A 461,904-nucleotide genomic window follows, 5' to 3' on the forward strand; every position below is an offset into this window, starting at 1 on the left:
TAAACAAAAGCTTAATGTAAAATATTCCTTAAAATACTTTGATTATAAAATGAATGCACATAACTATACTGTATATTTCTAAAGTTGCCAAAAAAGTAAATCTCAAAAGTTCTTATCATAAGAAAAAAAAAGTTTGTACCTATGTGTGGTGATGGATGTTATCTAAACTTACTGTGTCAATCATTTCACAATATACACATATATCAAATTATTATGTTGTACACTTAAAATTAATACAATGTTATATATCTATTATACCTGAACTAAAAGTAAATACATGTATATATATATATATGCACTTAGCATATATATATATATATATATATATATATATGCACTTAGCATATAGCATGCACTTAACATATATTGCTACATGTAGCGCATATATCTGGCATGTGAGAAGACCCAGGAAAATTCTAGAAAAAAGAAAACTCCAGGCTCTGTGAGGGCACCAAGGTATCTAATTTCTTTACCAATGAATCCTGGGCACCTAAGAGTACTTCAAAGCTATTTGTTCAAAGACTGAATGAAACAGAATGTGCTTCTGGCGAAAACATCCCTCCTTTGTATGTTAAATTCTCTAGATTTTCTATGTTCCAAATCTGGGGAAAGAAAAGCCAAGAAAGGTTATCAAAGTTAACATTTCTATTACTCACCTTGTATCAGGGACTCTTCTAAACTGTTAAACTCATTATCCCATTTATTGCTCACAATGACCCTGTAATGCAGGTATGGGGATAGTATGATCATTTCGCTGATGAGGAAACCTAGATACGGACAAGTCAAAGTGATTAACCCAAGGTCACTAACTTAGTAAGTGACAGAGCTGGGGAAAGGTTTGCAAAAGCCTCACTCTTTCTACCCATTTGTTTCCCAGCCATAGAAGAGACAACACTTTGGCTGGTTGCAGATTAAGTGCCTTCACCACATCCTGCACTGCAGTCCCCACCACCAGCCCTCTGAGGTGGTGCCTCCAGAGAATGCATCACTGAGTTTTCCAGAAGCTGTGGGTGATAAAGCACATGATATGGTCAACAGAAATGAGTTTTTGGCACATGATGTAATGAGCACTGGATATTGCATAAGACTGATGAATCACTGACCTCTACCTCTGAAACTAATAATACATTATACGTTAATTAGTTGAATTTAAATTTTAAAAAGAACACAGTAAAATTTGTGTAGATGGGGAAATTTTAATCATATATCTCCCACTCTCCCCAAAGGGTTGAGAAACTAAATGGACTTTAAGACAATAAATTTAAGAAGACACTATTTGCCATGCTGAAAGTTTAGATGTGAAAGGTTTTTATATTCATCATTAGAGAAGAACTGGCAAACCAAAATAAATAAATAAATAAACGAGTTTATCCTGGGGGAAAGGGACTACAACTGCTGCCTCCAACTCTTCCCCCTCCACCCCTACACTTACTCTTTTGCAATCCACCCTCCTCCCTCTGACATTCTGAAGTCAGTTTCATCCACTCACTGTTCTCACATTTGTTAACCTGGGCTAGAAAGCAGAGTCATCTCTGACTACTCCCCTCCAACCACTCCCCCAGGACCCACTGCCACCCCACTTCCCTGCCACATTTGGTTATCACAAGACCAAGCAAATATTCCTCTCTGACTTCAGCAACTACTGTTTCTTTTATCATGTGGGTCCTTATTTCCTCATTATAAGAGTATAAGAGCATGGCTATCGATGAAATCGATCCAATCATCAAAAGGAACAAGCAGGTAAATGTGAAGAAAAAAAGGTCACCTCACATTCCTTTTCCCAAGCCACAGAGAGGCAACTATGATCTCCAGGTTCTTATGTATCTTTCCATAGACACACTATGCCTCTGTGTGTGTGTGTGTGTGTGTACATATACATACATAAAAATAGTGAACATACATATATACCTATACATAGATAAACGTGTGTGTGCATGTGCATATGTACACATTTTCTTCCTTATTCAGGTAGATTTGGTTTTATTCTACACCTAACTAAACAGCCTAAACATAAGACTTCTGCTAAGACAAGAGAGAAACCAGCCTTCAATATAATCCTTCATATTAAAAACATTATTGTATCAGTTTTTAGTCTCACCCATATACCAGCATTATTGTGCATCTTATAATAAAAATAAAATTCGTTGGCTTTCACCATGTCTGCCTGTTCACTCCATAAGAAAAAATACTTACAGATGTGGAGTCTTGCACTATTCTTAGGCACATTTTTTTAAAGAGAGAACATGTGCAAGCAGTGGGGGGAGGGCCCAGGAGAAGGGGCAGAGGGAGAGAGCAAATCTCAAGCTGGCTCCAAACTCAGCACAGGAGCCCAACACGGGGCTCAATTTCACAACCCTGAGATCATGACCCAATCGGAAACTGAGAGTCGGATGCTTAACCAGCTAAGCCACCTGGCCATCCCTTTAGACACAAATTTTTAAGCCTCTCCAATTTGAACAAATTATACCCTAGTTCTCGTCAACAACAGTCACCCTGAACTGGATCTCTCATTTCCTGTGTATCATTTTTTTGGTCTTTCTTTATTTCCTCCCTCACTTTGCTGGCACAATATGCCAGTAACTTTGTGAAGAAGAACATATGGGAAATTAATTTAATGAGAAATCTGAAAATGTCTTTATCCTACTTTCCCACTTAATTAATCATTTGTCTTAACATGGAATTTTTGATTGGAAATTATTTCCAGTTTCTAGTTTCTAGAGTTGTTCTTGAGAAAGCTATAGAAATTCTGACTCCTTATCTTCTTATGTGGGAGCTTTTAAGATCTTCTCTCTATGTTCAGTGTTCTTAAATTTTGTAATGATATGCCTATTCATCTACTGTGATTTACACTGAGGTGGCCTTTGTATCTGAAAATGTATGTCCTTCACTCTAGAGAATTTTTCCTGAATTATTTTGCTGATTAATTTTTCTCCTGTATTTCACTGGTCTCTCATTCTAAGACATGGGTTCCAATATCAGATCTCCTAGACTGATCCTCCTGTTTTCTTATCTTTCTCCCCTCTTTTCCATCTTTCTGTCTTTTGTTCTATTTCTTAAAGATTTCCTCAAGCTTATCTTCCAAACCTTCTGTTGTATTCTGCTATCATATTTTAATTTTCAAGAGCTCGTTTTTGTTCTCTGAATATTTCTGCAAAGAGTCTGTTAATTGTTGCATATCATCTTTTGACTCTCTGAAGATGTTAATGATAGGTGGTTTAAGTCTATTTCTCCTACCTTATCTCTGTGTCCTCCAAGTTGTTTCTTGTGGTTTGTTTCCTTTGGTCTCTATCATCCATGTTGGAAGATTCCTCTGATGCCTGACGATGCTTGGGTGTCTGTTCATGATTAAGAGTAAGGAATTAAAAATTTGTTTGGAGGATCTAAGTCTGTGGATCAACTTGTTAACTTTAGCATTAGAGTAAAGGGACCTAGGTGAGCCTTGGCTGGAAAACCATATTTAAATCTTTCCTCTTCTGCTGGTAGTTTTCCAATATTTTGCCTGGAAGGTAGGAGTTTGGCTGTCAGCACTTTGGGAGCTGAATGAAAGAAAAGAGATGTGTGTGTGTGTGTGTGTGTGTGTGTGTGTGTGCTGGTGGTGGGGTTTCTGCAGGCTTTATTCAGTATGAATAAATGTACTTAATCTATATGCTTTCAGTATTGCAACTTCATCCTCAAATGAGTGAGATATTTCCCAGTTGAAACACTTTCTGCTTTACCCTTTCCAGAGAATGAGACTCTAGTCTTCCTCCAGGGTGGGAGAGGGCAGTTACCCAGTGGTGTGGAGTGAGAAAGGAGAGCTTAGCTCTAACTTACTATCAAACAAATTTTACCCAGTCTTCCTTATTTTGGCCCTTATCTTTCCACCCAAACTTCACCCTCAATTTGTTCTCAATCCTGCCAGTTCCTGAGGCTTTTGATGATACTGGAGTGTAAACTGGATTGTTTTTTGGGTTTCTGTACTGAGAGATAAGACTTGGCTGTCTGGCCTTATTAAGTTAGTTATAACTCATCCATCTATTTTTCAGATTCCAAACTGTCATCTCCTTTCCTCTTCTTGTACTGCTAAATTTTTCCACTTAAATTAAAAAAATAATTTTTCTTTAATTTTAGTGGAATTTCAGAAGTAATGGAATTAGATGTGTGTATTTAATCTCCATTGTACCTGGAACTCCACTATTCTAGGACTCTACCATTGAGTGCTTTCAGTCTAATATCCAAGTCATCAACAATGTGTCTTGAAACTAACTCAACTCTTTACCAATTTTATTTTTCCCCTCTTCTCATCATATTGGAAAACCATGATACTGCCAGATTTAGCTACTAATAATTTCTGAAATACACCCTGTATTATCCAGGCTGCTTCCATTTATGCTATTCTATCTCTCTGGAATATTTCTCCCCATCTTCCTCTGTTTATTGGACTCTTATTCATCATTAAAGCCTGGCTCAAATATCACTGCCTCTGCTGGGCCGTATACCTAACGACTACACATATCCTTGGATCACAGAATACCCCTTCCAGGCAATAATTCATTCCTATACTAAAACGTTCCTTCCTTACCAAGCTCCATGATTCTGGTCATTGGCCAATACATGGAGAAACTGCAAGTTTCCCAGGAGGAATTCAGGCCACCAAATAAGCAAGTGTTATTTTGTTACACACACCTTTAGTCTTAAACCACTCAGTCCGAGTAGTTTCATGCTCTACATGCCAACTTCTCCCACTCATCCTAGATTTGGCTTTTGACCACCCGATTGCCTCCTGTCCTTGTCATACCACTTAGACCTGACAATCATTTCCTTCTCCCACGTTAAAATCTTCGTTTCCTCACTTTAAGTATGGCTTGGATTCACTCCCCAAAAAAGCTGCCGCTGGCCACCCAGGATAATCATCCCTTGACCCATCTCAGCCTTCTGAGCCCATTATTTCAAAGCAGTCACACCAGACCAGATCTTCCCAGCCAACCGGAAGCAGGATTATAGTCACATGGCCCTACACAGGAGGTAAAGGTGTGCCCTGTATCTACTCCTTAATTTTAGTAGACATCCTCATTAACTTAAGTAAAACCTCTCATTTCATGGAATCATATAATTTTAGAGCTTAGAAGAACTCAAATAGTTCTTGGTCCTCGTGGGAGGTGGAAACTGCATACCACAGGAATTGAGAAGCAGGGTCTAGAGAGATGTGGAAACAGAAAGCAAGACTCACTCAGAGATGGGTAGGGTGGTGGCAAGGCTAAAATGAATAGAAAAGGAAAACTTTCTGTTTACAGCAACATTTCTGAGCCTTGCTACACTTTAAGTTTGCTAGCATGTAATAAGACACTTCTAATTATGTGAGCAGTTGTTGTCTGTTCCTTATACATTTCCTAAGAAAATATTTATCTGCAAACAGTGCGTTAACAAGCATTAAGGATAAAAGGCACAGATAATGAATGAAATGGCAAAGAGATCAGACTCAGTAGTTTACACATCTTATAAAGCACATGAGATTTCCCACTTCTCAAAGTATTTCCTGTTAACCTACACTTTTGTTATAGCAATCAGTAAATTGTCTTAAGTGAATGAGGAGAATACATTTCAGTTTTTGTAGGATCCTTCACCTATAAAGTCTAAGTCAGAATCACAGGTGGGAGGAACAATAGATGCTGTGGCTTGGGTCAAGTCTGTTTTACTAATGATGTCTTCAGAGAAAACTAAGTACCTGTGCCTTCTTCATCCTGGCACCATTTACATTGTTCCCTATTCACATATACACAAGAACAATGTAGTATTTTTATAAACAAGTGTAACGTGACAAAGATTAGAGTACTTACTGCTTTTTAAATGTTTTATTGTGAAAAGAAGCCCTTTAAAAATACATGTGAAGTTATTTCAGAAAGGTGCTCTCCACCATGGCGGTAGTGCCAGTTTACTCCTACCCACTGCATGAGGCAAAGTGGCGTCTTTTCCCATGATCTGATTGTATAATACTGCTCCTGAGATTATACACTGTGTTTCCGAAGTATAGAGAGTACAAAGTAAAAAGTCACTTACTTGTCCTAACAGTCTATTAGACATGGAAAAAATATAAAAAACAATTAAACTATTAGGACTGCATCAAAATATAAACTTATGCACAGTGAAGGAAACAATCAACAAAACTAAAAGACAACCAATGGAATCAGAAGATATTTACGAAAGATGTATGTGATAAAGCATTAGTATCAAAATATAGAACTTCTAAAACTCAACACCAAAAAAAAAAAAAAAATCCAATTTAAAAATGAGCAGCAGAGGGACACCTGGGTGGCTCATTGCATTAAGTATCTGACTCTTGATTTCAGCTCAGGTCACAATCTCAGGGTCGTGAGTTCAAGCCCCATGTTGTACTCTGTACACAGGGTGGTGTCTTCTTTAGATTTTCACTCTCCCTCTCCCTCTGTCCCTCTCTCCATCTCTCTTTCTCAAGTAAATAAATAAATAAAATCTTTTTTCAAAAATAAGCAGAAGATATGAACAGACATTTCTCCAAAGAAGACATAAGGTGACCAAGAGACACATGAAAAGATGTTCAACATCACTCATCATCAGGGAAATACAAATCAAAACTACAATGAGTGGGGCACCTGGGTGGCTCAATGGGTTAAAGCCTCTGCCTTCGGCTCAGGTCATGATCCCAGGGTTCTGGGATCGAGCCCTGCATCGGGCTCTCTGCTCAGTAGGGAGCCTTCTTCCCCCTCTCTCTCTCTGCCTGCCTCTCTGTCTACTTGTGATCTCTGTCAAATAAATAAAATCTTAAAAAAAAAAAAAACCCTACAATGATATATCACCCCACACCTGTCAGAATGGCTAAAATCCAAAATACAAGAAGCAAGTTGGTGAGGATGTAGAGAGAAAAGAACTCTCATGCACTGTTGGTAATAATGCAAACTGTTAACTTGTATAGTCATTGTGGAAAACGGTATGGAAGTTCCACAAAAAATTAAAAGTAGATCTACCATATGATCCAGTAATTCCACTACTGGGTATTTACATAAAAGAAATGAAAACACTAATTCAAAAAGATGAATGCTTATTTATTGCAGCATTATTTACAGTTGCCAAATAATGGAAGCAGCCCATGTCCATTGATAGATGAATAAAGAAGATGTGATATATATATATGTATATATATATATCTGATATGTGTGTATATATATATATATATATACACAATTATATAATATTCTATTATATGTAATGGAATAGTATTGAGCCATAAATAATAAATGAATGAAATCTTGTCATTTGAAATGACATGGATGGAACCAGAGAAGGTAATGTTAAATGAAATTGGCCAATCAGAGAAAGACAAATACATGAGTGCACTCATATGTGGAATTTAAAAAACAAATGAACAAAGGGAAAAAAAAGAGACAAACCAAAAAACAAACCCTTAACTAAAGAGAATGGATGGTTACCAGAGGAAAGGTAGGGAAGGGATGAAGTAGGTGAAGGAGATTAAGAGTACACTTACCTATTGCATGGGGCACTGGGTGTGGTGCATGAACAATGAATTTTAGAACACTGAAAAGAAATAAAAGAAAATAAAATGGGACAAAAAAAGAATATACTTACCTTGATAAGCATTGAATAACATATGGAAATGTTGTTACTCTATTGTACAGGTGTAACTGATTTAATACTGCATGTTAACTACACTAGAATTAAAATTTAAGGAAGGAAAAAGACCTAGATTCTTTAATAAAATGGAAATAATATAATAATATATTATTATAATTATAACTATAATATATTATAATTATATTATAATAATATATTATTTAATTATTATAATTATTATATACTATAATTATTATAATATATCATTTAATATATTGATTTATTAATAATTTAATATATTAATGATAAATATATAAATATAATTAATAGTATTTAATATATAATAATAGATAATAAAATGGAAACTTTAAATATTCAGTAATACTGTTATCTTTCAAAAAAATTAATAAATACATAAATCACAGTCTTTGATATAATTACTGAGATGAAAAGATTCTCTTCTATTTCACAGATCCAGTATGGGGGTCGAGCAAAAGTAATTTCAGGGGCGCCTGGGTGGCTCAGTGGGTTAAGCCGCTGCCTTCGGCTCAGGTCATGATCTCAGAGTCCTGGGATCGAGTCCCGCATCGGGCTCTCTGCTCAGCAGAGAGCCTGCTTCCCTCTCTCTCTCTGTCTGCCTCTCCATCTACTTGTGATTTCTCTCTGTCAAATAAATAAATAAAATCTTTAAAAAAAAAAAAAAAAAGTAATTTCAGAAATGAGACACAAAAGACATGGAGCAGGAAGCAGAGGCTCTTTGCTTCCGGAGCACTGGCTACCAAATAATCGGTATGAACTCTTTAGGTTCATATTTGCAACTCACAGCATATACCTGAAGTTTCTTATTAGAACATGCCAGGGTAGGTTTGCCATGCTGACTGGCAACACAAACTAGTTACATGCTGTTTTCACCAGTCCACCTGCCACTTTTTAACTGCACACATCAAGTATGTGCCCTTAGGCTTCAAGCCTTACAACCTTTGTAGAACAATTGAGCTGTATCCATTTGATGGGAAAACATCAAGTCTATTCCATTAAAAAAAAAAACTAAACTAAAAAAAAACAAAAACAAACAAAAAAACCAAACCCGAACAATCCAAAACATGGTGCGTTTCTTTACTGATTTACTTTTTCCTCTACTTTTCAATTAATTTGTTGAATCCTCTTAGAGTCATAATCTCAGAGTTTGAGACTCTCATTGTCAATTTAGAAAGAAAAAAAAAAAGGGAATGCTTTTTTTAATGCTAAAAATAAATTCTATTCCTGTGCTGAAACCAGGCATGCATATTAACATCTGTCAGTGTCCTTAGGCTTCAAAGAGTCTTGACCAGAAAAAAAATATTGTATCAAGACTTATAGGAACAAGGTGACATGTCAATGAAAATTTTAAGAATTTCATTCTTCTCGAATAATTGCTTATATTCAGAACTTACTAGATGTAGTTTATTTGTAGCAGAAGTACAGGTAAGTTATAAAGAAAACATTGCTTCAGGGTCTTAAACATTGGTTTGGTCAAATCATCCCAAAACAATGTAAGGAAGGGATGTTGCATCATTGCTATCATTGTCATCACCGTCATCATCATTATCATAGCTATTTACTGAGCATACCATATGTCTGGCACTATGTTAACCACCTTGGGAAGAAGAAAGAAAGGCTGCATCATCTTGCAGAAGTTTAAGAACTTGTTTGAGAAGGGAACACCAAAAGGAAAGCATGGTGAGGTAAGGTAGTATCTGAATTTAGAGAAGGGAGGAAAAGTATGAGCGCAGCAATGAACAAGTATTTTACTGTTTTGGGACAGGATGGGGAGGTGTAGTCCTACATTAAGAGACAGGTATAAGTGATCACGAGGACAGAATTGGCAAAGAAAACTGAGAATACTATGAAATAATTTCTAAAGAAAGAATTCAGAGAAGAGTATCTAGGTATCATGGAACTACTGCCAAAAGTGTACCCTCAAAAGGGATTTTGAGGAAACGAGAGTATTTCTCCTCCAGCTTATTGTTTGATCCATGCTTAACCTGAAAATGGAGCCAGTCCCAAGAAAGCAGATCCAAGAGATGGCTAGATCATGGCAATGTCATGCAGATCCTCTTTCTAGCCACACCTTTGGTTAAGTGAGCCAATAGTTTTTCTCTCTCCCTCCCTCTTCTTTTCTCCTCCCATCCTTTCTTATCCCTTAGGTTGCTTTTATTTCTTTCTCTCTTTTTTCTGCTTTTAATTTATTTATAATATAATTTATTTTCAGCGTAACATAATTCATTGTTTTTGCACCACACCCAGTGCTCCATGCAATAGGTGCCCTCCCTAATACCCACCACCTGGTTCCCCAAACTCCCAGTCCCCGCCCCTTCAAACCCCTCAGGTTGTTTTTCAGAGTCCATATTCTCTCATGGTTCACCTCCCCTTCCAATTTCCCTCAACTCCCTTCTTCTTTCCATCTCCCCATGGCCTCCATGTTATTTGTTATGCTCCAAACCATATGATCATTGACACTCTCTATTTTATTTATTTCACTCAGCATAATCTCTTCCAGTCCCATCCATGTTGCTACAAAAGTTGGGTATTCATCCTTTCTGATGGAGGCATAATACTCCATAGTGTATATGGACCACATCTTCCTTATCCATTCATCCATTGAAGGGCATCTTGGTTCTTTCCACTTATTTCTTAAGTCAGACTTTCAGTTCTTAATTGATGTATCATAGAATGGAAAGTCTTGGTTCAGCTGAGTCCAAAGGTACAATCAATATCTTCAAGCTACTCCCATCCTTGCTTCTGCTTCCTTTTGGCTTGGATTGTCTTTGCATTTTGACCTCCTCTCCTATCATAGGAAGATTTTTTCAATACAGCTGGGAAAGATGGTCACAAGAAGTTCCAGCTTCTGTTGTCTGGAGAATCTTTTTTGTCAGCCACAACAGAAATATTCTTGAGAGAATGTCAGTTGGGTTTGTTTGGGTCACAAGTTCATCCCTGAACCAATCACCATGGCCGGGGATTTCTGACTTTATTAAATAGGTCCAAATATTGCTCTCTTCTCCCTCCCAAAAATCCCAGGGGAGTGGAGTCAACTCAAACTGGAATACAGTATAATGTTATATTGGGGAGAAATGGTGTAATGGGTGTTGGTGCCCCATCCAGTTTCCCTTATCTGGACAATGCACCCATCCCCCTGGAGCTGTGAATGTTGACATTGTAAACAACCCATAAACTGCCTTCTCTCTCTCCGAGACTTGCCCTTGGCCAAATAAGAACTTCCTTTCCTAATTCTATATTTGAAATTTGATTTTATTCATTATGATTTTTAATTAATTTTGATTAACTTAAAATGTTGCGTTAAAATGGTGTTCATCTTCATTAATGACTCTTTGCCAACCTTCAAATTTTACCCTGCTCCCCTCACCCTAGTCCTGGCCCCAGCTAAGAAGCTATTGCTAGCCCTCCACCATCCCCTCTGGGGACAGACCTCAGTCAATGATTAACTGATGTAAGGGTACAAAAGGTCGGGCCCCATTGCCTCAAGACAGCTCTAACTCTGCAGGAGGAGCTTCCCATAGGATTAGATCCTATAGTTAGTTTCCAGCTAGGACCACATTCTTGCTGGTTTTTATTCCTGCCTCATTTCTGCCTTTCCTTTTCTGAGAGCATTCCCTGCAAGTTATATGGATAAGAATGCTTGACTCTGAAAAACAATCTGAGGGGTTTGAAGCAGCAAGGGGGTGGGAGGTTGGGGGAAACAGGTGGTGGGTATTAGAGAGGGCACGATTGCATGGAGCACTGGGTGTGGTACAAAAACAACGAATACTGCTATGCTGAAAATAAATAAATTTAAAAAAAAAAAAAAAAAAAAAAGAATGCCTGTCTTCAGGGAACCCTACTTAAAACAGTTGCTACCCGGAACAGTTCTAGAAAGTAGAAACTGAAGGTGAGTTTCTGTAGTTCAGTTATTCACCAGTTGGATAACAATGAGAACTAGGTTTTGATACTGCCTGGATGCTGTGGCAGTAGATTATTGAAACTTACCTGCAGTGAGCTATTATGGGATCCAGACACAAGAAGATGCATTAACTGGTACAATGTCCTAGCATTAAAGTCACCTAGAATCTCTAAAAAATTCCCAAGTCCAGACCACATGAAAAATTACATCACAATTTCCTGGGAGGAAGGACACAGGCACCAATCTTTTTAGAAGCTTCCAGGTGATGTCAATGTGCTGACAAGTTTAGGATCTACTGTCTCAGGCAGTTGAGGGGTATGGGAGCAATAGTGACTGCAAGAAAGTACTGTGGAATCAGCTCTTGGAACTCACTAATTTTTTGCAGAGAGAAAAATCATAATTTTATTAATGAACAATTTTAAACAGAAGAAACGTCAGAGTATCTCTTTGACATGTAAAGAGACACTCTGTTTCCTGCAGCTGGAGGGGAGACATGGCTGGAGACTAGGCTGAGGCTATATCAAGAACTTCAAATTGTCTGACACTCTAGGCTTATAGAACTGACCAGCTGTCTCCCCTATTGAAAGATACTGCTCTCCTGCTGCTTAAAGGCTATAAGGAGATCTCCAGGAGGTAGTGCTTTACAAGTAGAGTTGCCAGATAAGATGCAAAATGCTCAGCTAAATTTGAATTTCAGATAAACAGTGAATAATCTTTTAGTATCCCAGTCTCCTGTATCCTGTATTGTTACTTGCTTAAGCTGGCAACACCAATTTTTTCAAGATTAATTTATTCATTTGGGGCGGGAGGGACAGAGGAAGAAAATCATCAAGCAGCCTCCACATCCAGCCCAAGAGCCTGAAGCAGTGCTCAATGTCATGACCAATGAGATCATGACCTGAGCCAAAACCAAGAGCAGGATGTTTAACCGACTGAACCACCCAGGCACTACTGGCAATCCTATTTTTAAGGCAATTCTTGCCCTCTACATGGTCTGCCCCCACTTCCATCTGGCTACAGGACGCATCATTAATACCAGGGCTATCTAAAAACCTGACTGGGAAGTCTGATGCTTGCTAAAGGAATAGGAGAGAAACTATACCAAAAGAGCTAAGGACCTGGCTGGCATGTACTGGCAGGAATTGGGAAAGTATTCCTGGGAGTGAATCCTGAGGTGCTGGATAAAGGGAGGAGGAATGAAAATCTAGACAAAGGATTTAACACATGGCCCTAAGAGGATCCTGTGTGACAACTCCTAATATATTACTGAAATGGCACTTGATGATTGGAGAAAAACATGGCTCATTGTAAATGAAGTAGAGGTGTCAGAACTGTGATGGCAAAGTGTGGAGAAAGCCTCAGAAGGTTGGAATACTAGAGAGCAGGGGCAGCTCTTAAACCTCAGAGGTAATAGGTGTAATTAATGTGATGGGCAGCAAGACTGGAACAGTAGGTAGGGGACCTCACTGATCCCTAGAGATGACTCCTAAAAATGGTACCCCTCGGGGCAAGGAAATGGGCCACCCTCAGAGGTCCTGTTTTACATATGTAACCAAAAAGGATCAGAACAGATAAGAAAACTGAGGTCACAAGCCCACCATCACCCTACATCTGGAGGTAATCTCTATCTTTGTGATAAATTTTTCTTGTTTGATTTATTATTTTGTAGCCTATGTATGTACCCTAAACAACATAATTTAGTTTCCCTCAGTTTCCAACTTTTATATAAATAAAATTATACTCTACAGTTTTTAGTATTTTAGGTGTGATTAATTTCCTTCATTCTATATTATGTTTGTGAGATTCATATGTATCACGAGTGTCCTCCATGTTATTCCATTGTATGAATATCCTATACAAGGTCTGCTTTGTGGGACATGCAACCAGGATAGTCATACAGGCTCTCACACTCAGAAGGACCTGTTTTTGGTCTAATAGTTTTATCTTTGAATTTTAGTTTGGTAAGGGAAGTTTGATGGAACAATGCAGCATGCGGTGCAGGCTTGAAGTCTCGGCTCAAAAATGATCTTACCTCCTGCCATCTTCCTGGAGTAGGTTTCAGCCAATCACTCCCAACCCCAGTCTTCCCAGGATTCCTGGCCCAGCCCCATTCAGCAATGGTTAACACCCTATCAGAGATCTGGGCAAGGGCCCAGAAAGGGTTAGGAGAGTCTCCTACAGTATCTGGGTGTGGGCAGGGGGTGGAATATGGTTGCAATCATCCCTCTAGGCTGGGAATGCCATGGTGAATTTAGAGGTAACTTGATGGAGACGAACCTCTCATCCACCTATGTCCAGGAACCTAGCACTTTCAGACATTTGATTCAGGAGGTATCAATACTTTGTGGATTAGAAGGGGAGAGGACTGCCTCAATTTTGGGGGCCAGTTCTAGAAGCTGGTGGGAAGAGTAACCCAGCAGTTGGTGGGTTTTGTGCCTGCACCAGAGAATCTGTACTTGCTCCATGAATGTCCCTGAATCCAGTAAAGCATACATTAGACAGCAAATCAAAACCACCTTGACAAGTCGAGAGAAACCACAGAAGAAAGGAAAACCCTTTCTTCTTGCTTTTGGAAGGTGAACACGTTTTCATTTGGCACTGGGCCTGGCAAATGATGTGGCCAGCCCTGATGCTATAGTTTGTTTGTCCATTATTATTTAAATCAATTTGCAAACCTTAAAAATTGTACCCATATAAAAATGCATATTTAAGGGCTAGTACAGTCAGTTGAGCATTTGGCTCTTGGTTTTGGCTCAGGTTGTGATCACTCAGGATCATCAGATGGAGTCCTGTGTGGGGCTCTACACTCAGTGCAGGGTCTGCTTAAGTTTCTCTCTCCCTCTGCCTCTCCCTGCCCTCTTCTCTAAAATAAATAAATAAAGCTTAAAATATGTATAATTAGATGTGTTTGACATATTTATACACCCATGATGCTGCTGCCAAAACCAAGATTCAGAACATTTCCCAAAAGATTCCTAATATCCTTTGCAGTCCACTCTTCCCTCCATCCTGGCCCCCAGACAACCACTGATCTGCTTTTTGTCATTATAGATTGTTCTACAGATGACAGGTTGATTTTCAAGAATTTTACATGAATGAAACTATACAATATGTATTTTTTAATTAAAACATTTTATGGAAGTATAGTTGACATACAATGGTAAATTAGTTTCAGGTGTACAACAGTGATTCTATAACTAGTATGTATTATTCCTATGTGATTGGCTTTTTTGACTCAGCAGTGTTTTGAAAATCTACTTAATCTTGATGGACAGTTGAATTTTTCCCAAGTACAGCTGTTATGGAAAATACCATTGTTGACTTTCTCACACACATGACCTCGTGCACCTTGAACAAATGTCTCCAGGGTTCATACATAGGTCCTGGGCCATGGTTAGTTTCTATTTTATTAGATAAAGCCAACCTCTTCCAAAGTTGTCATTCCAGTTTAAATTCCCACCAACATATATGACAGTTTTCCCTACTCTATATCCTTGTCAAATCTTGGTGGTGTCAGTCCATTTAACTTTTGCCAATCTAGTGGGTGTGTGGTGACATTTTATTTGTGGTTGGTTGGTTTTAATTTGCATTTCCCTTATTACATCATTTCATATTCTTATTGGCTAATTAAATTTTGCTGTATTATGAGGTACCCATTTATACAGTTTTTATATTAGATCTAACTTTTTCTTTTTGATTCATAGGAGTTCTTTATATATCTTGATTACGAGTGAGTTTTTCTATCAGTTTATATGTTAAAATATCCTCTCCTCTTCCATAACTTGTCTTTTCATTCTTTTTATTGTACCTTCTGAGTAACAGAAGTTCCTCATTTTAAGGGACAAAAGCATCAATCTTTTCCTTCATGATCAATACTTTTTATATCTTAAGAAACCAGTCCCTACATGCAAATCATGAAGATATTCTCCTCCTGTGTTATCCTCTAAAATATTTTTGTCTTTTCCTTTCACATATAAGTACTATCTACAATTTATTTTTTTGTATCATACAGAGTATATATCCCAAATAATTTTTTCTTCAATTTGGATACCCAATATTCCCAGCATTGTGTACTAAAAAAAATCCACCCTTTTTCCACTGCTCTGATATACTACCTCTGTCATAAGTCACTTGTCCAGATATGCATGGATTCGTTGGGGGAATATCTGTTTTAGCTATTTATCTATTTTTCCATCCTTACACCTACCACCACACTGCCTGGTTAGTGATTACCAAGAAGTCTTAAGCTAAAGTCTAGTAAACAAGTTATTCCACTTTCTATCTTGACTAGTCTTAGCCATCAGCACTTTCATATATGTTTTAAAATTTGCTTACCAAATTCCACAAATAGATCTTTTTGAATTTTGACCGTTACTACATTAAATCTATGAATCAATTTGTAAAGAATGGACATCTTCACAAAATCATGTTTTCTATCCTATGAGTATGGTAGAACTCTCCAATCACTTATGTCTTCTTAGATGTCTTTCAATAAAATGCTTAAATTTTCTTCATGGTAGCCATGCTCATTTGCCCATCTTTTGATAGAAATGATCCTTGGCACTTAATGTGACATTTTTAGTTTTCTTTCATGTCTAATGAACTGTTGCCATTATCGAGAACTACAATTTATTTTTGCACATTGATTTTTGTATCCAGAAAACTCCCTAAATGCTCTTGTTAGTTCTACTAATTTATTTGTAGATTCTTTGAGGTTTTCTACTTACACAGTCATTTCATCTGAGACTAGTGATATTTTTATTTCCTTTCCAATCTTTATACCATCTTTTTATTTCCTTGCCTTACTGTATTTCCTAGGATTTTCAGTACAATACTGATTAGAAGGCATTTTAATTAGCAGGCATTGTTTTATTTTTTATCTCAAAGGAGATGCTCTCTAGTGGTTTACCATTAAGAATGTTTGCCGTAGGTTTTTGTACAGATTCATTATCAGTTTAAATATATTTTTATTCTTAGTTTAAGAGATTTTTCATCCTATAATTATAAATGGATATTTAATGTTATCAAATGGTTTTCTGTATCCTTTGTGACAATAATACAATTTTTCTGTATCATTCCATTAATGTGGTTAATTATGTTCATAGTATTTCCAAAGTTATTTGATTTTATATTTCTGGGATAAATGCTATTTAGTCTTGATCTTTTTTATATATGACTAGATTTGGCTTGCTAAATATTTGGCTTCAGATTTTTGTATCCATTTTCATGAGTCAGATGTCTGGTAATTTTCCTTTCCTCTCCAGTGTTCTAGTGCTAGTCCAGTTTTGGTATCAAAAGTATATTAGTTTCCAAAAATGAGTTAGAGAAATGTTACTCCTTTTCTATTTTCTAAGAGTTTGTCTCATACTAGAATTATTTCTTTTTGTTTTTTATTGTTTTTGTTTTTAGATTTTATTTATTTATTTGTCAGAGAGCGAGCGAGCACAAGCAGGGGGAGTGGCAAGCAGAGGGAGAAGCATACTCCCTCTTGAGCAAGGAGCCTCATATGGAGCTCAATCCCAGGACTCTGGGATCATGACCTGAGCCAAAGGCAGCAGCTTACCCAAGTGAGCCACCCAGGAGACCCTAGAATTATTTCTATTTAGAATGTTTGACAGACCTTGCTGGTAAAACCATCTGTGCCCAGAGTTTCCTGTAAGGAGATTTTGACTACTGATTCCATTTCTTTAGTAGTATAGCACTATTCAAGTTTACTTTTTCTCTTTGAATCAGTTTTGTTTGCTATATTTTTCTGGGAAATGGTCCAATCTATGTAACTTTTCAAATTTATTGGCATAAAATTATTTATAAAATCTCCTTGGTGTGATTATTGATGTGTGCAAGATCTGTAGTGATGGCTCCTTTGTTATTCCTAATATTAGTTATTTGTACCTTTATTTTCCCTTTCTCTCTTTCCATGCCAACCTCTCTCCCATACATGAACTCAATGTCACCAGAGATTTGTCAATTTTATTAGTCTTTCCAACAAACTACCTTTTGGCCTTGTTGATCCTTCCTATTTTATACTTTTCCTACTTCATTCATTTTTGCTCTTATATTTGTTATTTCTTTCCTTCTACTTTCTTTTGGCTTAGTTTGTCATGCTTTTTCTAATTTCTTTAAATAGAGAATCCATCCATTGATCTTCAGGTGATTTCCTTTCTGATCTACTTACATAAGGCTATGAATTCCATCTAAAAACTGCTTAATTATATCCCAATACTATGCCATGCAGCATTTATATTATTGTTCAGTTCAAGATATTTTTAAAATTCTATTGTGATTTCTTATATAGCTCATGGGTTACTTTTATTTTATTTTATTTTTTAAGATTTTATTTATTTATTTGAGAGAGAGACAGTGAGAGAGAACATGAGCGAGGAGAAGGTCAGAGAGAGAAGTAGACTCCCTGTGGAGCTGGGAGCCCGATGTGGGACTCGATCCCAGGACTCTGGGATCATGACCTGAGCCGAAGGCAGTCGTCCAACCAACTGAGCCACCCAGGCGTCCCCATGGTTTACTTTTAAATGTACTTCTCACTATCTAAATATTTAGGGATTTTCTAGGGGGGTTTTGGTTTTGTTGCTTTGTTTTTACCAATTTTTAGATTAATTTTACATCATAATCAGAGAACATGATCTGCATGATTCCTAGTCTGTGGTTTGTTGTTGTTGTTGTTGTTCTTTATAGCTCAGTATGTTGTCAAATTTTTTAGTTTGTTCCTTGAGTTTGAAATGGAAGTACTTTTGTAGTTGTTGGGTACAGTGTCCTATATAAATTCATTGTGTCAAATCCATTAATGTAGTAAAATCATTTAAATTCTTATTGATCTTTTTTTGTATTGTTATCCTATCAACTACTGAGAGAAACTTTTTAACTCTCCCATGATATCTATGAATTTTTCCATTTCTTATAATTCTGTCAATTTTTGCTTTGTATATTTTGAGGCTATATAATCAGATGCATTGTAAATTTTAAATTGTAATGTTTTCCTGGTGAATTAAGCCTTTTATTGTTATAGAGTGATTCTCACTACATATGGTACTTCTGCCTTTAAGTATACTTTGTGTTATGTAATTAGCCATACCACATTTGTTGGTTAGTATTTGCAAACTGTAGTTTTTTTCATCCTTTTAAGATACCTCTTAGTGTCTTTATGTTATAGATGTGTCTAAACATTTATTCTTAGTTTTTATAAATCCAGCTTATCAATTATTATTTTATTTATTGTAATTGTTGATATATTTTGCTTAAATATATCACCTTTTTGGTGCTTTTTATTTGTTCCTTCTGTTTATGTAAATTTTTCTCTCCTTTCTTGCCTTCTCTTAGATTAAGTATTTTCCAGTATTCTACTTTTATTCTCTACTGTGAAATTAAATATTTTGTTTCCATTATTTTAAAGACTTCTATAAAAATAACAAAATTAAAAATTAATCAAATTTGAAAAATTAAAAATAAACAAAATAAAAAAATACAAATTCTCAAAGTGTACAATTAATTACCATTTCCTCTTGGAAAATACAAGGCCCAACTACACTTTTAATACCATTTAAACCCCTTGCAACTTACAAATTATTTTTTATGTATTTAACCATATCTTTTCTTTTTTTTTTAATACCATAGACATCATTACTGTTTTATATAGTCAATTTTCCCACATGTTTACTACTTTTACTGTTCTTTATTTCTCCTTAAACTCTAGGCATTTCTTCTAAGTATCCCTCTAGGATCATTTTCGGTCTATCTAAGGCATATGCATTAGGCCTTCTGCCAGTGAGAGTTTGCTGCTGAAAAACTCTGTTTTGATTACTAACCCTTATTCTTGACAGATATAAAATTCTATGTTGGCAATTTTTTTAAAGTCCAATGAAGATATTACCCCACTGTTTTGTAGCTCTCCTTGTTACATGGAGAAGTCAACTGACAATCTGTCACTCCTTTGAAAGCAATCTATTTTTTTTTTTCCCTTTCTGGCTTCTTTTAAAATCTCTTTATCTTTGGAACTCTGATATTTCATTATGATGTGTCTAGGTATAGGATTTCTTTTTATTTATGTTGCTTGGGTTTCATTAAGCTTCTTAAATTGCTGTATTGATATTTCTTTTTTCATTTCCAATAAATTTTGATCCATTATTTCTTCATATATTGCTTTTCCAAATTTCTCTTTCTTCTCCTACTAGAGTTCTGATTAATTTATTCAGGTCTCCCCATACTACCCTCCTTGCCTCTTAACTTTTTGTCTGTGTTCTCCAGGGTTTTTTCCTCTAGACATTTTTTTCTTACCCTATCTTGTAATTCACTAACTATATCTTTACCTATATCTAATTTGTTGTTAAACATTTCTACATTTCATCTACTGTGAGATGAAATTCTTGGTCCTTCTCAAAATAAAATGGTTGTCATTCATTCATCCATTCATTTATGCAATTAACACTGAGTACTTACTATGTTTCAGGCACAGTGGATGAATAAACTTGGATAAATAGTAGTGAGTAAAGCAGACAAGACCCCTGCCCTCATGGAGCTCACAATCTAGTAGAAAGAACATACATTTAGGAGGTACTTAAACATGCACATTCATTCATATTGTAATAAATATGATGAAAAAGAAGAACAAAATATTGGGAGAGGAAATGGGCGTTGGAGTTTCCATTGTGCCTCTTTTACTTTCACGAAAGCTCGCATCCTGATTTATTCTAATTGTCTGATACTTGTGGCTATTTCTTAGCTACCAACTTGTCTTTTGTCTGACACTATTCCTCTCTGAGCCATCATCCCTAATAGGGATACACCCAAGTCTGACTCTGCTTCTCTTTACCCTGGCTTCCCTGCTGACCTAGCATGGCATGAGTCAGTCTTGCTCTGAGAAACAAAGTTCTGAGAAAACTGAGCCAATGAAGAGGTGACAAAAAAATAAAACTCCTAGCGTAAGGGATTTGGAGCATGTAGGGGTGGAAAAATCACCCTGGAGTTGTTAGATGAAACTGATCCAGATAAAATACTCTGTGCTTAGATGAGCAAACAGATAGAGAAGTAAATAAAAGTACATTTTGAGTACTGTTTGGAACAGTGGCACATAAATACCTCCTGTGCCTTGAGAAAAACCCTCACACTAATAGAGATCTCATGACAAAATAAAACCTAAATATTTAGACTGTGAAAAAACAGAAAACCAAGCATGCAGTCAATGAATCCACATTTCCCTAACACCAGAGTCTGGAAAATAAACCATTAAATTCTCAGGGTTTCAGGATTTTTAAAAAAGTCCTAAAATGACAGGAAATTTCCTACCAGTGTCTTCCTTGAGCTGAGTGCATTTACCGTCAAATCTCTGCTCCACCAGCTACATGGTCTTAGGGAGACTGTTAAGTCTTATTCACTTTGAGCTCAATTCCTCATCATAAAATGTGAGTAATAATGGGCCTTCTAGGGGGGGTTGATACTTAACATGTGATAGGTATTATAATTTTATAATATATAATTTTTTCGGCATCCAGCTCCATGCCGAGCACATATTAAATGCTCAATAAATGTTCTATGAGATGTACTTTTATTATTGAAGCCCCCCTCAAATAGTGAGGCTACATCTCTAAGATAAATGGGTAGGTGGTATCTGCAGCCTCACAGAGGCTTTCAGAGGTCTGGTGACCAGATCTACAAAGAGTGACACAAAGGTACTCCAAGACACATTCACCAAGCTAAGCTTCCCAGGCACAGAAAGGAAAATACTTTTTCCATTTACCTAGGCCAGGTGCTTTGCTTGACCTATCTATCTTCCACCTCCTTAGGTAGACATGGTCACAGAAACAGAACAATTTGCATATTCTTTAAATAAATAAATAAATAAATAAATAACACTGGGTAATGATTATAAACATTCTTAATCTAGCTGAGCTAAAATGAAAACTCAAACTGACTAGAGGAGCTTTGCCAACCACCGGCTCAACATATAAGGTTGTGGTAGAGTAGACAGTTAGTTAGACATGAGCTGCAGGGAAGAACACTGATAAATAGGTTGCACATTAGAAGACTGGGGGCACAGCATTCTGACTTTGTGGCTTTTAAGACCCCTCAACATCCTGGCCTTTCGGCTTCTAAGGTCCCAGGACTAACAGACCAAGAGCCACCTATGCAGTACAAGCACCCCATCCTTCTATTTCTGCCTCAGTATAACCCATAGACTCATTATAATGCACATGCACTGTGATTTTAGTCCCACCATGGGGAATGCTGCCATGACTGTTCTGGTACAAACCTTGTAGGGTCAAAAACTTCCCCTCCCAACTTGTGAGAAAACTGTGCCAAATGTTTGGAATCCCTTTATTAGAGACCACTCTCCATGACCCAAGACCCAGCTCACATAAAAGGAAAAGACCCCTGTAGCCTCAGGGCACACCTGAGGGGCCTGCCCACTCTCCCTTCTCGAGGGTGTACAGTCCTTAATAAACTGCTTTGTGCTTACTACTTTCCTTCTGGCTGTCTTTATTCAAGCATGGATCCTCATGTAAATCTTTCACATAATGTAGCCTCTCCAAACCACTAACAGTTGCATGGACTTAGCTTTACAAGAAGACCACCGACACAGTCCCAGGCCCTACACCTCTTTCCTGACCAGAGTTCTAGCCCACACCCTGGTGGTCTTCGGTCAGCTCATATGTTTTAACTTTCCCCATGAAGCAGCAGCAATTACCTTCTTTATTCTGTCACCCGCTTCAGCTCCGTAGCTACGAAATGGCAAATCATGAACTGTCAGAAGATGGGGCAGGGGCTGTCTGCAAGGTCACCACCTCTGGCTGCCTCCCTGAGTATTTAATGGAAACTTAAGCTCTACAGGAAACTTTGTTGTTAAGGCCCTGCTACCTGGGGTATAAGGAGACTCTCTTGGAACAACACTTGGTCCCAAACCAGTCTGTGGCACAGAAAAAGAAGGTATTCTTAGGAAAGGAGAGACAGTCTGCAGGGCTCCCCACCTGAAAGGGTAAAGTTCGCCTTAGAAAATTTGATGGACCTAACCAATAAATCATCTAAAATTCAAAGAGATTTGCTCCTACCACAAAGAAAAATAAGGTCAGAATTTTTCTTCTCAAAAGAACCAAAGCTACTCTTTGGAAAGGAAGTTTGATATTTATAACTATGGGTTTCTTAGTAATCAGCTGGCAACAATTTTATAAATCAAGAATGGAGACAAAATTAAACACTCAGATATGAGTTTTATACATCATAGTTAAGGTCAATCCTATGACAGTAAAATGGTTAATCGTGGGCTTTAGCTGTTCAGTAAAACAGGAAAAAAAAAGATAATTTATTTCCTGAAAACTAAAGACTAGGCTTTCTCTTTAATCCCAGACCACATTATCCTGATAAATAAGGAAGTTGGGCTTATTAACAGGAGCTTAATAAGATTGCATCCCCCTTTAAATATCCTGAAGACATTGGTGGCTTTCCTCTCTAGCATCAAACTGTGGTAAGCAACTCAGAGTCATTTCCTGCCCTGCTCTTGACTCCCGGCAGCAGCCTGTGGACATGGCTGACCAGGGCACAGGGCCATGATTCATCTATCTTCCAAGCATACGGATATGAGGGCAGCACCATCTCACAGGAAAGCACAATTTTGTTTTACATTGTTTAATGTGCTTCTGGGACAGCACAAGCTGTCCCTATTCTAAGGCTAGAGAATTTTATTTCCTCTCTTGTTTGTGGAAATGGGCTCCATATCTGACCCTATTTAATCACAAATTGATAATACTAAGCACATTAAGATGCCAACTGGAGGACTTCCCTGGACCATGGCAGACAGCAGCACTAATCCTTCTCACTGAACTTAAGCCCGACCTCAGAATACAGAAGTCTTGGCAGCCCCACTAACAACAAGAGTAGGTATGTGTGATTAAAACCATCATATATTTCCTCAGTTCAACAGTTCATACTATTTTTTCACCAGGAAAGGAAAACAAGTTACTATTTCAACAGTTAGCATGGAATTCTACTAAGGGAAGAGAACAACTAGTTCTCTTGTACATTCTTCTGATGCCTTTTTTTTTTTTTTTTTTCTCAGTGTTACTTTCAAATTCCCCTCGGAACTCCCTAACTCCTCAGTCAGAATCCAATATAGATAATCACCTTAATATTCCTGTAGACTTTGGGGAATGGAGGAAGAAGGATGGTGCCTATGTGAAATGAAGCACAAGGAAGAGAGGACCACAGACACTGAAAGAAATGGTAGAAGCCAGGAAAGAGTAGAGAGGCAGGCTGCAGAGTGGATAAACTCAGAAAGAGGCAGACACAAGAGAATCCTGCAGATAAGTGGGCAGGGAATGGGGAAACAGGTGCGTGAGTGTAGACGGGCTTGGGGCTGTTATATGGTGAGTCAATCTCCATTTATTTATTTACTGGACTATTTTTCTGGTCTATTTTTATTGATATCTTCAAATTTTTCACTTTGTCTTATCTTTTTATAGCAAGTTTATTGAGATACAATTCACATGCCATAAAGTCCATCTTTCTAAAGTGTCTAATTCAGTGATATTTAGTATATTAACAGAGTTTTGCACTGATCATCACTATTTAATTCCAGAAGATTTTTATCACCCTTAATGGAAGCTCCATATCCATTAACAGTCACTCATCATTTCTTTCTTCCACATAGCCCCTGGCAAGTACTAATCTACCTTATGACTTATGGATTTGACTATCCTGGACATTTCATATAAGTTGAATTACACAATACATGGCCATTTGTGTCTGGCTTCTTTCACTTACTATAATGATTTCAGTGCTCATCTATGTGTCAGAATGTTATCAGAACTTAACTCCATTTTATGTCAAGCTCCATTAATTGGAGATACCATATGTCATTTATCGGTGCATCAGCTGATGGATATTTGGGGTGTTTCCACTTTTGATTATTATGATAATGCTGCTATGAATATTTATATGTAAGTTTTTGGTGGACATTTGTTTTCAATTCTCTTGGGCATATACATAGGCTATAGGTATATACAATTAAACATACTTGGAAGTACTAGATCATATGATAACTCTCCAACATTTTTGAGAAATTGCCAAACTGTGTTTCAAAGTGAGACACCCCTCAGCAGCATTTGTTAAAGAAGACTATTCTTGGGCACCTGGGTGGCTCAGTGGGTTAAGCCTCTGCCTTCGACTCAGCTCATAATCTCAGGGTCCTGGGATGGAGTCCCGCATTAGGCTCTCTGCTCGGCAGGGAGCCTGCTTCCTCCTCTCTCTCTGCCTGCCTCTCTGCCTACTTGCAATCTCTGTCAAATAAATAAATAAAATCTTTAAAAAAAAAAAAAAGACTCTGCTTAAACCTAGCCAAAGAGGTAAAGGATCAGTACTCAAGGAACTACAGAACATTCATGAAAGAAATTGAAGAAGACACAAAAAGATGGAAAAGCTTTCCATGCTCATGGATTAGAAAAATAACCATTGTTAAAATGTCTATACTGCCCAGAGCAATCTATACTTTCAATGTTATCCCAATCAAAATTCCACTGGCATTTTTCAAAGTGCTGGAACAAATAATCCTAAAATTTGCATGGAACCAGAAGAGACCCCGAGTTGCTAAGGAAATGTTGAAAAAGAAAAACAAAATAGGAGGCATCACCACTGCCTGATTTCAAGCTTTACTACAAAGTTATGATCTCCAAGACAGCATGGTACTTGCACAAAAACAGACACATAGACCAGTGGAACAGAATAGAGAGCCCAGATATGGACCTGCAACTCTATGGTCAAATAATCTTTTAAAAATCAGGAAAAAATATACAGTGGAAAAAAAACAGTCTCTTCAACAAATAGTGCTGGGAAAACTGGACAGCTATATTCAGAATAATGAAACTCTACCATTCTTTTACACCATAAAAGACCTCAACGTGAGACAGGAATTTATCAAAATCCTAGAGGAGAACATAGACAGTAACCTCTTTGACATAGGCCACAACAACTTCTTTCAAGACACGTCTCCAAAGGCAAAGGAAACAAAAGCAAAAATGAATTTTGGGACTTCATCAAGATCAAAAGCTTCTGCACAGCAAAGGAAACAGTCAACAAAACAAAGAGGCAATCCACAGAATGGGAGAAGATATTCGCAAAAGACAATACAGACAAAGAGCTGATATCCAAGATCTATAAAGAACCCCTCAAACTCAATCCTCAAAAAACAGATAAACACAACAAAAAAAATGGGCTGAAGGCACAAACAGACACTTCTCCAAAGAAGACATACAAATGGCTAACAGACACACGAAAAAAATGTTCACCATCATTAGCCATCAGGGAAGTTCAAATCAAAACCACATTGAGATACCACCTTACACCAGTTAGAATGGCCAAAATTGACAAGACAGTAAACAACAAGTATAGGAGAGGATGTGGAGAAAGGGGAACCCTCTTACGCTGTTGTGGGAGAATGCAAGTTGGTGCAGCCACTTTGGAAAACAGTGTGGAGATTCCTTAAGAAATTAAAACTAGAGCTGCCCTATGACCCTGCAATTGCACTACTGAGTATTTACCCCCAAAGATACTGATGTAGTGAAAAGAAGGGCCATCTGTATCCCAGTGTTCATAGCAGCAATGGCCACCATTGCCAAACTTTGGAAAGAACCAAGATGCTCTTCAACAGACAAATGGATAAAGAAGATATGGTCCATATATACAATGGACCTCCATCAGAAAGGATGAATACCTAATTTTTGTATCAATATGGACAGGACTGGAGGAGATTATGCTGAGTGAAATAAGTCAATCATATGGTTTCTCTTACTTGTGGAGCATAAGGAATAACACAGAGGACATTGGAAGAAGGAGAGGAGAAGTGAGTTGGGGGAAATTGGAGGGGGAGATGAACCACGAGAGACTGTGGACTCTGAGAAACAAACTGAGGGTTTGGGAGGGGAAAAGGGTAGGGGGTTCCATGAGCCTGGTGGTGGCTATTAAGGAGGGCACGTATTGCATGGAGCACTCGGTGTGGTGCATAAACAATGAATCTTGGAACAGTGAAAAATTAAATTAAATCAAATTTTAAAAAGAAGACTATTATTTCACCCATGGTATGGTCTTGGCACCCTTGTCAAAAATCAGTTGACTACTAGGTATTTACTCAGAAGGATAATATTTACCCAAATTATACAAAAATACTGATTTAAAGGGATATGTGTACCCCCAATGTCTATGGCATTATCTACAACAGGCAAATTATGGAAAGAACCAAAATGTCCATCAACTGATGAATGGATAAAGAAAATATGTTACACACACACACACACACACACACACACACACACAATGGAGTATTATTCAACCATAAAAAGGAATGAAATATTGCCATTTGCAATAACATGGATGGAGCTAGAGAGTATTATACTAAGCAAAATAAATCACCCAGAGAAAGACAAATACCATGATTCCACTCACATGTAGAATTTAACAAACAAAACAGATGAACATAAGGGGGAAAAGAGAGGCAAACCAGAAAACAGACTCTATTGGAAGGATAGGTGGGCGGGGAGATGGGTTAATGGGTGATGGATATTAAGGAGAGCATGTGTGATGAGCACTGGATGTTGTACGTAAGCAACGAATCACTAAATTCTATAGATGCAAACTAACACTACACTGTATGTTAACTAACCAGCATTTAAATAAAAAACTGAAAAAGAAAAAAATCTGTTGGTCACAGATTCGTGGGTTTTTTTCTGAACTCTCCATTCTATTCCATTGATTTGTATGTCTATTCTTATGCCAGTAGTTAGTTCATGATCTTGATGACCACAGTTTTGTAGTAGGTTTTGAAATTTTAAAAAATGTGAGTCCTCAACTTTGTTCTTCTTTTTCAAAATTGTTTTGGCTATCTTAGTGACTTGCAATTCCATATGAATTTCAGAATTAACTCATCAATTTCTATAAAAAGTCAGCTAGGATTCTGATAAGGATTACATTGACTCTGTAGACCAATTTGGGGAGTATTACCATCTTTTTTTTTTAACTTAATTTTATTTTTTCAGTGTTCCAAGATTCATTGTTTATGCACCACACCCAGTGCTTCATACAATATGTGTCCACCTTAATACCCATCATCAGGCTCAACTAATAATATTAGCTCTTCTGAATTATGAACATGCGGTGTCTTTCCGTGTATTGAGGTTTTCTTTAATTTTTTCAACTGCTTTGCTGAACTCATTTATTCATTCTTATAATTTTTATAGATTTCTTAATTTTGTTTTTATATAAAGTCATAAGATAGTTTTACTTTTTTTTCCCCAACATGGACTTTTTAAATTTATTTTTTTTGCTTAAACACCCTTGTTAAACTCTTCAGTACAATATTGAATAGAAGTGGTAGAGCAGAAATACTCACCTTGTTCTTTACCCAAAGAACTAGTCTTTCACTTTTATGTATGATTCTCTAACTTGTTGACATATAACTTTCTATTATATTCTCTTATAATGCTCTTTATTTTTGTAAAGTAAGTAGTTATGCACCTCTTTCATTCCTTTATTTTAGTAATCTGTGGTTTCTTTTTTCTAGTTAACCTAGCTAAAGTTTTGTTAATTTTGTTGGTCTTTTCAAAGAACTAAATTTTTGATTTATTGATTTTATTAGTTTTCTATTCTCTATTTCACTTATTTCCACTCTAGTCCTTTTTTCCTTCCTTCTGCTATCTATATGTTTAGATTTTCCATCTTTTTCTGTTTGTTTCTTTTGATGGAAGACTAGATTATTGACTTAAAGATCTTTCATTCTTTTCCATATAGATGTTTGCAGCTATAAATTTCTAAGCACTAGTTTACTTGTATTCCATGTTTGGTGTGTTTTTCATCTCAAAAAATTTCTAATCTAGCTTATAACTTTTCCTTTGGCATAGTTGTTATTTAAGAGTGTGTTTTAACAATCTGAGGGGTTTGAAGTGGTGGGGGGTTGGGAGGTTGGGGTACCAGGTGGTGGGTATTATAGAGGGCACGGATTGCATGGAGCACTGGGTATGGTGAAAAAATAATGAATCCTGTTTTTCTGAAAATAAATTAATTTAATTAAAAAATAATATGTTTTAATTTCTACATATCTATGAATTCCCAAATTTCTTCATTAATTAATTTCTAATTTCATTCCATTGTGGCCAGAAAGCATGGTTTGTATTATTTTAATCCTTTTAAATTAATTGAGACTTATTTTTTTTTTAAGATTTTATTTATTTATTTGACAGAGAGAGAGATCACAAGAAGGCAGGGGGTGGGGAAGCAGGCTCCCTGCTGGGCAGAGAGCTGGATGCAGGGCTTGATCCCAGGACCCTGAGATTATGTCCTGAGCCAAAAGCAGAAGCTTAACCCACTGAGCCACCCAGATGCCCCAATTGAGGCTTATTTTAAGGTCACAAACAAAAAGTACATGTATATCCTCTTTTTTATCTATCTTTGTAATTACCTTTACTGTGCTTTTTATTTCTTCATGTGGGTTTGAGTTACTGCCTGGTTCTTTTCATTTGAACCTAAAGGACTACACTTAGTATTTCTTTTCCAGTTAGTTGACATATAGTGTAATATTAGTTTCAGAGAATAGTTGGAGATATTGTTTGACCACAATCTTATTGTGTATCAATACTGTGAGAGAGAAAATTTTAGAAAGAGCCAACTCAGGCAAGTAATATTCTAAATTTACCATATGCATCAGTCAAATCAGTCTGGGAGCCCAGAATGAAAGAGAACTTTAGCAAACTAGAGCTCATACTAAGGAAAGAAGAACAATATGAGAGAGTCTTAAAACCTGTCTTTGAGGAACTGCTAAAGGAATTGAAGCACATGGCTCAGAGAAGGGAGTGCTGCTGGGGAATAACTGAAGAGCCAGCACATACTAGAAGACTTGTTAGGGATGCTTGGATGGTTCAGATGGTTAAGTGTATGTATGTCTTTTGCTCTGGTCATGATCTCCAGGTCCTGGGATCTAGCCCCAGCTCAGCAGAGAGTCTGTTTCTCCTTCTCCCTTTGTTTCTCCCCCTGCTTGTACGGTCTCTCTCTCTTTCTAAGAGAGTAAATAAAATCTTTTTTTTTTAAAAAAAAAGACTTATTCTGTATTGTCCAGAGGAAGGAAGTATGAATTGCTAGAAGATGTCAGTTCGATATAAGTCAATTCAACTCAACAAATATTTATGGCACCTATTATATGCCAGGAATTGTTTGAGGCACTGGGAATAAAGTAGTGATCAAAATCTCTATTATCAAAGAGTTTACATTTTATAAGAGAGATAGACAATAACACAAATACGTCAGGTGATGAGGTGATAATGTATCCTAAGAAGATAAAGCAACGTATCAGTGACAACCAATTAAGAATGACATTTTAAAATGATGCCAGATACAATTGTATCAAAAACCATCAAGAAGTGCTTGGGTGTCTCAGCAGGTTAAGTAGCCAACTCTTGATTTCAGGTCAGGTCATGATCTCAGGGTTCTGGGATCCAGCCCCACTGGGAGCTCTGCACTTAGCGGGGAGCCTGCTGGAAGATTTTCTTCCTCTTCTTCTGTCCCTCCCCGACTTGTTCACCTACTCCCTCTCTAAAAATTAAATAAATAAATAAATCTTTAAAAATAAAGGATTCCCTCAAATGCCTAGGAATAAATCTAGGAAAATTTGTGCAAAAGTTATACACAGAAAACTCCAAGTTATTAATGAGAGTAATTAAAGTAGACTTAAATAAGTAGGAGAATATTCATGTTTATGGATTGCAAATCTATGAGACGTTAATTTTCTCCCAAATTGACCTATAAATTCAATGTAATTCCAGTAAAAATTCTAGAGCTGTGTGTATGTGTGTGTGTTGACAATTTGATTCTGAAATGTATATGGAAATACAAAGGACCAATAGCCGCCCACATGATCTTAGAGAGGAATAAACTTAGAGAACTTTACCAAATTTCAAAACTTACTATAAAGCCACAATAAAAAAGACAGTTTGGTATCTCAGCAAAACAATAAGCCAATACATAATGGGACACAATAGAGAGTCCAGAAACAGACCCACACATAATTGGGTATTTTACAAAGATGACACACAGAACAGAAGGGAAATGTTGATCTTTTCAGTAATAGTGCCAAGTCAATTGGATATTCATTGGGGAAAAAAAGAAAGTTGACCATAAAAAAATCAATTCCAGGAGGATCATCGATCTTAAAGTAAAAGGAAAACAACAAGGCTTCCAGAGATAACATTGGAGAATATATTCATGACTTGGTGTAGGCAAAGCTTTCTTAAGCCGGACCAAACACACTAATCATAAAGGAAAAGACTACATTTTTTTTTGAAGATTTTGTTTATTTATCTGTCAGAAAGAGAGAGAGAACACACAAGCAGGAGCAGCAGGGAGAGGGAGAAGCAGATTCAGATTCCCCACTGAGCAAGGAGCCAGATGTACAATTTGATCCCAGGACTCTGCGTCATGACCTGAACTGAAGGCAGACGTTTAACCAACTGAGCCACCCAGGAGCCCCAGGAAAAGACCACATTAAAAATAAAACTTCTGTTCATTAAAAGGCAAACCACAAAATTGGAAAAGACATTTTTCATATCAATAATTGCAAAGAACTAGACTATAAAAGGTATGCAAATATTTAGTGTCAGAAGAGATTGTCAAAGAATGTTCTAAAGTCAGAGTAATTTCTATTTCTACCAGTAGTAAATGAGAGTTCTTAGTTATCTTAACCCAGTAATTCTACTCTGATATATTGCTCAACAGAAATGCAAGCACATGTACACCACAAAATATCCATGACAGCATCATTTGTAATAGTTAAAAACTCAAAACAACTCAATGCCCATCAAGTAAAATGGATCAATAAATTGTGATACAGTCATATGAGAATACTCCACAGCAATGAAAAGGAACAAAGTGCTGCACAATATGGTTGAATGTCACAAGCTGTTGAGTGAGAAAAGTTAAATATAAAAGAGTATTTATTCAACGATTCCATTGATATAAATATAAATACGGTGTTCTAAATCAGGACAATGGTTACTTTCTGGGGTTTTTACCAAATGGAAAAAAGGTACAAGTGCTGGTCAAGTTGTACATATTTCTAAACATGTGTTCCACTTCAATAAAAACAAAAACAAAATGATTAGGCCCCATCTGAGTTTCTTAGCCCATCTTAAGAGGGATCAGGGTGAAAGAGGACATGGGCTAGAAATGAGAGTGTGAGAACATCCTCTAGCAATAACATAGGAAATTAGGAATCCAGGAGGAAAGACAGCCAAGGAGAAATTCATGGCAGCTAGATTCCTACGTGTTTGTAAAGAACAGAGTATTACGTATTCATTTTTAAGTTGTGTTCTGGGCTGCAATTTGCTCCAACTTCTCTGACCCCATCACCTCTCCCCCTTCAACTTTATTTCCCTCAAGCCATATATAAAGTTCACAACACCCTAAAATATGGTAAAGCAGAATAAAGAAACGGATGATGTGTGGAGAAAAAAGGACTATGCTATTAAGGGATAGGAATCCCAGAGGAAGGCATCTCTGAAAAGGTAACACTCGAATAGAGATCAAAAAGAATGTTCCAGACTGGGAAAAGTAAATGAAAGTCTCTGAGGCAGGATCTGGTGAGCATATTCAAAACCCAACAAGGAAACCAGTGTATGGGAGCCAAGGAGGATTATAGGAGATGAGATCAGAGAAATAGCCAGAGGACGCTGGCTTTTCTGGGCTATGAATTTTACTGGATTTTAGTCTGAGTGAGATAGGAAGTCATTCCAGACAGGGTTTTGAACAAAGAAATGACATAATCCAAGTTGTGTCAAACGTATCCTTCCAGGTGCCAAGGGAAGAACAGATTGCAGAGAGGCAAGGTAGGATGCAAGAAAAATTAGGAGGTTTTCTAAGGGACACTGGCTTAGATAAAGCTGGTAGTGCTGGAGGTGGAGAAAAGAGGTTGATTCTGGCTATATTTTGAAATTAGAGCCAGCATGACTTGCAGATGGACTGGGTATGGAATGAGAGGGAAAGAGAGGTCTTTCAGGGAAGCCTTAAGAAAGAACTTTCTAACCTAAAGAGCTGTCTATTGAATGAGCTTCTCTGAAAGCAGTTATTCTAATGGGGGCAGTTACTCATTCAATCTGTTTGCTCTTTTCCTTCTAGCTTGCCTGTCGTGTAAGATCCTAAGAGGATTCCTGCCTTTAGAGGCAAAAGGCCCCAGTGACATCTTAAAATATTCCAAGTGCCAAATACTCTGAAGCTTTAAGACAGTCTGATAGTGATCCTGTACTTGATGAATTTTTAGCCCATACAGTTGTAAAATAAATTTCCTACACCAGAGTCACTTTTTAATGGCTGTGTACCTTTTTCACACATACGCATTTTTATACTTGTCAAAATGAACAGCAGAGACGGATGCTTTGGGGCAAGCAGACACCACACAAACATGAGACTGGCAGATACGGATATTTGAAAGAAGGAAGAGATGCCCTGTCCTCCTGGTCTTTGGAAATCGTTATGAATACAGACGATACCAGAAGAAAGTGAAGTTAAAGAGTAGATGATTGAATTGTAAACAAACACCCTAACATTTTCAAACCCCCTTCCCCAAATGCTATCTCTTTCAAAGCAATTACCTTCAGAGTAATTTACCAGTGTTTCATACATAATACAATTGTCACATTGATGCTGCTGTTGCTCAAAGTTCACCTGGAACCCTTCTTTGGGAATTTGTCCTCAACGGGAGTTAATGTGACTTTTTTCAAAATGCAGTTTTTCCAGAGGTCAAGTCTCCGGCAAGCTCTGCTGTCAAGAATCTCAGATTCTCCTGGTTGGCAGGAACGTCAGAGCTTATAAACTATCTAGTGTGTTTGCCTTCCCATGCCATCACTAGTGACAAGCAGTCATCTAAATTCCGCTTCAGTTCCCGAAGGAAGCGCAATGTGGTAAATATTGCCATGGCAGCCCTTTCAAATCTTCTCACCCAGCTCTGATTGTCAGAAAGTTTCCTTTCGGGGCGCCTGGGTGGCTCAGTAGGTTAAAGCCTCTGCCTTCGGCTCAGGTCATGATCCCAGGGTCCTGGGATCGAGCCCCACGTCGGGCTCTCTGCTCAGCGGGGAGCTTGCTTCCTCCTCTCTCTCTGTCTGCCTCTCTGCCTACTTGTGATCTCTGTCTGTCAAATAAATAACTAAAATATTTTTAAAAAATTTAAAAAAAAGTTCCCGTTCATTTTGAACTGAAACCTGTCCCACCACACCTTTCATCCACTGGTCATAACGGAGTGTGAGGCAGGATTTCCCAAAGGTTAGGCATCTGTTACCACCTTCATCATTTGGCCATTTCTATCATATCCAAATAGCACTGGTCTTATTCATTCTTTAATATCTTTCTTTGAGGTTACCCAATTTTCTTAGGTAAGTAAATTTACCTTAAATGAAAGCTACAACATCTTGTAAGTGGAAAACCTGTATCAGTCAGAAATTAACAGTGTAAGGAATAATATCAGAAGGAAGCAAAAGCAATGATATTACATTCTACTTAGGAACTGTTGCCTAGCAAAGGTGTTGAGCCTGAGGCAGGCTTTCTCTTTGTTAAAAACAGATTAGCAAGTGTTCGAGAAATGTAAAGACAAAGAATCACAAAAACGATTGTTCTTCTTTAGGCATAATCTATAGAGTGGAGAGAACTGAAAAGGACAGAACTTCTTTCACCATGTGATCCACTGTTATTTAATTTCCTCACCTGTATACCACTCAAAGCCATCTACTACATCCCGGGTGGGAGATGTACACACTGGAACTCACTGGCAAAGGGTTTGACTGTGGTCAAACTACTCAGATTTCAGGTCATGCTTCTGCCACCTCCTAACTGCTATAAGTTTCAGTTTCTTCTTCTTTAAAATGTAATAAAAGCTCTTCAGAGTGAAGAGCTTAAATGTCTTAAAGACATTTAAACGTTATGCCCAGGTGTGAGTTGATCACAGAAAAGTATTAATTCAGCCCAAGGCTGCAGTGTTATTCAGTTTTGGGGTGGAATTATTTCAGCTTTTGGGCACTGACTACATTGTGCTTGTAGCCAACTACAATCTTCCAGACATCTTGATATGGACACCTGCTGAGCCAAATCCCCCACTATGAACTTGCATTGCTGGGCATTTGGGCCTGAAGGAGGGCTTGGCATTTATTCTTATTAACTAGATTCTCCTCTTCACTTTATCCTGGTGCTTGAACATTTATGCAACTCCCCTTATGCTGCCTTCGAGGGGAAGTAAGTTAATGGGCAGAAGTTGGCTGTGATGAGGATGTATTTGAGAGATTACATTGAGTCTATGCTCCTTTGAACCAAGAAAACGGAAACTTTTTGTGGAGTAACCACTATGTATCCGGCATTTCCCCCAAATACTTAACTACATTTAATACTCCAAGAATCCCTCAAGGTGTTAGCCCCATTTTACAGAGAAGAAATTTGATTTTTTTACTTGAAGTTGTTAAGCTTAGTAACTATGCAACTTTTTACTCTTTTGGCTTAATGTTATTTTGTAAACACCACCACGTTACTTCATCTTTTCCTTTAAAAATAACTATTCCCCTCTTGTTCTAAAAACATTTTGAGGCACACATGCCTTGATGTTTTTCATTTTAAGGATTGTGCAATATCTCATTAAGTTATCCTCCCATAATTTATTTAACCGATTTCCTATTGTTGACAGTTTGGCTTTGTTTGTTTGCTTTTTGTGTTTTTTATTACCATTAATTTATGTAAAAAGATAATAATCTTGCTACAAATATCTACACATAAACATTATTTTGTTTTGGAAATTTCCCCAAGAATGAAATTACTGCATCAAAGGGATAATAATTTTTGTCATTCTTTATAGATGCTAGCAAACTGCCCACCCAAAGGGGTATGTGTTGTTGGAGGATAAAAAGAAAAACACGGGTTTTCTACAAAAGAAATTAATTTTCCCTACTGAAAAAATATTCGAGCGTCTGATAGGTGGCGGGCGCTATGCCAGGCGCCCCGGACTGTAATGAGCAAGGCATCGGTCCCCGTCTACCAGGAGCGCAGGGTCGGGTCGGTGCAGGAAACCACAAGCTACAGGTGCCTGCATCTGGCGGAGCAGGATCTCGAGTCCTTCGGAGCAGGAGCTTGTACAGAAGCAAGGAGGGAGCTGTTTTCGAGCACGGAGGAAGTCTCGCAGCGTAAACAGCGCTTGACCCGAGTCTTACAGAATGAGTAAGAGTTTGGGCATGGGATTTGTATTTATTTTACTGTGGCTCTCTGGTCTTTTACAAAAAAAAAAAAAAAAGTTTCCCACTGTTGGCACAGAGAACGTTAGTGGAGTCGCAAGCCCCCAACGTCTTAAAGCCTCTTTCCATTTTCGAGGAGGAGGGAAGGGGTTCTCTCCGACTGCGGGAGCAGGATCTGGGGTCCGGGAAATTCCTGGTGCGGAGAGGACAGGGGAGGACCTGAGCGTGGGACCCGCTGTTCTCGGGAACCAGACCCAGTGGGTGGCCCCCGGGGGAGAGAAGAGGCGCCCTGGGCGCCGGGCTCCAGAGGAGTTAGCGCAGCTGGATCTGGGCTGGGAAGACCGTGAGGGTGCTGGGGTTACCAGGGGTGCGAGGTTACGGAGCAGCGGGCGAGTGGGCTCCGAAGGGAGCTGGGCTCCGCAGTCTGGGATCCCCAAGGGACAGGCGGGCGGGGAGCGGGAGAGGGGCGGAGCTCCGAGGCCTGAGCCTCGGCTGCCGCCCAGAGGGTCTGCGGGGGCTGCGGTGGCCGCCCTGACAGCCGGCGCCTCTCCGAGACCTTGACCGAGACCGTGGTTGCTGGGCCCACCTGGCGTCCTGAGCTCAAGTTCCTGCCCATCTTCGTGTAGATCCACAGCCAACGGGCCGGCGCTGCCCCTGGTGAGAGAGCTGGGGCAAGGGCTGCAGGTAGGACCAAGGTACGCGAGGGGGGCGGGCGGAAAGTGCCACAATGCAGGTATGCGCAGTGGCGGGGTCCAGGGACCGCATGGGCTCAGGAGCAAACGAAGGGCGCCCGTCGGAGCAGCTCAACCCCGGGAACACCGGGTGCGTGGCTTGAGGGAAGTCAAGACCAAAGACTCCAGGAGCAGGACCGACTGTTCAGTTACCCGCAGAAGCTGCTGGGGGTCGCCCTTTGGGTTGAACGGGAGTGCGTACCAACACACGGGCTGTGGGTAGTGTGCTATGCCTGCGCCTTGTTTCTGCCTGTGGCGTTGTCAGAAAGAACTCCCTTTCCCTGTGTCTTAACAAGGAACCGGGCAGCTTTCTAGTATGTTCGCAATGGAAAGGGAGGGCCACCGTGTCAGCATCCAGCCTCTTTAGCCAAAGCCTCCAGGTGCCTTGAGGACACTGCCTCTGTGGCACCAAATTAAGGTGTCAAACCTGATCACCAGCTGCCACATTCCCTGTGGAGAAAAATAAAAGGTACCAGACAGTAGGTGGTCATTTATTATTTTTTAGGTTATTTTAAAACTGTAATTTTAACAGATAACACATGCACTTGGTTTTTAAAATCAAATATTGCAAAAATCTTGTCTTCCACTTTGTAGCTTTTTTTTTTTTTTTTAACTTATGTCCTTTCTTATTCTTGCTCTGTCCCCTCCTTTTGATTCTTTATCCTACCTCCTGCCTAAAGAAAGTACCAGAAGAAAATGACATCACTGCCAGTGCCTGCATCTCATAATCGCCAGTGTTCCCCATTGGCACAGCCCCTGCTGTCTTCAAAGTCTTTCACTGGGGTAGCCCTTTGGGGTAGGGAGCCCACTACTGAGAGGACACTTCATTTACTTTACTTAACTCTCCCAGCCTTAGGGAAGAGTCCATGATGAGTGCTAAAGTATGTTCTTTTCCTTAAACTAGAATTTCCAAGTGTGACTTAAGTAGAGTCTGGTACTGAGGGGAATTGATGAAGGGTATTTCCTAAAATGCGCTTGATTTCCAGGAATTAACACCTCAGGAGTTCCTATTCCTGAAAACACAGTTTTGCCAATTATGGCTCTTAGTAGCTTCTCCCTTCTCCACCCAGGCCCAACAGAGTGGCAGGCAGAGGATTCTTCCTCCAAAAGAACCTCAAAAGATGGATGTTTTATACTTGTGAGGGGGCTCAGGGACATAGCTTTGTGGCAGACAACGGAGGTGGGGAGGTGGTGGGGAGAGATGTAGAAGAAGGGTTAGAGAGGAACACAGAAGTAGGAAGGGAGGAGCAGGCCAAGATTCTTGAGAAGAGAAGAATCCTGAAGCATAGGGCCCTGGCATTTAGGAATAATCTCCAGATAATTTTGCTATGAGACCGCACATGTGGCGTAACTTCTTGCTAACAATCAGCACAATCAACTCTGTTCCAACGCTTTTACTAGGCAAGGCCAAAATGTATTGAGAAATGAAAAAAAATCAGCAAATAAACCCATTTTTATCTATTTGACAAAATAGAAGTAGTTTGAATTATTTTTAAGAACTAATAGGCTTTTTTAGAAGTTATGTAGTGTTTAAAATAACCTAATAGGGGGCACCTGGGTGGCACAGTCAGTTAAGTGGTCGGGTCTTGGTTTCAGGTTAGGTCATAACCTCAGTGTTGTGGGATGGAACCCCTAGTCAGGCTCTGTGCTCAGGGCAGTATCTTTTTTTTTTTTTTTTTAAGGTTTTATTTATTTATTTGACAGACAGAGATCACAAGCAGGCAGAGAGGCAGGCAGAGAGAGAGAGAGGAGGAAGCAGGCTCCCTGCTGAGCAGAGAACCCTATTCGGGTTTCGAACCCAGGACTCTGGGATCATGACCTGAGCCAAAGGCAGAGGCTTTAACCCATTGAGCCACCCTGGTGCCCTGGATGGACAGTGTCTTCTTAAGACCCTCTCCCCCTCTCCTTCTCCCCCTCCATCCTGCTTTCTCTCTCTCTCTGAAATAAATATATAAATCTTTTAAAAAATAATAAAGTAAATAAAATACCCTAATAAGTACTCTAAGTCACTACATTTCCTTTATTTTGTTCATTTTATTCATGTTGCATTACCTAGACCTGGATCCCACACGTGTCAGAAAGTTCAGGTTGGGGAGAAGCTGCACTTGTAAGGAGACTTTTTTTTAAAAAGATTTTATTTCTTTATTTGACAGAGAGAGAGATCACAAGTAGGCAGAGAGGCAGGCAGAGAGAGTGGGGGAAGCAAGCTCCCCGCTGAGCAGAGAGCCCAATATGGGGCTCGATCCCAAGACCCTGAGATCATAACCTGAGCTGAGGGCAGAGGCTTAATACACTGAGCCACCCAGGTGCCCCATAAGAAGCCTTTTTGAATGGAGGTGAGTAAGGGAGATTTGAAAATAAGGACTGATCCTTGTGGTAGAGAAGGGAAATAATGAGGAGGAATAAATTGACTACCAGCTTGAGTCTCATAAGGAATGAGGTATAATTCTTAAGAGAACATGGCAATGATTGATTGATTGATTGATTCATTCATTCATTCATAATGTTTATAGAGTATCTGGCTATGTGTCAGTCACTGGAGGAAAAAATGGTGAAAAAATAAAGAAAGATCTCTGATCTCCTGGAGCTTATAGATGCATCAGGGAAGCAACTGTTAATAAAATAACAAAGTATTGAATATGTAATTACAAATTAAAACAAGTTCCCTAAAATAAAGAAGTAAAGTTCTTTGAGGGTGTATACAGATTGTATTGCAAGACCAAGGAAGGGTTTCTCAAGGAGGTTTCCCTTCAGCTGAGATTCCAGAGTAGGTGGAAATATTGAAGATATATACGGTTTTGAGATAGGAGCAGAGTGTATCAGCTAGAAATTGCATTTGGCTGCTAGTAATCAAGAAGTCTGGCTGCCACGTAGTGTTTGCCATACAGCATGTGTATACATGTAGAACTAGCATTTCTGAAATTCTGGAAAAGGATTCCTTGCTGTCACAGTATCATCTGTGCTGTCTTAAGTTGGTCATGGTTTTCCATTGCTGTTACTCATGCTTTTAAATGAAGTGTTTAATTTCATTCTTATCTGTTTATTTTACTATGCATAATAAAATATGTGCATTATGGTTCAAAAATAAATGATCTATATTCCCATTGCTAACATAGATATGCATGTATCTGCCATACCAAATTTGACTTGTACATGACAACTCATTGTTATCACTTTCCCAGTGAAAAGAAGTGTGGCAGATAGACTACAGTATCTTCTCTCCACTCTTACCCACTGCTGTAATTGGTAGGATGTCAAAATGTTCAGTTACTCTAAAGCTGCAAGTACCTCTTCAGAGTTTCATATTCAGTCCTTTAGTAAAGAAAAACAATTACTAATTGCATTGATGCTCTAAGTAAAAGCAATATAAATTTCACAATGTATTAACGTGGGATGCTCTGACCAAGCGACATACTTCACATGTGAACAAATATTTTCATTCATCCAACAATATTTGCTGTAAATCTTCTATGTGCCCAGCACTGTGCTAGATACTATGGATAAAATGGATTAGTAAGATATAGTCCCAGCAGGTGAGGAATTCATAGAAGTTTAAGACGGGGGACTCATACTTACTCATGTAAGGATGGGAAAGCGCTGTGGTTGCCATAATGAAAGCATAATTAAGGAACGTGATACACAGGGAGCCAAGGGGTCTATTTCACCAAGGAGAGGAGAAGTTGAGGAAAGGTTCAGGGATGAGTTAACACTTGAGATGAATCTTGAAAGATGAGACATTCCTCAAGGTAAACAAAGGAAAGAGGGCATTATAAAAGAAGGGATTTGTGTGGAAAACCAAACAAAAACAGAAGTGTGGAACAGCATGCCAAGGTCTAGGACATGCAAGTGGCTCAAAGAGCTGAAGCATAAAGAGCAAAAAGGAGCTCACGAAGGGATGAGGCTGGAGTGGTGAGCAGACCAGGTCATGGAGAACCAGCGTGCCATCACATGGATAGATGCCGGTTTTAAAATGTGCACGGTGAAAGCACACATACCCAAGTTTGAGTCACAGCTCTGTCACTTTCTAGCTGTGAGGCTTTGGTTAAGTATCTTGACCTCAATAAGTAATGGTAATAACGGTTGCATCTCCCATATTGGGTTCTTGCAAGAACTGAGGATAAATCGTGTAGTACCCAGCACAGATTATGTATCTAGTTATTATTGGCGTGCTTTTTTTTTTCATTATTTATCCTAATACAAAGGAAGCCACTATAGGGTTTTATTTTTTTTTTTATTTTATTTTTTTTTTAAAGATTTTATTTATTTATTTGACAGAGAGAAATTACAAGTACACTGAGAGGCAGGCAGAGAGAGAGAGAAGGAAGCAGGCTCCCTGCTGAGCAGAGAGCCCGATGCGGGACTCGATCCCAGGACCCTGAGATCATGACCTGAGCCGAAGGCAGCGGCTTAACCCACTGAGCCACCCAGGCGCCCCACTATAGGGTTTTAAGTGGAGGAGTGACTTCATGAACATTTTTATTTAGACCATAATCATTCTGGCTGCATAAGGATGCTGAGTTAAAGGGGGGACAAGTTTGGAACAGAGAAACCACTTACAGAAATTATACCCATTCAGATGATGATGATGATAGCCTGAACCATGGTGGCTGTGGCAGTGGCCATGGAGAAAAGGAACCAAAGCTTGAGATGTCTGCAAGTTTTGTAAAGTCCACAAAACTCAATTACTCATTACTTGTGGGGAGTAGGATTCTAGTCTGTCATTTTTTGGTTTTGTCATCTAAATGACTTTAGGATAACAAAAGGAAACCAGGTATCCACAAGGACTAGGGATCAGGTATCTAGGATGTGCTTCTGTGCAGAGGACTTAATGATTAGAACAACAACAACAACAACAACAAAAAACCCTGTCTTTGTAATTGAGAAGACTCCTTGACAACTTCTATGTTACAACATAAAATAATGTCAGGAAGGCTTAGTTGATCCAGAACAAATAAAAGCCATTATCTCCCTCTCTCTCTCTCTGTCTCTCTCATCTCTGGGAGGCTTTTAGTTCAAGGTGAATGAACATTAGATCTCATCCATTTGCCACTGTCATAAAGTGGCACATACAACACTCACTCATGCCTGGTAGTTTTGTTTTTCACTCTTGCCTGACACTAACCTGATTGAATTTTTTCTCTTTTTTTCTCAAATGCCCTCTCACAGTTCAATATGCACAAGCTAAGGTGCCTCTATTAAAGCCAGTGAGAATCAGGGGATTTAGATCATCCCTATTTTATAATGCAATGTAGTCTTGCTAACCACATCATCCATTTCATAAGATGGAAAATTATCCAGATGTGTGTGGTAGTGCTCGGTGGACCGTTGCTGGGAATTTTGTGCCTGTTTCCCCCAAACGTGGATCCTAGGAAATGCTGACTGAGTGTTGGATTCACTTGCTTGAACAACTGTATCATTACTTGAAGCCACAGAAATGTACAGACATTATAATTAGACAGGGCCAATGAGTAAGTGGTAAAGTGTAAAATGAGGAAAAATAAGGTCTGCCTCTACACTAGACGGTCTAGAATTTGGATAAAAGTGGACTGTCCATCTCTGTGACTTTGGGCAGCATACCTCACCTCTCTGAGCCCCAGTTTTTACTGGGGGATATTCCTTTAGTTATCTGTAAAATGGAGGATGTCTCCTTGAAAGGGTGGTTGTGAGGTTTACATGAACTATATAGGGAAAGTGCTTACCACAATGCCTGGCATATGGTAGCCGCTTAACTGGTCCACATGCTTTGGCTCAGCTCCTGTCTGAGACCTTTCCTTACACTGATAAAGCAGGAAGAATGATGATTTCTTAGGTTAAGTAACCTGAATTAATTGGCTTTTAGGTGTTTCTCATCTATAATTGATTTTTTTCCCTAGGAACTGGGGTGGAAACCTGTTTTCCTCCACCCTCGGGAAATGCTTATCGGTATGATGGGGGCAAAGGTAATGTGATACCCGCAGGGAGAAAACTAATTTTAGCTACTCTTTCAACAAGTCTTTCACATGCATACAAGCAAAATTACTAACAGTAAGAAAATGAAGTGATTTGACTTCTTCCTCCCATGTCTTTTGTTGGTGGAGTTCCTAACAAGCATGTTTCTTGTTTACTTGCTGTTTTTCATGTAGAAAGAAAGAAGCAGGCTCAAAGACACTGTTATTGTTTCCCCCACCCCCCAACAATAATTGTGAGCTGTCGTCCTTAGGAGAAAAGTTGTTTTTCTCCTCTTAATGGAAGTTGATGGTTGAAAAAATTATCATGTCCTCCATTTGGTCCTTCTAAATTTTCTGTAATTCGACATAAGCCTTTAGTTTAGTTCCACAGCATTGGTTGAGCTCCAGCTGCACGTCAGGCATTCAGTTAGCTCTACTCACTCAGATAGGCCAGTCTTGATACCCACCCAGATCTCCAGTCTGGTAGCCCTTGTGGGAGATGATGGGTAGGGAGAGGAGGGGACGTGCCAGCTGATCAGAGAGAGCCAGTGAGAGTGGAACCATCAGACCAAGGTTCTTTACCACAGCTTCAGACCCCCAGTCCATCAGAGCTCCTTCAGGTCAGGATCCTAGTCGGCCCCTCCCTATACTGCAAACTGCTATCCAAGGGAGCCCTTTAGCACTGTTTGTCAATGGAGAGTTCAAGAGATAAAGGTAGTGAGGAGGCCATATGGCCTTCCCTTTCTTTATTCTTAAAAATGAAAATATTCCAAATAAAGTTTCACTCTGCAGTTATCTAATTATCACCTTCATCTTTTGGGAAGCAGCACAGCCTCATGGCTTAAAGTTCAGACTTTGGAGTTACACTGCCTGGGCCTGTGTCCCAGCTCTACAGCTTTCTAGCTGTGTGACCTTGGGTGAGTTATTTAACCTCTCTGTGCTCCAGTTTCCTTATCTATAAACTGGGATTATTTATTTTATTATTATTATTAATATCACCTACTTTGTTGGGGTTTTTTATTTAGTTATAATTGAGATACATTATATTAGTTTCAAGTATACAACATAATGATTTGATATTTGCATATATTGCAAAATGATCACCACAATAAGTCTAGTTAATATCCATCACCATGAACAATTTTTTTCTTGTGATGAGAACTAAGATCTACTCTCTTAGCAACTTTCAAATATGCACTACAGTCACCATGCTGTTCATGACATCCCTGTGATTTATTTTTATAACTGGAAGTTTGTACCCTTTGAAGCCCTTCACCCATTTCAACCACCTCATTTCGCCCACTCATTGGTTGTTAAAAGACCTAAAAGAGCTAACACACATTGTTCAACCTTATCCAGCACAAATAACAGGTCTTATTCGATGTTGAAACCCCAGAGTCCATTGGAGGAGCTGAATGAAGGAACGAATCTCAAGATGTAGACTGCTATCGCACTCCGTGGTGGTAAAGCACTTTCCTAGTATTAACTCATATGATCCTCAGAACATCTCAGGAGGTCAATAAGGGAGATGCACAAGATAGGCATCATCATCTTACAAATGAGAAAAACAGGGCACTGAAAGGTGGAATGACTTGCCAGAGAAAACACGACTATAGATGACAAAGAGGATTAACGTTCCTGAGTACATTTATTTCTAGCCCTCGACTTTTCCCACTAGCTGACTGTCTCTTGATTGTATGCAGGTTTCACGGAACTCAACTCCATGGATATCTATTAGCAAAAGTGAACACACATAGCTCTTATAGTTTTCTCAAGAAGTGAACTTCTTACTGTAAATATACTCCCTCAAATTGTAACTTCAAGCTAAACTTGAAGTTTGGAAAGTTTCTTTTTGGACATGTGAGGAGGAAAAAAGGATTTTTTATGGGGATGAGGAAATTCTTTTTAAGTGTGAAAGTAGCAGAGAATCATGAAGGAAAATATTGATAGACTTTATTACTTAAACATTTAAAATACTATGTATAAAAGTCATAATTAAAAGGAAAACAAACTAAAACAAATCAGGCCAAATATGCCAAAAGGTTTAAAGTTTCAGTATCTAAAGAGCACATAGAATTTAATAGAAAGAACATTAAAACTGTGGTTCCAAAAAAGTGGGCAAAGGATTTAACAGTTTTCAAATAAAGAAAAGCATGTGGTTGGTGGGTATATACAAATATTTTAACTTTACATGAATAAAAGAAATAAGAATTTTTAAAAATGGTATGCTAGTTTATTTATTAAAGATACTAAGACTTTAAAGATAATATAGGTGGAGTGGGATGAAATGGCTACCCTCGTAACACATTATCTGGAAAACAATTGTCTTAAAATTGTCTTAAAAGTGGACCTTGACCAAGGATTTCAGTTTCTGGGACTCCGTCCTAAATAAAATATCAGGAATATGGTTAGAGTCTTATATCTGAAGAGGTCCTCTACAGAGTTTATTTATGAAAGTGAAATGCTAGAGACAACCTATATGTCAAATAGAAAAGGAATGGTTATATCAGTTATAGTCGGGGGCGGGGGGAAAGCAACATAGTCTAGCAGCTAAAAACATGGATTCTAGAGTCTCACCACCTGGGTTCAAATTCTGCTCTGCCACATATTAGCCTGTAACCTTGGAAACCTCTCCATGCCCTACTTTTCTCTTCTACACAAAGAGGATGACAAGGGTACCTACGACATAGGCTTGTTTTGTGGCTTAAATGAATCAATATCATTTACAACTCCAAAATCCTCAAGGCCCTGAAAACCTTTGGGGCTAATGGTTTTTTATAACTTTATTACCAACAAAGCATAAATGAACTGACATAAACTAATCCCACTTACTGTACCCATATTCTGTAACCATCATCTATCTTAATCACTTCCCATAGTTTTACGTTTCATGCAGAATCTCTAAAGTTCTTTATAAATTAATAACCTTCATGTGCTTGTGGAAAGATTAACTTTAAGGTCAAAGCTAACTGGAATCAGGTGTATCTACTTTGAGCCAATCTCTTGGCCAAGAAATTTTTCCAATTCCTCCAGCCCAGGACTTTTAAACTTTAAGGATGGGAATATTCTTCACATGTAGATTGCTGAGTTCCACCCCCCCCAGAAATTCTGATTAAGTAGCTCTGGAGTAGAGCCAAATGTCTGTAATTCTCACCAGTTCCCAAGGTGATACTGGGGATGCTGATCCAAGGACCACACTTTAGGTAGCCTTGCTTGGATCCATTCTGTCGTTAATTTTTAATCACCCTTTACATTGTACCTTTCTTATTTGAACACTTAGGTTTCTAGAAATCTTCAACTTGTTTTTTATGTTACTGTTCTCCTATCCTCTCCTTCCTATGCTGCGCTTTTATCTCCAGAAGTAGTCATATACTAAAATTTTATATCACTTTCCAAGCACTTACGATGCTCCAGTAACTGTGTAGTGCTTAATTCATAGTATTTTTTTCATCCTTTCAACCATCCTCATTTTAGAGGTGAGAAAACTGAGGTACTCGGACTCCTAGTAAGTGAGAAGAATAAGTCCTCTTGGCCCCAAAGCCCAGACCCTTTCCATTTCACTGTCCTGTCCGTGGTGGTACATGTCACCAGGTCTCCAGTCAACATGGCTTCTCGGTCCTTCCTCAGCTGCCTAGCTCCTGCCAAGTCCCCAGTCGAGAGCCTCCTCTCTCATCATCGTCTATCCAGATCCCATGCAGGTCTTCTATACCAGGAAGCTTTCTCACCTACACCTGCCCACAGCCAAAAACCCACCACATCTAATGTTCCTACTTGACATTTATCATATGTGTTTACATTTTCATATTAAGGGATTTTTGTCTAACTGAATTTGAAACTCTTCGAAAGCAGGGCCCATCTCCTGCATCTTTGGATCCCCTGTGGAGTAGCTATCGTGGGGACTGATTGCTTCCCTTACCCACACCCCCCTTCCTATTCTTCTCCTTTCCTATCCTCCGTTTCTACCATATCCCTTCCTAATTTGGTGAAATCAAGACACATTAACAAGAAGTCAAAAAATAAGCCAACCTTAACCCTCTTTCCCCTCCCTTGTGTGTCAGCTATGGATGACTTGCTAGTGTACCCTGTTGTTCCATAGTATCATGAGAAGGAACTTTTCTATGAGACCCTGTGTTTGGCAGAGAAGCACTAGCAATGCCCTGTAACACCTGGTTCTTTTTGAGGGTTTCCAGACACCCTCCTCTCCTTCCATATTTCCTCAAATTCCATTTCCATTATTTTACTTCCTAATTCCATTCATCCTTCATTGAATGTCTTTACCCAAGTGTGTCAGGAGTTCTCAACTGCCTGCTCCCAGTTTGTACATCTGTGGAGCTACTCCCCCCCCCCCCCCAATGAAATCTATTAGGCCAGTATGGTGGGACCCATTCATTTGGTCTGCACACTTTGGTTATTTTCTCCCCTCCCTTCTCCTTTCCTTCCCTTCCTCTTTCCATGCCTGCCTTCCTCCTTCTTTTTGAGGTCACTATTCCTGTTATTGCTTGAGTGGTGCTATCAACCCGCTAGGTCAGCTTACACATGTCAGGGCTTAAAATCTTCCTTTTATAATTTTCCCAGAACTTGTCATTATCTCCTTGGAAGGAGGAGTCTGCCGAGCAGCTGGGGCCTCCTAACAAAGGGGTGAGCTTTCCCATAGCGCTTTCGTTCCTCCCTGCCCATCAGTAGGAGAGTGCTCATTTGTTTGTGTTGTAGCCTGGTGTAGCTATGATGCTAAAATGACACCACTAGGACATAATTGTAGAGTCAGTTCATTTTCTAATTGAAGAAGGCTCTTTTTCTGACCCACATTAATGAGGTGGTTTTGTGGTAGCCCTGATGCTTTCCTTTAGTATTCCATGTAATCTGAATTCCTTCTCTGTGGCGCCTCATTCCATATGCTATTGTTGGTAGCTTTCAATATGAAACCATAAGAAAAAAAATTCTAAGGAATACCATTTTCTGTTTCTTTAGTGTTCATAATGTATTAGACATTGCGCTAAGCATTTTTATACCTTGCTTTAATACCATCAAAAACTTTAGTTAGGTATTATCCCAATACAATGAAAAAACTGAGGTTTAGTGAGGTTAAATGGCTTGCCTGAGGGCTCATGGCCAGTTAGTTGAACCAGCCTAGATTCAAACCTATGTCACATAATTCCAAAGCCCATAGTCAAAATTTAGTTTCTGGGAGCTTTGTTCCATTCTTCGGACTCTGAAAAACAATCTGAGGGTTTTGAAGGGGCGGGGGGTGGGAGGTTGGGGGAACCAGGTGGTGGGTATTGGCGAGGACACGGATTGCATAGAGCACTGGGTATGGTGCAAAAACAATGAATACTGTTACACTGAAAATAAATTTTAAAAAATATGATGATTTTGCCAAAAGCTCACTTGTGTATTACCTTGACAGTATAAATGGAAACACCCTTATTTGAAGGCAATTTGGCAACAATATTATAAGCTTTTAAAATGTTCCTTTCTTTTAATCTAGCAATTCCCATGCCTGAATTTATACTAAGGAAAGAATAATTAATAAGTGTGAAGATTTAACCCTAAGGAAGGTTAGGGAGGCAATATTCATAATATGAAAAATTTTAAATACGTTCCATGTCCAACAGAAGGGAATTAACTATGATACACAGAGGTAATGAAATACCAAGTAGTCATTATAAATTATTTGGAAAAAGAATATTCAGTGGCATATAAATGTGTTCATGATATAGTAACTAGTACAGGATTTCAGATTACATCCATTTTTATAAAAACAGGTATGATACAGTAGAGTCAAAGAGAAATGACACAGAGCTAGAGACACAGATATGTAATATATATTAAAAAATGTGAAGAGTTGTGAGATTAATGAAATAGAATTCAGACTAATTTTTATTTTCTTCTTTTATCTGTGTACTTTTTAAATTGACACTGACATTTTTAAAAACTTATTTTCCTTCTTTAATTGGAAAAAATGCCTGTGTGTTGTCTGAAGACATGGAGTCTTTGGAACTGCATCTTGCTCATTCCCTCTGTTTTGTGCTTTTATGCTAAAGACTTCTTGGATTGTTCTTTTGGCCCATCCCCGTGCAGGGCTGAGCTGGGAAGCTGATCGTATGTGCTGGAAATGTTTGCATGAAGCTAAGCTCTTGTCTGGTATTTTGTACCTTGTGGTTCAGGTAGCAAATTTATAGCTTGTTTGAACCAAATCCTTTTCCTGGTCTAAATGAACTAAATGCTGTTTCCTCTTCCTTCTGCTGCCTGGTTCTGTGCCCGGCAACCCTTATGTCTCCTGTAGAGCAGGAGCCAGCCACCACCTTTCCTCACCTTCACTTACACTGTGAAGAAAATTTCACTCTTTTTCTTTCATTACAAGATCTTTGACTGTGGTTCATATTTGCCAGTGCTCTTTTTATATTTATAATTTCCTCCACAAACAGACCGTTTTCTACAGACCGTTGAGTTCCATCTTCTCAGCTTCCTTAATAACTTTTTTTTTTTTTTCTTAATGCAGGTTTTCATTCGTTTTTTTTTTTTTTTTTTTCTCTTAGACTCAGGGCACCTTGGTTTCCTAGCCAAGAGACACCTCCCAACTGCCTCTTGCTGCTGACTCATATACATCTCCCAGCCTTATCACATTGTCTCCCCTGCTTTCAGGTCTCAGGGTGTCTTTGGAAAGCACCTCCCATTCTTGCTTTCTTTCTGCTCTCATCGCTTTGATCATCTCTCTGCTGACTTCCTTCATTGACCGTTTAGCAGTCCCCATTTCTGCTTCTAGAGAATGTATCTGTCTCTCATCTATTTATATCCTCCATTTAGCTGGTAATCCTTAGTCTAATCATTTCAGCCTTTCATTTGGACCTTCTCTGAAGTGTTTTTTCAGATATTTTTAAAACAAGTTCACCACTCAGGCTCCTGAAGGGGATGTGGAGCTTTCTGAATCGTGCCTTTTTCTTTAGAGCATAATCAATTGTAGAAGGACTAGTTTAACCTTAGAAAATAAAATACTAAAACAAAACATCAGCTAGCACTCTCTGTATTTTAAAAAATGTATATATTGGTTGGTTTGTTTGTTTTAAAGCAAGTAATCTTTGAAAAGAGCAAATCATCCTTGGCCAAAAAAGCTCATGACATAGTATTTGCACCTCTAGGAATTAATCCTAAAGAGATAATCAGAGAAGTGTTAAAGAAGTATTTAAAGATTAGTTAACTGAAATATTGTTTGTAATAGGAGAAAAAGAAGAAATATCTTAAATGCCCTGCAATAGATGACTGGTTACACCATTAATCACTATGAAGCTGTTAAATATGATTGTTACTTATTTATGGAAACAAACACATTTGTTGAATGGAAGAAAAAAAACTGGGTTGCAGTCCAGAATGTATAATATGATCCCTTTCTGTAAAATTATACATGTATGTGTATATGTAGTCACCAGAAGGAGGGCTCCTGGTGATGGACTCTTTGGGTGATTTTTAATTTTGTTTATTTTGATGTCTTCTTTATACCTTTGTACATTGCTTATATATATTTCAGTTAGTAAATATTGCTTTTAAACAAAAAAAAACCCTAGTTTCTTTTCTTAGTACATTACATAACTAACTTTAATTTTTAATTCTTCCTTTTATATTTTCTTAACATTTTACAGTGAAAATATCAAACACTGCTTGATTAATTATGAAGTATGTTATTCATACTATACTATAGGTATGTAATATACATGTATGGTTTAAAGGGTAATAATAAAATAATCAGTTTAAGAAAATTAATCCTTTGGAACCCTTCTGTGCCTCTAATCAAGCCCATCCTGTTCCTTCCTCCAAAAAGGAAGGAATTTGTATTTCACATTCTCTTACCTAATAGTTTTATGAAATACAGGTGTATGTTCAGTTGATTATGCTACAACTTGTGTTACTTTAATGCACACTAGTTCATATGCAATGAGTAAAAAAGGGAATTATGTCGATATACACAAAAGTCACATTATTTATATAATATTTTTCTCCCCGCATATATGTTCTGTACTACTAAGGAGCAGTAGCTAACTGCAAAGTATACTCACAAGGCTGAATGGAGCAAGCTGAGAATTTCTGTACACAAAACTTACCCACCCCAAGTTCCTCTCTTGGCTCATTTTAGCCTCACTCTGTCTGGGAAGTGCTTGTACCTGTCTAGGAAATGTTTATTACACAGTTCTTCCTGAACTTCAGGCTTAAAATCTTTGTCCCAAATCAGCTTCCTCAACCTTCCTTTCAGCCTTCTAAGAAGCTATTTTCCTCTTTTCTGTAAGATTAATTATAATATTTGCAGACATCTTTATTTACTAAGAATGTAATATGACTTCTAACTATACTAATTTTTTACTAGGATTTTTATTGGCTTTATTAGTATTCTGTTTACAAGGTTATCTGGAAATTTTTTTTATATTTTCCAGAGGAAAATAGTCCATAATCTCTGTTATTGTTAATGCATGGTTTTACAAAATAAGTGGCTTTTTAGTATATATATCAGAGACACATTGTATCCCTTAACACTATTGTTTAATTTGCATTGTTTTGAATTTTGTACAAATAGAATCATGCTATTTGCATACTTTAATGTGTACTTCTAAAAATATTATATTTGCGAGAGTAATCCATGTTAATGACTATAGCTGTGGTTCATCCGTTTTCACTGCTGTATAGATTTCACTCTAATGGAGTAACAAAGTTTATCTATTCTCCTGTTGATCAGCAGTTGGTATTTGCAGTTCTCTGGTGTTATTTTTAAAATGTTATAAACAGTTTTGTACATGACTCCTTGGCACATATGCAAGAGTCTCTAGTTCATTCTACCTAGGAATAAAAATGCTGGGTTTAGGGTATGCACATCTTCATGTTTCCTAGACAATGTGAAATAGATTTCCAAAGTGATTTTACCAACTTAAACTTCCAGAATTATTGTATGAGAGTTATCATTTATCTACATCCTTGCCAACAGTTGAGTGGTTGCCAAATTGTTATGGTTTTAATTTTTTTTAAGATTTTATTTATTTATTTGACAGAGATCACAAGTAGGCAGAGAGGTAAGCAGAGAGAGAGGTGGGGGGTCGGGGAAGCAGACTCCCTGCTGAGTAGAGAGCCTAATGCGGGGCTCAATCCCAGGACCCCGGGATCATGACCTGAGCTGAAGGCAGAGGCTTTAACCCACTAAGCCACCCAGGCACCCCTATTGTTTTGATTTGATTACAGATGTGTATGTATTTCTTTCCTTGTCTATTCAGAAGTTTTTCCCTCAAAAATGCCTGTTCATGTCCTTTGGGCATTTCTTTTCCATTAGGAGGCTTCTATTTTCCTTTCAATAGGAATGTTGTACATTCAGACTACTCCTCCTTTTTCAGTTAGATTGCTGCAACTATTCCCTTCCTGTTTGCAGCCTATCTTTTCACTTTACAGGATCTTTTTATGAGCAGTTCTTAGTTTAATGTAGCTAAGCTACATTAACTGAAACTACATTAACTAAAGTTAATTTGTCATCTTTCTTGTATTATTTGTATTTTTTTAAACTTCCTTAAGAAATCTCCATACTTGGGTTATACGACATTCGACATTTTCTTCGAAAATTTTTTTGTGCAAACCGTAAACTTTATTAACGGAAAATGGAGTGGCTTATTAATGGAAATCTTGTCTTAAAAATGGCAGAGAAGGTCACATTTTTTTTTTAAAGTGGATTTACATGGTATTGAGCTGCATCATGGTGGCAGGATTTGCTTGTATTTCTTAAAAGATTCTACAAGTTCAAGGTTACTCTGGCTTGAGATTCAACTGTGCATCTGATTGCTTGGAAACTCAGAATGAGTGGGGTTTAATAGTGGCAGGTGAAGTAGGAGTACAGGTGGGCATGGGAGGAGGGATGCGTGTGTGGGACTCAGCTGCCTTGCATCCTTTGCCTATCACACTTAAATCTTCAAGCCATTTGCAGTTGATTTTTGTGTATGGTCTGAGTACTGGTCCAAATTCACTCTTTCCACACAGGTAATTAGTTGTCTCAACACTTTTTAGGTACAGTCCACTCCATCTCCCACCAATACAATATCATCTTAATTATCAAGGTTCTGTGTATTCATGAGTCTCTTTCTGTGTTCTCTGTTCTATACTATTTGTCTTCCCTGCCATTATCAACTATCTCAATTATTCTAGCATAATATTGTTTTGGCCAGCTGGTAAGATGAGTCTCCCTTCCCCTTTCTTCTTCTTTGGGACTATTGACTATTTTAGGCCTTTGTTCATCCATATAAATTATAGAAGCAGTTTGTCAAGGTGTGTACATGCAACACACACACATATCTGTTAAGATTTTAATTAGAATGTAGTGAATCTATAGATCAATCTGGGAAGAACTGACATGATAGCAATATTGAGTTTTCCATGAATACAGGAGAGAGCTCAATTTATTTAGATTTTCTTCAGCGTCTTTCAATAATGTGAAATTTTCTCCAAAAAGTTCTTGCGCATCTTTAGTTCATTCTCTTCTGAAGAAACTAACTTTTTTCTATTATAAATAGTACCTATTTATAAAGTATATATTTATTATTGATAATTAATAGAAATGCAATTGGCTTTTATCTACTATATAACTGGCAACTTTGCCAAATTCTCTTATGAATTCTAGTTATATGTTGTAGATTCTAAGATTGTCATATTGTCTATAATTGATATTTTTATCTTTCTTTTCTAAATCTTACATTTCCAATACATTCCTATTATATTACTAAATTGTCTAAACCTCTGAGAAAATGTTAAAGAGAAATGATGATGGGACATCCTTATCTTGTTTCTAATTTTAAAAGGATGGCTTTTAACATTTCATCATTATATACAGTGTTTGACATCTGTAGCACAGAGATACCTTCTAATTTGGAGCACACTTTTTTCATACTTGATTAGTAAGACCTCAACTCAAGTTTAGACTTGGAACAAGAGGCAAAATCATATGCCTTAGATCTAGATTACTTAGGCTAATGTAGTATAGAAAAAGGATTTTCTATGTGGCCCACTAGAATTTGACATTAGGGTTTGGAGCCAAAGTCCTATATTCTCTGTACAAACGTTTTCCTCTGAGACCTTGAGGCAGGATTTGAGTAGTTCTGAGTCCCAGCCAAAACCATTTCCTAATGCAGTGGATGAGTATCAGAATCAAATGTTGGTGGGCTCCCACCCCAAAGTCTATGACTCAGCTGGCCTGGAGTGGGGCCTGAGAATTTGCATTTCTAAGAAGTTCCCAGGTGATGCTGATGTTGAAGGTCCATGAACACCTCTAGAAAACATTTCCTGGGACACCTGGTTGACTCAGTTGAGTCACTGAGTTGGTTAAGCATCCTACTGTCAGTCTCAGCTCATATCTTGGTGTTGGTCTGAGTGCATGTCTGGATCTCAGCGTTGTAAGTTCAAACCTAACTTGGGCATGGAGCCTACTTAAAAACAAAAGCAAAACACTGTCCTAATACCATCTCTTTAAAACATCTCAAGAGTGACCATCAAGAGACAAGGAAACAAAATTATTAAAGTGCTTGGGAAAGAACAAGGCAGACTGTAACCATGAATACCAGTCCTGGACTCCATGACTGGGGGATGAGAGATGGTCAGTCCAAACATGGGAGAAATGAAAGAAGGGGAAAACACAGGAGGAAATGGGAGATTTGGGACAGAACAATGAAAGAACTCATGGGAAAGTATGAAGGAGACCACAAATAAGCAAATAAATCAGGAGGTGCTGATTATTCAGTCTGCATCCAACAAAGGACACGGAGGGGAAGGAAGACAGTGAGACCTGCATAGCTTTTGGGAAGGGCAGTGATGGGATGGCCATTTAAGTGAAAATTCTCTGCTAAGATCTGTTCCACAAAGAGGTGGGCCCCTGCCAATTAAGATAGTAAGTGCTGGATAAATCAGAAACCTAAGCCCTAGGAAGTAACAGATTTAAGCAGATAAACTGGATTTATTCTTAAAGTAACTAAAAATGTAAGGTACCTCAAGCAGAAAAGCCTTAAAGTCATGTTCATTACTTCAGGAGCTGCAGTCCCTACCAGAGATGCTTTTACTTGGACTTGGGGCCAGTGAAGTGGCAGGGGTAGGACAGGGAAAAGGAAGAAGTTGGATTCATTGCCCTATTGGAGGGAAAACAATACCAGAGGTGCCAGAGAGAGACAAAGACTAACTGAACATAGGACTACAATCAAATGATGCTTTTTGATACTGGGTTTTTACTCACCTACAGTGTAAATTAGCGACTGATAAAACATAGGAAGGGTGTAAGTTCTCCACTCCCCTTCCATACCTGCTGCCAGCCAACTTCCTGTCAAGGGCTAGCTGGCTCTCTGGGACATCATGTTTGAAAGCTTCTTGGATTTGATAGTGTACAACATCTCATAGCCAGAAGGAATCACATAGGTGGTCCTCATACTGCCCATACTGCAGGAGTGACTAACCAAAAGTCAATGTGAGTAAATGCATTCGTTTACTTTATTTTACATATTTGGCATTAGGACTCTTTGATTCAACTTATATACATATTAAAACATATAAATCAGTATCTCCATATTTACCCTATAAAATCTGAAAAGCTTGCCTTGGAAATATGTAGCATGTTGCCGCTAGGTAAACTCAAATAGTTTCATGTGTTTAAGTTTATAAAAACCATTGAGAATTATATCCCTATGAAGGATTTTTATCCCAAATTAGTTCAAACCATTTTTAAGCAAGTTGTTTCATTACTCTGTGATTCATTGCTCTTATGAGGCTAGAAGTAAAAGCACTTTAATTTCAAAGAAAGGTGCAGTATAAATTCAAGGTAGTTCTTAGCATTGTAGATTCTAGTGGGACATGGAGATCATCTGTCCACACTCACCCACGGCCCGATGTTCCCTCTGCTTCCCTCACACCAGCTCCTCCAGCCTCTTCCTGAACACTTTTGCACGCTCACTTTGGGAGGCATATATTTCCATTGTTGCATTGTCCTAACAGTTGTAATAGGAAACTTTTCCCATGCCTAGTAGGTATAAACCTACTAGGTTTATAGCTTGTACAGTTTTGATAGTTAGAATATTCTTTCTTACTTCACACCAAAATCTATCTCCCTGGAATATCTGCCTCTCTGTCCAATCCTATTCTTTGTACCCACTGAGAAAAAACCCAAGACCTCTTTCAGCATCCTGAGGACTCCAATCATGTCCCAACTAAGAGTTCTTTTCTCCCAACAAACTATCAGTATTAGTTCCCACAACTGTTTCCTCCTCATTGTTTCATTTTATTTCCTTTTTTTTAAAAAGGAATTTATTCATTTATTAGAGAGAAAGAAAGAGCAGATTTCAGGGGGCATAGAGGGAGAAGGACAAGCAGACTCCCCACCAAGCTCAGGGCCTGACAACACAGGGCTCCATCGCATGACCCTGAGATCAGGATATGAGCAGAAACCAGGGATTGGAAGCTTATCCGACTGAGTCACCCAAATGCCCCACCACTTCATTTTCAAGCTTTTATTGTCCTATTTGCTTCTCTGGACAGAAGCCAGCTTGTCTGGATACCCTTCTCTAAGACTGAAATATACATACCTGAACACCGTGTGGCATAGCAAGTGTAGGCAAAGGGTAGGTATGATAGGGTTCTTTGTCCTCCTGGTCCTTGTTAACAACCCACTGCTTTAGTAGTCACCTGACCCTGTGACTCATATTGGCTATAAACACTATAGACTCCTTCTATCTTTTTTCTTACTATATGAGTATAGTTGCTAAGCCAGTATCAAAACACCTATCTAAATTACTCAAATCAACACTCATTTTTTTATCCATCAGTTGGACAACCATAGAAAAAAGAGGTCAAAAATAATTTAAGATGACTTGCACAAGCTGGTTCCTGACTATTTCAGCTGTGGTTTCTAAGAGATGCAAGCCCTCCACTTGAAGATACCTTTCTCATTTCTTCCATGTGCTTCCTTCTCTTGGCCAAATTCTGCCAACTGCCGTGGACCTTTATCAGTGTATTTTCTGCCCACATTTAGCTCCTCAACACCTGACCCTGTGTTATCCCCTCTTCTTGAAAACTCCAAGGTGACTCTTGGAAGTACTTGCATATTTGTTGTTGCAGTATACTATTTCCTTATCCTTTTGTCCCTCTGAACTTTCATCTACCAGATTCTTTCATTTGCAATTTTAGGTTTGTCGATTCTACTTTATGACCCTGCTCTCTTTTTTTCTGCCTACAGTATTCACTTAAAGATCCTTTTAAGAGTCTTTAATGGGGACTGTCTACTTTGCTTATTAAAGTCTTTGATTTGCGCTGGCTTCTAAAAAAAAATGTTTTCTTCAGAACTTCTCTAAAAATATGCTACAGTAATTTTATGGTATCTTAAAAGGGGGTACAGACAAGCAGTTTCAGAGCTGGAAAAGAATCAAGTTCTCCAATCTCTCACTTGGATGACTAAGAAAAGAGAATGCAGACACAACCTTACTGTTCTATCTTAGTTCAGTATGTTCAAAAACCCCAGGGAGATAGTGGACTAGAAAAAAGGGGTGAGAGTGTACTGGGAACATTAAGATCATCAAATGACACATGCTGAACACATCTAAGTCCCAACTCTGGCCCAAAAGAGAAAGTTGTACTACTATTCAGGTAAATTCACTCTGTACTTAGATTGTACAGGAATGCTTTATAGTCTGGACTCTAATGATGAGAATTTAGCCAAATAAAATCTCTTTTGGCTGCTAAGGGGTCCTTGGAGTGAAAATAACAAAGAAAACACCATGTGCCCTAACTGGACATATGGCAACAGAGCAGTAAGTTCCGTTCTTTGTTTGAAAGCACCCATAGCACAGTATTTTTTCAATGACTGGACTAAGGGTCACACCAAAGTCCATGATAAATGACTTGCTTTTCTTCTAAGTCATTTATTAACCTCAGGATTGTGGAATGCATCACCGAGAGACTAATATTTGCCACTGGAAGGACATAAACCAGAGTTTTCTGGATCACTAAGGGGGAGGGTCGAAAGGAAGTAGGTTTATCCTTGTTTTTGCTAGTCTCCCAAATATGGCCACCTCACTACCCTGAATAACAGATGGATAGAGAGTCTTTGACCAAACATATGAGAAAGCTGAGCCATGCTATGATTAAAGCCTCCTGACTCCAAGAGTAGCCAAAGTCACAACTGACAGTTGGGCTATGAATGAGGCATAAAATGACCTACAAATTTATTTTAAATCAACATACTGGTGTGTGCACAGACAAATTAGTGTGGTCTCCATTTAAGTAAAGCCCCTTGAAAGGCTTTCCACTTATTGCATGATGGTTCTATTGCTCAAAAGATCTAGGGGGATTTGGGTGCAGGAAAACACACTTGCACACAATGACAATCATTTATATTTACAGGTTAGAAATAGCTGCTAATATTTTGCTATATTTGCTTTCAACATTTTTCTTTAAGAAATCTGTTTCTATTGTTTCTCATTAAAGCAAAACATGGCTTATTATAGAGATTTCAAGTAATGCAGACCAGAACAAAAATTGAAAGGTTTTTTTAAACACCTCAAGGTCCATCATTAATATTTGGTGTAAATTCCAAGAATTTCTCTATATATGCCATTCTTTTGAATTTCATCAGTTTTTCAATTGACAAAGGTTCCACCTTTGAGAAAGTTTTTTAATTTGATTTTTGGAAATAGGTCAGAGTTGCCAGGAGCCAGCTAAGTCTGGTGAATAAGGTAATGATTTACCTGAGTGACAAGATTTTGGTGCCAAGTCAGGTGTAATTGGTTTTCTTGGACAGAGAGGCACCCGTGTCAGGAGTGCTTTGAACTCCAGGAGCTATCCTCTGAAGGGCTGTCTCTACAGGATGTGTACATGGGGTGGCAGAAGCCTTGGGAACCATAAGCTCTGGAACCAAGCCAGGACTGAGTCCCATGTAAGCTATGAGCCTCGATCCTTACCTATGAGGAGCCTCTGTTTGCTCATCTTTAATGGGATGTTCATAATATCCAATTTTCATGAGCAGTTATGAGAATCTAATTCAATCATGGACATGAAAGCACTTTTGCAAACTGTCCAGCCCTGTACAAATGTAAGGCACTATTATTTAAGTATGTGTGTCAGATTAATCTTGTTTCTTGATGGGCACACCTCCTACACACACAGTCTCCATGGACGGCCACATCATCAAAACATAAGTGGGTAGGACTATTCTCTTGCCTTCTAGTTTCCTTCAGCTGGAGATTTATCCCTTCAAGGCTGCCTTGCCCTTGACCTCATGATCATTTTACCTGATTTTTCCAGTACCTGAGCATAGGCAAGGGAAATCAGAGAAGAAGTGGTGAGACATTGTTTAAATCACCACCACTGGCATTTCTAGCTTTCAGAAGCCTGGGGGAAAAGCCTGGTAAATGATCTCAGTCTGGGATGCCTGTTTTGGAATTTTAAAAGGATCTGGTCAATTTATCATTTACCTGAAATATTTTTTTGACATTATCTCTCACAGAACAAGGGAATCTGAGAACAGTTAGGAGTTCCCATGATGTATTAAAAAGGGCAAGAAACTAAAAACTTATCACATCCTCAAAAATGGGCATAATAACTGTACCATCTTAATAGTTGGCTGGGAGGACTAAATTTTTTAAAGATTTTATTTATTTATTTGAGAGAGAGAGAGAGAGAGATCACAAGTAGGCAGAGCAGCAGGCAGTGAAAAGGGAGGGAAGCAAGCTCCCCGCTGAGCAGAGAGCCTGATGCAGAGCTCTATCCCAGGACCCTAGATCATGACCTGAGCAGAAGGCAGGGGATTAACCCACTGAGCCACCCACTGAGTCCTGGAGGACTAAATTTTAGGCACTATTTATGTAGCCAGTACAGTCTGGCACATAAAAAGTGCTCAATGTTAGCTAGTATTTTTGGTGTTTTTATTAATACAAAGATTTGAATTTATAGACTTTTAAGTTATAAAAACATCAGGACATGCTATCAGAAAATTTTGGCATGTAAAAGAATACCTCAGCAATAATGAGCTAATATTACTTATATATACAGATTTAATTTCACCATTTGGATTGTCTTACAATTTATATTTTAATCATTCAACATGTATTTATTATTTACTATACATAAGGCATTGTGCCATCCATTGGAGATACAACAGTGAACCAAACAGACATCACTCTCATCCCCATGGAGCTTACAATGAAGGCAGCAAGCAGTAAAGAAATACTTATGTGTACAAGTGGTGCCTTCCTGGAGCCGGAGTGGGAACTGGTTCAAAACCTTGGTCAGGGCTAGGCCAGCAATGAAGGTTAGAGTGGCAAACCCACCAGTTCAAGGTTAGAGGGATGAAGAGGTACCATCTATGATACCAGATTGATGAGACATTTAGTGGATGATGCAGACATGTGAGCTCTATCGTAGAATACCAAATACTATGAACTCAATGTTGTTTAGCTTCTTGTGATTTAGACAAGAGGAGCTCCTACCTTAAAGACTTGGTTTGCTCTAGAGTGTGAGGCCTTTGGGCAGCCTCCCTAGGAATCTACTAGCCTTTCTGATCCCATTCTGTTTCTCTCCTTCTCAACGTTGTGCACATAACGTAAACTATTCAGAATTCTGTGAGAAGTTTCAGTTCAGTATTGCCAGTACTGCTCTGTCTGCATGTACATATGTATATACACACATTGGGTCAACCATGATGAGCATGTGTGGAAGTTGGGGCGTGAGGAATAGCTACATCCAGGTGCATTAGCCTGCAGAGCAACAAGCATCTCCATGCTTGCTACGAAGTTAAAGAATAAGCAAAACTAATCTAGAGTGATAGAAATCAGAATAGAATTTGAGGGTGTAATTGGGAGAAGGCATGAGGGAGTCTTCTGGTATGCTGGGAATATTCTATGTCTTGATCTAGATGGTGTTTATATGGCTGTTGTACCTTTGTAAAAATTCACCAAGTTGTAGTTTTATAATTTGTGAACTTCATTAAGTTATGCTCAATAAAAATGTTTTTATTAGAGAGAGAAATAGAAGAGATACCTGAACCCAAAGCACATAAGACAAAATGATGGTCCATCCTAGTAACAATCCAAAGGAGTAGCAGTGTGTCTCCCCTCAGAGCTTGCTGGCATCTGACCTCTCCTTCCTATCTTGCTTCCAGTCTCAATCCCCAGGCAATGTTAATGTTACCCAGCCACATATAGAAAGGTTGACAATTTATGCCAATAAGTCAGGTTCAGTGAAGTGTCGGACAGTACTGATTATTTCCAACTATCGGGAATTCAGCGACACAGACTGAAAATTTCTAGACAAATCCAAAGCAGCATCCGTGTTAGTCATCATCAGTATCCCTGATGATCACAGTTAAATACAAATAAACAGAACGATCATAGAATACCAAGGATTTACAGCACTATTAACTTGAAATCCTGGAGAAGAAAAACAATAAGAACAAGAAAATTAACAGAATGAAATTATATTTGTCTTGCCTTTCAACTTTATTTACTGTGTCCTTTTCTTGAAGATTCTACAATTCACATTAGGCTATTGAAGGCACTGATAAGCCCTATAGTCAACAGACATGTTTACTCTTATTTTAGACAGTGTTTCCTTATATATTTGATCAAGAACATTTTGGGAATCTATGGTTATCATTTATTTTTTCCCCCTCATTTTCTCCCTTGGAAAATCATCAAAGCTCACCATTCCAGCTGCCATCTTGGTGCTATAAAGTCTCTCTTGTCTTATAAAGCAAGGAGGATGTCTGTTGAGCACATCCCCAGCCTCTCCCTACAGCTTTAGGACATCTCAGCCCATAGCAAATTTTTACCTAAATGGTCTACATGGTACAGAATGGGGATCTAAAAGGAGTTCAGAGGGAACTCTGAATTCATTATCCTTTCATTCAGTGAATATGAAGAATGAAGCTGGTGATATGAAAAGGCTCTATTTCTGCAGTTTTTATTAAGCCACCTTGAGAACTGAACCCTGAACTCAATGAATCTTAATGACCAACTATGGCAAATATAAAATACCTTTTACTCACATCTGTCTTATCTGTCATTTAACTCCCATCTTCTCCCACTTCCTTTTAGATCCATGAAGCTAGAACATTTTCCACACAAACACCTGAATCTACAGCGATTCAGACCCCTCCTTCCTGCCACAGACATATTAGCTGAGAATTCTACCAGAAAGGGAGAACGTGGCTGACTACCTTCTTCTAGGACTGAAGTGGGGTTGGGCTTTCTCTGAGAAAGCCTCTAAAAGACAACGTCATTATTTCAGAACAGATTCTACAGAGAGGTAATGGAGGCCCTTGGGAGGATCCACGCCCAGCTGGAGGTAAAGACAATTCACTTTGTCTAGACCCTTGGTTTTCTCATTTGCTAAGTGATTCCCAAAGTTCCCACCAGCGCTGATGGTCCACATACCCAGGGTGTGTGCCTAAGGTGCCTGGCAGCTTGCCCGCACCACTTGCCCATGAGAGGCTCAGGAAGCAAGTAGGATGTCTGTTGAGCACATTACTGTATCATTTCTTAAAGCAAACAAAAACAAAATGGCATCTAAATGACTCTCTGGCCAGGTTAATGTGACCACTTCAAAGTAACAAGTCCTTCCTGAAATGTACATACCTATGAGGGACACCAGCAGTCTGAGGAAGGAGTGGATTAGAGTGGTCCAGTGGAAGAACACTGAATCAGGAATCTGCAGTCTGGTTCCAGCTGAAGCTTTGCCAGTTACCAGCTGTGTGATATTGGGCAAATCACTTAAACCCCCTCAGTCTCAGGTAATCTTGGTGTAGCTCTGGTTGTTTGTTTGTTTTCAGCATTATGGGCCTAACACTAGGAATCACTTCCCTGTCTAGCTCACAGAGATGTTAATAACGCTCCATTTTTTCTTTCTATGTCTATGCATATTTTTAAAACCAGTTAGTTTCACCATACATGCTGTTCTGTAAATTTGTTTTTCAATTTTTTAACAGCATATTATGAGAATTGTAATATGCCTTTTGGTGGTTTTATTACCTGTTTTTAAGGACTGCACAGTCTTCTGAAATTGTACCATCTTGGCATGCCAGTCCTCACTTGTGGGACATGGAGTTCCATTTTTGCTATTAGAAATAAATAGTATTGGGACACCTGTGTGGCTCAATCAGTTGAGCATCTGCCTTTGGCTCAAGTCATGATCCCAGTATCCTGGGATTGAGTCCCACATTGGGCTCCTCACTCAGTGGGGAGGGGGGGAAGGATGAATTGAGGAGAGGAAGGGAGGAAGAAGGAAAGAAAAAAAGGAATAGTATTGCCAAGTGCAGAGTACAGGAAAGAATCTGGTCTTCTCGAATAGAGATCGGATCTCTCATGGGCTACTTAGACAGACTCATCTATCTCTGGCGAGAGTTGAGATCCCAAGGACAGAAAGGACTGAAGGACTGGTCACTCAGAGGAGAGGAAGAGGCTCAGGAGAACAGGGCAGGAGCTGTATGCCATCTGTTTATTGGGAATTGAGGTACCAGACACTTGTATGGCTGTTAGAACAACCCTATGAGATAACGGTTGTCCCCCATTATCTCGGGGCATTAGCTAGGCCGCCCTAGCAAGGGTGAACTGAATGTGTGCTCCTGGCTACCAGCTTAGAGGGGAAGCTAAGAAGGGACCACAACTACCTGCTCCTGTGCCTTCACCCTCTCTACTCCCCAGCAGGTATCCTCCCTTCCCTCCCCCATCTACATATTCCATCCCCCAATACTCCTCTCTGGTACACCCCCCAGATACCCATTGACTTACCCTATCTGGAATTCCCAATCACATATTTAGCATTTTATTATAAATGATCTAACTCTCAGATCCTTTGGGTTACCACAGTTGATTAACACAGCCTTGCCTGTGTGCAATAAAGGGCCTACAAGATAGAAAAATCCCTGTTTTTCTGAAATATTGTTAAAATTTAATAATCCCACAGTACAGTGAAGATAATCTATGCCAAATGCTTGTTTTATTGTGAACAGTCTTATATTTAAAATTAAATTTAAATTTTATTTAAATTTATTTAAAATATATTTAATTATATTTAGTATATTTAAATTTAAATATACACTTTAAATCTGCTAAACATTTTTTGCCAGCCTCTCTATTACTCTCTCCCAGTTCCATCCCACCCTCAAAATCAGGATGCACACTAGAACCAAAATTTCCTACTTCCCTACTGGAGTGCGTTTATAAGGTTTGTTTGCATCTCGGCTTCCATTCCTTACCTAAGCAATGAAGTGACAGAATGAACATTCACATTCTATTCCTGGCACTGCCAAAGGTCATGTGCCTTGGCAAGTTGTGTCCCCTCCCTGAGCCTCAGTTAACCCGTTTGTAAATGACAGATTCAGACTAATCATAGACATGCCGCCTGGATTTTACTGGATTCCGATTATGTATTCATTTTGCTCAGAGTGTGTCTCTGGTCTTAAATTATCAATGACTCCTAAAGGAGCCTAAGGCCTTGGGAGGCGATCCCCCAAACTGGCCCGAGGCGTGTTGGGAGACCTTTTGCGTCAGTCCCCTGCCAGGAGCAGGAAAGTGCAAAGGCAGTGTCCCCTCTCGCCGCGGGGCCGGCGCGCAAGGCCATAGAGGACCTCTCCCCCAGCTCCACGCATTACAAGTCAAAACAATCTCACTTCCTTGCTGACGCCACCGCCAGGCTGAGGCTGGAAATCGATCTGCGATCTTTCTGCTCCAGCACAGCCGGGCCCCTGGCCCATGCGGGCGCGTGGACGCGCGGGCGAAACGGCGGGGAGCTGCGCCGGAGCGACGGGCAGGGGCTGCTGACTGCGGAGAAAGGAGCGGGTTTCCGCGAGGAGCATCCTCTCCAGCCCACTATCCCCCCAACCCAGGACGGTTGCTGAGCCCAGGGGGCTGGGCGAAGGGAGGAGGGAGACCCTCTCACCCTTGGAAGGCGAGGGGTGGGGACAGGCAGAGTGGCCAGCCCTCTGCTGAGGCTCCGCCCGCAGGACTCACCAAATCGGTGCTGTCCAACTCAATCAGGGGGAGTGGCAGAGCCGAGACTAGAACCGGGGTCCCCTGGCCCCTTCTAGTTCTCTGTCACCAACAGGTTTTCCCAGCCAAAAGGCTTTTTCTTGGTTTCTCCACAAACATACTTCCAAGTTATTGCACTGACCTGTCGGACTGATACATAAAGCATCAGAGATTTGCGCAGTTGAAACCTGAAACCCATCTCTCCCTTTGGGATCTACAGCGGAACTTCCTTGCTTGTTTTACTTGCCGTTAGCTCAGAACTTCTGCAGCTTTCACACTGTCATCCTCTGGCCTATGGTCACCCTGGGAGACATGAGAAAACGTCCTGATCACGATCCCACTGTAAGAGTGTGTCACACAGCTAATATCCACCCTGTGGACAGGATGCTAACTGCATCTCTAACCCAGCTGCTAGGTGGCATGTCTGACTTTATGCTCCAGTCCTGTGTCATCATCATACACTTGCTATCTGAAGGTAGCTGCACCGTGGGTGAGCTCAACCCGGTGTATTCTGGGACCAGAGAGAAACAGCAAAGTAACCTCTCTGCTCAGTTAAAGTAAAGCGACGGGCGGGGTGGGGAGGGGAGCTGGCATTGCTATCATCATGTTAAGAAGTAACATTTATCAAGTATCGACTGCGTGCTAGGCTCTGTGATAAATTCTCACAAGATTATTTTAATGTAATCCTTACAGCAACCCCATCATTCCTGTGTTCTAAAAGAGGAAACAAAAGCACAAAAATGATACAGCTTGCCCCAAGTCACCACCTAGTCATTGTCAAAGCGGAGATGAGAACCCTGGGTTCATTCAGAGCTTGTGCCTTAAACTGTTATGCCCTGTTGTCTCTCATGACGGAATGAACATTTTGATTTTAAAGGAAAAGATAGCAGATGGGGAATAAGGAAATTTAGCTTCCATTTTTGCCCTGCCTCTTCACAGAGGTAAGAGAGTGGTACCTCTCCACAGGAAGAAAAACCTCCAATCATATAACCTTGCTTTTAGGCTATATGAAACACCTGAAACATACAGAATTATGTGAAGATGTGCATTTTTTCTGGGAAGCGCAGACATAGTTGCATTGGCATTTCAGAGAGAGGCATATAAATAAGTGCTCTGGACTATCTCATCTTTATAGCCTTTTTCTTGCCAAACAGCCTACTCTACACTGTCTTCTAACATTTTAAATAATGATGCAATAGCAGCTTCAGACTCCAGGACACCTCTCTGTCCAGGGCTCCTGGCTTCATGCTGGCCTTTCCAGCACACCCGCATGTCCAGATAGTGATCACAGGAAGGACCACATCGGGATGGGATCATCAAATTCATCCTCTACCTATTTGCAACACCTCAGCATTTTTGCTTTAGCCTGTTGTATTCGTTACTTGCAACCAGACTCTAAGTTTGTATAGAGAGACATCAAGAAAAGATTTCAGAACCCTTTTTAATTATACTATAAAAAGAATTCTAGTGGTGGAAACTCCACCAGGCTTGGGGTAAATTGTCCATTCATTATTGACGATCTGCAATGTCCAGAGCATAGGGCAGTGAAAGACCAGATCCCTGACTGCCTGGAGATTCAGAGGGACTAGCAGGGAAATGCTAGGAAGATGGAGAGCACTAGGAGGAGTGAGGCCTGGAGAGGCAGGAGGGGCTTCCTTGTGAGGTGATGGAATGTGAGCCAACCTTGAAGAATGAGTAGGAATGAATTAAGCCAGATATACAGGTCAGAGTGCGGGAAGAGCACCCGAAGCAGAGGAAACAGTTTGTGGGAAGGACCTGAGACAATAAAGAACCTGGCCCGTTGGAGGAAGTGAAGGGCTGGGCCGACTAGAGCACAGGAAAGAGAGTGGTATAGGCTGTCCCCACACCTACAATGAGGCTGGTGAAGGAGGCAGGACCAGCGTATGCAGGGTTCCTGGAGTCAAGAAACATGGGTCCCAGAACCAGCTGTATGATGCTGTGTGTGTGTGTGTGTGTGTGTGTGTGTGAGAGAGAGAGAGAGAGAGAGAGAGAGAGAGAAAGAGAGAGAGAGAGACAGTCCTAACTGGCTGTGTCATGTTAGCAAGGAAGGCAACATCTCTGATCTTCCATTTCCTTAGCTTAAACATGCAAGGTTCGAACTAGATAGCTTCTAAAGTCCTTTCTGGCTCCACTATCTTGTGACTTTTGTGACTTTAAGGAAGTGAAAAAGAGTGAGTCAGTGAGACTAACTGGTCAGTGAGAAAGAGAAAACTGGCCCCTGATACTGGGGAGATGGGTGGCACTATCAGTAAGTCCCTGATGTTTTCCTGCCGAACATAAGCAACTTCATAGAACTTCACCATCAAACAAGACCAGTCTGTGACTGTGAAGGACAGAGACAGAAAAAAAAAAAAAGCACTTCACAATCATGTCTGAGCACAGATTAAAAAAAAAAATGTTAACATTATCCAAACCACAAAAACAACCAAATATCCCCCTACCCTGGCTCAGATGACTACTGCATCTTTACAATTGCAGCTTCAGCCTCTCTCTAGTCTTCCTTCACTTTAGACAAGAGTCACTAAAATGCCCTCTCCAAATTCCCCTCACACAAACCTCAGCCCTGTAGTTCTTCCTACTACCTTCTCTGAGATGACCCACAGTTCTGCTTCTCCGCAGTGAGTAACAAACCACACTTGTCCAACCATAGGGCTGTGCCTCCCAAAGGGCCAGGACAAGGGCCAGCCCTCACAACCAGTGCCTCTCCCATTCTGCACCCTAGGTGCCTCCCTTCCCTCTTGTCCTGCTGGTGCCTGGCTGCAGGGCATTGACATAAGTCCCCTCCCCTTCCAGCGTTCTCTAATCTCCCATCAAGAGCCCTACTCTGAGCCTCAGGGTCTTGGGAAGTGGAGCTGTGATGAGGAGGAGAAGAAAATGAGAGAAATGCAAGAGGACAGCTTCACAAAGGCATTTGCATTCATCAATGATAAAAGCAGAATGAAAGTGATCTCCAAAGCAAACATTTTTTCTCTCACTTGAAGTTCTGGGCCGCCTCCTTTCAGGCCTCCACCCTGCCAAGACCAGGCATGGGCTACATGGGAGGTAGTGGTATTTCTGTTTCCCAACCAAACCACACCAATCATACCCTCCCTTAAGGTCATCTTCATAGGAAGGTAGCTGGTTCCCAGGGAACTGACTCATTTGGCAGCATCAAAGGGGGTAAAAACTGTTGCTGCTGGTGATTCAGTGTCTCAGCTTGGACTTCCCATCTTTAGCTATACTTTTTTCACTGGGGGGGAGTCCCCACTACACAACCCACTCCATTCTCTTCATGTGAAAAAATGGCAAACAAACAAGACCCCTGATGTCTCCTGAGTGAGTCAGATGGCAACCAGGGAGAAGAAGTGGCCTGTTTCTCTGGTCACAAAACAGACTGTTGGACTCATTGCCCTAATTGAAAAGGCTAATGGAATCGGCTCCTTTGAACTTTCAGAAACCATCGTGCATACCAGGCACGTAACGATTTCCAACACTGTCAGCCTACAGTCCTGGCAAAGATGGAGTCTTCTCTGTGTTCAGTTTACTTCAGGGGGCAGCAAACTCTGTAAAGGACCAAATAGTAAATATTTTAGGCTTTGTGGGCCAATGTCTGTTGTAACCACTCAAATCTGCCCTTGTAGCACCAAACCAACCATAGATAATATGCAAGTGAATAGGCCTGCATATATTTAAATAAAATGTTTACAAAAAGAGGTGGGCCAAATCTGGTCACAGTTGGCCCCTTGGTCTAATATAGTCAGCACATGGGCATAGCTGAATAGGAACAGAAATAATAACCTTTACCATTACTTTTAAAAGAGCTCATTTCTCATCAGAGAGATTGGGAGAAGTGTTATAACCCAGTTTGGAAACTTCAGAAAGACCAAAGAAAGCAAAAGAGGCAAAGAAGAGAGAAGAAAATCAAAATAAAATAGGATTTCACTTCAAAAGAGGAGTGGAGGCATCAAAGTGGAAGGAGATCTTTGTAAGGCCTCTGTGGCCTCCTCTTACCCTAACAGGTCTTCAGGAGCCTCTCACAGGAGGCTCCTGTCTCTCAGGAGCAAGTGGAGAGACACTGATAGTGCACTGGATAGACACAGACTGTTCAATGTTCAGGACCGTTCCAGCTTCTGAAGGAGAGGTCTTTCTAAGCCCCCAGAAGGGCTGACAGAGTGAGCAGAAGACAACAGGGGGTACAGGACAGAGGGGATTTGTGAATCTTAAATCTTAAGATTCTTAAATCTTCCAGAATCTTAAATCTTCTTTTAAGATTTTGTTTATTTATTTGAGAGAGAGAGCATGCAAGCATGAGGAGGAGGAGAACCAGAGGCAGAGGGAGAAGCAGACTCTCTGCTGAGGAGGGAGCCCTATGTAGGGCTCAGTCCCAGAAGGCTGAGATCGTGACCTGAGCCGGAGGCAGACACTTAACAGACTGAGCCACCCTGGTGTCCCTGTGAAAGTGACTTCTAATGGCCACATGTACACAGGATCCTGAACCTTCCTATCTGGAGCTAATCCACTGGTTGTGAGGAATATATATCCATTTGGCAAATCTGAAAGAGGAATTTAATAATGAAAGAATTAAGTTTAAAATTAGAGCTCCCGGGGTGCCTGGGTGGCTCAGTGGGTTAAAGCCTCTGCTTTCAGCTCAGGTCGTGATCCCAGGGTTCTGGGATCGAGCCCCACATCAGGCTCTCTGCTCAGCAGGGAGCCTGCTTCCCTTCCTCTCTCTCTGCCAGCCTCTCTGCCTACGTGTGATCTCTGTCTGTCAAATAAATAAATAAAATCTGTAAAAAAAAAAAAAAAAAAGTTTAAAATTAGAGCTCCCAAGATTCTGCCAGAGAAAGGTAGAAGAGAAGGATCACTAGATAGGTAAATCCCCTGGCTGGGAGGGAAGGCCAGAAGTGGCCAATCTGTGGTTAATGGACATTTTCTATAGTTCACAAATCATGCATACTTTTTATAGATACAGAAATTCACCCTAGCTACTGAGCAGTGATTTATGAAGTATGTTTCCTGGAATACTGGTTTTGTAAGATGTTAACAATTATTACGTGAGAAGAATTTCAGAGAAACTGAAGAATGAATTGACATTGACAGGAAACTACTGTGTGTGTGCGCCAATGCATTTCTGCCTTATTAGGTTATGCTTAGAAAAAAAAAGTTATAACATTGGGGAAAAAAGGTTCATTTTGAAATTATTCTTAGGAACCAGATTTTCCAGAGCCAAGAACAGACTACTAACCCATGCCAATGCAGATAAAAAAGAATTGTTTAAAATAGTCTAGCAGCAGTTCTCAAACTTGAGTATACACTGGATATAGAGCTTATTAAAACCAGATTGCTGGACCCCCTCCCAGAGTATCTAACTCACTAGGTTGGGGTGGGATGCAGGAATTTCTAACAACTTCCCAGGTGATGCTGTGACTGATGTGGTAGTCCAAGGACTTTACTTTGAGACCCACTGCCATGCCCCCAGCCCAGTGCCTGACAGATATGAGAATCTATTCAATATTACCTTTCTGCCTGAGATTTACCACATTGCAGGAAATCAGTTGGATGGGTTTCCACCACAAGTGAGGGTATGCTGGATAATCCAGCTTCAAAGTCAGGCTTATGGAAACATATGTGGCTTTATTTGGGGAAAGTGTTACTATGCTTCCAGATTGTCTTGTCCAAAACAGCTTCAGGTGTCTAGTGGAGAATCTTCTCCTGGGGGCAAATGAATGTAGCATGTTCCATGTTTTTAATGTACCATGTTTTTAAATGACAACTCATGATCCTCCAACAAGTACACATTTGGAGATGCCAGTTATTTCCTGGCATTTCTTGCCAGGGGGACGTTTCTTCAAAAATAGAAACAAACTCAAAATGAATTTAACAGGGGGTGATAGTTCTTCAGAAATAAAATTCAGTTTGAACAACTGCATTGTGATATATCTGGAGATTTTTTTTAAAAAATGCCAGTATAGATTCTGACAGGACTGTGAAACAAATATATATTAGAAAAACAAGAAGAACCCAGATGACCAGAATGTTGATGCGAGTCACCCAAATTATATTGTGTAAACAAAAGGCAGCAAACATGTCCTGAGATCTGTCACAAAAGGGCAAGGACACAATGCCTGTCAACCTCAAGTCAGTTTCAAGCATGGTTCCATTTTTGTTAGCATACTCTAAAGACTGACGTGAAGAGGTTAGAAAAAGTTCACAGGATATTAACATATATCTCTAGAAAAATATTAAATAGTCCTAAGCAGAAAGATTTGAAAGAAATTTGAATTGTTAAGCCTGGAAAAAGAAAAAGGAAGGCAACTCTATTGCACCATTAAATGAATTAGAATTTTTTGCCTCTGGACTTTTGCTGCAGTGATAATGTAGCTAAAGGAAATAGCCCTAATTTTTAAAATATATGTGATTTTGGTTAACTTTAAGGCAAAATGTTCTTTAAAATAGGATGATGGGAGTATGTCATTTTGGGCCTTAGATTTTGCAAGAAACTAATAGTAGCTGGGATTTTCACAGAACTCTTCCATGATTCCTGCACAGACAAGAGCAAATCTGAAGGAAGCAATTGCCATTATCACTGAAACAGCCCAAATGCCCACCAGTGGGAAAGTGCATGAATAAATTGTGATATATTCACACAAAGGGCTATTTAAAAAGCAGTCAAAATGATGAACTATATAGTAACACATAATAATTGAATTGTATTAATATAACATTAAGTGAAAAAAGTCTCAGAAGATTACATGTAGCATGATGCCCTTTTAAAATGTTTAAAACAATTAAAATAATTTTAATGCTTCTTAGGAATACATGTAAATACAACATAACCATATAAAAGGAAAACAAGAGATGGCTACAGTGAGAAAGCCTGGCAATATCACTGGTGGGCAAGGATACGGGTCAGTGGAAATTCTCATTTACTGCTGATGGGAAGATAAACTGGTTACAACCATTTGAAAAACTTCTTGATATTACCTACTAAGTTAAACATACACAAACTCTATGACCCAGCAATTCCACTTCAGGCATGTACTCAACATATTTCTCAAAAAGACATATTCAATAATGTTCACAGCAGCACTACTCACTAAAACCCCAAACTGTGGGGCATCTAGGTGGCTCAGTCGGTTAAATGTCCGACTCTTAATTTCAGGTCAGGTCACAGACTCAGGGTGGTGGGATCGAGCCCTGCATTGGGCTCTGTGCTCAGTGTGGAGTCAGCTTGATTCTCTCTCTCTCTCCCTCGGCCCCTCCCCCTGCTTGTGAACTCTCTCTCAAAATGAATAAGTAAAATCTTTCAATAAAACTGTAACAGGGGAATGGATATAATGTGCAATATAGTCATATAAAAATGCTATACGACAATGAGAAGAAAACAAACCATGGTTACACAAAACAGTATAGATGAATCTTGCAAACATAACATTGGAAAAAAGAAGCCAGACACAAAAGAGTATATACTACATAATTCCATGTATATAAAGTTCAAAAACATGAAAAACTGATCTGTGATGGTAAAGGTCAGGTTACTGGTTACTTTGGATGAGAATAATGACTAGGAAGAAGCATGAGTGAGGTCTCTGGGGCTCTGGTTCTATTTCTCAATCTAGTTTCTTGGATTCTGGTTTCATGAATGTGTTACATTGTGAAAATTCACTTATGATTTGTGTATATGTCTTGATGTCTTATATTTCAATTAAAAGTTTGAGAGACAGAGAAGAGAGAAAAAGAAGGTAAAAATTTTATTTAAAAAGAATGGGAGATATGAAGTAAAAAGTGGAATGAATGTAAAAATGGAAGTAAAAAGAATGAAGAAGTAGTATGCTTATGGGTTAAGCATATTTTTCAAAATATATTTCAAAGTACATATAGTATGACCAGATAGTAAAATCATTTTTGCAGTGTTTTTCCTTCATATTTAATGTTTATATCTATTTATATAGCCATCTTTTTTTCCTTAGGTAACCCTTTTCTTAAAATTTTTTTCAACCTATTTTTATTATGAATTTATGTAGGATAGGGAAAACTCAAATATGCCTATCCCAACCTTTTAAATAACATTTTACAGTAACATGTTTTCTGATTTAAAAAATTATACATTTTTTTAAGTTTCAAAAACAAAAAGCAAAATGGGAAAAATTCATAATTCTACCACTGAGAACAAATCACTCAACATTTTGATGTATATCTTCCCAGTCTTCATTATGATTAAAAAAAATTTTTTTATTTCTTTTTTTAAATTTTTTTAATGTATTTGACAGAGAGAGATCATAAGCAGGCAGAGAGGCAGGCAGAGAGTGGAGGAAGCAGGCTCCCTACTGAGCACAGAGCCCGATGCGGGGCTCAATCCCAGGACCCTGGGATCATGACCTGAGCGGAAGGCAGAGGCTTTAACCCACTGAGCCACCCAGGCGCACCACCCCCCCCAAAAAAAATTTAAAGCTGGGGTTGGTGGGGTGGAGGGGAAAGCAAAGAAATGATGGATATGTTCAGGATGATGGTCTCTTTAGTGGGAAAGACATAGGAGCACAGGATGCAGGAGGGGAACCTACAGGGAGGGTACTACTAATGTTCTTTGGGATGCTTATTCATTATTATTAAAAATAACTTAAAAATAAAGAAATAAAAGTGAGTAATGGTGATCAAAAGATATAAACTTCCAATTACAAAAAAAGTAAGTCATCAGACGTAATGTACAACATGGTGACTATATAGTTAATAATACCACATTGTATATTTGGAAGTTGCTAAGAGATTAGATTTTAAAAAGTTTCATCACAAGAAAAAAAATTTATAACTATGTGTGATGGTGGATGTCAACTAGACTTTTTGTGGTGATCATTTCACAATATACACAAATACTGAATCATTATGCTGTGCACCTGAAACTAATATAATGTTATATGTCGATTCTATCTCAATAAAAAATCTCCAGATAATACTAGAGAATCAATGAACAATGGAAGTAATTTAAATAATAAAAGAATTCAGTTAGTTATCAACATACGTAATTAACATACAAAAGTCAACAGCTTCCATAAACACAAATAATAGCTAGAGAACATAATGGTAAAGAAAGTGCCATTTATAATAGCAACAAAAATAATTAAATACTTAGGAATAAATTTAAGAAAAATGTGCAAAACCGATGAGAGGAAACACTCTTGAAAGACATGAAATTACTCTTTTTTTAAAAGATTTTATTTATTTATTTGACAGAGATCACAAGTAGGCAGAGAGGTAGGCAGAGACAGAGAGGAGGAAGCAGGCTCCCTGCTGAGCAGAGAGCCCCATGTGGGGCCCCATCCCAGGACCCTGGGACCATGATCTGAGCCAAAGGCAGAGGCTTAACCCACTGAGCCACCCAGGCACCCCTACATGAAATCACTCTTGAAACAAAAGGAAAGGCATCCTTGAAGTTCTTGGATAAGACAACTCAACACCATAATGATGTCAATGTAATATAATCCCCATAAAAATATCTACAAGCTTTTTTTATGAAGCTAGACAAGTTGATGCCAAAGTTTATAAGGAAGAAAAGCATGCAGGAATAGCCTAGAACACACTAAGAAATGAAAGCTATAAATGTAGACTAGTCCTACCAGGTAATAAACTGTACTATGAATACCCCTAATTAAGACAAGGTGCTACTGTGGTACCTGTGTGGTTCAGTAGGTTAAGACTGCGACTCTTGTCTCAGCATAGGTCTTGATCTCAGGGTACATGAGTTCAAGCCCCATGTTGGGTTTCATGCTGGGCACGAGACTACTTAAAAACAAAAGCAAAAACAGCTACTGCCACTGCCATAAGAATAGACATACAGACAAGGATAGAATAGATAAAAGGGGTATCTTCAACCACAGAGCAAAGATGGGCTATTTATTTACTTATTTAGTTTAGATGAGCTTTTTAATAAATGTTGCTGGCACAACTAGGTAGTCACTTGGAAACAAGGGTAAAATCAGACCCATATCTCATAATATACACAAAAACTGATCAGGAAACTAAATGTAAAATTTAAAAAGTTAGATAGAAAATAAATTAACAAATTAGAGTGGAAAAAAATACGGTGAGCTCCTCTATAAACTCAGTGTAGGGAAAATCTTTCTAATAATTCAAAATCCAGAGACAATAAGGGAAATAATTCATAAATTTGACCACATAAAATGTATTTTAAAGTTGGGTGGTAAAATAAAGTCAAAGAACTGCCAAATTCGTTGAAAATATTTGTAACAGGGCACCCAGGTGGTTCAGTAGTTAAGCATCTGCCTTTGGCTCAGGTCATGATCTCAGAGTCCTGGGGTAGAGACCCACATTGGGCTCCCTACTCAGTGGGAAGCCTGCTTCTCCCTCTCCCACTCCCCCTGCTTGTGTTCCCTCTCTTTCTGCCTCTCTCCATCTGTCAAATGAATAAATAAAATCTTAAAAAAAGAAAATATTTGTAGCATATCCCACAACTTAAGGTATTATATTAGCTTACGGACTAATATCCATAATATATAAAGAACTCTCAAATTTTGAGGGGGAAAACCCAAAACTCTGATAGAATAATGGGAAAGATAAATGAACAGAAAAATTTTTCCATAAACAAAAATAAAAATAAAAATAATTTAATAAATAAAAACAGAGCAGGTATGGGCCAATGGTGAGGGTGTATCACCAACCAAGGATTATGATTAATACAACTCTATGTACCTAAGGGCCAGTCAAAACTCTAGGAATTCCCATAATAGATTTTATGCTGGAAATGAAAGTAGCTTAGTCTCCTAAAAACCTAAAATGCTATTACTAAGATACTTTTGGGTGCCCAGACAAACAGGGAAAAAAGGAAATGACTTCTCTTCCCTTTTGTTGCTGAATCTCACAGTTTTCCCCATGGGTTCTGAATTCCAACTCCCACACTGGGTAAGAGTGGCCACCATGATCCAAACATTGAAGTGTCAGAAGGTTTCAGGGTGAACCTGTTATTCTTCCCAGGTCCCTTCCACCTCTAAAATTCTGTATTCTATTTTTTCTTTTTTTTTATTATGTTCAGTGAGCCAAAATATATTGCATTATTAGTTTTTGAAGTAGTGTTCAACGATTCACTCGTTGCATATAACACCCAGTGTTGATTAATGACCTGGTCTCCCAAAACAGTCACTTAAATCTACCCACTCAGTTACTGAGGCAAGAATGGCTTTCCCAGACTCCCTCCTCCTCACTGCAGTCGTCCCCGGGGGCACTTCTTATTCCCCATAGCAGAACCCCCGATATATATTTGTTTCTATGTTTATATCCCTATCATTGTTATAAAAATGAAAGATTTAATAGGGTGAGGAAATGGGATGAAATAAGCACAGAAAGAAAAAGCAATATGTTGAGTAATGTTAGAACACAAAAATGCACTCTTTGATTTCTATATTCTCTAGAGCTGGAACTCAAATTTGGCTTCAGCTTCCTAGCAGGCAGAGCAGAGAAGCAAACAGGAGGTAAGAGAAGATTTCATAATGCCTATAACATTGGAGCCAGTTTTTCCAAAGACTGCATTTCCATTTGCTTAGAGCTGTGTCCCAGCAGTGTGTTTCGACAGGCTTCTGCTATCGGCCCGTGAGAGCCAACAGCTAAATAGCAAGGATTTTTACAAGTTGGTTGTTAAATCATTAGTAGCTTGAAATCTGCCAAGGTGGGAACATTCAGCAAACACTACAAATCAGGTCATTTTTTCTTTCATTTTTTTTCCTTTTCTTTCCCTATTTTATTTTTGCCTCCAGAGAGCCAGTTTACCAGCACACCCTGCATTTTCCAAAGGTCCTTGTAGGGGAACACTATTCTAGGTCAGAGTTGCTGCAAGTGGGAGGGAGAAAGGTTTGGTGTACAAGTTTGTTGAATGCCATGGAAACATCTTACAGGAGAAGAGAGCAGGAACATGTATGCCCAAGATCAGAGAATGACTGGACCCCACCCCCTATTTCCAATACCATCCTTTGGAATTTCATTCCTGGGATTACAAGAAATGCTATGCCCAGGAGGGATGGACATACCTCCCCATTCAAAAATGCATCCAGAGAGACTGGGGAGGTCCCAGGGAAGGATATTATGCTTTTCATGAGGTTAACATTTCCCAAGACTGTGTTTCACAGCATTGTTACTAAGAGCTTCATGCTGAAATAAATTTCAGAATGAGTGGGTTAAAGTTATCTTTAATGCAGGACTTCTCAAAGCCTTTGGGAGGCAAATGTTGTCCTTGTGGCACAGAGTGTACATCAATTCCCAAACTTACTTTACCTGAGGACACTGTAGTAGCATATCTTGGGACACCAGGCTAAAAAAAACACCTGGCTTATCAGGGTTCCTTGCGGTTTTGAAAAGTTGTACCAGGACATTATTCCACAGAAATATTTTTTTCATATAGGACTTGAAGCTCTGACATTTTTCTTTATAAAGACATGAGTTGCATATCTTTGCTTTTCACCTGAACCATTTAATTATGCCCTTTGGTGTCCACACATCCATCAGCAGAGCTTACTTAAGGCATGAAGGGAATCATTTTAGGACAAGAAATTTTCTAACTCATAGCCTGTGTCCCCAGGAACTCACTCTGTCCTGTTGTGGAAACCAGGCATCGGCAATGTCAAAGTCCAAAGCCAGCACACATTTCAACTTCTAAGACTCTACAGCAGAGAATGAGCATTTCTCATCATTTTTTAACCTTGACTTTTTCACCTTCCCTCAACTCCCATTCCATTTCCTTTTTTGTCTTTTTCCTTCTTCTTAATAGCTTTATAAACTCCTAAGAAGGTTTACTGTGATGTGGGCAGCCTACATATATATTCACTCGCCTAATCATTCATGGTGTCCTTCTGGATTCAGGGCCACGAATGGGAAAGACCAGGCCATGTTGTCACAGAGCTCCTAGTACAACATTAATGAATGTTCATTTCCTCTCCTACTTATCTCCTTTATTTGCTTTGCCTTGGCTCTTTCTCCCCATTTTGCTTGACACTCTATGCTGTTCCTCCCCAGTCTTGTTCATCCTTTCTCCTCCCTTCCTTGATAGCTTTTTCCAATGACTAACAGGAACCCAGCTCAGCTGGTTTTTATCACGCTCCTGTCCTTGCATTTTTCCAACTCAATTAAGCCATTACCAGGACTAAATGAGGCATGGACTCTCCAAAAGTCACACCTGTTGTCAGGGAGATGGAGGGTAAGAACCTGTGCAGCTGGCGGGTGAACAGCAAGCCAGGCTGGAGGGAGGCAGCCGAGTGTGACTCGGCAGGCTGTGTTCCCCCAGTGCTGAAAGAGGGCCCTCATTTTAAAACAAGATGTCCCTTGCTTTAATACAGAAGGAATGAAGTCTGACACAGACCTGAGGATGGTCACATTAATGATGACAGATAAGATGTCTCTAATTTTTTAACAAATGCACCCCAGGTGCGTATAAAAACCCACATTGTGGATGTGTCCTCAGCTAGAGGTAAAGAAAGCTGTAACCAGAGCCAGGTACATGGGTTTTGTGATTATTGGTTGAACTTTCTCAGGTTTTTCCCTATTCACCCTCATTAAAGTGTACACGTTTCACCTTTTCTGCAATGGTGGCTTCACACCTTTCTGTTACTGTTCTTTATGATCAGTATGACAAAAGAGGCCAAAGATTACAGACAAATCAATGTATTCACTGTATGTAGATAAATGATTTGTACTGGAAATCAATTTTGGTTTCATAACCACCTTTTCTCTAGGCAACCTAGAATTTTTATGTCTGCATGTTAAGAATCAACAAATTATATTTTTTTGAGCTTGTCATGCCTCTAATTTACTGAGTGGTTTTATTTATTTATTTATTTCTGAGTCGTTCTATGTTTAGAGGTCTATGCTTTGGTTTTGTCTAGCTGAAATGTAGACAAAATCATTCTTCTCTAGAGTTACACAATTTCTGGAAATGTTAAAGCCAAGGGGGCAAGAACCAAGGTGGTTTTTACTTTGCTGGAAATCGAAATGTTGCAATGTTGTCTTCTAATCTTGCCCTTCCATCCTCTGTTCATTCATCCCTGACTCTGGAGCTTTTTGGACAAATGCAAGTTCAAGAGATATTGACACTTTTCAGTATCAGGTACCATGTTCAGTACTGAGAAGGCAACTGTGATCATGATGAAAATCCTTCCCTCAGGAACCTTTGGTCTTGTGGGATGACCCTTCTCTATTTTGTCCTACAATTCCCCCCCAGACAACTGCTCGTTTTTACTGGTCATGTTTCATTCATTCTTTCTTTCAGCAAATATTTGTGGAGCACATATTAAATTCTAGGCATTATACTTGGTGCCAAGCTACAGGGATGAGAAGAGACAGGCCATACCCTCAAGAAGTTTCTGGTCCCCACTTTGAATTAATTCTCCTTGAAGTATCTTCTGCCTCTGTACTTTCTCAACACCTACTTCATGCCTCTTTGTAGCATTTGCATCACTACTTATAATACGTATCTTTATCTCCTTTTAAACCATGAGTACCTTGAAGGCAACAATCTCAACTTCCTCTCCTAGGTTCCTCACATCCTCTAGTGTTTAACACATTGCGGGGGAGCTCAATAACTGTTTTTGAATGAACCAATAATTCCATGAATTTACAAATTAATGAACCTATGGAGCCACAGACCAATCTGCCTGACCTCCCATCCCACATCTCCTGGATTAGGAACTCACCAATCAGTCATCTGTTAGTACTGAAACACCCATCATGATTTCAAGGACCTTCTAAACATAAAACCAGCTGGTACACGGGTCATTTCCTCTTCCAAATATATTTGCCTTTGAGATAAAGAACAAATACTAGCTTCAGCTTGTGTTTACAATACTTTCTTACAGGAGGACAAACATGATTATATATGATTTAAATGAAATGAACTTATAGTAAGGAAAACAAATGGGTTCACTTGTGACTCTTGGATAGATACTGTTAATATAGCTACAGAAAGAAGAAATATAATAACAATGGCTTAAACGAGCTAGAAGCATTTTCTATCTGTCATGTAAAAGTCTGGAAACAGTCTCATACAGAGGTTCTGCTCCATGAAATCATCAGCTCATGGCACCATCATTCCCTAAGATAGGGTGCCTGGGTCAAGATGGGCTCCAGCTGTCACCTAGACCTCCGATGCAGCAGAAGGAAGGAAGAGGGATGAAAAGACAAAGGACAAACACGAACTCTTAAGCAGTTTCTTGGAGGCACCTCAGCTGACATCCCACTGGTCATAAAGGAAGTTGAGGGAAGTGGTTTTTATTTCGGGTAACCACATGTCAAGCTAAAAACAATTTTAGTGTGGCATAAAAGGAGGGATACAATCAGATGTCCTTACTGCAGATACTGCAACTGAAGTGTTAGTGACTTGATTCCTGAAAGCTGAAGTCACAATGAACTCCAAGTGTTAATTCACTGTGCTATGATCACAGTTGACACTGCTCTGAGTGTCACTTTCAATGACAGCAGGACTGAGGGAGAAGGAAAAGAAAGCTTTTGCAGTAAGGAAACTGGGGGGCCGTGGGAGTCTGGGAAAGGCGGCAGCAACAGCAGTGGCAATAGCAATTGAAAGGGGAAGACGGGGTGGAGAAAGATGGTAGAATCAACAGGACAAAGTGGTTGGATATTGGAGGAAAGAATGAGGGAGAATTTAGAACAATTTAGCTTTCAAACAAATTAGACCCTAGTAATTGGACTAGAAAGGGCAGTTTGGAGACTGCATTGGACTGGTGGAGTTAACTGCTACAAATTGACCCGAAATCTCTCCTTGATCTCTTACTTCTCACCATGAATTTTCTTTTGAACAGACTAATGAAGTTAATAAACTTCTCCAAGTAGTTAATCTTTCACAGAGAAAATTTAACAGGTCTTAGTGACCTACCTTAATCAGTAATAATGTTCACTCTCCGAATTCAGTACACCACTCCAGACTCCTTAAAATTCTTAGTTCTTGAGGTATTCTTAATTCAAGTGCCAGAATTTCTCACTTGAGTAAGTTGAATATATGGAGAATCTATTCCCCCATCTAGAAAATAAAGTTGGTATTGCAGTTGTGAAATTTAAAATACACTGGATGTTTAAAGGACATGACACAAGGCCTGGTTCAATAAATGCTAGTTTTTGTCTCCTTCCAAAGTGCTTTTTTTTTTTTTTTTAATGCATTCATTCAACATTTATTCAGCACTTACTATTGCAGACATGGCTAAATGCTAGGGAACACAGCTGAATTTAGTTCTTGAAACCAAAGTTATCATTTTTTTTTTCACTTCTGAATGGTGAGATAAATTCTGACCCCCTATACCAATGTGCCTGCTACTGGACTGGGAGTTCCTGAGGGCAGGGAACATACATACATTTGTTACCTTTATATTCCCAGTCCTCAACACATGTACTTATTAAGTGTATGAATGAATGCATGACCAAGGTCCAAGAAATGAAGCCAAAAATCTAAATGCAGGACTGGAGTCAGAGAACTATGGTAGTTCTGGATGGATCATGGATGTTCAGACATGAGGTCATGGAGAAGTTCAGACATTATGGGAGACAATTCCATGAATGCTGAGTGTCCGTGGGGGTACTCCTTCCACATGGGGCCCAGCATCTGCTAGAATGGCTATTGGAGGAGGTAGCGTTCCTAAAGGGCAAGAGGCAGGCAGCATGGGACATGGGAAATCCAGGCTGTGCTCCACCCCTAAGCTGGATGCCTCAGTGTGGAGCTTTGTCTGGCCCAGAGGAGTTCTTTTCTCCATTCACACAAAGGCCCGAGTTTGCCAAGCTACATCCTGTGGATATGAGCTCCTAAAAACTGAAAGATTAGATGTTTTCCAGGCAAAGTTTAGGCCAGAGGGACCAAAGAGGGGGAATGGGATGTGTGGGGTCTGAGAATTTTACAAAAGGTCTGGTGTACTTGAGGAACTGAAGGCACTTTGGGATGACTGGAGCGTGGAGTTCAAAGAGAAAACCACCAAGAGTGAAACTGGATCACAGCTAGCATTTTCTGTGAGTTTACTACTTACACTGTGTTAATGACCCTCCATGCATAGTTATTCAGATCACAGAAAGTGACTTTACCAAAGTCATATGTTAGAAAACAGTGAAACTATGATTCAAAGCCAGGTTTAACTTCAGACTCTGTGCTCCAAACCACACGTTCCATGGCATCCAAAGATTTGTAAAAGCAGATTGCAAAGGAATGAAACTGGAGGCAGAAAAGTCTATGAGGAAATAGTTGCAGAAATCCAGATACGAAATGCTGGCAGACTTAAGATGGCCTTGGAAATAGAAAGGAGTAAATGATTTCAGAGATTTAGGAAGCACAATCCACAGGACTTGGTGGTTGTTTGAATATGAAAGGCAATGATGAGAAGAGGGAGGAGGCTAGGATGACTCCTTATTTTGTGTCTTTGTGGGTGGTACACCATTTGCTGAGATTAAAAAACAATGAAGTAGCAACCAGCAACCTTGGGAAAGAGGTGAGTTAAGAGCGTGCCAAGTTGGAAGCACCTGTCATCCAGGTGGAGATGGCCACATGACAGTTCAGTACTGGCTCTGAACCTCAGGAGAAGCTGTAGAGTTACCCAACATGAACATATAATTGGTAATTGACCCAGAAAGTGGGTGATAGGGTGTAGAGAAGAACAAAGATTTCCTAGCAGAAGGACTTTTCCCTAGATCCAGCTGTTAAGCCTTATCAGCATAATCTGACCTTTGATTTATCTGCATCTTCTACAAGAATCATTCCTCAAAAGTTTACAGAGTATTATATTATAAACTGAAACCAGAAATCTGTGATAAGTTACAAAAATGGGAATCTACTATAATAAAGAAAGAATTAAAAAATGGCCTTTTCTGACATTTTTGATTGATTTAAAGCCAAATTTAAACTTAAATATGACTATTCTGTATTTTCTGTAAGAACATAGGTGCTGAATAAAATATCATTTATATAACAATAATGCAAGGAACTACTACTACTAAGAAAATTCTATGCATTATTCACGCAGAAGAATGAATGAATTAAAATCCAGCAATGACGTCAGTGGAGGCCTTAGCTTATCAATTACCTCTTCAAAATGTGGCCTCACAACTGAACACAGTCCTTCTCCAATATGGGCAAGTAAAGTTTTCTGTATCTCATGCAGTGCTATAAAAATGAGACTCTCAATCATGCCTTACCCTCCTGTTACCCATCAGCCTCTCTAAATGGAAATTCTAAGCCATGTTAGTTGCAGTCATCATAACAAGATGGGATTTAGGCTTAGCTGAATTCATTTTATCTCTTTTCTTTTAGAAAGCCTCACAGACACCCTTTACGTGATGTGGCTTCTAAAGACTCAAGGACCACCCACCTAGTAGTCTGCAAAGGCAAAGGCAGAAATGGATATTCAAACACCACAGCCTCCGTTCTGTTATTAATTACTCTGTAGACATGTGCCCACACTGTAGGGAGTGAACTGCACCAAGGGGGAGAGTTCCAGGGGCCCCCAAACCACCAGCACTCTTGTTTTCCCCCTGGAGAGAAAGCAGAACTATGGCGTTTTATAGCTGCTGTTTCATCCTCTTGGCAAGTACCTGGTGCACTTCTGCCTATGGGCCTGACCAACGAGCCCAGAAGAAAGGGGACATTATCCTCGGGGGGCTCTTTCCTATTCATTTTGGAGTAGCAGCCAAAGATCAAGATCTAAAATCAAGGCCGGAGTCTGTGGAATGTATCAGGTAAGGAAATGAGCCAAATCAAAGCCTATCTTCTATTGTAGAAAAACTGTACCAAACCCAAAGTAATTTTTTTGAAACTTGGTTCTCTCTTTTTAAAGATGGTGATTGGTAGTCATGCTGAAATCACTCCATTCCACTTTTTAAACGAAATTTTTCAAAAAGTAGAATGTCAAAAATATTGAGTAAAAAAATCCATGGCCTGTTGGGGATACGTGTCCAGTCACTTCGTAAATGAATCGACATTGTTCATCTAGCAGCAGTGTTGCTGAATGAAAGACTAAGTACCTAGATGGAAATTGATTACAGGTCTTGCAAACCTGAGTAGTAAAATCTCCCATTTTCCTTAAGTGCCCCAGGTATTAAAGTCAGTAATACCGGAGTGTTGGCTGCCTCACTCTCACTTTTTATTAAAAAGGATTTTAAAGTTGAAAGAAACTTCAGTGGTTGATATGATCCAGGCATCTTCAAAATGCAGACTGCAGGATTTTGGAAGTCCTTCTTATAGAAGGCTGCAATCCTGCTGCTTAACACAGAATATACCTAACGTCAATGGAGAAAACACAGATATCTAAGTGTCTCAACTGAACTCTCTCTTCAGTTACTGGAAGACAGTTATCATGTCCCATTGAATCACTTCTTTTCCGCGCCTGAGTCTTGGTTTTCTGAACAATTACTTCATGACATGATTTCCAGACCCCTCACCATTTTCATTGCCCTCCATCTAATGTTCCCTAATTTATCATGACTATGATACAGCATCTAGAATTAGGCACAATTCTTTCAAACAAGATCTGACTTCTGCAGAGTAGAATGGACTGTGTATCACTTCCCTTCACAAGGGTATCAGAGACCAGGAATGCACCCCAAGTTTTTACCCACCTTTTAAGAGAAAATACCACTTTCTCTCTAAAGACTTGCAATGCTCAAAAGGGATCCTGCATTTTTTTTCCTACTCTTCCTGTTTGCTGGAAAATGAAAATGAAAACTACAATTGCTCCAACAAAACTGGATTTCTGTTCATGTTTCTAATGAAAGCTGGAATAGATAAAATTTTCACATTTTTCTCATGAATACAGAAAAACTAAGTACAGAATTTCAATTATGCTGATTATATACCTCACATACCCTCTTTGTTGTGCCCTACTGGACAGAGTTGTGTGTGTGCTATATACATACTTAATATCAACTAAGAAACCCTGAAATGCTGTATTTTTAAAATTATATTTAAGAAAGACAACAAAAGCAGTATAACTGTTTTATGTAAAGAAATAGTCTATAACCTCTCTAATTTTTCAGGTTTAAAACAAATAACTAAAAAATAAATGATGGAAACATAAAGAAAATAACTAGGAGAAAATGTCACGTTAAAAATTAGGAACCTAAACAATACAGTGGAGTATACAGCAAATTGTTTTTACCACCTATCATTGAGTTCCTGTAATCTACCATATAAAGAGAGAACCTGAGGAATTGTTACATTTCCTCCTTTGGACTGATTCTAGCTCTTACTCTTGGCCAGATCCGGAGAGATGAAAACTATGTCACTGACCCTACTTCTCTTTGTTAAATTTGCTTGATATTTATTTAAAATAATGTTCTTTGAAAAGCAATGTATCCTTATTTTTAAAAACAGAATATATAAATAAAGCAAAAGTCCACAGTTTTAAAACCATCCCTCTACCACCCAGAAATAACCAGCTTGCAAACAGCCCTTCTAGATATGTTTGTTAGTTTACAAAGATGAGACTCATCATTTCCCTTTCCCCTTTAAGCTCCAATAATGTCATAATCTAAATTTGTGCAAACCTCAAGTAATTTTTAGGCTCCAGCCTATTAAAATCCTAATGTTATTTATATTTTCCCTAATCTTTTTTTATCTGTATTATTTCTTAATACTCCACATTATCAACTTCAAATTCTTTGCTGGATGAAGCAGAAACAAATTATTCATTCTATTACTACAATCTTTGCTATCATTACTCCCTCTGTGTAAGGACCAGAGTGAGAATTTTACATAATTATCTCATGTTCACAGCTACCATATAAAAGATAGGCAATGTCCCCATTTTACAGAGAGGTCTCTGAGTCTCAAAGAACACATCATGAAACAAAAGGGTAACAGAGCCATGCATGATTCCAGCACAGCTTTGCCCAGTCCCTAGTCTCAAGGAATTGACCAGAAAGCCTCCATTTTCTTCCATTTCTTCTTTCTTCCAGGTACAATTTCCGCGGGTTTCGTTGGTTACAAGCAATGATATTTGCCATTGAGGAAATCAACAGCAGCCCAGCCCTTCTTCCCAACATGACACTGGGATACAGAATATTTGACACCTGCAACACCGTTTCTAAAGCCTTGGAGGCTACCCTGAGTTTTGTGGCACAGAATAAAATTGATTCTCTGAACCTTGACGAGTTCTGCAACTGCTCAGAGCATATCCCCTCTACTATTGCTGTAGTGGGAGCAACTGGCTCGGGCATCTCCACGGCGGTGGCAAACCTGCTAGGCCTCTTCTACATCCCCCAGGTACATGTGCCTTCTCAGGTGGGGCAGCAGGGTAAGCTGTGTGTGGACTCAAAGAGCTGCCATGCCCACTGTCCATACAGCTTGCTATTTTCCTACCTCTGGTTTACATTAGCACAGAAGACCTTTTAATTAGTCAGGGCACTCTACCATGACCATTTGGGATTTCTGAGACCCCAACTTCATCATGTCAACTAAACCTTCACAACTCTTCCAAAATTCTTTCTAAAATACTGTGTATAAAACTTTGTCTTTTTTTTTTTTTTTTATCAGAGTGTTCAGTTATTTACTTTTCACTCCCTTCCTTCAGTGAATGCCCACTCTTCTGATTTTACTAAAAGGAATGAGACCATGTGATGTAAATCCCATCTTTCAAACTCAAAATATCTGTCCCTAATCCTATTCCCTTAAAAGTCTACCTCTCTATGTTCTGGTTGAGGGTTTAGCTCAGGGGGAAGAAGAGTATACTTCCTCACAGAACAGGAACTTACTCACTACCTTGCACATTCTAGAAATGGAAAATATTCTATTTCATTCAACAAATATTTATAGAACATATATGAATAAATAGTATCCACCCTGCAGGAACTCAGCCAAGGTGGGAAGATGTCTGTATTTTGAAATACTAGTAAACAGTTCACTGAAACAAGTGCTATCATAAACATTTATTCAAAGTTGCATATTTTTCCCCTGTGAAGTACACCTTTTTGCATGTTAATATTCACAGATCTATGACATCATTTTGTAAGAGTGAAAAATTGGAAACAACCTAAATGTCCATGGATGGGAGAATCAACTCAAATGCAACATCCGTTATGACAATTTTTAAATCAAATTATAAATGATAATTGAATTTATCATTTTCAATGTCTAATATATAAAATTTGTAAGAGTACCTTTCATAAATTCACATTTATATGTTGGGAGTCTCCATTTCTTTGGTGATAGACATTATCCTTTTATATACATGTGGCAACTCAAAAAGTCTTGTCATCATTTCCCAAATCCTTACTTCAGGGAATTAAAGGTGCTTCCCATGGGGAAGCCCTGACTATAACTTTCACGCAAAAATGATCTAACAATGCCCTTATCAGTAAATGTGCTGGGCAACATGCAAATATGCATCTTATAATTTTGGCATATTGTACAGAATTTTTTTTAAATACACAAAATGAGTTCTTGTAGCCAACAAGGCATAAGATATAATCACCACCGAATAAATAAAGAACCCAAAGTAAAGGTTTAAACTTTTTGTGGTTTGGATGAAAGATGACTTTAAGCTAAATTGGAATTATTAAAGTGAAAACTATAATAATTCTCAGTCAAAACAATGTTAAGTGTATCTACAGCAGTGGTTCTCTGCTGTGACTGCATGTTGGAATCACATGGGAAGCTTTAAAAATGCTGATGCTTGGGTCTCACACCCCCGAGGTCCGAGGTCCGGGTTTAGGTGACAGGAGAAGCAGCCTGGGCGGCAGGAATTTTGAAAGTTCCCAAAGTAATCCTCTGCAGCAGAGTTGGGAACAGTTTCTCTGCAGGGTAGGGGCAGAGGCCCAGGGGTATTTCTTAGGCCACTCATGCCACCAAGTGGATGCAATAGGCAGACCAGCTGGAACAGTTGTGGTTAGAAGTTTTCTGAATCATTCATGAACTTCTCCCCTCATACAATAAAAAAAACGTTTTGTGTGTTTTTAAGGGTTTTTTGTTCTGTTCTGTTTTGTTTTGTATTTTGGTAGGGAGAACAAATAATGAACTAGTATTTTTGTCCACTTTTCTGGTTCCTTTTGAAAAACTGGACAAATATTATAAATCTTAATTTTAAGAGAAACATATCCATAGCAGATATATTTGTTTGTAATTTTAATCCTTTTAAAGTGCTTATCAATCCACTTTTCAAAAGAAGAAGTAAACAATAATGGATGAATTTACAAAATGCCTGAGTAGGTTTTTCATCTGCAAATATCTGATTCAGAAGCTTGCTGTTTATGTCTGCAAGTAGAGCTCTGTAAAAACAGTAACATCTCAACAAATTACTTAACCTAACTACCCATACGTCATGAACTCTCGTAACAGCCAGAAGGAACTTATTCCGATAAAAGGAAAAAATGTCGATTTCCTATTATAACTTCCATAATCAAAGCTCTTATCAGAAAAATCATGCCCCCTTAGTAAAGATGGACCCGCCCTGGTCTGGGCAGAGGGAGAGGGTGAGTAAGAATCTTAAGCAGTTGCCATGTCCAGCACAGAGCCTGACACAGGACTCAATCTCACCACCCTGTGATTGTGACTTTAGCAGAAATCGAGAGGGACGCTCAACTGACTGAGCCACCCAGGTGCCCTGGCTCTGATCTTTCATACACCAATGTCTTTCATGTTTTTGATGTAGAAACTATTCATTGACAAGAAGGTATATATTGGGAAATTCAAGGAGGACACATGATGTGATGAGCACTGGATGTTATATGCAACTAATAAATCACTGAACACTACATCAAAAATTAATGGTGTACTAGATGTTGGCTAATTAAATTTAAATTTTTAAAAAAGGAAAATTCATTTTAAAACATTGAACATAGAAAACTAGTTGTTTCAACTGGTGAGAATTATTAAAAGGACATTCTCCCCAATTTTTTCAACTTGGCTTCCTTTAAAACCTCTCTAGAAAACTAGAGAACAAGAGATATTAAACACTCTTTCATTACCAGAAGAGAACAAATGGAGGGAGAGAGAAACTAGGCAGAATAGGAAAGAGGAGCTTCCTTGGAGCTCCTCTGAAGAGCTGTGGGTTTATAACCCACGGGGAACCTCATTCCTTCCAGAAGTGAGTCATGGACAAAGTGTTCGTCATAGTGAAGGGGAAGTTAAAAACGTTTCGATCAGAACATGGGTATATTATAACCAATGAGGCAGCACAGAGGAAGTTAGGAGCAACTACAAAACAGTGTATAGAAGACTTTCCTTGATAGGATAAGTAGATTCCACTACTGCTGTGTTGACTTAATGGCCAGACCCATTTCTCAAGGTAGTTTTAAAGAATCACCCACTGGGAATTAGAATGCTCCCTGAAAGACAAATGTTTGAGGGCTCACACTGGAGAGGAACAGATACTACTGGCTGTCTTCACCCTTTCATCCTATCTACCATGAACAGCATGTTTGATAAATTAAATTAATAAATGTTCAAAAAACCACCTCTGCACAGCCTCATTCACTGGTACCTCACTCACTTATATGTTCTCTCCAGGTCAGCTATGCCTCCTCCAGCAGACTCCTCAGCAACAAGAATCAGTTCAAGTCCTTCCTCCGTACCATCCCCAATGATGAACACCAGGCCACCGCCATGGCAGACATTATTGAGTATTTCCGCTGGAACTGGGTGGGCACAATTGCAGCTGATGATGACTATGGCCGGCCAGGTATTGAGAAGTTTCGAGAGGAAGCGGAGGAGAGGGACATCTGCATCGACTTCAGTGAACTCATCTCCCAGTATTCTGATGAGGAAGAGATCCAGCAAGTGGTAGAGGTGATCCAGAATTCCACAGCCAAAGTCATTGTTGTTTTTTCCAGTGGCCCAGACCTTGAACCCCTCATCAAGGAGATTGTACGGCGTAATATCACAGGGAGGATCTGGCTGGCCAGTGAGGCCTGGGCCAGCTCTTCCTTGATAGCCATGCCTGAGTACTTCCATGTGGTTGGAGGCACCATTGGATTCGCTCTGAAGGCTGGGAAGATCCCAGGTTTCCGGGAATTCCTGCAGAAAGTCCATCCCAGAAAGTCTGTCCACAATGGTTTCGCCAAGGAGTTTTGGGAAGAAACATTTAACTGCCACCTCCAGGAAGGCGCCAAAGGGACTTTGTCCATGGACACTTTTATGAGAGGTCATGAAGAAGGTGGTGGCAGGATAAGTAACAGTTCCACTGCCTTCCGACCTCTTTGCACAGGGGATGAGAACATCAGCAGTGTGGAGACCCCTTACATGGATTACACACACTTACGGATATCCTACAATGTCTACTTAGCTGTCTATTCCATTGCTCATGCCCTACAAGATATATACACATGCTTACCTGGAAGAGGGCTCTTCACCAACGGTTCCTGTGCCGATATCAAGAAAGTTGAGGCTTGGCAGGTACATCCTTCACTCAGATAGCAGTTCACTGTGTATTAAGGCAGAGTTGGGTGGATCCAGGCAAGACAGATAAAGTGGTTACCTCAGAAAGGCAGTATTTAAATGGCATTGCTATACATAGCTTTGGATTCAAATTGCCTTTTCAAACATCTGAGCAACTGACTTCCACAAAATTAATAGTCATTTAATTTGACTATCTGTTTAAAGACTTGACTCAACTGTTCTTTAGTCCAGCAGTTCAGAATACCTAGAATATGGCCTCTAAAAGTTTTTAAATATCCTGGAACAGATTTAGTACTGTGTCAAGTATTTTTTTTTTCGATGCTTAAATTACAAATATTGTTCCCTTTTAGCAAGTATTTATTGAGTACCTATTATATTCCATGTACTAAGGGACATAAAACTAGAGTTACTGTGTTTAGCCACTACTTTTACCATAATATTATTCACAATATAATGTGCTGGAACACCCAGTAAGCCAACAAAGTTTAGGACGCTAGCAAATTAAGGGCATAGGAAAAAAAACCTCTTCTTACAAAGATTTCATATTGGATATTTCAAAAAGAAACACTGAAGTAGTTATCATAGAAAATGATTAGATGAAGGTGGAATTTCTATACTTATTTTATGATTTAGTCTTGTTTTGTATTTTGTATTTGAATTGCACATAAAGAGACATCATAATCTTTTTCATTTCATAGAAATTCTGAAGATAAAAGTTTGACTGACTTAAATCCTACATAGCTGTTGTCTTGCATACCTTGAATTTTCAACCAAACCTCATTTTACACTCTTTTTGTATTTTCCTCAGTTCCAGACTGACCTATCAGAGAGTGCATGATCATTAAGGGGAAGGGAAGGGGACATTCCTGAACATGAGTTGAATCACCCAGCCTCCAGCTTCAGCTCCAGCTCCCTAATCTACTAGCTGTATCATTCCTAGCAAGCCATGCTTTAAGTCAGTCTCTTCATCTGTAAGATGGCCCTAATATGTAGCCTACTTTCCACCCAAGGTTCTTTTGAAGGTGAAATGTGATGACATATGTGAAAGCAATTTATAAATTTTCAAGCTCTAAATGGATGGTGATTATTATAGTAGTATTATGCCTCTAATTAAGCTATCAGGTTAAATGGTAACTAAAACAACTGTATATGTAGAAACCAACTCCCAACTACCACAGATCCTTGGAAAAAGATACCAAGAAACAAAGAATGTATAACCTATGTCAGTCATTTTAGCCCTCTCATGGGATCAGGAGTGACTGGGTGACAGAATGAGCCAGGACTGCAAGTACTTCTTAGTCCTTCTTATATAGAGAAAATCTCACTCAGATGTCATTGTTGGCTAAACTTTGTCATCTTTATGAGGTACTTAAAAGTTTCTTTCCTTACACTGCACCACCCTCTTCCTGTACTCTGGCCAAAAAACAAAAAAAAGAAAAAAGAAAAGAAAAGAAAAAAAAGCCAGGAGGAATTCTAATGACAGTCAAAAACAAAAAAGACTTGAGGAGCCATAATGATAAGGAGTGGAGTTTTTAAAAAAGGAGGAATAAAGGGACAATATTTTACTAAATACTGTTGTCTTTCCTCCCTTCCCTTCCATGTCCCCTGAAAGGAAGACTCCAGTCCTTGAAAAGCCTATAGGACAAAGGTGAGGTTGAAGGGGGAAGAGGCTTCCAGTAAGTAATTTGACAGTTCTGTTCTTCAGTGGCTCCTCTCCAAACCAGGAAGTAAGATCCAGATGGTTAAAATCAAAGCTTAGGCATATGTGGAAAAAAAACTGTAAGAAGGAGGCTACAGTCAAGAGTTTTAGTTCCATACAGTAGAAAACCCAAACCAAATTGGCTTAATCAGAAGAAACTCATATTATTAGAGGCTCATAATACTGAAAACTGGAGAAGTATTCCAGATACAAGTCTATGTTCCTTATTCCCCATGGTTAGCAGTTTTCAGTCTCTACAGTAGCTTCAGGTTCATCAGGTCTTTACTGTTAGGCTCTTACTTCCCAGGATCTCTTGTAAAATTCCCAGAAGCCACGTTGATTGAACAGTCCAGGATCACACATCCATCCCTGAAGCTAGGAGGGGAATCCTTTCAAATTATATAAACAGAGTAAGAGGGAGAGTGGATCCCCAAAGGGAAATCAGGATGCTGTTACCAAAATGAAGGAAAAAAGAGAGGCAAAGTAGGCAAAATAAAGAGCCATCACACAGACACCTTGGCCGACAGGTTAAGTACAGGTTAAGATGTGCACTCCTGGCTCACATACAGCCTGGCACAATTCATCCAGCAGAGAAGACAGATAGGAAAGTAGGGGCACAGCTCTAGGAGGGAATAACGTGATCATTAGCCAAAACGTCCATGTACTTGCTCTAAGTCTCCTTTAAGCCTCGGGAACCCACGCAGTTGGTGGGCATTCTGGAATTTGAGATATTGGCCATGTCTGTATCTATCGAGAGATGGACTCACAATTATTCACTCTCATTATGAAGACCTACATGAAAACCTATCACCTGATCAGTATACATAATCTCATCCAAAGATCTCAGCCTGGGATTCCACCCCCATCTCTCTCAATTCTCTTATAAGCCAACCAGCCTGACACATCCCCACAAAACCATCTATGAGGTTCTGTCATAGCATTTTTACTTAGATCATATCCCACACCTGAAGGGCCATCAATTTTCATTTCCTTTATCCTCTGTCCACCACAAACTTTTAACCCTTTTTCAAAACTTTCTCCTAAAAGTCTTTGCAAGTCATACTCCCACACACACTCTTTATGGCCACTCCTTCTTCCTCATTTTTGCCATTTATATACTCAACTTAAGCTTCTATAACTCTTCAGTTGACTGAAATAAATTCTTATTAATTAAATTTCTCATTAAACTGGGTCAATCACAAGTTTTTTCTTTTGTTGATCTTTGATCCCCCTAAAATTTGTCAGTCAATTCATATGCCTTAAAGTATCACTAACAGATAATTTATGAACATACAATATACAATTCCCTCCTGACCTCCTTGGAGATGCCAAGTCCTTCTCCACTGCTCCTCTCTGTCTTCACTCTGACTCCTCTAATGTACTGCTCAGAACTATGGCCAGAATACCTGATACCTGAGTATGTATAGAATAAATGAAAGAAAGAATAGAAATCTAGTTAATTTGGCCTTGCAGAAAACTGTTCAATCCAACAACCCATCCTTGAATCAATCACTCTAGTCCAGTACTCTAGACTCTGATTGGATAAGCCTGTGTCACAATGCCCAACAATCAAATTTGTATGGAACATTACGTAAGGAAATATGGAACCACCTTCTTCTTTCTCTCAGGATGACTGTACATAAGGCATACTTTTCCCCCACCTTAAACCAACCACTCACTAGTCAAAAAAAGGTATGCATAATGACAGAACCACGGTGATAACAGAAGTCAAATGGAATTGATCACTCCAGGAATTGCTAGTACTACTGGGATTTGGAGAGGGGGGTGAATTTTAACCAGAAAAGATGGGGGTATATAAGGAAATATGGTTGAGAGTAGAGAAGGGAACTGGTCCTGGATCTTCCCAATACTCTTAGTACAGGAAGTGGGCAACAATAGTCTCTTTATCTGTGTAAACCATCCACTATTCACCCCTGTGGGGATGGGGTGCTTTGTACCATCCCATCCCATTTTCCCTCTGTGCTATAATGCCAAGTGTAAGAGCTGGAAATCCTAGATGACAGTGGGGGATTTCTAGTCTCTAGTCTTTGGCTTCGTTCAATTAAACATTAGAGAATGTGCCAAGAAGTGGTTCCCATTTATGCTTATAATGAGCAAGTTTGACTTTAAAATCCTTGAGAGGAAATACCCTAAAAGGCCACAAGATGGAAATAGTACCACATAAAAGACAGTAAATGACCATCTCAGTGTTTATACGTTGTACTTTGTCCTTTTCGCAGTCTTTAGTTTTATGAGCCCATCAATTTCGTCTGAATATTATTTTCTATGTTTAAGTCTTCTCACTAGCTGTTTTCCTTTCTCTTCCCCTACATTTATTCTTATTTTCCTCATATTTCTCCCCAAGTAAAATAATTTAGAGGCATATTATACTCGATTATAATCTCAATTAAAATTTTATATTTTCTTTTTTAATGGAATTATTAGTCCTTTCTTTTAAAATTCCAGAAGAGTGCTCTGAGGAAAATACCTAAATTATTTTGTAATGTATATTCTCTTTTGTGGGTCAATGAATATCACTTTAAAGATCCCCTATATTGCTTTTAAGGGTAAAACAGCTTCCATCTCAATCTTCCCTATTATGCAAGGTATTAGTGTAGAAAATTAGGTGTTCAAAGGCAAAACTTGAAAGTCAACAGTTAAAAGAAACATTAAAGATGTCTAAAAAGATTACTTAGACATATGACTTAGAAAACAAATAACTGACTCTTAATGGACAAGGTACCAATTTTGACTAGAAAAATTCAATACTCATGATTTTATTTATACACCACCTATGAGGATGAAACTACAATACCATGCTGGTTAGGATTTGAAATAAGGACAAAAACAAAAGATATTATCTGAGATAGACCTTGAAGGATGAACAAGATTTTTGGAAAGGGTCTATTCCTTGGAGAAAATGTCAAATTCAAAGGCAAATGTACAACCACATAGGTAAATCCCCCAAACATCATGTTGAGCGAAAAAATCCAGACTTAAAAAGGAGTCATACTCTTTTTATTACTATACTTATATCATATCCTTTCTCTAACAATAGGAAAAAAAAAAAAAAACACTTTCTCTAATGGTAGAAAGAAAACAGATCCACAGTGGCCTAGGGCTCCAAGTGGGGGTGGGGACGAACTCGGAAGCGACATCCGGGAAACTTTTGGGATGATAGCAGTGGTGGTTATACTAGCATATTTACCAAAACCCAGAACTCTACTTTTAAAATAGGCATATTTTATCCTATGTAAACTATACTTCAATATAGTTCATTAAAAATATAAAATAATGAAAAGTCCCTGGAGTTGGGCAAGTTCATGCCATGATTGGAGACGGATGTTATTCGGTATAGACCCCTTTTCTGATTAAGGCCTTTTATGTTGCCACAAGCATTATACATGTCTCCATGATCCCATTTTAAAAATAAACCCATCTTCTCAACTTAAATTTTATACTAGTTAAGCTGTTGTAACTAGCAATAGACAATGTAATAGATTGAGTATCTAGTTAACAGTTTGGACACTTAAATTGCTACTTAACGGTTTTATGACCTTGGGCAGTCACTTAATGTGCCTGTGTCTCATCTTCTTCACCTGAAAAATGGAGATAATGAAATGTATAAGTTCATTATAAGGATGACACTAGTTAATACGTAAAAAGTGCTTAGGATACTACCTATACATAAGTGTTCATGTTAGTATTAAATATTAGTCTTGAGTATTATTCTTTTGGAGGTGAGGAGGTGAGGAAAGTAAGACTCAAAGAAACCAAAATGATTTGCCCAAAGTCATATGTCTAGCCAATAAGAAAGCCCACATCTGCCCTAGGCAGTCTGTTCCCCTAACACCATCAAGATCGCCCCTGTTAAAAGAACCATGTACCCAATTGTCCCTCTAGGCACAGGCTTTCTAGCTCCTAAGTGACCGCTGGGTCAGCCAATGGCTTTGCAAATGCAATGAAGACAGTGGTCCATACCTTAAACCTGGATGATCAGCAGATCACCATCCTGAAACTGATTCATATAGAGACACAAAGACAAAGTACAGTGTGCAAATAAGTGAGAGTGGACACAATAGACCAAATTAGAGAATACCAAACATCCTTTTGTCCATCTTGAATATAACTGTATCTCTTATAACTAAAAAAGTCCCTGTTTGGCCCATATTAGGTGCTTAATAAATACTTGTTGAATGAACAAATAAGAAAAGAAAGAGGATAGGACAATGGTAAACACTGAGAGAAGACAGTGGTTAAATGAATAACTACAAAACAGTATAGAGACATAGGCACAGAAAAAAGAAAGTGAGTGGTCTGGAAGAAGTTAGCAGAAAATGCTCATGCAAAAAACTCCACAATAACTCGGACTTCATAAATTTGTGCTGAAACTTACCTCTTCATTATCAATGAGATAAATGATGGGAAAAATACCACTTCAGTAAGGATTTTAAGAGTATAAAAAAAGAGTACAAACAGGATTATTCATACATGAAGATACAGAAACAATTAAATTTTATTCTTATTTTTAATCGACACAGGCGTCCTAAGAATCAGGAACAATTTTTTAGCCTGATTTGTACTAATGAATCTCCTTAAAAGGAGAAAAGACACTTTTTTAAAAAATCCATTTTTGCATTTTATTTTAAATTTTTAAAGGGGGGGTTGTCCTTCCTGCAATTAGTTTGAATTAATTTACCACAGCTAGTTGAATAATTCTGGTTCTCTCTCTATTAAGGGACTGCCAGTCCTACATTTTAGGTGTTGGCCGCTCCCTTCACCTTCTGGCGTACTCTGTCATCAATCTTACATGGAACAGTTGTTTGGGGGACTTACCTTTTTTTAAATCCAGGATGTTTTTCTTTTTAATTCAGAATGTATGAACTTAAGTTACAGTTATATCTCAAAGGGAAAATTTGTGTTGGCTTTTAATCCTATAGTATAATTTTAAGTATTTTGCTTTTAAAAACAGGTTTAAGTTACAACTGTTTATATAAAAGCCTTAATTTTTATGGTCTTCAATGAAGTTTTTCAAAAAGTGAATCCTAAGTCTTTTCACCTTATTTGAAAGTTCTTTTGTTTGCTTGTTTTTGTTTATATATAGAACTTAGAACTTTATCTTTTCAGTCTGAATCAGCAGAATTCAGCCAACTGTACTGGCTAGAACCTCCATTCTATAGCTACAGTGTATAGCCACAGTGAGAATTCACATTCTTGTTTTGATCCTGATCTTAGAGGAAAAACATTCATACTCTCACCACTAAGCATAATGTTAACTACAGGTTTTTCATAGATGTCCTTAATAGGATTCAAAAAGCTCCTTTTTACTCCTAGATTATGGAGAGTGTTTATCAGGAATAGAGATTGAATGTTATCAACTTCTTTTTCTATATTTACTGAGATGATCAGATTGTTTTCCTTTTGTAGTATGTTAATGTAGTCAAATGTTAAACCAACCTTGCATTCCTATGATAAACTCTACTTGGTCACAGTGTATTTTCCTTTTTGCAGATAGTTAGCATTTGGTTAAGAAATTTTGCTTCTACATTCATGAGAGATATTGGCCAATAGTTTTATTTTTGAGTACTATCTTTATCTGGTTTTGGTATCTGAGTAATACTGGCTTCAAAGAATGAGTTAGCAAGTACTGCCTCCTTTTCAATGTTCTGAAAGAGTTTCTGTGGAATTGATATTACTTCTTCCTGAAATATGCGGCAAAATTCATCAGTGAAGCCAGCTTGGGCCAGTTTTCTTTGTGAGAAAAATTCTGAACTGTAAATTCAATTTCTTTAAAACTTATAATGCTGGGGCACTTGGCTGGCTCAGTCAGGTAAGCATCTGACTCTTGATTTTGTCTCAGGTCATGATCTCGGGATCATGAAATAGCCCTGTTTTAGGATCTCATTAGGTGTGGATCCTGCTTAAATTCTCTCTCTCCCTCTCTCTCTGTCCCTCCCCCACAGCTCTCCATGTACACATGCATACTCGCTCTCTCTCCTAAAAAAAAAACAACACTTATAGGGCTATTCTGGTTACCTCTGAAGACAGCTTTGATAGTTTGTGTCTTCCAAAGACTGTATCTCAATTGTTAAATATACTGACATAAATTTATTTAGATTATTATTGATTAAATTGTTATTAATATTCTCAGACTATCTGCAAGATGTTTAGTGATCTCACTCCCCTCATTATTTTTGGAATTATACATCTTCTTCCTTTTTTTCTGTCTATCTGGGTAGAGATCAACTGATTTTTTTTTTTTTAAGATTTTATGTATTTATTTGACAGAGAGAAATCACAAGTAGATGGAGAGGCAGGCAGAGAGAGAGAGAGAGAGGGAAGCAGGCTTCCTGCCGAGCAGAGAGCCCGATGCGGGACTTGATCCCAGGACTCTGAGATCATGACCTGAGCCGAAAGCAGCGGCTTAACCCACTGAGCCACCCAGGCGCCCCAGAGATCAACTGATTTTACAGATCTTCCAAAGAACCAGTTTATGTTTTAGTGACTTTCTCTCTATTTTCCTGTTATCTGTTTCACTGATTTTTGCTCTGATCTTTATCATTTCCTTTCTCCTGCTTTATTTGAATTTACCTTGCTTTTCTTTTTCTAGTTTCTTAACTTGGAAAGTGGGGTAACTGTTTTGAGACCCTTCTTCTCTTCTAATATAGTAATTTTAGTGTTACAAATTTCCCTCTAAATGTTGCATTAGCTGTAGCCCCCTCAATTTTTATATGCTATGTTTTCATTTTCATTTAATTAAAAAATATATTCTAACTTTCCTTTCATTCCTTCTGAAATGAATAGGTTATTTAGAAGAGTGTTACTAGTATCTGAGTATCTAGATTTTCCAAATATCTTTCTGTTGATCATTTCTAATTTAAATCCTCTGGAGTCAAAAAATATATACTTGGTTTGAATATTTTTAAATTTGTGGAAACTTGTTTTATGATCCAGAATATGGTTTATATTAGTAAATACTCTATGTGCCCTTAAAAAGAATGTGTATTCTACTGCTATTGGCTTCAGTGTTCTATAAATCTCAATTAGATCAAGTCTGTTGATCAAGTATTATTCAAGTCTTTTATATCCTTATTGATTTTCTACCTACTTGCTCTTTTAACTAATACAGAAACTATGTTGACCTTTTCTTATTTATCCTCAGACTAGTGAAAACCTCATTATGGTTTGACATTACCTGACAAATGCAACAGTATTAGTTTAAGGCCCATACTTAAAAGACATAGTTTGAATATCCATTAAAATTCAGGGAGTTGGGGTAAATTGGAAGGGGAGGTGAATCATGAGAGACTATGGACTCTAAAAAAAAAAACTGAGGGGTTTGAATTGGCGGGTGGGTGGGAGGTTGGGGTACCAGGTGGTGGGTATTATAGAGGGCACAGATTGCATGGAGCACTGGGTGTAGTGAAAAAATAATGAATACTGTTTTTCTGAAAATAAATAAATTAATTTAATTAAAAAAAAATTCAGGCCCTCTACAAAACACTGGGGATAGAAAAAGGAATAAATCTTCTTTAGAAGAAATGTGCCTAATCTTAGGTATAAAATTTCTAGCCACAAAAATTCTGGGTGCTTCCTTTTCTGGATAAGATATTTGTACTGCTCTTACCGTCTGCCTACCCTTTTTTCCCTGTCTCATTTGAGGTTAGAATTGCTATGTCTCATTAGTAAATTCTCAACATCAAGTATGCTCAAGGTTACCTTGTTTCAAGATCCCTGCTGCTAGATACCAGCTTCACTGGGAAAGTCATATTTGGATATGTGAAATCCCTTTTGATACCTCCTCTTTTAAACAGCTTTTTAAAGATATAATTCACATACCATACAGTTCACCTATTAAAGTGGTTTTTAATATATCTGCAGAGTTGTACAACCATAACCATATTCAATTTAGAACATTTTCACCACATTAAAAAAAAAACTTCATATCTTTAGCTATCACTCCACCCCCTTCACTCCCCCATTAGTAAATAACAACAAATCTACTTTCTGTCTCTATATATTTGGATATTTCTGGACACTTCATATAAATGGAATCATAAAATATGTGGTCTGTGTGACTGACTTCTTCCACTTAGCATGTTTTCAAGGTTCATCCATGTTGTAGCATATATTAGTACTTCATTCCTTTTTATGGCTGAATAGTATACCATTATATGGATATAATAATTCATCCATTAATCCAAATGAAGGACATTTAGCTTGTTTCCACTTTTTGATTATTATGAATAGTGCTACTATAAACAATTGTGTTAAAGTTTTTTTAAATTCAATTCTCCAACATATAGCACATCATCATTTTCAGATGTAGGGTTCAATGATTCATCACTTGCATATAACACCTAGTGCTCATCACATTCCATGCCCTTCTTAATTCCCACCACCCTGTTCTCCTACCACAATCCTCAGCTAGTTTCTCAGGGTCAAGAGTCTCTCATAGTTTTTCTCTCTCTCTCTCTGGTTTCTTCTCATTCAATTTTCCCTCCCTTCCCCTCTGATCCTCTGCATGATTTCTTATATTCTGCATATGAGTGAAACCATATGAATATTGTCATCCTTTGATTTATTTCACTTAGCACTTAATACCCTGCAGTTCCATCCACATCAGTGTAAATGGTAGGTGTTCATCCTTTCTGATGGCTGAGTAATATTCCATTGTATATATAAACTACATCTATTCATCTGTTGAAGAACATCTTGGCTCCTTCTGCAGTTTGACTATTGTGGACATTGCTACTATGAACATTGGGGTACAGGTACCCTTCAGAACACTACATCTGTATCTTTGGGGTAAGTACTAAGTAATTCAACTGCTGGGTTATAAGCTAGTTCTATTTTTAACTTCTTAAGGAACCTCCATACTGTTTGACAGAGTGGCTATATTAGCTTGTACTCCCACCAACAGTGTAAGGGGGTTCCCCTTTCTCCACATCCTCACCAACATTTGTTGTTTCCTGTCTTGTTCATTCTAACTTAATGGCTAACACTAGTTAGCCATTCTAACTGGTTTAAGGTGATATCTCATTGTGGTTTTAATTTGTATTTCTGATGACAAGAGATGTGGAGCATTTTTTCATGTGTCTATTGGCAATTTGTATGTCTTCTTTGGAAGAATGTCTGTTCGTGTCTTCTGCTCATTTCTTGATTGGGTTATTTGGGTTTTTCTGGGTATTGAGTTTGATAAGTTCTTTATAGATCTTGGATACCAGCCCTTTATCTGATATGTCATTTGCAAATATCTTCTCTCATTCCATAGGTTGCCTTTTAGTTTTGTTGACTGCTTCCTTTACTGTGCAGAAGTTTTTATCTTGATAATGTTCATCAATGAACCCAATAGTTCATTTTTGCTTTTGTTCCCCTTGTCTTTAGAAATGTGTCTTGCAAGAAGTTGCTGCAGCTGAGTTCAAGTTTTTGTGTGGATATAGGTTTTCATTTTTCTTGGGATGGCACATAAGAGTAGAATTTCTGGGTTGAGTGGTAACTCTATTTTTAACTTTTTGAAGAAGTGTCAGAATGTTTTCTAAAGTGTCTGCACCATTTTACATCCCTACCAGCAGTGTATGGAGGATTCTGATTTCTCTACATTCTCATCAACCCATTATTATCTAGTCCTATGCCTTTTATTATGAAATCTAGCCTCTGTGCCTTAGCTCCTCTTTACCTATCTACTTTATGTCCCTCTGTTCTCTAGCACATACACAAATTTTAAGAAGCTGGTTTCTTTTTTGCCCCCACACCACTTCATATTTATTCCTAACTTGATCTTTGTCCATGCCTTTCCCACTGTTCTTAACACCATCCTTCCTTCTGTCCTCTGCCAGTCCAAATTTCTACCATGCCTCAAGCCTGCATTGAGATTTTTAGTATTCCTTTTTAATTTCCATATCTCCTGAACATAACTGTATTTAGAGCTGATAGCCCGTAAGTTAGAGCTTAACTATATTTTATCTCACATGGTTTGTTATTTCATCCAATATTTAAGTCTTATTCCTTATCTCTCTAACCCATTTGTAAACTCCAGGAGGACTATATTACTAAGCCTTATAGTACTGCAGCCTAGTTCAGAACACATAGTAGATACTCTATAAATATTTATTGTTGATTCATCCTAACAGCATACAAATCTCCCCTTATATTTAAAATGAGTTTTTTAGTGGAAACTTTAAGAAAATGGTTTTTGATTAGCTCCTTCTTCATTCAAATTAAGATTATGGTAGAAATCTCCATCCCAGGCCACTAGAAATGCAAAAGGGTTATAGCCAATGATTATCTTTGAGTCACTTTTCTGCCCAATTTGACCAATGTAGAAGAAAACCGTTTAATTATAAAATGATTGTCCCTGTTCCTTTTCTTATTCACCCACTGACGCCTGGAGAGTTTCACTGCAGAGAACCTATAGACAGAAAAAAGGATAAAGGGAGCTTGATGCCTGGCATAATTGAGAACCAAGGAATTAAACCTGAATAGAAAGTAAATTTATACTAAATACTCTAGCTTTACCACTATATATGTTTTTAAGATTATTCTTCAAATAAGAGTGATGCTTTTTTAAAAATATATTTAATGAGGAAATATTACTGACAAATACTTGCCATGGACCCTCTAAACAATTTCTATCAGAGGCGGGATGGTGTGGTAGGAAGAGCTCATATTTCAATCATAGCTCAAGAACTTCCTAGCTTCTGACTGGCAAGTTTCTTGACCTCTCTATGTCTGTTTCCTCATCTATAAAATAAAGATAATAACAGAGTTGTTGTGAGGATTAAAAGAGATATTGTGTAAAGCATTAGTACAGTGCCTGACACATAGGAAGTATAAACAAGAGGTAGTTCCCTGCCTCTCCACTCTTTTCATCTCCTTTTACACACAACAGAGCAAAGACAGAGTTAGCACAATTGTGGAAATGACCATGGACCCTGTACAATTAGGATAAAACCCTTGCACTGAAAGTAATGGTGGGTATGTGGGATGAAAGTATAGAAGGTTTTGGAAGCTACTTAGAGAAGTTTGAAGCACATTTCTTCTGAGACATGAGAGATCCCCAGCAGGTTGTGGGAAGAGAATGATTGTGGAATGGAGACAGATATTGACCATGTCAGAAAAGTTCCAGGGTGGGTGGAAGGAATGAGGTTCTAAGTACTGCAAAAGAGCATTAGCCTTACAGAGTAGAAGGACTGTATATTCCTCTCAGGGGAAGAAAGCTGTGTCAGGACAGGGTTGTGTTGGGGTAGAGACAAAAGTGACACCACAGATACCACTCTTTATAGGAGGCCAGATCATTCCAAGAGCAAGGAGGAAAAAGAAGGAGAGCTGAATGTATAAAAAAGGAGCAAATCTGGGGTACCACTCTGCAGACAGGATTAAGAGCTCAGTAAAAATTAAGAAAGAAATATAAGATTGATGACCATTGAGGAAAGCTCTGGAGAACACAGGTGGTATGAATCCTTAGGAGGATTCAGTCTCCATCTTTTTGAGGATAGCTTAGCAGTTCTGGTTGCAGAGCAGAAGAACAGGTAGCAAGGAGTAAGGTAACCCCTTTCCTCCATAGGTCTGTACAAAAGTCAGGGCGGCCAGAGTATAGCAGGATAGCAATGAGAACACTAAAGGAGTAAATCACACAGAGAAGGTTAGGTGAGGCACCCAGGGTGCTATGTTCGTGTACATATGTGGTCTGCCATAGACTCTGTCCCCAGACTTGTCCCAGAGTTGTTTTGAGAAAATTCAGGTAACTCCTGAAAATAATCTCATTACCGATGTATTAAAAAGCAGTGTCAACTCTGGAATGGAATGGGACATTAAAGCGGCCCTCAAGTAGTGGAACACTTAAGGTCTAGCTCAATCAGCTGAGTTTGTCATGCACATTAATATGGATAATGGCTGCTAGGCCCCAGTCAGACCATCCACTAGACAAAATCAACCCAAAATTTTTTCCCAGTGTCAAATTAGATGCTGGTTTTTATGATAAAAGGGAGAAGTGCCTCTAGATGTACTTCTGAGACCACCAAACCACAGAATAGAAGAAGTCCATACCAAGGTTTGTAGAGACCCTGTAGCCTCTTTGGCCCAGCACTCTCCTTACAAAAGTAAAAAAACATGCTCAGAGTTAGAGAATGATAAAGCCCAGTGACTTGTGAGGTACAGCAGAAGCAAGCATCCCTACATTCATAGGCAGGACTGTGTCTTAATCTCTCTTGGTGGCTCAGTGACCCCTGGCATGTCCCACATGGAAGGGGCTGAGTGTCCACTGCCTCCTCCAAGCCACATCAGGGGCATACGGGAAGCAAAGCCAGAAGCCTAATGATGCAACAACAGAGCACAGCTGTTAAGAACACAGGCTTTACACCATTTGCTAACTGTGTGACCCTAAACAAGATACTTCCATTTCTATGCCTCACTTTCCCCATCAAAAAAAAAAAAAAAAAAATGGAGGTGACAGTACTATTTGCCTGACTTCAAGAAAGTGTTTCAATTTGAATACCAAGTAAAGCCCATGGCTTACCGGGGCTGTTGCTAACACATGCAAGTACCTTAGTGTAAATTAGAAAAAGTGTCTCTTCCCAAAATATTTAACCATACATGGCAGCCTTGTGGCTTGTACTCAGAATCTTCATTCCTCTTTAGGTCCTGAAGCACCTCCGGCACCTAAACTTTACCAACAATATGGGGGAGCAGGTGACTTTCGATGAATGTGGTGACCTGATGGGGAACTATTCCATCATCAACTGGCACCTCTCCCCAGAGGATGGTTCCATAGTGTTTAAGGAAGTCGGCTATTACAACGTCTATGCCAAGAAAGGAGAAAGGCTCTTCATCAATGAAGAGAAAATCTTGTGGAGTGGGTTCTCCAGGGAGGTATGTGCTCTCCACCAGAACAACAGATGGCTCTACCATGCGCCGAGGAAATTGTGCTCGGCCTTGGGGGGAAGAGGGTTGGGCTTCACCACTGGACTTGAAAAATGGTAAGTCCACATCCTTCAACTCACTAACTGTGCACTGCCAAGGTTCTCTGTGAAATCTATCAGTGTTTAGTACACTAAAGAGGAGAATCCTCAGAACCTGAGCCCCATACCTACTATATTGGAAAATTTATTCTTTATAAATCTGACTCCTTGGCTAAATAGCTAACAATTTTCTTGTCTAAAACTTTCCCCAACTAGTGCAAAATATTTAAGCAAACATAAACATCATTCAAGGCAGAGCCTGGACTATTCACAGTTAGTTCCCTGTCATCCAAATAGCTCAAGATGGACTTATAAATCAAAAGGACAATTTCTTAGAATATATATGGGTTGATGACTTGGGAAAGAGAAAATCTCTGAGAGTACTGTGTTACGATGTTTGAGAGTGCTAATGTGTACCATCCTTCACTATTTCTTCTCCTTTTCTTCCCTCCCCAGGGTCCCAGGAAACTTAGAAATCCTCAGGTCCAATACTGCCCTTTCTATCCCTCTTTCATTAGAAGATAATGCCAGTCATCTTCTATTTGGGTTTTTTTTTTAAAAACTTCTTGTCAAATCAGTTATTTCTTTTCTGTTAGAACAAAGAAATTATATTATTGTTTTCCATGTGTTTAACTTTGTAAGATTTCTCTAAACCATGCAGATAGGTGGGAAGAGAAGGGAAGAGTCTTATTAAGGAGACACTTTGAAAATAGCATGAGCTCTGCCATGTTATCTGACATGATCACATGGAATGAGGCAGAAGTAGAGCTTCTGAAATGATGAAGCAATAAATTAGACAAAACTGTCAAAAACAACCATTTAAGGATCTGGCAGTCAACCAAAATCAAACAAAAGGTGAAGTATCTTTCTAAGAAAAACTAACGAAATTCGGATATGAGAAGTCTAGCATTTTAGTTTCGGGCAGCTCCCCAATTATTTCTAACAATCTGGTTTTATTTCTTTTAAGTTTTCTATGTGGACAATCATATCATCTGCAAATAATAAGTTTTATTGAGTTATTTCCAATATTTATGCCCTTATTTTTCTTGTCTTATTCCACTAGCTATGAACTCCACAATGTTTAATAATAGTGGTGATAGCGGGCATTCTTGTTTTAAAAGAAATGCTTCTTATATTTTCTCATATAGAATGATGTTTACCTAAGAATTTTCTGTATCATCCTTTACAAGTTAAAGATATTTCTTCCTAACTCCTTTCTCAGTTAAGTTTCTAATCATGAGTTCATGTTGAATTTCATCAAATGTTTTTTCTTCATCTATTGATGATCATATGATTTTTCTGCATTAACTTATTAAGGCAGGGGATGACACCTATAGATTTTTCTAATGATAAACTTGTTTGCATTGCTGGCATAAACCCAACATGATCATGATATATATTGTTTCTTAAGTCCTTTGAGTTTGTTAATTGTTTTAGTACTTTTCATCTTTTTTCAAGTGGTGAAAAACAGTTACATTCTTTCCAGATCCTTTCAGATTCCTTATACTTAGTATATAGCTCCAGACTTCGGTGTATTTTTCCTTCCAATAACCAGAACTCACCACTCTTTTTCAGGAGACAACCAGCAGGCTAATGGATCCCACTTTGCCCACAGGCTCAGAGAGGTAGAAGAGCCTAGGAATTTACATTTCCCTAAGATGACCCTTAAAAATTAGTGGTGTGGAAGTATGAAAGCCCTGGCTCCCTTTTCCTCAGGTCAGGAGAGCTCTGAAGAATAACTTAGAGTTGAGGGTTCTCCTGTGGGATCAGGCAGAAGCTAATCTTTGAGGGTCTTTGCTCAAGATCACACCCTTGTTGTCTTCTTACCTTCTGTGTCTGACTTTCTCCATTCTCTTCCCGGTTCCCTTGAAAGAACTTTCTTTATAAACTACCTGTACATAGATTCTCAACTCAGGTCTGCTTCTGAAGACAAAGTAGTGAGATGAGACTGTAATTTCTTTTTTTCTTTTTCATACTGCTCTTGTTCAGTTTTGGAATCAGGGTTACACTGCCCTTATAAGAAAGAGTTAGGTGTTCCTTTCTTTATTTTTTTTTTTTAACTTTGGTAGAGTTTACGTAAGATAAATTCATCTGTTCCTTGAAAGTTTAGTGTTATTTGCCTGTGGTAAACATAGAATAGTGATCATCTCGGTTATGAATATCTGGTGGGGGAGGAAGCAAGTGATAGAGGAAACCATACAGTTAGGTGTAGGTTATTGTCCTGGTCCAAGCTTTTGTTTTGGGTGGTAATCATTAAAAATGACTAAAAGAGATTGAAACATGGATAAATAGTGAATAAATAATAAATAAAAACATGATAGGGAAAAAAACCAAGGATTATGATCAATCAAATTCCATGCACCCTGAGTCCACTAGGGAAATAAACAAATAAATAAAATCTCTGTTACCTGTTACCTGAAACTAATATATAAACTATTGCAGATTTCTTTTGGATAGTAATTGCCTGACATATCTTTCTGATCCATTTACTTTTGACCCCTCTATGCCTGTCCTGCCTTCCTTGCTGAATGGTTACAAGTATCTCAGAAGTCTCCCTATAAAGCCTAAAATAAAATTGCAGGAATTACAATTCACTACAAAGTTCAAAGTCTCATTTTCCAAACAAATTTCTCATCTCAGCATCTCCCCCTTGTAATTGTCCTATCGTGTGTAGGTCCATGTCCCTGTATCTTTTAGTTTGTCTTAAACTACTGTTTCCATGGAAAGTAAACAGGTGTCCCATTCTGAGACTTGGAGGGAATGGAACAGGGGATTATTTAAAGTGGATTTTGGTCACTGTGTGGAGTCTCAACAACTAATCTTTCCAGAATCCCATGAGTGAGTGTGTGTGTGTGTGTGTGTGTGTGTGCATGCACAGGTGCAGGCACTTGCCCATGGACATCTCTCCTTTTCATAAATAACAGGAACAAGGATCTCTGGAGCTTCCTCTGTCTGGAATGGGCCTGAAGTCTGTTGTACTGGTCCTTGTGCACAAACTCCTCCCCTGTACTTACGTAAAAGGAGCTGTGAACCTGATTCCATAGCTGCAGCCCTTCACTTTTGTGCTCTCGGTTCTCCAGGTGCCATTTTCCAACTGCAGTCGAGACTGCCTGGCAGGGACCAGGAAAGGAATCATTGAGGGGGAGCCCACTTGCTGCTTTGAGTGTGTGGAGTGTCCTGATGGGGAATACAGTGATGAAACAGGTAAAGGAACATGCCCATATGGACACCACACAAAGCCTTGTCCACTTTGGGGCCCTCAGGTCAGTGATGTCCCTGAAAGGGCTATGCTGAGCAGGTACTTAGCAGTTTCTCACTGAACAAGGTATGCCTGAAAGTCACATTGGGCCAAGCACTGAGGGGGATAGAAAAGAAATATTAGATGTCTTGTAATACTATAAAAGCTTAGACATCTTTCTTTTACTTTGATACCACTCTTCAACATTGTATTCCTTTTCTTATAGCTCAGGAACCCTGAATAGACAAAGTTCTGTCTGTTCCAGACTACAGAGTTCATAGGCCATGATATATTGCCTGCTGGGTGCTTGGCATTGCATTTGCTGTCTACTTATGCTTTTCCTGTGCCTCAGTTTCTTCATCTATAACATGGGAAAAATAAGCCCATTTTATAGAGTTTGGGAAATTAAATGAGTTAATGTTAGTTTAGCAAGTGGTAAGTTCTAGATAAATATTAAATAAAAACCTTACCTGACATATTGGAGGCACCCTATAAATATTAAATGTAATTGTTGTTATTATTATTATTTCATTTCATCCTCACCACAATAATGGGATTATTGTTTCCATTACAGAGATGACTCAGAGATGAAACTGAGACTCAGAGAGGTTAAGGAGCCTGACCAAATCTACACAGCTAGTAAATGGCAGAGCCAGGATTCCCATCCAAATCGCTGACTGAAAGCCCATGCTTCTTTTACTCCCCAAAACTGCATGCTGTTTGGGACATAGAAGAGACTTAATAAATGTCTATTGTCTGAATGAGTCTGCAGACTCCCTCACTGAAAAGGCATAGATATGGAGTAAGCAAGGCAAGGTCTTTTGTGTGGGATACTCTCCCTTGCTCTAAGAGGAAGTCTATTCTGACATGTCCACAGAGCCCATCCATATATGCAAAATGAGTCAGGCTGAGTGCATATCATTATAGAAAGTGGATGAACTATGCTAGACACCTAGTGTGTAGGTAGCCACCTGTCCAGCAAGATGGATCATTCCCTGCTATAAGCCATCAGCCATCTAAGGAAAACATGTGGCATGACCCCCCACTGTGTATAAAGGAAAAAATAACAGAACTATTATAAATACATGAAATTAAATAAGTATATTATTAAACATAAGTCAAAGTTCAGTGTGTTTGTAATGTAAAAATCACAGTTATTTCATCAACAAAGAAAATTTAAAGTGACCACATCCAATAACCTGTATACCCTTACCACCACACCCAAACTCACAAATTACAGTCTATGCCATACAGTATCTAACTCTTTCCTGGAATAATTTACAGATGCAAGTGCCTGTGACAAGTGCCCCGATGACTTCTGGTCCAACGAAAATCACACTTCCTGCATTGCCAAAGAGATTGAGTTTCTGTCCTGGACAGAGCCCTTTGGGATTGCACTCACTCTCTTTGCCGTGCTGGGGATTTTCCTGACAGCCTTCGTGCTGGGTGTCTTCATCAAGTTTCGTAACACACCCATCGTCAAGGCCACCAACCGAGAGCTCTCCTACCTCCTCCTCTTCTCCTTGCTCTGCTGCTTCTCTAGCTCCCTGTTCTTCATTGGTGAGCCCCAGGACTGGACATGCCGCCTGCGCCAGCCAGCCTTTGGCATCAGCTTCGTGCTCTGCATATCATGCATCCTGGTGAAAACCAACCGTGTCCTGCTGGTGTTTGAAGCCAAAATCCCCACGAGCTTCCACCGCAAGTGGTGGGGGCTCAACCTGCAGTTCCTGCTGGTCTTTCTCTGCACTTTCATGCAGATCGTCATCTGTGTCATCTGGCTCTATACCGCCCCACCCTCAAGCTACCGCAACCATGAGCTGGAGGATGAGATCATTTTTATCACATGCCATGAGGGCTCACTTATGGCACTGGGCTTCTTGATTGGCTACACCTGCCTGCTGGCTGCCATCTGCTTCTTCTTTGCCTTCAAGTCCCGGAAGCTGCCAGAGAACTTCAATGAAGCCAAGTTCATCACTTTCAGCATGCTCATCTTCTTCATCGTCTGGATCTCCTTCATTCCAGCCTACGCCAGCACCTACGGCAAGTTTGTCTCTGCCGTGGAAGTGATCGCTATCCTGGCAGCCAGCTTTGGCTTGCTGGCCTGCATCTTCTTCAACAAGGTCTACATCATCCTCTTCAAGCCATCCCGTAACACCATTGAGGAGGTGCGCTGCAGCACTGCTGCTCATGCTTTCAAGGTGGCAGCCCGGGCCACACTGCGCCGCAGCAACGTCTCCCGCAAGCGGTCCAGCAGCCTCGGGGGCTCCACGGGCTCCACACCCTCCTCCTCCATCAGCAGCAAGAGCAACAGTGAAGACCCCTTCCCACAGCCCGAGAGGCAGAAGCAGCAGCAGCAGCCACTGGCCCTGACCCAGCAAGAGCAGCAGCCACAGCAACCCTTGACTCTCCAGCAGCAGCCGCAGCCACAGCCACAGCCTCAGCCCAGGTGCAAGCAGAAGGTCATCTTTGGCAGTGGCACCGTCACCTTCTCACTGAGCTTTGACGAGCCTCAGAAGAGTGCCATGGCTCACAGGAATTCCACACACCAGAACTCCCTGGAGGCCCAGAGAAGCAATGAGACCCTGAGCAGACACCAGGCATTGCTCCCGCTGCAGTGTGGAGAGACAGACTCAGAACTGACTGTGCAGGAGACAGGCCTGCAAGGGCCTGTGGGTGGGGACCACCGACCAGAGACAGAAGACCCCGAGGAGATGTCCCCGGCACTTGTAGTGTCCAGTTCACAAAGCTTTGTCATCAGCAGTGGAGGTAGCACTGTCACAGAAAACATACTGCATTCGTAAAATGGAAGAAGATGGCCAGTCAGGGAGGATCCAGAAGGGTTTCCTGGGAACACATTCTCTGACAGGAATGAGGAATCACCCCAGACTCCTTTCTTTTGTGGAAGGAGGAATAAAACACACCAAACACCTCATACTTTGTTGAACTGTTTGAAATAACAGTGAATTGACTCATGTTCCCTTTAAAATTAAAAAAAAAAAAAAGAAGAGGAGCCGCGCGACTCTGTGGTTGGCTATGTCAGAGTATTGAGAACACCATAATCAGATTTGCTCCTCACGTCTCTTCTCTGCTCTCGTCCTCTGTTCAATTCACCCAAAAGCCAAGAGATGAAACAAAGGCTGTAAGCAACCCACCTATTCCCTTCTTTTTCCCTTAACACTGAAATGCCTACTCTGAACATTGCAGACACCCTGGCCCAGAGACAAAAGTGTGCAGAGTGACAAAACATCAGGCTGGCCACCACTAAATTTAAGAGTCTGAAAGACAGAACGTCACCAGTGCTGTCCAGCACCTCGACAATGGGAAGAACTTCAAATGTTCAAAACCATAAGGTGAACATGTCCCCTCCTATTTATGAAAACTGTAAGATATTTGGTCTCCTACTTGCTGCTGCTATCATGTAACATCTAGAAGGTTAGCATCCCTCCTGTACAAACTGCATTTGGTCAAGAATATGATAATGATGCCATGTTTAGATTCCAGGATCACAAGAATCACCTCAGATTGCTGGGAAGGGACCCGTGAATCCAATGAGCTGTATCTGTAATTAATATTCTAACATCTAGTTTTATCTTTAAGAAAATGCTTCTGTTATAATAGTTCATGGACAATATAAACTGGAAAAAAAATGTCACAGTCTGGTTAATAAAAGGCAGTATTATTGAGCTCCTTGCCCACCCTTGCCCACCTCACCACCTTCACCGCCATGAACTAAGACCAAGTGAGTCCCAGGGATCCAGAAATTCCCCCCATCCTGCCCCCAAGGCTTTCTGAAGCCGGATCCACACCTGACCCTGTGGAGAATAAGCTTCCAATCATTAACCTCTACCAGTTGCTGGGATAAGAAAGTGTGATTCCAAGAGATGTCTCATAGAACCTTAGCCTGGCACTCCCCCTCCACACACACACACCAAATACCATACCTGTATTCCCTCCAGAAATGGGGATCTGCCTATGGGTGGTTAAAGTGATTGAATGGCACAGCTTCTTCTGAGCATTCAGGGTCTGGAGTCAGAGAGACCTGGGTTCAAGCCAGTCACTTACAAGTTGGGTGACCACAGGCAGGGAACCTTAATTTCACTAAACCCTAATTTCTTTGTCTCTAAAATAAAGGTAATAATCATTCTTTCCCCACAGAGCGCTTATGTGAATTAAACAAGATAATGTATGTAAAGTACTTTAGCATGGTGCCTAGCACATAATAAACACTCAATAAATATTAGTTAATATTATTACTGATACTGCAATTATTTTTTTCACTTGCTTAGAATATAAAACAAAACTTATTTGTTTACCATTCAGATTTTAATGACAAGTCCACTGAGGACAAAATCTTCCTTCATAATAACCCCCAAGAATTCTGGGACCTGGTTCAAGGGATTGGGTCAGTCCTAGCAACACTGGCTCTGGGTGGCAAAGCCAAAAAGTCAGTCAGACCCCCAAAGGTCCCCATGCTCTGCTTCTCTGGTTCCAGCACCAAGGGAAGACGGTCACCAGTTTGGCAGTAGTTTCTTAGATCACTCTAAATGCTGCTCTTAAGGAAAGCCAAAATATAGCAACTAAATCTATGTGAGGCTTCAACTTCACAGCTCTTGATGACTTCTTCCTCTGGCACATTCTAGGACACCGTGTGGGTGCGTGACTGGAAGATGCTGGTGAGGTATCTGCTCCCCAAGCCAGGAAGGGCCCTGGCCTCAGGCCCCACCTGCTGCTCCTGCCCTCCTCATACCACTGAGCAAGGCACAGAGCTAAGTGAAGATTTACATTCAACATTTTACTTCACCTTAAAACAAAAACAAAAACAAACAAACAAAGGTAACTGAAAAGTTTGAGGGCTTGGCTTTTATGCAACAAAATAGCCATGTAGAAACACATTTCGCTGTACAAAATGTCACCCCTTCATCCTTCATCAGCAACATCCATGTTGCTGATCTGGAGGGGGCTCATCTAGAAAACACACAACATTTACATTAAGCTCCATTTCACCAAGTGCTTACAAATAAAACAGTATTTCCCAATATTCTTGTCAGAACGGTAAACTCGACATCATTGTCCTCATTTACATGCCGCAGGCACAACTCTCAGACAAAATCAGCAGGGTGAAACATGAACTTTATTTTTCTGTAACAACCTAGTTTCTATCTCAAATTCCCATTCAGCCTAGTGACAGCCCAATTTATCTTAATTAAATTAGGGTATTCTCAGTAACTTCAGAGTTTTCTGAATCGCTTCAGAGGCCTCCCCCTTCCGTGAGGGCTTTTAGTGAAAAGGGAGCTGGTGTTCGTCAAACATCAACAACTCCAACTGACATCTCTGAGAACATTCTTCTTGGGCCCTCTGTAATTGTTACACCTCCACACCGGCATCCTCTGGGGCCTTGCATCCCCACATGGTCCCCAGTCATGGGATCCACGGTGATTTTCACAGCTGCATTACTTTGTCCCAACCATAGTATCCTCCCAGGCCTGCCAGCTTTCTCATGAATAGAGAACACTGGGGCCTGGGAACTGCCTGGCAGCTCCCAGGCCCCTCCTTCCTGGTCTCTACTTCGCTGCTGTCTCCACAAAGGTGCCAGAGGGAAGAGAGGGCGCGTGTCTCCAGATCTGTACAGGAATTGGTTGAAGGCTGAATAACAGCCCCTCAAAGATGCCCACGCCCTAATCCCCAAAACCTACAATGACAAATTATGTGGCAAGAGTGAAGTAAGGTTGTAGATGGGATTAAGGATGCTAATCTGTCAACCTTGATGGGGAGATTATTTTGAATTATTCATGTGGGCCCAATATCATCACCAGCTCCTCAAAAGTGGAAGAGAAAAGCAGAGAATCAGCATCAGAATAATGTGATGCGGGAAAGACTCCGCACATCATTGCTACTTTTGAATATGGAGGGGAAGGATAGCCAAGAGACACAGGCGGCTTCTAGAAGCTGAAAAGGCAAAAAAAAAAAAATAAAAAATAAATCATCTCCCCAGAGCTTCCAGGAGAAACCAGCCCTGTCAAGACTTTGATTTTAGTCCAGCAGGGGCCTTTTTGGGCTGCTGGTCTCCAGAACTGTAAGATAATAAATTTATGTTGTTTTAAACCAGTAAGTTTGTGGTACTGTTACAGAAGCAATGGGAAACTGATAAATTTTTACTGTCCTCCCTTTCCTGAGTTTTTTTGGCTCAAGGAACAGGTCAGGGTTTTCTCAGAGATCCATCTGCTCTCGCCACCAACTAGCTCTTTCTCTCTCCTCCCAAAAGAAAGTTCTACCCCATATTCTATTCCTTCAAATCTATTTGGGAAGTATAAACCTTATGTTCTTAGTCTTTCTGGGTTTCAGTTTTAGATAATTAACAGCCATTTGCTCTCAATCTCACCTGTTAGTAGCAGAAAGCTAAAAAACAGTAGCCTCAACAAACAACGGTGTGTTTCCTCTCTTGTATAAAGTAAGTCAAGAGGTTTTTTTTTTTAAGATTCTTTAGAATCCATTGGCAATGGAAAACTGTTTATCTTTCTTTTGAAAATAAAAATGAATTATATAGTTATGAAGAATTTTCACTCAAATGAAAGCATTTCCCAGATTTTAAGAATTTACATTAGAACACCACAGGTAACAATCAGCATGTGACATTATCACTCTGAAAGTCCCTATGATCACCAAAAGTCTAACTGCATTAGTTTCAATTCTGAGGAAATCAGACTTCCCTCCATCTTTCTCCTTTCTCCTTTTGGAAGTTGCATTTCTGACCAATGTTATTTTTCCTTTGGGACTGGGTAAAGTCATAGAAGCTGTGGGTTAGCTCTGCATAGAGCCAGTTTTCTTCTGTTACCTCCTGTACCTGAACACATCTGGGCTAGCAGAGCAAAGGAACACCAGTAAGGGGTGCTGGTTAATCACCCCTGGCCTGAGCCTGGACAGTCATTTTAAGAGTCCACTGAAGATAAAATGAATCTTGAAGGTGGGTGGAATTGGCGTAGATGGAAGAAAGTTATTGTAATCACTGTTTTCCAGGATACCCTGGCTCTCCTGTCCTGGATCATGGGAAAATACCAGCAGTTGTAGTGAGAAGTTTGCTATCATTGCAAGGAATGAGGTAGGGGTCAGGAATACAACAAGTACAGGGTTGGATGAGTCACGGAACAAAGGTGAATTCCAAAGACAGAGAGAAGAATTTTAGCCTTGAGGGGAGCTGCTCAGCTAGTGGTGTAAGTGGAGAACAATTAGAAAAGACTAAATAGGGGCAGGAGACTGGGCAGAACAAGCAGAAAGTGTATTTAGGGACTAGCGTATTTAGGCATCAAGTGGGCAAGGGGGACCACCTCCTGTGCTGAAATGACCACCATATCCATCCCCTCCCCTGAATCATGCACTAGAGTGGGGAGAGTTTGGAATAGAGGTAAGGATACCTGTTTATAACAAGAGCTGAATTAGAGGAAATGGATAGGGGAGCAATAGAAATTATTACCAGCAATCTCCTTCTGAAACTGGGGCATTAGCTACCTGGATCACTACCTAGAGTAGGAGGCTAGAACTAATAAAACAATTAACTCTAGGACTAATTTCCCAGCAGATGGAGTGCAAATATTTGTGAGTATAATGGATCAAAGCCCAAGAATTAACCCTCAGGGTTGGAACAGGATTTGATCCCTCATAGAATTATCAGGAAATGTTTCTGGAAGAATGTGATTCTTGACATCAACCCAAAGATGTGGTTATTGCTCAAAATCTCCCAATTTTCTTTAAGTGTTTTGTTTCTATCTGACCTATAAAAATATTCAGATGTTTTTAGACATTGCTGCTTGTGGCGGACCGATCATTTCCACCTCTTTAGAATTATCTGCAGTTCCCAAGTTTTGTATATTAAGCACAAAATTGTATCAGAAAAATTAAGAAAAGAATTTAAAATTGCTATGAGTGAAGTTTAAAGCAGATAAGCAAACTATATTAAATAAGAATGATCTAATTAGGTCAATTGCCACTATAAAGTTTTGCTCAGGCTATAATTAGCTCAAGGACTCTTCGGGACTATTTTTTATTGTTAGTCATGAAGAGGTCTAGTACTGGAGTCGTGAAACACCAGGAGTGGAATTCTAAACAGCGTAACACATAAACTATATATGTCCTTAGGCGAAGTATCCAATTCATTTGTCTCAGTTTCTTATGGAAAGAGGATACCACATTACCTGCCATAATTATTTGGCAAATAAAATAACTGACATAAAAGTTTCCCTCCCCCCTTCAGGAGTATAGGAAAAAGATAGAAAACCATTAAAACCACAGATGACTGAAGTTTAGAAGATTTGCTTTTAGAATCTCAAAGAGTTCAATAATGTCTTCTATCAAGTTTCTTAGCTGGACACAATAAAATTCATTCTAGCTAGTCTAAGCAAAAAAAAAAAAAAATCTGTTACAAGGATATTAAAATGCTTATAAAATTATGATCATCCAAGCTTGGATGCTACACAATCAGGAACAATGCGGCCAGGAGAAATACCTAATCCCTCCATGGGGTTCTTTTAGCAAACCCATTTCCCCTGCCTTCTACTTAGTACCCATGGCACAGGGAAATGGACACTGGACTCTTCATTGCAGTTGGAGGAACCAAACTCTTCTGCAACTGTGCTTGGCCCATTCACCTCAACCTTCCAGGCTTCCCACTGGCTCTGGGAGTCTGGAAATGTGGCTTTTGCTGTCCAGCCTCTACAGTATAGAAAGACCTGCTAGGACAAGGTCAAGAGGATGATAGACATGCCAATTTGCAGTACACCATGCTCACAAACAAGGCATTTTTAAGATCAAACAGAAAATGAAAAATACATTCTTCTGAGAAAAAGCAAGAAACATAGGATTCCCTTTCATCTTAACAGCTATGATAGATAAAAAGTTACTACCCTGAAAATAGAGCTGCAGCTGGCATTTTGCCATTAGAGGCTGCCAGCAGATAACAGAGAGAACGTGGAAAGTACTTCAGGTGGGGATACTGGAGGGGATGGAATGATGGGAATTATGTGCTTGATCCTAAGCCCATTAGTACTATTTGACTTTCTAAATGATAGGCATATTTTGTATGTATCTGTCTGTGTGTACCTGTGTCTGTTTAATAGCCTGGAGAAAAATACATAATCATTAAATAGTGATTGTGCTGGGTGTTAAAATTATGAGTGATTCTTCTTTTCCTTTTAATATTTATCTGGGTTTTTCCATTAATTTCTTTCTAAAATCATGGTTTGTAGCAAAACTAGAAAAAAGTGTTCTTAAATTATCAAATGTGATATTATCATGGTCATGTTTTTGTTTGGCTGGGTGTTTTTTTTTTTCTTTCATTTGTTTTACTTTTTATTTAGAAATAATTTTTAAACTTAGAGAAAATGTGTAAAAGTAAGTACTACAAAACCACACATATAACCCTTTACCCAAATTCACTTACTGTTAACATTTTACTCTATTGGCTTTGCCATATGTACTATGGTCAGTCAATAAGATGTGATGTAGGGTGAAGTATTTATGGGTGAAATCATATGACGTCTAGGATTTGCTTTAAAATATCACAATGGGGACGCCTGGGTGACTCAGTTGGTTGGACGACTGCATTTGGCTCAGGTCATGATCCCGGAGTCCCGGGAACGAGTCCCACATCCATCGGGCTCCCGGCTCCACAGGGAGTCTGCTTCTCTCTCTGACCTTCTCCTCGCTCATGCTCTCTCTCACTGTCTCTCTCTCAAATAAATAAATAAAATCTTAAAATAAAATATCACAATGTGTTGGGGCACCTGGGTGGTGCAATTCATTAAGCATCCAACCCACTGGTTGCAGCTCAGTTTGGATCTCAAGGTCTTGAGATTAATCCCCTGCATTGGGCATTGGACTCTGCACTCAGCACAGAGTCTGCTTAAGACTCTCTCTCCCTCTGCCCCTCCTCAGCCCCTACACTCATGTGCGCTTTCTCTCCAAAATAAATCTTTAAAAATAAATAAATAAAATAAAATATCATAATGTAAGGAAGAAATAAGTATATAGGAAGAAAAGAAAGAACAACACAAAGCTAATGGTTGGTGAAGCTGGGTAATGAGTACACGGGCCTCTATATTTCTACTCCTTCTACTTTTGTTACGATTTTAAAATTTCCATAATAGAAGAAGTTTTTAAAAATAATCCCAAAAAATGAGAATTCATCAGCCAAAAAGATCACACAATAGAAATTCAGTGATTTGACTGGCCCCAGTTTGTCACAAGAGAAGTCAGTCCATCAAACACTCAAACAAGAACCTGAAAGTCTGCCAAGCAGCTAAAACTATTGTAGTTGAAAAGAAAAAATACTTAAATAAAATTAAGATATTTATAACAAATTTCAAAAAGTAATTCTTTGAAGCATATCAGAAAGGCCTTCTTGGAGGCTGATGAAGACCAGTCCCTCTGGATCTTCTGATGTCCTCTATTAGGATCTATCCTTAGGTAAATTAACTCCAGGCTGGTTTCATTTTCTGGATTGTCCATTGGCAAAAGGTTTAAAGTTTCTATAAAGATCCTTCTCAGCCTTCGTGCCAATAGTTTCTCTTTTATGTATACACCCCTAAGAAAATAATCCAACAAGAAACAATTAATTAAGCAGCACCATATTCCAGCAACATGAGAACCCACCTGAGCCACATGCCTGGAGCCTGCACCCAAGGGAGCACTAACACACTGCTGAGGTTCTGGGATACAAAGAAGAAAGAATCCAGATGCCCAACATCCAGGGCATGGATAAGGAAATTACACTATAATCTCGTTGCAAGAGAGGCCACAAACATCAGATAAGACAAGCATGTATACTATATCAAAACACATCATCAAGTTTAGAAGTAAGGTTAGGGGGGAAAGCAGAATAACACAAATGAAGTTTCATTGAAAAGGAAGAAGAGAAAATACAGGGAAGGAAAACAGAGTATTGTCTGCTTGCTTCTTTCTTTTTCAATGTTATATAACATCATTGAAAAGAGAGAGAGAAAGAAAAAAGGAAGGAGGGAAAGAGAAAGAAACGAGACTACATGTAGTATTTTATCTACAATTTAAGGATGAATAAAGCCAAGATTATAGTGGACAGCAGACGAGAAGAAACCATTTGTGAGTTCTTGAGCTAAATCCATCAGAATTCTTGATTGGATAAGCTATGGACCATGTTAATCCATTTCCCTACATCCTGGCCCCTATTAAGTGACCTTAAATAAGTGAAAGGTTGGGATGCCTGAGTGGTGGAGTCTGTTAAGCGCCTGACTCTTGGTTTCAGCTTGGGTCATGATGTCAGGGTCACAGGATCAAGCCCCATGTCAGGTTCCATGTTCACTGCAGAGTCTGCTGGGCATCCTCTCTCCTTCTCCCTATGCCCCTCCTGCTTGTATTTGTGCTCGCTCTCTCTAAAGATAAATAAATAAGATTTTAAAAAAGAAAAGAAAAAACTTCTAAGCTTTTTTTAAAGTTTTAAGTGGAAGATAAAACATTCAAAAAATAATTTTATTTTTTTGAATGGCCTTTTCCATTCAATTTATTTCTGTATCAAAGAACAATTTTAAAAACACACATCTTTGTTACAAAAATGTGGTAAGTAAATGTAACCCAAATATAAAACACACAAAATATTATTAGCATCTCTCAATCTCTTTTCTAGTCTCTTGACTTTCCCTTCTCCCCCAGCACGCTAATTATGGCACCAGACATCTATGTCCTGATCTTTCACAACTCTAACAGTCCTATCAAAAAAGCAAAACTCAGGGGATATAATCCTAAAGTAACTTTATTTTTGTTTTCCTATCCACCTAAATCTGCTCCTTGGGCCTAATTCTCTTTTCCTTAAGTGAAAAACTTAGGTATGACTTTTCTGGTAACTGTAAGGTGATACAAGATCCTATTCAGTAATTCGAATGTCTAGTTTCTTGTTATAGTCAAACTCTTGGTTTAATTTAGTCCCCCTCCCATTCCCTCAGCTCCAGCTTCCTGCAGAGAGAGAAGCCATTAGTCAGGGAAAGGGCTCTGGTCAGCCATTTCCCTATTTATCCCACAAGTGCTATGCCCTCTCCTCCTTACATATATGGCTATCCTCTCAAGGATGGGGCACAGAGAGAAAGAAAAAGTAAACTGGGCAGGAAAGTCCCCATACTGATTCATACCCAGCAGGTCTTTACAGATTACTCTTGCTCATGAGTATTTCCATGTGTTCCTTAGAGATTCCCTCCATTGCTGGGGTCCCCTCTCCTGCAGGTTCCTTAATGTGGGTGATGAACTCTCCTCACTCCCAAATATTCCACAGTATCTCTAGTTTCTCTGTTTGCTCATGCAGGTGGCCCTCTCAGTCAGGATCTAAGAACATGCTGAAGATAAGCTCTAGGTTCCCACTGCCCTGAGGTTCCTTCCTAAGTAGCAATGGCCACTGGGAAGAATAAATAACACAGTGTGGATACACAAAAGCACTAGTTTGCTAAAACTTGGCACAACCACATAGCTGAGGTTCCCAAGATGTTCTTAAGCTCACAGGCTCCTATAATAACTGCTATTTGGAATTCAAGACCATGCCTTCAAAATCACTACTTGGTCTACTGCGCAAGCCCCTCCCAATCTCCTTCCAGACTTTCTCCAAGGTGGAGGTTGCAGATTTTCCCATTATAACATCATTAACTTAGAGTAGGCCTCAAGAGTAGAGATTTTGACTTAAACTGAAGCCTCTAATACACCTGGTTCAACTGTAGATACCTTCTTGGTTCAACAAACTATTGTATACCTAAGATTCTGTAGTTTTTTCCTTCTTATTTTGTCTGACTGCCCCCAAAATCCACCTAAACTTACTAATTTAAAACATTTCACTCTACTAACTAAAACCTTATCATTTTCCTTTCCCTACCTAACCAATAATATCCAACAATTTTCATTTGCCATTTCAGAAAAACCCCACCAAAGTGAGTGGACAGATTGTATTTTATTTAATGAGACACCAATAAGTCTGATTTTTCTTAAGTCTGAGAAAATTAGCTGAGCCAGAAACAATTTGCATTGCATTAAGAGCTATAAAAATTATCAAAATAAGAAGTCAGCACCCAGAGGGGCCTGTAGATGCTAAGTGGCTGTACACTACACCAGAACTTCACATTTTTGTAAGTATGAAGTCTTGACACTACATGAGTCTGGATGTTCTCATTTGAACAGATAACCCAGAACCAGGTATGTGTGACCCACCTGTGTTTATGGATTCTTTCATCATACCTTCAAGTGAGAGAAAAAGAAAACCAGAATTTAAGAGGTTAAATTGAGGTGAATTACAAGATTTGAGCCATTTGGATCCTCCAATTATAATCAGAGAAAACACTTAACTTCCTTATCAAAGTAAAAGAAAACTAGCAAATGAAACTATCTGACTTCAGATATATCAGGGTTCAATACAGCATCACCTTTTACTGAATTCCAATGCAAAACAAACATATAAGGTTGCAGTGGTTCTGTGACCTTGTCAGGTCACAGAATTGTGGCCCCAAATAATGTCTTCATCCTAATTCCTGGAACCTTTGAATATGTTTTGTTACACAGCAAGAAAGAATTGTTATATATGGAACTAAGATTCTTATTAGCCGACCTTGAAAAAGGAAGAATATTTTGGATTATATTCAGGTGGACCCAGTGTAATCACAGTAGTTTTTATAAATGGAAGAGGGAAGCAGGAAAGTCAGAGAGATATCTGAAGATGTTACACTACTGGTAACATCCTGAAGATGAAAGAAGGGACCAGAAGCCAAGGGATGCCCTAGAGAAGCTGGAAAAAGTGACGAATAAAGCTTCCCTTAGTCTTCAGAAAGGAACGAAGTCCTGCCAACACCTTGATTTTAGCCAAGACCCATGTTGGACTTCTGGCCTCCAGAACTGTAAGGTAACAAATCTGTGCTGTTTGAAGCCACCATATTTGTGGTAACTTGTTACAGGAGCAATAGAAGTCTATTATATTTAGCCTTTTTAACATGTCAGTTGGGATTGGCTCTCCTGCTCTGACATTCTCTGGTTACAAGGCTTCCAGAGTAATAGAAGAGACAGTAAAATAATTTTGTGGCTTCAAACCACTGCAACTTCTGAAAACTTTCACATGATAATAGGAATTGGTTGTCATCAAATTAATTTGACTATATACTCTTAAATTCAAGTGACACTATAAATAAAAGTTAGACAAATCGAAAATATTGGACATTCTATAAGACAACTGTCCTGGTCTCTTCAAAACATTAGTATCATTATTTTTAAAAAAAGATTTTAGGGATGGGGCAAGATGGTGAAGGAGTAGGGGACTCTATTTCAACTGGTCCCTTGAATTGAGCTGGATATCTACTAGACCACTGAACACCCACAAAATTAGCCTGAGATGTAAGAAGGTATATCTGGATCTCTACAAACAGAATATCTCCGGCAGTTGGTTTTGATGTATGAAGCGGGGAGCCATAATTCTGAAGGCAGATATTGGAAGATAAATGGAAAAGAGAGAGAGCCTCTAGGATCCTGCACTCCTGGAGGGCAAAGTATCCCATGCTGGGGACTGGGTACAGACTCACAGACAGGTAGTAGCAGGGAAAGGACTTTAGGGCAGCTCCCCAGACTGAAACTGGAAGCTGCAGGGGTATGTGTGTGAACTGGGAGCAGCTGGTGGTTTTAGAAGCACAAAAGGCAGAGATGTGCCTGGCCCTAGAAGCAAGGGCTGGGAGTGCTGCCTTGGGGTGCACCACCCAGGACACTGCAGTTTTTAGCAGCACAGACAAAAGCAGAGACAGTGTGGCTTGTTGTGCTTACTGAAGAACAGGCTGTGATCTCTGTTCTGAGATAGAGGTTTGGATATGGTCATTTCTGCTCTGACTCTCAGAAGAGACATGGAAAGCCACCAGGAAAAGCTACCAGAGAACAAAAGTCCCCCCAAACCAGTTTTCACTGAGCTCATCTCCCCCCCACAACAGGGGCAGGGCAACTCTGCCCAAACAAGGTTGCCTAAGCAACAGCACGGCAGACCCTCTCCCCCAAAAGACAGGCTGAAAGAATAAGAGGCCAACAACCCTAAGGTCCTTATAAAACTTATAAAAGTTTTATAAGTCCTTATAAAAGTTGTGGTCAATAATTTGTAATCTGTAATCTGTACATTTCCTCAACCACCCCTCAACAGAATGACTAAAGGGAGGAAACCCCCAACACAGGAAAAATTCCGAGACTGTGACCTCTGCCACAGAACTAACAGATATGGATATAAGCAAGATGTCAGAAATAGACTTCAGGGTAACAGTTATGCAGCAACAATAGCTAAGATGGAGAAAACCATAAACAGCAACATAGATTCTCTAAGGCAGAGAGTTGATCCAGCCGACCTTAAAAATGCTATCAATGAGATCCAATCTAATCTAGTTACTCTAACAGCTAGGATAAACGAGGCAGGGGAATAAATTAGGAATCCAGAAGACAAACTGATAGAAAAGAAGGAACAAGAGGAGGCCTGAAACAAACAGTTTAGAATCCATAAACACAGAGTTAGAGAAATGAATGACACCATGAAATAATCCAATGTCAGAATTGTTGGGATCTCTGAGGTGGGGAAGGGTGTCTAGAAGATATGTTTGAGCAAATCCTAGCTGAGAACTTCCTTAATCTAGGGAATGAAACAAGCAATCGTGACCTAGAGGCAGAGAGAACCCCTCCCAAGATGAAGGAGAATAAACCAATGCCCCAGCATATAGTAGTAAAATTCGTGAATCTTAAAACCAAGGAAACCATCTTAAGGGCAGTTAGGGGGATGATATTCCTTATGTTCAGAGGGAAGAACATTAGAATAATGTCAGATCTGTCCACAGAGACCTGGCAAGCCAGAAAGGGCTGGCAAGACATATTCAGGGCACTAAATGAGAAGAAAATGCAGCCAAGAATACTTTATTGGCAACACTCTCATTTAGAATGGACAGAGATAAAAAGCTTCCAAGACGGGCAAAAACTGAAAGACTATATGATCACTAAAACACCCCTGCAAGAAACATTAAGGGGGGGGGGTTCTATAAAAGGAGAAAAACCCCAAGAGTGATGCTGAACAGAAATTTACAGAGACAATCTATAGAAACAAGGATTTCACAAGCAACATGATGACAATAAAATTGTATCTTTCAATAATCATTTTCAATGTCAATGGCCTAAATGCTCCCATAAAAGGACACATATCTCCAGATTGGATAAAAAGACTGAACCCATCTATATACTGTCTACAAGAGACTCATTCTGAACGTAAAGATCAGAACGTACATCCAGACTGAAAGTGAAGGGTTGGAGAACCATCTTTTGTGCCAACAGACCACAAAAGAAAGCTGGGGTAGCAATTCTCATATCAGACAAATTAGATTTTAAGCCAAAGATTGTAGTCAGAGATACAGAAGGATACTATATCATTCTTAAAGAGTATACCCAACAAGAAGATCTAACAATTATTAATAATATGCCCCCAACATGGGAGCAGCCAACTACATAAGCCAACAATAGTAATCAAAATAGAGACATATTGATAACAATACATTAATTGTAGGAGACCTCAACACTCCACTCTCAGCAATGGACAGATCACTTATGCAGAAAATCAACAAAAAATAAGAGCTTTGAATGACACACTGGACCAGATGGACCTCATAGACATATACAGAACATTCCACTCTAAAACAATAGAATACTCATTCTTCTCGAGTGCACATGGAACTGTCTCCAGAATAGTCCATGTACTGGGTCACAAATCAGGTCTCAACAGATACCAAAAGATTGAGATTATTCCCTGCATATGCTTTGATATTCCCACAATGCTTTGAAACTAAAACTCAATCACAAGAAAAAGTTTGGAAGAAATTCAAACACTTGGAATCTAAAGACCATTCTCTTCAAGAATGTTTGGGTAAACCAGGAAATCAAAGAAGAACTTAAACAATTCATGGAAACCAATGAGAACCAAACACATTGGTCCAAAACCTCTGGGATACTGCAAAGGTGGTCCTAAGGGAGAAGTATTTCCAAGCCTCACTCAAATAAATAGAACAATCCTGAATACACTAATTAACTTTATATCTTAAAGAACTGGAGAATCAACAACAAATTAAACCTAACCCATGCATGAGAAGGGAAATAATTAAGATTGGAGCAGAGATCAAAGAATTAGAAACCAGAAATACAAAAAAAAAAAAAAAAAAAAAAGAAAGAAAGAAAAAGAAAGAAAGAAAGGAACCAGAAATACAGTAGAACACATCAACAAAACTAGAAGTGGGTTCTTTGAAAGAATTAATAAGATTGATAAACCACTGGCTAGATTTACCCAATAGAAAAGAGAAAGGACCCAAATTAATAAAATTATGAATGAAAGGTGAGAAATAACTACTAACATTAAGGATACAGAAACAATCATCAGAAATTATTATCAACAATTATATGCCAATAAGTTAAGCAACCTAGAAGAAATGGATGCCTTCTTGGAAACCTATAAACTTCTAAGTCTGAAAGAGGAAGAAATTGACAACCTGAATAGACCAATACCCAGTAATGAGATTGAAGCAATGATTAAGGAAAAACAAAACAAAAATAAAAACAAAAACAAACAAACAAACAAACCTCCCAAAAAACAAAAGTCCAGGGCCTGATGGATTCCCTGGGGAATTCTACCAAACATTCGAAGAAGAAATAATACTTATTTTCCTGAAGCTGTTTCAAAAATGAGAAACAGAAGGAAAACTTCCAGACTCGATGAGGTCTGCATTACCTTTATCCCCAAACCAGGCAAAGACCCCATCAAAAAGGAGAATTTCCTTGGTGAATATGGATGTCAAATTCTCAAAAAGTTCCTAGCTAACAGGATCCAACAGTACTTTAAAAAGATTATCCAACACGACCAGGTGGGATTTATTCCTGGAACGCAAGGGTGATTCAACATTTGCAAATCAATTAATGTGGTAGAACATATTAATAAGAGAAGAGAGAAGAACCACATGGTCCTCTCAATTGATGCAGAAAAAGCATTTGACAAAAACACAGCATCCTTTCCTGATTAAAACTCTTCAGAGTATCGGGATAGAAGGAACATTCTCAATTTCATAAAATCCATCTATGAAAAACCCACAGGAAATACCATTCTCAATGGGGAAAAGCTGAGAGCCTTTCTCTTAAGACTAGGAACACGACAAGGATGCCCACTCTCACTACTATTATTCAACATAGTACTACAGGTCCTAGCAACAGCAATCAGGCAACAAAAAGAAATTAAACATATTCAAACTGGCAAAGAAGAAGTCAAATTTTTCTCTTCACAGGTGACATGATACTTTATGTGGAAAACCCAAAAGACTCCAGGCCCAAATTACTAGGCCTCATACAGCAATTCAGTAATGTGGCAGGATACAAACTCAATGCACAGAAATCAGTTGTTTTCTTATACACCAACAATGTAACTGTAGATAGAGAAATTAGAGAATCGATTCCATTTACAATAGCACCAAAAATCATAAGATACCCTAGAATAAACCTAACCAAAGAGGTAAAGGATCCATATACAGAACACTTATAAAGGAAATGGAAGAAGACAAAAAAGATGGAAAAATATTCCATGCTCATGGATCAGAGGAATAAACATTGTTAAAATATCTATGCTGCCCAGAACAATCTACACTTTAAATGTCACCCAGATCAAAATACCACTGGCATTTTTCAGAGTGCTGGAACAAACAATCTTAAAATTTGGATGGAACCAAAAAAGACCCCGAATCGCCAAGGAAATGTTGAAGAAGAAAAACAAAGTTGGGGGCATCACGTTGCCTGATTTTAAGCTCTATTACAAAGCTATGATCACCAAGACTGCATGGTACTGGCACAAAAACAGACACATACATCAGTGGAACAGAATAGACAGCCCAGATATGGACCTTCAACCCTTTGGTCAACTAATCTTCGACAAGGCAGGAAAAAATATCCAATGGAAAAGACAGTCTCTTCAATAAATAGTGCTGGGGAAATTGGACAACTATATGCAGAAGAATGAAACTGGACCGTTCTCTTACACCATACACAAAGATTAACCCAAAATGGATTTAAGACCTCAGTGTGAGACAGGGAATCCATCAAAATCCTAGGGGAGAACATAGGCAGTAACCCCTTCGACACTGGCCACAGCAACTTCTTTCAAGACACGTCTCCAAAAGCAAGGGAAACAAAAGCAAAAATGAACTTTCAGGACTTCATCAACATAAAAACCTTCTGCACAGCAAAGGAAACAATCAACAAAACAAAGAGGCAACACACCGAATGGGAGAAGATATTTGCAAATGACAGTACAAAGGGCTGATATCCAAGATCTACAAAGAATTTCTCAAACTCTATACCCAAAAACAAATATTCAAGTCAAAAAATGGGCAGAAGACATGAACAGACACTTTTCCGAAGAAGACACACAAAAGGCTAATAGACATATGAAAAAATGTTCATCATCAATAGCCATTAGGGAAATTCAAATCAAAACCACATTGAGATGCCACTTTACTTACACCAGTTAGAATGGCAAAAATTGACAAGGCAAGAAACAATAAATGTTAGAGAAGCTGTGGAGAAAAGGAACCCTCTTACACTGCTGGTGGGAATATAAGCTGGTATAGCTTCTTTGGAAAACAGTGTGGAGGTTCCTCAAAAAATTAAAAATGGAGCTAACCTATGACCCAGAAATTGCACTATTGGATATTAACCCCAGAGATACAGATGTAGTGGCAAAAAGGGCCATATGCACCCCAATGTTCACAACAGCAATGTCCACAATAGCCAAACTGTGGAAAGAGCCAAGATGTCCTTCAACAGATGAATGGATAAAGATATGCTCCATATATACAATGGAATATTTCTCAGCCATTAGAAATGATGAATACCCAGCTTTTGCATCAACATGGATGGGACTGGAGGAGATTATGCTAAGTGAAATAAGTCAAGCAGGGAAAGCCAATTATCATGTGGTTTCACTTATTTGTATAACATAAGGAATAGCATGGAGGACATTAGGAGAAGGAAGGGGAAAAAGATGGGGAGGAATTCGAAGTGGGAGAGGAACCATGAGAGACTATGGGCTCTGAGAAACAAAATGAGTGTTTTAGAGGGTGAGGGGTGCAGGATGGGTTAGCCTGGTGGGTAGTATTAAGTAGGGCATATATTGCATGGAGCTCTGGGTGTTATACACAAACAATGAACCATGGAACACTACATCAAAAACTATACTGTATGGTCACTAACATAACAAATAAATAAATAAATAGATAAATAAAACTTTATCTTACACACCCACACAAAAATTTTTTAAATCTTTCTAAATTATAATATTCTAAACAGCGCCTAAAGTAATGTGTTAAATTTGAACTTGAGGGAAATTTAGGAAGTATAAATATGGACTGGTTATAAGATAAAATTAAGGAAGTACTGTTAATTTTCTCAGGGATAATAATACAGTTATGTCAGAGAACGTCCTCTTTTTTAGGGGATACTCTTTAGGGCTAAGTAAATGATCACAGTATCTGTAATTTTAAAATGTTTCACCAAAAAGAGATATATATTTAAATATGTGGCAAAATATTAATTATTTAATCTGAGTGGTGGTATACAGGTATTTATTGCACAATTTTCCTGTATGTTTAACAACTTTGTAATAAAAAGCTGAGGATTTTTTTGAAATTTATTTTTTAGAACTGCTTTTAAATGTTTGTTGAACTACTGCTTAGAAACTTTACATTTTATCTTAACATGCCTTTTGTGTATAGAACTTTCTAAAATTATTTGTAGGAACTTAGAGTTGTGGCTAGGCTATGGCAAGATAAATACTATCATATGTAAAGTAGTTTAAGTGAGTTTCCAGTTAGAAAGCTGATGGGAAAAAAGTGATGTCATTCTATGAATCAGTGGAAAATTACTGCCCTGTAATTGAGGAAAGTAACCTGGTAGAATGGGGATTTTTGGTCTCAGCAGTTCAGAGATTTTCATTTCTTGCTTTTGCCAAGACAAGGGATAAAAATGAAACTCTGAAAATAAGAAATGGAAACTTATGGAAAGTTAAAAAAAAAAAAAAAAGACAAACACAAAAATTATTCCCTAAACCCAACATCCTAAAACCAGTAGCAGAGGGAAACTACAATGAATTTGTGTTACCAATTTAACTGAAGTCTCAGAACTGTGCCAGCCATTTCCTATTGATATATTATTATAAAACGACATCAGAGAGAATTAAGAAATACCATTCTAGTCAGTGTAGCGATAAGTACAGGATTAGTTAGCAAAACAATGAAAAATACTTCTATGTAGTTTGTCTCTTACACTTTATTTAAAAATACGATTGATAAACATTTCCTATTTGTATTAAAGCAATAAAAGTTTTTATTGAAATTCTCAAATGAGGGGCACCAGAATGGCTCAGTTGGTTGCCATCCACAAGGATGGCTTCAGCTTGGCTCGGGTCATGATCCCGGAGTCCTGGGATCGAGCCCCATATCCAGCTCCCTTCTCTGGGGAGTCTTCTCCGTCTCCCTCTGTTGTTCTCTCACGTGTGCTCTCTCTCTTTCCAAATAAATGAATAAAATCTTTAAAAAAAAAATTTAAAAAAAGGTCTTTCCTTAAAAAAAAATACTCATGATGCTGTTAATTTTTTTTAAAAGATTTTATTTATTTATTTGATAGAGATCACAAGTAGGCAGAGAAGCAGGCAGAGAGAGGCTCAATCCTAGGACCCTGGGATCACAACCTGAGCCAAAGGCAGAGGCGTTTACCCACTGAGCCACCCAGTCGCCTCATGATGTTGTTAATTTTTATTTGAAAAATGTATAGCTAAAATCTACAATGAAATCTGAGTAGAAAATTAAAAATCTGAGCGCTTGGATAGCATAACCAAGATATCTGCTGTCACCTAGTGGAGAAATGACTGAATTACAGGAAAACCCTGCGATAAGTACGTAGGGGAGATTACCAATATCTAGTTTAAAGCATGAAAAATCCTTCTAAAATTTCTATTCCAGAATCTCTGTTTCTTATATTGACGCACGAAAAAATTTAACTTTTCCCATTATGTTTACCAAATAGACCCGGTTTATTGCACATTCTGAACACAATAGGCTACATACTCAAATAGCTTTGCTTTTCTCCCATCCTCACTATCTTTGACCAGGCTTTGCTGAATCTTTTTTTTCCCATCCCTTAACAACATTTTGGGCAGAATCTGTCTTTCCGGTCACTTTTATTTATTAAAAATTCTAGTACTAGTAAAATTTGAATTTCAAATCCAATTTAATGATCACACCTTTTCCTCATCCCATCAGCAGGCCAACCTTGGCTTGAGAGACTCAGAATGAGAAATAGCTATGGTCTGTTCTTTCACTCCTACCCCTCTCCCTCTTTTTGGTCTGAAAAGTGAAAAGTAACAAGTGTCTCTAACTTATCTGGCCACTCGTATCATCCTCTCTTGGCTGCCTTCACTCATCTGGCTAAAGTGATTGTCAATGTCAATAAGTGGATAATATATACCAATAGCATTTAGAGCCATCAGCTGTCCTCAGAGGCAGACCATTGTCTTTGCCCCTGCATAGGTAAAGAGGAGTCAGAAATTTAAGAGAGCTGGTGATTCATTAAAGTTTATACGACCCATAGAGTGAGCATGAGTCCCCAGGTCTCCCAACTTGTTGGTACCAGGGACCTTTTTATATAGTTTTTGTGGTAAGTACAATCTGACTACAGGGGTACCTAGGTGGCTCAGTTGGTTAAGCATCCAACTCTTGATTTCAACTCAAGTCATGATCTCAGGGTCATGAGAGCAAGCACCCCATAGGGTTCTATACTCTGTTTGGGATTCTCTCTCTCCCTCTGCTCCTTCCACCTGCACACGCTAAATAGATAGATAGATAGATAGATAGATAAAATCTTTTTAAAAATCTAACTACATGAGGAAGGTAATAGGCAAGATATAATAATGTTACTTTAAATAACCATAGATTATTTCTTAGCTCTGATATTTAAAAACAAGCCTAATTAAATACTATAAGCTTAAACAATATAAAAAACATTAATTAAATGATGTGTGTCATTAATGTATACCATTAGTAATGAACCAATATATCATTTTAGAAAGATTAAAAATGAAAACATAAAGAAAAGCTTATAGAAAAATGGCTGATTCCAGGTCTGTGGTAGAAAATATACAAGATCAATCTATGACATCTTTTTGTGCCAAAAAAGCAAAGAAACTATTAAAGACTACTGAAATTCCATCAAAAAGATATAAGAGCCTACTCAAAGAGGCTCCCAATAGCCTACAGTGGCATAACACAAGCACCAATGAAAAGACAATGACAGTTACTGACTGAAACATTTCAGATACATAAAAATGCATGAGTTCATAATAATACCCTTCCAACCTCCCCCCCACCAAAAAAAAGGCGTTGGAAAAAAAAAAAAAAAACTAATTGTTACCAGTGGAAGTTTCCAGAGCATCAAATCATTATCTGTTAACTGATAAATTAAGGGAAAGAATCAGCATTTAGTTTGACTTTTCCTATATGAACCAACCGAATTTCAGGGTAATCTAATAGTTAGTGAAAAATAGTTACTGAAAAATTCTTCTTTATAGAACAATTTAGTTATCAATATATAATAATGCATTATATAATCATCAGTGTAAGTATATTAGCACACAAAAACTAATTAAATTGTATACCTCAAAAATGTACATTTTATGATATATTAATTAGACATAAATAAATCTATCAAAAAATAAACATAATCACAACCAAAAATAGCAAAAGAAATGAGAAGAAAATCATCGTTTTCCTACACCCAATACATTAATAGGCTAAGGGTACGACATCGGTGAATGTTAAAACTATTATATTAAAGCTTGATAGGTTTCTAATGGAGGACCAGGCTTACTCACCTAAACCCAGAGAATAATGTCTGTATCACTGAAGTGGAACAAGACATAACATGTTTCATGATCTATTGCAAAGGGAGGTATATAGCATCCCCATGAAGTATTACTGCATAAAACATTGAACAATCTAATCAAGACTGAGGTGTAATTAGCAATTTACAAAAAATATGGAATATAAGAAAGTAGGTTAAATGAAAATATGAGGCAGCGAGCAGCCAAATCCTAGATATGTAACAACATATGAGATAAATGACCTGGTTTCTCCAATAAATCAGTAGAGAAAAAGAAGGATACTATTTGAAAAGAGATTTAAAATAATCACAATGTAGGTGCCTTGTTAGCGCAGTAGGTAGCTTGTCAGTTTCATAAAATAATCACAATGTAAAAGAAAACTAGATATTAATGGCAAAACCAAATATAAAAAGGCCATTCCACCTTGAAGTTAAGAAACCTTTTATTAAACAGAGCAGAAAGAGAAATTAACAAACCCATTTACAATTGTACCAAAAATAATAAAATACTTAGGAATAGACTTATCTAAGGAAGGGAAAGACCTGTACTCAAAAAACCATAAAACAGTGATGAAGGACAATGAAGATGGATATAAACAAATAGAAAGATATACTATGTTCATAGATTAGAAGAACAAATATTGTTAAAATGTCCATAATTCCCAAAGCAATCTACAGAGTCAAAACAACATTTTGCACAGAAATAAAACAAAGAATAATAAAATTTATATGGAACCACAGAAGACTCCAAACAGCCAAAGCAATTTTAAGAAAGAAGAACACAGCTAAATGTATTACACTCCCAGATCTCAAGACATACTACAAAGCTGTAATAACCAAAAAATCATGATACTGGCACAACAACAGACACACAGGTCAATAGAAGAGAATAGAGAGCCCAGAAATAAACTCAACACTCATGGTCAATTTATCTATGACAAAGGAGGAAAGACTATACAATAGGGAAAAGATAGTCAACCAACAGATAGTGCTGGGAAAACTGGATATCTACATGAAAAACCATGAAAGTGGATTAGTTTCTTACACCATACACACAAATACACTCAACATGAATTAAAGACCTAAATTCAAGACCTGAAGCCATAAAACATTCAGAAAAAAGCAGAGACAGTAATTTCTTTTAACATTGGTCGTAGAAACATTTTTCTAGATGTCTCCTTGAGGAAAGGAAACAAAAGCAAAATTAAACTATTGGAACTACACCAAAATAAAAAGCTTTGCACAGCAAAAGAAGCCATTAAAAAAACAAAATGAGTCAAGCAGAGAGAGTCAATTATCATATGGTTTCACTTATTTGTGGAGCATAACAAATAGCATGGAGGACATGGGGAGATAGAGAGGAGAAGGGAGTTGGGGGAAATTGGAAGGGGAGGTGAACCATGGGAGACTATGGACTCTGAAAAACAATCTGAGGGTTTTGAAGGGGCGGGGGATGGGAGGTCGGGGTACAAGGTGGTGGGTATTATAGAGGGCACGGATTGCACGGAGCAATCCGTGCAAAAATAATGAATACTGTTATGCTGAAAATAAAGAAAAAACAAATTAAAAAAAGAAAACAAAATGGGAGAATATATTTGCAAATGATAAATCTGATAAGGGATTAATATCCAAAGTATATAAAAAAAACTTACAAAACTCAACACTGAAAAAACATAAATAATCTGATTAAAATGAGCAGAGGACATGAATAAATACTTCTCCAAAGAAGACATCCAGATGACCAACAGCCACATGAAAAGATACTCAAGGGGTGCCTGGGTGGCTCAGTGGGTTAAAGCCTCTGCCTTTGACTCAGGTCATGATCCCAGGGTCCTAGAATCGAGCTCCGCATCGGGCTCTCTGCTTGGTGGGGAGCCTGCTTCCTCCTCTCTCTCTCTCTCTGCCTACTTGTGATCTCTGTCTGTCAAATAAATAAATAAAATCTTAAAAAAAAAAATACTCACCATCACTTATCCAGGAAATGCAAATCAAAACCACAGTGAGATATCACCTTACATCTGTCAGAATGGCTAAAATAAGAAATACAAGGCGTAAGAAGTGTTGGTGAGGATGTGGAGAAAAAGAAATCTTTGTGCACTGTTGGTGGGAGTGCAAACTGGTATAACCACTGTGGAAAACAGTATGGCATTTCCTCAAAAAATTAAAAAGAGAATTACCATATGATCAAATAATTCCAATACTGGGTATTTACCCAAAGAAAACAGAAACACTAATTTGAAAAGATATGTACCCCTATGTTTACTGTAGCATTATTTACAATAGCCAAGATACAGAAGCAACCAAAGTGTCAATGAGTAAATGAAGATAATGTGTTATATATACATACATAAATATATATGTGTGTGTGTGTGTATATACATATATATATACATATATATATATATATTCAGCCAAAAAAAAATGAATGAAGTCTTGCCATTTGCAGCAACATGGCTAGGGCTAGAGCTAGAGAGTATAATGCTAATGAAATAACTCATTCAGAGAAAGACAAATACCATATTATTTCATTCATATGTGGAATCTAAGAAACAAATTTACAAAGAAAAAAGGAGATAAACAAAAAACTCCTAAATACAGAAAACAAACTGGTGGTTGCCAGAGGCAAGGTGGGTGGGAAAAAGAGTGAAATAGATAAAGGCCATCAAGAATACACTAACCTTGAGCACTAAGCAATGTGTAGAATTGTTGATATTATGTTGTATACCGGAAACTGATTTAACACTGTATGTTTGAAAAAAAAAAAGAAACTTTCTATTAAACACCTTCTGGGTGGAAGGGAAAATATTAATAGTTTTCCTTGAAATTTACTGAGTTTGCAAAAAATAACGAGACTGAAACACTACATATTAGTGTCTATGAGATCCACTTAAAAGTGATCTGAGGAAAATTCATAGTCTTAAACACTTACAGTAATTACAATTAAAGAACGACAATAAGTGAATTAAATTCACACTGAAAAAACTAGAAAAATATAAACAGTAACCAAAAGAAAGGATAAAGAAGGAACTAATAAATCTAAAAACCAAGATTAATACAGTAAAGAACAAAAAAACTGCAAAACCAATAAATCAAAATTCTGGTTCTCTGAAAATTTTTAAAAATCAGAAAAAGTAATAATAAATTACCAGAAGGGACATAACCATTAAAACAGAAAATATTTTAAATCTTAAGCTATATTTTGTACCTCACTATGCAAATACATTTCAAAAGCTGGATGAAATGGAGAATTTCCTACTAAAATACTGTCTATCAAAATTGACTCCAGCAGAGATAAAAAGCTTTAACAAACCAATGTCCATATTTTTAAAAAGAAAAAGTTGCCAAATAACTACACACAAAAAAGTACTAGGTTCTGTTTCTCTTTTTCTTTCTTTAGTATTTATTTTAATTCCAGTTAGTTAACATACAGTGTAATGTTAGTTTCAAGTGTACAATATAGTGATTCAATACTTCCATATATCACCCCGTGCTCATCACAGTTAGTGCTCTCCTCAATACCCATTACCTCTTTAACCCACTCCCCCACCGCCTCCCCTCTAGTAACCATCAGTTTGTTCTCAATAATTAATAATTTGTTTCTTAGGTTGCCTTTCTCTTGTTTTCCCCTATAACCTGTTGTTTTCTTTCTTAAATTCCACATGAGTGAAATCGTGTTATTTGTCTTTCTCTGACTTATTTCACTTAGCATAACACTCTCTAGCTCCAACCATGTTGCCGCAAATGGTAAGATTTCATTCTTTTTATAGCTGAGTAATATTCCACTGTGTGTTTGGAATATTATCCATTCATCAGTCAGTGGACATTTGGGCTCTTTCCATAATTTAGCTTTTGTTGATAATGCTGCTATAAACATCAGGGTGCATGTACCCCCTTCAAATTAGTGTTTCTGTATCCTTTGGGTAAATACCTAGTAGTGTAATTGCTGGACCACAGGGTAGTTCTATTTTTAACTTTTTGAGGAGCCTCCACACTGGTTTCCAGAGTGGCTGCACCAGTTTACATTCCCAGCAACAGTATAAGAGGGTTCTCCTTTGTCCACATCCTCACCAACGCTTGTTTTCTGTGTTATTAATTTTAGCCATTCTGACTGGTGTAAGGTAATCTCCTTGTAGTTTTGATTTGCATTTCCCTGATGATGAGTGATGTTGAACATCTTTTCATGTGGCTGTTGGCCATCTGCATATCTTCTTTTAAAAGTCACCAGCTTGGCCAGGGCAGAGCCCAGAGGGCACTGTGCTGCTCCTACAGAAATGCTGGCAAACACCTCAGCCAAGAAACAGCAATCTGAAAATTATCTGGGACACACATGGAGAGATTATTTGTTTTTCTCAAAGTGCTTCGCTGAGACGCAGTGTACATGGAGGTGCCTTGGGCCAGACTCAAGAGAGCTGGGTGGCACCATTCCTCTCTCCCACCCCTCAGGCTCAGTTTCAAAGAAAAATTGTATAGGTCTTCTAAGACCAAATAATCTTAATACAACATAAATTGTTCTAAAGAAGAGAAACGTCCAAATTATTTTCGTGAGCTGAAGCATAACATTGACTCCTAAACCTGACAAAAAATTGCATAAAGAAAATGACAGTTGCACCTGGGTGGCTCGGTTGTTTAAGCATCTGCCTTCAGTTCAGGTCAGGATCCCAGGGTCCTGGGACTGAGTTTTGCCTTGGCCTCCCTGCTCAGCAGAGAGCCTGCTTCTCCTTCTCCCTCTGCCCCTCCCTGCTTGTGTCCTCTCTTGCTCGCTCTCTCACTCTCTCTTTCAAATAAATAAATAAAATCTTTATTTTTAAAAAATGAAAGAACTGGGTGCCTAACTGGTTTAGTGGGTAGAGCATGTGACTCTTGATCTCGGGGTAGTAGGTTTGAGCCCCATGTCAGGTGTACAGATTACTTAAAAATAAAAATTTTAAAAATCTTAAAAAAAAATAACAGAAATATACAACTTATGTATATTGATGCAAAAATTCTAAGATAAAGAATCCAATGCCACATTAAGAAAATAACATAGCATGTCCAGTGGATTTATTTCAGGAACTACGAGAGTGGTTCATTATTAGAAAATCAATTACTATAGTTAACCATATTAATAGATCTAAGAAGGAAAATCATATGATGATCCCACAAAAGCTGAAAAAAATATTTGACAAAACTTAAAATCTATTCCTTAAATTTAAAAATACCTCAAAATATAGAAATTAATGGATATTTCCTTCAGATAATAAAATGTATACACCTCAGTCCTGAGCCCAGCATCCTACAGGTGACATTATTACATATGCACAAAATCTTATAGAATCCATGGTAAAACTAACCAAATAATAAAAGAATTCTAAAGTTAGCAAGATATAAAACTAACATACAGATATACTAGCAATAGATATATTAGCAATAATCAGTCTCAAGACATAATTGAAGGAAAAATGCTTTATTCACAACAGCAACCCAAAAAGATAAATTCTAAGGTATAAACATAAAAAATATGCAAAATCAACATGAGGATATACTTTAGATATACTAACAATAATCAGCTTCAAGACATAATTGAGGGGAAAAAGGCTCTATTTACAACAGCAACCAAAAAAGATAAATTTGCAAAATCAACATAAGGAGAACTTTGAAACATTCTTGAAACACCCACAAATAGACTTGAACCAATGAAAAAAGACATTTTATGTCCTTAAATATGATCACTCATATTAAAAAGTTGTCTGTTCTTTCTAAGATAACTTAAAAATTAAATAAGATTCTTCATAAGTATACTAATAAGCTTTTTTCTAGAATTAGAAAGCTGATAATACATTTCATATGGAAAAATAAATATGCAAGAATAGCTTTTTTTAAAAATGAAAAAGAAGAGCTAAAAGGGGAAAGTAACTGTACTAGATAACAAAATATAAAACTTCTATAATTATAGTTTGGTACTGGCACATAAATAGATCTATGTAATGGAACACAAAGTTCAGAACATATGGAAATTTGGAATGTAATCAAAGTGGTATCAAAAAAATCACTGGGGCATATATAGGGTGTGAGGACAACTTGATAACCATTTTTAAAAAGATAAAATTGATCCATACCTCAAATCATACTCAAAAATAACTCCAGATGGATCAGATGTTCTAAAATTAAGAAATAAGATCAGGCGAGCCTGGTTGGCTCAGTTGGTCAAGAGTCTGACTTTGACTCAGGTCATGATCCCAGGGTCCTGGAATCAAGCCCTACACTGAGCTCCCTGCTCAGGGGGGGGGAGACTGTTTCTCCCTCTCCCCTGGCTTGCTGATGTTCTCTCTCACTCTCTCCCTCAAATAAATAAATAAAATCCTATTTAAAAAGCGGGAGGATCATATAAATACTATATAAAATCAATGGTAAATTCCTTTATAACTTTAATATGGGAAAAGGCTTTTTCTGATTCAAAATCCAGATTCAGTAAAAGAAAATACTGATAAAGTTGACTACAAAAAAAACTAAAAACTGTCACAAGAGAACACCAAAAGTAAAGTCAAATTACAAATAACTCACTGCAAGAAAAATACCTGCAACATGTATCACAGATAATGGGCAATACTCCTTACATGTAAATTATTTTTATAAATCAAATGAAACAGACCAAAAACCCAATACAAAAATGGGCAAAAAGTATGAATACATAATTCACCATCATGTGCTAGAGGAAAAGGCTGTGAAGATGAACAAGTTCTTGTTCTGTTGACCATACGCAGTTACAGAAGCCACCAACTTCTCTTTTAAAAGAAGGATAAATACTAGCAAGCCACAAGGGTTACTTTATTTTTTTTTTAATTTTTTATTTTTTATAAACATATATTTTTATCCCCAGGGGTACAGGTCTGTGAATCACCAGGTTTACACACTTCACAGCACTCACCAAATCACATACCCTCCCCAATGTCCATAATCCCACCCCCTTCTTCCAAACCCCCTCCCCCCGGCAACCCTCAGTTTGTTTTGTGAGATTAAGAGTCACTTATGGTTTGTCTCCCTCCCAATCCCATCTTGTTTCATTTATTCTTCTTCTACCCACTTAAGCCTCCATGTTGTATCACCACTTCCTCATATCAGGGAGATCATATGATAGTTGTCTTTCTCTGCTTGACTTATTTCGCTAAGCATGATACGCTCTAGTTCCATCCATGTTGTTGCAAATGGCAAGATTTCATTTCTTTTGATGGCTGCATAGTATTCCATTGTGTATATATACCACATCTTCTTGATCCATTCATCTGTTGATGGACATCTAGGTTCTTTCCGTGGCTGCACCAGCTTGCATTCCCACCAACAGTGTAGGAGGGTTCCCAAGGGTTACTTTAAATATCAGGCTGTTTTAAAACACCTCTGAGGGCCATTTAATTAAAAATAATAGAATGAATTAGAAAGTTGTCATTAGTCTAACAGTAGGGTCAGTTTTATCTATGATTAATGACAGCTGAGGACTGAGGATAACACCAAAGTATATCTGCATTTTGTAAGTCTTCATATCTGGCTTTAAAAGTGAGTAAGTAGGGGTGCCTGGGTGGCTCAGGGGGTTAAGCCTCTGCCTTCAGCTCAGGTCATGATCCCAGGGTCCTGGGATCGAGCCCCCATCGGGCTCCCGACTTAGCAGGGAGCCTGCTTCCCTCCTCTCTCTCTGTCTGCCTCTCTGCCTAGTTGTGATCTCTGTCTGTCAAATAAATAAAATCTTTTAAAAAAAAGTGAGTAAGTAAAAATCAATCAATAAATAACATTTTAAACATATAAAAATTTATTTAAAAAGTGAGTAAATTTAGGGACGCCTGGGTGGCTCAGTTGGTTAAGCAGCTGCCTTCGGCTCAGGTCATGATCCCAGCGTCCTGGGATCGAGTCCCATATCGGGCTCCTTGCTCCGCAGGGAGCCTGCTTCTCCGTCTGACTCTGCCTTCCACTCTGTCTGCCTGTGCTCGCTCTCGCTCGCTCTCTCTGACAAATAAATAAAATCTTAAAAAAAAAAAAAAAGTGAGTAAATTTTAAAAAGTGAGTAAATATGTATGCTTACCTTTTTTAAAAAAAAAAAAAACTACTTTTATTTCTAACAGTTGACTAGACAGCGTTATGATCTCCTTAACAATTTATTGCTAAGTGGTTGGAATTTCAGGTCTCCTCCAGCCATGAGAACCTGTGATACTGATAATTCTATGACTGCTCAGTCTGGCAAGCATAATCAATATGCCATTGGCCACTTGGTGGCAACAGACTCCTAAATGCCTGCAAAGTTCTTAAAAGGTACAAACAGCTTTCTAATTGATTTAGAAACTAATTTATAAAGACATTTCGGGCAGGTCACAAATTGACTTAGTTGGAGAGGTCAGCTGAATGCTGAATATCCTTTAAAAGGGCCTTAGAAGCAAAGCACAGCATGTGCTGTCTTTGTCAAAAATATAGTTGTGGGTATGACCTAGAAAATTCTGTCAGGAAAGATCTTTGGAGATAGAAAAGGAGGAGAAGTGTTGACATAGTAATGATAACTAAAAAGATATGCTGAAAAGAGATATGAGGAATATTAAGAACCTACTACTGTTTGACCATCTGAGTTTGAGCAAGCCAGTTACTTTTACAGAGACTTAATTTCTTTCTGAGCAAGATCAAGAGGATCAGCACATATTTTCTGTGAGGTGTCAGGTAATAAATGCTTTAAGCTTCATGGGCTATACATTGTCACAACTACTCAACTCTGTCCCTGCAGCATAAAAGCAGCAAATAAGAATACATAAATAATTAAGCTTTGTTCTATTCCAATAAAACTTGATGGACACTGAAATTTTAATTTCGCATACTTTTGACATGTCATGGAATATTCTTCTTTTGTTTTCAACCATTTAAAAATGGTAAAACCATTATTAGCTAGCAGGTCATTAAAAAATCAGCTGCCAGCCTGGACTTGGCTCCTGGAGCTATGGTTTTGGCAATCCCTGTGCTGGACGGTCTGTCCCTCAGGTCTGGCTAGGTCTCTATTAATTAAACTTCTATTGATTCCCTACTTTAACCTAATTCTGGGGTTAAACTTCGTTTACACCTTTTGGCACCTTCTTTTACAGCCTAAAGCATTTTCTCAAGCTGTATTTACTCACATACCCATTAAATAAGAATTAATTAAGGAAGGCACGTATTGCATGGAGCACTGGGTGTGGTGCACAGACAATGAGTCTTGGAACACTGAAAAAAAGATCTATTATAAAAAAAATACTACCTCTCATAAAACTCATATTATTTAAAATAGTAATGCTTGGTGTTCCAAACATATATACAACCCTGGGTTTTCAAACTTTACATGTCCTTCTCCTCCTCTTACCACAAAGAGATTCCCAGACTTGTCTTCACACATCTGAAGATCACTGCCTTTTAGATGCTTAGACTTGAAAATTCCAAGTTGGAAAGCCCTCCAAAAACCTCACTTCTCCTTTCTGCTAGTAAAGAACATCAGTTTTCCACGAACACTAAAGAATGGTGGCTAAATGTAACACTTACTTCGTGGAACTACCAATTCCAGGCATGACCTCCACTTGACTTCCTCTCAGTCCTTTCTTCCACCTGGTCAGAATCCAAAGTATGAGAGGGAGTAAGAATCCCTGTATTTTTCCTTCTCCCCTGTCCACCCAAGATCATGAGACCAGATATGATCAACTTGAAACTATATAATTGGTTAAAATAGCTCCAAGAACAAAACTTAGGGAACCTTCAGTATGGTCCGTCTGTACAAAACATCTTGAAACTGGCGGTGCCTGCGTGGCTCAGTCGTTAAGCGTCTGACTTCGAATCAGCTCATGATCTCAAGGTGCTGCGATCAGCCACCTTGGGCTCCGGGCTCAGCAAGAGTCTGCTTCTCCCTGCCCTTCTCCCTTTACACCGCCCCCCCCCCCCATGCTCTATCTCCTTCTTTATCAAATAAATAAAATCTTTAAAAACCATATCTTCAAACTGTATAGAGAAGGAAAGAAAGAAGCTACCTGCTTTTAAATCCATACATGACTAGAAGAAGCCTTGAAACATCTCCGAAGGAACAGCAATGGTCCCTGGGCCACAGCGAGGTGCCTGGGCAGCCAGGAATACCCGTGAAGCACCCCCAAGCCATGCCCAGCAGCATATATCTACGGGGAACCAGAAAGTCTCTGTCTGGCCCACGTGACACACGTGCGTAGCTCTGAAAGGTGCTGTGCGCCTGCGCACCTCCTTCACTGCGCCACACTTGTCCAAGAAGGTCATCAGGAAGGACGTCATCCACATTGCAGGCTGGGGCACACTTGATGCTAAAGGGTGTCCTCCAAGATCCCTACCCTGTGAGAAACAGAGCTGTTCTTCCCAGCTGAAGGCATCCACTTTAGCTAGTTCCTGTCCTGTGGCAAGAAGGTCCAGCTCAGCATGGGCCATGTGCCCCCAGTGGACACCATTTCTAAATGCACAATGTGCCATCGTGTGTTGTCTGGAGGAGAAGCCTGTGACAGAGGCAAACTGGCCCAAGCCTTCATGAACGATGCCATTGTCACCTACCCAACCTGAAACCAAGGAGACCCAAATGAAGCTGCCCTCGGGCTCCAAGAAGGTCATCTCCTCAGCCAGCAGAGTTGTGGTCTGTGTAGTGGCCCGAGGTGGCTGCACTTAAAAGCCCATCCTGAAGGCCACTGTGCCTACCACAAGTATAAGGATGCACCATGCATACAGGATGTGATCATGAACCCTGTGGAGCATCTCTTCAGAGGTGGTAACTACCAGCTCATGAGCAAACCTGATACCATCCTCAGAGATGCCCCCACCAGCTGCGAAATGGATCTCCTCACTGCCCAGGGGACTGGGCATCTCAGAGAAACCAAGACAATGCAGGAGAACATGAATAGGATTGAGGAGGCTCAATAAACTATCTTTCTGCCACATTAAAAAAAAATGAAAAATAACAACAAAAAACACACTTCTGGGAGGAGACAGGGATTATAAAATCGCCCATCTACCATATAGAAGTATTTTGCTGATAAGGAGGCTTAGAAGAAGAAAGGAAGTTCCTGTTCACCCTCTGAAGTCACTAGAGACTATTCACACCCTTGGGGTATATGAGGAATTGGGGCCTAGAAGTTTAATCCACTTACCCCAGGTCTCTTAAGTCCCTTAGATACCAAGGTCAAGCTAGGACTCTAATTCAGACCTCCCAAAAAAGCAATTATCCATTTATCCATTCATTCTGTTTGTCTGTCTCTCTGCCTCTTCTATCTCTATTTCTGTCTCACTTCCAGATCTCTCTCCCTATAAAGCATTAGGTCACTTATGTTTGAGTAATTAAAGTCCCCTAAGAGTCAGTTGGCCAATCAAATTAGATTGAAAGGCTTGAAAGTGAAAGGCTTGCCCACTGAGAATTTACTAGGTAAAATAACCTGTAGTGTTTTCTGTCTAATCTTTAGCACAAATCCAGTTATGAGAAATGTGATTTTTGAAGGATAACTAGGGATAATAGAGCTCGTGCTCTAATTACCACAACCTTAACTCTTAGATTAAGATTAATTAACTCTTAGATCTAAGATTAATCTAACTCTTAGATTAGAGACTCAGCCTCTGTTTGACTTTTCTGAATTGTAAAACATGTGATGTCATTAATCTGCACTGAAAGCTAATATAAAAAGCTAAAGTCTACTTTTAAAGTTCTCAAGCAAAATCTAAAGTTCCTAAATACTATAAATCAATTCCTAAAGTGCACAATTCACTACTTCATTCCTTGGAAACAGTATAAAGAAATTTCAGGTATTTCTAAATAATTTCATGATACTATCAGAATTTGCACGAATTATATCCTACAACTCTGCCCCATAAAGCTTTATGCCTCATAAAAATATATACGTTAATTTGAAGCAATGAAACTGTTTCCCATTAGTACTCTTGTTAGGATTTTTGAAAATTTTATTAATTTCTCAGAAAATAGAGAAATTCTAGTGGGTATAAATCTCAAACTATAAGCACAGGATGACCACTAAGATAGGTCACTAAGATAGCTTGAATAGGCAGGGGAAAAGTATAAGAAAAGTAAAAATATAAGTAAGTACCTGAAATATTATCTGGCCACACTTTTATTTTTCAGTATTTACATGGGTTCTCAGATATCTTTCCAAAACATTTTTGTAACTGTTATTAGCATCCCTATTAAAATAAATAAATTCATTTTTACCTTTAACCCCACTTTCCTCAATTGAGTATTTCTCTGCTGTGTCTCTATGTTTCCAAAATACCAAGAATCATAGGACTTGAAAAGATAAATTAAACCTGACCCACAAAATCAGGGCATCTGATCATCTGCACTAAGGAAACCGGGAAGAGTAACATCTTCTAATCATTTATTGATTTATCATATAGGTGGGCAGGAGCCTAGATAGCATGATGGTTCTGCTCCACTATTTATATTAGCAAAAAAATTAGAAACAACCTGAATGTCCAATTTTAGAGAATTGTGGTTTGTTGGGGTTATTTTTAGGATTTTATTTATTTGACAGAGCCACAGAGCCTAAGGATGGGGAGCAGTAGAGTGAAAGGGAGAAGTATGCTCCCCACTGAGCAGGGAGCCCGATGTGGGGCTCAATGGGGGGCTCAATGCAGGGCTCAATCCCAGAACCCTGGCATCATGACATGAGCATAAGGCAGATGCTTAACCATTTGAGCTACCCAGGCGCCCCAGGAATTGCTTAAATAGCGAAGATCACAGGATTAAAATTTTATGCAGCTGTTAAATGTCAAAATGTGGAAGACTATCTGATGATATAGGAAAATATTCACAATAAAAATAATAAAGCTAGTACAATCAATGCAATTACAACTTTATATAAAATACCTATAGCACCTATAGAAAAAGGTTGGAAATTTCCTTATCAGAATGTTAAAAATGATCCTTGTGTGTTGGTATTATGAGTGAGATTATTAATGATAATTATTTTCTTTCCATATCTTAAAATATCTCTACAATGTGCATATATTTTTTCATAATCAGAGAAATAATGTTATTTGAAAAACCAAAAGCATTTATTGAGCTTATGATTTGTGCACCATCTAGATGCTATATATCAACAAAAGGAATTTTTTAAAGATTTTATTTGAGAGAAAGAGTGAGCAAGAGAGAGGGCACATGAGCAGGGGCAGAGGGAGAGGAAGAGGGAGAAGCAGACTCCCCAGCTGAGCAGGGAGCCCGACTTGGGACTCGATCCCAGGACCCCAAGATCATGTCCTGAGCTGAAGACAGATGCTTAACTGACTGAGCCACCCAGGTGCCCCTACAAAAGGATTTTTAAAAAATAAATAAATAAATAAGAGCAGGGACACCTGGGTGGCTCAGTGGGTAAAGCATCCAACTCTTTGATTTCAGCTGAGGTCATGATCTCAGGATCGTGGGATCAAACCTGGGGCTCTGCACTCAGCAAAGCATCTGCTTGTCGCTCTCCCTCTGCTCCTTCCCAACTCATGCACTCTCTCTCTCTCAAATAAATATATTTTTAAAAATAAATAAATAAACAAGAGCAGAGATCTTCAACAAGAATAAGAAAGAAAAGAAACATTTGCTGAGATAATCTTAGCCCTGGTTAGGTTCCTTGCTCACTAAAGAAATGTTTTACAATAATTAAATTTCTTAGCTAGCCCATAGAAAATATAGTACTGATTTTTTTAAATTCTCAGATATTAATATGCTTAGTAAAACCATTCTGCAATTCATGGGCACACTAATTGCTGATCCAAAGAGACTGTACTACAAGAGTACTGTCTCTCCACAGTTCACTTCAGAAATAGGAAGTAACTTGAATATGTCATACAGATTTCCAGTGTGCTGGTTCACAGGTTAAGTGAGTCATCAAGAATCCGTTGAGTAAAATTCTGGTCTGACGACTTGTCTTGGACTTCATAACTCCTGACTCCACCCTTTGTCTCCAGGCTCTGTCTGGCTGTTCCACAGCCCCACCTACTCACATAGGCTTGCAGGTTAGATGAGGAGGAGCAATGGTATTTAGAAGGAGGACTGGAACTTGATCCAAGAATGTCTGGTGAAGAATTATGAATGTGAAGGATAAGAACCCACCTGTCACCCTGAATCTGGGTCTAATTTCAACCTACAGCCACTTTATTTTCTTCTTATATCTGAATCAGTGATCTTTAGCTCCCTTTGGAGTTATAAAGTGGTTTGCTTCATTCAGCGATGTCATCTTCCGCTGTCTTGTTTGATTTTAGCATTGCTTCTAACGAGAGTGGTAGAAAGGGGATGGTTTCTATCTTTGTGCTGAGAACTGTACCATGGTTAACATTCTTTCTTTTTTAATTTTTTAAGATTTTATTTATTTATTTGACAGAGAGAGAGAGAGATCACAAGTAGGCGGAGAGGCAGGCAGAGAGAGAGAGAGGAGGAAGCAGGCTCCCCACTGAGCTGAGAGCCCGATGCGGGGCTCGATCCCAGGACCCTAGGATCATGACCTGAGCTGAAGGCAGAGCCTTTAACCCACTGAGCCACCCAAGTGCCCCACCATGGTTAACAGTCTTTTAATCAACTCCAACACTCAAAATTACATCCCGGGTATTTAGATCTAGTTGACCTTTGATTAACATTAGTTTAACCTCCAGGATTTTGATTATCCTCAATTTATTCATTCCTTTCATTCAACTATGTATTGAATGCCAGGAAGTTTAAGACTATGTGAGGCACCAGGGATAAAATCTTGAACAAAACAGACACAGTTCCTGCCTATGAAGCTTTTGGTTTAGACAGTACAGACCAAAAACATAAAAGCAACATAAATGATTTAAAAAACAGAAAAGAAAGAAAAAACAGGACATTATAATACACTGTAGTAAAAGGTCTGATAGAGAAATTACAAAGTACTACAGGAGTAGGTAATAGCTTGGAGGTTTGAGATCAAGGTTGATTTCTACTGAGGCCTCCGTCCTTGGCTTTTCTATGGTCATCTCTCGCTTTGTCTTTCCATGGTCTCTGTCAGTATGTTTGTGTCCTAATTTCCTCTTCTTGTAAGGACACCAGTCATATTGAATTAGGGCCCACCCTAGTGACCTCATTTTAAATTAATCACATCTTTAAATGCCGAATCTTCAAATACAGTCCCATTCTGAGGTACTGGGGATTAGGGCTTCAATATGAATTGGGAGGAAGGGACATAATGTAGCCCATAACAGGCCTGACAGATAAAGAGGAGTCAGGCAAATGGAAGCACAGAGAGGGGTTCCCAGCAGAAGCAAAGAGGCAAAGAGAAGGGTACCTTAGGAGAATTTAGCAAGAACCAAATCAGGAAGTTCGTATAAGCCATGTTAAAGGGAGACAAGTGTACCCTGAGAACAACAGAATGTTATTGAAGGGTTTTAACTAAGGAAACAATATGATCGTATTTGCTTTTTAGAAGACATATTTGGCTGTTGTGTAAGGATGGAGCATTGTCAAAAGGGGAAGGCTGGAGAAGCTACTGCAGTTATTCAAGAGAGACATAATCATGGCCTGAATGTGGGTGGTGCAATCCCAATGGAAAGAAGCAGATGGAGTCCATTCTAACTGACAGTAGATGGTGATCACTTCAAGAGGGGGCTGAGAGTGGGCAAAGAGTGAAGAGTGACACCCATCTTTCCAAGTTGAGAAATGAGAGGACCAAGACATGGAACACAGAAGGAGAAGAAACAGAAAATGAAGGGGGTCATCAGAGGTAGATAGACCCTGCAACCAAGAGACCATCCATCATGACCTACCCAATAGCTCCACTAAGGACCACACGTTATATCAGAAAAAGAAAGAAAAAAAAATACTTAGGTACTCAGCCTGATATGGTTAATGATAATAATGAGGCTTTTTAATCTCACCAATCTCAAATATAGAAAATTAATCCAAAACCCAAATGCATTCTTCCAATATGTTTTATTTTCTTTATTTCTCTGTATATTTCTAGATCCTTCAAAGATGCAGTTGAGGATGCAAAATGTAAGGATGCTCGCTAGGCTATCTGGAAGTGAAAATATAACTAGCTTCCATTTATGGGACACTACATATGCCAGACAAAGGGTGAAATGCTCCACACACATTCTCTATTGAACCTTCACAGCCCTGTGAGGTGGTTATGATAATTTATATTTCACAGACAATTAAACTAGTGCTCAAAAGGGCAAAGTCACATGCCCAGGGTTACAGAATCAGACAGATTCTTGAGCCCAGCCATCTCTGACTCCGAAGCCCATTGTATTAACCACTATGCTTTCTACCTCAGTGACCTCTCCCTGGAGAACATGAATGACTTTAATCTCATAAAAGCCTTCTTGCTCATTATGTACATTTTTACTGAAAAATAGGAAACTGTCCTTAGTAAAAACATCCCACAGACTAGAGCTCCACTTTAGAATATAGTGCAAAGAATGCCCCTGGAATTGTCTAACCCAATATCTTCATATCTGTACCAGCTTAGATCAAACTACAAGGCCTTCAGCTTAAATTCAGAACAGGCATACAGACTGCCAAGCAACTTATTTATAAGAACAGATTAGATGAGTGACTGAGCAAACTGTTGAAACATCTGGACCAGCCCTTGGCCAGCAGAGCAGAGAATCTGAAGCCCAGCTGATTGTCAAGGCTGCCCATCTGTGAAAAATGATTATGGAAGAATGTTTAAAGGAGATCCAATGAATCTAGTGTTCTGGATATTTTAGATTTTAACTTTGAATTAAGTGAGCTCAAGGGATTTTCATGCTGATCATTTTATTACTCAAAATTGATTTTGCTGAACTGCCCTTCAGCCAGTATAAAAGAAACAGAATTTCTAAATCTTGTGGAACTTGCATGTACCATAGTGATATGTTGAAGGCAGCTCTGTCACTGCTTTCCAAATCTCCTCTTATAGGACTATGGCGGAAATGTCCATCAGGCCTTGCCATCAGGGAATAGATGTGCTAATCAAAAGAAACTGGTTTATTTTCTCGTCTCCATGAATTGTTTAACTAATTTTGTTTTCCCTCTCTGCTTTGGCTTCAAGGACCTTAAAATCCAAATCTGTAGTTTGCCTCTGACAACTAGCCCTACCTTAGAAAAGCCACCATTTAGTGTAAAAACGACACCTTGGTTTCAATTTTTTTTCTTCTTACTTTTATTTTCCTTCTCTCCTCCATTCCAGATTTCCCCAATTACATACAGTACAAGTTCATTTTGTTGCTGTGTTTGAAGTACCTAGGCATGCTGATCCAAATCCTTTTTAGCATATTGCAGGGTAAAAACAGAAAATGCTTTCAAGACAGAAAGTCTAGGTTGTGTGAATTATATTTAAACCCAGACATTAAAGAAAATAACCAGGGCCAAATAATGATTCTGTTTGCAACTATAAACCCCTCTTTAGTTATTTCACAGGTTTCTCAATTCTGGCCAGGTCCCTGGCTTGTCCACAGTTGTTGCCCATAGCAGAGATTGCCAAGGTTCTGGCTACCCACCATTGGCAGGGGTGCCTTGTTTTTCTTGCCAGGAAGCTGCTTGTCTCTCTGGAGCACAGCCTTTTTCTGTCTGAAAATACAGAAAATATTTCTCAACTTATCTGAAAAATATAAGCCCAGCTTATCTATAGAAAGAAAAGGAAAGCAGGGAAAGAAAAGAAAAATGTGACTCTTACCCTTCTTCCCTCTGTGAAATTGTGTTTTATCATTAGAGAGACACAAATATGCAGATGGACTCCAGAAGGAGTTCCAACCTATTGGCAAAGTGATTGACTGGATAAACGTGTTGACTGGATAAACCATGTTTATCCAGTCAATCAACAAGTTCCCAAGTTGTGCAGCAACAATTTTTTTTTTTTTTTTTAAGTATTTGAGAAAGAGTTTGGTTTTCCGGAGGAGCTGGAAGGGTGGGATGCAGCCAGGAAGTGTCAGCAATAATCTGGTAAGGGTATATGATGAAAGTTTTGTTGAAGTGGCACCTTTGAAACAGCAAGGAAGGGTGAATTTGAGAGACTTAAGAAATCAAAACTGCAGTATATCTGAGCAATATTGCCCCTGGATTTCCATACACTGAGCCTTGAGGTTAGAGTTTTCTAGTGTCTCAAAAGTATAATGCCAAGACCTCATTTATTCAGTTTAATGTAAGGTTTATATTACTAATATTCTATTTCAGTCCTTAGAAGGTCCCTCTATAAAAATAGAGTATTTCCAAATATCAGTGAATGTGACATAAGAGTTTTAAAGTTTAGCTCTGCCTTCCCTTCCTTCTCAGGGTGGCTGGTTCCGTGGAAGGGAAAAGGAACACAGGAAAGGTTAAAATGGTGTAATTTAAGCCCAAGGTAGGTTTTTCTTTTCCGTAATGCAAATGTATGACAGAAGCTTTGATTGCCGGGACATCCACTTCAAAGAAGCATCCACTTCAGAAATGGCTATCTTGAATAAACTCATTGTCAGCCACAAGAGTAGATAAAGAGCCAGGCCACTCCTCCCCCTCTCACCCACACCAAAGCTCCTCTGTTTTAGAGATTTTGGTCGGTTTCAACAACTGAGCGTTTGGGCTATTTTTTTTCTCTTACCACACTTTAAATTCCTGCTCTTATGTTTTAAATTCACCAATAAAGAATGACCCTGCAAAACCTCACCCTCGACCTTAATAAAAGCAGACCCGCAGGCACACACTTGCACTCACTCAGGCTCCCTCATCTACCTCTCTACCTGTGACTTCGCTGTGCGGCCCCACATGCATCATGTAATTTCCAGGACATGGAAATAGTATACTACCCCCCACCCAAAGTATACTGTTGCTGAAGGTGTCTTGAAATCATAATAAAAACCACAGGCTGAAAAAAAAAAGAAAAGAAAAAGGAAAAAGAAAACCAACCACAAGGCTGGTCCAGCCACACATTGGTTATCTATAGGGCACAAAAACAAATGGAAATGACACAGAAAGCAAAGGGACTCCACAGGTTGTGTAGAAATATTGATCAGCTTGGTTTTCAATAGATGATGTGGTAGTGTTATATTTACCATCTGTCCCCTTCTGATTAAAGAGCTCCACTTGCCCAGTCACAGAATCCTCAGCTACAACGGGGGTGTGGTCACTGAGCTAAGACAAACACTTTTAAGTTCCAGCCCATTACATGGCCCACATTGGATGTTCCACAACACAAACCCAGAACCCATGCATGTAATTGAAGTAAATACCACGTGTTACCAGCATTTGCTTTAACTCTTTCCTTGGGCTGTTTTCATTTGTTTTCTCTTTGTAAAAATGGCTGCCTTCTAGCAATGAATTGCTCTTCCAGATTTCCAACTGTGCACCTCCCTAATGCATCCATAAACTCAGGACACCAACATTATAAGTTGCTAGGCCTCTAAATTTAGTACGTGCAAGAATCATCAAGGGAGCTTCTTTAAAATGCAGTTTCTAAGACTCACCCCCATGGAACGTGAATTTAATAAATATGGGATAGAACACAGAAAGCATCCCAGGGGATTTAGATCATATGTTGGGAAGTACTGCTAAGTTGAACCCAGCAATACATCCACGAAGCTAAAACTCATAAATTACCATTTCCCAAGAATCCTTTGAGAGCATGGCCCTATTCTTATTCATGAGTTGATTTTTCCCAGGGTGTAAACTGACACAAAGTCGTGTTGGGAGATGCCTGTGATCCCAGTGTGTGTTTGGGCAGGGACAGAATTTTCTCCCTAGGGAGAGGTGCAGCAACACTGATTGCTTAATATTACTCCACCCTGGCATTTGTTATTAGTCATATAAATTGACTGAGCCAACTCCAGTATTGCCAGTTTGTTTTACGAGCATTCTATGTGGGTAGACCTTACAATTCACTTCCCTCTCCACTCAGAGTAAACGTGCAACCCAACTCACAGACCAGGCTGCTGAGCTAAAGTCTGAATGATCCCTAAGGTCATACAAGCTTTTCTGCATTGTTTTGGAGACTACCCAAAAGCCACCAGGGTTGCTGAGAACACCATTTACTTTATCTGGTGGAGTAGGAGGCGAATGATTGCTGTTACACTCACTTTAGAATTGAGGAAAACTGTAGGTTCCTGAAAGATTTATTCTTGAAGGATGACAACCTGGTTGTTTCTACAACCCTCCAAACTATGTTCCCAATCTCACCTAGTGTCCTGGCACCAAGAGGGGTGTCCTGGGGCCAGCATGGCACCCAGACTTGTTGGCTTTAAGTACATTAGTCCCACCTTCAGTCTCAGCATACATGGATAAATCTCCTCAAAGTTAGGCAAGTCAGGGACCATTAAAGCAGCTGTGGGTTAAAAACTACCTTATAGGGGCACCTGGGTGGCTCAATGGGTTAAAGCCTCTGCCTTCAGCTCAGGTAATGATCCCAGGATCCTGGGATCAAGTTCCGCATCAGGTTCTCTGCACGGTAGGGAGCCTGCTTCCTCCTCTCTCTCTGCCTGCCTCTCTGCCTGACTGTAATCTCTGTCTGTCAAATAAATAAATAAAATCTAAAAAAAAAAAAAAAAACAAACCCACCTTATATCCCCATCCCGTCCTTCCCTACCCCTAGTGTGTCTCCATGCCTAACCCCTGCAAGGTACGCACCTCTAACTCATGAAGTTCAGAACTCACCTTTAGGGAACATCATGAACACACTATGAAGGCACACACATGAGTTGTGTCTCTCAACAATGTCTGCTTTATTTAGTCATGAAGCAAAGCTGACAGAATGATTAAGTAGGTCAGGATGCTAAACTCAGGGACATTTCACTACGTGTTTAACTTGGCTTCGTACATGTCGCACAAAGCAAAGCACAAGACAAGTCACACAACAAACAAGATAGAACAGAGGGTAGGAGGTTAACAAATCCAATGCAAAGTCAGTCTGTGAACAGGCAGTCCCGTACGGATCAGGTCTTGGCACTTACTGCTTCTTATGTTCAAACGGTGAACAGGCTTTGTTCTTTTCAGAGATTGATCAGGCAGAGCCTTTGGCAGCAGCTCCCTTTCTGAAGTGGTCAGACACAGAGGGATCAGTGTCTGAGGAGTTTGACTTGTAAAAATCCTTTCTTTTTAAAGGGACTTAATCAGTCTTGGGCTTTTGCTGACCTCCTCTGTTTCTGCTGGTTATCAGTTCTGAGAGTATCATCAGCTGATGCTGGTCTCAGAAATACCTGGTGTTAGCTGCAATGCCCTTAGCTGCTTGAGTCATTGCTTGACACAGGTCCCTGCTTGACCATAGTGACTCCGTCTGGCTCTCTACAGGGGATCTCCTTGGGGGCTTCACTCTCTGCTCATTACTGGCAACCACCACCAATGGAAAGCCAAAGCCCTTTTTTCCTTTGCCTTGTATTGGCTAGAATTTTTGATACCTTTGCAATGGAAAGATTTTTCTTGCAGTTTCAAGAATTTTCCACGGACAGAGAAGACAAGGATGTCGAGGAAACTCCAAGAAGCTAGAATGCCATGAATCCAATAATTAGGATGTGATTAGCTAAGAAATGCTTTCATATGTACCTTCTACTTTTAAAAAATATATATTTTATTTATTTATTTATTTGAGGGACTGATTGAGCAAGAGAGAGCAGGGGGAAGAGCAGAGAGAGATGGAGAAGTAGACTCCATTGCTGACCAGGGAGCCTGATGATCCTCAGACTCGATCCTGGGACTCCAGGATCATGACCTGAGCCAAAGGCAGACGTTGAACTGACTGAGACATCCAGGTGCCCCTGTACCTTTTACTTTTTAAAAGAATTACTATTAGCTCAATAAAGGATAATCCTTTAACATTATACTTAGTGGTGAAAAGTTGAAAGCTTTCCCTATAAGCTCAGGAATAAGACAAGGGTACATACTCTCACCAATTTTTATTCAAAATAATCTTGGAAGTCCTAACCAAAGAAATCAGCGGGGTGGTGGGTGGAAGGAATCCAAATTGGAATTGAAGAAGTAAAATTGTCTCTCTTTGAGAATGAACAGATGATATGATATATAGGAAAATTCTTAAGACTCCATCAAAAAATGTGTTACAATTAATAAATTCAGAAAAGTTGCAGGATTTGGCATCAGTATACAAAAATCAGTTGCATTTCTATACACTACCAATGAACTCTCAGAAAGAGAATTTAAGGAAACAATCCCATTTACAATAGTATCACACAGAATAAAATACTTGGGTAATGATTTAACCAAGGAAGTGGAAGATCTGCACCCTGAAAAGTATAAAACATTGATGAAAGAAATTGAGGAAGACACAAATGGAAAGATATCTTGTTTTGATGGACTGGAAGAATTAATATTGTTAAAATGCCCATGCTACCCAAAGAAATCCACAAATTCAATGAAATCCCTATCAATATTCCAGTGGCATTTTTCACAGGATTTTTTTAATCCTAAAATTTGTATGGAACCACAAAAGACCCCAAATAGCCCAAGCAATCTTGAAAAGGAAGAACAAAGCTGGAGGCATCATATTTCCTAATTAAAGACTTTATTGCAAGGCTAATAATCAAAACAGTATGTGATTGGCATAAAAACAGACACACATATCAATGGAACAGAATAGAGAGCTCAGAAATAAACCCATGCAAATATGCTCAATTTGTTTTTTAAGTTTTTATTAATTCTAGTTATTTAACATAATATAATATATTTATTTAATATAATATTAGTTTCAGATGTATAGGGTCAATTAATTTTTGACAAAGGATCCAAAATATACAATGGGGGGAAATATTCTCTTCAATAAATGGTGTTGGAAAAACTGGAGAGCCACATGCAAAAGAATGAAATTGGATTCCTATCTCTTACTCTATGTGAAAATCAAATAAAAATGTGTTAAAGTCTTGAATATAAGACCTGAAGCTATAAAACTTCCAGAAGAAAACACAGTGTGTAAACTCCTTGGCATTGGTCTAAGTGATGATTTTTTTAGATTTCACACCAAAAACAAAGGTTAAAAAAGCAAAAATAAACAAGTAAGATTGCATCAAACTAAAAAGCTTCTGCACATCAAATGAAATCATTATCAAAATGAAAAGGTAACCTATATAATGAGAGAAAATATTTGCAAACCACACATCCAGTAAGGAGTTAATAACCAAAATACACAAGGAACTCATACTTAATAGCATAAAAAAAATTTTTTTAGGGCAAATGACCAAAGAAGACATACAAATAGCCAACAGGTACTCAAAAAGGTACAAATCATGAGAGAAATGCAAATCAAAACTACAATGAGAACATCTCATACCTGTTAGGATGTCTACTATCAAAAAAAAAAAAAAAAAAAAAAGAGAGAGAGAGAGGTACCTGGCTGGACCAGTCAGTAGAGCATGTGACTCCTGATCTTGGGGTCATGAGTGCAAGCCCCATGTTGGTCATAGAGCTTATTTAAAAAAAAAAAATTTTTTTTAAGACAATAGATACAATAGAATATGATTCAGCCCTAAAAAAGAAGGAAATCCTGCCATTTGTGACAACATGGATGGATTTCAAGAGCATTATTTAACTAAGTGAAATAAGTCAGACAGAGAGAGACAATATATGTGCAAACTTAAAAAAATGGAACTCATTAGAAACAGTGAATGGGTGGTTGCTGGGGGAAGGGGTGGACGGATGGGTGAGAGTAGTTAAAAGGTACAAAATTCCAGTTATGAGATTAGTAAGTTCTGGGAATGTAATATACAGCATGGTGACTATAGTTAATAGCATATTTGAAAGTTGCTGAGAGAAAATGTTTAAAATTGTCACCATACAAAAGAAGTAACTATGAGAGGTTATGGTTGTGTTAACCTTACTGTGATACTCATTTTGAAATATGTACATATGTCAAATCACCACACCTTAAACTTACACAGTATTATATGTCAATAATAACTCAATAAAGCTGAGAGAAAAAAGAGAAGAGATAACAAATCCTAGCTAGGATGTGAAGAAAAGGAACCCTATACAGTTGTTAGGAAGGTAAGCTATCAATGGTAGGAAGGTACAACCACTATGGAAAACAGTAGGAGGTTCCTCAGGAGATTAAAAATAGAACTACTATATCATTCTGCAATCCAACTTCTAGATATATATCCAAAGAAAACAAATCACTATCTTGAAGAGATACCTATGTTCCCATGTTCATTGCAATAATACTCACAATAGCCAAAGTATGGAAAAAATCTGTGTCGGTTGACAACTGAATGGACAAAGAAAATGTGAACACACACAGGAGTATTATTCTGCCTTAAAAAAGAAGAAAACCCTGCACATGGCTGAATTTGGAAGGCATTGTGATAAATGAAATAAGCCAGACAGAGAAAAACATGCAGAGTATCACTTATATGTGGAATCTAACAACAACAAAAAGTATAACGTGCAAAAATAGAGCAAAAGGATGGTTTCTAGATGGGACACCTGAGTGGCTCAGTTGGTTAAGTATTCAGCTCTTGATTTAGGCTCAGGTCATGATCTCAAGGTTGTAGGACCAGGCCCTGAGCCCAATAATTAGTGGCAAGTCTGCTTGAGATTCTCTCTCCACCTCTCCCTCTGCCCCCACCCCTGCTCCATCTCTCTCTCCTCTCACTAAAAGAAATAAGCAAATCTTTTTTTAAAAATACCCAACTTTGGTAGCGATGTGGATGGGACTGGAAGAGATTATGCTGAGTGAAATAAGTCAAGCAGAGAGTCAGTTATATGGTTTCACTTATTTGTGGAGCATAACAAATAACATGGAGGACATGGGAAGATGGAGAAGAGAAGGGAGTTGGGGGAAATTGGAAGGGGAGGTGAACCATGAGAGACTATGGACTCTGAAAAACAACCTGAGGGTCTTGAAGGGGCAGGGGGTGGGAGGTTGGGGGAACAAGGTGGTGGGTATTAGGGAGGGCATGTATTGCATGGAGCACTGGGTATGGTACAAAAACAATGAATACTGTCAAGCTGAAAATAAATAAAAATATATATGTAAATTTTTTTAAAAAGGTGGTTGTTAGAATTTGGGACTGGGAAAAATAGGGAAAGGCTGGTAAAGGGTATAAATTTTCAGTTATAATACAAATAAGCTCTGAGGATCTAATAAATAACAAGGTAACTATAGTTAATAATTCCATACTGTATAATTGAAATTTGCTAAGAGAGTAGAACTTAAGTGTTGTCATATACACAAAGGTAACTATGTGAGGTGATGGAGAGATAGATGTATTCATTACCTCTGTGAGAATTCTTTCACAATGTATACGTACATCAAATCATAGTGATATACACTTTTTTGTTTATTTAAATTCAATTAGGTAACATACAGTGCATCGTGAGTTTCAGATGTAGTGTTCCATAATTCATCAGTTGCATATAACACCCAGTACTCTTCTCATCACGTGCCCTCCTTAATGCCCACCCGCCAGTTTATCCCATCTCCCCGCTCGTCTCCTTTTCAGCAGAGATGAGCTGTTTCCCAGAGTTAAGAGTCTCTCATGGTTTGTCTCCCTTTCTGATTTCTTCCCATTCAGTTTCTCTCCCTTCCCTTATGATCCTCTGTGCTGTTTCTTATACTTCATATATGAGTGAAACCATATAATTGTCTTCTTCTGACTGACTTATTTCACTTAGCCTAATACTCTCCAGTTCCATCCACGTCAGTATAAATGGTAAGTATTCATCCTTTCTGATGTCCATTGTCTATATGGACCACATCTTCTTTATCCATTCATCTGTCAATGGACATCTTGGCTCCTTCCACAGTTTGGTTATTGTGGACATTGCTGATATGAACATTGGGGTGCAGGTGCCCCTTCTTTTCACTACATCTGTATCTTTGAAGTAAATACCTAGTAGTACAATTGCTGGGTCATAGGATAGCTCTATTTTTTAACTTCTTGAGGAATCTCCATACTGTTTTCCAGAGTGGCTGCACCAACTTGCATTCCCACTAACAGTGTAAGAGGGTTCCCCTTTCTCCACATTCTCACCAACATTTGTTGTTTCCTATTCTTGTTCGTTTTAGCCATTCTGACTGGTGTAGAGTGGTGTCTCTTTGTGGTTTTGATTTGTATTTCCTTGATGACAAATGATCCAGTCATGGATTGGGTAGAAGACATGAACAGACATTTATCCAAAGAAGACACACAGATGGCCAACAGACAAGTGAAAAATGCTCAACATCAGTCATCAGGGAAATACAAATCAAAGCCACAATGCGATGTACACTTTAAATATATTATAATTTTGTCAATTATACCTCAACAAGACTAAAAGAATCACTAAAGAAGATTTAATGCAGACACTTACCAGTCACTAAATGTATATTTAAATAAAGTTTATAATCTAGAGAATATGTAAGTAATATAAACACCTGGGGACAATTAGATACATTTTTCATTAAGTTTTCAACTATTCTCTAGAATTATTTAATCCAACATTGTTGTTTTCCATAATATAAAACTACCTCCTTCCTTGTGAGCAACTTTTGCCAACTTTAGACTGTTGGAATGGATAGAGATGGGTCCCTGAGGAAGTATGAAGGTAGAAGAAACACTTGGGGTCTAACAAAGTTAGAACAAGTTTTTGAAGCAAGGAAACACCAGCTTTAACATGTCAACAATGTAGGTGAACACCAAACTTGTGTGATTGATAGGTACTATGAACACTCTACTTCCTGTAATTTATTTGTTCATTGCATGCATAAAACTCACCATTACATTTCTTCATCTCAGCCACATGTCAACACTCATGGGTGATTTTTGTTAGTCATCTATACTTTTTTGTGAAAGATTTGCAGATTCTTTTGTAAGAGTAATTTTTAATAGATGAGATAGGAAAAATAGGTGAGTACAGTAACACCTAAGGGTATTGAGGGAGTGACGGAAATCTGAGAGCCTCACAATTTTGGCTACAGCACTGCTTAAGTTCATGTAACTGGTTATAAGCTGTTGGCATTTAGGGCCTTTACCAAGAGCAGACCTACATACACAATAGGAACATTGTTCTTAGAGGCAATAGAACAAACTTAACAACCATATACCATTTCTTTCCATATTTCTTACTCTTTGGATCTAGATTTCCTTGGCAAGATACCTGATATTTGCTGTCTTTCCCCATTTCCTTGGCTTACCAGGCCCTGACAGGGAAAAGGCCTTAATAATAAGTGCATAAGCCCACATTTACATAGTCAACTTATTTGCATAAGACATCAAGAAAATTCAATGTGAAAGAAAGATGGATTTTCCCCCTAATAAGTGATATTGGAACAATTAGCTATCCATAAAGAAAAACAAAGGAAATTTGATCTCCTTCACACACCATACAAAAATAAATTTGAGATGGATCATACATTTAAATGTAAAAGCTAAAATCATAAAATGCCTAAAAGAAAATATAGGAAGATATATTACTGAACCTTAATGTCAGTGAATATTTTTTAAACAGGACATAGGCAATAACCATGAAAAAAGTGGACTTCATCAAAATTAAAAATGTCTACTCATCAAAACACACCCATTATGAAAGTAAAAAAGACAAGCTACAGACTGGAAGAAAATTCGCAATATAAATATATGCATGTGTGATGAAGAACTCACATCCAAAATACATAAAGAACTTTTCCATAGAGAAAAAAAGGAGGAGGCAAGACTTGAAGAGAGGCTTCATGAAAGAAAATATCGAAATGATTCTTACACCACATACAAAATAGATGGAAGACCTAAATGTGAGACAGAAAACTGTAAAAATCCTGGAAGAGAGGACAGGCAGAAACCTTTTGACATCAGCCTTAGCAACTTTTTTCTAGATACGTCTCTTAAGGCAAGGGAAACAAAAACAAAAATAAACTATTGGGACTATCTAAAAATAAAAAGCTCTGCATAGCAAAGAAAACAATCAACAAAACTAAAAGGCACCCTACAGAATGGGAGAAGATATTTGCAAATGACATTATCTGATAAAGGGTTAGTATTCAAAATGTATAAAGAACTTATACAACTCAACATTCAAAATACACAAAATCCAATTAAAAAATGAACAGGAGAAATGAGCTGACATTAGTCCAGATGCCAACAGACACATGAAAATATGTTCATCATCACTTACCATGAGGGAAATGCAAATCAAAACTACAATGAGATCTCACCTCACACCTGTCAGAATGGCTAAAATTACCAACACAGGAAACAACAGGTGTTACCAAGGATGTGGAGAAAGGGGAACTCTCATGCGCTGTTGGTGGGAATGCAAATTGGTGTAGCTACTCTGGATACAATATGAAGGTGCCTCAGAAAGTTAAAAATAGAGCTACCCTACAACCATAGTAGTACTAGTACTACTTGGTATTTACCCAAAGAATACAAAAGCACTAATTCAAAGGCATTTGGAAGTAGTCCAGTGTTCACTGATTGATGAATGGATAAAGAAGATGTGGTATATATATGATAGAAGATTATTCACCCATAAAAAAGAATGAAATCTCTCCATTTGCAACAACATTAATGGAGCTAGAGAGTATTGTGCTAAGCAATATCAGTCAGTCAGAGTAAGACAAATGCCATATGATTTCACTCATATGTGGACTTTAAGAAACAAAACAAATGAGCAAGGGAAAAAAAGGGGGAGGGAGAGAAATCAAGAAACAGACTCTTCCTTATAGGGAACAAACTGATGTTTACCAGAAACATCACTTAAATAGGTGATGGGTATTATGGAGTGCACTTGTCATGATGCATACTGGGTGACGTATGGAACTGTTGAATCACTATATCATACAAATGAAACTAACATAACACTGTATGTCAACTAACTGGAATTAAAATTAAAAAGGAAAATATCCAAGTGATTGATAAGCACATGAAAAGGTGCTAAAAATTACTACTCATCAAGGAGATGTGAATTAAAATCACAGGGAGATACACTATATATTCACAGAAATGTCTAAAATTTAAAAAGACTAACATAACACTACAAATTTTTGAAGTGGATGGTGAAACCAGAACTTTCATGAATCATTGATTGGAGTTTGAAATGGTAAAACTACATTGGAAATTTTTTGGCAGTTTCTAATAAAGTTAAACCTTCCCCATTCCTTATATCCCTGGATTTCCACTCCTAGGTATATACTCAAGAGAAATGACTTATTTATAGTAGATTTATTCAAAATAAGCAAAAATAGAAATAACCCAAATGCCCATCAGTAGAATAAACAAACATGGTTTATGCATATAATGGAATACCATACAGAAATAAAGAAGTAAACTATTTGATATAAGCAACAGCATGGGTGAATGTCAAAATCATTTTGCTGAGCTGAAGAAGCCAAACACAAAAGAATATCTATAGTATGAGATTTCTGTCATATGTGGAATTTAACTTCACTGAGGAAGGCAAAACCGGAAGAGACTCTTAACTAGAGAGAACAAACTGAAAGTTGTTGGATGGGAGGTGAGTAAGGGGAAGGGATAATTGGGTGATGGGCATTAAGGAGGGCATGTGATATAAGGAGCATTGGGTGTTATATGCAACTGACAGGTCACTAAATTCTACCTCTGAAACTAATAATGCTCTACATGTTAACTAAATTGAATTTAAAGTTTTAAAAAAGAAAGTCAATAGTATGAGCCCACTTATATAAAATTTAAAAACTGGAAAAGTACTGGTTGAGCAGACTGTAGTGACTGGGAAGGGATATGAGGGAACTTTCTGAGATGATGAAACTATCCTATAACATTATGTGGGTGTATACAACTATAAAAACTTAAGCACCTATTATTGAGGTATACATTAAAAATGTGTTCATCTTGCCACATATAAATTGTACTTCAATTTAAAAGAAGTGTGTGGCGGGGGGAGAATCCCACATGAAACCTCAAATATGTGCGATCCAGATGGGAACTGGGAACTACCCAGCCAAAGAGACCAGTTTGGAGAGGAGAAAACTATACCTCCCCAGGAGTCTGGCCGAGCTCTAAGGGCTCACTCTCTTATTCGCTTCTGTCCGCTCTATTTTGCTACACAGCAATTCAGGCATGAAACTCTGACAACGAGCTCCCTTAAAAAAAAAAAAAAAAAAAAAAAAAAAAAAAAATCCACTCCTATCAAACATTTTGTAAGTTTAGGCAACTTTTTTAAGCTTGCGGTTCAAAGTCACAGAGAACAGTCTCATCTTAAAGCACAGGCTGACCCTCTTGAAACCTGGCTAGCTGAACTGTCTCCCCTTCTCTCCAAAAGCAGAATAAAAGCTGCTTTTCTCAAGACAAGATGCCAACCGGGGCGCCTGGGTGGCTCAGTGGGTTAAAGCCTCTGCCTTCGGCTCAGGTCATGATCCCAGGGTCCTCGGATCGAGCCCCACATCGGGCTCTCTGCTCAGCAGAGAGCCTGCTTCCTCCTATCTCTCTCTCTCTGCCTGCCTCTCTGCCTACTTGTGATCTCTGTCTGTCAAATAAATAAATAAAATCTTTAAAAAAAAAAAAAAAAGACAAGATGCCAACCTTCACACCCAGATCACAGAGTCACAACATTGTCCCCAAAAGGTCTGGACAAGGAATTCTTTCGTAAGAATAGAGCACTCCTTCTGAAAGGAATAGAGCACTCCTTCTGAAAGGAATTCTTTCAGAGAACTCCCTCTTCTCTGTGCTTAGCCACACCGCTCTGGCTGAAGCAAAGAATGGAGGCAAAGCTTTGTAGCTAAGTCCTCTTTCCCCCTCCCCCATATCTTCTCCCCCTCCCCTCCAAGCCCTGGGGGAGCTCTGAGAAACCTTTAGAGCCCTTGGGGGCAATTTGAAAACTACTGTAGTAACATGGGGTGAGGAAAGACTGACAAAAGTTGAGTTTGTCAGAGACACTCCCTACACTTTTCCCGTGTATGGAGTTGGAGTAGAGCGAGAGCAGAGATTCTAGTTCCATGAGTATTGATAGCACTGGGCCCTTTGAGGTCTGCCATGGTCACAGGCTGCCACCCACCAACTAGCTCAACAGCCCACGTGCATCTCTAACATAATATCTGCTGAACAGGGGCTGTTGACCCCCAACTCTCCTCCCCTCCACTGATGCTTCCTCACCTTCCCCTGGGCTCTTCCTCCCACCTCCCACGGTCTTAGCCCCTCCTCCAGGTCTACCATGATTTTAGTTGGCAGGACTGACATGGCTTTCCTCAGTTCCAGTGTTGGCCAACACCTCCTTGAAGGCTGGTTCTTCAGTTCTCTGCAGTTCTCCACAAGGCCCTTGTCCAGCCCTAATGATGACAAGGAAAGCCCAAGCTTCATAGTCCTCTGAAAAGTATGAGAAACTTATTCTTATCATTCATAAAAAGTATCTATTTTATGAGAAAATAATTGGGTTTGCCAAACGAGTCTTATCCCTGTCAAAGTTCATCAGAAATTTAAGTATGTTATCAAGAAAGCTACTTTCTTCTCAGAAAGAGATTATAAATTATATAATACAAAAAAGGTTCTGTCCTAGACCATATTTGAAAAATAATTGTATTTCATGGAAGCTAACATCTGGCTACTATGGGAGAGACTCTTGTGCTTCTTAGTGAAGTAACAAGACAGAAGTTTAAATTATTGGTGACTTACCAAGATGGAATAAATTCAAATTAAGCAAGATCTTCATATACCCAGCACTCCTGTTTTGCGCCAGAGATCATTGGTATGTTAAGTTCCTTCGACTTCTCTCCTTTCTCATTTTCATGGAGTTAGAATGTCCAGTCTAGCATTTTTTTTTATTCCACAAGACTTTTTATGAAATATGGTTGAAAATCAAATTTTTATAACTAAGGCCTCTGCATTACATTAGCAATCGTTTGACTAAATTCTTTTGCCAAGGTCTTCATTCTCCCTAGGATTTGCCTGGGAAAGGGGGAGAGATGGTTTTCTTTTCCCAGTTATACATTTATATATTCAGTATTGACCAACTTGTTTAAATATGTTTTCATTCCTACATATCCAAATTCTATTTAATGGTACAGTTATCTTCCTGGTCATCCAAACAAAATACCTCCATGAAACACTGATTCCCTTTTTTCTTGTCCCCACTTCCCTCCCAATACTCTTTTTATAAATTGTCATACCCATTCCTCTCCAATTCACTTGAGACAACATTGGATCAGGATTAACTTTTCATTGTTCCACTTCGAAAACTCCCTGATCAATCTTTCTGTCTTTAAGATCTTGTCCCTCAATCCAGCCTACACATTGCTTCCAATTTTATCTTTCAAAAGCACACACGGTTTCTGTACAGCTCAAAAATTTTAGTGAACTCTGTTACCTGACAATTCAAGTTTAAAATCTTTCACCGGTTTCTATGACCGATCTTCAATCAACCTTACCTCTTACTTTGCGCCTCACCATGAGCATTGCCAGGAGGAATAACTTTGTCCTCCTTTGGGGCACACACTTCAAATGGGGTCTTTACAACCCTTTTTAAGGCAATGTGTTGATGCAGTGGTAGCTGAGACTCTAATGGAAGATATTAGAGGAAGCAGTATAAAATATAAAAGCGAGGGGCACCTGGGTGGCTCAGTCATTATGCATCTCCTTTGGTTCAGGTCATTATCCCAGGGTCCTGGGATCAAGCACCACGTTAGGCTCCCTGCTCAGCGAGAAGCCTACTTCTCCCTCTTCCACTCCCCCTGCTTGTGTTCCCTCTCTCACAGTGTCTCTCTCTGTCAAATAAATAAATAAAATATTTAAATATATATATATATATATATATATATATATATAAAAGCAAGAACAAGAGACACATAAACAAGGTGTTTAAAAGGTAGTGCTTTTTTACCTCAGCTTTTTTTGGGGGGAGGTAACTTACATACAATAAAGTCCACCCATTTTAAGTGTACAATTTCATGAATTTGGGTAATTGACACCATTGCATAACCACCACCACCATCCAGATATAGAACAGTACCATCTCCTGAAAATATTTCCTGCGCCTTTTTGTATTAGATCCTTTCTCTCACTTCCAGCCAGAGGCAACCTCTGATCTGTTTTTGTCACTTTAATTTTTATTAACAGAGATATTAATTTTTGTGCTTTTCTTTTCTGCACTTCCGTGTGTGTGACTTTTCCCTATCAGAGGCATCCATACTACCTTGAGAAGAGCTAGGACATAGTAGAAATGTAAAGACAAAAGCAATATTTACTTTGTGTCAGTTTTTGATTCTAAAAGAAATTTTTGAGTCTCAACGGGGAATATCCAAGAGTAACAGGCATAGACTCTAGAAAGAGAACAGAAGATATGCTGCTTACCCCATGCCTGACCATTGGGGAGATTAGATAAGTATCGCCTGAACTAGTTGGTAAACAGAAAGGCAGAAATGGACGTGACCTTGAGAAAAAGTTGAAGGCCTAAATATGAGAGAACCTGACTTAGAAAGGTCACAGGAAGATGTGAAGGATTATCTATGGCCAGAGCTAAGTCATCAGATGACCGGTGGCCTCTTGAGTGAGTACCATGTCATTCACATTTGCTCTTTCTCTCAATACATGGATGAGGGCATTCCATGGATATCCATCTGCATAGCAAGCCTTAGATTATCCTGTAAGACACCCACCTATCTCCAAAAATTTTCAAGTACCTGCCAAACTTTATAAAGAATGAAGCACCTTTCTAATAGATAATTTATATAATATATGTTATATAATCAATTGTAATATGAAAATATTAATGTATAATATATTATATAATAATACAATATAATATATATTATCTATAATATGATATAATATAATACAACAATAATAATATAATACAACCTCCAAAATATATATATTATATATAATATATAAAATATATATTATATAATATATATAATAATAATATAATAATAATTATATATAATAATATTATATATTATATTATTATCCCTAACAATATATTTTGGAGGTTGTATTATATTATTAAATATATGATATAATACATATATTATATATTATATAATAATTTTTATATAATAGATAATAATATAACACAACCTCCAAAATATATATATAATATAATACAACCTCCAAAATATATTGTTAGGGATAAAGCAAAGCATATAATAGATTATGTGGTAGGGTACCATTTGTACCATTTATAGAAGAAAAGTATATACAGACATATATGCATGTGTGTAGTTAATTATTTACATATTCGTACATATAAAGAATATCTCTGAAGGATACAGAAGCTGATGACAGAAAACAGAAGGGTGGCTGAGGAATAGAGTGGTGAAGAATTCCTTATACTGGAAACTCTTTTGTTACTTTTGAACATTTTTATCATGTGTGTGTGTTATATACTCTAAAAACCGAATAAAATAATGCAGGTAAATATCACTCAAAACAGCAATTTTGCTTCAAGATAATTTCCCTCCAGAAGCTGTCACATATGTACAAAAGGGAAAGATGCAATATTGGATTTTTTTAAAGATTTTATTTATTTATTTGATAGACAGAGATCACAAGCAGGCAGAGAGGCAGGCAGAGAGAGAGGAAGGGAAGCAGGCTCAATGCTGAGCAGAGAGCCCGATGTGGGGCTCGATCCCAGGATTCCGGGATCATGACCTGAGCCGAAGGCAGAGGCTTTAACCCACTGAGCCACCCAGGCGTCCCGCAATATTGTTTATAAGGGTAAAAAGCTAGAAAAAACCCAAGTCTTCATCGGTAGGGGAAGAAGTATGTAAAATGTGGAATAGCATATAGCAGTTAGATAGAATAGATGATGGTTGGTAGGTAGGTAGGTAGATAGATAGAGATCAATCAATCATCAAGTAACAATTAAAGGAAATAAGCCAAACTGATCTATCTGTGTGTCAACATGGAAAATCTCAAAAACATGCCAGACAGAAAAAAGTATATATAGAGTACATGTTTATCATATAACATAAGTAAATTTTTTAAAAAATACACTAGGTAAATGTATGAAATGGGTTAGAAGGATACCAAACTCACAGTGTAGTTTATCTCTGCAGAGGCCAAAGTTGGGGGCTCGGGGGTGGGAGTGGGAGACCGGTAATACTGTATTTCTTAACAACAACTATGAAAGAAGGAAGGAAGGGAGAAAGAGAGAGAGAGAAAGAGAGAGAGGAAGGAAGGGGAGAAGGAAGGAAAGAAAATAGGGAAAGTAGATAAGATAAAATGTTAAAAGTTTTAAATCTGGGTGATTGGAATATAGGTGATTGTTGTTTTACTCTTTGTGTTTTTCTGTAGTTCTAGAAGTATAAAACAAACACACAAATAAACAGTAAAATTCAAGTATCCAGCCAAGGCTCTCCAGACAGACTCTTTTACTTTCTTTATAAAGTCGAATAAATTCTAAACAACCAACCTTGACATTATTAATACATATACCTTTAAAGTATAAAACTTTGTATTAGAGGTTTTACACATTGGGAAACTCTGGTCGTGGCTCCAGATTTCATTCTTCAGATGCAACAGGATGGAACCAACGTCAAAGAGAACGCGGGGAAGTCTGACTCCCTGTGAGGACGTGACTCGGCAGGCACACCCATTTGTTCATCCTCAGCCCTCAATCTCCCCAATTCCTACTGGCCTATTCTGTTGAGGAAGCAGCATGGCTTGCTTTGAGAAATATTCATTTTCCCTGTGCCTTTTTGCTCTTTGTGAAAAAGAGAACCTTCTGGAGGTGGAGCTTGTTGAGCAACACCCTCTTTAAAAACCAGAGTCTCCACGCTTCCTTGATCACTTCAGTTCCAGCATCCTGCCTAGCAAAGAAGCAATTAGCCAAAATGATACCTGGAGGCTTAACTGAAGCCAAACCGGCCACTCCAGAAATCCAGGAGATTGCTAATGAGGTGAGTTGGTATATCTCATGAAGAGGATTGATCCAAAATCTTGGTTCCTAGGGGGGCCGTGTTACGCGTGTGGGTGAACATGAAAACCAGCAGAACATTGGGAAATGTGCGGTTTTGTTCAGGCTTCCTTACAACTAAAAACCTTTTCGGCTGAAACCTCTAATAATCCCAACCACGAGAGTGATCTTGAACATGTAACATCCCTTCTCAGAGCCTCAGTTTCCCCATTTATAAAAGAATTTATATTGGGTCATCTTTATAGGCTTCCAATGTATGAGTCCAGGATTACTAATTCAGTTTCTGATGAAGCTTCTAATCTTACCAAATGGAGCCAACATGTAATTAAATCAGCTTTTTAACAATTTGACAAACTAGACTTCGCACGCTTTGTGGGGAAATTTTTTTAAATGGGTTAAATGAAGAGCAACATTGCAAAGACAATCCACTTCCACACTTCCTGCCAATTTGACTACATAGAAAAAATTATAGTCTCGTCATATTGAGAATATGATTAAACTAGAAGGGGAGTGGCATAGTCTATGCTGATTCTGAAACTGATGATGGTGAAAACAGAACTCAATGTTTTTAGCAAGTTGATACATTTTTTACATGTTTGATTAGCTATCATCTATATGATAAAATTTTATTATACTGTTTATTTTATGAAAAGAAAATATATATAAATTATCATGTTAGGTTTGTAAATTGTTTCCCTATTTTCTTGTATCATTCCTTGTTTTTTCTCTCTGAAACTTCTTTCTATGACCCTGGCAAATAAGACTGGCTACTTGTGTAAGTGAAAGAGATAGGATTTCTATGTTAAGGCTCTGGAATGTTCTCTAGAGATGCGATGCCTGGATTTCTGTCAACTCATTCTTTGGGGATAAATGTTTCCCTTTCAAGAGTTCTTTTTGAAAAAAGATACTTTTGTAGCTTTCCTTCTTCCAAAAGATAATGTTAAGTCATTAGTACCTTTATTTGAGGTCAGAATTCTCAATCTTCAGTATTCACAAACTTCAATGTATACATATATTACCTGGGGGTCTTGTTAAAATGGAGATTCTGACTCAGAATCTGGGGTAGGGTGGGTCTGAGAACCTGAATTTCTAGCCCGCTCCCTGGTGATACCCAGGCTGCTGTCCATGACCTCACTGGCTACAGATCTGGAGATACGTAAATCCAAGAGGCCTACGGGAGATGGGTTTTCTAAAAGCAGAACACTGGGGGCACCTGGGTGGTGCAGCCTGTAGAGCCTCTGAATCTTGGTTTCAGCTCAGGTCATGATCGCAGGGTCTGAGCTCGAGCCCTGTGTCAGGCTCTGCGCTCAGCACACAGTCTGCTTAAGACTCTCTCCCTCTCCCTCTGCCTCACTCCCTGCTCTCTCTCTCTCTTAAATAGATAAATCTTTTTTAAAAATAAATAAAAAACAAAAGCAGAGCCCTGCAAAAAAAAATTCTTAATTCTATTTGTAAGATGAAGATCACACCTTTTGCTCTGCTGATCTCAGAGCTGTAAGGACTACCTAAGGTGATGTGCATAAAATGACCTGAAAACAAGAAAAAAATATGCATAGGTGAGGCTTCACAGTTATTTGCTTCAAATCTTTGCCCAAAGTTACCCGTGACCTTGGAAAATCCCCCTGAGATTTTCCAGGAAACAGAGCTATAAGGGAAATGGGGGAATAACAGAGATTCCACATAAAGAGAGTGTGCAGAAAATTTCAATGATTTTTAAAAAGCCTATCTTGGTTAGCAAGAATAATTTTTTTAGTAAGAAGCTATAAGAAGGCCTTGCATTAAAAAAAAAAACCATCTGTGAGCCACATCTTAAATTATGAAACTAATTTGAAAGCGTGTTTCTTGCTGCTTACCTCAGGCTCCAGCCCTGTCAAGGAGGCAGAATGAGAGATAGGTATGAACAATAGTTATATCACTCTTAGAAAGGTGCACTGTGGTTTTAAAAGCCTTGTCCTCCATTTGACCTCTCATTTGGTCTTTATAACCCCCAGCACAGGGAAGGAAATCATCATGTCCATATCTCAGATGAGATTTCAAACTGAGATTCAAAGAGGTTAATACCTGCCTAGTTAAGAAGCTAGCCTATCTTCAGATTTTTGACCACTTGCCTTTTCCACTATACAGTGGCAGGAACATGGAGAAGCATGGGGGTTGAGGGAAATATGTGGTATGGCAAATTGCCTTATCCGTGTGAGCAGCCAGCCTCGGATTTCAATCAATTTGAGAAATGAATACCAATGAATCATTTCTTGACTATCTCTTAGGTGTCCAGCATTGTATTAAATGTTACAGAAGATACATAAGGACTTTAAGACATGGTCCCTGTCCTCAAGGGGTTTAGAGTCCATTTAGAGAAGCCAGGATAACTGAAACATAATAAAACAATCTCCAATTAAGAACATTGTTTAAATCATAGGTTTGGAACCAGGAAGGACATTAGAGTTTGCCCATCAAAGCTCCTAACTTTCAAGTGAATAATTACTGTGTAGTAGTTCAGCTTCTCAGGTATTAAGCTCCCAGTTATCATTTGGCTTCCCTCTCCCAGGAGAACCTTAGGGGGCAATTCCCAAATAACTATTAGAAGGCAGAAGAATGGGCAGTTTAGGAAGCACTTTCCCATGAAGGATAAAATTAATCTCCACACACACAACCCCAAGAGGCAGGTATTACCAAAACCACTTGTAGGTGAAGAAATATAATCAAACATCTTCTCCAAGATTACAGAGTTAGTTAGGTGCCCAGTCAGAGTCAGGCAAATGGGCAGGTGTTGGGAGTTATACACTTAGTCTGATCTGAGGTGGTCCTAAGGAAGACCACCACTACCTGTCGTTTCCCTTGTCATTTTATCCCTTTGTTTTTTAATGTATTCTATTTTTTTTAACTCACTTTTTAATTAGCAATAATCGCGCCTCGGATAAACCGCATTGGCTACGATACTGCCACTCTTTTTAAAATGCAGGTATTCTTAGAGGAGCTTAAGTTTATCGGCTCTCGCTCTCCTTAACAGAGAGTTTTCTCAGTGGAATGCCAGCTGAAGGAAGAACTCCATCTGGGAGAGAAGGGAAGGAATGGGAGGCCATCTCACAGAGAGGTGAAAGCATCAAAGAAAAAGTGGGAACTGCAGGTTTAAGGAATTTGACGTCACAATGAAAAAGGGAGGGATGCCTGCATGGCTCAGCCAGTTAAGTGTCTGCCTTCAGCTCGGGTCATGGAATAGAGTCCCACATCTGGCTCCCTGCTCAGCAGGAAGCCTGTTTCTCCCTCTGCCTGCCATTTCAATTCCCCTGCTTGTGCTCCCACTTTCTCTCTCTCTCCGATAAATAAATAGCTTACTTAAAAAAAAAAAAAATGAAAGAGGGATGTTGGATAAGGTCAGAAAGAGAAGAAAATCAAACAAAGAGTTCCAGGTTGAGGAGCCTTGAACATTTCTGAAGGCAGGAGAAAAGAGTCCCCATTCTGAAGATGAAGGAGACTGAACTGAATGGTAGTTATGTATCACATATTACTAAAGGATGCAAATAGAGCTTGTTCCCAAGTACACATGAAAGAAATCCCCTTTCCCAGGATTCTCTGTATTAGTTGAGTGTCTCTGCTATCCCCTTCTATATCCTCTTATTCCTTCTAGGAAGACAAGGTGCCATGAAGAAAAACAGCCCTGGTTTCTTCATTCCGAAAACATTATGTACACAGTACTGTGTGAATTGCTATAGGGACAGAAGGGAAGATGGTTCTTGCCTTCAGAGAAATTTAGAAAGGGGATACACTCAAGGCAATAAGGGTTATATTTGACCTGAGAATTGGGATGGGAATTCTGAGTACGTTTATTGCAGGAAAGAACTGTTATTTCAATAATTACTCTGGGAAATGAAGGGTACTATTACGCACTCACAGGTAGATACAGACACACACACGCACACATACACACACCCCCTACGTCAGACCTAATTGCTGAATGCCATTCCTGGCATCCACACAGACCATACACCATACAAACACCCCCTCTGCATACCATCATGGATACCACACCCTGGAGCTCAGCGTGTCACCGCTGTCACTCACCCACACATTTGTGTTCTCCTCTCTGACCGGCGCCTCCCCATCAATCACCTCTGCCACTGCCCCACACCCAGAGAACCTGCCATTCAGCCACACCACGGTCTTTCAGGCCCTCACCCTCCCATCTTCATCAACAGAACATGCTCAGGCCCACTTGAGTGCTCATCCAGCCTGGACCGTGATTGGCTTCAGGCATTCTTCCACCCTTGATTTCTGTTGACCCTGTGAAATTCCGGCATTCCAGTCCTCAATTACACATCACCCCCATTGCCACCACTTCCTCTTCAGCTTCTGCTCCAGGTTCAGAGAACTTTGCTCAAGGAAGTTGCAGAACCACAGAAACTCGCTCAGTACAAATTTATGAATGTATGCCAGCGAACAACTGCAACAGGAACCTGGGGCTGCTGGAACATCCTGTCAGTCACATCCTGTTGGCCTTTTTCTAGAGAGCCCCAGAGAGGTGGACCTGGGCCTTCTCTCTTCTTGGCTTCTCAATCTCTCCCATCCCCATGGCCCCTCCAGCCTGTGTCTCAGTTCCGTCTCCTAAAGATTGCCGTCAGCTGGTACAAGAACACTCCCAATTTCCATATCCCTTGTTGGATCTCATTCCTCCCTCTAGTCAAAGACTCTGCCTTTCCTCTCTTACGTGGGGTGCCATCATTTCTTGCATACTAGGTGCCTTGCCCCACGCTTGCCCTTCCCTCAAAAACGAACAGATGACAAATGTCTATAGGTCATTTCTCATCAGCCCTACTACACTTTCATGCTAAACCCAAACTCTCCTTCCTTCTCTGGAAAACATGCCAAAATATGGCCTACCCATGTTGCCACTATTACCTTTCTATCCATTCTTCCCTATTTTATGCATAGTCTAAAGTTTTTGCAGAATGATTATAGATAGGGAAAGTGCCTAGGTGTGTTGGGTGCAACACAGCTCAAATCCTCAGATCCCAGAGGACTAACAACTCACCAAGATTCATTCCCTACAACAGTAAAAATATATGAACAACCCTAGGGTAATTGTATTTGACCAGCCGCTCCTCCCTGAGAGCGTCCTTCTCCGGGCTGGGGCCCGAGTGACAGTGGCTGGGCTCATACTGTTTCTTCCATCATCTCAGCCACGACTGTGTATGGAAGGCTAGGGAAGGGGAACACCAACTGTGTTCAGCTCAAGGTCTGTCTGTGTTCCAGCAGGTCCCAGACCACCACTCCCAGCTGACATCCACCCTCCCAGCACCCATCCCTTGGGGGGGGTCTTTCAGTACCAAGCTTGCCTTCTGAAAATTAAGGTTTCACTGACCAGTTCCTTCTTATTTTGCCCCTTTCCTGCTCCTCAGCTTCGACCTCAACCTCTACCCCTCCCACCCCTGGTTCATAGCATCCGACATTAGAAGAATACCAGCCTGTTCTACTGGGAAGAGAGAGCAAGGCTACAGGCTCTAAGTGCTGTAAACCTGAAATCACGGCACACAGTCTGACAGGTGCCCGTGTACTTACCAAAACAAACCAGGACACTGGAAATCAGCTCTCTTATGGAAGACTCTGGACTTGTAAACTGCACCGATGCAGTGAAAATGTTATAGATTTTGTATGTTTTTTAAGACAAGGACAAATAGAAATAAAATTTTCTGATATGTGGTTAAAAAAAACAATGACCAAAAGACTGGAAACCAGAAGGAATACAGATCATTACAACAGATAAATCAGATACTTAAGCTATCGGGCAAGGGATTGAAAACCTTAAGTAACTGTAATTAATAATTTTTCAGCCTTAAGCAGTCATGGTCTCTTCATAGCCTTGGTCCTCTCGTTTGTAAAATAAGATTTAACTGGATAACTTTGGGTTTGGAGATTAACCCTTTCCAACTCAGCTTTTAACTTGACCAGTACCCAGCATTGACTCAGAAGTGTTAGATAGGAGAAGCAAGAAAACAGTAACTCTTCTCCTTACTTGACTTCTCTCTGCACTTCTATCTTTTTCCCCCTCTCTCATTCCCCACTTCCCATTTCTGATTTTTTCCTCCTCACAATTTGTCTTCTTCCTTTCTCCACTCTGAAGCTTCATTTTCCATCTCAAGAAAGCAATAACACCTTCTTCCCATCTATTCTGAAGGTCACAGGAGAAATGGGTGGTGGTCCGTGAAGTGTTTTACCCTCAAAAGTGGTCTAAGAACTCAAAAAGTTGGGAAACATTTACATCTTTGAAAACCAACTCTGGCACCCAAACCAAGGGGCTGATAGAAAAGGAATTCAATATGTCCGCCCACGGATGGGAAGGCCTGAATGGCCTTGGGAGAACCTAGATGCATGGGAGACCAGCCTGAAACATGTAAAATGCTTGAGTGAATAGCAGGGAGGCAACTATCCAAGAAACAAGGTATATTGAACATACACATCTATTTTCTTTTCCCTCTAGATGACAGGAAAAAATAAAGGGGAAAAGGCACAAACCCACACCTAGAGAGACAATGGAGATAGGCAAACACCACCTCAAAGATACTGACCAAACCTTGGAAGATGGGAAACAGATGAACAATGGAAAATGACTGGCCACTTAGATGGAGCCCAACCCCAGATGGGAGTGATGAGCCAGCAGCAAGCGGATTCGTGGTGCAGAATTCCAAACGGCTCAAACACGAGCAATGCCAGAAACGTAGGACAATGAGAGTGAGGCACGGGGCTAAAGCCGGGAAAACTGAGAGCAGCAGATCTGTATCAGGAGCAGTTAGGCCACCCCCCAGATCTTTCCCTTTCATTTATCTCAAGCTCTGGCAGAATTCTGGAGCCCTACTCTTCACAGAGAGTCAGAGAGAACAGAGTGGCAACTAGCGTATCAGCCTCAGCTGAGAGAAGGAATGAAAGACCGATACTGAAAACTGGTAAATCCAGTAAAAGTTCACATATTGAATTTGAGACACACCATTCCCTTGTCATGTCAGGGTTTAGGCATGCTGCCACCAAAGTTTATAATCCCTCTGTTGTAGACAGAATGGTGGCCAACATCTTAATCCCTGAGTCTTATAAATGTGCTATCTTACATGGCAAAGGAAATTACAGATGTGATTAGATCAAGGATCTTGAGGTATACTATACTATTTTTGTAACTTTGAGTCTGAAATTACTTCAAAATAAAAAAAAATTCAGGTGAAATAGTAATTATTGCTCTCCCATTTTTATTAATCAAAGACATATATATCAGAGTTCTACTAGTGAAAAGATTACCATGTTGCCATATTACCACACTGACTTGATGCAAATTCAGCCAAAAGCCACAAAATTTAACATTTTAGCTAGCTCATGTAATCTTATTAAAGGCAGATATTTTCTTTTCCTTGAAATACTGAAAATAGTTCTTATTATGATGTTTGAGGACCTTTAGAAGCACGAGTTTCCCAGACTTGAAAATCACATAAGTGGAATCCACTATAGCTTTGATATAATGTGTTTCCTTTTTTTCCCTCCTAAGGTTAAACCTCAGCTTGAAGAAAAAACAAACGAGACTTATGAAGAATTTGAAGCTGTAGAGTATAAAACTCAAGTAGTTGCTGGAATAAATTACTACATTAAGGTTAGAGTTCAACATCCTTACTGGGTTCACATCAGTACTAAAAGATACTGCATTTCCCACTTTGGGTGATGTTCCCTGTTACCCTGACCGTATATTTTGTCCCTTCTGGTTGTCCTAAATGAAATTTCCCAAGTGTTAGACTCTTAAATTTGGCAGATGATGATATATTGCCACCATCTGTTTCCTGTGAATTTAGAAAGCTTTCCAAATTGACTCCTTCCAAATTACAATTAGAATTTACAAATTACAATTTTTGGAAATTGTATAGAAAGAAATTTCATAACGTTTCCAAGAATGCTTAGTTTGTGGCCGTGGCGCTTTTTGTGTGAAATGAGAGGATATCTCGGTTGCCTGAAGGCCTGGAGCTGGACCAGATGCTATCTTGAAACTTATTCCACTCTTTATGGAATCCTTGTGAATCTATGTGTCTAAATTAAATGGATTTTAGGAATGATTTAAAGTAATTTTGGGTGGGAAAATAACTAAAGCTACTGTTGTTTTTTACACAGTATTCTGGTTAGTAAAATTAAAATCATTTGTCAATTCAAGTAAGTGGATTCAATTTGTGACACTGTAGGTATAGTTTAAAACAGTGGAGCATTTAAAATAATTTTAAGATTAATTTTATAACTATATCATTAAACTAAATGATGCACTATCCAGTTCTATTTGAAGAAAATGGTTGTGAAGTTAAGAGGGAAACAATTCAACTAGTCAACCATCGATATTTGAGACCCATCTTCATTCTTTCGCACTGAGATGATAATTCTGATTTAATAAATCAGATAAATAAATAATAACAACAGACATTCAAACACATATACTTGAGATTTACAAAACCATTTGACCAAGGCACAGTCTGGCTTATTCCTCTTTAACAATTAGCTACTTAAGAAATAAAATGTTAAAAAAATGTTTTCAGGGACGCCTGGGTGGCTCACGTCTGCTGTTGGCATCTGCCATGGTCTCTGGTCATGATCTCAGGGTCCTAAGATCAAGTCCCACATCAGGCTCCTTGCTCAGTGGGGATCCTGCTTCTCCCTCTACCTGTTGCTCCCCCTGCTTGTGCTCTCTCTTTCCCTCTCTCAGAGAAATAAATGAATAAATGAAATATTTTTTAATGCTTTCTGCAAAAAATAAAGTAAAATACAATAAAGTAAGAGGTCCTAACCACCTCAGCATAGGAAAATTACAACACTGGGTCATGTAAATGGATCAGCCCAGTCCTACCAAATTTGAGCTCCTAGTATATGCCAGGTCCTGGGGTGGCTCACATGAATGAGATCCTGCCTGATACTTAGAAAGCAGCAACATTGTTTCCCCCTTTCTCAATCTGCTTTCTTCACAGCTGAAAAACATTTTTCCAGTTAAAAATGATTTTGTTCGAAGACAAGAAACATTCCATCAAAATTGGGATCATTATTTTAATAATTTATAATTAGTCTAAGTTCATAAATTTCATATAGTAACCAGCTGATGCATTTCTTAAAAAACTCCTCAGAAAACTTAAAAATTCCATCCCTTAAGACCACCTACCTAAAAGGATTAAAAAAAAAGAGAGAGAGACCACCTGCCTAGTCAAATTTCTCCTACTGGATTACAACTCCTAACTCCAGTTCCCTCATTATTTCCTGGCTGTCTAGTTGATCTCTGCTCTGAACCGCTCTCTACATTTAAGGTCTTTCTGGTGAAGTGACCTTCTGTGTTCCTTCCCAAGTATCTATCTATCAAGAGGCAGGTGGAGGAATGGAAGGGCTACAGGCTTTCTGGTGTCAGACAGTTCCGGGTTGGAACCTTATTCAACTTGTTCCACTAGGAGTCCCTGTGTGATCACAGCCCCTCATCTTCCCTGAGCCGCAATGCCCTTATCTGCACGATTCAGATAAAAACCTACTTTGCAGGGTGCCAGGGTGGCTCAGTGGGTTAAAGCCTCTGCCTTCAGCTCAGGTCATGATCCCAGGGTCCTGGGATCGAGCCCCGCATGGGGCTCTCTGCTCAGCAAGGAACCTGCTTCCTCCTCTCTCTCTCTCTCTCTCTCTCTCTCTGCCTATTTCTCGGCCTACTTGTGATCTCTGTCTGCCAAATAAATACATAAAATCTCTTAACAAAATACAAAATTAAAATTAAAAAAAAAAAACCCAGGTGTTGTGTGAAATAAAAGAGCTAGAAATTTACAACGTGCCAGGCTCTAAGAGCTGAGCATGTATTCTCTTTTAATCCTCTCAACAAATCTATGAGATAAGTATGATCATTTCCCTTGTGTTACTGATGAGAAAATGGAGCCTCAGGGAGATGAAGTAACTAACAAAGGTCATACAATTATAAGAGAGGGCCAGGATTTGAACCCGGGTGGTCTGATTCTTATCTACTGGCTGTGCTGCTTCTAATAATGTCTGCAAAGGCTGATGTCCTGTCCAAACGCAGAATACTTTTAAAACGTTAAACTGTAGGGGAATCTGGGGGGCTCAATTCGTTGAGCATCCAACTCCTGCTCTCAGCTTGGGTCTTGATCTCAGGGTTGTGAGTTCAGGCCCCGCACTGGGTTCCATGCTGGATGTGGAACTTACATGAAAAAAAAGTGGTTACACTATAGAGTGAAAAGAACATCGATGTTGGACTCTAGATTTAGGTTTTGACTCTGTCGCTTACTAGCTGAGAGATTTATGGAAAATTATTTAATCTCTTCTAATCTGCTTCTCCATTTGTAAAACTGTTATTTTTCTACCTTTGTTCAGGCCTATAGTAAGAAGTATATACAATGTTCATCATAGCCTTTGAATCATAGTAAACATTTGCTGAATGGCATTTGTTAATTAGGAAGGGACATCAGAACATAAAAAACATTATTCTAAGACAAAATTTTTATTGTCCCAACCAAAAACAAAAGTAGAAATTCTCATCATGATTTTCTAGGTTTCAGGTTCATGCCCATACTACCATTTCAATTTTCTTTTTTTTTTTAAAGATTTTATTTATTTATTTGACAGACAGAGATCACAAGTAGGCAGAGAGGCAGGCAGAGAGAGAGAGAGAGAGAGAGGAGGAAGCAGACTCCCTGCTGAGCAGAGAGCCCGATGCGGGACTCGATCCCAGGACCCTGAGATCATGACCTGAGCCGAAGGCAGCGGCTTAACCCACTGAGCCACCCAGGTGCCCCCATTTCAATTTTCACACCAATGACTAACCAGCAAGATCCCTTTACTTTAAAGGGACACTATAGACTGTCCATCCCCTGCTCTCTGCTCAGTCCTATCAGTGGGCTTTTATAATGTAGGTGCTAATATAGATATGGGAACCACACCTCCCAAATTTTCTAGGACAATTCTGATTTTCTCCTCCCTTTTCAAATCATGTGGCTAATAAAGTACCCCAGTCTGGAAGTCAGAAAACAGAATCAATAAGGAGACTGTCACTTGTTTTCTTGCTCTGTGCATCTTTGAAAATGAAATACACTTTCATTGTGCCCAAGCAGTAGGAAATTATAAAATAAAATAATGAAATAAAATAAGGGCTTATGCCTCTTGCCATGCCTTTAGCCTGTCCTTTCTCATAAAATAAGGTGGTAGGTTTATGAAAATCAAGGTCTAAGAATTCTGATCTAGAAATACTGTTCCTGAAAAGCTTATTTCCCTTGGCATAGATGCATCTGAATGAATCTCCTTTTCATTTTTTTTCTTTGTTTATCTTTCAGGTGCGAGTAGGTGATAATAGTTATATTCACATGAAAGTATTCAAAGGCCTTCCTCAACAAAATTCTACTTTGACACTTACTGCTTACCAGACTGACAAAAGCAAGGACGATGAGATCACAGGCTTTTAGCAGCATGTTCCCGAAGTGGTCTGATGTTTTCCACTGGCTACTGATTAATGTTCCCTGCTAATAAATGTAACTATCAATAAAGAAGCATTCCTTTTCAAATAAATTGATTTCTACAACCATTTCTCTTTTATTGTACTAAATAGTATTTACCTTTTCTTTCTCAAAGTCAACGTTATTGTTTTAGAGAAGAAATTCCGTGCAACTTAATGTCAATTGGAAATCTTACAGAGAAATTGGTCAGGCCCAATGAGACCTGCTAAAGGATAAGACTACCACTACGACCATTCCCACACACCATAGGCAGGCTAGATCATGTGCTAGCAGTGCCCTCTGGTTGAGGAGAATCCACTATTCCATCCCCTAGCCTCACATTTTAAAATTAAATCAGGAATTTTACAAAATACATTTATATTTTGAAATGCCTTCAAACTTACAGATAAGTCTCAAAAAAACTTTTTTTCCCAGGCATTGAGAGTAAGTTACCTACAGTGATGACCCATCACTAACAAATATTCAGGGTGCATTTCCTACGAACCAGCATTTTCTTCTGAATAGCTGAAATACAACCGTCAAAATCAGAAAATTAACACTGATAGATTTACTAACATTTAGTCCCCAGACACCATTCAGTTTCCCCAGTCGTCCCCAAAATGTCTTTAATTGCTAAGAGCTCCAATCCAAAACCACATGTTTCATTTAGTTGCTATTTTTCTTTTTTCTAACACTCTATTGAGAAATAATTTATATACCATATACTTCACCCAATTAAACTATACCATTCAATAGTTTTTTGTATATTTAAAAATGTGTGCAACTGTCGCTTAGCTAATTTGAGAACATTTTCATCACCTCAAAAAGAAACCCCATACCTTATAGCTATCATCCCCCATCTTCCTCCACATCTTCACCCCTAAGCAACCACTAATTTACTTACTTTCTATGTGTCTCTGTAAATTTGCCTATTCTAGGCATTCCATATGTATGAAATCACATATGGGTTTTTGCAACTGGCTTCTTCCTCTTGGCATATTTTGGAGATTCATCTATGTTGAAGCATGTGCTGATATTTTTTTCCATTTTATGGCCAAAGAATATTCAGTTTCATGGATATTTTGCTCATCCGCTTATCAGTTGGTGAATATTTGGGTTGCTTTCACTTTTTGACTATTATGGAAATGTATAAACATCTGCATACTTTTCTTTTTTGTCCATACATGTTTTCATTTCTCTTGGACTGATACCTAAGAGTGAAATTGCTGTTTCATATGGCAACTCTGTATGTTTAATTGTTCAAGGAACTTACAGACTGTTTTCCAAAGTAGCTGCACCATTTTACATTCCCACCAGCAGTGTAGGAGGGTTGGGATTTCTCCCCATCCTGAACACTTATTATTTTCTACCTTTCTGAGTCTAGCCATCAAAGTGGGCATGAAGTGGTATCATATTATGGTTTTAGTTTGTATTTCCCTGAAGACAAATGATGTCAAGTACCCCTCATGATCTTTTTTTTTTTTTAAAGATTTTATTTATTTATTTGACAGACAGAGATCACAAGTAGGCAGAGAGGCAGGCAGAGAGAGAGGGAAGCAGGCTCCCTGCTGAGCAGAGAGCCCAATGCGGGGCTCGATCCCAGGACCCTAGGATCATGACCTGAGCCGAAGGCAGAGGCTTTAACCCACTGAGCCACCCAGGCACCCCCCCTTCATGATCTTAATATCCATTTGCATATCTTCCTAGTTGGCAAAATGTCTATTCAGATCCTTTGCCCATTTTTAAATCAATTTGTCTTTATTGTCGAGTTATAAGATTTCTTTGCGTATTTGGGATACAAGTCCCTCATCAGATGTATGATTTGTAATTATTTTCTCCTCTTCTGTGGTTCTTTTTACTTTTTGATGCTGTCCTTTGAATTATAAAAGGTTTTTATTTTAATGAAATCCAAATTGTGTTTTTTTTCTCTTAAGTTGTGCTTTTGGTGTCAGATCTAAGGATCCTTTACCAAATCCAAGCACATAATGATTTACTCCTATGTTTTCTTTTTTTTTTTTTCTTTAAAGATTTTTATTTATTTATTTATTTGACAGAGAACACAAGTAGGCAGAGAGGCAGGCAGAGAGAGAGAGAGAAGCAGGCTCTGCACTGAGCAGAGAGCCCAATGCGGGGCTCCATCCCAGGGTCCTGGGATCATGACCCGGGCAGAAGGCAGAGGCTTTAACCCGCTGAGTCACCCAGGTGCCCCTACTCCTATGTTTTCTTAAGAGTTATATAGTTTTATTTTTTTAAGAAAACTTAGAGAGTTGTTTATCTTTTTTTTTCCACTTTTAAAAACATTTTAATGTTTTTTAAAAATTAACATATAATATACTATTTGTCCCAGGGGTACAGGTCTGTGAATCATCAGGAGTTGTGTAGTTTTAATATTTACCTTTAGGCGCTTAATCCCTTTTGAGTTAATTTTTATAAATAGTGTGAGGTAAGGATCCAACCTGATCATTTTGTAAGTGGGCTACCTAGTTGTTTGTGTGGCTATCCATTTGTTGAAAAGTCTGTTCATTTCCACACTGAATGGTCTTGGCACCCTTGTCAAAACATCACAGTCATAAATTCATTTCTGGACCCTCATTTCTATTCCATTAATCTACATATCTTTCTTTAGCCAGTACCACACTTTTTTTTTTTAATTTTATTTATTTGAGAGAGAGCACGAGCATGAGAGGGGGGTAGGGGCAGAGGAAGAGGGAGAAGCAGACTCCCCACTGATCAGGGCACCCAATTTTGGACTCGATCCCAGGACCCTGGGAACATGACCTGAACATGACCTAGGCAGATGTTTAATTGAGTGAGCCACCCAGGTGCCCAATACCACACTTTTCTTGATTACTGTTGCTTCTTAGTAAGTTTTGAAATCAACAAGTTGGAATCCTCCAACTTCGTTCTTCTTTTTCAAGAATGTTTTGGTTCTTCTGGCCCTTTGAAATTCTGTATGAATTTTAGAATCAGCTTCTAAGTTTCTACAAAGAAGTCAGCTAGGATATTGAATCTGTAGATTTGAGGAGTAATGCCATTTTAACACAAGAAACCTTCCAACCCATGAACATGGGATATTTCCTCAAATATTTGCATTTTCTGTAATTTCTTTCCACAGTGTTCTATACGTTTCAGAGTATGTTTTGCACATATTTGTTAAATTTATTTCTAATGATTTTATTCTTATGGATGCTATTGTAAATGAAATCATTTTCTTAATTTCATTTGGCTTGTTAATTGCATATGTATAGAAATGCAATCAATTTTTGTATATTGGGCCTTGTATTCTTCAAACTTGCTGAACTTTGTTTATTGGTAGATTTCTCAGGATTTTCCTATACAACAAGGTAATGCCATCTACAAAGAGAGAGTTTTGCTTCTTCCTTTCCAATCTGAGTATCTTTTATTTCGCCTTTACTGTCTAGAACTTCTGGTATAAAGTTAAATAGAAGTGGTGAGAGTGTGCATTGTTGTCTTGTTCCTAATCTTAGGGATCAGGATCCCTAAGGGATTCTTAGAGAACAAGATCTTAGCATCCAGTCATTCACTATTTAGTATGCTATTAGCTGTGGGGTTTTTGTAGAATTGCCCTTTATCAAGTTGGTGACATTTTCTTTTAGGGTTTTTTTTTTTTATCATTATTATGAAAGGCTATTGGATTTTTTTAAAAAGATTTTTTAAAAATATTTTATTTATTTATTGGACAGAGAGAGATCATAAGTAGGCAGAGCATCAGGCAGAGAGAAAGGGGGAAGCAGGCTCCCTGCTGAGCAGAGAGCCCGATGCGGGGCTCGATTCCAGGACCCTGAGATCATGACCTGAGCTGAAGGCAGAGGCCCAACCCACTGAGCCATCCAGGTACCCAAGGCTATTGGATTTTGTCAAATGCCTTTTTTTTCTGTGTCTTTTAAGATGTTCATGTGGTTTTGTTTTTATTCTTTCACTATAATGCTTTACATTAATTGGTTTTTGAATGTTAAACCAACTTCACATTCCTAGAATGAATCCCATGTGGTCATGGTGTGTAATTATTTTTTATGTGCTAGATTTGGTTTGCTAGCATTTTGTTGAGGATTTTTACATCCATATTCATGAGAGATATTGATCTGTAGTTTCCTTATGATGTCTTTGGCTTTGGTATCTGTATAATACTGGTCTCATTGAATGAGTAGGAAAGTCTTCCTCTTCTACTTTTTGGAAGAGTTTGTGTAGAATTGGTATTTATTCTTCTTTAAATGTTTGGTAGAATTCAGCAGTGGAGCTATCTGGGCCTGGGCTTTTCTTTATGGGAAGTTTTTGATTACTAATTTAATCTCTTGTTGTAGGTCTATTTAGATTTTCTTAAGATGGTTTTGGTATTGTCTTTCTAAAAATTTATCCATTTCATCTGCATTATCTAATTTATTGGCATATAATTGTTCATTGCATTCCTTCCTTGGGCCTACCTAATGGATTTTGGATTGGATTGTTAGGAAGGCGTATAAGGAAGAAGTAGAAGGAATGGACAGAGAAATGAGAGGAGGGAAAAGAAATTCATTTTAAAGATGCCCTAAATAATGTCTCCCTCTGTGTTCTGCAGTATGTTCATCACCCTATTAGTGCCACTTGTTAATTCCCATCCCCAAATAATAATACTATATATTAAGCGCTTATTATATACAAGGTAGTATTCTAAAGAATTTACACCTACAACTCACTTAATTCCCATAACAACCTCATGAGTAAATATTGTTATTATCCCCTCTTTACAGAAGACTGAGTATAGAGAGGTTAAGTTATTGCCCAGGGCCTCATGGCTAGTTAATAAAGTGAAGATATAATCCCAAGCTATTTGCCTCCAGGACCAATGTTCTTCACTCCTACACTCTACTAACACAAGCTCAGAATTCATTTGCTCAGCTATTCTGACCCCTGGAGGAGGCAAGGGAGAGTTTGAAATAGTGTAGTGATATATATGTATGTAATGACTCCTGCTAGATGCTTCATAATAAAGAAATTGTCCTATTCATCTGCCTTCAGCTCCTAGCACATAGATATTAAGTTCAATCAATGAACTAAAAGATCTCCACTGGCTGGCTAATATTAATGCCATAGGGCTCTTAGGTAACAGAGACTACCAGAAATTATCTCATCGCCTAATAATAAGAATCCTTTTCTGAGCAATGCAAACATTGACACAAACATCTGTAGTTATAAACTCAGAGCAGGATACACAAAACTCTATAATCAGATTGATTAGATTTATTTGTACTTTATCCTGATTTTGGTATAGAAGACTGAATATAACACATGTTTAAGAATTAGTCTAATAAGGGACATACAGAACATATGCAAAGACAATTACAGCACCTCACTGTCAGAAATAAGAGACTTGAATAAATGGATAAACATATCCCATCACTGGTTAAGTAGACTTCCTGTTAGCGAGAACATAGTAGCTAATAGGAATAAGTAGGAAAGAAGATCAAGTAATGTGTGCAGTGATTCTCAATCATCCCTGCATATTAGGGTCACTTAATTTATAAATTTTTTAGAGGTCCCAAGTCAGGGGGCGTCTGGGTGACTCCATCCGTTAAGCATTTGCCTTTGGCTGAGGTTATAATCCAGGAGTCCCAGAATGGAACCCAGAGCTGGGCTCCCTGCTCAGTGGGATGTCTGCTTCTCCCTCTCTCTGCGCCCTCCCCCCGCTTATGCTCTCTCTCCCCGCAAAGAAATAAATAAAACCTTTAAAATAAAATAAAAGTCCCAAGTCAGGCCCCACGCAGATTTTTTTTTTTTAGATTTTATTTATTTATTTGTCAGAGGGAGAGAGAACACAAGCAGAGGGATTAGCAGGCAGAGGGAGAAGCAGACTCCCCACTGAGCAAGGAGCCTGATGTGGGACTCGATCCCAGGACCCCGGAATCATGACCCGAGCGGAAAGCAAATGCCCAACCAACTGAGCCACCCAGGCGTCCCAGGCCTCACGCAGATTAATTGAATAAGAATCTGAAATAGATTCCAGATGATTCTAATGTCATCCAGCGTTGAGTACTAGAGTGATATAAAGGTAAGAGGGAAAGGTTTAATGGAAATACTTCCCCTAACAGAATTGAAAATATATTTCAAAGCTTAAAATATTACAAAAAATTTCTGATATTAGGTTAAAAACAGAATAGGTGTGTAGGGTAAACCCTGACAGTTGTTTATTTGTTTTGCTTTTGTAATACAAGTGCCTCATTTAAGCTTTGGTGAGGCATCTTGCAAAGACCTATCCTCTTTGCAGTTAACTATCTCAAATAAACACAGCGCCACCCACAGGCCAAATGAAGAACCAAGCCACCTCCCCCAAATGTGGGCTCCCTTGTTTTAGAGATCTTGGTTAATTTAGGTAACTAACCATCTGGGCCACTTCCTTTCTTTCTCTCTTCCCATGCTTTAACTTTCCACTCTTACATTTTAAATTCACCAATAAAGAGTGAGCCTGCAAAACCCTAGGTTCCCCCACCCTCTACCCAATAAAAGCAAAACTCCTGGCCGGTACAATCTCTTTCTCTCTCCTTGTGACTTCACTTTGTGGCCTCAGGTGTGCTTTGTAATGTCCAGGTCTTGTAAGTAATAATGCTTCCCTTCCAACATTTCTTGATAGTTATTGCTGAAGGGTGTCTTGCATTCATAATAAGAACCTCAAGTGCTGATCCAGTCATATTGGTTATTTATAGGCTGAAACCAGCCTAAAACAAGATGATGAAACAAAATAAAACAAAAAATGCATGTCAGAAAATGTAACCCAAATCTGTTAAGTCCTGGTAAAATATAAAGTGTGAAAATAATTTTTCATTTACTAAATGTTATTGAAAAATTACACTATTGTTGAAGATTTACACTATGTTGAAAATTAAATTATTCCTTTTAAAAGCAATTTTAACATGGAAGACAACTTTTTAAAGGGAGTGACTTATTTTAAAAAATAAGGAAGTGGTATTTGAACAATTAGACTTGTTTTCCAAGAACTGTTGGGATTCCAAGAAAACAAAAAATTGATCAAGAACTGGATAATTGTAGGCCATCGTGTTGATGGAAAGGGTGTTTAAAAGTTCGTTGGTCATTGAGGGCTTATCCAGATCAAGGAGCAATTTCTCCAAAAAACAAACAAACAAAAAATCCTTGCCTTCCTTTACAGTATCATTGCAACCAAAGGCAAAATTGCATTTCTGAAGCATTTCCCCCCATCAAATTTGAAATGGAATCTGGGAGCAAGAATTGTACTCTACTGCAAAAATTGTCTTGTTTAACCCAAGAGAAAAACTGGGAGAATGTACCCTTGCCTTGCAAGGACTCAACCCCAGCATCTGTCAAGCCCTCCCAAATTCTCTGCCACAGTTTCTAAATGAGCAGTATTGGGCCAAGTGACAACTCAGAGGGCGTGATTCTGTTCAGCGTTGCAGACAAGGCCTTTTCTGTTCTGTCTTGGGAAACAGGTTTCTTCATTTGCCTGAGGGAGTGAATCTATGATTTTCTGCCTGGTTTCTTATTTTAGGAGAGAGCCAAAGACTCATCGTGGACCGTGGAGGCTTCTGAGGCTTCCTGCTGGAACTTGGTTCAGACACAGTGGGGAGTTTTTCCCAAGGAACTATCCAAGCACATACCTGGTGCTTTAAATGACATGAGGAGGTATTGGATGGGGAAAAATGTCCTAATGTCAATACATAGTTTAAATAGGGAGATATTGCTTGGTCACTTGACTCATTGGGAATGTTCTCGATAGACTCCTCCGGTTGAAGAGAACTTATTTTATGTACTGCACAGATTTATCATAAAGACGCATCTGGTTAGGAATCCAGGAAATGTCCAACAACCAGGCCTTGCAAAGGCCATACAGAACTGGGTTTCACAGCTGGAGACCCAAGAACCAGAATGCAAGGCAGCTCTAAGAACCTGAGGAATTGTGGATGTGGGTTTTTATTCTAGAGCTCTATTATTAATGGCCTCAGCTATTCCCTCCCCCAAGCAGCTATCTGCATCTCTTTCTGTCCACTTTTTTTTTTTTTTTAAGATTTTATTTATTTATTTGACAGACAGAGATCACAAGTAGGCAGAGAGGCAGGCAGAGAGAGAGAGAGGAGGAAGCAGGCTTCCTGCTGAGCAGAGAGCCCAATGCGGGGCTCGATCCCAGGACCCTGGGATCATGACCTGAGCCCAAGGCAGAGGCTTTAACCTCTGAGCCACCCAGGCACCCCTTTCTGTCCACTTTTGTGCCAGCTCCAACTGGCATTCTTTCTTCTGTATAATTTTCACTGCTTCATGCTGTGTGTCCTCGTGGGTCCTGCTCTCTCAGCACATTGGACTGTCATGGTCCCCTATTGCATCTCATTGGCACTTCAAGCTTCACTTTCCACTGCTAATTATGTCATTTCCTCAGTATTTCTCGGTTCAAAGCCTTGAATTTGATTGTCCAGATCATCTTCTTGCCGCAGGACATGTCCTAAGACACTGGCCAACTTAAGGCTAGCAGTTCTCGGGCAGTTGCCCAGCCCTGGTTGAATGAGCATAGTGCAAATGGGCTACCAAGGGGTGTTCTTTCAGTAGGAGCTGTGGGCCAAAGAATCTTTCCTAGAAAGAGCTGTAGTATGGCCAGTATCTGATCCACATGACAAACATATGGATGGATGAATGGGTAGATGGGTGGACAGATAGGAATATTGTGCCCTTAGAGAAGTAGGGCATGATTGATTAGGAGGGAAAGAGATTTAATGTAGGTTTCACAACTGAGAAGAAAAAAAACAAACCAAAACAAAAACCCTCCACATTTTTTCATTGCAATATTTGAATGAGATATGATCCACATTCTTAGGTGCTAAGAAATGAAAAGATCCTGACTAGCTCTTAAAGCTAAGTCATTCTTGGAGAAAGATGAATCTCCCCCAAGTTCCTTCATACCCTTCTGGCCGGGTCTTCTCTAGCCTTTGCCTATTAGACTTTCCCAAATTTCAACTCCCAAATACAGCAATCACGCAAATACTTAGAATGTTACCTAATTTGTAGTAAGCCCTGAAAAAATGAGCTATTAATAATATACTGTTCATTGAACACATCATTTGGCTCCATGTAACAGAATCCTAAACATACAGGCTTAACCAAACGAGTGAAACAGTCCTACTATATCCCTGAATGAATAAATTAAAAATCCCTGCCCTCACTTAATAACAAGTTTGGAGACAGCCCAGGGCTGGGATGGCAAACCTCAATGCCATCAAGGGTCCAGTCTCCTTCCGTCTTCTGTTTGGTCATCTTCAACATGTGGTTTTTATCTCTGTGTTCACCACCACAGTGAGCAAACAGTCCGCATCCTTCTTGTTCCTAGCAACCCTAATCACTCCAGGGAGAAAGGAGGAAAGGACAATGCCCGTACCAGGAAAGTTTCCCCAAAATGCCCCAACAGTCTCCTGCTTATATCTCATTATCAAAAACTACCTCACTGCTAAGCTGGGGCTGCAAGGGAAGCTGGGCACACTGCTACTATAGACAAAATCAGGGATTCTATTGACCACGAAGAGGAAAATGGATATAGGGTAGAAAATTAGCAGTGTCTCCGGCTTAACTATCCCCAGCACTGAGTACCCCATAGTGCCAGCTCTCAAAACCTGGTGGGGTAAAGGGAAACCAACAATTGAACAGCATGATAAAGAACATGAAAGAGGTGTTTATCATGTGGGCACATAAGGACATCTAATTTGTATTTGAAAAGTCAGGAAAGGCTGGCTGAAGGAAGTAAGAGCTGAGATGTGAAGGATGGGTAGGAGTTGGCCAGGGAAGAGACTGCACGTGCTGAAGTGCCGAGGTAATGCTGGGTCTTTTAGGAAACAGACGCAGTTTCCTACTAGTGGGGGGCAGAGTACTTTGTAGAGAGTGATGAGGTTGGAGGTAAGCAGGAGCCAGGGCACAAAAGACTTCAAACATCATTTTAAGAACTCGGTACTTATCCTTGGGGAGAAGCCAGCACGAGTCAAATTTTGCCTGCTAGTTTTTACAATTAGAGTGGAAAAACCACTCCATCTGTAGCAACTAAGTGTCAGTGGATTTGCTATCCTTTCTTAATGCATCAGGAGATCCACAAACTCATCTCAGCTAAGACCTCTTCCCTCTTATAGGGATTACCCTCAGCAGGCCACTGCATTCAGAACCTGGGAGCTATCTTTGCTTAAAACTCACTAACATTGCATTTCTTCCCCCCAAAATAATTCCGTGGGGTGTAAATTAGGCTTCTTCTAGTAATGCTGCCCCCATCAGAAGAATCATTTTTTGACTACTTTCTTTATTCTTCAACATTCATGCTCAACTATGTAGGCAGCAGTTTTTTGGTGTGTGTGTGTGTGTGTGTGTGTGTGTGTGTGTGTTTTTAAGGAACAATCGAGGCTTAACTTTTAGGCTAAGTATACAGAGATATCATGAGTAACCTAAGTAATCTCTAACATTTGATTAGTTCACATAACTCGAGGCAGAATATTCATTTTTCTTGCTTTGCAGGGAGACCACATGTTGGACTAATCTTCCAGTTTACAAGTTATCCCTGGATGATCTTAAATAGGTAGCACGGCACAGCAGAGACTACTGTACGGCACTGGGTACAATATCGCACCATTTCCTAAACTGGTATCTTTTGAAGCACGACTCAGAAAAAGAGAATGACCAGAGCACCTTGCTGACTCAGTTGGTAGACCATGTGCTCTTGATCTTGGGGTTTTGAGCCTCACGTTGGGTATACCTACTACTTTAAAAAAAGAGAGAAAGAGAATGACTTACTAGGACACTTCCTTTTTATTACTGCATTTATTTTGTATATTTGTCTCTATTTAGGGTTTTTCAAAGGCAAGGGCATTATAATATTCTCTAATCAGCTGAAATTAGTCATTTGCCATCCACTCTCCAGTCCCCATTCCAGATTCTCTTTTTGGCGTGTAGCTTTATTACCTTTAAGCATACTATATGCTTTACTTATTACTGTCTCTCTTAACCACATACAAGTTCTTCAAGAGTAGATTTTTTTTAATGTTTTGTTCAGTGATGTATTAGTATTGGGTAACAGTGCCTAGAATATGAGAGACAGTCAAACGCTTTCTAAAAATCAGTGTTTCTTCTATGGCTATCTTCTGTCCTGCCAAGGAAGAGCCAAACTCACCTCTGAACTTTTGTATTCTGCTTCTTCTCCCTCTCTCCCTGACTGTCCTTCAAACCAACAAAATCAACAACTATTGTTAAAGCAGCAAGTGTATGCAAGACACTTTCCAGAATCAACTTTCAATAGTATGCCCTCCCTTTCTCTTCATATGTGAGGATTTAAATGCTATTGATCACAAACTAAATATACTAATATTCATTTACTATAAGTCACTGATTGCCGCAATCGTACCTTTTTCATGTTACATTGGGAGGATTCAGGCATCCTACTACCATAATTGGATTAGCTAGGTAGTATTTTAGCAGACCTGAAATTGTGGAAAAGCTGTTACAAATCCTTTTCAATGACTGTTTCTCAATTTCCTCCTGATCATCAGGGAGATTTTTATTTATTGAGTCTTTTTTTTTATTGAGTCCTTTCAACTGAAAGGACACATGCAAGAAAAAAAAATATCAACTTTCTGTCAGGCACCATTCACTTTAAGTCCTACAGAAAATCTTGTTTACTGCTTGCCCTAAGAGATTTTTCCTTTTTTAAGAAGACTAAATTATAATCTCCACAGAAGTAGGTTTTATGTATCAATATCCCCAACAACTAAGACAGTACTTCATCACAGTAAGTGCTCAAAAGATCTGTTGAAAGAATGGTGTACATTTTATACTTTTATTGCTTACTTCTAAATGCGTAATCTGGTGAGGGTTCACATACTGAAACATAGGCCAACCTATGACCCACTTGGTCAATCTGTGCCAGAGCCAGGTGGCTTGTTTAAATCATCATGGTAGGCAGAATCCTAAAATATCCCACTGTAATCCCTTAGACTGTGCCTAGGAGACATTTTATCTCTGATGTTACATTACCCAGCAAAAGGGATTTGCAGATGTAATTAAGGCTATCATCATTTGACTTTGAGTTCATCAAAAGGAAGACTGTCATGGTAGGCCTAATCTGATCACACGGATTTTTTGAAAGCAGAATTTGTCTGCTTTATAGCAGAAAAGGAAGTTGGATACCAAGCATGAGAAGAATTCAATACACTGTTAGCTAGAAGGAGGGGCCATGTGCCAAGAAATGTGGGTAGCTTCTAATTTAGAGTGGCCTCTGATTAACAGCAAGGGAATAGGCACATCAGTCCTACAACCACAAGGAACTGAATTCTGCTAACAAACTGAATAAGCCAAGAAGCACATTCTTTCTATTGAGGTGCCAGACAAGAGCCCAGCCTCGCTGACCTGATTTCAGCTTATGAGACCCCAAAAAGAGAATTCAGTCTTGGACTTCTGACCTACAGAACTGTAAAACAATAAATGTGTGATTTTAAGCTGCTCAACTGTGATAATTTGTTAAGAAGAAATAGAAAACTAATATGATTATCCTGTCCTAGAAAGTACTTTCTCTGCAATGACAGAATTCTGCAATGATGTGTTTTTTACTGACTCATTTGAATACTATCATCAAGCCCTCCTCTGCCTTTCCCAAATTTATTTTACTGTTTTCTTTTTCACTGTCCATGAAAATATTGTCCAGGAAAATTCCACCCAAAATTAGTTTTTGCATATGAAAATAAGATAAATTAAGGTACCAAGAGAAAGTTTCTTTGGACAGTATCCAGCTTATATTATTACCCTCCTACTTATTAGGATCAATAAACCCCACAAAGATAAATAAAAGGATAAAATCATCAGTGACCCAAAAAGGTCCACGTTCCTACCAATAAATCTGTAAAAATCAGTAAGATGTAATACAAATCAAATCAGATACTAAAACTATATTCAAATTCTGTTATAAGAACTTATTATCTCAACTTGGAAAACAATCAAATAAATATGTACACTGAGTCAGAAAATTATTTTAATAGTTACAAAACATCTTTTTTTTTTTTTTTTTTTACAGAATCAGTATAAAATAGCAGTTGATTTCTCCATAATTATCAGAATTATTTGTACTTAAGGTCTTGGCTAAGTGGGGCTGAAATCAACAAAAGGTCTTGGACTGTTGGCTCAGAAATCATCCTAGGAAGCCCACCTTGTTGATGTCTGTCATGCTTAGCTCTTATGAGATGTCCCGGTCCTTTTTTTTTTTTTAAAGTATCTTTTTATTCATTCTTTGGAGGCTTGAAGTGAATTCGACAGCGTTCATTAAACACCTAAGGTATTTAAACAGAAATAAACGTTGTTGAGTCATCTTATATAAATCGAGCCTGGAACTAAACTAAATTTAGCATGGTTCAGGAGGATATAACTATTTTTATCCCAAGTCAACAGATTTAGGGAACAGAGATTTTTCCTTAGGAGTTCAAAATGACTTACAGGCACTAAGAATACAGAAAACTTTGATATCCATTTATAAGACAATTTTGATTTTTTAATAAGATTTATATTATTCAAGAAAAAAATCATCACAAGCTAGCTTATTTAGTAGTAATAACTAACAAACATTTTCATTACATATTCTGGAGAGTTAGACAAAAATATCTAAAATGGTTTAAGATAAAGCTTTTTCCCCTCTTTTTATAATGTGGATTTTATTTAGTTATCTGTTGTGATTTTCTAAATGAGTATTGGATCCTTTTCACAAGTAAGTATACTTGAAAAGAGATCAGGTCTTTGCTAAACTGTATAAATTTACAAAATGTATTGTGCTATATATCTTGCTTCCTAAAAATCTAAACAAGTAACACATTATAAATGTTAAAAGAACATTCTATTATTCAGTGTCTGTTAGTATGGGACTGTGTTAAATAAAAATTTTGATACAGCCCTTCAATGGAATATAATGTAAACATAAAGAATAAGGAAGCTCTGTATGTTCTGATTTAGAAAGCTCTCCAAGATATATTAAAGAAAAAAAAGTGTGGATAGTATACTTTCATAGAGGTGATAAATGGGAAACACACATACATAAAATCAGAAAAGGTGCAAATATCTAAAAAAGCATGTACCATCGTTTTAGAAGGGGAAGGAGGTAGCTGAAAGGGAGGAGTGAGAAGTAGAATTTTTACATTTTAATATTAAAAAAAAATTTTAATCATTCCTAAAAAATTTTAAGTGTTCAAGATAAAAATCTGAAAGAATTTCTTCTTAGAATTTACCCTCATAATTCACTGACATAAGGAACAAACTGTTTTTAAGGTTAGAAAACAAAACACAAAAAACAACCTATATTGGCCACTATGAACTATCATAAGAAAATAAAAGAAAAATCTACACAGGGAGCTTAATATTCCTTAAATTCTATATGTTGCATACTCTTCGATATGTGCTATCTCATAATTAAAAGAAAAGAGTGTAGAAATTATACAAGACTCTTTCTGGCCCTTCTATCTTATAGCTCATCTCTTGTCAGTTCCCAGCCCTGATATCTCCCTTAAGTTCCCAAGGCTTCGGATTAGTGGCTTTGGAACCCTGGGTGGCATGATACATATGACTTGGCTGAACTTCTCCAAATCCTTTTCCTAAACGCCTTCCTAACCACTTTTGCTGACCTACTATACCATAGTCACATTTTCTTTTTATAATATCAGGTAGGGAACCTGAGTTTTTGTAGACTGGATGAAGCATATTTTCTTTAAAACTAGGTCAAATCTAAAAATGCTTCACTTGGGGTGCCTGGGTGGCTGAGTCAGTTAAGCGGCCAACTCTTAATTTCAGCTCAGGTCCTTAGTTCAGGGTTGTGAGTTCAAGCCCCACTTTGAGCTCCATACTAGTCACAGTGCCTACTTAAAAATAATTTAAGAAAATAATAATAATAATAAAATAAAAATGCTTCCCTTGTCCCACTACATTTGACATGTATCAACCTCTCCATTGGGCTTTTCTTTTTTTTTAAAGATTTATTTATTTATTTATTTGACAGACAGAGATCACAAGTAGGCAGAGAGGCAGGCAGAGAGAGAGGAGGGAAGCAGGCTCCCTGCTAAGTAGGGAGCCCAATGTGGGACTCGATCCCAGGACACTGAGATCATGACCTGAGCTGAAGGCAGAGGCTTAACCCACTGAGCCACCCAGTGCCCTCCACTGGGCTTTTCAAACCAGATATTCATTGTACTCCTCCCCTATCCCATCCCATGAGTAAATATTCTCTCTCTGGAGAACATAAATGAACAAGTAACACCAGAATCTTTCAAGTAGCAAACACCTCCTCATAATGGTAGAAAGGGCAGGAACAGGAAACACTGGCAAAGTGGATGGAATAAAGAAAAGTGATAAGGCAAAGAAAATCTATTTGTACTTTGCAATTTATTCGTACTCTGCAAGCTGAGTCATTCTAGTTTGTGTTCGATTAACCTCTCTGTGTTTAACCTCATTCCATTGGTCAATTTCAAAGGATGAAACAGAATTTTCCGTTCATTCCTTCAGATTTAATAGATTACTCCCCTTCAGAAATCTCTGAACTTTTAGAGAAGGGTATAAAAATACACCATTTCATACAACTGAAGTCAGCATTTTATAATTTTTAACTACAGGTAAAGTCCTGGAATCCTGGTCCTCCAATCTCATTCCTATTCAGAACTATGCAGGTGGTAATAAGGAACATGTGAACCTGGGAGCCATAAGAAGCCCTATTGTCAGATATGAGAAAAGTTATATGCAAACAAGTCTATGTTAGAAAGCAAGCAACTGCAACGGGTAGCTAATGATATGAAAATTTATGCAAAGTAATAGGGCTCAAAAAGTTTAATTTTAACAAATAACACCACTGAAGGTTCTAAGTTAACTAGTAATAACCCAAATAACAAATAAGCCCATAATTACTATTAAGAAGCATACAGAATATCTCCAGTTCTGTTACCATGACAGGTCATACAATCTACCATATGACTGTAAAGCTGGTTTTTATAAATTGGCTCTATTTGGATGCCAACTGTGCCCCTTCTCAAAATTAAAACCTTCAGTTACTTATAAATGAAACATGTCTTTTCTTAAGAGGCTGAAGGCACTCCTTACTCCCCCTCCCTTGGTTTCCCTTTGCTAGTTCAGTTTCCTTCAAAGTTGAACCAGCATTATTTTATACCTTCCAGCTCCTGTCATTTACAACTTCTTCAACATTCAGTTCTGACTGCATCCATTTCAACTGTAAAAAGGAAAAGAAAAAAGTCAGAGTTAGGAAAATTCAAATTAAAGAACTAAAACCAGGGGCGCCTGCGTGGCTCAGTGGGTTAAAGCCTCTGCTTTCGGCTCAGGTCATGATCTCAGCGTCCTGGGATTGAGCCCCACATCGGGCTCTCTGCTCAGCAGGAAGCCTGCTTCCTCCTCTCTCTCTGCCTGCCTCTCTGCCTACTTGTGATCTCTGTCTGTCAAATAAATAAATAAATAAAATCTTTAAAAAAAAAGAAAAAGAACAAAAAAAGGCAATTTGGTAAACCAAATTCTATTTATAGTTTCCTAATAAAAGGAGCTCCTGCTGCTACACTCTTTGTTAATGGTATCACCTGGGCTGGATCTTGGATACAGCCCATTCTCCCCATATCTAATCAGCTATTAAACCTTCTGAAGCCATGGTTCTCAAGCATATTATAATCACCTTGAAGGGTCATTAAAAAAAATCAGATGTCCAGGAAGTTCACAAAAAGTATACAAATGGCCAATAAACGTTTTTTAAATGTACAATCTTACTCGTATATAAAGAAACACAAATTAAGCCACAATATGACAAAAATGTTTAAAAATGAGTACATCTGATAAAACCTACTACCAGTGAGGGTATGGAAAAAGATACACATACACATTTTTAGCATGGAAGGCAATTTGGTAAGATTTATAAAAACACAAATTCACATGTCCTTGAACTCAATAATTTCAGTTGTAGTTACTGATCCTATAATAGTGATTTGCAAAGACAGCACAGAGGAATAAAAAGAAAGAGGTGGCAATCTAATTTGGATGAAGAAAAAAAGAATCAGGAAGAAAAACAGAGAAGAGAAGGGGAGACCATAAGGCCCAAAAGATCTAGAAAGGCATGAGCTTTCCACACCTTGAGCATACAGGCAGAGGTCTGAGACTAAAGATGCTAAAGTCTTTCTAAGTTTCTTGACAACTGCCAACCTAATTACACCACCAGAAAAGTAGCCAATTCCACTGCCGGGCCCACCATACTCATAGTCTCTTCTAGTCACAAAAACTTAAAAAAGCTAGCTAGTTCCAGGAAGGAAGCTTGAAAATATTCAGGAAAATAAGGTGGAAAAAAGCATGAGCTATAGGTCAAAGCAGCCAAGAGATTAAAACTAGGATGATCTCCTCAGGCTCCACTCTCAGGCCAGGAGACTTGGGAACAAAATGGCAGAGAAATAGACTAGATCTAGGCAACCATGAGTTAGGCACCCAGACCAAAGGACCTGACAAGTCAGAAGCAGAGCTCAGGGGATGTTTAAGCAATGAGCATATAACACTAATTAGATAGGAACTTGGTATTGTTTCAGTGGCTCTTTGTAAACTCCCTTGCTAGACTCAGAAGCAGTGCCGGAGTATAGACAGGCATAAAAGACTCAAACGAGAATGAGAGGAAGAACTGCATTTCTGATAACTAGTATCATGCTATAAAATAGTAATGCACCTGAAGAAGCCCCCCTGCTTATATCAAAGCAATCACAGTTTCAGACTATGATCAGCTACATGGACCAGAAATCAGTAAAGTTTCACTGCTCTCTGTCAAAGCCCGAACTGAAGGCAAAAAAAAAAAAAAAAAAAAAAAAATTAACAAGCTCAGTCAAAAAACAGTCATGGGACGCCTAGGTGGCATAGCTGCACTCAGCGCAGAGTCTGCTTGGGATTCTCTCTTTTTTTTTTTTTTTTTTTTAAGATTTTATTTATTTATTTGACAGAGAGAGACCACAAGTAGGCAGGGGAAGAAGGCACCCCACTGAGCAGAGAGCCCTATGCGGGGCTTGATCCCAGGTCCCTGAGATCATGACCTGAGCTGAAGGCAGAGGCCTAACCTACTGTGTCACCCAGGTGCCCCATGCTTGGGATTCTCTTTCCCCCGCTCTCTCTCTGCCCCTCCTGCTCATGCTTTTTCTCTCAAGTAAAAAAAAAAAATAAAAATAAAATAAAAAGTTTACTGCCACTAGGGCAGTCTTCATAACTGCTCTCAAATATTTAAAGGAAGGTCATGCAGAAATGGGTTTCAACTTATCCTATACACCCACAGAGGGAAGATTAAGGAGCAGTAATCACATGTTATAGGGAGGCAGATTTTCACAATATATAAGAAAATCTCTGAATAATTACAACCATCCAAAAAGAGAATACACTGCTACAGAAGATTCCAGTATTCCTCCTCCCCTACCTCCTTAAGTAGTAGCTAAACAAAAGGTAGAAACCACTGGTTGGGAGATACTGTAAGGAGGATTAATGTAACAAACATAGATCCCAGAGACTAAAAAAGGAAAGGAAAGCAACTAGTAAGTGTATCAGGGATATGCGAGCTCTTACACACATTATATAATTTAATCCTAAACCTTAAAAATGAAAGTGCGAAAGTCTCAATTCCATTTTACAAACTAAAAATCCAATTACTTCAGGGCAATTAATTTATAAGTGTACAAAGCCACCATGTGGTGGATGGCATTTATTCCTTTGAGCTATCTGCCTTTATAACCCATGTTTTCTCTATTCTTGAATGCTGCAGATATTATGACCAACATCTAATACAATTTCAGTGCTACTGACAAAATGTTACCTCTGAGATGATTGTTTTTGAGGCTCTAGGTCTTAAACTGGTAAACTTCCTTTCAAAGGCCACTAATAGGTGACAACAGTAACATAGTTTCAGCAAGGAATGTATTTTTTCTGCATTAAGAACTCAGGGAAAGAACTGGGACTTTTTGACTAGTGTTTCTGCACATAAATATGTTCACTTAACTATCAGAATTTGACTATCAGTAACAATTTAATGTACAAACACTGAATCCAGAGTCAGAAGAGATAGGTTAAAGTCCTAGCTCTATCGCTTCAGGGATGTCAGTATCTCTGAGTCTCAGTTTCCCCATTCAGAAAAGGAAGAGGTAGAGCTGGATCACCTCTAAGAGTTCTCTTTCTGATTCCTTAAGCTTCACGACAAACTTGAAAATTTTAAAAAATAATTCAAGCTTCCTTACTGGGCTAAGTACTATTCCTAGTCACCCTCTAGCTCTATAAAGTATCGGTCTAGAAAGCTACCTTTTATAACTTGCTAACTGGTTTTTAAAATTACTCCTTGCATTGGTCATCCTGGTGATGATTCTCTCTGGGCCCTAAAGGCTAAAGGGCAGAAATGAGGGTGGACCAAATTATGTGATATGTCACTCCCAAGTACTCAATGGTTTCTGAACTTTGCTCTCCACTAACAAGAGTCATTCTAGTCTTTGTTTGACTTAACATTCAAATAGTGAGTTTTCCATTTCAGATATAATAGGCCTGCCCTGCTGTTTCCTTTGTCAATACCTTCAAAAGTCTGTTAAAATACAAAATCCAAAATAACTAGATTTTATCCTGCTTTATATAAATTATCTATAAGACTTCATGAACACTGAGTAAGATGACCATTACAGCACAAGTTCACATGAGGAACCCTCCACTGCCTGGTGAATGGAATACAGGACTGAAGCAGACATCATGAACAAAGAGCAGTGAAGACGGGATGAATCCCACACCCAGCAAGACATGCTGTATCACTCGGACGACTGAGCAAGTGCGCATACTCACTGGTGGGCAGTTACAACTAATAAAGGCTTAGGAGAGAAGATAAGGTCCCCTTTTCAAAGTTTGGCTACATTACTAAACAAGGGGCAGACTTCATGACTGTTTAGTAATGATAAGTACTGGATTTTCAATCACCTGAAAGGTGACTACATGCAAGGATCAGTAAGTCACCTATTGTGCCATTTAAAACACAGACATCGGGGCGCCTGGGTGGCTCAGTGGGTTGAGGCCTCTGCCTTCAGCTCAGCTCATGGTCCCAGGGTCCTGGGATAGAGCCCTGCATCAGGCTCTCTGCTCAGCAGGGAGCCTGCTTCCCTCTCTCTCTGCCTACCTGTGATCTCTATCTGTCAAACAAATAAATAAAAAAATCTTTAAAAAAAAATAAAACACAGACATCATTTTGATAACTGCTCAGTGGTCATGTAGAAAAAAAGCCCCTCTTCTTAGGTAATGACCAACATATGTAAGGGTCAAAGGAAGCATGTATCCAGCATTCTTGCCAAACGGTTCAGGAAAATAAATGCCTACCTGTAGTAGGAAGTGGCGGAAAACAGGGAAAGGACGGAAAGAGGGAGAAGGAGGGGTAGAGATAATGTATTGCAAAGCAGGTGGGGCAAAATGTAAACAATGGGTGAATATAGGTAAAGGGTACATGTGAGTTCTTTGTACTACTCCTGCAACTTTTCTGTAAGTTTGAAATTATACCAAAATAAAAAAGTTACTCTTTAAACACCACTCCCAAAAGGAAGACAGCAATGCATTCCACTTAATAAAATCTGGTACACATCTCAACTGTTTTGATATGTCATCATTAAGAGCTATAAACAAACCGTTCTTTTCCATTTATCATACTCTGAGGTCTGTCTACACCCTATCTACATTAGCTGACTTTGGGAAAATACGGCTTCCTCTGACACATCACTCAGTGGACACCTGTTTTCTTAAAAGCAAAAACTGCAGGGATGGGAGATGAAGTGGAAACAAAAAAGTGTCCAAAAAGGGCCAAAGACCCACAGCAACTTCTCTGCAGTAGGGAAATAAATTATAATGAGGTTCTAGTGTATCTGGTTATATTCGAATAGTACTATATTTTTATGGCTGAAGAGGGTACTATTCTGAAATATCTGTATTGCATTTCAGCACATTCCTACACATGAAACCTCAAAACTATCTCAAAATGTAAATATATTTTTAAAAGTTTATTCTCAAGTCAAGCCTTTAAACATTGATACAGATGTATTTCCCTAGATTTTTTGATGTAGTGCTGGATCAATACTAATCCTTTTATCTTTAACAGTATAACATATAAAGAAATGGAAAGAAAATATGACTACATGCTTCTTTAAGCTAAAGTTACTACACGGCATATATGCATGAAATGCACATTAACTTACCAACTAATACCTAAATGTAATAAAGTAAAGCCCACTAAAAATGAAGTATTACTCTCCCGGTCACTTTTGTGAAAAAAGTAATGACCATTTCTTATTCTAAAATTTTCATATTTAAAAACTGCCTTTATAAAATCTTAAAAAAAAAACCCGACTTCTTTAAATTTGGAAATCTTTGGTTCAGAAATATAAATCTTGTTCAACTTACCTTTGTCTGTTCTTTTCTAAGTTGCTTTAATAACGTTAAATCATCCAAATTCTTTTCTCTCTCTTCTCGGAGCTGTTTTACTACTGATGAGGTCTGAGCTATACAATTTTTTATGACTCTGTCCCTGCTGGCATGAGCCTCCCTTAACTAAAAGAACAAAGGAACAAAAGAGAAAAATCATACTAATTTTTTACATTTTAGTTTTTTTTAAAAATCCCATTTTTAGGTTACAGAAATGTAATACTTTCTAAGCAATTTTTAAAAATTCAATCTTTGGAAGCGAAGATTTTGCTGAACCAGCTAAACACCTAAAAACAGATCAAAGGAAGCACCTCTCCTGGTAGAAAGTATGTGGTCAGGTTGCCTTCTTCCTCAATATGCTTCTGGGACTTATCACTTTCTGTGATTACTGTATAATTTCTTTCTAGGTTTAAGAAATTATACAGTAAGTGATGTAGAGAAGCAATTCACTACCATGAAGAAAAACAAAGAATGCTACATTTACCCATGAAAGACAGAGCCCTTTCCAAGATTTCAAAGTTCTAGTATTAATATGGAAAAATTGTGTATGAGGGGCAGACTACTGGTTCCATGAAAGGACATCTGGCAGGGCAATTCTTTACTAAACTTTCATCTTTATATAACAAATCCAATACAACAATTTGCATCTATTTTCTTCCTTGATTCACAAAATATGATGGCCATGACTCAAATACATTCCCATGATCATAACCAAATTCTGATGACAACACCCCAATAATCTGGTGGGGGAGGAATAAAAAAGCACTAAAATATATGTAACGGCCATTATAACTAATGGAGCATTAAAAAAGGTGATTCACCACCAACTAAAATTTAGGTATTAACTTGCTCCAAGTAATCATGTTAAATCATTCCTCCTTCCCTCTTGAGAAAGTATCTTAATGCTACCCTAGTGACAGTTATACTAGGGATAACCTAACCATTATACATATATTTATACAAAATTTAGGACTAAGCCATTCTATAAGCATTCTTCATAAGTTAGCTGAAACACATCTCTTAAATGATCATCTGAGGACCCTGAAGTTGAGAATTACTGGTCTAATATGCACCAGGAAAAAAAAAAAAAAACCTTTGCATTTCTAGAGTGCAATATTACTGAAAGTGTATTGGTTATAAACCATACTTATGTGAAGAGAAGGAAATTAAAACAACAGACATTAGCCCCACTTATAGTAAATTTCTCTAATATGCTAATTTTTTTCATCATAATAGTTAGGATTCACAAGGACAGCCCAAGGCCTATATTTCATTGACTAATATGCTGCTTCTGTTACTTGTTTCCTCCTTCAGGTATAATTCCAGAAAATGGAAGGAGCCACTGAGGGTAGGAAACTTCCCTAAATAGAGTAAGAAGACCCATCATTAGAGTTAAGGGCTCTCCCTGTGTGAGACTGGCTAAATAATTAGTATTTCCAGGCTTCAGCTTCCTCTTTTGCAAAACTATGGATTATGAGTAAATCATCACTAACATCTTTTCTACCCCTAAAATTTAAGGGTAATTCAACTCAATACATTGCTCAGATGACTGATATTTTGTCCAAACCCCCAACAATTGGTGAAGTCACATTAAGACCAACTAGGAGTCTGTCACAGTATTTTCATTTTTCTATTTGCATTTTAAAATCAAATTCCAATTGTGTACATTTTGTTAGAATGTTCAAGGTTTTCCTTCTAGTCTCTCTCACCACAGAGCTTCCTCCCTTAGCTGGGCTTTCATCCACTGTTCCCCTCTTTAACTTGGCCCCTTTCCTGTGGATACACTTCTAGCTGAACATCACCCTCCTACCCTCGCCTGCATAGTTTTCCTTCAGATTAGCCCCACTGTGAACCCACTCCCCTGTGGACAGAAGTTACTGATCAAATCATCTTTTACTCAGATTATCAATTATTTTAGTCTAGCGGTCATGACCATCCTTCAACAAAATTCAGAATTAAGAGCCATTGGCAAGAGGATTATGCATGGACTTCTGTGCACATATGTCAAAGAAATGAGGACGCTTGATAACTAGTAATAAGACAGTGTGACATAAACCTACCAGAGAAAAACAGCACAAAATCAGACTTACTAGCTCATCAGTAATTCAGATGTTTCAGAAGTTGGGTCACGTGAGAATTGTTTCTGTTATACAAAGTGCTTGTCAAAGGAACGAAGATAAAATTTATCAAGAAACTTGGTAAGGTAAAAGGCAAGGCCTTTGTTAGAGGAGAAAATTCCTGAATGATAACCATTATCATAACCAAACTTCCTTTGATTTGGGGTAAGCGATACTGAAATGAAGGCATTTGGATGGGGCAGGAAAATGATTCAAAACTAGTCTAACAGGGGTCTATCTAGGACTTCCCAGTTTTACTTTACTTTACCAAAATGCTAAGAACTTATTTTAGTCAAATTTTCACCTAGTTTATCTTTTAACCACTGTTTTATAACAATGCCTTTTGCCTTTAAGGGAAACAATGCCTAGAGTTTTTCTGACTGTAGTTTTTTTTGGTGTTTTTCTTTCTAGAACAAAGGCTGATTCTAAATTAACTCTGCACTAAATTCTAATTTCCCAAACATCATTTGTTTTAGAACCCTGACAATGATCCTTGATTTAACTATCATTAAAAACAAAATAAAAGGGGCAACTGGGTGGCTCAGTGGGTTAAAGCCTCTGCCTTCCAGGGTCCTGAGATCGAGCCCCGCATCGGGCTCTCTGCTCAGTGGGGAGAGTGCTCCCCCCCACCCTCTCTGCCTACCTGTGATCTCTGTCAAATAGATAAATAAAATCTTTAAAAAAAAAAAAAAAGCCAAAAACAAAATAAAAACTACTAAGTTTTTGTCATGGCACTTTGTTTTAAATCTTCCTCTAGAACTTCTGACAAAAAGATGTAAAATTCTTCATTATATTAAAGAGATACCTTTAAGAATTACCCTAAATCAATCACTGTGACACCAATAATAGTTTTGCATTTGTAAAGCACTGTTCCAAGTTCATAGACCTTTTAAGGCTCAGTACTGAATTTTATATTTAACTTGAGAATAAACAATAAACAATGCACAACTAGAAAAACTTCATAGATTCAAGGGAATATGCTCTATTAGGGGTATCTCACTAAAATTATTTTTATTAAGAGTATACTTTTAAGATGTGGAATTTCTACAATTAGTGCTTCATAATAACTTTGCTGATCATCTGCTATGAAGAAGTATTATCATTAGATTCCTTCCTTAGCTATGGAACGAAGGGTTGGGGCTAAAGAAAGTCAAGGTAACCTTAAGTAACCTGGACATTTCACAGAGTTCAACTCTTTTTTTTTTTTTTTTTTTTTTTTTTTAAAGATTTTATTTATTCATTTGATAGAGAGAGATCACAAGCAGGCAGAGAGGCAGCCAGAGAGAGAGAGAGAGGGAAGCAGGCTCCCCGCTGAGCAGAGAGCCCGATGCGGGACTCGATCCCAGGACCCTGAGATCATGACCCGAGCCGAAGGCAGCGGCCCAACCCACTGAGCCACCCAGGCGCCCCAGAGTTCAACTCTTAACTGCAACAATATTTAAAGGAACTCAGTGAGACTTCTTAGCATGGGCGCTCTGCTGCAGGCTCAATCACAGGCACGAAACTACTAGATAAACAATCCTTTCTCTGATGGTCATGTCACTGGAGGCCTTTAGGGTTCAGACAGAGCAAAATCCAAACACATACATAATATCCAAAACAGAAAGATCCTAAATATCCAAATCAAAAGGTTCTAGTGTGCAAGATTATCCTCATCCAACAAAGCGTTAAGAAATAACAACGACAGTAACAGAAGCAGCAAACATTTATATGTAAGACATTTAGTACAGTAAGCACTTCACATTACCTCAGTTAGGCGTCTAACAACCCTATGAACTAGGAACTATTATGATATTATTTTACAAATAAGGAAGCTGAGGCAAAAAGTTTTGTAACATGTTCAAGGGTACCAGCTAGGAAGTAGCAGAGGTTGGATTTAATCTAGATGCAGAATCCATGTTGTTAATCCCTACACTACAAATTTTCAAGTTAATAAAAGATTGTAAATGGAAACAAATGAGTAGATTATAGAGATTTTATAGTTAGTGAGATCATAAATTTCCCATTCTTCAGACAGAATTACCCAAAGAAACTAAGGGAAGTGTCAAAACAATTTCAAAATAAACCAGGGTTTGGACTCTGGCTCCCTACTTCCAATACTGGATTTTACTCATTAACACCTACAACCCTGAAATTTTCAAGCCACAAGAATTACCTGACTACTCAATGAAGTAACATACTTTCACATAAAAGCAGAATAAAAATATCAGCAATTATTAATGCTTTGAATTTAACTGATATGAATAAGCTTATACAAAACTGTTTTTTCATAACCGACAAATAAAAAATTTGTTTATGTAATATCTTCTTTACAAGAATCCAAATAGTAATCTTGTGCTAAAGAAGCAAATGCCATTTGAACATCAGCTTCCAAGTTAACAAAAAGATGTTAAGTAAATTACAAAAAAAAAAAAAAAAAATACTTAGCTACATTACCATTTCCTTCTGCTTTTGGATATTATAAAGAGACATAAAGGGGATCTTTAAGAGGCAATGAAAAAATATGTACTTGAGAAACCAAAGCCTCAGGAAAGGACAATTTATCTGTGGCTTCTCTCCCAACTGCTAAGTGCTTCTATTCCCCTTCCTGATGACTGAGGGAAGAAAAAAGATATGGAAAATGTGAAACCTTTTAATTCCTCATTTTATCAGATGTCTGAGTTCCTAGGATTGATTCAATCGAAGCCTTTGCTCTCGTTTCACTGTTTTACTTGACTATTTCACTCTCTCCTTCATTGCCTGGTGCATAAGATTTCCTTAAGTTAAAGGCCACCCTGGACGGGGCCAAAACAACTACTGCTCTCATTCCTTAGAATGGTCTCTTCACAGACTTGTGCATAAGATCACACATTTTCTTTAAGTTTGTAGCAACCAGACCAAAACTTATACACACCCCTAGATGTAGGCAAAAAAACATGAAGATGTCATACTTTTATCCAGTTTAATTGTATGTCAGTTGGTTTCTTATTTTGTCTGCAAAGAAAGGCATAAAGGAAGCACAAAAGACTCAAAAGATACACTTACAGACTCATAAAGTTGTTTACAGGTTTGGCTTGCATCAATTTTCCCTGCAAAGGAAGCTGTTGGAACCGTAGTGTTTAATTCATGTACTATTCTGTCATCAATCGTCCTCATCACCTTGAGTAATTCCTATATATGTTTAAAATAAAAGAATAATAACCTGAATGGAAAGTTAAGTGATAAAAAAGAAACATTTAAACAAAAAAAATTATAAAGCTCTTGGATATTTTACAACTTTCTAAGTTAGGAGTAGAAAAACCATGCTAAATTTAGTGCAACCACAGGAAAATCTTTATTACAAGAATAGGTACGTTATGTAATAGTAATTCTAAGAATGGGCACCAACACTGTTTCCTCAGCTCAAATGTGACCATCTCAAGGGTCAAGATTGTTTTATTCACTTTTAAACCCCACGTGCTAACATAGTGCTTCCCAAACTGTGTGTGCTTTTTCCATTCCCAGCACACAGAAAATAAAGGGTTCTACTGAACTCAATTACCTCAAATTGTCCCAGACAATCCAGCATAATTGCTTGCTCTAGTCCCTCTTTGTCTATTGTTCTAAAATGTGGTGGTAGATAGAAAAATTCTGTAAAGATATACAAGAAAACTCAGTTGTGGTTCACTTGTAGAAATTAACCTATAACCTTTTAGTTTTTTTGTTTTTCTTAATTTTTTACTATGATTGTGTATTATTTTTGTAACAAAAATAAGTAAAACAAAGCATGCTGCTTGAGAATGAATCAAATTTCTTCATGGCTTTCTTGTTCTTAGAACAAACAGCAATTAGTTTTATCTTTTCTTAATGACCCTACCCAGATTTCCCAAGGATCTGCCACTCCTGAAAAGGCTCCGACTCTCAAAAAAACAACCAAAAGAAAAATAATACCAAAAGGGCAGAGGACTTGGAAAGACTCTGGTAAGTATACCTACACAGGTTAGCGCCTTTGCTCTACATTTTGATTAGGGTACTTCTTTTCACTTGTCACTAGAGAAAGGCTGGGCATCAGCTACACTCTGTCTCCAGAAAACACAAACTCTACAACCAGTTTCTACGAGTATACCCTCTTCTTTTCTTTTTGTTTCTTAAATTCTCCTCTCTGCCTCCGAGCCCAGCAAAACATAATGACTGAAAAATCATAAGGAAAACTGAAGTATATAATGCTAGAAATATATCTATTAAAAAGCCCCAACATGTTAAGAGTCCATATTGAAGTGTATTAAAAGCAACTTTGCTTGAACCTCTGACTCGCCTCCTTCAAAATACCAAACCATTTCTTTCCTTTGCCAAACTGAAATCCATGACTGAAACCAACTTCTTCATTCCTTTCTTCATCTGTTTGTTAAAATAAACCCTTTTATTATGATTAAACTATTATGATTAAACTGATTAAAGTCATTTTACAAAAATTAGAAAAACTTATAAATAAAAATCATCTACAGTTAACCATTATTAATATTATAAGATGTACCTTTAGTTTTTTCTGTACATATTTATATTTTTATAAACTTGAGGTTCTTTGTAACACTCTAAAGTCCTGCTTAATGACATTATGCCATTAGCATTTTGCCTTTCTTACTAAAAGTGCCGTGAAGACATTTTTAATAGTTGCATGAACATCCTGTGGAGGTGTCACAACACCTAAGACCACTTCCCCAATAATGAATACTTAAGTGTTTCCAATTATAATAACTATTTAAGCCAGCCAGTCTAAATCTGCAGTTTAGATTCTGTTCCTATTGGTCTATTAATCTTTAATTAGTAATTTAATGGCCTTTTTTAGATCTCAATCTAGAAGTTAAACAGCTTATAGAAAGCTCATAATTTAGACTAATAAACACATGCAAATGTCAGGTCTAAAACCAATTTCACTATCTTACCCCCTCTTCCTGTATCTTTCTATTTAGTAGTATTCTCTATAAAACAGAATTCTTAAGGGCTAATCTCAACATACTCCTTAAGAAACCACCACATTAATTGTTTTATGTACAGTGGAGGATACATGTGTCTGAGTGGCAAATTCCAAACAAACAGTGGCAGCACCACCATTTGGTATTAAAAACCAGGTAAGTAGCGGTATTAGCAGACAGGGACCTTCATTGAAACTTCAGCACCTACAACCTGACTATTCAAAAAGCAGCAGCAGCAGCAGCAGCAGTAGCTGCTGCACCACCTCTTTTAAAAATCTCTTTTCCCCTAGCTGAATAGAAATGATCTTCTTTAAGTTACACTTTCCAGATAAAGCTTTCCTTGGCTGAGAGTCCTCGAAATCTTTCTTCTTTAAACATATGTAGCAGTTAGAACATAGCACAATTCATTTACTAACTCACACTTTATTCAAAAAACATTTGGTACTGTCTAGTATGGTTTAGGCACCATTCTAAACACCAGGGCCACAATGGTCACTAAAACAGAAAAGGTCCTTACTCTCTGGGCACAAAACTGTCATATGGGGAGACAGACAATAAGCAAGTACCTCAATAAACAAGATAGTTTTAGTACTGAATAATACTATGAAAAAGAAAACAAACTGAGGTAATGGGATAAAGAATGACAGTGGGGCTGAGAGGCCAGCACTTAAGACAAGGAGATCAAGAAAGCCCTGAGGGGGCGCCTGGGTGGCTCAGTGGGTTAAAGCCTCTGCCTTCGGCTCAGGTCATGATCCCCAAGTCCTGGGATCGAGCCTGCATTGGGCTCTCCGCTTAGCGGGGAGCCTGCTTCCCCCTCTCTCTGTCTCTGCCTGCCTCTCTGCCCACTTGTGGTCTCTATCAAATAAATAAATAAATAAATAAAAATCTTTTGGGAAAAAGAAAGAAAGGCCTGAGGATGTAGCATCTGAGCTGAGAAATGGATGAGAGAAATGAGCCAACTTAGAAGAACACCTGGGGAAATAAGTCACAATGAGGCAAGAACAAACTGAGGTCTCTGAAGAACTAAAACAAGGCAAGTGGACTGGGAGTGAATCTGGGAGAAAGTGGTGTTAGGTGAGGCCAGAGAGACCAGAAAATGAGGAACAACAGAGACCAGGGAAACAATTAAGGATTCTGTTCTAAAGGAAACAGGGTTTTAGGCAAGGGAATGCTGTTAACATTAGTTCTTTAAAAAGATAACTTTGCCTCTATGTGGAGAATGGACTATAGAGAGAATGGAAATACTATATTAATGTGGTGACTATATTAATGTGGTGGTCTCGGCAAGAGATAAAGATAGTTTGGGAGGTAGCAGTAGAGTTCAGGAGAGGAAGCTAGATTCTGGATGTATTTTGAAAATAAGAGTAGATAGGACTTGCTGATGAACTGGTGGTGGGTAATGAGAAAAGAAAACAAGATGACTGTTAGGTATGAGGCCTGAGCAACTGAATGGACAGTAGTGCCATTAACATATGTTGGGGAGAGACTGGAGGAGGAAGATTTGTAAGGAAAGAGAAGATCAAGGTTGTCATGACACACAGGATATTTGACGATACTTAGGATTTCTGTTAATTGTATGTGATACTGGTATTGTGTTCAAAATTACAATCTCTTAGAGATACAGACTAAAACTATTTACAGAAAAAAGATAAGCTATCTGGGGTGTGCTGCAAAATAATCTGGATAAAATGGGGTTAGTAGTAGAATATAAATGAAAACAACAGTGGCCATGAATTGATTGTTGAAGTTAAATGTTGGGTACATAGCAATTCATGGCAGGAACTCTCCTTTTGGACAGGACTGAAATTTTGCACACACAAAAGTTTTTCTTTCTGTTAAGTTTGAGATGCTTATTAAATATCTAGTCGACAAGTTGAAGAAAAAGTTGAAAATACCAGTGTGACACTGAACCAGGCTAGAGTTACATTAACACACTGATATTATTAAAAGCCACGTGATGAGAAGGGATCACTGAGGGAGACTGGGAGACTGTAGGGAATGGGAGGGGGGTGTCAAGAAAGAACTCTAGCAATTAAAGTACAGGAGAAAAACTGTGATATCGAACAAGTCAGAAGAAAGGCTGCAAGGAGTGAATGGTCACCTGTGTTGAATGTTACTAGGAAGTCAAAGAATAATGAGAACAGAAATTAACTTTCGATTTAGCAGCATGGAAACCTGGGTGATCGTAATAAGAGTCATCTGAATAGAATGTTTAATGGACTGAAAGTTAATGTGGCTTATGTAGAGAGAGTAAGAGAAAACAGGGTATAAAATGAAGCCCACCATTACAGGTCACATTATAGGATTTTAATCTTTTTTCTGAGAGAATGGAGAACCAAATAAATGTTTAAGTATGGTGGGGTTACATGATCAAGTTTGTACTCTGAAATGATTGCTTAGGTAAAGTATTAAAATACAGAAAATGAATAAGAGTAAACGCAAAAGGATCAGTTAAGAGATAAATACAGCAATCCAGGTAAAAGATTATAAAGCTTACATTCTATGGGATTTTTATTTACTCAGAACTTTAACCAGTTTTGAGTCTGAACACTGGCTATATAGCCAAATTCCTCTCCATTAAAACAATGTGGACATAACTGTTATGTTACTTTAACATAACAGTTTAAGATAAATTTAAGATAAATTATGAATTTATCTGCATTAAACTAGGTAATTTCACAGTCATACCAATGGAACCTACAACTGTGGATTTTCAAATATACCAATTCTCAGTGTTCTAGAGAATCATCAATATACGATCTAGAGATTGACTTTTAATATGGCAGACACTGGCTATGAGGTTATTTTAATTAAAATTAAATAAATTAAAATTTAGTTTCTCAGTTGCACTTGCCACATTTCAAGCGCCCGAGAGCCATATATTGCTGGTAGATGGCACAAACTTCCACCACCACAGTTCTAGTGGACAGTGCAGAATTCAAGAATATAGAATGACAATTTCTGAACTGATAATGTACATGTCCATGGATTGCTGAAAACTATAAGCTATTCTTATATGTCTCAGAAAAGATACCCAAAAAATAAAGATAAAGGGGAAAAGGGGGGAGGTAAGATTCAGAAAGGAATTTCTTTCAAAACCACTAAGGGAGAAAGAAAAGAACTATAAACCACTTCACTAGGTGGTTTTTTAACAGTGTAAAAAGTGCCAGAGCTCTTAAGGCAGCTGCAGAAGGGTCTAAAGAAAAGCTGGAGTGGCCTTCACAGACTGAGAGGAAATCAAAGTTAACGCTGACACCACAATGCCGCCATTAAATCACGTGTTATTATTCATACGGAATTACTGACTACCTATCTGATGCCTGGCTCCAATGGCACCCTCCCCTCCCTTTCTCTCACAAATTCACTAAGAAAATATACAGAAAAAAACCCCTGAGTAGACACCATACACAATAAACCAGAATCTGATAAATCATGAATCTCTAATTTTAGGCTGGCCCTTAAAAATTATTTCAGACACTTATCTTAGAATTCCATTTTATGTCTTATCTGTCATTGTGGGGTGAAAATCTCATTCACTGAGAAGCAATTTTGGTATCAAAGGAATGTCCATATTTAGTAGGGAAGGGTAGAGAAAACTTTCTATCGCCCCTATAATTATACAACACTACCTCTAGGGTTAATCCTTCAGTAAATGCCTTTTGTTATTTTGGGCAGCTTCTAGGGTATCCAGGGAGTGGTTAAAGGTCTATTACAGGACAGTAAAATAAAAATGTACTTCAAAGAATGCCCCACATATGTAAAATACATAAAATTTTCTGCCTACATACTACTATTCCTTCTACCTAGAATTCCCCTGGTCCTGCCCACCTAAGGCCCAACCTAATTGCCACCTCTAGATTTATTTCTCCCTGACCTGTTAGAGCACTTTATTCACATTCTCAGTATCTTCTACATGTTTTGTATCCTTGCTTGCATTACATTCCTTCTTTTATATTCTGTCCACTAAGTATTCCCAAGTGCCTGGTACCTCACAGTATCTGTTATGAACAGACATGTGTCCCCCCACACACCAGATTCATATATTGAAGCCCTAACCCCCAAAATGACTGTGTTTGGAAATAGGGCCTATAGGAAGGTAATTAAGCTTAAATGATGTCATAAGGGTGGTGCCCTAATCCTACAGAACTGGTGTCCTTATAAGAGGAAGAGACATCAGCCATCTCTCTTTCTCTGTGCACAAAGAGGCCTAATGAGAACACAGCAATGAGGCTATAATATGCAAGCCAGTAAGAGACGGTGAACCAGAAACCAACTCTGAAAGGACTTTGATCTTGGACTTTGAGCCTCTGGAACGGAACTGTGAAAAAATGAATTTGTTGTTTAAACCACCCAGTTTGTGGAATTTGTTATGGCAGCCCTAGCCGACTAATAAAATATCCAATAAATTCTTGCTAAATGAGTGTTCAAATGGAATCCTAGAAACTCAGTTTTAAACGTTTTATGGATTTTATGTCATTTTAGAAACAGTATGTTTTCCAGGAGTGTTAAGTTCAACTTTTATAGCAGAAAAATAAAAATTATAAAAACTTAAAATAACTTAAAAATTCTTAAGCTTTAAAACATGCACATGGAGGGGCGCCTGGGTGGCTCAGTGGGTTGGGCCACTGCCTTCGGCTCGGGTCGTGATCTCGGGGTCCTGGGATCGAGTCCCGCATCGGGCTCTCTGCTCAGCAGGAAGCCTGCTTCCCTCTCTCTCTTTCTCTCTGCCTGCCTCTCCGTCTGCTTGTGATTTCTGTCAAATAAATAAAATCTTAAAAAAAAAAAAACACGCACATGGAAAGAAATCAGGAAAGTAGTCCTAGGAAGGGAGAAGGAGGGATATATGGACAGGGATTGACTGGGAAAGGGCATGAGAAACTTTTGAGGGTGATGGTATTACTCTCTCTGTTTGATAGAGGTATATGCAAATGTTAAAAGTATGGTGTCCTTAAGATTAGTGCATTTCACCACATACAAATTTTATAGAATGAATGTGAACAAATATTGAACTACAGTAAATGATATGAATAGTGACATGTTTAGGAGTAATATGGATGTTTGCAACCTATTTTGAAATGCATCAAAAAAATAAAAAGGCGGGGCATGGTGGCTCAGTTGGTTAAGCGTTTGTCTTCGGCTTGGGTCGTGATCCTAGGGTCCTAGGATCTAGTCCTGCATCAGGCTCCCTGCTCCATGGAGAGCCTGCTTCGCCCTCTGCCTCTACCTCCCTCATGAATAAAAATAAATCTTAAAAATCTTAAAAATAAAAAAAACTTTTAAAATTAATAAAATAAAATAAAAAGGCAGGGCGCCTCGGTGGCTCAGTCAACTAAGCCTCTGTCTATGGTTCAGTTCATGATTCCAGGGGCAAGGAATCGAGCCCCCTATAGGCTCCCTGCTCAGCGGGGAGTCTGCTTCTCCCTCTCCTCCTACCTGCCCTTCACCCGTGATGTCTCACTCTCTCCTCTCTCTCTCTAATAAATAAATAAAATCTTTTAAAAATAAAAAGAGTGAATTGATGACTATATTGAGAGAGGGATATGTTGTAACAGTAAATACAGCAAATCACTGATTATAGAATCTAGATGTACAGAGGTGTTCATTGCAAGATTCTTTCAAGTTTTCTATAGTGTTTGAACATCTTCATAATAAAATTCTAAAATACCTATATCTTTATAATAAAAATACATGATTTCCTGTTTCTCTTCCACCGTATTGAGTGCAGTGCTTTTCACATTTAGGGTACTTACATACAAAATGCAATGGTTTCATAGCTTTAAAAAAATACTAACTTTAGGACGCCTAGGTGGCTCAGTGGATTAAAGCCTCTGCCTTCGGCTCAGGTCATGATCTCAGGGTCCTGGGATAGAGCATCGGGCTCTCTGCTCAGCAGGGAGCCTGCTTCCTCTTCTTTTTCTCTGCCTGCCTCTCTGCCTACTTGTGATCTCTCTCTGTCAAATAAATAAATAAAATCTTTAAAAAAAATACTAACTTTAATTGATAATCTGTGAGTATGTCTGTTAACCACAGCTTCTAATTTTACCCAATTCACCTAAACCTAAATGTTATACTAAATTTTTAAGTTTTACCGCACCTTCACTTATGTTCACGTGTGCCTGACATAGTTGGGGCAAATGTTCTTATACTTATTTACAATGAGGTTAAATGATATGCCAAGGCAGCTCTGGAAAACCAGATCTGACTTTTATCCATGGTATTCTCTATTATAAACCATGAAACTCATTTTATGATCTTTTTATTTACATTTTTCTGTGAATGGAATGGTTCTACAATCAGAGTTTAGCTTTTCTTCCCCTTATATCTTATGTGACTTCCAAAAGAAAAATACAAGTGCTTTTAAAGCACTGCTGGGTATTTTAACAGAGATCCTTTGAGATTTAGTTTTAGAGGGGGCATCTGGGTGACTCAGCTGCTTAAATGTCCATCTTAGATCAGGTCATGATCATGATCTCAGGTCATGATCTCCAGATGGTGGGGCTGAGCTTCCCCATTAGCCAAAGCTTGTGCTCAGCGCATAGCCTGTTTGTCCCTCTCCCTCTGCTCCTCCCCCCACTTGTGCACAATCTCTCTCTCAAATAAGTAAATAAAATCTTAAATTCAGTTTTAGAGATTCAAATAATTATAGAGATGGAAGCAGTTTTAAATGTTACACAACATAATCTTATTTTACAGATTCAAAAGTTAATTCCTAAATGTTGAGCAATTAGCTCAAAGTTCCAAAGCTGTTAAAGGCCAAAGCAGTATTAGAACCCAGATCATCTAACTCCCTAACCAGTGCTCATTCTAATAAACCTTAAAGTTATCACGGCTCAGTTATCTGAGCTCATTAACTCAAATCAATTCATAGCAGTAATGGGAAAACCAAGGCCACAGACGGGCCTGTTAAATATTCCATACATTTTATACTCTAATGGTCTTTTTCCATTTCATTTAAGATTTTTACAAGTATCTGTATTTGTAAGGCACTTTGATCACATGTGAAGTTGGCTGCTGTTGTGCTGATCTAATCTCAGGAGCAGCTGAAGGGTGAAGAGGGTGCAAGCAATGGTGGAAAGACCCCATATAAATTTCTTTGGCCAAATAGTATCTGTCAAATAATTCGGTCTGTTGAGGTTATCTTCAAGAATACCACTCTCTACAAAATGGCTCACATCACAAAACTTCCTACAGATAGATCAGCGTTACTTTAAATTATTTTTCATTATCTTTAATTAAACATACATTTGTAAGGTCATTTTTTAAAATTCAAATCTTTATCTAGACAGCAGCACATTTATGCCTACATTGGAACAGAAAACTTTTATAGCAACTTAGAATCTAGACCCTTGTTCTTTAATTTATAGCCTGATCTTAGCCCTAGTCCTCTGGTATTTGAATATGAAAAAGAGACAGCCTTTTCCTTACATGTTACATTTCCTCTAATTGTTAGAAAGGCAGAAGCACTACGGCAGGTACTAAAATTAATCGCCCCTCCAAGGCTCCATACGTTCTGCCCCACTAAAATAGTAAAACTTTTACCAAGTTCGTTTTGTTTTATCAAGCAATTAAGTTCTTCACTTTCCCCTCTCCTACCAATGCTCAACTTAAGTAGGAGGGGTACCGAAGAGGCTAGGAACTGGGTTCAGGGAGTGGTTTAAAAGGTGGTTACAATCCCTACCACCCGGCCCAAGCTCGGTTTTACCACCTCGGAACGCTACTCAAGGTCTGGGCGCTGCAGAAAGAACCATGACCCCCACGGAGCTGCCTCGCTCTCTACGGCCAAGCCCGCGCCCCCGTGACCTCCAATGGCTGGAAAAAGGAGCCTTGAACTGCCCGCTTCTTCCACAACTGGTCCGCACTCCCTCCCAGGCCACAGCAGGGAATAGAGTACGGGGACAAACGGCGGGACACGCCTGCCACATGAGGAAAACCCCATCACCTGGAACTCAGCGAACTCCTCACAGTTCACACCGCCACTGGGCGCCGCCATATTGGACAAACGCGAGGCCCCCGCCGCGAACCAATCACCACTGAGCAAGGGTGTCCGCGCCGCCGCCTAACAAAATTTATTCCAAAGGCAATCGGCGAGGAACCTAAAGTAAGCTAAGCTAAGGTTTGTCTTTTCCCTGGTCCTTATCTACATCCAAACCTGTAACCCTGTTGTCCTTCCTTTCGCTCCTACCCCTTTAACACGGCCTCCTGGAACCCGGCTAGATGTATCGGAGAGTCTTAGAACTTGAAGGAATCTTTACTCCAATCCCGTTTTTTTTTTTTTTTTTTTTCTTTTACACAAAGGGAAACGGTTTCTTGGCCGCAGCTACCTGGTTGTTCCAGTAGCAAATCTAGAGTAGAAGTGAGATTTTTCTTAGCCCTCCCACTTCATTATTTACCAACCGTCCCTTGAGCAGAGGGGCCTTTGTTCGTCAAGAACTTGGGACAACTAAGAAAAGTTTTTAGAAAAGACTTTGGGGTAAGAGTTAAATAAGGTGTTCAGGTGTGGAAATAAAATGTTTGGTTTATAAAAATAGGCAAATCAAAGAAATAGGAAAGCATGTGTGTTGATTTCTCAGACTGAGAAACACTCTCAAAGCCAGTAACACGTGGGGTCGCTCAGTTACTAGGAGCCCGACTGTGTGGTTTTGATAAACTGATACATATCCATTGAAAATGCTGGAAAAATAGTATTTAAATACTGGTTTTCCAGGCAATGAGATTCCAGGGTCTACAGTTCACAAAAGCTCTACAGTGAGCACATTTCTTCTATTTTAAAGGGCGCTTTCTTAGACGCAGGGACGACTGCAAAGACCCGGGCTACCCACATCCCACAAAGGCATTCTTTAAAGATGCGTCAGGCACTGTGCGGGGCTGAACCCGGCTCACCGCCCGCATAGTCTGCGCGTCACGCACGTCCCACACGCTCCGCGCGCCACGCAGGCCCCGCCCACACGCCCCGCCGCGTCACGCCCGACCCGCTCGGTCGGCGGTCAAATAGCCCAAGTCTCGCCCGCCTGCGCCCGCCGCCTCTTGCCCATTGCGGGCGTTCGGTGACATTGAATGCGCACACGCTGTCACCGCCCGGGAGGCGCTGTCGGGTCAGCGGAGTAGGCGGCCATGGGGAGCCTGCGCGGCCTGCGCCAGGCAGCGGGTGAGACGCGGGCCGGGCTTGGGGAGGTTGGGAAGCCAGTTTGGAGATTGAGGAATCGTGCAGCTTCCCCAGGTCTGGTAGTTGCTCGGTTTTACCGCACACTCCGAAGTTGTTTGGAGTGACGGGAGAGAGCCAAGCCTGAGCGAGCAACTGCTAAGCAGGTAGTAGGGGTTGGCAGAGTGACCGTCGCGCCTGGCTCTCCATCCACCCACCTCCCACCAACTTGACGAGCCCTTGCTCCCCGATTCTTATCGAACCCCCATCCCCAGTGTCCTCTGAGCTCAGTGCTTAATGCACCTGCCACCCTGGAACTCCCCCGTTTCCTGATTAATTTAACTTTCCACCCTGACCTCTCCTGTCCGTAGCTCTACTGGAGTCTTGAGTCTCCCCTGCCTCCACCATCTCAAGAGCTTATTATACCTGCTCTCAGAGAAAACTTGGAGTCTAGAATTTCCTACTCACTTAGTATCTGTTTAGGAAAGGGATTTAAAGTATTACCAAATAATACTAATTGTTTTCCTAAAATGGGGGATACATTTATTTTAAACAATTCTACAGTTAAGTGTTACGTAGAATCTGCAGTTTATTTTTCTAGTAGACATTTGTATAATGAGTATTTGGAGTCAGAGCTTAATTTGTCTTCTTGGGGGAACCAGCAGAGCCTTTGCTTAGTAGGGGCTGAGAAATCAGAATGTTTGCTGCTTGGCTCTTTTCTAGGTACCTGCATGAAACACTTTTGGTCACCTTTATGAACTTTGGTAAGGTGTAATGACTGATATTTTATTTCTTGGTAACAAATTATTAAAAACTTGTTTACTTCAAATTTTAAAGGAAGAATCACCCCAGACTTGCCTATTGAAATAATGTAAATGTACACTGCATATGTAAATGAATTATGTAAAGTTGTGTAAAGTTACCTTTTATATCCTTATTTTGTGTTCCAGTGGAGAGTGGACTGGAAAACATGTCTCAAACTGGAGAATATTTTTTACTTCCTTTAAAATAAACATTTCCTCCGCTAAAAAGAGATTGATTTCATTGATTTGTTTAGCTTCTGTTGAACTAATTTACCCTAAAATCTTTTGTGTACATCCTTTTGATCTGTTAGCTATTAACAAGGTAAATCAAAGAACCAATGCTTTATAAAAAAGCTAAAATACATTGAGTAGAAGGGACTTCGACTATAAAGGAACTAAGACCCTATGGTTTTAAGTAGTTTATCTTCCTGCCTTGAAAATATATTTAAGCATTATAAAGATTCCAAAGCCTCTCTGCAGACTTTTGATATTTTAGAACCTCACTTTTGGGCACTCAGTCAAAACAAAATTCCTTGAGCAATTTAAGAACAATTTATTTTATTCCAGTTAGATCCACTAAGAATGTTTTATGAAGAACTCTTTCCAAAGGAACTTCTTTGAATGTCTGATGTTTTGTGAGCAACTCTAAGCAATCTGCCCTTTCACCTACTTGTGTCCATTTTATAGCTAAATACTTTGACATACATTATTTTACTTGGTTGATTTCTTATAGTATCCTTCTTAGGTAAGTCTTATCATCCGTTTTCCAATGTACAAGTGAATAAACGTAGGTCAGATGGTTAAATGACTTGTTCATGATCATTTAGCCGAAAAAATGTTAGAGCCAGGAGTTGAGTAAGTGCCTTCTAATTCAAGAACTTGTGCTCTTTATTTCATTCAAGATGCTTATTCAGGATATGTGTGTATTGTGTATGTGTTTGTCATGGTTAATTGAGTCTCTCTGATATGAAATGTAAGAGTCATGAAATAGATTTACTTGTGAAATGGAAGCACACAATTATGTGCAAATGGATTTTCACCTAAGAAGACTGATTTATCAGGCAACCTTAACCAAAGGAAAGGCAGATCAAATAGAAACCTAATCTAGGCATGCTTCACTTATCCAGAATATTATATGGAATAAGATACTCTAGGTGAGTGAAATTTCAAAGAGCCAAAGCTTAATCCTTTAAACAACAGACCTTTTTAAAAATTGTTTCTGTTAGTAATCTGTGCTGTATTTTTTTAGCAAACAGTACAGGTTTTTATGAGCATGAATTTGTTTCTCATTTTGCGGCTGTAGCTGGAGGTACAGGTCAGAGTTGTTAACTTGTGGTTCTTGGACCCTTTCACAGATGAGTGGTCCTGTGAACCTCTGAAAATTGTATTCATTTTTTATGTTTTGGGAAGAGAGATCCATAGCTTGCATCTATTCCTTAGAGCAGTCTGTGCTCTTTAAGTTAAAAGGCACTGATACATGATTTGGACCTAAATGGCTACTGACCCATACGCCTGTGGGTTGCATGAGGGTAGAGACTAAACTGTTTTCACTAAATGCTTAGCACTTATCAGTGTCCAGCTCACTGACAGGCAGTAATATTCTATGGAATAATTATTATTTTTTTAAAGATATATTTATGAGAGAGTGCATGCGCTCAAGCAGGAGAGGTGGGTAGAGGGAGAAGCAGACTCTCCACTGAGCTGAAAGGCCCATGTGTGGGGCTCATCCTAGGACTCTGGGATCATGACCAGAGCCAAAGTGAGACGCTTAACCGACTGAGCCACCCAGGCGCCCCTCTTCGGGATAATTATTTTTAGTTATTTTAAATAACTAATAATTTTTTTAAATTAACTTAAAATTATTATTTTTAATAAGTTATTACTTTCTACAGAATAATTATTAAGTCAAAAGAATGGAATGACTTTACAAAAATGTTTCTTCATACCTTCAGAAAAATTTTTTTGTCCTAAACTTTGCTGGATTACCAACAGATTTTTTTTTTTAAGATTTTATTTATTTATTTGACTGAGAGAGATATCACAAGTAGGCAGAGAGGCAGGCAGAGAGAGAGGAGGAAGCAGGCTCCCCGCTGAGCAGAGAGCTGATGCGGGGCTCGATCCCAAGACCCTGGGATCATGACCTGAGCCGAAGGCAAAGAGGCTTTAACCCACTGAGCCACCCAGGCACCCACCAACAGATTTTTAAATGATTTAGTTATTATCATTATTATACCAATACAGTGCACCATAGACAGCATCCTTGTCAATTTAACTGACATTCCACAGCATTAGAATCAGATAACATTTAAGTCTTGTAGTCTAGCCCCCTAGTTTTATAGGTGAGGAAACTTAAGGCTTCAGAGGGAAATTGACTTGGCTGGGACATAACCAATATCTCCTGACTCCCATTCTGATTTTATTTCACCTACATTCTACTCCTTCATTGACCTTTCTGTTGGTTCTTCCTAACCAACCCTAAATGAGTACATGCCCATTTTTACTGCTCTTTGGCTTTCACTCCCACCAGGTCTTGTCATCAGGTTTTTATTGAGCACACACTATGTGCCCTGTACACTATGAAAACTCTAGAATGAGTGGACTCCCACTCTTCCTAGAGCTGGAGTTTGTTGCAGTGAACAAATATACCTGTATAATACATCTGGAGAGCTTATGCATGACAGTATATTAAGTTCTGGATTGCAGAACAGATTTTAAGTGCTGCTCTGGTGACTTGGAGCCAATTCCTATTGGCTTTGTGCACATCTTTTCCCAATTAGTCATGTTATATTGGTAGCTTAAAATCTATTGTGGTGAGGGTTATTGACAAACACTACAAATCAGGGCTTTTCCCCACTGAGCTCCTCCTCCCAAGACCCAACATAGCACTGGTTTTGAGAAAGGAATTGAAGTATAGGTTAAAATTACCGAAGGCTTCGTTGAAACAGAAGGCATAGGAGAGAGACAGGAGCAAAGGTAGGGGCAGTAATGAGTCTGGAGAGGATGTGGAAGGAGAAAATATAGTAAGGAGGAAGGGTTACCATGGATTTCAGTCAGGAGGTAATAGATAAGGTGTGGCCTTTGAGGGTTTTGAACCACTTGAATTTGGGCAAAAGGAAGTCTTCCAGCAGAAGTCATTAAAGAAACATTTTTTAAAAATTAACGTGGTTGTGGGACGCCTGGGTGGCTCAGTTGGTTAAGCAGCTGCCTTCGGTTCAGGTCATGATCCCAGCGTCTTGGGATCAAGTCCCGCATCGGGCTCCTTGCTCGGCAGGGAGCCTGCTTCTCCCTCTGCCTCTGCCTGCCATTCTGTCTGCCTGTACTCGCTCTCTCTCCCTCTCTGACAAATAAATAAAATCTTTAAAAAAAAAAAATTAACATGGTTGCTACATACAACATGAATAGCTACATCCTGTGAAGATATTGCAGAAATCCATGTGTGAGTTGATGATGGAAGTGCCAGAAAGGGAATATATCTAGGAAGTGTTTTTGAAGAAATCAGTGCGGCTTTGTGAGACATAGGTTGATTTAAGGGAGACTGAAGTTTTTGAGTGTGGAGAGCTGAAAGAGTATTGCCCTGTTGTCTGAAGTAAGGAAAGTAAGAAGGGATACTGCTGTGGCAGAGAGGGTCATGTGTTATTGAGTGGTAGGTGGCACTGAGTTATAGGTGAATATGGGACCTCTTAGTCAAAGACCAGGGGACAAAGGAGGGAGTCTTCCCCGAGGCAGATGAATGTGGGATAGAGGCAAAGACTGAGTCTTGGAGGCCTGATATAATGTAAGGCCTGATATAATGTAACTCCCTTCAGAGTTGGAAGGGAGAGAATGTGGCAATAAAATGTTAGGAGAGACAGAGGCCTTGCAGGGGTCAGTAGAGTCAAATGGCTTTAAAGATGGGAAGAGTAGAATCAAATGAGCTAATGATGAGATTCTAAAAACATAATCATGGGACTAGAAAGAGATCACTAATGTTAGAGCAATTTTAGTAAAGTGAGTGGGGGAAGAAACATTACAGTAAAATGTGTGGGTAGTGAGGCCAAGGTAATAAGTTAAATACATGCCACTTATTCATTCATTTGAACTTTGAAAGGAAGGAGATTAGTATTTTATTTATAGAAACTGTTGAGAACAATTAATTGGTTTTTTTTGTTGTTGTTTTTTTGTTTTGTTTTTTGTCAAAGATAGCTTGCCCTCAGTGCCACCCTGGTATAATGAGATAAGAATTCTCATCAACTACAGGTAAAAATGTAAATCCGGTTCTGCCTTTCTGGAAAGCAGTTCTGTTCTTAAAAAGGCTCATATTTGCTAACGCCTCACTACCAGGATTCTGTATAAGAAAATAATCAGAAACATCATCAAAGATTTATATATAAAACTGTTCATTTGTAGTAGTGAAATTGGGAAACATAAAGACAAGGGAATGATTGAATTCAGCTTATATCCATATGTTGGTTGTTATATAGCTGTCAAAAGCAATTTTTAATTAATATCTTGGAGAAGTATTTTGACATAAGCAAGATGTAGTAGTACTTATTTATGAAAAATGTGTATATTATATGTAAGCATAGGAAAATGTCTGGGAAAGATATATCAAGTGTTATCCCTGAATGATGTGATTATAGGTGTTTTTATTTTTCTTCATACATTTTTTCAAGCTTCGAAATTTTCTGTAATGAGCAAGTGTTACTTTTGTAATTTAAAGTTTATTTTTTTAAGGGCAGGGAGACATTTGGCAGGAAAGGGGCTGAGGGAAGGATCTAGAGGTGGCAAGATAAGTTTGGTACAACATCCTTTAGTAAGAGGGATCACAGATGGAACAGTTCACTAGTTTAGAGTGAAGGAAGGCCTAGTGTTCTTATAAACCTGAAGGGAAGGATGAGAAATAGATGGAGAAGGGAATCAGTTCCTGTCAAAAAGCAGATTTAGGGCAACAGCTAAGGCCAAGAGAGTTTCAAATAACCACTCTTGGGAATGGGCTGGAATGTTAATGGGAGTGAAACAAATCACCAAGAAATGGCCCCATCTCACTAAAGTTTGGCCACCAGATAGTTTCCTCCCCACTTAAAAACTGGCCAGGTTTCAAAGGTTTATTTTTAAATCTATTTTTTGAGCTCTAAATTTTTTTCCCATAGAAGAAATGTTACAAATGGTGATTAGGGTTCTGTTCAGCCCACAAAAGTTCATAATGTCAATCTCTCTTGCCATTTTTCCTCCGTAGTATTTTTGTCATCTGTTAGGTCCTCTCTGTTAGGACCTATAGCTGTCTTATTTCCTTTATACAACCCACTTGAACTACAGTGTTGTGACACCACCAAAAAGGAGGTTTCCATAATTACGCCTTGCTACTCCTGCTCCCTTTACCCCGACTTGTTCCTCGCCCCTGGCCCATCCTGCATCCTGCACTTAGATTTACTTTATGAAATCACCATTGTTAGTGTTTTTTCCCTGCCTAAAACTGCTCTGTTTCCCAAATCCTTTTGGGAGTTTGGCAGACGAAAGGAATCTTACTGTGGGGGAAACATGGATAAGCACAGTACCCAGATTCAGAGTGAGTTAGGCTAGAGTCTTAACTTAAATTCGAAGCCATAGAACATCAGCAAGGACCTCATAGAAGAAGGCAGGTTTGTGAGTGATGGGAGCCCGGGAGGCAGATTTGGAAATCTTTGTTGCTCTTGTATAGAGCTGGGCAAATCAGAGTGTGAAGCCAAAATATTCCATCCTTTTCAGAATAATTCCAGATAGGAAATATCAAACCTGATCATTGAAAAAGCTCAGAGTAAGTTAATATCTCAGGTTCATTTGTTTGTTTTGTTGTGGCCAGCTCACAACAAAACTGAGTAGCCCAGTTTTGCTTATAATGTGGAAACGAAATCAGTGGTTCTCTAATTTAAATGAGTTCTCTAATTTAAATGAGTAGGGATAAGATCTGTAATTTCTCTAAGCAAGATAATTACCCTCACTTAGTCATTCTTCCTTCTAGGTCTGCTGAGTGGCTACAAACATTTGACATACAGTTTCATTGTAATGATATAAAATATAGTATTGATTAAAGGGTGTGTACGTGCTTTGCAGTTGTCAGGATAAGTATACATTTAGCTTTGGGCGCCTGGGTGGCTCAGTGGGTTAAGCCGCTGCCTTCGGCTCAGGTCATGATCTCAGGGTCCTGGGATCGAGTCCCGCATCGGGCTCTCTGCTCAGCAGGGAGCCTGCTTCCTCCTCTCTCTCTCTCTGCCTGCCTCTCTGCCTACTTGTGATCTCTCTCTGTCAAATAAATAAATAAAAATCTTTAAAAAAAAAAAAAAAAAAAGTATACATTTAGCTTTGTCCTCCTGACACTTAAAAATGATTTGATTCTCAAATCAACCTTTCAGTTTTCCTTCCTCAGATTTGCCCTTCCCTATCATAGCAAACATTTTAGGACTAGCAATATCCTATTTGAATTCTAGGAGGATTAAATAGGCATTTGTGGGCTAACATGAGAACCGTTCACCTAAGTATTTAGATTTAAAAAAATCTTTCCATAGGATATGAAAAGGGAACATTGTTCCCCAGAAACAAGCTGTTTCTCCCAGCCAGGGTCATGGTAGCTCCTGGCCTTCTGGTACACTAGGAAAAGAGAAGGTGATTGGGCAAACAGTGTCATAGCAGCATAGTAGGATCAGCCTGGTGGGCTCTGATCATTCATTGTGAGATAGTCAGATAGTGATCTTTTCCCCATGAGGGGTAGTCAGCTGCTGTGGAGGCTGGAGGAGGGATGTGAAATAGAGCCTTTTCCAAAGGGGATGAGGATGTAAGACAACTGTAGAACAATTGACAGTGCATGCCGTTAAGTACTGAGTAGTGTAGGAGTCTAACATGCTCTTGTAAAATCTGAAAGTTGGGTATACAACTCTACAGAGATTCCAAACTTGTAATGTAGTGAGCTATATGTTACTGATCTGCAGAAGTTAGAAATAAAACAGAACTTCTTTTCAGTAAATAAGTTGTTGAAAAGAGGGATTTTGGACTCTGCCAGAGACCAGTATTGAGCTCTGGAGGTGCCCTGGTCATCCACGTGACCTGTGCTCCAACAGGGACTCCCACTGATTGTGTTGAAGAGCAGTGATTCTCAAACATGGCAGCACATTAGAATCACTTGGAGAATTTTAAAAAATATTTATGCCAGACTCCTACTCCCAGACATTGGGACTTAATTGGATGGACTTGTGCATTTTTAAAAATATTTTTTTAATTTTTAAAAAATATTTTTAAAAATTTTTTAATTGTTTAAATTTTTTAAAGCTACTTCGGTGATTCTTCTATGCACAATTTGAAATTCACTTTTCTAGAACTTTCGTGATTCTTTTATGCACGATTTGAAATTCACTTTTCTAGAACACTGCTTCTTAAACTTTAGTGTGCATAAGCATCAACTTAGAGGGCTTATTAAAACATTTTCCTAGGCCATACTCCAGGAGATTCTGAAGGTTTGGGGTGGAGTCTGAGAACTTGAATTTCTATGAAGCTCCCAGCTGAGGCTGAATAAATAATACTGTTCTAGACTTTAGAATATGTGGTATTAGTCTCCATGTTTCTGGCACATAGTGAGTACTCGTTAATTATTGAGTGAATATGGGTATCTATTTGCATCTCAAAATTTAATGTTCATATGAATCATTTAAATTAATCATTTTAATTTACATCACTGAAGGGTGTATGAGCTTTGCAGTTGTCAGGATAAGCATACCTTTAGCTTTGTCCTCCTGAGACTTATAATCGTTCCGATTCTCAAAACAAAAGTAAAAAATACAGACTCAGATTCTGTAGGTCTGGGCTGGGGGGCCAAGAATCTGCATTTCTAACAAGCTCCCAGGCAATGTCAGGCACATTTGAGAATAGCGAGGTGTGACAAGATACATACCAACATGTATAATTTTCTCATCTCCTTTCTACCAGTGTACATTAGTCAGATGACCTTCATTTTCGTCTACCTTGGATTGGGCACATTCCCGACTATACCCTATTTTTTTCTTTTTCTGTCTCATTCCAAAAGCATATTGGAGTGCAAATGAGTGAGAATGACATTTTTATAGAGATAACATCAAATTCTTGCTAATTTTAAAAAGAAATAAATATCAAATAATAAAATATTTATAAAACATGTAAAAAGTAAAAACAAGATACACTAGTCAAGTACTCGTGTGTTGTTTTTTTTTTAAGATTTTATTTATTTTATTTGACAGAGTAAGCAGAGAGGCAGGCACAGAGAGAGAAGAGGTAGCAGGCTCCCTGCCGAGCAGAGAGCCTGAGGCGGGGCTCCATCCCAGGATCCTGGGATCACGACCTGAGCCGAAGGCAGAGGCTTTAATCCACTGAGCCACCCAGGTGCCCCAGTACTCATGTTTTTAAAAATATCTTTATTTTGGAATAATTTTAATTTACAGAAAAGTTGCAAAGATAGTACAAGAGTTTTGTATACTTCTCACCCAGTTGCCCCTAATGTTAACATCTTGTAAAACTAGTGTATTTGTCAGAACTAAAAAATTAACATTGGTATATTACTGTCAGCTAAAGGACAGACTTTATTCGGGTCTCACTGGTTATTGTACTGATGTTCCATTTTCTGTTCCAGGGTGCCACATCACATTCAGTTGTTATGTCTCTTTAGCCTCCTCTGATCTGTGCCAGCTTCACATTTGATTGTCATGATCGTGATACTTTTGAAGAATAAAAGTCAGATATTTTGTAGAATGTCTCTCAGTTTGGGTTTGATGCTTTCTCATGATGAGACTAGGGTTATGGGTTTGACGACAGAATAACTAGCACAGAGGTCAAGTGTCTTTCTGACGGTACACAGTATCCAAATGATTCATGACTGGTGATTTTAACCTTGGTCAGTTTGTTCCTTCCTTGTAAAGTTACTGTTTCTCTCTTCCCATACTCTGTTCTTTGGAAACAAGTCCCAAAGTCCAACTTGTACTTTCCCACAAGGGGAAAGGAATCCAGGAGGAAAGAAAATCTGCTTGTATTTGGGATTTTTTCTCAAAAGGCAAGATTTGTCCCTTCTCCCTCATTTTTTTATTCAATTATTATTTATATTAATATGGATTTATATATTGTATACCTTAAGTTGTAATCTATTACTACATTATTTTGTTGCTTAAATTATTCCAGGTGAGGCTGTATCAGATCAGCTCTTATGTCCCTTTGCCCCTATCCAAAAACATTGTTGTGTTTTTTTACTATTTCCTTTCTGGCATTACAGGGTATTCTAGACTCATCTCGTATTTTCTCGGCTTCAGCCTGGAACCAGCCATTTTTCTCCAAGGAGCCCTAGTTCCCTTTATTAGATAATGGTATTTAGAAATCAAGATCTGGGCACTGAGTGTGCTTGTTCCCACTGAAGTGTCACTGATTCCAGGCCCTCCCACTGGGTAGAGCTAGGAAATACATGTATGTATACTAACCCGTGTGTACACACATACTTAGGATTATGTCTGTATCTGTCTTACATCTATCAACTCTCCATACACATAATACATACAAATAACATATAACCTATAAATAAATATATGTTTATTTATATATGTTAATAAACAGCAATGTAAGACTATTTATTCTGAATTCTCTGACTGATCCAGCACCTCATTCATTCTAGCCTTCTCCCCTTGCTTTTGGAACTTCTTTCTCTGGGCTGTCATTATCTACCACTTATTTACTTATTTGTTCAGGCCTGGAATACTTGTAGTTTCAGGATTGTTAACCCATACTCCTGCAAGAAACAAATTGCCAACTAGAGTGCAATGTTTATGTATAGTTCTTTTTATCTTTAGTCTTAAAGTTTCTGGTCAAAAGGATTTTTCCAAAGTTAACTTAGGTTAGCTTCTTTTTTCCCACCTTGAAGGTTGTGGGGTTAGGTCATGTTATACATTTCTAGTACAGTTTGATACTTTTGTCACAATCTGCATTCCATTCTGGGATTGTCCCAACATCCTGCTTGATACTTAAAAATTTGCATATATTAAAGCTGTCTGTGATACACAGTTTTAAGAGTTTTAACAAATGCCATGATTTTATTTTTAAGCAAATCATTAGGGCCTTCATAGTTAGCAATGTACTTAAAACACACTTGGCAACTGGTCTTCACACAGGTTATAAAACACTAAATTAGATAATCTAAAAGCCTCTTTCTCCCATAGCATTCATTGAACCTTGATTTATCAATTCTAAGGTCACATCACTGATGATTCTCTCCAGGAGTGTTGAAAGATTCTGAGAAAAAAAGCATCTCCACCTCTGCACTGTCCATCATGAGGTTGGAAAGGCTTTTTATGGAAAGGAGGGGGCAACAAGACAAAAGCCAGTACTTGAACCAGACTCATCCCAGCTGACCCATTTCAGTCTCCTGCTACTAGGAAAGCTCAAATTGTGAGCTCCCAGAACAATAGTAGCAGCATCACCTGGGAAACTTAGAAATAGGAATTCTCAGGTTCCACCCATACTCACTGAATCAAAAAATCTGCAACTGGATTCTGGTAATCTATTACAAGTCCTTTGGGTGATTCTGAGGCACAATAAAGTTTGAGAACCTCTACACTAGGTTAACCAGACATTCCTCAGTCACATCCTTAGAGGCAGGAGTGAGGGTTCGTCTTGACTTCTTGTTAGGTCCCTGGGGGATCCGGGACCGGTCAGCCAGGGGCAGGCTGCAAGTGCAGCCACAGGGTTAAAGGGCTCTTTTTCTTTTGGTTTGTATGTTTGTTCTTAATTGGGATCCACCAAGGATGGAAAATTTCTGTCTTGGATGTCTCTAGGGCAGGATATGTTATCTCTTTGAGACAGAAAAGGAAGTCTTAATGACACTAAAACTTTTATGTGCTTTTGTTTTTTTGTACTTGCAAAATAACTGAAATCACATTAAGTACTTCACAATTTTCTTTAGTGATTTCAGGCTTTTTAAATTTTTTACATTTGTTATTTCTAATATATATAATATGACCATATTTGTATGTTTTAATTAGCCTTTATACTTTAGGGAGGTAAAAATTATTGGCATCCAATATGAAGTTGTAGTAAGAAAAAAGTTGGGAGATATTTTCTGATCTAGGTAAACCTCTCATGCCTTCAAGTCCTTAATTTCACCTCCACTCCAGATACTTCAATGACTTCAAATCTTACTCGCCTTACTCTGTTCCAGCCACACTGGCCTCCTCTTTGTGGTTCCTAGAATATACTGTAGGGCCTTTGCACTTAACAGTTGTTTCTGTTTGGAATATCCTGCCACCAGATATCTGTGTAGCTAGTTCCCTCACTTCCTTTGACAGTGGCATTCTCAAAGAAAGCTCACCCTGCTAGTCTACCTAAAATCTCATACACACACCCAATTCCAGGCACACAAACACTTCTGCGTGTCACATTCCCAGTGTTCATTTTCTCTCTCGGTCATTTATTGTCTAACTCTGTGTGTGTGTGTGTGTGTGTGTGTGTGTGTATCTCTATGTGCATATATGTATATATGCATGTATGTGTGCATATGTATGTATATTTTCTCTCCAGTAGAAAACATAAGTTTTACTAGCATAGATTTTTGTCTTTTTGTATATTGTCTAGAACAATGTCTGATACATAGTAGGTACTCAGTTATTATTTTGTTGAATGAATATCTCCAAACATGCATTTATGTGACTGGTAGTAATTACGGGTACACAATAGTATTTTTGCCTTGTCAGTATTACCCAAACTGAGCTGAGAGGCATCTTGTCTTCTCTCCTCCTAAGCTGTCTCTGTTCTAATTAAAAGGGATGGGGAAGGGCAATACCTAAGGAAATAATTCTTGATTCTTCTTACTTCCTGTGGACCTTGTAGCTCACTGCCAGTTAACCTTGTTCCTTTCTGTCTCTGTGCCTGCAAGAAGGGAATGTGGCCGGCTGGTGCGAGATGGGGACTTGTAGGTCACAGTAAATAAGGGGTTCTCTGGGGAAGATGAAAAAGTCCTGGAGATGGATGGTGGTGATGGTGTACAACAGTGTGAATATACTTAATGACACACAACTGTACACTTAAAAATGGCAAAAATGGTAAATTTTATGTATATTTTACCACAATTTAAAAAAAAGCGGGGGCACCTGGGTGGCTCAGTGGGTTAAAGCCTCTGCCCAACTCAGTTCATGATCTCAGGGTCCTGGGATCGAGCCCCGCATCGGGCTCTCTGCTCAGTGGGGAGCCTGCTTCCTCCTCTCTCTCTCTCTCTCTGCCTGCCTCTCTACCTGCTTGTGATTTCTGTTTGTCAAATAAATAAATAAATAAATAAATAAATAAATAAATAAATAAATAAAACGAAGCATAGTGGTTCTGAAACGGTAATGTCAAATCATTAGTAGCGGCTTCACCTAGGAACTTGTTAGAAATCCAGATTCCCATCCTCCACCCCAGAACTGTTGATTCTGAACAAGCCATTCAGGTGGTTCTGGCACATTGACGCTTGAGACTCACAACATTACAGCATTTTGTTTTAATCCCAAGAGCTATGAAGAACTGTTGTAAAGTTTTATAGAATATCTTCATGCCCTGGTAACTGCATAAAATTACCTTGGTGAGAAATTCTGACTACTCTAAAGGTAAAATTGAAAAGTGCTATGGCAATGTTTTGAAAATTACCGGTTTTAGTCATGCTTCAAAAACAAACTGAAAATTTAGAGGACCTGCCGTGTTTCAAGCATCTTGCCAAATGCTCTCACCGTTATTTTTCCGGTTATCCCTCAAATCAGTGCTGGAGCAGTAAATACTACACTATCCACATTTAAAATGAGGAAGGAATCAGAGATCGATTACACTGTGATTCATTCTTCCTGGTGCACACTTAACTGTCACTAGGTGGCAGTGGTGGCATGGTTAACCCAGACTGGGGTAAGACCTTCTGGGATTACAGACTTAGAAAATGAAATAAATGTAGCCCCTTATGAAAGAAATCAGATGACAAATAACCACAATCTTTATATAAACAGGTTCTAGTTTTATGTAAGAGGTATGTAAGAGGACCTCTGAAAATCCACTCCTATATAAAAACAATGAGGGGTACCTAGGTGGCTCAGTTGGTGAAGTGTCCAACTTTTGATTTCAGCTCAGGTCATGATCTCAGGGTCGTGGGATAGAGCCCTGTATAGCTCGCTGCCGAGCACGGAATCTGTTTCTCCCTCTCCCTCTGCTCCTCCCCTGCTCACACACACGCACGCTCTCACACACTCTCTCTCTTACTCTCAAGTAAATAAATCTTTAAAAAGTAAAATCAATGAAAACACTGCCAAAAATCCTTAAAATCAAATTTTTTCAGAACTAGGAAATAACCAGAGGCTTGTGACAATCTGAGTAGCATTTACCCAAGAAAAATGACTTAATCATGGTAAGAATAGCAAAATTTACATGGTAAGAATAGCAAAATTTATAATAGCTTTAACAGTTTTCTGTCACCTGTCAGCTTCCCAGTAGCTTGAAAATGAATAGCCTCTCAATGAAAACCTGCAGTTCTAGCAGGCACTGAAGAGGGCAGAATGGATTTGGAGCTCCCTAAAGTCCCCAGCCCCCAAGAATTGTTACAATTAGCTTATCTGGCACTTCCCTGGAAATTCCCACTCACCGGGCTTGCCTATTTTTCACCTGACTCAGCTAATTCAGTGGAAACAGCTTCTCCCCGACCCACCCCAGAGCATGCTACAACAGGCACATGAAGCCGTTTGGCAAAGGCTGGCAAACAACTTGGTGGAAAGCATCAGAGGACATCTCTGTCCAATGACTAGGTAACCACTAAGCTAATACATCATAGAATAGAAGGGAATATAGACTAATGGAACAGAATTGAGAGTCTAGAAATAAACCCTCACATTTATGGTCAGTTGATTTTTCTGCTTTGTACCAAAATAATTCAACAGGGAGAAGAATTGTTTGTGTTTTTTTCAACCAATGATGCTAGGAAAACTGAATTTTGAAAACCTGCAAAAGAATGGAGGTGGATCCTTTCCACACATCATATACCAATATTAGCTCAAAATCGATGAGATCTAAATGTTAATAATAAAACAATAACATTTTAAGAAGATAACATAGAAGTAAGCTTTTGTGACCGTGTGTAAGACACCAAAAGCTCAAGCAACAACCAAAGAAAGGGTTAAGTTGGACCTCATCGAAATCTGAAACATCTTTCTAGTATGATGAGAATCTTTGGGAATTAGATGGTAGTGATCAGTACACAATTTTGTGATTAAGCTAAAAATCACTGAATTGTACACTTTAAAAGGACGAATTTGGGGTGCCTGGGTGGCTCAGTCAATTAAGCATCCAACTCTTGGTTTCAGCTGAGGTCATGATCTTAGGGTCACAGGGAATCTGCTTTAGATTCTCTCTTTGCCTCTTCCTCTGTCCCCCCCCCCATTGAATAAATAAATAAATATATATGTATTTTTTAATGAATTTTAGGGTTGCCTGGGTGGCTCAGTGGGCTGAGCCTCTGCCTTCAGCTCAGGTCATGATCTCAGGGTCCTGGGATCGAGCCCCACATCAGGCTCTCTGCTCAGCAGGGAGCCTGCTTCCCCCCCCCCTGCCTGCCTCTCTGCCTATTTGTGATCTCTGTCTGCCAAATAAATAAATAAAATCTTTTTAAAAATGGATTTTATGATACAGAGTTACATATTTATAAGTTATTTTAAAAATCTTTATACAAATATAAACATATGTCCATATAAAGTCTATAGAAATATCTTTTAAATTGAAAAAAGGTGAAGAAATCATGTTTCTCACCAGCTTTGGGAAGTCTACCTCTAACCATATTTTATTCCTATTCCCTCTTTTGCTTCCCTTTATTGCTCCAACTCTGAAGCTACAAAAATATCCAAGTTGGAGTTTGGACCAAACAGACCATTTGTCTATTAACAAATGTATTTCAAAAACTACTTGAACTTTCCTGTGAGCTTTTATCCACATAGCTGTGAGAGCACATTCTTGTTGCGTTAAAGGCAAGGTTTGTGCATTCCTTTTTTGGTTACATGGAGCATCAGGCAGTGCCAGGACAGTAATCAGATTTAGCACTGGTGCCTTTCCAACTGTCTTTTCTGTTCCATTGTACTTCATAGCGCTCCACTTTTTCCATGTTCTAGGATTGTAGGGCAATTCTGATTCTGAATCCTATACCAGCCTTGGTCTCTCCGTACCATGACCCCCATACTTAGAATCACACCCCCCCTTTTCTCTCATCCTCTTCCAAACTATTTTTGGCTGTCTGTGCTTTGAAATCTGATTAATTATGACTGATTTAAAAATTTTATGCTAAGGCTGAAAGTGAAAATGGCTAACAGAAACTAAATTTTTTTGAAACATTTATTTTTATTTTAGAGAGCATAAGCAGGAGGGACAGAGAGAGGGGAAGAGGGAATCTCAAGCAGACTCCAAGCTGAGTGCAGAGCCCAACACAGGGCTCAATCCATGACCTCGAGCCAAAACCGAGAATTGGATGCTTAATTGACTGTGCCCCATAGCCCCTGAAACTAAGTTCTTAAGCATACCTTTGTTTTAAGGATGAATTAATTTCCTAGTTTTGCTCAGTGAGACAGCATGGAACAATGAAAAACTCACTAATAATGAGCCTTCCTAAGGCACCTGTAAAAATGCTTCCTCTTTAAAGGAACCAGAGCACACTAAGAAGCATTCAAAATGAATCTGGAATGTCATGTCAGAAAGTAAGGAAGGTATCAATGATCACTGAGCACATGTTGAAAGTACTCAGAAGCCAACATAGAAGGGTCCCTAGTGACTAAAAATGGGATTATCTGAGCATCAAAAATAAAAATGACTCAAATGGGCTGGGGAACATGTGTTAAAATGCAAGAGTTCCTTGTGTTATTTTTATTTGTTTTCTTTGTTTCTTTTCTCCACTTAATCCTAGAGAGAGCACGCATGTACAAGCTCATGCATACTAGTGGGGGGAGGGGCAGAGGGAGAGAATCTTCAAGCAGACCGATCCTCTGCTGATCATGGAGTTGGACATGGGGCTCAGTCCCACAGCCCATGAGATCATGACCTAAGCCAAAACCAAGAGTTGGAACCTCAATCGATTGAGCCACCCAGGCACGGCACCCCACCTTTATCTTATTTTTAAACAAATTATCACCTGTGGCGGCTATAAGGAAAGCAATCCATTAATGTGAAAACTGGCAAATTGGAAGAACCAAGAATTTATTACACATTTCTTGTGGACTTTTACCTTAGGATAGTCAAATAGTTCATGTAGAATATGACCATTTTACAATCCATTTTGAAATAATAGATCTAGGTAACATCATCATTGTCTGCTAAAAACATCAAATGAAAGGTCAACAGTGGTGGTGGTCTTTATAAGGTATGAGGAGTCAGACTGCTACAGTTGGATCAGTACAGTAGGATACAGTAGGAATACACAGTACTGCCTATGGCATATTCTTGCTAAAAATTCAAAATCTGATGAAGCCTCAAAAATCTGTTTATAAGGAAAAGAATTTAGAAGAATATGTTGAACAACATCAAGGGGACACCATCAGCAAAATCCCAAATGAGAGAAATTCTGTAGAACTAATGACCTAGCTTCTTTAACAAATGACAAGAAAGGAGGGGGAGACCTACACGAGACACATCAACCATATTCAGTGTGCACCTATTTAGAATAAGCCAACTATTAAAAAAAATTACAAGCCCATTGGGGAAATTTGATTTGATCATCATATGCTAATATTATTTGATCATCACATGCTAATATTTTTAATTAAGCTAATGGTATTCTGGATAGTGGTTTTGAAAAGTTGCTGTTTTGAGATGCATACTGAAGTATTTATAGATGAACTAATGGGATATTTGGGATTTGCTCTAAAATAATTCATCAAACGTTGCGTGGGTGGTTCAGTCAGTTGAGTATCTAGCTCTTGACTTTGGCTCAGGTCATAATCTCAGGGTCGTGAGACTGAGTCCTGGGTTGGGCTGTACACTCAGCACAGAATCTGAGGATTCTCTCTCTTCCTCTCCCTCCCTCTCTCCCAATTCTCTCTCTCTATCTCTCTCAAAAATAAATTAATTAAATCTTTAATAATAAAATAATCTAGCTGAGAGTTAGGGGTGTTCAGATGAAACCGTATTTATTGGCTTAATTGTTGACACTGGGTGGTAAGTACGTGGAGATTTATAATATTGATCCCTATGTGTACTTAGATTTTCAAAATTTATACACACACACAGTTTTATACAGTTTTAAATATATAGTTTTAAAATTTTACACAATTCATGACTACACCTAAAGTTGATTTCCAGTTGGAGAATTACAGCTTGGGTGGAAGAAGGCTTTCTAGAGCCACTTGCTGGCCATTACAGGCTACCCAGACTTTAGTACTGGCATCTTGGCATCTGGTTTAACTGCCCAGGGCTATAATATGTAATATTTCCACCAGAACCATTGTTAGGACAAGATACATGTGAGAAGTACTTTTATAAAGATTACAGCTGATAAAATATTTATAGTATAAATTGCTAATGTATAATATAAACATGTATACTTTAAAACAGCACCAAGTATCATATCTTAAATATGTTTGTCTTACATAGAGAGTAGTATATGCACTTTTTAAATGAGTTAATTTTTATAAGTGAAATATATATTCTGTAGGCATTTTTCATTTTGAGACATTAGATTTTCTTTCTCTGAAACATTTCTTTGTCTTTTCTAGGAAGTTATTTTAGGTTATATGAAAGCGGTTCTTCCTCATCTCTAAGACTTACCAGAAACTCTGATTTAAAGAGAATAAATGGATATTGTGCCAAGCCACAAGAAAGTCCAAAAGCTCCAGCCTGTAAGTTTTTATTCATTTTTCCAGATATGGATGAAGCAGTTCCCAAAGAGTGAAACAACTTGGAATCAAAAGACCCTAAAAGACAGGTTGTTCCAGGGGTTCCTACCTCCTTCCCGATCTTGTAGTCCATGCCTCCCAGATTGTACTTACATTGGCTCACGTGAAGCAGTGCTTTCTTCATTTTCCTTGTCTGTCATTTTTACCTCTTATTTCCAGGATTAGATTGGAGCTTTTTGTTGGAGAATAGATGCACCAAAGTAAGTAGAAATCTTGAAATGGTCTTTCAAGGAACCCCAAAGATGAACCAAATTGGGAGACGGTATTTCAGCTACAATAAAACTAGGGCTAGCCTCTGGCTTAAGCATTAATTTCAGCCATCATTAGTCTTATTCTTAACTCAAACACTTGTCACTGTCCACTGTGGAGACAAGGAGTATAATATATAAATTGTGGGCTCCAATGAGCTATTTGCTTATTACTTCTTCATGGGAGTATACTAGCATCAGGCAGGTCTTGGTATATAGGAAAGAATATTTATCAAGAGCTTAAAAATGTTTATACCCTTCAACCTGGTATTTCATTTCTGGGGATCTGTCTTCAGGAATAATCCCTATATATGAAAAAAAGCTCTGAATATAAAGCTATTCCCATATTTTATATATAATAGGAAAATGAGAACTGATCTAAATGTCAGATAATCTGGGAATGATTAAACCGTATGTTAGATCTACTTGATGAGATTGTGCAGCTGTAGGAAATGGTGCTTATAAATACCATGTACTGGCATGAGAAATGTTTGTCATAATGTCAGTGAACAAATCAGGATACAGACTTTTATATCATGTGTAGCATGGTACCCATATAAATATGTAAATTTATATAAAGAGACATATAAACCCCCATACTTATGGGGTTAAGACTTAGGAAACACTACCAAAATAAAAATACAGTGATTCTGCTATGGCAGGAGAATTAGGGATAGTTTTTATCGTCTTTTTTTACATCTGTACTTTCCAAATTGTCGTTAATGTACTTAAAATGAACGCAGCAAAAAACAATAACTATAGAGCTGTGCTAAGTGCTGGAAGGGTTAAAAGATAAAACTAGAGCAATACTATTTCTATACTTTTAAACCTCTTTTCTCACTTTCAGTTCTTTATGGATTTTTCTCCTAGGGACTTTCCAGCTCCTTTGCTGTTGCCTTCTGATTAAACGAAAAGAACAGCACAAGCAAAGGTGCGGAGGTGGGCATGAGTGTGTCATGTAGGCAGCAAAGTCAAGGAGATGGTCTGTCTGCACGAGATGTAGGCAGTACATGCAAGTTGGATGAAATTATCTTCAGGGTCCCTTCTAATACTAACATTCTGTGACTCCCTAACTTTTCTGTTCCTTCAGTGACATCTTTTTTTGAAAGACTTTCTCTTACAGTCTGTGGCTGTGTGCCTTTCTTACTCATCTCCCTCTTTGCCACTGCATTTTCCTCTGCTGCCCCTTTCTCCTGTCCCCTCTCTTGGGTCTTTATCACCTTCACTGGCTCTCCCTTTGCACCATTGATTATCTCGACTCTGACTTCATTAATGAGACCTATTCGGATGGCATAAATTTAGACTCAATATTATATAAAAAGGCATACATGCTTTTTCCTTTCCCTAACTGGTTCCTTTCACAGTCTCCTTGTCTTGGTTAACAGTACTGCTGTTGTCTTACTCATTCACGTTTGAGGTTCTTCTTTGATCCCTTCCTGGTCTTAATTAAATCAGCCTCCAAACCCTTTCAGTCTTCTTCAGGTAGACTTTTTTGTCTCTGTTCCCACCGTTACAACTCCAGTTCAGAACATATCACGTCATTCTCTTTACAGCTTCCCATTTGAACTTGTTGCCCACTCTCTTCTATCCTTCTTTTCTCTCTTCTGTCTATTATGCAGATTAATCTTCTAAAACATTAACTTCTTCCTTGCTTCAAAGTGTACAGTGGTTCCCAAATCAGGTTTAAAAAGCATAGCCTGGCATTCAAGATCTTTTGTTATCTTATTTTACCTTATAACCTTTCTCTTTTTCTACTGAAGTCAAATAAGCTTCTCATTGTTCCCTTCTTAGTTCATCTTTACCTTTACGTTTGTTTCTGGTGTTCTTTCAACTTTCAATGGCTAAGAAATATTTTTATTTTACCTCAGTCCCCACAGAATTTTGGAACCTTATTTGAGAAATGAGGCATCCTAAGAAATCCCATTTGAATAAAGCTCAAATTAGCTTGAGGTTTCTCAATGCTTCTGTTTCATGAATAGCTAAAAAAGCACAAATAGCATTTTTTTTCATTGCTAAATTTGAGAGTCATAACCTCAAATAAGATTCCTTGTCTTGTTTTTTCTCATAGACACTTACAGCCACAGAGTGCCATTACACAAACCTACAAACTGGGAGAGGAAGATCCTGATATGGTCAGGCCGCTTCAAAAAGGAGGATGATATCCCAGAGACTATCTCGTGAGTGCCGAACATAGGGGTTATAAGCAGCTTTTCTTCCTTGCTGATTTCAAAGGCAAAGCATTTCCTTTGAATCGCACTAAGAACTTTCAATCAAATTTTAGAATAGTTGTCACATCTCAAAATGTTTCCTCTTTGGCAAATACCTGCAATAAAAACAGTGCTGGAAGATCTTGTATCTCATTGATACGCTGTGTTGTGCCTACTGGAGAGCTGTCGGGTCCTCTGAAGTCAATTGACTGATTTCTTTCCTGAGCTACAGGAATGTGACTAAGCAGTAATGTTCACTTTTCTTAGATTATTTTTAATCTGGGTGTATCAGTTAGGTACCATTGACAATAATTAATAGTTATATTCTATAAAATCCACTCAGGTATTCAACAATTCTTGAATAAAGGTTTTTTTTTTATTCATAATAGCATATAAGTATTTAGGAGTAACATATTCTCTTACTGAGATCCCAGAAAGCATGCTTTCCTATCCCTCTCACCAACTTCCTTAAACCCAGCCCACCCAGGATCCTGGGACTTTTTCAGAGTCTGGACGAGTGTAGATTCCTCTAACCCAGGGTTTCTCAACCCCAGTGCTATCAGCATTTTGGGCCAGATAGTTCTTTGTTGGTGGGTGCTGTTGTGTACATGGTAGGATGTTTAGCAGCACCTCGCTTGGCCTTTTCATTTCGCAGATGCAAGGAACACTCAGTGAAAAAGGTCTCCAAACTTTGTCAAATGTCCCCTGAGGGGACAGAAAAAAAACCCTGTTTAAGAACCATTGCTCTAGCCTGATTTTAAAGACCCTGACTGGTTTGCATCTTGGCCAAGAGAGATTCTGAGAAGCAGGGGCCATCTCCCCTGTGGGGCACCATCATTCGGAGATAGGGACTTGGGACAAAGCTCATAGACATTTCCTTCTAATAAGAACCTATTCCTTGAACTTCTGGCTTCTGTTTCAAGGCACGATTTTAAACAATCTGAGTTCATTTAGGGTTATCTTTTCCCAGGAAGAGAAGTGTTAATTGCTTTTTTTTGTTTACAAGGGCTTTAATAGCCATTCTACTTCTGCTGGTCAAAATGACAGTGTGCTCTCCTGGGAAATAAGAGCAAGCTGGAAATAGCAATGATATTAAGGTGGGGTTTTTTAAAAAGATTATTTATTCATTTGAGATGGAGGTACAGAGAGAGAGTGAGAGCAGGAGCAGGGAAAGAGGCAGAGGAAGAGGGAGAAGCAGATTCGCTGCTGAGCAGGGAGCAGGACTTGGGGCTCCATCCCAGGACCCTGAGATCATGATCTGAGCCAAAGGCAGATGCTCAGCCAACTGAGCCACCCAGGCACCCCTAATATTAAGTTCTTGCCTGTGTCTTAATTTCTTCCACAGCATTTCAGGAGAAAACAAGCTGCTGCATACCCATGGCCCTAATAGGTGCTATGTAGATTTTTGCCATGGAATACTTTCCTCAGTCTGCCTTACGGGTGGTTCCAGGATCCCCCTCAGGCCTAAAGTACTACCTACTGAGTCACCCTAGAATGTTCTGCTATGAGCCTGGGCAAGTGTTTATCCTTATGCCGGCAGTTCTGAACAGGCGCTGCTTAACTTGCCCATTCTGATTGCTTCCTATAGAATGGAGGGCAATCTCATGACCTTATTTAAATGTATTTTACTTTTATAATGTAAAATATTTTTAATGTATAATACTTTAAAAAAAAGATTTATTTATTTGACAGACAGAGATCACAAGTAGGCAGAGAGGCAGGCGGGTGGGGAGGGGGAACAGGGAGCAGGCACCCCACTGAGCAGAGAGCCCAATGCAGGGCTCTGTCTCAGCACCCTGAGATCATGACCTGAGCCAAAGGCAGAGCCTTAACCCATTGAGCCACCCAGATGCCCCTAATACTTACTTGTTTAAATTTTTTAGAGAGAAAGCACGCTGGCGTAAGAGCAGGTTGGGGAGGGGCAGAGAGAGAGAGAGAATCCCAACCAGGCTCCATGTTCTGCGAGGAGTCCGACTCAGGGCTTGATCCCACAACCCTGAGCTCATGACCTGAGCCAAAATCATCAAGAGTTGGCTGCTTAACCGAATGAGCCACCAGGTGCCCCCGAATGTAAAATACTTCTAATGAAAAGTAAAATAGATTACTTTTCAGGAATATCACAGCACTTTAGTTGGAAATGCCAGTTCACATAAAATACTGTCAACATGGGTAGTTTGTGGTTGGTGGACTCTCAGATGCTCTTAATAGAGCAATCCATCGTCCTTAGCAATTGTCCCTGGTTCCTCTCACCCAGCTGCAGGCCCAGCTTCAGTGCCTGGAGAACTCTGTTCACATGGCTACCTCCCTGGGTCCCCTCTTACATCACAACATCTATCCTTTCAGGCTTCTCCTACCATGCCTGGACCCTATACCTCCTTCCAAGCATTTTTAAAGTACTTTTTCCCTCCTGATTTAAAGAGTATTGTGTGATAAAAATCCGGGGGTAAAAAGAAAGAAGGAAGTTAGCACTTGAATCCCATCATCTCGAGACAATCACTTCCTATCCACACCCCTAGGAGTAGGCTGGTGCTCTCTCAAGGTTCCGTTTGGACTCTTCATGCCCTGCCCTGAGGATCTGTAAGACTCATGTAACAGAACCACAACTCACTGGCTACAGACAGACTCACAAGGGTGCAGTGGCCTTCCCTTTAGACTCTCCCTTGGTGGACCTCTTCACTTTCACACAAGAACAATAATCCAACCCTCAATTTTCTGTTAAGGCACACGGGTCTCTATTCAGTGGGCAGGTTCAAAGAGGAACTTTCCAAAGAGCACGGTCTCAAGTTCACTGTCATGCAATTTCAGCAAAATGTAGTTAAAAGGTAAACACTGAGGAAGTATTGCTTAAAGAATCTTTCTGCTGTTTCAGATAGTCTCTGGTATCTATACCTGGTTCTAAATCTAAGCATTAGATTTAGATTATTAAAACTTTTCCTGCTTCAAGGCAGAGAGCGAAAACTTAGGTATAAAGATCATATTGTTTGACTTTCTCCCACATTTGTTTTCTGAACTGTGATTTGTGTTGAAATGTACAAAACTCATGAAGTTCACTGCAGTATCTCTTATTATTAAACAGTCACTGTATCATGTAGCATCTTCTTAAGAACCCCCCGGGAGAAACAGCTCCTGTTTTCACTTTAGCATTGGCTGCTAGTGTGAAACTTGGAAGCCAGAATTGACTTCCAAGCCAATAGCAAGCATAGAGTAATACCCCTTGCCTTTTTTCCCCCTTTGTTCCTCGATCTACTTCCTGTCTTCATGCTATCTTCTCTTTTTCTTACTTTAAAGTTCGTGCTATCTTACTTTATTTTATTAATAAGTTTAAGGTGAGTTGTGAAAATGCCTCATATTCCCCCTTACATTTCCCCAAATCCTGCAAGATTTCCAGGCCCACATCTTTTTTTTTTTCTATTTGTGGTACCACTCCATTTCTGACTTGTGTTACAGAGTTTTATTTCCTACTGGCAACTTCAGAAAGAGAAAAGTTAACTTTCCTTCATAATCTCATTGTGTTACTAGGTTTGAGATGCTTGATGCTGCAAAGAACAAGATCCGAGTGAAGGTCAGCTATGCAATGATTGCCCTGACAGTGGCAGGATGCATCTGGATGGTTATTGAGGGCAAGAAGGTGAGCACAAACTTCCTCTCTGCTGCTGTTTTCTACAAAGGATCTACAGGAAATCAGGGGGTTGACCCTTTTATTTATTCTCTTGAGAAGAGGGGGCTACTTTCTACATGAGAAATGATAAGAAACAAACAATGATAAGAAATGAGGCACAGTAGGGGCAAACCTGGGATGTCATGCCTGGGGATAAATAGCAAATCCTAATTTTGGCAAGGTAAAGGACTAAATTAGTTTCACACAAAGTAAAGAGAAAGTGTTTAGTTATCACAGATGTCGTAAGTAATGTGAAACCAGAAAAATGTCCCTGGTGTATCTAATGATGACACTGGCATGTCTGTACAGCACTCCTAGTAAGTGAGCGTCTTTATCCATGCTCCAGCTGCCTTAGCCCTGGTGAGCATTCTAGTCAGTGCTCTGGACTTGAAGCTTGGCCACATGGAGCCATATGTGTAAGGACAATAGCTCCTAAACAAGTACATAGGCATTCAAGTCTAGAAATCTTTGTTTTAACCTAGACTGTTATTAATAGCTATCATTAATTGAATACTCAATCTTCTAAGCACTTGGCTTTTCTTTCATTTGAACCTCACAGCAGCATGACAAAATAGGTACTATTATTAGGACCTCATTTATAGATGAGGAAACATAGCTAAGAAAGCGCTGCTAATTTGCCCAAGGCCACACATCTCCTAAATGGCAAAGCCACAGTTTGAATCTAGACCTAAATGAGGCGATATTAAATTGCTCCCACTTATTAAGGGCTCATTATACGGCAGGCACTGTTAAACTCATCACAATATCCTAAGAACCTAAGCAGTAGGTTCTCTTATTATCCGTGCTTTATAAAAGAGGAAATTGAAGCTTAGAGATACTAAGTCATTTTCCCAAAGTCACATAGCTGGGCAGGATAAAAATTTAGAGCCAAGTTTGCAAGTTCCCAAACTCTCAATAATAATATCTTGTGCTTAAAATATAGGGTTCTTTTATATGCAGCAGCAATGGTCAAACCCTTATTTTATTTATTTTTATTTTTTTAAAGATTTTTTATTCATTTATCTGACAGAGAGAGATGACAAGCAGGCAGAGAGGCAGGCAGAGAGAGAGGAAGACGCAGGCTCCCTGCCGAGCAGAGAGCCTGACGTGGGGCTCGATCCCAGGACCCTGAGACCATGACCTGAGCCAAAGGCAGTGGCTTAACCCACTGAGCCACCCAGGTGCCCCCAAACCTTTATTTTAATACCATGTCTAATTTTATAAATCATAGCTTCCATGTGCAAAGAGATGGCTTGTGTCTATTATCAGATATTAAAAAGGTTCTCCTACCAACCTAGCAGTAACTAACTTCCCTTATCTCCAGTGAGTGCAGAGTAAAAGGAAATGTACTTCTGGCTCTCTTCAGACTTCAGGAGTGGAAAATACTGACCATTTAGATTGACCTGTTGGGAGCATGAAAGACGAGTGTGCAGGACTGAGTGAAGCTCTTTTGACATCTCTATTCTCCCCCACTTCAGATTTTCTTCTGGCTTCCTCTTTGACTTCTCATGCTTAGTTCTCAGACTGAAACTTATAGAAGCATGTGGACAGGACATAGGGACTTCTAGAATTCCAAGAAGTCTGCATTGCTTTTGTATACCTGATTGTACTAAGCTGAGTCTACATACTCTAGAAACGAGTTACCCTTGAGACTTCTTCTAGCCTCATCTAATGGTACATACCATAAACTTTGAGAGTTTCTCTCCTTTATGTGCCAGAAAACCATCTCATTTGTTTGACATGGAACTATCCATTCCTTACAAGTAGGGAAGTGCTACTAGAGTGGAGAACTTTTAGACTTAGTGCTGTTTAAAAGAGAGGAATTAGCCATTGTGTTTTGTCCTCACCATCAACTTACCATTCCCTTTCTCCTTCCCATACCTAATTCTTTATATGTGAAATTACACATATAAAGATATAAGAAAACCCCACCTTATAGATAGGGTGCTAGTTTCATTTATTTGGTCTAAAACTTTGGAAACTGGTCTGCTTATGTAAGACTTACCAGCACGTAACAGCTCACAGGGAGGTAAACGGGAAGAGGACGGTTGGCTCTCCCGCACTCCTGTTTGCTGTCAAAGAATGGAGTAGTGCGATACAGATACTGCTGAGACTCATTAATCACAGTATTTGGTCAAGTCTGGGATCCCAGAGCTGAATATTTTTGGTAAGAGAGGAATAAGGAGTTAGAAGGGTATGAAAGTATACAAATGAGTTGGGAAAGGAGAAATGGTAGCAATAAAGAACAGGGAAAGGAAAAAAAAGATAGAAATGGAAATAAAAAGGTATTCAATACTACAGAGTGGGAAAGGAAAAAGATAAGGGAAGAAATTATAAGGGAAGAAGCTGGATTTAAAGAAATAGGCCAGAAAAAAGGTAGAGGGTATGGCATTTCTCTTACGCTTGACTGGATGGGCTATTGGACTGTGAAGTTCTAGAGGAAGCAGAAGGCACACAGAGGGGGGCTTCCGTGCTCAGTGTGCCCATGGCAGAGCGTTTTGGGACTGCACTGGCCTAGTTAATCTGCTGCCCTAAGTGTGGGGTAATGACATCCCCCCCAAACCCTTTTTCAAATTTGTTTCATTTTAGGCTGTCAAAAGAAACGAGTCTTTAACAAGCCTGAACTTAGAAAAAAAAGCTCGCCTGAGAGAAGAAGCAGCTCTGAAGGCCAAAACAGAGTAGCAGAGGTATCTGTGTTGGCTGGATTTTGAAATTGCAGGAATAATGTTGCAGCAATTAGCCTGTATTCAAAAATACGGTACGAGGATCCATTTCATGAAAGTATGGTTTGCACAGATTTGTAATTTCCCCATTCCTGATACAGTGGGACAAATAAATTTCTTTAAAGAAATGACTTGTTTATATTTTTGTGGCTCTGATCCAGGTTAAATGCAGCCTTTCAGCTTTTTGGAGGAAATGAATGAAAAATGGGGCAAGTTATTTAAACCTTAGTATTAACTCTTTAGAGAGTCAGATACCATATCTTTAATTTCCATTACCGAAGTGATTTTCTCTGCAGAAGCTAAATGGCTTATAGTTCTATATTTCTGTGTATTCATTTCTAGAGAGATAAGGAAGGCCAGCTGTGTACTCTGCCTAGGTGCATCTTGGAGAGCTAAGCTCCCCAAATGCAGTGGTGCTTCTGAGAGTCCTGCAAAGCAGCCTGATCAGACTCTTCCATCTTCGGGCATGCTGACAGACAGAGGCATGTCAGAGAGCAGTCTTATAAAAGGTTCCTGTAAGGTGATGACAGTGGTCTGGCCACAAGTTTCTGAGAACTCTGAAATCCCAGCACCATGAAGTTGCTTGGGGCCATCAGTCACCTTTTCTACTCCATAGCTTAGAATTTCCAATTGGTCCTCTTCCTTTTGCCTTTACACTGAATTTCTCAATTATGAATATCTTTCAAATACATTTTCTTAACAAGTTTTGAAAGATAAGCATTTGCACATGGTTATATACTTCATTTACATTTTGGGATGCCAAGCCATTTCATTTTTAGGTATTGGATGCTGGATTCTATTTTAAATATTCTATTTTATATATTTCATATATTCTCACGTGCCTCATATTAATGGATGACATGGACAAGTCTGCATAGCCAGTTGTCTCCAGAGGAGTATAGCTGATAGAAAGTAATATATGCATCTGCATTGGAACTTGACTTAATAAACTACTAAGTGAAATGGAATATACCACATTTGATTTCTTTATCTGATGATGTTGGTGATATTTCTTGATACACTTTTAGAGTAATTGGACCTTAGCTTTTTAGATACCAACTTCTTTGACTTTAACCTATTTCTTTTAAAAATAAGTAATTTTTCTTCATAGAACACTATCATTTTTAACTTCTAAATAAGTATTTTAAAGTGTTATCTTGGAGATTTATTGCAAAAAAAAAAAAAGTTTCATTAAACCAAAACTCACAAATGTTACTGTACAGCAAGAATTTTCATAATCATTTTTCATTTTGTCTCATTTTCCTATTCAGTTACTTAGAGTAACTACTACTTTATGGGTTAAATATAAATTTCTTGGCCAGAATTTTGGAGTTGTCTCTGTCCAATCCAAGTTTTCTCACTACCCTCACATAACACCTTCTTGACAGTCATTCCTTATTAATAACCCTAATACCTTATATTCCTCAGAACTTATCAAGCAAATCAGACTTAATGAGCGCTATTTTAAGATACTAAAGTATACAAAAAAAGGCAATTTACCCCTATTACTTTCAATTATTGTTTTACTTTTTTTTTTTGCTTGATTTCTGTATTTTTTTTCACGTTTATCATGTCTCTGTAGGTAAAGTGGGCAGAAACCATTTCCCACTTTTTATTTCCTATAAGCCCTATCTGAATAAAGTTAATAGACAAGCCTATGGTCAGATACTATTTTAATAAACAAAAATAGTATGGGGACATGATTCCAAATGTTTATTGAAAGTAGGCAAGGGGTGAATAAAGTCGTGGTATAATTCATTGTCATTCATCAAACATTACCTTAATCCCTTATATATATAAATACTGAGAATACAAAATGAGTAAAACATACTTCTTTACAGAGCTCATAATTTATGGAAACATGGCCCATGAAACGGCTACAATACAAACTGGTAAAAGATATATTCTGAACTTTATATAACAGTCGCTGTAGAAAGAAACAAAACCTAACTCAGCTGTCAGTTGTGGTTCCAGTCAAGCAGGCAGTGCTGGTCCACAAAGTGGTGATTTCTGTTTCAAGTTACTAGGTCAGACACATAGTGAAAGAGAATAGCCACACCATTTAGACATTTAGTTTGCTTGATCATCATGAGGCACAATCTAACCAGGGTAGTGAGAAGTCCCTCAGCAAAATGCCATTTATAATGTTTTGATTTACTTTCAGTTTTTATCTCGATACAAAACTTAAGATGTTTAACAGACCGAACCAATGACTTATTTTTCCCAATTTATAGACTTGATTCCATGGAACCATTTCACGTGTGAGTGGCATCTGCCATACATCTCCATTCCATCACTATCCCAGGATTATGTTCTTACTCATCTGATCTCCCGAATCAGGAGCACTGGAGTTATGCCAAACTCTGACTCCCCTCACTTAATCAGTCATCCTGTTTTGTCAACCTTACTTTCAAATATTTCTCAAATACACTCAGAGGAACAGAGTGGGAACCTATTCAGGAATAGACACGAGTTAATACCAGACCTGAAGATTAAAAGTCAGAAGCCCTAAGTTCTAGACTTGCTTTTCCAGTTGTCCTGCTTTGTAAATTTAGGTTATAGGTCTGAAATCTTTTAATCTAAGACAATGGGTTTTTGGGTTGTTTTTAAGATTTCATTTATTTGTCAGAGAGAGAACATGTGAGCACAAGCTGGGTCCCTACCAAGCAAGAAGCCCAATGCAGGACTTGACCCCAGGACTCTGGGATCATGACCTGAGCCGAAGGCAGGCACTTAATTGACTGAGCCACCCAGGCATTCCACCACAACCCCCCTTTCTTTTTTTTTAAAGATTTTATTTGTTTATTTGTTAGAGAGAGTAAGACAATGTTAAAAAGAAACACAAAACCATACCAAAATTAAGAGAAACCATCTTTTTAAATACCCTTTTTTTTTTTTTTTTTTGCCAATTTGGCTCTACTAGTTGATTTCTAAAGGGTTTAGTAGTTACTCATCCACAGTTTAATTGTTTTGTCATTTCCTAATGCTGCTGATGCAATGATGTTTTCTGTAGGATGACAAGCTGCTGAGATTACAACATCTGTATGACCTTGTAATTTCTGTACAATCTCTTTAGTCTGAAGGTTCCAAATGTAAACCAGATTATCTTCTGATCCAGACACAATCCATTTTCCACCAGTAACTGAAAAATTGGCAAATATGCAGTATTTCTCATTCTTATGACCAGTGTATGTTTTCAGACATCGGCCTCTGCTATAATCCCACAGTTTAAGAGTATTGTCCAAAGTTGCAATTAGAAGATATCTTCCGTTTGGAGAAAATTTTACAAAAGAGATAGGAGGGTTATCATCATCAACAAGTGTTTTTAAACACTGACCTGATGCAGCATCCCAAATTCTACAAACACCATCATAGCTACCTGACACAATCAAAGACCCACTACAATTAAAATGAACAGCAGAAACTGGGTCAGAATGAGCAGACAAAGTCTTAAGGCACTTCCCTGTTTTCACCTCCCATATTTTCACACTCTCATCAAAAGATCCTGAAATGATGAGATTGGATGGTGGATTGAAATTACAGCAAAAAACATAATTACTATGCCCCTTCAGCGTTTTCAAACATTTTCCAGATCTCACATCCCAAATCTTTAGCGTCTTATCATCTGAGGCAGAAACAAGGCGACTGGAATCTGATGACCAGGCAACATCTGATATTTCCAGATTGTGACCATGAAGTGTTTTCTCATACTTTCCATCATAGGCTCCCCAAATTATAATTACTTTGTCAGCAGAAGAACTTGCTAGCCATTCTCCATTAGGACTAAACTTAACCGATGATACTGCTTCCGTATGTCCCACGAGAGTAAATTTAAGAGCATAGTTTGGTTTTTCAGACATTTGCTTGTTTGGGTTGGTTGATGAGGGGAGGAGGCCCAACTCTGCTGCTCTAGCATCCCCTGCCTCCTTTGTCCCCATGGTTCTGAAGCTCCCAAGTCAGTAGGTTAGGTAAGCGTCCGGCCCTGAACCAGGAAGCTCAATATTCTTTCTGCCCAGCAAAATGAAGATAAAAACATCAGACTCAAAAATAAACAGCCTTTTAGTGATTATAATTTCCGGACTGTCTTTAAACTTCTCTATACAATGATTCAGCAGCACGGCTTGGACCTCTTTTTCCTCTCTTCCTCCTTTGTCAACAAATACTTGATAAAAACATTAAAAGGGTCCAATGCGCTGTCGGCAAGTGAGGTATGTTTTGGGTGTTTTGTGAACGTATAAAGCCGTGCAAAGTGACTAGAGGCGTGGGTGACCTACAGGAAGTATTTTCTCCCCTCCCCTCCCCCTACCCCGAAATGTTTAGAACACTAAGCAAGCCTACCAGTCAGACTTTCGGTACTTGAGCATGAATGAATCACCCGCTTAAACAAACGATTTCAGAAGGTTAAAAAAAATAATAATGACAAACAAAAAAACCTCCGTAAGCATCATGAACTGCGGCCCGGCGGGCCTGTGGGCTGCAGTCGCCGGATAAACACTAGGGCACACGTCCACGTCAATGCAACCCAGCCGGCAGGACAGCGGAGCGCATGAGCACGCCAACTTCAGCTGAGATGACCAATGGGAGAGGTCGGCCTGCGCTTGCGCAAAGGAAGGCGCTGGCGTTCCTTCCGGTCTTCTTCGCCGGAGGCGGCCGCACGCAAACGCAGGACTTCCTTGTTTGGCCTGTGGGTAGGTTGACTGGTCTTATCCCGGACCTGACTGACCAGCGTCAGTAGCAGTGAATGTTTCAAAGAACATTCATTTCTTTTTGGAAGCCGTGTCACAAGAAAGAACGGAATTTTCCGATTCCGTTAGTGGAGAGTTAGCTCACTTTTGGCACTAGCTAGTCGTCGAGCCCCCGCCCCAGGCGCCGGTGACTGAGCATCGGCTTCACGGGCGGCTTCTGCTCCTCTCTACTCTTGTGGAACAGAGCTGGTGGCGTGTGCTTAAGACTGCAGATAGGCAAGGGGGAGCTTGACTGACTTTATGCCCAGATTGTAAAGTTTCTGGTTTAAAAGTTTGGGGTAAACATTTCGGGAAGGAATGTGTTGTGGGCCTCCAGAAGCCAGTGCTTAGGACGTGGTAGTGCCGGGGAAACGAGCAAACGTTTGTTTTAGCATTTCCTTGCGCTTTCTTAAACTTTTTAAGAGAACAGGTCAAATCTGCATAGGTGCTTGAGACCGAAAAAGAGAAGTTGCTGGGACGTGATTGAGAAAGGTGTAAAGTTAATTGGCTGCAGAGAGTCTGAAGTTGTAAGACCTGTTTAATGGCCCTGAGAGTGCTATGTAAAGATGTATGCTTTTCAGATGTTAAGTTACTGTCTTTAAACAAGAATAGGTTTACTGCGGTGTCTGTCTGGTTCAGTCCCTAGAGCATGCAACTCTTTTTTTTTTTTTTTTTTAAGATTTTTTATTTATTTATCAGAGATAAATAAATAAAATTTATTTATTTATCAGAGAGAGAGGGAGAGAGCGAGCACAGGCAGACAGAATGGCAGGCAGAGGCAGAGGGAGAAGCAGGCTCCCTGCTGAGCAAGGAGCCCGATGTGGGACTCGATCCCAGGACGCTGGGATCATGACCTGAGCCAAAGGCAGCTGCTTAACCAACTGAGCCACCCAGGCGTCCCAGAGCATGCAACTCTTGATCGAGTTTCGATTTCAAGCCCCACCGGGGGCGAAGAGCGCTAACTTAAAAAAAAAAAAAAAAAGTTTACCAAAAAAATTGGAAGCCTGATAAATTTCTACTTACCTGTAATTGCTCAATAAAGAGTGCTCAAAAATGTTGTTGTTTACAAGGTTTCCCCTTTCGCTGAGCTAAAGTCTAGAGGCAAGTACCTCTTTTGCTTTTTTTTTCTTTTTAACGTAAACTCAAGAGTTACGTGCTATACCACTTAGCCAGGCTCCCCGCCGCAAGTATCTCTTAATGATGTTTTCTGTTAGCCAGCAGTTAAAAGCATTTAGGAACGAATTCTCTTAGCCTATATTTATTAGGGATAATTGAAAGTCTGGCCTTTAAATGAGGCACAACGACATAATTAAATCACCTATTACAATCGTATAATAATATAACCTCATTACCTTAAGACCCTACTACTCTAGTTTGGAATTTGGACAGGAATTGAACAAAAGCTTCAGTCTTAGGTAGTGCAAATTAATGGTGTAATGATAACGAGATGCTGGAAGTAGGAAGAGGATCTTTTAAGTGGTTTGAAACACCCATTTATATACATAAAATTAGGATTCTTCTTAGATCTTTTTTAAGGCAAGGCCACATGGACCTTTCCCTCTAACATTTGAAAAAGAACTTTTCCCTTTTATATATCTTAAAGGTCAGTTGTTATTAAACTCTGCCATTTCCCTCTCTTTCTTCCTGTTAGCCTGAATTGCTATCATTTTTACTGGGAAGCTTAGAAACACTCTAAAATTCTGCATCAGTTGAGACTATTTTCATTTTTATTGACTCATTAAAAAATAGAGGCGCCTGGGTTGGCTCAGTGGATTAAAGCCTCTGCCTTTGGCTCAGGTCATGATCCAGAGTCCTGGGATGGAGCCCCGCATCCGGGTCTCTGCTCAGCAGGGAGCCTGCTTCCCTGCCTCCTTGTCACCTCTTCTGTCAAATAAAATCTTTAAAAAGAAAAAATAAAGTGCTGTAGAGAACAAAGTGTAGGCGTTGGTTCAAAGATTTTAATTTGTATTTTTCCAATAACTCTTATATACAGTAGGAGAGTAAAGAAGGAAATTAGACAATTTGTGACGTGAGGGCTAGGACGGGGTGTTGGTGCTGGGGTATGTTTTAGTAACCCACTAGGAATATCACACGAATGAGAGGAACAGCCAAGAATGTCTTGGTAGGGGGCGCCTAGCTGGCTCAGTCAGTACAGCATGCCACTCTTGATCTAAGAATGGTGAGTTCAAGCCCACATTAGGGGTAGAGTTTACTTTACAAAAAAAAAAAAAAAAAAAGTGTTGATAGGAATAACTAGAAATTTTTCTCCAGATTTTCCCAGAATGTGAAGAAATTTCCACTATTAAAATCCATTTCTAGATGTCAGAATTTTTTGTTTACAAATAGCATCAGGAATTTGTGTAAAGAAATTAAAGCTCTGAATATAAAAATCTTTTTATCATGTTCTAATATGTAGTACTGATACTGTAGTCCTTATAAATTGGGCCTAAGAATTTTGTGGCATAGGTCCTTGGGAGGAGGGGAGCATCAGCAATGTGGAGTGCATAGGAGTAGGAAATACTGATACGGGTAAACCTAAAGTGGCAGAAACCATAATTAGAGCTTTGCATTTGCTGCTGTCAAGCAGAGTTCCTCACACGGTTCTGTTTTTAACTATTTTTGCTGTTCCTAATCACCAGATAGGTGATTTGGAAGTTTCCCTCTCTGTAGAAACCAGTTTGTTTTCTTTAGATTTCCCACAAAACTTTTAGAACTGAAAGTCCTCAATGGTTGAAAGGTTTATTTCCCTTCCTCTCAGTCAAGTTTGCAGAAATTATAAACAGAAATGCCACAAGTTTAGGTCATTTGTTTTTTAATAATTTTTTTTTTTTTTTTTTTTTGGTAATGTATGTCAGGACTGAGATTAAGTCCTATTTTAAGGACTGTCTTGATTGACTGCTTTCATTGCAATTCCAGTTACCAAATCCAGTCCTCAAAATCAAGCACAACAGAACGATGTATAGTTGCTTAGGACGATTAGCAATTTAAATCTATAAAAATCTAGTTGGACTAAATATGGAATGGTGCAGAATTTATCTAAACTGAGACCTTTTTAAAGTGAAAGGGGAGACACTAAAATAATCAGCTGATGTTAATTGATCTAAAACCCAGGACTATACCAAACCAGTATAATCACTGACTTTTGGAGGACTCTCCTCAAATCACAACTTAATTTTGGAAAATTCTACACTCCATATGGTGATAACCCTGTGCTCTTACCCCACCACTGTAGTCTCCTGGGTTTCTATTTTCTCCTCACCAAACACTAAATAATGCTAGGCACAAGTGGTTTAGATAAGGCAGTGGTCCAAACTGTGGATTTCCATGGGCTTCCTCAGGTGAAATGAGTATCTAAAGGAATTTAGAGAGTAATTCCATTCTCTGCAGAAACATTCAAGATCACAGATAGTACCATATATTGCCTTTAAAATCAGAAGAAGAAAAAAAAGACTTTTTCAAATTGGCAAATGAAAAAAGGGGCAACAGTCATCTATGCTAGCTTTAATAAATTTGTAAACTCAGCCATTCTGTACTATAGATGGCAGTGTAGTCTGCAGGAACTAATTCTATTTTGCTTTAAGATTCTTTTCAGAAAAAAATACCTGGCCAGTAGAATCAGCAATATGTACAATAGTAAAAATGTTTAAAAAATAAAAAAAAGAAAGAAAGAAAAGAGAAAGGAAAACACACCTACGTAATAGCCTAAGGCAACCACCTGCTTCCACATAAGTTGGATATAATTGACAAAGTTGTTTTTCTTAACTTTAGGTCAGAAGAGATTAATGTGCTATTTTTGATAATACAAACACATGGGGTTGATTATATAAGTTATCCTGTAAAATATATCCATAACTTTTCACAGAAGGCATAAGGTTTTTTGTTTTTATATAATGAATTGCTATGACAGTGTCTTGCTTTTGTAAACTAAAGGTCAAATTAATGTCCTCCTGAAAGATAACCACATATAAAACACAAGTTGAGACACTAAGTCTAAGAGCTGTTAATTTCTGGCTTCAAACAGCAGCATAAAAGAATTCCTTTGAATTTTCTTTTGTAACCAAGTACCCTTTACTAATATCACATCGATGCATATTCCTTCAGTCATTTAGTATTTATTGAATAGTCTACTATGTGCAAGGCACTCACCCATGGCCTGACAGACCACATTCAAGTACAAAGAATCATCAGATCCATTCCAAATCAAAGCGTAAGAACACTTTGAACAACAACATAGAGTGGTCATAATGATGAAGTAAGCAGAACATACTCAACATACATTAAAAGGTGATCTTTCTAACTTTTGATATTCCTGGGGACAGTACTCCTTTAGGAAGTCAGCTGTGTTAAATTCACGTCCATGGATGGCACTGCTTTTTAAGGCAGAATTCTTCGTTCCAAAGCCTTTCTTTCACTTTGTCAGTACCTTCTACATTTGAGTTTGTTGAATGGAAACACGTTTATCCATTATGCTACTAAACTCAAAATCTATCATTTGCATATTTTTTTTTGACTTCTGTTGTTTTGTCAGGTTATATACAGAATTTTAGCACCACAGAAGGGAAAAAGAAGTTTGGGCTGAGAAGCTCTACTTTACCAAATTATGTAACTTCGTACCTTAGTTACTTTAAGGGTGCTCTTGAGAAAGAGCCAGGAAAACTGGTCTGACAAAAAGCTGGACCAGCTCTGGCTGTTGTGTAAGTCTAGTTCTGGGAGTTCCTGGCCCAGAACACTACCTCCACCGTGACTGCTGCTTTCTTCCAGACACAAACTGCATAGCTCTGTCCCACCACTAGACAGTGTCTGAGGTTATGACCTTGGGGCAAAGTAAACTCTCCTAAGTCTTGACTCTGTCATCTGTAGTGACAGTTATCCACCTCAAAGGCAGTTGGAGGATTAAAAGAGAAAAAATGGAAGCCCTTACCCAGGCACCTGGCATACAACAGAGGATGAAAGACTAGATGCCTTTTTGACCTATGAGAATCTACCCATAATCTTTTCTTCTTGCCCCACACTTCCAAATTTTATACCCAGTAGCAATTTGATATTGTTAAAATTAGCATATATTTGCTTTACTTCATGACACATTTTTGTGATGTCCTGGTACTCACTGCTATTACCTATCCTTTTCTGAAATAAGCATATTACAAAATACTCTGCATTAGTGTAGACTAATGGTACTGGTGTCCCATCTGGCCTTCCACTAGTTGAACTTTAAAAATTGCTTGATTTTATATATATATATATATATATATATATATATTTTTTTTTTTTAAAGGAATCTCTATTCCCAACGTGGGGCTCAAACTCATGACCCTAAGATCAAGAGTTGCATGCTCTACTGACTGAGCCAGCCAAGCACCCCATGAGGAAGCAAAATTTTTTTTTTGTCAATCTTTTTCATTTTTAAATTGTTTTTAAAGTAAGATAACTTTTGAGTAGGCTCCACGCTCCACAGCGTGGGATTGGAACTCAGGACCCTGAGATCAGGAGTCACATGCTCTACCCACTGACCCATCCAGGTTCCTGATAAAAACTGTAACTTTTGATAGAGAAATGTAGCCAAAAATATTTCCCAGGTTGGCAGATACATACTTACTCTTCTCACCTAACAACAGATGAAAGTGACTGTTAGTTTCAGGTGGCAAAAAATTCAGATTCGAGACTTCATATATAGATAAGTACACCTGTTTCTCAAATGAGCAAATTTTGGAATGTAGGAGGTAGAACATAGTATATAAATATGAAAAGCAAACAATGCCCCTTTCTAAAAGTGAATCCCTTTTCTTCACTGAAAAACATTCTTACACATCAAGATTTCATATATATATATATATACATATATATATATACATATATATGTATATATATATATATTTATACACACACACATATGTGTGTATATATGTGTCCACAAGCCCTAAAACATCAACATGCAATGACTTGCCTACTGATAGAAAAAATGTCACAAAACGAATCAAGCAAGAAAGAAAAACCTTTCAACTTGAGGAAAACCCTTTTATAATGCAACCCCAAATTGAGGGATTATAAATAAATGTTTGTTTAGCACTGGAAAGTAAATTCAAAGTTGCCTGTGAGTGGCCACATAAAACAGGATTTAACTGACAAAATTTGGTTTCTAAAATATGTTACATACTTTTATACTTGGGCAAAATCAGCAACAATCTGATATAATAATTCAAATTTACTGTGGGGTAACTGCTATTGCTTGTATTTGTAACAATATGAAAAAATGGCTCAGAGCCCATTTAGCTTTATCTGGCACTAGACAATCCTAGGGCAATAGTTTTCAAAAACAGTGTAGCTGACAAAGGTTTTAAAAGGCGCCCTACGTAGTGACAAGATGAGTTAAAATGTTACACAGAAAACTCTCTCCTTAATCTCTTTTCCTTTCCTGGTATTTCTCAATCTAACCATATCTACCCTGCTGGTCCTTCAAATACAGGGTGCCTTTATATCCTAAATGCTTTTAATGCCTTTTATCCCCCACCTAAGTTTTCATTTCAAAGAATATACTTTGAAAATGTGGAGGAGGAAAAAGGGAGGGGGGTAGATAAACAAGCTACTTTCCCCCCAGATTAGTATATATTGCAGAAGAGTTTTCCTGTGTTGAAATTAACACTTTTGTTATAGGTAACATCTTAGTGATAGGGTTTCAATAAATGCAGTGTAAATTAATAGAATCTGCCAGCCAGAGAACTAAAATTAGGACTCAGTTACCTCCTAAAGTCTCATTTCTGTAAATAAAAGGGCTGCTTTATCAGTTCAAACTGTTATGCTGGGATTTAACTTTCAGTTAATTCCAATTTTTATATTAAGAGTATTTTATTGCAAAAAAAAAAATTTAGCTAATCTCTCATGATCTTCCAGGACAGGAACAAGATAAATTCCTGTTTTCAATAGAAAACAGACCAAAATAGTTAAATGGACTTTAATTCATTCACTGAGACACCCGCAAATGCAAAACTCCCAATGTACACTCTTCTTACTAACCCAGGGAAACAACTTTGTGTGCTTTATCCTTTTTCCATTCAAATTGGTTTACCAAAAATGAATTGAAATTTTTAAAATTATCCAGCAGAAGGTACATAATTTAAAATATCCTAGAGAAATGGTGTGTTACCAGCGATGTACAGGTTAAAAAAACTCAGCCACAAGAAAAATCAAAGCTAAAAACAAGATTTTTACTATGAATCAGTGCTTCTATTACCCTTCTGAAAGAAGTTATATTTTAATGTGATGTAAAGGCAAAATTTAAAGTCTTTCTTTAAATTAACCACCTAATTTGTCCCTAAAATTACAAAGAATCAAAGTCTTTTACAGGTCAAGTGCAGTAAACTAAAATGTCCTTTCAGCACAAAGCAGCACTAGAAAAAGTTATAGATGGGAGTTGACTAGTTTTGCAGTGGCTGCTCCATCAGTAACAGGCAGACGGTATCTATCCAGAGCACAGACACAACTACAGACTAGATGCGAAGAATGCGTCACACACTTGGCTGATAAACGTCCTTTGTCTTTGTATCTTTCTACTTTGAATGAAGTGGACTTTTTTAAAAGTTTAAATCAGGTCACGTAAGTTGGCTGTTTAAATAACAACATGATGAGGTATGAAAGCTCTGAATATCCCTAACATTCAGCAGGATTTACCAGAGATGCATAATAACCTGTCAGGGGAACTTCCAAATAGTTACATTTTGGGGTTATAATGAATTCTAGAAGAGGACAAGATTAAAGAGGCTTAAAAGGATATTTCTCTGAAACAGAAGTTAGCAACTTTTCCTTCAGAATTCATTTTGAACAGCATATCAACAAAAAAATCTTCTCTGATAGTGTGTCCCAACATTGAGCCAAGATGGCCAACTAGCACCAAGAAGTCATATTGAACTCAGTTGCAGTTCTCTTGGCAATTAAGCTTATATTTTCATTCCAGTCCAAGCACAAATGTGGATCACTGAAGACAGTACTGGAAGCGCCATTTGCAGGTACATTGCAGTTATCATTAAATGAGCCAGAAGGTAGAAACTTTTCATTTTATGGAGGGACTTGACTGGGCAGTACTAGTAGATGAAATGATTAGGGAAAAATTAGGTTATTAAAAAAAAAAAAAAATCCCTGCCCTTATTTAGGTTGAACAGGTCATGTTGAGAAGATGATTATTTGTTTAAGAAAGGATGCTACATTAAAAGGATCATGTGTGTAGCACGAATATATTAAAATCAAGCTGCACTGGGCTATGAAAAAAGGTTTCCCTAAGTAACTTTTAAAAGTATGTGTTATCTGCCAGTCACAGTGGGGAAAAGCACCTAGGGTGAACTCCAATTTAATGAGGACCTTGATCAGGACCACAAAGCCTGAAACATTTGTTTTAATGCAGAAACACAGCCTCTAATCACACTGGTTGAGTCTGGGGAAATTGGAGGGATTTGGGGGGGGGGGGGAGGTTGTTTGTTTGTTTTTACTTTTTTATACTGAATTACAGGATATTGTTTTGATTACTAAGGATTCTAAGTCTTCATACCAGCATTAAAACTGAACCACTTCCAAATCCTAAGACACATAAGACCAAAGAGAAGCAAGAGCCATACAAATTAATGTGCCCCTCTCCTTTCTGCTCTAAGGGAATCTTCAAACCAGTATCACATTTAAGAGTCAAAGTGTTAATTCTTCAGCATTCCTGACAACTAGAAAGCACATTCACTGAAGGCTGAAGGTGAGGGAGCGGATGGTTTAACTTTAATATCTGTGAAGAATGGCGCCAATAGAGGAAAGAAAACCATCCAGTCTCAGTAAGGATTAATGCAAATTTGGCTAGAAAAGCCACCAGGTAATCCAAGGGTTCACTGTGGAAGAACTCACGAGAAGTACTCTGAAGTGTACACAACAGGTCTAAACATCTCCCCTTGTTGCAAGTAGTTGTGTGAAATTCAAGATAAAGGTTTAGTCTCATCTTTTAATATCAGTGTTTTTCCCCACTTTAAAGGGAATGAGGAGGAGTCCTCTTTTTTCCCCCACAAAGACAGGGAGCCACATTAATATGTGTATAATCCCATGACTCTTATAATATATAAGTGCGGATCTCCAAAGCCTAGGGATTTTCCGTGAGAGTGGGCCGTTCTGGTTACCCTTTTTATTAGAAGGGTATTCCACCACAGAGAGCCAGAGGTTTTCCAGATGTGTATAAGAGAGCAGGTGCGCAAGGCAAGCAAATGAGCGCAAACAGTATTATGGAAAACATTTGAGAAGTTAGCTCCATGAGGACTGTGGGCTCCACAAGAGGACTTGACTGGGTAGCCTGGTCTGACACAGGAACATGAAAGCAGAGTATTGCTTCAAAGCTGGAAACCTTCCATAGGAGCCTCACACTGCTGGAAGATGTACTGCTGCTGACTAAGGTCAACCTGGGGCGCAATGCTGCTGTCCTCATCCTCGGTCCCGAAGTAATGCTCGATAAGATCAAAGGCCTTCTGGTAGATCTCCTGGTTTTCATGACTCTGTAAGAACTCAATTTTATCCAGACCTAGAATGAAGAATAAAGAAAAATCTGTGTCTGTGTACATACATATTCTTTGTATGTATCTGTTGGAAATGCCAATGAAACTGTATTTTGCCATGCCTCCTTATTGTAAAGGAAGATTTTCTTCTCTATATCTTGTTAGTATTTTGTAACAGCATAGAAAGTATCACTGGGATTATATCTGAATGCTCTTATTACAAAATGGCATCTTAAACAATGCAAGCAACAATCAGTCCCCAGAAGCAGCAATTTCCTTAACAGTCTTCACATATCACCCAGTGGCTAAGGCCAGTAGCAGAAGTGTTCCTTTTGACCTGTATCTATGACCTAATTAATTCTTGGCTCTAATCCTAAATTCTGAGCTATCCAATATTTCAACAAATGTATATAATACCCTTAAAATAGCCAGAGTCCATTTCTACTACTTAAACTAAGAAGTCGAACTAGAACAACCAGCCAACATACTCCCTTTACTAAGTTTAAGCCCATCTGAGCTAGGTTTTTCTTTTACTTAAGTAAGCAGCCATAAGCAACCTAATCGCTAGAGCAATACTGGAAATAAATGTTAATATTGCTCAAAGAAAAAAATACATATTCATACACATCACCATGTTAAAATATATATACTTCAAAAGATTAACAATAGTTATTTCTGTGGAGAAACATCTCCAGGTACAGGAACTGTCAGGTTTTTTTTTTAAATGGTAATTTGTTAAAATCACTTTGATACAATCAGTTCTGTATTATCTGATAAACGGGAAGACAAACATAGCCTATGATCCCTAATTCCAACTTTAGGAATAAACAAACCCTAGAGTGGTGGTTTTCAACCCTGGGTATGAAAATCACTTAAGGAACAAAAATGTACTTAAGTAACCAAGTTAACACTGAGACTGGAAGAACCAAGAAACCAAAAGGTAAATAGTGACTCTTCAAAATGAGACCTCTAAATCTTACAAGAGAAAAGGAGTAGAATCCTTTACAGTAGATACAGATGTTCTTGAGGCTCAGATGAACTAGTAAGAATATAAGAGGACCCATAAGGGCAAGCAGAGTCTAGGAACTGGGAAGATCCTTTAAAGCCCAGTGTAAAAATGGCTAAACTGAAGGGTACTCACTTCTCTGCATAATTAATGCATATTCTTTTATAATTATTCTACCTACTAAATGTTATTATTCATAAGAGAATAAATTTTTCATATGAGTTTGTGCTCATGGACAGATATGGACAAGTCAGAAAACCAAGAAGAAAAATATAATTTCAGGACATCTACTAAACACTCTATCTTACCATATGCTTCTTCAATCAAAGCACAGTAAGGGTTAATGCCAGTGCCGTTCCTTTTGGCTTCTTGTTCTCCAAGCCTCAGGATATTTTCCAAGCCATTTAGGGCAACCTGTACAATCTTAGAGTCCATGACCGTGAGGAGATCACAAAGTGGCTTGATACAACCAAGTTCTACGAGGTACCTAAATTAATACAAAGAATAATTTAGTCAAACAAAGCATTTAATTTCATAAAACTTTCATGAAGTAAGTGGGTCATCCTCAAACTGTAGAGATAAAAATAAGCACCCATTCAACCATATAGGCCACATCTTACCACAAAGCTACAAATAAATTAAACAAAACCAATTCTCTAACACCATCTCCCATTTTTTCCCCCTCCACAATTACTGGATTCCAAGAAACTGAATACCCTCTTACTCTGAAATATGAGCAACTCATCAAAAAACAGTACACTTCTGACTAATTTCATCTTTGTTTCTATAGAACCACACCTCTAAAACAGGTGCTAAAGGCACCACAGGCCCAACAGGCCAATTCTATTTTGTACAAAGATCTCTTAAAACTCCAAGAAAACAAATAACTCAATTTAAAAATGGGCAAAGGATATGAACATACATTTCACCAAAGATCTAATGGCAAATTAAATATGAAAAGATGCTCAACATCATTAATAAATGTCATCAGGGGACTGCAAATTATAACAGTGATACCACACCTTTTACAATGGCTAAAATGCAAAACAATGGACAATACCAAATGCTGACAAGAATGAGGGGCAACACGAACTCTCATTTTCTTGCTGGTGGGAATGTGACATGGGATAATCACTTTTGAAGACAGCTTGGCAGTTTTTTTACAAAGCTTTCTGTATAATCCAGCAATCATACTGTGGACACTCACCCAATTGAGATGAAAACTTAGGTCCACACCAAAACCTATACACAGATATTTATAAAAGATTTATAAAAAACCAGAAGCAACCAAGATGTTCTTAAACAGGCTAATGGATAAACTGTAGTACATCCAGACAATGGACTATTAGTCAATGATAAAAAGAAATGCATTATCAAGCCATGAAAAGACATGAAAGAAAACTTAGACATGCTAAGTGTATGAAGGAGCAGTCTGAAAAGACTCCATACTATATGATTCCAAACACATGACATTCTGGAAAAGACAAACTTTTATAAAGACAATAAAAAGTGGGGTCCCTGGGTGGCTCAGTTGGTTAAACATCTGACTCTTGATTTCAGCTCAGTCCTGGGCCAAGTTCCCTTGGCATGGAACCTGCTTAAGATTTCTTCTCTGCCTCACCCCCTGCCCCTCTCCCTTAAAAAAACAAAACAAAACAAAAAGTATAGTGGTTGCCAGAGGTTATGAGCTATGGGGGTAGAGGACTAGTGAGGAATAGGTGAAGCTGACAGAATCCTACTGTAGAACTATTCTTTTTCTTTTTTTAAGTAGAACTATTCTGGGGTGGCTGGGTGGTTCAGTGGGTTAAGCCTCTGCCTTCTGCTCAGGTCATGATCCCAGAGTCCTGGGATCGAGACCCGAGTCGGGGGGGGGGGGGGGTCTCTGCTCAGCAGGGAAGTCTGCTTCCTCCTCTCTCTCTTCCTGCCTGTCTGCCTACTTGTGATCTCTGTCTGTCAAATAAATAAATAAATCTTAAAAAAAAAAAAAATCTGTTTAAAAAAAATAGTATAGTAGAACTATTCTGTCCTATTTCTACCATTCCAATACCTATAGAATTACACAACACAAAAATTGTATAGAACACAAAAAGTTTTCAGCTCTCATCAGGATCTCAGGATCCTGGGATCAAGCCCTGCATCAAGCTCTGCACTCAGTGAGGTGTCTGCTTCTCTGCCCTTCTCTACCTCCGCCCCTCCCCTTACTCGCACTCACTCTCTCTCTCACATAAATAAATCTTTAAAAATAAAAAATAACCAAGCCTATTTTACAATTATAAATGTTAGTTACAGATTTGAAAAACAGAAAAGCATAAAAAGTACACAGAAATTAACCACCACTATTATAACCTACTATTGCTTCCTCTGTGTCCTAATTAAATACACCTACCATTTTCCCTAGTTACCTTGGACTCTTCCTTTTCCTTGCTACTTAAAGCCTACCAGCAAGTCCTACAGATCCTTCATTCCTGCATTGAGACTCATTATCTCATGCTACAACTATTAATCCTGGCCATACACTAACTATTGTAATGGCATCTTAATTGCTCTTTCCTCCTCAAAATATTATGTTCTTCATATTACTCTCAAGGCTAAAGACAGAGTCTTCCCAATACTCAAGACAAAGGCCTTCTGGGGCGCCTGGCTAGCTCAGCGGTTAAACTTCTGCCTTCGGCTCAGGTCATGATCCCAGGATTCTGGGACTAAGCCCCACATCAGGCTCACCGCTCAGCAGGAGACCTGCTTTCCCTCTACTACTCCCCCTACTTGTGTTCCTACTCTTGGTGTCTGTCTGTCTGTCTCTCTGTCAAATAAATAAATAAAAATCTTAAAAAGGAAAAAAAAGACTAAGGCCTTCATCCCAGTTTCCAAAGCCCTTTGATTACTTAATTCCTCATCTTGCAAAAGAACAATTTATAGAAGGGTGCCTGGGTGGCCCAGGGTTGAGGATCTGCCTTCATTTCTGGTCATGATCCCAGGGCCCTGGGAACAAGCCCCACGATGGGCTCTCCACTCAGCAGGGCATCTGCTTTTCCCTGTCCCTGTCCCTCTGTGATAGCTCTCTCTCGAATAAATAAAATCTTTTTTAAAAAAAGATTCTTTTTGTTAAAAAGCTTTAAATCTTTAGGCTAAATATAATCAAATGCTAATCTACAGGTTCTTAAGAATGACATTTATTCTTTATATTTAACCTAAAATTATGAATATTTCCTAAGTTACTCTAGTTGGTTCTTGCATCTAAGTCTTGTCTACTCAATAAGAATAAGCAAATCCACACAGATGTCTTTTATCATTGATAAAGTCAGTTTATTTTCTATAATTTGGACTGTAATATTTTTCAAGATAATTCTTCATCTGGTTAAGAAGAAACTGCTAGGAGATTGAAAATGAGCTTCATTAATATAAACAGCTATGCTGAATTTTAAAAAGGAATAGTTAAGGAGCCTTTCTATTCTTCTCTAACAAAGCAAAATACCCCTGAACACTTTCTGATGAAATCTACTACAGTATTTTAAAAATGTTTTAAAAATATGTGTATTGGGGGACGCCTGGGTGGCTCAGTTGGTTGGACGACTGCCTTCGGCTCAGGTCATGATCCCGGAGCCCTGGGATCGAGTCCCGCATCAGGCTCCCAGCTCCATGGGGAGTCTGCTTCGCTCTCTGACCTTCTCCTCACTCATGCTCTCTCTCACTGTCTCTCTCTCAAATAAATAAATAAAATCTTAAAAAAAAAAAAAAGATTAAAAAAAAATATGTGTATAGTTTAACCACTTCAGTTAAGAAACCATATTATAACTTCTGCAGTACTTCTACTACCATCACTGAGATAAATGTCATTACCAGTGGTGGCATACTTAAAATCATAGTACCCCAGAACCAGAATCTTAGGAGGTTAAAAAAGACCTTAATCTCATACAAAATGCCTCTGAAGACCACTTAGTCTTCCTTGAAAACCTTTCCATGAAGAACTTTACCAAAACAGCTATCTGCAGTGTTAATTTATTTTATTATTTTAGGTACACAGCTACCTTCTCTACCTAATCAACTTCTGAAATGTTAGGACTACCTTTTACATTCCTATAGAGACCTAAAAATTAGTACTGGTTAATTAATGCCAACACTTAACCCACAAAGCAACAATATAAGAAGTAGCTGTATCGTTCTGATAGTATATATAAGGAAGGGGTTATAACTTCAACGTTCATTTAAACTCACCTTCCCCCTCATCTGAATTCCCCATAAAGAAAGTTAAGGCAGGCTAAAGAAGAATCTAAGTACCATTCTTATATTCATCATTAATCTTTTAATTGAAAAACTGTCCATAATTTAACATTTAACTATATGATGTTTTCTTTGAGGAACTGATTCCTGTCCATATTTATGCCCTCTCTAGCCATTAAGATTATAAACCACCCAAGGGGCCATTTAAGTCTCAAGCTACTACAGCTCTCTCCCTTTACTGAACATTACAGGAATTTAGGATCCACTGACTCTAGTGAATTTGGCATTTTATTCTCAGATACACCTCTCTTTCAAAGTCTGATCGAAATCTATTATGACATCTAAACTAAAATAGCAAAAGTTAAATACCAAAGTTGGACTCTAAGGACTCTACTAACTTTCTAGACTACCTAAGATTTTTCTGATCAAAAAACTCCAGATTAGGCTAAAGCCACCCCATAAATACTTCTTTTCTCTCAAACCTCAACTGTGCCTTACTTCTATTATCCTGAAATTATTTCAGCTGGAAGGAATGGGAGAAAAATTAAATACACCTTTGAGTCTAGTTATGAAACTCAGAACAATCTTCTAAGAGGTTAGAACTGAGCATTCTAAACTAGCAGACCTGATTTTTCCTTTAATTTACAAGATGCTACCTAACTAGTACTTACTTGATCTGTTCAGCTGATCCTCCAGAAGTTGCATTTGTGATGGCCCAAGCTGCTTCTTTCCTTGTCCGAAACTCAGCAGTTTGTAATATACTAATGAGGGCTGGAAAAATGTTGGCATCTATCACAGTCTGAAATTAAATGAAAAGGGAAATTACAAATTTCAAAAATGTTCATGATGCTAATTTTAACTTTATAGCTGGCTTCACTAATAACACCCCTCCCCCTGTTAAAAATTAACTGGAAGGAGTTTAAATTCTCTTACCATAACCTTTCAACCATACTTGGTATCACTGGTAACACTCCCTGGAGTCTGGGATCTTATAATCTCTTGGTTTTTCCTTGAGTTCTTTTCTCTTTGATTGTCCTCTCTTGTTCCACCCACAGTAATAAATTACAAAAGTTCAATTTTCTGTTCCTCTGCTAGTCTCATTTCTTTCACAGCATCCAACTCTGACATGTGTACTGTAATCCTCCAGTCCTCACTTCTGGGTGCCCCAGCCCATGGTGGCCAACAGCTTGCTTTAGATTTGCTAATCACTTTACCTCATCCACCCTCTACATAAGGTCTCCTCTCAAACCTCTTTTTGTATTTACAAAGGCTCTTTTTCTATTTACTTATTCTAAATATTATCAGTCACTAAGTCTCCTTTACATTCTATATTTAAAACATCCCGATCCTATTCCAACCTACCACCTCCCACCCAGATTACCAGCATAGCCTGTAGTTGGGACAAAGCACTTTCACTCACTTCCCCCTCATATATGAATACTAAACCGATCTGCCTCATTTTTCTCCTAAGTTAAAAAACCTAAAATGGGTTTTGTATCATTTCCTCTATCAAGAAACTGAGAAATTCTACAGGAGAGCCTGATCGTAGCAGGCAATCAACTACAGCTTAAATCACCTCGTATGTACTGTTAATAGCTATCAATCTCAGTCCCTGGCAGCATTCTGGGGATGACTAACCATGCTTTTTTTTTTGTTTTGTTTGTTTCAAGTTTTTATTTAAATTCTAGTTAGATAACATATAGTATAATATTGGTTTCAGGAGTAGAATTTAATGATTCATCAACCACGGTTTCCTGATCAAGAACTCTGTTATACTGGTGAAGAAAGTCAGCAAATTTAGTGGAAAGACACTTCATCTCGATCCTGTCATTTACTAGGGATGTCCTTGAGCAAATCACTTTCTCTGATCCTTAGTTTCATCCTTAAAAGAGAATACTGGAAGAGATAACCTCTCTGATTCCACTCAGCTCAAAGTCCCATTGGTCTGTGTTTTATGTTTCATAACCAGTTGTTTAGCCTTTCTTAGGACCTATGGTGACCTTCAGCCCACTGCTTGCTTTATCTTCCACTGGGGTTACTTTCCCACCTAATAGAAGAATAAAATGAAAAGGCAGATAACCATTTAGAGAAAAGTGGGTCCCCAAAGGTTTTATAAGAAACTGAAATTACCCAATACATGGGTCTACTAGAAAAAAAATTTTATTTGGCAAGAGTAAAGCCAAGCTGTTTAATAAAGACCATCAAAACCTTTCGAAAATGTAAGACACTATCTGTTGGGTCTCGGCAAATCATCAAATATTGAAGGCAAAGGGAAAAAACCAAAGTTTCAAAATTCTGTACTTTTGTAAGGTAGGTTAAAATTTTTAAAAAAAAACAAGTAAACTAAACAAGACAACAGTGTTGGAAGTTCATGGTCTCCAAGGTAGTAATGAAAAAAAAATTTAAGGCAACAAAAAAAACTAAAACCTAAAAATAAAAATAGAAGAAAAAAGACAGATGCTATGGGATTACCTGAATCTGTGCTCTATTTCCAGCTGTGATATTAGATATTGTCCAACATGCTTCCTTTTTGATAGATTCCTTTGGGCTACTCAGCAAATGCAATAAACTCTGCAGAGCTGAGCAATTCAAAATTACCTAAACAGAAAAGTTTGAAACTTACTCTCTACTGACCAAAGGTAAATCTTTAACTCATTTATTTTAGGAACAATATAAGCAAAGAAATAATGTCTCCCCTTGAAATTTTAGTAATAACTTTATACATGTAAAAAAGTATTCAGTGCCAGTAAGTATTAGTTTCTAAGATTATCAAAGCAGTTTTGTTATACACATTACAATTGTATAACTGCTACCTCATAAGGCATAATAATGTATTAGTCCTTCACCTTCCTATCCTAATAGGAATGAAAAAGTCTTTTGGGTGGGTAAATAGATCAAGTGGCCAGAAATTCAGAAGTGGTCTCAGATTTTTAAGTCTTCTGGTAACACAATCGACAAATACCCACTTACTGAAGTACACGAAGTGCTTCAGAGGACAGAAAGGCAGGATATGTCTCCAGCTTTCAAACAGCTTACAAAGGGGAGGGAGAGTAAGACAAAGACACATGAAGGAGATCTAGTCTACCAAAACTAAACTCATAAGTTACAATGACTGAAAGAGTATGTGGTAGGCTCAAGAATCAATCACTGAGTAATAGTAAAAGAACAGGCATCTAGTCTAGAAACTAATACAGGTCTTTATAAGGAATTAAATATATAATAAAGTTCCTACAGAAGTTAACTAGTTGGAAAAACATTTTTTTTATTTTTAAAAAGTATTTTTTTAGAAAGTCCAATTCTTAACCCATTACCAAAATAAACCCACAACTAATTTAAAGAGTACACATACAAACACACCAAAAAACAAAGAAAATATCAGTAAATAACTGGTTTGGGGATAATGAAGGACTTTACAAGCATAAAAACAATGGAAGAAATTACAGGGGAAAATAAAACTTCATCAAATATTTGCATGTCAAAAATATATAAAAATTAAAATGCACACTACATAAAAAAAATTTCAACAGATAAAAGGATTGCTGTCTTTAATACGTAAATTGTTAAAAGAAACAATTTTAATAGATTACCTCCCTCACAAGTAATGAAAGAAATGCAAATTAAAACGAAGCCATTTCTGCCTATCTAATACAGCTCAAAAAATAATAAAACATGTGGTTAAAGAAACACAATTTTAACAGTATAAAAGATACTACAAAGCAATTTTTTAAATACCAAAGATGTGATTTCGAAAATACACATGCCAAAAAAATAATAATAAACCTGTCACCAGTTAAAGACAATACTCTCAGAGTGGTCAGGAAAAAAGACTTTGTGGGGTTGGGGGAAGTGCCTTGAAACGCAGATAGGATTTCATAAGCAAAGAAGAGGGAGGACACAGCAGAGAAGAAAGGCTGGCAATGAAAAAGTGCTGAGACAAGCTACCACAAAGTACCAAAATAAGGAAAGAATAGGGCAGTAAGGCTTTATTAAGGAAGAGTTCATTAACCCCAAAATTAACAGTAGGCTACAAGAAAGAGACTAAAATCCTGAAGTACAAATTCTTTAGTCTTTCAAGATTCTTTATCCCATAATCATTAAAGAAGTTCACTGTTTTCAGAAGGTAATGTGAACAAGGTTGTTGTAGGAAAGATTAAACTATTACTAGGAAGAGTCAAATGAGAGGGGTAAATGCTGGGGAGACTAGGAAGATAAATCAGGTAGGTACAGCAGTGACCCTTGTGTATGAGAAAACATAGACCAAACTAAGGTAATTAGATGAAGATACTGAGACACTAAGAATCAACGAGAGATGGAGACACCAGATATGACTGCAAGGTTTCGGGGGGGAGGGCAGTTGAATAGTTACCTCATTAACTGAAATGGGAAAAGAAAAAAAAAAAAGACTTGCTACCAGACTTCTGCGGGGAAGAAGATAAACTGTGAGAGATACAAATGTGAGACATGCAAGCAGAAATATCTAATAGGCTATTGGAGACCCAGAAGCAGTACTTGAGGGACATCAGAACTAGATGTATAGATATAGAACTTCCTTCATTCAGTAATTTTTGAGTCCTTCTACATTGTGCCAGGAACTATTAAGACTACAGAAGGGCAAAAATGACCAAGACAGACACCACCCCCTTTCTAGAAGCTCACAATCTAATAATTAGGTAGTTAGGATACAATGTGGCATGTGCTATGATGGATGAAACAAAAGAAGGCACACCTAACTTCAGAGTCTGGTAGCAAACAAGGCCTCTCAGAGAAAATAATATTAATGGGAAGACCTGAAGAATGAGAGAGGACATTAGTGGCAGAGTGTGGATTCATGTGCGGGAGTGGTTAAGAGCGGGGATGGGGATGCAAGCCTATGTTTGTTGCAGAGGGAAGCAAGTGTGTGTTAAAACTTAGGGCTGAGGGGCGCCTGGGTAGCTCAGTGGGTTAAAGCCTCAGCCTTTGGCTCAGGTCATGATCTCAGGGTCCTGGGATCGAGCCCCGCATTGGGCTCTCTGCTCAGCAGGGAGCCTGCTTCCCTTCCTCTCTCTCTGCCTGCTTCTCTGCCTACTTGTGATCTCTGCCTGTCAAATAAATAAATAGAATCTTAAAAAAAAAAAAAACAACCTTAGGGCTGAGTATAGTCATAGCGAATTCAAGGAATAAACATGGCATAAGCACAGAGCATGGTATGGGGAGGGAAAGACAAACTTTCTATGAGCAGCAAATAAAGGACTACAGAGGCAAAAGCTTCCTTTCCATTCCTGTACCCCAGCAACCCAGGTCTCCACATATAACCAATGTTACCAGTTTCCTGTGTTTCCTTCCAGAGAAATTTTATGCAATTATAATCAAGCATATATGTTGGGTTTTTTCTCCTCTCCACCCTGCCTCCTTTTATATAAATAGTAACAGATTCTATGCACTTTCTGCCTGTTTTTCTTTTTAAATGATGTAACCTGGAGATATCTCTGTATCAGTGCTTAAGAGCTTCCTCATTCTGTTACACAGCATTCCATTAAACAGGTGCGCCACATTTTAAGGGATCTCAAACACCCTCAAAGGACAACAGAGGACCATAAAAAGATTTTAGGTAAGAGAATGACCTGATGAAGTTTGCATTTTGCAAGCATCCTTCTGGTGATATAAGAATGGAACAAGAAATGTCTGAACTAAGCACTGCAAAGGATGAGGAGGATGGCACTTAATGACTAATGAGAGAGCTAATGTACAGGTTTTGGACATGGTCAACTGTTGGGTGTCCTCATTCACTGAGGGAGGTAACATAAATAAGCAGAGGTCCAGATATACCAGGGAAAATAATGAGTTCCCTTCCAGACAGCATAAATTTAAAGTAAGTATTAGAACTGGAAGACCTTCAAGTACAAATCAAAATTTTAGGGATTAGAAAAGTGTAGGCATTAAATTTGCCTTCCTGCGAGTCAGGACTGGCTAAGCGCTAAGGCGAAAACCTGAGTCTGAGTTCTCAATCAAGCAGCACCAGGGTGATGGCTGAAGTTATAAGTAAGATCAATGAATAATTATCCCCCTCAGGGGATAATCCCACAAACAAGAAAGAACAGGAAAAGGAGCTTGCTACAGAGAAATGGTCAGTGAAGCAGGAGACCCAAAACACTTAAACACCATGGAAGCCTAGGAAAAGAATGTTAAAGACAAGGCCAATGCATATGAGGGATAAAGAAAAATACCTAGAAAAATCCACTGTGAATATATCTTGATACAAAAGCTGAATGGAGTGGGGAGGGGTGACATTAAGAACAAGGAAGACTCCTCATCACACTGGAGATTTACCATGTGCAAAGAAAAGGAAGATATTAAAGACGAAATGAAGATGACAGAGAAAAGATGTTACTCATATAAACTGAATAACCAAAGGGGAACCCAAAACTGCTGTAATAGCAATAGGTCAAAACAGAGCCAGTGAGGGTACTGAAAGTAGCCAAGGCAACATTTTTAACAAACATTAATGAAACAGTGTCAATTCTCCCTAATAATATGGAATTAAATACTCTTAATAGGAACATAACCATGGGGTTCAATGTACTGTTTCTGAAAGAAAAAAAAAAGTTACCACTTACTCATACCTGCGTCTGAATATCATCGCCTGTGACAATGTTTCCCACAGCCCGCAAAGCAGGAGAAACCACCTTATAATCATTATGCCTGCAACCATAAAAAGAAATATTAATCCAACAGTTCTATCCTTAGTCTCTTTTCCTTAGGGCTGAAATCCAAACCAAATAATGCGATGTAACTTTAGAGCACAAAGGTACCTGTCTGTGGGGGTTCTCAAGGGAACCCTGTGAGGATGGGTTTGGTATTCCCTGGGAGAGCTCTGCCTTTACTATTTTTGGATAAAAACTACAAATCTTTCTTAATAATCTTTCCCAGGTATTCAATCACCTGGATTATTACTTTTCCCTCTCATTAATACAGTTTTCACTTCCTCTTTACTTATTTAAACAGGGGAGGGCAGCAGAGGGTGAGGGAGAGAAAATCTTCAGCAGCCTCCATGCCCAGTGCACAGCTCGACGCAGGGCTCATCTCCCCACCCTGAGATCGTGACCTATGCCCCAATCAAGAGTCTACCATTTAACTGACTGAGCCACCCAGGTGCCTCAGGATCGACTCTTAAGTGGCAATATGCCTTTTGCCATCTATCCTGAGGCTGGGCTCAGGTCATTAAACATTAGCTTAATTACACATACGAGAGTTTTCCAAATGCTCTTGTTGAAAGACTGTTCGCAGCAAAAGAAAGAGCTGTTCTTTATATAAGCCTCAAAACAAACAGACTTGATATCAATATAAGTAACAAAAGAGAGCAGCCCAAAGCACAGTAAATCAGTATAACGTATTAATATTTATCAGTATCTAGAAAACTAATAAACTAATACAAGGACAAAAGAATAGACACACTTTAAGATATCTTACATCAACAGCTCCACAAGTCTCCTACATACTCCAGCATCAATGACGGCTTGGATTTTATCATTAGGTCCATCCGATAGATATGAGAGGGCCCAGCAGGCATCAGCCAGTACATCAGTGTCACTGACAAATAACAGCCAGGAAAGCACATTCAGACAGGGGGAAACCTGTAAGGGAAGATGATATGATAATATGATATAATATTATAATGATATAATAATTTAGCAGAACAAAAGCTAGAAGTGAGGAGAGAAACTCCAAAAGGCAATCAGGCACACAGATGATAACTTCTGGGGTGATTAATAGAGTAGCAAATGGCCAAGTTGCATTTCCATCTTTGGGAATGCTGTCAGTGCCCTGCAATTTACTTTGATGAGGTGGTCAGAGACTAAGGAAAATAATTTCAAAGATGGAAGTATATACCAATTTTCAGAGTGAGGTTCCTTGTTGAAACACACTCTTTCTGGACCAAAGAGGTAAAGAAACTTTCACAAGTGGTAGAGCTAAAAAAATTTTTGTTTTAAATACTTTGCTATAAATAAAAAATGCTAGGTTTTAAGATTAATTTAGAGCTTTTTATGGTCAGTGAAAATTTATCCCAAATTAACATCCCCCCCTCAAAAAGTCCTATTTCTCCAGAAACAGATAAAATTCTAACACTTTAGATTTTATGAAAAATTATCATCTCTTTCTGTTCACATTAAAATTCGCTGCTACATTCTTTTAACTGTACTTTTTCTGCTCATTTCCCACAAGCATAATCCTTACCTTTGCAAATTCTGGAGGTGGACTTTTCCCTCTACAGAGATTAGACAGAGCCCATACTGCATTCCGGGTCATGGTCAGGCGGTTTTGCTTTGAAAATAACCTGTAAGCATGATACAATGATAAACTATATAATGGACATTAATTTTCTCCTAGCATAAGATAAATATTAGAGCTACTGATCAACACATGTCTTTAAATAGCTTTTCTCCAGAACAATAAAGCTGAATTAATTCTAATAGCACTAATCCCAAATTTTGGCACTGGAGTAAGACAAAATGCCTGAAGAATGATCTGAACAGGTTAGTAAGAAAGTATCTGTAATAAAAAATAACAACAGAAAATCCAAAATTATTTCTAAAGATGCACTACTTTCTGAGAAACTTCCATATTTTTACTACTCAAAAAATAGTAATAATAATAGAAATAAACTTACTGCAGAAGAGGGGGAAGAATATTGCAGTCTAAGACATAGTCCCTGCACATGGTACTATCTCCAGCAATGTTGCCAAGAGCCCAGACTGCCTGAGAAAGAATTATTCATTAATGATAGGTTGTGTAGTATAATTCTCTCAGAAAAGATGTCAAAACAACCACAATAACTCTTTATAAAATTATATAGTAATTAATCAACATACACATAAGCACTATTAATACTTCTCATAGAAGTTCATTATCAGGGAATCAAATGAAATAGTTGTGGGATTGAGGGAAGAAGATCAATCATACTATAAAGTATATATTTGAACAGTCATGGCATAAACTTATTAAAGGGAGGAACCAGTTCTTATATACTCAGCTGGTTAAAAATGTATTTTAAGCTTGCTTACAAAAGAAAACAGTGAACAGAGATTTTAAAAGCAATCAAAATGCAGAAAGCTGTCAAACTTCTGGGGGTAATGGATATAGATCTTGAATGTGATGATGGTTTTATGAGTATATACATATGTCAAAACTTATCAAATTGTACTTTTTAAATATATGCAGTTTTCTGTAAATTATACCTCAAGCTGCAGAAGAAAATCATACGCATTTAGCAATGATTTAGATTTATGAATTTGACAAAGTTTGCAGTAATAAAAAATAAATGTTTTCTAGGTCCTTTTCTACGCAAATGTGGCAAAGACCTGCTCCTTCCATCAACACTAGAGATCCCTATAAGTAAATGCTCAGTAACTGCTTACATGATCTAAAAAGTATATAGGGCTGGGGTGCCTGGGTGACTCAGTCAGTTAAGCATCTGACTCTTGATTTCAGCTCAGGTCCTGATCTCAGGGTCTTGGGATCCAGCCTTTCATCAGGCTCCACATTCAGCAGGGAGTCTCTGCCTGGGATTCTCTCTCTCTCCCCCCCACCACCTCCCGCCTTTCCTCCAACCCCTGCCCTTGCTCATGTGCTCTCTCACTCTAAAATAAATAAATCTTTAAAAAAATAAAAAGTATATATGGCTCAGGGTGGCTGGCTGGCTCAGTGGGTGGAGCATGCAAGAGCTGATCTCATGAGTTCAAGTCCCCACACTGGGTATACAGAGTACTTAAAAAATAAAATCTTTAAAAATAATGATAATAATAAAATAAAAATAAAAAGTATATAGGAATTTTTTAAAAATTCAGGTTCAGAAGGGGAAAATGGTTTTGTTTCCAGAAGAGATTCTGCCGGGTGCCTGGGTGGCTCAGTGAGTTAAGCCGCTGCCTTCGGCTCACGTCATTATCTCAGGGTCCTGAGATTGAGCCCCGCATTGGGCTCTCTGCTCAGCAGGGAGCCTGCTTCCTCCTCTCTCCGCCTGCCTCTCTGTCTACTTGTGATCTCTCTCTGTCAAATAAATAAATAAAATCTTTAAAAAAAAAAAAAAAAAAAAGAGATTCTGCCTACATTCACTATGAAATTTTCTATTTTGGTTTAGATTTCTAGAACGCTCCCTGTGATGAATCATGGATTATCAAGGCCAGGTAGTGAAACAGGCCCTGAATGTAAGACCAAAGGAAAAAATTGTATTCTTTCATCTGCTTCTCTGCTTCATTTTTTTACCTGCTCCTGGACATCTTCAAACTCTGAGCTGAGCAACTCTATGAAGATAGGCACAGCTCCTGCCTGAATCACAATCCGCGTCTGAAGAGAATTTCCTGAAGCAATATTTGTCAATACCCAAGCTGATTCAAACTATAAAGATAAAAATAATTTTATTATATTATGAGCATTTAATAGCTTGTTTTTAGCTATAACAATAAGGTTTTCTGTACGTGAAGAAAAGAATCTGAAATCATTATTTACACACAATCTATCAGATGGATTCTGTATCAATTTTAAATGAAGAATTCCCAGTACAAAAACCTAGAATATTCAAACTAAAATTTGGTCTAAAATTTCAGACCAAAGTAGAGCTGACATAATACTAAAAAAAGAATGAGGGACTGCTTCATATGCTGCCATAAATGATCTCCCAAGAAACAAATGAAAAAAAGGAAACAAAAAAAAAAAAGCCTAATAGTGTACATTAAGATAGCATCATACTGTATTTTCTAAAAGGGTTAAGAAGGAATATATGCATTAATTTACCTATGGTACAGAATATCTCTGGCACGAGTCATAAGAAACTGCAAATACTTGTTAACTACATGGAAAGGTAAGGGTGAATGGGAAAGAAATCCTTATGTATCATTTTGGCCTTAAACCATGTATATTATCTAATAAAAAAAAGTAAATAATTTCTATAAGATGGACACAGAGAAAAGTTGAGAGGATACTAATGGAAAATGTGTAAGACATAAGGACAGTGAAAAAGGCCAAAGATATTTTAAATGATAAGTGAGCCAAAAGGAGCTAACTGGCATTCAATTAATAGAAATGGCAACATTAGAGCATAAGAGCTTCTGACAAATGAGAGGGCTCCAACTAAAGTACAGAGGTAAGATTTTTTTTAAATTATATTTATTAACATATAATGTATTATTTGCCCCATGGGTACTGGTCTGTGAACTGCCAGGCTTACACACTTCACAGCACTCACCATAGCACATACCCTCCCAATGTCCATAACCTAACCACCCTCTCCATACCGGAGGTAAGGTTTTTAAAAAGAGCATTCTTTAAGCCTGATAAACTGGTAAACAGAAAGTATGAAAGAAATCATGGCCAACAAAAAGTACAGCATTTTACTAATCTGTCAATTTGCGCAGTAATTTGATTCTACCCTAAAATGGAGAAATCCAAGAATGAACTCATAAATTCTATTTACTTAAAAGAGTTCTTATTCTTACTAAACTTTAGTTTTGTTTCCTTCTTCTGTTCTTTCTATTTATCCCTTAATGAAGCACATACACACAAAAAAATTCAGTGGCATGTCCCTTCAATGAGAGATCAATAAAAAGTCACTGAAAGACAGAGCTGTGACTCTTCTAAAAGCTTTTGGGTCAACTGAAAGGCAGCTGTCATATGGAAAACTAAATCATCAGTCATTGGATTTGGGGGAAGGAAAACAGAAGACATGGGAAGACAATCTGGTTATCATGATCCAAAGCATGTGAATGACAGCAAATTCACAAGAGAAGATGCCTAAAGAAGGGGACATTCCAAGAAACCTATGAAAGTGATAAACACAAATGAGGACAAAGGTTAGGCAGCCTAACTGGACAATGATATTACAGTAGCAAGGAGGTCCAGACCAGGAGCACCACAGGTAAGGGGAAAATATTTTCTTTTTGATAAGTTTGTTAAAAGAAGTTCAAGAGACTTCTAAGCACTGGATACCATAAAATAAAAATTCCATTACATACCATATTCATAACTGAATCACTCCTGAAACCCATGCTCAAAGCCTTTTCAATCTGTCTGAATTGAAACCTTACATTTGTTCAGTACTTTGTATTTTCAAAGCATTACTCACATATATTTCTCACAACATCCCAGAGAAGTCTGGCTTGGGTAGTTTATGAATGAGGAAACTATTAGAAAAAGGGCCAATAATCTATTTATGTTATGCAGCCATTCAGAGAGAACTAGATTACAGCCTCCCAATAGAGTATGCTTATGAAGCCCAGCCATAGTCTCGTCTCAGACACACACCTGTAACACTGAAAAGAATCTTTCAATTCCTTGAGTTTTGCTATCTACGCAAGAAATTTCAAATAATGATATGCAGATTATTTAGGGGATGCTAAAAAGAAAACAGTTCACCTAAAATGCAGTTTCTTTTGCTTTCTAGGAAAACTAACTAGCAGAGTTAAAACTAAGAGACAGATGATGTGAATACAAAAGCAAACCTTCCTACCAGACGGCAGGCTCCAAGTTGAACAAAGAATCATGAGATACTGCAGAGACCAAGTCAAAGAAATGACAACTGTGAGGAAAAGCTGTGTATGAAGAATGAGTGAGATGGGCATACATACCAGTCTCTGTCAAAGAGAAAACAGACTGCGATGAGATTCTGATGTAAATGAAATGACAACAATAACCTGCATGGATAAAGGCTTATTAAAAAACTACCAATGAGATAAAACTAGAATAGTCATTGCTGCCAGAGTTGAAGCTGCTCTCATTCTTATGAGGTTTAGTACCAGGAGTCTCACAGGAAGTGAGAGGGAATTCCAGAAGCTACTTAAGAGAATGAAATGGAAAAGCAAAACAGAGTGAAAATGAGTAAGAAAATAGAGAATAAGTGAAAAGGGATGGAAGAAAAAGGGAAATTAGGCTATCTCAGCAAAAGAAGAATGTACCAGAGTCATGTTTATTACTAAGAAGTACATAGTGATGATAATCTCCAAAAGCAAGATTCAAGGCCTCCCCTGGTAAGAAGAGAAATCAGAAAGCATCAGGGACAGAAACAGATGAGTACCTTATAACTAGAGAGCCACTGAAAATCCTATTCATGCATGAACAAGGCATTCTCTCTTTCACGTGCACGCACGTGTGCATGCGAACACACACACACACACACACACACACATACACAGTGTTTACTTTGATGTTTACCCTGTAAAAACTCATCAAGCTGTACTCGTGCAATTTTGTATGCCCATCTGTGTATTTATGTAAAATGTACATATGTAGATAGGAGAGAGGAGAGAGGGAGGAAGAAACTATCCCCCCCCCATCATACATGCCCCTGTTAATAAAGTGCTAAAAGAAACAACTTTCGAATGTTGTTTAATATGGATGCTTTTTAAAAACAGGGTGTACTTCAAACTAACCTCTCTTTCAGACTATTGCCATCACTGTGTTGTTGTTAATGTTTTGGTTTTGGGTCCCAGATTTGAATTTAACATGCAAGAGAGCTAGGAAATGTGAAAGTCCAGAATTGACAGCAAAAACGACTGCATAAGGTTATGAGAGAAATGGCCAGAAAAAGTAATTTAAGTAACCATGAGACTCAAAAAATCGGTAACATGATGAATGAAGCCTAAGAACTGGTATCACCTGAAGTAAATAAATGGCAGCCAAAATTACTATGATCCTTACTTCCTCTTTTTTGTTTTAAACTACTATGTTTTTTAATGTTCCAAGAATGGTACCATGCAAGGAAAACAACCTGTCATGCTGTGATTACTTATAAATTGTAACTCCACTATTATTTTTCACTGTCCAGACTTGCTAAAGAAGGCTACAGTTGAAATCTGAAGGTCACACTGGAGATTTGGTATTTTCTCTCTTCCCTTTCTCAGTCTCTACCTTCTGGTGCTCAGTTCCTTAAATAAGGAAAATGAGAATCCAAAGCTGAAGTACTTCTGACCTCCTATCAAGTTTCCCACTCCAGGTTGAGGTACGCCTGGTTCCCTTTCTCCATTTGGATCAGGACTCTGTTGCTGGCCACTTTGCCGGGTCCACTCTGGCTCCTAGCAAATGCCAGGCTCACCTGGAGAGCAAGTGAAAAGAGAGGCTCACATCAGAAAAATAAACCCAGATATCAAACTCTGCAGAGAACAGTGCCTGAGTCATCTGAGCAACCTTTCAAGAAAGGCAGAGGGATCAATGAGGATGGGAAAAGGCACAGGGGGATGAAGGCTTACTGCAGTTTATCACATTAAGCTTTTATATGGGACAAGAAAGGCAAGAATGGGGAAACTACACCAATTTAATCTAAATTTACAATTTGAAGAGGAGTACCTAATGAATGGAACTAGGATGTAATTTACTTACTTCTAGCTATTTTCATAATAAGCTTCCATAAGAAGGTGTGAGAATGCAACATCTCAGCACTACAAAGGACAATACAAACACACAGGGAATAGACTCCAAAAACAACAACAACAATAACAACAACAACAACAAAGCAGGCCCAGGGAATACACCATAAGGCAGACCAATGTCATATTAAAGGCTGAATTTGTCTGAGGCCTACATGTCACTGAGCTTGAGAATGCTCTTAGCTAGATGGCATTATCTGCTGCCAAAATCCTAGATTCCACCCCTGTTCATCTCATTTGAAGGCAAATGAGCAAAACAGGCATCATCTCCCTGTTGTGAGGTACCTCACTGATTTCAGGCATACAGAGAGCCAGAACATAAGTGAAGAGAGCCTTCACTAGGATTCACAGTTTTTTATCTATGGAAAGAAGAGATTGAGTTTGTCCACAGGATTTATCAATGAGATAAGCATAAGCTATTATTAGGACTATAAATTATTACACTCTTTCTGGAAGAGAATTGGCAAAAGCCCCATTCCAAAAACACACTACTCATATTTCTAGTAAGCAGGTAGGAGAGTATCAGGAACAGCTTACATCCTAGTGCTCTCCAAAAAGATAGAGGAAGGAGTACCCTCCAAGCTTCCCAGAGCATGTCTAATTATGTGGCACAAAGCCGCCTGGTTCTCCCTCAAAATATCTGTTCTTTCTGTTTTGTTTCTGGAGTGGCTGACGTTAGCCACTAATCACAATGGAGAAAGAATACCATGTTGTACTTAAAATGTACGCAAGAAGAAAAGCTGGAGATGATGACCTTTAGATAATAAACAGACTGGGTATTTCTCAGTCTTTGGAGAACTAAGTTGAAAATCATAAGATGCTCACTTCCAAAGGAATCTTTTCTCAATCTTTCAGCCTATTAGTTTACACAAGGGTGGAATCTGAGACTTTAGATAGAAGCAAATTAGAGATTTCCAAAGGCTTTCACCTTCAGAAGATCCAAGTTCTATGATTACAGAATCAAAAAGATGTAGAATTTACATGTGGTAGCCAGGAGAGGGCACTGTCTGAAAGAACATACTGCACTCTTTGAGGTGCACTGGAAAATGCAAAGATGGGGAAAAGCCCATTTCACCTTTTTCATTTTAGGCCAGTGAGGTTATACCATCATTCTTTAAGAGATTAAGGAACTGGACCTCTGTGACCACCGACTAGAAACTGCTAGATCCAGGAGTAAATTCAGTATCACTCAAGTACTCTCATTGTCAGAGATAGGATACAAACATATTTTCACATGACCAAAATGGTAATTTTCCCTACCTCCCTCTTCCTACAAAGCTTTTCAAATGATAAACTGCAGTAAGGCTCTTCATTTGGTCCCTCTGGTTCTCTTGGCAGGTTGCTTAGGGCTCAGGCTCAGTACTCTGCAGTGTTGGTTGTCTGGATTTCCTTTTTTTTTTTTTTTTTTTTCCTGATAAAAGTCTCTTTCCTTGCTCTCTAGGTGAACCTGATTATTTTTCAGGTGTCCGACGATCCTGGCCTTAGATGGGGACCAGAATTACAATCCAAGAGGCAGCTAGCAAAACAGAATCTTAATTCAAATGAACTTGGGGATTAGTAAATATCAAGCTGGAGAAGAAAAACTGATGGGACTTTGAAGTACTCTACCTTTTCTGGATTTCTTGTTTTTCTTCTGGAAAGAACTCATCACCGCAACAAAGAGAGTAAAAGGAGGAAAAAGATGGGGTGGGAGGAAAGCAGAGAAAATATCAAGACAAAGCATCAGGTCTTATGAATCATCTACAATCCTCTGGACAGTAAAGAACCTGGGAAGAGGGGTTATTACCATTTACAAAAATGCCCCACTCCCTACAGCCTTAGAGAATAAGGCAAAAAAGAACAAGAAGGTCAAAAGTTATCTTTAAGATTAACTTGTTATTGGCAAATTTAGTTGGAAAGCTAACCTCATTTGTGATCTACCTTGCACCTAACCCATTTTTATAGTTGTAGTCTCTCTCCAAAGGGCCTGAGCCCTTCAGATTACATCCTACAGTAAGTGAGAATTTAGATATCACAGGTACTGGTTAAATAATGCAGAAACTCATAAATTGGTTACTCCAAGGAAGCATAGCTCCTGAAAAATTACCAGTTTACTAAAAATCCAACTTCATTCAGGAGAAAAACAAAACCAAACCGTATTTTTAAATTTCTAGGTAACCACTAGGATGAGTCAGTTGACAGCTGGTTCTTTCTACTATGAAAATTATACAACCCAGAAGTTGCAGAATTTCCTCCTAGAAACCCTATATAATACAGTACTGACAGACTAAATTTACCTAGCACCGATCACCAATATTCACGACAAAGCTATCTACTTGTCAGCTCTTGCGGGGAAGGGGAAGGACTGAATTAGGACCAGGTTTGGGGATTAGTGAGTCTCTAACCTAGCCCATGTTACAAAGCCTTGCAAAGCCAACAAAAACAATCTAAAAATTCTTCAAAACCAAATTTTATATAGCCCACACTTAGGTTCTACCTATAAGGACTCCTCTACCACACACTATTACCTATTAAATAAGTATTATCCACAATCACCATAAAATAATCTTTCTCGTGACTAAAAATGACAAGAATTCTGAAGAGTAAAACCAGGGCCTAGATGTTAACAAAGCTACCAAAGCTGCTTGCAATGTGGTTGTCAGGAACACCATATCAAAAATGAGCCCCGTATCAAGAATGAATTCCTTGTATAAATTAATATAAGCAACAAATCTGTATATAAATTTATATACAAGCTTGCAAAGGGAATTAAAATAGGAGGCAAGAATTGAAAATGGTTCATACCTGCAGTGTACAGTTCTCTTTTCGTTTGAGGAACTCCACAAACCTGGCGACTACTCCTGGTGTGCTGATGACTTCATCAATAGGAGGATTAGGTTCTGTCTCCCCATAAGATGAAAGGAAAGAAGAAAGAAGAAAAATAATCTGGTTCAAAGTTTTTATCAACCATTCAGATAACACAACAAATAAATTTGATGATGGTAATAAAGATGAAGTAGTTAAAATGCCAGATTATAGAAATTACATATAGGAAGAACAATAACCTGAAGTTGGCAGGGAGAGAGCAGGATTGAGCAACTGAATTTTTTAAAAAAAATTTACAAGACTTTACAGACAAAACCTAAAAACAGTACATGAAAAGAGGTTCTAGGGAGCTTAGATGGGTGCAAATAAAGTGAACCATTACTGTGCCATGACTAACAAAATAAGCGATGGTATCTTAGAGTGCACTCCTGGAATGTATAGCCTCAGGACCAGGAAGGCAACCTCTCCCCACACCTTACAGTAGTAAGAACACATCTGAAGCACTGTATTTTAGTTATCATATTTTTAAGAGGGATGGCTGGCAAACAATCCAGGCAGAAAAGCAGTAGAGAGCAATGGAAGGTCCTAAAAAGCCCCATGGTATGAGAAAGGCAGCAGACTCAGCATGCTGAAAAGAGACAAGGGGAATGGGGAAGCTGTACATGATAATGGCCTTCAAATGATTAACTTGTCACACAAAAAATTGTTATGTCACACCAATTTTGTTATGTCTATATATTATAGAGGCTCTTATTCCAAGTCCTTCAAGGGATATATTATCACTTATGACTCCAAAAAACAATACCTTACTCCTTGAGGGAGAGGGGTGTGTGCTGCTAATTTAATGTCAATATTTACTATCGACATTTTAATGTGGTTCAGAGTTCCACAGTTCTTTTTACTTGTCTAGAATGTCAAAGTTATCATATTCTAGTCTACCCCTAATTATACCAAAAAAAAAAAAAAAAAAAAAGTAATTACCCTAACCACCAATAAATCCATTCTTAAATTTCATGATAAAATGACAACATTAAAACCAACAATTACTGATATTTTAAAAAAAGTTTTCCGGGCGCCTGGGTGGCTCAGTGGGTTAAGCCGCTGCCTTCGGCTCAGGTCATGATCTCAGGGTCCTGGGATCGAGTCCCACATCGGGCTCTCTGCTCAGCAGGGAGCCTGTTTCCTCCTCTCTCTCTCTGCCTGCCTCTCTGCCTACTTGTGATCTCTCTCTGTCAAATAAATAAATAAAATCTTTAAAAAAAAAAAAAAAAAAAGTTTTCCTTGGGGCACCTGGCTGGCTCAGTTGGTAGAGCGTGTGACCCTTGATCTCAGGATTATGAGTTCAAGCCCCATGCTGGGTACAGAGATTACTTAAAAATAATAAAATCTGGGGTGCCTGGGTGGCTCAGTGGGTTAAAGCCTCTGCCTTTGGCTTGGATCATAATCCCAGAGTCCTAGGATCGGGTCCCACATCAGGCTCTCTGCTCGGCGGGGAGCCCTCTTCCTCCTCTCTCTCTGCCTTTCTGCCTGCTTATGATTTCTGTCAAATAAATTAAAAATAAATAAAATTTAAAAATAAAAGTAAAATCTTAAAAAAAACAACAAAAAAGTTTTTCTTAAAATAAAAGTTTCTTTATCTGAATTAATGTGAAATACTGACTCCTGTTCTTATCACTTTAAAGGTCTTTTCTAAAATAGCCCAGAAACGAAAAGAATGCTGCTTTCTGGTCCTGGTAATTGCACAAGGTAATTTCTGGTCCTGGTATTGCATAAAGAAATTCAGAAGTTAGCCACGGCTCATAATTACATATATATCTTTGTGTGTCCCTTTGTTTTGTTGATAGACACATTCCAAAGCAATTTATCTCTGATATGAAAAATAGATTATGGGAAAGTAGTACTTTTTAAACTAAATGAAAAGATACACAGTTGACCTCTGAACAATACAAAGGTTGGGGTGCCAATCCCTGCACAGTCAAAAATTCTTGTATAATTTTTGACTTCTCCAAATCCTAGCTACTAATAGCCTACTGTTGACAGGAACCCTCACCAATAACATAAACAGGCAATAAACACATATTTTGTATGTCTAGGTATTACATACTGTATTCTTACAATAAAGCTAGAGAAAAGAAAATGTTATTAAGAAAATCATAGAGAAGAGAAAATACACTTACAGTACGGTACTGAATTTAATGAAAAAGATCTTCAGCCCTGTCACTCAGGGGCCAACTGTACTTTAAGATACTTAGAACTCACCTTTTGAAAGCAATTTTCTGAATTTCTGTGTTGCTGAAAGCTGTTGCTCTGGACTATTGGAAAATATCATTTCAATCATGTCAGAAGTAATAACACCACCCTGGGAACACAAACAAAAGCATATTTATAAAATTTTAACTTTAATTCAAAGGAAAACAAAGACAGTATAGTTGTGACCACATTATTAAGTTAATCATATTTATCTAGAGGATTTACACAAAGGCAGGATAATCTTTACACGAAGAAAATGTCTGAGATGATTAATAATGTGATGAAGCCAAATACTTTGTCTATCATTAAGAAGCTCATGACAATAAGAAAGTAATCTTAGTAGTAAATATTAAGACAAGGTGTTTATTACTCTTCCTCCCTTGCTCATCACTCGCTTGGTTGGTCCTTGTCATTCAGGTTCTAAAAGGCGGCTGGCTCCTTAAGACCTCTAAATCTACAGCAGCCATTCCTCTCTATATCACCCTACTTTAATCCTGTCCCAGCCCTTTTCACTCTCAGATATTTTTTCTCAGTTATGTGTTTAAGGCCCAGGTTCCTCCAGTATAATTTAAGCTTCTTGAAAGCCAAAGACCCAGCCCATCTTCCCATTCTATCACTGACAGTTGGCATATAACAGATGCGCAACAAGTATTTACTGAGTGAATATAGAATAGTCTTGTATAAATCACAGATTCTAGCTACTATCAAATTCTACTGACTCAAATTTATTTAAAATTTCTATTTTCTTTATTAAAACTTTTCAGTTTTCCACTATTTTCTTGCTTTGTTAGAACTTTTCCATTTTCTACAACCCATCTCCAATATTTAAAGTTAACCTGCTCAGGGTGACTTGTCATAATGAAATAAAATTCTCATCGTTTCATGAAGGGTTAAAGTCAACAAGATGAACTGTTACAAAATGGGTTATAATAGAAAACTCCAACAGCTGTGATGTGGAATCAATTTTTTAAATCATACAAGCATGCCCAATTTGATAAATGAATAGCAAACTGAATTTCCTTTAAAGTATCCCTTGTTATTTAACTTTTAAGGAATAATTTTGTAATTATATTTTTTAAGTTTTTTTTTAAATTTTTTTTATTTTTTAAGTTTTAATAGCTGAATTAATCTTCATAATTTAGTTAATTCTGTTTAATTGCATGTTATTCAAACTATAACAAACATCTAATGAACCATGAGATTAAGTATATGGCTTCTTTTTAAAAATGAAATGCCAAGGTGCCTAGGTGGCTCAGTGGGTTAAAGCCTCTGCCTTCAGCTCGGGTCATGATCCCAGGGTCCTGGGATTGGGCCCCGCATTGGGCTCTCTGCTCAGCAGGGAGCCTGCTTCCCTTCCTCTCTCTCTCTCTCTCTCTCTCTGCCTACTTGTGATCTCTGTCAAATAAATAAATAAATAAATAAAAGAAAAGAAATGCCAAGTACTTTCTATAACCATCTACTAACACCTTTTTAAAAAACCAAAGTAGCAAGCGACACCTCCTTGTCTTCTTCAGAAAAACACTAAGAAAGAGTTCCTTTCATTATCTTACTTACTGGTGCCATCTCCATGTTATTAATCTGAGCCTCATGGAAGCCTCCATCCGACATAACTTCTTCTTCTGTTTCTTCCTCTGCTGTAGCAACATTTCTTCGCTTAAATAACTGAAAAACAAAAAAGACTGTGACTCAAGTATTCTAATACAAAGAAGTCCAACATGCAAACACTAGGAACCCCATTTAAAAGGCAATAAGGAAGGATGGAGTTTTTTGAAAATCATTTTAAAACTTCTAAAGGCTGTGCCACCTCTGACCTTTCCTGATGAGGAACTATTTCAGAATTCTCCAATCTTATAATCTAAAGAAATTAACTATCACAATACGCTGTTACCAACACTTGATGTGATAAAATTACTGAGAGAAGCCTGACACTGCATGACACATAAAAAGGATAAGGTTGAAAAAGGAGTTAGGGTATGCCTGGCCATTCCCCTCTTTCCTCTATGTTAAGATGGTGATAGCATAGTCTTACCAATACATTAGGGGAAATGATAAAAATGATGTCAGAATGACTTAATACTCCCTCTTAACGCTCAAAGTTTACGAACTTAGACTTCCAGACCTTTCCAACCTGCCCAGCAATAAGCGATAACAAGTGACCACTGTGTGAACACTACCTTTAAAGCATCTATTAATTTGTGTAGGCAAAGAATAGTTCCTTCCAAAGGCAGCCCACTAAGGTGCCTTCGTTCTATCTTTAAATATAAACAGTTCACTTTTTCAAGCAATGACGGAGTAACAATAATTTATCCTCTCATCCTACACAACTCTAAAAGCAGACAAAATCCATAAAATACTGGGTTTTAGCTAATCGGTAACAGGCAGCCCAGGCAGTGATCCTTCAGAAAAGAAAAGAAATAAGACTGGCCCCATGATTAGCTCAGATTATTGCCTGGACAGAGTTTCCATGCTGTAGCGTAGGGAGGGCAAAACCCAAGCAGGGCCTACAGGCTCCCTGAGCTGAGGAGACAGAGTTTAGAAATGAGGAGGCCAAAGCAACTAGAATCCATAGGTAAAGTAAAGAAGAGAAGAGATAAACACAGAAGGAACTCTTAAGGCTCAGCAGAAAATTCCCCATGAGTCTTTAGCTTCATACTACAAGCACAGGTGTATAAGGGAAAGACAGCTGGGAAAGGAACCACCTCCAACAAACATGCAGAATAATTTTGGAAGTTATATGGGTCAAGTATTATTCATGTTTCAACCATACAATAAAAAGGATTTCCTAATATATATAGGGCATTTAGTAGAATACTCAAGAAGGATACCGATTCCGAAGTAAGGCTCAATTAGTTCTAGGTTAAAGGGTATTAAAAATCCATCCCAATGAAACATAAAAACAAACAGGTTACAAGTAATTTACTAAATCCAAAGACAAATTCAGAATTACATATATATTAAAAGATATAAAAACTCTAAGAATAAGCAAGGTAAAATTCAGAATGCTTGGAATTCAACTGGAAACTACCAAGCATTAAATAGCAGAAAAGACTACCCATGAGGAAGGGATAAATAAATAAATAAATAAATAACCAGCCAATCAAAATCACCTAGAAATGACAAAAACGGTAGAAATAGAAACACTAAAATTGTTGTTAAAAATATATTCCACATGTTCAAAAAGTAGAAGTATAAACACTAGGAGAGATAGGAAGAGATAAAAGGACTAAGCAAATACCTAGATGTGAAAAATACAATTTTTCAGGTGAAAAGTACACTGGGTAGGATTAACAGCAGATTATATATTGCAGAAGAAAAGATTACTTAATTTAAAGACATAGCAATATAAACACTCCAAAATTAAAGACATGTTGAAAAAAAGGTGAGAAAATAGGTACAAAATGTAAGTGACCCACTATACAGGTACTGGAGCCCTAAAACTGGGGTGGGGGAAATATATTTGGAAAATGGCCAAAAGTTTGTTGTTGTTTTTTAGTTTCAAGTTTTTATTTAAATTTCAGTTAACTAACGTAATACTGTAATGTAGCTTCAGGAGTAGAATTTAGTGATTCGTCACATATAACACCCAGTGATCAACACAAGTGCCCTCCTTAATACCCATCATGCATTTAACCCATCCCTCACTCACTCCCTCCATCAACCTGTTTGTTCTCTATAGTCAAGTGTGTTTTATGGTTTACCTCTCTTGTTTTCCTATGTTCACCCATTTCATTTCTTAAATTCCATACGAGTGAAATCATATGGCACTTGTCTCTTTTTTAAAGATTTTACTTATTTATCAGAGAAAGAGAGAGCATGAGAGCACAGGGAGGGGAAGCAGCAAAGAGAGAGGGAGAAGCTGACTCCCCGCTTAGCACAGAGCCTGACACAGGGCTCAATCCCAGGACCCTGAAATCACAACCCGAGCCGAAGCCAGACACTTAACCCACTGAGCCACCCAGGTGCCCAGTATTTGTCTTGGACTGGCTTACTTCGATTAGCATAATACACCCTAGCTCCATCCACATCATGCAAATGGCAAGATTTCATTATTATGGCTAATAGTCCATTGTAAAGAAGTACTACTACTTTTTCCACAGGCTCTTTCCATTATTTGGCTATTGTTGATAACGCTGCTATAAACATCAGGGGGCATGTATCCCTTCTGATCAGTATTTTTGTATCCTTTGGGTAAATACCTAGTGATGCAATTGGCAGATCCTAGGAAACTCCACACTGTTTTCCAAAATGGCTGCACCAGTTTACTTTCCTACGGTGTAAGAGGATTCCTCTTTCTCACATCCTCACTAATATCTGTTGTTTCCTCCATTACTAATTTTAGCCATTTTCACAGATGTGAGGTGATATCTCATTGCAGTTTTGATTTGTCTTTCCGTGATGATAAGTGATACTGGGCATCTTTTTGTGTGTCTGTTAGTCATCTAGATTTAGAGGTCTTCTTTGGAAAAATGTCTATTCATGTCTTCTGTCCATTTCTTAACAGGACTGTTTTCTGGGTGTTGAGTTTATAAGTTCTTTACAGATTATGCATACTAACCCTGTACCATACATGTCATTTGCAAATATCTTCTCCCATTCTGTAGGTTGTTCATTGTTCCCTTTGCTGTGCAGAAGCTTTCTATCTTATTAGTCCCAATACTTCATTTCTGCTTTTGTGGGAATTCCCTTACCTCCAGAGACATGTCTAATAAGAAGCTGCTACGACCAACGTCAAATAGGTTGCTGCCCGTGTTCTCCTTTAGGATTTTAATGGTTTCCTGTCTCACATTTAGGTCTTTCAACCATTTTGAATTTATTTTGGGGAATGGGGTAAAAAAGTGATCCAGTTTCATTCTTTTTGAATGCTGTTTCCTAACACCATTCATTGAAAGGACTTTTTTTCATTAGATATTTTTTTCCTGCTTTGTAGAAGATTAGTTGACCACATAGTTGTGGGTCCATTTCTGGGTTTTCTATTCTGTTCCACTGATCTACTATATATATATATTTTTTAAGATTTTATTTATTTGTCAGAGAGAGAGTGCACACAAGCAGGAGGAGTGGCAGGCAGAGGGAGAAGCAGGCTCCATACTGAGCAGGGAGCCCAATGTGAGACTCAATCCCAAGACCCTGGGATCATGGCCTGAGCCAAAGGCAGGCACTTAACTGACTAAGCTACACAGGCATACCAGTATCATACAATCTTGATCACTACAGCTTTATAATATAACCTAAAGTCCACAACCGTGATGCATACAGTTTTGCTTTTCTTTTTCAAGATTGCTGTGGCTATTCAGGGTTTTTTGTGGTTCCATACAAATTTTAGGATTGATTGTTCTACCTCTGTGAAAAATGCTGGTGGTATTTTTTTTTTTAAGATTTTATTTATTTATTTGACAGACAGAGATCACAAGTAGGGAGAGAGGCAGGCAGAGAGAAAGGAAGAAGGAGGCTCCCTGTCAGGCAGAGAGCCCGATGTGGGGCTCGATCCCAGGACCTTGGGATTGTGACCTGAGCCGAAGGCAGCGAAGGCAGCGGCTTAACCCACTGAGCCACCCAGGCGCCCTGCTGGTAGGATTTTGATAGGAATTGCACTCAATGTGTGCACTGCTTTGAGTAGTATAGACATTTTAACAGCATTTGTTCTCCTAATCCATATGCATGGAATGTCATTACATTTCTTTGTGTCCTCTTCAATTTCTTTCAAATTTCGTTCTATAGTTTTCAGAGTACAGATTTTTTTTTTTTTTACCTCTTTGGTTAGATTTATTCCCAGGTATCCTATGGGTTTTGGTGCAATTGTAGATGGGATCAATTCCTTGATTTCTGCTGCTTCACTGTTGGTATACAGCAATGCAACAAATTTCCATATGTGGGATTTTATATCCTGCGACTTTACTGAATTTATGTTATCAGTTCTAGCAATTTTTTGGTGGACTCTCTGGGTCTTCCACATAAAGTATCATGCTGTCTGCAAATAGTGAAAGTTTGTCTTTTTCCTTGCCAATCTGGATGCCTTTTCTTTTTGCTATATGACTACTGAGACTAAGACTTCCAGTCCTATGTTAAATAACAGTGATGTGAATGGACATCACAGGTCTCATTCCTAACCACAGAGTAAAAGCTCTCAGTTTTTTCCCATTGAGAGTATTAGCCACAGGTCTTCTGTATATGACCTTCTGTGTATGATGCTGAGGTATCATACATACATCTTTCTACCCCTACTTTGTTAAGGGTTTTTATCATTTTACTTTGTCAAATTCTTTTTCTGAATCAATACTGAGAGAATCATATAGCTCTTATCCTTCCTTTTGTAAATATTGTGTACTGCATCGATTGATTTGTGAATACTGAACCACCCTCACAGCCCAGGAACAAATCCCACTTAATTGTGGCGAATGATTCTTTTAATGTATTGTTGGATTTGATTTGCTGGTATTTTGTTGAGAATATCTGCATCCATGTTCACCGTGATACTGACCTGTAATTTTCATTTTTAGTGGGGTCTTTACTGGTTCTGAAGTTAAAGTAATGCTGGCTTCGAAGAAGGAGTCTGGAAGTTTTCCTTTCATTTCTATTTTTTGAAACAGTTTGAGAAGAATAGGTACTAACTCTTCTTTAAATGTTTGGTAAAATTCCCCTGGGAAGCCATCTGGTCCTGGACTTGTGTTTGTTAGGAGATTTTTGATAACTGATTTAATTTTTCTTTGCCAGCTATCAGTCTGTCAAGTTTTCTATTTCCTCCTGTTTCAGTTTTGGTACTTTATATGTTTCTAGAATTTATCCATTTCTTCCAGATTGCCTAATCTGTTGGCATATAATTTTTCACAACATTCTCTTGTAAGTATTTGTATTTCTGTGGTGTTAGCTCTGATCTCCTCTCTTCTTCATGATTTTATTTGGGTCCTTTCTCTTCTGGATAAATCTAGCTAGGGATCTATCAATTTTATTAATTTTTTCAAAGAAGCAGCTCCTGGTTTCATTGATCTGTTCTACTATTTTATTTCTACAGCATTTATTTCTGCTCTACTCTTTATTATTTCCCTTCTTCTGCTGGCTTTAGGCTTCACTTGTTGTTCTTTTCCTAGCTGAAAAAAGCAGAGAAAGGTTTGATTGTGTATTTGAAATTTTTCTGCTTCTTGAGGTAGGCCTGTATTGCTATATAAGTCCCTCTTCTGATCCCTTTTACTGCATCCTATAGGCTTTGGACTGTCATGTTTTCATTTTAATTTGTTTCCACATAGTTTTAACTTCTTCTTTAAGTTTCTGGTTGACCTACTCATTCTTTAGTAAGCTGTTCTTTAGCCTCCTATGTATTTGTGGTCTTTCCAAATTTTTTCTTGTAGTTGACTTCAAGTTTCAGAACACTGCAGTCAGAAAATATGCATGGCATGATCTCAATCTTTTTGTACATGCCGAGGCCTGATTTGTACTTGCCGAGGCCTGATTTGTGACCTAGTATGTGATCTCTTCTGGATAATGTTCCATGTGCACTAGAAAAGAATGTGTACTGTGCCACTTTGGGATGAAATGTTCTGAATATATCTGGTTAAGTCTATCTGGCCTAGTGTGTCATTCAAAGTCATTCTTCGTTTCCTTGTTCATTTTCTGCTTAGACGATTTGTCCTTTGACATAAGTGGGGTGTTAAAGTCCCCTACTATTCCCGTGTAATTATCAATGAGCTCTTTTATGTTTGTTACTGTTTTATATGTTTGGGTACTCTGAAGTTGGAGGCATAAATATTTACAATTGTTAGACCTTCCTGTTGGATAGACCCCTTTATTATGATATAGTGATCCTCTTCATTTCTTCTTATAGTCTTTGTTTTAAAATCCAGTTTATCTGATGTTAAGTATTGGTACTTCAGCTTTGACATTCACTGCATGATAAATGGTTCTCTATGCCCTCACTTTCAATCTGCAGGTGTCTTTAAATCTAAAATGAGTCTCTAATAAGCAACATGTAGATGGGTCTTGTTTTTTTAACCCATTCTGACACCCTATGTCTTTTGATTGGAGCATTTACATTTAGTCCATTTACATTCAGAGTAATTATTGATAGATAAGAATTTAGTGCCATTTTATTACTTGTTTTGTCATTGTTTCAGGAGATTTTCTCTGTTCCTTTCTAATCTTTGTTGACTTCGATCTTTCTTTCCCAAAGAGTCCCCTTTAAAATTTCTTGCAAAGCTGATTTAGTTGTCACGAACTGCTTTAGTTTTTGTCTGTCTGGGAAACGATCACTTCTTCTACTCTGAATGACACAACCTTGCTGGAAAAAGTATTGCTGGCTGCAGATTTTTCTCATTCAGCATGTTGAATATATCATACCACTTGCTTCTGGCCTGCCAAGTTTCTGAGGAGAGATCTGCTGCTAACCTTATTTGTCTTCCCTTGCAAGTTAGCGACTTCTTCTGTCTTAGCACTTTTAGGACTTTTTTCCTTACCTCTGTGTTTTGCAAATTTAACTATGATATGTCTTGGTACTGGCCTGCTTTTGTTGATTTTGATGGGAGTTGCCTGTGCCTCCTGGATTTAGATGTCTATTTCCACATTAGGAAAGTTTTCAGCTATAATTTCCTCAAATAAACCTTCTGCTCCCCCCCCTTCCCTCTCTGCTTCTGGGACTCCTATGATACAAACATTATTACACTTTATGGAATCACTGAGTTCCCTAAGTCTACATTCGTGATGTAATATTTTTCTTTCCCTCTTCCTTTTAACTTCATTAATTTCTATAATTAGAAATTATATTCTATAATTAGAAACTATCACTTATTCATAGCCCTGCTTCTTCCATCCTTGTGGTCATTACATCCAGTTGGCTTCAAATCTCCGTTATTACATTTTTCATTTCAGCCTAATTTTGGGGGCTTCTATCTCTATAGTAAGGGACTTCCTAGAGTCTTCTATGCTTTTCTCAAGCCCAGCTAACATCCTTATGATTCTTCCTTCCAATTCTAAATCAGACATACTATTTCTATCCGTATTGATTAGATCCCTGGCCATGACTTTTTCTTGTTCTTTCTTTTGGGATAAATTCCTCTGCCTTGGCATTCTGTGTAGGTCTTTGTTTTCTTCTGTGTTAGGAAAGCCTGTCATGTTTCCTGCTCCTATAAGTAATGACTTTATGTAGAAAAGGTCATATACTGTCCAGAGTCTGGCACTTAGAAGTGTCTCTGGTATATGCTGTGTACACTCTGCTGCTGTGTTTTGGCTGCTCTTTTCCTCAGGTCAGTCCTCTGCAGTTTCTCCTTGCCTGCAGTGGGGAGTGTCTGGACCTTGGCCAGAGTGTGGTGAGTTTTAACTAGATGCGGTCTGGTCCACTTGTTAAAGACACTTAATGCTATTTCCACTAGAGCCGAAGCTTTGCAGAACCCTATGGTCAGCAGACATGTTGTGTGCAGGGGTGTGTGCTGGTCTTCTGGAGGAGAGGCCTGCTATTCTAAGGCCTGGTGTAAGCAGTTTAGGCCACTATTGTTGGCCTGTGCTGCTTACTGAAGTGAGTTTACGCTAAGTGAAGAGGGAGGAAAATGGCGTCAACCCAGCTCCCTAGTCCCCAGAGAGGAGAGTCTGCATACACCACTATCCAGGAAGCCATCCCAGAAGAGCAAACAATCTCCCCTCATATGTCCCAGGCATCCCTCAGCTTGCTGTTTTCACCCTGTGTGTGTTCCAGCCATCGGTCTGTCTGGACGGCAGTGCACCTACTATCCCAAGCAGGCAGTACTGAGTTTTGAAACTCCAAACTTTAGGGACCTGGCATGGCATGGGCCTGTGGTCTTCAAGGGGAGGGTCTCATTGCACCGGGACGGATGCGGGTTTGTCCCAGAGGGGCAGTCTGCACCAAAGTGCAGGTGCATGGAATTTGAAATAAAGCACAGTAAAAAGCCATTGTCCAAGTTAGTCATCCTCAGCAGGTATCTCTGCACCTATGATGAGGGGTAAGGGAAGGAAATGGTGCCCACTGACTCTTTTGTCCCTGTCACCTCTCCCAGATGAGCTACAAGATTGGGGAACCATCTCTCCCGGTGAGTCCCATGGGATTCTAAATATTAACAATGAACAATCAAAAACTGAAATTCAAAAGATACCATTTGCAAAAGCATCAAAACTACACAATACTTAGGAAGCAAATCTCACAAGAAAAACTGCAAATCAGGGCACCAAGGGTAGCGCAGTCAGTTAAGCGTCCAACTCTTAGTTTTGGTTCAGGTCCTGATCGCAGAGTCTTGAGACTGAACACCATGTCAGGCTCCACACTCAGCAAAGAGTCTGCTTGAGATTCGCTCTCTCCCTCTGCACCTCTTCTCTCTCTCTCTCTCTCTAATAAATAAATCTTTTTAAAAAGGCAAACCTACAAATCCCTGAGAGATATTATAGGTCTAAATAAATGGAGATGTGATGCTTATGTATGTATGTGCTCACAAGAGGGGCAAATGAAAGTCTCATACACTGTTGATGTGAAGATAAACCCATTTTAGCAAACAGCTGAATAGTGTACACACCTACCATACAACCCAGCCATTCTCCTCCTAGATATCCATCCTGGAGAAATGGAAATACACGTCCATACAAACAGCTGTCCATGAATGTTCAGAGCAGCTTTACTGATAATCACCCAAAACTGGAAACAATCGGAATTGCCATCAACAGGTGAATGAATAAACCACTCGCGGTTTTATCTTTACAAGATAGCTACTCAACAGGAACACGAATGAACTACTGATACACACAACATAAATGAATCTCAAAATGATTACGCTGACTGAAAGAAGCCAGACAAAATAGAATATATATTATAAGTCATTTATGCAGTCACATTCAGTGGTGACTGAAAACAGAATAGAAATTGTTTGGAGATAGGTGAGGGGTGAGGAAAAGGTACTACAAAGTATACCAGAAAAATTTTGAGAGCAATAAATATGTTCACTACCTTAATTATGGTGATGGTACATATGTCAAAATTTAACAAACTGTACACTCTATTGTATGTCAACTATACAGCCATAATGTTTAAAACCATACAAAAAAACAGCTGAAATAAACTGCAATACATCTATTTTAACACTATAAATTCCTAATAATATTAAAATTCACACATTCCTGTTCCCTTTGGAGGATGCTAAGAAACCAACTCATTATTTTGAAAATGAGGAAATGAAGAAATTCAAGTATTTCTTTTTCCTCATTTGATTACTAATTAAGAAAAACTAAAAACTGCAGTTTGGTCAACCTCTTGGATCTTGCTTTTATGCTCTGTTAGGGAGGTCTGGGGCAGTAGTTTGTCTATGGCTAATTAATCTCCAATACTGAGGCAAGAGTCTCCTGAATACACTACGTAATGTCCTGTGGAAGATGACTTTTTCCAGTCTGGCTAGAAGAACAGGCACTATTCTCAGCACTGTGCAAGGGCCAGGCAGTGTTCCCTCTAATCTATCATCTGTGGAGGGCAGTTTCTCTAGCCTTGTGCAGTCTCCTCAAGCACATCTGCTGGTCAGTGCTCTGCTGAATATTCAAAGAAAAACTCTGAAGATCTCCAGGCTTCTTTCTCTGTATACAGTTCTCTCCCTTTTCGTATTCCCTCCTGTAAATGGATGACCTGATCTCGTCTGACTCAGCTCTGTCTCTTCAACACAGGAAGGCTGTGTTCTTTAGTTCCCTTTCCTTGTGTTGCGACTTGGAAACTCTCTTGGGCAGTAAGGGGTTAACAATCATAGGGCTCTTCTCATTGGTTTCCTATCTCTAGAGATCATTGTCCTTCACTGGTTAATGTCTTGTGTCTTGAACTGCTGTTTCATGCATTTTGTCTGATTATTTCTAGTTTGTTTCAGGTAGCACGGTAAATGTGGGCCCTGCTATTCCACTTTGGCTGGAAGCAGAAGTCCTCCAAGTGCCCTTTCTAATACTCAATATATCCCACTTACGGCTAATGGGAGCCTGTTCAAGCTATCTCCTGAGTCTATTCAACATAAGCTTTGATAATCTTAAACCTCCTTGCTCTATGTTATGAAAAAATACTACACATTCACCTTGAATATTCCCTATCTCTAATCGAGAATCAGGTGTTTTTTCCAAGAAGCCTTGATCCCTTGAGAGAAAAATTCTCTAATGGCCAATATCTCAGGGTGCTCAAAGTGCTCAGTGATGTAAGATATTTTGCTATTTCTAAGCCTTACTAGGACAGAACTGGGTTTTGTGTGTGTATGTGTATTGCAAGAAAATACCTCATGAATCCCTATTGATAGTACCTATTCAAATTTACCTAACTTCTTTGATTTTATATTTTTATTCTTTCTTAACCTAAAAAATCTAGGTTCCTAATATTAACATAGTTATTTGCTATATCCATATACAAATATACATGGTTTCTGGGGCACCTGGGTGGCTCAGTGGGTTAAAGCCTCTGCCTTCGGCTCAGGTCATGATCCCAGGGTCCCGGGATCCAGCCCCACATCAGGCTCTCTGCTCAGCAAGGAGCCTGCTACCTCCTCTCTCTCTGCCTACTTCTCTGCCTACTTGTGATCTCTGTCTGTCAAATTTAAAAAAAAAAAAAAGACTTAAGAAAAGAAAGAAAAACAAATACACATGGTTCAGAATCAATCTTGTATGATTACTAAAGCAGTTGAAGATTTGTTTATACTTCTTTTTGTCCTTAAAATACTGCCCAGTAGAGAAAATTAATTATTTGCCACATTTTAAAGTGTATTAAAGTACTGCCTCTCAGTGTGGTTTAGCTACAAGCATGACACACAGTTAGGGCCATTTAATTCCTCGTTTATTTTTAAGGATTTCTTCCTTCATTATTACTTCTTTTTGTTTCACAATTACTTAAAAGCATTTGCATGACTCCAAAATCACACCTAGTAACTAAAATTACATCCCCTGTATTGCAAAATTTACATCCGTAAGTCGTGGTCTTTAATATGGCAAGATACAATTATGATTTGTAATACAACTGCAGATCAACAACTAGAATTTGAAATTGGAAACACCATACCATGTACATTATAAGGATGATGACATGATAAGACCTGAAAAATACTCAGCAGAGGGAAGTCCTAAGACTACAGCTATCCAGCCAGAACAGAGGATTAACAATTCTGACTGGTGCAAGAGGACAAAAAATGTAGGGTGTAGGTCTCTAGCAGAAAAAAAAATAGAGCTGAGAAATTATCTGAGAAGTTTAACCACACAGAAAATTAGATAAAAATTACTTGAAAGAGCTGTAGAAGAGAATTGAAAAAAAACAAACAAACAAAAAAGACAGTTAGGAATATGAAGCCAAGCAGGTAAAAAAATCAGACAACTCCAGTAAAAACAAAGTATAAAGAAAGGAAATGTAACCACAGTATACTATTCAGTTCAGCAATAAATAATACTTATATACTGTAGTATAACTATACTGAGAATACAAGCAAGGGAAACATAGTGTAAGAGCTTAAATCTTCACCTATCATAACAGAACATCAATAGGTAATATTTTTAAATTGATAAATAGTCAAGAGGATTGAAAGTGGTTTACCTTGGGAATGAGACCAGGAACACTGGTGGTTGGGTTTCAAGTATTATAGTATTATTTAATTTTTTCAAATGTGCATGTCTTACTTAGAGAAAAATAGGTTTTAAAAAAGAAAAAACTGGGGCGCCTAGGTGGCTCAGTCGTTTAAGCAGCTGCCTTCAGCTTGCGTCATGATCCCAGAGTCCTGGGATCGAGTCTTGCATCGGGCTCCCTCCTCAGCAGAGGGTCTGCATCTCCCTCTCCCTCTGCTTGTGCTCTAATAAATAAAATCTTTAAAAATAATAATAAAAAAGAAAAATCTGCCAAAACAATCATGATCTATACACCTTAACTACAGGCTACATGTTAACTGAACTTGTCAACCAAGTTAATAAATGTGGAAAGTTGCCTGTCCACAAGTTTATCAACTTGCTCACTTTACAAAATATTTCTTTTAACTAAAAACATCAAGCAAACCTCCATTCATCACCATAATGGGTTTTATGAACTTTCAGCAGCACTAGGTTACCTATTCACTATGAATTAACAAGAGTCTGCTTAATTCAAATTTACAAGTACTAGCTTAATCAGAATGACACCAACTAGTATAATTTTTGCCAAAAATAAATTTTAGATTGGTCTGTGAGGGCCAGATGGGTAGAGGTCACTTATCCTCTATCCATTAAGTGTTCTATCCTGTAAGTGTTGCCTAGATATAACAAAAACTAAATGTTAGTCTGATAAAAGGACAGCCCTCAAGATGCAGTTAGTTATCTTTTGAGCACTTGGCAACATTAACTCCTGCGCTACCCTCACATCTAGCTTGTCAGCTGGCTTAAGCCTGTGACTTTTCCCGATAAATGACAAAGCAACTGTGAAAGATAAACGTACCTAAATGAATCTATATTTTACTAATATTTACTATTTTACAAATGAGGCATCAAATAAGTACTGTTATGATATTATGAAGCCTGATTGCTTTTACCAGTTCTCTCTATATAATAAAGGATGAAATAAAAAAATTAAGATCTGAAATAGAGCAATATTCCAGAAACTTATTAAAGCCTTAGTACAATTTTAGATCTCATACAATGAACATGATAGAACTTCAACTACAAATATTTTCAGTTCAATATATGGGGCCAAACTTGATATATTAAGGATACAGAGCATTTGTCTTCAGGCAAGTAAGTGAATACGAAAAATTTATTTTATTGATATAACATGGCATCACCTATCACCAAGACAATAAAATGAACACTGTTAATAGCAGAGGGTCATTATCACATCTTCAAATGGCTTTATGCCAAATATGATGCATAGGCTGGTGGTTCTATTCAGACCTACACTTGGGCTCATGTGTATATATTCATGTATTCACATTCACATACGGGAATATAAATATGTAACAATGTTATGATTTCTGAAGTTTACCTCCACAATAGAAGCTACTACAAAAGTTCAATGAAAGGTTCCACTTCAAATAAGACACAGAGATGAAAAAAGAGATAAGAAACCCAGAGAAACTCATCCTTTTAATTTACTCTTAATTTACTCCACTTAATATAAACTCCATTATAATATTATAAATTCTTTGCCCCCAAAATAATAGTATAATGACAGTGTTTAAGTCAAACATCTACAGCCCTAACAAAAAAAACACTGGGGTTGTAATGTACTCTTGGACTTTAACTAACTGGATTCTGCAGTGCAGTGTTACCCAAAAGAAGAGTGTATTTTGAGACCAGCTCACTATAAATGCAAAATATTTATGACAGATTACTTTATTTCTCATGTATGAAAAATTCTGACTCATTCGTCTTTTATGGAGCTTTTGTACCATGGGGATCAAATGGTCCTTCCAAGCTCAAAAGTCTCTCCTTAGCAAAAAAAAAAAAAAAAAAAGTCACCTAAGTGTCTTTAAATTTCTTTGCCAAAAGGGATATACCATTCATTCTAGGCATTTTAGGAGGAAGGTAAAGTGACAGTGACTCCCAAATCCTCCTGCAGATGTTCAGACATTGTCAGTTAAAAATGACCAAAAATTTTTTAAAAATAAAAAAATCAATGTCCTAATGAATCATACAGAATTAATTTAGGGGTAAAAAGACATATTCCTGGAGATTTTTGTTTTAAAATACTACATAATAAACGTAAAGACAGACACGAAGCAAGTACAACAAAATACTGACAATTACTGATTGCAAACGGGAATTTATGAAGTTCACTATTAATTTTGTATGTTTACAAATTTTCATATTAAATATGATAATGAAAAACAGCATTTTACTGATCACTTGAGAATTCATTACCAAACATGCACATAAAACTTAAGCAAGTTGCAACTTTAAAAAAATAAAATACACTAAAAACAAACAGGCTAAAATATTAAACAGTGGTTGTATTGGAAATATGAGAACTTGAGAGATTTCTTTATTCTTGACTTTTCATCACTTCCTCTTCCCAATTCCCGAAACACATAGATTTTATGACAGGGGCACATATCTACACACATATACATATCTAACAAAATCAAAACTGAAGTAGTTTCAGGTTTAAAATGGAAAATTTAGTTCTTTAAAATAAATTAATAAGGATAAAGGATTTACCTGCTCTTCTCTTTTCTGCTTGCGTAACTGCAATCCCTCTTCCTCCCTCCTTCTGCGCATCTCATCAGGATTCAGGGACTTATTTTTGTAACTTTTCAGGCGAAAGTTCTCTTTTCCTGGGGTAGTCATGATTTCTACAAAAATGAGAAAAAGGAAGAGAACAAATGAGGTTGGCTCATGGTAAAGAGTTCTGTTATTCTAACAGCACAGCTGAAATCGTTATTTTTTTTTAGGAGATTTATTAAAGTGTACATGTCAATAGCTTTCATATTTTCACATCTATATGCAAACCATTACCACAGTCAATTTTTTAACGTTTTCATCACCTCAGAAAGAAACTGTGTACCACTTGGGTATCACTCCTATCCAGGATATTTCATACAAACAGAATCATACATATGATCTTCTGTGCCTTGCTTCTTTCACTTAGCATATTTTTAAAGTTCATCTATGTTGCAACATGTATCAATAGTTTATTCCTTTTTATGACTGAATACTACCCCATCATATGGATATACCCCATTATATTTTATATCTACTCATCAACTGATAGACATTTGGGGTCTTTCCACTTTTGGGCTTCCATAAACATCTTGCTTCCATAAACATCTCTGGACAGGATTTTATGTAGATATATGCTTTTATTTTTCTTGGGCATATACCTAGGAATCAAACTGTTAGGTCACATGGTAACTCTGTTTAATCATTTGAGGAACTGTCAAACTATTTTTCCAAAATGCTGAGCTATTTTACATTCCTACCAGCAGTGTAAAGGGGCTGCCAATTTCTCTATTATCATAATTTTTGATGTTTGCTGTCCTTTCACATATTTTCTAACTGTATATCCTCCCTAAAAAGTCAATTCAGATTCTTTGCCCATTTTTAAATTGTTTTTTTTTTTTTATCATTAAGGTTATAAAAATTCTTTATATATTCTAGACTGAAGTCCCTTATCAGAGTGGTGCCTGAGTGGCCCAGTTGGTTGAGCATCTAACTCCTGGTTTCAGCTCCTATCGTGATTTCAGGGTCATGGAATCAAGCCCTGCATTGGGCTCCCTGCTCAGTGTGGAGTCTGCTTCCCCTTCCCCACTCAAGTGCTCTCTCTCTAAAAATAATGGACTGCTTTAAAAAAAAAAAAAAAGAAAAGTCCCTTATCAGATATACAGTCTTTACATATTTTCTTCCACTCTACAGGTTTTCTTCTCACTTTCTTAATGGTGTCCTTTGAAGCATAGTTTTTCCTTTTGATGATGTACAAATTAATCTATTTTCCTGTTGCTCATGCTTTTAGTGTCATACTTTGGGATTCTTAACCCTAAGTTTCCTTCTAAGAGTTTTAAAGTTTTAGCTCTTACATTTAGGTCTGTCATCTACTTTGAGTTAATTATTATTCATGGTATGGGTCCAACTATATTATTTCACATACGGCTACCCATTTGCTCCACGCACCATTTGTTGAAAAGGCTATTCTTTCTCCATTGAATGGTCTTGATACCCTTGTTGAAAGACAAATTAACCACATCTATGTGGTTTTATTTCTCAACTCAATTATATTCCATTGATCTGATCTGTATGTATATCTTTGTGCTGATTCCACACAATATTGACTACCATTTTTGTAGTAAGTTTTGAAATCAGGAAGTATAAGTCCTCCTATCTTAGTCAAGATTATTTTGGCTCTTCTAGACACCCTGCAATTCCATATGATTTTTAGGATCAGTTTGTCAGTTTCTACAAAGAAGCAAGCTGGGATTCTGATAAGGACTACACTGAATCTGTAGGTCAATATGCCATCTTAATGTTAAGTCTTCCAATCTACAGACAGGATATTTTTCTCTTAGATCTTCTCTAGTTTCTTTCAACAATATTTTATAGTTTTCAGTGTTTCATAATTCTTTGTTAAATTTTTTTCTATTTTAATTTTTTTGATGCTATTGCAAATGGAATTTTTCTTGATTTCACTTTTGGATTGTTCATGACAAGTCTATAGAAATTACAATAAATTTTTGTATACCAATTTTGTATTCTGCAACTCTGCTGAACTTGTGTATTAGCATTCTAGTATTTTTTAGTGGATTCCTTAGGATTTTTCTAAGTTATTTCATACAAAAATCATATCATCTGTCAGAGACAGTTTTCTTTCTTTTCAATCTTGAGGTCTTTGTGTATTTTTCTTTCTTTTCCTTCTTTTTTTTTTTTTCAAAATTGCCATAACTAGAACCTCTAGGTAGAAATGGAGAAAGCAGGCACTCTTGTCTTATTCCTGATTGCAGAGGAAGAGTGTTCAGTTTTCCCCATTAAGTATGATGTTGTCTTTGAGTATTTTTTAGGTGTCTTTATTCATATTGAAGAAGTTCCATTCTAGTCCTTGTTTTTTGGGTGTTTTTATCATTAAAGGGTGTTAGATTTCATCAAATTTATTTTCTATTATGAGAACAATGTGACTTTTGTTTATTTCCTGATATGTTATATGTTATATTAATTGGTTTGTGCACTTCACACTAACCTTGCATTTCTGGGATATTATGCCACTTGGTTGTGGTGTAAAATCCTTTTTATATGTGGTCAATTAGGCTTGCTAGTATTTAGAGGATTTTTTTTTTATTAAAAGATTTTATTTATTGGGGCGCCTGGGTGGCTCAGTGGGTTAAGCCACTGCCTTCGGCTCAGGTCATGATCCCAGGGTCCTGGGATCGAGTCCCGCATCGGGCTCTCTGCTCAGTGGGGAGCCTGCTTCCTCCTCTCTCTCTCTGACTGCCTCTCTGCCTACTTGTGGTCTCTCTCTGTCAAATAAATAAATAAATTCTAAAAAAAAAAAAAAAAAAATGTTAAAAGATTTTATTTATTTATCAGAGGGAGAGGGGGGGAGAGAGCAAGCACAGGCAGACAGAATGGCAGGCAGAGGAAGAGGGAGGAGCAGGCTCCCCGCCGAGCAAGGAGCCGGATGCGGGACTCAATCCCAGGACGCCAGGATCATGACCTGAGCTGAAGGCAGCTGCTCAACCAACTGAGCCACCCAGGCGTCCCGTATTTAGAGGATTTTTGTGTTCATCTTTGTAAGGTGAAGTCTGTAGTCTTCTTGTGATGTCTCTGGTATCAAGGTAACACTAATACTAGCTTCATAAAATAAACTGAGAAGTGTTCCCCCTCTCAGTTTTTAGGAAGAATTAGCATTAATTCTTCTTTAAATGTTTGGTAGAATTTAGCAGTGAAGCCATATGGGTCTGCGCTTTTCTCTGTGGGTAGCTTTATGATTAATCCAATCTCTCCACTTGCTATTTAGGTCTATTCGGTCTGTCTATATAAGTCAGTTTCAGTATCCATCTTTCTAAAAATTTGTCCATTTGGGGGGCACCTGGGTAACTCAGACAGCTGGGTGTCCAACTCTTGGTTTTGTTTCAGGTCTCATGATCTCAGAGCTGTGAGCTTGAATTCTATGACAGGCTCCAGAGCAGGAAGTCTGCTTGAGATTCTCTTTCTCTCCTTCTACCTCTTTACCTCCCTCCCCCTTGTGCTCACTCTCTCAAAAATAAATAAATAAATCTTTACAAAGTTGCCCATTTTATCTAAGCTATGTAATTTATTGCCATGCAGTTGGGCATAGTATTCCTTTACAACCCTTCCCATTTTTGTAATCCCAGTAGTAATGTTTCATCTATTATTTGTACTTCAAGTAATTTAAGTCCTCTTTTTTTCTATGTAAGTGTGGCTAAAGGCCTACCAATTCTGCTGATCTTTTCAAAGAACCAGTTTTTGTTTCCTTAATCTTCTCTATTTTTTTCTATTTTCTAGTTTGTTAATTTCTACTTTATTATTTCCCTCCTTCTGCTTGTTTTAGGTTTACTTTGCTCTTCTTTTTTCCAGTGACTTAAGGTGGACAGTTATTGATTTGAGATCTTCTTTCTTTATATAAGCATCTATTACTTGTTATTAGTTTCCCTATAAGCACTGCTTTAGCTGTATTCCATGTTTTCTTAAGTGGTAACTTCATTTTTACTTATCTCAAACTATTTTTTGATTTCTCTTTTCATTTGTTCTTTGACCTACTGGTTATTCGGAAGTATGTTAATTTCCACATATTTGTGAGTTCCCCAAAGTTTTGTTAGTGATTTCTAGTTTCTTTCCACTGTAGTGAGAGGACAACTTTTGTATTATTTCAATCCTTTTAAGATGTTTTGTGACCTAGCAATGGTTTATCCTTGAAAATGTCCCACATTCACTTGAGAAGAATGTATATTCTATTGTGGCTGGGTGCTGGTGGTGTTCTACAGATGTCTCCTAGCTCTAGCTGGCTTGTGGTATGGTTTCTTTGGTGATCTTATGCCTAGTTGTTTTGTCCATTACTAAAGTGGCATAGTGCAGTCTCCCAACCATTACTGCTAAATTGTCTATTTTTCTCTTCATTTCTGTCAGGCTTTGTTTCTTGTATTTTGGTGCTGTTACTAGATCCATATATATTTAAAACTTTCACCTTTCTAATGGGTTGGCTCTTTCATCCCTTTCCCTCTAGTGACATTTTTTGTTTTAAGGTCTACTTTTTCTGATATTAGTATAGCCACTTCACGTTTCTTGTGGTTGCTGTTTGAATAGATATATTCTCATCCTTATACTTTCAATGTATTTGTATCTTTAAACTTAAAGTATATCTCTTGTAGAGAGCATATAGTTGGACACTCTGACATCTCTGCCTTTTATTATATAGTTTAATCAATTCATGCTTAATATTACTTACATAGTTGATTTATGACTGTTTTTTTCATTTTCTATGTGTCTCATGTCTTTTTTGTCCCTTTACTACTCTTTGACTGTTTTCTTTTGCATTAAGTGACTACTTAATGCAGCACTTAAATTTCTTTAATGACCTTTTCACTGTATTTTTTTGTTTTGTTTTTGCCCCTAGGGACTGCTCAAGGGCTTACGATACACATTTTAACTTCAGACTTACAGCAGCTTTAGACTTATACTAGCTTAATTCCAGAAAGATATAGAAATGTTGTGCTATATAGTTCTATTGCCTTTTCCTCCATTTGACGGCATTGTGGTGATATATATTACATTTAATGTTACAAATCCAACAATGCATTATAATTATGACTTTAACACCTATAGTCATTTTCTTAGTTTGACATAGCTTTGCCTCTACTCACCTCCTATGTGCTGCTATTGACAGATACATTACAAATATACTACATTTCTACACCTTACAGGCCCAAGAACACATTATATTATTTTATACAACTTTTTAAAAAAGATTTATTTATTTATTTCAGTGGGAGAGAAAGAGAACAAAAGCTAGCACAAGCAGGAGTGGCATGGGGAGAGAGAATCTGAAGCAGACTCCAGGTGAAGCACAAGCCCAACACAAGGCTCCATCTCATGACCCTGTGATTGTGACCTAAGCATAACCAAGAGTCACACACCTAAACAACTGCACCATCTACACACCCCCAAAACTGCTTTTTAAATCAGTTTAAAGTGAAAAGAAGAAAAATATACTATATTCTTTTATTCTTATATTCGTATTCTTATATTCTTTTAAAATTACCTTTACTGGTATTCTTTCCTCATATGGATTCAAATTACCATCTGGGATCACCTGCTTTCAGCCTAAAGAACTTCCTTTAGCATTCTTGCAAGGGTCTGCTAGTAATAAACGCTCTCAGTTCCTGTTTATCTGGGAAAATCTTCATTTCACTGTCATTTTAAAAAGAGAGCTTCGCTGGATATACAGGATTTTTGGTTGACTGTATGTATTTGTCTATGAGTACTTGGAATATATTATTACACTGCCTCTGACCTCCATTGTTTCTGCTGAGAAGTCAGCTATTACTCTTATCTGGGATCCCTGGTAAGTCAATTCCTTGAAGAGATTAAGAGCTATTTTCTGACAGACTTTTCCCCCTAACTACCCAACCAAATCTCTGACCCAGAACCCCAATGTGGGAGCCCAGGCAACAGCACACTTCTCTGAGAGCTCCCCTTTTGGAGTGGAGTTATTTTGTTTAGGGTAGGTGGCAGCCTGAGGTCTTACCAGCTTGCCTCTTCTGACATGGAATCACCACCTTAGAAAACAGAAAAGATACCTATTCCCCAGTACTCCCACCAGCTCTGCACCCAGGTAGAGCTTCTGTTCCACAGTGGGAACTGGATAGAAGGTAGTCCTCTGCCTCTCTACCACATATCCCCAGAACTTAACCTAAGCACCAGGCAGCTAAGCGTAGGACAAGAAATCCTGATATCCTGCTCCTCCCAAGAAAACCTTCTCTCCAACTGGAAGCTCTTCATTTACTGTATGCCCTAGGATCACTTCCAGAAGCTTTTAATAGTTGTTTTTCAAGTTTCCCCCAATTTTACTAGGGAGTGAGGCTGTAGAGCTCCCTGTACTGTCAGGCTGGAATTCATAAAACAATTATTTTTAAGATGATTTTACTCCAAGCCTGGATTGAGAATCATTTGATTTATAACATGCTATGTTGCAACATCTATTTTACCTGAATCTATTAACAAGCATACAAGGCAAAATTATTCTCATCCTTTACAGTTAAGGATTCAGGATGCTAAAAAAGGTTAAGTGACTCAGCCAGGGTTACACACTTAATACAAGACACAGCAAGGATATGAACCTAGGTTCCTGATTATAAACCTGATGTTCTACTGTTATGGACTGAACTGTGCTCCCTCCTACCAACTATAATACTAAAGCCCTAAATTCCATAACGACTACATTTGGATACATGGCCTTTAAGGAGGTAAAGTTAAATGGGTTTGTAACAGTGGGGTCCTAATCCAGCAGGATTACTGTCTTTACAAGAAGAGAAAAAGACACCAGCAATACCTTCCCCCATCTCCCCCTGCCATGTACACACAAAAAAAAGGCATGTGAGGAAAGACGGAGAAGGTAGTCATCCACACGTAAGGAAGATAAGCCCCACCAGAAACCAACCCTGTTGGCACCTTGATCTTGGACTTCTAAGCTCCAGAACTGGGATAAAGTGAATTCTGTTGTTTAAGCCACCCAATCTGTGTTATTTTTTATGGCTGCCCAAGCAAACTAATACATACATTCAGTGGTATTTTGTTTTTGAAAGGCAGAGAAACTGCAGATGAGAATTTGAAAATAATTATGAAGGAATCATTTAACGGTGCTGAGAAATGATCTAGAGAAAAAAGCTGGATTCCTAATGCAAGCAGTATTTTGGCTCTGAAGTATCACAGTATAGCATTATAATAGCAGTGTTACAATGATGACCCAAGTTCAAGAATCAGAAGTTTTAGGCCAAAGAAAGGAGAAAGACTATGGCAACAGGCAAGACCTAGATAAAGTTTAACAATACCAAAAAACAACTGGGCTTCAGTAACTGCAAACCTGTACTCAACATGGAGCGGGAAGGGCACATAATTAAGGGAAGGCAATGTCAGGAATACACATATACAGAAAGAAAGAGTAAGTGATAAAACAGATAGAGTTAAAGGTAAAATGAACAACTGAGGAGTGGGGTGAAGGGTAAAAAGAGGACCTCTGTACACTCCTTAAAACTCCTGTAAGCTTGAAATTACCGCAAAAAAATTTTTTTTAATTAAAAAAAATCTAAAAGGAAAGAAATGCTCATATAAAACTACTATTTACTTGCTTCCTTTTATTACAGTGACATAAGAAGCTAGCCCAGAGAAAAGGGCTGGCCTTGAAGTCCTGTTTTCAAATTTACTTCTCAGCACAGTGATGTAGAAAAAATACTAAATTCTGTCAGCCTTGGTTTCCTCATTTGCACAATGGGGGTATTACCTTCTAAGGTGAAGAGAAGATGAAAGCATACTCCCACTGTCCAGCCCATATATAGCTCACACCTGATATTTGTGTAATGAAGAAATGGCTATAAATAGTTCTAAAGGTTCAAAAAAAAAACCTCTTCTGACTAAAGTGATGGGGTATAGCTCCATTAAGGAGATGGTGTTTCAGCTAGGTTTTGAAGGATAGATAAAATTTCAGCAGTTGGAAGTTAAAAGAGAAAGACCCACAAAACATAAGCGTACAAATTAAAGGACAGACGTTAGAAAATACAACTGATAAAGAACAGCAGTAAGTAGACTGGATTAGAAAAACTGCTCTTCAAAAGTACACAGACATGAGAAAAGCAAGCACCCGTTTTCTTTCTTTTTTTGCTAAACTGCAGTATCCAAGAACTCACAAATGGCTCTAATGCTCAAACTAATAATTTCTATCATCCATATAGTGCATTTGTGCCTTTGAAATATTCTTCCCTTTTAAATTACAGAAAGGCTCACATTAAAAAAAAACAATACGAAAGGGTATAAACAGAGAAATGAAAATGTACCCCCGCCTAAAGGTAACCACCATCAAGCTCTCTGCATATCCTTTCAAAAACTGTTATACGACTATAAAACCTTTTGGTTTTTGTTGTACACTGATGGGAAATTAGAAACACAATTCTGCACTTTTGCTTTAACTCTGGACAATCTTCCATATAATGCCCACAGAGCTAAATTACTTTTAATATACTAGTTTTTATACCATAATGACCAGACCCTAAACATCACTGACCTTTAAGCTTATCTCCAATTTTCTATTACAAACAATGCTGTAACCAGTATTCTCCTTCATGTATTTGCACATATTCTGCAATTATATCCAATAATGAATTCTAAACAGTGGAACTTAAGATCTAAAGTATGTGCACTCAAAATTTTGATAGTCCAAGTACGCCGTAAAACAATGTGCTTAGTGTGCCAATGTACACCAGTGAATATGAGTGCATCAGTTCCCCACCACCATCACTGTTAACTCAAGACTGATTCAAACTTTTCCACATTTGACTGTATCATATGTGAAAAAATGCTTCTCGTGAAAACGATTTTTGTAATACTAAGATTTATATATGGTTTTTTTTTTTTTACTTTCACGCCTAAGCTTTTCAGAAGCTTTATTACATGATGACTTCATCACTCTGACACCTAATAGAATGTGTGCTATGTATTTCTGTTCTAAAATTTTGTTTTAATTTCTGGGGCGCCTGGGTGGCTCAGTGGGTTAAAGCCTCTGCCTTCGGCTCAGGTCATGATCCCAGGGTCCTGGGATCGAGCCCCGCATCGGGCTCTCTGCTCAGCAGGGAGCCTGCTTCTTTCTCTCTCTCTCTGCCTGCCTCTCCGCCTACTTGTGATCTCTGCCTGTCAAATAAATAAATAAAATCTTTTAAAAAATAAAAAATAAAATAAAATTTTGTTTTAATTTCTTCAGTAAACAGTAACAAATACAAAAAAGCATCATAAACAAAAGTTCTCTGGGGTCTTCAGTAAATTAAGAGTGTAAACAAGTTCCCAGGCCAAAAACTTTAAGAACCCTTAATCCAGTCATTTTTGGTTTTTTGAAAGATTTATTTGTCAGAGACGGAAAGAAAGAGAGCACGCACGCGTAAGCAGGGGAAGCAGCAGGCAAAAGGAGAAGCAGTTTCCTCGCCAGGCAAGGAGTCTGATTCAGGACTCGATCTCAGGACCCTGGAATCATAACGTGAACTGAAAGCAGACACTTAACCGACTGAGCTACCCAAGCGTTCCCAATCATTTTTGTCTTAAGGAAAAAATAGTCATTAGACATTCAGATAACATTCTAATCATAGATTAAGGAAATTCAACATCTTTAAAATACTGTCTTCTTGGTCAGGAATTAAACATGTATTACACTTATCTTTTTTATTGCAATGATAAATGTAAAATTTCCTTCCAATATATTCTAATCGGCTACTGTCTATATATGAAAAAATTACTATACATAAATTTTTTAATCCAGCCAATGAATTAAATCAGCTACTGAATTGTTTCTGACACTCTCAATATTTAATATCTCTAAACAATTGCAACTTCTGCCTCCTCCATTCTAAAGTTAGTATTCCATTTCACTTCCTATTTAAAAATATTTAACTATACTTCCAGGACAAAGTTACAATGTTAATTAAGCAACAAAGGTTAGAGCAGGCAATTTTATCTCATTTCTGGTTTTGATCTATGTCTAATATTTTGTTAACTAAACATGATAACTAGGGTATTTTTTTTTAAGTCAGGTTTACTAAGGTATTATTTATAATTTACATAAAGTAAAACTTAACATTTAAGTAAATACCACCACAAACAGAATATTTTCTTTACTATGAAAAAGTTCTATAAGGTCTCCTCCTAGTAAATCCACTCCAACACTTAACACTTTAACTCTTTAACACTTAAAGCACTTAGTGATTTATTTTTGTCCCTACAGTTTTGCATTTTCCAGGAAGTAAAATAAATGGAACCATCCAATATGTAACCTTTGAGTGTGGCTTCTTTTAGTCAGTATCAACTAATTTAATATTCATAATGTTGTTTTATCTAGCAGTAATTCATTCTTTTTATTGCTGAATTGTATTCCACTGTATTCCACACTTTATTCACCACTTGATAGACATTTGGGTTGTTTGCATTTTCTGGTGATTATGAGTAAGCCACTATAAACTTTCATATATGGTTTTTGTATGAACAAGTATTTTCATTTTTCTTGGGTAACAACCTGCAGTGACACTGCTGGGTCATATGGTAACAATATGCTTACTTTTGTAAGATTGTCATACTGTTTTTCAAAATGGCTGTACCACCATGCATCCCTAACAGCAATCAACGAGCTCCAGTTGTGTTGCACTGCTGTTCTGAGATACTTTTTTAAAAAATGACATCTACAAAGGGCTGATATCAAGATCTATAAAGAACTTCTCAAACTCAACAGTCACAAAACAGATAAACACATCAAAAAATGGGCAGAAGACATAAACAGACAGTTCTCCAAAGAAAACATACAAATGACTAACAGACATATGAAAAAATGTTCATCATTAGCCATCAGGGAAATTCAAATCAAAACCACATTGAGATACCACCTCACACCAGTTAGAATGGCCAAAATTAACAAGACACAAGTGTTGGAGAGGATGTGAAGAAAGGTGAACCTTCTTACACTATTGGTAGGAATGCAAGTTGGTGCAGCCACTTTGGAAAACAGTGTGGAGATTCCTTAAGAAATTAAAAATAGAGCTACCCTATGACCCTGCAATTACACTACTGGGTATTTACCCCAAAGATACAGATGTAGTGAAAAGAAGGGCCACCTGTACCCTAACGTTGATAGCAGCAATGGCCATATCGCCAAACTGTGGAAAGAGCCAAGATGCCCTTGAAAAGACGAATGGATAAAGAAGATATGATCCATCTATACAATGGAGTATTATGCCTCCATCAGAAGGGATGAATACCCAACTTTTGTATCAACATGGAGAGGACTGGAGGAGATTATGCTGAGTGAAATAAGTCAAACAGAGAAAGTCAATTATCATATGGTTTCACTTACTTGTGGAGCATAAGGAATAACACATAGGACATGAGAGGAAGAGAGAAGTGAGTTGGGGGAAACCAAAGGGGGAAATGAACCATGAGAGACTATGGACTCTGAGAAACAAACTGAGGGTTTTGGAGGGGAGGGGAGTGGAGGGTTGGGTGGGCCTGATGGTGGGTATTAAGGAGGGCACATATTGCATAGAGCACTAGGTGTGGTGCATAAACCAATGAATCCTGGAACACTGAAAAAAAAAATTGAAACAAACAAAAAATGACATCTAAGTACCAGCCATCCATACCTATTTTACTAGGTTTTTTTAAAAGATTTTACTTATTTATTTATTTGACAGAGAAACCACAGCAAGATAGAGAACACAGAAAAGGCAGTGGGAGAGGGAGAAGCAGATTCCCTGCTGAGCAGGGAGCCCAATGCAGGGCTCAATCCCAGGACCCCGGGGATCATGGCCTGAGCTGAAGGCAGATGCTTAATGACTGAGCCACCAAGGCGTCCCTACTTTACTAATTTTTAAAACCTGAAATGTGTGTTGAATTTTATCAAATCACTTTTTGGTGGTTATTAAAATGATCAAATTTATCTACTTTGACATATTAAATATGGTGAAATATTACTAGATTTCTTGATATTGAAAGACGGATTCTTTAAATAAACACACTTGGTCATGGTGTATCATCCTTTTAAACTCCATGTTAGTATTTTCTTAAAAACTTCTATACCACAAATCAAAATTACAATGAAATATTACCTAACACCTATCAAATCTGTATCAAAAAGATAAGAAATATCAAGTGTTGCAGAGGATGTGGAGAAAAAGGAACCCTCATGTACTGTTGGTGCAAATTCAAATTGGTGTAGCCACTACAGAAAACAGTACAGAGGTTCCTCAAAAATTAAAAATAGAATCATCAAATGATCCAATAATTCCACAATGGGGTATTTACCCAAAAGAAAAGGAAACACTCATTTGAAAAGATATATGCACCCATATGTTTATTGCAGCATTGTTTACAACAGTCAAGATATGGAAGGAACCTGAATGTCCACCAAGAATGAATTAAAAAGACATGGTGTATATATATATACAATGGAATATTACTCTGCCACAAAAAAAAAAAGAATCTTGCGACTTTGCAACAACATGGGTGTACCTAGAGGGTATTACACAAGTGAAATAACTCAAAGACAAATACCCTAAGATTTTAATTATATGAGGAACCTAAAAAACAAAGCAAACAAGCAAAAAAGCAAAACCAATCCAAGAATATAAAAAACAAACTGGCGGTTTGCCAGAGGGAAGGGGAGTAGGGGGATGGGCAAAAGAAGTTAAGGGAAGCGGGAAATACAGACTTTCAGTTATGGAATGAGTAAGTTACAGGGATGAAAGTACAGCACCTTCTACGGAATACAGCCAATGGTACTCTAATAATGTTATAAGGTGACATATAGTAGCTACACTTATGAGCACTGTACAGGTATAAAATTATAGAATCAGTACCTTGTATACCTGAAGCTAATGTAACATTGTGTCAACTATACTTCAATTTAAAAAAAAACCCATAGGGGCGCCTGGGTGGCTCAGTGGGTTAAAGCCTCTGCTTTCGGCTCAGGTCATGATCCCAGGGGTCCTGGGATCGAGCCCCGCATCGGGCTCTCTGTTCTGCAGGGAGCCTGCTTCCTCCTCTCTCTCTCTCTGCCTGCCTCTCTGCCTACTTGTGGTCTCTGTCTGTCAAATAAATAAAATCTTTAAAAAAAAAAAAAAAAAAAAAACCCATAAAAGAAAAATTTCTAGTATCCATAATTTCCAGGAAAAAGAAAAATTTCCAGTATCCATAAATGAGATTATGTAAAATAACACCATCCTCCCCGCCTTTTTGTGGAGGACAGGGTATATGTCACATTGAGAATGTTTTGAAAAAACATGTGGGTATGATTCCAATTATATGACATTCTCAAAAGGCAAAACTATGTAAACTGTTAAAAGATCAATGGTTGCCAAGTGTTTATGGAGTGGGAGGGATGAAAGGCAGAGCAGAAAAGATTTTTAGGGAACTGAGAAACTATTCTGCATGATACTCTAATGGTGGATACCTGTCAAAATACATTTGTCAAAACCCATAGATATACAACATGAAGAATGAATATAAACTTAATGTAAACTATGGACTCTGGATGATAACAATTTATCAGTGTTGGTTCCATTAAAATAATTGTAACAAGCTGATGCATATGTTGATGGTGGGGAAGATAGTGGGATACATCGGAACTCTACTTTCCACTCAATTTTGTTATGAACCTAAAAGTGCTCTAAAATAGAAAGCCTGTATTAAAAAATCTTAAATATGTATTTACTCATATTGGTAACTGAGATTGGTTGGCTACCCCTCCTTGTGGGTTCAAGAGGGGATTTGATCTGTCACATGGGAGAGTTTTTTAAAAAACATATCTCAACTGTCCTTCCAAAGAATTTGATTAGTAAGCCTGAGGCACATACTAGGTCTCTGGTGTTTTGCTTCTTCTTTCAAAGATTCCCAAATATATTCTGATATACATCTGCAGTTGAAAAATCCTATAGGGGTGCCTGGGTGGCTCAGTGGGTTATAGCCTCTGCCTTCGGCTCAGGTTATGATCTCAGGGTCCTGGGATCGAGCCCCGCATCGGGCTCTCTGCTTAGCGGGGAGCCTGCTTCCTCCTCTCTCTCTGCCTGTCTCTCTGCCTGCTTGTAATCTCTGTCAAATAAATAAATAAAATCTTAAAAAAAAAAAAAAAAAAAAAAAAGAAGAAGAAAAAGAAGAAAAGAAAAAACTATAAAGGAGCAAAATCTTTACCAAAAACGCAAAATTCAGCTGAAATGTGGGCTTAAGTTGGATTGAAAGGAACTCTGGTAACGAAGAAATGAAACAAAATCTACAGAGGATTACAGGAGAAATAACAAAGTAATAGCATGAAAATTTTCCTAATCCTAATCAAATATTTTTATATTATCACTTAGACAATTAATTAAAAATCCTAAATTTCTGTTAATAACTTTTCAAAATACCTTCTCAAGAACAAGAAGCCTTTAAAATTAAAGCCATTATGCCTAATTTTCCATGTTTTCTAGGGAAATAAAGCTAAGAAAGCAAAAAATTAAAAGCCAGATGCAAACTTGGTGGTAAATATAAATGCATTTCTCTTCCGAAATGAAATCTTCCACTTGCTTCTTCATGTTCATTTAGTTATCAAATTTTCCTTATTAGTCTATCCAAAGTGTTTGACTTTATCTGCTCCTGTGTATTCCACCAGTCTAGTCCCGGTCCTTGTCAACCCTATATCCACAGAACTGCAAGAATTCTAACCCACCCTTCCTTAACCTCTGGCTCTCTGCTCTTCAAGTCATCCTTCACACAGCTCTCTATTAATCTCAACACCTTTTTCACTGTATTACTTCAATGCCTAAGGATCTAGGAATGAATCTTTAGCACATCTTAAATCAAATTTGAACTTCTTTGTCCTACAAGATCCTTGGCCTTGACTGAGTCAATAAATACTCTCCATCCTACATCAATCTATACCCAACACACTGAATGTCTATCTTTTTATATTTTATTATATTCAAGATAGTACATATTTAGGGTGCTGAGTTAATCCACCCAGTTTGTAAATCACAAACACACACTAAAAATTCTGAATATTTAACATTCACCATATTCTTTGTGAAACACCATGAAACGCTAATACAGTTAATTTACTTACATATAAACCAAGCATAACTGTATTAGAATACATGACCACAAGAAAGTATGACTACAAAATAAGTTATGGACCTATAAATATAAGCATAAATGAATTTAAGTATAAAAAGGTTTTAAGTTCATTTGCGACTATTAATTACTCATTTGCCACCAACTTCTAATCAAATGGTAGCAGGTCCTTTTAAAAGATCTTAATAAATTAGAGAAGAAAAGTAAAATTGAAAATATCCAACCCATTTCCTTTCCTATAAAATAATTCAAAGAGCTCCTTTATTTTAGAGATATTCTAGTGGGGGCAAAGTCTGAAAAACATTGCCTTAAGTCTCTCCTATGAGACCTCAATGCTGCAGACATGATTCACTGTACCATCTCTGGTTACATCTTGGAGTTCTAACCCCACTAATCTAATAGAAATACCTACTTTCTTTCAAGTCCCAGCTTCAAACTTTCTTCCACTGAAGAGCTGACTGTAACCTCTGACCCTAATATTGACCTCACCTTCCAGTATCTCAAGGTTCCCAACTTGCAGTGTTCTCCAAAGACCTTCTCAATAGCAAAACATTTAAGGGAAAATATTTACTAAGGATTTTAGAAACCCATACCCTAGGATTCAGTAATTCCACTTTTGGAATATACCAAGAGGAAATAAAATTAGCAGTAAGTATAAGACAGTTTGCTGCACTGTAATTATTAGTGAAAAATTGTAAACCTAAAAATTCCAAAATGAGGATATTAAGGAAATGACATACTGAGAAATGAGAAAAATAATACAAACATATGAAAAAATCTGGATGTTGGGAACAAAAACCCAACTAATATTATTCTCTATACCTTTAAAACATTCATAATTTAAAGTGGTATATAAAAATTTCAAGAGCAAGTTCATATTTTTCTCTATCTTCCAAATTTTCTACAGTAAGCAATATACTATTTATACAATAAGAAATACTTTCAAACAGTAGAGCTGAAAGCATATTATTTACTACAGTGAAGCTTCCCAGCCTACCTAAAACACTGAAAACTACGTTCTTCACTTTCGCCTAGAATTTTATCAACTCAATGTTCTGCTATTTCATCAAAGTTCTAATTGAACACTTTAGGTCTTTAAAAAAAAAAAAAAAAAAAACCACCTCTTCCTTTATATATGTAGTTGGAATTTTTATTTTTATTTTTTAACTTTTCTTTAAAGATTTATTTATTTAAGAGAGAGAAGGGCATGTGGATGGCTCAGTACATTAAGCATCTGCCTTCGACTCAGGTCATGACCCCAGGGCCTGGATCTGGTCACTTCAGGTTCCTTGCTCAGGGGTTAGTCTGCTTCTCCCTCTGCTTCTTCCCCTTCCCTTCCTCATGCTGTCTCTCTCCCTCAAATAAATAAAAAATCTTTAAAAAGAGAGCCCGCAACTGCATGCCCATGGGGACCAGAGGAAGGTAAAGGACAGAAGGAGAGAATCCTGGAGAGAGCAGACTCCTCTCTGAGTGCAGAGCCTGAAGCGGGGCTCAATCCCAGGACCCTGAGATCACGACCTGAGCCAAAATCAAGAGTCTAACACTCCATTCATTGATTGAGCCACTCAGGACCTTGGATTTTTTTTTTAATAAATCTTTCCTCAAAATGGTGTAATGCATGTAAAGCGTTCCTTCATGTGAAAAAAGAAAAACTGCAAATCTGCCTTAATCCAATTCATATTCATTACTGAAATTAATAAATTCTGTAACATATCTACCACATAGGGCACTTATGAGGGTTTTCACATTCCAAAATAAGCAGCACATACAGGATGTAACCTTCTTCCCAAAATATATTAACAACTCAGAAATATATTAACAAAGCTCAGAAATTTTAATTTTTTAAGATTTTAATTTTAAGGGATGCCTGGGTGGCTCAGTAGGTTAAGCAGCTGCCTTCAGCTCAGGTCACGATCCCAGGGTCCTGGGACTGAGTCCCACATTGAGCTCCTTGCTCAGCAGGGAACCTACTTCTCTCTCTCCCTCTGCCTGCTTGTGCTGTCTCTCTCTGTCAAATAAATAAATAAAATCGTTTTTTTTAAAATTTATTTTTAAGTAATCTCTACACCCAACATGGGACTTGAACCCACAACCCTCCAAAAAGCTGCACACTCCACCAACCAAGCCAGCCAGGTGCCCCCCAGAAATTTTAAATTTTAATCTTCAATATTAAGTATAGGACTAGGCATATAGCAGTCCCTCAAATGTTATGAAAAGAATGGACGTTCCAGAAAATAAAGTTTATGTATTAATGTAGTACTGTGTTTCAACTAAACTCAAATTTTTTTTAAAAAGTCTATATAAAGAAATAAAATGGTAAATATGGTAGACCGATTAACACTAAAATTTTAACTTTTTTTTTTTTTTAAGGAATGACCCACGGGATAGAGAGAAAAGGACAGAATCACATATAAGATGTCAAAACCTTGTCAGAAACTATAAAACAGATGGTCAAGTGATATTATACTAGCAAAGTGGAGAACTCTAAAGCCTAAGCACCTGCAAAGAAGCTGATTCACACTGTCCACAAGCAGGAGTCCTCACAGTACTCCCATAACCCTCTGAAGGGTTAGGGAGGAAAAAACCCAGAAGGTTAGTTGGAAGTCTACAAACTAGTCATCACAGCCAGATTTCCTCCCCCACTGCTCCAAAGTAAGCAACCATCCCTCCTAACCCTACAATTGTGGAGATTACTCTGAAGAAACCAAACTAAAGAGACTCCAAAATGGAGGTCTCCAGTACAGGTAAACTGGGAGTGATATGCCACACAGAAAACAGGATTACAAGAACACAATGAACAGCGAGAACTCCAGCTCCTTTTCTAAGTTCTCAAAACATAGCAGCCAGGTGTACATAACCTCCCCTCAAGGGACTGGAGGCTCTCTTTCTCAAGGAAACTGACCAGCCCAAGAAAAAGACCTAATAGTGTCCCCTCCTCCCATAAATGACCATCTTTAATAAGCCGCACCTACAGAATTTTCAGTTCAGTTTTTGGCACTTCACTCTTAAATATGAATGGACAACCATATATGATTATGGCTGGGGAAAGCCTCTATACAGAAAAGACCGCAATAGAAACAACAAAAAAAGGAACTTAGAAGAAACAGAACAAAGAGGGAAGAAAAAACAAAACTTAAAAACTATCATTAAAATCTTCAAAAGAATTATAGTGTCTATGAAACAATATAAAGATACTATAACACAGAATGAGTTCTAAGAAATAAAATGTAGACAGAAATTAAAAACTCAATAGAAAGGTTGGAACATAACACTGAGGAAATTTCTTAGGAAGCAGAACAAAAAGACTAAGTGATGGAAAGAAAGGGGGGGGGGAATTAAAAGAACAACCTATGAAAGTTGCCTAGGTGGCTCAGTCAGTTAAGCATCTGCCTTCAGCTCAAGTCATGATCCCAAGGTCCTAGGATCAAATCCCCCATCAAGTTCTCTGCTCATCAGGGAGTCTGCTTCTCCCTCTCCCTGCCATTCCCCCTACTTGTACTTTCTCTCCCTACCAAATAAATAAAATCTTTTAAAAAGACTTTAAAAAAAATAAAAGAACAACCTATGAGTTCCAATACCCAAATAATACAAATTCCAACAGAGAACAAAAGAACTGATGAAGAACATACTATCAAAGAAACAAGGTATCAAATTTAGAATATCCATTCAAGGAAAGACACTAGAGACAAAATTAACAGAGAGACAATATCTTAGAGAAGATATTTTCCAAGCCTAAAATCAACAGACCACTCAAAATTAACCTCCACAAGGAATTTCTGCAAACCAAAAAGAAAAACAGCAACCCAAAGGAAAAAGAAACTAAGGGCAAAACTGACAGTTTTCAAAAGGGAAAACCTGAATGAATCCAAGAGGTGCTCAAACTCATTAGTAATCAGAGAAGGTAAACTGAAGCAATGAGACACCTACTTTATATACATCAGACTGGCAAATACTAGAAAGTTGAATAAAACCAAGTACTGACAAAGATGTGGGCAAACAACACCCTTCTGAAGTTCTAGTGAGCACATAAATTAGTGCTCCCTTTCTATGACCCAGGAATTCCACTCCTAGGTATATATACCCGAGAACTTTTCACACAGGTCCATAATAATATACAACTAAGAGTATATTTACTACAGTGTATTTCTGATGCCAGCAAGGTGGGACAGAAAAAAATGTGGTAGATGCATATTATGGAATTATATTATATACAACTATATGTACACAGAACAGAAAGGTCTCCAAAACAATGTTGAATAAAAAAAATAAGAAACAGAACAAGGTCTATAATACATAAACTAAATACATACACACAGACACAAAATACAACATATTTCACAATGATTCAATGATTCACATAAATCAAGAAACCTATCAATCACAATGCAGTGGATACCTGCTAAAAAGGGCAATGGGGAAGTAGGGCTTAGAAATGGAAGGAAAATTTAAAGAACCCTGTACAGCCTCATGATAGTACATCAAGAACTGAGAAGCATAATTAACTTTAAAACCCTTTTTACCTAAAGTCCAAAACATAATAAAAAATGTTTTTCCAGAACTAAAGGACATAAGCTTCCAATTTGTAAGCATCCATGGAGTTCCCTTAAATTAAACAAAATAAAACCAAAAAACCCTACGTAGGCACATTATCATTCAATTTCAGGGGTTAAAAATAATATCGAAAAGTTTCTATAAGATGGCAAGGTCACAAACAAATAATCAGAATAGTTTTGGATTTCAACAGCAACAATGGAATGCAAGAAAACAAGCTATGACTTCCAAACTTTTTAAGCCTACAATTTTATACCTAGCCAAATTACTGATGAAATGGTAAGAGAGAATGCATTCAGAAAGTTTTTACTTCCCAGGTATCCTTTCTCAGGAGGCTAAAGAAAATATGGGAAATAGAAGACCCATTATAGGAGAAAGGCAAAGAGAATTTTAAGAGTGATGTAAAGAGAAGTTCCAGGGTAACAGGTGGCAAGTAGGCCTAGAAAATAACCAGTCCAGACAGCAATAAAAGCACGGCAAGTTCCAGGACAGCTATCTCGGGAAATGAAGGGAGGGTAAAAAAAGGTATTAACTCCTGGAAAAACACAAACTGGTTAACAGAAGAAATGACATCATAATAAAGTACATGGTGCAACTATGAATATTTACATGGCTGTAATACTGTAAACACTTTGAATATTGACTTAATAAAGAACTATGTCAATTATACTGGGAGGATGGGAGAGGCAATGTATACAGAGGAAAGTCAACAGATAACGCCTGAAATTGCTATATCAAGAAAAAAACAGAAGCAAATTATTAATTAATATGAAAGTAAACAGCTTAAAAAAAAAAAAAAAGAGGTAGGGGCACCTGTGTGGCTCAATCATTTAAGCATCTGACTCTTGATCTCAGGGTCATGAGTTCAAGCCCTGCATAGAGTTCCACACTGGGCATGGAGCCTACTTTTTTATAAAAGGGGCTGGGGGGGGAGGGTAGGCTCTTAAAGTGCAGGGGCTGGGACAAGGGACAGTTGTTTTTCATACAGTATTCTAATTAAAAACCTGTATTTTTTTTAATGGCAATATAACAAGGACTTGAACAGTCTTTCTTCCCCTGTTAGCAAATTAGGTCTTCACAATATCATTTCATGATGCTAAAAGAACTACACCTAGTTTGTTCTGCTCTAGAGAGTGAACTGCAAACTAAGACAAAAACCAAGCTTCAATGGTTGATGTGAACATAGTACAAATAGCCCTGTCTGAATTCCAGCTCCATCACATACTATGTGAAATAGGGCAAGTTACCTAATCACCCTGTACATGAAACTACCTCCTCAAAGTGGTTTTGCAAGGATAATTAAGTGAAAATACTTAATGTAATGCCTGATCCATCAATAGATGTTAGTCCCTCATGCCTGTCTTTCTGTTCCCTAGCTACAAGCCCCCATTCTGGCCCCAAGCTGCGTTGTTGGTCAGAATACAGAGACTCATGGACTACTCAGCACATATCCCTCCTCACACTGGAAAATCAATCACGATGAGTAAGCAGACTTATCTTTGTATATGAAGGGCAGTATTATTCTTGTTATGTGAAGAAGATTATCCCTATTATCCACATTCTGGATTATTGCCTGCTTTCAAGAACTGTCCTAATTAATCTACCTCACTAGGTCAGAAACATTTTATCACTTCACAGTTCTTTGTGGAGTTGTAACAGCTTAAAAAAAAAAAAAAAAAAAAAAAAAACAGAACAGTAGGTTCCATCAGTCTTCATCCCTGCTCTTCCACTGCAGGACCTCAAGTTTCTAATGCAGGCCCCCCATTGGCCAGGGGCCACATCCTGCTTACTGCAGCAAGAACAGAATGAAATCAGCCCCAATCAGCTAATTGAATTGTTTACCATTTCCAACGTTTTCTTCCATTATTATGGCTGAATTCATAATATCTGCAAAGTACAGCAATCTTATAACAAAGACTTTGAGTAATAGGGAATTACCTTTATCACTAGGTCAGTCACTTTTACTTGCATGACCCAAAGTCTCAAAACTGATTTTATACAAAGTATTCTCACATATTTCTAAAAAACAATGTGACAGACTTAACACAAACATCATAAATCATCATGACAATCATTAATTTAACAAACACTATGCTAAAACAACTGAAGCTAAAAACAAGGTATAATCCTTAATCTCAAATGAAAGGGAAAAGGTAGAAACTAAATTGAGAGCAACAGAGAACAAAGAAAATAGACCAGGAAACAACTGACAGAAATTCCAAACTATCTGGTATAGTTTATAACAGTTGAGGCTAAAGAAAATTATAAAAACAGGGGCGCCTGGGTGGCTCAGTCATTAAGCATCTGCCGTGGGTTCAGATCATGATCCCAGGGTCCTGGGATCAAGCCCCACATGGAGCCCTACATTGGGCTCTCTCTCTCTGCCAAATAAATAAAATCTTAGAAAAGAGAAGAAGAAAGAAAGAAAATTGTAAAAATTGGACACAGCTCTGAACCTCCTGACAGCCAAAGTGTAAAGAGCAAGAGGAGGGCTTACAAAACACAAATGACCTAATAAAATCAGTCACTTGTTTAAAATAAAAAAGTGTATCAATTTGTCTTAAAAAGAATTTATCTCTAACTTATCTCCTTTATAAAGACCAATAAATAAATGAGAAAGTGTTTTGGATGGCAATGAAGATTTTTTTTTTTTTTCCTTTATTATGTACCAATCCTAGATAAAAGCCAATGCCCGTAATATTAAATCACAGGTCTACGAAGAGGACCTAAGTAACAAAATGCAAGTATACTGACTTCAGGAGAGGTTTTTACTTCTGTCATTTAGTTTATTCTATGTTTTTATATGTTTTGTTTCTCTACTAGACTGTAAATTCCTCAAGGCTCATGTCTGATTCCATCTGAACTTCCTCTGCTGTTTACTAGAGTATAGTTTCTGCTCAATTATAAAGACTGATAAAATGCCATGCAGTTAATACATATATTCATTACATTAGATTATCATTTCCATGACATAGTAAAGTGTTTTGACCAGTTGTGTCCCTAGTCTCAGCACAGTCAGTAAGTATTCACTAAATGAACAAAACAAAAAACAAAAAACAGAACAAAACATGAAAGAAGAGGAGAGATTTTTATTTTTTTTTATTTTTTTTAAGGAATAATTCTTAAAATGGCAGTAATCTTTGGTTCTAAGGCTGGTTCCAACAAGAGCTACATAACCTTGCTTAAGTTACTTTTCTGGCCTTCAAAGTTTTATCGGTAGAATCAAATAAATTAACATCTACTTCAAAGTTACCATGAGGATTAGATGTTTTACTATACCTAAGGGATTCAGCACAGTATCTGGAAAGGAGGGCAAATTTCATTCCTTTCTCTCAAGTCCTCCATCTTACAATCAGGTATATACAGTGCCCTCCAAGAATAAATGATTTCAGTAAAACTACAACAGACTTCATTATCACTTTCCTTTGAAAAGTTAAAATTAAAAAACAAAAAAGTTAAAATTTCATCTCCTCAATTTTTAAGGGGGAATAACTCCTGAACCCGTTTCAAAATATTACAAACACAAGAACAAGTTACTGTCAAGAAAGAGCCTTGAAACAACAAGAGAGGGGAAAATCACTTACTCATCTACCGCTGAGAAATAGGGGTTTTGAAGAAACTGTTTCTTAAAGAAAAAGAGGACGGGGAAAATTAAGAATAGAATTTATTAGCCTGTTCTAGAAAAATAACTTCAAAATGTTTATTCCGAATTTAAAACCTAAAAACCCCACAATTCTGCAATCTTTCCCTGAGAAGTGGCACATTAAATTCTTTCCTTCGAAACGACTTCCCTGACTCCAGTCATCCTTGGGTTTTCCCCTCCCATTTTGCGCTTCATCTCCTACTTCGCTGTTTCCCTCGCATCACCCCTCACACTCTGAGCAGACGAAGTTCAGTCATTCCTATAATTACCACACCCCGGTCAGCCGCTTCAGGCCCGTGTTGTTATGACATCTGTAAACTGCAGTCGTCCCTCTCCACTCCCGCCCCTCTCCCTCCCAACCACCGGCTCCGGCTCGGGCTCTAACTTGTGAATTGCCGAGACCGTCCCTTCCAGCCCCGATCAGGATTTCCACCCGCGCCCCCCACTCCCTTCTGCCTTAGTCCCAGCACTCCGCGCTGCCCACCCCCGCCTCCCGCCCGCTCACGCCCGGCCGCCGCGCAGACTCAGCGCTCGCCTCCTCTCCGCCCCGCTGCCTCGGCGCCCCGCAGTCCCCAACGCCGGTTCCAGCCCCGCCGCCGCCCCGCCCCGCCTCGCCTCGACCGGCGTTCCCGATGGCAATCACACCAGCGCTCCCCACCCCCACCTTCCCCTCCGCCGGCCGCGCGGCCGTTAGGACAGCCGGGCCCGTGACGCACGGACGACCGCGAGCGCCCGGGCCCTGGGACTCGAGCTCGAGGCCGACCGGCGCCCGCCCTCGCCCCGGGGCCTCTCCCGGGTCCCGCCGAGGACTGCCGGATCCGCCAGCGGGAGGGGGAGGGGCCGGAGCCACGGGGCCCCGCACTCACCAGGTTCAAGGCAACCGATCCCGGTGCCGATGCTGGGGTGAGGCGCTCGCTCGCTAACCGGCCCGCCGTACCTCTCCCGCGCACAAGCTCCAACAGCCGGCCAGCGCCGGTGCTCACCAGGCCTCGCTCTCCGCCGCCGCGCACCCAGCAGTGAGACCCAGCTCAGCGGGCGTTCGCAGAGCGTCTGCGCGCGGGGGCCGGCCCGCACGCCTGCGCGTTTTCTTCTGCTGCCCCGCTGCAGAGGCTGCCGGGAGTTGTAGTTTTCCACCCGTCTTTCACGGGAAGTCCTAGCGGCTAGGGGGAAACCGGTGAACAGCGGGGGATCGGGAAGGTCTCGATGAGGAGATTGACAGTCAATGGCAAAGGTTGCAGAAACGCGGTGGAGTGACCACAGGACGGTACTTAGGTTGAATTGCAAAATTATGTCTACAATTATGTCTAGGTGAATTGATCCTCGCCTCACCTGCCTATAACTAGCCTCTAACAGAGCTTGTACCTAATACACATTTATTGAATGAACGATGGAATGAATGAAGGCTGAGGGAGTATTGCAAAAGTGTCAAAAGTCAATGCCTCGTGTCTAAAGCATTCACAGGCAGCACGTGTGAAAAGGCTTCTGGGTATTTTGTTGCTGTTCTCTCCCTTCCCTTTTGCCTGATAACGTATGAGAAGTATCAAAAATAATTAAGAAATTAAATAAAACATAAATCGTTGCTTCACTCTCAAGTGCTCGCAAACAAATTTTGGGCAAATAATGTTACCGTTAAATTTGATGGAATTCTTTTTGAACACTGCTTTCCAAAGAGGAAGGACTGAAGCCAACCAAACAGAGGTCACAGAATAGAAAGTCTCACATGTGACATGGTTTATCAGATTGATTTAAAACACTGGCAGAGAAGCAACGTGGAAGAAATCTGGTAGCTTAATTCATTTACAAGTGTGGGAGGGAGGACCACTCACTACCTGAATCCTAGGCTATGAAATATTCATTTGTCCTGTATCTCTTCCTGCAGCATCAGCATTCTCCATTGGTGGATGGTATGTTTTTTAGGATGAATTCAGTGTGAGCAAGGGGACTGGGGAAAGGCAAGGTGTTCTAAGGGAGAAATTTGGGGGCAAGTATACCTGACCACAGCTAAACTGTGGAGAGATCACTTTATTCCAGTCAGAACTAAGATTATTCAGAGCTGGGCTTTGGTCTTTGTGAAAACTAGATTTTTTCCAGTTCACCCTTACTCCTAGCTGGGGGCCTTCTTCCTTGGCCCCGCCTCTCTCTGGGCCCAGCTTCCTCAGCCCCATGAGACAGCGAAAAGCTCTCCTCAGTTTTTCAGCCACTGCTTTCAGACTTAACAATCACCTCAGGTGGAAAAGTGATGGCAAATGTCAGGCTTTCCTCTAATGGTTTCTGTTTTCTTCCAGATCTGGGACACACAAATTCTCACTGTCTTGGTGGCTCCTCCATGCATTAGTGTTTTTATATTTTGTCCAGTTATTCTCAGTGCTGGGAGGATTTGCTCAACAACAATAGGCCATTGATGAAGCAAAATTCTTATATATATGTTACTTCTACAAAAATGTTATCATACGACACAACAGATTTTATTAATGAATATTTCTCTGACTTTATCTTTTTGTAGTTTGAGAAATTTTAAAATTGTAGAAGAATAATTTTGCTATTACAAACAATACTGCTATGAACATTTTTATACACATCTTTGTGTGTATAAAGAAACTGCTAGATCCTAGGATACTACATCTTTAATTTCACTAGCCGTGGTAGGCAGAATTCTAAGATGGCCCATGATCTTTGTCCCCTAGTGTTGTGGTATTAATCCCTACCCCTCAAGTGTGAGTGGGACCTTTGACTTAATTCCAACCAATAGAATATGGCAAAGATAATCAGACGTCAGTCCCTTGATTACATTTCATCTTAGCAGACTGGGACTAGACATGCTCCTACTGGGCTTGAAGAAGTGAGATGTTATGCTATGAGCTGCCTAAGAATAGGGTCACAAAGCAGGCTTCTAGGACCTGAGTGCCTCCAGCTGACAGCCAATAAGAAGCCGGGACCCTCAGTCCTACAACCAGGAGGAAATGAATTCTGTCAACAACCTTAGAGAGTTTGGAAGTTACTCTTCCCCAGGCAAGCCTCCAGATGAGAAGACAGCCTGACTTATACCTTGATTGCAGCTTTGTGAGACTATGAGCTGATGAAACAGTCAAGCTGTGCCTAGACTCCTAGGACACAGAAACTGTGAGATAATATGTTTTAAGCACTAGGTTTCTGGTAATTTGTTACACAACAATAGAACACTAATATACTAAATACTGCTAGATGATTTTACAAGGTGGCTTTATCAATTTATATCCCACAAGCAATATATTAAGATTCTCTTCTCTAAACATCTTACTAACATTTGGAAATGTCTGGTTTTTTAAAAATTTTTTGTCAATCTGGTAGATGTAAAAGTAAATAATAGTATAATTATACATATATGTTATTACTTTAATATAAAAACATCTATTTACTTGAATTTATATATACTGTTGTATTTCTTTTCTGAGGCATTAATGCTGTTACTTAAAATAGCAATAGGACTAGGTGAAAGTGGCAACTAGTAATAACAGGAAGACTAAATATAGTTAAGCAAATAACATATGTGAGAAAATTAAAACAATTTTTGAAAGAGGGGGAGGGGCAGAGGGAGGAAGAGAGAATCTTAACCAGGCTCCGTGCCCAGTGCAGAACAGGACATGAGGCTTGATCTCACAATCTTGAGATCATTATCTGAGCTGAAATCAAGAGTTGGGCATTTAAAATTTTTCTTACTTTTTTTTTTTTTTAAGATTTTGTGTATTCATTTGAGAGAGAGAGAAAGCGCATGCACAGCACAAGTTAGGGCAGGGGGCAGAGGGAGAGAGAAGCAGACTCCACTGAACAGGGAGCCTGACACAGGGATTGATCTCAGGACCCTTGGATCATGACCTGAAGGCAGACACTTAACCAACTGAGTGACCCATGCACCCCAATATTTTTATAACATGATTATCTTTATGTTCTTTTCTGTCCTCTGATACAGCAATTTATTTTAACTGTTTTAACTCTTTTTTGCATATTTAAATTTTGCGGGCTATATTATTCTATATTCTTTTTTTTTTCTTTTCAGCGTAACAGTATTCATTGTATTATTCTATATTCTCTCAATGAAAGCGTTTGAACACAGAATACTTAGGATTTTATTTATTAGCACTGCACATTTCTAAATTGTAGGGTTTTGTTTCCAGCTCCCTAAAGTGTCTACCTACTTCGTATCTACAGACTTGCTTTGGTAAGCCAGATGTTTGTCAGTGAGGTTCTTTGCCTCTCTAAATTAACCAAGTAAGTTATCCCTATCCAAAATGCTCATTGTTCTAAAAACATTCTGAAGCACATTTTATGTCATCATACGTTAAACCTCTCTTTCCTAGGGAAAATTATTTTGAAGCACAAAAGTAATTTAAACTTGTGAAATTGAAGTTAGCTTCCAAGTAAGTTTACAGTTTCAATAAAGACATTTCGAACGTTCTGCTAAACGTGGTTGCCTTTTTTTAGAGACTTCTTTTTTCCCTAAGATTTACTTGTTTATTTTAAAGAGAGTGAGAGAGTGTGTGTGTGCAAGCAAGGAGGACGACCAGAGGGGAAGGGAGAGAGAGTCCAAGCTGACTCCTCCCAACAGGGCACGGAGCCAGACCCAGGGCTCCATCTCAGGACCCTGAGATCATGACCTGAGAGGAAAGAAAGAGCTGGGAGCTTAATCAACTGTGCCACTCAGGTGCCCCTCTTTAGGGACTTCTTAAAAAGTTTTGAAATAATTTATTTCCCCCAAATTCATCTTTTTCTTTTTATCTGCTGGAGTTTTGACTCAATCTAACATAACACTGAATAACTCAGGTGCAGTTGGTTCACCTTTTGCTAGATTCCTCGTGCCCTCTTCAAGGATTGTCAGACAGTTTTAAAGAATCAGCATGTTCTTTCTTTTTTTTTTTTTTAAGATTTTATTTATTTATTTGACAGAGAGAGATCACAAGTAGGCAGAGAGGCAGGCAGAGAGAGAGGAGGAAGCAGGCTCCCTGCTGAGCAGAGAGCCTGATGCGGGACTCAATCCCAGGACCCTGAGATCATGACCTGAGCCGAAGGCAGCAGCTTAAGCCACTGAGCCACCCAGGCGCCCCAGCATGTTATTTCTGTTTCACTGTAGTCCTCTCCATTCTCATCCTCATTATATTTCCAAATTGAAGCAGGACAATCTTCTTGTTTTATACTTTGAAAATAAGATTTTATGGCAGGCCATGATTTTAACATGTTTTCTATGGCTAGCAACAATGATAGTCATCTTTTATATATACATATATATATGTATTTGTATTTATGTGTATATATGTATACATATATATGCACATATATATGTATGCATGTATAAAATGTGGTTTTATTTATTTACTGACTTATTTTTTTAAGTAATCTCTATACCCACCTTGGGGTTTGAACTCACAACCCAGCCAGGCAACCCCCATTGACAATCATCTTGTAGGCCCATGTTTCAGGTAGCTATCTCCTTCCATTTCTATAAAGTCAAAATTTAATTAAATGCTTCTGCACATTTTGAGGAAACTGAAATGACCAACTACTTCCATTATGGAAACCTCTGTTTCCCAGGTAAGAAAACCACACCTTTTTTCTTTCTTCTTCTTCTTTTTCTTTTTTTTTTTTCCCGGTAGTGTTGTGTATAAGGTGTTATGCAGATGAGATTGTTTCATTTTCTTTGGAAGTTTAGAGACTGAATAGAATTTGTCAAAATTAACATTTGTACTGAAAACAGATAAATGAGCCAAGTCCACTTTGTCTTTGGACAAAATAGAACACCATTTGTTTTGTGTGTGTATGGTTTCATTTAGAATTTTAATCAACATTAGGAAGCCAATTTGAAGCTCCCATTTTTCAGGTCAAATTGCCTTAGGAGCTAGAGGGGAGTTTTATTTTGTTTTGAATCAGGAAATGTAACCTTATTCAGTTCCATAGAGCAGTCAAAGGTACATACATGCATTCGCACTGGTTCATGGGATACCCCAAGTTGATTCCGCAGCTGCTATTTTCAGCTGCGCATTGGTGTCTTTGAGAAGCTAAAAACTTTTGGCTGATTCTGGAGTCCTTGTCTCTCTTATCCCAGATTTGGAAGATGCGGTCTCCATATGCGCTGTCACAGCCTCTTCTCCAGAAGAGCCAATCCGAAATTCTTCTCTGCGTAGTGCGCAGTATGCCCTATTTCTGTTTGTTCTCTCCCTAATCCAGTTATACTGTCTTCCACTGGTCATCAACATTACAGAGTTGTTTAGCTTTCTTTTGCAGTGATGTCTGGGTCATGCTGCTCCTGCTTTAACCATAAAATATGGTCACTACATTGACAATGTTTAAAAAAATTCATCTTGTATGAGGCACACCAGTTAACCCACAGGCAAAGCCAAACATAGACTGCTGATGCTTCTGATTACAGTGCACTTAAACTGCACCCTTAACTCAGATCCCTCAGAATGATTTAACAGTGGATGACGATTATCATAAACTGCAAACCATGGTTACCAGTATCAATGGCCAGGGGGAAAAAAACACCAGCAGACGTTAGAGAATCTATGCTTTATCTATTTGACACTCAAAGCAGGGTGGTTGCTTTCAGACCCTATTTTTTGGGCTGTTGTATGGATGGGTTTAGTACTTTCCCCCCAATCTTCCACACCCATCATGGATGAGGATTCTTTGGTGTGTCCTGCAAGGGTTTCCCAGGATGTGGGAATTTTTGGAACCAAAACCTGGAAAGACAGGTAAATCAGGACATTTGTCACTCTTCCCTACCTGTATTGAAGTCAAATGAATTCACGTCATCTAGCTGGTATCCCTGTTCCCTAACCTGATATGAGTGCTGGCAGATAACTTTCATCTGCCCCCTTTTCTGAAGAAGTATAGGCCTCACAGGAGCCAGCTTGCTAGAAGGCTCCTACTCCTACCTGCGGAGGAAGGACAGAGGAAGGCCAATAATTGACATCACTTCAAAAGACCAACTGCTGTTACAATGTTCAACTTAGTTTAACCGTGCAGTTTGTGCCCTAGTGATTTCCCTCGGAATTATACTGAAGATCATCTTCAACTGAAACCATACTCCTGTTAGCTTTCCCCCTGCCCTTTGCTGCCTTTAACCCCCTATTTCCGAAAGCAGTCCCCCAATAAGTCACTTGAGCAAGAATCCCCATCTTAGGCCCTGTCTAGACCTAGAACAAGATCCAAATCTATGGTTTTCCATGTTCTTAACCAGTTGTCTAAGACCATTTATTGAGACTGGTCCATTGTTTTCCCAGAAATCCATAGTTTTTACCTCTCTCATTCATATATCTACACACTCTCAGAGCTCTATTCTGAGAAAAGTATGTATGTAGTCACATGATACTTAGAAAGTGAGAAGAACTAGTGAGCAAAAATGTAAGCATCAAATAGCCAGTTTTGACTTGATATGGAAAACTTGAATAAGAAATCAACTGTATTCTGTATCATGCGAATTCTGACTTTTGAAATTTTTTTTTATTTGTTTGTCAGAGAGAGTGAGAGCACAAGCAGGGGGAGTGTCAGGCGAAAGGAGAAGCAGCATCCCCGCTGATCAAGGAGCCTGATTCAGAACTCGATCCCAGGACCCTGGGATCATGATCTGAGCCAAAGGCAGATGCTTAACTGACTGAGTCACTCAGGCTGAGTTCTGACTTTTAAATGGCACTTAGCTTCTAATTGGAAATATCTGCTGCAAAATTTTATAAATGTACCATAAAAATATTGACACCATCAAACCTGTAATGTGAAAAGTTATGTCATAAATATTACAGAATATATAATTTTAATAGTATATAATAGTATATATCTATAGTATATAATTTTTATAATATATAAACTTAAGAGATATATTTCTCAAATAAATATATTTATAAATTTATATGTATTTTATATATATTAAACTAATATCTATTAGAGAGAGATATATTTGAGATATATATGTATGTGGATATATATCCAAGTATTCCCAAGTTTCTACATGGACATAGGTCTGTTTTGGAGCTTTCTATTCTAGCCAGTTGGTCTGTTTGCCTATTCCTGCACCAATAACACATCATAATTACTATAGATGTATACAAGTCATGATATGTTATAGTCATCTCTGCCTGCCTCTCCATCTACTTGTGATTTCTCTGTCAAATAAATAAATAAAATCTTAAAAAAAAAATAAAGGACTTAAAAAAAAGAGATATGTTATAGTCAAATGCCCTTTACTTTGTTTTTCTTCTTTAAAATTAACTTGGCTCTTCTTGAGCCTTTAGATTTAAGATAAATTTGAAAATTTCTCCATCAATTTCTATGAAGAAAATGTATGGTTTTGATTGAAAATGTATTGATAAGATTTATTTTTGGAGAATACAAATCTTTATTATATTGAGTCTTCTTTTTGATGACAATATAGTATAGCTCTCTGTTTATTTAGGTCTTCTTTATTGCCTTTGAATAATATTTTGTAATTTTTTAATGGAAGTTTTATACATCTTTTGTTAAACTTATTTCTAGTCCCTCTATTTTTTTGATATTGCTATTGTAATGGTAAAAACGTCATTATCTTTATTCTCATGTATAAGAATGAAATTGACTTATTTAAAACTTCTATTTATAACCTTACAGAATGCTCTTATTCATCCTAATAATTTGTCTCCAGATTTCCTTGGATTTTCTATAAACAATCATATTTCCTGTGATTAATGACATTTTTATTTTACCACCACTACTTATGTTTTTCATTTGTTCTTCTTTACTGTGTTGAACATGTGTCCTAACTCATTGCGGAAGGTTAGTAGTGATAGAAGACATCTGTTGTCTCACTTCTGATTTTGTAGGGAATCATTCTAATGTTTTACCATGAAATATTATGCTTGCTCTAGGTTTTCAATATCCTTTTATGAATCGCTTATTAAATGACTTTTCTCTGAATATTGAAGAGAGCATACTCTTTAATACACTTATATGGTGAGTTACACTAGTAGATGTTCTTAAATAATCATTGTATTTCTGAAATAAACCCAACTTGACCATGATTTACTTATTTATACAGAACTGAATTATATTTATTAACAGTTTGAGATTTGAGCTTTATGCATCTATTTACATAAATGAATCAGTCTGTATTTTTCTTATAGACACTGGTTGTCCATTTTTGCTATCAAGTTTAAACTAGCCTTGAAAAATTCATTGGGGAATGTTCTCTCTGATTTATTAAAATTTTCCATGAAGATTTAAGATTTTATATGAAATTGGAATTATCTTTTCTTTGAAGATTTGGTAGAAGTCACTAGCAAAATCATCTTAGCCTGTTGTATTTGTTTACTTGGTAGGTAAAACTTTAATTGTCAATTCAACTTAATTTTTTAAAGATTTTATTTATTTATTTTACACAGAGAGAGAGATCACAAATAAGCAGAGAGGCAGGCAGAGAGAGAGGGGGAAGCAGGCTCCCTGCTGAGCAGAGAGCCCAGTGCGGAACTCGATTCCAGGACCCTGAGATCATGACCTGAGCCGAAGACAGAGGCTTAACCCACTGAGCCACCCAGGTGCCCTGATTCAACTTATTTAATAGACATTAGAAAATTCAGGATTTCTAGTTCCTCAGTCAATTGTGGCAGTTTGTATTTTTTTTAACAAAATCTCTATTTTTTCTAAATTTTGAACTTATTAGCACGAAATTGTTTCTAGTATTATCTATTATCTTGTTACCTTTAGATCTCTAATGTATTTTAGTTACATCCTTTTTTATTCCTCAAATTCTTTATTTGACCTTTTGTTTTTTTTATCAATCTTACGAAAGATTTGTCTATTTTTAAGAATCTTTACAAAGAGACTGCTATTGACTTTTTTATTTCTCTCTGTTGTATGTTTTTGTGTCTATTTCATTATTTTCTGTTTTTAACCCTTCAAGTTTACTCTGACTTTCTTAAGTTGGATGCTTAGCTAATAATTTCTACCTTTATTATTTCTTAATACAACTTTAAGTTTATAGATAATTTAAACACTATTTTAGCTTTATGTCACAAACTCACACACAGCCTTGTGACCAACTCAGCCTTCATGTCTAAGCTCCATCCCTGCAAACAGTCACCCTTTGGCCGTTCTTGATGCAGACTGTGGGATAATCCACCTCAAGAGGACAGACCCAAGAAAGAGACTCAATTTAGGCTGTGAAAATAGACTTGGAGCTGTTTAGGCAGGAAATTGGGGGGTTCCAGCTACCTAGTAGGTGGTTTAGAAGTGAAGTATGCAGGCTTCAAATGGATATATTCTCTTGATCCTATAGACTACTCACTTTGTAAAGATGAGAAAACCTGGAGGAAGGCCAGAGTGGGGCCCTCTCAAACTAGAGGTTCAGGTCTCTCTTGTCCATATCCAAAGACAGTACTATATAAGACAGGAAGCAAGCTTTTTTCAAGAGGAAGAATGCTGCCACAGAAATCAAATAAGAAAAGGAAATAAAAGTTATCCAAATTGGTAAGGAAGAAGTAAAACTTCAACTATTCACAGATGATATGATACTATATATGGAAAACCCTAAAGACTCCACTAAAAAACTATTAGAACTGATAAATGAATTCAGTAAGGTTGCAGGATACAAACTAAATACACAGAAATTCACCAAATTTCTATACACTAATAATGAAGTATCAGAAAGAGAAATCAAGAAAATAATCCCATTTGCACTTGCATCAAAAAGAGTAAAATATTGGGGCACCTGGGTGGCTCAGTGGATTGAGCCTCTGCCTTTGGCCTCGGGTCATGGTCCCGGGGTCTTGGGATCGGGCCCCTCATCCGGTTCTCTGCTTAGCGGGGGCCTGCTAGCCCCTCTCCCTCTGCCTGCCTACTTGTGATCTCTCTCTCTGTCAAACAGATAAATAAAATCTTTTTTTAAAAAAGTAAAATACCTAGGAATAAATTAAACCTAGGAGGTGAGATACCTCCATTCTGAAAACTATAAAACACTGATGAAAGAAATTGAAGATGACGCAAACAAATGGAAAGATATTCCATGCTTATGGATAGGAAGAACAAATATTGTTAAAATGTTCATACTATCCAAAGCAACCTATACATTTAATGCAATCCTTATCAAAGTACCAACAGCATTTTTCACAGAACTGGAACAAATAGCCCTAAAATTTGTATGAAACAACAAAAGACCCTGAGTAGCCAAAGCAATCTTGGAAAAAAAGGGCAAAACTGGAAGTATCACAATCCCAGATTTTAAGATATACTACGAAGCTATAGTAATCAAACCAATATAGTACTGGCACAAGAATAGACACATTGATCGACGGAAGAGAGTAGAGAGCCCAGAAATAAGCCCACAATTATAAGGTCAATTAATCTTCCATAAAGGAGGCAAGAATATACAATGGGAAAAAGTCTCTTCAACAAATGGTGATGGGAAATACTGGACAGCAAAATGCAAACAAATAAAACTGGACTGCTTTCTTCTAGCATACACAAAAATAAACTCAAAATGGATTAAGGACCTAAATGTGAGACCTGAAACCTTAAAAATCCTAGAAGAAAGCATAGGCAGTAATTTCTTTGACATTTTTCTAGATATGTTTCCTCAGGTAAGGGAAACGAGGGCAAAAATAACCTATTGAGACTCCATCAACATTAGATGCTTCTGAGCAGCTAAGACGGTGGCATAGCAGGAGGACCCTATGCTCTTCTCATTCCTAGAGCACAACCAGATAACTATCAAATCATTTGGAATATCTGTAAAAATGACCTGAGTACTGACAGAACAAGTTGCACAACTAGAGGGAGAGAAGAGGCCACATCGAGGAAAGTATGAAGTGCAGGGACATGGTGTGGGAGAGAAACGAAATGCAAAGCTTCTGCATGGCAAAGGTAACAATCAACAAAACTTAAAGGCAACCTACAGAATGGGAGAAGATATTTGCAAATGACATATCTGATAACAACTCAGGATCTAAAATATATAAAGCTGCATATATATACAACTTAACATCCAATAAAGCAAATAATCCAATTTAAAAATGGGCAGAAGTCATGAATAGGCATTTTCCAAAAAAGACATACAGATGACCAACAAACACATGAAAAGATGCTCAACATCACTTCTCTGGGAAGTGCAAATCAATATCACAATCAGCTATCACTCGTTCCTGTTAGAGCGGCTAAAATCAAAAACACAAGAAACAATTTGTACACCTGAAAGTCATATTATATGGTATGTTAACTAACTGGAATTTAAGTAAAAACTTTAAAAATTTTTTAAAAAACACAAGAAACAACAACTGTTGGCAAAGACGTGGAGAAAATGTACCCTCATGCAACGCAAATTGGTACAGTCACTATGGAAAACCGTATGGAGAACAAAAAAAGATAATAGTATGAAGATTCCTCAAAAGATTAAATACATAATTGTCAAATGATCCAGTAATTCCACTATTGCCAAAGAATACAAAAACACTAATTTGAAAAGATATATGCATCCCTATGTTCATTGCAGCATTATTTACAATAGTCAAATTATGGAAGCAGCCCAGGTGTCCATTGATAGAGATGAATGGATAAAGAAGATGTGGTGTATATATATACACAATGGAATATTACTCAGCCCCCCAAAATAATGAAATCTTGCCATTTGCAACAACATGAATGGAGCTAGAGAGTATAATGCTAAGTGAAAGTCAGTAGGAGAAAGACAAATACCATATGATTTCACTTATATGTGGAATTTAAGAAACATAACAAAACAAAACAAAAAACCGATAGAAACCAAGAAACAGACTATATCACTATAGAGAATAAATATGGTTACCAGAGGAGAGGTAGGTGGGGTGGGAAAATAGATGAAGGGGATTTTTAAAAAATTAAAAAAAAAAAAAAGGAGGAAGAACACTGGTTACAGTAAGGTGAGGCAGAAGAAGTATTCTGTGCAAAGAGAAGAGGGTCAGGAAATTTGGGGAATATAGAGAAATATGGGTTTCAGAATAGGCAAGAGATACCTAGTGAGATTTGTTGGCCTCTATAGGACTTTGATGTAAAGTTTGGGCAAAGTCACAGAGGATTCAGCCTTTTATAAGTACTATTCTCTGCATCCCTCATTCACATAACTCTTATAAATACTTCAGGTCTCAGCTAGAGTTTCACTCTCTCTTCTTCCTCCCAACCCTTGATCAATTTATCCCCTCCCTCTTAAGTTTTTTCAAAGAATCTGTACTTTCTCTTTTGTTATATTCAATCACATAGCTGTCTTTCTGATGATTCAGGCTGAAAACTTTCTGAAGACATTTGTCTTGTCCTGCATCATATCCCCAGCATCCAGAAAGTGACTGAAACCCATCTAGTGATCAAGAAATATTTGATGAATTAATAAGTTGGCCTTGGGGCACCTGGGTGGCTCAGTTGGTTGAGCGTCTGACTTGATTCCAGCTCCAGGTCCTGGGACTGAGCCCCACGTCAGGCTCCATACTCAGCGAGGAATCTACTTGAGATTTTTTCCCTCTGCCTGCCCCCTCACACTCATCCTCTCTCTCTCTCCCTCTCTCTCTCAATAAATACATCTTAAAAAAATAAATAATTTGGCCTCATGATGCTTGAGTGGTATTGCCTGATATGGTCGAATCCAAATAGGGTATCAGTAGAATATCAGCCTTTTGCTGTCCTTCCACTTTGAATAATGTCATTTTACACAGAACTTTTCAAAGCTAGTTACTCAGACAAAGTTTGTGTATTTTAATATGTAAAATGCTATATAAGATTTTCTGGAAAATCTAAAATCACCCAAGTGTTACACTATCATTTAAAAAGGCTTGGATTATATACTAGAAATTCCCCTTCATCATATGCAAAACATTTTTGCTGTTACCTATAGTAAAACAGATGAAAGGACAATTTGAAGGAGAGCGAACAGACCTGAGAGTGTTTGGGTTGGGATCTACCCATCCCAATCCCAAGAGGTAAAGACAAAGATAAAAGAACCAGGATGCTAGTTTGTGCTGGGTCCCTTCAATAACCCAATTGGTCCACATGGACAACCCATCTGACCTATTCAGACCACTCTCTGACTCACTACTGGTCATTATTTGGAAAGTTCCTCCAAAGCAAGCACATGGCACTTGTTAAAATGATGTGGAATTTAGTCAACAGAGCTACCCCTTGAGAATCTTGCTCTAGGCTGCTGTGAAGACTGCATCCTTGGTCTTGAAGAGTAATCCCGTGGCTGTACATGATCCTGGCTGCAAGTCCACAAATACTGGGGCATAGCCTGAGTGTTACTAAAGATAACAAAGGTTTCAGGGCTGGAGACATTGTCAACCACACTGTCATGGTAGTCTGTGTCTCCAGGACTCAATGGTGGGGGAGTGATCTGTAACTGATGACCCTGACAGAAGGAGCCTGTGAGTACTTCAGCTTCAAATACGTATATCAGTTTGTCTGTGGCCGATGTTTCCTTGACCCGGTATGCTAGGTTTTTCAGGCTCTTGGTGAAGTATATACCAACTCCATATTTTTGGTCTGAAAAGAGAAAAAGAAGTTAAAAGATTATTAGGATCTGATGAATCGTATTGCCTATGTGGGTACTACTATGTAATCTCTCTCTAGTCCTCTAAGTAATCACCACCTCCTGGTCTCAAGTCCCTGTCTGAGGCAAAGACACCTAAAGTTGTGCTACTGAGGCAAATTATCATTGATATCATCAGCCTAATAACAGCTTACGTTTATATACCTACTTCCCTTTTTATTTCCTTTCCTCCCTATTTTTTTCTTTACATTTACTTCGGATTTAACCGAATATTGTTGCAGGCTCACGAGCAGCACTGAACAACAAAAGTTCAATGTAAGCATATATGTAATTTTAAATTTTCTAGTAGCCACATAAAAAAAGTAAAAAGGAACAGGTAAAATTAATTTAGTAATTTTTATTTAATCTGTGTTATCCAATGTTACCATTTCAACTTGTAATCAATATAAAAAATTATTAAGGAGATATTTTACATTCTCTCCTTGGGTAGTGGTCTTTAGAATCAGTGTATATATTGCATTTAAAGTCCATCTCAATTCAGATTAACCACGTTTTAAGTGCTCAATAGCCACATGTGCCAATGGCTACCAGTTGAACAATTCAGCTCTCGGGCTTCTAGAATAACTAAGACATGATCCCTGTTCTCAAAAATTCACAAAGAGAAATCCCCACATGTAAACAGGTAAAGTACAGCACAGTTTTATGTAAAGAGAAAATATTTTGAGATAAAAATCAAAGATTTCTTTCCTGGAATTTTCGTCTTGCTCTTGGTTTCTCCACCCATTGAGTTCTTGCTACTCATTATATTGGGGCAAAAAAGATAAAGCTTATAACAAAGTCAACTGAATACACACACACACACACACATTCAATTATATAATTTTTTTAAAAGATTTTATTTATTTATTTGAGAGAGAGATAGTAAGAGAGAGCATGAGCGAGGAGAAGGTCTGAGAGCGAAGCAGACTCCCCATGGAGCTGGGAGCCCGATGAGGGACTCAATCTCGGGACTCCGGGATCATGACCTGAGCCGAAGGCAGTCGTCCAACCAACTGAGCCACCCAGGTGTCCCTCAATTATATAATTTTTAAAAAACTTTATTTTAGATAGTACAAGCAGAAGGAGGAGCAGAGGAAGAGGGAGAGAGAGGCAGAGAAGGAGACTCCCTGCTGAGCACAGAACCCAGGATCATGGCGGGGGAGGGCTTGATCCCAGGATCCTAAGCTTGTCAGATGAGCCAAAACCAAGAGTCAGAGACTCAACTGACTGAGCCACCCAGGCACCCCAGATATCATATATAATTATTGGGTTTTTTTTAAGATTTTATTTATTTATTTGACAGACAGAGATCACAAGTAGGCAGAAAAGCAGACAGAGAGAGAGAGGGAAGTAGGCTCCCCGCTGAGCAGAGAGCCCGATGTGGGGCTCGATCCCAAGACCCTCGATCCCAGGATCATGACCTGAGCTGAAGGCAGAGGCTTTAACCCACTGAGCCACCCAGGCGCCCCTATAATTATTTTTAATCAAAGCATAGATTATGGTCTTGAAAGGCTTTCTGGGAGAGGAAAAGGGTTTTCTGAACCAGAAGTCTAAAAAACTAAAGGATTCAGAGCGTGGAGTTTATGCCATATGTAACAGGAGAGAAGGATAAAAGATATTCTTAGAATAGTTTTCTCACTTCAAAATAAGTAAAAGTTCTTCCTTTCACCTGGTGTAAAGATAAGAATCACCTGGTGTAAAGATAAGAATCACCTGTTGGGGACGCTGAGAAGGGACTCACTTCACTGCCCCACTCCCTCAAGAGAGCCTGAGGAGTCAAGATAGGGAAGAACTACAAGAATCTCAGAAAAACAGGGAGTAGGGGACTTCCAGAGTAGAAGGAACCATTGCCTGCCTCTACTGGGTGCAGCCCCCTCAGCTAGCCAGGCTGCTAAATGGAAAGCAGCGATGGCCAGAGAAGATGTCCACAACAGGTGAGGACTGCCACACAAGACCTTGCATTTCAGCTTGGAGGATGTGCACACTCAAACATTTCCCGCTTTGCAGGAGGGGCACAGACAATGGCCTAGAAAGGAACTCCCTTGGTATGAAAACCGGAGTGCCCTGTGAAGACACTGAGAACAAAGGGCATCATAAATTTAAGCATAGGAGGGCGCTAATGACCAAACCCCAGGGTGGTTTTTCTAGCAGAGGACATCAGAAGACAGAGAACAGACAGATGGAGAACCAGACCATTCTCTCCACAATGCCTGTCCCACCCTCTAAAACACTCTTAGAAGAGAAGAAGGAGGAAAAAAAAAAAAAAAAAACATGCAGGAACTGAGTTTAAACCCCCAAAGGACTGAGAAAACTGAAAATGACTGAGTTCATCTCGAACAGTCAAGATGGGATTTTTCCACATCTGTGGACATGGGGGCAGGAAAGGTAGGTAAAATTCCATTTTAGAGCTAATAAGGAAGGTAGGCTCCATAGCTGAGTTGTGTGGAACTATAGATTTTTGTACCCGTTGGAGTTACAGATGCGGTAACATGGGAATGTAGGACATGTGGGAGCACAGAGCAGAGAGCACTCCCTGGGTGCAGGCGTGAGGGAACGTGTCAACCAGGAGATGCCATTTCAGCTGTGTCTGGAAAAAGGAATAGGACTTTGCAGGGCTAAAAATGGGTGAGGGGGGAAGGCATTCCACATGCAAAGGCATAGAGGCATGAAATATCAAGCACATTTAGGAAACTCCAAGCAGTTCCTGGCTGACGTGTGGATGAACACAGTGAGTGATGAGGGGGGAAATGATGGGGGAGCAGGGGAGCCTAGGTCCTTACATGCTCTGCCAGTGGGGTTGGAGTTTTACCGCGCAGGCAGCTAGGTAGGTAGATATTAAACAGGCATGTATGTTTTTAGCATGACAATTTCTGGAAGCAGAGAAAAGGATAGGTTGGATAGGGTTGTGGTTTTTTTTTTTTTTTTTTTAAGATTTTATTTATTTATTTGACAGAGAGAGATTACAAGTAGGCAGAGAGAGAGGAGGAAGCAGGCTCCCTGCTGAGCAGAGAGCCCGATGCGGGACTCGATTCCAGGACCCTGAGATCATGACCTGAGCCAAAGGCAGCGGCTTAACCCACTGAGCCACCCAGGTGCCCAAGGGTTGTGGTTTTGAGGCAAGAAAGGACCTGGTCATCGTCTGGGCCCAGGGGAAGAAGAACAAAGGCAACAGGAATAGAGAGGTGAGGCTGGGCTGAGAATGTTTCAAGAGGAAACCAGCAGGGCTGTGTGACTGCCTGAACCTAGAGTAAGAGGAAGGAGGAATGGAAGAAGATAACGTTTCCAGCTAGGAGACCTCATATATAGATGGTGATGGTATAAGCCAGGATAGGGGGTATGGGGGGGGTAAGGAAAAAGCACCTATTTCTTAGGGAAAAGTATGGCCAAGAAAAAGTTCAGTCCAAGGTGATTATGGAACATCTAGGCAGAAATATTCCAAAGACAGTTGGAGATATGGACTTGCAGGTCAGGAGAGAAGAAGGGGCTTCGAGTTACAAATCTGTAAGTCATCAGAGGTAGGAGTTGAAGCTATAGGTATAGGTGCAATCACCCAGGGGGACATCATAGGGTTGGGAAAAATAAAAAGCTACCTTTAGAACTCCAGAAAACACCCAACAGATGGACTCACTAGATTATAAATTATAAGGGCAAGAACTCTGTGTTGTGTTTACTGTTGTATTCCTCCCACCGAGCACAGGGCCTGACTTACAGAATGTGCTCAAGAATGAATGTATGAACACAATAAAACACATTGCAAGCATGGAGGCTCCTTCTTGCTACATTTAGGCAAATCCTGCAAGCAAGAGATGTAATCAGAACTGGCTGGAATGTAAGCCAAGACAGAAAATGTAGAAGCCTACTTTGCCTATAGTTAGCCATCTAAGTTGACTGAGAATCCCATAACTGGGAAACTTGCAGTTATGGGAATAACTGCAGTTAAAAAAGAAATAAATAAATAAAGCCAAGAACCTTTGTACTCCAAATGAAAACTAGGTTAAAAAAGAAGAGTTGCAAAATAACTTCAGCGGTGATCAAATGTCTCCTGGGTTTCTCAAGCACCTTTGGTTACCCACGCTCACCAGACATGTTGGCTCAAGTCCCATTTTGGACAGTATCTCCCCAGTGAATCTATTATTTGAATCGCCTCAGGCAGTGGCTTTAAGCTAAGAGCTAGGAATGTGGACAGAGCACCGAGGCCAGTTGGTAAAAGACTAGAATCTTGAGGCTTAAAGACTAGATGGAGACAAGACCTTTGACTGGGCTTTGACCAGCAGTAAACAGGCTTCATGCGTGCTACGGTTTTAAAGGAACTATATTGCTGAAGAAACTGTAAGCCTGGCTGTCAGTAGCCTGAGAGCATTCTAGTCCCTGAGGCAATCCAGGGACCCCTGATAGGCCACGGGCCCCAATGGGTCCAGAAATGACCGAAGATGGCAATACATAGGGAAGATTCTTCCCAGAGTACAAAACCACGGTGTTAGTCCACTCCCGGAATACAGTCTTCACTATCCCTGTCCAGCGACATGGGATTAGTGGTATGGACCAGTGACTTTCCTTCTCCCCTATAGAAATGGGAGTGTTTTTGGTTTTGTTTTTAAAGCGCTTATTTATTTTTTGACAGAGCGAGAGAGTACAAGCAGGGGGAGTGGTAGGCAGAAGGGGAGGAAGAAGCATGTGAAGCTCTCTCCCAGGACTCTGGGATCATGACCTGAGCAGAAGGTAGACACAACCCTCTGAGCCACACAGGCATCCCTAGAAATGGGAGTTTTTTTATTGCAGTTTTCCTGCTCTTCCTATCATTATATAATGATTGGGTTAGGGCAATTACCTTGCTTTTAAGCTTTAAAAGAGGACTTTCTGGACTCGAGGCTGATGAGATAGGATGAGACTTTGGGGCTGTCTTCCTTGGGAGGTGATGTGTGTGCCTTTTAGGAAGAAAGATGTGTGCAAATGTCAGGCAATTTGCAGCATCTGCCACAGGACTGAAAAAAAGGCACTACTGGATTTTTGATAAATAGGAGGACAGTGATGGTCTTAGTAAGAGTAGATTATGTAGGGGTGGGAGAGGGGGAGTGCAGAGAAGCAGCCAGTTATGACGGGTTTGGGAGCAAACCGAAGTTGTGAATTTTTAAGACTTTAACCAATATCACTCTTCTGGCTAAAGACTTCTTTTCTTGGTAGGGATCCATTTAAAATTTTTTTACCCCCAGGAACTTCCTATGTTCAGTTTTTACTCCAGGTATTTTTTATGTTCTCTCTGGGGGCAAAGAGATGATTTCCAGACCCGTTGCTTTCTAGAAATCAAGACCTGGAGTTGGCTTTACAGCAAGGATCAAGCTACATATTTTGAAAGGTAAAAATCAAGAACAGAATCAATGGATCAGGCAAAATCAAGCTGTATGGCTACTATCCTCTATGATTATTACTAAACTTCTTTGCCTCCTTTGGAGACATTCAGAGGGGACAATACAGCAATTAAGTATGCAGTATTGTTGTACAACGGAAAAGAGATGTGGAAGCTACACACAGTAGAACTCCCATAGCTGAAAAGGATCTTAAAGGATTGTTTACTTCACCTGCCAGATGCTATCTAATTCATTCACTAGCAGGCTACAGGAAATGAAGAAGATGGAAGAGAAAAGAGCAACTTTATTAAGCTCAGGAAAATGCCCTTTTAATTAAGGGATGAGGTTTGGTAGTGTCAATAATTATTTTGTGGAGCTAAGAAAAAAAAAAACAGCTTCAGCAGATAAACACATTAAAAAAAACAAACAAACAACAGCTTCGGCAGATAAAACACATAACCACAGAAAAGAGAAAAACAGTGAAATGTACATCTTACCGCAAAAGCTTTCATCAGCATTAAACCCATCAGCAACAAAACAAGAAGAACAAACAAAAAATATGACCCTTTCCAAATGACTCAATCACTATATCCCAGTTGCAAGGGTTCCCCTCACCAAAGCAACAAATACCACAAATGGTGAGTCATCTGCTGGGGTCTGCTCACCACTCCCCACATACAGAGACCCCGAAGATGAGGAGCTGACACCTACCGCAGGGCGCCGAGTACATTCTTTGAAAGCCAACTCTGCTTACGGCTTCGCAGAACTGGTAAGGAATTTGCTGAAACAGCCTGTGGCTCACAGGCTTCCCCTGTGTTCTCTCTCCCATCATTTTCTTCTTTTTTTGGAAGACAGCCATGAGAACCTCATTGTCTATTTTCTCCACCTATGACCCAAGATATGAAAAACTGAAAAAAAACTGGGAAAAAAAGTGAGAAGCGCGATGTATGTTGCTTGATAGTCTGCTTCAAAGAGAAAGGCTGTGTGTATTCTAGGCATGCAACTTGCTTTTCATATAAAGTGTTTTAAGAGTCCTCCTGGCTCCCACCCCTCTCCTACTTTGACTTCTGGCTCTTCAAAATTCCCTGTCCCTTCTTTGATAAATCCATGTAATAAAAATTCACTGAGTGAATCCCTACCTAATGAAAGGGTTAACTGTGTAGACAGTCTTTGCCTTCTTAAAAGCACATGGTTTAACAAGAGGTAAAAAATAGGTGAACAATTATAATACAGTATAATAAATGCTATTCTATTTTTTTTTTCATACTGCTTCGAGATAGGCAGACAAGTTTGCCCTGAGGCTTGATGGGTGCTTTAAAGCTTTCATCATTCCTACCTCCTGATTCCAACTATACACTTTGTGTCTGCCCACCCCTGCCCTACTTTCAGTCTTAATCCTCCGGGTCCAGGTCAATGAGCAGCTGGCTTAGAGTCCTCAGCAGCTGAATTTTTCTCTCAGTTACAGAAACAAATAATAGCAAGACGAGTAGAATCCTTCCCTCAATTACGTATACCTTTATAACCTGCAAACCACAGCTCTCAAACTGTTTCTTCTGAGCCTGAATTTCCTCCGTTGAAAGATTTAGGCATTTCAGAAACGTATTCTTTTTCATTTCATCCTGGTTTGGGGGTTGCCAATTAGTCCACTGCCCTAAAAATGAATAACATAAAACTTTGTTTCAGTGCTCTGTGAGAGGAAAAAGACTTGTAAAGAAATTTAATAAAACAAATTAAAGAAATTTAAAGAAACGGATTAGCCAGTTTAAATTGTATGCCTTATATGTTTAGGACATGAAAGGAGAATACAGTATAACAAGAAGGCATGGGATAGAAGAGGGGGTTAATAAATTTGTCCTCACGTGATTTAGATCACGAGCCTGAGGGGGTGAGAGAAAAAAGAGCATTAGTATATATTTCCCCCATCGATGTTGTAAGATAATGTATAAGTATGTTGCTAATAGGAAATGCTTATATTTCTGGCCAGGATGCTCATCAACAAAAATACACAGACAGAGTAAAACATTAAGGAATGATGAAAAATAGTATCACATTTATATAAAACGTAAAGATTTTCAAAAAGATTTCATATCTCAACTTCATTTGACTATTACAACACTGCCACTGAAATAACTAACACACACCTTGACAAAAAACAAAATTAAAACTCGGAGAAGGGGCGCCTGGGTGGCTCAGTGGGTTAAAGCCTCTGCCTTCCGCTTAGGTCATGATCCCAGGGTCCTGGGATTGAGCCCTGCATCGGGCTCTCTGCTCAGTAGGGAGCCTGCTTCCTCCTCTCTCTCTGCCTGCCTCTCTGCCTACTTGTGATCTCTGTCTGTCAAATAAATAAATAAAATCTTTAAAAAAAAAAAACTCAGAGAAGTTAAGTGACTTGGCTGATATCACACAGCTAATATAAACCTGGCTTTCACCAGTGCTCTCTGCAAGTGGAAAGGCAGAATATTTGGTACATACATCACTCACATGCACCCAACCACAAAAAGCAAACTTTGGAGATTAAGAGTTTATGTTCTCTCTTTCCTCCCTTCCTTCCTTTCTTTCTTCTTCCTTAACTTTCCTACCTTCCTTTTTAAATTCAAGGGACAACCTGTTACTGCCCACCAACTGCTTGTTGGAATAAATATACATACATGTGAACAAACAGAAAACCCCAAAAAGACTTCTTTTCTTTCAGTTTCTTTTCTCTTTTCTTTTTTTTTAAGATTTTATTTATTTGGGGGAGAGAGAGCATGCTCACATGAGCAGGGGGAAGGGCAGAGGGAGACTGATGCAGCACTGGATAAACCTACGGAGCCACCCAGGCACCCCTCAGTTTATTTTCAGTTTGACTTAAACCCAAGTAAACAAAAATGACATAATTCCCAGCACATTATTTAATTGAATGTGCTCAATCTAACCACAGAAAGCAGATGATAAATCCAAAGAAATTCACTAGAGGGGCCAAGCTGTAAATCTGGAAAGCAGGGGGAACAAAATTCCATAGCAGAGAAATTTCAGAGCCGGGAAATTTCAAAGGAGGAGATTATAAATTAAATCTCAAGAGCAAGAGCCGACATATATAAGGTATAGTAATAGAGTTCAGCTCACTTGAGTTCAGCAACCATTCGCTGAGCTCCTATCACCTGCTGGCACTGGGTTGGGCACCTGGGTTGAGCACTGCAGACTCAAAGATCCACAAACTCCTGCTGCAGAAGTGCTCCCCAGGAAGGATTACAATAGCAGTATGGAAGAGGAAACGCCTAACTTCCGTATTTAAATTTTATCGCTCTGCTGGATAGCTGACATTCCTTGTAGTAATAACTCACTGAAAATGTATCTGTTTTACAAAAGATCTCAACATGAGGCACGAATGTATCAAAATCCTAGAGGAGAGCATAGGCTGTAAGCTCTTCGACATTAGCCACAGCAACTTCTTTCAAGATGTGTCTCCAAAGGCAAAAGAAACAAAAGCAAATATGAACTTTGGGGACTTCATCAAGATCAAAAGCTTCTGCACAGCAAAGGAAACAGTCAACAAAACAAAGAGGCAACCCACAGAATGGGAGAAGATATTCACAAATGACACTACAGACAAAGGGCTGATATCAAGATCTATAAAGAACCCAAACTCAACACTCACAAAACAGATAATCACATCAAAAAATGGGCAGAAGACATGAACAGAACACTTCTCCAAAGAAGACAAACAAATGGCTAACAGACACATGAGAATATGTTCATCATCATTAGCCATCAGGCAAATTCAAATCAAAACCACATTGAGATAATACCTCACACCAGTTAGAATGGCCAAAATTAACAAGACAAGAAACAACAAGTGTTGGAGAGGATGTGGAGAAAGGGGAACCCTCTTACACTGTTGGTGGGAATGTAAGTTGGTGCAGCCACTTTGGAAAACAGTGTGGAGATTCCTTAAGGATTTAAAAATAGAGCTAACCTATGACCCTGCAATTGTACTACTGGGTCCCCAAAGATACAGATGTAGTGAAAAGAATAGCCATATGTACCCCAATATTCATAGCAGCAATGGCCACAGTCACCAAACTGTGGAAAGGGCCAATATGCCCTACAACAAACGAACGTATAAAGAAGAAATGGTCCATATATACTGTGGAATATTATGCCTCCATCAGAAAGATGAATACCCAACTTTTGTATCAACATGAACGGGACTGGAGGAGATTATGCTGAGTGAAATAAGTCAAACAGAGAAAGTCAATTATCATATGGTTTCACTTATTTGTGGAGCATAAGAAATAACATATTGGGAGAAGGAAAGGAAAAGTGATTTGGGGGAAATTGGAGGGGAAGACGAATCATGAGAGACTGTGGACTCTGAGAAACAAATTGAGGGTTTTGGAGGGGAGAAGGATGGGAGGTTGGGTAAGCCTGGTGGTAGGTATTAAGGAGGGCACGTATTATATGGAGCACTGGGTGTGATGCATAAACAATGAATCTTGGAACACTGAAAAAATTAAATTAAATTTTAAAAAAAAGAAGAAAAAAGAAAATGTATTAATTTTGTTAACTAAGGTCCCAATCTGGTTGAGAGAGAGTGTGTAGGAGCCTCTGAAACACAGCTGTGGAATTATATGCTTAGTCATCAACTATCAAAAGTGCTATCTTGCAGCAGAACCAGGGACTTAACAGGACTAACTGTCAATAGCTGGGAGAATAGGTCAACCCTATGAATGCAGTTAGTTTAAAGCAATGCCACAAGCTTTATAGAACAGTGTTTCTTTGTCTCTTGTTCTCTTGGGAAGTGTACTCTTGTGTCAGTTTAAATATCCATAGTCATTACCTTCCCAAAGCTAAGTAAAAATCATATCTTTGGTCTCATTCTTGTGTATTACTTTTGAATTCTATTTCTTTATGTTCAATGTTTTTAATTTTTTAAAAATATTTTTTATTTATTTGATTGAGAGAATGTGTGTGTGCGTGTGTGAGAGAGAGAGAAAGAGAGAGAGACCATTTTTTTTTAAGGTTTTATTTATTTATTTGACAGACAGAGATCACAAGTAGGCAGAGAGACAGGCAGAGAGAGAGAGGAGGAAGCAGGCTCCCTGCTGAGCAGGGAGCCCAAAGCAGGACTGTATCCCAGGACCCTGAGATCATGACCTGAGCCAAAGGCAGAGGCTTTAACCCACTGAGCCACCCAGGTGACCTGTCCATTTTTTTTACTGGTTTTTTTTTTTTTGAGTCACCCAGGTGCCCCTCTTATGTATTATTTTTGCCCATGCTTTTACTTACTGTAAACTCCCACTCACTTTGATTATGTCTGCCTGAATTATTTTTATAAACACAAGGTGAAAATGAGGTGTCTTTGAAAATTTGCATCTGAATTTTTGTACCAAACCCATGAACATTACAGTGAAAATGACCTTATCTTTGCTAAAATCTTTTAAGGCTCTCCCTTGTTTCAAGAAAAACTCTGAACTCTCATAGAATTTATTAAGTCTTTCCTAATCTAGACCCTGCCATGGTCTGATTGCTTGAAAGTATCTTTACCTTACTAATTTCTTTCTATTCTTCATTCTCCATTTATGACTCCTCTTCTGAGAAGGCTCCCCTTGACCTCCCAAGTCTGGGTTAGGTGTCTAAACTGGTATTCTGAGACCTAGTTCCAATGTCTGTGTAAGTAGGAGGGTTTCTCATGTATGCAACCAAGCCATTCTGCTACTATCTACCCAAGGATAGAATCAGATTTTCTCAGGTTAAGAGTTCAGTCCTACAGGACTGCTCTCTCTCTCTCTCTCTCTCTCTCTCTCACACACACACACACACACACACACACACATACACACACTTCAGACACCAGTCAAAAACCAGATTATTACCTGTGCTTCTGGCTGACTAGCTACAAACTGAAGGTTCCAATGAACTTCTCCTTGGATTTCAGACACTGGTTGCAAGTTCAGGTTGTTACCTGTACTTTTGACTGGCTGACTATACTTCAGAGGATCCCATGATCTCCTCCTCGGGTTCAATTTATTTTCTAGAGCAGCTCACAGAACTCAGAGGAACATTTTACTCACCAGATTACTGGTTTGTTATACAGGTATATTACTCAGGAACAACCAGACAGAAAAGATGAATAAGGCAGGGAAGGAATGGGGAAAAGGTGTGGAGTTTCTGTTCTCTCTCCCAGCAAATCACACTCTCTAGCTCTCCACATGCTCACCAACCTGAAAGCTCTCTGAACCTGTCCTTCTGGATTTTTATGGAGGTCTGTTACCTAGTCATAGCTGACTAAATCATTGGCCACTGGCAACTGATTCAACCTCCAGCCCCCTCCCCAGAGGTTGCACTGGAGGATACCCAAATCCTCCAATCACAGGTCGAGTTTCCTGGTGACCAGTCCCCATCCTTAGGTGCTTTCCAAAGTCACCTCCTCAATGTAACAAAAGACAACTTTATCACTCTCCACACTTAGGAAATCCACAGGGTTTGATAGCTGTAAGCCAGGAATGTGGAGGAAGACCAAATATATATAACAAATATGTTTGGATCATATGAATGAAGAAATATTCTAAATTACAACATCACAGTGCCTGTCCGAGGTGCTCCCACAGAGCATTTTCACCCTCTTTCATAGATAATCTGCTCAGTATCCTCAATTAGATTTTCAGTGGAAACAACGTCCACCTTATCAGTGTATCCCCAGCACCCATCACATGCTTGACACATATCATGGATACAATATACATTAGTCAAGTAAATAAATGAAAGAAGCTTCTGTTTCCCAAGCTGACATTTGCAACAGTGTAATTTTCCTAGTTAGCTCTAAGGCCATGTTGAAAAGACTTCTCCAGACCCAAATTCCCAGTCATTGTGATGATTTTTGCCCCACTGAATGGGAGATACTTGAGTGTACTTCACACTGTGAATGAATAATTTACTGTGATGAGAGAGCTCAAAGTAATTTCAAGATTCCTAATGCTGCCAGCAATAAATACATAAATGCAATAAAACTCAAAGAAATGAATTGATCAAGTGGAACGTGTCTATGTTCAAACGCTCCATTTGTGGAATTAGAGATGTACAATTTCCCCCAGAGCCTGGGCTTGTGTAGGTGGAGGCTTTCTATTTAATTGCCTCTTAGGCAATCCACATCATCGTAAGTAAATCCAATCACATGGGTGCATGTGAGTGTGTGTGTGTGTGTGTGTGTTCATTTACTAATTAACCTTGCTGGTAGAAAGACAGCCAAAAAACGGTTATAAAAGGTTACGGCTTAACACAGAAGCAGCGTGGTCTGCTCTCTTTTCCATGCTATCTCTGACCCACATGCATACAGACGTCCTCACACCCATAAGGAATAGTTTGCAAGAGCTGACTTTTCAACTTAAAGTCACTCACCTGACAAGCTCCAAAGGGCTAGTTCCTTTTTTCTTGCCACTTCCTCTTGAACTTCACACAACATATGTTCAATGTTCATAACAGCCTCAATGACGTCAGCTTGGGCTCCTTTAATCTCTAAAGTTGCCTTTTCCAGACTGATAATCTCTGAGATAGAGACCCTCAAGGTATTCTGAAGCCGAGTCAAACTGTCATGTTCTTTTTTCCCAAGGTAGAGGATAAGATTATTCTCAATGATATGGTGGTCCTGGGGGGTCAGTATCCTTTGGATCCACGCTTGGGCCTCCTTCATCTTTTCCAGGTTGGATCCTATCAGACTGATGGCAGGAGACTTAGCTTGGAGCCCATTTTCTCTTTTCTCCTCTCTGGCCAACTGGGGGACTGAAAAGACTGTCATAAACATCCACAGAAGGCAGGTGGGTTTTAAACCAGGGCTGAACAAAACACCAAGGCCAATGTTTGTCCCGAGGACATTATGACCATTGCCAGCGGCAGCAGCTTCAATTAAGTGTCTAGCTCTGATTGCTGTGTCAGATATGAAGGAAATCTAAATGTATGGTTTACAGTCTCCTTGAGAGCAGAGTTTAGCCTGTGAGGGGTTGGTTTTATCATGCCTCGCCCCTGCTATGTTGCATTTGTCAGTTCATGGATGAGCTCACCTTGTGATATCACCATGGATGTTAACCAATGATTATAGGCATGCCTCAGAGATGCAGGTCGGGTTGCAGACCACCGCAATCAAGTGACTGTTGCAATAAAGCAAGTCAAATGCATGTCTTGGTTTCCTAGTGCATATAAAATTTGTGTCTACACTATACTGTGGTCTACTAGGGGAGCAATAACAATATGTCTAAAAACCAATGTACCTGCCTTAATTTAAAAACACTCTGTTGCTTAAAAAAAAAAAGCTATCATCTGAACTTTCCATGAGTCATAATTACTGAACACTGATCGCCCTAACAAATACAGTAATAATGAAGAAGTTTGAAATATTCCAAGAATCATCAAAATGTGATATAGAGACATGAAATGAGCAAAGGCTGTTAGTAAAATGGCACTAGTTGGCTTGGTTGATGCGGGGTTGCCACAAACCTTCAATTTGGAAAAACAAAACAAAACAACCCAGTGGTATCTGTGAAGCACAATAAAACAAAGTACAATAAAATGAGGTATGCCTTTGTGTCCCGCTGACTGAGACTACTATCGAGTTTGAAATCAAACATCTCTGAAAGCCATAGAGCTTAAAGGGCAAAAATTCCTTTTGAAAAATACGTACTTCTGATTATAAAAATAATACATTTATTTTGGAAAAATTAGAAAATTATCCAAGTTTAATGAAAAGAAGAAATAGCCATAACCTCATTACTTGGGATTCCTTTTGATTTCATATCTGTATGTAACAGGACAATTTACATCTCCACAGAATTTGCAGCTTAGCAGCTTCTACTACTTGACATGGTATATCCCAGCAGAACAGGCCATGGAACTTGATTCCAACCCACCCATGTGTATAAGGAGCAAAGATATATATATAAAGAATTAGAATCTCTGATGGATTAGGGTAACTCTCAACTGAAATTGAAAAAAAAAGAAAGAAAGAAAGAAAGAAAGAAATTGTGGGAACTAGCCGAGGAAATTCATAGGTGAAGCAGTATCCAGAATATATAAAGAATTCTCTCGAATTATCAAGAAAGAGGAAGAACCTTTTTCTTGATAGACAAGATTCTCAGCTGGACAAAAGATTTCATAGAAAAGGAAATACAAATGGCCCAGATATGTGTGAAGAGATGCTCATCTTCATTGACAATCAGGGATATGAAAAATTATCCAACAGATCGGCAAAAATAAGTCTAACAATATTAAGTGTTGGGGAGGATACAGAGGAACTAGAACTTCTGTATATATTTATGATGGGTGTAAAACTGGAACAACTACTCCCATAATTATGTTCTGTAAAAAATTTTTGTATGTGTGCATCAGGAGATATATACAAGAAAATTTACCTTCTCCTTTGTAACAGCAAAACCCACTGGAAATGACCCAAATGTCCTTCAGCATTGGAATATTATTAAAGCAATGAAAAGGAGTGAACTTTAGCTATTTGGATGAATCTCAAAAACACAAGAATATGGGGATACATAACATAAGGGGAAAAGTAAATTGAGCACCTACTATGTTCTAGGCATTTCTAAATGCTTCACAAAAATTATTCTGTTCACTCCTCACAACCTTATAAGTACTAATAACAGCCTCATCTTACAAATGAAGAAACTTATTTAAAGTTATTAAGTAGGGGCACCTGGGTGGCTCAGTGGGTTAAGCCGCTGCCTTCAGCTCAGGTCATGATCTCAGGGTCCTGGGATCGAGTCCCACATCGGGCTCTCTGCTCAGCAGGGAGCCTGCTTCCCTCTCTCTCTCTCTCTGCCTGCCTCTCTGTCTACTTGTGATCTCTCTCTCTGTCAAATAAATAAATAAAATCTTAAAAAAAAATAAAGTTATTAAGTAACTTGCCCATGGTTAAAGGCCTGGCTAGTAGGAGCCGTGGAGCTACTAGGTATGGGCAGTCTGACTCTAGCACTCACATAATTCTGCCTCCTCATAAATGATCTGAGGTTAGTAGTGGTAATTAGCATCTTTTCCCCTCTGGAATAGTTGAGTGGTACCAGGAACTCTGAAACAGTACCAGGAGAGAGACAGAAGGAAGAGGGTCTGAGTTTAAAAAAAAAAAAAAAAAAAAAGCCAATGTTTTGGACAATGAAGTGATAAAAGTTCTTAAACTAGAGACACGGGGATTTTGTTTATTTGTTTATTTTTTAACCCTTTTTCTCCCTGGGAGTTTATATTACTTTTTAGGAGAAAAGAGAAGCAATACATGGTGATACTTCATTTACCCATCATTACTGGAGGGAAAAATTGTTCTTCTGGGAAACTAATTTTTCAGATCACTAGGGGATACACTTCTAGCACCAAATACCTTAGTTAAATATTTATGAGTTAGATTACTTAGTTTATTAGTTAAATATTTCTAATGAAAACACATTTCCCTGCCTTCCTAAATAGTTCAGCTTTTCCTTGATAATCTGAGATCATCACCATTAACCATCATTAAGGTCAATTATTGTCCTGCGCTATAATTATAATTCCTTTACAGATGTCCTTTAAAACGACCGAAGTAAATGGTAACACATGGCCCTATTATTTGGACTAAAAACAGAGACATTTGTATGTTCGTTTTCCATATTAGCCTCGCCTAAAACTCCGGTCTACCTTCCCTTGGTTCAGTGTGATTCCCCCCACTTGCACTGCTTTTGTTTGCTTCTAGGCATTTTCTTCACGTTGGATGCCCCACCGCAGCAGCTCGAGCCACTGAAAATCTGCCATCCTCAATAAAGCCCAACTTAGACCCACTTGACCAGGAAGCCACTCTCGATCTTTTTAGGTCAGTAGGACTTTCTGCCTCTTCTGGGTAGTTTGTCCAGGCAGTTTCTCCCCTGGGTTGTTTGTCCATCCTCTCACTCATTATTCTTTGGCCTTCATTCAATGCTTTGCAACAGAACATTTTTACATACATAATCTCTATTTATGCTGACAAAAGTCTGTCTTTATCATCATTTTACAGATAAATAAAGAGGTTCATAAGAGGCAAAGTGACAGACCACAGCTCTCTCCAAGTAACCCCTCCTTTGTTTCCAGCACTGCTGGACCATAGCCCATCCAAAAGTGAACTGTTCTGTTAAAGGGTATAAGCAAATCATTGTGACCCTAGTGGGAAATACCCCAACAGTTTCTATTCCTCACTGAATGTCTAGTGTTCTTGACATTTATACACTACTGTAGATCAAAAGACCACTTCACAAGTACGCATCCTGGTTGTCATGAAGCAATTCCAACCCCATCAACTCCAACTCCACTAAAGGAAAGGAGTTACATGACACAGTTCATCTTTCTCCAACATCGGCCATGGTTAGTTAAGTCCAGGGATCCCCAAACCTAGTTCAGCAGCAAAACTGACTAGGAGCTACTGAAAAATACACATGCTTGGCCCAGATCCAAAGGTCCTGAGTCAGAATATGTAGGGTTGGGGGCCATACATATTTTTGTTTGTTTATTTGTTTAAAGTTTCTATTATGATCCTAGTGATTCTCAGGTTTGAGTAGCATCAGGTGAATCCATTTATTATTATCTGGTATGACTGAGATGTTTTCTAAAATTACTATTTAGATGTGACCCCATTCAGAGCAGAAAGAGTAACTGGCTCAGTCATCTTATGAAGGACAGAACTTTTCTTAGGGAAAAATTATAGAGAGCTATTTGTGAAGTAAATAACCACACTGTGAATTACCCACTGCAGCTTAGCCTCTCTCTATTCATATCATGAAACTGGACTAGGCAAAACCAGAATGATGTTCAGATGCCAAGCCGGTTAGTATCCAAACAGGAGAAAATATACTGGGCTTAGTTCTTCCTTTTGTCCCTTCTATTAGTTAAGATGATGAAGAGGATGAGCTTCTGGTGAGTAGACTCTACTTCTATTTTTTTTTTTAAATTTTTAAAGATTTTATTTATTTATTTGTCAGAGAGAGAGCACAAGCAATCAGAGGCAGAGAGAAAAGCAGGCTCCCTGCTGGACAAGGAGCCCGATGCAGGACTCGATCCCAAGACCCTGGGATCATGACCTGAGCCAAAGGCAGTGGCTTAACTGACTGAGCCACCCAGGCGTCCCATGGACTCTACTTTTAGACCCGGGAATTTCTTACTCACCATTGTAGTTACTGAAACCACGTAGCTTGAATTTAGTCTTTTCCATTTCAGTGCTGAAAGCCTATAAGAAGCAAAACAGAGCAGAGTCATAAGTGGGGCTTTTGGCCATAGTCCTCAAAATCCCTCTTCCTACCTGCACAGACCACACCTGGCCTCATCCACTCTGTCAGTCTCCATCCTCATTACCACAAATCTATAGCAGCCTTTTGGAAAGTCCTAAGAAACAGCGATCACAGCACCAAATCGTGTAGTACCACGATCTATTAGAACACCTAGGGGAAACAAGTATAGAAAAACCAGACAGAAAACCAAAATCTGGTCTTAAAATAAAGAGAATATATATGTATATCCCAAGGCAAAATATAATCATTCATTCATTCCATAAACATTAATGCTCTGGTTATTGCCTGTGAGGCACTGAACCAAGTCTGTGGACACTTCACTGGAGAACTAGGCAGATGCTCTTTTAGCTAATAAAATGGAAATTCATTTGGAGAGGATTGTTCTGCAGCTTCGCCTTAGCCCAGGGCCTGGTTGATGCAACACACAGCAGCTGTTTTTATTATCATTGCTTAGGGGAGCCCTCAGATTGTGGTTGATCTTTCTATGTTTTTTGAACTACCACGTACATTTTTGTTTGTATATTGAAGAGAATGAACCTTCTTTTCTACATGCAGTTCATTCCCCTTGTAGGAAGATGGTCTTTCCTGAGCTGTTCTGGAATGTGCCCGAAGCACCTACCTGGGCCCGCCGATCGATTGATCGATCGAGCTCTGCTTCAGGGAGAACTTCATTTGCAAGACTGGATTCCCTGTGTCTGGAAGGTGAGCTACTTTATGGGGTAACTGGCTTATAAGTCTGTGGGTGAGACACCCTGGTGTCCTGGAGCTGGCTGACATGGGCTAATGAGAGCTCACTGTGGGCATCTCTTCCCAACTCCATCTTCAGAAATGTCAGCAATGAACATCAGCAAATGCTACAAACTTCCTTGTGCCTAGTCAAGCAGCAAAAGGAAAAAGAACCTTAATACTTGTTCCAGGAAAGAGCAAGCTGGAACAAGAATAAGTTCATTTTCTTGTCGGGAGAGAGAAAATGGCAACCACCCACCTGGAGACAGGCTGCAGGGTGGAAGAGTAAGCAGTCAGAGGACTATTTTTCAGAGCCACTCTTTCTGCCAGGCACCGAGCAAGGCTCTTTATACCCAATACCTGGACCCACGCCTGAGAGGCTGTGCTAGCACTTGGATGTTGCTACTGGCAGAATCAGAAACCTGTCTTGAAAATCTGTTTTAAGTCACTGTATCTTATTTCATTTCCTTTTTAATTCTTCCTTAACATTAGGACAAGTTCCTTCTCGAAGTGCCAGTTAAGTGAGCATAAAGCCCAGAGATGGTACGTTAATGGAAGAACAATATAAGCCCAGCATCACAGAGGCGTGAGGGGACGTGGACCCCTCTGCCCCACACCAGCCTTTCCCAGGAAGATCAGAGGCCCCACCGTGATCTCTGCTTCTTAGGTCACATGCCTGCGATTTCGGGTTTGGGAAGCAGACTTGCACCCCCTTCTCTCTAGACGGGACAGCCTCCTGGAATGGCCTGGAAGGCCACAGCAGCCTTTGTTATAACAGTGACAGATGTCAGCAGTGCCTTCTATGGGGGACCACCTCCTGCTGGACTTGATAAAGCACAATATACTAATTATGCTGGACCTTTTCACATGTTAGAAACTCAACTTAATCTGCCCACTCTAAAGCAAAAAGCTGAGATGAAGTGAAAACTAAAGCAGATGGACACACAGATCTCTGCATTCAGACACACGGACACATGCCCCTACACACTGGTTTTTGTATAAGACCACAACTGACCTCCCTCTGGGGTCACCCACAGAGAAGTTAAACAATAGACTGAATTTGGGGACAGTACTGGGGACATGGCAAAAGTAGTCAAAGATACCTCTGCTGTGAAATAATTAATAATCTAATTTGGAAGAAAAGATAACAAACAGGTCACTTGGTTTCCTCTTTAGGTCAGCACTCTGTGAATTACAATTCATTACAGCTGATGCAACAGCTAGCCCTCATGGAGGGCTTCCCTGCATGCCTGGTACTGTTCTAAGTGTTTTTATGTGTATTAACTCATTTAATGCTCACGACAGCTCCATAGGATGGTAGTTATTATCCTCACTTTATTCTACTTTTTTTTTTCCCCCAAATAAGCTCTATGCTCAAAGTGGGGCCGAACTCATGACCCTGACATCAAGAGTTTTGTACTCTATTGACTGAACCAGCCAAGCTTCCCTACTATCCCGCTTTAAAGATGAAGAAACTGAAGCACGGAAAAGTATATTAACTTGCCCCAAGAAGTTGATCAATCGGAGAGGAGAAGACAAAGAATTTGTTTTAAATATGTTGGCTTTAAGATGACAATGGGATAACCAAGTGGAAATGAGACAGGATTAAGTGTATGGGTCTGAAGGTGGCTCAGAAGACAGGACTTTGCAGAAATTGTCAGAATACTTGTGCTCTCAGAGCAGGAGAGAAGACAGAGGAGCAGAGGACGCCCACACTGAAATGAGAAGGTTGCTTATCTTTGAGGAGCAGAAGGCCAACAAAGGAAAGGACAGAATGTAGGGAGCAGGGTAACGTGGCTGCTTTAATGACATTCTTCACTAGGTCAGAGGTGAGCAATTAAAAAAACAATAAATTCACCAAGTTAGAACAATACCGTGCTGTCCAGTGCTTAGCTCATGTCTTACATTGGAGATATTACACAGATGTTATGGAATGAATGAATGAATAAATGGGACATTCATTTCCTTTTTTTTTTTTTTTAAAGACGGATAGGTAACAGAATGCCACCTTTCTTTTTTTTTTTTTTTAAGATTTTATTTATTTATTTATTTATTTATTTGTCAAAGAGAGAGAGAGAGAGAGAGAGCGCACGCAAGCAGGCAGAGGCGGAGAGGGAAGCAGGCTCCCTGCCAAGCAAGGAGCCTGATGCGGGACTCGATCCGAGGACCCTGGGATCATGACCTGAGCTGAAGGCAGTGACTCCACCAACTGAACCACCCAGGTGTCCCTGAATGGGACATTTCTAAAATACTATCTTACCACGTAGGTGTCCAGTTCTTCTGGAAAGATCACAAACTTTACAGTTAATTGCTTTTTCAAATGGCATTTGGCAAAAGTTAAAACTTCATCAAACATAATCTCGGCTGCTACACTCTTCTGTATACCAAAGTTTCCAGTCCCAAGGGCAGGAAAGGAAATAGAAGTTTTATTTAGTTCAAGGCATTTCTCCAAACATTCCTTCATTGCAATTCTCAGTATCTGTAAGAAAAACAGATCAGCCTTTGAGTCAAAATAAAATTTCCTTCACCTCTCGATCCTGCCCACATCTTACAATGCCCACCTCTATTCCCCCTTAGGGTCATGGTTATGCCTCTTTAGAGACCCCATGACAGCCACATGGTTAGATGATGAGAAACACAAGTCACTGAGGAGTCTGTTTGGGTGCCATGATTTCTCCCAGTTTATATAGCCTTGTTCATCTCCCTGGGACTATGAGCCAACCATCAGTTTATTCCCATTTACCTGCTGCTTCCAGGTTGAAACAAAGAGCTCTCAGGAGTTTAACAAAGGAGACAGAGGGAAAAATAAGTAAGCAGTTTTATCCAACATCTTTAAGATATGTCATTTCTTCTCAAGAAGTGCTAATGTATTTGGCAGATTTAAACTTTACATCAACAATAAATAAAAATCTTAAAAAAAAAAAAAAGATTTAAAAAAAAAAAAAAAATAAACTTTACATCAACATTTCAACATCCAAACTGAAGTACAGAAAAGTTGTCTGTGGACGGGCCTTGGAAAACTGGGGGGCAGAGAGTGACTGGAGGGCCAGTTTGGGACTAGAGGGCTTTTAGTCAAAGAAGGCCCAGAAATGGTGACAAACTAAAGATAAACAAAGGCAGGGAAGGAGACTCTTTCCCTCTCTCCACATTTGAATGGGTCCCCCAACTCTTTAATGTGTATATTTTATGTGTCTTGGGTGAAGAGTTGGCCAGAAAGCCAATCTGTCAATCTCTACCGCAGGCATTGGTGGGAAGACACCACAGGTGACAGATTTACCTGGAGCAGTACTGGAAGGGAAGTCCCAGGTGCCCCTGGCACTTAACTGATGCAGGGAAATACAGAGAGGCTGAATTCCAGGTCCATTTAGGGAAAGGCCAACAGGGTCACAGAGGGGTAAGGTGAACAGATGTGTGGACTGAGGGAACCTACTCTTTCCAGGTCTGTTTGCAGTACTCTTGCTTAAAATTTAGACATGAGTTAGGTAATATTTAAAATTCAATTTCTTAAGATAACTTGTGACAATAATGCTTTTCCTGTATTTCAGAATGGTAGAAAATGAGGACTATCTCACTCATCAAATTTTCATAAATGTAATGACATAATGAAATTCAACAAAGACTATGTAGTCTATGGGGCTACATAAAGATAAACTCATGTTGAACTTACCTCAGTCAGTTTGTGATGTCCTAAATCCCACAACACATGGTATACGTACTGACAGGACAACTGAAATCCTCTTGTGACCAGTACCAACTGAGACTCTAGTATTTCAGTAATTTTTTCATTAAATTCCAATTCCATTTCATTTCCTGCTTGTTGTAGAATTGATATTGACACAGCTCCAAATCCCAAACCATAGAGCAGATTTACAGAATTAACAATTACATCCGTCTGAAGAGGAAAAACAAAAACAAAAAAAACCAGAGGATCCATTGTTAAATTACTTTTTCTTCAATCTTTAGTTTGCTGAGGAGCTTTGAAAAATACTTTTGAAGATCATAAATTCACAAGACATCTTTTGTTTGTGTCTTTGTTTTGCACAAGGTTATCATTTAGCGGTGGACAGAAACTCATAATTTCATTTGATTGCCATGAGTCATTTGTCCTATTCAGAAATTAGGCAAAGTGTGTGAATAAGACAGTTCTGACTGTAAATGTCTGTCAGCCTCTTGCTGCTTTATATCCTCCATATTCCAAGATTCTGGGCATTCCTTGTGATTTGTTTAAACCATCATCAATACACGGTTTTATCCCCTCCCCCAGTGCTATCACTTTTTGCTATTTCTGTGTGGATTTTCTGTTTGGTTTAAAGAGAGTGGAAATAAAATTTCTTGGGAAATTTCTACCTCCTAATGCTTTTCTTTTTAAAAAAAAAAATGCAGTACATGGTCAAAGAAAATACAAATGAGACAAAAAAGTCTTCAGTGGAAATAGGCCTCCCTCTTGGTGAGTTCCTTGGATACTCCAAGCACTCACTTGTCTGGAGGGCAACCACTTTTACCAGTTCTTCATCTGTCCCTTTGGAAATAGACTGCATACACATGGGCTGTGTTTTCAGTAGTATCGCCTCCTAGTTAGCCCTCGGGCCTGGGCTACAGGAGAAGGTCTCCTTTTGCTTCTGCCCCATGCTCAAATATCCCTAAGTCATCCTGATTGCTTTGGGTCCCTTTGAGGGCAACCCAGGTACTTTTAATGGACGTTAATGAATGCTTCACTTCGAAAGTGCAATCAGAATTTCCAGTTTGGGAGGACTGGCACCCTCGAAAAATTTTAAGGTTCTCAATGTTGCTGGCAACAAAGAAATATAATGAAAGTTTAGTTAAAGGGTAAGTTATTCAACTAGGATGTTTCCACCTTAATTTTAAAGTGGTGTATTAATGACTTACTGAATCAATGTTTCATCCTGTGGGGTCCCCTGTCTTCTTTTCTAATAGTGTCTTGTAGAAAATAAGTGGTATTTTGGGGTGCCTGGTTGGCTCAGTAGGTGATGTGTCTGCCTTTGGCTCAGGTCATGATCCCAGGGTCCTGGGATTGAGCCCCACATCTGGCTCCCTGCTCAGAGGGGAGTCTACTTCTCCTACCCCTGCTCATGTGTGTGTAAGTGCTCTCTCTCTCTCTCTCAAATAAATAAATAAAATCTTAAAAGAAAAAAAAAGAACAAGAAAAGAAGTGGCATTTTTTCACTTATGATGAAGTCTATTTGATTGTGGCCATAGGAGAAGCTTAAGAGTGACAACTCTGATGCAGAAATAAAAAGAATATAGCCTTATATTCTTTCTCTTCCCTGCTGCCCCCTTCACTTTGGCATCAATAATTTGCTGAACACCCAGATGCATGCTGAGACAGGGCCCTGCCTGCAGCTACAAAGATGAACATGCCTTGATTCCTAGCCCTAAGGTGCTCTGCCTAGCAGGAGAGTTGCACCAACCCAGAAATCCCCAAGTTCACTGTTACCATGATTCTCTCCCCTCCTTGCCAGGGCTCTGGCCTTGGTGTTCCATAAGCGCTGGCTAAACCCTAACTTGCCCTTTGTATCTCTCCAACCCCTGACAGAGAGCAGTATACTAAGTATACAACTTATAGCTCGACCTAGATCTCCTGACTGGTCCAGTCCATGATTTTCAGGCTCTTACCACTTTTGTGTCTCTCTGATCAAGTCATTCTAACCACCCAGTTCATACCCATCATAACTTGAGGTCATAATCAAACTCCTAGCTTCTGAATTAATCTTTCTTGGTCCACTGCCTTACCCTCTTGTCGTAAATTTACATACTCTTAAATACTATGAGTTCATTTTTTATTAAGACTTTTTTGTTTACTCTTGATAGGTTGCTTCAGAAATGTTCAAATGGTTTGCTTCCCCAATGGGATTTTTTCAAATCAAGAATTTTTTCTTACATAAAAGAAGTCTAATTGATTTTAAGTTCCTTGGAATAGAAGCTTGTTCTATTTCCTCCTGGTGCCCAAGAATAGTTGCAATAATCACCATAAATAGTTACCATGTGCCAAGCTCTATTCTAAGCACTTTAGGTGTATTGATTCCAGCTCTTTGATACATGTGATCTTATTGTTCTTATTTTACAGATGAGGAGACCAAGGTCCGAAAGATAGAATAACTTGATTCAGATCACCCAGTTACAAATGGCAAAGCTAGCATTCAAACCCGGAGGGTCTCTCTCAAGTCTGTACTCTTAGCTTCAACAACATGCTTTCTAAACAGCATCTGAAATAGTACAAATTTCTTTAAAAATACCTGATAGGTCATAAACGGTTCAGGGACCTCCTTTGGCAGTATAAGAGGACAGAAACAAATACTTACCTCCTGCAACTGGATGTAACCCTGGACAATCTGGAGAGTCACATTGTTCACAAGAACTGTCTTGAAAGGAGGGGTGGCTTCTTCACTCATCCGGGATCCCAGCTTGTTCGTCCTTAGGATTACTTCTGAAGCATTTTTAAAGGCAACAACAGTAGGGTGCTCATTGCTTACCAGGTGAATTTCTTTCAAATTAGTGGCCAGTTGCTTCCCTTGGTAATATAAACTGATTGTTTTCACAATGATCTCTGTACACAAGTCCAGAGGGAACTGGAAAATCCCAGAGCTGAGGGCTGGAATTGCTACTGTCTCAATGTCTGGATTGTAAAAGGTAACATAATTCAGAATATTTATAATGGCCTTCTGCAGTTTATAGGTACATGTCTGATAATCTTTCGCTATCCACCGAGGCCCAACAGCATGGATAATTAATTTGCAGGGAAGTCTCCCTGCTTTTGTGGTAGTTATTTCACCAGTTGGTATTTTACCAAACCTGGAAACTAATCTTCTGCTCTCCTCTTGGATTTCAGAGCCCCCGGCTTTCACCAGGGCCTGAGCCAGGCCTCCCCCGTGAATGAGGTCTCCGTTGGCTGCATTCACCACAGCATCAACGGCATGTCTGGTGAGGTCGTCCTTCCAAACAGATAACTCCAGCCCAGGAATTAGCATTTCTCTGAAGACTTGCAGAGACTCACTGTTCCCTTCCACGGATGGAGAGACCAGGGTACAGACACACTCAAATTTATTCTGAAGGACTTCACACAGCTGACTCTTATTGTTTTTTAAAATTGTGAAGTCACTGTGATTAATGAAAATCTGCCAACTGTGGTCTTCTTCAGGAGTGGCCATCTCTGGAAAAAGAGAGAAGACAAAAAATAAAGAAATGAGCGTGGGTTCCTTTGAAAAGGATGTCATTTCACTTCACACCAGAAGACTGTTTGCCTTGTGCAAAAGTGAGATGACGGTCCTCTCACCCCCTTCCCTATCCTCCTTTTAACTGGACGTGTAATTTGACCAAGGATATACAAGAGTTTTTCATGGTAGGTCACCCAAATATATACAGAGGTTTTATTCATAACTTGTTTCCTTTTGTCATTGTCTCGGTTTGGGGTTCTTTTAGAAGCAGACTCTGAGATGAGGATTTGAGGGTCAGTGTATTTGGGAGGTGATCCTAGAAAACACTATGGGTGGGTGAGGATGAGGAGGGAGGAGTGGGAAAGAGACAGGACAAGAAAGGAAATGAATACAAGAAAGGAAATGAATAAAAGGTGTGTTACAAAGCAAATGAAGCCTGACTCCACTAGGGGGCAGTGCAGATCATATGTCTCATAGCTATACCACCAGCGGGTAAAAAAATTGGGGCCCATTTTTCCAACTGCCCATCAGTCACTGGGCTGGTCCAGCAAGGGTGTGGAGCACTGATGGGGCTACAGTAAATAATTCTTCATCATACTCCAGTTTCATTGCACAATTCTGGTAGAATTAAAACTGACTAAAATTCTTATTTTTCTTGCATGTGGCTGACAGGAAGGTGTGCTGCTTGGACCCCTACCCCCACACCCCAATGCAGTTATGAGGGGCAATACCGCTAGGCAACAGCGTCCAGTGGTTAGTCACTCAGGGTCTATTTCCGCTTTCGAGCCAAGGTCACGCTATTCTCAGGGGTGGCCCTCATCCGTGGCTGAGCAAGGCCATTCATGTTCAATGTGGGACTCCAGAAATGAGCGCTCTTGGGCTGGCAGAACTTTGTCAGGTTTTCATTATGGTCTGATGGCTCCACCTGCCCAATCTGGTTTCTTCTCTTGTCCTTTCACTATAAACCTTGTGTACCCCCAACTCCAGGTCAGTTTATGCTTCCTGGAGAACCCACCCTGCGACACTGTATTTCATGGAGCTTAGGGCATCATTATTATATGCTACTTCGAGAGGAAAAATTATGCCAATTAAACCATGGCACTCTACGGACTGACAGGGAGGAGTGGTCCTATTTCAGAGATGCGAAAAAACCGGGAGTCCTGAAATAGATAAAATGGGGTCATTAATGACATTTTACTTCCACTTCCATTTCTAATCTAAGCCACCTAGAAAGATCTCTGATGGCCTCAATGACCTAAAAGAAGCTGCACCTGGACAGACAGATCCAGATGACCCGTGCTCTGGCTGAAAACCTCAAGCTGGTCACCAACTTGATTAGGTAGTTCCATTTGGCTCATGGAACCCTTGTTAGCAAAGGGACATCAGAGAGTCACATCTTCTGGCCTGTATCAGCTCTAGGGCTGTAGGCAAAAGATTATCACATTGAGTGGGCAAAGGCAAGGATCAGTGGGAGTGCTGAGAGAACACATCTGCAGGTGTCCCACTGCCCCTGAAGCAGTCTCCTTTATGCACTGGGTCCCACAATGCTCTGCAGTCACACACCTGAGCACCTGGGGAGCGGGACAGACATTTTGCTTCTATATTCCCCCTGAGCTCCTCTGAAACAGGAGTGAGGTGATCCTACCTGATGTCTCTTGGTGAGCCACTGCTCCATAGGAACCCTACAAGAAATAAAAGCAGTTAAAAAAAAATTGCAACGGGATGACTACAGAGTACTGATAGCTAAGACAGCCTAATAAACACAGAGCTACAACAACCCTGCAAAATACACTAGGTTTCAGGGAGAAGGGGAACTCGTGTTTGTTTAATCTGTGTACCTGACAGACTTGAAATACTCAATGTCCCAGCAAACACTACCCTGCCCTTCACTGGAGGCCAGTGAGCTTCTAATTCAGGATGAGATGAAGAGTAGGAGATTAACACTTGAAAAGGCCCAAAGGTCAAAGACCAAAATGATCCCAAACTCTCAGGTAGGCCTTTAGTCTCCAAAGGCTTGTGGGGTTTCTCTGGACAGAAGAGGAGACAGGGGAACAGGAACCTCATCAGCCATACCTCCCCATCTACCAATAGGACCTACTTTCAATTGCTTATTTCAAGACATAAGCCTGAACGTGGAATTTTCCACTTAAACAAATGAGGTTCCTTTTCTCTATTTCCTTGTTTTCATTCCTCCCACTCCTCCCCTTACCCTGCAAAGGCAGAATTGTTGAGTAAGTAGACACAATCAAAATGACACCAAGGTCACATTTAAAAAAAAAAAAAAATCACCTATCCTCAAGTAGACTCTGTTGCTTACATTAGCATATTCGTGATTTCCCATCTCCCACATGGTGCACAAGAAAAACTGTCCTTGGGTTATTCAAACCAAAGAAGAATGACAAGTACAACTAAAGACCCCAGGTTTCTAGCTGTTACAGGAAGAACTCTTTGTTCGTAAGACCATGGTTCATCATTTATACACACTTAATGTTTTTTACCTCAGGAAAGTCCATTCTCCAAGTCCCTGGGGTCTTTAAATGTTTACACTCCATTTGGCGTTTCCCAGTGTAAACTGTTATTCCCAGTATGGTTGCCTGCTTCTAGGAATGAATAGAAAGGATGCAATAAGCACGGGCTAGTGTCTTTGGGAATTTGGTAAAAAAAACACTGTAGGGGGGGAGGCGCCTGGGTGGCTCAGTGGGTTAAAGCCTCTGCCTTTCGCTCAGGTCATGATCCCAGCATTCTGGGATGGAGCCCCGCATGGAATCGGGCTCTCTGCTCGGCAGGGAGCCTGCTTCCTCCTCTCTCTCTGCTTACTTGTGATCTCTGCTTACTTGTGATCTTTGTCTCTCAAATATATAAATAAAATCTTAAAAAAAAAAAAAGAAGAAAGGAAAGGAAAGAAAACACTGTGGGAAGAGTAGTGTGATTTCTGATGTTGAGTAGTTTTCAGTTTCCTTGATGAAATCGCACACGTTGTTGTTGCTGCTGTTTACATTCCATCCTTTACAAAGATCCCCTTGAAACCGGAAGGGCTGTTCAGAGAAGGAAAAGAGTTCTGTGGACAAAAGCAGGGAAAGCTTTAGGGAGGAGCGGAGGGCAGAGCCAGGCTTGAAGGATGGAGCAAACCTGTTATATATCTAGGAGAGGAGGAGAATACCAAGAGGTACTGAGCACAGCATTAAAAGGTTGGGGGAGGGCTGGGTGTCTCAGGTCATGATCTCAAACTCCTGGGATTGAGCACCCCATCAGGCTCCCTGCTCAGTGGGGAGCCTCCTTCTCCCTCTTCTCCCACTTTTGCCTCCAGAGGGCACTGCTGCTTTCACAAAAGGAGGATAAGGTCCTGCCTGCTTGGCTGTGGGTGTCCAATGGACTTTTGTTTTAGATGCGGTTGCACTTGTTTTTTCCTTCAGACCTAGGGATGTTCCTTGAAGACCCAGGGAGAGACTTGAGCGTGGGGGCAGCATTCATTTAACCTTCCCAAAATAAAAAGGAGCATAGTGCCCCATTCAGTCTCTTCTGCTTGTTTTTGTTTGTTTGTTTGTTTTTGTTTTTTGAGAGAGAGAGAGAGAGAAAGCAGGAGAGCAAGCACATGGAGGCGGTGCGCATAGACAGAGGGAGAGAGAGAGTCTTGAGCTTTGGCCACGCTCAGCTCAGAGCCCCACCTAGGTCAAAGGTCCAGCTCACCAGCCGCCAAGATGAATCCCACACCTCTCTCTAGGATATGCTTCTCCTGATCCTCAATTTTCCACTCTTCCTAAGCTGAGATCAAGAGATGAAAGCTTAACTGACTGAGCCTCCGGGTCCCCCCTAAATCGCTTTCAAATATGCCCCTACCCTCCTTTTGTACTGACACGATTTCATTTCAGGGCCTCAGAGCCTCTTGCCATACATTCATTCTTCTTAAGGATTGAAATGTATTCAATTTTACATCTTATTGTTTGAAAAGTAGAGTGTTTACTGCTTCAAATTTAGAAAAACTTGAAAGCCTCCCTTCTACCTCCCTCACTACCTTTCCCTCCCAGATGCAGTCACTGTCATTATCCTCTCCTGGATCCTTCCAGAGGCATTTTTACACACAAGGTAGCCTCTTTCATACACTCTGTTGCATCTTGCCTTTCTCACATCATGCATCCTAGAGATTTCTCCGTGTTAGCACATAAAGAGCTTCTTCATTCTTTTCACTGCTCTTCACATTCCATTGTATAGATGCACTCTAGGCTGTTAAACTTCTAGGTCCCCCTATTTATGGACATTTCAGGAGTTTCCAATCTTCTGCTATTGTAATAAAGACTGTAAAGAACAACTGTGTACACAGGTCACTTCACACAGGTGTTAACTGATGAATAGGCATATACTTTTAAAAATATGGCTACTAAAACACTTGAAGTAACATATGTCCCTCCTCTTCTGTTTCTAATGGTCAGCACTGATCTAGACCCTTCCTAGGTCCCCTATCATTTCCTCCAAGGCCAAGCGCTTCCTCTCTGCTTCAAATCTCAGGGATTCTAGCCCCTCCAACGCTCCCCACCTCTCATGCTTTTTGACATTCGGCTTCAAACTAATTCTTGGAGGCCTTAAGAGATTTTGCTTCCTTACTCACAAGTCCGCCTTCTTTTACCAGCCCTGAGGGCAGGGCTTCTGCTCTCACCTTTCTTCCCTAAGACACGGAGGTGGGGGGGTGGGCACGGTTAGCCAAATCAAGGCATGATCGGAGGAAAGTCCCGAGAGCCAGTCTAAAGGATAGGGTTGGAGGGAGGTCACTGATGACCTCTGATAATGCAGGTGAACGAATTCAAATTTTAAGACAAATGTGAGTGCGTTTCACCTGAATTCCGAATGTGAGTTACATTTTCGTTGCAAATAATAGTAACAACAAGAAGAATGGTAAAGGAATCATAAAGACAGGAGACAGTTTGACTTAGACCTCTGAGCCGTCCCCATCCTCACAGGGGGCAGCCGGCCCTGGAAACCCGCTTCTCATCCGCCCCCCACCCCCACCTCCCCGCGGGAGCCCGCAGGAGAGAAGCGGCAGCGGCAGCGACCACCGCCGCCGCGGGGCGCGGGTCAGGGGCCTGGGGGCCCGGACCTACTCACCCAGCTGACCGCCGCAGGAAGAGCGCCCAAGGGAGGGGAGGGGAGCGGCTCTGCCTGGCGCGGGGAGGGATTTCGGGGAAAGCGAAACTGAAACTCTGAGGGCCCAGGACTGCCGGGCGCGGGTCGGACCCGCTGCCCCCCATCGCCCGGAGCCCCAAGCCCGGAGCCATGGCCTCCGCCCTCTCCCCGCCGTCCCCGCTGCTCGTGCGGGTGTCCGAGTCCAGCCGTCGAACACGCTGGAAGCTGGAAATCTACTTCCAGAGCCAGCAGTCCGGCGGCGGGGAGTGCACCGTCCAGCCCCTCTACCACAGGGACCAGGTCACCTTCCTGGTGAAGTTCGCGGAACGGGCAGGTGAGCGGTGGGCCGGGGCTGCGCGTGTCAAGGCGCCTGGCCCCGCGGGATTCCAGGCAGACCCAGCTCATGCTGACCTAGGAGAGACGGCGGGAGAAAGTATGGCACCGTCTGATGGGGCTGGGACCCGGGGGCTGCTGCTGCCCAAAGACACAGCCCGATGAGGAAGGTAGAGCCCAGAAGTGCCCAGTCAGCGATCTGGTCTGACCACATTTTAAAGTTGATGCTTTCTGGTATCCTGATCCTAACTCAAATTTCTCAGCTCTGGGAAGGACACCTTTCCCTCCCGCCAGACACTTGTATACTCTTGTCATTAAGGTATTCTATTTTTATGTTTTAATTACAACATTGATTTGTTTTTGAGAACTACATAAGTAATATATGATCACTATAGCAAAGTGGGAAAAGAATAAATAAAACCATCTGGAGATAAACAATATGACATACTTCTTTGCAGCCTTTTTTCTATGACTGTCAGTCAATCAACATATATTTACAAAATTCTGAGGCTATACCTTTGATTCCTGCTTTTTTCACTTAACTTTATATAATGAGTATTATTGCATATCACTGCAATGGGAAGCAGGAGACAATTTCAGAAATGTGACTTTTAAAGAGTGTATTTCCTTATCCTGAGCTTTTCATTTCTACAGTAAAACATAAGCCAGGGCACCTGCGTGGCTCAGTCAGCTCAACATCCACCTTCAGCTCAGGTCATTATCCCTGGGTCCTGGGATCCAGCCCGCATCAGGCTCCCTGCTCAGTGGGGACTCTGCTTCTCCTTCCTCTCCTCCCCACTGCTCATGCTGGGGAGCATGCATTCTCTCTCTCTCTCTCTTAAATAAATAAAATCTTTAAAAACAAACAAAAGCATAAGCTGCCCACATTAGAGTTTGAATTGTTCCTGCACCGCTGGTCCCCAACCCACTATTCCAGGATGCAGGGAACTGCCTTCTTGGGAAGCTGCTGGGGCAGGGTACACATGAGGAAGAGGTTTATTTAAAGTCTTTCCTGGGGTGCCTGGGTGGCTCAGTAGGTTAAGCCTCTGCCTTTGGCTTAGGTCATGATCTCAGAGTCCTGAGAGCCGCATCGGGCTCTCTGCTCATCGGGGAGCCTGCTTCCTCCTCTCTCTGCCTCTCTGCCTACTGTGATCTCTCTCTCTATGTCAAATAAATAAATAAAATCTTAAAAAAAAAAAACTGGGGTGCCTGGGTGGCTCAGTGGGTTAAAGCCTCTGCCTTCGGCTCAGGTCATGATCCCAGGGTCCTGGGATCAAGCCCCGCATCCAGCTCTCTGCTCAGCGCGAAGCCTGCCTCTCTTCCTCTCTCTCTCTCTGCCTGCCTCTCTGCCTACTTGTGATCTCTGTCTGTCAAATAAATAAATAAATAAAATCTTAAAAAGTAAGTAAACAAGTAAAAATAAACATAAAGTCTTCCCCATGTGTATGTGTGTCTATAATGTCTCCACCAAAGCTAAAGAAAGAGTCTTGAAGAAAGAAAATCATCAGATTATGGTTGAAAACAAACTTGTGACTATTTTTCTGGAACCCACTAAGAATCCAATGGAGAAGAATGCAAGACCCAGAACATCTTTTTTGCCACAGTCACAGGAACGGGTCAGGTCTGGTGAGAAGCATCAAAACGCAGAACATATTCCTGATGTTATGGATTCCTGTCTGCAAAAGGTAAGGTTTGAAAGAAGGAGTTGGGAGGGGTATGTTCCTGCACCTTCCTCTCCGTTCACCATACCTTTCACTATTGATCTGACCACCACTTGCTGATGGTGTACTAGGAGGCAGGCCCTCTTCTGGGCATGGGGACACAAAAGTGAACACAATAGACAAAGTCCCTGCTGGATGGGGAGGTACACAGAAAGACAACAAGCAAGTAAACAAAATAAAAGAAACAGTTTCAGGCAGTGATATGTGCTAAGAAGAAAATAGGATAGGGTTTGGCCTTAGAGGGTGACAGGGCCAAATTGAGGAAGGGGAAGGAGTGGTGCTGCTTCTGACCAGAAGTCAGAGACAACTTCTCTGAGGAGGTAACATTTGGCCTGAGACTTGAGTGATGAGAAGGAGCCAGCCATGTAGTCATTTGACAAATGAATATCAACTTCCAGTTGTGTGCTAGGCACTGTCACGGGAGCTGGGAATATAGCCAGGATCACAGACCCTGCTTCCAGGGACCTTACATTCTATTGAGGGAAACAGATAAAAATAGTTAAAAAAAAATAGATATATAATAAAATGTTTGCCAGTGGTAAGTGCTAGGAAGAAAAATAAGACAGGATAGATGATAAACAGTGACATTATTGTTTTATTTTTATTCAGACCATTATTTTAAACATATCAGGAAAAACCTCTCAGATGAGGTACTGTCTGAGTAGAGACATGAATGAAGTAAGGGAGCAAGCTAAGTGAGGTAAGAATGTTTGAGGCAGAAGGAAGTACAAGTGCAAAGGCCCTGAGACAGGAGCTTCTATCCTGAAGCCCAGGGGCTTCAAGGAGGGAGACTATTGTGGCTAGAAGGCAGGAAGGGGGGGAAGGAGAGGAACTTGGAGAGGTAGCCAGAAGTCAGGTCTTTGGGGGATGAAGGCAGGGACTTAGGATTTTAACTTCAATCTTAGGGGGTCCATCTGATGGTTTTGAGCCAAGGGAGTGGGGTGATCTGGTTTATACTTCTGGAGGCTCACTTTGGCTGCTGTGTGGAGGACTGAGTGTAGGAAGGGGCCAAAGGGAAAACAAAATGAGAGCCCAGATAGGAGGGGTTGCGGCAGGAGGAGAGCAAGGTGACAGGGGCTTGGAGTCTGGGTGGTCCTGATGGAGGTGTGAGAGGTGGCTGGATTTGGGCAACATCTGAAGGATGATCTGGATGAAGGATGTTGTATGCAGAGGAAGTAGCATGTACAAAAACCAGAGAAATCTTGCTTTTCTGTTACATTCAGTATGCATCTGTCCTTTTTAGCCTAATCTGGTGTTTCTGTCCTCTATGCAAGCTTCTAAAGGTAAGAACTTAGAGAGCATGCAGTTAGGTATTTAGTTTTTTAGTTTTTTTTAAAAAGGGGAGGGGGACTAAAGATGAGAAAAAAGCAGCAAATAGGAAAACATATCCTTTTCAGATTTATGGCTTCCCTTGAAGTTCATAGGCTCTTTTGAGAACCGTAGCAACTTTCCCAGAAAGCCTATGTACCTTCCCTCCACCCCATTCCCCAATAGTGGACATAGAGGACAGCTCTAGAATCCGGACTTTGTGTCCACGTCACTTTTCAAATATGCTCATGCCCAGGCTCTGCATTTACAACAAAATCTCTAGAGATGGACCTGGGCCTTGGCTTTTTTGTTTGTTTGCTTTTGTTTTGTTTTAATTCCCCAGGTGATTCTAATGGGCAGAACGAGCTGGGAACCTCTAGGCTATAGCCTGCTGCATCCTCTGCCAAAAGGATTTGAAAGCAGTCACCCTCTGGTTGTTTCTCTGGTCTACCGTCCTAGACTTTGTGGGTTTTTTTTTTTTTTTTTTTTTAAGATTTTATTTATTTGAGAGGAAGAGAGAGCATGAGGTGGGGGAGGGTCAGAAAGAGAAGCAGACTCCCCACCAAGGGACTCGATCCTGAGAATCTGGGATCATGATCTGAGCCAAAAAGAGTTGCTTAAACTAACTGAGGCTCCCAAGCTCCTGAAACCTAGGTGGTTTTTTTGTTTGTTTGTTTTTAATTTCTTTTCAGTATAACAGAATTCATTGTTTATGCACTACACCTAGTGCTCCATGCAATACGTGCCCTCCATAATACCCACCACCAGGCTCCTCCAACCTCCCACCCCCCTACCCCTTCAAACCCCTCAGATTGTTTTTCAGAGTCCATAGTTCACCTCCCCCTCCAATTTCCCTCAACTCCCTTCTCCTCTCCATCTCCCCATGTCCTCTATGTTATTTCTTATGCTCCACAAATAAGTGGAAACCATATGATAATTGACTCTATCTGCTTGACTTATTTCACTCAGTATAATAGACTTTGTCTTGATAAGAGACTGGAGGACTGATGTCCGAGAGATTTTATTTGTTCCTTTTAAAATTTCAGATCTTTCTTAGCGTCACAGCAGACCTGAACTGTAAGCTGTTCTCTAAAGAGCAAAGGGAACACATAACCACTATGTGCCCCAAGGTCAAAAAGATGGAAGGGGACGATGGAATTGAGAAGGTGTGCGGCACCTTCAGAGATATTGAAAAAATATATCACTTCTTGAATAAGCAACTCCAAGAAAGTGGGTGCAAATTTGAATCTTCCCCTTTGACAATGGAGAGGAAGCCACTCCATCAGCAGAACCAGAAGAACAGCTGTATTTCTCCCTTGGAACCAAAAACCAAGGCAGAAGACGAAAGCCACCGTCTTGAAATTCCCTTGCCTTTCTTTGAGTATTTCCAGTATACCTATCCTGATAAAATAGACTCGATACAGAAAAGATTTGGTGTAAAAATTAAAATAATAACTCAGGAGAGTTCTCCGAATACTGTCTATTTAGACTTCACCTCCAATCCATCAAGTGATCTCCAAGCCGCTAGAGAGTCTTTTATCAGTGAATTTCAGAAAACCGTGGGATCTCTGGAGCAGAAATGTGTTGCTTTTGCAGACACTGAACAGACCAATGAGATCAAACAGAAACTGAATCAACGATTTACAAAGCTCCCTATAAAGGAGAAAGGAAGAGAATTAACTCTCCTTGGGACCCAAGATGACATTTTCGCTGCCAGATATTTTTTTGACCTAAAAGCCTCTGAAAGTCTTGTCATGGGACCTGTGAAAATATCGACTCCCACATGCCTGATGAATAGAATTGAAGTTGACACAGCTCACTATATGCTTGTAAAAGCTGAATTACTCCAGGAGATGACAGAATTAGAAGAAAAGTACGATACTCGTTGTGAGGTTTGGGGAGACAGTAATAAAATCCACATTCTCTTTGAACCTAAGGACAAGGAATTCGATCTGTCTGCCCATGCTTATTCCAGTTTCATCGATGCCTATCAATATGTGTCAAGTCAGCTGATGAGAGAAGTTCTTTCACTGAAACCTCTGGGCAAAGAGAGAAAGCACTTACATCAGAACAAGTTTGCAGATGACTTCAGAGAAAACCATCCGCATGTACACTTTGTACTAAATCAAGAGTCAATGACTTTGACTGGGTTGCCAAATCACCTTGCAAAGGCAAAGCAGTATATCTTTAAAAAAGTGGGAATGTCCCTGTTAGCTGGAGATCAAAAGAATGAGGACCAAGAAACACGCGTGGACATTGATAGTAATGACTCAAAAGTAGCTCTCTCGACATTCCAGCACTCTGCCAGTTCCGGGGCGTCAGGAGGGGAGAAGGAAGAGGACATATGTAGCATCTGTATTGACATCATTAGAGACAAACAAGTGCTATCGAAGTGCAAGCACGCATTCTGCACCTCTTGTATTAACAAAGCTTTTTCCTATAAGCCGGTCTGTCCTGTGTGCCAGACTTGCTATGGTATCCAGAAAGGCAATCAGCCAGAGGGAACCATGACTGTTACCGTCCTAAAAGACTCACTTCCAGGTTATGAATCCTGTGGCTCCATTATGATTACTTATAATATGAAAGGAGGCATACAAACAGTAAGTGTTTCTGAGGTACACGCGTTTCTTTTCAATATGCTAGAATGAGCAGAGACTCATGAGACTGTTCTGGTGCAGATTACTGAATATCCCAGGGAATAATTTCCATGTGTATTTCCATGTGCAACGGCTTTAAATGGGAATAAGAATAATATCAGTAGTAAAGGCAGCAATGTTTGCTTGTAACTTAGGTATCTTTTGTGTCTGTTAAGGCAGAGAAAGAGCAGGTGATGATTTTGTGTTAGAATGGGGCAAGTCAGGGGCTCCTGGGTGGCTCAGTGGGTTAACCCTCTGCCTTCAGCTCAGGTTATGATCCCAGGGTCCTGGGATCAAGCCCCACTTCGGGCTCTTTGCTTCCCCTACTTCCCCCTCTCTCACTGCCTGCCTCTCTGCCTACTTGTCATCTCTCTCTCTCTCTCTCTCTGTGTTCAATAAATAAATAAAAAATCTTAAAAAAAAAAAAAAAAAGAATAGGGCAAGTCAGAAGATGGATAGTGTTTCCAGCATGAATTTAGGCAAAGAGAGAAATATGAATTATTGGGAATAAGTGCAAACCTCCAAAAAAATTTTTTTTTGTTGTTTTTTATTTGCCCTATCTGCAAATGAGCACATCTATCTGTACAGTAAACTTTAGACTTGAGTGTTTTCATGTGTTATTTTCTTGTCTTCATACAGAAAGAGCACCCAAACCCAGGAAAGAAATACAATGGATTACAACGAAGAGCTTACTTGCCTGATAATGAGGAAGGAAATGAGGTTTTGAGACTGCTTCGTAGAGCCTTTGATCAAAAGCTGATTTTCACAGTGGGGGATTCTCGAATGCTAGGAATCTCCAATGTCATTACATGGAATGATATCCACCACAAAACGTCTCCGTTTGGGGGACCACAAATGTGAGAAACTTCTGAAACATAATGATTGCTAAACGGGATTTAGAGGTTGTAAAATACGGCAGTTTGAGAGGGTTGCTAGAAGGAGACTTTATAGCAGTGGCATTGGATACAGTATTTTTTGAAGTAAAGTTGACTACAATGTTACACTAGTTTCAGGTGTACAACAGTTGATTTGACAATTCTGTACATTAACTCAGTGCTTACCACAGTAAGTGTAGTTACCATCCGTCATTTATTCTACAACTGGAGATTTGTATCTTTTAGTCCCCTTCCCCTCTTTTGCCTAACCTCCCAACCTCTAGCCCCCTTCCCCTAGCAACCACCAGTTTGTTCTCTATATTTATGAGACTGTTTCTCTGTGTGTGTGTTTTGTATTTTAGGTTCCACATATATGTGAAGTCATATGGTTTTGGTCCTCTAACTTATTTCACCCAGCATAATAACCTCTAGGTCTATCTATGTTGTTGTGAATGGCCAGAATTCATTCTTTTTTATGGTTTAGTATTATTACATTATATGGACCGTGTGTGCGTATATATACACACACACGTATGTACATATATATAAATGTATATTTTATATATATATATATTATATATGTAATCTTCTTAACTCACTTATTTATAGGTAGACACTCAAGTTGCTTCCATAGCTTGACTATTGTAAATAATGCTGCAATAAACATAGGGGTGCATATATCTTTTAGAACTGTGCTTTGATTTTCTTTGGGTAAATACCCAGCAGTGGAATTACTGGATTATACAGTATTTTTATTTTTGCCTTTTTGAGGAACCGCCGTACTGTTTTCTACAGTGCCTGCACCAATTCACATTCCCTTTTTTGCACATCCTTGCTAACACTTGTTTCTTGTCTTTTTGATACGAAGTGTGAAGTGATATCTCATTGTGGTTTTGATTTGCGTTTCCCTGATGATTAGTGATATTGGGCATCTTTTCACGTGTCTGTTGGCCATCAAATGATTCCATTCATTTTGTGATTCCATACAAATGTTATGTCTTCTTTGGAAAATGTCTATGCAGATTCCCTGCTCATTTTTAAATCCGGTTATTTGTGAGATTTTTGGTGTTGAGCTACAATGAGTTCTTTATATATTTTGGATATTAACCTCTTATCAGGTTTATTGTTTGCAAGTATCTTCTCACATTTAGTAGGTTTCCTTTTTGCTTTATTGCAAAAGCTTTTTAGTTTGATGTAGTCCCAATAGTTCATTTTTACTTTTGTCTCTCTTGCCCAAGGAGGAGATCCAGAAAGAAGTTGCTAAGACCAATGTCCAAGAGATTACTACCTATGTTTTCTTTGAGGAATTTTCTGGTTTCAAACCTTACATTTAGGTTTTTAATCCACTTTGAATTTATTTTTGTGTCTGGTTTAAGAAAGTGGCCCAGTTTTATTCTTTTCCGTGTAGCTGTCCAGTTTCCCCAACACAATTATTGAAGAGATTGCCTCTCCCATTATATATTATTATCTCCTTTGTGGTAGATGAATTGACCATGTAAATGTGGGTTTATTTCTAAGTCTCTGTTCTGCTCCATTGATCTAGGTCTTTTTTAGTGCTGATAGCATGCTGTTTTGATTACTATAGCTTTGTGGTATAGCTTGGAAATCTGGAATTGTGACGTTACCAGCTTTGTTCCTCTTTCTTAAGATTGCTTGGCTATTTGGGGTCTTTTGTCATTCCATACAAATTTTAGGATTAAGTGTTGAAGTTCTATGAAAAATACTGTTGGTAATTTGAGAGAGATTGCATGGAATCTGTAGATTGCTTTGGGTAGTAAGGAAATTTTAACAATAGTAATTCTTCCAATCCATGAGCATGGTGTACTTTTTCATTTGTTTGTGTCATCTTCAATTTCTTTCATCAGATTTCAGTTTTTGGAGTACAGCTCTTTCACCTTCTTGATTAAATTTATTCCTGGTTATTTTATTCTTTTTGATGCAATTGTAAATGAGCTTGTTTTCCCAATTTCTCTTTCTGCTTTGTTATTAGTGTGTAGAAATACAACTGATTTGTAATATATAAATTTTGTATCATGCAACTTTACTGAATTCATTTCTTAACTACAGTAAAGTATTTTGAGAGATGCTAGTCTGGAATGATAATATAAAGCAGAAATATTGGTTCTATCACCTTCTACCCTCCAAACCACAAAGTGTCACACAGTTACTAAATTTTGCATTAAAGGGAGGGAACTTCAAAATATAGGATGAATGGTATCTAAGGCGATTTAATTTGGGGTTTCCTGTCTGTTTGGAAGATAGATCCTAGCAATGTTATTTACTTTGCCTTCCTTTAAAATCACCCTTTATTTTACTCTCCCTTCCCAATGGTCCATAGAGATCCTAAATTCACTTGGCCAGTAGTACTCTAGGAAAAGTCTCAGTTAATGGTGGTGGAAGTTGTATTATAGGTAATCCAATTGTCTTTACTTGCTCTTTATGAAATTCAAACAGAATGCCTCAAACCCTTAGTGTCCAAAAGGGAATGTGCCCTGAGAATTTTGAAGATTTCCCAAATTAGAAAATTCTCCTGTAGAATATGATTACCCTTCATAATATATAGTGTAGTACGACTTTAGGAGAGTCATTACTTACCATGAGGTGAAAATTAAAAACAAATTCTTATTGGAAGGCAGATACTGGGCAGAGAGCTAGGCTCAATTATCAGCTAAATGACGCACATCTGCACACTTACAAGTGATTGTAATTCATTTGCTTGCAGTTTTGTTTTTGAATGTTTGCAACCCTGAATGTTAATGTCAGGGATCTACTGTACAGATTCCTCAAGACCGTTTGTGAAGAAACTAAGGAGCTTTTTCCTTCTGCAGGTATGGCTACCCTGATCCAGATTACCTGAAACGTGTCAAATTGGAGCTGAAAAGTAAAGGAATTGAGTAAGAAGTGATGTCTTGAGCCAAGCTTTCAAAAGACACAGTTGAAGAAACACTTTTTAAATTATTTCCTCTTGGGGCACCTGAGTGGCTCAGTGGGTTAAAGCCTCTGCCTTCAGCTCAGGTCATGATCCCAGAGTCCTGGGATCGAACCCCACATCGGGCTCTCTGCCTGACAGGGAGCTTGCTTCTTCCTCTCTCTCTGCCTGCCTCTCTGCCTACTTGTGATCTCTCTCTGTCAAATATACAAATAAAAATCTTAATAAATAAATAAATTCATCTCAATGGGGCACCTGGGTGGCTCAGTCAGTTAAGCATCTCCTTCAGGCTCAGGTCAAGACCCAGTGTCTGGGGATGGAGCCCTGAGTCCGGCTCCCTGCTCAGCAAGGAATCTGCTTCTCCCTCTCCCACTTCCCCTGCTTGTGCTTGCGCTCTCTCTCTCTTTCTCTCTCTCTGTCAAATAAATAAATCTTAAAAAAAATTTTTGTTTGTCTCAAGAAGTGGTCTGTGTAAGAGTGAGAATGTGCTAGTCTATCATTTCTGGAATGTTACTTTTAATGGAAGATAAAAGCTCCAAATATTTGTGTGATTTTGTAGGTGTTAGGCCTCATTCTTGGGTCATCTTCGGTGAGGGTAGAGGGAGTGCTGTGGTTCTGAAATCATATTCTGTGTTCTTAATTTGAAATAGTAGCTGTCAGGATGCCTGGGTGGCTCAGTTGGTTGGACGACTGCCTTCAGCTCAGGTCATGATCCCGGAGTCCCGGGATCAAGTCCCGCATCGGACTCCCAGCTCCATGGGGAGTCTGCTTCTCTCTCCGACCTTCTCCTCGTTCATGCTCTCTCTCACTGTCTCTCTCTCAAGTAAATAAATAAAATCTTTAAAAAAAAAAAGAAAGAAAGAAATAGTAGCTGTCTATCAATCCTCTTTTTATTGCCATCTCTGAGGTAGACTTTTGGTTTTTTCTTTGTTCCTTAAGTACCCTAAAAGTAAAATCCTAGTGTGAAGGGGGCCTGGGGGGAGGGGCTTTGGTTATGGAAAAGTAGAAACACACATTTCCCTCCCTCCCTCATGGCCAGAAAAGTGGCAAGAAGCAGAGATTGGGCAACCTTTGGTAATAAATAGAGTAAGGCTACTATTTTTCACAGTACAGAGCCTGATACACAGTTGGTGCTTCATAATTTTTTGCTGCCTGCCCAGGCTGCTAATAGCCCAACAGAGGGATATATTTCCCTAAACCTTTGACAGAGGCTAGAGTTAGGAAGCCATTTCTGGGGACCTCACCACTGATTTGGAAAACTTGAGTTTCTTACTCCAGAACACTCAGCCTCTGAACTCTCAACTCTGAATGTTGTTGACCAGCCTCTAACTTGCCCTTGCTCCCTCCTGACTTAAAATATGCTGTATGGGGTGCATTTTCCCTGTCATACTAATGCTACCAAAAATGTTTCTGAACATTTTTTTCTTATGGATATTACTGTACTTTTTAAGTATTCCCTGCTTCCAGTTCAACAAATAAATTAGTTTCAGTTTCCATAGACCATGATTTCCTCAGTGGTGTAGCCTCCACCGTAGCAGTTTTTCCATGCTTTTTACTAAGAAGTCCCACCAAGTCCTGTTTTCTCCCTTAAAGTCTCTCCATGATACTCTCTGTAGACAGAGACAAGGTTGTAGTTGAGCCTACTATTAGAGATATATAGCATGTCAAAACGTACTTTTAAGTGGTTCTCTAAGTCTGAAGAAAATCATACAAGCAAATTATCTGCTTGTCCCAGCCCCTCTCCAAAGAAGATGAAAAAGAAGTCTTTTTCTTTTCCTAAAGATACACATACACACATGTCTGCATTTGTTAATCAGATGGTAGTAGCTAATATTTATTATGGATTTATTTTGTCCTCTTTATAAGAGCTTTATATCTGTGATTAATACTTTAATATTATCCCCATTTTGTAACTGAGAAAACTTATGCATAGAGAGGATAAGTACGCTGACAAAGGTCACATAGTTTAAAAGTAGACGTGCTGGGATTTGAAGAAGATAGTCTGGCCCTAAGGCTTCCCCCGCACAGAGTCACCCTGTCTCCTAGAGGGGACTTCTGCCTGGAGCTGGCTGAGGAATTCCCATGTTTTTGCGTTTCTTTCAGAAGTGCATTCCTGCACAGTACTCAAAGTAGATTTTTTCCAAGGACGTCCTGTATGAAGAATTTAAAAACCCAGAATCTTTTCATTTATCCAGAGAGCTGAGGAAGCTTAAGTTAAGTGATAGGTCATTTTTTTAAAAAATCAGATTATACATTTAGTTTTTGGTGATTCATTAAAGTCTTTACTGTTATGATGGTTTTATGTCTACGATCTTTTAGCTGAATTTGCTTCAGAAAAGCTACAGTCTGGGTCCTGCTAAGTTCCAGATCCTTGGCTGCAATGTGTGTGCAAAGGAAAGTTTCATGGTGAGACTGGTTGGTGAGCCTTTGGATTACTGCTCTCATTCTGTGGAAGGTATTATCACCTGTATCTGCTTTAAATAGGGGCACCTGGGTGGCTCAGTCAGTTGAGTGTCTGACTCTTGATGTTGGCTCAGGTCATGATCTCTCGGTTGTGGGATGGAGCCCCAAGTAGGGTTCCAAGCTCAGCAAGGAGTCTGCTTGTCCCTCTCCCTCTGCTCCTCCCCCTGCACCCCCTGCTTGCTCTCTCTCTCAAATTAAATAACTAATTAAATAAATAAAATCTTACAAAGAAAGAAAGTTATGTCCATAGAGGAATAGATTGTCTATGTTCCTCCCCATACTCCTTCTTTCTCTTCTCTTGGGATGAGATTCTGTGAGTTCTGTACACCACCACCAGTGTACAGCAATATACCACGTGAGCAGATGTCCGCTGTTGATTTTCTGTGTAGCTATTTGCTAAGTAGTATCGCAGTAAAATGTAATAGGATTGACTTCACTACCATCAATTTCAGCTGTGAAAATCACAATCCTTAATATTTTTTTTTTCCTTAACACAAAGGGTATCATAAGATAAAAGTAGGCTACAGGATTCATCTCTTCTCTCCTTCTAGAGAAAAACGGATGCCAGACCCTATTAAATAGCCTTTGTCCCCTCCTTGCTCCTAGAGTTTCTTTTTCACCTTTCCAACATCAGTGCTGGATTACCCAGACGGCTCACTGGGTATCAGCAAATCAGGGCACCTTCTCTCCGAGGGAAAAAGAGAATTGAAATTAAGATATTTCATGTTTTTTTAAAGATAGACGTCTTCTGCATCCAATTCCCATGTGGGGGTTCTCCTTCCATACATCCAACCAATTCTCTTATACCAGTTGGGGGTTCTATAATTCAACTCAATTCTGGCACCCTGGACTCAGAGATAGCATCAGATTTCACAGGCTAATGGGGCTGCATCCCCACAAGACTGCTGTCTACTTTGGATCCCAAAAGCAAGCGTAGGATGCCACCTGTGATTCTGGCTGAATGGCTGTAAATCTCTGGTCCTTCATGATCCCCTCCTTGGGTTTGCTTAATTTGCTAAAGCAGCTCGGGAAACCAGTTTACTCATTACATCACTGGTTTATTATAAAAGCATATGACTCATTGATTTCTGGATGGAAAAGATGCATAGGGCAAGGTGTGGGTAAAGGACTTGGAGCTTCCGGGCCTCCAAGCAAACCACTATGTCCAAATCTCCACCTGTTCATTCACCTGGAAGCTCTTCAAACCCCATCCTTTCCAGGTTTTTATGGAGTCTTCAAAATGTAGGCGTGATTGATCAGATCTCCAGTCATTTGTGATTGAAGTCAACCTCCACCTTCCCCGCCTCCCCAGAGGTCAGGGGTTGGGACTAAAAGTTCCAACCGTCTAATCATGTAGTTGATTCCTCTGGCAACCAGCCTTAGGTCCTCTCACTAACAAAAGACAACTTTATCACTCTCAGCCGTTAGGAGATTGCAAGGATTTTAGGAGCTCTGTGCCAGAAAGAGGGATGACCACCAAATATACATTTGTTACAATAAATCACAATACAGAGAGCACTAAGGCGGTCCTTAGGAGAAAAACATAACCTTCTGTTGGGCTTCTTTACATTTACCTTATGGATAAGTACTGTTTTTGCTTTGATTTCCCTATGGGAGTTGGGCACAATTTCCTTTACTACTGATTGGGGTCCTGAGTCCTCCAAAGCACAGAGCCTTAAGGAAAAGATCAATTGTTAACAGTTTTGGGGGGAGATGCAAGCCCAGGTCAGGGAAGTTAATAAGGATGAACAAAAAGGGAAGCCAGGCACCCTAAGAAGCAATGCAGGGCCATGCAGCTTCCCACCCTGGCCAGAGAGAGCCTTGAAAAGATCTAGCATGTCACTCAGCAGCTTTGTTTGCTTGGCATATGTGTTGAGAGACTGTAGGAAGCATTTTGTTTGAAGGTCTTCTTTCATAGAGGAGGAAACTCAGTTTTATTTCCTGGAAAAACACCAGACAATGTAAAACCTGTTACATTTATGTTATATTACATTAAATATATTGCGTATATTATATTATATTAAAATGTGGCCTTTAGTGGCACCTCTGACTTCCCCCTGTCCTGCTTCCTGCGTATCCATTATCACCAGCCCTGTCTCTCCTTCATTTCAAATCTCGCTGCACAGTTGGCATCTTCATAGTTCTCTCACCAGAATCTCACCTCTAAAGACTTTCTCTGTCCCGATTCCCAGCCCCTCCTTATACTTCAAACTGCCTTTTGTAAAACAATAGCTTTGGGGTGCCTAGGTGGCACAGTCGGTAAAGTGTCTGACTCTTGGGTTCAGCCCAGGTTGTGATCTCAGGGTCGTGTGATCGAGCCCCATGTCGGCCTCTGTGCTGCTTCATAGTCTCTCTCCCTCTCCCTCCACCCCTCTTTCTCTCTCTAAAATAAATAAATAAAATTTAAAAATATATTTAAAAAAATAAGAGAAACAATAGCTCCAATCTCATCGTTTCTCTGAAATATGCCTTCAGTCACTCCCTGATACCTAGAGCAAACTTGATCTTGGGTCAGAATCACTGGAGAGCTCAATAAAACACAGAATGCTAAGATCTATGCCCCACTCCCTACCCCCACCAGTTTCTAACCCTGTAGATGTGAGATTGGGCCCAGAATTTGCATTTCTGATAAGTTCCTGGTGATGCTGATGCTGGTGGTCTGGGCACCACATTTTCAGGACCACAGGCCTGAACATAAAGTTCAAATGACACAGTATGGCCATTAGGCATTTCTCATTCTATTTTGTTCACTTCATGTCCCTTCCTCTCCTATGGGTAAATGGCTCTTGCCAGGTTTGAAGCCACCACCTACGCCCCTCTGGCCAATTTAGTAGTCTAACCTTTAGCACCTTTAAGCCACATGATTAACTAAAACTTCTTTTGTGTGTCTATAGATAATGCATTGTTTCCTAGAAAGACTTGGAACCAAATCCTCTTGCACAACCTCCTGCGCCAGCCACCCCCCATACACAGCTTTGGAACACCTTGATAATGTCTGTAGTTGGCACCATTGAGTCTGCATGCAATCAAGCAGTGCTACAAACCACTATGCTCCCCTTTTTACTCATTAACTGCCAGAAATCTTCTTAATAAAGAAACCTCTAAGTTGATTTTTGGGCGAGAGTCAGCCTTCTCCCCAGGAGGCCGGCCTCCTGAATAAAGCTCATACTCCTTTCCAACCGCTGAACTTGCCCTCAGATAAAAGGTTCAGTACACACTCTTCCCTTTCCCCTTTAACCTAGAAGGGAAGGGAGGGGAAAGGAGAGGAGGAAAGGGAGGGGAAAAGGTGGGGAAAGGGGAGGGGGGAAGGGGAGGGGAAAGGGGAGAAGGGGAAGTGAGAAGGGGAGGAGGAAGGGGAGAGGGGCTGCTTCACTATTTCTCGCAGGTTTCTCTTAGCCCTTTGCCTCCATTTACAAAGGTAATGCCTTTATTAAACTCTCATCAGTTACCCACGTTGAGTATACAGGTTGCCCAAACTCCTTTTCAAAAGTTCGCCTTTACTGCCACTTTGCTTTTATGCCAGACCTCCATGAGTACCTGTTTTCATTTAGGGAAAGAAACCGAAAGAGTATTTCAGACTTTGCTTCATTTAATCCCCATGATAATACAAGGTATCTATGCCCACTGACATTTCATTGACTGGGGTTAAACGCCTGAAGAATCTCAGAGCCCAGAATTTGCACCCCAAATTTGACAGCAACGTCTGTCTCAAATGGATGAGATAATCTTTTTTTTTTTTTTTTTTAAGATTTAATTATCTATTTATTTATTTGACACAGAGACAAAGGGAGAGAGAGAACAGGAGCAGGGGGGGTGAAAGAGGGAGAAGCAGGCTTTCCCCTGAGCAGGCGATGCCAGACTCAATCCCAGGACCCTGGGACCCCGACCTGAGCTGAAGGCTGAAACTTCTGAGCCACCCAGGAGCCCCTGGGTGATAGAATCTTGAGGCAGCTGTTTTTGAGGTCTGAAAACCAAAACCTAGGGAACAGTGATTTGCAGAGAAAAGAAAGTGAAAGGAAAGGCACGGGCCAGTTGGGTGGGGCTGGGGCCTCATGCGTGGAGGAGTGGAGCTGGGGAGGACTACACCCTGCTCCCCTGGGCCCAGATGCCGGAAGCCTGACACCCCACACTCGAAGAACTTGCTCAGGAACTGGTGGCTGTGCCACTGTGTACAGAGCCTAGGAGATCCAGAGGCCTAGAGCGTGAGGTCCGCCTCAACTGGGCAGCATGTCCGGCTGGCTGGTGTTCATGCTTAGAGGAATGGTGAGCAGCGCCATGGGCGGGAGTGCGGAGGGCGGCAATGGACACTTCAGGACTGGGCTGGGGGAGACCGCACAGCCCTCTAACCCCCTGTCTCTGGGGAGGAGCTTACCACCCTGACTTGTCCCGGTAGAGAATAGAGTGCAGGGCGTCATTTCCCATGGAATCTTTGGTCTCTTTCCCCTTCACTTTTAGAAGTGCTTCATACATTAGGGATAGTCATCTTTTATCTGTGATATATGTTATGGCTACTTCCTTTCAGTCTGTCATTTGTCTTCTGAGTTTGCTTATGGTGGCTTTTTCTCCCATACAAACAGTTTTTATTTTTATGGTAAAAACTTTTTTTTAAAGATTTTATTCATTAATTTGAGAGAGAAAGAGAAAGCATGAGGGAGGCGGGGGCAGAGGCAGAGAGAGAAGCAGACTTCCAGCTGAGCAGGGAGGCTCAGTTCCAGGACCCTGAGATCACATGACCTAACGCTTAACCCACTGAGTCACCCAGGTGCCCCCCCCTTTTTAAAATTTACTAATTTTTTATTTTATTGCATTTGGAATTTTGTTCATATTTTAATAACTTTCCCTATCACCTGGGTTATGGTCACCCATTTTATTTGTAATGGTTTATTTTTCACATTTAGATCTTTGATACATTTGGAGTTTATTTTTGTTTATGATTTGAAGCATGGATCAAATTTTATCTTTTTTCCAAATGGGTATCCAGTTGTCCCAACACTGTTTATTAAAAAGATTAGCACTGCCCAAGATACCACCTTTATCACTTACTAGATTTTTACATGTATTTTGACTGTTTCTGGAACTTACGTTCTATTGACATGTTTATTCATCTGCTGCAGAGACTTTATTATATATTCTAATGTCAGGGCTAGTTCCCCTAAGAGCTCTTCCTTCCTGCTGTTTTCCTAGCTGTTCTTGTCTGCTTATCTTTACTTATGAACTTTGGGACTGGCTTTTTTTTTTTCTTTTTTTTTTTTAAGATTTTATTTATTTATTTGACAGAGATCACAAGTAGGCAGAGAGGCAGGCAGAGAGAGAGGAAGGGAAGCAGGCTCCCTGCTGAGCAGAGAGTCCGATGCGGGGCTCGATCCCAGGACCCTGGGATCATGACCTGAGCTGAAGGCAGAGGTTTTAACCCACCCAGGCGCCCCTGGGACTGACTTCTGATTTATGATCAGTGGCATAAAAAGCTCACTGAGGTTTATACTGGATTTGCATTAAATTTTTAAATTACAGGTAGCTGACATCTTGAGATGGTGTTGAGATGTTCTAACCAAGAACAAAGGATGCCATTTCCTTTTTTAAAATTTTTAAAATATTTCTTTATTTGTCAGAGAGAGAGGGAGAGAACACAAGCAGGGAGTGTGGCAGGCAGAGGGAGAAGCAGGCTCCCCACTGAGCAAGGAGCCTGATACTGGGCATGATCCCAGGAAGGGCCTATGACCTGGGCCAAAGGCAAATGCTTAACCAATTGAGCCACCCAGGCACCCCAAGGATGTCGTTTCTTTGTTCAGGTTTACTTCTGTGTCTTTAAGGAGTGTTTATAGAGGTCTTTCCAAGGTAGTGGAGGAGTAAGAGACCTTAGTTTTCATCTGGTCCCAGTTATTCAACTAGATAGCCATCAAATCATTCCAAATACCTGTGAACTCAATTGCTGATCCAAGAAAAGAATTGCTATAATTCTACAAATAGAAAAACAACAACTTTCTGCAAGGTAGAAGTGCAGAGAAGTGAATTCCAGGCAGTATATCCGAAGATAGACCTTGGGGGGCAAGAGCCTCCATAAGGTGGCTCCCAAGCAAGTGATATAGGAGTGGAGCACAAAATTGGAACTTTAAGCAGTCTGCTCTGGTGAAGGACATCCCTGTCTTCAAACTGCTCAGGGGGTAAAGCGGGTGTGATCCTGGGTGGGACAGTGAGTCGCAGGATCCCTGGGGTCACAGAAAGACCCGGGGTGCCCGAGGATGACATGGCTTCCAGGTATTGGCACAGGAAAGCCAGCTACTAACAGTGAGCCCGGGAGTGGAGCTCTCAGCTTGGGGTTTCCGTAATCTGCAAACCATGACACAGTCCAGCAACCGATTTCCAAGCAGGGGCCCAGAAAGTGGCAGCACCACAGCAAGATGCTGCCCCCACCCCCGCCAGCAGCATTGTGGGGAAAGCCACAGGAGTGGGTTTGGAGACTCAAAGCAGGGTCACGTGCCTGAGATAGAAACATTCTGTTATAGGCTGGGTGAGCATGGAGTGAAGCCGGAGACCAGGGAGACAGGAATGAGTGACTGCTTTTCTCTGAAGGCTCACTGAGGAGTGGGACCCTGAGCTCTTGGCTCTGGGACTGGAGATTGGGAGGCCACCATTTTCATTCTCATCCTCCAAAGCTGGCGGAAAGCCTTCAGGGAACAAAAGTCCTGCAGAGACCAAATGGGAGCCGATAAGCTTAACCTGGCCACGGCAAGGACGGTACAATTCCACCCAGGGCAAAGGGCATAAGATTTAGTACAACAGTCAAAGATCAGGAGAACTTCTAGCTAAGACCAAGTTTACAAATCACACAGAATTGCAAAACTCCAGCACTAGGGGAAAATAGTATATAAAATTCATGGATTTTTTTTCCCCTCATGATTTTTTAGTTTTTACATTTTAATTTTTTTCTCTTTCCTTTTGAAATGATTTCTTATTTTATCAGCTTTTTAAAACAAGTCTTTTTAAAATTTTCATCTTGAGAGTTATATTCTATCCTTTCATTATATTTAATTTTATTTATTTGTATATAGAGATAGATTTTTCTTTACAATTTTGGGATGTAGTTTCTTTCTTTCTTTCTTTCTTTTTTTTTTTTTTTTTTGAAGTACAAGAGATAATTTTTTTTTAACTGTGGCAAAATATATACAACATAAAAGTTACCGTTTTAACCATTTCTAAATGTATAGTTGTATGGCATTAAGTGCATTCACAGTGATATGCAATCATCACCACCACCATCTCCAGAACTTCATCTTCCCCAACTGAAGTTTGGAAAGTACTCTAATTCCTAAACACTAACTCCATATTCTCCCCACCCCCCAAGTCCCTGGCAACCACCCTTTTACTTTCTGACTCTATGAATTCGACTACTCTAGGTATCTCATATAGATGGAATCGTACAATATGCAGTTCTTCTGTGATGGGGTTATTTCACTTGACTTCATGTCTCCAAGATGCATTCATGTTGTAACATGTGTTAGGATTTCCTTCCTTTTTAAGGCTGGATAATATAAAAGTTTTCCATTTTGGTGAAGTCCAATATTCCTTTTTTTTTTCTTTTGTCACTTGTATGTTTGGTTTCATAGATAAAAAAAAAAAAACTATTGCCTAATCTAAGGTTACACATGTAGTGTCTTCTAACAAAGACACCAAAATAAACCCAGGATATAGTGTATTGTTCTATTCTTTTCACCTGTCCCATTATATCCTCTCTCTCTATTTTTTAAAAAATTTTCATTTAATTTTTTTCAGTTTCAGGTCTCTTCTGATTTATTTAGTGTATATTTCTGTGGGCTCATTGTTGTCATTTTAGTATTTTGTTCTCTTGTTCATCTGTTCTCTGGATAGAATGATAAGACAAAAAAACTCACCTCAAAAAAGAGAAAAGAGAACAAAAGGCAGTACTGACTGCCAGAGACCTAATCAGTTTGGATATAAATCAGTTGTCAGAACTAGACTTCAGAATAATGATTATAAAGATACTAACTGGGCTTGAAAAAAGCATAGAAGACACTAGAGGATCTCTTTCTGGAACAATAGAGAACTAAAATCTGATCAAGTTGAAATTGAAAAGGCTATTAATGCAATGCAATAAAAAAAATGGAGGCTTTAACTGCTAGGATAAATGCAGCAGAAGAGAGATTTAGTGATATAGAAGACCAAACAGATGGAGAATAAAGAAGCTGAGGAAAAGAGAGATAAATAACTACTGGATCACAGGGGGTAGAATTCAAGAGATAAGTGATACTGTAAAGTGAAACAATATTAGAATAATTGGGATCCTGGAAGAAGAGGAGAGAGAGGGATGGGGCAGAAGGTATATTGGAGCAAATTATAGCTGAGAACTTTCCTAATCTGGGGAAGGGAACAGGCATTCAATTCCAGGAGGTATGGAGAACCACCCTCAAAATCAATAAAAATAGTCTACACCTTGACATATAATAATGAAGCTTGCAAATCTCAGAAACAGAGAAAATCCCGACAGCAGCTCTGGACAAGAGATCTTTGACCTACAAGGGTAGAAACATTAGACTATTCACAGACCTGGGAGGCCAGAAAGGAGTAGCATGATATACTCAGGGTGCTAAATGAGAAAAATATGCACCCAAGAGTACTTTATCCAGCAAATCTGTCATTCAGAATAGGAGAGATAAAAAGGTTCCAGGACAAGCAGAAATTAAAAGAATTTGTGGTCATTAAACCAGCCCTGCAAGAAATATTAAAGGGGATCCTTTAAGTGAAGAGATAGCCCAGAAGTAACACAGACCAGAAAGAAACAGAAACAATACACAGAAACAGTGACTTTACAGGTAATACAATGGTACTAAATTCATATTTACTCTGAATGTAAATGGGCTGAATGCCCCAATCAAAAGACCTAGAGTATCTGATTGGATAAAAAACAAAACAAAACAAGACCCATTGATATGCTGTCTGCAAGAGATTCATTTTATTTATTTATTCTTTTAAAGATTTTATTTTATTTATTTGTCAGAGAGAGAGCACAAACAGAGGGAGCAGCAGGCAGAAAGAAAAGCAGCCTCCCCACTGAATAAGGATCCCAATGTGGGACTTGATCCCAGCACCCCAGGATCACGATCCAAGCCAAAGGCAGACGCCCAACCTACTGAACCACCCAGGCATTCCAAGAGACTCATTTTAGATCCAAAGACACCCCCAGATTTAAAGTGAGGCGGTGGATACCATTTATCATGCTAATGGACATCAAAAGAAAGTTGGGTAGCAATCCTTATATCACACAAATTAGATTTTTAAACCAAAGACTGTATTAAGAGATGAGGAAGGACACTATATCATAATTAAAGGGTCTATCCAACAAGACAACCTAACAATTGTAAATATTTATACCCTTAACATGGGAGCAGCCAATTATATAAACCAATTAATAACAAAATTGAAGAAACTGGATGATGGACATTAAGGAGGGCATGTGATGTAATAAACTCTGGATGTTATATAAGACTGATGAGTCACTGACCACTACCTCTGAAACTAATAATACACTATATATTAACTAATTGAATTCAAATTAAAAAAATATTTAACATTTTCTTATATAGAATATTTCTTGCTAAGTTTGTTTCTAAATATTTTATTCATTTATTTATTTTGCTATTTTACATAAGGTTTTTCATTCACTGTATCTTCTGTGTATATGAATGCTATTGACTTCCTTTCATTTAAAAATTTAAGGTATAATTTACATACAGCAAATTCATACTTCTTAGTGTACAGTTCTTTGAGTTTTGACAAATGCATACAATCATGGGATAACCACAAGATATAAGATATACAAAGATATAAAGGTATAAAAAAGAGTTTCATCACTCCCCAAATTCCCACTGGTTCCTTTGTAATCAACTTCTGCACTCAAGGTGAGAACTTGGCAAATAGTGGTCAGATTTTGGTCCCTGTAGACCATGCCGCAGGTGGTCTTTTGAGCCTTGCTGCTTTCACTTAGCATAATACAATTGAGTTTCATCCATGTCGTTGGACCTATTGCTAATTTGCTATTGCTTTCTAATTTAATTCCACAGTGGAAATCAGGAGATGGACACTTAACTCACTGAGCCACTCGGGTGTCCTTACTTTTGGAGTGTTTAAAGTTAACATTTTTAACCTATCAGGGGCTAATATACTGCGGTTAGGTGTTGACTGTGAAGTATGAATTTATATCTAATTTTATTTTCTTCATAATGAAAATTAACATTCTGAACAATATTTATTAAATTATGATTCAGCTCTTCACTTTCTTATTCCTCTTAATACTTATGTTAAGCTTTTTGATACATTAAGGTTTATATCTGGAACTTCTATTTTACTTCTTGTCATATCATTTATTTTTAATTTAGAACTATTTAGCTTTATAATTACTACTTAAAGATTTTTTTTAATTGAGTGGAGGATATAGAAAGTTCCCATATACCACCTGTCACCCCCAACTCCTCCATTATCAACATCTCACACAAGAGTGGTGCATTTGTTGTCATTGGTGAATCTACATTTACCCATTATTATCACTTAAAGTTCCTAGTTTACATTAGCATTGACTCTTGCTGTTGTACATTCTTTGAGTTTTGACAAATGTTTAATAACATATATCCACCTTTACAGTATCATACAAAATAGTTTCACTACCATAGAAATCCTCTGTACTCTGCTGTCTATCCTTCCCACTACTCTAATCCCTGGCACCCACTGATCTTTTTACTGTCTCCATAGTTTTGCCTTTTCCAAAATATTATATAGTTGGAATCATATGTTAACCTTTTTAGGTTGCTTTGTTTTACTTAGTAATGCATATTTAAGTTTCCACCATGTTTTTTCATGGCTTGAGAGCTCATTTGTTTTTGGTGCTGAATAATATTCCATTGTCTGGATATACCAAGGTTTATTTATCCATTTGCTTATTGCAGAACATCTTAGTTTCCTCCAAGTTTTGGCAATTATTAATAAAACTGCTATAATCATCTATTGTAGGTTTTTGTGTAGACATAATTTTTTAAAAAGATTTTATTTATTTATTTGACAGAGCAAGAGAACACAAGTGAGGGAGCAGCAGGCAGAGGGAGAGGGAGAAGCAGACTCCTTGCTGAGCAAGGAGCCAGATGTGGGGCTCCATGCAGGGCTCCATACAGGGGTCCGTGAGGGGATCAAACCCAGGACTCTGGGATCATGACCTGAGCCAAAGGCTGACACTTAGCCAACTGAGCCACCCAGGCACCCCTGTAGACATAAATTTTTAACTCTTTTGGGTAACTACCAGCAGCATGATTGCTGGATTATGTGGGAAGAATATGTACAGTTTTGTAAGAAACTATCAAACTGTCTTGCAAAGTGAATACCATTTTCATTCCCACCAACTATGTATGATATGAGAGTTCCTATTGCTCCACATCCTTTGCCTGCGTTTGGTATTATCACCATTCCACTAGGTGTGCAGTGGGATCTCCTTGTTTTTCTAATTTGCATTTCCCCGGTGACATATAATGTTAGGCATCTTTTCATATGCTTATTTGCCATTTGTCTATCTTCTTTGGTGAAGCATCTATTGAGTGATGGGGTCCGTGATCAAAGGAGCGAGACAGATACAAAGCAAAGGTCAAGCAAAGCTTTATTTCATGCCAACACGGAGAATCAAACCGACTGGCTGGGGCCATCTCTTAGGGAGAGAGCGACCACCCCCAGCTTCACAGACTAGCTTTTATAGAGCAAAGACCATGTGGTTGAGCCTGGCCAATGAGATTGTCTCCACCTGGCCTGACTCATCTTTGCATTCTGGGCTCTGTTATCTCCACCTGACCTGACCCGTCCTGGTATTTGAGCTCTGTTATCAGGGACTGTTGACCATATTGGTCGACCAACTTGCTTTTAAGTAAGTTCCTCTTGGGAGTGGGGGGCAAGGTCAGTTTAAGTTTTACTGCACAAACGACAAAATGGCTGTTTAACTGAGATGAAGTCACTCTGGCTAAGTAGGTCCCTACATTGAGGTCTTTTGCCTGGTTTAAAATTAGGTTGTTTTCTTATTGTTGAATCCCAAAGGTCCTTTATATTTTGGGTAACAGCTTTTTATTAGTTATTTCTTTTGCAAATATTTTCTTCCAGTTTGTGGAAAATGCATTTTAAGGTGTAGCATGCTGAGTCCCTCATCATTTCATTTGGTATTGTCTTGTTTTTTAAAACACAGTTTGCTTTCATTTTGTCAAATTTTATAAATTACCACTTAACTGGACTTGAATTAAGGGATTTCATATATTATAATCTGTAATTTGGAGAGTATTATCATTTGTAATATATTTATGCAAGGCCGGAGACTATTGAGACTATTTTTGTCATTAATATTTAGATACTCTTTTAAAGTGATCTCATATGTCTTTATCTATACTTTCTCTAAGGATTAATTTATTGATTCTTATTTTTTAAAAAAGATTTTATTTATTTATTTGACAGAGAGAGATCACAAGTAGGCAGAGAGGCAGGTAGAGAAGGGGAAGCAGACTCCCCACTGAGCAGAGAGCCCGTTGCGGGTCTTGATCCCAAGACCCTGAGATCATGACCTGAGCCAAAGGCAGAGGCTTAACCCACTGAGCCATCCAGGCAACCAGATTCTTATTTTTAAATAACAGTTTTGTTGAGATATAACTTACATGCCACAAAATTCACTCTTTAAAAGTGTACAATTCAGTGGTTTTTAGTATGTTCACAGTGTTCACCACTGTCTATTTTTAGAAATTTTCATCACCCCAAAGAAACTCCAAGTGCATTTGCAATCATTCCCCTTTCCCTCCTCCCCACAGACTAGTAACCACTAATATACTTCTATGTATTTTGGACATTTCAGATAAATAAGATAATTTAGTATGTGTTTTTTTTTGCCACTGACTTCTTTCATTTAGCAGATTTTCAGGGTTCATTAATGTTGCGGAATATATCAAAACTTTGTTAGTTTTTATGGCCAAATAATATGCCATTGTACAGATATACCATTTTTTATTTATCCATTCATTAATTGATGGACATTTGGTTATTTCCACCTTTTGACTATTGTGAATAATGCTGCTGTGAACATTTGTTGTCTCAGTCAACTTGGACTGCTAGAACAAATACCATAGACTTGGTGGCTTAAACAGCACTGATTTCCCATAGTCTGGAGGCTGGAAGTCTGAGGTCAGGAAATCAGCATGATAGAGTTCTTGGTGAGAACCCTTTTCCTGATTTGCAGATGACCTCCTCTTGTTATTTTCTCAGATGGCAGAAAGGGAGCTCTAGTTGTCTCCTCTTCTTATAAGGACACTAGTCCTTTCATGGGGGTTCCACTTTCATGACATCATCTAAACCTAATCACTTCCCATCTGACCCCATCTCCAAATACCGTCAATCACATTGAGGATTAGGACTTAAAACCTGAATTTGGGGGACACACAAACATTCTGTCCATAGATTTGTGAAATAGTTTTTGTGTGGACATATGTTTCACCTCTATGGTATATTCCTGTCTGAGTGTAGAACACCTGGATTATATAGTAACTCCATTGTGAAACTGTATTCCTAAGTGGTTGTACCATTTCTATTCCAGCAAGGTATGTTTCCAGTTTTTTTGCATCCTTGTCAACACTTGTTATTGTCCATCTTTTAAAATTTTAGTTATTCCAGTACATGTAAAGTGTTAGCTCATTGTGGTTTTGATTTGCATTTTCTTAATGATGAATGATGTTCAACATTTTGTTATGTCCTTATTGACCATGTGTATGTCATCCTTGGAGAGGTGTCTATTCAAATCCTTTGCCTATTTTAAAATTGGATTATTTGGTTTTTTTATTGTTCAGTTTTAAGTGTTCTTTATTTAGATTACATGCCCTTTATCAACTATGCTTTGCAAATCCTTTCTCCCTTTCTATGAGTTGTCTTTTCACTTTCTTGATGGTGTTGATGATTTAAAAAATTTTTCACAATATGTGACTATGGTATTTGTAAAGAATGTTTTTGTTATCTTTTCCATTTTTATATTTATTTTTATTTCTTTTCACCACCTTATTTTGATGACCAGGAAATATTCTGAAAAATATATCAAATAGGAGTGGTACCAGAGTACATTTTTAGTTTTTGTTTTATTTCCTCTACTTTTAAGGAGAGTGGCTGTCCTGTTTCCTTTTTTTAAAAAAAATTGTGTTATATTAGTCACCATAAAATACATCATTAGTTTTTGATGCAGTGTTTCAAGATTCATTGTTTATGTACAACACCCAGTGCTGCATGCAATATGTGTCCTCCTTAATCCCCACCACCAGGCTCACTCATCCCCCACCCCCTCCCTTCCAAAACCATAAGTTTGTTTCTCAGAGTCCACAGTCTCTCATGGTTCATCTCCCCCTCCGATTTCCCCCAATTCACTTTTCCTTTCCTTGTCCTTATGTCCTCCATGTTATTCCTTATCAAGTAAGTGAAACCATATGAGAATTGGCTTTCTTTGCTTGACTTATTTCACTCAGCATAATCCCTTCCATTTGGCAGGAAGCAACAAATGTTGGAGAGGATGTGGAGGAAGGGGAACCCTCTTACACTGTTGGTGGGAATGCAAATTGGTGCAACCACTTTGGAAAACAGTGTGGGGATTCCTCAGAATTAAAAATAGAGCTACACTATGACCCTGCAGTTGCACTACTGGGTATTTAACACAAAGACTTGTCCTGTTTCTTCACTGTGAATACTATTAACTTCTGAGTTCAGAGTAAGTCTCTTTATCATACTAAAAGTTCCTTTATTTCTCTTTCAAGGGTTAAAAACAATGAAAAATGGAAGTAATAATCTCTGTTCTCCTCATAAATAGCTACCCCATACCCAATCTTCTTTATGACCATGCAACATTTTTATTTTGGTTATCTGTAGATTGCCCTTTCATTATGCAGTAACAGAAACTTCTTTCTTTTCAGTAATGAATTGTAGCACTAATAATTTATGTCAGTGGATGAGCGTCATCATTTATTGTCATGGTTATTATTTTTTTTCCCTGTGTTGGTGAGTAAAACTGATTTTACAAAGAATAAGGTATTACTTTATGCAATCATTTAGCCACAATTACTATTTTCTTTCTTCCTTCCTTCCTTTCCTTCTCCTTCCTTTCTTCCTTCCTTCTGCAATGAGTGAAATCTATTTTCTTCCAAAGCATTGAAAACATCAGAAAGTAAGATACAGGCCAAATCCTTTCAGATCTCAAATCAGATGTAAAACTAACATCTTAAGTGTTTCTGTCTCTCTAAAAATTGCTAAGTTGGAAGACCTCATGCAAAAGCAATGCTTTTCAGAAGAGTGGACAAAACGGATGAATTGAAAGTGGATGAAACAGATGAATTTTCAAAAGACCATTCACGAGCCTCCCTTTTGGTTGCATTTCACAATATCCAAGGCACCATTATAGAGAATGTGCTCTCTGTGCTTATGGAGTTGATTAGTGGCCTGTCAGAAGCCAATGGTGACTTCAGTGTGGAAGTAATATCCAATATTAAAGTTGCTGTCATGACTTTTCTCAAAAATACTGGTAAGGCAGACAATAACTTTTAACCTTTCATTTGCAAATAGTGGTTGTATCCTATTTTGAGATTCCAGGCATCCCACAATGGGTTTTGTTTAAAAGTTGTGCTCTTTCTAACTCCCAGTAAGATGATTGCAAGGGATAACATATTATCACTTCTGGTACTACCCATAACTAGCATTTATCAGGTGCCTTGCTCTATGCTAAGCACTGTGCTAAGCTTTTACTTACTTCACTCTCAAAACATATAGCACTATGAGATAGGTACATTATTTTTTCCATTCTATAGATGAAGAAGTCTAGGTTTCAAGAAAGTTAAACGACTTGTTCTTAGGCACAAAGCTAGTAAGTATTTGAATCAGAATTCCAAATTAAACATTCTGACTTCTGAGTGTATTTTCTTAACCACTGTGAATATACCCTCAAATTTCCCATGAACTTAATAGTTATAGGAGTTTATTTTTATGACAATGACATGTCCAAATAGAGACCAAGCTATGGTAAAGTGAGGGGGCGGGGAAGGAAATTAGATTTAGGAAACAATATAGTATTATAATCATCATCATTATTACTATGAGCTTACAAAATGGTTGCACGTACTTGATTTTATTTAGAAAGGTAAGTGTCGACCCATGTTCCCAAAATGGTCTTAAATGGAGGCCACTGTTAATGATAGCTATGTACTCATGCACTCACAGTAAGCAATGTGGGATAGGTTGAGGTTGACACTGAAATATAACTTTATATAGAAATTTAGTATCTAAATTTTAATTCTTAGTTATAGCCTCTAAATCAAATTACACTTCAAAATTGTTTTCTTTTGCTATGAAATGAAATTATAGTACCAATAAACTGATTTTTATTTGTAGGCGTCAGGACATCTGTTAATGCTTGTGTCGGACACAACAGAGTTCAGCAATTTGAGATTTTCCCAAGACTTCTGGAACTGACAAGAACCATTAGGGTTGAAAATCTGCCACCTCAAATTAATAATAGTTAATAGCAATGGAGGAGAAGGAGTAACCAACATGCAGCTTTTCCCAGAGGAGAGTTCAGCCCTGGTTGAGTTTTCTGACTACAAAGGTAATCAATTTCTCTTCTTTCTTGATCTTTACAGTTATTATTACCCATTTCATAGACAAATGAAGTCAGATTAGAGGCCACACAAGTGCTTAGGAAACCCATCAAAGACACCCATTCTTACTGGAATTAACTCGGGCTTTGAACAGTTCTCTGTGAAAACCTAGCTGAAAGAATTGTTTTTTGTGCAGTAACAAAAAAACAGACAGCAAAACCTCTCTTGACCTCAATTTCTTGGTAGTTAGCTGCTTCTCTTCTTTGTTTCCCTTTGCAGGAAAATTTCTCAATTGAATTTGTCATTACTCATCCCCATTCCCTCCCCTCTTATTCTTTCTTAAATCCATTCTAAAAAAGGCTTTTACCCCATCATTCCACCAAAATTATTTTTGCCAGTGACAAGAATCATTTATTGCTAAATTCACTAGCCACTTAGCAGTCCTCATTTTACTTGATCTCTTAATAACATTCGACTCAATATTCAATAGCTCCTTCCAAATGCATTTTCTCCACTTGCTGCTACGATGCCACACTTTGGTTTTTTTTTGTTTTTGTTTTTATTTTTGTTTTATACCTCTGTAGCTGTTCATTCTCATTCTTTTTTTTTTTTAAGGTTTTATTTTATTTCTTTGATAGAGAGAGAGAGAGCACATGCACGCACACATAAGCAGGAGGGGCAGCAGGCAGAGGAGAGGACAAGCAGGCTCTCCGCAGAGCAGGGAGCCTGATGAGGGATTCCATCCCAGGACCCTGGGATCATGACCAGAGAAGATGCTTTACTGACTAAGCCACCCAGGTGCTCTTCATTCTCATTTTTTCTTCATTTACCTTCTTTTCTTCAACTCTGAAGGTAGAGCTCAGCTCCTTTCTTCTTTTTGTCTTCACTCAGTTCCTGGGAGGTTTAATGGCTTTAAATACTGTGTACATATCCATGACTCCCAGTTCATATCTGTAGTCAATACTCTCTCATGAACTCCAATGCCTACACTCACTGCATACTAGACTTCTTCACCTGGTTGTCTAAAAGTATATGATACAAATATAACATGTCCAAGACAAAACTCCCCATCCTCCTCACTCTACGCTACCAACCTACATTATCCACAGGCTTCCCGATTTCAGTTGATAGCAACTTCATCCTAGTTGCTCAGACCAAAACCTGGGAGTCTCTCATATCCCATTCTCAGTTTTTTAGGAAACCCTGTTCACTTTACCTTTGAGATGTATTCAGAATCTGATCACTCCTTAAGGAAGACAGTAAGAATTTAGAAAATTAAATGAACCATTTTAAAGGTAGTAATCTCCCAAAGAACTTAAGCCACAAAACAGTTTATATTTTAGATAATAAGATGAAATAAATACCATTTTTAATGGCCATACTTCACCGGCACACCCCCTCCCAACTATGATCTTTAGGAAGAGTTGATGAAGCCAAGAAGTATCCCTGAAATTATAGGTGGGGATAGAAGACTTGTTGGGGGGTGGGGAGTGCTAGGGAATGAATGAGGTCAAGAGAAGAGAAACAGAAATTAGGATCTTCCTTACATAGCTTTGAAGGAAACCAGTCAGTCAGGAAAGCCAGAAATTGAGATGCTCTCTGGAGAGAAAAGAAGCTCAACTTTCAATAATGGTTTAAGAAGCTAATAGTCTTAGGACCAGACTAAAATAATATCTGATTCTTTATACAGCAAGAAATTGATACCATTGGACATTTTTAGTTGGTACTTTGTGAAAAGACAAACATTTGGTATCCCTCACTTAGCAGACTTCTACATTTAAAACTGTTTCATTCTTGGGATTCGTACTAACCTCCCAAAGATGCAAAATATGAAGGCCCATCTCTCTCCACATACTTGCCACCTGAACCTGAAGAGTATTGACATCTGAAGAGCTTTTTTTTTTTTTTTAACAGTTTTTTATGGGTATACTAGTAAATGGTTAATATCTAAGCATATTCAGCACCTCTGGAGTTAACAGGGTTAGTAGAGAGCCTCAGTCTGCACTCCAGCCATTGTGAGCTGAAGAAGCCAGCAGGGGAGGCAGAGTGATACAGAGTATAGTGCAACAGTTTACAAACTTCTCGGAAACCACAGTGCACCCTAAATAGATATATATAGTTTATATCCCAACCCATATCTGTTTTGCAAATAAAAACATTTGTTGGAATTTGGAAAAAATTTCTGCTACAACATGCATTTCTTGCTAGGGAACTGATGTACTCTATTTTCGATTCTATTTTGTTTTGTTTTTGCTTGGTCGGGTTTTGAGTTTTGTTTTGTTTTTTGTTTTTAATTTTTTGTAAGATCCTTAAACATTCATATTGCTGGTATAGTCATTAGAGGTTGACTTTCAGCAATGACTCTGACACAAAGGGTGAGGGAGGAGAGGTTTTAACCTTATCCCTGCTATCTCCACTAGCCAGCCTCTTCAAGCCATCCTAAATAAGCATGCAGTCTGTGTTAATTTTTTATTGCTGCATACCAAAGTTAGTGGCTTTACATAGCAAGCACTTATTGTCTTATACTTCCTGAAGGCCAGGAATTTGGGGGAGGCTTAATTGGGTAATCCTGGTGGAAGATCTCTCATGAGGTTCCTATCAACCTGTTCATCAGGGCTGCAATCATCAGAATGCTTGATGAGGACTGGAGGGTTTCTTCTACCTTTGCTTACACAACTGCTGCCAGTGGCTTCAGCTCCTTGCCACTAGGGCCTGCCCCCGTGGGTGTTCATGACATGGCAGCTGGCTGCTCCCAGACTAAGTTATCTGAGGGGGTGCGGAGGGCTCTAAGTGCCTTTTGTAATCAAGCCTCTGAAGGGATATAGCATCACTTGTGCCATATTCTGTTGGTTACAAAGACCAACTCTGATACAATATGGAAGGAAACTATTCAAAGGCATGATTACCAAGTGGTAGGGATCATTGGGTGCCATCTTACTTACACAGTCCAAGAAGGCTTACTTACACAGTCTTCTCTATCACAATAGAGCACCACTGGCCTTTAGAATCCCAAAGATATATATTTATTTATTTTTCATTTCTTATTTTAAAAAAAGATTTTATTTATTTATTTATCGCTTATTTATGAGAGAGAGAGAGAGAGAGGGAGAGAGAGAAACAGAGACGGGGAGGGGCAGAGAGAGAGGGAGAGGGAGACTCTTAAGCAGGCTCTGCATTGAGCATAGAGCCCAATGTGGAGCTCAATCTTGTGAGCCCAAGATCATGACCTGAGGTGAAATAAAGAGCCAGAAGCTTAACTGACTGAGCCACCCAGGGATCCCCAAGGGTATATATTTAAATCCTTCTGTAATTAGCTGGATAACAATGGCAACATTACTTCCTTAGTCTCTGTTTCCTCATTTAAAAAGTGGAGATAAAATCTATCTCACAGGGTCACTGTGAAGATTAAATTAAGTAGGATAATATTTGTTAACTGACACATAGCAGGTATTCAATCGATAAAGATATTTAACTATCAAAGTAGGAAAGAATGGAAAACACAAGTTATTAATTTGATGAGAAATGATAGATATGAATTGTGCTTTAGATAGCTATATGTCTCAGCTGCTACAGGGTCAAGTATTATTACTAAGTGGTGTTTGAATAGTTCACTGTCCTTTGTTTTGATGTTGTTATGACTTCCGACAAAAAAGTACTGTAACAAACTATTTCTACTAGGTAACATGCACTGGAAATAGACTCGTGAATTTCATTTAGAAAAAAATGCCCCCTGCACCTCTAAAAACACAAAATAGTTCAGATGTAAAATCAGACCACTAGGTGATTGTCCTTCTTCTGCTTGGCTGCAAACTCACTGTTCCCCGAGTTGACTCATCCTACCTTAGAACAGTACTAATCACCAAAAATAAATAAATAAATAAATAAATAAATAATAAAGAAAAAGAAAAAAAATAAAAATAGCATTGTATGAAGCCCAAACATATTTTACTTACTATCCTTGCTCTTCCTTTTAGGGTTGTAGAGATAAATCCTTTATAAGATAGTCCTTCAGATGTTTAAGGGTAACTATTATGTGTGGCTCCCATCCTACCTAAAATCTGTACTTCTGCAAGTTAAATATATTCAGTTCTTTTTTTATACCCTCATGTGATATGGTTTTGAATCCTTTTACAGCATCAGTTTCCCTCTTCTGAACACCATAGCTAGTTTTCATAAACCCTTTGCAAAGTTTAGCACCCTGAACAAAATACAATACCCCAGGCATTGCCCGTTTTTACCAGTGAGAAGAATAGGATTATGTTTCACCATACCTATTCTTGTTACTATGTTTTTCTTACTATAGCCCCAAATCTCATCACTACCCATTTTTAAATGAATGGTTTTTATTTTTAGAGCAGTTTTAGGTTTAACGAACATTTAAACAGAAAGTAAGGATAATTCTTCCTGCCCCCAGTTTCCCTAATATTAAGGTATTGGATTAATGGTAATTTTGTTAACAATTGAAAAGTATTGCTACATTATTATTAACTAAAGTCCATTATATTAGAGTTCACTCCTTGTGTTGGATGATTCTCTGGGTTTTGACAAATGCACAGTGTCGTGTGTCCTCAGTAACAGTTTCATATGGAATAATTTCAGTTTCATATGGAATAATTTCGTATGGAATAATTTCAAATTGCAGGCAGCCACTGATATTTATTTTTTAAAGATTTTATTTATTTATTTGACAGAGAGGGATCACAAATAGGCAGAGAGAGAGAGGGGAAAGCAGGCTCCCTGCCGAGCAGAAAGCCCGTTGCAGGGCTCGATCCCAGGACCCTGAGATCATGATCTGAGCCAAAGGCAGAGGCTTAACCCATTGAGCCACCCAGGTGCACCAGCCACTGATATTTTTAATGTCTTCACAGTTTTGCCTTTTCCAAAATGTCATGTAGCTGGAATTATATGATATTTAGCCTTTCAGATGGGCTCCTTTGCTTAACAATAGGCATTATATTTCTTCCATGTCGTTTGGTAGCTTAATGGCTCTTTTCTTTTTCTCTGAATAATATTCTGTTTTATGGAGGCATCATGTCCATTATTTATCCATTCATTTATTGAAGGACATCTTGGTTGCTTCTAAGTTTTGGCAATAATGAATAAAGCTCATGTGCAGGTTTGTGTGGGCATATGTTTGCAAATCATTTAGGTAAATACCACAAAACACAAATGCTGGATCCTATGGTAAGAGTATGTTTAGTTTTGTAAGAAACTGCCAGACTGTCTTCTGAAATGGCTGTACCATGTTGCAGAATTAGAGTTCCTGTTGCTCCGTGTTCTTCCCAGTGTTTGGTGACTTTTTTTTTCTGCTTAAATACAGCTACATCACTGTTGATTTATACAGAATTTGTCATCAATCAAAATCCCTTAGATATTTTTGTATGACTTAGCTGCTAAGCCACGTTCTTGTGCAGTTACTCCTTGGACCTCGCTTAGTGCTTTTCCTTCCTTTTGATGCTTCTCCAGATGTTCCAGAGTCTCTTTTACTTATTAGGTTCACTCACAGTCAGCTGCTATATATATATTGCTGTGAAGGACTCACACTTACAATCTTCTCCAGAGGGATTGCCTTTAGCAGACTAAAGGTCTGGAGTCTGGAGTGCCTGGGAGTTAACATTCATCACCCAACCAGGATGACCCATAGACAATGAAATGATTGGTATGCAGGTGCAAAAACAGCTCCCTGTCTCAAGGTTGGGACAACACCATGATGTAATTTATATACTCCAGAGTCCTTGCAGGATCAGGCAGAAACTAGTTTTACTTAAACCACATTCTCTGTCTTTATCTCTCACTTCCTACATGTTTTTCCTGAGGGTACAACTTTAATAATTCAATTGCACATGAATCCTCGTCACAGGCTCTGCACCTAGGGAATCAGACCTAATTTTATTACTTTTTAAAATTATTACTGCACACAACTGTTTTTGACGTTTTTAACTATTGTAACTATTAAAGAATAGTATTGTATTTGCTTCTTTTTAAAAAAGATTTATTTATTTTGAGAGAGAGAGAGAGAACCCAGGCAGAGGGTGGGACAGAGGGAAAGAATCTCAAGCAGCTTCCTTGTTGAACGTGGAGCCCATGGCAGGGCTCAATTTCACAGCCCTGAGATCATGACCTGAGTGGAAGGCAAGAGTTGGATGCTCAAACAACTGAGCCACCCCAGTCCCTCAATATTGCATTTACTTCTAAAAGTTCATTTTTTAAAAGATTTTATTTATTTATTTGAGAGAGAGAGAGAGAGAGGGTGCAGGGGCAGAGGGAGAAGCAAACCCTTTGCTGAGCAGGGAGCCAGATGGGAGGCTAGATCCCAGATCCCTGGGATCATGACCTGAGCCCAAGGCAGATGCTTAACTAACTGAGCCACCCAGGCACTCCTTAACAGTTCATTTTTAACTGTGCATTATTTTGTGTATTTATTGAATCTTTAAGAGCCAGGGTTTGTTTGTTTTTTTTTTCCAGAAAAAAAATCACCTCTCCAATATTATAAGGAATGTCAGTGGGAAAATCAGATTAATTGTACAAACCTTCACTGCAAAGTAATTATTAATGGAATAGATCTATTCCATTAGGTGACGATTAGCTCTATTGCATTCATGAATACCACATTTTTCACTGAGCTGTCTGACAGTGGTACCATTTTAGGTAGACATACTATATTTCAGAGTCTCATTAGTATCAGGATTTCTTTCTTTTTTCTTTATTAAGGATTTTTGTTTATTTATTTGACAGAGAGACACAGTGAGAGAGGGAACACAAGCAGGGGAAGTGACAGAGGGAGAAGTAGGCTTCCTGCTGAGCAGGGAGCCCAAAGCGGGGCTTGATCCCAGGACCGTGGGATCATGACCTGAGCCATAGGCAGATGCCCAGTGACAGAGCCACCCAGGCACGCCAATATCAGGATTTGTTTTTATGCCAAAGATTTTGTCTGAATACCTGCCTTTTGATTTTTATTTTTTAGTGGTGGACACCTGCTTGGGCTAAGAGCCTGTCTTCAGTGAAAGGCCCATCTCTGTTTCCCCTATGATGTGACTTTGGTCGTAGCCTTGTATGAAAAAGAGAAGCCACTGAGAAAGTTGCCAGCACCATTTCTGGTGGCTCTGGATCCTCTCATATGAAGATCTTGAAGAAGAAGCATCACCTGATTGAAACGATAAATTATAAAGGGACAGTGTCCCTGTGAGGTAACATGGCCCCAAGTCAGCTGTTAAGGAGTTAGAGGTATCACTCAGATCTGTGGCCATTGAACTCAAGGAAGAACAAAGATCAATATAATCAAGACCTGGAATGAGGGTATATATGAAAACGTCTGCCATCTCATTTCTAAATATCAAGTCACCAGATTGAATGTGAAGTCAATGCTATGGGAAGACATAAAAAACAGCAGAGAATGATGGGATTTGGATTGAGTGTGATACATTCAAGGAGAAGATCATGATAACAGGTTGTTTGGACGAGGTGAAAAGAATTCACAACAATTAAAGACATCAGCCATTAACACTGAGAAGGAAAAAACAAAATTTGACAGGGAATGTGGCTGGTTCTTTTTCTGGTTTTCATATCAGTGCTTTGAAAGAATCTGTACCAAAGGAATTCTTGGGGTGGGAGTTCATTAATCATGCTTGCACCAAACATACCAGAGTCCATGCAGGAGAATACAAAGAATAAAATTCCTGAGCGAGCGAAAAGGACTGCTCAAGAAGTGCATTCCCAGTTCTGCTGGGGTTTTCTGTTTTTTATAGAAAGTAGAGTGTGGAAAATTCTCTAACATTGTTTTGTTTTAAGCAAAGAAAACTCATAACCTTTTTGAGTTAGATCAGGCATGAAAAGTACATTTCATTTCATGGGTTACTTAGCACTGAGAGACAGTTGTTGTCTGGGGCTCTGTGTTGACTAAGACTCTGAAACTATCTGGATGATTGAAAAACAGTGTTGATACCAATTAACATCTGTCACACGTGTGGATGATGAGGTATAGGGGGATAGGGAGATGATGTGCACCATGTTTTTACCATAGGTAAGTGTGAAAATACAGTCAGATAGATCAGCTCCTCTTCATAGTTTCTCTGAAGAGCAGATTAAAGGATTGTGCCTTCATCAGCTACTAGATTGACTTTGAGTAAATGGTTTCATCTCTGTACACTGGATTTTCTCTTTCCTCCAGGAGAATGAAGTTTCTGTACTGGATGATCTGTGATGATCCTTTAAATTCTAAAACTGGCTGTCTAGGGGCGCCTGGGTGGCTCAGTGGGTTAATGTCTCTGCCTTCGGCTCAGATCATGATCCCGGGGTCCTGGAATCAAGCCCTGCAGTGGGCTCTCCGTTAAGCAGGGAGCCTGCTTCCTCCTCTCTCTCTCTCTCTGCCTGCCTCTCTGCCTACTTGTGATCTGTCAAATAAATAAATAAAATCTTTAAAAAAAAAAAAAATAAAACTGGCTGTCTAGTAGTCAAAACTATAAATGCATTATGCATAGAACTGAGGGGTGTGTCTTAGTTTGGGTCCCCCCCCCCCCCAAGAGAACCTGAAACAGGATTCAAGTGCAAATGATCTAAATAGGGAAGTAAAAGATACTGATAGGGTGTGTTACCAAATCAGTTACCACTTGATCTCACTGGGAAAACTCAGAGTGAGTCTTACCTGGGAGGCAAGGTTGCTCCCTGGTTTTAAACGAACTGTCAATCATTGGATGAGGGCTTGAGCCAGTGGGAGGGTGGCTTAATTTACCTGCAATTTCTCTCTGTTGAGCCTGCAAGGAAAGCAGGCTTTGGCACTACAGAAAGTCTTCAGAGAAGAAATAACAATGGGAGGGGTGCCTGGGTGGATCGTTGGTTGAGCGTCAGACTCTTGATTTCAGCTCAGGTCATGATCTCAGGGTCATGGGATTAAACCCCAAATTGGGCTTAGCACTGAACCCGGAGCCTGCTTAAAATTTTCTTTCTTCTCCTGCTTCTTCTCTCTCTATTTCTAAAAAAAAAAAAAAAAAAAAAAAAAGGAAAGAAATAAGGACAGCTGGAAATATGACCAGAGTGCCCTTAAATTGTAAGAGCCAGGGGGCATGAGCAGGGTCTGCTAAGCTAGAATTGGGGAATAAGTAAAAGAGCTCACAGGCAACTGGAGTATTAAATACAGTTGATACTAAAAAAAATTGTGGTAACAAATTATTTGCTTTTGAATCTTAAGGTTGGACTATGAGTTGAGTTAGGTGTGGAATCCAATAGCTATTTTCTGTTTGGAAACCTAAGAGGAAAGTCTACAGATAGCATTGCCTGGTCATTATTTTTACTGTTTTCTCCACAGTCAAAAGACCAAGTCAGCGGGAAAAACTGTCTTCCAGACGGAAATGTGATAGCCTCAGCCCAAACCACAGAAGGTCTAAACCTCGTATTAATGGCTTGAAATGTTACTAATTTCCAGGTAAGTGGCGCTATTCAGTAAATCCAACAAGAAACACTGGGGTCTGATTCACTCATTCTATGACTTAAGGTCACAACAGACCCCACAACAGACCACTTTGAATTTTATCTCACCCAGTTTGTGGTACAATCTAGTTGAGATAAAATTCCTTATCCTTATCTTAGAAACGAGGAAACTGAGGTCTTTTCACTACGCAGTTTGTTAAGTTGATTATTAAACTTTTTCATCCCTGTCAGGGTACCTAGTCTCACGATTGGATGGTGCCATATAAACTTTGGAGTCCTCTAACTCTTTGAGTTCTTTTCTCTATCCAACCAGTTTCCCAGCCTCCTCACACCCTCTCTCTTGTGTATTCCCTTTCATTTTCATTGTCCTTCAGCATCCCTAGTCGCCTCTCTTACCCTCCAGCCTGCCCTCTCCCTAGCTGTTTGATGTATGTTCATCAAGTGCTTCCTCCTGCCTGTATCAGAAAATCCAAAAAATAAGAGCTCTCAGAGTCTTCCACGGTCTGGCCCCAAATCTCTTTCTAGCCCTGTCTCTCACCATTAGCACTCTCTGTTAGCTAAACTGGACTACTTTCTGACCTTTCTCCTGTGTTTTCTCAAACATTCACCCACCCAGAATCCTTACTGCTTTCTTTCTCCCTGTCCCAGCTTCCTTCCTTATCTTTTTTTTCCCTAAGATTTTATTTATTCATTTGAGAGAGGGAGAGAGAGACACACAAACAAGAGACAGAGACAGAGAAAGCACAAGCAGGGGAAGAGGCAGAGGGAGAGGGAGAAGCAGACTCCCCTGAGCAGGGAGCCCAGTGTGGGACCTGAAGATCATGACCTGAGTGGAAAGAAGACGCTCAACTGACTGAGCCACCCAGGTGCCCCATCCCTTATCCTCTTTGTAAAGACTTTACTGAGCAGTCCAGTCTAAAGGATTCCTGCCGTATTTGAAGTTCTATAGCAATTACTAATTGTATTTTTTAACACAGAGTTTCTTTCGATTATCTTGAACTGATTTAAACATTAAGAATATTTTACTGTTTTACATGTTAATATATTACTTCCCCAAACTGTGTAGGAATCAGTAAGCAGAGAGTGGGGTGAAGGTGGGCTGGATCTTGTTTTTTTTTTTTTTTTTCAAGCTCATTGACTTTTGTCCCTGCGGGGAACTTCTCAGGTCCTAAGATTAGTTTATGTTAAGTAACCTCATATAAGATGGAGGTGGACCCATGAGAGTGAGAAATGAAACTATTAAGTGGCCCAGTGACATAAAAACCTTTTAATTTACAATGAAGAAGTGCTCCCCAAGGAACCAAAATACGCAAAATCCACATGATCAAAGCATTCTCCCCTCCAAATTTGAATATAAAATCAGAATAAATGGAGTTGAATGAATTGAATACTTAATAGCTATTGGCATCAGGTCATGACCCCATCTCACCAAAGGGATAGCCTCAGCAGGCATTGGAGAACTCTTGATACCCCTGGACAGGCTTGAGGGGACACTGCCTACCCTCACCTCAACGACTTTCCCTTATCTAGGCCTTCAGGGCTGATCAGACCCCACCCCATTACCCTTCAGACAGACCCATTCTTTCTTTAGGTATGTTAATAAAGTCAGAACAATTACTCTCAGTTCCTACCTGCCTAAAAGCAACTCTTTCTTCCAAGGTCTCTCTCAACATTCTGTGTTTTTGTCTCTGTCTGTCTCACTGTCTTCCTCTTTCTGCATCTACCTTTCATTCAGATTCTCCTTCTTTGTCTATGGTCTTTGGTTTGCTCATTTTCATAGCCCTACTCTGATTCATCACATGTTGACTTGACATTGGTGGGTGATGCATTTCCTTTATTTCTAAGTTTTGGGGCTCAACTCATTATGGTAACAATAGATTGTGAGCCCCCCAGGGTAGGGTTGACAGGTCAGTATGACAGACAAAACATGTCTTATGCATTATTCCACAATACTCGGCAAGTCGTAGGTGCTTAATAATTACTGATTCAATCTCTAACAAAATGTTGCTGTTTTCCTTAAGGCCCATGTAATTGTCAACACTGTTTCCCAGACACTTCAACTTGGAAATGGACCACTATCCCGGGCTATTTTGCAGAAAGCTGGTCCAAAGCTCCAGGAAGAGTTGTATGCTGTCAAGCAGGGAGCAGTGGAGAAAATAGGTAGCATATTCATAACAAGTGGCTGTAATCTGAACTGCCAAGCTGTCTTCCATGTCGTGGCACCAACTTGGGATAATGCAGCAGGGCGCTCTCAGCAGGTAGAGAAAATCCTTCATTCTCTACTTCATTGGTAGCTTTGGTAGTCTTCTGGCACTGTAGAGATCTGTGGTTCTCAAGCAAAGTGAATGTATTCCCCAGGGGACCTTTGGCTTGTTACATTGGTTACTGATCACTGGGAAGCGGGGGCCCGGGATGCGCTAAATGTCCTACAATGTATACATCGGCCTCCACAACGCAAACTTTTCTGGACAAGGTTGAGAAGCCCTAGTATTGATTGGACCTTGTCCATTTATTGACATCTTTATTATGTTCTCTAAACAGTCCATCATAGCTACCAGTGATTTCAGAATAATTGACCCTTGAAAGTAGTAACCATCCTGGGGTTCCCCAGGAATGATATCTGAAGATTAGTGTAATCATCCTTCAGTATGACAACAAGATGCAGCCAAAGCTGTGGTGAAGAATGAGGGGTCATTGCTCTACTTTTGATGACTTCTCACCTTTACTCCCAACTCTCTTTTTTTAGAATATGAAAGTAATACAAGTATATTGCAGGAAATACAGAAAGTACAAAGATGAAAACAAAAATTATAATCCAGTCATCTGGAAATGAATGTGGTTAACATTTTATTGTATTCTCTTCAGGGCAATTTTATATTTTTTAGTTGGGATTCCCTTCCAGACATTTTTTTAATCCTGCTTTTTAAAAAATTAACAAACATTTATCCAATGTCCATAAACATTGCTTTTAATTGCAACAAGACACCATTGTTTATGTAGCCATTCCCATACTATTGGAGCCTCCTTCCTGCATGAATTGCAATTTCTCTGGAATATCCTCTCTCCTTTCTGACTCCCTAGACCCAGACAAAGCCAGGAATAGCGGAAGAGACCTAGTCACAGTTGTTAGAGCCATAGCTCTTTCTCCTTTCTGCCAGCTTAAGCCCTAACTTAGATGAATGTATTTTGTACATTTCAGATCATGGCAAATATAATCAAGAAATGTTTGGCAACTGTAGAAGAGTTATCTTTTTCATCCATCGTATTTCCCATGATTGGAACAGGAAATTTGAGATTTCCTAAAGCTATTTTTGCTAACCTAATCCTTTCGGAATTGTTCGAATTTAGTAGCAGAAGCTGGCGGAAAGCCTTACAAAAAGTTTACTTGCTGGTACATCTAGGTGATGATGAAATCCAACAGGTATGGTTACATATCTCTTCTCATCATTCTGACAAGTGAACCTAAGTGCAACCAGATGTCTTTGTGGATCTGTAAATAATAATGTTTTCACTTCCCTGTCCATAAGTGTTGGTTGCTGTGGAGGGGTTGTCATAAGACTTTATGAGATAATGCTGATAACTCACACAGTCCTTCCTAGACAGGTTAACAAGACACAAGATAATTGTACTTAAATTCCTAGGAGGAAGCAGAAAGTCATTGGCATGAAAGTGGCCCAGACATTTTAACACTGACTGAATGAAGCCCAAGTTATGGCTCTGTTTATAGGGAAAAGACCAAATAAGAGAAACCTCAAGAATTTAAGGGTTTTATGGATAGAGCACAGCTCGTCTGTAGAAGTCTCTGAGGGTCTAAAGCTAAAAATAACAGTACAGTATTCAGTAGCAGAGAGGCAGTCAAAGCACATGAACTAAGCACTGAGCACCCTACACCAGCCTTGTAAATGTTGACCTAGAGCTGGTTGGCCCAGTCTGAGTACCAAAATCTGGTTCTCATTCTTGAAAAGTTATATTGATTTTATAAATTGTGCATAGCTATAGCAAAAATGCAAACAATATAGAAGTGCAAAGAAGAAAAGTACAGCTAGGTTTAAATTCCGGTTTTGCCACTTAAAGGCTGAGGGAGGCCACCTCTCCGAATTTCGGTTTTATTGTGTGTCAAGTGAATGTGGCAAGAACATCTCTCAAACTCGATGTTGAAACTAAGAAAAGATGTATTTGACATGTTTTGTGTGGTGTCTAGCATGTAGCATGGCTTAAATCTGGTTGCAGAATTAGTTACTACCAGGGCACTTGGGTGGCTCAGTGGATTGAGCCGCTGCCTTCGACTCAGGTCATGATCTCGGGGTCCTGGGATCAAGCCCCACATTGGGCTCTCTGCTTAGCGGGGAGCCTGCTTCCTCCTCTCTCTCTCTGCCTGCTTCTCTGCCCACTTCTTTTTTTTTTTTTTTAAAGATTTTATTTATTTATTTGAGAGAGAGAAAGTGAGAGAGAACATGAGCGAGGAGAAGGTCAGAGGGAGAAGCAGACTCCGCATGGAGCTGGGAGCCAGATTGTGGGACTCGATCCCGGGACTCCAGGATCATGACCTGAGCCGAAGGCAGTCGTCCAACCAACTGAGCCACCCAGGCGCCCCCCCCCCTTTTTTTTCTCTGCCCACTTCTGATCTCTGTCTGTCAAATAAATAAATAAAACATTAAAAAAAAAAGAAGTAGTAGTTACTACCCTTTTGTTATCTGACTTTAAGGGCTATTGTTACAAATTATGAACATTAGCACTTTAAAAAGATAGCAAATATAAGGTTCTTTTCTGAATTCTTAGTTACTCTCAGGCATCTGGGATAGAATTGTGGTCTTCCCATGAAATAAAAGAAATCAGCACTGGTATTTATTGAGAAAATGCCTAGGTTCTATGGCAATCCTGTAATGAAAAAGTCTCTGGGTAAGAGGAAATCTAGGGAGAACTATTGTTTCTAATTGATGTCTGGTGATCAGTACTACAAAGAATTGGATTAATATATTTGCAGAACATTGTTGTAATCAGTAACTATATTTCTTTCTATTTCCAGGCATTTTTAGATGAATTCACCAAAGGGTTATATGGAAATCCCAACAAGGACAGGATTCTCACAACTGAAGGTAACCAAGGTCTGGCAAAGTTGTTCTGCTCAGAAAATATTTTGCTCTGCCTAGTGGTTCTTCAGTGGTAGCTGACATCAATAGAAGGAGACAAAGCTAATTCACATGCGGGACAGATCAGTGATGAAGGAGATGTTAGAGCATGTTCCACTGTCTGAGCACACAAAGAATAAGTTATATGGATACGTGCTGCACACCCCGCAGACTCTAAGCCTAGGGTGGGTCATGTCCAGTGAGTCCAGAGAAAAGACCCAGAGACACCAATGGCGATACAGGTCTACTAGCGGAACTATGTGCAGGGAGTCCGGAGTGGCCAACTGGATACAGCCTCCACTGCCAGGATCTACACAAAGCAAGTTTTTATATCTTAGCTACTCACTCTAACAACTGTCAAGGGCCCGTCCCCCTCCTTGCACGGCCAGCGTTTCCAAGGAGATCAAGGCCTGCCTCTTGGACGGTCATCGTTATAAGAGGGATGTACAGGGCTGGTCACCTCCCCCCATACCCAGCCCCTGACTTTGAACACTGAACGCCACGCTTTTCTGCATGTTCTGCTTGGTGGGAATATAGAGGGAGGACGGGATCTCTACTTTCAAGACCGTGATTAACGGGGGCCTTTGGGGTATGCTTGCACAAACTAGCAATCCAACGTGTACCGTACCAGATGTGAACCAAATCTGGTAATGAGGCCAGAGTTTCTAAGATATGATAATGAAAGATAACTGAGGATGGAGGAGGGGGGCAGTGGCCTGGGGTGAGAGCAGTGACCATCCCCTGTGTGCTGCTTCACCTGCAGCAAGATTCTAGCACGAAGTGAAGGCCTACCTGGGGCTGCTGTGGGCTGAGTGCACAGAGGGGGACTCCCTGGACAGGCTGGGTCTGAAGCACTGCTGTTGCCTCCACATGCCATTGGCTCACGTGCTTATGATCAAGAAGCTGTGACCCTGCAGAGGTGACGGTGCTGGAGCCTGTCCACCACGCTGACCACGGGCAGCTGGGTCTTGCCCAGAGTTCATTCCACAGAGGGGTGGGTAGCTGAGAGCAGTGCCCCCCCCCCCACAGCCTCCTGGGCATGTGTCCTCCCGCTCTGAGGGAACCATCCAGTAAAGGTCCTGAAGAACCACACACCCACACACAGATAACTAAAATGTGGATGCACACTAAACTTCTCTGATTGCTTTTCTATATATATAATTTAATCTATACAGTGGCCTCCTGGGTGGGTGATTCTCTTGCCACTGCATCACATGGAAAAGGAGACTGAAAGGGACAAATAGAAAAGGCACAGCTAAGGTATAAAGCCTCAGAGCGTACAGTAACATTATGCCAACACTGTAAGGCTGATTTCCTCAGAGCAGCCTTGATCCTGTTATGCCAGCAAGATGCGAAGCCATAGGAGAGCTCCTATGTGAAGTTAGTGAGCTGTTATTTAACCTTGGATGGGGGCGCCTGGGTGGCTCAGTTGGCAGAGCATCTGACTCCTGATTTCAGCTCAGGTCATGATCTCAGGGTTGTAAGGTCGAGCCCCGTGTTGGACTCCATGCTGGTGCAGAGTCTGCTTGAGATCCTCTCCCTCTGCACCCCGCCCCTGGCCCCCTGCCCTGCTCCAACATGTGCATATGTGCTCTCTCTCTCTATCTCAAATAAACAAAAATAAATCTTCCCCCAAATAATTGAACAAATGACCTCCACACCGAGACCATTTCCCTTTTCTGCAAAATGGATATAAAAGAATCACCTGGAGGGACATACTTTCTGTCATAAGACAAGTAAATTCTGGAGACTAAATGCACAGCATAGAGCTGGAGTTAATAATAATGTTCTGTATTTTCGAAGCTCACTAAGAGAGCAGATCCCGGGCGTTCTCACTACTCACACGTGCACACGCGCACACACACACACTCCCTACACAAAATGGTAACTGTGGGAAATGATGGGTGTGCTGTGAGCCCAACTGGACAATCATTTCACAGCGTACGTTCACTCGAGAGTCACATTGTACACCTTAAATATTTACATTTCTTATTTGTCGTAGCTCAAAAAAGCTTGAAAAAAAGTTTCCCAGAGACATGAGCATGACATGAGGGGATACTTGGCCCTCTGTCCTTCCTCATGCCTTTCTCATGAGGCGGCAGCAACTTTTGCAGACAAGCTGACGGTCTAGTCAGGTGTTCCTGCTTCATCCTCTCTAACTGAGAAATTGATCCTCCTTCTGCCACGGAGCTTTATTTTTTAATTTCCTTAAAAAAGAAAACCCAACCAGGCACGGTACAGTTTGGGTTTATGTAGGTGGAAAGAAAGAAGACTGGGAAGAGAACAGTGGCCCCTTGTTGTTCATTCTCCAGCTACTCTTTCATTTGCTTGCTTTTTTTTTCAGGGGCCTTCAGCCCTATCTCCAGCCCTGGAATCATTTCATATGGAATGAAAATTGGTGCAATTACTTTCCAGATTGCTACTGGAGATATTAGCAAAGAAAAGGCAGATGTGATTGTAAACTCAACGACAAGAACATTTAATCTGAAATCAGGTACTTTATTTAAGCCATGTACGCGATTGTAACTATTAACATGACTCATGTGTGGGAAGGAAATTGTGGCTAATGTTGCCCGAGTAGAATAGTGTTGCCGGACATATGTAGGCCCTGGAATCAGAAAGACCTGGGTTTGAATCCCAGCTCTGCCACTTATCATTGTGTGGCTTCGGGACAATCACTTTATCCCCTCTGAGCCTCAGTTTCTCTGCCTGTCAAATGTTGATTTCCCAGAGGATTAGATGGAGCACAGCAATGTGAAGATGAGGTGGGAGCCATTCACTGGACTTAGTCTAGGTTAGCTCTTGTCCCCTTTCTAGCTCTGAACCATCAAAATTCCACACTTCTAATTTAATAAGTCTGTTTTATTTTTATTTATTTATTTATTTATTTATTTATTTTTAGATTCCATCTTTTATTTTTATTTTTTTACTTTTTTTTATTTTATTTTTTTTTATTTTTTATTTTATTTTTTTATTACTTCATTATTTTTGCACCACACCCAGTGCTCCATGCAATCTGTGCCCTCTATAATACCCACCACCTGGTACCCCAATCTCCCACCCCCACCCCGCCACTTCAAACCCCTCAGATTGTTTTTCAGAGTCCATAGTCTCTCATGATTCACCTCCCCTTCCAATTTCCCCCAACTCCCTTCTCCTCTCTAATAATAAGTTTGTTTTATTTTTATTTCCCTTTCTATATAACTGAGTTGGCACTCATATCTCACTTCTTATAATCTTCCTTATGTTACACTGACCCAGAAATGAAATTCAACCCCTTTTTCTTGATTTTTGCTGGAATGTCTGAGCGCCTCCAGTGAAGGAGCGTCTTTGAGCATGTCCTCCCCATGTGTCTGTTTGTGTATAACTTGCATACATGTACTCTCATGCGAATATATTTTTATTACAAAGTATTAAATTTTAAATTAAAAGGGTAAGATAAAACATAAGTAGAAAGAGAAGTTTCAGTATTTTCTAAGCTGCAAAATACTATAGCATTTACTATGTAGAAAGTGACTATGTAGACTCTCCATCCAATGTATTGGTCATTCACAAATGCAGACATAAAGGACATTCAATTATGTAAAATGTGACAGATTGAACATAGGCATTTTTACCTGCCTTCTTTTAAAATTCCATGAAAGCAACAGTAAAGGAAATAAAAGGGTGTAAACCCAAAAGGAAAAAGAGAGCTGGAGGAAAACCAATAATGAACAAGACACAGCAGTGTATTTTTAGAATATGAGAAGAAGCTAGCCAGTAGTGAAAACTTAGAATATGCAGGAGAGAATGGTAGTCCCTAGAGACACAGAAGTTGGAGCATCAGGTACCTGGGAAGGCAGGGGACAAGGAAAATATGGAAACAGAATCAGATGCAATTCTGTATGAGCAACACTTAGACCCATTTATTCTATTCTCCATCCATCTGGTGCCCCAGTAATTTCCCTTGGTCTTCCCTGGCCAGAGATGGGAGGTTTATTCTGTAGGGAAACCAACCAGAGAGATTCTGGACTTAGAACAGCAGGTGAGATGAGAGTGGGAGCTAGACAGTGCTCAAGTGAAAGCTTCCGTACTGAGCAGTGAGGTCCAGCCCTGTCCCCGTGCAGCTCCCGGAATGGCAGACGGGTTTATGCCCTCTGAGATTGGAGGATCCTTCTGGAGAGAAACCAGCTGCCCTGAAGTCTAGTATTTACCACCTGCTTACCTTACACTAAAGCCTCCTGGTCAGCAAGCCTCCTTTCAGGGTGCTCCCACACTCACTCTGAATAGGAATGGCCTGGTGAGTGTCACCTGATAATTGAGGAAAATCTCCATTCTTGCAAAGTCAGAGACCAAAACAAATGCCCCCAAAAAGGTATTTCTTAAAAAGAGACAATTCATCCTTTTAGTATTTTACTTGCCCCTTCATTTACTCTTATCTGGACAAAATGACAAGACGTAAAAATTCACCACAAAAAAAAGAACAAGAGGCAGTACCGAAGGCTAGGGACCTAATCAATACAGACATCGGTAATATGTCAGATCTAGAGTTCAGAATGACAATTCTCAAGGTTCTAGCCGGGCTCGAAAAAGGCATGGAAGATATTAGAGAAACCCTCTCGAGAGATATAAAAGCCCTTTCTGGAGAAATAAAAGAACTAAAATCTAACCAAGTTGAAATCAAAAAAGCTATTAATGAGGTGCAATCAAAAATGGAGGCTCTCACTGCTAGGATAAATGAGGCAGAAGAAAGAATTAGTGATATAGAAGACCAAATGACAGAGAATAAAGAAGCTGATCAAAAGAGGGACAAACAGCTACTGGACCACGAGGGGAGAATTCGAGAAATAAGTGACACCATAAGACGAAACAACATTAGAATAATTGGGATTCCAGAAGAAGAAGAAAGTGAGAGGGGAGCAGAAGGTATACTGGAGAGAATTATTGGGGAGAATTTCCCCAATATGGCAAAGGGAACGAGCATCAAAATTCAGGAGGTTCAGAGAATGCCCCTCAAAATCAATAAGAATAGGCCCACACCCCGTCACCTAATAGTAAAATTTACAAGTCTCAATGACAAAGAGAAAATCCTGAAAGCAGCCCGGGAAAAGAAGTCTGTAACATACAATGGTAAAAATATTAGATTGGCAGCTGACTTATCCACAGAGACCTGGCAGGCCAGAAAGAGCTGGCATGATATTTTCAGAGCACTAAACGAGAAAAACATGCAGCCAAGAATACTATATCCAGCTAGGCTATCATTGAAAATAGAAGGAGAGATTAAAAGCTTCCAGGACAAACAACAACTGAAAGAATTTGCAAATACCAAACCAGCTCTACAGGAAATATTGAGAGGGGTCCTCTAAGCAAAGAGAGAGCCTACAAGTGGTAGATCAGAAAGGAACAGAGACCATATACAGTAACAGTCACCTTACAGGCAATACAATGGCACTAAATTCATATCTCTCAATAGTTACCCTGAATGTGAATGGGCTAAATGCCCCTGTCAAAAGACACAGGGTATCAGAATGGATAAAAAAACAAAACCCATCTATATGTTGCCTCCAAGAAACACATTTTAAGCCCGAAGACACCTCCAGATTTAAAGTGAGGGGGTGGAAAAGAATTTACCATGCTAATGGACATCAGAAGAAAGCAGGAGTGGCGATCCTTATATCAGATCAATTAGATTTTAAGCCAAAGACTATAATAAGAGATGAGGAAGGACACTATATCATACTCAAAGGGTCTGTCCAACAAGAAGATCTAACAATTTTAAATATCTATGCCCCCAACGTGGGAGCAGCCAACTATATAAACCAATTAATAACAAAATCAAAGAAACACATCAACAATAATACAATAATAGTAGGGGACTTTAACACTCCCCTCACTGAAATGGACAGGTCATCCAAGCAAAAGATCAGCAAGGAAATAAAGGCCTTAAACGACACACTGGACCAGATGGACATCACAGATATATTCAGAATATTTCATCCCAAAGCAACAGAATACACATTCTTCTCTAGTGCACATGGAACATTCTCCAGAATAGATCACATCCTCGGTCCTAAATCAGGACTCAACCGGTATCAAAAGATTGGGATCATTCCCTGCATATTTTCAGACCACAATGCTCTAAAGCTAGAACTCAACCACAAAAGGAAGTTTGGAAAGAACCCAAATACATGGAGACTAAACAGTATCCTTCTAAAGAATGAATGGGTCAACCGGGAAATTAAAGAAGAATTGAAAAAAATCATGGAAACAAATGATAATGAAAATACAACGGTTCAAAATCTGTGGGACACAACAAAGGCAGTCCTGAGAGGAAAATATATAGCGGTACAAGCCTTTCTCAAGAAACAAGAAAGGTCTCAGGTACACAACCTAACCCTACACCTAAAGGAGCTGGAGAAAGAACAAGAAAGAAACCCTAAGCCCAGCAGGAGAAGAGAAATCATAAAGATCAGAGCAGAAATCAATGAAATAGAAACCAAAAAAACAATAGAACAAATCAACGAAACTAGGAGCTGGTTCTTTGAAAGAATTAATAAAATTGATAAACCCCTGGCCCGACTTATCAAAAAGAAAAGAGAAAGGACCCAAATAAATAAAATCATGAATGAAAGAGGAGAGATCACAACTAACACCAAAGAAATACAAACTATTATAAGAACATACTATGAGCAACTCTACGGCAATAAATTTGACAATCTGGAAGAAATGGATGCATTCCTAGAAACATATAAACTACCACAACTGAACCATGAAGAAATAGAAAGCCTGAACAGACCCATAACCAGTAAGGAGATTGAAACAGTCATTAAAAATCTCCAAACAAACAAAAGCCCAGGGCCAGACGGCTTCCCGGGGGAATTCTACCAAACATTTAAAGAAGAACTAATTCCTATTCTCCTGAAACTGTTCCAAAAAATAGAAATGGAAGGAAAACTTCCAAACTCATTTTATGAGGCCAGCATCACCTTGATCCCAAAACCAGACAAGGATCCCACCAAAAAAGAGAGCTATAGACCGATATCCTTGATGAACACAGATGCGAAAATACTCAACAAAATACTAGCCAATAGGATTCAACAGTACATTAAAAAGATTATTCACCACGACCAAGTGGGATTTATTCCAGGGCTGCAAGGTTGGTTCAACATCCGCAAATCAGTCAATGTGATACAACACATCAATAAAAGTAAGAACAAGAACCATATGATACTCTCAATAGATGCTGAAAAAGCATTTGACAAAGTACAACATCCCTTCCTGATCAAAACTCTTCAAAGTGTAGGGATAGAGGGCACATACCTCAATATCATCAAAGCCATCTATGAAAAACCCACCGCAAATATCATTCTCAATGGAGAAAAACTGAAAGCTTTTCCGCTAAGGTCAGGAACACGGCAGGGATGTCCATTATCACCACTGCTATTCAACATCGTACTAGAGGTCCTAGCCTCAGCAATCAGACAACAAAAGGAAATTAAAGGCATCCAAATCGGCAAAGAAGAAGTCAAATTATCACTCTTCGCAGATGATATGATACTATATGTGGAAAACCCAAAAGACTCCACTCCAAAACTGCTAGAACTTATACAGGAATTCAGTAAAGTGTCAGGATATAAAATCAATGCACAGAAATCAGTTGCATTTCTCTACACCAACAGCAAGACAGAAGAAAGAGATATTAAGGAGTCAATCCCATTTACAATTGCATCCAAAACCATAAGATACCTAGGAATAAACCTAACCAAAGAGACACAGAATCTATACTCAGAAAACTATAAAGTACTCATGAAAGAAATTGAGGAAGACACAAAGAAATGGAAAAATGTTCCATGCTCCTGGATTGGAAGAATAAATATTGTGAAAATGTCTATGCTACCTAAAGCAATCTACACATTTAATGCAATTCCTATCAAAGTACCATCCATCTTTTTCAAAGAAATGGAACAAATAATTCTAAAATTTATATGGAACCAGAAAAGACCTCGAATAGCCAAAGGGATATTGAAAAAGAAAGCCAACGTTGGTGGCATCACAATTCCGGACTTCAAGCTCTATTACAAAGCTGTCATCATCAAGACAGCATGGTACTGGCACAAAAACAGACACATAGATCAATGGAACAGAATAGAGAGCCCAGAAATAGACCCTCAACTCTATGGTCAACTAATCTTCGACAAAGCAGGAAAGAATGTCCAATGGAAAAAAGACAGCCTTTTCAATAAATGGTGCTGGGAAAATTGGACAGCCACATGCAGAAAAATGAAATTGGACCATTTCCTTACACCACACACAAAAATAGACTCAAAATGGATGAAGGACCTCAATGTACGAAAGGAATCCATCAAAATCCTTGAGGAGAACACGGGCAGCAACCTCTTCAACCTCTGCCGCAGCAACATCTTCCTAGGAACAACGCAAAAGGCAAGGGAAGCAAGGGAAAAAATGAACTACTGGGATTTCATCAAGATCAAAAGCTTTTGCACAGCAAAGGAAACAGTTAACAAAATCAAAAGACAACTGACAGAATGGGAGAAGATATTTGCAAACGACATATCAGATAAAGGACTAGTGTCCAGAATCTATAAAGAACTTAGCAAACTCAACACCCAAAGAACAAATAATCCAATCAAGAAATGGGCAGAAGACATGAACAGACATTTCTGCAAAGAAGACATCCAGATGGCGAACAGACACATGAAAAAGTGCTCCATATCACTCGGCATCAGGGAAATACAAATCAAAACCACAATGAGATATCACCTCACACCAGTCAGAATGGCTAAAATCAACATGTCAGGAAATGACAGATGCTGGCGAGGATGCGGAGAAAGGGGAACCCTCCTACACTGTTGGTGGGAATGCAAGCTGGTGCAGCCACTCTGGAAAACAGCATGGAGGTTCCTCAAAATGTTGAAAATAGAACTGCCCTATGACCCAGCAATTGCACTATTGGGTATTTACCCTAAAGATACAAATGTAGTGATCCAAAGGGACACATGCACCTGAATGTTTATAGCAGCAATGTCCACAATAGCCAAACTATGGAAAGAACCTAGATGTCCATCAACAGATGAATGGATCAAGAAGATGTGGTATATATACACAATGGAATACTATGCAGCCATCAAAAGAAATGAAATCTTGCCATTTGCAACAACGTGGATGGAACTAGAGCGTATCATGCTTAGCGAAATAAGTCAAGCAGAGAAAGACAACTATCATATGATCTCCCTGATATGAGGAAGTGGTGATGCAACATGGAGGCTTAAATGGGTAGAAGAATAAATGAAACAAGATGGGATTGGGAGGGAGACAAACCATAAGTGACTCTTAATCTCACAAAACAAACTGAGGGTTGCCGGGGGGAGGGGGTTGGGGAGAAGGGGGTGGGATTATGGACATTGGGGAGGGTATGTGATTTGGTGAGTGCTGTGAAGTGTGTAAACCTGGTGATTCACAGACCTGGGGATAAAAATATATGTTTATAAAAAATATATGTTTATAAAAAATAAAAAATTAAAAAAAAAAAACATTTGCTTACAAAAATCAAAATTAGTATATTAGTGTATTAATACATTGTAATTGGAATATTTGTATTATATCTTGTAAAGCACTATAGGCAAGCTAATATTAGTATTGAAGAATTAATAATGTATACTTCACATTAAATATATCCAGTTGAAATATTAAAACAAAAATAGTTCATATAAAAAAAAAAAAAAAAAAAGAGACAATTCAGTGGCTCAGTGGGTTAAGCCTCTGCCTTCAGTTCAGGTCATGATCTCAGGGTCCTGGGATCGAGTCCCACACCATGCTCTCTGCTCGGCAGGGAGCCTGCTTCCTCCTCTCTCTCTCTCTGCTTGCCTCTCTGCCTACTTGTGATCTCTGTCAAATAAATAAATAAAATCTTAAAAAAAAGAGAGACAATTCATAACATACATATATAATCAAGGAGACCTAGATAGATGATAGGTAGATAAATAGATAGAGGATAGATTGATCTTTATAATGATTAAATAACTAAAAATTATTCAATGCTTTGAGTGGGCCAGATTCTGCACGAAGCATCTTTTATCCATTGTCTCTTTCAATGTTCAAATAACCCATGGTAGGGGAGTAGTGTGCCAGACTCTATAATAGTTGCGGAACTGACTAGGTCCATGTTAGCCAGTAAGTGGCAGAGGCAACCCTAACTTAGGTTGTCACATGCATAGGCTGTGCTTTCAACCACTCAACCCTGCCGTCACCAGCAATAACCAGGTGGTGAAGCTCCAGCCTCGACCGGAAGATTCACAGGACTGAAAGCAGCCAGCTGTGTGTCTACCTGTGAAAAAATAACACAAAAACCACAGAACTTCTGTGAAATGCTCAGTGGTGTTTCAGTTTTGAGCTCCATGCTTCTCATTAGTATCTGAACTTTCATTTTTATGTTTTTCAACTTTATGAAATAATAAGGGTAGAATGCAAAAAATTTCAAATAACTGCAAAAATATCTCTGTACAGATAGAGCCTGTAGAGCTCCAGACACAGGGGACTGTCCACTATTGGGCAGTTCCCTCACGCTGTAGTTCAGAGTGTTTATTACTCAGCCTGAATGAAACTTGCTATGGAAACGGTGGTTTTTTCTGTGGGGGCCATCAGTGAATTATGCACAAAGGGGTGAGCTGGACAAAAGTTTAATGTACAAAAGCTATAATCATGCATTGCATTTGAACTAATGCTTTTTATTTTAACTAATTTAAATTTATTTTAATTTCATTAATTAAATATTACATTTAATTAACTTAAAATAAGTTTAATTTATTTTAATTAATTTTAACTTAATGTTTTTTTCTTACTTAGGGGTGTCAAAAGCAATTTTAGAAGGTGCCGGACCAGCTGTGGAAAATGAATGTGTTGTACTAGGTATGGTTACATGTTACTTTTGGTTACAACCCCTAGGAGATTAGAGGGCTGAGAAGACTGTAATAGGACCTACAGGAGGAGGAAGTGTTGAGTACTTTGGAAAGAGGTGGATTCTCTGGGAGAGCAGATCCAGGGGGTGTGACTCTATGGCTTTGGGAAGTAATCCTCCCTTTCACCATCCCACCTGTCTTTTCCTAACTATTAAACAGAGCCTAGGCCTGGCTCCTAGTAGTCCAGCCTCCACCACTTACTGAGGGATCCTGAGCCTGCCATCTCATCTATAAGAGCTTTTTTTCTCTTATCTGTGAGCTGGTTCTGGGTTCTATTAACCAGGCAGGAGTATGGTAATAGTTTCCCCGCAGGTGGGTGTGAGCATCAGGACAAGGAACAGGACAAGTTGCCTAAAGTGCTATATAAGTCATCTTTCTCTTTCCCCAACCTTGTTCTACTTGTGATAGGACATCGTCTACCTGACATGAGTCAGGGTGGAACCTGGGTGGGTCTGAGGTGTTCTTGGACACCAATTCTCCAATTCTTTTTTTTTTTTTTTTTCAATTCTCCAATTCTTGTACACCACCAAATGCATTGCTTTTCTCTCCTTGAAAAACAAATCCAGCCGAATAAGCATAGACATTGCTCTTCTGGACAACAATTTGGGGGTTAAGAGGTCTGGACATTGACTGCTTGGGTTCAAATCCCAGGCAATCTTTGCTGTGGACCTTACCTTTCTGAGCTTCTGTTGAATCTGTGAAATGGACAAAATAGTACCAATAGCCTTGTTTTGAGGATTGAGTAGACCAAAGGAGGTAGAGTGGTTTTGAATAGCACCCCACATATTCAACAATGTCGTTGTCGAGTTAAAGAATCCTGATTGTACAGAAAATGAGCCTGGCACAGTCCCAGCGAGTGAAACCAGCTAGATGGAGGGAGGCTGGACTTGTTCAGAAATCATCACAGCTTTCTACAACGGCAGCTGCTTTCATGGCTCGGTGATCCTCTTGCCGCTTCCTGTAAGTAACTGCTGTGTGTTTCCTTTTCTTCCCTGTTCAAGCTGCACAGCCTCACAGAGATTTTATAGTTACACAAGGTGGAAACTTGATGTGCAAGATAATAATCCATGTTCTTGGGGAAAATGATGTCAGGAAAACGGTCTCCACTGTTCTAGAAGAGTGTGAGCAGAGGAAGTACACTTCTGTTTCCCTTCCGGCCATCGGAACAGGTTTGTAGCCTCTCATCAATCCAAGATTCTGAATCATCCACATTCCTTTAGACTTTGCCTCACTGTTAGTGAATTCATTGCTGAGTCCAGGCAGCGATAGTGACGTAAATCAGAGAGTCCACCAACTTGCAGACCCGGAGGGCCATCTCTGGGGCCTATGCCTCTTTAATACATCTTTATTCTTTATTGCATGTTCGCCAGGTATCTTTGCATGTTTGGCCCTTAACGCCATGGTGTTCTTACTGTTCATGTTTTTCCTTTGGGTGATTTGTTTGCTCTTACTGTATCTGTTACCCTTTTTGCACTGACTTTTGGATCAGCATTTCTCCTTCCCCCGGATCTCCTCTGGCAGATTTCTGTCACCAGAGACTTTATGGCAGAATCCAAACTCATCCTCATCATCCCTTACAAACAGCCACCTCTCCTGAGTTGTCCCATTTTCTGATCTCCTCCTTCGGTGGTACCACGATGCTCTGGCTATCCTGCCAGCTTGCTTCTTTGTGTCCCCAGACCCTACACTCAGCACATTCTACTTAGTCTTCTCCCAGGGGTTATTCAGTGTCAGCCTTGCTTCTGGTTTCCAAACCTTTAATATGTCCGCTATTGGGTTGACTGCAGCATCTCCTACTGGCTCTCATTCATGCATTTATTAGATTGAAAGGCTGTTTCCCAGGCCTGCTGCAAGTTCCAAGGCATAAAGCCATGAGTAGGGTGCAGTTGCTTTCCTTAAGCAAGAAGCTCGGGTCCATCCTACTCCCAGTTTCTAGGAAAACTTTTCCTCCTCATCTCTATCATAGTATACAAGAAGTTGCTCTTAGTTGAAGGTGATGCTAATGACCAGTTCCCTGATTCATTCATGCTCAGTCGCGCAAGCTTTTTAAAAGGGCCTGGGAGGGCCCTAACAATGCCATCACATGATCGTATGATTCATAAAGTTTCAAAAGTAAGATTTTTTAACCTCTGTGGGTCAGCATCGCTGTTTCTTCTCACTTTGACTTCTCAGACTTTTCCTGACACTGAGCATTGGAAAGGCTGCGAGCATTTTTGGAATATAGCTAAGGAAAGTTGATGTAGGAATTACAGTTTTTCAAAATTTCAAAATTTATACTTTATTGTGATTTCTTTTTTGATTATAAATAGTCCCTTTTATATATAGTTTTATGTTTTTATTTTGTGTTCTTTTTCTGAGATGTATAAATTTTAAACCCTTTAAAACCTAGACCCACCCATGACTCTTAGTTTCCCCATTTTGCAGATAAGAATTTGAAGTATTAGTGTACAAGGTCACATAGCTAGTCAGCAACATAGCGAGGATCAAACCCAGGCAGCATGGTCTGTACATTTCAAACTTTACATTGTTTTTTTATATTATACTTTTTTTTTTATTACCATTATGCTCTTAATTACGATACTGTTAGCTGCCACATTCTTATCTCTATGAGCTATTACTTCTATTATCACCGCAATTGTATAAAATTGAGTAAATTGAAGTTTGGAGGTGTTGTGGGCTGAGTTATGTTCTCCCTGCCAAATTCGTATGTTGAAGCTGTGATTCCCAGTACCTCAGAATGTAACTATATTTGATGAGAGATTCTTTCAAGAGATAATTAAGTTAAAATGAGGTCATGAGGGTGGTCCCTAATCCAATATGACCAGTGTCCTTGTTAGTTGGGAGATTAGAACATCCACGGATACAGAGAGAAGACCATATGAAGACATAGGAAAAGACAGCCATCTACAAGTCTCAGAGAACTCAAATCAGTCTTTCCAAAACCTCAATATCAGACTTCTAGCCTCCAGAATTGTGAGAAAATACATTTGTGTTGCCTAAGCCACCAATTACGGCAGTTTGTTATCATCCCTAGCCAACTGGTATGAGAGGAATTGAATGACTTAGCCAAGATCCCACAGCTAATCACTGGAGAGCCAGGACATGAACCCAGTTTTTCTGCACCCGGATCACATGGTCTGTTCTCTGTGCTGCCAGTGCCCTACAGTTCAAGACCACCAGGAGCACACACTATGAGGAACCATGCAGCATCTCACCAAGAGGTCATTAAGGACTATTAGTAGATCTGAGCTTGTGCTGGGTAACTTTGTGGTAGTCTCAAGTACATGGGGTTTTGCTCTGGATTGGATTCTTTGAGGAAGCAGGCATGGTTCTATGATTGGATATCTTACCTGGAAGAGGCAAAGAAAATGGCCAAAGTTGTGATTATTAATGAAGCAGCACTTGCTCCTACTAGTGAAGATGGGGAATGTTTGGCCATTTTTGTGGTTTGGATAGTGTTCATGTTTTTGCCTGTGGTCAGACATGATTATTCAGTGGTTGTGCTGGACTAAATTGATCACAGCCACAGAGTGGTTACATCAGATGATATTCTATGAAATTGTGTTCAGCCAGAGGACACGAACACCCAGCTAGGAGTGCCAGATCCATTTCTGCTGTCGGGCTGCTTGCTTCTGTCTCAACACCAAAACCCATGTTTTCCAGATTTCATCACTTGACTAACACCAGCTAAAGCTTCTTTTGGTCACTTAAAAAAATGTTTCTTTTTCAGGAAATGCTGGAAAAAACCCAGCCACAGTTGCTGATGATATGATCAGTGCTGTTATAGACTTCGCACGGAAACATCCCATCCCATCATTACGGAGAGTTAAAGTTGTCATCTTTCTATTGGAATTGATACATGTATTCTATGACAACATGAAAAAGAGAGAGAAGTCCATGTCACCTGTCCTTCAGCCCACGCGCTTCGAGACTGCATGTAAATGATCTTCTTCAGAAAATCATGGGGTTATCTTTCCTATCCCTTAGCAAATGTGTAGCTATTAATGCTCATTGTTTTATCAGTTTTAGGATTCTACAGATAGCCTCCTATAATATGTGGGAAAATACAAGAACTATGGAATGCAGCCTCCTATCTGCCAATTATTCTGAGGGCAGAATCACTCCTGGGAAGCAGGAATAGCAAAGGAACAGGAAGAGAATATAGATGAGAAAGCAGAAGAGCGGGATGGACTTTGAAAATCCTAAGCCAGTTACCTCATTATTTAATTATGGATTATTATCAACCCTCAGTGCTCCTTGTAGCTATGAACCAGCTGACCGATACTCATTTATTGATTATTCACCACTAGACAAGTTAGCCTGACAATGGAAGCAGATTGAAGAAGGGAGTGGTCAGGGCCATTTGGTTGTACTACTTCCTGAGCAGGCAGATTCCTAGTTTCTTCTCTGTAAGATGGGTGTTTATGCATAATGTTTAAGTATCTATTGACCTGCTCCTCTTTCCCCATTTTGAGGCTTCTGTACTGCTGTGAAAATAACTAGAAAAGCAGCTTCCTCTTGCAATCACGGTTTTTGCCCATTTTGGGCACTCACTCATAGAGCAGTGTGGGTTTTACTAGTGATGAAGCACACCTGTCATCAGCAGCTGTCTCTAAACTGGAAATTATTGCCTGATCCTGCCAGTAATAATTTCAGTTCTCTCTATAATTAACCTACTGATAACTATTCAATGTGCCTTCACATATAACACATGTAAGAGCTACACACACACACACACACACACACACACACACAAAGTAAATAAAAATGAAAATAGCAGTTGGGTCTATTAATGTTCTTGCAATAGCAAGTAATAGAAAATCCAATTTAAACTGGTTTATGGAAAAATGAAATTAATTGACTCACATGATTATTAAAGTCCAGGCATACCTGGCTTCAGGGCCAGTTTGATCCAGGTGCTCATATTATATAATCTATATATATATTTCTTCATCTCTCTTCTTCATCTGAATTTCTTCATCTCTCACTCTCTTGTCAGCTGTGTTGTCTTTATTTTCAGGTTTCACATGGTTAAAGATGGCAGCTAACAGTTTCAGGACCATATGCCTACACAGTCAGATCCAATAGGAAAAGGTATATCCGGGGGTAATATATACTCATCACAGGAATGTGATGCCTGGGAACAGAGATGTTCACATAAGGCAGAAATTCCTTCTGACTGAATCAGCTTAGGTCATCATTGCAGCTAGGGAACTGGAATTACACAAATCAGCCAACCCAGAGTCACATGCTCTATTCTTGAACTGAAGGGGATCACTCCGAAGCAATGAGGAAGAGTTGTTCACCAAAGGAAATTCAAGATGCTTTTAACAGAAGAAGGGGAAGAGGCTGCTGGATGGTTAAAAATAACATATACCTACTAGAGTACCAAGGGATATATAAATTAACATTTACCCCTTCGGTCCTTGCAGAAGAAAATTTGTATTTAAATACAAATTAACTGGTTCATCCACTCCCTGCTTACACCAAGAATTTAAAATGACTTCTGAAATTTAAAAAACAGAAAGGGGTACCTGGGTGGCTCAGTCGGTTAAATGTTCCAGTCTTGATTTTCCCTCAGGATGTGGTCTCAGGGTCATGAGATGGAGCCCCAGGTTGGGCTCTGCCCTGGGCATGGAGCCTGCTTAAGATTCTCTCTCCTTCTCTCCCTCTGCTCTCCCTGCTCATTTCTCTCTCTTAAAAAAAAAAAAAAAAAAAAGGAAAGAAAAGAAAGAATAAGAGACAAGCAAACAAAAGATAAGTAAAATGAGCAGACCAGTGACCCAATGAATGGCACTTGGGGCAAAACCAAACAACAACAAAACTGCCTTACAGTTGTTAGATGAAAGGAATAATACAGATAAAATGTCAGATAAAAACAAGTTTGTTGGCAGAGATAAACTTGGATTTTAGTAAGAATTTATCATGTGGATTTTTTTTTTCATCTTGTGGACTTCTTTAAAGAGAACTTACAGAGGACAACTTGGAGTTTCATTTGAGCAAATGATACACAATTGCTTTTCCAAAGCACATTTAAGCTATTCATTGATTCAGAGCACTGTTACTGGGCACGAATTAAATATCACACCCTAGAGACACAGATTTGGGAGTCATGTAAATAGGTGGGAGTTGAAGTCATGGAGTGTGGCTCCAACTATCCATGGAGACTGTGAAGGTGGAGAGAATGAAGCTGAAGGCAGAGCCAGGATTCTTGGTGTGTCGTCCCACCCCTACCTGTGGAGAGGAACCTGAGGCAGGCTGCACAAGGAGAGGTGTAGGAGGGCATTTACCCCAAACATCGGGAATGGAAAAGTAGATTGAGCTTTATCTTTTAAAAGAGATTTATAGGAAAAGCACTCAGGAAAGTACCTGGTACCTGGTAAACACTTGAAAAAAGGTATTACCTTTTTATTACCACCGATAAAGCACTGGGCTGAGCGTCACTAGAACACAATCCTTTCCTTCCTTGGATGGTGGCCTTCCACGTAACATTGGATATGTGAGTACTCAGCCTTCCTGGAGCTCAGCTTTCTCATCTCTAAATTGTCCAGGGACACCTTCTGTCCACAAGCAGAATAAGTAGTGTAGTTTGGTGTGGTTTAAGGGAGTGATTTGAGTTGTTCATCTCAAGAAAATACCCTTGTCTTTAAACTTTCCTCCCTTTTTATGTTTATTTTTATTTTTTAAAGATTCTTTATTTTAGTTTTGAGAGGAAAATGAGAGAAAGAGAGAGTGCCAGAGCGGAAGGGTAGGGAAGGGCAGAGGAAAAGAGAGAAAATCTGAAGCAGACTGCACTGAGCACAGAGCCTGCCACTGACCTCGATCCCATGACCTGAGCTGAAATCAAGAGTTGGACGCCCAACTGACTGAGCCACCTAGGTGCTCCTTACTCCTTTAAATGCAAATGCCTCTAGGATATAGAAAATATCAAGTTTAATTATTTTTTTAAGAATAATAACTATGTTTGTAAAGGATTCCCTAAAAGCGTTTTTACAACCTTTATTGTATTTTAAACTTGAAACAATCCCATTAGGTGACAAATAGAGCAGATTCTATCAGTTCCATTTTACAAAAGAGAAAATGAAAACTCACTCAAACTTGATACTACTTGTTCCATACCCTGTGGCTGGGCACAGGTTGAGGCTGAGCAGGTCTTCTGATTCCAAGCCCTGGTATTTTCTGCTCTGCAACCTCATGACATGAAAGGAAGAGAGAGCCCAAAGAAAAACTTGACTTGCTTCTCAGGCTTGCCTCTGTATTTGGAGAAAAGAAAGTAGCAGGTTTGAGGAGACTCTAAGACCTAGGACTTCACATTACTAGGCCAAAGCTTTGGAGGGAGTGGACAGTGGGAGAATGGAAAGAATTTAATTTGCACACACTACACATCCTGCTGTGGGAAACTTCTCCAGGAAAAACTCTTAAAGTAGAATTTGAAGACCGCTTCCAGATTAGGCTTTGATGCTTGCCTTTGTGAACAGAACTTCATTCCCTGGATGGACTTGCTAAACAGGAAGAGAGTACCTGGTTGCTCTCCCAGCCCTGGATATCTTGTACTAAAAATGAGTAAATTCTGGCTTTGTTTGTAAGGAGAAATCCTTTGGCCTTTACCTGTGGTGTTTTGCCATTTTCTGGCATTTCCTTCTCTAACACAGTCTGTCCATAGTTCTACTTGTCATGCCATCTCAGCAACTTGGTGTGTAGCCTCAATGTATTAGAAGGTTCTGGAGGCCATTGGAAAGCAAAGGAAAATTTTGAGCATCATCACCTTATGTGAAAGTGTTTACTTAGTATTTCCACTGTTTTCTTTATATGGTGCTTTCTCTAGTTTGGAAATAGAAGGTAGGCTATAGAACAATGTCTTTAAATATCTTTAACAAGGTAATCACATTTCAAAAGAAAAATAATAACCACAATAAATAAAACTGATAAACATGAAAACATTGATGAATTGGCTTTCATGTTTACACATCAGGTTTTTTAAAAAAAACTTTTTTTAAAGTGGGCTTCATACCCACTATGGAGCCCACAGTGGGGCTTGAACTCATGACCATGAGACTGACCCCACTAATATCCAGAGTTGGATGCTCAACCAATTGAGCCACCTAGGAACCCCAACATATCAGTTACTTAATTCTTATGGAATTAATTCCATAGAGCTTTCTGGGGAAATTATAATTTCAAGCTATAGTGAATGAAATTATACCTAAATACTTGAGCTAGGGCATTAGTTAATATATGTTATATTAACATCAGAACCGTTCATTCCATCTGTGTTTACCAACTGAGAATGGATAAAAGCAGCAACTGAAATGTGTAGCTTTCTTGTTTTTTGTTTTGTTTTGTTTTGTTTTTTCTTATCCAAAAGACCAGGATTAGATAAATGTGAAATAAGAGCATAGGAAGTACCCTGATTTGCAGAGATCCCTGGAAATGGATATTGTGTTTTCACCAAATGTTGACTTTTCAGGTAATCTTCCTGAACACTGGGCTGACATGAATCAGCAGCTATCCTGTGTGATTGAGCTACTCCCCGGACAGTCAGAATATGACACCATAAAGGACAAGTTCTCTGAAACTTGTCCTGCCTACGAAATAGAGAAGGTAATATTTTATTTAAAAATTACTTCTTTTTAAAAAATTACTTCTTTTAACTATCAAAGAACTACTAACATGAAAGCCATCTTTTTAAAATAACACTCCTCCTTCCTTTGTACCTTACTATATTTATTTTAATTAGACTAACTCAACCTCCATAGATTTCAAATCTAATGGTTCATTCATTAACAGTAATGAAGAATATTCCCCAAAGTGACATTTATATGTTTGGATACTTTCACTTACAATTTACAAACAAACCCATTCAAACTGATTAAACAAGGAGAAATGTATTAGAAATGTTCAGAAGTAGGATGGTCTTTGGAATAGCTGGATCCAGTTTCTCTGGCTTTGCCATCCACAGAGTCAGCTTCATGTAGAGGCTGGACTCTCTTCATAATTGTAGGATGGCTGTGTGTGGCAATCAGGGTCTCTGCTTCCTCCATTCACAACCCATGGAAGGGACACAACCACTGGACTAGAGTCCCAGGCTTTGAGTTGAGCAGAGCACTCCAACCAGTCTGTGTCCCAAGAGTGCTATTTGCTGGTTGGCTTGGACCTGGGCTATCAAATGCCATCATTGTACAATCCCAATCATGAGATTACCCTGATTGGTTAGACCCACTTAGGCTCCACCTAATTCTCTACTTAAGTGGAGAACTGTAGTGAGTCCAACTCCACCCAGACCAGCAGTTGCTGTACAATGGGAATGAATTAGAATGGATGTTCAGGGATTCTCACAATGTTCACCATGCTGCATAAAAATTTGAGCCAGCAAAGTACAGGAGTTTATTAGAAGGTCATTATCATACCCTGTTATCAGAGCAGGGTGTGGCATCCTAGTCATTTAAAAATCTGGCTGCTACTTCCATAAAACTGTGTACTCAACCACATTATAGCATTTAAGAAATTGTGCTTTCATAAGCTTTCATGTGCCTGACTCCCCCATTAGACAATGGGGTTCTTAAAGTAGGAGTTGCATTCCCATTACCTATCCTGGTGCCTAGCATATCGTAGGACACAATACCTACAGAATGAACTTTCTTCCTGAGAAAGAAAGAGAATCCAAAGAGAGAGACTCCTGCAGAAAGGACAAAATTTAAAGGAGGAGATGCTTCATTGATATTAAAAGCTGTTGAGAGTATAAGAACCTTGTTCAATTGTGTTTACCCAATATCTGGCCAACTTTCTTGGCTCTTATTCTTCTATTATACCCATGTTGAAACACCTCACTTTTGGATTAATTCCATAATATACTTTCTCTCTTGCTGCCCCTAGATAAAATCATTATTAATTCCTGGTTGCCAACCTCTGCTGGACTCTCCAGGTGCTGGAATCCTTTATTGCTTCTTCCCGTAAACTCCTTCATGCATTCCCCTTTGCAGAATTTCAACACTCTACTTGAGATCTTCATCTGTCTCAAAACAACTTTCCTTCCTGCTTTTATTACTTGACTTCTCCTCAACACCTGCTATAGGTAACTGCTCCATTCTTCTCATATGGTAATTGTCCTTCTCTGTCTGACTTACTTCACTTAGCATAATGCCCTCAAGGTCCATGGCAAGATTTTTTGCTTTTTTATATCCGGATAGTAGTGTGTGTGTGTGTGTGTGTGTGTGTGTGTGTGTGTGTGTATGTGACATTTTCATTACCCATTCATCTATCACTGGACACTTGGGTTGCTTTCATATCTTAGCTATTATGAATAATGCTGCAGGGAACATGGGGGTGCACACAGTTCTCCTTGAACTCTCTTCTTTTGTTTCTAGGACATCATGCTTTCAGATTTTTTCCTCTTTCCCTAGACTTAGATTACCTGGATCCTTTTCTTTTGCTTTCATACTCTGTGTTGTGTTCTCCTTACCAACCCCTTATCACTCTGAGAGGCAGAGATTTTTAACTTGTCTTTCTCCCCCACTACACTGAAAGTTTCTTTCAGAGATCCAACACATGCTTCATTCATAGTAGATATACTCAGTAATCATCTACTGAATATCTAGAATATCTTGAATAGATGATTACTGAGTATATATTAGATTCATTTTCTAGAAGGAAGGAGAACCAGTAGAGAATGATATATTGAAAAAAAAAGTTAAAGGAAGACAAAATTTCAAGGAGGGGATGATTCATGGTTTGAAATGCTATTGAGAGTCTAGAAAGAAATAGTCATTAGAGTTATGAGGTGATTTGTGACCGTAATTAGAGCAATGGAGGAGAACTGTTGTTGGAAGAAGCCAATGGAATGGTTTTAGAGATCAGAAGGACTTAAGGAAATAATTACCAAATGACTACAAATTTTTGAGTAGGAATTTGTTTTTATTTTCTTTTAATTTATTTAGATTATTATTATTATTATTTAAGTAAGCTCCACGCCCAGCATAGAGTCTAATACTGGGCTTGAACTCACAACTGTGAGATCAAGACCTGACCTGAGATCAAGTGTCAGTGACTATCTGACTCTTGGTTTTGTCTTATGGTCATAAGATTGAGCCCCACCTCTGGCTCCAGGCTCAGCGTGGAGTCTACTTGAGATACTCTCTCCTTCTGCCTCTGCCCTTCCTGCTTGTACTCTGTGTCTCTGTCTCTGTCTCTGTCTCTCTCTCAAATAGATAAATAAATCTTAAAATTTAAAAAAAAGGAGTGAGATGCTTAACTGACTGAACCACTCAGGCACCCCTTATTTATTTATTTATTTATAAAGGGGAAAGAGAGAGAGAGAAATGCGGGAGGAGCTGAGAGAGAGGGAGAGACAAAGAATCTTAAACAGGCTCCAAGCCCAGTGTGGAGCCTGACATGGGATTCTATCATAACCCTAAGATCACAATCTATGCCGAAATCAAGAGTTAGACACTTAACCAACCGAGCCACTCAGGCGCCCCTTGAATAAGAATTTGAATGTGAATGAATCTCCAGGAATTCAGGATAATATCTATAGGCAAATGTTTTTATATAACATAAATTCTATTATATAAAATAGATTATAATAAGCACTATTACAAAGTATAGATACTCTTAACCTAGCCTTTTCCTAAGGGAAGAAAGCAGAGGTGCCTGGATGGTTCAGTCAGTTAAGTGTCTGCCTTCAGCTCAGGTCATGTCTCGGGGTCCTGGGATTGAGTCCTGCATTGGGCTCCTTGCTCAACAGGGTGCCTGCTTCTCCGTCTGCCTGCCATTCCCTGCTTGGGCGCTCTTTCTCTCTCTCATTCTCTGGCAAATAAATGAATAAAATATTTAAAAAAATAAAAGCAGAAAGTTACCTATTCTCTGAATTAATTGGCTGTTGATTTGCATTTTCTTTTCTTTTTCCTTTTTCCCCTCCTCCAGTCCTCCTTCTCCTCTAACTTGCTATTTTAAATCCACAACAAGCACAATACACTGAGCTCTAAAGTCATTTTCAAAATATTTTGCTTTTTGTCATTTGTAGATTGAAAGGATACAGAATGTATGCATCTGGCAGAGCTACCAGATAAAGAAAAACCACATGGACATGAAGAATGGCCATACAGATAATGAGAGAATCCTGTTCCATGGGACAGATGCAGACTCAGTGCCATATGTCAATGAGCATGGCTTTAATCGCAGTTATGCTGGGAAGAATGGTAAGGAAGCAAGTAATCTGGCTGACTAGAATGACATGAATGAGAACTCTAGTGTTGACTGTTCACACCCAAGCAGTGTAGAACCATAGACGGCAGCCATCTTGTCATTATCAGGGTCAAGTTCTTTGTGTTTCACTAGAAAGGAGGCTGGCAACCTTCTAAGGCTAGAGGGAGTGAATTGTAGAAATGATGAAAACTGGCTTGGGTGGGCAAGAACGACATTAAAAAAATGTGTCAGGTTTGGGCATGGTTCTACATACTGTGATAATTTTCTGCTTTTAGGAAGACTTTTTGTCTTTCTCTTTATAGGAGCAGCTTATGGACAAGGAACCTATTTTGCTGTTAATGCCAAATATTCTGCTAATGATAAATACTCCACACCAGACAGCAATGGGAGAAAGCATGTTTATGTTGTACGAGTGCTTACAGGAGTCTACACATGCGGACATGCAAGATTAGTTACCCCTCCGTCAAAGAATCCTCACAATCCCACAGATCTCTTTGACTCTGTCACAGATGATACACAACATCCAAGTCTATTTGTGGTATTCTCTGATAATCAAGCTTACCCAGAATATCTCATAACTTTTAGGTGTTAAAAAATGGGTTTTTTTTTAACCTCTAAGAGATTGTTTAGTTGTCTATTTATAAGAACAAATTTATAGAATTTTTGTCTTTGCCTTTGGCTTGTTTATGTAGATAAAAATGTCTCTGTTAGGTGCTAAAATGCTGAAAACAGCCTTTCAAGAATGCTCTATTGCAATTTGTAGCATACCTCTTTTCTGAGCATACTGATGGGTGGAAGCTAAGAAATGTGGGTGACATAATTATAGCTACAACTATTTACAGACACCAAATGTGTCAAAGAACAAAGAGCACATTACTTTTGTCTAGTAGAGAAGAAATAAGACGAATCTCTTTAAAGCCAAGATGTCATTGCTCTAATAGAGCATGTTAAGACATTAAACTGTGCTGGGCTCAACTGTACTGTTAAATGAATAGGCTGCTAATGTGTATCTGTAAGCGCTAAGAATTTTGCCCCCCTGAAGAAGTACTTAGTAGCTATAGTTCAGCTAGAATGACTGAATCAAATCTGTTATGGAGTAAATCAGGTAAAAATGTGTTGTACCACTATCTGATGCTACATGACAACTTACTACAAAATTTAAGGGCTTAGTGGATAAGGAATTCAGGTGTGGCTTAGCTGGGTCATTCTGACTTAGGGTTTCTCCTAAAGGTGAATAAAGATGTCAGCAGGGGATGCAGTGTTCTGCAGTGGCTTGATTAGAGCTGGAAGATCTGCTTCCAAGATAAATCACTCAGATAGCTATAGAGTTTTTGCTGGTTGACAGAAGTCCTCAGTTTTTCTTCCCATAGTCATCTCCAGGCTGCTTACATTGCTCATGATGTGGTATTCCACAGCCAGTAATTCAGGAGAGAGACAGGCTGAAGCCATGATGTCTTTTATGACCTAGCTTCTGAGTCATACTCCACCTTTTCCACAGCATCCTGTTGGTTCCACAGATCAGCTCTTTCAGTGTAACCAGGAATTACACAGGACCTGGACACCAGTGGACAGAGATTGTCGGGGACCATCTTAGAAGCTGTATAGATGAGTGAAGGACTGATACATTGATTAAATGTTAGCAGTGAAAAGGACTCTAGAGGTCATCTAAGCTCACTGTCCTCTCAATTTTCTCCTCACCCATCCATACTCCCAGGGCAAAAAGCCCTCAAGTCTCTGCTTGACCACTTCTTCATCTTAAGAATAACTTATTCCATCCCAAGACAACTGTAACTATTAGAAAACTCTTGTTTACACATGAGTTGAAATCTCTTCTTCTGTGTCTATTGCCTGCTGGTCGCTGTCTCACCTTCTGGAGGGCACTGAGCATTTATCATTCTTTTTACAGATGGTGGCCCTTCAGATTCATCTCTTCCCTCTATTATACTAGAGTTAGGTAAATTCTTGAAATACTTAGCAGCTTATCCTGAAGCGTTACTTATCAGGAATTGAAGACATTTAAGAAGTGTTTACATCATCATAAATAAGCAGATGCACATTAAAAGGAGTACAGGGAAGTTTAAAGAAAATAACTCCCTTCACCATACTGTATCACTCATAATTGCAACATTCAGAGGAACATTTCAGAGGAAACCACTGCCAACATTCTTTTTTTTAAATATTTTATTTATTTGTTTGACAGACAGATCACAAGTAGGCAGAGAGAGAGAGAGAGAGAGAGGGAAGCAGGCTCCCTGCTGAGCAGAGAGCCTGATGCGGGGCTCAACCCTGGGACCCTGGGATCATGACCTGAGCTGAAGGCAGAGGCTTTAACCTACTGGGCCACCCAGGTGTCCCCCACTGGCAAAATTCTTATGTTCTCTTCTCCCTTCTCCTTTCTTCTACATCCACCTTTAACAAAGTCAAAGTCACACTTTATTCACTTACTTAATTACACAATATTATATCTACCTTTTTCGTTTAACATTATAAGTGTTACTCTCATGTTATTAATTTTTCCTGTAAACATCATCTTAATGGTCAAGTTATTCCACTGTATATTTTCCTTTTATGTATATATATAAAATGTAAAGTTTTTTTAAATGTCATCATCTTTCCTTATAGTTTAATAATCCAATTTTCTTTTGTAACGTATCTGTGTTATTTGCCCCATGTCATTAAATATCTTATCTATCATTTTGATGGTTGCATAGCATTTCACTGTACATATAGCATTTCACTGTAAATGTCATGTCAAAGTAGGGTGCCCTATAACGCTAGATAAATGTATGGTTGGATTATGAGATCCAAAGAGCATAATCTACTTTCAGTGAGACACCACATCCTGAACTTCTTGAGAGAAAATACAGTCCTAGAGAGCAAAACAAGTCTAAATAATTCTCTGTTTGTACATGGGCTTTGGCTCCCAACTCCAGTGTAGAATCCTAGTGAGCCAGGTTAGAACATAAAAGGACCCTTTTTACTTAGGTTAGGTAGGCTTTTAGTTGCAATGTAAACTGCTGTCTTCTGTCTCCTCCAATGCTGTTACTCAAAAACCCCCCAATTTATTTTGCTGTACTCCTACTTCACTATATGACATGGAAGTCTTGAGTATAGTACATCCATGTTATTAAAGTTGTGATGGTTTCTTGAGGAACAAAATTAAGTCAGTCGATATTAATTTTACTTATTGATTTGTTGATTTATTTAATTTATTTATTTGACAGAGAGAGAGAGCACAAGCAGGGGGAGCGAGAGAGGAAGAAGCCGACTCCTTCCTGAGTAGGGAGCCTGATGCAGGACTTGATCCCTGAGATTGTGATCTGAGCCAAAGGCAGATGCTTAACCGACTAAGCCAACCAGGTGCCCCCAGCCAACTGATCATTATACCGCTATTATAAATGCCACCTTCCATTAGTCTGAAGCTAAATGCCTTTCCCTCCTTTATGTCTATCTCCCTCCCTGTTTGCTTGGCATTCTCCATCCATATTATTAGAATGTTCTTGACTTCTTTCCTAATAACCCACCATTTCAGGTTAACGCAAATTAGAAATCTTTAACTTCGCTAATTACTTTCCAAATGGGTTTCTTTTGTATGGATTTCCAGAGTTCTGGCTGATGGTACCTGACTGATCTGAGACCAGAGATCCTGAGGCACAGCTCTGACCGGCAGTCAGATGGCTTACTGTCCCATGTATCTTCTCTCCCCCTCTCTCTTTACTTCTCTTAGCATTTTTCCCCTTCTCATTCCTTTCTTTCACCTCCAGTCCTTCCCTTCACTTGTGGAGGAATGAGGACACACGCGCTGCTTGGATGAATCAGAGGAAAGATTTTTAAATTTTTTTCTTCATCTATGGTAGAGAAATAAAATCCATGTAGTATGTATGCAGATGTGTTCATTGAACACGGGGTCTGTGAATTCATTTACAGGTAGTGGGTTAATTATCACAGTGCTGGTAAGATCATTTACAGCTATGATCAATTCGATTTCTGCTCAATAGTTTATTTGAACAAATGCAGTTTCTTATAGTAAATAGGCTTTATGAGCTTAATTGATTAAATTATTCCGCTTACAAGCTGTGTAGGAAAAACTCTTGCTGTCTGTTTCTCCTTTACTCTCCTTTCCATACTCACAACACTGACAGCAAATGTCTGCAGTTTTCCCCAGCTCTAAGCCATCCTCTGCAGTACTAGCTGGGAGTCCCACAATTTTACTCAATTCTGACACTATCTGCTTGAAAATAACCTCAGATCCCACGGGTTAAGGGCTCAGCCCCACCAGACTGTCTGTCTCACCTCCTCCTGTATTACAAATGCCAACAGCAAATCCCGGGGGGTTCTCTGTACTTCTGACTGACTGTGAGTCAAGGCTATGAACCCTTGTTCCCACAACCCCCTCCTTGGGCTTGATTTATTTGCTACAATGGCTCACAGAACTCAGGGAAACACTTACACTCACTTGTTTATTCTGAAAGGCTATGATGACGGGTGCAGATGGAGAGTTACATTGGGCAAGGCACATAGGAAGGGTCACATAAGAAGGCACATAGGAAGGGTCATGTTTTCTCAGGGCATGTCACTCTCCCAGCACTTTCACCTGTTCTTCAACTTGGAAGCTCCCTGTAGCTCATACCTTTGGGATTTTTGTGGAGATTTCAACACGCAGGCAATGAATGATCATTAACTCAATTTCCAGACCCTCTGCCCTTGCTTGGAGAATAGGGGATGGAGCTCCAAGCCTTCTAATCGTGGCTTGGTCTTTTTCGTGACTGGTTCCCATCCAGGAAACCAGCAAAAGTCATTTCATTAGAACCAAAGATACACACCCAAGAAATTCAAAGGTATTTAGGAATTCTGTGTCAGGAAGTAAGGTCAAAGACCAAATTTGAGATCAAAAGATGCTTCTAATGGCTCTGAGCCAGGAACCGGGGATAGAAGCCAAGATATAAAAATAATAAAGATATAAAACATAATATTTTTTATTATCTCACACAAGCTTTGGACTTTTCTGCCACTCTTAGTAAACATACGAAGGAAATCTTGTAATTAAACTCTCAGAGTGATAATGATTTTAATAGTAATTGAAGTACAGTTGACAGAGAATGTTACATTAGTTTCGGGTGTACACGTACTGACTGGACAACTCTATACGTTATGCTGAGCTTATCACGAGTGTAGTTACCGCCTGTCACCATACAACAACACCATCACATTACCATGGACTATAATTCCCCATGCTGGAACTTCTAGTGACTTAATTTTAAAAGACCTCTGCTTCGCCTCCCTCTCTGTTTGTATTACCTTTGTGGTCACCAGGGTATAAATAACTTCTAAATTTCTTTTTCTTAACTCGTTAAAAAGGACATTTTCAACATAATAATTTATGTCTCCAAAGCCTCTTGTTGCCTACAATTACAATTCTATAATAAAAACCTGTTGAATAAGTAATTTTGACTTCTACAACATCCACCCCCACTTCTTCAATCCAAACCTTTTATGTGCCCTTTTATGTGCCTAATGTGCTCCTGTTTCTCCACACCCAAACCCAGCATCCCCTTCACCTCACAACACCTTGTTCACATTGCACATAGTCAGATAGAATACACTAGCAAGGATTTTTACAGGACCAGAACAAACTTTCTGCAAAAGATTGAAAAAAGAATGAAAATGCTTCTCTGAAGGCCTTTGTAGTTTATAGTGCAGGATGGGGTTTCTTTCATACTAACTCCACTAAAACACCAATCAAAGTACCTGAAATAAGGAAAGTACTCACCAACACAAAATCAACCACAAAAATTGAACAAATCTGGGGGTCAATAAAAAAAAAAATCAAAATTTTCTGTATAAATGAAAAAAGAGCCCCCTCCAAAAGGAATTTTAGAATCTAAGACATGTTAAGATAATAACACCTGCCTTGCCACTTTCCAGGGTTAAATAAGATAATGCCAAAATTATGCTGAAAAAATAGATATTACAGTTTTAAACTAAAAATTGGAAGGCAAGACACAAATAGTACAAACTATAGAAGCAAAGTAAATATGATTCATTTCATTAACACTTTAAAAATTGAGGTTCGAGTTTGGGTCCTCTGGCTAGCTCAGTCTGTGGAACGTGTGACTCTTGCTCTCAGGGTTGTGAGTTCAAGCCCCACATTGGGTATACAGATTATTTTTTTAAAATAATAAAACCTTTAATAAATAAATAAATAAAATTGGGGTTCAAGGTTAAGATTGAATATATGCACCTAATTTTGCTTCTTTCTCAAACCCTAAGAAAGCCTCAGTGAAGGGATTTAAAGGACACATAAGTCCTAAAGAACAGGGAGAATAGGAGATGATAGCAAAAAGCATTTTAGAAGCTAAAAAGCAGATAGATCTCTGTTAATGACTATAGACAGCTCAATCTGAAGCTAGAAGTGGGAGGAAAGCTGAGACCCATCTGCTTTACCCTTGAAAAGCTCAGGAACTGACAACATCTGAGCCTTTGGAGCTATAGTGAAGCTGAGAAGAGCAGATGCTAAAATAAGGACAGGAGGAAAGCCATTCAGGAAACACTTAAATCCCCAGATATTCTCCCCACCCTCCTTGCCCAGGGTGACTACCTCTTACCTACCCCAATCTGGAGGCTATTTTCTGCAGATGGTAAAAGAGAGAATCTCTAAGCAGGACACCAGGCACAGATGAGGTCTTAGGTGTCATAGCAAAAACAGAGGAGTTAGTGGTCAAATACTAAATCCTGAGGGGACGTCCCTCCCAATGCCACCTTTCCATATTGGACTCCCCAAACAGCAGCAGCCAGACTTTTACTCTTCAGACAAGAATCGGACATTTCTACTTTGCACCTGTTATTGTCGAGAGGAAAGTTTACCCTACAGATACTGACAGCAGAAATTCTCTATTTTTCATTTCTGCTGTTAGACTTTTTAATTTCGAGACCTCTTTTAATTCGAAGACCTCTTATTTGTTTCTTAAATGTTCCTAGGGGAGCCTGGGTGGCTCAGTCAGTTAAGCATCTAACTTCAGCTCGGATCATGATCTCAGGGTCCTGGGATTGAGTCTCATATCAGGCTCCTTGCTCAGCAGGGAACCTGTCTCTCCCTCTGCCTGCTACTCCCTCTGCTTGTGCTTGTGCTCTCTCTGTGTCAAATAAATAAATAAATATCTCAAAAAAAAAAAAAAAAAAAACGTTCTATGTGGGCTTCTGGTGGCTCGAGAGTTGGTTCAGCATTCAGCTCTTGATTTTGGCTCAGGTCATGAGCTCAGGACTGACTCTCATTGTCATGACGCCAAGCCCTGCATCAGGCTCTGTGTTCAGTGAGGAGTCTGCTCGAGATTCTTTTCTGCTGCCCCCCTCCCCCGTCCTCCTCATGCACACGTTCTCTCTCTCTCAAATAATAAATAAATATATATTTCAAAATATTCCTTGTAAAAGAATTTTCTTTCCAATAATAGTTCTTTTTCTTTAAGTTTTATATTGAGTTAGAAGTTTTCCTTAAATGTCTGAGAAACCTTGGTTGTCTATTCTCAGAAGTCTAAAAAGCTATGGGAAGCTATGAACTAGTGAATGGGGCTTATCAATTTTGGGTTTCACTGGGTATGCTTTGGTGGTCTGTACTGGGGAATTTAAAAGTTAAAGTATAGCAATCAAGTACAAATATATTTTAAGTAAAAAAAAAAAAACAAACCAGTAAACTAGATCTCTAATGATTACTAAATATATATAGCAAAGGAAATAATAAAAAGTTTAAATTTATAACAAAAACATAAGGTAATAAAATAGAAGAAACAATCCAAAAATGCATGAAGAAATTGAAAGAAGTAAAACTATTTTTAAATGATTTGAACATCATTCACTCATTCAACAAATGATATTCATTGATTCACTCAACAATTATTGACCATATCTCTGACATTATTTTAGGCACTGGGGAATCTAACAATAAACAAGACAGATAAAGTTCCTACCTCCAGGGAGCACATAGTCTAGCAGTTGAGAGAGACATTAAGGAAATAATTACAGAATTAATTAGTCAAAATTGCAATAAGTATTAGAGGAGAAATAAAGGGTGCTATAATATGTACTTAACTGAAGATTTAACTGAGTCTGAGAAGTCAGGGGAGGCTTTCCTGAGGAATGAAGGAAACCAGAATGTCATCCAAAAATATGCCCTTTGACATAAGAATTATCTGAGCTGAAGGCAATTGAGCAGCAACAAGTACAAGAAACTCTCCACTTTCTTCCCTATTTGCCTAAAAACAGGATATAAATTAACCAAGGTTAACCCTCCCCTCTCTACCAGGAATAAGAAAACTTAATCATTGGAGACAATGTTAGACCCTTCTCAGCCTGGAGCCAGCATTAGAGACATCTACACAACAAATTTTACTAACTAGTCTTTAGCTACCATTAGTTTCCCATATATTTGCCTTCCTATGATTTTCTATTTATAGATACTCAAGAGTCTTTTTCCTTTGTCTTATTTTTAATAAATTAAAAATTTATCATTCCTTTGCTAAGATGCTGTATAAACTCAAATTCTAACCAAACCTTTGAGTAACTCATCTCTGGGGACACTCCCGTGTGACATTCATGAGACACAGACTCATGCCTCAATTCAACATGGTATGTTATTGGATTCAGGTGACCAGCCAGGTCCTGATGCTGGGGTCGTGAGATCTGCCCATGTTGGACTCTGTGCTCAATGGGGAGTCTGCTTCGGATTCTCTCCCTCTGCCCCTCCGCCCCATGCTTTCTCTCTTCCTCAATCAATAAATCTTTAAAAAACAAAAAAGACCCACACTTTCTCTCCAAAAAATTTAATTCTCCAAAAAATTCCAAGCAGATTGAAAGTTGAATACTTAAAAGTCAAAATAAACACACTCTCATGTATGTGAACAGACTAGCACTAGGAGAAATCACTTTCTGACCATTGATGGAATAGAAAAAAAGATGGACAGTTTCATTACCTAGATAGTTTTAGCTTTGATGGCAGGAATACCAATAAAGCTGAGATTTAAAAATTCAGAAGAATGGAGACAATGTTTGCACATAAACACAGAAGTTTAATAACTAAAAAGTATGAAGAGCTCATATAAGTGGGTAAAAATACCAGCTGTCCATTACACAAATGATTAAAAGACAGTTCATACAAGAAGAAACATGAATTTATCCATGATTTTTGAAATATTCAGTCAACCTTGTTGGTAAAATACCTGCAAATTAAACCTACTGTGAAGTTGCATATTGTACCTGAAAAAGAGTAAGAAACACTTTTGAGAAGTGACAGACCCCAAGCCTGCAAGGCTTTGAGAAAGCAGATACGCTCACATATAAATGATAGCAATGCAAATGGGTTCCATTTTTCTGAGGGGCAAAATGCTACTTTATTGAAAGAATCATAAGTATGCCTAACCTCTCACCAAGTGATAGAATTTATCCTGAGGAAATAATGTTTAATAAAAACAAAAAGTACACATATACAATGTTTATTTTACTGGAAGAAAGGGAAGATCCCAGCAATACAGAAATGTAGAGGTTGGTTGTGGTATATCAAGATGCTGTACTCTAGCAACACACTAAAAATGTTAAATATGAAGATGATACAGGAAGTAGAGAAATTTTGGTTAAATCACGTTATGTAAAAGGATGAATACCAAATTGTGTACACGTACCTGTCATAACTGTCATATGACCATGAATATGTATAGGTAAATGAGGCAAAAGGACAGAATAGGGAACGTTTCTAGTTGGGTTCAGATCAACAGACTTCTAGTGAATTATTCTGTAAGGTTGTTAAAACTAGATTTTTAAATAATTTCAATTTTTATAATGAGAGAAAGATTTTCTTTGCAGGACATTTCACGAGCTTGTAGAAATACAGGAATTTGCTGCCTGTTTGACTACGTGGATGGAAGGAAAATGGTTTTTCCACTTAGTTATGTGAAACTTACTGAAGTTATGTTTCCATAGATAAAGGGTCAGAGGTAAATGCTGGTCAGAATGGGTAACCCCACTTCAGGAAAATGTTCTATAATGGGGGAAAAATAATTTTCCCTCTACCCTTCTGAGTTCTTAGCTGAGACCCCTACAACGAGAGGGGTGCCTGGGTGGCTCAGTGGGTTAAAGCCTCTGCCTTCGGCTCAGGTCATGATCCCAGGGTCCTGGGAATGAGCCCCGCATCTGGCTCTCTGCTCAGCGGGGAGCCTGCTTCCTCCTGTCTCTCTGCTTGCCTCTCTGCCTACTTGTGATCTCTGTCTGTCAAATAAATAAAATCTTTAAAAAAAAAAAAAAAAGATGAGCATGAGAAAAGCAAACAGACCGTTATTAATGTGTATATGTCATGTATATGTGGGAGATAAGGAGGGAGAATGAATAAGTGCCCCAGGTGGCTCAGAATTCAAATTTAAATAATCATGAATAGGGAAAGGGGTTGGGGGAATGCAGATCTCCTAGAAGAGAGTAAATGACTTATTTAGAAACAATGAATGGGCCCTTAGAAGAACAGATGGGAGGTATGATAGATTGTGGCAAAGTTTGTCTGGGTGTGGTGGTGACTTCTAGTTCTTCTCCTGTGAAGTCAATCTTCCCTGGTTGATGACACTGTTGGGAAGAGGTTTATGACAACTGAGTTCCTCTAGGAGGATCTGTCTTTAGGTAGATAAGGTGAATGCAGAGAAAGTGCCTCCCTGCGTGTACTGTTTTACAAATGTTCAAAACAATTAATATACCAAAGCAAGATGTTTTGGGAGTGGTGTGTCCTGAATTCCTAGTCCTATTTTGGAGTGGCATGTTCTGCTACCCTTCACCTACAGCTGAGAATGCTAGCAAAAAGGACTGCTTTCTAGTTAGTGAGGAACTGTTAGGTCCTAGCCACTGTCAGAAAATAATTTGAGAAGTGGAACTGCAGTGGATAGAATTGTGTCCCCTGAAAAAAATATGTTGAAGTCCTAACCAACATATCTGTGAATGTGACATTTGGATACAGGGTCTTTGCAGATGTAATCGAGCTAAAATGAATTCATATTGGATTACAGTAAGCCCTAACCTGATGACTGGTGTCCTAATCAGATGATGGGGGGTGGGTGGGTGTGGGTGCCTAGGTGGCTCAGGGAGTTAAGCATCTGACTCTTGGTTTTGCTCAGGTCATAATCTCATGGGTCATGGGATGGAGTCCCACATCCAGCCCTGTATTGAACTCTGTGCTCAGCAGGGCTTCTGCTTGAGATTCTCTCCCTCTATCCCTCCCCCATCTTGTGCATGCTCTCTTTTTTTTTTTTTTTTGTTTTTTTTTTTTAAAGATTTTATTTATTTATTTGTCAGAGAGAGAGAGAGTGAGAGCGAGCACAGGCAGACAGAGTGGAAGGCAGAGGCAGAGGGAGAAGCAGGCTCCCTGCGGAGCAAGGAGCCCGATGTGGGACTCGATCCCAGGACGCTGGGATCATGACCTGAGCCGAAGGCAGCTGCTTAACCAACTGAGCCACCCAGGCGTCCCTGCATGCTCTCTTTCTTTCTCTCTCTCGATCTCTGTCTCAAATAAACAAACCTTAAAAAAAAAAAAAAAAGAAGAAGAAGATGGGACTGTGGGCACAGGCAGATACTGGGCGAACGTGATAGGACCATGGAGGCAGAGATGGGAATGATGCAGCTGCAAGCCAAGGAATGCCAAGGCCTGGGGGCAAACACCAGAAGCTTGGAGAGAGGCACAGGAAGGTTCTCCCTCAGAGCCGCCAGTAGGAGCCAACCCTGCTGACACCTTGACTTCAGACTTCCGGCTCTAGGACTCTGACAGAATAAATTTCTGTTGTTCTAAGTTTAGTTGTGGCATTTTCTTACAGTAGCCCTGAGAAATCGAGACAGGGACTAAATACGTATAGTCTGGTGGAAATGTTATAACCCAATAATGGGTCCGTGATTAAAGGAGCGAGACTGATATAAAGCGAAGGTCAAGCAAAGCTTTATTTCGTGCCAAGCATCAAAAATCTAACCGAATGTTCGGGGACGCGCCTCTTACAAGAGATGGCGACCCTTCATTGTTTCACAGACTAGATTTTAAGGGCAAAGGCCATGCGGTAGGGCCTGGCCACGCATAGGTGGCCAATGAGATTGTAACACACACAGGAAAAGCCACAGTGATGCTAGGTGACCAGTTGAGTTACAAGTTACCCTAGTAGACATTTGAACCAGCCCATTACACCTTGATTGGGACTGGTGCCAAAAAGGCTCCCAAAGGGCGGGGCCCATACTCCTTGGTAACCAGGGAGACAGTATGTGTCCCCCTACTGATTTGGATGTCTCCACCTGGCCTGACCGACCTTTGTATCTGGGCTTTGTTACCTGAAGCTGGTTTCAGGGATTTGTCTCCAAGTAAATCCCCTGGGGGAAGGGGAGCAGGGACAGATTCTAAATAGGTCCTTACAGGAAACACTAATTAAAACAAAAAACTGGCTGCCACTGACTTCTGGCTTCCAAAGCAGCAGTAAAATCCATGGTTCATTGTTTTTAGGAAAGTACCTTATATGGAGTTCCCACCCCCGTCAAAGGAGTTGGTAAACTTTGTCCTGCAAACCAGATCCAGCCCACCCCCTGCAAGCTAAAAATGGTTTCTACAGTGTGGAAACAGGAACCAAGAAGCAGATTTCAATGTGGACTTTCTCTGGAAAAATGCAGCCCTTTGGAAAATGATACATTGGGCAGGGTTCTGGACCTTCCTGCAGTACACTGGATGGGGAATTAGGATATTTTACTTGGTTATTAAGTGAAGAATAATTCAAACAGAATAAAGGACTTGGTAACTGAGAGTAATGACTAGCCCACAGTAAGCCAAACCAGGGCAATGAGTTCAAGTGGAACTGTCTCATCTTTGAGAAAAGAAGATTCAAGAAGATGACAAAGTCTTCCATGGAGTTTCAGGAGGATTTAATGAACATCTGAATTATTCTAAAGTTTCTAGGTATGTGGTCAAATTCTGGGCAAAGTTTGTGTCAACTCAAGGCTATGAGTGTATTTGGAGGTCTGGCTGTGAACTGCATATCCATGACTTTTTATTTGGTTGAGTTTGGATTTGATATCTCACACTGGTCACTGGACTTGAAAAAAATTTTAAGTAAAATTACTAAGGACACAGGATTTAATTAAAAAAAGATTTGGATGTTGTGTTGTCAAAAGCCATTTTTCCTGTGTCTTGTGATTTAACTATAAGAAGCTTGTAATCCCAGGTGATCATGTTATATTTCAAGTATACTTTGAAGAATATGGTTTAGTCTAATTGATTTGACAGGAACATGCTTGTGTAGAAAAGAGGTATCCTGCTATTCTCAGAAAGGTCTGCTTGCAAGGGTGGTCCTGGCTGGCCTCAGAAGTTAGATTCAGGGAGGGCTTCCCCAATTCCTCACTGATAAGAAAATTGGCTCGTGGAGTGTCTGAACTGTACAAACATCACGGCTTTTGCTGAACATCTGCTCTCCTTCAAGGTATTTGGAATTTTGGTGCAGGATTGGCAGAAGGTGACTACTGTAAAGTTTTTTCCGGCGAGATAAACACAACACCAGGCAAAGTGGGTGCAAGGCAAGATTTATTAAAAACGCTCTCCGACAAAGTTTCAGGGCTCAGGAGAAGGGGAGCCAGGAAAGTTGCACCGGGAGGAGGTTGGGCACCCTTGGGCTAGGTTCCACAACTCCGGAAAGCAGAGTGGCGGAAGTCACGCCCAAGGCAGGGAGGAGGGGGCTTTTAAGGGGTCTCGGAGGAAGCTCAGGGGTCTTTTGGAAGTTTCCCTTATTTGGATATTTCGCCTGCTCGTCAGGGTCCCATTGGTCCACAGGAGCCCGGGGCAGGGGTCTCAGATTCCTGCTTGGGCCTTTGTTCTCCTGTCCTAGCTTAGGTCTTGTGGTGGGAACTTTCGCCATCTTAAGTAGCCCTTTCCTGCCAGCCCAACTTTCCGACCTTTTGCTTAATATAATGGTGTCAGGGGCTTCGACTTCTGGCTACTTCCTGCTGACAGGGGGCGTAGTCATAGGGGTAGTCAGAAGTGGGCAGGCGAGAGTAGGGCTGGAGGAGTTGATTGACAGATACTCAGGCAAGTTCTTGTAGGCGACCCTGCAAGTACCGGAAAAGACAGGGAGCATCTGAGATTAGAAGGAGGATTATGCATACAGGTCCCGCCAGAGGGAGCAGCCAGGTTACCCAGTTGTAGGGGTCCAGGCCCCAAGAGGACGTGTCTCACTGCTGTGCTTGGATCCGATCCCTGAGTTCTTTGATTCTGGAGGTAACTATACCTGATTGGTTAACAAAGTAACAACATTCTTCATTTAAGAATAGGCAGGTCCCCCCTTTTTCAGCGGTCAGAAGGTCTAAGGCCCGTCGGTTCTGTAGAGCTAAGGCTGCCAGGCTGGTGACTTGCGTCTGTAGGGCTGTGAGGGAGTCAGCAACCCGTTCCATGTCATCATTCAGGGCTTGGGAGAGTTTGTTATGAAAGTCTATGGAAGTCCCTGTCCCCGCTGTTCCAGTTGCCACCCCTGTGGCTATTCCTGCCCCTGTTATGAATGGGAGGAAGGCAGCCCTTCCTCCATGGTGTTGGGGGAATAGGATGGATAGCAGCTGGGATTCAGAGTACATGGTGGTAGAAGGAGATAGTCGAATGAATATACATCCCAGGGAGTCATTAGTGGTCAGGCAGCAATAGGTTCCCTGAGGGCAGGAGAGAAATATTCCCGAGGGAGTACAATACAGGAGGGAGGAGTTAGTGATATGGCAGCTGCGGTGGTAAGGGGGGAGGACACATTAATAATAGGTATGTTTTCCCCAATGGGGCCCATATGAACCGTACTATTTGTGGCCCTGAAGTTGGGGAGTGGCCAGTCAATAGGGAGGGGTATCCCTACGATGTAGAGTGAGGTAAGGTAGATAGGATAAAAGAGGCGGGGAAATGGCTGGAAGGCTATGATTTATAAGAAAGGGCCAGCTGAATAGTAATTCAAATGGCCTTAAGCCCGAAGGCCTGTGGGGCGTAGCCAGGAGTCTGGTGAGAGCCATGGGCAGAAGTGTGGGCCAGGGAAGACAAGTCTCTAGGGTAAGTTTGGTGAGTTGGGCTTTGAGCAGCCCATTGGCCTTCTCTACCTTACCCGATGACTGTGGGTGGTATGGGATGTGAAGTTTCCAGGTTATGTTGAGGCTCTCAGCTACCTGTTGGGTTACACTGGAGATGAAGGCGGGTCCCTTGTCCGACTGGAGGGTCCGGGGCAATCCGAACCTCGGGATGATGCACTCGATGAGTATTGTAATCACCGTGTCCGCTGTTTCTCGAGCCGTGGGGTATGCCTTGATCCAGTCTGTGAATGTATCAACCAAGGTTAATAGGTGGCAAAAGGTTTTATGGCGAGGCATCTGAGTGAAGTCCAGTTGCCAGTCTTCCCCCGGCTGATGACCTCAGAGCTGATGGTTAGGCCCTGGTCTGTGGATTCCTCCTTGTGAATTCATGGAGGAACAGGTTTTGCAAGCCCTGTGGACAACTTTGATTACCTTAGATAAGGAAGGATGATAGAACAATGGCTGAAGAAATTGGTGGAGAGCCTATGGGCCACTATGGAGGGATCGGTGGATGTCAGTAATCAAGGTGTGCGCCAGATTGCCTGGCAGGGCAATCCTGTCCTGGATGTAGATCCGCCCCTTATCTGGCAAGAGTATAGGCAGTAAAGTTACAGGGTTTAAGCGGGGGTAGGTAGAGAGAGAGAGATGCGGGTTTTCTAGGAATAGCAGATGGAATAGCTGGAGATGAGGAGGAGTCAGATGGGCCAGGGATGGGTGGCTAAGGTCTGTGAGTCGGCGGGAGAGTAGACCGTGATGGGCTGCCCTAAGGTCAGGTTGAGGGCCTTAGAGGGGGTGACTTGATATCCCTTGGCCCCCAGAAAGTTAAGTAGGGTGGAGGTGTCGTCTTGGGAGACCGAGAGGGAGGGGCTGCAGAGGAGGAGGTCATCCACATATGTAGTAGAGTACTGGCCTTAAGGACACACTGCTGTAAGTCTGTAGTCAAGGCCTGGCTGAAAATGTGAGGGCTGTCCCTGAACCCCTGGGGTAGAACAGTCCAAGTTAGTTGTCCAGAAGCATGCGTGTCAGGATCCTCCCAGGTGAAGGCAAAAAGAAAATAGGAATCAGGGTGCAAGGGGACGGTGAAAAAGGCGTCCTTTAGGTCCAGTACAGTCAAGTGAGAAGTGTTTGGGGGAACACGAGACAGTAGGGTTAGGAACGACTGGGTGGAGGGGGACCACAGCCTCGTTGATAAGCCTAAGGTCTTGTACCAGTCGATAAGCCCCTGAGGGCCTGCGTACTGGGAGGATGGGGTGTTACAGGGGGAAATGATGGGGATCAGGAGTCCCTGACGTTAAAGCCGTTCTATGATAGGTTTCAGGCCCCAGCGGTGGGCTAAGGAAATACGGAACTGAGCTTGAGGGAAACTTAGAGTTATCCTTAAGCTGTACTTGAACCGGGGTAAGGTGGGAAGCAATGATGGGCTCTGAGATGTCCCATACCTGAGGATCTACAGTAGGTAGGTCATCTGGAGTGAGGGTCGAGGGAGTGGAGAGGTGTAAGATGAGACGGGTTGAGGTGGATAGAGGGAAGGAAGGGGAGAGGCAGACAGTTGCCCTCAGTTTCTGGAGAATGTCCCTCCCCAGTAGAGGGACCAGGCAGGAAGGAATGACTAGGAATGAGTGGGAGAAGGGGAACCCATCCAGGCTACAGGTAAGGGGAAGGGTCACCCTAGGATTGGAGGAGGTCCCATCGATCCCCATAACAGTAATTGGTGAGGTTCGAGTAAGTCCCGAGTAGGAAGGCAGAACAGAGTAGGTAGCCCCTGTGTCCAGCAAAAAAGAGATGGATTTACCCACTACCTGGAGCGTAACCCTGGGCTCGGCCTGGGTGAGAGGGGTGGCCGAGTCTGGGCTTGTCAGTCGTCCTCCAATCCAAGCAGTTGAAAGGCCGGCCTTACTGTCTCGGGGGGTCCCCCACGTTGAGGCACCAAAGATACCCCAAGGTTAGGGCAGTCGGATTTCCAGTGGCCCATCAAATGGCATTGAGGGCAAGGCTGAGTTGGCAGCTTTGGATTGGGGCACTGGCGAGCCCAATGTCCCTCGGCCCCGCATTTGAAACAGGCCCCTGGGGTGGGTGCGATTGGTTGCCCCTCTCTGCTGGCTCCCGGAGCCGGCCGGCCACAGGGCTGCTACCAAGGCTTGGGTCTGCAACTGAACCTTTTGCTGGAGTCTGGCTTGTCGTTTAAGCTCAGCCGCCTCCTCACGGGAATTAAAGACCTTAAATGCCATTTTCACCAAGTCAGAAATGGGGGTCTGAGGGTCCTCTTCAGCCTTCTTTAACTTTCTCCATATATCCGGTGCCGATGGAGAGATAAAATGAGTAGCAAGTACTGTGGCCCCTGCAGGAGAGGTGGGGTCCAAGTGAGTGTCCTGGGTTAAAGCCTCAGTCAATTGGTTAAGAAACATGGTGGGGTTTTCATAGGGGCCTGGACAATCTCCCTAATCTTGTCATAATTAACGGCCTTATTAGAGGCTGCCTGCATGCCGGCTATGAGACATTGGACCATGCGGTCGCGGCACCAGTGGCCATCTTGGCCATCCTGATAATCCCAACCTGGTTCTACAGCTGGGACCACCCAGGCTCCAACTGGCATGGCAGCATCAGTGAGCTGGACCTGATGTGCATGCTCCCGGGCAGCAGCCTGGATGCGTTCCCTCTCCTCTGTGGTGAGGGTGGTGGTCTGGACCACATGTAAATCATGCCAGGTGAGGTCATAGGCTTGGGCCAGATATTGGAATTCTTTGATATAGTTATCAGGATTGGCCGAAAAAGAGCCCAAACGTTTCTCAATTTGGGAAAGGTCTTGTAGAGAGAAGGGCACATGAACTTGAACAACTCCCTCAACTCCAGCAACCTCCCTTAGGGGGCAGACTAAATCAGGGGAGTGCTTTCGAGCCCTAGTGCAGGTGGAGCCATACAGACACATTCACGCAGTCAGGCACTCTTCAGATTGGACACCCTCCCCTTTGGGTATCCCTGGCTAATGGGAGGTGATCAGTCTCCCCTTCCATTCTTTACGAAAGGATCTAGCTCAAACAGTAGCCCTGCGGCTGTTACAACAGAATTCAATTAAGCACAAAAGATGTTTACGAACAGATTTCAAAAGCGTAAACCTAGTTCCAGCGACCAGCGCTCTGGTATTTTATCCCATTCTGTTAAAGGTTACCAAAGATTTGAAAGCTACCTTAAGAATGACCCATTAAAACTCCGAGACACACAATTAACCATCAGTTCTAGTCATCTCTTTGCTAGCAGATTTTAACAAATAACAAGAGCCTATTTGACCTTCAGTAAACTTTGATTGGAGTTCCCCGTTTACTGCGGATAAATTTGTCAGGAGTTCGGATAGGAGTGGGGAGGGGGAGGAGGAGGCGTAGACGAGGGTGCTTGTTCAGAAATCCTGAATTTAAGGGACCTTGGGATAAGGGATCGAGGTAAGGAGGAGGAACCAGGGGCCCTCTTGTCAGTGGGTGGGTGAAGCTCTCCGGGGGTTCAGAGAGAGGAGACAGGGAGGAGAGGTCCGAGTCTTTGGGAGCAGTGGGTGGCAGGGTAGGGCCAAGAGGACCTGTGAGGTGGAGCAGTGAGAGCAGAGGAAGGGGTGAGAGTGCAGAGTCCAGAAAGCCTGAACATAAGGGACCTTGGGCCATCTGCCTTGGTGTCTGCCGAGGTTATTTAGGTCCATGAAAATCTGATAGTTAAACGTGCCTTCCGGAGGCCATTGGGACTGATTGTCTAATCGGTATTGTGGCCAAGCAACAATACAGTAATGTCGTTTTCACAGGTCCTGGTCCAGTTCCAGGGTTTTAAGATTGGCCAGCAGGCCTAAAACACCCCCGGGATGTTTTAAGGTCGAATTTGGATTGGGAGGTCCCCACGATTCGTTGCCGGGCAACCCGAGGGCTGGAGGAAGGCGTCCCCTTGTCCACCACTGGGTTGCGGAAAAACTGTGTCGACTGCCACAGAGGTTAGGACGTCTCCCAGCCTCTCGGAGTCACGGAGGTCACCTGGTGACCGGCAGGGTCCGCCCTGATGCGGCCGCGATTAGGGCAGGGCTTTCCCGAAGGAGGCACGGAATCAGGGGAAACTCACCACAGCTTCAGAAGTGGCGTTTGAAAAGGCAGGTCAGGTCAGGCCAGGGAAAGGAGAGAGCCTCCCCACTGGAGTGGGAGCTCAATCTCCTTCCCGGGTTTCGGCACCAAATGTAAAGTTTTTTCCGGTGAGATAAACACCACGCCAGGCAAAGTGGGTGCAAGGCAAGATTTATTAAAAACGGTCTCCAGCGAAGTTTCAGGGCTCAGGAGAAGGGGAGCCAGGAAAGTTGCGCCGGGAGGAGGTGGGCACACTAGGGCTAGGTTCTACGACTCTGGCAAGCAGAGTGGCAGAAGTCGCGCCCAAGGCAGGGAGGAGGGGGCTTTTAAGGGGTCTCGGAGGAAGCTCAGGGGTCTTTTGGAAGTTTCCCTTATTTGGATATTTCGCCTGCTCGTCAGGGTCCCATTGGTCCACAGGAGCCCGGGGCAGGGGTCTCAGATTCCTGCTTGTCAGGGTCCCATTGGTCCATGGGAACTCGGAGTGGGAGGGTCTCAGATTCCTGCTTGGGCCTTTGTTCTCCTGTCCGAGCTTAGGTCTTGTGGCCGGAACTTTCGCCATCTTAAGTAGCCCTTTCCTGCCAGCCCAACAACTACATGAACAGCTTCCCCAAAAACCTAGGGCACTGAGTCTCCAATGAGCTTCTTTAGTAGACAACATTTCATATGCATTTTCACAATTCATTGCTTGAAGAATTAAGCATATCCTGTGTGACCTGTTTGGGAGAAGACCCTTGGAAGCTCTAGGCTGGTTTCCTTAAACTTTTTCCCATGTATCTTTCCCCTCCACCAGTTTTGGTTAGTACCCTTTCTCTGTAGTAAATCCCAGCTGTGAGTATGACCACATGCTGAGTCTGCTGAGTCCTCTGAGAGAATTACTGCACAAATGGGTTGGTTTTGGGGATCTCCAACACAATGTTACCCTACATGCACTTACGTCGTATTTCTGTCTGAAAGTTTACACATATAAATCGTAGTTCTCAATTATACTTTTTCCTTCATGAAAGCCAGAAATATACATATTTACTCACAAAATTAGGTGAATGAAGGTTAATACAGAAGACAAAGGATAGATTTTTTTTTTTTTTTTTTTTTTAAGATTTTATTTATTTATTTGACAGAGAGAAATCACAAGTAGATGGAGAGGAAGGCAGAGAGAGAGAGGGAAGCAGGCTCTCCGCTGAGCAGAGAGCTCGATGCGGGACTCGATCCCAGGACTCTGAGATCATGACCTGAGCCGAAGGCAGCGGCTTAACCCACTGAGCCACCCAGGTGCCCCCAAAGGATAGATTTTAAGGGCTAACTATGAAAGTTACTATATCTACTATTAGCCATTTCCATAGAGCTGATACAAACTGGAACCAAGAATCTCTAACCAAGAATTCCAGTATGTTTTCTTTTTCTTTTTCTTTTTTTTTTAAAAGATTTTATTTATTTTATTTGACAGGCAGAGATTACAAGTAGGCAGAGAGGCAGGCAGGTGGGGGGTGCAGGGGGGAAGAAGGCTCCCTGCTGAGCAGAGACACCACCACCCCACCCCCCCACCCCCCGCTGTGGGGCTTGATCCCGGGACCCTGGGATCCTGACCTGAGCAGAAGGAAGAGGCTTTAACCCACTGAGCCACCCATGCACCCCTCCAGTATGTTTTCTAAGGAGATCCAGGAAGACAGCTTCACCTCACCACTCCTCATCACCCTTCCCTGCCCTCCACCCCAAACAAAGGGTGGGATACAGCCCAAGCAATGTAACATTATAACATTAGATGCTTACATTTTTTTTCTAAAGAGACTTTAAGTCAGTGGTATAAACTTTGTCTTTAAAAAACTAGCAAAAGAAGAGCAAATTAAACTCAAAACAAGTCAAGGAGCCTTACCTGGGGCTGGATCTCATGATCCTGACATCATGACCTAACCCAAAAAATAGTCAGATGTTTAATTGACTGAGCCACACAGGTGCCCCGGGTTAGCTTCTCTTAATAAAATTAAGTAACAACTGTACAAGTTAACCCCATTATACATTATGGGAAATAATCATGTGTACTTACTTTCAAATTGTTCAGAAAAAAAATGTTCTTTGTACTACTCTTACAATTTTTTGGTAAGGTAAAAATTATTTCAAAATAAAAAACACCTTTAAGATGTAACATTTTCAGGCAACATTTTCATGAGAAAGTTCACCATTCACTTTTGAAAAGAGTATTGTAAAAGGTAAGTGTCTACTTTAGGAAGAAGAATATTGAATGAAAAAGAAAGGAGAGGGCTTCAAAGACAAAGAAATCATTAAACATGTTGTTCACTCTAAATTAATATTGACTAGTTTTAAAAAGATTAATTTAATCTTTTAGGGATGCCTGGCCAGCTCAGTCTGTTGTGTCTGCCTTGGACTCAGGTCATGATCCCAGGGTTCAGGGATCCAGTCCCACATCGGGATCCTTGTTCTGTGGGGAGTCTGCATCTCCCTCTGTCTCTGCTGCTCCCCCTGATTGTGCTCTCTCTCTCTCTCTGACAAATAAATAAATAAATTTTTTATTTTTTTAATTTGTTAAAAGATTTTATTTTATTTTATGTATGTATGTTTGTATGTATGTATGTATTTTACTGAACCACCCAGGTACCCCTAAATAAAATCTTTTAAAAAATAAATAAACTTTAGAAAAAACAGTAAATAATAACAAAAATATAGCAATTTAGGGATAAGTTTTTCCAAGGGTTGAGAAGATGTATTGATTAACTTGAGACTGTTAAGACTGAGACCTGCAAAAGAATAGGTATAGAATTTGTAAATTCAAACCAAATGGAGAGTGGAAAGGAAGAAAAACTATCAATCTAATATGAAATAAGAAAGAATGAAAAGCAAGGAATAAAACACAAGTAATTAAAAACTTGTAAAATAAAATGGTAGGAATAAGACCCGCTGTATTACTTATTTACAATGTCCCTACATTTATATTTACTAATTAGAAGAAATAGGATTAAAAACAATGCAGCTATATTCTGGTAATGAGAGATATAATTAAACTAAGGACATGGAGGTAGGTAGTTCTAGAGCTCGTTCTGTAGGTAAATGATGCCATCAAGACCTTAGGCTCTTTCTATCTCTCCAGTATGCCATTCTCAATGTTTCTAAGATATTGGCCTTCATGGTTACAAAATGGCTGCAGCATCTCCCAGGATCACATCTCACGTGACAACATCTCAAAAATGAGGGAAAAAGGATTTCTCCTAAGTGTCTCTTTATGGAGGAAGCATTTTCTAGGACAGACAGCGTACTTCCCCTTATATCTCTTGGCTGAACTGGGTCACATGGCCATCTTTAAACCAATCCTCCTAGAAGGTAACGAGATGACTAAAACTGGCTTATCCCAACCACGAGTCAAGTTTGGGTCTGAAAGATCCTCTACTTTACCTGAGCACTTTGCTGCTGAGCATCTGAAAAAAACTGAAGTTCTCCTAACAAGGAAGGAGTGATTGTCTTTGAGTAATTAACTAACCCACTCAAAATGTCTGTCACACTCTGAGAGGACTAACCCAATTAACATAGTAATAGCAGTATCAGTATAAGACAAAATGGACTTTAAGGCAATGAAAATCAATAAAGAAGAGAGGCATACCATGAAGAAAAGGAACACTTCACTTGGGTGATACAAACACCTTGAACCTATATGGCCTTAAATTAAGCAAAAGCAAAGGAAGATAAGCAAAAAGTGGCAAAATTACAAGGAGAAATGGACAAATCATCCATCACATGTGAGAGACCCCGTTTCCCCACACCCTCACTACCTCGGCTTTGTTACTGAGATCACACAGACACGCTGTTAGCTCAGCCTGGGCTAGAACCGGACTTAGATGTAGGAGACAGAAATAGTCTCTGCCAAGAGGAAACTCTAGGTGGGAGAGATGAGGAAGGGCAAGGCAGTGAGGGATACCGCTGTGAGCTGTGGGCAGCCAGCACCGCCAGCAGCCGGACAATGGGTCTGTTGCCCTGAAGAAGGGATCTCAGCAGAAAATCCCTGTCTTTAGCCTGGGTTCGTATCCCAGCTCCACCATTTACTAGCTGTAAATTTGGGGCGTATATTCAACCTTTCTGTGCCTCAGTCTCCTTACAGTAAAATGGAGTTGATACTAATTTTCTTAAAGTTTGTTGTATTAATTGTTACACCTTAATTTTTTTTTACTACATTTGTCACTGTTTTGTGATTTCAGTTATTGCTTTTATTTCTTCCAGAGGCGATTTTTCAAAAGTAATGAGTAGATTAATGAAAGTTTGTGTGGGTGATTAATTGGCTGTAGGAATGAAGGGAAGCAATCAGCTTTAAAATCTATTTGACTTTTTATAGGACCATCAGCATAATAATTATACTGAGGTGTCTGTTTGGTGCTGGGTTGAGGGGGACTGAATGTGGAAGAGTATCCTGACTGCTCTGTTTTTTAATAATACCTCTGTTGGGAGAGAGTACAGTCTTGTGCCAGAAACAGCTCATACTGGCTCACCAGAACTGATTGCTAAATTTTCAGAAGTTTGTGAAGTCTTATTAACCACCATTATTCAGAATTACAGTTGACCCTTGAACAATACAGGGATTAGAGGTGCCAACAACTCTTTGATCTTTTGTGAAAAATCCACATATGGGACACCTGGATGGCTCAGGTCATGACCCCAGGGTCCTGGGATCAAGTCTGGGCTCCTTGCTCAGCAGGGAATCTGCTTCTCCCTCTGCTTGTGTGCTCTCTCTCTCTCTGACAAATAAGTAAAATCTTTAAAAAATCCACATATAAATTATGATTCCCCAAAACTTAACTAATAGCCTGCTTATGGATAATATAAATAGTTGATTAACATACATTTTGTATATTAGATGTGTTATATAATATATTCTTACAGTAAAGTAAGCTAGAGAAAAAAAGATGTTAAGAAAACCGTAAGAAAGGGGCACCTGGGTGGCTCAGTGGGTTAAAGCCTCTGCCTTCGGCTCAGGTCATGATCCCAGGGTCCTGGGATCAAGCCCCGCATCGGGCTCTCAGCTCTGCAGGGAGCCTGCTTCCTCCTCTCTCTCTGCCTGCTTAAATAAATAAATAAATAAAATCTTAAAAAAAAAAAAAGAAAAGAAAACCGTAAGAGAAAGTACATTTACAATATTACACTGTATCAAAAAAATCCGTGTCTAAGTAGACCCACACAGCTGAAACCCATGTTGTTCAAAGGTCACCTGTAAAAATAGATTATATTTTTTAAAAATAATAAATACTGAAAATTCATCACTTCCTAATTATTTTATTACATTTTATTATTGTCTATATTGAGTTCTTTCTGTCTATTGTATCCATATGGTGAAGGACTGTATAATGGTGTTACTGTTCATCTCTGCTCAATTCTGCATTCAGAGATGTCACATCGGGAACACAAGTCAGCCATCATGGGGATATTTACACCATGGAATTGATAAACACTGCGCATCAGGGCTTGATTTATTGCTTTGTTAATTGTCTAGACTTCAGAAACCAGCGGAGAATATCTTAATAAGGCAGATTAAATTTAAATGTGTGTCATGTCTGCAGCCATTACATTTTAAAGAACACAAATGAAGAAGTATTCTTCCAGCATTTGAAAACCATTATCCAATTCAGCAAAGAAGGAGCTCATGTCAGTGACAATCAGAGGAGCTCTGATATATGTCTTTATTGTTTCATTTTCATCCCACTTAATGTAAATAACTAGCATTTATGCAAGAATTACACTCATTCATGATTGCAACCATAGTTTGGCTACAAATATGAGTTGGACAAAAATCTTTGAAACATTCTGTGAGGATCAGTTGGTTCTTTGAAATTTACAATAAAAAGTATTGTATATTTCATTATTTGCAAATTTTGTGCTATACAACTTTTATACCCAGAAAACGTATAATAAACAAAAACACATACACAACTTTTTTCTTCAGAGAGCTGATTGCTCAACATTTAATAGCATGTCACTCATGGTGATCATGTGTGGTATGATATGGGAGTGAAATATTGTATGTTCTTCTTTGTAAATATGAACTAGATTATACTTCTCTGAGCGTTAATGCCTGTCTTGAGACACAGGCATGTGTGTCTGATTCAGTGGCCAGGAAGGATTGTTGCTTTGTTTTATTCTTTACCTCTCCCAAACTTGGAAAGATCTAGACTCTACTGCAGATCTGGACTCTACTGCAGAATCCTCCCTCCACTTCCCACCCAATGATAGTATTAGTGAGTCCAAATGGCTCCTGTTTGGGAAAATGGACCATGAAGGATCCTTATGCTGGTGGAGGAGTGAAGGTATTAGAGATTTACCCCATGGAAGCTTGAAGAACATACAGCTCCATGGGGTGCCTGAGTGGCTCAGTCGTTAAGCATTTGCCTTGGGCTCAGGTCATGATGTCAGCCTCCTGGGATCCAGTCCCGCAACAGGTTCCCTGGGCTCCCTGCTCAGCGGAGAGCTTGCTTCTCCCTCTTCCACTCCCCCTGCTTGTGTTCCCTCTCTCGCTGTGTCTCCATGTCAAATAAATAAAATAAAATAAAATTAAAAAAAGAAGAAGAAGAAGAACAGACAGCTCCTGAAAGGGACCTGAACACAGGGAAGAAGGCCAGAAATGGGGTGTGGCCATCAGGTGACTCCACCAGAGAACTGAACTTGGAGTGGTAGCAGAGTGTTACCACTGAGGGTGGTTTGCCTTACTTCTGAAGTCACATCCTATTTTAAGGGACTGGGCCAGGAGTTCCAGAGCAAAGTGGAAAGGTGGGCATGAGGTCCTCAGAATTAACGGATTCAAGACAAATGGGAAAGCTACCCTTCCCTTCCCCCTCAAAAAACAAACAAAAAACCCCACTTCAAATGGGAGAAATCCTGGTTTGTAGAGAAGTTGAAAGCAGCCTGATGCTGGGTTATAGAAGTTTGTAGAGAAGCTGAACAGAGAAATTTAGAAGAAGTAGAGAAAGGGAAGTTCAGCCCAAAAATGCAGTTGGGAGTTGTTATATCAAGATCAGCTGTGGTTATGTGGGGGTGTTGACGAGGGAAAGAGGCAGGACAGGATGAAAACAAAAGCAATTATTTGGGGTCTTAGAATTTCAAATTCTAGGTACACGGTTTTGGGCAGCGACCCAAATATTGTCTCCCTAGGGAGTGAAGCTCTGGGGGGTTTTAAAGACAAAATGTGAAGGGTTGTATATGTTGTTTACAAAGAATTTTGGTTGGTGTTGGTGGCAGAAAACTAATCTTCGTTAAACATAATTGGTTGCTAAGGTCCTCTCTCAGCAGAAGTCAGTTATGTAGGAAGTTATAGGTGTTAATGCAGAATCCTTAGAGCGTTTGCTGTATGGCTTAGTTCAGAAGTTCACGGTTCCAGCGGGTGAGAACGTGTATAAGGCCCACTTCCTAAATGGCCGTCCGGTTCCATTTAAAAACCCCTGACATAAATGACACCATTTCATTTCATCTTTCACAGTGGACCCGGCCAGTTCCCAGGCCCTGAATGGACATTTGCTTCGCTGGAAGGAAATGGAGTTCAGGAGGCAGACACCCATTGCAGATGGAGAATTGAGAGAATAAGCACACAGTGGGAGGGGGTAGGGTACCGGTTCAGCAAGCGAATGGTGACAAAACCATTTAGGAGAAAAGACAAGTATTCAAGTACTTCAGGGGCTGATGACAAGCAGCAATTAGCTTTTTCTAGAACTTTCTTTGCTTGGTTTTCAAGACCTGCCATCCTTATCCCCAGGTAACTCCTTCCCAGTGCTCACAGGGTTGAAGAACAGGCTGAGCAGCTCTCACACATTGCTGATAATTAAGTAAATTCTTGAAAGAAATAAAAAAAATGGCCAGATAAAACTTCCACTATAAATAAATGATTTCTGTTTTCCTCTATTTCTTGGAAAATGATAATGTGAGGAAAAAGATAAACTGCTCAGTTCTGGAATCTCAAACTCTGGGGAAAGGAGGGTGCTGATATTAGCTGTGGCTTGGGGTGAGACTCCCTGGGGCCATGGGCCACCACTGTGTGGCTGAGAGCTGTGGCTGGCCCTTCCGTGTCCTCCCTGGGGGGGGGGGGGGGCGCGGGGGGGGGTGGTTTGGGCTGAATGATACGCGCCACCTGCAGGTAGAAAGCTGGCGTCAGGGGGAAATACCTGCGTTCCGCAGTATTACTGAGCCGAAGTAAAGCCCAGGGAAAGCAGCCCTAATTTAGGCTGCATCTGAGACCACATCACCTCCTTCACGGAGCAAACAGAAGCCATCAGAGAGAAGTCCCATAACTTCCCAACAGCGGTCATTCAGAATCACCTGCTTTTGCTCTCCATCTCCGCCTCATTTCCACGGCAGTGGGACAGCTGTTCTCCCCCAAGGGTTCATGCCTCCAGAAAGCCCTCCCACCTCCTCCCACAACCTGCACCTTCCCTCTGCCCTTCACTTCGTTCCCCCAGTATTCAAACATGCCTCAGACTCTTACATCCTAAGAATATCTTAAAAGCCAGAAAACAGAAACAACAGCTCCCTGATCCTATAACCCCAAACACTGCTGCCCAACTCCTTCTGCCCCTTCACAGTCACGCTTCTGGAAAGAGCTGACTATGCTTGCCTGCCTCCACTTCCTTCCCTTCCTTC

At 39.2% G+C, this 461,904-nt stretch overlaps 9 protein-coding genes and 1 long non-coding RNA gene across 25 annotated transcripts; 6 read left to right on the forward strand and 4 right to left on the reverse strand.

The window, feature by feature from the left end:
- The first annotated feature begins 35,557 nt into the window (after nt 1-35,557).
- Nucleotides 35,558-111,937, forward strand: CASR (calcium sensing receptor). 4 transcript variants are annotated; one of them, XM_059162819.1, is made up of 7 exons: nt 35,558-35,743; nt 82,715-83,139; nt 85,357-85,663; nt 88,904-89,788; nt 104,130-104,360; nt 107,530-107,653; nt 108,972-111,937. In XM_059162819.1, the coding sequence occupies exons 2-7, from the start codon at nt 82,955-82,957 to the stop codon at nt 110,486-110,488; spliced, it is 3,249 nt and encodes a 1,082-aa protein (XP_059018802.1). In that variant the 5' UTR covers nt 35,558-35,743; nt 82,715-82,954; the 3' UTR covers nt 110,489-111,937. The 4 variants fall into 4 exon arrangements, with proteins under 4 accessions (XP_059018802.1, XP_059018803.1, XP_059018804.1 ...); XM_059162820.1 differs by lacking the exon at nt 35,558-35,743 and adding an exon at nt 35,806-36,452; XM_059162821.1 differs by lacking the exon at nt 35,558-35,743 and adding an exon at nt 35,806-36,441.
- A 55,313-nt stretch (nt 111,938-167,250) lies between these two features.
- Nucleotides 167,251-178,936, forward strand: CSTA (cystatin A). Its single transcript, XM_059165208.1, has 3 exons — nt 167,251-167,359; nt 174,899-175,000; nt 178,692-178,936. The coding sequence occupies exons 1-3, from the start codon at nt 167,294-167,296 to the stop codon at nt 178,818-178,820; spliced, it is 297 nt and encodes a 98-aa protein (XP_059021191.1). The 5' UTR covers nt 167,251-167,293; the 3' UTR covers nt 178,821-178,936.
- Nucleotides 178,937-191,834: 12,898 nt separating this feature from the next.
- MIX23 (mitochondrial matrix import factor 23) lies at nt 191,835-215,434 on the reverse strand. Of its 2 annotated transcripts, XM_059162841.1 has the most exons (6): nt 215,291-215,355; nt 205,941-206,029; nt 205,445-205,570; nt 200,283-200,429; nt 195,019-195,078; nt 191,835-192,151 (listed from the first exon to the last, which is right to left on the reverse strand). In XM_059162841.1, exons 2-6 carry the CDS (start codon nt 205,965-205,967, stop codon nt 192,101-192,103), a joined length of 411 nt encoding a protein of 136 aa, XP_059018824.1. In that variant the 5' UTR covers nt 205,968-206,029; nt 215,291-215,355; the 3' UTR covers nt 191,835-192,100. The 2 variants fall into 2 exon arrangements, with proteins under 2 accessions (XP_059018824.1, XP_059018822.1); XM_059162839.1 differs by lacking the exon at nt 205,941-206,029 and having other exon boundaries at nt 215,291-215,434.
- Nucleotides 215,435-216,294: 860 nt separating this feature from the next.
- On the forward strand, nt 216,295-244,148 carry FAM162A (family with sequence similarity 162 member A). The gene is made up of 5 exons (XM_059162838.1): nt 216,295-216,496; nt 235,005-235,127; nt 237,501-237,609; nt 241,159-241,267; nt 243,887-244,148. The coding sequence occupies exons 1-5, from the start codon at nt 216,463-216,465 to the stop codon at nt 243,977-243,979; spliced, it is 468 nt and encodes a 155-aa protein (XP_059018821.1). The 5' UTR covers nt 216,295-216,462; the 3' UTR covers nt 243,980-244,148.
- Nucleotides 244,149-245,712: 1,564 nt separating this feature from the next.
- WDR5B (WD repeat domain 5B) lies at nt 245,713-249,414 on the reverse strand. Its single transcript, XM_059162837.1, has 2 exons — nt 248,359-249,414; nt 245,713-248,028 (listed from the first exon to the last, which is right to left on the reverse strand). The coding sequence occupies exon 2, from the start codon at nt 247,956-247,958 to the stop codon at nt 246,960-246,962; it is 999 nt and encodes a 332-aa protein (XP_059018820.1). The 5' UTR covers nt 247,959-248,028; nt 248,359-249,414; the 3' UTR covers nt 245,713-246,959.
- Nucleotides 249,415-255,925: 6,511 nt separating this feature from the next.
- KPNA1 (karyopherin subunit alpha 1) lies at nt 255,926-323,404 on the reverse strand. The gene is made up of 14 exons (XM_059162836.1): nt 323,216-323,404; nt 299,027-299,160; nt 284,474-284,581; nt 282,929-283,028; nt 280,649-280,743; nt 273,714-273,845; nt 272,122-272,210; nt 271,689-271,788; nt 270,924-271,087; nt 270,077-270,155; nt 265,950-266,075; nt 264,149-264,276; nt 259,568-259,746; nt 255,926-258,279 (listed from the first exon to the last, which is right to left on the reverse strand). Exons 2-14 carry the CDS (start codon nt 299,153-299,155, stop codon nt 258,092-258,094), a joined length of 1,617 nt encoding a protein of 538 aa, XP_059018819.1. The 5' UTR covers nt 299,156-299,160; nt 323,216-323,404; the 3' UTR covers nt 255,926-258,091.
- LOC131824625 (uncharacterized) lies at nt 256,692-277,412 on the forward strand. Of its 3 annotated transcripts, none has more exons than XR_009350915.1 (4): nt 256,692-256,744; nt 273,589-274,590; nt 274,997-275,361; nt 275,887-277,411. It is a non-coding gene; the product is annotated as an uncharacterized LOC131824625 (long non-coding RNA). The 3 variants fall into 3 exon arrangements; XR_009350916.1 differs by having other exon boundaries at nt 273,589-274,308; XR_009350914.1 differs by having other exon boundaries at nt 273,589-275,361; nt 275,887-277,412.
- Nucleotides 323,405-331,695: 8,291 nt separating the features above from the next.
- Nucleotides 331,696-367,991, reverse strand: PARP9 (poly(ADP-ribose) polymerase family member 9). 3 transcript variants are annotated; one of them, XM_059162823.1, is made up of 11 exons: nt 367,489-367,991; nt 364,890-364,991; nt 364,037-364,073; nt 361,474-362,387; nt 358,887-359,111; nt 357,480-357,698; nt 354,372-354,432; nt 349,611-349,991; nt 343,748-343,884; nt 342,945-343,119; nt 331,696-336,842 (listed from the first exon to the last, which is right to left on the reverse strand). In XM_059162823.1, the coding sequence occupies exons 1-11, from the start codon at nt 367,909-367,911 to the stop codon at nt 336,463-336,465; spliced, it is 3,054 nt and encodes a 1,017-aa protein (XP_059018806.1). In that variant the 5' UTR covers nt 367,912-367,991; the 3' UTR covers nt 331,696-336,462. The 3 variants fall into 3 exon arrangements, with proteins under 3 accessions (XP_059018806.1, XP_059018808.1, XP_059018807.1); XM_059162825.1 differs by having other exon boundaries at nt 361,711-362,387; nt 367,489-367,990; XM_059162824.1 differs by having other exon boundaries at nt 361,540-362,387; nt 367,489-367,990.
- Nucleotides 367,707-377,859, forward strand: DTX3L (deltex E3 ubiquitin ligase 3L). Of its 2 annotated transcripts, none has more exons than XM_059162828.1 (5): nt 367,707-367,840; nt 369,396-369,524; nt 371,915-373,468; nt 374,144-374,361; nt 377,208-377,859. In XM_059162828.1, exons 2-5 carry the CDS (start codon nt 369,402-369,404, stop codon nt 377,275-377,277), a joined length of 1,965 nt encoding a protein of 654 aa, XP_059018811.1. In that variant the 5' UTR covers nt 367,707-367,840; nt 369,396-369,401; the 3' UTR covers nt 377,278-377,859. The 2 variants fall into 2 exon arrangements, with proteins under 2 accessions (XP_059018811.1, XP_059018809.1); XM_059162826.1 differs by lacking the exon at nt 367,707-367,840 and adding an exon at nt 368,004-368,158 and having other exon boundaries at nt 369,313-369,524.
- A 5,930-nt stretch (nt 377,860-383,789) lies between these two features.
- On the forward strand, nt 383,790-439,567 carry PARP15 (poly(ADP-ribose) polymerase family member 15). Of its 7 annotated transcripts, none has more exons than XM_059162831.1 (15): nt 383,790-384,034; nt 395,079-395,345; nt 396,209-396,422; nt 403,379-404,434; nt 405,716-405,832; nt 407,859-408,095; nt 409,037-409,258; nt 410,864-410,942; nt 413,311-413,460; nt 421,809-421,871; nt 422,923-423,090; nt 425,652-425,858; nt 430,389-430,522; nt 433,941-434,115; nt 434,425-439,567. In XM_059162831.1, the coding sequence occupies exons 7-15, from the start codon at nt 409,040-409,042 to the stop codon at nt 434,712-434,714; spliced, it is 1,485 nt and encodes a 494-aa protein (XP_059018814.1). In that variant the 5' UTR covers nt 383,790-384,034; nt 395,079-395,345; nt 396,209-396,422; nt 403,379-404,434; nt 405,716-405,832; nt 407,859-408,095; nt 409,037-409,039; the 3' UTR covers nt 434,715-439,567. The 7 variants fall into 7 exon arrangements, with proteins under 7 accessions (XP_059018814.1, XP_059018816.1, XP_059018818.1 ...); XM_059162833.1 differs by having other exon boundaries at nt 403,379-403,861; XM_059162835.1 differs by having other exon boundaries at nt 403,379-405,832; nt 410,864-410,933.
- The last annotated feature ends 22,337 nt before the right edge of the window (nt 439,568-461,904 follow it).

The sequence above is a fragment of the Mustela lutreola genome, chromosome 2 (genome assembly GCF_030435805.1).
Source record: "Mustela lutreola isolate mMusLut2 chromosome 2, mMusLut2.pri, whole genome shotgun sequence".
Classification (NCBI taxonomy): Eukaryota; Metazoa; Chordata; class Mammalia; order Carnivora; family Mustelidae; genus Mustela; species Mustela lutreola.

Coding starts and splice junctions, on each gene's coding strand:
- CASR (XM_059162819.1), top strand. CDS start 82,955: ATGGCGTTTTATAGCTGCTGTTTCATCCTCTTGGCAAGTACCTGGTGC. Junction 89,789..104,129: donor AGAAAGTTGAGGCTTGGCAG/GTACATCCTTCA, acceptor ATTCCTCTTTAG/GTCCTGAAGCACCTCCGGCA. Junction 107,654..108,971: donor GGAATACAGTGATGAAACAG/GTAAAGGAACAT, acceptor AATAATTTACAG/ATGCAAGTGCCTGTGACAAG.
- CSTA (XM_059165208.1), top strand. CDS start 167,294: ATGATACCTGGAGGCTTAACTGAAGCCAAACCGGCCACTCCAGAAATC. Junction 167,360..174,898: donor TCCAGGAGATTGCTAATGAG/GTGAGTTGGTAT, acceptor TTCCCTCCTAAG/GTTAAACCTCAGCTTGAAGA. Junction 175,001..178,691: donor GAATAAATTACTACATTAAG/GTTAGAGTTCAA, acceptor TTTATCTTTCAG/GTGCGAGTAGGTGATAATAG.
- MIX23 (XM_059162839.1), bottom strand. CDS start 215,341: ATGGCGGCGCCCAGTGGCGGTGTGAACTGTGAGGAGTTCGCTGAGTTC. Junction 205,571..215,290: donor AGGAGTTCGCTGAGTTCCAG/GTGATGGGGTTT, acceptor AAACATATATAG/GAATTACTCAAGGTGATGAG. Junction 192,152..195,018: donor TAAATGACAGGAGCTGGAAG/GTATAAAATAAT, acceptor TAAATACCTTAG/GTGTTTAATGAACGCTGTCG.
- FAM162A (XM_059162838.1), top strand. CDS start 216,463: ATGGGGAGCCTGCGCGGCCTGCGCCAGGCAGCGG. Junction 216,497..235,004: donor CGGCCTGCGCCAGGCAGCGG/GTGAGACGCGGG, acceptor TGTCTTTTCTAG/GAAGTTATTTTAGGTTATAT. Junction 237,610..241,158: donor GATATCCCAGAGACTATCTC/GTGAGTGCCGAA, acceptor TTGTGTTACTAG/GTTTGAGATGCTTGATGCTG.
- WDR5B (XM_059162837.1), bottom strand. CDS start 247,958: ATGGGGACAAAGGAGGCAGGGGATGCTAGAGCAGCAGAGTTGGGCCTC.
- KPNA1 (XM_059162836.1), bottom strand. CDS start 299,155: ATGACTACCCCAGGAAAAGAGAACTTTCGCCTGAAAAGTTACAAAAAT. Junction 273,846..280,648: donor AAGAGAACTGTACACTGCAG/GTATGAACCATT, acceptor TTATCTTTATAG/TTTGAATCAGCTTGGGTATT. Junction 271,789..272,121: donor ATTCTTCCCCCTCTTCTGCA/GTAAGTTTATTT, acceptor TCATGCTTACAG/GTTATTTTCAAAGCAAAACC.
- PARP9 (XM_059162823.1), bottom strand. CDS start 367,911: ATGAGCTGGGTCTGCCTGGAATCCCGCGGGGCCAGGCGCCTTGACACG. Junction 354,433..357,479: donor AAGAACTGGACACCTACGTG/GTAAGATAGTAT, acceptor TGCTTCTTATAG/GCTTTCAGCACTGAAATGGA. Junction 349,992..354,371: donor TGGTTTCAGTAACTACAATG/GTGAGTAAGAAA, acceptor CAGTCTTTTCAG/TCCCCCAGTTGGCCAGAGAG.
- DTX3L (XM_059162826.1), top strand. CDS start 369,351: ATGGTTGAAAACAAACTTGTGACTATTTTTCTGGAACCCACTAAGAAT. Junction 373,469..374,143: donor TGAAAGGAGGCATACAAACA/GTAAGTGTTTCT, acceptor GTCTTCATACAG/AAAGAGCACCCAAACCCAGG. Junction 374,362..377,207: donor CCGTTTGGGGGACCACAAAT/GTGAGAAACTTC, acceptor TTCCTTCTGCAG/GTATGGCTACCCTGATCCAG.
- PARP15 (XM_059162831.1), top strand. CDS start 409,040: ATGGCAAATATAATCAAGAAATGTTTGGCAACTGTAGAAGAGTTATCT. Junction 430,523..433,940: donor CTGCCTACGAAATAGAGAAG/GTAATATTTTAT, acceptor TGTCATTTGTAG/ATTGAAAGGATACAGAATGT. Junction 434,116..434,424: donor CAGTTATGCTGGGAAGAATG/GTAAGGAAGCAA, acceptor TTCTCTTTATAG/GAGCAGCTTATGGACAAGGA.